At 44.3% G+C, this 576,716-nt stretch overlaps 1 protein-coding gene across 1 annotated transcript; it reads right to left on the bottom strand.

Moving 5' to 3' along the window:
* Positions 1-99,427: 99,427 nt before the first annotated feature.
* ACTN2 (actinin alpha 2) lies at positions 99,428-469,373 on the bottom strand. The gene is made up of 21 exons (XM_086926858.1): positions 468,994-469,373; positions 302,391-302,505; positions 299,511-299,630; positions 264,882-264,968; positions 257,988-258,075; positions 256,213-256,291; positions 246,758-246,839; positions 237,521-237,606; positions 235,693-235,785; positions 232,121-232,351; positions 228,078-228,225; positions 219,296-219,446; positions 167,820-167,928; positions 162,855-162,995; positions 159,104-159,286; positions 148,347-148,481; positions 145,949-146,128; positions 142,049-142,195; positions 115,420-115,485; positions 114,281-114,439; positions 99,428-100,856 (listed from the first exon to the last, which is right to left on the bottom strand). The coding sequence occupies exons 1-21, from the start codon at positions 469,117-469,119 to the stop codon at positions 100,698-100,700; spliced, it is 2,685 nt and encodes an 894-aa protein (XP_086782984.1). The 5' UTR covers positions 469,120-469,373; the 3' UTR covers positions 99,428-100,697.
* Positions 469,374-576,716: the final 107,343 nt, after the last annotated feature.

The raw sequence follows: 576,716 nt of genomic DNA on the forward strand, positions 1-576,716 counted from the left end.
CTTCCAGAGAGGCGCGTCGGAATACTCTGCCCGCGCAGTCTCTGGAACAGAGTGAAACGCTCCACTGAAACTGACCTCGCTGGCTCTTGGTCGGCGGGGGTTGCTCCACTGAAACTGACCTCGCTGGCTCTTCGTCGGCGGGGTTGCTCCACGGAAACTGACCTCGCTGGCTCTTGGTCGGCGGGGGTTAAACACTCCAGGGAATCTGGCAGCGCTGGCTCGTGTTCTGTGGATCTCCGCTCACCCTGACGGTTCGTGAGAACAGGCATTCACAGGAAGGCAAACAAAACAGGCTCTGGAACTTCATTGACAAGCACCAGTCCAGTGATAGGGAGGAACCTATATAGTGTCCGCCCACTTTCCTGGTTCCTGGTGCCGCTTTGCTTTCTGGGACCTGTAGTTCCTCCATTTGGGAACCATAACAAAGATGCACTTTTTCCTTCTTGTGCCATGCTGGGTGATCGCTACAGCTTCAATCTGAAACATCCAGAAACACTGTAGACTACCAATTCGATCAGTTCCGGTGGAGCCCCAACGTGACCCGGTAGAGAAGAACTTGCCCTCCCCTCTTTGACTGAAGGTTCTTATTGCCTGTCCCTTCTGTTGTCAGTTAACAGAACTTTTTGGACTGCTGAAAGGGGTTCTGTTCCGACCGCTGGTTGGTGGAGACATTTTGACTATATTCTGGACCTGCATTGTCGCGTAATGCGTCATATGACGTGCCGCGTTAACGCACCTGGAAGTGCTCCGGTGCGCGAGGCGCAGCTTCCCGGAAGCGATCCAGGGCGCGGCGCGCAGCGCGTAACGTAAGCATAACAGGTCATGTGACTTGTTAATAAAACTTTTCATTGGTTCATTTTACTTTTGTTTTTCTAATGATGGAAGGCTTGGTCATATGACCTAAAAATAACACTTTTCATTGGTTTTGAATTTTTTTTTTTCCCAAATGATGAAAGCCCCACCTTTTTTTTTCTCACTCTGACTTGTAAAGCAAAGGACCCAGATGCATTTACAGTTTATCACTAACAATGTTCCAGGCTAATGTATTTTCCCGGGAAATTTACAACTGTCCTGCAAGTAAAATATTCAATTTCGAGAAAAAGGGCGTTTCTTCGTCCCATGAGGGAGCCGTTGAACAAAAGAGGCTCGACCTGCTGTCTTAGTCGCTGATAGGCATGAATATCAAATTCTTATCGATCACTTTATGTTGCAGGAGTAGAAAACACAACAGCCCTTGACCATTTATCGTTACTGCTTTCCTGCGTAATATACCTTTTAACAGTCATGTAATCGGGCTACTTTATGTCACTTGCCTTTTACTGATTCGAAAACAGTGGCTATTATTCAAAACTTTACCAATCTAGGTACTACTACCATGTTTTGTTTTAAAAACCTTTATTGTGAAAATGTCAGTATACAAATACGGGCCTATAACCACGTGGGCCGGCCACGGAGCAAACTGTAATCGTATATGATGAGGGGACATTTACACTGTAGAAGAACGTAACGGGCGGGACATTAGGTTGCAAGAACTAAGGTGTCTAACAGTTGCGGAATCGGTGGACGTACATTTTATATTTAAAGTACGACAGGGCCAGTTACAATAAAATTATCTAGATATACATTTGCGGGCAAGTACCATGGGTGACGTTAATTCGAACTTTCAATAGTACAGTAATCAATAACACATCAGAACTTAATATCAATAGGGATGTCCAAATGTTCAATCAGTACTCGTCCCCGCCCGCCATGTGCTTCAAAACTGCATACGTATCTCGTGATATCAAGGCTGGACAACCAGTACACAACAAGGAGTTACGAGTCCCATTTATACCGGCGCCATTTAGGGCGAGGCCGGGCAGGTCCAGGATATAGTCAAAATGTCTCCACCAACCAGCGGTCGGACCAGAACCCCTTTCGGCAGTCCAAAAATGTTCTGTTAAATGACAACAGAAGAGATAGGCAACAAGAACCATCAGTCAAAAGAGGCGCTTTCGGGAATGGGGCCCATGCCCTAGCAGGCAAGCGTCCGAGTTCCAAGGTGTCCCAGGGCCATTTTAGTGGACCAGGCCCAAATCCAATGAGCCGGCCGCCATTTTGAGAGTCCTGTTGCAGCCGCCTATCGCTGCACCGCAAGAGTAAGCGCAATTCAGCTGGATGGTGGGCAAGACACTGTAGCCGCAAGAGCAGGCGCAATTCAGCTGGATGGTGGGTGAGGCACTGTGCCGCAAGAGCGGGCGAAACTCAGCTGGATGGAGGTTGAGTCACTGTGCCGCAAGAGCGGGCGGAACTCAGCTGGATGGCGGGTGAGGCACTGTGCCGCAAGAGCGGACGAAACTCAGCTGGATGGCGGGTGAGGCACTGTAGCCGCAAGTGCGGGCGCAACTCAGCTGTATAGCGAGTGAAACGCCAAGGGGCGCCCCACTGCAGCTGAGGAGCCTCCACCTGGGGAGGCGGGAGAGGCCCGTTCGCGCCGTCTCCCCCCCCCGGGGCACCCCACGCCGTCTTTCGGTGCAGCATTGTAGGATGGCCAGACCAGTGCAGAAACTTGCTGGACACCACCTCGGTGCCATCCGGATCTCGGCGCGTTGTGCTGCCTTCGGCCTACTGTAGCCGCAAGTGCGGGCGCAACTCAGCTGGATAGCGAGTGAAACGCCAAGGGGCGCCCCACTGCAGCTGAGGTGCCTCCACCTGGGGAGGCGGGAGAGGCCCGTTCGCGCTGCCATAACCCCCCCCCCCCCCCCCGGGGCACCCCACGCCGTCTTTCGGCGCAGCATTGTAGGATGGCCACACCACTGCAACTTGCTGGACACCACCTCGGTGCCATCCGGATCTTGGCGCGTTGTGCTGCCTTCAGCCTATTCGCACATCGGTCCGCTACTGACGCCGCCTCACAGGCCAACGGATTTAGTAGGCTTTTCATAGCCCAAAGCCGCATAACAGGTCATGTGACTTGTTTATAAAACTTTTCATTGGTTCATTTTACTTTTGGTTTCCTAATGATGGAAGGCTTGATCATATGACCTAAAAATAACTCTTTTCAATGGATTGGAACATTTTTTTTTCCCAAATGATGAAAGCCCCACCTTTTTTTTTCTCACTCGGCAGTCCAAAAAGGTTCCGTTAGATGACAACAGAGGGGACAGGCAACAAGAACCATCAGTCAAAAGAGGGGAGGGCAAGTTCTTCCCTACCGGGTCACGTTGGGGCTCCACCGGAAGTCATTGAATTGGTAGTCTACAGTGTTTCTGGATGTTTCAGACTGAAGCTGGCGTCAGCATGAGAGCACCACCATCTCGTGGCTCCGTCGTGGCCATTCCTCAAGCAATCATGACAGCCGCTCCCCACCGGAAGCCTGCGGGAGTCGGGGGCCCCGATGACTTTTGTAGAATCTTCAAGGCTGAGGGGACGCTTTCGGGAATGGGGCCCATGCCCTAGCAGGCAAATGTCCGAGTTCAAATGTGTCCCAGGGCCATTTTAGTGGACCAGGCCCAAATCCGAAGAGCCGGCCGCCATTTTGAGAGTCCTGTGGCAGCCGCCTATCGCTGCACCGCAAGAGTGGGCGCAACTCAGCTGGATGGCGGGTGAGGCGCTGTAATAGCAAGAGCAGGCGCAATTCAGCTGGCCGAGTGAGGCACTGTGTCGCAAGAGCGGGCGCAACTCAGTTGGATGCCTAGGGGCGCCCCACTGCAGCAGAGGAGCCTCCACCTGGGGAGGCGGGGGAGGCCCATTCGCGCCGCCTCCCCCCCCCGGGGCGCCCCACGCCGTTTTTCGGCGCAGCATTGTAGGATGGCCAGACCAGTGCGGCAACTTGCTGGACACCACATCGGTGCCGTCCTGATCTCGGCGCGTTGTGCTTTCTTCGGCCTATTCGCACAACGGTCCGCTACTGACGCCACCTCACAGGCCGACGGATTTTGCTGACTAAAAGACAGACCAAAGCAGCCCATTGTTGCTTTGAGATGGATGTTGCAGCAGGCTGCCATGTAAATAGTTGTTTAAAATGTTTTTTTTAACGTGTTTACTTTGTTGGAGCGTTGTATATATTTATAAGTTATTAAAGTGTTATAATCCTACTACTTTGTTGGAGTGCTATATATTTTTAATGTGACACATAATTGTGAAGACTTTGATGTACAAAAAGGCATCCCTGTAATCTTCCGCTTCAGGCTCGGTCCCACACACCCTTACAGTGAGAATCCCCTCCCCAATCACAATACAGGATCGTTATCAGATAGTAGGAACGCGTGTGGTATGACGGATCTCATGAGGTGGGGGCCTTGATCTACTGTAACTCCTTTGAAGAGGGGTGATTCTTTACAGTTGGGGCCATAAACTACATCCGCAAGGCTAGGTGATAGCCTGGGACCGGCCTGGACAATCGGACACAGAGGAAGAGGAGTGTCAGAGGGTGCGGTAGTGAATAAGGTGAAAGGGAGGTGTTGGGCGGGCACAGGGTGTGATTCTCAGGGAAGAGCAGCGCAGATGGGAGGAGGTTTATGGCCCATGCATGAGAGAGAGAGCATGGGTGACCAGTGCGTGGGTGAGATGCTTGCGAGGGTGGGGAGCCATGCTGAGGATCGGCGGCGTGCAGATAGTGGGTCTGGTCAAGGCATCTAAAATGGCTGCCGTGCACGACAAAAGTGTGGCAATGGAAAAAAGGCAAGATGGCGCAGACAATGTTTATCAATACGGATTAATTTATAACAATTATTTTTAACAATATATTTACTCGCAGTGACAAAATGGCAGTCAACACTTCCTGATTTCCTTCGAATCGAACGTTAACAGACGTCACGCAGCAAAAAAAAAAAAAATCCGCTCACGCGCAGCCGCTGGAAGACATGTATCAACATATATGAGCATCCTCAGCCACCCTCAGAAAACATAGGGGGTCAGGATACGTCTCCCGTACCCCCTTATACCCATTTCCCACATTGTTTTTCCTCCATCTTGTAATTTAATTAAAACGAAACACAAAATGGCGAATTCCCGTTTCGGTACCGGTTTGCGAACCGGGAAGCGCTTCTACCGCGAAAAATTAATTTTTTTTATTTGCCCCACGGGACCCTTTAATAACCCCAACATCATTCCTAGGGGGTCAAGAGGGGTCTACCTTGCCCCCTTTCATTAAATTCCCCTTCGTTTTTCTCCTCCTCTTGTCTCTCGATCCTACCGAGAGACAAGATGGCGGCCGTTCCGGACTGTTTAGAATGTTGACAGACACCGGAGAGCCAATCAGCTTCGCTTCGCAAAGTTCCGTTACGCGAAAAGTACGCGAACCGGAGCGCTACCCGGGACGCTGTCTCAGATATATCTGTTTTTTAAAACGTTAATTTCTCAAAATCCACTGGAGCACATATATTGGGACCTAGCAAAGGCACATCGGGCTAACAGTCCCTACAATTTTGCCAAGTTTCGTGCAAATCCATTCAGCCGTTCGAGCTAAAAGTGAGGCCAACCCCCCTATGGAAAAATGAATGTGAAAAACACGTTTTGGGACCCCCATTTTTTCTCGGCCCCCCCTTGACGAAACCCCCCCAAATTTTCAGGGGCTGCTCGGAAACAGAATGTGCCATTTTCCTGAAAATTTCAGCCGATTCCGTCCACAAACGCCAAAGTTATTAGACATAGAATTTTCAAAAGTCCCATAGAGAAAAAATCCTAACTATATATACCTACTGGCGACCGCCAGTAGGTAATATATATATATATATATATATATATATATATATATATATATTCCAAAGCCCAAGGGTTTCAGAGATGCACTCTGAAAGTTCGTCTGTGGCGAGTGCATCTCTGAAACCCTTGGGCTGGGAACACTATGTTCCATCATGCATTGCAAACAACCGTATCTTGCAAGTCCAATTAAGAGGCATGAGACAATTTAAAAACACTGAGAGTTCAAGGCCTGGTTGTTTTTGTTATTCAACATTCCTGTGAACAAAGGCAATGGGCCTGAAACGCGTAAGGAGAAGAAAAATTAAATCCGGTTTGTTTAATGCTGGAATGGCGTTATTATTGAACTTTGAAAGTTCGTCTGTGACGAGTGCATCTCTGAAACCCTTGGGCTTTGGAATAGAATAGAATGCAACGGCAGCCCCACCGTGGAGATAGCACCACCTCGGAAGCTGAGGACCGCGAAGTTGAGAACTTTTCAATAACTTCAATGCGGAGCTACAGACTGCATTAATATTGCCAGCAAGAACAATCGGAGGCCCACTGGAGGGCAACATGGATTTTGAATTAATTTTAACGAGGCAAAACCCATCAGAGAGAGAAATCCAGGTCTGGGAACACTATGTTCCATCATGCATTGCAAACAACTGTATCTGGCAAGTCCAATTAAGATGCATGAGACAATTTAAAAGCACGGATGATCAAGGCCTGGTTGTTTTCGTTATTCAACATTCCTGTGAACAAAGGCAATGGGCCTGAAACACGTCAGGAGAAGAAAAATTAAAACCGGTTTGTTTACTGCTGGAATGGCGTGATTAATGTACTTTGAAAGTTCGTCTGTGACGAGTGCATCTCGGAAACACTTGGGCTTTGGAATAGAGAAATATATATATATATATATATATATATATATATATATATATATATATATATATATATATATATATATATATATATATATATATATATATATATATATATATATATATATATATATGTATATATATATATATGTATATATATATATATATATATATGTATATATATTTTTTTTTTTATTGAGCGTAAAAACACAGCAGACATATTTTGACCAAGGTACATACAACTGACAAAATTCCAAAATCTCCAATCTCATTAAAACCAGACAATAAATAGATCATGTTTCATCGTCCATTTGTACACGATAAATATAATAAACAGGATATACAGAAAAAGATATAAAATATCAAGTCACATATTTAGGTTGTGTAGAAAAAAGGGAAAGCGCAAATTCATATATCATTTTACATAATGTGCAAATCTAGCATTCAACATAGCAGCGCGGTAGTAATGTGTACGCCCTACCTCAACGACCTATGTAAAACCAGACAATAAATAGATCAAATTTCATCAACCATTTGTACACGATAAATATGATAAACAGGATATACAGAAAAAGATAAAATCTAGAAAATATCAAGTTACATATCTAGGTTGTGTAAAAATGAAAAAGGGAAAGCGCAAATTCATATATCATTTTACATAATGTGCAAAACCAGCATTCCCCATAGCAGCTCGGTAGTTATGTGTTCCACCTGCCTCAATGACCTATGTAATTTCAATTAATTCTTTAAGAAGGGGAGCTTCATAATTAGTTTGATTCTGTATCCGATACCTCGCCTGGGGACAACTCGCCTTATGACTATTCCAAAAACATGCAGAGGTTACTAACCGTTGATGTAAAATTTCTATAACCGAACCTTTAAATTACCTAGTGTCTTTTATTTGTGTGGTAACCACTTATCCCTCCCAGGTCAATCCAAATCTCCGCAGAGACCCTATCCTCTTCGCGTAGGCCTCTTCAAATCTATTGGTTTTTTCCAGCTTAAATAGCCACTGAGCCAATGTGGGGATTTTCTGCGATCTCCAATTCTGTAATATTAAAGATCTGGCTACCGCTATGGCTAGGAAAACAAAACATTGTCTTTAAATGGAGAGCTGACCAATTACATAGGAAAAACCAAATAAAGCCAACGATGCACATGGGAGAATATCTATTGACAGACATTTACTTTTTTTAAGTTTGATTTTATTGAAGAAAGAAAAGGAAGGGGGAGAAAGGAAGAAACAGGAAAATGGATATGACCATAAAATACACCTCAAGGGAAAACACTAATAGAAATAAAATACATAAAGATAACAGGTGATGCAATAAAATCTCATAAAAGGCAAGTAAACGAGCATGAAAAATGACATGAACAAAATAAATAAGTAGAAAGCAAATGCATTGTAAAATAACATTGGAAATAAAATTTGAAGAAAAGGGCATAAGGGGGAGTCATGGAGGTTTGCATAATTCAGTTGCGTCGGGATCTAGTGAGTAGCTTGCTGGAGCAGAGGAGGAGAGATATGTTACCAAAGGGAGCCAAATGAGTTCTCGTTTGATTCCCAAGGAGATAGGGGAAACATAGTTGGTGTCTAATCGATGATGAAAACAGACTGCGTTCCACCAAGAGCGATAGGAAACGTTTGTAGCTTGTTTCCAATTAGAAGTGATAATGTGGAAAGCAACAGCTATCAAAAGGTCAAGGAGTTTGTAATGGCGTGGAGACTGAGGAAGGTCAGGTGAGAGAGAACCTAGAAAGATATGTGTAGGAGAGAAGGAAATCTGAAGTTGGAAAATCTTTTGTATTTGAGTCCAAACTGAGTTCCAAAACTTGGATATAGGTGGGCAATCAAATAGCATGTGTTTTAGGTCTGCAGAAGGAGAGGGATAAGACCAACAGGTAGGGGGAGTTTCTGGCGAAAAATGTGACAGAGCTAGTGGGGTAAATAAAATTCTGTTATAAATAAAATATAAAGTTTGGGTATCATGAGCAGCTCTAGAGGTCTTATGAAGTTTGGTCCAGATTTTATCCCAGAGAAGAACCGACCAGTCTTGAGAGAGATCAGATTCCCAAGCAGCTTCAGTTTTGGATTTTACTCTGTCAGCCGTAAAGCGGAAAGAGTTATAAAGAGAAGATGCAGAGGGGGTAGAAACTAGTAGAGAGGAGGTGGGCTTGCGATCTAAGGGTATATAATTGGAAGGAGATAATGCTTGGAGGTAAGAAGTGAGAGCAGGGTAAAGCAAGTCATATTGTGAACGAGCACTGGAAGGTAGTGAGAAGGAAGACTTGAGTTCCGAGAAAGAGAGAGGGACACCATGCGAAAGCAGTTGAGAAATCCAACACATTCCTCGAGAGTGCCTTACTTTCCAGTAAATAGAACGATTACGAATTTTAAGGAGCGAATTATACCAGATAGGTTGTTCATGAGAAAAAAGAAGGGAAGGGTACGACGAGGACAAGAAAGGATGAAGGAGAGAACGACAATGAGAGATATTAGGGGTATGGAGGCGAGCAGGGTAAGACGTGAAGGACAAAAGCTCACGGAAATTGAAGGGAGAAATAAAGGAGGATTCCATGGTTAACCAGATGGGAGAATACAAGGGAACATCAGAAGAAAGCCATCGAGATGTTTGTTTCAAAGAAAAAGCCCGATGATATTCTCAAAAATCAGGAAAACGAACACCGGCCTGGGTCTTATCCTTTCGTAAAGAGGCAAGAGCTATCCGAGGGCGTTTACCATGCCAAAGGAATTTTAAAAGCAAAGAGTCAATTTTTTTGAAGTAAGAAATTGGAATACGTATGGGGAGCATAGAAATAGTATAAAGAAGGAGGGGAGAAAGCATCATCTTTATAGAATTGAGTCGACCCCACCATGACAAAAAGAGCGGATGGCAAGGAGCAATAGCTGCTTCCATTTTCTTGGAAATATAATCAAAATTCAACTTGAGAGTTTCAGATAGGTGAGGCGCAAACCAAACACCCAAATATTTAATTTTAGAGGGTCGCCAAGAGAAGCCAGATTGATCAAAAAGATGTTGTTGACAGAGAGAGTTCAAGGGAAGGATTTCACATTTATCGACGTTGAGGCGGTAGCCAGAGACAGCGGAAAAAGAAGAGACTTGCTGCAAAAAGGGAAACAGAGAAGAGAGAGGATCGGAGCAATAAAAAAAGATATCATCCGCATAAACCGAAAACTTAACCTGTCGGGAACCAAAGTGAAAACCAGATATATTAGCATCCTGACGAATCTTAGTAAGGAAAGGTTCTAAGACTAAAACAAATAATAGAGGGGATAATGGGCAACCTTGTCGGACCCCTCTGTGCAGAGAAAAATAATCCGAGGTCATCCCATTGACGAAAATGGAAGCTTGGGGATTAGAATAAAGTAAGAAAATAACAGAGATACATTTGGAAGGGAGGCCAATCCAACGGAGAGCTTGAAACATAAAATCCCAACCAATCCTGTCAAAAGCTTTCTCCGCGTCTAAGGAGATAGCCGCGAAAAGAAAGTTCAACTGCAAAGCCCTACTGAGAATGTTAAGAAAGACTCGCGAATTGTCGGAGGAAAGACGGCCTTTAACAAAACCGGATTGTTCGGGACCGATTAAATCCGGCAAGAGGGGGTCCAATCGCAATGCTAGAATCTTAGCTAGTATCTTATAATCTGTGTTGACCAGAGAAATCGGGCGATAGTTCTTGCAAAGAGAGTGATCCTTATCCTCTTTGGGAATCAAGCAGATTAAAGCATGCTGAAAGGAACCGCTCGAGGACCCCGCTGCAAGAAAGGATTGAAATAAGAGTAGAAATTTAGGAAGAAGGAGGGAGGCAAAGTGACTATAAAATTCAATGGTAAAGCCATCAGGGCCAGGAGCTTTCCCATGTCTTAGCTTACAAACAGCATGGGAAATTTCAGAAAGCGATATGTCTGTATCCAAAGAATTTAGATTAACATGAGACTTTGGAGGAGAGGGGAGGGACTGGAAATATGAAAGAAGATCCGTGGGAGTTGGAACCATTTCAGGGGTATAAAGAGTATCATAGAACTTAACAAATTCAGTAAGGATGTCTTTGTCTTTAAATCGGGATTCACCAGAGGGTGTTCGTATAGATTCAATCTTTGTACGATCCTTCCTAATTTTTAAATAGTTAGCAAGGAGCTTCCCCATCTTATTTTTGCCACCATAATATCGGGAATTGCATTTTAATAAAAGGTTAGAGGCTGCCTCAGTTGTAAATTTATTAAAAGAGATTTTCGCATCAATAAGTTTTTTAAGGGAAGTATTCGAATTGGAAGAGTGGTAGTCGAGTTCTAAGCATTTAATATCAGCCAGGATTTGAGCCGATTTGGCCTCCCTGAGTTTCTTCCGTCTTGCTACAAAATTGATAATAAAACCTCTAGAGGCTGCTTTAAAAGAGTCCCAAACCATGACAAAAGAGGAGTCAGGGATGGGGTTAAGAAGGAAAAATTCAGTGGCAAAAGTAGAGAACTCAGAACAAAAAGTGGGATCCTGAAGTAGAGCATTATTGAATCTCCATCTGCCTGAATGAGGGGAAAACGGAAGGAGGTCTAAATCCACAAAGACAGGGGCATGGTCAGAGATGAGAATGGAGCCTATTTCAGAACGGATGGCATGTTGGGATTGGGCTCTGCTAAGGAATAGATGATCAATGCGGGATTGGGATTGGTGAGAGGGGGAGAAAAAACTGTATTCTCTAAGGTCAGGATTACATAATCTCCAGATATCAACTAAAGCACTATTCTGAATAGTTTTGACAAATCGAGAATGCATCTTGGAGGACACAAATCTGACTTTCGAGTGGCGGTCGAGGAAGGGGTCCATAACCTGTTTGCAATCCCCCACCGAAAAGGATGTAATCCCCGGAGAGGGAAGCTAATTTATCAGAAATAGCGGGCCAAAAAGATCTGTCAACTCCAGTAGGGGCATACACATTAAAGAGAGTAAGAGGATGACAGACATTTACTAATAAACCTAAAGACTTCCTCCCAAAAGTATTGTAATCTCGGGCAAGTAAAAAATATATATGTCCAATCTCCTTCTTCTGGCAAATTACATCTAAAACAGTTATTCAGTGCTGTAGGAAACCATTTATGGATTCTAGGGGGAGTTTAATAGGCCACCCATGTCGAAAGAAAGGACATTCTTTTAAAATCGGAAGCCCTCAAAGCCTTATGGCCAAGCTCACAAACTCGTAGCCATTCCTACTATTGAATGAGCAGTTGGTTTCCTGAGCAATTTTTAGTAGCATTGTATCCACCAGGCTCTTATTCGGCTCCTGGCATAGTAGCCTGTACCAACTACCAATGCCAATTAAATTTACCTCAAGTGCTGCTTTTAAAATTACTCTGGCTCACTCGTAATTCCTGTATAGTTGGTCGAGAGAAAGCATGTAATCTGTCTGAAGCTAAACCAAAGATCGCGACTCTGAGGTTCGGATTGATTTATGAAAACATCCCATGACAACAAATTAACGCCATTGTAAAAGTCCCCTAGCTTAGGAAAACCTAACGTATTGTAGGTCTGAATCTCCTTTTGTGAGAGCTTAAGGCCCCATAATTCACAGTCATAAAGAGAGGAATATGCATAGCATGATGGGATATTATAATTTTTATTAAACCGCTGTATGGGGCTTAAGAGTGTATGGTTTGGTTAGTTTTGCAGTACGAAGGAATGCCGGTAACTTAATTGCACTCTCTGTTAACATAAGATCCATAAAAAAATTATCAAAATTCAAAACAGGGGCCAATAGCTGAGTTGTTAAACTAAGTAATGCAGCTTGGTAACACGTAACTAGATGAGGTAAGGCAAGACCCCCCCTGTTCTATATCTAATTGTAGAATAGATAACTTAATCCATGTTTTTTTCTTAGCCCAGACAAACTCCTGAATCACCTTCTCCACTTCATTAAAATATGAGATTGGCATCTTTAAAGGAAGATTTAAAAATAAGAATGTCAACAGGGGAAGAATCAGCATCTTTATCATAGAGACTCGACCTATTATCGATAAAGGTAAAAGTGTCCTTCTTTCTAGCAGACTTTTTATTTTATCAAGTGTTCTACCATAATTCAGATGAAAGAGTTGAAGAAAGTCCACCATCACTTACCAGCCCAAGTATCTAACCGGTTTTAGAGGCAGAAATTTTAACCCATATGGCAACTCTATTCCTGGTGCATTAAATAGGAGAAGCTCGGTTTTAGACTGATTAACCCTATACCCCCCTAGTTCTGTAAACGCTTGGATTTCTTCCAGCGGTCTCTGTATATTTGCTTTCTCTGGTTTAAGATACAGGATCAAATAGTCGGCAAAAAACTTGATTTTTGCCTTTCCTACCAGTGGAGTTTGGATTAATACATTAGAACACATTTTTATTGCTAGTGGATCAATAAAGAGTGCAAAAAAAGGGGGGAAGGGGGCATCCCTGCCTAGTTCCCCGTCTTATTGCCACTTCTCCCACCTCCTCAGAGTTTATGATGATTTTTGCGATTGCTCCATTATAAATTCTCTCTAGCATCTCGATCAGATGGCGTGGGAAGCCAAATTCCCCCAAAATAAAGAAGAGGGCCTGTCAGTCCACTAAATCGAATGCCTTTTCTGCATCCATCATTAAAATGGCCATACCCTCCTTACTAGTAGAAAAGTAATCGATGGCCTGGGTCGGATAAAAAGTATTTGCATTACTGTTTGATCAGAAATAATTTGTACACTTCAATAGGGATCCCATCATTACCACTTGCCTTTCACATTTCTTTTATGATTTCACTTGATTCTGTGGTTGTAATCGGCTCGCTCAAGAACACACAGTCCTCCTCGCTAATCATAGGTAGCTGGACTGACCTAAAATAATCCACAAGAGCCTGATGTCTAACTTTCTGGACTTCTGCATAGATCTTACTAAAATGGGACACAAAAACGTTGGCTCATTATATATTTAAACTGTATGTGTGGTCAAGAAAACAAATTCTCCATCAAGCCAAGGGTTTCATCTTTCTTCTCCTTCTCATGAGCGCTGTACAAATCTTCTAATCAGGAATGCTGGTCAGAGACAAGGAAAAGCCTTGTTTTATAGAACAGAAAAGAAGGCTGAGTAGGAAGACAACGCAAGTCGAAAGTGCAAGCCTGTGGTGTGAGGTTAGTGCTGGGATATTTGAAGAGTGCTAGAAAAACGAAAAAATAAATTATCAAAGGTAATAAAATAGAGTAGTCTTTGCATTCTCTATCTGAGGAACTTGCACACACTGTGCAGTTTGTATGCTACAAACAAGGAAGTGCAGAAATCCCAAAAAGTGTCTTCATTATTGTCCAGGAGGGGCACATCTAACCTGACATACTTATGGAGCAGAGCTTCACCATATCCTTACCCCATCCATTCAAAATCCAGGACCACCTCTACCTGCATCACGCATTGGAGACCCACCACTGTAGTGATGGTTAAATGATAGCAAAGTCTTAACAAATGACATGTTGTAATGAATCAAATTCTTACATATGTTTTGCAATACATGAAATACTGTGCTTGTTATACAAGTCTGTACTGTTTGGACATTTCACTTCTTATTTAATATACACCTGAGAGTGCTTTGGTTCCATTCTTAAATCCTGTTCTAAACGTAAAACACCACTTCAAAAAGGTACTAAAAGATTCAAATAAATTACAGGAAATTGCACAACCCATAGGCAAAACCTTATCAACGTAAAACTGATTTTCAAATTGAATGTCCAACAGAGAAAAGTTCACTGGACTAACTGGGAGTAGACGAAATGCACTTTACTAACTCAGCACAAGGGTCCACTGATCTAACAAGTGCTATGGCTAAGTTCACTGAGACAAACTGCACTGAAGCATCTTCTCTTGTTATATAGCCATTTACTGACAAGCCATGTGGCAGTGAAAGATGATGATACATATAGAACTCACCTTCTGACTTTTTAGGGACCACTCCTAGTGGCAAAACCATCAAATCAGGCAAAGGTCAAGATGTAAATGGACCGCCCATTCTGCATTCGTCCACCTCTTTAGCCGACTTCTGCCTGACTATATCTGGGTGTTCTTTAGCTGACCTCAGATTCTCTGCAGACTTGCGTATCCTAAGACCATGATAACCAAGCCTGAAACCCTCTCGAAAACATCAGACCAATCTAGTTGCCAGAATCCTGTTAGGATAACATTTTAAGCAATAACTCAAAACCTCCACTTTAATTGGTGTAAAAGCATGTGTATTCAGACTGAAAGGATCCCCCCGACCCCTGCCTTGCCCGCTGGCGCCAAAATGTGTTTGCTGCCCAAAACACTGGAAGACGGCATGTTTACCCTCACAATTAGAACATTTGTGTTTATACTTACACAGGTTTCTCGGGCAGTAGCCGCTGTTGAAGTTCCACCAAGCACTTGCATTGGAAATTTGACCTCTTCCCCAAGATCCTACCCCTCCAGTGGTGTGTCTCCCCAAAAAGGGTCGATGCTGGATTGCTAAGCCACTTGGCGTGTGCATTGTTGACAGTGGCCGCTGTGGGTTCCTCTATTGCAACCAGACTTCGTTATCTACCTCCCCCCAGGGTTATCTGGAAAAATATTTATTCTAGCCCTAAACTCCTCATCATAGTGTAGGCAGGCCAACCCCCCAAATTCAATGTGAACTTTACGAATAGTATCTATGTACTTAAATAGAGACACTGACCTCTCAGGAACATTTTCACAATAGACAATAACAAATATTAAATAGGCCGATGTTCATGTATCAATTATTGTGGGCACATATGGACGCTTTGCTAATTCCCAGGTCTCTTCCCTGAAACCTTTCTTGGATTGACTCTCCCTATGTAACAATTGGAAAACATCTACAAACCGCCCCATCCAAATCTTTTGTAGCTGTATTCAAAAGTGCACCCAAAGGCATAGATAACCCCATATAAGTGAGCTCTTCAAACCATCTGATTTACTTTTAGCATTCCTTTTAATTGTTGTATCATCTTTAACAGCCCATTTTTCCCCGTGCTCTCTTCTTTATTTCTTACCTTTACACCCTCACTTTTACCAAACTCTGTGTCTTTTTTACCTTTTGATGAAAGTCCTCCGAAATCAATTCTGTACCCACAGCTTTATCCACTGACAACACTCATAAACAATAATTTTCCAACTGATGAAGCCACACTAGCATCCTGCAAACCTTCAACTTGGGTACTGCCTACAACTTCTAAATCCTCCCAAAATCTTTTTCTCAAGATGGATGACTTGTTATTTCCAAAAGAAATACCAGACTCCCCATGGACATAACCACCTAACTGAGAATCACCAGCATCCTTTCCAGCCAAATTAATAGTAATATTCCCTCTAGCTGAGCATTTGCATGCAGGGAGCACACTCTCCATTTCTTGTTCAATTTTTTCTTGAGAGGCACTCCTCTGCAGCATTGATGGAAAAAACTGCATATTGTCATAGCCAGTGCTCGTGCTGCCAAATGCGCGGGAGCACTCAAATGCACCCTGCTGACCTAGCCTGCTCACTGCATGACGAAGGGGAGAAGCAGACTCAGCGTACTTGCTGCTGCCAACGCACCTCGCTCTAGGGACCCACCCCTCATTAACTGGGTGTTTAATTTTAACAGCGCGCATACAGGCACAGCCCCTATGCTGTGAGAAACACACATTGAAAGTTCATTGGCCGGGACGACCCATTTAGTAACTGGGGACTACTCCACAACAAGTAAGTCTGTCCCTGCACATTTACCTCTGCAGTCACCTGGGGCTTTCATTTTCTGTTTACCATCAATGGACTCATGGCCTGCCGAGATTGCTGATCTGAAGTTGTTTACTGACCTGTATGAAAGACCCGATTCAGCACACTATGACAGAAAATTCAAAACTTCTTTTACATTTGATCCCACGGGATCCACCTGCCATTGAAGGCACCAACCCACCCATCGCTTCCAGGAAGCTGAATATCATTTACGGGTAGATGGAGCCCAAGCTTGCTGTATAAAGCCGGCAGCTGCCCGTGAAAGGCCGTCAATGCTCTTGTGTCTCCTGAGAGCGCCACACCATGAGGGACAGTTGATTCTGCAGGACCAGCGGATGGGGCACTCCTACTGGGTCCTGGAGACGCATCGGGAGTAATGGAAGTTGGAAGGGGAGAGCCACAGACAACTCCAATAGTGTGGGGAACCTGGACTGAGTCTTCCACAACGGTGTCACCAACACTATCAAAGCCGCCTGTCAACGGACCAGGGCCGCCACTCTCAGGATCAGAGCAAAGGGAGGAAAAGCATAATTCCTCTGAGACCCCCAATGCTGAAGGAACGCGTCTGTTCCCATCACCATCGGGTCCAGTCTCCAGCTGAAGAAATGCGGGAGATGGGCATTAAGACGAGAGGCAAAGAGGTCTATCTTGCGGGGACCTTACATACTCATGATCTCCGCAAACAGAGAAGGGTGAAGCACCCAGTCGCTGTAATCTCTCAGGAATCTGGAGTTCCAATCCACCACCTGATTGAGTTTGCCCGGCAGGTATTCCGCTATGACATTGATCTTGTGATCCAGGCAGAAATGCCAGAACGCCTTCACAATGTTGACCTACATACGTGACCTCGTTCCTTCTAGGCGATTGATGTATCTCACCGCCGACACATTGTCCATCCAGAGAAGGATGCAACAATTGCTCTTCAGAGGAGATATTAATTTTATGGCACATGATCCTGCTAGTAACTCGAGGCAGTTGATGTGCAATTTTAACTTGTCGGCTGACCAACGTCCGCCTGTGGCAAAATCTCCACATCGAGCGCCCCAACCCCAACGACTGGCGTCGGACTGGACAATGGCATCTGGAGAGGTGCCAAAAATCGCTCTTCTGTTCCAAGCCGCCATGTGCTCCCGCCACCAAAGAAGCTCCTCTCGAGCATCTGGAGATAAGGGAATTAGGTGATCATAATGAAAACTTCTTTTGTATGTAATAAATCTTGAGGCGCTGAAGGGCCCGATAGTGAAGAGGACCTGGAAAGATGGCTTGGATGGGGGAGGCCAGGAGGCCTATGATCCTCGCCAATACTCTCAATGAAATCATCTGTTTGGACAGAGTGTTTTTGATTTCTCGTTTGACAGATCTGATCTTGGTCAATGGGAGAAGCAGATGCGCGGTAACTGAATCTATTTGGAAGCCCAGGAAGTCTATCTGCTGGCTCGGAATGACCATTGTCTTTTTGATGTTTATGACGAAGCCCAGTTCCTGTAATAGGGACATTGCCCACTCCAAATGAGCGAGGAGAATATTCCGATCCTGAGCCAGGAGTAGGATGTCGTCGAGGTAGACAATCATGCGCACTCCCATTTCTCGAAGGGGGATAACCACCGGTTTCAAGAGTTTGGTGAAAACCCACTGGGCTGACGACAGGCCAAAGGGGAGTGTGCAATAGCGGTACCATTGCCCTTTCCATTGGAATTGAAGGAATTTCTGATGAGAGGGGCAAATTGGTACTGTGAGGTAGGCATCCTTCAGGTCCAAGTGGACCATCCAGTTCTGTTCTAACAGGAGGTCTCTCAGAAGATGGATGCCCTCCATCATGAAATTCCTCTACAGAACAAAGGGGTTGATTTCTCAGAGGTTTAAGACCAGTCTCTGACCTCCCCCTTTCTTTTGTACCAGGAAAATTTTGCTGTAAAACCCTCCGGAAATGAAGGGTCCTATGAAATAGGCTGCTTGGCCAAAAGATCTTGAAGTTCGGAGTCTATAAAATTCTGTTCTTGAAGGGAAAAAAGGAGAGGCCGAGGAGGAGTCATCTGACTCGGGGAATCTAGAAGTTCTATCTGGTAGCCCTTTACAGTGTGAAGGATCCAAGCATTGGTGGTCAGATGTGTCCAGTTCACAACAAAGTGCAACAATCTCCCCCCTAGGGGAATCATCGGACACAAGGGACTTACCAGAGGTTTGGGAGTCAAAGTTTTTGTAGCCTCTGTTAACACCCCTGTTGAAAAGGCCCCTGAAACCTCGAGACCTTGATGGGTAGAAGCCCGCTTGGTGTGGTTCTTGGGTGTAACCCCTGCGCCTGGGAGCGAACCCTCTCTGAGGACTGGGATCTGTGTAGCGGCCTGTCGAGCGTTCCCTACCACGCCACGCCCTACCAGAGACCTGATGGAAAACTCTCTTCAAAGAAGATTGTGATTTATCCAGGGAGGCGAAGGTACTCACAAACTTGGCAATGTCTTTAACAACTTCTCACCAAAAAGTTGTCGTTCAGCTAGCGGGCCCGGTTCAGACGAAGCTAGCTCCACCAGCTGTGGGTCAATTCTTAGGAGAATGGATTTGCGCCGTTCAGAGGACAAGGCGCAGTTAGCATTACCAAGGAGACAGATCACCCGTTGGGCCCACCCTGCCAAAACCTTGGGGTAAATAGTGGCCCCAGTCTCCTGCGCCTGTAGGACTAACTCGAGAAATTTGGCCAGAGGGCCTGGCAAAGTCCAACCCTTTATCTTGGCACGCCCGGAGGGCGTGATTGATCCCTTTTTTCGCATCTTTTTTATATTTCTTCAAGAAGGTGGTAATTGAAGAGTCTATGTCCGGGGTAACTGCCACCTGATGCGCTAGATCAGGGCGTGGACATTCTGATTTAAGGCGAGCTCTCACATCTTTGTCAAAACTCTTTAGCAAATGAGTTTGCATGTATTCCGCTACTGCAGGAGGAGGGATCCAGTCAGCTTAGCGAGGGTGGACAATGTTTGAAGGGTTGAACAGAAAGGGGGTAGGGTCGACAAGGGAAGAGGAGTGTCTGCATTTCTTTGCACATTCACGAGGCCTAGACTCTTGGGATGAGTCAGTGTCGGTAGTGTTATCCGGGATCTGGATAGGTAGGGGTTGGGGAAGGGGAAGGGCCAGGGCGCCATCTTGAGCCTGCTCTTTGGATTTGTAGAGCTTATAGTAAGTGTGCACATGGGGCCGTGGAAGACCAGGGTGCTCCGGGGGAGGAAGGGGCGCTGGGGCAGGAGAAGTACCAGAGGGGGAGGGTTGTGAGGTACCAGAAGGTCTAATCATTGGGAGATAGGTAATAAGGCGGAGGAGAGCGCCTTATCCAGCTTGGCATCTAATCTTTTATCTATGATGTCTTCCATCGGCTCATCATAGTAGTATGCATAATCATCCTGGGCATCACATGCAGCTACCTCCTCTTGGTAGACCTCGCAGTCTGACATGACTCAGCTGAATATAACATATTCAGTCAAAAATCCCCAGTGGGAAGCACAATTATCAGCCCACACTTTCAACAAGCTAGGGCGTCAGGTGGGAGCAAAGCCGGGGCAGTGGTGCAAAGGAGATACCACAAAATGCAAAAGCACAGGACTAAATGGAGGGTGATAAACCCTCACTTGCCTGCACAGAGCAGGGGTGCCAAAAATTAATTTCCAACCAAGGTGGAATATCCAGGGTTAATGTCCTCGATCACCAGAGCACAAACGCTGCATTAATTATGGAAATCAGGCCCGGTATCTGCTCCAATCTGCCAGCTGCGTGAAACCCCGATGTAGCTTGGGGAAAGGTGTCTCTCCGGCTATTCCAGGGAGCTGTGCACACACATGTGCGCGTGCAGGCTCCCGGGACGCACGCTGGCTGTCCGGCCGGGTTGCAGCATGCGTCTCGCTCCATGCGGGGGTGGCCAGTCTCTACCGACGCGCAAGGTGAACGGGAAAATGCCAGCAGTGGCGGCAGCGATGAGGATCAATAAGGGGGAAGCAGCCTAAGCGCAACACGCGCTCAATGGTAGGGAGAAACTGCAAGGGGCGCGCGCCTGAAGCGGAGCGTGAAACGCCCGATACAACAAGCCAACTTAAAGGGCTGCACAACGCATGCCGAAACCAAAGAAAACACCATTAACATAAGCTCAATCCGTGCATCATAATGCAAATAAACATTCCAACAAGTAAATATCAAGGCAATAGTGACAAAGTAGAAATAAATAGAGAGGCACTTATCTTGACTGCGGAGCAGCAAAGAAAGAGGAAGCCAAGAATCGTGCCTCTCTATTTTGTTCACTTTGTTGTGTTGCCATTGGCTGTTTGAAGAGGCGTGGTTCAAAGCCTCATGGGAAATTATGTTTTTACTATATGTAGTTTTCATTGGCTGCTGTTAAGTCAGTAAAGAAATTGAGAAAGCATAATCAGAAGCCTCCGGTCCTGACATAGAATCCTCAAGGCATCCCTCACTGCTGCCGATTTCTCCACCATAATCGAATCGCCCTACGCTAAGGGCCAAAATCTGCCAAATTACAAAAAGAACCCTATGCCTGGCAGAATCACAACATCAAAAGGCGCAACTCAAAATGTTTTAACTAATAGAAAATAAAACCTGACCCCTGCGTTAAAAAGACCAATGGGCTCTGACCCAAAGGACCTGTCCTATATCATCCACCTAAAGCTGGCCGGTGGTGGACATCATACGGATGCGACCCCCAAGAGCTCTCATTGGCTGTTTCCATCACAGATCTTCATAATTGTTGGTAATTATTTAGTTACAACTTTCAAACGTAGGTAAATTAATGCACATAAAACTTTGGCGTTCTGATTATTCAGGAGTTCTGATTATTGTACAGCATAATAACCGTCTAACGCGGGCTGTTTTAGAAGGTAATCATGTTGTAAAAGTCTGCATTATGTTATTATGCCATAAAATAATCAGAACACCAAAGTTTTATGTTCCAGACTTTACCTACCTTTGCAGGCACTGCATACTAGCGAGGTCTTTTTTTGACTAACTTAAGAGCCTCCTGTTTCCCCTGTATGTGAAAAGTTGTAAATTCCTTCAGAAGGTGTGTTTAAGGCGAAATTGTCTGGTTAATTATTTAGTTCGGTTCACAGATTCTGAGGTAGGCGTGACAATACATGTATCATGTTTCCCTTGGTATTATCAGCATTAGTAGTATTTGCCCATGATTCTCCTCTCTTCCACTAAATAGGTGAGGCAGCTAAACAAATATTTCAAAAGCCAACAGGTCTGGCTCGCATTTTGATTTTTTTTGTAAGTGGTTTTGCTTGAGGATTTATAGAGCAAGAACAATTAGTATAACAGCTATAACATTGCAATATAATATTTGCAAAGCAGCGATATTTCAATTTGTAACAAATAAAAATAACACAATAAACAAGGATTGACAAATCCAATAGATCTCAGCAATTCCAAGGTTCCGAGCTATTGGCATTGTCAATGTGAATGTCTTTTAGGCGTATTTGGCCCCCTAACTGTTTTCACTGTCACATTGTTAGTGTGTCAATGTTAGTGTGACTGCGCCCACGAGCAAAAAGCAAAGAAAAAATAAGTGCAAATTGAGAAAAGAAGACTTGGCAAAATAAAAGAAAGTTAACTATAGAAAATATTTTTTTTGCAATTTTGTTTATCCTGTTTGGCACGTTTTAGCCAGTCACTTGCCTTCTGTTTACATGGCACTAAAGGTTAAAAAGACAAGCAGACGGGAACCGATTAAGTTAAATCAATCAGTGCTGGGTTCCTACTTTTACGGTGACATGCATTTTTGTAAGCAGCAACATAAATATTTTAGTATTTATGCAATATTCTTTCAAATATTTACAAAAGAAATGATTACAGTAGTACAAAGAAAAGTACATCAAAGAGATGTCAGGTATGAATGTGAAAGATAAGGCATGTGTAGTTCTTAGTATCTGAAGTGGGCAGTATATAAATGGATACAGAATACTATGAGTTGAAATGCTAGTGCTAAGATGGGGGTTTTCTTTTACTCTGTGGTTCCTGCCAGACCTTAATGCATTACAAGAATAAAGTCCACCTTTACAGACCCCCTGTGAGCTCCGTTGTGTGTGTCTGCACATGTCTGAACATGGACATCCCAAGCCTTGGAACTGGGAGTCCGGTGGTTTCAGCTGCTGGGGGTCAAGCCTCCTTTTTCTGACAAGTAACATAATACCTGTCGTTAGGTGGCAACAGGTGAAAGGGCAGTGTGCAACTTAGGCAATCTTCACGAGGAAAACAGATAGCTGAGTGGCATCTGGTGATGCTTTTGATATGCGTGCTGTCCAAACCAAAAAGGACAATGGGCCTATGTAAAGAAATGGTGGGACCCTCTGAATCACCCTCACAGTTGGGGCCCATAGGGCTCCCCTCAGAAGACAATGCACATTCACATGGTAAGCACTTTCAACTTGATGCAATTCCTGAGTGCCAGTTGGTGTGAGTGGTTGGCTACTGAGGGGCCATAAATCTGGAACAAACAATGACAAAGAGCAAATCCTTTACAGCAGTGGCATGATACAAATGTGTTACAAATGTTCCTAACAATGGCCTGTGCTTCAAAATGTATGACGGAGGCACTAGTAACTGTTGCGCACTGTTAAACACTTGTGTTGAGACCTCAAGATGGTAGCATAGGATGTGTGCTTGGAGGTGTGAGAGGAGGGGTAACTACTTCTAAGCGCTTCAACAAGGGGCATGGGAGATGAGCAAAAAAAATGGCACTCGCACTAATGAGAACAGCAGCGCTCCAGAGGAGGGCTGGTAAATGAAGCTAAAAGGAGTTCCCAAATGTATTCATTTATTTCTGCATTTGTAGAGCACCTGGTTACACCCACTGGTGTGTCCCCGCGCTATTTGGATTCACTGCAACTTCGGGAATCAGTGCCTCACAGATTCATGCAATAGTCCCTCCCTATAGGGTCAATAGCCATGTTTTAATCTTTTACGAAAGAGGCTCTCTGATAGTTCCTCCCGGAGGGACAAGGGTAGGGAGTTCCAACTTTTTGCTGCCAAGTAGCCATTGGAGCTGGCCCCCATTCGTGCTTTCCTTATCCTGGGGACTGTCTCCAGATGGGTCCCGGTGGATCTCAGCCGCTTTTCTGTCTTGTAGGGAGTCATAAGATCGCAGTGGTACATGGGGCATCTACCCTGCAGGATACGATGGCCGATGCATAGTGCCTTAAATGTAATTCATTTCTGGACGGGCAACCAGCGTAATGTCTCTAGTGCATTCTTAAATGATCATCGTCTTGGTAGGTTTAAAACCAAGCGGGCTGCTGCGTTCTGAACAGCTTGCAGCTTCTGGAGTCCTTTTTTGGTAGCACCTAGATACATCAGATTTCCATAATCTAATCTCGATGTGACGAGTGCATGGGTCAGAGTTTTCCTCTTTGCAAGAAGTAGAATATCTAGGGTTTTCCTCAATATTCTGAGGATTCCAAAACAACTGCCTGCAACTCTTTTGATCTGGGCCTCAAAGGAAAGTCTGGAGTCTATACATACTCCCAAGTTCTTTACCTCAGTCTTAGGGGTCCTAAACTTGCTGGCCACCAGGCCGAGGGCCAGATGGATGGAGTGTTCCCGGCCATCAGTATTTCTGTCTTATTGCCATTTAGTCTCAGACAATTATCTGTCATTGATCGTATATAAGGGATAGTAGAGGGATAGTGTACTTGATCGGAGTGCTCGGAGAGGCTAAAATGCAGGAAGAGGCATGACAAGTGCATGCCATGGACCGATGAGGAGAGAGACTGTGAGAGAGATGATGGTGCCAGCAAATGGGAAGACTGCGGGTGGGCTGAAGCCCACAAAGTGGATACACCATGTCTCGGTTTGAGACAGCGCATGCAGGCCGTCTAGAGCAGTGACCTAAAACCATGAGAAAAGAAAGATCAATTTTATGTAAAAATGAGGGTAGAGAGAAAAAGAAAGGAAGAGATAGGAAAGAACAGGTGGAAAAGGAAACAGACAGGAAAAAGAATAGTGGGGAATGTAGAAAAAGATAGAGGGATAGGTAATTAAGGTGACGGTGAGTGCAAAGATACAAAGATAAATAAGTAATAAAAGGCAACTAAAAGAAATCTGATTTCATTTTATGGCGTAATGATAAGGAAGAGACAGTAGATATTCTATGTTCTTCACAAATAAGAATCCAGCATGTTAACTCAGATAACTTAAAGGCATCTTTCCAACAGGAGAGTATAACTTTAAAAGGAAGTGCAATGAAAAGATCCAGTACCAAAGGTTTATGGGAAATACGTTCCAAGTCAGATGACAAATATCCTAGAAAAACATTTTGAATTGTTAATGGTATATTAAAATGGAATATCTTTAAACATTTAGACCAAATAATTTTCCAAAAATTAGATACCTGGGAGCATTCATATAGTAAATGAGGCAAAGTACCACTGGAAGTGGAACACGACCTACATATGGGCCCGATCCCGATTTCCTCCCAGATGCGTCTGGAGGAGAGCAGTACAACCGATTCGTACTGCGAGCCGGTTAAACCAAACGACGCAGTACAATCCATAAAATCCTTTACTTACCGAATGTCACGGTCACTCCTATTCCGTCCTCATTGTCCAAACGAAAAGCTTCCGGAAACGCCGAAAGGTGTCTTCCGGAGGCATTTCCAAGTCCAATTTCGAACACCGAAGTACGATGCGAATTTCCTATGTCCCGAACCCGTAGCTACAACCAACACATCAGAGCAGCCGAAAGGGGGGTATTTCAGCTTCGACGCGCACCACAACACGATTCCTGCAAATGAGAAGGTGCAGTCATGAATACGATTGTGCATGTCATCCGCATATTCTACTGCTTCGAGCACTACTACAACCGCAACCAACGTGTTTGTTCGCAGAAGGCAAGTACGACCCCTACACATACAGAATAACATAAAAACCACACGAACGACAATACAACAGAAAGCAGGTTCGCAAATACAGCCAAAAGAGAGGGGAATATTACTTGCATTGTGATATCAAATTGGTGGTTGGGGGGGCAAATGCGGGTTGGCCAAATGCCCACAGCAACGTAGAGTCAATATGGGGGTGGCAAATACCCACAGTAATTTAGAGGAAATAAGGGGGGTGGAAAATGCCAACAGCAATGTAGAGTCAATATGGGGGTGGCAAATACCCACAGCAATACAGACTCAATAGGGAGGTGGCAAATACCCACAGCAAAGTAGAGTCAATATGGGGGGTGGCAAAAATCCACAGCAATGTAGAGTCAATATGGGGGTGGCAAATGCCCACAGCAATGTAGAGTCAATATGGGGGGTGGCAAATACTCACAGCAATGTAGAGTCACTATGGGGGGGGTGGCAAATGCCCAAAGCAATGTAGAGTCAATATGGGAGATGGCAAACGCCCACAGCAATGTAGAGTCAATATGGGGTTGACAAACGCCAACAGCAAAGTAGAGTCAAAATGGGGGTGGCAAATACCCACAGCATTGTAGAGTCATTTTGGGGGGTGGCAAATACCCACAGCAATGTAGAAGCACCTCTGTGGTTGGGGGGATACACCATATGTGTAGATGCATATGTGTGGGTGGGAGGAATTCCCACATACATGAAGATGCATATCTGGGATTGAGGGTAAATAACCCCATGCATGAATATGCATATCTGGGTTGGGGGGAAATAGCCCCATACATGAAGATTATTATTATTATTATTATTATGTTTCTTATATAGCGCCAGAATCGACCCCCGAAGGGGTATCTCCGCGCTTGCCTTGGGAACCCGTCCTGGCTTTTCCGTGTGAGATAGCCCCTACAGGGCATCCCCAAGGTGAAAGCCAGGCATCCCGCCGCGGGGGGCCGTTGTGGAGATTAAGCAAGCTTAATGCCCAGAGTTGCAGAGTGTGAACCCATGATTAGGTCAGGCACCGAAGCGAGAATTATCGAGTCCATGGACATTTGAGCTCAAGACCCTGCCGCGTCGGGAATTGAACCCTGGTCCCGGGTCTGACCTCTGCTTCAGGGTCTGCCTGCTCTAACCAGTGAGCCACACTTCTCCACTAGATGCATATTTGGGGTTGGGGAAATACCCCCATACATAATGAATCATATCTGATGTTAGGGTAAATTCCCCCATATATGAAGATGCATATCTGGGGTTGGGAGAAATACCCCCATACATGAAGATGCATATGTGGTGTTAGGGGGAACACCTCCATACATGAAGACGTATATCTGGGGTTGGGGGAAAATACCCCCATACATGAAGATGCATATCTGGGTTTGGGGGTAAATTAACTGAAGAAATGTGTACATGAACAATGTAACTTACGATCAAACAAAATCCCTAAATCAGTACATGTGGAGTACATGCTGCAGGAATGTCCACGTAAACAATCTTAAAGGTTATTTTCAACAAAAGGCATTCACACATTGCTGAAGCAAAAGTAACTGGCAATGTTGAGGAATGGGTAGAGTGGAGATGCAGGTGCAGGTGCACCAGGGTCACCTGTGGGCCATGGTTTGGTGGGACTTCCTAGACCACACCAATGGACTTACTCACTTACACAGTCCCCACCAAGCCACTGCAACATTAGGTCACAATTTCCATGGATCACCCGCTGTTATGTAAATAGAGGCAAGAGGCATCTTTTGGGGCCAAACCACCGTGGTGCACTGCCTTACATGCCTTGACAGAGGTAGTGTCATCTCGACCACACGAACATCACTTTCAGGTCATGGCAGGTGCAGGGAATTGGCGTTCAATGTATGGTCTTTGAAGGGAGGAAAAGCACAACTGGACAGTCTGACCCACATACCACAACCTTGATCAGCAGCATTGTTCATTTTACTACAAAACCTTTGTCCAGTAAAAAGCACAGCGGCCAGGTTCAAGAGATGATCACAGATTGTGTGCCAATAACTTTCTGAGGGCCTGAACATCATTGTGATCACAATCCGAACATGGGTCCATAGTATGCCATGTATGTATAATGAGGGCATTTCAACATCAGCTAGTTACAGTCAGCACGCTAAATACTATGGGAATAGCACATTTGACTCTGGACCAGGAATTAGAATAAACACACATATGTGTGTATCACAAAGTGAATTCATAAGTCCACCACAACACACACAGAAACATTGCAGGACAATACTACTCCAATGTACTAACAAAAGTATGACATTGTGATGCATCTGTGTACAGTAAAGCACAGAGGATATCAACACAGACAACACACATTTCCACAGACACAGCCACTTAGTACTGTGTTCAGTGTCTCCAACAACAACACAGAAGTGGTTGTGTCACAGTTGTCAGGGAAATTTTTCTAGTCAAAAAACATATTGGCTTTGAAAGAAGCATGGGCCAACATAAATGAAGGATATTGTCTCCATGTGTGGACTGGTATCGCTGAACACAAATACCAATCTGCATGTGTCTACGGACATTTTTCGAGAATGTCATTCACAGCCAATCTCCATCTAGCCCATCAATTTGTAGTGTATGATGGACATAAATAATCACATTTTGAATGTGCAGATTGTGTCCTATATAGTAGTATGAGTATGCATGAGTCACAGTACATAGGATCCACAGTGTTGGTGTGGTTAGTGCACAGCTCATTGAGTAAGATAAGCTGCCAGCACGGGTGAGGATGCTAGGATGGTGCTCAGTCTGTCGCTCAAAAACACAAATGGCATAGTCATCCTGAATCCTGGAAAAATAGGTACATCTTGTGAGGATGAAAGACATGCAGAATTATGTCCGCTTTGTCCACATTTGTCACAGAAACAATGTCCAAAACAATCTATTGAAACATCAAGGAGACTTTCAACAAACACATATTTCCATAAATCCATAAGTCCGTATATAATGTGCACAATGTGAGCACTCATGGACACACACAAGAGCGACCCTTTCTAAAACAGATCAGAGGTTGCAAAAGTTGTGAGAATGCCAAAGATCATGGTACTGGTACTGTTCCAGTGTCAAATGTGTGTTTGTTCCCATCGCAATGTGTTTTCCTCAGCACAACCAAAGACATTGTCATAATGACCATCTCCCTTGGTGTCACCATACCTCAGACATTCAAAGTCAGAATGCCAGCAATAACCATGCATGTGCAGTGTACTGGCAAGTGTGGGCATGCAAACCCGGGCTAGTCTTACCCCAGGTAGAACAACAACACAAATTCATTACTTGGACATTGATGGGGCTGTACCCCTCAAAGGAATGGATTGCCATCCAGTGTTCATGATTCATGACGTTGCAAATGTAGCAATCTCTACATCCATCCCTGGCCACTTTCAAGGCCAATAATGACCAATTAATGAGTACAAATACCTACAAAGGGTGAAATGCCACATATGCCAACACACAACTCAGACAAGGCAAGGCTAGGTTGAGGCAACTTTTCCAGAGATGCCAAAAGGTCTTGCATATGACAGTGTACTCAAAGTGGACATTCACACAATCAGTAATTAAAATCCATTGGCAGACACCAAGCTGCAGACAACAACTTCATATTCACTTTGACAACTGTATTTGACTACGAACATACACAATATCTCCCAATATGTACACATCAACATTACCTCATGGCCTGCATGAAATATACTTGTGCAGGTATGACCCCTCTTATATCCACCACAAAGTAAATGCTCAACTTTAAACACTAGTAAACACACAAGCATGTCATAAGCCACATCTGCTGCAGCTAGTTGGAAAAACATGTTTGGTATGCAAGCTACAGCCTTGTACTCCAAATGTTCAAATGCAATTATCACAAGTTCACTCATGCGCTCTCCTACTCACAAGCACACATATATGCACAGCACCACTCCTCATCACTATCTACACAACAATTCGCACATACATGACATGCACTCATCACGTCCTCACTAGATGACAAACTTTACATGTAAAAATGACCACGCTCTCCACCATAAGCACCTTCTGCAATGTATTTGGAATGCACTCACATCACAACATGCATCATCACTGCCCACTCTGACATGGAAACTTAATACATTACCACTTCTGACAACAAGACACTTACATTGCTCAATGGATATGTCCCTAGTAAGTCATATATCATCACACACACACACTACTCTGCTTAAGTTACCCAGATTGTCATTTCTATAACACATGCATACACAGATGCTATAACAACATATATCAACTATATGACACTACACATTTGACCTTTCTGCAGACTACAGTACACAACTCGTGTATGCCCTTCACATACACTTCTCCCCTTTGTCACAAAGGACAAGTTGAACGTTGTCTCACTGTGGCACTGTCACATTAAGATGTTACTTACATGCCCAATAACACCATTGACTATTGCACATCAACAACTATCCTCACTCATTTGAAGATGCCTGGTCACAATCATCCCTCACTGTAGACACACAGACTACAGATCACCACCTGCCCAAATACAACCTTGTCTAAGTGCTTCAACACCTATCTCATCTACCCATTCATCTCATACCTTGTACAAGATTCAAACTGTTGCATACTCAGAATCACATAATTGTATCCGTAAACACTCACATAGGGGGAACGTAGATACCTCATGTCTCCTACACAAGATCTGCCTATGAAATCAACTCATACCCCACACCCTCTGACAGCCACTAAATTTGTCCTGCCGCAATGACATATGTATCTCCACTCACACCAATACTTTAAATACTAGTCACTCTCACCTTAAACACTTGTTCGAGCAAGCTCAGCACATGCAACATGAACCACTGACTATACATCTGCAGTCAAGACACATTTTTTCATCAACACATCCTCACATGTGTGACAACTAAGAGCATGGTGGAGACTCAAGATCTAGGAGCATCTGCTCAGTAGACAGACACACATCCTTTCTGTGCACTTACTGTCCACTTGCCTCACCACTTGTACCACCTGGCAAGTCAACAGACATCACAGTATCATAATACAGCTTGGTGTGACATGGCACAGCATCAACATAACTCAAATCAACACCCTTGTCAGTCATTCTCAAAATACATCTGACACACAATTCATATGCTCAAATACGACTTGTGTGTGGTCGCAAAATGCAATCCAAGCTGGGATAATGCCTAAACAACATACTTGCAATGTCACCTTCCAAAAGCAGGATGGCATGAACAACTGCTAAATGAGTGATCAATAGACTATTAGGAAAACATACACCTTGCCTATCAAAAATCCATGCAATAATTTGAGTCCAGTTGAAGCAGATGGTTAGAAGACTGGGAGAATACTGCTCACCTTACACTCCCACGAGCTCACTAAATGCACAAGATGTGATCACAGCATGAATGTTTTTTTGCCCACAGTGGCATTACACCTGAAGCAAGGTTGACCTGCCACTATTCTACAAGATCTGCAGAAGACACAGTCAACAGCCATATGTATCCAGGTGAATCGATGAGACAGTTGCCTATATGCACACCACAAACATAGGCAGCATGCTTCGCCTACACTGTTGCACTTTATGACACTTGCAGTATGTTGATAACTGAAAGCATGACCTATGTGTGAGTGTGCAAAACAAATGTGAAGGTTTCTAACTTCATGCCACACTCTGATCTAAAACTTAAGTTAGCAATGCCACCCATGAAATGCGACCCAACATTTTTAAATACATGCTGTCAAAGTGCCCAAACTCGATGTATCATATGAAATCCATGCCATACTATCATCATTGTGCATACAAACAAACAAGTCTACATGTTATACAGTTAACTCTGAAACAAGTTGGTGGACACAAATATGTGTAAACAAAAATAAAACATGCTTTATTCAGCCTCCAATTAAAAAATACATTATTACCAAAAGGCCATTGGCCAGGACATCAATGTCAATTGTCCTGATGAGCTTAGCACATCATGCCCATCAAGTTTTGTCTGCACAATTCCTGTAAGGGGACACCTCCCCTGGGAGGTGCATCTTGGGGGCATTCCAGGCACCAGAGGGGACAAACTATTGGGGACTGGGTTGTGTTTTGGGAGGGATGGGATCAGGAGGGGTGTCAGGGTCCACTGCAGTGGTAGGGTGTGATGGCGGGGGTGGGACTCCACTGCAGTGGTTGGCTCTAATTATGAGGGGGTGCAGCTGCAATGGGATGTTCTGTTGGAGCTGGGGATGGGGTGACTGTTAGACCTGGCATCATTGGCGTGAGTATCCTTTCCATGTTTGTCGAATTGCCTCCTCTGTTTTTGATATGTTTTTGCTGGTTAGATGCTTTCGGCACTGTGCCACTGCCATTCAGTGCCACAGTGCAAGTACTCCCCATGTTAAATTATTGTACTAATTAGTGACTCCATGATTTGGTTATTTGATTTACTTGTCAGACCCTAGTACAGTGCATCATGTGTGCCCAGGGCTTGTAAATCAAATGCTGCTGGTGGGTTTGCAGCACTGGTTGTGCCACCCACAGAAGCAGCTTGTAAAGTGTGTCTCAGGCCTGCCATTGCAAGGCCTGTGTGCAGTCTGTGACTGCCATGTCGACTTGGCAAGTGCACCCACTTACCAGTCCCTAAACCTTCCCTCTTCTTCATATCAGACATCCCTTTGGTAGGCCCAAGGGCAGGGTGCATTGTAAGTATAAGGTAGGACATGCCCTGGTGTGTGTGGCATGTCCTAATAGTGAATTACAACCATTTTCGTTTTTTACTATTGCAAGGATGCCTGTTCTCCATAGGCCAGAATGGGCAATTAGATTATTACCTCTTATAATCTGAACTGACTCAGGGAACATGGTATAAATTAGAGTTTAATACGCCTGAACTCAGAACGACAAAATACATCTTTTAGTGAAGGTGGTTCTAACATTCTGTGTTTGAAAATACCACTTTTAGAAAGTAGGTATTTTCTTGTCTAACTATCCAAGCCTGCCTCTGCTAGGTTGTGTATTCCTTGTCTGGAGTTTGAGTGACAGGGCTGGGGAATTCCAGGAGACAGGGTGAGTCAGCCCAGTGGTGAATAGAGAGATCTGAATCTAGATGGGTGGGAGGAGTTGCACCTAGGACCTGAATAGGGCTGTGCCTTCCCTCCACAATGATGACTCCACCTCCTGTGGTGCGTCTGATGTCTCTGCCCTGCACTGTGAAAGGAAAGAAGGAGTCTTGTAAACAGAGTGCTCCAGAACTGGTTTGGACCAGGCAAATGCGCCTCTGTCCTCAGAGGATAAATGATTTAGGGGTATAAATATTGGGACTCAGACCCAAGGATTTTAGATCACTTCTGGGAACAAGACATACCTTTTGCCAAGGAGAAGAACCAAGGATGCTGCAGGAGTTTGGACTGACCCTCTGCCAGTGTGCTGTTTGTTGGGTTGGCCTGCAGTGGTCTCGTCATTGCCAAGGAAAGGAGAAGGAACTTTTTAAGAACTTCATCATCTTGCAGAATATTACTCCAAGGGCTTGAACTTGTGCTTTCCTCCTACTGAAGTCTCAGGGACAGGTGACTTCACTACCAGCTCCCCTCAGATTTTCCTTGCTGGGAATTCTATCTGCAGAATCCTGTGTGCCGCTGGGAGCTGGAAGCGCGACGCAACGAGAAGAAGCGTGTTGCCGCCGCAGCTGTTGTCGTCGCATCACCGGAGAAGCGTGCCACCTCCGCATCTCCCGAGAAGCATGTCTTCGTCGTAGCTGTCTGCCGTCGCATCACCGTAGAAGCGTGTCGCCACCATGAGGGTTGCCATTGCATCACCGGAGAAGCATGTCGCAGGGCCTGTCTCGGCTCCAAAGTACAGAGTTTGTTGCAAAGCCATCAGAGCTTGCACGCATCGTCTTCACATCGTCGCATCAAGGGCACCATCTTATCTCATCACACCGGATCGTCGCATCGCATCGAAGCACCATCTTAGCGCATCACAACAGAGCGCATTATGAGAATCTACCCATCACCTCCTCTACAGTAAGGATCAAGACGCATCCCCTACTCTGCGCAAGTAGTGAAGTAGTGAAGCGCGACGCAACGTCTCCCCTGAAGCACGGAACCGACGCATCTCCATTTCTGCAAACCTTTTGTTTGTTTTGCGTTACGCATCCAGGTACTTTGTTGAGAACTTTGTCGCATTTTTTACAAACTTGAATTAAGCAACTTCTACCATCTTTAAGTCAACTTTAAGTACAGTATTGTGGATTTTTGTCATTGGTGGTCTTGTGATCAGTCTATATAAAGAATACTTATTTTTATAAAACCTGTGTGGTGTCCATCTGTAGTGTTTTCACTGTATTACTGTGTATATTCACAAATGCTTAACACACTGCCTCTGAGATAAGCCTATCTGCTCATGCCAAGCTACCAAGGGGGTGAGCAGGGGTTATCTAGGAGTGTAATCCCCCTATCCTGACTTAGAAGTAAGGGTCCCTATTTGGACAAAGGCGCTAGCCATTGCCAACTAGAGACCCCCAGTTCTAACAGTGACCGTAACTAATTTAGGGATCTTATCTTTTTTGAGGGGTGTGTCTGAAATGGGGAGGGGAGAGGTCATCCTGCCAATGCTGTAAAAGTATCCCCAGGTGGTAAATTTTCAAACAGTGAATTTATTTTTATTTGCTAAGTTTATTTTTACTTGGTAAACAGAGGAGAAAAGTGGCTACTTTTTTTTGGCACGTGTGCCCCAAAATTACAAATCTATTCCCTCATGACCTTCCACCAACCGCCCTATTTCTCAAGTAGGTGCAACAAGGACAATGCCATATCTTCCTTTATCAATGTCTTCATTCTTTGTCCTTTAAATTTGGTGTATTGTATGAGGGTGATTTTTCATTTTGGTGTGAGCCACTCTCTCAAATCAGGGGTTTGGTGCCAGTGAGCTAAGATAGGAATAAAGGTCAAGTATAAGCTCTGGCTAATGAAATGATGGGTAAAGTTTGAGGCAAGCGACAGTCCATTTAGTAGGTGCAATAAGAAGTTAGAAAGATTGTTTTCTTTAAGAGTAAGACACGGGCAGAGTCAAGCCTTTGCTCCAGTAGGTCTGCATCATGCCTGCTGCAGGATTTGAAGGAATGGACCTCCACAGCAGAGCACTGTGCTGCGCTGGGCTGGGCTGGGCTGGGCTTGGCTGGCCAGGGCAGGGCAGGGCAGGGCAGGGCAGGTCTGGCCTGGCCTGGCACTGGGGCTTTAAACATCCCCCTCCTATCTTTGAAGAACGCTCCTGAACACCCATGTTCTGTATAGAGGATGACTGCAGGCAATTTGGGACCCGGCTAAATGAGGGTGATGTCCCCAAGTGCTGCCTTTAAGTGTCAAAATCCTTAGCCTAAGGTAGGTAATTTTGGCTGAAGACCATATGTTCGAGGCGGTATCACGGCGTAAGCCGGCGACCGTCTCAGAAGAAAGTAAGCATGGGAGGACATTATTTGCATAGGACAGCCCGCTCAGTCCCATTATTATGCTGCAGTTGCCATGAAGTGTTACTAGAGGGCAGCAGTATGAACAAAAGAGAACACTGAGGCTTTTCTTCTGTTTGCTAACATGATTCTTGTTCATGGTGGTCTTGCAGGGTCTATGGAGTGAAGGACTTCGATGACTGAGTGAATGAGGAATGGCTGGCCTGTATTTTGTGGTGGAGGGGGAATATTTGGAAGGTAAACTGCAAGATAGAAGTGTCAAAGCATATATGTTTGCTGAGTGATTGAGTCTGTGTGTCACTTGTCTCTTTGAAGGGACATGTGAGAAAGGAATAGCAGCCCCATAGTCCACATATGGGAGAGCAAGCACATATGAATATTTCCTTCAAATACAAATACTTATAGCACCTCAAAGCTGACTAGTGCGATATGATGTATTGCGATTGTAAGGATTTGCCATGTTTGGTGCATAAATATGCATGGTTAGTCAGGTTTTTCCCAGAATGTCTGTAGTGCACCCTTTGGGAGTATCCTTAGGCTGGGAAATGCCAGGCCCTCCTTTGGGGGTATGAGGCCAAGAAAAGTGTTGGGAAGTTTGCTCCAGTCATCTGTAGGATAGAAAGATACTGGGGAATCGTTAAAGAGGGAGCCAGGCTGCACAACATTTGGTCACGGTTGGACAGAAATCTTTTGCAGGGACTCTGTGTCTCTGACATCTTTTTTTTACCTCTGAATACCACCATCTCATTACCCCTCCAATGTTCCCTCCTGGTACCCCAGCTTTGGTAGTGCATCAACCGCGTTTCAATAAAGTGAGTAACCACAAACACACTTCCTATGTGCCATCCATTTACATTCAGTCAGTAACCGAGCTGCTTGCTTCGCTGTTCAATCTCAAGTGACAGTTGGATGCACATTGCTGAGGTATACTGGCATTTACCGCTCTGTACAGCCCCTCTCAGCACACCCAGACTACACTTCTTAAAATCATAAATACATGTTTTGCCTAACAGTAAGGCCAGGCCTTCCCTCTGTAGTTCATACCTAATGTAAGGAAGAAAAACTAAATTGAAGAGCATGCCAAAATTCTCTACAGACACTGCCAATCCTTGCACCTCTGCCTATTTGCATGACAGGGTTATTTTCAATGACCCACCCAACCAATTGCCAACAGTAGCCTCTCCCTGCCTCATTCGTGTGCTCTAATGCCACCTTTATTTAGCAAATGTTGTGCTCTCAGATTTCATAGCGCGATTCGCTATAGCGTCCGTTTTCAATAGAAATTTACTAAGGGTACCTATACCATGCTGCAGGGGAGGGGGGGGGGCTGCTGCTGCTGGCAGTAACATTTTGGGGAGCCGGAGCCCCACCTGCAAAAATACCGTCACATGCATCCTTGTTGTACCTTTCAATACCATAACCGCCGCATGATTGTATGATTATATGGTGGCACATGTTGGTGGGTAATAGAATAGTCCTGTTGTGAAACATGATTGACTGCACATGCTTATGTGAAAGCCTGGATGGGCAACAGAAGGCATCTGAAAATTCGTGAATAAAGTATTCAGTTTAATCTAGCTGTCTCCGGATTGATTCTATATCAATACAAATACTTGAATAATTTGAATGATACACTGATTGGTTTACTATGGAGTGCTTGGTTTACAGAGAAGATATGGTTTACTTGGAACACTTTTTCTCCTTGCAGCAGCGCAGCAGCTGGGTGCGCCAACAGTTGGTGCTCCTTTCTAGTATCTAATATTTCATAGAAAGATTTTTTTTTTTAAAGCCGTAAACAAAGTGCAAAAAGCAATTGTGGTGTAGCAGCATAGAAAACCTCTAAGGCTCCCTCGCCCGTGCAGCGCCCATTTTTATGCGTCTTCAGCCCGAACACCTAGAGAGCGCACTCGCAAAATGGCGTCTCTAGGTGTCCGGTAGCCCTAGGATACTGTTGCACACTCGCAGCATGATTGATTGCACTTGCTTATGTAAAAGCCTGGATGGGCAACAGAAGGCATCTGAAAATGCGTGAATAAAGTATTCGGTTTAATCTAGCTGTCTCCGGATTGATTCTATTTCAAAACAAAGACCTGGATAATTTGAATGATACACTGATTGGTTTACTATGGAGTACTTGGTTTACATTGAAGATATGGTTTACTTGGAACACTTTTTCTCCTTGCAGCAGCGCAGCAGCTGGGTGCGCCAACAGTGGTACTCTTTTATAGTATCTAATATTATACTAGAACATGACAATCTACACATGTGTAGAGTCCAAATGAGACGAGAATCACAAACTGAATGCAATGTATGCATATATGTAACACGTATGTATTTTCAAGTGTAGTACCCTGACATACTTGCTAGTGTGGGGTCAATGGCTACTAGACTTATCTGTTCGGCTGAGGAAATCTCAGATTGTGAACAAGAGCTAATATCCACCTGATTAGATAAACAGCTTCGTGTTGGTGTTTCTGGCGGATCTCGAAGCTGTAAGGGTATGCCAATATCAGAGGAGCAATCCGAGGCCAGTACCAAAGGGGAAACACATATACTAACTAACACCCCTGAAGCAGGTCTACCATCCAAAGTGAATGCTGAGGTAAACAGACGCAAGGGCAGACGCACCAAATCAGCTAAATTAGTAACAAACCCACCCAACATTAAAACCCCAGCAGAAAGTAAATGTGAGCAGTGTAACTCATTTACTAAAACATTCTGTACACAAGATCTAATGAGTGACTTAGAGAAACTGAATAAATATCTGATCATACCACTTGTTGAGAGGGTTGAAAGGCTGGCGGAGCAATTGGGGTCTCTTCAAGAGGTAAATCTAGCATACTCAGACCTGCTTAAAACAGTAGCTAATAATAACAAGCATTTACCTGTTGACCCAACACCAGAAATGGTTAAACCTCATTCTCTGCAAAACTTAGAACCATTGATTACCAATAGAAATGCCACCCCCTCTATCAAGCCAGTGACCACTGCGCGGGTTCCAACAAAAAAGGTGGCAACTGGTGATAGAGGGTTAAAAAGTAACCAAGGTTGTGAACAGATTAAAATTTCAAATCCATTTCACATAGGGCATAATCCACCTCGACTTGATCAGCATATTGACCTTCCGCCACAGGCAGAACCTTATGTAATTGTACTCACCGGTGTACCGGAACTGCCAGCAGGGAAATATGAGGCCCATCAGGACCTGAAAAACAAAGTAATACACTGGCTAAGCAAAACCAGGCCCCTACCACCCGAAATAGATGGTGAGATATTGCTTGTCAGAAGATAAGGGTGGGTAGGAAGGAGGCCAAAGGACATACAGGGGGACTGTATTATCATTAATTTTATAGACCGTCGGGCAACCAATTACATCAGAGACTGGTTTCCCGAGGGATATGGGGGCGACATATCCACCAGGGACTTAAGTTATTTTTACCCATGTGCCTTAATAGGGACAAATTCCAGACCCCTCTATCAGTCCAACCAGAGCATGCAAGGTTCTACCTTCAATGTTACCACCTTTAATAGGTTTGCCCCACTTGAGGGAATGGAGGGAGTAGATTGACGCCCAAGTGGGACAAAGGACTTGGGGGTGGATCACGTTCAATCCGCATCTGGTGTTATTTTACCCGTAAATGAGGAAGCAGGAGTATTTGATGCCTTGCGGAACATAGGGGAGATTTGTACCGGTAATAACAAAACCCATTTAGGTTATCGGTTCTTATCCTGGAACCTAGCAGGGCTAAAGGATAAAATGGACCTTCCTGAGTGGTTAGATCTGGTAAAACAATATAAAATCTTGTGCTTTCAAGAAACTTGGTCGGTGAAAGAGTTTAATTTACTAGGATACCAAACTTTTAATACTCCGGCCATTGTTACCTGCCGTGGAAGAAATAAAGGGGGCTTATGCACCTACATTGCAACCACCTCAGACATAATAGTCCATAACTTTATTTCAGCAGGCTGCTACCAGATTTTGGCAGTGAGTTGGCCTGGCCAGTATAGAGGGGCAATTATAAACTTTTAGAACAATGCTCACCCCTCTACCTGGGAGGAATTAATTACAAACCTCAGAAACTCACTTAGAGAGTTAGAAAATTCAAGAGAGGGGGACTTATTACTATTATGGACGGGTGACTTTAATTGCTCCCTCTGTAATTCACACGCCACAGGTATGTGCCCTCTGATGGGTAAGAGGGAGGAACCTCTAACACACTTTGTCCACTCTAAGTTAGGAGACTTGCTCAATGCACTAATATATGAGTTTGACCTGCGCTTTATTAATGAATGCTGCTCACTAGAAGAAAGTTTTACGCCGACTTTTTTTGGTAGAGGGGCCAATACGCTAATCGACTTCACTTTTCTATCGTCCAGATATCAATCACTTGCGGTATCCTGGGAGACACTCAATGTTGCCATGAGTGATCACTATCCTATCTCCTTTCGATTGAACATAGTGGGCCGGGAAGCAACTACTGAAACCCCATGTTCTACTCCTATTAGTTTAGCTAGCACAAATGGTTATTATACCATTAATTTATTTTTATTTAATTGCGGGTTTCTAACGCGCTAGAATCGACTCCCGAAGGAGTATCTCTGCGCAATAGACCACTGGGGAACCCATCCTGGCTTTCCCTGTGAGATGGTCCCTACTGGGTATCTCCAAGGTGAAACCAGGCATCCCCGGCATATGTGGGGGGCCGTTTTGGAGATGAGGCAAGCTAATGCCCAGAGTTGCCGAGTGTGATCGCTGGTTAGAGTAGGCACCGAGTTGAGAATTATCGAGTCCGCTGACCCTGGTCCACGACCCTGCCGCGTCGGGAATTGAACCCTGGTCCCCGGGCCGTCCTCTGCTCCTGGGTCTGCCGCCTCTAACCAGTGATTCAGAAAAGGGGGGTGGTGATGAACAGAGTGTCTGAATTAAGCAGACCACTCTTACCCAGTCCAAAGATCAGGGCTTGATCCATCACCGTTTTTTAGCTCACTGCACCATCCCAGCTCAGAACTTGGCTATATGCAAATTAGTCTGAACCTGGCCCAGTGCATCATGGGAAAAGGGCAGAACAAACTACCCAGCCAATTCTTATACTGGGAAGGAAACAAGCTTCCGGGGACCGGTTTCTGGCATTTCAGCCGTCTTCGGCCCGGCTTGCTTGAATCCTGATGGTGCAATGAGCAAGGGACTCACATCTGAGTATACCCTTCCACGCTTATGGTGGACAAAAATGATTCAGAAAAGGGGGTGGTGATGAACAGAGTGTCTGAATTAAGCAGACCACTCTTACCCAGTCCAAAGATCAGGGCTTGATCCATCACCGTTTTTTAGCTCACTGCACCATCCCAGCTCAGAACTTGGCTATATGCAAATTAGTCTGAACCTGGCCCAGTGCTCAGACATGAGTCCCTTTCTCACTGCTTCATCAGGATTCAAGCAAGCCGGGCCGAAGACGGCTGAAATGCCAGAAACCGGTCCCCGGTAGCTTGTCTCCTTTCTGGTGAAGAATTGGCTTGGTAGTTTAGTCTGCCCTGTTCCCATGATGCACTGGGCCAGGGACAGACTGATTTGCATATTGATGTAAATAATTAATTTACTCTCTTAATTTCTATGCAGGTAAGTACTTAATCAATAATAACTCAATCGAAATGAAGGAAAACAGAGTCCGTGGTGTAAGAGTTTCTAAGGGTTTTATTCCTCATAAAGGAATCAGGATATCATGTTCTGACCACCACACAGGATGTCAGAAGGGATAGATGAGCGCGCCGTCGTTTATTGACAATACATAGCTTATATACTTGATTTACATCATAATGTTCAATGTAAGAGGCGTAACAGCTGAGAGAAGACAAGATAACAGTATACACGTGGTGCTAGTACATCATCAAGAGGCGTAAACTAGGCGTGTGTGCTAGAAACGTCACTGATAGGTGACGCAAGTGGGTGGCACCAAGGGGTGGTGCTAACAGAATGTTGCAATGTCAGCGGAAATCGGAAGCTTGGATGCGCGCGCAGCTGCATGACGTGTGATAGACGGGGTGCAGGGGACTTGACATTTACACTGGCGGAAAGAGACAGAAGTCTGGCATGTCAGATCAACTTGTGCTTCTATCATATCCGATATCTGATGTTTAGGAACTAAGCTATCTGGGCAGAAAGGTCTCTAGAGCAGAAGCTATTCTATACTTGCTGTGAGTGCGTGTATAAGCGCCTGAGTGTCTGTATGAGAAGCGTGGGGGCATGGGGCCTTCCATGGAAGCATGGCAACAGAGGCTATGAATTACTTGCATAAAGACAGGTCGGCCCTTTAGCCCTGTAGCTGAGGAAGGATGTTTACTGAAGCTAGCAGGCCGGAATGTATCTTCGGGGAGGAAAACAGATAACTCGAAGGTTATAGTCAATCTTGGCAGGCAGCAGGCTGAGCTGAGCACGGAGGGCCGCGCTAGAAGTAAGTCAGAGTTCACGGGTACGGGGGCTGCTTGGGCAGAGGCCCTCGCAGTCAGAAGCCAGAAAAGAGGCTCGGTGGCAGAGATTCAGGGCCTACTTTCAGCCAGGCTGAAAAACGTAGGAGTACACTTCAAAAAGACGTTGGCATAGCATACTTAGGAACGGACCATCAAATCCATTCATGGTGGGTCTGAAAGAGGACAAGTTAACGTTGGACGCAAATGTATTTGCGTCTTCATAGCTGGTACAGGAGGGAAGTTACATGCACTTTTAACTCGTACATGGAGTCGGTGGGGTACTCGCTAGGGAACACAACATGACCATAAAATTTATATTACCTCATTCCCTCCTTGTTCCCTACGGACCCTTCATGATATATCGATCCTCATAAATCGATCAGTTTGTTCTTGTAACATTATATGTTCGTCTTTCTTTCTTTGACTGTTTGAGAGGCAACTGGAATGCTCAATGCAGGATGTGGCACACAGTCCACATATCGCTGGCCCACACTGCAGGCACAGGCAACAACTGAATACTATAACAAGGCCAATGCCTAGGAACGATAAGATCTTCCATCCCCAAGCTGTCAACGTAGTCCAGAACCAACCGGACCAAGTCCAGGTGCCTGGATTCTGATGTATCTGATTTGCAATTTTATGTAAACGGGTGATAGCTTGATAGACAGATGGTGCGTTTTGTGGAATGAAAACACAGCAACTTGACCCGATGACCTTACAAGCTCCACCTCTATCTGCCAAGATGACGTCAATCACAAGACGATTTTGAAGGACAACAGTCCGTATAGCAGACTGCTCCTCTGTTAAGTTACCTAGAGCGGAGGCAGTTTCGTTCACTACTGCTTCGAGTGTTCTCGTTAATCTGCGTATTAATTTACTGTTTTGGACAGGTCCTAGGAAGAAAAAGAATCCTTTATTGAAATCAGTGTACTGTTCCCATGCCGTTTCTGTGTAGTCGACAAGGGGAATATCTCTTTTGGGTCTATTCGGTGCTAGATTCGTATTTCTATGGTAATCAGGAGGAGCTAGGAAAACAGGTGGCAGAAGGAAGGCAATGTAACAGGTACCATCCCAATCTGGAGGCAAACGTATGTATGCGGTATGACCACAAACAAAGTAGGAATGACTGATAGCTTTAAAGGACGATTTACCATGGTCACTGAACTCGACCACAGTAGTGCATTTACTATGACCTACGTGTACTGAACCTTTCTTGCTAACACATAATTCACCTGTGACTGGTAGTACTAACATATGGGGCAGAACTGGAGCAGTTTCAGATTCAACAGTGAGGATCATAAGGCTAATTGTGTAATTACCTAATCCATATACTTCATTTTCTAGATCAGTTCCTATTCGAGTGGGAAGTCCTTCTTGATCAGGATAACAGACGTTGAGCAGGACTAAGTTCAAGTTTCCCCAAACCCAGCCCCCATCGAAAACAGCAATATCAGGATCTAAAGAATTAATTATTTTAAACCATGCTCCACAGGAGCCATTGTGAGTGAATGGGTACGGAAAGAGAGGCAGAGCTCCCTTGTAATTCTGGTAGGGAGGGAGTCGGCCACATATCCAACAGTCTGTAGCATTATTTGTCTGATGGGAATGGTGTAACATACTAATGAATGTATTGTTGCGCAGCGCAAGTCTGTAAGAGAGTTCATGTGCAGGAAGTTCACTAAAAGTGTGTTCAGCAGAGACATTGTAAGCAGATTGTTCACGCCTGAAAATAGGCCAGTACATAGGAAGCAGAATGCTGGCAATAATAATTAGAATACTCAGAATAAACATGATTATTAGTGTCACTATGCAGTGACTACGAAGTGATTTGCAATATGTTCTTCTCTTTTCCTCTCTCTCTCTAACTCGATCTAGGGGATACATGTCAGAAACTATTTAACCGATTCACCTAAGGGAGGACTTAAACAATTAAACTGTCTGACTTGCTAGATCGAAGCTTCATTCGGTAAAGTTCTTGAGGAGTCTTTTCTCTTTTAGGCACAGTAACGTCTTGTGCTTCAACACAGTCTTTGGTGGGGGTGGACGAGTCAGAGTCCTGTTTCAGTCCGTTTTTTAGTTCATTGCATAGTTTGATGTGACTCGTGTGGACCCACCCCTTTCTCCCCTCGATTTTCACGGCGGTCCTAGTGGTAAGCAGAACGGTCTTTGGAGACTTCCAGCGGGGCTCCAGCGGACTTTTCCGGTCGAAATTCCGGACGACTACCAGGTCACCTGGGCGGACCTCATGCGCCTTTACATCGGTGTTGTCAGGGAAGGCTGCGGCAACCTGTGAACGACATGATTGGAGTGCAGACATCAAGGAGGCAAGGTAATCTGTCAACATGTTACAATCAATATCAGTGATCTTTTTCGGAACGGGCGTCCCCCACATATTCGGCGGTCTGCCAAAGACCACTTCGTACGGGGATAGCCCTGATCTCGAGTGGGCGACCATCCTCATGTAGAATAGTGCCACGGGCAGGGCGACTATCCAGTCGACCCCTTTTTCCTGACAGATCTTGGCAAGACGGATTTTTAGTGTCTGATTATGCCTTTCTACAAGGCCAGCTGCTTCGGGATGTCGGACACAGTGGAACCTCCACTGATATCCTAGCAAGAGGGAAACTTGTCTCATCAGCTCGGACGAGAACGGCTGTCCGTTGTCTGAATACACGACACGGGGCAAACCGTACCGTGGGAAGAATTCACGAACCAACTGTCTGGCAGTGGTCGGAGCAGTGTAGTCTGGGACTGGGTATGCTTCGGTCCAGCGGGACAGAGCACAAACAATTACAAGGACATACTTAAATCCTCTACAGCTATTCATCTGGATATAATCCATCTGGAGGACTTCAAAAGGGTGATCGGGAGGATGAAATCCACCTTGCTCAACAGGGACGCTTTTACCTGGATTGAACTGACAACAGATCATGCAAGTACGCACTTTCTGTTTTGCTGCTGCTCGTAAGTGTTTGTTGTACCAGAGATTCTGTAAACTGTCTAACATGGCTTTCTCTCCAAGATGGGCAGGACTATGTGCTGTATTTATCATGACTTGAACCATTGAGTCGGGGAGAAACCATATAGATTTTCCCTTCGTCACCCAACCTTGATCTGTCTGAATCCCTCCTAGTTCAGTCCATTTCTTTATCTCCTCTGGAGTAGCATGTGTCTGGATATCAATTACATCTAGGGCGGGATCTCTAACTGCCATACACTGGGTCTGGACTATTGTCTTTGCCACATCAGTAGTCTGGGTGTAAGTCAATGCTGTATGTTTTGCTGTCTGGTCTGCCAGGTCGTTACCCTGGGAAACAGAATCTGTGACTTTAGTATGTGCCTTACACTTCATGACTGATATGCCCGAGGGCAAATGTATTGCTTCTAACAGTGCTTGAATAAGGGGGCCATGTTGTATCTTGGCCCCATGGGAAGTCAGAAAACCTCGTTCTTGCCAGAGGACTCCGAAGTCGTGTACAACTCCGAAGGCATAGCGGGAATCTGTGTATATGTTAACATTTCTGTTCTTGGCTAGGATACAAGCTCGAGTCAGAGCGATGAGCTCTGCTGCTTGAGCAGACAGGGTGTCAATACGATGTGTTTCTTTAATTTCAGTTTCAGTGGTCACGGCGTACGCGGCCACTAATTCTCCTGTACTTGTTCTCATGCATGAACCGTCCACATAAAGTGTCAGGTCTGGATTTGTCAATGGGACATCTGTTAAGTCTCGTCTAGGCTTAGTTACTGCATTAATTATTTCTATACAATCATGCGGAGCTGGATCTGTCATAACTGTAGGTAACAGTGTTGCGGGGTTCAGGATGCTGCAACGTCTGATTTCTATGTGTGGCTGGAATAGTGTTAATTCATAACCTGTCAGTCGTGCTATAGTTAAGTGTTGAGTCTGGGTTCTGTTTAACAAAACCTCTACAGAATGTGGTACTTGAACTGTTAACTGATGACCTAAAACAATTGAATCACTTTGTCTTATTGCTAACGCTGTTGCTGCTACTGACTTTAAGCACGCAGGGAGTGCTTGAGCTACTGAATCCAATGTACTAGAAAAATAAGCACAAGGCTTATGTGAACCTGCTTGATCTTGAGTGAGGACAGACAACGCTGTGCCATCACGTTCTGTAACAAAAAGTGTAAACGGTTTGCTGTAACATGGTGTCGCTAAAACTGGTGCTTGGCATAAAACTTTCTTTAATTCTTCAAAAGCTTGTGTGTGTTCCTGAGTCCAAGGGAGGACAGTCGAAGTCGCTGCCTCCTGTGTCGTTAACTGGATGAGTGGTTTAGCTAGAAATGCATACTGGGGAATCCATTGTCTGCAGTACGAGGTGAGGCCTATGAAGGCCCGCACTTCCTTTTGTGTCTTGGGTTGCGGCATGTTCACAATTAACTGAATGCGATCGGGAGTGAGCTGTCTCCCCACTTTGGACAGCAAGTGACCCAAGTACACAACTTGCTGAACACAGAATTGTAGCTTCGAAGGAGACACCTTGTGTCCCTTGTCGGCCAGGAAATGTAAAACTGTCAGTGATGCTTTTTCACATTCGGGCTCACTTCGTGCGGTGATCAGCAGATCATCGACGTATTGTAGTAAAGCGGTGTTAACTGGCATTTGAATACAATCTAGTTGTCTTTTCAGTGCTTGACTATAGATGCTGGGGCTTTCTGTGAATCCTTGAGGTGCGCGCGAAAATTTGAAACTGCGTCCATTTAAACAGAATCCGAAGAGATATTGGCTCTCTGGATCAATAGGCACGCTGAAGAAGGCGTTCTTGAGATCAATTACAGTAAAGAACGTTGCTTCTGAATCAATAGCAGTCAAGAGAGATGATATATCGGGGACCACAGGATACTGTGGGATAATGCATTTATTCAATTCTCGAAGATCAATCACCAGCCGATATACTGGCGGTGCATTGGGATCAGTACGTTTAAGAATCGGAATGATGGGTGAGTTACAGATATTGGAGTCGGTCTCGACGACCACTCCTTGGGCAATGAGCTCTTCAATGATTTTCAGTAAAGCCGCTGCAGCATCGGGTGGTAACTTGTATTGTCTGATTCTGGGTAATACAACACCTGCCTTGAGGGTAACGCGGTATGGTGTAATGTGCATACATCCTACATCAGTTGGGCCTTTTGCCCACAAGTAATCAGGTACATTTTTCAATCTGACGTCAAACTCACGAAGGACGTAATGACCCTTGAAATCCCGCAGAAAGAGTCTAACTCCCTCCGGGGAGCAGCATATTATAGCCCCTAGAGCCTTCAGTGTTTTAATTCCTAACAGATTTTCCGGACATGATTTTGTTAGTAACAGGTCTGTAACGCGTGATAATGGACCCACAGCCAGGGGAACTGGTTCTGATACTTCATTTACAATAGGTTGTCCTGAAAAACCAAGGGAAACATTTTGTGAGCCTGAGAGGGGTGCCCCTGGAACTTCGTCATGACTTATTGTAGTGCGACTTGCCCCTGTGTCAATTAAAAACTTTCTATCTTTCCCCAATACTTGACTGTGTACATAAGGACCTTCTTGATCTACAGGAATCTCGATAAGAGGCAAGCCACCTTCCCTCTCTAGGCTGTTTCATGTATATCGGGAATATTCGGGGTAAGCAGACTGGGCATACTGGTACATCTGTTGTGAGACTTGCTGAGTTGCAGCAATGGGCTGTGGCTGTGGTACTGCTACGGTCTGTGCTGTCTGTGCGGATGCATGCATGGGCTGTGTATTCTGTGTAGACTGATGCTGGTTATGGTCTTGTCTAGGCGGATGCGGTCTCTCTTTAGTTTTACCTGTCGCTATGTTATGTTTCAGAACTGCACATTCGTGTACGTAGTGACCTGGCTGCTTGCAATAATTGCATGTCCCTTTAACAGGAGCTGCAGCGTGACTTGTCTGGGTCGTACCTTTCCTGTGACTGTCGGATGGGACCGTCTGGGCTACTAACATTTTCATTTTCGTGTCTTTCATGCGCTTCTGTTCCTGATCTTGTTCTTCCCTAATTCTATTCTGGTGATATTGTAACATTTGTAACATCTGGGATGGCGTATTTGCTTGCCATGTACTCTCGACTTTATACACTCTATTTTTAACTAACGGTAGGGAATTCTCGACTAACTTTGATACAAAAAGATGTGGGTACGACTCGCTACTTGGCTGGAGGCCACTATTGATAATAAAACATTTCTCGAATCTTGAATAAAAGTCGCTAGTATCTTCATCATGTTTCTGTTTACAGGACGAGATTGCATCCCAATCCTCCTTTCTAGTTGTCAATAATCTGGGCAGGACCTGTACTATTAAACCTGGTAATGCTTTAGTTTTGTCCCCAAGGCCTAACCCTGGAACCCGTTTCTTTTCTTCATCCTCTATTTCTGCCCAGGCAATCTTTGCGTCTCCCACCTCCCAGTCCTTTTCCTTTAATTTCTCGAATATACCCGTAGGCAATAATACTTTCAACATTTTCATGATATCATCATATGTGTAGTCCCCCATCAGTAACATGTCTTTGAGCTCTCTATGAAAACCTGCAGGGTCTTTATCATGGCACGGTACTAATTTCTTCATTTCTAACAGTTCTAATTTAGTTAGAGGCGTGTGTACATACACGCGTTTCAAAATTTTATCCTCACCCATAACAGGGTGCACTTCTCGCAAGGGGTTCTGACTTTCAATACCACCCCCGCACTGCATATGGTACATTTTCCTTTCTGGAGGTGGGGCGGGAACATATTCAGGACTTACAAAGGTGTCATATCTGCGTCGTTGTTCTAGAATTATTTGAACTAATTTAGTGCTTAGGCCTCTCCATCTATCCATCAGTAGTGCTTCTAGTGTCTCATGTAAGGGACCTGGATCGGAATAATGTTTTCTGTACTTAATGAGAAGGTGCTGAATCATATATATACCTGCTAATTTCTGTTCGTCGGGGGAGAGGTTCAGAAATGTCTGTGCTACGGTGTCATCATTATATATGTCTGCATTTTCGGCCCATGATACCGCTGATCGGGCTAATTCTTGTTCATCCATAGAATTGAGTACATGGTACCCAACTCGATCTCGAAGCCGTTTATCAGTTTCCTGGAACTGATGTTCAGCAGAATTCGGATTCGTTAAGGCAGAGAAGAAAACTCTCTTGCTTTCTGGACGGATACCCTTCCTAAGATAAGTTCCCTTACCTACATATGCTATAGTGCTTGTAGTCGGTTCTAGTTCTTCAGATTCTTCTTCCTCCTCGGAGGGAGCCTTTTCTTTCTCTTTCTCGTGTACTGCTATCACTGCTTTCTTAATCTTTTTATACATGGCCTCTATGCAATTTTGTCTGTCATGTTTTCCATCGGCTATATTTTGACCCCACTTGTTCAATGCATCCAATTCACTCTGCTCTGTTCCGGGCCTGTCTCGTTCTCTTATTAGACAATTTATGAAAAATCGTAGTATCAGTGCTTGCATGGTAACTTTCTGTTTCTCCAGGGCATCCTTAATACTGTCGGGGTCCTTTCCCGTTTGAACGAACTCATATATTCTATCTAGGTGCTCCTTCATTCCTGCATAACATAACAAACTATCAGTAGCAGATCTTAACCGTAAAGACGCTAATATCATTAAGTCGTCCTGTCCAGGTTCTGGATCATATCTACAAACTGACATATTTTCTTTTAGTGCATCAAGACGGGATGAATTAGAAGAACGGGGGGATCTGTGCGTAAAAGGACTCTGCATACCTCTGAGATTTAATCTGTGAGTCGGTGGCGGGGTCTGGAGACCCGCGGTCGCACCTCCTGAAGCGGAAACTTGGGCATTATCTCTGTGTGTAGTCAGTATCTGAATTTGTCTTTTAGTAGGATCTGATTGAAGTGGTTTCGGCAGATCAGTTTTAGGTGAGGGAAGTGGCGGAGCTGGCGGAACGGGACTAGTCTTTTTCGGTGTCGGCTGAGAGTGATCTTGGGGGGCAGTACCACCCCCGGCCCTGTCAGTAGGCAGGGCACGAACAGGCAGATTGGTGTAAGCTGGCGCTACATCTTCGAGATATGAATTTAGGAATATGTCTTTAGTAGTCTTATGCATTACTTTAGTTGGAACTAATGGTGACGGCAAATTTTTCGGTATTTCTGAAATGGCGTCAGGGGTACCATCGGCCAAAAGATACATGTTGTTCACTTTGCCATTTAGGATACGATCTATTTGTTCTACTTTTACTCGAATTCCCTCAGTAACTAATTCGTTTTCTTGGGCCTTTTCTGATTCTTTAAGCCTGTCTTCTCTACGGAGTGCTCTATCAGCACGCTTACGTGATTCCTTACGCCAAAATTCTATGGCGTCTTTCTGAGATTGTCTAGCTTTCTTTTTCCGTAATATTTCTTCTACCTTTATGATGCACTCGGCATCCCATGTTCCGTTAACTGGCCATCGGTATCTTTCCTCTAGGTGCTTGGTATAATCTGTCCATAACTCTAGATACAAGATGGCGTCTATGCCATGCTTATTATACATGAAATTACCTGGAGTGTCCCTAGGGGGGATTGGAATCTCTTCCTCTAACATCCCTTTCCTAGTTCCTATCTGCTTTAATTTGTTAAAAAACGGCATTGTGCCTACTTGATACTGAAATGCTTGATCCTTAATACTTAATTTTGCCTGTAACTATTTAAACAAAAAAACACAATAATACACAAGAACAATCACATTCATACCACGACATTAATCACATGAAACATTTAAAGACATAGCTAACTTCCCCCTACTCTGAATGTACCGCTCAACGATACAGATACACTGCTGTAACAGTGCAGAAATTCGGAATACTTTATATACTGCTAAACAGTACAGATACACTGCCTAAAAACAGTGCAGACCGGACTTGCGTACCCAAACCCGTCTAGATACGACCCAGCAATGGTACTCACCGGGAAGCACGGAAAACAGAAGGCCTCGGAAAACTCGACTGGACTCGACTCGGAACTTCGGAAAACTTCGGAAAACTTCGGAAAACTTCGGAAAACTTCGGAAAACTGGTGGGCCTCTTCACACCTCGGACCTTGCTTCCTTCGGCTGGGCTCTGGTCGGGATCCTCCGCACTCCTCACCGCCTCGTCTGGGCACTGATCGCAGTCTTCGTCACCTCCGTGTGTCAGAGGGGGATGCAGGAAATCCTGCCAGTACACGTGTTGTCCGTCTAACTGATGGCAGGGGACACGGATTGCAACGCACCTTCCGGCGCGTGAGGTGGGGGAGGGGTCCCTATTCGGGCGCCAAAATGATGTAAATAATTAATTTACTCTCTTAATTTCTATGCAGGTAAGTACTTAATCAATAATAACTCAATCGAAATGAAGGAAAACAGAGTCCGTGGTGTAAGAGTTTCTAAGGGTTTTATTCCTCATAAAGGAATCAGGATATCATGTTCTGACCACCACACAGGATGTCAGAAGGGATAGATGAGCGCGCCGTCGTTTATTGACAATACATAGCTTATATACTTGATTTACATCATAATGTTCAATGTAAGAGGCGTAACAGCTGAGAGAAGACAAGATAACAGTATACACGTGGTGCTAGTACATCATCAAGAGGCGTAAACTAGGCGTGTGTGCTAGAAACGTCACTGATAGGTGACGCAAGTGGGTGGCACCAAGGGGTGGTGCTAACAGAATGTTGCAATGTCAGCGGAAATCGGAAGCTTGGATGCGCGCGCAGCTGCATGACGTGTGATAGACGGGGTGCAGGGGACTTGACATTTACACTGGCGGAAAGAGACAGAAGTCTGGCATGTCAGATCAACTTGTGCTTCTATCATATCCGATATCTGATGTTTAGGAACTAAGCTATCTGGGCAGAAAGGTCTCTAGAGCAGAAGCTATTCTATACTTGCTGTGAGTGCGTGTATAAGCGCCTGAGTGTCTGTATGAGAAGCGTGGGGGCATGGGGCCTTCCATGGAAGCATGGCAACAGAGGCTATGAATTACTTGCATAAAGACAGGTCGGCCCTTTAGCCCTGTAGCTGAGGAAGGATGTTTACTGAAGCTAGCAGGCCGGAATGTATCTTCGGGGAGGAAAACAGATAACTCGAAGGTTATAGTCAATCTTGGCAGGCAGCAGGCTGAGCTGAGCACGGAGGGCCGCGCTAGAAGTAAGTCAGAGTTCACGGGTACGGGGGCTGCTTGGGCAGAGGCCCTCGCAGTCAGAAGCCAGAAAAGAGGCTCGGTGGCAGAGATTCAGGGCCTACTTTCAGCCAGGCTGAAAAACGTAGGAGTACACTTCAAAAAGACGTTGGCATAGCATACTTAGGAACGGACCATCAAATCCATTCATGGTGGGTCTGAAAGAGGACAAGTTAACGTTGGACGCAAATGTATTTGCGTCTTCATAGCTGGTACAGGAGGGAAGTTACATGCACTTTTAACTCGTACATGGAGTCGGTGGGGTACTCGCTAGGGAACACAACATGACCATAAAATTTATATTACCTCAATATAGCCAGGTTCTGAGCTGGGATGGGGCAGTGAGATAAATAACGGTGATGGATCAAGCCCTGATCTTTGGACTGGGTAAGAGTGGTCTGCTTAATTCAGACACTCTGTTCATCACCACCCCCTTTTCTGAATCGTTTTTGGCCACTATAGGTGTGGCAGGGTATACTCAGACATGAGTCCCTTTCTCACTGCTCCATCAGGATTCAAGCAAGCCGGGCCGAAGACGGCTGAAATGCCAGAAACCGGTCCCCGGTAGCTTGTCTCCTTTCTGGTGAAGAATTGGCTTGGTAGTTTAGTCTGCCCTGTTCCCATAATGCACTGGGCCAGGGACAGACTGATTTGCATATAGCCAGGTTCTGAGCTGGGATGGGGCAGTGAGATAAATAACGGTGATGGATCAAGCCCTGATCTTTGGACTGGGTAAGAGTGGTCTGCTTAATTCAGACACTATGTTCATCACCACCCCCTTTTCTGAATCGTTTTTGGCCACTATAGGTGTGGCAGGGTATACTCAGACATGAGTCCCTTTCTCACTGCTCCATCAGGATTCAAGCAAGCCGGGCCGAAGACGGCTGAAATGCCAGAAACCGATCCCCGGTAGCTTGTCTCCTTTCTGGTGAAGAATTGGCTTGGTAGTTTAGTCTGCCCTGTTCCCATGATGCACTGGGCCAGGGACAGACTGATTTGCATATAGCCAGGTTCTGAGCTGGGATGGGGCAGTGAGATAAATAACGGTGATGGATCAAGCCCTGATCTTTGGACTGGGTAAGAGTGGTCTGCTTAATTCAGACACTCTGTTCATCACCACCCCCTTTTCTGAATCGTTTTTGGCCACTTTAGGTGTGGCAGGGTATACTCAGACATGAGTCCCTTTCTCACTGCTCCATCAGGATTCAAGCAAGCTGGGCCGAAGACGGCTGAAATGCCAGAAACCGGTCCCCGGTAGCTTGTCTCCTTTCTGGTGAAGAATTGGCTTGGTAGTTTAGTCTGCCCTGTTCCCATGATGCACTGGGCCAGGGACAGACTGATTTGCATATAGCCAGGTTCTGAGCTGGGATGGGGCAGTGAGATAAATAACGGTGATGGATCAAGCCCTGATCTTTGGACTGGGTAAGAGTGGTCTGCTTAATTCAGACACTCTGTTCATCACCAACCCCTTTTCTGAATCGTTTTTGGCCACTATAGGTGTGGCAGGGTATACTCAGACATGAGTCCCTTTCTCACTGCTCCATCAGGATTCAAGCAAGCCGGGCCGAAGACGGCTGAAATGCCAGAAACCGGTCCCCGGTAGCTTGTCTCCTTTCTGGTGAAGAATTGGCTTGGTAGTTTAGTCTGCCCTGTTCCCATGATGCACTGGGCCAGGGACAGACTGATTTGCATATAGCCAGGTTCTGAGCTGGGATGGGGCAGTGAGATAAATAACGGTGATGGATCAAGCCCTGATCTTTGGACTGGGTAAGAGTGGTCTGCTTAATTCAGACACTCTGTTCATCACCACCCCCTTTTCTGAATCGTTTTTGACCACTATAGGTGTGGCAGGGTATACTCAGACATGAGTCCCTTTCTCACTGCTCCATCAGGATTCAAGCAAGCCGGGCCGAAGACGGCTGAAATGCCAGAAACCGGTCCCCGGTAGCTTGTCTCCTTTCTGGTGAAGAATTGGCTTGGTAGTTTAGTCTGCCCTGTTCCCATGATGCACTGGGCCAGGGACAGACTGATTTGCATATAGCCAGGTTCTGAGCTGGGATGGGGCAGTGAGATAAATAACGGTGATGGATCAACCCCTGATCTTTGGACTGGGTAAGAGTGGTCTGCTTAATTCAGACACTCTGTTCATCACCACCCCCTTTTCTGAATCGTTTTTGGCCACTATAGGTGTGGCAGGGTATACTCAGACATGAGTCCCTTTCTCACTGCTCCATCAGGATTCAAGCAAGCCGGGCCGAAGACGGCTGAAATGCCAGAAACCGGTTCCCGGTAGCTTGTCTCCTTTCTGGTGAAGAATTGGCTTGGTAGTTTAGTCTGCCCTGTTCCCATGATGCACTGGGCCAGGGACAGACTGATTTGCATATAGCCAGGTTCTGAACTGGGATGGGGCAGTGAGATAAATAACGGTGATGGATCAAGCCCTGATCTTTGGACTGGGTAAGAGTGGTCTGCTTAATTCAGACACTCTGTTCATCACCACCCCCTTTTCTGAATCGCCTCTAACCAGTGAGCCACACCACTCCACTTAGATGGGCTAAGATAGATCCTAACCTGTTCATCCAAAAACTGGTTACGAAAATGTATGACCAACTACGTATCTGCCTTTCAACAACTGTGGGAAATTGTCAAGTACTGGACGCATTTGGTAAGATCACAAATGAGATAAAAAAAGATCTGTCTAGACAATATAAAACCCAGACTAAGAAACACAAGGGTTGGTTCCATAAAAACTGCACTAGGGCACATCGAAATCTGAAATCTGCCCTACAGGAAGATCCCAGATCTATCGAACGTGTAAGACGTAATATGAGAGCTTACCGGGTAGTAAGCATGGGCGAATTTTGCGAATCTCGCGTTCGCGAATTTTGCGGATTTGCGAACTCGCAATCCGCAAAATCCGCGAATTCCCGCGAATTTGCGGATTTTTTTTTTTGTGTGTTCGCCCGTGTTTCTGCCAGTTCGCGAGGGTTTTTACAATTTCGCAATTTGCGAACTTACCTGTTGGGTCGCAAGTTTTGCGAACTTGTTGTTTCTACGTGTCCAGCCTGTTTGGGACACTCTTCTTCATCACTGCCACTCTCTGTCACCACTGCCACTCTCTGACTACTCATGCCACCCTCTGGCCCACCCATGCCACCCTCTGTTTCATCACCACACCCTCTGGTTGTCCAGTGTACATTATTTTCGGCAAAGCAAAGCACACCTTCCCTGCCTCAAGTGACCTGAATTAATTTGGGGCTGATTAATGTGTCACAGAATATTTTTTTAGCTGGCACCTGCTTCCTTAGTGCGCCCTGATTAGTGATCTTTTGCACTTGCTAAGTGCTTTCATTGTTGCAAAATTAGTTACAACACCTGCCCTGCCCCAACTGACAATAATGAATTAGGGGCTGATTAATGGATTTTAACTTCCAGCCTGGCTCCTGCTTGTCTCCCTTAGCTGTAATTCAGGACCTTTGTGGCATATGTGTAACTATTCTGAGGTTCAGAGCAGGGTCACATAATAGTTGCAACTGGCAACTGAACTCTGGAGGGGCCCCTCAGGAAGCACTACAGGAAATGGCTACTAATGATGAGCCTGAACTTTTGAACCTGGTAAGTAGTTTCAGTTTTGCTAAGATCGTATTTCTGCAATTTAGCACTTATTCGCGGGGCGCGAAGTTGTACTGGGAAGCCGCGAACTCACGCGAACAGTGCGAGCAGTGCGAGCAAAATCCGCTGCTCGCGGATTTGCGGATTTTGCGGGAGATTCGCGAATCTCGCGGATTGCGAATTTCCCGAAAATCCGCAAAATCCGCGAGCGAAACGGATTTTCCGCCCATGCTTACCGGGTAGCCATCGATAGAAGAAAAAAAGAGTTAAAAGTGGCACTATGGCAAAATCTCCATGACGCATGTTTAGTAAACGATAACATAGCATTCTGGAGAGGGGTGAATGCCCCGTTTTTAAAGGACAAAGAAAGGGATTCCATTGACATGGCCATTTCTGGTGACTCCGGGGTTGAGTACTTCACTAACTTATATGATAACCTACCCGCTCCAGGGCTAACTATTTCTAGTACTTACCAATCGATGTTACACCCAGAGCCAGATGGAGCAGAAATTTTTCCCCTGGAGATCACATTTGAACATGCAGAAGTCGTTAAGGCAATCGAGGACAGCCCTGCAGGGAAAGCTCCGGGACCGGCTCGGGTCCCAATTGGTTTGTACAAATCTGTGCTACCTCTCTGGTCTCCGCTGATCACTAACGTCCTAAACGATGCAAATGAAGTTGGCTTCATTCCAACTTGGTCAGAGGCAGTGGTAATACCCATTTTCAAAAAGGGAGATAGAAATAACCCCTCCTGCTATCGTCCTATCTCCTTTCTGGATGCCCTAAAGAAGGTGGCAGGAAGGATAATCCTTAATAGGCTTCAGGAATGGGCTGAGGAAAGGGATATTATCACGGACCTGCAATATGGCTTCTGTTCTGGGAAGGGCACAATCGAACAAGGCTTGAACTTAGCACTCTTAACTGCTAAATACACTGAGGCTAAGAAGGAAAGCCTGTACATAACATTTGTGGACTTGAGTTTTGCGTTCGATTGTGTTGACCATGCGATGCTATGGAGCATTCTATTTGACATGGGTGTGGACCAGCGGATTCTGACATTTATAAGGGAGTTGTATAGAGACGCAGGTGCCAGAGTACGCTATGGGGCGTGGGGGATGTGCTCGGACAAATTTAACATCAAAAGAGGTGTGAGGCAAGGGTGCATCCTTGCACCCTTCCTCTTTACACTATATATCAACTCGGTGGGCCTTCACCTTAGGAAGTTCCAGTTTGACTACCCGGCTGTGGGGGGGAAGTCCATTCCCATTCTCCTCTATGCCGACAACGCTGCCTTAATGTCACGCACCGTTGTAGGCATTACAGAGGGCAGTTACTGAATTTTCTGAATACATGGGTGCCCGCGGCTTAATAGTAAATGTCGCAAAAACTTATTCTATGACTTGTAGTACTCTGAAGAAAACAAGTAGAGCCATCTATCTGGGAACGAAAAGGATTGAAAATACTAGTTGTTTCTCCTATTTAGGAGTTACATTTGATAGCAGAGGCTCCTGGAAAGAGGCTGTCTGCACAAGAAGATTGGCCCTTAGTAGGGAAAATGGCGCCTTGATTAACTTTTCAAGAAAATTAGGCGGGAGACCAGTGCGGGAGCTTATACAGATTTATAAAGCTAAGTGTGTTCCCACTGGTACATATGGGGCTGGTCTATGGGGAATGGCCAAAACAGATCAGATCCAATATACTGAAAACAAATTCATTCGCTATTTACTGGCGGCACCAAACTCAATGTCCACCTATTTTTGCCATGGGGAATTGGGCCTAAATTATATAGAAGACATCATTAAATCGTCCCCACTTCTCCTATGGCACAAAATCTGGGTGACCACAGAAACATCGCTAAATAGAAATGTTGTGCGAGACTGTCTATCTCTAGACGGAGTAACAAAAATTAAATGGCTCAACTACATCAAGGATATGTCAGCTGAGTTGGGCCATAAAGAATACTTTGACAATCCACTCTGTTTAGAAAAAATCTCGAGAAAAACCCTTAAAAGATCTATTATGGAACACCTAGCTAAGAAAAGGTGGCATAAAGAAAAACAGAAGCAAGCTGCTATGGCCTATCAGCTGCTGATCACCCATGTTGGGATACAACCCTATTTATGTTAGAGCCTAGCCCATATTCGAGAATGTTGTTGACCAGGTTGCGTGTGGACACTTTCTTTCGCTTAGTGTCATTTCCTAAATGTAGTGATTGGTCTCCTCACCTAGAGAAATGCCCCTGTGATGAATTTTCATCCCAGACTAACATTCATTGTATCTTCTTTTGTAAATTTTATGTTATCCCCAGGAAAAAGTTCTTGATACCAATACTAAAGACTTGGGGCATTAGAGGGTGCATTGCTGCTTTCTCTAGATTGAAAACATTAGAATCACCTTTTGTGATGAAATCGGTCACCTCTTATTTAAGGATTGTCATTGCCTTGAGGAAAACCTTGTGATATGGGTAGTTTTTGAATGTGGTTATTATATTTTTTTGGGGGGAAATTTTCCTCTTTCCTTTTGCACTAAAACGATCCCTCTAGAGTCTCATCTTGAAATGGGGGAGAGATCCTGCTTGTTGTGATATATGATATGTTCTCCCTATACATGTTATGTAACATGAATTGTGATGGAAATTGTTAACTGATTTTAATATTTTAATTGATTGCTTTTTATATGTGCTTTTATGATTTTATAACAAAAATCGAATAAAGCTGATTTATGACTATGACTACTTGCTAGTGATCATTTAGTTAATCCACAGTGTGCTATTTACTGCATGAACTAAATGTATTCTATATGTTTATGCTTAAATGTGCATATGCATATTAATTATGCTCTATTGATCTAAATGTCAATTTAGCTTCTTTCTTTCGGCCTGTAATTTCCTTCCCACTGTGAGAAATCATTCATTGCAGCTCACACTGATACCGCATTCTTGTAAGTGCTCTCATGGACTGTTAGTTTGGAAGGATACAATTTGTGCACAAAACTCGATACATGACTTGAAGATCCCAGCCTTGGAAAGCAGTAAACAGCAATCTTGAGTAAAACGAATGGGCAATTGAGAATGATCTTGTTCGTGAGAAAGGAATGACATTCCCGTGCTTGGTATGGGACTTGGAACTAATGTTACCAATTTATAGCAAGTGTAATGACATTTCCTGGTGTGACCAGTAAGTGTCACCTCTGAACTGATGGAGTATAACTTACTGGTTTCCTCCCGGGGGAGGGAACTCACTCTCTCGGATTTCCTTTGCTGGCAGACCCCCTTTTGCCTCATGCTGACAGCCGAACGTTTGGACTACTTTTCCTCTTGCTGGCAGAACTTTTCCTGGACTCCTTGACCATATCAGACTCTCCCTCCAGAGTTCCCCTTTCATCCCTTTCCAGACTCCTTTCTTAAATTCCTTGTATCTTTCTATGAACTTTGAGAACTTTGAGGCCTTTGCCTTCCGAACTCTGTCCTGAGTATAGCTTATACTATGCCTGTAACGGCCTCAATGAAGACTCCTGACCGAGCTTCCAAACGCTGACTTAACTCATTCAGCTAGATTCATCAAGCATTTTTGTGAGCGCAAACGGTGCGAATCGCTAAATTCGGCCGTTTGCGCCTGCAAAAATGGCATTTGGAATTCATCAATGGGTCATGAACTCGCAATTTGAAAAATCGCAAATAATTGCGATTTTTCAAATTGCGATCGCATTTAAGGAATCTCAATTTGAGATTCCTTAAATGCTATTCATGAACCTTTAAAAAATTGCGATTTCGCAATTTTTTGCCGCTATTTACCGCGAAGTCTGACTTCGTGGTAAATAGCGAAAACTGAGAAAAATTCACTTTTGTGCATTTTTCTCAGTTGTATGTTACACACACACATGTCCTTTGGACATGTGTGTGCGCAACATCAGTCTACATTTTCATTTCAGGGGTGCTACAGGGTGTCCTTTGGACACCCCTGGAACCCTTGAAATCGCATCCTTATTTGCAATTAGCAATTTGCTAATCGCAAATAAGGAATGTGTAGGAATCGCAATTTATTTAGCGATTCCTACATGAATCCCGTTTTGCAAGTCCTTAATTGCGATTCCTTAATAATCGCTATTAAGGACTCGCAAAACGGGACACTGATGAATCTGGCTATAAATTCCTTATTGCCTGAATGGATACTCTTTGATTTCTATGACCTGTTGTTAATGCCCTTTTCGTAGTTAGGACCTGTAATTGGATTACTTAGATTTCTAATGAATAGCAGTGATAGTCACAGGCTATTTTCTGAGCATCAAGTTTTAGAATTGTTGTTCCGCATTCTTACTGCTGAAATATTAGTCTGTTTAATTCTTGTCACACTACATTTCTTTAGAAGACTAGGTCTTTGTGTTGATATAGCACTCAGATTACTTCATGATGCCTTAGATTACAAAATTACAGAAGATGCTAACACGGATCCCTTTACCCTGTAGCAAATTATGGCGAATTACTCTCAATACTTTGCTTTCAATAAATATATGGAGCATATTCTCATTGCTCTACAACGCCCTCCCCCCATTAGGGCAAAGGAGCGTCGCCTCCCTGCTGCCGGTGCAGTAAAAGTGAAAAACAAAATGATAATAAAATGAATTACTGGTTTATTTTTCGCTGCTCCCAGCGCGAGCAGTGTTTGGGGGTGGGGCATTACTGCTGAGTGGCAGCAGGGAAATGCGCACTCCACCAGTAGAAACTACGCAAGTCAATTTGGACAGCTGTCTTATGACGGCCAGAGTGGCTTGCGCAGTGTAAAACTCTCCACCTAGCTGTCTCAGACAGCTGGGTGGAGCGCATGCACAGGCCTCCTGTGCTTGCTGGAATGTTCGAGGCAGCCCACCCCAGCCAATCTTGGCACTGCTCTCATGCTGCTCATCTGCAGCACAAGAGCAGCATCGGAATTTGCAGAAGGGGAATGCCTAAGGCTCCACTGGGTGCCATCGCGCTGATGGCATCCCAGAAGAAAGAAGAAAAAGATGGAGGAGAGCGAAACACGTCAGTAAATAAAAAATCTGCAACCCCCCCAAGCCCCCCCCCCCCAGTGTTGAAGGTGACTGCCCACCACTGTTGATCTACCTTCCAATGGATTATAAAATTAGACTAATTATATATGTATATATATATATATATATATATATATATATATATATATATATATATATATATATATATATATATATATATATATATATATATATATATATATATATATATATATATATATATATATTAGTGCGAATCAGCAACACGTCCGGATAGAGCATGTCCTGTGCCCTTCAGTGCTAGGACGTGGCCCCCTTGGCTCTGAGGTCGAGTTTTGACACTTTGGGATAAGCTCCACCTGTCTTGATTTACTAGACAGTTTTAATTTAGTGGCCACCTGAATGGTTAATCTCTTGGACGTAAGCTGTCTATTATTTGACTCCAGTTATAGTGGCATATGCTGGTTTGATTTGCTTTCCTGTGAGAGTTAACAAATGCTATGAAATCTTCGGCTGGGCTACTAAATCCTGTCAAATGTATTTGATATATACTAGCTGTCTACATTCATGGGGAAAAGGAAGTGTTCTGGTAAACTGGCTGGCGCACCTATGGGGAACAAAGTTCTAGATTGTCCTCCACATTCCAGTTCCATTCCTGCAGGATTCTGAAAGTCTCATAGAGGAGGTAGAGCATATTTTACAACCTGTTGTGACTTGTAACTCTGAAGCCCAACCAAAAAAGCCACAAGTCGCTCCATTATTTACAACAAGGGCTGGTAATTCTAAGTCTTCGGCTATTAACCCTAAAGTAATGGAGAGGGAGGTTCATGCTGAAGTGAGTTCGCAACTGTGCATTTTACCCAAACCCCCAATGCCGTTAGAGCTAGTGATTGTACGTTCCAATCCCTATTCCCCTTTGGCCCCTTGTGATTCACCTACCAAAGTTCAAGGTGTGCCTGTCGACCACGCCCATTAACCTCCGGAAACAGAGGGTTCTATTGCTCAGCTTAGACAACACTGGGCAGTTATTAATGCTCTAAGGGCAGAAGTCATGGCCCTGAGTGGTGAGATTCAACCCTTATCTAAAGTTCAGTATTCTGGACTTTGGCTGTTAAGTCGGGACGAGGTTTGCAAGCACACTGAAATTTGGGGGGGCTACGTCATACTGAGATCATCCTTCTAACTCGCTGCGCCTCAGAGGTTGCAGTGTGGCTAAAGATGGTCCTTTGCTTAAACCTGGGGTACCTGCTGAGAAATTTCCATCATTGCTGTCTGTGGGTAAGTGGCAAGGACCAAGTCGTTTTTGGTCGAGATAAACATATTAATCATGGAAAGTAAGTTTATGAGGGAAGAAAGAGTGGTTCTCTACTCAATCCAGCATACTTACGCCCATATAACATTCCTCTTTGATCCCCAGTGTGGCACAGAAACCGGTTTCTCCTACTGAGTCATGTCCACTTTTTGATCCATCAAAAAATTATAATCGTAGTGTCTGTTCCCGCATTAGGATGATCTATATGACTTTTGTTCCTAAGTTACATTTGTCTGTCAAGGAAGATGAGGCTTCCTTGATTAATAAGGGATGTGAGGAAGGGTTATAGCATGATACATTCAGACATAGTTAGGGTCATTTGATTGCCCCCTTTCTGATACTTTGGATTGTATTAGGTTGAAGCTTTCCCATCCTTCAATCGTGAATTGTTTATTGTCCCTACATGCAAGATCTTTCATCTCCACAAAGTCATGAATTCAGTTTAAAATTAGAATTCCTCTGGAAGAGAGAGTGGGGTCATCCTTAATTCCATCTCCTCTTGCCCAAGTGGATTGACTGGATAGTCCAGAGACTGTCCTTAGGTTTAATAATCCTAGCCAAAAGTTATTTGCTTTCCAGGCCCATAGTTGCAATCCCTGTCCTGCCTTAGACTCCTCTCAGGAACATCCAGAGAGGGCCTACTCTGACCCCTTGATGCAGGAGCGCATGCCCATCCAGAGATTCTGTATGTTCCAGGCCTAGGGAAACCTCTCATTTCCCAATGGTTATGCATGTTCCACTGAAGAATACTCCCAAAAATTGTTTTATTATGGTCTCCTGGAATATTGCAGGAATGGGAAGTAAGCTTGCTCAAGAAGATTGGGAGGAATTTATAGGGAGAGCTGATGTTATTATTTTTCAAGAGTCCTGAAAGCTTGATCCTTCCCATAGGCAGGGTTTTGAAGACATTTGATGTGCCCGTTTGTAAGTCAAAATCTGGTACAGCCTTTGGTGATTTATCCACCTGGGTTAGGATTACTCAGGAATGTCAAGTTAGCTAGCTACCTGTTGATTCCTCTGACCTTATTCGTCTTGAGGTCTCCTTCCAGAATTACACAAAAATATTTATTTTTGATGTGTATAGTAGGAATGTTCCTAAAACAATAGATTTCCTTTTCCTACATCTCTTGAATGATTTCATTACTACTAAGGTGCAGGAGGTGCAGGAGGATGCAGTTGTGATTGTGACTGGGGATTTTAATGTGGGTTTCGAACCATCTGAACGTCAAAACGAAATAATAGGAGAAGAAGACCAATATTGGTATATCCCCCAATTACTGGGTCCATGTTTAATGACTCTTCCAAAGGCAGCATTGCAAATGTTGAATCTTTGTATGTGTTGCCACCTGAGGGCCTCTAATGGTAGAACCAAATCAGACAAAGATAGGCGTCCCACTTTTAAAAGGAACATCTATCGGAGCTGTATTGATTACTTCCTTGTTGATCTCCGATCCGAGGAACATACTGTTCATATGGAAGTTCTACCTTGGTACAAGAGTGATTACTTCGCCCTGCTCCTTACCTTCAGTTGCAACGCTGATTTGGTCATCAGGACCCAACAATCATCTTGTGGCGAACTATTGGTCAGCAATAACTGGAGGAGGGTTAAGTGGGAGAGTGTAGTGACCAATGAGGAAGCACATGCACATTTTTATCAGGGTTTGATTCCTAATTTGTCCATTGTACTCAAAGCAGAGCTAGCCAGAGACAAGATTTTGGAAGCCCACACCAGATGGTTTGAAGAAATGAAATTATGTTTTTTCAATAAACCTTCATCATATAGGAACTCGCTCTAGATGGTAAACCCTACGCGGTATAATAGGGACTGCAGGGCAGCCGAGGGTCATCTCCTTAGTGCTCTTAAAGGTGGGCTTCCCCACAATATGTAGTCAGCTAGAGATGATTATAAATTAGCCTTAAAATTTGCAAAATCTGTATGGTATACAGAAATGTGGAGTGACATCTTGACTGCGATTTACTCAGGGAACAAATCAACCTTCTGGCATGTAATATCACATGGTGCAAAAACTAACGGGGCAAAGCCTGAATCCCTCATTCTCCCGTAAGACTAGGTGACCCATTTCAAATCTTTATATGGTAGCTCCCCATCCCTGTGAACCCATACAAGTCTGGCCATGTGTTGGTCACTACATCTTGTCCAGTTTCTGCTTAGTTGGATTATCCCTAAGCAAGCTTTAACTAATAAGGTGGAAGAAATTGACCTAAAAAGGGATAGTCTATATGTCAGTTTTGTTGGCCTTAAGGCGGCATTCAACATGATCCCTAAAGATAAGCTGTGGTGTATACTAGGAGATCTAGGACCCCCTGGTTCTCTTCTTGACATAATTATGTGGCTCCATTGTAACAACGTTGAACAAATTTAGTTGGGAACAAATGGGGAAACTACTGATCCCATTAGGGTGCACAAAGGAGTTATGCAAGGCTTTGTACTTCCCAACACTTTTTTGTTGTTGTTTATCAACGGTTGTATTGGTCACCTTTAGAACTACGTCAGTGATTCTTCGGTTCTCGGGGGAGTAAAAATACCTGCTTTGTTGTTCACAGATGATACGTAGTTTAGTATCCAAAATCCCTATAGGCCTAGAGACCCTTTTGGCCAAGTTCAATCAATTTTGTTCGGATCGTGACCTAGCATTCAATGCAAATAAAACAAAGTTTATGGCTGTTGAACCACTTTGAGGTTTTAGAGGGGTACTAACATTAAATGGGGAGGTGCTAGAGAAAACGCTAGACTTTGATTATCTTGGCAGTCGCTTATCTAGTACCAATTTATCGATTAGCCAACTAACAAAGAGTACACTATATTAAAGGACAGGGCGTCCTCTTTCTATAATTTGCAAACAAGACTTCACTTCATCCAATCCCTCCCCTTCTTAAGGTTTAGGAGGGCTAAAACTGTAGGGGCCGCAGTTTATGGTGTGGAATTATGAGGCCACGTTAACGTAAAAGCTCTGGAGGTTGATGAGAATAATTCTTGAGAGCAGTACATAAACTGCTCCAAAGCTCTCCATTAGTTGGTTTATAGTCCCTTTAGCTCACTTGAAACCAATCTTATGCTGATTGTGAATTTGGTCTACCCCTGAGTTGGCAGATTCAAGGGTGGGCCTAAGATGTTTTAGATAGGTCCCAGGGATGAGAGTTGTTAACATGGTTGGGATATGTTAAACATACCTTATATTCCCTGAATTTACATGAGTATTGGCTAGTCCCAGACGTTATCACAACTTCGGAAATGAGAAAGTTAAACTTTTCTTACAGGGAGCTCGAGGAGATAACACTTTTTAAGCAGTTAGATCATGATACAGATGACAGAACGTTTTCTAGAGTCCAAGGCAATCTCATGTTTTGTAAATTACATGGATGGCATTGATTCCCCATTTACAAAAGACTTCTACCATAGGTTCAGATTGGGTACCATTCCTCTTGTTACCGTTACTGCTAAATGGAATGGATGTCATGGAGGTGGAAAAACCTATCCAACATGCATAGGTGACAAAGACAAAAATGATCATTTACTTTGTTTTTGGCAGAGTCAGCACAAGCAGCACAAGCGCTGGATAGTCACTTTTTGTTGTTCTTTAGGTCTTGGCCAATACAGAGTAGCCCTAAGAATTTGTAGAGGATACACATCTACAACTATTGTCTTTTCAATTGTTAAATATCTAAGAGCATCTGGCGAGGTCGGAATAATATCTCTCCCATTCATGCAATTCGGGTTAGTTCTAAAATAACCTTTTAGTACTGTCTTCTATGGTTTTATCGATTTTACTATATTCATGGTGCTATATTGTATTTAAAAAATTGTATATGACTGTTTTAATGCTTGAATAAGATGTAATGTATATGCTTTGTATCTTTAATCTGTTACTTTTATGGTCGATGACGGAAATAAAATATTCAAAGTTAAATGCAGAAGATTGTTCCCAGTGCTTACCCCTTAGTGGACTGCAGTGGAAGATAATTTGGATTATTTTGTCCCAGGCTGCATTGCAGAAAATAAATGTAATAATTTGTTCTGCCCTTGGTCACATAATGAGCTTTCTCTTATTGCTGCACGAAACCTGCATTACATTAAAGGAGATTTCTCTAATTGCATTACTCTGTGTCTGTTTTAATTCGGAGAATATTCCACGTTTTTAACCTCAACAGGATTACTGATGCCCAGTTCAACTGCTTTGCTGTATTTACATTAGAGAAAGAGATTATTCTGATTAATAAACCCTTCATTACACTAGAGACATTCCACTTTAGCTTACACCATTGAGCATTAAATTACAAAAGTAAAAAAGGCTGACTATGATCCTTAATTAGATAGCTTTTCTCTGATCACCTTGATCTGAATTTGGCTACCGAAGATTACTTACAATATTACTGAAAATACCTTACTATGTGTCAGAAGTTCTTTTCTTTGTTTTTATTTTACTATGTTATGTTAGATTACCGAAATTGATCGATCGATTACATCAACCTAATTTGCATTAAAGAAGGAAGAAAACTACTCTTATTACTTCGATCTACAGTGCATATTTTACCCGTGATTGGATTACACAGGCAAATCATTCAGGTTGCTTTACTCAATATTAGAAAATAAAATAAGAGTATCCTATTTTGTTTATTTTGAATTTGATTGTGAGAGAGAATTACTTTGATTTCTTTATCACACATCATTCAACATGTAATGGTCTGTATGCAAGTTCACATGAACAATGTGGTAAAGCCATCAGGAGTGCCTGGATACATAGTCAACTATACCCCAAAAAGTAAAAAACAAATAAGGGAACTCAAATTATTTATTCAGCATCGGATAACTTGTGTGCTTAATATTGCTCAAAATTACTTTACATTCTACAAAATAATAAGGAGTTTACACTGATTCTGTAGTCTTTGTGTCGCGCCGCAGCTAGAGCGACTGACGCTGATATCTGGGGATCACAGTTCGATACCCGGCTCCGGCGGCCGATTAACCCAGCACCATGTGACTGAGCAATAACTTGCTTAATCTTCCTGACGGGCTCCAGTGCCTAGAGACCCTTACGGGTTATTGTTCGCGCTTTACAAAAGTAGATTATTTTTATTATTATTTTTTTGCATCAAACTACAGATGGAAATTAACAGAAATTGTTACACTAGACTAGATCCAAGAAGATGGTTAATCTAATTGCATTATCGTACACTGGATAACAAAATTATACTTACCAGACTACATTATCTGCTTTTTATAATTGATGGGAATTATTGTAATCAATTTCCCTTTTTCCCTTTAACTGATTTTCAGGATACAATTACTTTGCTTTATTCTGCAAATCATTAGGAAAAAATATTATTCAAATTACATTTACCTACATGGAATTACTGGAGAATGTTTGAACTAATTCGTCTATGTTGGCTTACAGGAGGAGATTACTCTGATTATATTATCATGTCTTAAATGATAGAATACTGCTTTATATTGCATTAGATTACACAGGGTAATTATTGTAACTATGATACCCTGCATTAAGTTAAAGAAGAGGGGTTCATCTCATCAAATGGAATAACCTGCTTTAGAATACTAAAGATTACTTCACTCTGATTGCTTTGGCCTCTTTGGAAATTAAACAGGACTTTACCCTTTTGAGTCTGCACTAGCTTACAGAAGGTAATAATTGCTAGTATTTTACACTACAGCAAGTCACAGCACAGCGCTTTGGTGATATAATCACATATTATGATACACAAGTAGGTTATTCTGTTTACTGAACCCTTGACAAAATTACTAAAGATTACTTTTGTCTTAACATTCTATGTCCTGCATTGAGTCATATGTGAAAATGTTCATTACCTACCCTGCATTAGGTCTTGTAATGATTAGTCTAATTAGTTTGCAATATTTATCATTGCAGAAAGTCATTTCTTAGACAGCTTTGTATAGCACATGGAGAAGGTAGAGTGTTCTTATTACTTTACCTTTAAATTGACAATAGAACATTATGCCAGTTATTTTAAACACACACATGTGCACCCACACAAAGCGGGGCAGTAACAGCACAAGCTTATCCCATGCAGTACAGGTTAGCGCGGGCTCAGCACTGACGCTACCAGTGCAAATGTTACTCAAACAAAGCACAGCACAGGTTCAACACATACAGCAGCACCCCACTTCCCTTAGGTATGAAGCATCAATGCAGTACATTATGGTGTAATTCCCAAAGCCAGAGCGTAACCCTACACTACTGACCTTCTACCGGCCAATTACACTACTGTCGACGGATTGCAAGATTCTCTGAAAGATCCTTGCGGACAGTTATACCCAAATTCTCTCAACATTGGTGCATCCGGACCAATGTAGGTTTGTGCTGGGAAGAAACACATCCCACAATATCCGGTGGTTGTTCCATGAAAAGGACGGTATCCCAGCCTGTCCTAGACTAGGAGAAAGCATTTGACACCCTGACCTGGCCCTACCTATTTGCGGTGCTGCAGGGCGTGTGAGTGAGCCCCATGCTGCTGGCATACACAAGACTATTGTTCACAAAACTGTTGACCCGAATACGCCTCAGCCGCCTCATCTCTGAGCCCTTCCCGGTGGCACAAGGCACATGTCGGGAAATGCCCACTCTCCCCACTCCTCTTTGCTTTAGCAATGCAACCACAAGCGATCCGCCTCAGGGAGGGCGGCAAAGAATGGGGCATCCCCATAGCAGGCACCACCCATAGCGTGTCTTTGTACGCTGACGACCAGTTGTTATATGTAAGCGACATCACAATGAACCTTGCACCCATCTGGGATAAGCTCGCAGACTTTGTGACAGCGACCGGACTAAAAGTTAACTGGGCCAAAACACTGTATACCCCATTAAGCCCCAGCCTTCCCCCACAGGATATCAACGTCGACAAAACCAGACTGACCTGGAGTGAACAAGCCCCCCGGTACCTAGGATTTAGACTCTACCACTCTCCAAGTGATCTCTATGAGGGCAACCTCTGTAAGGCACTAGCAGGGATACAGGCCAAAGTTAGTTTCTAGAAAACTCAGCCCCTGGCCCCAGTCAAGAGAATAGCCCTGCGAAGATGGTCATAGTACCATGTCTCCTTTACCACTTCATCAACCTACTGATCATCCCCCGCGCTCCTTCTTTTGAGAGCTAAATACCCTGCTTATCTTCCTTATATGGAGCACAGGCTGCCGTAGAGTGGCCCTGAGCAAGATGCAGTTACTGATAACTCAGGGAGGACTTGGAGACCCAATGTTCGAGGCGCATTTTCTGGCAGCACAGCTACAGTGGGTATCACGCTGGACAGCTAGGCGTGGCCTAGGTGAGATCAGCTCAGAGACAGGACCCATGATGACCCAGCACTACAGCATCTACTCATGCCCATTATCTGACCAGATCCAACGCACCCACTGCAGGTAGTAGTAGCTCGATCATGCATGCGAAGAGTTTACCGCCAGTCCTGTGGAGCACAGTTGTACACTCCTCTGCTGCCACTAGTGGGCCTACCCCAGGGAAACAGTCACTATACAGCTCAAATCATGCAAATATGGATGGACCATTCGAGATAGGATCCCTGTTCGAGGACGGTCAGAAGCATAGATACAGGACAGAGAAAATCTCTATAAAATTTACAACTTCTTTATCTTGCACTGCATATGATGTAGGATATGTGGAATAACTCTTCCAAGAGTTTGCAGCAGAAGACACAAGTGAGACCGGATTCAGAGAAAAACAGATAATGCCCTTCACCCCATCAGATCACTTTCTGTTCCGCTTCCTACTCAAATAATTTATCTCACTTCCCAGAAGAAACATAGGAGCAAAATATATATTGGGGATCATCTAACACTTTTTGAAAGAGAGATAACCTAGCCAAGACTTTGGGGAGAGGATGTAGCCTTACTGCTAGGGCGGTCGACCTCGAAGCTGGGGAACCGGGTTCGCGCCTCGACAACGACGCTCAACATCCTGTGATTCTGGGCAAATCACTTATTCTTCCTGTGCCTAACAAAAATGAATGTGTCCTCATGTAACGAAACTCATGCTCGTGTAAAGTGATCTGATACCTGATGTCTCAGGTCTAGTTTGTGCTATACAAAACTCTAAAAAATAAGAAAAAGACTTTCATTCTGCAGAAAATCTTTAGATAAAAACACATAACATAAATTGGCAGAATTTCCTCCATCGGCACTAAGACCAAAGCCACACTGCCTTCAGGAACCTCTAGAGCAAAACCCTGTAAGACCCAATGGAGCAACACTTTAAATATCACCAACATGGCATGATGTCATTACATGCCAACAAATACAACACTTTAGGCAAAAAATTCAATTGTTAGAGCACTCAGCTGATCAATGAAAACTCAACAACTCAAAGAATCAGCCTAAGACCATGAAGTCCTCACACTAAAAGCAGTTATCAGCGCATTGAAAGCATACAGAAAGTACACAACCTGTTATGTTATGTTACCTCTATTTGTAGAGCGTGTGGCTACCCAGACACCAGCTTCCCAGGGCTAGCAGACGTAGTAACTTCGAGGTGATGTAGTGACTAACTTAACAAATGTGTCTTCAATTGCTTTCTGAAATTGCAGTTTGCTCTCAGATGTATGGGGAGGGAGTTCCAGAGCTTGGATACCATGTAAGTGAAGGACTGTCCTCCACCTCTGGCTCATCTATTATTTGGGATAGCCAGGAGGGAGTGGTTGTTTGATCTCAAGTCTCACGAGCTATTGTACTAGACAATTAGCTGGTTTAGAATGTGTGGGCCCTGAACATATTTGATCTTGTGTGCAATGCATAGGACTTTAAACTCTATCCTTCTCTTAACTTAGAGCCAGTGAAGAATGGCCAGTGCAGTGTGCACTGAGTGAGATTCAGGAATGTTCAGTAAGATGCGAGCCGCAGCATTATGTATGATGTGTAGTGTTTTTACAGCATAGGCTGGACTACCTAACTAGACTGAGTTGCAGTAGTCAAGTCTCAAGAGTATATGGCCCTGTACAACAGTTCTTCTTGTTTCAGCCAGAAGACATTTCAGAGTCTTCCTCAATGCTCCTAGCAGACCGAAGCATGTCCCTGCCACTGTTTTTGCTTGGGAGGCCATAGGTACGCCAGTGTCCAGATGAACTCCCAAACTATTGACCTCCGGTGTGGGAGACTGGCAATCCTCCAGGCATGGAGGCTAAGTATGCTGGTCCCAAAGAGTAGGGTTATTCCCCACCTCCAGTCTTTGACTGGTTCCAAGCAGGTATACAGGTTTGTTGCAATTTCATTGATGTTAGCTGTCAGAGACACAACGATTTGTGTGTCATCAGCGTAAGACACCATGGTAAAGTCAAATGAGCAGATATTGGCAGGAACTGGCCGGACACATATGTTAAAAAGTGTGGGGCTCAGGTAGGAGTTATGAGGCACACCACACTTGACCTACTGGAGACAACATTCAAGCTGTTTTACATGATGAATTCCTAAAATAAACCTAATGCTTCACAAGAAACCGATTAAACAATAGGGGCGGTTGAGGTCTTGAGAAGTGCTTAGACGCCACCTAGATGCAACCATTATTAAAGATCACTCAATACTTAAGTGTGGATCTTTACTCATTTGCTGCTCACCATTACCAAGCTTTACAATCGCATTCCACATATTGGTTGAAGAACTACAACCCATTGTCTTGAGCAATCACCACATCACTTATTCCAACATCAACCTACCAAAGTCACGTCCACAATTAATGACATCAAACAGCATATACAGTTAAAGACCATGGAAAGGTTTCAAGGAAATATCACTGAAACAGTAGTCATAGCAAAGCTTCCTCAGAATTCATTCATGCCCATACGCCATTCTCATTAATTTCTACCTGACAGCTCCAACTATGTGGCACCCCTGATAACTACAAGATGTAGGTAACTACGACAAAATGTGTCATATTTCAAGTCAAACATAAATCTAAAAAAACTGATATTCAGAAGCCAAGAATGACAGTGGAGGAAAGCAAATGACCAGGAAGATTACAACAAAAACGCACAAAGATTATACAGAATTTACAAAGCTTCTATCAAAAAAGAAAATAACTCACTATTGCCAAAGCATTTTATATGTTACCAACTCAACCGAAGATCTATAAAAATAATCACTTAATTTAAAAAAAGAGACTGAATGCCAAACATCAATAATCACACTCAAACAAGAACTATGTTACATCTACTTAAAACAGCAAATGAACTAGAGACCCCATGCATAGCTAAGACTGCAATACTTCTCTTCCACTTCGAACAAATTATATCCTCAAAAGTAACACAACTATAACTATGCTCATTCAATCTTTGGTCTATAAATGAAACAAAGGAGCTGATAAAGGATTTCAGCATCACTTGATCATCTCCCAACTCCAACATTTCCAAGAACATTCTGTAATCCATCCCTGCAGCCAGATCAATAATCACTGTAATCTGGATAATTTCCCAGATAATTAAAAACAGTCTAATCCAGACAATCCTAATAAAGCAAATACCAAAAACAACCAATAGACTAATATCAAAAGGGACATTCAAGAGCAAACTAATAATAAAAGCGGAAGATACAGATATTAAAGAACAATAAGCTCATGTGTGACCAGCATGTTGGCCTCCAAACTGGATTCTCTGGTGCTAAATCAGCATTAAATATAGTCGTTGGTGACCTCAAGACTACAGTAGACCATAACAGAGAGGATGCCATCCTTCTACTGGACCTCTCAGCAGTTTTTTGATACAATAGACTATGACCTTCTACTCTAAGGAATAATGAAAACAGGTACACAAAGCACAACCTAAAAATAAATACGTCCTACCTTGCAGACAAAACACAAACTGAGTCTCTTTCCGTATTTTATAGCAAAAAAGAAGGCATTCTGCAAGGCTCAGTGATTACACTTCTCCTATTTAACATGTGCCTTGTTCCACTTCCAAAGATTGTACTCTTCTTGGTAGTTACCTGCTAGAATTATGCAGACAAAACCTGATATTCCTAAAAATGGAAAACTAATTAGATTTCAGAATGTCTGGATTACAACAAACCAAGAAACAGTTAACTGGATGCTACAAAATTAGCAAAACAAATCCCTCTTTAAACAGAGATCCTGACATCCAGATCATGGAAAGATTATGACCTTGCATAACTGATGAATATTGGTTTTCCTCCTTCAACACTGACTGAAGTAAAGAGCTTCTGAATGATCATGGAATTCAAATCCACTTGGAAAACAGGTCAGCATGTTAGCAAAAACACCTTCAACATCATGAGAACACCATAACAGATATCCCCTACATAAATTACATGCATACCTCTATTGGAAGATCTTGAAATGCATAAAGTACCTTAGGCATTATTGCCATTGTTATGGTTTCCAATCTGTCCAACCACAAAACATACAGGTGTTGCCCACTGCATAGATTCCTTTTTGATAATTTCTATCATGATATATTAGATGCAAACAACTCCCTTACCCTTAGTGTTACATAAACTTCCAAATATTTTTAAAAGTAAGCGGTATCTATTTGACAGCATTGGCCCTGTACCCCAATGCTTCCCCAAAAGCCTGGCATAACAGCCAAAAGAGGCAAAACCATACTTCTTGAGTTAGTGAGATGTAGAATGACGTGTACAAAAAACGCTATTTCATATTCTTGAACCCCCAAATTCCATTCTTGTAATTTCAATTGAATGTCAAAAAGCCAGCCCAGGGATCCGCTGCAGCTATGTAAATAAGACAGGATGCTGAACAATCTTGTCTGGAACCCCTTTTAATTGTAGAAGCCTTCAGAAAATCACACATTGAGGGCCTGGCATTCAGTTTGTGTATCACGCCAACACCATTTTGCTCCACTTGTTGCCCACATCATATCTTTTCATCACCTTTCTTAAGAATGTCAAGCTCATTCTATGAAAGGACTTTTCAGCATCTAGTGCCAATAGCAGCAATGGTAGTTTTAGTTAGCCTTTTTGACTAGGTGTGCAATCGGTTGTATATCGGCAGATGTCTGGATTCTGTATTTTGCAAAAAGAACTATTGATGGACAGAATGCAGAACAATGTCATACATTCACCCCAGTACAGAGATCTGGGCCTAAATCCATAGTTTTCTTGCCTTTCCAGTTTGGACCCAGCCATATGCAAATCAGTCTTGACCCTGTGGCCAAAGAGAATAGTCCAGCCCGAACTGCCAGGCCATGTCCTCCCTGGACTGGAAACATTACTCCAGTGGCATGGAGAGCACGGAATCTACGTCTGGGCATACCTGTCCCACTCGGGGTGACAGATACAAAAAGAACCATTGATGGACAGAATGCAGAACAATGTCATAAATTCACTCCAGTACAGATATCTGGGCCTAAATCCATTGTTTCTTTGCTCACCATGCCATTCCAGTGTGGACCCAGCCATATGAAAATCAGTCTTGACCCTGTGGCCAAAGAGAATAGTCCAGCCCGAACTGTCAGGCCATGTCCTCCCTGGACTGGAAACATTACTCCAGTGGCATGGAGAGCACGGAATCTACGTCTGGGCATACCTGTCCCACTCGGGGTGACAGATACAAAAAGAACCATTGATGGACAGAATGCAGAACAATGTCATAAATTCACTCCAGTACAGATATCTGGGCCTAAATCCATTGTTTCTTTGCTCACCATGCCATTCCAGTGTGGACCCAGCCATATGCAAATCAGTCTAGACCCTGTGCCAATTTTAGAATCAGTTCATGATCTGGTATCTGTCTTCTATATCTTCCTCCTACATTTTAGGTCTGGCATAGAGACAGCTTTGTCTCTCTCAAGAGATATATTTTCCGAAACATATCTACCTATATGCATATGCATAGAGAGGTTGTGGTTGGCAATCTTCATTCATTGGTCTGTTAACCTCATGCGCGCTAGCGGAATTCCGCTCGTACGCTGAGATTTTTAAAAGCGCATGTTACGTGACGAGCTGGGCTCGTCATCAGCGTGCGAGGAGGCTACGCCATGACGAGCCCAGCTCGTCATCAGCGTGGAAGGGGTTAAAATGTAATTCACATTTTGCTTCAGGCCATCACAGCATTTAGCATGGGCCAATGGGTAAGCCTACAACCCTCATTGGCTCCTCTTACTGTGAATGACTGTATTTTGCATGTGCAAGTCTACACATACACCTAAAACAATTGTTCACTACTGTTCCATTGCTCCTTTTATTAACTTTTTAGGTCTCACATAGACACGCATGCACTGAATCTTTGAGACATGTTGTTTACACTTTGTTGACTTAGAGCCCGCCTATTGCGTCTTATTTGTTATGTTGGGTGTCAGTTGTAAATGTTTTCTTGTGTGTGGTCATCTCCTTTTTTATTTGTTGACCCTTCCCACAGAGCATGGCCCAATTACTTGTGGTCTTACACCTATTGATTTATAGGTTTGTTTGTGGGCACCATTTTTATCTTTTCTTTTTGCTAGTGCTTGTGGAAGCATTGTAGTTAGCTTTGTTCGTTATACTGGCAGTGTGTATCACCTTATTAAAGGTCTAACACAACTTGCTGTTTTTGGTTTAATTTATACAGACAGCGTTTGTTGTCGCCTTTTGAAAGCTTTAGACTATAGTGCATGCTTTTTTTATTAGCTTTCCGTCTGCAAGGCAGCATGTGTGTGCTTTGTAAAGATGTAAACATTTTGCATTATAATTGAGTTACTTTTTTTATATAGGCAGCGTGTCACCTCTTGAAAGCTTTGAAACATTGTTCTTTGCTTTCTGTCTGCAAGTCAGTGTGTCGCCTTTTTACAGCTTTAAGACATTTTGCATTATAACTGATTTATTTACGTTTATAAAGGCCGCTTACATATTTTACTTAAGCAGCTTATATGCAGGAATGCTTCACACAGTTAAATGTGACTTTTTAAAGGAAAATTGTCATATAGCATTTCACAACAATAAATTATTATAATGTTTCTTTACTTTAAAAGTATCACTTGCACAGTACGTTAATGTGACCTAATGTAACTTTGCAACATGAAAGAAACTTTAACATCAGATTTTACTCATTTCGTTCAGGGTTATAAAAATAGCAAATGTTTGATGTAAAAGGTTATGTGTGCACTGGTTTTAAAATTAGATAACTAAAGGGACCTTACATGCTTTGGAAACTAAAATGGACTGATTTTCAAGAAAAACACATGGGGCCTCATTACGAATACAACGGTCCTCAGGAAAGCTGCACTCGCTGTGGCAGGCCGGCCACCGTCACCACTGCAGGTCTGCCTGCAGTATTTAGAGTGTGGCGATCGGACCGCCACAGGACCAACGCCTTCACTGGGATCCAGGATCCTGCAGCCGTGATAGTGTGGATAGAGGCAGGAATATGCTGGTGGTGCTGATGCGGCACTGTTCAGAATATTCCAACTTTTATTTCCATTGCCTGCCATGAAAAGAGTGGTAGAAAAGGGGGTGGTGATGGACGGAGCATCTGAATCAATCAAACACTCACACCCAGTCAAAAGATCTGGGTTTAATCCATCACCGTTCTTTAGCCCCCTCTGCCACCCCAGTTCAGACATTGCTATATGCAAATCAGTCTGACCCTGTGCCTCATGGGAACAGTCCAGCCCGAACTGCCAAGCCATGTCTTCCCTGGACCGGAAACAAGCTTCCGAGGACCGGTTTCTGGCATTCCAGCCGTCTTCAGCCCGGCTTGCTTGAATCCAGTGGCAAAGTGAGCAAGGGACTCACGTCTGAGCATACCCTGCCACACTTATGGCAGCCAAAAGCGGTACAAAGAGGGGTGGTGATGGACAGAGCATCTGAATCAATCAAACACTCACACCCAATCAAAAGATCTGGGTTTAATCCATCACCGTTCTTTAGCCCACTCTGCCACCCCAGTTCAGACATGGCTATATATGCAAATCAGTCTGACCCTGTGCCTCATGGGAACAGTCCAGCCTGAACTGCCAAGCCATGTCTTCCCTGGACCGGAAACAAGCTTCCGAGGACCGGTTTCTGGCATTCCAGCCGTCTTCAGCCCGGCTTGCTTGAATCCAGTGGCAAAGTGAGCAAGGGACTCACGTCTGAGCATACCCTGACACACTTATGGCGGCCAAAAGCGGTACAAAAGGGGGTGGTGATGGACGGAGCATCTGAATCAATCAAACACTCACACCCAGTCAAAAGATCTGGGTTTAATCCATCACCGTTCTTTAGCCCACTCTGCCACCCCAGTTCAGACATGGCTATATGCAAATCAGTCTGACCCTGTGCCTCATGGGAACAGTCCAGCCCGAACTGCCAAGCCATGTCTTCCCTGGACCGAAAACAAGCTTCCGAGGACCGGTTTCTGGCATTCCATCCGTCTTCATGAAAAGAGTGGCAGACATGGAAGTAAGAGGGCCCTGACAGGGCTCCCAGCTGCTTCTGGGCCTTGGAGTGCATGCAGTGGGGCACATGGTGTTCCCTCCTGGATTTGCACCCCCGTTCTTACAGGGTATTGCATGCATGACTTGGTGCATGCCACACCCTGCAGGAACGTGCTGCAGCACTGTCACGGTGGTGGTCTGCTGTTAAGGCTCTCCTATGAGTCTTAAAAAGCCACTGCCTAGTGACTACTTCAGTGCCGCCTGCCTGCCCACCTTGGATTAAAGTCGTAATCCGGCTGGTGGGCGCACTACAGGCTTGGTGCTCCTTTTGTGGGTGCAGAGGTAGCAGGCCCGCAGGAGGACCACCAAACTCGTAATCAGGCCCATTGAGTTTACTACAGAGACAGCTATCTGTGCAACTCAGTTTATTTACTAATTGGTATGGGAATGCAGGCTGCCTTTGATTATTCATCCCCCTCATAGCATGGCTAACTCAATCTTCTAGTCCCCCCCAATGCATGAGCAAAGAGGTGTGAGCTATTTAGAGTTAACTAAGATGCTTAAGGTAGCCAAAAGGCTTTGAGCCACAAAACGGTGGACTTAAAGCCTCTGCTCCTCCGCTCTTCACCCCTTGCAAGTCCAAAAGGACTGTGTTTCAGGAAGTGTAATATGCGAATATTTGAAAAGACACCTTTTTGGGGGGTATTTGCAAGGATAGAGCTTTCCAACTATTTGCACTTATAGCCATGTTTTCATCTTAGTACTTCTGTTAATGATGGTGGGAGCTACCTTAAATAATACATAGAGGCCCTGGAAAACACCTGCATTTACAGCCAGATTCATCAAAGTAAAATCGGCTCGCAAAGGACCAGATTCTGAGAATCTGGCCCTTTGCGAGCGCTATTTTTGCATTTGGGATTCATCATCCCAAATGCAAAAATTGCACTTCTAGAAATCGCTAAATTGCGAAAAATTGCATTTAAGGAATCTCAATTTGAGATTCCTTAAATGCAATTCATGAACCATATTTAAATTGCGAATTCGCAATCTGGGGCCGCTATTTACCGCGAAGTCTAACTACGTGGTAAATAGCAAAAACTTTGAAAAATGCACTAACGTGCATTGTTCAAAGTTTCATGTTGTGCACACAAATGCCCTTAAGGCATGTGTGTGCGCAACATATGTGCACACATCAATTTCAGGGGTGCAACAGGGTGTCCTTTGGACACCCCTGCACCCTTGCAATCGCAATCTCAATTTGCGAATAGCTAATTGCGATTAGAAAATTGAGATGGTCTTCCAATTCATTCCTATGGGCCTCTAGGCAAATAGGAATGAATGGGGAGATATTCCTTTGCAAGTCGCAATTAAGAAATTATTAGAAATCGCTATTTTTAGGTGATTTCTTGATGAATAGCATTTTGCTATTCCTTAATAGCGAATCGGTATTTTTCGCTATTAAGGAATCGCAAAATGTGTTCTTGATGAATCTGGGGGTTATTCTTTTATCGTTATTTGAACGGAGCTGCCGCATAGCCATTGTGAAGCAATATTGTAAAATAAAGAAAGGGCATGGAAGAGAGCTGCATTTGTTCTGGTTTAATATTTGTAGATGGAAGAGGAAGACAGCAAATATTTCAGTGTGGGGACTGTGGCAAAACATATTACTACTGCGAATGTTTTAAATAAATAAAATGACGCCTCGTATATCAGGGTCCCAAAGACTTACATCACAGTGTAACGTATGTTTAAAGTTAACTACTATAAAACACATACAATTGTGTTGTGGATGCTTTCAAATTGAAACAAACACAGCAAATTCATACATTAAATTACAACCCAATTTGTCAAAAGGATGTGCACATTGCTAATGCAGTTTATTTGTTGAAATGTTTTCACACAGTTAACTTTTAGTTATTCAAAGGTAATTGTTATATCGCATTTCACAACAATACATTGACATAAACTGTATTATGTTTCTTAACTTTAAAGCAGCCCTTGCACAGAATGTGCATGTGACCTAATATTACTTGGCAAATTAAAATAAACGTTACCATCAGACTTAATACATTTTGTTTCAGGTTTGAAAATACAGCAAATTAATAATGTAGTAGGTTACGTTTACACTTCTCTTCAAAAATAAGATCAATAAAGGCATTTTACATGCTTTGCTATCTAAAATTGACTGATTCACAAGCCAAAACACATGCACCTTACTACAGCGATAGCTGTCTCTGTAGCTTGTAACTTGTAAATGCAATTGTACATAGTAATGATACTAATGTCTCTACTGAAAAACATTTTTGCTTGATGTTTGGCTCCTTCCTCCGTTCTCTGCTAGCTGCAGAGAAATTATATTCTATGGTGTAATATCGGTTCGCCTTCTAAAATAAATCTTTCTTAACGTTTAGTATTATTATCTGCTCCAATATCTTCTTTAACACTAGCTGCATATGTGTGTTTGCACCTGCACTTACTATATAGCATGTAATATTGCTAATGTTGTTTTACATTGATCTGTGTACTTTGCTGTATTTCTTTTTTCCTGCATACTTTGTTCTGTCTGTTGCAGGTGCACCTTGAACGTAGGACATAGTAAGTGCCTGGATAATATTATTTTTTTTTGTATAGCAAATTCTATTAGTGGTTGGGTGCATGCTTTTAACAGCATTGGTTATTGTGGGTATTGAAAAATATTTATGTATGGTATATACTAATGACATTGTTAATGCTTCGATTACTTCCTGGTAATTGCATCACTCTGAGTCCATCTCTCCTCTTGATTAATTACATCACGAGGCCTCTGTGCCTCTCAGACACAGCCCCTATGATCAGATTGCAACCCCTCCCACCTTTCACACATCCTGCTTCTTTCAACAAGCCCGCATACCACAGTAAAACCAGAAAGGCAAGGTGGGAGGGGTGGGAAATTAATGCAATTATCAGTAAGTAATCGAAGCATTACCCCTTCGCCCCTCTCGCCTTGATGAATTACAACATGAGGTGTCCCCAAGCGAACACGACACCAGGACATCTGTACATTTCTGCTCAAAGAAAAGTATTTTATTAAGAAATTATACTTCTACTGTTACTTCACAGAAGACAGAACTGTAGAGCCAAATGCATCTTCCATCTCCAGAGCTTGCACCACCCTTTAGGGCTTAATGGATGTAGAAGTTGCTGCTCAGGTGGCTGCTCCTCAAATCTCATTTAGCAAGGCCTCCTGAAATTCTGCTAGAGACAGGGACATACCTCTGGGTGGTTCCTCCAGTACACCCAAGGGAGAGGAAAACCCATATTCCTATATGCCAAGGAAATTAAAATCCTGATCCGCCTGCGCCACCTCTGAGTGGACAGCTTCATGCTGTTCTAGGCAGGACCAAAGTTGATGAACAATTAGGGAGATTATCTAAACTCAGCCACCCTCTCACGTTGGATTACTACTGCTCTTCTCACATCTAGAGAACACAAGCCAATGCAATAAGGCTGACGATTGGGAAAGAAAACAGATAATATCACCTCCTGTTGTGGGGAGAGTGGGAAGGTTGTTTATTATTATGATAGAGAGAATGTTTGAGAGGTGCAGTGGCCTCATCATGCAGTTCATCAAGGCAAGGGTGACTAGGAGTGATAATAATTACATTTTGTTTTATATACTTGCATATATACACTCCTAGATGCCCTTTAGCCGACTATAACATATTACGGCGGGTAAGAATATTATCACGGTTTCATGTAAAAAAGAATATATTTTTGAACATAGGTTGGAATTATGTGGCAAGTAAGCTTTCCTCGGGTAAACTGACGTTATTTTTAACCCAGCTGATTTTCTTGGTCTTGCCTTCAGCGTTCGCTGCATTTTATTTTTTTATATTATGTATGGCAGTAGGCTTTACTGTAATACATGCTTTTGACATGGGAATGAATCATACTATTTTTAGTTTTATTCTTTATTACATTGATTGCTTATTACACACATAGATGATTGTAACCAATTGTAGTACTGTTAGTAATTGTATTTATTGTATCTTTGTTTTATTATGGGTTCTTTAAGCAGTTGCTTTCCAGCGTAGTATGCTATTGGGAGGGAGCAGTATATGGTAACTTGCACAGGCACCTTCTTGTAGCCTTTGGTAAATGCATTATTGTTTAAATGCCAGAAGTGGGGTGCCTCAACGCACTGTTAATGTATTGAGCACCTACCGTTGGCTACTAACTCATTCAGTGCTGCAAATGTAATTTTGAATAGAAGGTTTGCAGGGATTGTCACATGGCTCTTTATTGTATTGCAGTAATTTTTTTGTATTCAGCAGCTGTCCTCCACCTTGGTCTCATTTCATGATCAATGTGATTTGCAGGAGAGCAGCAGTGTATGGCCACTTGGCAGAGGCACTTTTTATGCAAGTATAGTGGCCGGTAATGAGCCTAACATATGATTCCTGAATCTGTATATCAACTGCCTGCTGTTAGAATTGGGGGTCTCTATTTGGCACAGGTAGGTACTTGTGACAAGTAGGGACCCTCTCCTCTAGTCAGGGTAAGGGGTACATTCCTAAAATAACCCCTGCTCACCCCCTTGGTAGCTTGGCACGAGCAGACATGCTTATCTCAGAGGCAGTGTGTAAAGCATTTGTGAACACGTACAGTAATCAAGTGACAACCCTACAAATAGACACCACACAGGTTGTATATTTATAAAAATAAGTATCTTTTATATAGAGTTACCACAAGACCATAAACAACAAAAATAATCCACAATACTATTAGAAATCAAGAGTTCTTGTTAAAAATGCTTAAATCAAAGTTCTGTGCGAGTCAGTAGCCCTGTCGGGCTACAGCGTTGCTGAAATAACACAGAGTCTAACAAATCCAGCGTACCGCGTCGGAACGGGCCCACTCAAGTGTCAACAGACTCGGTCACAGTACCTTTACTTGATGTGGCAGGCACTGGTGTGCGTGCCGGTTCCGGCGTTCGTAGCGTTGCAGAAAAGAAAGTGTTGCAGAACGCGTTGTCCCTCGATGCGGTGCAGGCAACGGCCTGCTGATGGAGCCGGTGGGTCCGAGGCGTACGTTGCAGGGCGAGACAGTGCTTTGTTGTGGTGCTTACAACTTGCGGTGCGGCGACAGAGCCGGAGTTTGGGAGCTGGCGTCGATCAGTCCGGACAGTGGTACGAGTTGGGCGGTGCATCGCGAATCGTGCGAGCGGTGCCGAACTCCGATGTGTTCACAGGACTCGAAGTCAGCATCAGTGACGGCGTCGGTCAGACCAGTATGAGTTGGTGTAGCCAGGTGTTGCACGTCGTGGTGTACACAAGTCGTGGTGCAGGCAACAGCTCGGTGACGGTGTCAGGACGGAGTTGGTGAGCTCAGACCTTGCGTTGTTCGATGAGGTGCCTACAGGACACCGGGCCGGTCGTGAGAGTCGGTCACAGGCTCCCTGCCTCTGTAGCCACTGAATCAGCATTTCCAGCAGCAATCCACAAAGGCTGGTGAAGTCTACTGGTCCTGAGACTTCGGTCAGGGGGCAAGCTCTTTTCCAAGCCCTTGGAGATCCTTCACAAGTTGATAATAAAGCACACAAAGTTCCTTTCTCGTTCCTTTGGCAGTCAGACAACTACTGCAGGCCAATCCCCCAAGCAGCACTTCAGTTTAGGGATAGTCTCTCTTCAGTTTCTTCAGGTTCCTCTCCTCAGAAAAGGTTTCTTCTTGTTGTCCAAAAGTGATCTAATTTCTTGGGATCAGGGTCCCAATATCTATACCCCAAAATCCTTTGTCCTCTGAGGGCAGAGGGGCCTTTGCCTAGTCCAAACCAGTTCTGGAGCACTCTGTTGACTTGACTCCTTCTTTCCTTTCACCATGCAGGGCAGAAACATCAGACACCCCACAGGAGGTGGAGCCAGCGTTGTGGAGGAAAGCACAGCCCTGGAGCTCTTTGTTGACATAATTCCTTCTCTCCTTTCACAGTACAGGGCTGAGACATCAGACGCACCACAGGAGATGGAGCCAGCTTTGTGGAGGGAAGGCACAGCCCTATTCAGGTCCCAGGTGCAACCCCTCCCACCCATCTCGATGCAGATCTCTCTAATCACCACTGGGCTGACTCATTCTGTCTCCTGGAATCCCCCAGCCCTCTCACTCAAAACTCCAGACAAGGAATACACAACCTAGCAGAGGCAGGCCTAGATAGTTAGAAAAGAAAATACCTACTTTCTAAAAGTGGTATTTTCAAACACAGAATGTTAAAACCAACTTCACAAAAAGATGTATTTTATCATTCTGAGTTCAGGCATACTAGACCTGAATGGCTACCATGTTCCCTGAGTCAGTTAGGATTATAAAATGTAATAATCTAACTGCCCATTCCGGCCTATGGAGAACAGGTAGCCTTGCAATAGTGAAAAACGAAAATGGCTGTAATTCAATATTAGGACATGCCACACACACCAGGGCTTGTACTACCTTATACGTTCAATGCACCCTGCCCTTGGGCCTACCATAGGGGTGTCTGACATGAAGAAAAGGGAAGATTTAGGGGCTGGCAAGTGGGTGCACTTGCCCAGTCAGCATAACAGTACCGGCTGCGCACAGGTTCTGCAATGGCAGGCCTTAGATACATTAGATACATCTTACAATGCTGCTTCTGTGGGTGGTACAACTGGTGCTGTAAGCCCACCAGCAGCATTTCGATTTACAAGCCCTGGGCACACTCAGTGCACTGTACTAGGGTCTGACAAGTAAACCAAACAAGCCAATCATGGAATCACTAATCCATACACTAATTTACAATAGGGAGCACTTGCACTGTGGCACTGGACAGCAGTGGCACAGTGCCCAAAGCATCTAACACACGAGGCAACAGCAAAAATGGAAGGGAGACCCACACCAACGGTGCCAGGTCTAACACCTGCTTTGTGAAGATATTCTTGTTTAAATGTTAAAGCAGTGTAGTACTAAACTATCGGCACGGTCACCACTGCTGTCATTATCCACAACATCCAGAGCATCAGCACTAGTGCTACTTTCTACACCATCCTCACAACTACAAGTATCACCAGTACTACCACTGTCACCAGCACCACCGCTATCACCACCCTTATCACACCAGAAAATACCAGCACCACCGTAATGACCACTGCCACCTACATCACCACTATCACTACCACGACTGCTACGACCATCACTACTATAACTCCTACAACCATTAATGTAATGTTCTTATGTTCTTGTGTGTATGAGTGTGTAAGAGCATAGAGTGATTGACAATATTGCTAATATGTGTTAAGAGAAGCAGTGATGCCATTACTTGCACGAGATGTTGTCTCTATGCTTTCAATTATAGAAAGAAGTCAGACATATTGGCTTTGCCAATGCTTGATTCTTGCTTCGACCCAGAGTTACAGAAGAACCAATAAAATCTAATCCACAAATGTAGAGCTATGTGTTTCAAGGCATACATTTCTAACTACCTTCCTGTCTGGGAGCGTATATAAGGCAGACAAGAGTCTGGAAAAAACAATGAAACACTTCACGGGCAGGCAGTACTTGATTTTTAAAAGGTGGCACACACCTATTCCCACATGCTCCACCTCATGTCTTTCCAGATACAACTGTAACTGAACACTGGCAAATTGTGGGCAGTTGTCTGATACCACTAAGGGGCCGATTCCGATGTCGGACGGACCGGAGTCCGTCTGACATCGATCAGGAACCGTAACTGACGACCTACTGTCATCGGTTATGGACCTGCAAGTACGATGCGACCTAACCCTGTTCGCTCGCACTCGTATACTTCACAATGGTAGCATGCATTCTGAACGGGAGCATGCATTCTGGACGGATTGCATGCTCACATTGTGAAATGAAGGGGTAACGTTCATTCCTGTACCCTGTGGCAGGCATCCCAATGTGCCTGCCACCGGGTGCAGGGATCAACAGGCCACCATTTGGCAGCCTCGCACTCATGGGGGCTCTACTGGGGGCCCCCCAAAGACAGTTTATGACTGCCTTTTCGTGCCAGAAAGACCGGCACGAAAAGGCAGTGGGAACCTGCCATTGTACTCCTCGGTCAGAAAGAGGCGGCAGGGGAGTACTGAAGAGTTTCCGGATGGCGGACGGGCTCTCCCAGCACGTCGTAAGCCATCCAGAAATCTGAGTCAGATTCCTTTCCAACTGAGACCATCGGAATGGCTCGGTCAGAAAGGAATCCGAACGATGCGTTCCGATGCGGGCTGAAGGGCTCCAACCTTCGGTCAGCCCCTAAGTTGGGAACACATTCCTCGCAAAACATACCTTCAAGAAAATTGATGACTGTGCCAGAAGTTACATTTATGTCCAACCTTATCTCTGGACACTCAGAGAAGTAGCATAGGAGTGCCAAGGCATACATTTCTTTCCTAGTTGGAGACCAAAATGGTGCAAGCGTGTCTAACCCAAACTTCTGCCAACCTCCTCCCAGAAGTGCCACTAGGTAAGAAGGTGGAACAATTGGTTGAGCTGACTTATCACACCTACTGCAAATCTCACATTCTCTTAGCACCTCATCTAGCCCTGACCACCAAAAAATTTGTGAATATGACACTTAGGGGGTGATTAGGATGGCGGTATATGGACCGCCCGCCTGCCATGCGGTGGTCCCACCATTCTAATCAACACTGCGGCGGTCGATTCAGACATTTTAACATTACGGCGGGTGCTGCTGGCGGCAGCACCTGCAACAATGTATAATGCCATGTTGTTCATTGCCATATTCAACGTGGCAGGCACCGCGCGGTGTCTGCCACCTTGTGCATTGCAATGTAGGGGGCACCATGGGTACCCCCTAAGTGCAGCCCCTCAGCCCCCCCCCGGGGGCCCGCAATCGGCCACCAAAGTAAATCCCTGCCAGCCTTTCCATGGCGACATCGCAGCCATGGAAAGTTTGAAACCCAGCATCATAATATGGATGGCGGTGCCTGCTAGGCACGCCACCATATATGTTCCCCAGTTCCGCCCGGCCGTCAATCATAAAAGATTGCCGACCAGCAGAAAAGCGGCGGACGGACTTTCCGTCCGCCACGTTACCCTCCGCCATTGTAATCTGGCGGTGGGTAAATAAGGTTACTATGGCGGGCGGATCGCCACCGCCGGGCCAGTGGTGGCAATCCGCCCGCCATCGTAATCAACCCCTTAGTCGCAGAGATACCCATTTGTTGCTCATGACACTGAAAACCAATAATGCATCTCAACATTTGAGATGGAAAAGCATTATTATCCCCTCTCGAAGAGCACACCCTCCTGCCAGGCAAACTCACCCTACATTGTGGCAAACAACTTAATTTCACTATGAAACTTTCTCTCATCCAACCATCCAATCAGCAGCTACTTCTTGATTTTACACAAACCTGATCACCCTCAGATGCTCTAACCTGTTCCTCTTCTGTTCAGAACTTGTCCGTCATAGACTCGTTGCCTGTAACCAATTCAAATATATTGAACACAACTTCACTCTCCTTTCCTGCTCCTCATCCACTACAATCTTACACAGTAAGCATGCATGAGACTTTCAGTGGACATACTGGTTCTTTTTCCCAGCTACTAGATGCCAAACTGACATTTTTGTCATCCAGGCCAACCTAGCAGTCATGATTCTTCTACCTTCTGCAGGAAGCATGCTAACAAGTAGCTTCTGGCCAGATCTTAAAGTAAACCTAGTCCCTCACAAATGTGGAAATGTTCAGCTACCCAAGTGCAATCCTTTAGCTCTCTTTCTTTAATGTAATAATTCCTCTCAGATTCCCAAAGTGTCCTGGAGCTACATACCACCACACTACACATGCCTTCTGTTTGTCACATTGCTGCAAATCCGTACCCCACAACTTCACTCTCCTCTCCTGCTCCTCATCCACTACAATCTTACACAGTAAGCATGCATGAGACTTTCAGTGGACATACTGGTTCTTTTTCCCAGCTACTAGATGCCAAACTGACATTTTTGTCATCCAGGCCAACCTAGCAGTCATGATTCTTCTACCTTCTGCAGGAAGCATGCTAACAAGTAGCTTCTGGCCAGATCTTAAAGTAAACCTAGTCCCTCACAAATGTGGAAATGTTCAGCTACCCAAGTGCAATCCTTTAGCTCTCTTTCTTTAATGTAATAATTCCTCTCAGATTCCCAAAGTGTCCTGGAGCTACATACCACCACACTACACATGCCTTCTGTTTGTCACATTGCTGCAAATCCGTACCCCCCTGCCGCAATAACTTGCATCAACAGACACAGTGCCGGTCCTAGGCCTTCTGAGGCCCTGGGCGAAAGGGAAGATGTGAGGCCCCTCTAAGTGACATCACATAAAGTGACTTCGCAAATTTATTGGTGAGAATGTACGGCAAATCACCAACTACCACTCAATTAACTATACTCTCGGTCCTCAGCATACGTGCTTCTCGAAGCAACATTTCAGCACAGTATGGCTCAGGTGCGAGCTTTATAAAACGCTCTGCGTCCTGAAATGCAACCTGCGTGTGCTATTGTATATAAATCACTGTGCCAAACAGCTAGCAATTACTGTGCCAAGTAGCTAGCATTGGAAAATAAATGGTCCTTTTGCCAGTAAAGAACTGGATAGAATCTGTATATCCCTGCCCAAGTCATGCACTTTTCCAAAGATTACCAGCACATAAACGCACACTGATCCCTGCGTTGCAGCTCATGGACCAACAGATTGTGCGGAGTCTGTTTTCCACTTTTGAAAGGGCACATGAGTTCCCCGGGAGGCTCTGGCACCAGAATACATATGTCTATCCAAAAAAAAAGAAACATTTTAAATATCATGATAAAGAAACTAAGAATTGAAAAAACCAAGTAGGCTTGCATATTGGCACATGCACACATAAAGCATGCAAATATTGGCACATGCACACATAAAACATGAAAATTATTGGCACAAGCACACATAAAGCACGCAGTTATTGGCACATGCACACATAAAGCACACACATATGCCCAGACACACCAAAACACACACACTCAGAATTTTTCTGAAGAGCCTAAAGACACACATTCACTAATGCACACACCCTAACAGTCATACATAACACCATACAGCTGAAGGCTCAGGGTGATGTGCCTCGGGGTGGTACTGAGTGATGCAACTCAGGCCACCACTAATTGATACGCCTCCATAGGACACTCGCTGCTGTGCATCCGGGAAGCAGGATAATGTACATTTGAGGGATAAAAGGCTATTTGGCTTAGGAGGGCCTACAATGATGCGAACCAGAGGGCAAAGAGTTATGTAAAGTAGTGGCCTATGGAAATATACTATAAGGGCACACTGATGTAAGAAGCAGGTGGGTTCATGTTGGTGTCAGAGTCCTCCCATGTCAAGGAAGAACAGCTCCTCCAAACTTCTTTTAGGTGAGACACCGCAAAGCCCTTTTGTTTGTGACAAATGACACAGAGAGGGCTTTTGGTTCAGCCTTCTTCGGATATTGGTTGCTTTGGACCTTTTTTTAAGACAGTGTCATTCACATCTTGGTGGTTTTGGACTGATCGGGACGGTGCAAGATTTTCATTTGCACCTAAATTGGATACCACACTTCTGCATCTTTTGTGTCTAAACGTGCTTCTGTTCCTAGAAGTGATTTTTGCTCCTAATTGTGCTTTCCCCCCTAAATATTACAGCACGATTCTGCTAATTTTGCATGCACATGTGTCTGTGTACCTGTATTGATTTTTTACTCCTGTATATGTTTTTGTACCTTAAAGTGTCCCCACATTCTAGGTGATGAAGTACCAAAGGTGACTAGTCTCCTAACTCTGTTTTTTGCACCTAAATGCATTTTTGTACTTAATGTCTCCAGGTTCCTGCTAATGTTGTGCCAAAGGTGACTAAGCATCTTGAATCGTATGCCTGAAACATTCTAAGTATTATAATATAAATACGAAGCAAGTCTCTTACCTTAACTGCTCAACGACGACTCAACGAGGAGGCCGGGGCCCGACCGACTACTGCCTGCAGCCCTGCCCACGTGGCCCGATCCGAGTAGTGACTGACTGCCCACGAATGGCGTGTGCGCATGCTGAGTGCGTCACACTGACCGGGGGCTGGCCATAAAATCATGTCCAGGGCCGTCATTGGTAGCGCTTTCGCGCGCTACCAGATTGATGGCCCTGGGACCCACTGTCACCCGCATCATGAGCAAGGCCGGCGTCACGTCACCACCACTAAGGCACCACCACCAAGCTAGGTGGTGGGGTGCGTGCGTCATGGTGCGTGCGGTCCTTGCGCAGACAGTGTTTAGTTCCCGGCCTCCTTCCCTGCCTTACTTTTACTGCCTGCGGCCCGGCCCGGGTCCCTGCGCGAGCGCGACGAGAGTGCTGTGCGCCGTGCGCAGCGCTTTTCCCATGATTATAATTTATTTATTCCCGCTGCCCGCAACTGCGGGGCCGGCGACGGGGCCCCCCTGAGCGCGAGGCCCTGGGCAGCTGCCCATACCGCCCATGGCTAGGACCGGCCCTGAACAGACACAATGCACATATTACCAACAGCAAAATGTTTCAAACAAGGGACATTCAACCTTGAGCATTTAAAAAGACACCCATTCCCCTTACCCTCAAACTTTGCATTTTTAGTAAGGAGTGATCAGACAAGTTCTAGCTGCATTGCAAAATCTTCAATAAAATTGGTCATAAAATTCACAAGCTCAATAGTTTGGAAATTGCTTTTCTTTGGTCTGATACCATTACTAGTGATAGTGTGGCCTAATGGCTCAATTTAAGAAGCTTCAAAATGACATTTCCTAAACTTTATGGTCAACCCTTTCTCAGAAAAAGCTTGGAAAACCTTCTTCAATCAGAGGTCATGTTGTTCCACGTTCTTCTCTAAAACAAGAATGTCATACTGGAAGGCAATTATTCACCCTGCATACACCCTCTAAACTATCCCTCATTATGCATTGGAATACAAAAGTAGAGCTTGCGAGACCAAAGCCAAGTACCTGAATAGGAGCATGCCCTCTGGTGTCACAAATGCTCATCAGTGTCTCAAAACCTCTTCCAACACCATTTGGTGGTAAGCGCTGATGAGCTCTAGAGTTGTAAACACTGGCGCCCCAACCACAGTTGAACTCACATCATAGATTTTAACCAATAGCACCTTTCTATATATATGGCATCATTAGTGCTGCGCATACCAACCCACAAACTCAGCTTGCCCAAAATCATAAGTGAAAGTACAATAAGTTCCACATCCTGCTTCTCACAAAGTTCTCTCAAGATTTCCTTCATTCTAGTTCTGTAAGTCAACTCAACCTTCAGGACCTTCTGCCTGATAGCAAGTGCTCCATCCTTAGTTTGATACAGTGTTCAAATCTCTTATTCTGTCCAAACTTGTCAGCAAAGAAAGCCACAAAATACTGTTCCTACTACAACATGTTGTTGCATTGCTTTCGCACTGTATCTCGCTCCTTCCTGATCAGCATCAATAAGAACAATTGTTACTTACCTGTAAACAGGTGGTTCTCCAGTATTGGTGTCTTTCAAAGATTTGAAATAACAAAGGGGAGAGCAAGGGATCGTGTTCACTCTAGGTGAACGGAGATTACTCCTGTTCCCCTGGTAAAAGGACTAAATAAACAAAGAGAGGAGTACCACCATATGAAAAAGAGAAGATTTCCTAATGGGGTGTTTTGACTGACAAAAGGAAAAAATGTATCCTTTTGTAAAAAAACCCTCACTCACCAGCCTAGTGGTGACATGCTTCATCATCGGGGTCCACCCTGGTAGCCTAGCGTCACCAGGGTGTGCTACAACACCTGAAATACAGTGGAGCAGGTTGTGAGTGTAAGTGCAAAAAAGGTGTTAAAATTTGTCCTGGTTTAACTTACTGAAAATATGAATTTTATTTTGAAGCAACTGGACAATATTAAAAAGGGTGGCGAGATACTGAGAGGGTTGTTACGGCCAAAGTATCTCTATATGTGTATTGGTCTACATGTTTCAACCTTACGTGGGAAGTTCCAGGTTTTCATCAGGACCATAAACAAGGAAATGGACGGTATGTACCCCTAAAGGCACACCCAATCCTAGATCCTCGTGAACCTATTAGCAAAAATCGCTAATGGTGAGATGCTCAGGCAAAAGTAGGTGAGCATGTGTTATAAAAATCAAAAGACTCCTATTATAGTGTCAATTGCTTCGGCGGGCAGGGAGTAGTCTCATCACTCAGTGAAACGTATTAGTTCTGTTGTGACGGAAGAGGCCAAATATCTACATCTATCTCCCGCTGCCCAATCCCAGATCAACTGCGCCAGCCGAGACAAGAGAGGAGATTTGGTTCCACCCTGTTTGTTGGCATAGTGCATACTGGCTGTATTGTCCGTTTGGATAAGCACTGATTCTCCCTGGATCAGAGGATGGAACGACTTGAGTGCCAGAAAGATGGCCGTCAACTCCAGCCTGTTGATGTGCCAAGAGCGTTGAAGCAGAGTCCACTTGCCTTTTATAGACAGCCCTTGAAGGTGTGCACCCCATCCTTCTAAGGAGGCGTCCGTTGTCAGAGTGAGTTCTGGAGTGGTGGAAAGGAAAGAAGTCCCTGCTGCAAGGTTGGATGGCTGCGCCCACCACTTGAGAGCCGCCTTCATGCGAGCACTGATGAGGCCGTTGAAGGAACCAGTGACCTGACGCCACTGTCCATCCAATTCTTCCTGAATGGGGCGAGTCTTTAGCCTGCAATTTGGGATCAGCGAAATGCATGATGATGCCATCCCCAGAAACGACTTCAAGATCCGGACTGAAATGGACTGTTTTGCACGAATTAGAGACACTAAGGGGAGAATCTTCAGTTGACGCTTGTGAGACACAAATGCTTTGGCTAGTGACGTGTCTAAAGTGGCTCCTAGAAAGTTTCTGCAGGGAGCTGGGTCGACCTGGGACTTCTCGACATTGATGGAAAGGCCAAAGGGAGCGAAACACATCCTGACAAAGTTGAGTGTCTCGAAGGAGCTGGTTGCGAGACTGTGATTTGAGGAGGCAGTCGTCCAGGTATGGAAAAATTTGGACGCCCTGGAGATGCAGGTAAGCCATCACTGGAGCTAACACTTTCGTGAAGACACAAGGGGCGGAGCGTAGGCCGAAAGGCAGCACCCTGAACTGGAAGTCTCTCTGTTCCACCCGGAAGCGCAAGTACTTCCGATGCCGTGGAAGAATTGGGACATGAAAGTAAGCGTCCTGGAGGTCGATGGTGGTCATGAAGTCGTCCTTTGAGAGAAGACGCAAGATTTCCACGAGCGTAAGCATGCAGAAGGATTGGCTTTTGAGGTACTTGTTGAGTGCTCGCAAATCCAGGATCGGACGCCAGTCTCCTGTCTTCTTGAGTATAAGGAAGAAATGGGAATAGAATCCCCTTTCCCTTTGAGATTTGGGAACCACTTCGACGGCACCTTTTTGGATCATAATTTGAATTTGTTGGAAAAGCTCTTTGAGGTGGGCCGGAAGCGGGTCGGACGGGGGAGTGGGAGGAGGAATTTTGATGAACTCCAGAGCATGGCCCTTTGCTACAATATCCAGAACCCAACGGTCTGAGGTGATTGAGGACCATTGAGAAGAGAACAGGAAGATTCGACCTCCAACCTTTGGGGGAAAAGGCAAGTCATTGTCCTTTGGAAGTGGATCCTCTATAGGAAGACTTCCCTCGGTAGGATTTTGAAGACTGCTGACGGGAGGACTGCTGTTGTTGGGAAGAATATCGCTGATTACCTTGGTTGTAGGAGCGGTATTGAGTGGATCCACCGCGAAAAGTAGAAGAGGTGCTGCGTCCCCGTGCACCACAAAAAGGCTGCTTACGGAATTGTAAAGTTCCTAAAGAACAAGCAGTGTCAGTGTCCTTTTTGATTGTCTGTAGTGCCTCATCGACATGCGCACCAAAGAGTGACTTGCTGTCATACGGCATATCCAGGATCTTTGCCTGCACCTCCTGGCAAAAAGAGGTGGACTGTAACCAATCTTGCCTGCAAAACAGCTGCCCCTGCAAGCTGACGGAAACCAGTAGAAGCGATGTCAACAGTGCAGTCTATAATCTCTTCCGACGTTCTCTCTCCTTCTTGAAGAATTTTCAAGCTTCCGCTTTGGAGGGCTCCCGGAAGAGGGCCACAAGGGCAGACATGTCTGAACACATCTGGGGGCCGTAACGCCCCAAAATGGCTAAAGCATTCGCCGCTCTCACCGTAGTAGAGGCCATCGTTAAAAGAATTGGACCCAATAGCATCAAGGCGACGACCTTCCCGATCAGGAGGAGCTGTAATGGGAGAAGTCGGGTTTCTGGAGTGATGCTGATCAGCCTGGGTGACCACCGAATCTGGTTTAGGCTGCGCAATCAGGCATGCTGGGGAACCAAAGGGCGCTTTATACTTTTTCTCAAGGCGAGGCAGTTGCGCCGGAATGGAATTTGGCGTTTGCATCAATTTTACCCCCTCATTCCAGATGAAGTCGATGATGGGGACCGTATGTACTTGTTTAAACAGTTGATTTTTGAAGTCGTAGAGAAAACAGTCCTCCTCTCTTTGGACTCTTGGCAGCTTAAAGAGTTGAGCCGCTCTATCCATCAGTTGATGGAAACTCGCAATGTCCACCCGAGGTGAATCCCCTGGTGTCACTGGAGGAGGGGACTGCGTCTGAATTTGGTAATCGTCCCACTCAGCCATAAGACTCACGTCATCATCATCATCGTGAACTTCACCATCCTCACGTTCAGGTTGAACATCATCATCTTCATCGGCATACACTGTAGTGTGTATCCTTACAGACGTCTGAACTTGAGGAGAAGGCATTGGTGGTTGTGGTAGCTGAGTAGCTGCAGGAGCCGCAGCAGGCACAGGTGTTGAAGGCACTGGCGAACCCTGATGAGATGGCGGGAAACGTCTGTTGTAATCCTCCAACATGTGCTGGATATTGGAGATGAGCGACAGAGGCAGTGTTGCAGTAGGAACCTCCTGAAAATAATCTTCCTCATCGTCCTCACCATAGTCCTGGCATTTAATAACTAAATCTGAAGGACTGCGTGCTGCCCTGAAGGTATCATCCACATCGTCCTCAGAACCAGAGTCTTATTCTGAACCTGTGACAAACAAGGGTGAAGGAGGCTGTGGGTCACTTGGAATAGACAGCTGGTCTACAGGCATCTGGCGACGTTGGTGCAAAGGGTCGACAGTGGAAGAGCCAGACCTGGAGGAAGAAAGCGGCACCATTGGCAGTGAAGCAATCGAAGATGATGGAATAGGTGTCGATGGAGGCAGAGCTGAAGGAGCGGCTGTTGACGGGGCCGCCGTCGACGGGGCCGCCGTCGACGAATTTGTCGTCGATGAAGCTGCCTTCGACGGAGCACTTGTCGACGGGGCCGACAACGAAGAGGCATGTTTAACAACTTTCGTCGATGAAGATTTTGCTGACGATGAGAGAGTCTTCTTCGATGACGAGGCGATAGGTATCGTCGACGAAACAGTCTTAAAACTGAGGGATACCTTCGTCGACATGGATGACGTCGATGTTGCCGTCAACAAGCCAGAAGCAGATGTCGTTGTCACAGTCGCCCTCGACGAGCCGGAGACAGCAGATCTCGTCGCCGGGACAATTCAATTGTCAACGCTCCCGTCGACAATGAGACATGTTTTTTGGCAGAAACATGATGGGAAGAAGCAGCAGACGCCTGAGAGTCCGATCTCGTGGGCGTAGACGTAACAGGAGGAGGTGAGGACACCGCAGGAGCCACAGAGAGAAAACGTTTTTTCTTTTTCAAGAATGGAGTAGGCAAATCCGGCACACTGCTACGTTTAGAGGCTGCTTTAGATGGTCCTGACACCAGGCTTTCTGCCTCAGAAAGTGCTGAATCCGTGTTTTAAGCCTTTGGAGCCAAAGGAGGAGACGGCCTTCTCTGTCTTTAAAGGTCTTAGTTGAAAATGTTCTGCAAATTTTACATTTGCCAACCTCATGGTCGGGGTAAAAACAGTAAATAAACTTCTTGTGGGGATCTTCAGAGTAAAGCTGCACCTTCCAACAAGAAGAACACGGTCTAAATAAAGACTTCTTACTTGAAGACATGTTGAAAAACACAAGAAACACCAGAAGAGGTTGAGAAAACTGAGCAGCGCTCAGGGAGACTCCCTTCACACGTCGGGCGGTAGAAAATCTGAGGGAATGAGCTCTGAGGAGAAGGTTCTGGAGGGGTGCTTGCGCCTGATTGGCTGTAGTTTGGACTAACATAATGACAGGAATATGTTGCAAGTGTTTTTTCTCTCTACCATGTATTCCTATGTGGGAATTATGTCTTGGCATTTACTACCTTTTCTAGTGTATATTTTATGAGTTATGTTTTTACATACATTTGTTATTAGTATTCTATTGCTATTTTGTTTACTGTGGGACTCCCACTTCGACGACAGGGAATATTCAAGCATGTGAATCTATGAAAGACACCCTAATACAGGAGAACATGAACTGGGGAAAACTCAATTTCTTCCTGGTGCAGCTAGGTCAAATGGCAACACCTGTGTTGACAGTTACAGCTTCTCCCTAGCAACCTTTAAAATCTATGTCACATAAAAATTAACCAAGAACTTTTATACAATGACCAGTGTAGCATCCAATGTATGCCCGTAGGCAATAATGTCCTCCCTTGCTAAAGTTTTTGAACCAGACTCTTCCCAGGAAGGTATACCAGGCCCATAAATACACCATTAATTGTACTCTAATGCATTTACTCTCCCACACATATGTTGGGGTCCGATTTGATCTCATTATCTGGTTCACTGGACACTAAACAAACTATTACCCCTTGGGCACTCGCCTAAAATGTCCCTTCTTTTTACATTTGTCACAGTAAATATCAAGTGCGGGACAATGTTTTGAATTCCCCAAGTGACTATCAGCCTGATTCATCATTGGGCCGTTTTGCGAGTCTGAAATAGCGATTCATAAGGAATCGCTATTCCAGACTCGCAAAACGGTATTCGTGTAGGAATCGCAAAAAAATATGCGAATCCTACACATTCCTTATTTGCGATTAGCAAATTGCTAATCGCAAATAAGGAAAAACTCCCCATTCATTCCTATGGGCCAAAAGGCCCATAGGAATGAATGGGGAGTATTCCTTATTTGCAATTAGCAATTTGCTAATCGCAAATAAGATAGCGATTTGAAGGGTGCCAGGGGTGTCCAAAGGACACCCTGTAGCACCCCTCAAATGCACATTTGAACAGGTGTTGCGCACACACATGTCCAAAGGACATGTGTGTGTGTAACATGCAAAAGAAAAAATGCACTAAAGTGCTTTTTACTCTTTTTTCGCAATTTACCACCAAGTTAGACTTGGTGGTAAATTGCGACCAAATATAGCAATTTCGCAATTTCTAAATGGTTGATGAATTGCATTTAAGGAATCTCTATTAGAGATTCCTTAAATCCAATTCCTCGCAAATATGCGATTTCGGTAATAGCGATTTTTGCATTTGGGATGATGAATCCCAAATGCAAAAATCGCACTCGCAAAGGGCCAGATTCTCAGAATCTGGCCCTTTGCGAGTGCAATTACCTGAATGATCAGGCTGAATGATAGGCACACTGGTAACATCCAACAACAGAACCCTGTTTTTAAAATTCACTTCACCTTTCCCTCAATGGCTGTCCCATTTGTCCCTTCTGTTAATGACATTCATTTAAATTCCTGCACTACGAAGACTAGAAATAGCTCATAAACATTCCTGAAATGTTTGTGCTATTTGTTCTTATTAATATCTGGTCTCCAATGATCTGATCATAGTGAATTGTCTCAAATGTCCTACACTTCGCTTCCCTGAACAGAATTTGTAGCGCACTATCCCTGTATTTATTTTGCAACCATACCTGGCTTCTAGTTGTTTCATTGCATACGTAAAGATATTCGAATTCAATTTGGCAACATTGGGGACTGCAGGCAACTACTTGAATTGTTTTATTCCTTCCCCATCTATATAGTTCTTCAATGGAAATAACTTTCTATAGTGGGCAGGGGCTGTTGGTGACATACAAAAATGGTGAGCACACAGTCAAGCTCACAAACACACACACACACACATACAGTCACAATCAGAAACACAGTCACATAAACACACACAATCAAAATATATCATGAGTCAAGAAGGCATCACATTTAACAAATAAAAAGCAAAACTCTTACTTATCTTAACCTGCAGCACGTCCTCATGTTCTCCTGTCTGTGACTCTGACTCCTCCCAGCACTCCAAAAGGCACTGGAGGTCTGTGCCTGCACTCCAACCCAGCTGTCTAAGACAGCTGGGTTGGAGAGTTGGAATTGTGCATGTTGGGCTGGTCGTAACAAGATGGCTGGCCAAACTGACATGCGCACTTCAAGCTGAAGAGGCCACCCCTCATTGCTGCCAATCAGCAGCAATGATGCACTGGCCCTGCCCCGCCCTCACTCACCTTTGGGCAGAAAACTGGAAAAATAAAATGGTAAAAAAATCATTTTATTACCATTTAATTTTTTCAACTTTCTGCGCAGCAGGAGGGGGGGGTTATGCTCCTCCTCTTGTATGAAGTAACCATGACTAAAAGAGGGCACACTATTCCTCAACATAAACTGAAAACATTTCACATCACAGATTCCATTACATTGTTGGTTACATCAGGGTGGATAGAACGAAAGGTCGAATTAATATGCCTAGACACTCTGAGCAAAATATCCTCAAGTTCAGTCAAGAAAATAACAAACTAAAACAAAAGAAATACTCTCCGTCCCCTGCATAGAAAGAAAAGGGGCAGAAGGTGCAGTGTACGAGATACACTTAGTAGGAGGTTTAAATATAATGTCAACAAAACAAAATAAGATAAGCAGTCACTGATGTTGTGGGTGACATCATTTTCAGTATGAAACCAACTCAGAAAAGGATGAATATCTTTATTCAAAAAGCAATATTAGAGCTCTGTGCAGAGATCCACCAACCAAGGTGAACATTGATGAGATATCAGCTGTAACTAAAGGGAAGGCAGGTTTGTCAAGCAGTGCCTCCTTCGTGGTAAACTGAAAACCGTATCCCTTATGTGGTAGCCGGAATTAAGTTCACTCCTATTCGGAACTCCAAAAAGCGCCCCCCCCCCACACAGTGGAATGCACTGTAGAGGTCCTTCAGAATGCAGGTGCATGTATACGTATCCTTAGCTTGCTGAGGTGGCAGCAGGTAATGAAACCAACATTTGCTCATCAATGGTGTGATATGCTCTCTGACCCTCCTACTTGAAAGCTTAGCTACAGTGGAATGCAAAATGTTATGGATTGCAAAGGGTCTCTTTGCGTACTATGCAGGCTTCTTCCCACATCAGAGCAGCCGATTTATGTGCACCTCCAAAATGCACCAAGATTGATCATCTGACTGCCAATCTCTGCAGTTGTATGTGGTAGGTCAAGGATGTCAACCAATCTGCTACTCCCGGGTCCTTCAGGCCTCCTCTCTGCCATTGTCAGAAAGACAGATGCCACATCAGGCCCCAAAAAAAGAAGGTTTATTAAAAACAGGGTTCAAGACAAATGAAATGAGCAGCAGGCAGTGCAACTCCAGCCACACATCCACCATCTCCAATGCGTTCCCAACAGCCTACATTCAAAAATCAACAACCACAATTCCATGACATCACAATATTAAATCCCTTCTAATCTGCAGCTGGGCTGGATGCCACACATTTTCCCCTTAAACAATATAAACAAACATCCCTAAAAAATATTAAGAGATGCACGCAACACGAGGTTCCCTGTCACTGTGAGCCCGGCTGAATGCCAAAGTATGACTGCAAAAATTGACTACAGCAATGCAGTATATCACAAAATGATGTAGAGGTGCATCACACTCTCTATCCGCACTTCCAGGGAGTTGGGACAAAACCTGCATAATGTTTTTTAAAGAAAATACCAGATCTTCTTGTAATGAAAAGCAAAGCTGTAGTTAGGGAATGCAGCTCCTTTATGGAGACACATGCTAGACGGTCACGGACTATGAACTCCAACTGGTCCCGGTGGCACAAATTCAAGATGGTACACGTTTGAGCCTGTAAAACAGGAGGTTATTTAACAGTAGATAAACACCTATCCTCTTCCACCTGGGTATTTTTCTGTTATTAAAACTAAATCAAAGTACACGCCAAGATGTTTTTTAAATTGCATTTTAAAATTCAAAATGGATTTGGTGCTCATTACAGCTGCTGTGAAACGAAACTTGCTTTGACGTTCGCAATCCACTGGAAACGTTATTGGATGCATGAAATAGCTACCTGATTTAGTATTTGTTTTCGAAAAATACAGTGTCATCTAAGCGATACTGGTGAGTGTAGCTCAAGCTTATGAAATCATAGATGAAAGAATCAAAATTAAGGATAGGGGATTTTAATAAGATTTATCAGAGGACCATGATGAGAAAGTAAGTTCAACCTTAGACTTGTGTCTGTCTAATATCAGGATGTAATACTTTTGGCAGTTCTAACATTATAAATGGGTATTATTTTGTACACAACAATTAAAAATCAGAGTTTTGAGTATTTATTTGCACCTCAATGATATCAGACTATCTGGCAGTACTGAAAGAAGTTTTTTTCTGTGTTGTGGTACGATTTTACTGCATTATCCGTGCAATCATACCACAAGACTAAACATTTAAGGAATATAGAGAAATGTGTGTTATATGAGCTTTTGCCTATTTTCCAAATTTCGGTCAACAGTAATGAGGCGTTTGAATGTGTTTATATTGTTCATTCCTTTTCTAAGTTACCATCCCTCCTTTTATGTACCATCATATTTAACATACACAAACACAACGATCAGCTCCATGTGCCACATGACTTTATTTAAATTTGGAACAATACATGTTCAGTTTATTACACAAGAGTCAATACTCAAGAGTTTACAAAGACAAAGATAATGTAAATGTAAACTTTCCCAACAGGACAGGCGAATGTTGTGTCTGTTAAAAAGCCAATATTGGTTTGCTGTACATTTAAATGCTTAGATGACTAGGATGTCTCGCTTGTTAAACACGTTTAGTTGTGTCAGGCAGTGTTTTCAGTCATGAGAAGTGCAGCTGTAAGAGAGTGTTTTGAATAATACCTTATGCCCTGCTTGCCTGTTATGATCGATGCTGTGTTGACTATGAATCCACAGAAGATTTCTATACATTGAGCTGTAAGAAACTACAAGGCCTAAGCACACGTATGTAAGAAAGAATATGCTTTTTGTTGGGCACCCAGCCAATGAGTGTGGTGACAACTTATCACCATACACATTTCTTCACTCACCTTGCATGGGCAACAATGGCACTTGTTTTTGCCCTAGGCCACTGGCACAATGGACATTGTGCTGCCACCTCTCCCTGCCTCATTGGTCATATCAACTTTCCAAGTTCAAAATGCAGAACTTCTGCCACCTTAACTGTGTCCAGTTCTCGTTTTGCAGCTGGCTTATTGGCTGATGATTAAGCAGAGGCCTGTGGTAATGATTTTTTTCCTTTGGGAATTTTTTGGTCGAAGGAACAAATTCACAGTGGCAAGACTATCCCCCTCAAGTTTAGCGTTTTAGTAACGGCGTGGAAATTTAAAAAATATTCGGTAATCAGATTGCAAGGTATTTTCTGCCTCTCAACCATTAAAAACATCCCTGTTAATTAAAGGAGGGTATGCCGGCTAAACTGTGGACCACCCATTATTTTCTGGAATAAAATACAGTCTCTCATCAGGTTATTGTTACTGGATATGTTTTGCCGTAATACCCAACAGAAACAATTTTTTTCCAGGGTTATTCCCTCAAACTCATGAAAAGGTTTGAATTTATGTCATAGAGGGGCTGTCGGAAAATCAAATGCCTGAAGTTTGCTTTTCAAAATAATGAACATCTGACATATCTTCTCACCACAAACCCCTGCCTCCACATAGGACACACAGCACTATAAACCATGCAGCAGAGCAGCTTCTAAATGCTGAATATGTTTTTGGCTAAATTCAACGCTTAACATTGTATTAGGTGTATTAATAACCTCATCAAAGCTTTTAAAAAGCAAATTCTGAATTCAAATTGGTGTCTTGTGTATCCTGGGCCGTCATCTACAGGTCACTTTCGCCGTATAAGGCTGTGGAGAAAGAAGCATAATCCAGAGCACCGGGCACAGTTCCACGGCCAGTGTAGGGCGGCATCCGCTTGATGCAGTACTGAGCCTGCTCTGGGGGCAGCTCTCTGCGCAGCTCCTCCGCAAGAATGTAAGGCTGCAAAAAAAGAAAATATGTCAAGAATTTATACAGAAGGGTTAAAGTCGAAAGTGAATGACTTTGGGTCTTTTTTTTGAAAAATTCTTAGCTTTGAACTACAAAAGGTCTCAATCAGTGGAAGCATGTTTAATTTTATTTAAGAATATAACATCGTATAAAAGTTAAATTTCCATCCCATTTCTAGAAAGGGGGTTTAACCCAGGAAAATGCACAGTAAGTAGAAATGTCTATTAGAGCGATGGATTGGATTAATCACTGCCTGGCAGTATGCAGATAGAGCACAAAGACAGGTCCTCCAAAGGTAGAGAAATACATGTTGATATTCCGCGTAATTGATAATATACGTTAACTTTTTTTTTATAGATAACAGGACATATCTGCCATCGTTTAAGCAGGAGGAAAAACTGGAAAAATAGATTTCTAAGTTACCATTAAAGTCTGTTACCACTTACAGAGGACTGATAGATTTGAAACATTGGCACTTAGCCAAGACAATGGCCAAAATAACTTTTGGTATAGTCTCAGAGTTTGGACATGACCAGAAAAAGATTATGGGGCAGTTTTACTAAGTTTTCAGACAATGCAGCACAGCAACAAAATCTGATATGCTGCATTGCATGAAAGGAAGAGAACAAAAAAGCTCCATAAGTATTAAGATATGGCACTATTTCTCTTCCCTCCTCTGCTGTCGCACTTAAGGCTGCCTACCACCAATGCATACACCCTTGCACTGTGGTGCAAGGGTGAGTGCATGATGCCAAACTTAGGGTTTCTGCAGGAAGGCTCTTCTTTGACAAATGTTAATACTTTTCCCACTTTGTATGTGTGCTGCACAGTGCAGCACACATGCAAAGTTGCAAACATCTTGAGAAAAGAAAAACATTCTCAAACTTTGCACCTGCCTCGATAACGTGGGAATTTTTAGTACACAGTACTGTCTACCTTTTTAGTAGCTTTAATCAATCAATCACAGGTTTGTTAAGCACGACTACTCACCTGTAAGGGTCTCTAGGCACTGAGGAAGTGGGGAGGTGCAGGTTCCAGTCCATCAAGGAGGGGGTCTGTCGAAGAGCCAGGTCTTGAGGTTTCTTGTAAAGAAGGGGAGTGATATTGTCTGCCTGAGGTGGAGCGGTAGGGTGTTCCATGCTCTGGCCGCAAAGAAGGAGAGGCCTCCTGATCTGGTCTTTCTGGCGCAGGGAACCACGGCGTAAGAGAGCTGGGCTGATCGTACGGTTCTTTGGAGTACCTGGAATTTGATACAGCTGTTGAGGTATGCTGGTCCTGTGTTGTAGAGTGCTTTGTGTGCGTGGGTGAGAATCTTGAAGGTGATTCTAGCCTCAATGGGGAGCCAGTGGAGTGTGTGCAGGTGTTGGGAGATGTGGCAGTGTTGTGGTAAGTTGAGGACCAGTCTTACCGCGGCGTTCTGGATGTTTTGTAGCTTGCGGTGCGGTTTTTGTTTTTTCCAAGTAGAGTGCGTTGCCGTAGTCGAGTCTGCTGCTGACGAGGGTGTGGGTGATGGTTTTTCTGTGGCGAGGGGGATCCATTTGAAGGTCTTATGAAGGAGGCAGAGGATGTGGAAGCAGGAGGATGTGACGGAGTTGATCTGGCGGTCCATTTTGAGTTGGGAGTCTAGGATGATTCCAAGGTTGCATGTGTGGTCCGTGGGGGTGGGTGCGCTACCGAGGGCGGGGGCCACCAGGTGTCGTTCCAGGCATCGGGGTGTGGGCAAAAGATGAATACTTCTGTTTAGTTGTTTCTGAGTTGAAGGAAGCTGCTTTTCATCCATTTGGCGACAGCGTCCATGCCTTCTTGGAAGTTGTCTTAGGCTGCGTTGGCTTTGTTGGATTGGGAGAGGATGAGTTGAGTGTCGTCTGCATATGAAACAATGTTGAGTCCGTAGGTTCTGACGATGGGGATGAGAGGAGCCATGTAGACATTGTAGAGTGTTGGGCTGAGGGAGGACCCCTGGGGGACTCTGCAGGTGGTGTAGGGTCCAAGAGGAAAGGGGGGGAGTCTGACCCGCTGCGTTCTGCCGGAGAGGAAAGAGTCGGTCCAGTCGTGCAAAACACGGCGGCACGCTTAGCCCTGAACAAGCCCGCACGCACCCCTTCCTTACCATTATTTAGAGAGTTACATTGGCTCGCCATTAGGAAAATAGCAGTTTTCAAACTTTTGTGCCTGGTTTTTAAAGCCCTGGTCGGACTGGGACCAAGATACCAAACGAAGAAGTTAGAATGGCATACCCCGGCCAGGCGGTTAAGAACTAGTGGCCAAGAGCTCCTTCAAACCCAAAGAAGTAAAAAGGCTAATATGGGTGGTCGTACCTTTTCCTATCTGGCCCCCAAATATTGGAATGCATTGCCAGAAGACTTTAGGGCATGTCCCACTTTCACGATCTTTAAGAAACACCTAAAAACCTGGCTATTTTAAATGAATAACACTGCATTATGTCACCTGATGTTCGGGCGCTGAGAGATCCCCTTGGGGATGATTCGTGCGCCATATAAATAAAAATGAATGAATACGCTCTTGTATAGCGCATGGCTACCCAAGGGCCTCCCAGCGCTTCCTGTGACACCTTATCATACATCGCTGATCATCGAAAAAGAAAGGGTTTCATCTGTTTCCTGATCCGGGGATAGTTAGGTTAAAGATGGATATGGTCAGGGAGCTGGTTCCAAAATGTAGCCGCGTGGAAAGAGAATCTTCGGACTTCCATCCGCGCCCGTTTAATCCTCCAGACTGCCAGAAGTTTTTTGTTGTTGGATCTGAGAGACCGGGTGACATGATATAATTGCATCATGGGCTGAATCAGAGGGGGTCCTTTGCCAGTAATGGACTTATGGACAATGCACAAAGCCTTAAACTAGATTCTTTCCTGAACTGGGAGCCAGTGCAACTGGCAGAGTGTTGTCTTAGCAGAGTTACGTTTTGGAACATTTATTAAAAGGTGGGCCGCACAGTTCTGGACAGTCTGTAACATCTTAATAGTTCCTTGTGGCACGCCCAGGTAAACTGCATTAGCGTAGTCTAGCCGCGATAAAATAAGGGCTTGAACCAACATGCGCCTAGCTTCAAAGAAAGGAGAGGCAGAATCTTCCTTATCAATCTGAGCAGACCATAGCAGTTAGTGGCAACTTTACGTGCTTGAACTGAGAGATTAGGATTAAGGTCCCACCACACACCCAAACTCTTGATTTGTTTCTTTGGTGGAGGAGGAGGGCCAAGACAGCTAGGCCACATAAGATCTAAATTCAGGGGGGCCGCATGTCCTGGTATCATTATTTCTGTCTTGGAGCCATTAGGTTTGAGGAATGACAGATCCATCCACTCCGATACCTTGACCAAACAAGAGGCCAGATTGAAGTCACTTTTATCATGTCGGCATAGGAACACCACCAACTGGGTGTCATCAGCATATGTGACCAACTGGATCCCCCAGGGGAGCACCACATCCGAGAGGGACCTCGTGTAGATGTTAAACATGGTGGGGCTCAACGAAGATCCCTTTCGAGAGATCTGTTTCGAGAGAACATCCTCTTCAAAGACCGCAAATGATCTATCTGAGAGGAAGGACTGCAACCATTTCAGGGCAGTCCCTGCTACTCCCACCTCCCTAAGTCTTTGAATCATGATTGGATGGTTTAACGTGTCAAAGGCTGCGCTGAGATCTAATAAAATTATCGCAGCGCAGCCTCCAGTATCCACGATTTTTCTGGGTTTTTTCAACCACAGCAAGAAGGGCGGTCTTCGTACCCTGATTGCATCTAAAGCCAGTCTGAGTAGGATGTAGGCATTTATTTTCCTCCACAAAAGCTGCTAATATGGAGTTAACTTATTTTTCTATCAGTTTACTAATACCTGGTAATAGCGAAATGGGGGGATAGTTAGCCCAGTCCTCAGGATCTAAATAGGGCTTTTTCAGAAGAGCTTTGATTCTTGCTTGCTTCCATAAAAGTGGGACCTGTCCTGTTACAAGGAAGGAATTTATTACATCCCGGATAACTGGGGAAACGATCTCTGAGACCAAATAAGGAATGGAAGGAGGGGCGGAGTCTGCTGGAGATCCCGATTTAAGTTCCCTCAGAAGTTTCTGCAGGGTAGGTAGAGTAGGCGGAGCAAATTCCTCCAACCTAACTTGTTGAGTGGGTGGAGGTAATTGTATGTCCAGGTCATTTAGTTGGAACAATGAATATATGTTATAGACCTTCGTGGTGAAGAAATTTGCTATTTCATCACAGCGTTTTTGGGCATTCACCGGTTCACTAAGAAGACTAGGGGGAGTTATAAGGGATTTAAAAAATTTAAACATTTTCCTAGGGGAGTTAGATGAAAAGCCATTTTTTCATGATATTAGATGGTTTGAGCAGCTTTTATTTCATTGTTATAAAGCCTCAGTGCTACTCTATAATTGCACTTACTAGTCTCAGTAAAATCCTTCCTCCATTTCCTTTCAGATTGCTTGTACTATTGTTTACGCAATCTGAGTTTGTGGGAGTACCACGCTTTCTTATTAGGTCCAACTCGGTGGAAAAATTATTTCTTAGGGAGAGCGAAGTCCAGAGAAGACTCCAACCAGCTGTTGAAATTATCATTTGCCATCGTTGGATTCGGGAAAGGTACAGGGGTGGAGTTTATAAGATTTGTTGCCCATTTTTCAACTGAAAGTTTGGACCTGTACGACCAAGCTTTTTTGTCCTGATCGATGGTTGTAACAGATCTCGGGGGGTCCAAACAAATGATAATAAAAAATGGTCAGACCAGGGTACTATGATGGTCTCAGCCAAAGTAATATTGGCGAGATTAGTAAAAAAAGGGTCAAGCAAATGGCCTAATTTATGAGTTGGGCTGGTCACAATTTGTTTAAGTTCAAAAGGCTTCAAGGCCTGCCGTAAGGTCCTGCGAAGGGGAGGTGTCAGGTTCATCAAAATGAATATTAAAATCACCCAGGATCGAAAAATTGGGAGCAAGGCTGGCCCCATTTATGGCAATATCTGGGAGATCATTACAAAAGTTACCAAATGCTCCTGGTGGGCGGTATAAAACAATTCCTGAAAAAGTACAAGTGGGTGAGAAGCTAATACCAAAAGAGAAGCTCTCACATTCCGATGAAAGGCACCTAGTCGATCTAGAACTATAATATTTTTGTATATAATGGCAATCCCCCCACCACGGCCACTTTCACGATCTTGTCTGAAAATGGCGTAGTTAGGTGGTACCTCGTCAGCATCGGAGTCTTTGCTGATCCATGTTTCCATAAGAAAGAGAGCATCAGGGTTCCTCTCTTCTAACAGCAGGTAAATTTCTCTTGAATGCTTAGGAAGGGATCGACAGTTAAGAAGTAACATAGATATGGGTTTGCCTTTCCCATCCTCTGGGGGAGAGGAAACAAAAAGCTTAAAATTGAAATTGCAAAGAGGACAATGAATGATTCCCTTTTCCAATGACATGATATGCGTGCACATATTCCTCATCTCACCACTGCGTGGGGGTAGGACATGTTGCTTAAGTAGGTTAGGCTCACTAGAGCGCTAACCCCCCAGTCTCCGCCCCTCGCCAGTCGGCAGAGGAGCAATGGAGCCGCCTGCACCCTCCACACAATTTGTAAAACCCGTGTTGGACCAGGGTGCGGGAAATAAATACCTGCATCGTGGAGTCTGCGTATTACAGTGCGGTGGGATAGAGTGTCGACGGCCGCTGAGAGGTCGAGGAGGATGAGGGCTACTGTTTCTCCTTTGTCCAGTAGGGAGCAGATGTTGTCTGTTGTGGCGAGGAGGGCAGTTTCTGTGCTGTGTTTTTTTCTGAATCCAGATTGTGATGGGTTGAGGATGTTGTGCTCTCCAATGAAGGTGGCGAGTTGGCTGTTGATGTTTTTCTCAATGACTTTCGCTGGTAAAGGGAGCAGGCAGATGGGTCTACAGTTTTTGAGGTTGGTGGGGTCCGCCTACGGCTTTTTCTGGAGGGGTTTGATCTCGGCATGTTTCCAGTTGTTGGGGAAGGAGGTGTTTGCCAGGGAGCAGTTGGTGGTGTGGTGAAGCATGGGTACAATGCTGTCAGTGGCTCTGTTGAAGATGTGGTGGGGGCAAGGGTCCGTGGGGGCCCCGAAGTGGATTGACTTCATCGTCTTCAGTGTGTCTTCAGTGGTGAGGGCTGTCCAGCTGTCAATCGTTGGCTTCAGGGTGTCGGGGTGGCTGGTGGGGGTTCTGTGTGTTGGTTGTCTTCATCAAAGTTGTTGTAGATGTCCTTGATTTTGCGGTGGAAGAAGGTGCTAAGTTTGTTGCAGAGGTCTTGTGAGAGGGGAATGTCAGTCGACTCGCTGGGGGGTTGGGCGAACTTTTTGATGATGTTGAAGACCTCTTTGCTGTTGTGTGTGTGTGTGTAAATTCTGTCTTCAATTGCAGTTTTCCTTGTGTTTCTGATGAGCTGGTGGTGGACGGTGGTGGTGTCTTTGAAGTTGTTGTGGGCTTCTGTGGATTTGGAGTTCCTCCACGTCTTTTCGAGGCAGCGGCAGGTGTGCCTGGACTCTCGGAGTTCAGGGGTAAACCCTCTGGCCTTCTTGGCAAGCTGTGTTGTTGTTCTTCTTGAGGGTGACTATGGTGTTGATGCTGTCGGTGATCCATCTGTGTAGATTTCTTGCGGCGGTGTTGGGGGCATCGTCTTCCGTGGTAGTTGGGGTGGATTTGCTGAGTGAGGAGGGGAGCTGGTCATCAGCGATTTTGGTCCAGTTTCTTCTTGGGAGCAGGTGCTGGTGTCTGTTGATGGTGAGTGTTCTGAGGGTGAAGTGGATGCATCGATGGTCTGTCCACATGAGTTCAGTGGTGTGGTTGAAAGAGGTGGAGTTTCCTGTTGTGAAGAGGGGGTCGAGGGTGTGTCCTGCTGGGTGCGTGGGTTTGGTCACGATCTGGCGAAGTCCAATGTTGTGGAGCTTGTCCAAGAGGGATGTGGTGTTGGGGGTCTAGTTGGTTGTCCAGGTTGTCCAGTTGTCTAGTTGGTGGATGCGATGGCATGCGGGGAGATAGTGTTGGTGATGGAGTTGGCGAATGGTCCGCGGGGTCCAGTGGGTCGGTAGATGAGGGTTCTCCGGAGGGTGGTGATAGGGCTGGCCAGTATTTTGAAGAGCAGGTGTTCCATCAGGTCTGTGGGCTCATCGGGGAGTGTGCTCAGGCAGAGGGTGGATTTGTGGACTTGTGGACTATGGCGATTCCTTCTCCCGGGCGGATGGAGCGGTCCTTGCTGGAAATCTTGTATCCTTGGGGAATGGCAATGGCGATGTCCAGTCCAGAGGTGGTGTAGTTCCAGGTTTCTGTGAAGAATGCTACGTCTGGGGTGGTGCTGTCGAGGAGGTCCGAGATTTTGGTGGTGTTTTTGTGGAGTGATCTGACGTTGAGGAGGATGCATTGTAGAGTCTTGTCGGGTGTTTTCTTGCAGGCGGGTTGTGCTGGGTCCTTGTTCCTGGCGGTGCTGCAGGTGTGCCGGTAGCAGTGCCAGCTGAAGGGTCCGTGGGTGTCGGCTGGTGATGCAAGCTTGCAGCTGTTGTTACGGCCTGGGTTGAGTGCGTGGAGTGCCGCTGGGTCATAGCATCGGCGGTGCGGAGATCCAGGGTTCCTGGCGCTGGTCGCGGTCGGGCGTAGACGGGCTTGCCTTTGGCACGCCCTTGGCAAGCCAGTGGCACAGCCGCCATTAAGTAGGGGTCAGGGAATGCTGGACAGCTGGGAGGCGGGAGCGGGGAGGGGAACTGGCTTGGGCCGGTCGCGCTGGGGTGAGGGGACAGCTGCGGCGGGGAAAAACAGGCAAAAAAGAGTGGAATAAAGTGGAATAAACAGAAAAGTGCAAGAAAAGTGGAAGATGGAGCAGGAGAGGATAAGGGGAGCGGGAGAAGGAGACAGAGGTCCACTGGACCACCTGGGATGAGGCGCAGGTATAACCTGCGGGTGTAGGAGGGACTCAAACACCAACACTCGAGAGTGCAAGGGCTCGGGGAGGACTCACTTAATGGTGGAGAAGCGAGGGTGGGAGAGCAATTTCACTGTAGCTTGAGCTTTGCATTAAAATGCATGGATGGTTGCATGGGAAACCCCATGTACTACCCATAAAATACCCCCTTGACGCAAAGTCATGCAAAGTAGTGCTTCATGCTACTTTGTGTTACATTAGGTCTACTCTCTAATGCAAATCATGATTTGTGTTGGAAAGTAAATCGTTTTGCCTCGGGTTTATGTCACTTTTGGGACTCATACCCTATGCTTAGTGTTTGTGAATCTGCCTATCATAATAATTTTACAAATAGCAGAGCTATTAAAAAATGCTCAATTTACATCCAGGTGGAAGCCAAGCACTTCAAGGAAGAGATATCAAAAAGAAGAATGAGACATATTGAAGGATGATAAATGGATACGAGAAACAGTTAAAGAGAAAGTAAGGAGATGGTTCTTAAAAATATTTGAGCATCTATATGAAAGGTAAGTGCTCTAAAAGTGGTATCTTCACCTACTAATCACAGACCCAAATTCACATAATCAGGATCTCTGGATGTTTGCGGGTGCAAATTGGCATTTTAAATGAAATTGAATGATCGTACACTGATGTGTATAACAGAGAGCGCAGCTCCAGCCACACCTCCATCATCTCAAATGTGTTCCCAACAGTCTACATTCTAAAAATCCCCACCACTATTTCATGACATCAGGATATGTGATTCCTTCTAAAGTTCAAAAGAGCATTAAGAGAGGTATGCAATATGAGGTTCCCTGTAATTGCCAGCCATATCACTCTTCTGCTCCATGCTTAAGTTACTTCTGTCCGAGGACAATAAAAACACAGCATGTGCACCTTTTTTTCATGGGCTTCATTCGTAATACAAGACATGGTCTGGTAATTTCTTTCTGAAAACCAAGAAGTCTTGAAAGTATGTTTCAGGTTAATGTCTTCAAAGATATTGGTTTGTAGCACTCTGGAGATTTTGTTTAGGATTTTCACTGGCAGATTATATTTAATATCCATCAGAGATGTTCTTAATTATCAATACCAATGATTATTAATTTCACGTCTGCACTCCTCATCCCAGTCTTTTTTTAAAGAGCAGCTTCTTCTCCCTTGACATGAACAGTCCGCCAGTGACATCATCTCCTACATACATATTCATTCACAAAAATGTCTACTCCAGGACTGAGGAAAGACCTCCCATTCCCTTTACTTCTTATTTTGACGTTCTTTCCAACAGCTTAAAAATGTGGGTTTACATTTACCTCTTACTTTGATATCCATAGATCCATTGTGCACATGTGCATGAAGTGTGAGAACTATGCCATTTTAAAATCAGGCATTCTTACAGAAATTCCATAGCCTTCACCCTTCATTCAATCATATGCAGTTTGTTTCAAAATGCTATTGTCTTATAACGTCTAAGTGCCTTGACCATGTCTTATGGTCAATGTATGCTGTTCTTTTTATTCATAATGGTGGGAAATAGTGTTTAATATCTCCTGACTTCCATTCTTCATCCGGTAACAAGAAGTCCTGTTTACAGTGTAATGGTTGCTAAAAATCCAAATTGTGTGCAGTTCTTTTGATCAATTACAAGTGACCTTTTCAAGACTGAATGATGTATTATCACATAATGTGGACCAATATAGAGCAATTGAATGCAAATCTCAAATAACTGCAGCAACAGGAAGAGATACAGCTAGAAACTGCTTTGGAAAATGAGATCAAAAACTTCCATTCATGCGTAAACATTTAAAGATCTTATCATCTGCCAGATTACGTTTAAGTTGTTGATTTTAAAAAGTAAGACACGTGTTAGCATGCGTCAATAGAATAACAGGGGCAATGCCCATCTGAATCCTTTTTTTAGGCCTAGTGTCGCACTGCGAAGCAGTGCACGCACAGAGTGAGGCATTTTGGAGGTGAAAAACGGGGTTTGGGTAGCTGACTTAGGAATCGCACACGCTCGTGCATGTGCGTTTCCTTTTCAGCACCCCCATTGGCCTTTGAGTGCGTCTTATTGTAAAAGACTGCACGCAATTGGCCCGAGGCATGCATAGCTCCTCCCACGGCCTATTGATGTCTATTACGTGCACCAATAGGCCGTGCTTGCAAGGATTCAAGCAAGCCGGGCCGAAGACGGCTGTAATGCCAGAAACCGGTCCCCGGAAGCTTGTTTCCTTTCCAGTAAAAGAATTGGCTTGGTAGTTTGGTCTGCCCTGTTCCCATGATGCACTGGGCCAGGGACAGACTAATTTGCATGTAGCCAGGTTCTGAGCTGGGATGGTGCAGTGAGCTAAAAAACGGTGATGGATCAAGCCCTGATCTGTTGACTGGGTACGAGTGTTCTGCTTAATTCAGATGCTCTGTCCATCACCACCCCCTTTTTCTGAATCTATTACGTGCACCAAGCACGTAATAGACACCAATGGGCCATGGGAGGAGCTATGCACGCGGCCAGACACAGGCGTGACGCGCTCGCCACTTCATTTTCTTTACTTTTGGAATATGCGCGGCACCGACGCTTTACTTTTGATGTTATAAGTAAAGCGCGGGTGCCGTGATTATACCAAAGGTAAAGAAACAGAAAAAACATCTATTTCTTTACCTTTGGTATAATCTCTGCACCGTCACTTTACTTATAACATTAAAAGTAAAGCGTGGGTGCCGCGATTATACCAAAAGTAAAGAAATAGACTTTTTTTTCTATTTCTTTACTTTTGGTATATTCGCGGCACCCGCGCTTTACTTTTAATGTTAAAAGTAAAGCGCCAGTGCCGCGATTATACCAAAAGTAAAGGAATAGAAAAAAACATCTATTTCTTTACTTTTGGTATAATAGCGGCACTGGCGCTTTACTTTTAATATTAAAAGTAAAGCGAGGGTGCCGCGATTATACCAAAGGTAAAGAAATAGACTTTTTTTCTATTTCTTTACTTGTGGTATAATTGCGGCACCCGCGCTGCAATCGGTCTCGAATTACTAAATGTTTGAGTTATTAGCACTGCATTATTATTAGCAACGCTAACAGCTCAAACTTTTAGCAATTTGAGGCCTATTGCATTGCAAATGCTTATCTAATTTATCAGTAATATTAGAAGAAAAGAGTCTACTTCATAATTAGGTGTTTCAAAGAAAAATGGCAAGCACCTTCATAATGTGTGCCCATACAGTGGTGAGAACAAGATTGATCTTTAATGTGACCTGTAAATTTTAGGTTGATTAACTTTGAAAAGATAATTTCTTCTTTGATCACTGGAGGAAAAAATACAAACTAGAGAAAGCTATGCTGAGCCTTTGCTGAGTCGGAATTCATGGACTGAGAACCTGACTCCCCAGAGTGGCCCAATAGAACCATCAGAAGTAACAGAGATTTAAAGCAGTTCTATTACAAGTGTCCATGAATAGCCAGGATATATTATTCTCCACAATTGTTGCATCAGTGAGGCATACAAGCCTTCTCCACCTGCTCTAGATGTGGGTCAGCAGATGCAAACGTATCCCGTATGTTTGCTGTCCAACTATTTCAAACTACTTGAATACATTTTTTGGGAACATTAATCTTGTTTGTACAAGCTTTGTGCACTCTACCACATTCATAATATTTGGTCTTGAGCATGATAATTCCTGTTCTGTACAAGGCAGTGCTTATCAACTCCATGGGCATTGGCAGGCTACTTCTAGAGCTGGGAAGATTAGATAAGGATCCAGCTCCTTTCTCTGTTCTCTGTTGGAGAGAAACTATTTCCTGCTATTAACAAAAAACTGTGATACTAGTATAAGAAATTCCAGGCAATCACTTTGGATAAAATGACAGCTGTTTACATACTTTATGTCTTTTGTTTCTTTACTTTTGTGTATAGCTGAATCAGAGTTATTTTATAAATTATGTGTGATTTTGTTACAAGGTCCAACAGTGTTGAATTGATATGTCAAGTGTAGACATTTTACATCTTTATTAATTATCTGACGAGTTTGGGCTTTTAAGTATTGCAAAAAGGTGGGGTCTGGCTAAAAGGTGATTAAAAGGGTTTAAATATTAATGCTCCATTACTCTGAATTCCTAACAGTCCCACGGTTGTAGCATAAGCATAGGCTGATTACTGCTGCTTCATGTGCTGATAATAGAAACCCTGTATAGTAGGTTTATTCAAGCATGTTAGTAAATTACTGTGTATTGTTGTATGGATAACGCATGCTGATTGTATTTTAATTTTGGCGTCCAATTTCTACAAAACGTTGTTTAGAATGTTGGGTGATAGCTAATTTAGGACATCCTACGACTCCTCTGGCTGCATTGTTTTGTGTTTTGGCTCTGTTAGCTTTTTGGGCAGGCTGAAGTATTTTGTTTAGCAGTTATCCATTTTAATCCCTACGACTGATTAGACAATGGTGACTTTCATAGTTTTTGTTGAAGCCTATTAAATTCTGAGTTTGGGTGAAATAACATGAAGATTTGGGTGCTTACAGCACCCAAATCTGCATGTCACTCCTGTTAAATTTTGGCAGGTTTGACCTCCTAAAATTTAAAAAAAGAATTTGATGTATATCGCACCTATCACTTGAAGGGATTCCAATTTAGCAGGCCACTGGTAATCCATCCTGGAGTCTTTTTTGCACTTTAATGAGATGATAATGGACTATCAAATGGTACAAATCTAATTTGGTCTAATTCATCATGGAAGCTTTCAAGCTTCATGACTGGTATTGTCCAGGGACCACGATTCCTCATTACTTTGTAATTATGTGTTGTGTGCATCGAAAAATAGGGTAAACATCTGCTTTTCCTGAGAATTTTTTTTTGTTGTTAAGTGAGTGAAGTAGTTTGTGATCCAAAAACTTTTGATGATGCCCCATGGTGACCCGGCACAGTTACTGTTCGGGCTCAGGATGTGATGTGACCACTGCACCCCAATTACTGTTGTCTTTTACTACCTAAAAGTGAAGGAGAACCGTTTTCCTTTCTTGCATTAGGACATGTGGCCCAAGGCTTGAGCGGCCGACCTTGAATCTGGGAAACAAGGTTCGATGTTGGCTGGAGGCTCAAACATCTTGAAATTCTGGGCGAATCACATAATCTCCCCGAGCCTAAAAAAAATTTATGTGGCCTTTTGTAACTCAACTGATGTTCATGTAAAGCACTCTGATTCCATCGGGTCGAGTTCGCGCTGTATATAACTGCAAAAATATAATACAAATATGGCACCTTTTCGACGCCACTGCATGGACGCGAGAGCTGTTTGTATTGTTATTCATTACAGTGAGCAAAAAAACTTGTTTACTAGGCATATCAACCGAAGGCAAAGTACTAGCATGACCATTCTGTAATATAAATGTAGGAATACATCGAACCTGTACCCCTGCACATAAAGTAGTGTGTCTATGCACATCACGCACCCACAGTGTTATACCAAAGCATACAGTATTAAAAAACTGACCTTATCTGCTGCTAGGATTCTGAAGGAAGCGATGACCTGCTCGGCGGTGTCAGTATCAGCAGTCTCCCGAGTCATGAAATCAATGAAGGACTGGAAGGAAACCGTTCCGGTGCCATTGGGGTCAACCAGGACCATAATCCGTGCAAACTCTGCCTCGCCCTGGGGAATGGAATAAAGGCAGAATAGTGCTTGTGAAAGGACCTCTAAAGCGGTACTGTGACTAAACAACAGAGGAGAACAATTACAAGTGCTGGGAAGGTGCTATTTGTAAAAAAGCTGCATGTTATGGTGTTTTGGTAGACTGTATAAATTCACCACTAATGTAGCTCCTTAGCTTGAAGAGAAATAGTGTCACGCCGACACTGCACAACAAACAGAACTGCAACTAGGTAGGGGCAGGTATTAAGCAACTGCCAAAAAGTGGTGTGCTAATCAATTAACTAGAACATTACTTTACCTAGCTTAAATTGACACTGCTCATGGGTCTTCTTGGAACTTTGGTAAATAAGGTCCCAATGTGTATACCCTTCTAAAAGTGTTTAAAAACATTTTATGCAAAATCCGCAATTTGTTTTGTGGTTGTAAGACCCCGAAAGCTCGGTGAAAATAACTATGAAAAAGCTAGAGCTAATCATCAAATACCAAAATTCCCTCAAATAAATACACTTCATGCTTTATGTTCTCAGTTACGATAAAGATTTTCTCTACTGGGGTCATTTGTACCAGATTCAAAACGCAGCAGAGTTATAAAATTTATGGCAATTAAGTTGCACATCTTAACAATTTCCAAATAGTAATTAAGATTTTAGTTTGTCCACGATGGAGAAAAGACTTTAATATGTTGATAATGTTTAACTATGTAAAAATTATGACATTTACTCTGTTTTCCCAATATATTTTAAGAAATTACTCATCAAGTTCCTGAACAGTTTCTGAATATATATGTGGGGGGCAATTCTCTATGTTTCTAGTTGACCAACAGGCACAGTGGTGAAATCGATATATACCTTTCACGACCAGGGGAGGAACCCAATACAAAATGTATGACTCTATTAAAATTCAAGGATATAAATCCAACGTGAACAACATGGTCATGCAAAAAGTCAAACTCAACAACACATTTTAACATCTTGTCATACCAGGTCATAGCCCATTGAAATGAGACATGCTCTGAAATCATCGTGGTCCATCAGCCCATTCTTCTTCTGTTTGTCAAACACATTGATGGGCATACATGAAGTAGAGGTATCAACAACAGGTGCAAGAAGAGACCACCACCACCACACCCACGAAGGTTCAGGAGAAGATCGAGTCCATGCAACGATGAGTCAAAAAAGGCGATGTTGATGTCGAAGGAATGAAAAACAAGCAGCTAACACAAGGAGAGGCCAGACAGATGGGCAAACATACATATAAAGGTAAAAAAGAAGGGCAACAGAACATAGACAGGCACAAACAAAGAAATAAAAAGGCAAGAAAACAAACATTTAGTGACGAAAGTATTCTAACAATATATATATATATATATATATTTACTGTGATGCGCATTAATTTGAAACTTTATAGCAAGCATAACATTTCAGATAGCCTTAAAAAATGCTTTGATATTCAAAAATGTGTGTCCTGACTTATCAGGTAGCACTATTATGAGACTAACTACTTTTCCCAAACAAGATACTTACTTTTGCTAACACCTCATCTGATGGAGACTTTTATCTAGCCTCAGATTCCTTACCATGGAATATTCTCTATGCATCAGACTGGATCCGGAAACTTTTCGAGCAGTACCTCGTCGTGTGCACTGTAAGTGATGTGCACATGCCTATATAGGGGCCATCCAAGAGTGCTGACATTAGTTACTTTTCACAACATTTCCACACCACAAGCACAGAGCCACAAAGTCTCTTCATGTACCAGTGTTCAAAGGGGTCACCGTACAGAGAGAAATCCATTCACAGAGCGGGGAGAATGGGAAGGTCGGTAAGGAATATACTGCTAGATAGTCTCTACCAGATGGAACATTGCCAAAGTTAAGTACCTTTTTTATCTGATAGATACTTCTAGCACAGATTAGTTGCCTTAGAATAGATACCCAAGCAATACCTCACCGGAGGAGGGTCTGCAAAATGATTTAGACCAGGAAGTCCTGAATGACTGAACGGGCAAAGTGCCTGTCATAAAGGACCTGACTCTCCAGGCAGTAGTGTTTGGCGAAACTGTGGTAAGACACCAATGTTACTGCCTGATATCCTGGATCGGGCCTACGTGAGCTGACGCAGTGGTCGCAGCCTTGGCTCTGGTGGAATGAGCACTCAAGTCCTTAAGGGGTTGCTTCTTGACCAAAGCATAGCAGATATTAATGTACAATGCAATCCATCATGAGATGGTCCCCAACAAACCCAATGAAGAGTTGATTGTCCACCCAGAACTCTTTTGTATGATCAATGTAGAATTAAAAGGCTATTTTTGGGTCCAGATGGTAGAGTATCTGCTCTTCCTTGGAAGGATGAGGCAGAGCAAAGAAGGTAGGCAGAGTGATATTCGGGCCTACATGGAAGGGTAGGAAGACCTTTTGTAAGAGGTAGGAATATGTTCTCAGGACCAGTTTGTTTGGGAAATAAACATGTAAGGGAGGGTGGATGGATAGTGCTTGTAGTTCACTGACCCTTCTGGCCAATGTTATAGCCATCAGGAAAGCTGTTTTGATGGTCAACAGATGGAGTGGGCAGTTATGCATGGGCTCAAAAGACATGACACAAGGCGAGTGTCATCAAAGGGCATGTCCATGAGGGAATCCTGGACATCCCCTAAAAAGCTAGTTGATCTTACACAGGTGTGGTGTCTGAGTGACAATGACGGCACAATTGCTCTGCCTAGCAAGTGGATCACATCCAATCCGCAGCATATGCCTTGGTCAGAATGGCTCAGGCCTTCTCCAAGACCATGGGCAGCACTAGCACAACTGAGTCCCAAATGGTGTGGGTGTATCAGCCCAAAAGGCATGTAGTATTCACCAACAGCAGTGTCAGGCTGGCGGAAGTGAACATCCTCTTACCAAAATTATCCAGCCTCTTGGATTTCCTGTCCGGTGGACCAGTACGGAATGTGCCAAGGTTTACTTTAGAGGTGGAATTTTTGGTGGAACTTACCAGACTGGCCTGTGAAGCTGAACCTCAAGAGCGGCTCCACGAATGGTCCAGGGACTTCCCACATGACCGGGATCTCGGATGTCATGGAGTCGTTCGACGTTGGGCAACCAGGAGCTTCAGTGACTGCTCCTGCAACCCCTTTGGTTGCATGGTGCAGCAGTCCTTACAGGTCTTGGAGTCATGTACAGCTCCAAGCACCAAAGACAAACATGGTGAGGGTCTGTCACAGACATCTGCCTGTGACAGGCATTACAGGGTTTAAACCCACCATTTTATGGGGGACGTCCCTGACACACTAGGAGACAGATGTTGCTTAAAAAGCTTCAACAAAACATCGAAACAAGGTCAGTCAAAATGTGAATGGAGGTAGCTCTCTCTGGACCAGTACTGACTGGCACATAAAGAAAAGAATTTAAGTTAGCACACTGGGGTGATGTTTATATAGGCCCGATCACTTTACTTCCAGCAAGGACAATACAGAGCTGACGAATAGCATAAGCCGGCAAGCAGAGGTATGCTTGAAAAGTTTTCAGATCCAGTCTGACACCTGGGTAGTATTCTAAGGTAAGGAACATGAAGCTATATGTTTTTATCAGATTTAAATGTTAACTGAATACATTTATTTATTGTTTGTTGAGTACTGTTCAAGATACAGTCTTTGCACCTAACTGGGTTTCTTATACCCCTTTAAGCCCTTTCAATCAAAATGTCTATATGTCCAAATTAAATGCAAAGACGCTGAAAACATTATTATACTTTTTTTTTAAAATTTCTTTTTATCCTCATTCGCCTCAGACCCCAGTTGACAAAATAAGGCGTCAATACCATTGCTCGCTATCAAGGAGACGTAGGCTACTGGATGGGGACCAAGAGGACGCACCCCGCCTTCCGGTACACAACAATCTTAAAAAGTCACTGGCCCCATGATGGAAAGGGGTGGTCACACTCTCCTCTGGTTTAATTATAGCCGGTGACTGTTAATGTTGGCATGAAAACACAATTATTGTAAACTAGCTATAATGCTGTATCAATGGAAACTGTTATTTAAAAATGTAACTAATGAACCTGGCATATCAATGAATGTTTTCTTGTTATTGCAGTGAAATGTTGATTCTTTATATAGCACACACCCTGCTTTCTATGCTGTTTAAGTTGTGCACATCTTTTAATGCACCTGTTGCTCTTTCTATTAATTATTAGAAGGACACAAGGAGCCTTGGAGCAGATGTACTGCAATCCTGTGACCTGCTCACAAAACTCCAAAGCAGGCATTGAACCCACAGAGCCAGTCTGGTGCACACGTTTTCTGCAACACATTCCCTGGCTGTACTTATGCTTGCATATGTGGTTATTTATTTTATTTCTCCATATTAAAGCTGTTGTCATGAAGTATTTCAGTGACAATGTGTGTGGTGTGGACAGCCTTTATACATCTTTGTGCTTGGAGGCCTCTATAAATTATATGGTGTATTATTCACCGGCTAAATTCTCCTACTTCTGTTTATTTTGGGTTACGCATACAGATATAGGTGTAGTCAGTGCTTTAGCTGTTTTGCCAGGCTAATGTATTCATATTCGTAAATAAAAATGCAGACATATAAAAAGGGACTGTGAGCCAACACTCATCATCAATTGGCCTATTCATGTGTCCTTCACAATTTGTTTCCATCCACCACAGCATACAGCATGGGGAAAAAGACCAGCCCACTTCGCCCATTGCTCTCTTTCACTGCGAGTGGCAGCATCTTTCTTATCGCACGTGCACATCTGCTTAAATAGAATTGTACTTCAGGATTGGTGGTTCAATACTTTACTTAGTGGAAGAGGGATGTGCACCGCCTTGTTTTAAATCTGTTTTTACTGTGCAGACATGGGAATCACTCCCCTCCTGGAGTGTATGTAGTAGAACAAACTGGTTGCGCACCTATGAACCCATAGGTGTGTCTCCCATGGCACCAGTATTAATGCTGTGTAATCCAGCTGGAGTTTTATTCACAAATGAAATTCCAAACAAAGGTAGTTTTGTTCAACATAAATTGTATTTCCAATTGGTTCAAAATGTCATCACATTGATGGTTAATGGCAAGTAGCAACAATGTTGTTTAGTTCCTATGCATTTCGGTGAAATGAGTCACCTTCTTCAGGGAACATCTATAAACAAACGAAATATGTACATTGTAACCTTATGTGATTGAACCAAATTTAAGTCACTAATAAACACTACTTGTGCTCTCTCAAAAGTACGTGATAAACATGCTTAACTTAGTATACTCAAGCGCCTGTCCTTAAAACATTGCTATCCTGCTGTTTAGAGGCTTCGGTTATAACATAGCTGGTTACGTGTGTTCATGCGCGCGTCTTTAAACTTTAACGCTGATTAGGGGCATATGCAATGAAGTTAACTGGCGGTTAACAAAGGGGTTGCGCTGCCGCTTACGCTTTGGCTCTGTGGGTCTAGTTTTAGCTCACCGTTAGTTGCTTGCGATCTCTCTCGGGTACTCTCCGGTTCAATGGAGAGTCTGCATATCGGGGTTAGGAAACGCCGCGGAGTTAGCGCATGCGTTCTATGTCGCTATATGGGAGTGGTTTCATTAAAGGTGCAGGCTGTCCTTGCTGGGTCGTTTTTTTTAGACTAGCGTGAAATTGACAAAATAAAGCTTTAGTGACAATAAAAGTGCAGGTTTTTCTGCCGATGCGTGTTAGCAAAGTGAAACTATTAGTAAACAAACACATATTCGGTGTTACAAGGTGTGTTTTAAACATGTAGAGAAAATCAATCGGCCCCCTATATGAATTACTGGACGATATGTTTAACAGGTCGTATGTTATAATAGGTACTTGTCTCTAAGTTACAAGTAACACAAAAGTTCTGTCCGATCATTGAGTCCATGTGGCTTAAGGCAGTTCAGGTAATATATCCAGTGGTTTTCTCTTTTGAGCAGGTTTTTTTTGTTCAATGTTCCTTCTTTTTTTGGTACCACCTCTAGGATGCAAGCTCTCAGTTGATTTAGATTATGGCGTTTTTCTGTGAAGTGGGTAGCTACCGTTGATTTGGTCGAGTGTGTGCGGATGTTACTCTTATGTTCGGTTAACCTCACTTTTAGTTTTCTTTCCGTGTGACCCACGTATACACTTCCACATGGGCATTTTAAAAGGTATACCACATTGGTGGTGTCGCAACTGGCGTTTACTTTAAGTGGTATTTTGTGTCCTTTCATGGGGTGATTTATCGTTGACCCCTTCATGATGTTGTGACAGTTTGCGCAGTTCAAACATGGTACTGTTCCTCTGAAAATTTGATGCGGAAAGGTCTGTTTAGGTTGTTTCAATAGTTCTCCTAAGTTTTTGCCACGGGTATGAGCAAAGAGGGGTTGTTGATCAAATATGCCGTTGAAATCACTTTCCATTTGCACAATTTGCCAATTCTTGTAAATGATTTTCTTGAACTGGGAGCTGACATTTGAGTATTTACTTACACATGTTATTCTCTGTGGCTTAATGGTGGTTTTATATGTCAATAGTTCTTGTCTTGTTTTGGTAAGCGCTCTTTTTTGAGATTCCTGGATAGTTTCTTTTGGATATCCTCGAGAGGAAAATCTTTCTGCCATGATTTCAAGTTGTTCTAGGCACTTCTGGTCCTCAGATACCACTTTCTTCACCCTAAGAAATTGAGTGAACGGTAGGTGTTTTTTCAGCGTTGTGGGATGGTGGCTGGTGTAATGTAATAAGTTATTTCTGTCTGTGGGTTTCCGGTATAGGTTTGTGGTGATGTTGCCGTTATTCAATGTTATTTCCACATCCAAGTATTGAATGGTGGTTTTGTCGATCTTCCATGTGAATTTTATTCTCTCGTTTTTCTCATCTAGAATCATCAGTTGTTGTGTCAGTGCTTCCTGTGTTCCTTTCCATATAATGAACATGTCGTCTATGAATCTCATGTACGCTAATAGGTGTGTTGCCCATTCTTGGTTGTTATAGATATGTTCTTCTTCGTAAGCTCCCATGAACAGATTAGCGTACGCCGGTGCGGCGCAATTTCCCATGGCTGTGCCATTTAGTTGGATGTACCAGTGTTTGTCATAAATAAAGTAGCTGTTCATCAAGGTAAATTCCATCAATTGTAACAAAAAGATTTGTAGATCTTGTGGGTAGGTGCTGCGTAGTAAGGCTTTCTCGATGGCCTCCAGGCCTTCTCTGTGTGGTATGGACGTATATAATGTTTTTACGTCTACGGTGGCCATAATGCAGTCAGGTTCCATTTTTACTGCTTGTAATTTTACCAAAAAGTCTGTGGTATCCTTTATATAGGAGATGTTTTTTGTGACAAGAGGTTGTAGGTACCTATCGATGAATTTGCCCACTGGTTCATGTATGCTCAATTTGGTGGATACGATAGGCCGGCATGGTGGTTTGTTGGGGTCTTTATGCACCTTTGGTACGAGATATATGGTGGGACTTTTCGGGTTCTCTTGTGTTAGATACTGCTTGGTTTTTTCATTGATAATTCCCTTATCTGTGGCTTGTTTCAACAAGATCTGTAGGGTTCTACGTATGTCCGTGGTTGGATCATGGTTTATTTCCATGTAAGTATCTGTGTCGCTTAAGTGTGCTTGCATGGATTCTTCATAAAAACTCTTATTCATTACCACCGTAGCTCCTCCTTTATCTGCTTTTTGACAGATTAATTTTTTGTTGTTTGCTATACTTTCTATGGCTCCAAATTCTTTTTTGGACAAGTTCAATGTTTTAGACCTTTTGTTGGTGTTGATTTTGTTGATTTCTTGTTTGCACGAGTTCTCAAAGAGGTCAATCATTTTGTGTGATGTTGGTGGCATGTAGTTGCTGGAGGTTTTTAAACCTTTAAGCTCATCATCTTTCGTGGGTAGTTTTTCCGTTATGACGTTCTCAAAAAAATGTCTCAACCTCATCTTTCGTGTGAGTTTAAAAAGACTTACTTCAAGTTCTAGTTTGTTGGTATGGGTTGTGGGCACGAACGATAGTCCTCGTTGTAAGGTGTTTATTTGCAAGGCACTGAGGTTTTGGTCTGAGATGTTCAATACCAAGTTATCTGGGCTCGTCAGTGTTTCTTCCTGTCTTTCCTGGTCGTGGTGGTCTTCGTTTGTGGTGGATTTATTTCTTTTGTTTTTGTTGCGTCCCCTCCTGGGTCTTCCACAAAGCTTGCAGCAATTCCCCCCACCAGGGAAGTCAGCACGCCCACCAGAAAGTTAAAATGCAATACGACGAAATAACCCATTCGACAGATCAAAGAGCAGAGACTTTTGCCTACGGAACTGAAGCCAGTGAAAAAATTTATTCTCTGATACAAGCGGAGACCTCAGAACCAAGAGTAACGCGAAACAAGGAACAACAAATCAAACAATTAATGTATTTAACACGTAGAGAAATCAATCAACGACTCCACGCAAACACCATGATAAAATACCACAAGGCACAACGAATCCCCAGAGGCCTCAGAATATCCCTAAGACCATCTCTCTGCAAAAACTCCAAACCGTTCACAGAACGGTGGTTCGCTATACTAAACAAATGCAGCTTAGACTTGATTTTATTAATCATTGAAGAATTGGCAAAAATATTGGAGGAATTGAAAGCAGAAATAGAGACAGTCACCGAAGAATTAAAAAAGGGCGTTACTGGAGAAGAGTTACAAAAGATCCTTGATGATATAAACACACAATTAGCCAACCATACACAGGAGGTGAATGAACGAAAACTGAGGAAATACAGAAGGGACACATTAGACTACAAGTTACAAGAAGTCTATACATGGGCTGAAATATATGCTAAGAGGAGACAAACGAGACAATATACATCCCAAACAGACACATCATCCACGGACAGTGATAGAACCCAGCAAAAAAAACCAACGATCAGAAGTACAACATCCGATAAACCAACCACCTCGGAGCCTTTTTTAGAAGTAGGCCCAACAGAAATAGAAGACCCAGGAGGGGACGCAACAAAAACAAAAGAAATAAATCCACCACAAACGAAGACCACCACGACCAGGAAAGACAGGAAGAAACACTGACGAGCCCAGATAACTTGGTATTGAACATCTCAGACCAAAACCTCAGTGCCTTGCAAATAAACACCTTACAACGAGGACTATCGTTCGTGCCCACAACCCATACCAACAAACTAGAACTTGAAGTAAGTCTTTTTAAACTCACACGAAAGATGAGGTTGAGACATTTTTTTGAGAACGTCATAACGGAAAAACTACCCACGAAAGATGATGAGCTTAAAGGTTTAAAAACCTCCAGCAACTACATGCCACCAACATCACACAAAATGATTGACCTCTTTGAGAACTTGTGCAAACAAGAAATCAACAAAATCAACACCAACAAAAGGTCTAAAACATTGAACTTGTCCAAAAAAGAATTTGGAGCCATAGAAAGTATAGCAAACAACAAAAAATTAATCTGTCAAAAAGCAGATAAAGGAGGAGCTACGGTGGTAATGAATAAGAGTTTTTATGAAGAATCCATGCAAGCACACTTAAGCGACACAGATACTTACATGGAAATAAACCATGATCCAACCACGGACATACGTAGAACCCTACAGATCTTGTTGAAACAAGCCACAGATAAGGGAATTATCAATGAAAAAACCAAGCAGTATCTAACACAAGAGAACCCGAAAAGTCCCACCATATATCTCGTACCAAAGGTGCATAAAGACCCCAACAAACCACCATGCCGGCCTATCGTATCCACCAAATTGAGCATACATGAACCAGTGGGCAAATTCATCGATAGGTACCTACAACCTCTTGTCACAAAAAACATCTCCTATATAAAGGATACCACAGACTTTTTGGTAAAATTACAAGCAGTAAAAATGGAACCTGACTGCATTATGGCCACCGTAGACGTAAAAACATTATATACGTCCATACCACACAGAGAAGGCCTGGAGGCCATCGAGAAAGCCTTACTACGCAGCACCTACCCACAAGATCTACAAATCTTTTTGTTACAATTGATGGAATTTACCTTGATGAACAGCTACTTTATTTATGACAAACACTGGTACATCCAACTAAATGGCACAGCCATGGGAAATTGCGCCGCACCGGCGTACGCTAATCTGTTCATGGGAGCTTACGAAGAAGAACATATCTATAACAACCAAGAATGGGCAACACACCTATTAGCGTACATGAGATTCATAGACGACATGTTCATTATATGGAAAGGAACACAGGAAGCACTGACACAACAACTGATGATTCTAGATGAGAAAAACGAGAGAATAAAATTCACATGGAAGATCGACAAAACCACCATTCAATACTTGGATGTGGAAATAACATTGAATAACGGCAACATCACCACAAACCTATACCGGAAACCCACAGACAGAAATAACTTATTACATTACACCAGCCACCATCCCACAACGCTGAAAAAACACCTACCGTTCACTCAATTTCTTAGGGTGAAGAAAGTGGTATCTGAGGACCAGAAGTGCCTAGAACAACTTGAAATCATGGCAGAAAGATTTTCCTCTCGAGGATATCCAAAAGAAACTATCCAGGAATCTCAAAAAAGAGCGCTTACCAAAACAAGACAAGAACTATTGACATATAAAACCACCATTAAGCCACAGAGAATAACATGTGTAAGTAAATACTCAAATGTCAGCTCCCAGTTCAAGAAAATCATTTACAAGAATTGGCAAATTGTGCAAATGGAAAGTGATTTCAACGGCATATTTGATCAACAACCCCTCTTTGCTCATACCCGTGGCAAAAACTTAGGAGAACTATTGAAACAACCTAAACAGACCTTTCCGCATCAAATTTTCAGAGGAACAGTACCATGTTTGAACTGCGCAAACTGTCACAACATCATGAAGGGGTCAACGATAAATCACCCCATGAAAGGACACAAAATACCACTTAAAGTAAACGCCAGTTGCGACACCACCAATGTGGTATACCTTTTAAAATGCCCATGTGGAAGTGTATACGTGGGTCACACGGAAAGAAAACTAAAAGTGAGGTTAACCGAACATAAGAGTAACATCCGCACACACTCGACCAAATCAACGGTAGCTACCCACTTCACAGAAAAACGCCATAATCTAAATCAACTGAGAGCTTGCATCCTAGAGGTGGTACCAAAAAAAGAAGGAACATTGAACAAAAAAAACCTGCTCAAAAGAGAAAACCACTGGATATATTACCTGAACTGCCTTAAGCCACATGGACTCAATGATCGGACAGAACTTTTGTGTTACTTGTAACTTAGAGACAAGTACCTATTATAACATACGACCTGTTAAACATATCGTCCAGTAATTCATATAGGGGGCCGATTGATTTTCTCTACATGTTTAAAACACACCTTGTAACACCGAATATGTGTTTGTTTACTAATAGTTTCACTTTGCTAACACGCATCGGCAGAAAAACCTGCACTTTTATTGTCACTAAAGCTTTATTTTGTCAATTTCACGCTAGTCTAAAAAAAACGACCCAGCAAGGACAGCCTGCACCTTTAATGAAACCACTCCCATATAGCGACATAGAACGCATGCGCTAACTCCGCGGCGTTTCCTAACCCCGATATGCAGACTCTCCATTGAACCGGAGAGTACCCGAGAGAGATCGCAAGCAACTAACGGTGAGCTAAAACTAGACCCACAGAGCCAAAGCGTAAGCGGCAGCGCAACCCCTTTGTTAACCGCCAGTTAACTTCATTGCATATGCCCCTAATCAGCGTTAAAGTTTAAAGACGCGCGCATGAACACACGTAACCAGCTATGTTATAACCGAAGCCTCTAAACAGCAGGATAGCAATGTTTTAAGGACAGGCGCTTGAGTATACTAAGTTAAGCATGTTTATCACGTACTTTTGAGAGAGCACAAGTAGTGTTTATTAGTGACTTAAATTTGGTTCAATCACATAAGGTTACAATGTACATATTTCGTTTGTTTATAGATGTTCCCTGAAGAAGGTGACTCATTTCACCGAAATGCATAGGAACTAAACAACATTGTTGCTACTTGCCATTAACCATCAATGTGATGACATTTTGAACCAATTGGAAATACAATTTATGTTGAACAAAACTACCTTTGTTTGGAATTTCATTTGTGAATAAAACTCCAGCTGGATTACACAGCATTAATACTGGTGCCATGGGAGACACACCTATGGGTTCATAGGTGCGCAACCAGTTTGTTCAATACTTTACTTAACCAATGTTTTTTTCTTTCCATTCTTTACACTTATTTTTATACTTTTTTATCCATCTATGGTTGCTTAAACTATTTCTTCAGGTTAAAGTAATTCAATGTCAATAGCACCTTTTCATTGTGTCAATACTTATCAATTTTTCTTCGACTGTGCATTAAAACTAACTAGGATTACTATACCTACACCAGCCTGCTAAGATGCACACATATTGTTCTAATAAAATTATACGCAATGACTATTTATTTGTATTTTAAAAATTTGTTTGCAAGCATATGCTCACCCAACTTAAGAGGTTGACATTTTCTTCTATTTTTTGTGGCATATCCTTTTCCATAAAAAGGATTTCAATACTTGCTCGGAGTCCACCTGCCTGCCAGTAAGCACTCATACTTCCAATTACAATTTCATTCGATGGTTACATTTTTCAATGTAAACATTTTATTACAGGCATAGGGCCAGCACATTTATTCAGACGCTTGTTTTGTTCCTGTTGCTTTTTGTGGCACCAGACTGCAATGTAGAATTAAACAATTATAATCAAACCAGCTGAAAATAGCCAGAACTCTTCCCAAAATTACACCAAATAATGCTTGTTCCTTTTGATGAGCATTATGGTCTTTTTATTTGGGCTCTATTGAGTTGAGTCTCTGTAATTTAAGGTTTAAAAGTGCATTATCTCCTCAACCCTTTCTTGTCCCAGTCCTTACATAATTCGAGGATTGTCCATCTTCTATTGGCACCTCATGATCCAGATACAAAAAATATATCACTCTTCCCTCTGATCTGCACCCTTCTACTTACGCCCAGTCTATTAGTACAGACCACAAATGTGAAAGATCACCTCACCTCCTCCTGTTGTTTTGTCTGAGTCCCTACAGATGTTATCTTGGTTGTGGTAGGGTGTCTGTTGTATGTAGTTAATCATTTGTATTTTTTTGTTTTCCAGGATCTTAATGATGCACAGCAAAGGGGATCCTCTCTATAGCGTGGCATGGGCTCCTTATGAAAGAAGTTCTTTAAAAAGTCAAGGGAATCTCAAGTTGTGCTGGGCTACCTTCCTGGGGAATCAATTCACCAACAGCCACACTTGAGTATGTAAGGAAGAGGCCGGAAGGAGAAGCGGAGAAGGGTTCTTCAGGATGTACGAGGTCCTAGTCTAAGCAGTATGGTGTCCATATCCACTGCAAGGCCTTCACAATCAAAATCTTCTTTGAGGTCAGTAAGTAAGGCTGCATTCTTGATATTCTTGGTCCAAGGGGCTTTGGGTCTGACCTCTTATTACTGAATAACTGTCACTTTGGATTGGGAATTCTGGGCCCTTATTTTGTTACCCCAATCTCACTTGTACATCTGCACAGGGGTCTAGTGCTCCTCAAAGGATTTGGAGTTCATGAGAGAGAGGTGAAAAGACCCTCATGGGGAATGGAGTTTCTTCACCATTTGTTATCTTCCTTACTGACCTTGTTTTGCATTTAGGACCAATAGGAGGAAGGATATGGGAAACATATGATTGTGTTGTAGTAGTTCAGATCTGGACTCACAGTCTAACAGATAAATAGGTGTGAGGTCAGAAGTTGTCTTGGTCTTGTAAGTGCTTGATAAGCTGGCAATTCTATAATAATTTGCTTTAAGGACCTCGGTAACAGTTTTGGATTTTACCCCATCTGTCTACAAGCATTAATGGGCTATTAGCTCTATCCTTATCAGTGGTAATTGAAAGCTGGCAGCATTTCTTGCATGACTTATGCCTTTTGCAATGAAGTCCTTATAATGGCTTAATTTAACAGCCCTGAGGATTCACAGACAGTTTTTGATCACAGGCAATTGCTTCAGCCACCTTGGATCTTGTTTGTAATCTTACGTATATGCAGAACACTGCTTTGGTTTATTTGTGTTGTTGTGGGACCAGGCAGCATGGGAAACACACTGATAGGTTTCACTATTCTTCTCACCAAGATAATAGAAGGAAATGGTGTATGATTTAGTTGAGAATCTCCAATTACCAGCAGAAGACACTATGCCAATACATTCAACATTTGGAACATTCACAAACTGCCAATACCAGTTTGTGAATGTTCCAAAGATTCCAAAAGTTTTGCGCCGTCACAGATTGCCGATTAACAGAGAAATTATGGACCTCGTTTTAACAGGGTGGAGAGATCCTGGTAAAGAAGCTTTGCCTGGGTTTCTCAGAAATCCGTTCCCTTTGGCTAAAGGGGAAATAGACCTTTCTTCTTTTTTGACTTTTGACCCCATGTTGGCAATCATGATGAGCCACTCCTCAGAGATAACATAGAATGTGTTAGTGTTAGCACCTATTCATCAGATTGGAGGCTACTCTAACAAAAAACTATGCTGGTTTGAATCTCCCACGTACACAAGTGTTGATGAAGTTTACCCTTCACAATATCTAGCCAAGACGTTTCAAGAAGTTGCATTGTCTCTGCAGTTTGTGAAGGACTTCTATTAAACATGGAGGTTCAGGTCAAATTTCTATCCTATATGACTTATGATATTCAAAAGCATTTACATTTGCCTCTGGGTCTAATATGGCAGGCTGAGGACAAATTATTCTGAAAGACTGAAAGGCATATGGTGCTCAAAAAGCAGCTCTCTTTAAGATATCCTTTTGGAGATTAAGCCATTTAGAGACCATTTATAGAAGCTCATTTGTCTTATTTTAGGGAGTCAAAAGCATACCCAGATTTTAATAAGGTAGCATAAGTCAATTGTGCCGTTCCATCAGCCATCCCATAGTCATCAATGTAGACACCAATCTACGAACAGGAGGGGGTTCCAGTATTACTTCTGTCCCAGAGGAGCCTCCTGCATTGCATTTCTCAGCACTAAACCCAGGTAGAAGTCCTGACTATGGCTATCCCTGCCCGTAGGATGTGCTAGGATGAGATAAGATCTGTGTCCATCTGCCTGCTAGGAAGCACTCATACTTCCAATTAAAATGTATTCAATGGCAAAGAAATGTCAACGCAAAAGTTTTATTACAGGTATGTGACTGTCACATTGAGGCAGACGCCACTGGGAGGGATCCATTTCCAACTATTGAGGGCAAGAGATCATTTAGCAAGGACATTGTCTGAATTTGATGTGAGGCCAGCAGATTCCAGCACTGTTCCCAATCCTTGGCCCCTGGATTTATCAAAACATGTGGCTCTATTCAGGGAGTAGCAGATTTAGTGGAGAAGAATGTAGTGATTCCAGTCCCACCATGAGCCATGGGTCAGAGGATTACTCCTGAATGCATAACATATTAAAATCAAGCATCAACTGATCATCAACGTAATCAGTCTAAACTTTTATTTGAAGCAATACATTTAAAGCTGGAGACACTTCAAAGAATCATTCATTTGGTCTCTCCAGAAGAGTTCACAGCAGCCACTGACCTTCAGGGTACTTACTCACATTTAGATATCCATCCAGTACATTAGAGATGTCTCAGGTTTGACATTCAGGGGTACCATTGGCTGTCCCAAATGATACCTTTGTGACCCACACCTCTCCAAAAGAATTCCCCATGTTCATATCACTGATGGTGGAGATTCTTCTTAATCTATGTATTCTATTCCATCCCTATCTTGATTTTTTTTTAAAACAGACTTTATTCATTTTCCTTGTTTCATAGATGCAGCACTCATGTGATCTTATAGAACACATTATAAGCGTGCAGTTCAGTAATTAGTTGTGTCCGCAGCTAGTCATAGCCCCGTGTAACACTAGCTCATCCAGCCCATCATCTCCTTCGTCGTGAGGAGAGCAGTTCATCAATTGCCGGAGGCATATCCCACCCGACTTGTGTCGTAGCCCTGAGGGACTGAATCGTGTTACCCCAAGATGATGTAAGCACTGTTGACACGTATTCACCATAGCAGATAACAAAGAACGCAAACCCCCCCAACTCAGTCCCCCCCATCTCTAACTCCCTCCCATTAACCCCACCTCCCTCTTCCCCTCAGACATGTCGCTCTCCCTAACAGCGCCCTTGTTGCATAATATTTATTCCTCAAATTCCTTTGGAATCCCTGTGACAGTGGTCCATGTCCCACCTGGGAGGATGCACCCCTGTTAGTCATCTCCCCATCCATCTTCTCACCCTACGGCCTATGGTTGTGTTCTCCTGTAGGAAAGGGTGACCCCCATACCTGGAGGGATCAGTCATCGTCATCAGCCGGGTTTTTCAAGCAGGTCCACCATCGCCACCCACGCTCTCGTCGTGTCCCACAATCTGTCATTGTCAGTTTTCTGAGCCAGCTGGAGCCGGAGTGTCCCCTCGTAGTCCGCCCACTTTATAAATTCCCGCAGCCAGCACGCCACACTGGGGGCTGTGACCGCCTTCCAATGGCTAGTAATTTCTCGTTTGGCTAGGACTAACCCCAGGTCCAGGAATTTACTGGTGGTTTTGTTGCAGGCAGTATGGGGGAACCAGTGTAACAGGCACACCCCTGGAGTAGGCTGCAGCTCCCTTTCCGTCACCTCAGACAGCTTGGCCAGACCTCACCCCAGTACTCATAAAGCAAAGGACAATCCCAAAACATGTTCATAAACGCTGCGTTTTCCAGTCTGTATCGCGGACAGGCAGTGTGGGAGCCGAAAAACTCATTGATTTTGTAAGGAGTGAGGTACGCCCTATGAAACACATAGAATTGTATGAGCTGAAATCTCGCATTTCAAGAGCATTTCCATGCTCGTTCCTGCAGCATCTCCCAGGGACTTGCCTCTATGGGCGTTCCCAAGTCAGCCTCCCATTTAGTGCGCAGTTTCTCTAGAGGAGCCCTTAAGCCCTGCGTCAGTCTCCGATACAGACACGTAACTGCCTTGATCTTACCCGCGGAGGTGACCACGTACTGGCAAGGGAGGAAGACCTGTGGTTCCTCCATCCCTTTCTTCCAGTGTTTGCACACAGCGGCCGTCACTGTCGCATGTAGAGGAGGCAGTTTGTGTCTTTCCATAAGGTCCTGGAAAGGTAAAAGGATACCATCTTCGTATAGGTCCCCAATGGAGGAGATCCCCAGCCCATTCCTGCAGTCGCTGCCAATCCTCTCCATGAGGCAGCTCCTCACAGAACCACACCGGAATCTCAGGCCTATTCGCAGGGCTTGCTTTATTTCGTCGTAGAGGCCTGTTCCAGCACTGCCGTAGCACCCATAGATCTCCGGGCACCTCCCTTTCATGCACCGGGAGCTGGAGCAGAATCCGAATCAGGTGACGAAGCCCAAGATCCCTACCTCTCTGATCCACCTCGACTCCCAGCTTCCCCGCCATCCGTCGCGCGAACCATTGGAACTGGGCCGCGTGGTAGTAAGCCTCGAAATCAGGCGCTGCAAAGCCCCCTTCTCGTCTGGGACGCATCATAGTAGTCAACGCCACTCTATGCCTCCCTGAACCCCATAAACAGCTCAAAACCATAGCTGGGCAAAGCACTTCCCAGTGATCCAAATCAGCAGTGTGACAAAGTAATAAAGCAAACGGAGCAGGGTTATCATTTTTAGTAGCGCCACTCACCCCGCAACCGATAAAGGTAGAGACCCCGAGAATTCAAGATTGCTCTTGGTAGTTCGCAGGGCCCGCCCTAGATTAGCTTCAAATAAATCACCTGCCTCATGATAGATTCGGACCCCCAAATAAGGTAAGCAGCTGCCTTCCCATCGTACATCGAGCCCCTCAGGAGGATCACCTCGTCCCCCAAGGACCGGGAACATACAGGTCTTGGACCAGTTGACTTTGAATCCTGCCACTCGCCCCAGCCTCTCCAGCAATTCCTGGGCGCCCCGTAGCTCATCAGTAGCATTAGTAAGGAACATTAACAAATCATCAGCATACAGAGCAATGTAGTACATCTGTTCCATCCCCTCCAGGCCCCTGTAGTGTCTCTCTGTCCGTGCGCGAACCGCCAGAGGCTCCATTGCCAGGGCAAACAGGAGGGGAGACAGTGGGCGAACCCTGTCTCGTCCCCCTGCCTACGTCACACGCCGCAGAAATAGCCCCCCCCCCCCTGTCCAGACTCTGGCCGCCGAGCGAGCGTACAGAATCTTCATCCAGGCCACAAAACCCTCACCTAGCCAAAGGCCCTCAAAACCGGAAACAGATACTGCCACTCTAAGCTATCAAAGGCTTTCTTAATGTCTATCGATAGTACACACGCCTCATCACCCCCTGCCGCCGCCTCGTGCAGCAATTGGCACAATCTCCGAATATTCATGGCCGTGTTCTAGGTAGGAATGAACCCAGCCTGATCCCCGTGCACCAGAGTTGTCATATGCACCATCAGGTGACTGGCCAAGATACCACTCAGAATCTTATTATCAGTATTTAACATTGCCAGGGGGTGGTACGCTGTACGATCCCACCACGGCTTACCCGGCTTAAGGAGTGGCACAATTACTGCCTCCCTTGTTGAGCTAGGTAAGTAGCCATCCTGCCTCGATCGGTTATAAAGGGTCACCAGCTGTGAAGCCAGCACGTCAATATAAGCGACATAGAACTCCGATGGCAACCCATCAGTACCCAGTGTTTTGTTCTTGGCCATGCGCTTGATAGCTCCCCGGACCTCGCCCAATTCCACTGGTCAGCCCAAGCTCTCGGCCTCTTCCGCCTCAATCTGGGGTAACTCCATGTCAAGGAAGTCCCCGTCCTCTAGTTCTCCAGGGTCCAACTTACTGCAATAAAGGGTGGAATAGTATTCTAGGAACTGCATGTTAATGGCCTGTTGTCCATAATGGACCGTCCCCCCTTCTTCCCGCAATTCAAGAATCGGTGTGCCTCTGCGCGCTGGATTTGCCAACCAAGCTAGGAGCGCCCCCGGTTTATCTCTTTCCGCATGCACCCGCACCATATACGCCCTGTAATCAAAGCACCTCAGTCTCTCCATTTGCGTTGCCAACTCTTCCTTCGCCCTCAGCAACCCTTCTTGTGTGTCCTCCCGTCCCGGTCTCTCCCTTTCTTTCTCCCTGAGCCGTTCTACGGACTCCCACAGCTTCCCCAATGCGTCCGCGTATCACCACCTTGAGTGCGTCCCACTCATTATGCAGACTAGAAGAAATGCCCATGTTATGCTGAAAATAGTCCTCTATGGCAGTACCTATGGTGGTTCGAAGGACCTGTTCCTCCAATACTTCAGTTCGGAGACGCCAATTAGGGATCGCCGTTCTAAGTCGAACCCAGTTCAGGTCCACCAAAAGGGGGTTGTGATCAGAGGTTGTCCTAGCCAGGTATTCACTACTCGTGGTCTGTATGTGGACATCAGGGGAACACAGCACAGCGTCCAGCCTAACATGCAACTCATGGACCGCTGAAAAAAAAGAGTAGTCTCGGTCCACAGAGTGATGAGCCCTCCAAGTGTCCGTAAGCCCCCAGCGCTGCTGCCAGTCTTGTCTGATGTCTGCAAGCCTACGAGCAGGGGCGTCAGGGAGCGGTGGGTTTGAGCGGTCCAGGTCCACGTCATTCATGCAGTTAAAGTCCCCCCCCAGAAGAACCGGGCCCGTTAACTCCCGCGCCAGTTTCTGTGAAAGCTGTGCAAAAAAGGTGGACTGTTCAACATTGGGGGCATATATGCTACCTAGTGTGATGTCCCGCACATCAAGTCGCCCCGTGACCACTGTAAACCTGCCTTCCGGATCAACCACCTGCCTCACACATTAAAATGGTACCCCTGCCCGCACCCAAATCAACGTCCCCCTGGCATAGGCCGAGTAGGTAGTGTGGAATACCTGCCCCCTCCAGCGACGTTGTAAAGCCATTCCCTCTGCCTTCGTCAAGTGAGTTTCTTGAAGCAGTGCGATTTGCACTCCCCGCCGTACCAAGTATGCATGTATTTTGTGGTGCCGACACATAGTGTGCATCCCCCGAATAATCCAAGACATGATTTTAAGGACTATGGAGGTGCCCATGGATCAAACTCATGCACGTGCTCCTCTAAAGCCCCCCTAGCTACATGTCAGACCCTCCGCCAACCCACCCAAACTTCAAACTTCACCCAACTCCCACACCCCAGGACAGGCACATAAGAACAAGTTCCCATCCAAACCAAACTGCTCATACAAAGAACCATAACTGGGAGGTAACATGTGACTCGCACACAATGCCCCCAGAACCCGCCCCCCCTCCTTTGTAGGAACTTGCTCAGCCAGTTGGGTCCCCGGCATTCCTGGAGAGTCATCTTCCGACGTGCTGCCCCACATCAAACTGGCCCCTGGGCCCAAGAAGTGCAGCAGACATTTTATCATGTGCCCGCATACTCTCTGCAGCCCCATCACCCAATCATTGCATCGGCAGTCTGCGGGGTGACATCAGGCATCCTCATGTCCGAGACTCCTTGGGCACTACCAGATCGTGGGCTCTCCGTTCCGCTCTTCTCAACGTCCGTATCGTTGCACGCCAGGCTAATCACTCCTCGACTGTTGGCCGCCACCGCCCGCACCGCACAGTCTCACTCCTGACGTTGATCCACTGGAGAAGTAGGTCTCCCTCTCGGCGGTGTAGCCGCCTGCCGTTCTCTTGGGGAGGACTCCTGTGAGGTGCGTGCCGCCGCTCCACCGCGACCCTCCAGTCAGTCCCATGCTGCCTGCGGCGTAAGGAAGAAGTGGGTCTTCTCGTCTGCAGTCACCCGCTGGAAATAGCATAGCATGGCGTAATCATTTCATTTCATTTCATTTCATGGCGTAGGGGAGATGAAGCTGACGCAGCTTTCTCTTAACAGCCAGAAAGGACGACCGTTGACATTCAGCCTCCCTGGTGTAATCCGCGAATATCAGCACCTTGCTGTTTCCTATTTGCAAATTCTGTTGTTCTCGAGCCCTCTGCAGGATGAAGTCCCGGTCCCGATAATGTAACAGTCTCGCCACCATTGATCGCGGTGGAGCTCCAGGTTTAGGCGGGCGAGCCGGGACTCTATGTGCCCGCTCCAGCGCGTAGAATGGGGATAAGCCTTCTGGTGTTACCTCTGTTCTCAGCCAGGTTTCCAGGAATAGGACCGCATCTGTTCCCTCCTCGCGCACCGGAACCCCCACAATGCAGAGATTGTTGCACCGCAAGCCCCCCTCACTGTCCTCGGCTCTCATTTCCAGCACTTTGACTCTATGCGTCACCTCATTCAAAGAGTAGGGCAGGGCAGCCACTGTATCCGGGATGTCCTTCATAGCAGTTTCGTGGGTCGCCACTTTCTCCTTAAGCTTCCGATGGTCATCCTTCAGTAAGGTGAGATCCGAGCCAATGGCGTCCATCCTTTTCTCGAGTGCTTCCAGTGAGCCCACGATGGCCTGCATGATTTCTCACAGGGTAGGGTCCCCGGGTCTTCCCGGTCTCTGCCTCCCAATGTCGCCATCCTCATCCTCTGTGTGCTGCTCCGACTCATCTAAGCATAGGACCTCAAATCCCTTTTTCTTCGAGACCTTGCCCATTGTGTTATGCACACCCGGTTTAAACTAGCAGCGCCTGGGGAGTCCACGGACACACTCCATGCCAGCAAGGCACCATCTTCCTCTGGCAGCTTCTCTGGAAATCGCAGCCCCAGGCACCCCTCCGACCGTGTGCGGGACCGGCCTGTCCGTCACCAGCCCACAGCAGCCAGGTCCCACTGGCTTTCACAGAGTTGTGCTACGCCCCCGTCCACCAATGCACGGATCCCAGAGCAAGAACGCTGCCCTTGTAGTACCTCTCCGGGCCAGTGCTGGTCCCCACCACCAGTGTAATCAGTAGGGCCGGGCTGGTGAGTGATCGCCGTCCAACCACCCTCCGTCTGTTGTGCGTTAACACCCCCAGAGAAGTTTCACAGTGAGGGTTTGCCAGGCATCAAGCAGGAAGTCTCTATGCAGTGTCTCTGGGAAAGCGCCGGCCAGGAGGTGGCCCAGCTCGCCATTCGTCCGATTCCACCACAAGTCCGCCACAGGCTCAGCAGCACCGAGATACTCCACCAGCACCGTTCGAGTCACGTTGTCCCAAAGGCTGCAGTTGTCCCGCGGGGTGGTCTTCTAGAGTCGCCTGCCAGTGGGACCCCCAGCCCGGTGTGCCAACCTCTTCCTCACCGCCACAGTCCTCCTGCCAAGGAGTCCACAGGGGAGTCCCACCGCGCTCTCCCCCTCCACTGTCCAAGCCAGGCAGTCTGTGGTGAATTCACCCACCTCTATTACAGCATCCTCCGTAGCCGAACCGGCCGCCCTTTTGAGCCCCCTCCGCTGCAGGCAGACACCGGGGGGATGAGCAGCCACCTCTGTAGGGCCAAGCAAGAGTATCCCCAGAGTCACACAGAGGCCCAGCCGGCAGCTAGGGCGGCACAACGTCGGAGTGAGGCAAGGGTCAAGGGCACACCCCACCGCGCCACTCCGGGGAAGCTCACAGCGGAGGCCCAGGCAGCAGAGGCAGCAAGCGCAGTAAAGGCGGCAAAGACAACGAAGGCAGGAAGGCAGCAGAGGCGGCAAAGATGTAGGCCGGGGTCTCAAGCTCCGCCCCCCCTCTTTGAGTCCAGGCCGCTCCACAGTCCGCTTCAGGCCACCCAGGGACACCAGGCGCCAATCTCCGGGCCAGTCCTAGGGCCTCCGTTCGCAGAGGCATGCAATTTTCAGCCCAGCGAGCGGGTTACCAGCTGGCGCGAGCTCCAAACGGTGCCGTCTATGTCCCAGGCGCCGCCTTTTTGGAATCAGGCATCCGCTCCCGACCAGCCGGGATACAACTGTCCTCACTCAGCAATGGGCATTGTCTCCTCACCTCCAGAGCCAAGGAAACTGCAATCTCCGCTCCGGTGGCGTCGTCAGGGTTGCAGAGACCCCCGGGGCCTCCTCCGACCACAGTAAGCGCTGCCACGGTCAGGCGCCAGAGCCTCCGCGCCGGGTTGCCATGTTAATTCCTGTCTCGGCGGCCTGCAACAATGAGGGGGATTAACTCTCTCCTTCACAGAGGGCCCTCGCCGATGCCCTAAACTCAGTCCAGGGTGTGCACCGGCTTTTTCACTATGAAATGCAGTGCCGGGGCCATAGATTTCAGATCAGGATCAGCTGTATTAGAGGGCAGCCACGGAGGAGCTCCGGAGTCTGCTGCTGCTCACATTGGCACTTAAGCCACGCCCCCTTCCATCCCTATCTTGATGATTGGATAATTGAATCTCCATCCCTTCCAGAATCACAACAGATGAAGGAGCAGTGTGTCATCTCTTAACCCACCACAGATTTCTTATCAGTCAAAAGAATTACTGCCTGACTTAACTAGAGCACGCTTCCAGGCTCATTTGGCATTTGTGTCTCTTCTCGTTCTGAGAGCATCAGGGATCTGTCCAATTTCCATCATCTACTGTCTGTATTAATGGTTCAAGAGACTGCACCAAACAGGGCACACATTTGGGTGAGACACAGTGGGGCACACTGGGGCAGGCAAAGAGTGTCGCTTTATGGTCTGGATATAGCCATTTTGTATTTGTGTTTTCTCGTTTCACAAGTCTTGTGTGTGATTATGGAGTCTTAGACTAGTCTACCCCTGGGCACTCTGGTGCAACATCTATTTCATTTTTTGAACCTACCATCTCAGGATCTCAAGTCCAGAGAGCATAAAAACAATTTTGAAATGGTCCATCAAATCTCAAAAAATGTGTTCCTTTCTCCCTCCCTAGGCCTATTGTGACAGACGTCATAGAAATGGTGTAGCGAATACTTTGAAGATTTTCACAGCCCAAAATATTTGATTTCCATTGAAGGGACTCAATCTTTCAATTGGAGTGAAAAAGCAGCATTGTGATCACCTCTAGTTTGCTCTCAAGGAGAGTAAGGTGATTATAAAACAGACAATACAGTCACATAGTCTTATATAAAAGACAGTAAGGTATGGGATCTCACTCTCTGACCACTTTGGATTCCAGATAGGTTGTTAAACAGAATAACATCTTTGTGTTCTGTCAGATTCCCATATCTGAGGATAGACAGTATGGAAGCAGACCGTGTGAACAAAGAATTTCCTACTTCTCACAACTTCTGTCTCTCTCAAGCATTTTATAGCAATATTGAAATACTCAAGCAAACCTCTTTGCAAATGCCAAAAATGCACTTCTTTGTTTGCGCTTCATGTTGTGGTTTTGTGGGGTGGATGCTCTATCCTATCCTTCTCCTCTCTGCCGATGTATGCCTTTCCTCGAACTCTGCTGATTGCAAAATATTTAGTAAGACTGCACCAGAAAGAGGCAAATGTCATTCTGGTAGTCCCATTTTGGCCATAAATGAAGTGACTTCCTATGCTTCACATCCTAACAGTTTCCCCAGAATGGATATTTCTTCTGGAGCCTATCCCGCTTCAGAGAAATCGTCTATCTCTGACCGCCTAACACAGCCTCTGCTGTCAGCTCAATGTTTTAGACAATAGAGTTATAGCAATTAGGTTTCGCTTCAACTTTGGATGCTTCTGTCCAAGAGCTAAAACCATACAATCATATTAAAACCTTTGGCCTTCTTTCCCAGAACTATTATTTTGATCCATGTAGCTTTGAACCTTGTGGATCCTTCAGTTTCTGCAATACGGGGCTATCATTGGTCAGATGTTAATTCCTTTCGCGCATGGTGACGTGGGCTTTACTCCAGGGAGAGGCAAGGTGGTAATTTGTTACCAGTGTTAGCACTGCACCGTCCTGCTTTCAGACCTTTTGCTCATTTTGGGATCTATTTTTAACTCTTGAGGCTTTGTAGGAGTCTCCCTTTGAGCCTTTATGAGACTCTTACGTGACAATCTTCCCAGATAAACTAATTTTGCTCCTGTGTTCCTGATTCCTAATGTACTATCTACAATGCACCAAGGACATGAAACTACTCTCGCTTCTTTCTTCATTCATTTTTCTTCACAAGAGGGGCAATCTTTACATCTACTTGAAGTCACCGGAGAAATTCGAATTTACATTTCTACTTTTGTTACTTATCGACTCTGTGTTTCTCTCTTCTTGAACACTGGTGTTTTTTAGCATGGGTGCAAGCTTCAGCTTTCTCCCTCAGTTGCTGAATGACATCTGCGATTTCTTTTTCTTATGAAGCTTAAGGAGCCTCTCTTGCTGGTACAGTGAGAGGTCATTCCACTCTTGGGCAGAGGCAGGAGGTACATTCAAAAGAGATATTTGTCACTCTACCACTTGAGCCATAATTTCTACAATTATGTCTCACAGCAACAAAGAATCCCTGGAGTTTGGGGCCAAGGTCCTATCAGAGGTAATTCCTTGCTAAATTCTCTTAATGCATTTTCTGTAATATATAAAGTCTGTCTCTTTTGTGGGAGCAGGTTGGGTTCATACTGCTTTAGAATATCCTCAAATTGTATACGGACTATGACGAGGAGGTCTGATGAGGCAAAGCACTGATTAATTACTGGTAATCTTCATTTCTTCATTTATCTGATTAACCTCCCTTGTCCCAGTATTTCCTTCCTTCCATCCCTCCCTCTCTTATTCCCCAACCCTGGTCCACAGTGCTTGGCGATGACAGGATGAAGTGAGAGGATCCTTTCCATTTATGGCCTGTTTTAAAGGACAGTTCCTAGAGAAAGGTGAGTGGTGTGAGGGAAGGAGAGGTACATTTTTCTTTTCTGTGGTTCGCTAAGTCTTGTGTTGCTTTGGGTGAGGCAGACATGCCTGAAATTATGTAATTTATTTGATAAGGAAGGTAATTACAAGCAGGTCAACAGCAAATCTTTGAATAGGTATTCCACCACCTAATCTGTTTAGTGCAGAATCACATAAATAAAGTTGTGAAGGATATTGATAGGAAGGAGGAGGAAAGACCAGGATAGAGGTGCCTGGTTTAAAGTAACAATACAAAGAGCACGGAATCCATTTGTGAAAGCATTCCATGTGCACTACCTGCTGATCATTGCCAACCTGTCCCAGACTGATGAGGCAGGCTTTAAACTCTTCAGGCCGCAGCTCCCCAGACTCAGTCTAGTAGTATGTTATGGATGACGCACAAAGAGTTTAGAAAGAAAGTAATTAAAAAAGTGTTAGTTGCAAATAATTCTGGCAGTCAGGGACGATTACAGTATTAATTAGCAGAGGCAAAAGAAAGTAGAGTTTTAAGGAGTACAGCTAGTTTTGGCCATGTCAGATGTTCTCTGTACTGTGAGGTCTCCATGCATTTCAAACCACCCAAAACAAAACATGAGAATATTAGAGTTGTACATATCCACCAGTGATTAGCTCAGCATTTCAATTCAATACCCCACAAACTCTTAAACATTATTGACCTCTTCTAAGGGCATTGAGGACATTAACCACTACTGTACGCCAACACCAAAATTAAAGGCCTGGAGAAGAGGAGGAGGAGCATAAAGAGGGGAAGCCAAATTAATAGTGAAGTAGCTTAGTGAGGTGAACGGACAATTAACAGCTATTAAAATCGAACGCATGTGGGCAGTAAAGTTTCTAGCACCCCTGCCCCTGCACAGCCTCCTACATGCTTTTCAACAAGCCAGTTGCCCCCTCTCTTTAATATTCCTTATTCAGCAGATTTATAATGAACAGATAATATTACCAACCATCTTTCTTTATTGCCAGCGTTATAAGCATGTTAAATTGTCTGAGCCAGTCTCCGCATTCTATACCTAGTGTTAATATCATTGAAGTTTGATACTTAATTGTTGGTTGGATGCCTAGGATTAAAATAACTGGCACAGAGTTCTTAAATAATCAATCTTGTAATTTTCTTTCATATTTTTGTGAATACTAGACTCTGCAGTGAGTGGTAATCAAGGTGCAAAACAAGTAAACATTTCAAATCCAGATTCAGGGGAAATGAGAAAGTGCCAACACACATTTCACAACTCAGTGTTACTTCTCTGGAGTAAAGCTCAGCAAAGGAGACCACCATTTTTAGATAGAAGTGTCTACATTAAGTACAATTTAGCATATTATTAAGCTATAAATTTACTGGAAAGGATATAAACACGTAACTAGCGACTGTTAATCATGGAATGATGTAGGAATGTGATGAAGTAGTGGACAATATAGTACAGCCTAAACCTTAATCTAGCCCTGAAGAAGCAGCAATATGCTCTGAAACGTATTGACTTAAGCAATTTTCATAAAAATTATTGCTTGGAATGTTTTTGATAAATGAATAATAAAGACACATCAAGAGTGAGAAGATAATTATTGGGATCATTGATGCCTCCTACAAAAAAACCTTTCCAGAATTATATGTGAATGTTTAATGCTTGAAAGGCATTTGCTCCTTGGGGTCACCCATATATAAAATGTGAATTTGGTTTGCAGGCAGTTATGCCCAGACAATGATAACTCACCTATAACTCTAAGTTCTGACTAAGCTTTAAAATTGCACAATGAAATTGCTGAGCAGACTGCAAGAAGGCTCTCCTCTGGGGGCCTCCTTCTGGTGTAGGGAAATGTGTGAGTACTGTACCCTGTCAAAGTGGTTGAAGGAGGACCGGAATTCATTCATTTGCTGCTGGGTGATGCCCTTGGCGTCTCTCGTTAGGATCTGTGTCTCAATCTCATTGATGGTCCTGGCGATGGTAGTGAGGAGCAGTTCCCACCCAACCCGGATGTGCTGTGGGAAGAAGAAACAGCCATTAATTCAGTGATCATCTAATCAAGGCATGAAGTTAGTGGGTATAACAAATAGTTGGAGAACCACAGCAAGTCATCGAAGACACTCGTATGGAAGGATGAAAACATGTTAACTATTTTTGTTGTTTTCCTGATGTACCATTGTCCTTGATAAAGCTTTGCTGCAGTAGGTAATGCACTTGCATTAATGTTGGTTCCTGAAAAGGCCCAATAGATGATTTCGATTCAACAGTTTAAGATTGGTAGCCCAGTGAGTGTGTGATCAGTGCCTAAAAGTAGGTGCAGATTCACAAACAAATTGCAACTCTCCACTGTGTTTGGCACTGGCTTGACTATCCTTCACTTTTGAGGGCCACCAACTGCCACCAGAATATGGTTTTTAGCTATGGGTCTGCTTTCGAGTTCAATGGACGGGTTACTCACTCACAAATGTGACTGATATCCTGTCTGCTGTATTACAAGTGCATTGGATATAATGCACTTGTATTATGGCAGAAATTACATATGTCAAGTTTGTAACAGAGTAACCCATGCGCTGTGCTCTAAATCAGGCACTGAGTTTGGTTAAATATTCTAAAAGACATATTTATTGCAATCTATCACCATAAGTTAAAACACAAATAGAAAGCTAACAGTCAGATATCACTGCTGTTATACACCCCTGTTCAGTATGTGGAAACCTGTAGCCAATTCACTCAGTTTTGGAACTCTGGGGAGGTGTGGACTATTTCTCTCAGGGACTACTCATCTCTGATTATTACTTAAGATACTGCTAAACAAGGGAACCCTACATTTTAGACACAGCTGCTCCCAACCAATAAAGGAGAGGAGGTGAATATTAACAGGACCACAGAACAACCTGCGTATCAATCAACAGAACGAATGCTCCATATGCAGACTTGGTTCCATCTTGGTTACAGTACTCCAAGAAGTCTCAGACTGCATCTGTGTGTGAAACTAGTTCCAATTTTTATGTGTGGTCACTTAACAACTGAACAACCAGTCTTCTGCATCTCATGATGGAAGATGGCAAAAGGTTGAGATGTTGTGCAGTATTAACTGGCCAGGCTTGGCTGCCCTTCAGTGCATGCTTTGTTCCAGAAATATCAAGCAAGATGAGCGATCAAAAGTGAAGTAAAGGTAAAGCATTAGAGTGCTTTGATATGACAGCTGAATTTTTCAGCTTCACATTTGAAGGATTTCTAATCATTGGACTCTGACATGGTCACATGACTGCTGGATAAAAACTCAGATTCGGCCTGGGGTTTTACTCTAATTGGAGATAACTGAGCTGACCATTTAGTTGACCATTAACAAGTACTTTGCTATAGAGGGTGAAAGTGGGTTGTTGTACCCCAAGGCCGGATAAGACTTCATTGGAGATGGTAAAGTGTTGTACCTCAAGGTGGAATCAGACCACATTGGATATTCAGCTGCTTTCTAAAATGTCTATTTCAAATATTTGTGGTAAAGTATACATTAGAGAGAGAAGTTTAATTAATTGCACCAGAATCAGAAATGCTTAGCTAAAATATCACAATATACAAAGAAATATAATGAGAACTGTTGAATTTAGCCCTTTCTGCAGAGTTATCCCCAAACATTTTGCCTTCACCCTCCTGTTTTCTGAGCCCGTTCTTGTTGTCTTTTAGGACACTGCACTCTTTACCACTGCTAACCAGTGCTAACGTGCTTGTGCTCTTGCCTCAAAACATGGTAAAATTGGTTTACACCCAATTGGCAGATTGAGTTTACTTGGAAGTCCCTAGTAAAGTGGCATTATCTGTGCCCAGGGACTCTAAATTAAATGCTACTAGTGGGCCTGCAGCACTGATTGTTCCGCACATTTAGGTGGCCCTTTAAACATGACTCAGGTCTCAAGTACCATTTTGACTTGGCAAAATAAACCTATGTCCAGTCCCAAATCTTCCTTCATAGTACAAATAAATCATCTTGAGGGTGGGCCCTGGACAGCTCAGAGGGCAGTGTGCAGTGTGGTTAAAAAGTTGGACATGTACTTTTTAGTTTTACATGTCCTGGTAGTTGAAAACTCTTACATTTGGTTTTCACTACTACAAGGCCTTAATATATTTTATAAGCTGTAACTTCCAAATGGGAACAGGTAACCAGACCATGGCTGGTGTCCGTGACATTCTATTAAAAAATCCACTTTTATGGTACACTCAAATTTGAATTTCAGTTTGGAAATGGCACTTTTAGAAAGTTGGCATTTTCCTGCCCTATCCATTCGGTGCTTGCAGCCTATCTCTGGGTCACATGAGTGAGTGTAGTTGGCAGTTGGTCTTTGTGTATTCCTCCTAGACACCACACACAATAGAGGCCTTAGGTGTTGGCAGCTTGGGCCGTCACTAGCAGGATGAGAGGGAAGAGGTAGACAAAGCCCCACTTACACTTTAATAGGCTGTGTCCTGCCTTCATGCAATGGATTGCATACCCCTTGTAGTTAGGATGGAGCCAGAGCAGGGTAGGCAGGACACCCGAGCACTTCAAAAGGTATCACAGAAGTTTCTCCCACTTCAAAAGAGGCACCAGGTATAAATATTGGACCTCAGACACCAACTCTTCAGTGGACTCCTGGACTTGTGGAGACTTTACCAGGAAGAAGGACTGCTGTGCTGCTGAAAGGTGCACCTGCACCCAGGGCTTCCAAAGTAACTCCAAGGACTAGTCTCTTGGCCCCCTGTTCAGAGCCACAGGGACATAACAGCCTCCCCACCACTAAGATTCAGTAGTAATCACCTGAACCCCAAGTGGCGTCCCTCTGGTCCTGGACCCTTGGTGTGGCCTCAGCTGAGTTGAATTTAAGTTTTCAGACTAATCGTGACCGCAACTGGGGCCCTTGGAGCGAAACCCTTTCGCTTGCCCTGCCAGCCAACACGAAGTTTTGTCAATCAAACCCTGCACGTTACATCATCTATCGTCTGCTGGGAGCCATATCACGAAGTTTCGGCCTGGCCGCCCGCAACAACAACAGAATCTTTGCACTACAACGATGACTGTTCGCGATGCTCCCCTGCTCCTGGCGGACCCCTTCACTGCAAAACGGACTCTTTGCCTCGGACTGAGAAGGTAACTTTTCAGCGGGACACACCTAGTCCCTATATCCGATCCAAGCTCCATCTCAGTTAGCTGGAACTTGTGACTTTCTCCCAGTCTCTCACGACATGAGAGCTGCGATTCGCGCCATTTTCACTTAAATCTTTAAAATAGCATATTTCTGGTTCTACTGATTGGATTTTTGTCATTTTGGTGCTGCTTCATTATTTAATTTTTTTTCTATTTTTCAAAATTAGTGGGGAGTTTTCTTGGCTGTGTTTTCACTGTATTACTGTTTGAAGTGCCGCATAAATACTTTACACATTGCCTCTAAGTTAAACCTGACTTTTCTGTGCCAAGCTATCAGAGGAATGAGCACAAGTTAATGTAGGTTTTGTTTATGCCTCACCCTGACAAGGATTGTGGTTGCTGTTTGAATTGGGTTTCACCCTCCTCAACCAGTAGCCCAAGTTCTCACAAGAGTATTTATTTTTTTTAGTTTAGATATCAGAAGTGGCGGTACTATGTATTAACAAACACAAGGCGTCTGCATCAGATGCAGAAGATTCTGTTCTGCGTTGATTTTGTTTTCAATGTGGCGTTTAATCTACTGAATGAAATTACAAGGTTATGGAACTGCTTTAGAACAATGCAAAGGCCTATGGTCATTGCTTACCTCCATTGAGTAATTGGTGTGCTTGTTATCGAAAACAAGGGACTCTTGTATGAGCTGGTGATCTCCTTCCAACTTGTCGATATTTGATTTGTAACTGACGATATTGTGTTCATGCTGCTTCAGCTGGTTCATCTGATCCTCCAGGGGTCCACCAATTGTAACAGTGCTACGGGCTACCTCCTGATAAAAAAACAAAACACAAAAACATTATGAGAAAAATCACCCCAGTGATATGCATTAACTAAAGGAAACTTTCTAGAACAGATTATTAGCTCCATTGCAGCCCTTGGATGCCTCTTCCTAGTGTCATTGGACAGATCAATTTGCTATATAGATATTCATCTGCAACCCAGCTGGGCAGCAGTCCTACTCCACCAAGGTCATCCCCATAAGTGTGCTCAAACTAGACCTCTGCACTACGGAGACCACAACTGAACGTTCTGTTAGGCTTTCTCAACTTTCCAGCAAGCATCATCACTCAGAGCCCCTAGAGCTGTAATTTAACACAAACAAGCCCTCCCCAATCTCACACAACCAAGAATCCAGCAGAAGTAAGTAGTAAAGCAGTAAGCAATAAATAAATGGGTCAAAGCTGAACTCCACATGGAACTTAACTGAAAATACTTCACGTATTATTAAAAACGTAATTAACACAGCTAGAGCTGCCTACTACATATCAACTATCACAGAGGCTGATACCAAAGTTATTCAACAAGTGCAATAATGTTTACTGATTCCTACCTAACAACACAGCCAATAGCAAGCACTAGATCAACAGTGCCAAGCAACTTGCCCCCATGATGCCAATCTCACCTGACAACATCTCCAAATGGATCACCTTAAAGTAAATTTCAATCTCAGACTTTACCAACTTCTTTGTTGCTAATTCGATCTCCAAATAGAAATATGCAATCCATGTTAAGATGAGGCGGTCGAAACAGTAGTTGGTAAATATATATATCTTTTTACATTCATTGCACATCCGGTTACAAGTAACAGATAACCAACTCGTAGGCTCAAGCCAGGTTTCAGGTTACCCCGTACCTAGAACATGATGACTATCTCAGCTCGTACTGAAATGAGCTTTCTTAACTGACCAATGTGGAAAACATAACCCATAAATTCCACAAACACTTTTGTAAAACATTTACACCCTTAGTATGGTGTAGTTAAAGTCCTCAGATTGTTTGGACACCAGTGCTTTTCTGCTCTTTCTGAATGACGCTCACTTTCCTGCCTTTGAGTTTGAAGTTTGTGACCTATTACAGGGTTTACACCTGTTTCTGTGTTACTCATCAACAATGAACAAACCTCTGCTGAACCTGAAGTACAACCAAAGTGCACCTACATCCTTAGTACATTACAGCTGCAGCCCACTCACTAGGTGATGCAGAGACTGCAGTTGGCAAGAAGTGAGATTTATTTAAGGGATACAAGGGATACAACCTACTGACCTTCTCTATGTAAAATCAATTCAATCTTCCATAACTGGGGCCCTTCACTTCCACTTGAATGTATAGTATCTTTTTGGGCTTACATGTGGTGTGCATAGAGATCTTGTGTGATATGAAAGGTGTCCTCTGAGAGGACCTTTAACCTTCTCTGTCCTCAGAGCGCCCCAGGGACTGCTATATTTAGACCCACTAGCAGTCTCCCCTATGTTTAATTTCTGACTGAAATATACATTCAACTCAGAGAAGCACCTGAACACAAAATATGTTTTAATGTTTGGTCTGCCTGTAGACCTGCTTGGAGACAAGCTGGTAACCATTCAGGCCCAATCTACATTCCTTCTTGCTCTGCCCTTGGCTCCTCCAACAGCCTTAATATGTATATCTAGGTTACAGTGGAACTCATCACTGGGTCTGGAGACTGTCAGTCCAAGAACCAGATAAACAGACTCAGAGTAGCTCTAGGTTCTAGCGTCCCTCACTTTATTAAAAAACAGCAATGAAAGAATAGCACTGATTTACGAATTTTAAGTCAAGCTGGCGAGGGGTTACCTCTATGCCCTGCAGAATATTTGCAGATTCTGGGAGTATACTTCATACTCCCACCCAGTCAGTTATCGATCCCTGTGTACATTTCAAACACTGATACTAGTTGCCTGGTTGATATGTTTGTTACTGCTTTCTCTAACAAGTTAGTTAACCTTTTGACTATATAATCGGAATGCCAATGCAGTCATTAACGATCTATCACTCTCAATTTGATGTGAAACAGTAAAATAGAGGTGCAAATCGAGCCCCATCAATGACTCATTGTTTCTGTTCTTATACAAACTCAAATCCTCAACAAACAAACATTTAGTGACAGACAAAATGGTACCCACTTATAGAGTAGGGCTTATAGTAGTGAACATGTACCGTGACAACAAAAGACGAGAATACGTGATTACCTCCATTTTGTTCTGGATCCAGGGTCCGATTGCGTTAGCCTGAGCAGCAAACTGGCGACGAAGGCGTTCGTTTCCATGCTGGCGGTTGAGCTCCTCTTGCAGGGACTGATCTCTTAGTGGCACCAGCTTCTTTACCTGTCATTGGATAAATGAATGTATAAACACAACCAGTTATCGTCTGAATCCCCACTTGCTTCCTGATGGTTGGTTGCCACACTACAGGGTTGCTTAGCATCCCACTGTTACAGAGGTATGAAAGCATGTCCTAAAATTATTAGCAATGCCTGCACCAGAACTCTTTAGACATTAGACTAGAGAGAGGCAATCGAGAGAGAGATAGTGTTTATGCATGCTTGTGTGTGTTGATTTTACTTTTTTGATGACAAGTAGCATTTAGCACAACAAACTCAAAAAAGCCCAAAACCAAGTAATCTCTGACCTGTAACAAGACACTTAGATGATTCAATTAATCCCTCTTTTGCTGTTACTTTGTGCCAACTACAGTGTACCTGTGTTCGTCTTGAAGCAGTAGTCAGTGTGTGAAATATGCATGCAACTCAAGTGTGGAATCACATACTTTTTAGGTTTCGCCTAGCGGAAGCTGCGCTCTGCGCAGCTTTTCCGCGCAGGCGAAATCCTGTTGAGAACCGTAGGGTGCTTTGGTTCGGCCCTCGTCGTTGATTGGCTGGCTCCGTAAACGGAGCCTTGCCATTGGACGAGGGGCCTGTCCGTCAATGCCGGACCAGACACGGGGGCGTTCCCGACATTCTTTGGCTTTTGCCGACGTCACGGGACGCCGGGAACGCCCCCGTGTCTGGTCCGGCATTGCCGGCACCTCCCTTGCTCCCCCTCCCGCTTGTTTCCTCCCTGGACGCTCCTCCACAGCGTGTTGTGCCCCGCGCTCGGGGCTTCTTGTTTTTCCCGCGCTCCCCAGGGTCGCTCCTCGCCCCACCGTGGGGCTGTTTAATTTTCTTTCTTTTGTCCCCTCTGCAGGTTTCCGGTCTCGTAACTACAAGCAACTGGTGCCTGCAATGCGGGAATGGCGGAGGAGCTTGATCCTGGGAAAGAGCGGAATGTCGCCTGTTTGCGATGGTGAAAATTGCCCGAAGCAGAGGGCGAGTCAACTTTCAGGTCTCTGGTCCGAGGGGAAGCATAAGCGTCGTCATTGGAGGAGCCTTTCTCGAAGATGCAGGAGCATTTTAAAGTTAAGTTGCTTCGAGCGGGAAAACTGTATAGCACACTATAATGGAAGACTGCCATGCGTATAGAGGTTGCGAGGGCCCGAGGGGTTATATCCATGGCGCACATTTGTTTTCTTGGGCACAAACCGGGAGCAGTGTTACAATACTAGTGCTTGTGTCGTGCATAGAAGGCGCCGCTAAAGCTTCCCGTGTGTATGTTTTACTACTAATATGGTTGGGATTAACAGCGGCCCGCTGTGGTTAATTACTCCTAAGATTACACAAGGTTTACTCTCTTTGCTTAGCCGTGTGCTTTCATGCTGATCGAGCGTCATTTAAACCCCTCGAATTACTGCCCGTGTTTTTTAAGGCGCTCTTGCGGGGTTTGAACCGCGTGTGTAAGGTCTGAAAATGTGGAGGGGAGGGAAGCCAGTGGAGTGTTCAGCGGTACGAGTTGCCGACTCTTGAGCTTGGTGACCAGTGTTCGAGCTGCGGCTTCCACTCACTTAATCTAATTTAAGCTGCCATGCGGTTTCTTGTGAGGTCAGTGCAGCAATATAAAAATGTACTGTAAAATGCACATTATTTAGTTACCTTAGCGGTGATGTTTTTCACTGCTGGTGTCGCCCTTGGGGGTCAGGGGAGAACGTCATTATAGCCCCACGAGGAGCTTACCAATTTGGCCTGTATAGCGGTATGGGCAGGGATTCTCCAGGTCATGAACTGAATGCGTTCCCTCGACCATGTGGTTAATGCGGGCATCCAGTCACCACATCCTGTTGCTGCCACACGAATATCGGCGCTTGCCTATGAGTACGTGTATAAATGCTCCAGTGTGTGGCTGAGTCCCAGGAGCTGGCCAGGTTAGAGATTTTCCAGTAATGGCGCGTGTGCATCGGTAAAAATACGGAAAGCAACGTTTTTTCCGTTTTTGGTGATTGTGTGCTTTATATATATAAAGCCGTTTTTTAAAGGAGGTTTGTCACAGCAAAGAAATCACCGCCAGCAGGCAATGCTTTCAGACAGGAATGCTCTTACAAAGTGGCTTTGCCAATGTCAAACAAGATATTTGAAAATAGGGGGGAGTACATCCTGTGCTTGCCGTGTGAAATTGTGTTCATTTTACATGCGTTGTTTTGATTATCTGGCCTGCTATTGTTCGCCAAGAAGTTCGTTAGTCATCTAAAATGTCAGATTTATTTATTTTGTTTTTACTTTGCTTAGACAGTCTGTTCTTACTAAATGTTGTTGGCTCTATTCCTGCAACAGTTCTCTCGTGTAACGTAACGGGTCCGATTGTGTAGCGCTCTGACACCTTCGGGTAAAGTGGGGAACTGTGTTTTCACATGTGTGAATTCGGTACACATGCTCACATTTGGTGTAAACAGAAACTAGATGGACATGCGTAGAGGACACACACGCACTGTGACAGTCCAGAGTTGGGAATGGTACACGGTAATGGTTGTAGTTTACCTTTATGGACTAATCCCCTGTAGGCTCCACGCCCCAGCCAGGAGTTTCAGTGCAAAGCAATGAGCGAGGCCACATAGGGCCCAGCTCGTTCATATCTCACTGCCAGAATCCACTCAGGGGACAGGACCCAGCTTTCCTCTCCACCACTGTCTCGGTGCTTTGGCAGTGTTTGTCTGCAGTCCTCATTAAGCGCTTCTTGACGAGATACAAACATAAGGTTTCCCAATTATGCTTTGTGCAGAATTACACACGATACCTTTCCTACAACTGGATAGCGCTCACTGACGCGGCTGACACACATCTAAATGATCCTGTCATATTTCCGTTCGGCAGGCTGTAAAATGCAGTCTGATCACCCATTTTGTGACATGTTGTAAGTGTTCACTGTTTGTGTATCTGATTGGCATTGAGTGCGAGCTGTGCGTGGGGGAGCGCTATGAGAGCTCAGGTATATTTAGAGATATTCAGCGCAGCCGGCTGGAAGTTAATGTTGTGTACCGATGCAGGCGGGGTCTCAGGTTTTGCCTGCACATGCACAGTACCTTTGTAGCATGACCAATGGTAAGTTTCTATCCATGTAGCGCTGCTGTTTCTTTGTGAAGCACTTTTACAGATGCAGGTTAAGTTGGCAATATATAAAAGCACTTAAAAACAAAGGACATGATGTTCCACGAGAGTCTGGGAGGGGAATTTTTCTATGCTACCATCTAGTTTAGCATGTTAGTAATATCGGGGATGATCTTGCTTATTGCATTTCGAGATCAATCCAAATCCATGTTTCGAAATAGAGACATGTGTACAGTTTTTAAGAAAACGATATACGTTGTTAAAATTACGTAAGCTAAACACCCGGGCTTAGCATAGTGTGCGGCCCTAATTGTGTTTGGCGGTTTCTGCCATTGCATCCAGTTATGTGATACAAGTAAACTGCAGAACTACAAGGTTTTCGACGGTTGTTAGTTGTATTAAGATGAATAGACAGCAACTAGGGCTTGTATACAATAGTAAAAGATTCCACTTAAAGCCTGGTGACACTACGACAACTATGTCAAAAGAGAAGAGAAATCCCTAGAAAAATGGCTCTCTTCACGTGAGTTCCCTTCCCCTACAAGGCTCGCCTGGCATGACGTCATGCCATAACATCTCCGTTTGTTTTCTTTCTGCATCTACTAGCTGGGACGGGCCCAGAGATCAGGGTGGCTCGTATTTTGATATTTGAATCATGGCTCATTCCCATGTTGGGTGCGTCACATGGTTATATCATGAACATCCAGCAGTGTGAGCACACGTACAGGCAGCAAGTCCCTGTGTTTGTTTTCTTTCTAAGATGAGTTTATTATGTACGGTGCTGCCACCCCTGGCGGCTAGGACTGCACTCTAACAACAAGCCACATATAAGCATTTGATCATGGGAGAGAGCCAGGTTTGAAAGTTCGACGATTTATGCAGCACTTTAGCTCTGGATAGGTTGTTTGTGTAGATCTGAACTGGGGGCTCCTTCGGGCAGTGGGGACTCCCGTGGGTAGGGACAGAGATATACCTCGGAGTGCTCTAATGAGGTGTGGAAATTTAGTGTGCTGCTCATGTTGAGTGCTCTATATGGGAGACGCGCAGGGAGCCATTGAGGTGCTTGTGAGCATAGTGGGAGAAGGTTGCCTTCCCAGTTATTACTATTTACATGGTGTGTACCTCTTGGGGATTTTATATGGCCTCCAAGGTGAAGAACATTGGAATTGTGATGAACTTCAACTTTGCCATAAACAGGAAGCTTTTCATAAGACTTGCCCTGTTATTTATCTCCGAGAGAAAGTCCTCTTTCCTTGCTCGCTATTCCCTTATACACAATCTTTGCAACCCCCCGCACCCCAGTATATTTTGGACAACAAAGGGATGAAAAGATATGCACACTCCAAATCCAAGGACTCTGGCAGAGCACGTTGCAGCTTTGGGGGCAAAACAGTTTTAGTACAACAGTTGTTCTGTGGCATGCCTACCACAGGATTGCAGAAAACAGCAAGAACACATACATTTTAGCAACATTTTTTAAACCTTCCAGTTTAATGAAGCCTTTGACGTTCTATCTTAGGCCCCTTATCTCTCTCTTTATGGTACTTATTGGGTGCACTAAAGTCCAGCTTATGAATCATGTACCCCAAGATGAAAAATATCATAGCAACATTTTGATGTGGCATGTGTGCATCTTATTGTATTATTTTAACTTGTTTCTTGGTGCCTGTCTTTACCTAATGAATAGAGCATCAGGACGGGACAGGGCCTGCTCAAATCATTTTCTCAAACAAAAGTAAGGCTCACCTGCACCCTAAGCCAATGAAGACTTTTACACTGAAGGGCATCCTGAGGTTCTTTACTCCTCCCTTTAGTACATAGGCGATGATGCTGTTTTTACAGTCATTAACGAGTGACTGGGTGATGGTAACTTTAATTGCGACATGGAATATTTTATTTTTAGTATTTTACTTTTAGTTCCCAGGGACCCCCATTGTCATGCGGGAATGTGCGAGGGACTTTCTTCTCATTAGGAGGTGGGGGGTGGAGCGGCCGCCGGGGCAGGGCGTGGTGCTCGGCAGGAGATGCAGAGATAGAAAGAGAAAGGGGGCTCTGTGCCCTTTTCCGAGCCGGGCTAGCCTTCTCTTGTCACTCACCTGGGAATATTTTAAGTGCGCAGTATGGAAATTAGCGAAGACGCTCGTTTTATACTTTTTGAACCCAAAGCTACTCTTTTTGTTTCTGAAGGAGGGATTTAATTAAGCTATTTGTATTCCAATAAAACACATTTTAATACATTTATAGTACAGATCCAGTAAAAAAAGGTAGCATTCTTCATATATTTGATTAGGCAGGAACACACCCAAAAAGTTCACACTAGTAGTTTAAACTCACTATTTCTAATCATGCATCTTTACTGCTGTTCATCTGTAAAGCTGTAATCATACATATTTTTTGTATTTTGCTGCTTTCACGCCGAGACTATATTATACATAGGGGCCCATACGTGCTCTTGAATATACATTGCGCCACCTGGCAGCTCTGCGACACGAGCTCAGAGGATACTGCCACTACAGTAGCTCGGAGTGTAGTCTGTAAACAGAAAGGTGGGAATAAAGCAAGTGTCAATTGCAGAATAATTGGTACCACTTGGTACCACTGCACCAGCCACACTACTTCCCTACTGACCGTTCTCCACTTCAGCCCCGTCTAAATTACAATTCCTGCTTGTGACCCTTTTGCCTGCTTGTGCTTGTTTTCCTGACCCTGTTGCCTGCTTGTGCCTCCGTGTGCCCCTGTTGCCTGCTTGTGCCTCCGTGTGCCCCTGTCGCCTGTTTGTGCCTCAGTTTTCGTGCCCCTGTTGCCTGCTTGTGCGCCCCTGTTGCCTGCTTGTGCCTCCGTGTGCCCCTGTTGCCTGCTTGTGCCTCCGTGTGCCCCTGTCGCCTGCTTGTGCCTCAGTTTTCGTGCCCCTGTTGCCTGCTTGTGCGCCCCTGTTGCCTGCTTGTGCCTCCGTGTGCCCCTGTTGCCTGCTTGTGCCTCCGTGTGCCCTTGTTGCCTGCTTGTGCCCCTGTTGCCTGCTTGTGCCTCCGTGTGCCCCTGTTGCCTGCTTGTGCCTCCGTGTGCCCCTGTTGCCTGCTTGTGCCTCAGTGTGCCCCTGTTGCCTGCTTGTGCGTCCGTGTGCCCCTGTTGCCTGCTTGTGCCTCAGTGTGCCCCTGTTGCCTGCTTGTGCCATGTGGGTGTGTGTGGAGGGCTCTGTGTGGCTGTGTGTGTGGGGAGGTTTGTGTGGCTGTGTGTGTGGGGAGCTTTGTGTGGCTGTGTGTGTGGGGAGCTTTGTGTGGCTGTGTGTGTGGGGAGCTTTGTGCGGCTGTGTGTGTGGGGAGCTTTGTGCGGCTGTGTGTGTGGGGAGCTTTGTGTGGCTGTGTGTGTGGGGGGGGCTCTGTGTGTGTCATTTGCGAGAGATAAAGCTAGTGGCATTGTAAATGACAATGCCATTTATTTATGTTAAAAAATACATAAATAAAAATAATGTCAAGAGCAATGCCAATAGCTCTAACTTTAACAAAGGCGAAACCATTGCATTGTAAATGCTTGTTTGTAATGCCACAGAATTACCATACAATGTTCAAAAATACAACTGGTTGTTTTTGGTTCAGTTCATTGTACTATGGAGCTTATATTATTTATTTTATTAGTTACTTTGTCATAGGGACTCTAAGGTATGAATACTATACCTGTTTTGTGTCCGGAGGACTAACAAAGCTTCCCAACAGACTCTGTCTGCAAGACTGTGACTGCAGCAATAGTAATTCAGATCAAAAGCACAAAGTGATGAAGGCTCACCATTGGGTGCAGCTCAGGGATGTCAGACAATCTATATTCTTGAGTATAAACCATAGCCTGGTTCTCCTTTCTGTTCTTAACACATTCATATTTCTTAAATGTTTGCACTCAACACTATGAGCATGCAGCTCTAGCTTACTTACATCTAACAAGCATTCGCAAAGCAGTGTGTGAGCTATTGGCTTTGCCAATATCTTTTAGCCATGTTGTTCAGCATGGCTAAAAGTACAATTAGAAAAAAAGCCCTATAAGACAGCCAGCGGTCGTCATTTCACTATTTTTCCTTCTGGGAGGTGGGGGTTGGACAAGATGAACAATCGATCGGTTCTGCGAATGGATCTTGCGAGGTCTTGACGCCCTAATTCCAGCAAAATGGGTGAAAGGTCGTATCTCCACTTCCAATCCTTGGTACAATAACTCTCTAACCGTCCTGCGAAAAGCCTGTAAACAGGCTGAACACGATTGGAGGAAAGATTACGCACCGGAGAAAAAAAGGCACTACTTGGCAAAGATAAAACTCTATCACAGAGCGGTCTGTAAAACACGCGCATCCTTTTATGCCATAGAGATTAGCTCCAGTCATAACCCCACCAAATGTATTTTTAAAATCCTTAAAGATCTCAGGACCAGGAAAGCAAGTACCCCAGTTGTACCCTCCACGCTCTTATGTGACGAATTAGCAATTTTTTTTGTCAATAAAGTGAGTACCATCTACTTATCCTTTCCTGATCCCTGCACACCTCCGGCCTATGTTAGGCCTAGTGTGGAACCTAGGGTCTCCCTGATGTCCATTCCGCCCCTTTTGGAGGCTGAATTTACCTGGCTCAGTGGTAAAATTAAGTCAGGTTCCCCCTTGGATCCCCTGCAGCCATCTCAATTTTAGGATTCCCTCTCCATCTTCAAGGAGCCTCTCTGCAATATAATTAACAGCTCCCTCCTATCCGGGACTGTTCCAATCCCCTGGAGGCATGCCTGGGTGTCCCCAATTCTAAAAAAAAACAACGCAGACCCCAACAAACCGGAAAAATTCCGTCCAATATCTCTCCTATCCTGGGTGGCAAAAATCGCTGAAGCTCACGTCAACAACGTACTAACCCAGTTCGTGAATAATAACAGCATCTTAGACCCTTCCCAGAATGGGTTCCGATCGGGCCACAGTACGGAAACGGCCCTCCTAGCCACCACCGAGCAACTACGATCTATCATGGACAGAGGTCAAAGTGCGGCGCTGATTCTGCTACATCTCAGCGCCGCCTTTGACACAGTGTCCCACGAGATACTACTCCTGAGACTCGAGGAAGCAGGGATAGAAGGCACAGCCTTAGACTGGTTTCGCTCATTCTGACTAATAGATCATTCCGAGTCTCAGTACCCCCTTATTCTTCTCTGACCCACGCCATTGGTCAAGGGGTGCCCCAGGGCTCGGCCTTGAGCCCACTGCTCATCAATTTATACGTCCAGCCTCTAGCTGCGGTCACCAAGCTGTGGAACCTTACGATAAGTCTCTTATGCTGACGACACGCAGCTAGTGGTCACCTTGGCGGACGGTTCTTCCCCCTCAGCCTCCAAATTCAAAGACGCATGACGGCAGTGGCCAATTGGATGGCAGCCAATTGTCTACAGCTAAATGCCGGGAAAACGGAGGTTCTGTTGATGGGCAAGCACGTCAATCTATGGAATGAGCAGTGGTGGCTCGCAGCCCTGGCAACAATTCCGTCCCCCAAAAATGTAGTGAAGAACTTGGGGGTCATGATGGACTCTTCCCTTTCCTTTCAGGCCCACACCAAGCAGCTAGCCGCTTCATGTTTTGGCACCTTGTGAGGCCTAATACCCATTCTAAAATACTTTGCCCCCTCGGTTCGCCAATTCATTGTGCAAGCAACCATCCTCTCACGTCTTGATTATTCGAACTCCCTCCTTCTGGGGGCGAATAAGGCAGAAGTTATAAGAATGCAACGCATTCAAAATGCTGCGGCTAGAGCTCTGGTGGGCTTGCCGCGTTTCTGCTCAGCCTCCAGCACTATTCGAAAACTGCATTGGCTCCCCATTCGCAGACGCATTCATTTCAAGACACTTTGTATTTCTTTTAAAATTCTGAAATGCGCTAGTCCGGCCCTGCTGAGTAACCTGATCTCACATTATGTTCCATCGCGTCCTCTCCGTTCAGCAGAGCTACACTTAGCGACGGTGCCTAGAATCAGGCTTTCCAGGACAGGTGGTCGGGCTTTCCGATACCTTGCGCCCAAGCTCTGGAATTCCCTCCCGGTACATATCTGCGCCATCGATTGTCTGTCGTCCTTCAGAAAGGCCATAGAGACCATCTTGTTCCCTTCACCCTAGTTTATCTCCCAGTCAATTTCCTTTAGGCTGGCCCACATTGTTATCGTGTCCTCATGTGGCAGCTCCGGGACGCCCCTTTGCTGGGGCAGCTGCACGCTTTACAAAACGGATAACATAACATAACAACTGGAGGGAGGCTGGGAGGTAGGCAATGGACAACATGGGAGGAAACAGAATGCTATTAAAAAAGAAGTGCTATGAGGTGGCCATTGCAGGCTGTGGCATATCGCTTTTTTTTGTTATGACTGCTGGAAGGTAAGACAACACGGACAACAGGAGGTTGCGGGTGAAAGGGATAAAGCAACAAGGACACTGGTGTGGGTTTGAAGGGAGGAAGGAACACAATGTAGGGGGTTGGAGGGAAATAAGCAAAGGGAAGTGGTAAGGAAAAAAGCAGTCGGGGAAGAAAATTAATAAAATAGTACCTTAAGCCCTGGGAACAACGAATGGACAGCGAAGAACACTAATAAAAGTAAATCAATCAGAACTCGGTTACTGCTCAAAACTGTTGACCAGGATGTGGCATCGAGAAGCGCTAGCCAATTAGGAGACAGCAAATAAGAGTGACCATGAGGCCAGCGAATGGTAAGCAATGGGCGTACTCCAAGCCAGTAAACAATACCTCCGTGCAGCAACAGCCCATGCTCTGCAGGCTAAGGAGACCTGAAAATTGAGTGTTTGATTGCTAATAGATATGTTTATACTTTCAACGCATAAGAAAGACACAAGGACCAGATCAACAAGTAAGAGAATCCAGAAAGGGTATAGAAGCTTCTTAAGAAATTGTGGATGGAGTTAAATTAAAAGTATTTTTTCTCCACTGCATGTTAGCCTTTCTATTCCAACGCCAAATGGCATTGTGAATGATCACAATATATGATATGTCAGACGATTTAATTGTCCAGAATAAGCTTGGTGGAATATCAATATTTAAGTGTGACAATATGGGCTAATTAATACATTGAAGTCTGATCGCATCAGTTGAAAGATTTTTCTGGGCAAAGGGTTATAGTATATTTCCTACCATGCCTGATTGCATCTCTGAACTACATCTGGAGTACATATTCATTAAATGAATGCACGTAATGCACATGCTTTTTATGCTGTGGAAGTGATGTCCCAGATGAAAGTAATGTCCTAGATACAAGAATCACAGTACCTGTGGCTTGGGAAACAATGTCCAAGATGCAGGCATCGCAGTACCTGGGGATTGGGCAGTGATGTCCCACATGCAGGTGCTGAGATATCTGGGACTTGGAAAGTAATGGCCCTGGTGCAGGTAGGCAGGCAACACAGTTTTCGTGTGCATAATTTATTTTATGTAAACACAGCAAAGTTTGCACAAGTGCTATTCAATGGATGAATTCAGAAAAGCGCTAAGTGCGCTCTCCTTTTCGGCTGTTAACACAAATTTACCTTGTCCCATTTCGTGCGGATTTCGTCCACCGTGATGTTGGTGTAAGAATTGCTAGAAGTGATCCTGATGCTGTAACTCTGGATAACCTTCTCCACCTCGGTTTGGATTGATAGAATGGCCTGTCTCTCGCCGTCCGCCTCGGGCAAAGTGGCTTTAAACTGTTCATGGGCTGTGATCAAACTCTACATGGAGAAGTTGAAAGAAAAAAACAGACAATGAACAACTCAAAAAAATGTATATGATTCACATAGGTTAATTGACATTAGAGCAAGTTATTCCTAGTGAAATGAAGGTTTGACCTCTATTTAATTTAATACATTTCACAAACATTTCCATGGTTAAAAGGTGTAAATTGCACCTGGGTGTATTACATTACTTCAGCACATGGTCATGTTCTGTGCTAGGACCACCATTATTGAAAGTGCCCTCCACAGAGCATGGGCGTCTTCTAAATTACAAAAAACAAGTATGTCATTGACCGCCATCCTTTTAACTTTGTCACTGCTCATTTTTTTGTGTCACAGTTATGCTCAAATGTATTGTTGATAAGCTGCCCGGCACTCATTCATCTTATAAAAGAATTGCCTAAAAGCAAAAATATATTTTTGAGTATCAAAAAGCACGTATTGCCAATAATAGTTAGTAGCACTTAAGGGAACTACTTTGTGTGTCTATGTGCTCCTTATGAAAGAGCAGAATACCGTCACTCACAGTGAAGTTAGCAAATGGCTGAAGTGGTCTGACAACCTTCCCCATGCTGTAGCGGACAGAAGATAAATGTGAATAACACAATAACAAGCCAATGGATCAAGAGTGTTGGCTGAAAACCTCTATATGTGAGTATATTATTCATACTATTTTAGTAAAATCAAAAAATATTGGGTAAGGCTCAACCTAAAAATGTGCTGTCCCCAGCACAATGGTGAAGGTAGACACAACCTAAGAACTGCTGTGGGGACAGCGCAGCAGCGAAACACGGGCCCAGAGTTTCAAACAGTCTGTTCAATTTTCACTTCAGGGGAAGGGGTCTGATTTTCAGCAGGGTTAGGAATCTCTCCACAGGCAAGAGCAGTGGTTCACTGCACCTGCCTGTGGGGGGTATGCCTGGTGGATCCCTGGCATTGCCATGCCCACTCCCAAGAAGAGGCATCCTCAAGGGTGTACTCATGGATGCCACTTTGAATGTGATGGACCCTTGGTGTGACTCTGGAAGCCTGTTAACACATGTGCTCCATAGGTAACATGGTACGGGGGCAGAGAGCACAGCGCGTCCAAGTTTCATGGGTCACACCCTCTCGATAATGACTGAATGCCACTTGAGAATGTGCAGGCATAAAACGTACACCTGTACGATCTGTTTTGCAGGTGGAGCCCCAACATCTGCAGCCACTTCTGTAATATGAAAGTGCCTTTGGGTGCAAAAAAAACAGGTGCAAACGTCCATCGTGCCCGAAAGCACTACTCTAATAGGTCCCCAGCAACAAGTAGGACCCCAGCAACAAGTATTCAAAAACATGTGAGATTCACAAAAACAATATCCATTTTGGTCAGAATCTTGTCACAAGTCGTGCAAATAGAATTTATACTTGGACAAATGCAAAGATGAAAAAAGTTAATTTATAACTGTATGTTTGAATTAGTTTTTTTTATTTATCGTGGAAGAGATCCTCTTTTTGGGAAAAACATACAAAAAATTATGCAAATATTTTCGCAGATTTAACCAGGTTGAAACATGGGCACTTTACTATCTGTTGAGACAAGAGGAAATCTTATACTTCTGTTTTGTGGAACACGAGTATTTCTTTGGACTTTCTCCTTGTTGTTAGATTGTCACTTGCATTACCCACTCCTAGCCAGGCGCCTGCAACTTCCTCGCTACCACTGGTACCGTTTTCATCATGCCACCGTGGCCACTGATACTGACACATATAACGCCTAGCAAATATCTTTAACTAAGAAAGCATCCTATTTCTGGCCATTGGTAGAAGCTTTGCATCACCATTCGGTGATGGTGCAAGGCTGTAGCCTTTCCTCACCTTATGGAGGCACCAACCCTGCCAGGATTTACTGCCCACAAAAACAAATATATATCCACAACTCATTGTTGCTTCAGCCTGCGCCGTGACTGTAGCTAACACCTCTTACCTCTTCATACACCAGAAGTGAGCACAGATATGTAAATGGAGTCTTTATCAAGTCCTGCCCATGCCACTGGCTCATACGTTGTCGATGTAAACACACAAACGCGGAACTTGTTGGCAAAAATATCTTCTGCTAGGAATATTGAGCAATAAATACCCTTTACAGATAGTTAACTTCAATAGAGCGATCATCTTGTATACGATATTTAGGGCACACTATTTCCGTGAGACGATATTTTGTGTGCCATACTATCCTAGGAGCAGTGCCTTGTTACTATGTAACGAGAATCTGCTAGGCATGTTCATGCCAATATGGAAAATAAATAATGTTTTCCTTTACTGAACAGGACCAGTTTATTTAGCTTTTTTTACTGCCAAGTAGTTAGATGAGGACTAACTTGTATGAGAGGCAGAATTGAATTAAGACTCTGGGTGAGAGCTGGGGACGTGGTGCGAAGACTAGGCATTGTGATTGATGTATAGACCTTGAGAAAGACATGAGGTTAGCGTGTGTAGTAGATATGCTTGAGGTCTCTCTGTCAGTGGTGTAACAAAAAATGGTGAGGTCCCCTTCAGCATGTGAAGAGACGCTCTGAGTCTTCCATACCTCCCAGATATTCATTGACCAGACCGAAATGGCACCCCTCTGAAGGGTTTGTCAGGGCCCTGACGATTTAAAGGCCACCCTGCACCTCATGGGCTGCAGGGGTCTGTTTTACATCGCTGCAGGGGCGGCCTTAGGCATGTGCAAGCCGTGCACCTGCACAGGGCCGCCAAACCCAGGGGCCGCCACGCTAATATATATCCTTAATATAATAATCCTCTGAAGATGGATACATAGTTGGTGTGGCGGCCCCTGGCAGGGATTTGGCGGCCTCCGGCTCTGTTCCACTTCCAAATACCATGATCCCCCCTCTTCACTGGCCTCCGCACCTGCATTCCTCCTGGTTCCTGATTGGATTCTTTTTTTCCCTACCCACTGCTGGCCACTTCGTGTGTCACAATGCCCTCCTCCTCCTAAATTTTATTGATCTGAGACGAATTCGGAAGGGTAGGAGCAGCCGCAGGTACTGGTCATCTAACGCCTTTTCTGGACGTTATAGTAAAACACCTTCCTGAGCTCCGGGGGGCTCCGCCCCGCCCAGACCCCCTCTTCCGGGGCCCCTACCTACGCTTCCTGCCCAGGGCCGCCGTGAGCCTAGAGCCGCTCCTGATCGCTGCTTTCTGTATGCATTATATGAACTGGAAATCCCAAAATACATGAGAACTGTTTACAACGCACATAAACAAAGTAAACACAGACCACAAATCCCTTGAAAAAAGAATTCAATAAGTAAAACACAGGGAACCTACAGAATATGTGGGCACACAACTGGTCGCTTTTTGTAATGCAACAGTTCACAAAAATAAACAAGGTTTCTACATGTTGTGAAAAGGGGAAACAAATACAATATTTTCAGAAACAACTTCAAAACTCTGCTACTGTAAGAACGCCTGTGGCCAGGCAGTACCGAATGACCAAAAACACTAGAGATTCCTTTAGGTTAAGCTTTGCAGTAGCTTTTCATGGCTGAAGTTATAAAAATGGCTGTTTTAAAGAGTTCATTACCTGGATTTCCTCTATACTGTGAACAATAAACATGTCTTGTAAGTCCTCCATGGCGCCTTCCATCCAGTTGTTGAAGGGGGCCGCCCTCTTGGCAAACTCCAGGTGGAGCTGGTCAATGGTTTCCAGAAGCTTCTCTGTCCTCTGAAGAGAATGGAAACAGGCCACAGTTCACTACAGTTCAACTCCACATTAGTAGGAATGTAAAAAAAATTGAAATGTGCATCACAATGTATAGCAATTATACATTGATTAAGATGTAATACCAGTTAGTGTGCTCTCAAATAACTGGTTAGCAGTTCTTCAGTCACAGATCTGTGAATGCCACTATATGTGAGATGAAGTTTTTACTATATTATTAAACTACTTGTATTGTACTACTATTATTTTTTATTTTCAGTTACATGCACTTTAGTTGTTTTTACACAATGCTCATGCGATTTTACTTTGATTGAAACTTGCACCTCAGCACGTTTCTTCCCTTATTATTATTATTATTATTATTATTATTATTATTATTATTATTAAAAAATTTTATAGAGCGCGTAGTCACCCGTAGGTATCCCAGCGCTAAAAAACCCTAACCAGTGAGAGGGGAGGGGGGGGAAAGGGGGGTACAGCAATTTTAGACAGAAGCAATTTTAATCAGAGCAAAAAAAGAAGTGGTTAAAAACTGTTTTAAGGAAACAAGTGGGTTTTGAGTAGTTTCCTGAATCGTAAATAGTTTGATTCTTTCCTCAGGTCTCGGGGGAGGGCGTTCCATAGGCGCGCTGTGTGGATCGAGAAGCGTCTTCCACCCGTGCGGGCTTTTTTGAACCTAGGCACGGTGATGAGGGACTCCCTGTCCGATCGGAGAGATCTAGGGGCTTTATAGGGTTGTATGAACTTCCTCAGAATGGGGGGGCCCTGATTCTGCACTAGCCTATGAGCCAAGCTTAAGGCTTTGAATGTTATTCGTTCTCTCACTGGAAGCCAGTGAAGGAGCTTCAGGGCGGGTTTGGCTGAGGCTCTGGCAGGAGTATGTGTGAGGATCCGGGCGGCAGCATTTTGAATTTTCTGCAGTTTATTTAAGGTTGCTTCAGGTGCGCCCAGGTATATAGCGTTGCTATAGTCAAGCCTGGACAGAATAAGGCCTTGGATGAGAAGTCTTTGCGATGTGGGCGGAAGGAGGGGCAGAATCTTTCTCATCGCTTTGAGTAGGCCGAAGCAGGTGCCTGCTACCCTTTTGGCCTGCGTAGTAAAAGAGAGATCTGTTTCAATCCATACTCCCAGGCTTTTTACTTCCTGTTTGGGAGCAGGGGGGGGGGGCCAGACAGGGTGGCCAGATGTTCAGAGGGAAGGTGCATCCTTTCTGACCCAGAAGGAGAATGTCAGTTTTCGAACCATTCAGCTTTAAGGCTGAGTTATTCATCCACCCTTGGATCTGTGTTAAGCAGTTGAATAGATCCGCTGGCTGTTGACTAGGGTGGGAGAGGGAGACAACTAGCTGTGTGTCATCCGCATAGCTGACAATGCTCACTCCGAACGGGATGACGACCTCCTCCAATGTGGACATATAGATGTTAAACAATGTGGGGCTCAGGGAGGAGCCCTGAGGCACCCCACATTGGAGGGGAGTATCGGAGGAGCGGGTGTTATTTTCCCAGATCTGGAAGGAACGTTGGGCCAGAAAGGAGGAAAGCCAGGAAAGAGCGGTGCCTGCTACTCCTACTTTCTTAAGCCGTTTAACCAGGAGTTGGTGGTTGACGGTGTCGAAGGCCGCGCTCAGGTCGAGGAGGATCACTGCCACTGATCCTCCCTCGTCTAGGAGCGCTCTGGCCTCCTCCACTGCAGCCAGGAGGGCGATGTCAGTTCCTTGTCCTGGGCGGAAGCCTGTCTGCGAGTTTTTTAGCAGATTATTAGATTCAAGAAACTGGGAGAGTTTCTTATTCACCAGTTTCTCTGCAACCTTGCTGGTCCCGGGGAGGAGGAGGGATATAGGTCGGTAGTTGGCCAGTTCAGCTGGGTCTAAGGAAGGTTTTTTTAGCAGCGCCTTAACGACTGCCGCTTTCCAACTAGGGGGGACGACTCCCTGTTGAAAAGAGGCGTTGATCAGCTGAGTGAGGGGGGGAATGATAATGGGAACGACTTCTTTAAGGGTTCGTAGCGGGGCGGGGTCCCTAGGAGATCCGCTTTTGATGGATGTGAGCGTAGTCTCTACCTCTTCGTTGGTTATTTTGTCCCCAGGAAGTTAGACGAGGGGTGATCAAAGTTAGTTGTCATGTTAGTTTTCCATTATATTAGCCTATATTAGGATACATTGATAATTTTCTGCTCTTTTGCTTTGCCTAAATATGAGGAAATTGTTCTGTGTTGAGCCTGGCTGAAGAGAGCTGTAAAAGCCGCTACCACTGTCATGCATGTGCAAGAAAATTAAAATTAATTGCCTTTGCAGATTAATGTCTATGAGTTTTTATCGTTTTTCATTCTTTTCAAAGTTCAACCCTGGTTAAGAGCGAGGATCATATCTGTGACTCATAAAAGGCACTATGAGATCAAAAAGCAAAGACTGCTGGCATTCACAGTGCCTCCCAGATATTGTTAGCATAACAGGACCCCAAACGTTTGAAAGCCACAGCTGAGGTGAAATAGTCGTTCTCACTAACAGGCCAGGTGAGAAAGGACTACTTTTCAATGGCATCTAGTTATGCTTTCATTACTGATGAGCTGAGGGGGCCAAAGACCTGAAGTCTTGAAACAAAAGTTGATTCTGAAAGCATTGGGCTCATGATGGACTGAGATGTATTCCACCCACATTTATTGAATACAACATTTTTCAATGTGGGTATGTTGGAGAGCTCCGGAGTCTACAGGCTTAAGAGGGATGAGAAGGGATCAGGAGGAAGAGGCCAGAATTGCTAGAAGGACTGGGAACCCCTTGATTATTCAACACATCCTACCGTCTCAAAGACACAAACAGTAGGTGTGGAAGGTAAATCCCCCACACCCATTCCCTTCCCCACCTTTATTCCCTCATCACATGGTCAGCTGAGGAGATGGAGGGTTTTAATGAAAGTAGGCACTCCCTCCCCTGTGATGACAGGGTTGTAGCAGCTAGAATTTATACAAAACAGACTGATTGAGATGGCTCTCCAGACCCTCAAGAAGCCCAGGTGGAACTATAAGCATGAATTCCACTTGTGCTTCTCAAATGATCAACTGGTGTCCATGGGACAAGCTGACGTGGATATGTCTTGCTTTGTAAAAGTATATTTCTAGATATACCAAAATGACAGCACCCCAACCGTTTCACTGTATGCACCCACTACGACATACACAGACGAGAACATACTTTGATTCAGCAAGTCAATACAGCAGACTTCCAGCCAGTGCTGGTGAGCTGTTATCATTGCCAACAATCTTGTGCGAGTCCTACCCACCAATGCAACTTAACATTGTGGTTTGTGTACCCTCTTGTGTGGCACAGAGGTGTAATACCACAACATTTAGGAGTTTATTTTGCCCTGCGGAGACATTGACTGTTGGACATATTCATGTTCTTAGTCGCTGCTTACTGTGAAGTTCCACACATCTTCAAGGTAAGTATATGTATATGTATATTTTCAAAAGAAGTTGATGTGACGCTAACAATATTACGGGAAACATCATTTTCAACGAAGGCTTTTCTACGCGTGACGTTTACTACGAGGCACTTACCTCGCAAACGTCTTTTCCACGCGTATGCCTTCAACGACAGTCTTTGCCACGCATATACGTTCTGGCTAGGGGGATTGGGGGGTTGGCGGGGGTCGGCTGGGGGAGGGGCTGGGGGGGTCTCCCCCCCAGAAATAAAAAAAGGAGCGGGTTAATTAAATAAAAAAAACGCACTTCAGTACCAACGAGGATGCCACACACGGCGTCCGAGTGTCAGTTTACTGCCCTGAGCTCGGCTCCCTTTCCCAGTGCTTACGATAATTAGACAAAGAAAAACCTAAATTAATTGAGCAGGCGTCGACGGCTTCCTCCAGAGCGGGTTAATTACATTTAAAAAAAAAACGCACTTCAGTAGCACTGAGGTAAAAGGAAAGTGCCTCCCCCAAAGACGTGCCGTTACGGCAGTCCTTTTTTAATTTTGGCAGACGTGTTTTCACGCTTGTTTCGATGGTGGATGGAAGGTACGGGCTGCTGGTGAAAGACAGGAAGGTGTCAGGTAAGAAAATAATCTTTAGCATTTGTGTTTGTGTTTAGGACGTAAAAATGCGTGGTATGATCCTTCGTTGCAAATTCCAGCGTGGTAAAGCCACTTGCGAACTAAAATTCGCGTGGTATTGCCATGCGTGGAACTTGTATTCGTGGTAACATCATATATTCCAATATTACACCTACACATACCTCCATACATGCGTACCTTGATGATGTAGTAGTATTTGATATTCTACTGTTGTTATTGCTGTAGGACATACTGTGGTACTGAATATTCTGGCATACAACCAGCAGAGTGTTTGTGAGAATAATGTAACCTGCCTGAACGAAATGCAAAGGCTGCTGAAGCAGATAAGAGTATGGGAACAATAATCCTATAAGGAGGAAATCTTAGCTCAGGGATGCTTACCAACTGGGAGAAGGATGAATATAGTAGAAAGTGTTGTGCCCCCTAAGGAATATTGGCGAGTGGTGGAAGGTTTAAAAAAAATAGCACTCACTGCTGGGTACAGTTGCAAGGTAAGTGAGGGGCTCCCCATGCCATTTTTAGGAGTGCAAAGACCAATGCAGAGAGGTGTGGAGAAAGCCTAATTAATGTGGGCGAAAATATTGGTGGTGAGCAACATGCCCTAAGGTGGGTATATATGCTGAAACTTAGGAAACTGAATTTCAGGCTGGCGGTCAAAGATTGAAAGTTGTTGGTGAAATTCATTTAGGAACCAAAAGTAACTTTCAAGGAGAAAGACAGGTATTTATTGTTAAGCTTCTCTTGCCGAACGGTTCTACCTCCAGTGACTCTCTCCTCTTCTGAGTCAGCGTCCCAAGTCTGTCCCACTGGTCACAGATTGTCTGGCACCTTTCATTGATTGTGACAGCATCATAGTAGTCCAGTTCACTGGGGGAAGAAACGAGAAATGTAACAAGTGTCATGAAGAACACATCAGCAATAATGCTAAGGTCAGAAGGCCCACTGGCCTGTAAATATTTAAAACGAGAAACACCCACTTCTGCAATCGTAACAATTGTTCTCTGATTAGATGTTTGTCAACCTAATCCTCAAGCATGATGTTTTATATGTGTCCTATTCCCCTTTTGCGTTGTAATTAAAAAATCACCACACCGATGTACCATTGGTTGAATATCATTACAATGGAGGGTATAGGGTACAGTAAACAGTGGTCCTATGTATTATTCACACAAACATACAATGTAAAAAAAAATGAACCTACAAACATACAATGTCACCCGCAGCATGTGATACAATACCAAATTATGTTTCTGTTTCACAAATATTTGCGGGCACCAATTCCACATCGTGCTTCCGGATGAGTGAACTCTACAATCATAAATTGCTGTTACAAGGGTGTAAACGAGAGGGTAAACCGACAATATGATGGGTTTTCTGCTGATGTAAATTTCGAGTTAGAGGTGGGAAAGGAGTACGTATAGATAAGGGGTAGGGGCGCAGGCATGTCACGTCTAAAGTCATGTTCCCTTAATTTAGTCCCGGATCGACGAGAAAAACAGAAGACAACAAAAAAATAAATGTCCGACTCCGGATTAATGTATTCTATCGTGGTGGGTAAAGTCAAATGTGTGTGCTGGAACATGTTTTGTTGAGCGCAGTCACAAACTTAATTTATTTTACATTGATAACTACAGGTCAATTATCATTATGCCGAGACACAACGAATACCACAATTTAAGATTAGTTAACCTTTTGAATTTTCTTTTTGACAGGTCAAAAGGTCCAATACAGGCTGTACTGAACGGACACGGGGGAGTTATATCCTTTCACGACCGACAGACTTCATTATCCATATTCACCAGCCAGGGTTCATGTTAGGAAGTTAGGATACCAACCTGTCCTGACGAAAGCCACACACCTGCTAGGGGCAGTGAGTGTGGGGAGTAAGATGAAGATGCAAAATGCGGGCCTGCATCACGATGGCCCTAAGTACGTTATTTTTAATCATGTGATAGGGAGCGAATAATAAAGTACTTATAAGTCACCCTACACATTTTAGCATGTAACTAAGTGTCCCCTAGAGGTTTGAATGCTAGGAAGGCACACTATTCAATCCTCTATAAAGAGCACCAGAGAAAAACCCCCACAGCGAGGAGGGGCCAAGTGATGAAGCATGTCACCTGGGTAAGTGAGATGGACCAGGTCGTTCTTTTTTTACTTAGAGTACCATCCTCATTTGAGGGGGCCCAGTATTTCTTACTAATTATGCCTGATAGATGCCTTGGTGTGACAAATCACTGGGAGCGTTTATCCTGACAGATAAAATAATTGCTTTCAAATCTCTAAATAACTGTTGAAGCACGAGTACCTGACCTTGGAAAACATATGGTAATAGTGACCCCTCTTTTGTCTGGCCAGGAGGGGCGTGTAACATGGAAGGAACAACGTTTTCAAGGTACTGATCACAAAAAAAGGAATACTATATACAATGCAATGGTGTAACATAAGGTAACATCAAACCATGAAATCATCAATTTTAAAACAACATAAATCAACAGCTACAAAACTCCTTATATTACCTCAAGGGCAATAACTTTATCTAAACAAGAATTGACAAGGACAATAGGTCTCGCTAATGCAAGAGCTATTAGCTTTGCAAATGTGTTTTAGCCTAGAGCTTCGCCAGCGTGGCTGCTGTTCAGCATGGCAAAAAGTTTGTGGCATAGAGGAGAGTGGGGAGTGGAGTGGTGTAGAGTGGAGGGGTGTGGAATGGAGTAGAGTGGGTAAAAATGGAGTGGAACCTGAGTGTCGTGAAGTTGAGTGGGCTAAAATAAAGTGCCGTGGAGTGTTGTAGAGTGGCATTGGGTCGTAGAGTGGAGTGTTGTGGAGTATTGTGGATCAGTGTGGAGTGTTGTGGATTAGACTGGAGTGGATAAGAGAGGAGTGTCGTGGATTACAGCAGAGTGTTGTGGATTACAGAATACTGTTGTGGATTAAAGTAGAGTGGTGTAGAGTGGAGTGATGTAGAGCGGCGTAGAGTGGAAGCATGTAGAATGGAGGGGGTTAAAGTGGAGGGGCGTAGAGTGGAGGGGCATAGAGTAGCAGCGCGTAAGGTGGAGGGGCGTAGAGTGGAGAAGAGGAGCATAGAGTGTCGTAGAGTGGAGTGGCATAGAGTGTAGTAGAGTGGACGTGCGTTGTACAGAGTGGTACAGAGTGGAGCAGCATATAGTGGAAGGTCGTAGAGTAGAGGATCATAGAGTAGAGGGTTATAGAGTGTTGTGGAGGCTCGTAGAGTGAACGGTCATAGAGTGGCGTGGAGTGGGGAAGATTGGCATAGAGTGAAGTCAAGTGTTGTGGAGTTGAGTAGAGTGTTGTGTTGTACAGTGGAGGGGCCTAGGGTGGAGGGGCATGGAGTGAAGTGTGGTAGAGTGTTATAAAGTAGAGTGGCATTGAGTGGCATAACACAGAGTGGAGTACAGTGTTGAACTGTGGGGTAAAGTGTTAGAGTGGAGTAAAGTGGAGAATTGTAGACTGGAGTAGAATGTCATGAGTGCAGTGGAATGGTGTACAGAACATAAAGTGTCATAGAGTGGAATGGTGTATCGTGGAGTGGTGAAGAGTGGACTAAATTGGCATAGGGTATCGCAGATTTAAGTGGCAAAGAGGGGCATAGAGTATTGAGAGTGTCAGAGTGTCGTATAGTGCCGTGGAGGGTAGCAGAGTGGAGTAGAGTGTCGTCGAGTGGAGTAAAGTGTTGTGTCGTAGAGTGGAGGGCATAGAGTGAAGTGGAGTGTTGTAAAGTGTCATAGAGTGGAGTGGAGTACATTGGAGTAAAGTGTCAGAGTAGAGTGATGTAGAATGGAGTGGCATAGAGTGGCTTAAAGTGGTGTAGTGCCATAGAGTAGGGTGGCATAGATTGTAATGGAGTGTCGTAGAGTGAAGTTGCATAGAGAGGAGTGGCATAGAGTAGTGTAGAATGTTGTAGAGTGGAGTGACGTAGATTGGAGTAGTGTGTCGTACAGTGGAATGGAGTAGACTGTCATAGAGTGGAGTGTCGTAGAGTGGAGCAGAGTAGAGTGTAGTGGAGTGCCGAAGAGTGGAATGGCATAGAGTGAAGTAGAGTGGCCTAGAAAAGAGTGTTATAGAGTGGAGTGGGATAGAGGGGAGTAGTGTAAAGTGGAGCACAAGGTTGTAGAGTAACATTCGACTAGCACATAGAAACTAGCTCCAAATTCACTCACTCACCATGCACAGTGGCCAGTTGTAGGGATGGGCTGAAAATAAAGTGGTTAGAAGCCGTTCATAGGCCTTGGTACCATCTTCTAAAGGTGAAATGCCAGGCATGGTAATGGGTTATGCCTGGCTTGCAATGAAGGGAGGCTTGACTGAGGGGCATTGGCAGTTCTGGTGACTCAGTACTGGAAAACGAGGGATAGTGTCTGTCGGGGCTGGGGTGCGTCCCTAAAGCTGTATGTTGGTGTAGGTAATGAAACAACAATTGGTCCTGGATGGTGTTAATGAGGAGCATTGGCAGGGCAGTTTGTACGCCCATGCACCAGAAGAGGAGAGATTCTGCAGGTCAGGGGTGAGGTGCATTGAGGGGACTGTTGACAAAGTCTCTGAATTGGAATACCAGTGGATGCTGTAGGTTATGATTGTAGTGCATTAGCAGAGCTATATGTGGTAGAGTCTGTGAGTGAATGGTGGAGGATGTGTCTGGTTAAGTCCTAGGTGCACTGGCTAAGCTGCCTGTTGTTCCAAGTGAAGGAATAGCAGTGGATACTGAAGGTAGATTGATGTGCAATGACAGATCTTTCTGAGGATGACAAAGACCTGAACACGCATGAGAGGAACAGCAGGATACGATACAACTGAATTGCTGGGTTAGCTTGGACAGACCCATTTGGGGCATCCCACAAAGGGGGTTTTTGTTATCTGTTGTGGTTATTACATACCCTGGGGACGTCCAGACAGTGGTATAGCCCCTGGCCTCTTCACGTGCAAGGGTGAATAAATATGAGGGCTGCATGCTAGACGTGGCAGTTCTTTGATTTACATGCTTGGTGTCAGTGTGACTTTATTCAGGGCCCCGAAAAGCACCACCACGATACAGTATATTGCCAGTCCTGGACTAGCAAGGAAGTTGCAGGCTGTAAAAGGGGACTACTGGTGGCGATGTGTGCACTCCGGTACTGGAACTGAAGAAGTGCTGCAGGAATTGGGTGCATTGCAAACGCTGCATATGGGTCTCAGCAGTTAGTGCAGAGGTATATAATTTGGTGCATTAGCAGAGTGATATGTATCTCCAGTACTGGAAAAGCAGGGTTGCTGCAGTAAAAAAATACAGGCACAATAATGTCAAGTTGAGAACACTGACTTATAAAGAAGAGAAGTTGTGACAGGGTTAAAAATATTTTAGTCTACAAAATATGTTCTTTACGTGCTGCGTGAACAGGGATAATAACCCGTGAAAAGCAGTTTAACTGTGTAAAACAAACTGGAAGTTACTGTGAAAAAAACAGCAGTGTAGGATATGCTTCGCATTGGCAACAGTGATATCAGAAGGGGTAGAGGGAAAATATCACAAGGGAGGTGTGGGGAGGAGGGAAGGAGTACCAGACAGGGCACGGGGGCTTGAAGGGATGAGGAAGAAATAGTACCTCAATTGCGTTGGGAGCAGCGGACAGGCACTGATTAAGTTGAATCAATCTGTGCTTGGTACCTGCTCCATGGAGACAAACAGAAGTGACATTTGGCCAGTACTGTCCAGTTAGGAGACAGCAAAGAAGAGAAACATTGAATCCAACTAATGATAAGCAATGGGCAGGCTTCATGCCCTTTACTGAACCAATAGTGTTTCGCAAGCGACCGCATGCGCTAGCTGTCGCAGGCTCGACAGTAAAAAACAAACTGGTTAAGGCATTCCACCTGAGACTGCCTGCTGAAAGGGCTGATTGCTGCATCCACCTGAGAAACCTCTGTTTGACCTGGTGGGTCCAAACATTCATCCTTTTGAAGTCAATAAAATGAGTGCCCCATAGCTGGGTAACAGTAAACATCAGTTAGTCTGCACCAATGTAATTTACAAACTTATCCATTATGTTACATAAAAGTAGTAAATATTTCTCATGTACAGCAGCAAACATTCCAATCCTACAACTGGGCTCTGCAAATCTTTACAATGTGGACCCGTGTCTTGCAAAGCAAAGGGATGTAGTGTTCAGTTTAGGGTTGCACACCGATTGTATGGCCTCCGACAGTACAACAGGTAAAACATGTTTTTGTGAGAAGAGGTAAGTGCTTTCCCATGTTGGGAAAGAGAAAGAAAACTCCCCACAAATAATGGAGGTTTAGGAGAAGGAATATCTCCATAGTGAAAAAACATTTCATTGCTGTAAGAAAATGCACCTTTTGTGTGGTCACCCATCTTTTTGACACTGCTGCTGTTGTTTCATTTGCTCTATGCACTGGCACACTGCTGTCAAGGCTCAAGTGCATGAGCTCTGACTCCTAAAACATGGTTACATTGGCCTATTTAACTTTCCAATAAGGCCTTATTAAATGGTACAAAAATACACCTATGGCCTGGGTAGTTAAATGACACCTGCAGATTGCAGTACTTGTTGTGCTTATCCACATTGTCACATGGCAAACATGACTCTAGACCCACCATTATAAGGGGGCTGCTGCAGTTTAAACCTGAAGCCCACCCTGTAAAAAAACATTTTGGCAGAGGAAAAATGTTCCTTTGAAATCTTAATAAGTTATCCCTATGTAGACCTCGTATCCCCTTGCCCTCGCCGCCGTCACACGCATCCGCAGAGCCACCGCCGGAGGGGATCCTTCTCCTACCTGGCAGCCGAGACATGGAACTCCCTCCCCATCCAACTTCGGCTAACCCAGGACCACCTCTCCTTCAGGAAGCAACGCAAGACCTGGCTTTTCGAGCAGTAACGGGCCCCTCTCCCCCAGCCCCTTGAGACCCCTCCGGGTGAGTAGCACGCTATACAAATGTTCTGATTGATTGATTGATTGAATGGTATTTAAAACTGGGGTATATAGAAACATAAGGTTAACGTGTCCCTATAGTATTTAACATCAAAAGGCTAATTTCACTGTAGTATTTTGGCCATTATTTTTAATATTTGTTAGAAACCCAATTAAATGTTTATGGATGTTTTTTTTTTTAATTGGAGCATATAGAAATGTAAGGTTAACGTGTCCCTATCGTGTTTTACATCAAAAGGCTAATTTCACTGTAGTATTTTGGGCATTATTTTGTATATTTGTTAGAAACCCAATTCAATGGTTAAATAGATTTTTATATATATTGCAGAAAAGTTATTTTTAGAAAGTTACCTTTCCTCTGCCTGAAGCTCCTGGAGACTAATTTGCGTTTGCTCTCCAGCAGCTGCTCAGCCAGTGATAAGGCATGAAAACTGCACCCTGAACAGAGACAATGACCTGGGAGGTGGGTAGGCGTTTTTCTTCACCTTGGAAAGAAACAAGTTAGAGTGTACCCAGGAACTTTAATATCATGTTAAGGGGCTGTCCTTTCATGAGTAAGTGTAGGGTGAGACCTGGAGAAAGCAAACATTTCCCCCCAGCCAGACTGGCCCCAAACCCAGTGGGATTGGAGCTACTCCCAGAGACGGTTTTGAGTGACCACAGAACAGGGGACTGCTCATTTCCCTGGCCTCACCCGTGGGTGGGCACACAGACTCTGCACAAGAGAGCACAGGCTGCTGCATTTTGGATTTTGGGAGTAAGATGTACTGTGGAAATGCTTACAGCAGAGCAAACATAAACTGCTGAAAAAGTGGGTCATATTTCCCCTGAAAATCTTTAAAGGTTTACCCCATTTGTTAGGGAGCAGCTAGGAGTCACCCCCATTCACTAGATAGTTCCAACTATAAATATAACACCTCAAGGCACCATCCTCAGAACACTTTCTGTAGCCGTGGAAGAACAGGAGAAGCACTTCACCAGCTGTTGGATACCTGGGAGGAGATCTGAAAGGTTGGACCTGCTTCCACTTGTACCTAGGACAAAGAAGTGGACTCCAAGGGCCAATGCACAGACCTCCTGTGTTGCTACAGGGCCACAACAAGCTGCAAGAAGCCTTTTCCTTGAAGTGCCAACCTGCCTAGTTGCAATTGTGCCTGGACTGGACCCAGAAGGTGACTTCGGCTGGGGCAAATCGTGACCTCCCAAAGAGCTGTCACTGAGGTCCTGGGACCCTTGGCTGTGTCTTATTAGACTTCTTTTATAATCCCTGAAAAGCTGTGGAACTTAGAAAAATCTTGACTTTTAGCAGCTGGAGAGGAACAGGACCATCCACCCCAGCCAATCTGTCCAAGGTGTGATTTTGCTAGCGTGAAGAAAAAGGTTTTATCCACTTGGAGGCTCTCAGCAGCAGCAAATGTGTTTCAGCAGATCCTCTTCAAGAAGTATCCAGCCTCATGGAACCCATCATTGGATACAGCCTTTATACTTGCCCCACTGGATGATTTCAACTTCCATTTCAGAGACTAAGACCCATGGTAAAATCCCTGACTAAGGTGTACCTGCTTGGTGTAGTCAACCCATCGCAGTTGACCTGAAATCACTCCTAGGTCCCGTTCAACCATGACTATAGAAGGTCATTGGCGCTTTTCTTTTTCTTGGTGCACTTTACCTTCAATTTTCTAAAATTCCTATCACTGGTTCCCCTTATTGGATTTTTGTCATTTTCGGGTCATGTCACTTTTTAAAAGTTTCCCTATTTTCATAAATTGGAATGGTATTTTTATTGCATTATGTTTTTGACTTTTTAACTATTTTGGTATTTCTAAATTATTTACACATTATCTTTTGTTAAGCCTGTCTACTCTGTGACAGCTAACAGGGTTTGAGCTCACGTTTATATTCCTGAAACCTTTCCTAGGTTAGTGGCTTTATTACTTGTGGTGGCCTCCCACATCCCCCCAAATAATAATTCACTTTCTTACACCTGTAGAGATAGGAAACACATGTGCATATTCATATTTGGGTATGATTTGCTCTTACATATCTTTCACATAGTGCCCATGATTCTTTTTCTTATTTAGTATTAACAAATTAGGCTCTGTAAAATGAAGTACAAGCCATGATTTCAGAAAATGAAGGTACGGTTACGGTAGAGGTTTGAAGTGAATTGAAAAGATAAAAAGAAAAGGAATGGTGTGGTATGAAATTAGGACAGTTGATGTAGAAAATAAGAGATAAAAGAGACAAAAAGGTAAATGAATGATGTGAAAAGATGAAAGAAGGTGGAAGACAAATATCTTTGTGCCTCCTTAATTTAACTGTTATTGTTTTAGCTGCAATGTTTAAATACATTTTCCCAATTTTTATGGTCTTACGTGACAGCACAGAGATAGGATTTGGCTTTTCACGCATGTTGGGAGTCAGGAGTACATGTTTTGATTTGACAGAAGTTGTGTGCTTCCACAAAAAAAGTCCATGCCCTTCACAAAGCGTGATCATTTAGTTTATTTATCCAACTGCCTGAGCTTGATGTTTCAAGGGCACACACAATATTGAAGTGCTACTGAGGTGTCTTAGATAACTAGATAATTAACATACGAAGATGTTTAGTTCTGGCTTGACATTGCAACTTTTACCTGACCTTTTAACCTATTCAATATTATGCTACAGTTATTTGCTTCCACACAAATACATAGAAAGCCCCATGCTATTTACTTGTAATGCTTCACATTAACATACAACATTCCTATAACGCAAGGCATATTGGCATTGCCAAAGCTTGTTTAATTTGTTCTTGCTTTTGAGATGAATTTCTGTGTAGTGTTTTAATTGTCAATATTGTTTTTAGTCATAATTTGCGATATTTATAGCATGCCTTACAAGAAATTATGCGTTTGTAAAGTGTGCTGCTGTTGTGAATGCATGCTTTTAGAGCATTGCAATCTACCCTATCAGCTGGTGTAATTTACATGAGCAATATCACTGAAAAATAGACAAAATGTAATTTACTATTTTATTTCAAAAGTGAAAGATTTAGTAGCTGCATTTTTCATCCTCAGCAGCTAACTGCAGCGCTTGCCTCAGATGAAGTATGGCTTGCGTCATAGTAGCATACCAGGCATTAGTAATCAACACCTAGGCCATCACTGTGCATGTCCCAATGGGTGTTGAGATATTGACCTCACCATCCGTGGCTCCTTATAAGGGCCTTCAGCTTGCAGCCCCTCTGCCTCCTGTGAAGCCCCTGCATAGTTTTCAATATCACAGTGTTCATGAAAACTAGAGTGCTTGTGCACAGGCCAGCACTCTTTGCTTCGTTTCCTGGCTCCTGATAACATGATCAAGCTACAGTGTGTTGTTTGTAGGTCTCGCCTGAGCCAGGGCATGCGCTGCCCTGGCGAGACTTTTAGCAAGTGGGCTTCAAAAAGCCGACCACAGCTTTTTTTGTGGCCTAAAACGTGCGGTTACGCACACGGTTATGAGCAGAGACGCCATCTGGCTTTCCTCTCTCGTCATGGCTCATTAACACACCACCAGTGGCGGTGCATCCATTAGGGGCGCTGGGGCGTTGCCCCACAAGCCGCTGACGGCCGCAGCTTCCTCGGGTCTCTGAAGTAAACTCTCCGTTTACGTTTACTTAAATTCAGAGAAGCAAGGGAGAACTGAACTGAATGTCAGTCAACATCAACAACATGATGTTGGACCGCCCACCCCCGAGTCTGGAAGGGGGTGGGCGGTCCAGCCTCATGTTGAGTGACCGGAATTGTTAGGGACAGGCAGCAGCACAACACAAGTGCGCAAGAATAAGGACAGAGGGGGAATTTTTCGCCGGGCCCTGTCATGCGCACTTGTGTATTCCCTGCCTTGCGCATGCCCATTAGGAGCCCCTCGGTCTCTTAATGGGCGTGCGGTGGGAAAAGAGTAACGGTGCCCTAAACCAATCCCGGCGCTGCTGGCAGCGCCAGGATTCGCTGAGAGAGTTTTCCAGCAGCACTAGGCGGCAACGGGACCCCAGAGCAGAGCTGGTGCTGACCAGACCGGTCAAGACCAGGTAAGTTTTTTATTTTATTTAACCCCCCCACCTCCCTGGCCCCAACTGTGAGCGAGCCGTGACTGCCAGCAGCCAGCCTCTATGGGGCACGTGGGCTGCGAAGTGATTTTATACATTGCGCCGCGGTTCTCAGTGGTAATGCCTGCTCTCATCTCGTGAATGTAGCAATGACAGCCCGTTGGCAGTGGCACTGAAATGTTGGTCCAGCGTGAACTTGACAGGAAGTTGCTTATTTGTTAGACCGGAAATTACGATAAAAGGAGTGCCTAGCCCCGTCCCTAAGAGTCACCTGACAGTTGTAAGAAACTGACATCTGGATCGCTGAGTATGTGAATTTCACCGAGGGTTTTAAATGCAGTTCACTGCACTTCTAACACCTCTCAGAGCACCACCTGCAACAGCCCCATCGATTAACTTTCCTAATGTATCTCAGCTGGGAGCATCATTCTTTCATTAAAACATATACGTCTGGTCCAAAATCTCGCTTCTGCGGACATTTGGACTCTGGGCTCTCTGGAAGACTGTAAGTTACCATGACTAACTGGTAAGCCACAATCTTATCGCTGGATCAGGTCCGCACGCACCATTGTGTTATTCAGCTCGGTCCAAAGTCACTAGGCCTCGGGCTCCGACACAAAGAAGGAGTAGCCAGAGTGCAACCTCAAAGGGCCGCACCTCTGCTTGTCTGCTGGCGAGCACTCGGGCGATCTTATCAGCTCCTGTACATCCGTGGCGTGGGCTTTCCGAGCGCCTCCTTCCCCTCTATCCACCACTTTGGCGCCATTTCTTCACAGTGTGGGTCCGCAGGAGATATTACTGTCTTTAAACTACTGGTGGGAGTGAGTTATTTCAGCCCTGGGAGACGTCATGTTGTCTGGGGTTCAGCATCGCCTTCACGTCTGGGGGTTTCAAGGGCATTGAGGTGCGCTTAGTAGTGTGTTAGTATATACCTGTCCAAACAGAGCCTGCTGCTTTGAGTATGATAGATATATATATGCTGCGTTTTTAAGTGGTGGGAGAGTCTATTGTGTCCATCGGTATATATGCACGGTAGCGTTCATTTTCTAATATGTTTGATTTGATAAAGGTTGCAGCGCATAAACAGTCCTGAGATGTGCAGTGGTTCACATTGGTTAAGGTGCTTCAGAGCTGGACTGAATTCCATTGGCAGAGCAGCGTGTGGGCTTCAGTGGTATATTGTCAGAGTGTTGGCACCATTATATGAGGGTTCACTGCCATCACTGGTAGCGCTGCAGGGTATGGATGAGGTGCTTCGATGGAGCTCAGTTTGAGCCTCAGGAGAGTGTGCTGATTGGTCGAGGGAGGACCGAGGTACACCGACAGAGCGCGAAGCCTGTTGTTGTGCTCCCAGGACATCTGTTAATTTGCCTCATAAGCATTTAAAAGTAAGTCCCTGTATGTTAACGAGAAGGCGTCTCCAGAGGTGCATTACCGAGTTAAAGTTCACGGACATTCGGAAAGATGTAGCAGAAGCTGGGTGAAGGGGAGAAGACAACCAAGTTCGCGCAGAGGATAGATCCTAGCGGGAGCATCTTGAGCCCGAGCAGAGAGCTTCGATGAGGAGAGCGGAGCTGGTGCACTGAAAGAGGAAGGTGCATAAGGGGGGGGGGGGGAGAAACATGGCTACCGGGCTGGGCATTGGTGCCTTAGTGCTTCTGGGCATCTGTATCCTTCACTGAACCTATGCGTGAGAAACCTGAGACAGCGGGAGCAAGGTGCTTGTGTGTGTGAGGGGCGAGAGGAAGCAATGGCTCACCCGGGTGTTAACTAGCGATCCACTTCATGTGTGATACAAGCAGCAAGTCTTGACTTTTGACTCATCACTTTGTGCAGTGGTATTTTCCAGTTTCACATTTCAGGTTATAAGTATAAATCATAGCTGCCAAGTTTGCAGAATCGTTATATGTGACATTTCCATGTCCTCAGTGTGCTTGTGTGTGACCTGTCAGTGCCTTATGTGTGACACTCTTGGTGTCACTTTATTACGTCCACATAATGAGATAAACACATTTGAACTCCATGTGCTTTACAGAGTATGTAATGTTGGAGAATCAACTTTTGTTGGACTTTCTGGCCAACACTGGATATAACATTTTGATTAAAAAAAAGAAGTCAGAACTGACCATCCTAAAGCCCATGGTAAAATGACACTACTGGCATGTGCACTTTCAGCTCTCGCTTAGTATCTAAAAACCTTCGCTTGCCATAGTGCAGTACGGCAAAAAATGTATGCCCTACTGCTTTCAAATGTCACCAGCCGCCACTGCACACCACTCGTCTTTTTTTGGCTGGGGACAGCATGTGTTAGCGCGCATGTGTAATAAGACAGCGCCGTAACATGAGCATTCTGTGCCAACAAACACATCATCACAATCTCCTCACCCTTATCTTTTGGATTAATTTTGTACTCTTTTGCCTCCTGGGGCCTCTCTGCAAACATGCACAGACCTCCTGTCTGGGTGCCACGTGCAGCGATTAATCTGCATTAATTCTTAAAAGTAGCATTTTCCTGGCCCACCACAACTTTTTCTCCCATCCCCACAAGCCCGGCCGCTGCTTCATCTCGCCCCCCTCCCTTCAATGCCGCGAGAGTTGTCAGAGTGTTCTGGACTACCAGAGAGTGCCACCAACAAGGCGTATTCCATATCAGCTGCAATCAGAACCAGAATCATGCTCCGCCTCTCAGCAGCATGCTCTAGAAGCTTTTCTTACGTATGTACATATTATTTATTTTTATATTGCTGCATGATTCCCCATGACTAGACTGTGAAAAGCATGTTACTGCAGCATAGACTGATTTTCAGAAAGCTCGCCTCCAGCTGTTACTTTTTGAACTGCAAGCTTTGTTTACAGAAGGCTAAAGATTCTCCCTGGGGAAGGGCTGAGGAACAGTTGCCGCGCGTCGTTAACAACTTCTTTCTGTTTGTGCAGGTGTACTTGACTGAGGCCTGTCTCGGTGTTTAGTTTTCAAGTGTTTGTATAGTATTACTTTGAGATGCTTTAATCCCAGCATCCATCCTTCCACCTGAAAAGTCTGTCAGTCTTTCTCTTCTAAAATGTACCCTCTTCCTCAAGCCCAAACTCTGCCTGTCTCTGTTTGCCAAACTCTCTCTCGCCCTCAAATTCCCACTAGCCCCAGCTCTCCTCCCACCCCAAACTCCGTCGGTCTCTCTCTTTTAAATGGACTCCTCGCTGACTCCATTTGCAGGGAACTATCTGCATGAAAGGGTGTAAGGGCTCCAATGTAGGAGCATTTTGACAGTTGCATTTTAGTTGTTTTGAGGAGAATGGGAACTCTTCTCCATGTCTCAGTACTAAAAGAGCTAAATAAAAGGAGTGGTCAGATTTATTGAGCCGCTTCTCCAGATGGGACGGGGTGCAGGCGCACTTATACTCTCCCCAAGGTGGCAGTAAGTGGCTCCAGACTGTCACTGGAGCCCCGAAATAGCAGTTTAGGAAGAGACAATGTATGCATTGCTGTGTGTGCGTTATTATTGCCAAAAGTACATGCTGTCAAATGCCACTATTTAAAGAATCATCAAAAAATGTTTAAGTTTCAAAGTTTATGAAAAGCAGCTACTATGATCTTTATAATAATAATTATTACATGTTGTAGCACCGTGACCCCACCCATACTGACCAGTTCTCCGCATTTAAAGGAGCCACCCTCATTTTAAATTAAAATGTTGCCGCATTGTGTCATTTCATGTTTATATTCCCAAAGCATCTCTTAATTCCAGGTTTACCCCGATCTCCTTTCATGTCACTGGTGGCTTTCTCCCATCCTCACTCTCAGCCCTCATTTCCCTTCTGCCCCTCTGTAGTGCTTTAACACAACTTTGGGCGTTTACGCGCTGCATAATTACACACTTTACATAATATCATGTATCCACCTCCCATCTGTTTTACACTCTCCCCATGTCTAGTGCCAGCTGCCATCTCATGTCCTTCTCTGTCTTATGTCTTCTGTTCCAACTCAGTGCTTTAAAGAAGACTAGAGACGGGGTAAAATGCTATAGAAAAAACAATATGACATATATGACTGTTCCCTCTCTCGTTTTAAAATAGTCCTTTTTAGGTTGAATATAGACTGCGACTGCTTGCTTTGTCAGAAGTCCTTCCTCAAACACACACAACACTCAGGATAATGTAGTGCATGGCTACACACTTATAAGGTACAAAAAGCGAGACCTATTGGCTATGCCAATGCTTGTTTAAAAAAGCACTCTGTAGCTGGATGTCTGAGGGAAGTAGTTCAGCTACAAACCCCTCACCTAGGCACAATCCATCTTATTTAGAAGACATGCTCTGCATTCCTCAGGCAGCACAGTATGGGGCACATACATCAAGCATTTTACCTGTCGCAAACCGGCCGATTCTGCAAATCGGCCCATTTGCTACCGGTAAAATTATATTTGTGATGCATCAAACCCTAAGGCATTCGCTAAACAGGTAATTGCAATTTTTGCGATTACCTATTTTGCGAATGCAGTTAGGGAATCGCAAATTGCGATTCTCTAATTGAGATGCCTTATGCATTCGCAAATTGCTTTTTCGCAATTTGGAAACGCAAATTACCATGAACTTTAAGTTGATGGTAATTTGCGATTCGTTTGAAAAATGCACAAAAATGCATTTTTCAAAGGCTATGTGGTGCATACACATGCCCTTAGGGCATGTAAGTGGACCACATGTGCTTACTTACCTTTGTTGGGGTGCATCAGGGTGGCCTTTTGGCACTCTTGAAATCGCATGTGCAATTTGCGATTACCTAGTTGGTAATCGCAAATTGCAAATGCTGCCCAATTCATTCAGAGGTCCATAGAAATGAATGAGAAGGCATTCCTTAATTGTGAATCGAAATTTGCGATCCACAATTAAGGAATGTGTAGGAATTGCTAATATTTTAGTGAAACCTACATGTATAAGGAATTGCGATTCCTTAATAGTGATTCCTTAAGAATCGCTATTAAGGAATCGCTATTCCTTAGTTTTTGCTATTAAGGAATCGCTATTCCTTAGTTTGATGCATGTAGCCCTTTATCTGCGAAAATGTAGCTGTAACATCAGTGCATCTCTGAAGCCAATGAAAAGCCACAAAGAGCATCATGGCCAGGAACCCCAGAACTATCCCAGCTTCTTCTAGGCTTGCGCTTTAGGTCCTATCAAGAAGCTGGGAGCAGTATTGAGGTGGGTCTTCCTCTTTTTAAACCTGCCTTCCTGCTTCATCTGGCATCCTCTTGAGAACCATGGCTTATTGGTTTCCACAACCAGAGTTCCTGCTCTGCTGCTGCCATAGAACCTCTGAGGTGCCAGCTAAATAACCAAATTAGGTAAAACACAATGTTATTTCTCTATGCATGTGTGTATGTGTTGGTGAGTGTATTTGTGAGTGATGGAGAGTGGATTGGATTAAGTGAAATTATGTGTGAGTGTGTTTGAGAGTCAATGAGAGTGAAAGTAAGTGAAAATCTGAGTTTGAGAGTTTGTATAAATAAGTAAAAGTGAGTACGAGGGAGTGAGTGAAGGAGTGTGAGTGTGTTATAACGAGTGATTTATTGGAGATTGTGAGATGGAGTGGAAGTGAGTCAAGTGTGCAGCTATCAATGGTGCAGCAGGTACAGTGGCACCAGAGCCCAGAATCAGTGAGTGTGTGTAAGTGTGAGAGTGCAAGCTAGAGTGAGTGGGGGGAAAGAGAATAAATCTGAGAGGGAGTGAGTATGATGAGGCTTTTTTTATACAGCAAACTCTTGGCCAGTATTATGCATCACCACTTTCAAAGATCACCAGGTGCCATTAGCCGTCACCTGGTAAAATCTGATTTGAAATAGTCTGGGTGAAATAAATCGAATCCATTCAGAATGTTCCCCTAATAATAGTGAATAACATCCAGATGCTGATGTTTAAGGCACTGAAATCCACATTTCTTCATAATTAGATGTCCCTTTTCTTAAGTGTTCTTCTACAAGTTTAACCTACTGAAATGTAGCTAAGGAGTGCTGACTTTATGCCACCTGGTAATTAAAAAGTATGATAAACTGTGCATCACTTGTAATTCCGACGCATTCACAAATAAGGGCATTTGCAGGGATCGGAAAACATTGACCCACCTGGTATGAGGGCCATAGTAGGCAAAGCACTGACAGCAACCCCACTGCTCTACTCGCATTCTCACTCACACACACACACAAACACACCCTCACACACACGTAGTCTCGGATGGGCTTAGGGGACTGCCTAAGCAGACATTTTGAACAATGGTATGGCATGGTATGTTATGGTATGGGATGGTTATTTATATAGCATTTGCTATCCATGAAGTGCTCTTCTGACAAGTAACACACAACTATGTAGGAGACCAGTGTTAGTGATTTAGTCTAACGTAAGGGTTGTAGTTAGTGCTGTTTTCACTTATTACCATTACATTTGTGATATTACTCTCATATCTATTATTTCAATATTGTCCCGATGCCATATGTGATGTTCATTTAATGTACCAGGGGGCTTAACACTACTAGTTGCAATGTCAGTGACTCATAGTATATCAGTCTATTATTTGTAGGGAGGGATTCTGTTATATACAACGTCATATACTCACGTTTAAACTAGGGACTGTAGGTGTTTAAAGATATTGGGCCTGGTTCTCAAACTGCACTTTGTAGTACGTTTTTCGGACTACAAAACATACTACAAAATGCAATTCATAAACTAAGTACAGAGTTTTGCCATTTCACACTCCATATACATATGTGCGTGGAATTCTTCACCCTAACTGTGGAGTTTCCGGGACGCAGAGAACTCCATACACATAAGTATAAGGAGAGCACAGTGGTAAAACTACGCACGTAGTTTGGAAACACCAAAATATTGTAAACACACCTAAAGTGTACGTTTACCTTTGAGAATCAGGTCCAAAATACGAATCTGTGTGTGATTGGATGGCATATTATTGAGAATTAGGAAAACACATTTGTTTGACTTGGCCGTCTCTGGAGGGTCACCTCCCAAATGTTTTGCCTTCAACCCTCCTGTTTTACAAACCCTTTTTGTTGGCTTTTAGGGCTCTGGTCACTTTGCCACTGCTAACCAGAGAGTGCCTCTCCTTTAAACATGATAACATTGGCTGAAATACAATTGAAACATTTAATTTACTTATAAGTCCCTAGTAACATGCTACTTCATGTACCCAGGTCCTGTAAATTAAATGCTACTAGTGGGCCTGCAGCACTCATTGTGCCAACTACTAAAGTAGCCCTTTAAAATATGTTAGGCCTGCCATTTCAGCCTGTAGTGCAGTTTTAAACTGCCAATCTGACCTTGCAAAAATACACCTTTTGCCTGGCCTAAACATTCTTTTAAATTACGCTTAAGTCACCCCTAAAGTAGGCACTATATAGCCCACAGGGTCGGGTGCACTGTATTTAAAAAGCAGGACATGTGATTTTAAGTTTTACATGTCCTGGTAGTGTAAATCTTCTAAATTAGTTTCTCACTACTGTAAGGCCTATCTCTCCCATATGGCAACATTGAGCTACCTTATTACATTTAATGTGTGATAACCTTTTATCAGATTCAGGTAGAAATATCATGTTTGGTCTCAAAGGAATCGTAGTTTAAAATCCTCTTTAACAGAAATTCTGATTTAAGTTACAATTCTGAAAATTCAACTTTTTTAGAAATTTGCCATTTTCTTGTCCTAATCTTTGGTGCCTGCTTCCAGTGTCCTAGGCCACATGACCCTGCTGTTAGGCGTTGTGTATTCCTCCCAAACAGTGGGACAATAGAACTTAGGATTGGGCAGGAAGGGTAGTGACAGAGCTGTTTCTAGACCCACTTGCACTTCAATAGGGGCTGCCTACAGCATGCACAAAGAACCTGACACCAGTCTTTTCTCACCATAGACATCTTAGAGCCTTGGCGGGAGAAAGAAAGAACTTTCCAGGACCAGATGTGTGGGTAGCCTAGAAGTTTTCCCTACTTCAAAGGCTGGCCCCAAGTATAAGTATTAGACCCTCAGAGCCATTCTTCAGTACACTCCTGGACCTGTGGAGAACTTCAGACGGGCTGCTTTGTACTTCAGAGGACTACCCTGCTGCTTAAGGCCTACCTTGTTTCTCAGAGGACTGTCTTGCTAAAGACAGAAGACTGCCCTGTGCTGGAAGTTTGCCTTGTTACTTGAAGGAAAGAGGACCATTTCCTTGAGCCCTGGGCTATCAGAGTGACTCCAATGGGCAGTTTGCTGACCTCCTGTGCTGGGCTAAGGGGACACAGCAAGCTCTAGATGCCCCCTGGCAACTACCCAGCTGATCTGCTGCAACTGGAATTGCAACAGGACCAGCCTGAGTGCTTCTGGCCTCACATAAAGTGAGCCCCTGATGTCCAAGAGGTGCCGCCCCCATTCCCGGACCCTTGGCTGCCATCAGAGTGCACTCTTCTGGAAGAAAGGAGAAATCCTGATGTTTGGGGCTCTTCATGACCGTGAACAGGCCAGTTTGTGCTGAGATTTTGCTGCCTGCAAAATCCATCAATGCGAAACCCAGTAAATCTGACTGTTTGCGCTATAGCAACGAGAGCGTGCAGTGACCATCAATGCATATCTATAGCAACCACAGTCCGCGACCCCTAATCAGATCTTCTTGCTACAGCGATGACTGTCCATGATGCAGGCCTGTCCTTCACACTTGATGCCAGGCCTGTCCTTCGCGCTTACGTATTCGTCCACAACACTATCCCTCCTCATGGCCTCCTCCACCACAAACAGAACTCTTTGCGCTGGACATTAAGATGTTAACTAACGTGTTTCCTGTATCCAGCCCACGATCCATCGAGGTCGCCTTGAACTTGTGACCTTTCCCTGGTCTAGCATGACCAGATGACCACAAGTGGCACTTTGTACCTTTAGGCGTTGTACTTAAATGAAATTGCATATCTTCGGTTCTACTGATTGATTTTTGTAATTTTGGGCTGAAGTAATGTATTACATTTAACTCAATTTTTTCTAAAGTGCTATGGGATTTTTCTTTTGTTGTGTTTTCACGTTATTACTGTTTGTGTGCTGCATAAGTACTCAACACAGTGCCTCTAAGTTAGCCTGACTGCTTTTGAACCAAGCAACCAGACGGTTAGGCACAGGATCATTTAGTGACTTTTGCGGCTGACCCTGACAAGGATTGTTGATGTTGCTAGAGATGGGTGTACACCCCTCAAGCAATAACGCAATTACAACATTATTGGGTATATTGTTGTTGATTTATTTAGAACTGACAGGCAGGGGTCATGCAGAGTGCAGCTTTATGCAATAATAATTCACTATGATACAGGTTGTCACAGAAAGCTATCTGTGGCAATTATTAGGAGCTACCCAGCTGGCAGAGAATATTTTGCGTTGCTATGTCAGGGGAAATAAAATTCACACTCTGCCAGAGTATTGTTTCTGGTTCTAACACAGATTCCCCAACTTTGAACATAATAGAAAAAGCATTAGCAAATCCGAAAGGTTTGGCTTGATTTATGGTGGCCCTTGGTAGTGGTTGTGGTTGTAGATGGTGGTGGCTGTGTGTGTGCATGGTGGTGGCTGTGAGTGTGGGCCCATGATGGTAATTGCGGGTGGTGGAGGACAAGTTGTGTAGTGTGCTACTGGTTGTCGGTGAGCAGCGTTGGATAGAGCTGTTATGTGACTGGTCCTGGGCAAACGGTGTTGTTTGTGAGTAGTCAAGGACTAGTAGTTCATTAACATGTGGTGATTGGTTAGCATTTGGTGCTGTGGGTAAGTGTCTGAATGTGAGTGGTATGTTCTGTGAATAAGATACTATGATGAAGTGGTGGATGGAGCAGAAGGCTGTGTCTTTGTTTGTGGTTAGCTGCTGCCCATTCCTCTGCGATGGTTCGCTGTTGAGTCAAATATGTCAGTTGTTCTAATGAAGGCACTGTGCTGGTTAATGAAGATTGATTTACAAGCACTGTAAAAATTGTTATGCATAAATAGAAAAAAATCACCAATTTGGTAACCATCTACGCTGAATGCCAAGTACTTATAATCGTTATGTAATGAACCAGAAACAACAAAAAGTACCTTAAAATACAGCATGATTTATACGTGATACTGCACATTAAGATGGCATGACACAGGGGCCTGCCTTCACAGAGTTTTCAACCCAAAGGCATCTCCTGCTGCCGCTACAAGGACTGACTCGTCCATCCCACTGCCACTTACTGACCTAGCCCTCTTCCCAGTGGCCAAGCAGAGCCTCCTCCCCACCCCAAAAGGCCAAGTTTTGGGTCAAAGAAAGACAGCATGCTTTGCCATGTTTAATTGGAGGCAGCCCTGATGAGCAAACCCTGGTGCATCAGGCTGTCCAGCAAGAGTGCCCAGGTTCCCCTCTTTTACAGTTTTATGGCGCCAGCAGGTCTAAAGCCCTTTGCAAATACTGACATAACTCATTGCAGAGAGTCTTATTGGGGGCAATGAAACTGCAGGTGGGTGGTAAGATGGAGCTCCCTCTGCTACGGTATGGTAATTTGCTGTGCAGGAGGGTTTAGGTGCATCAGTTTGCTGTTGGCCTGCATGCCAGTGGGGTATATGACCAGGGGTGACTAGGAACAGCAACCAGCCATGGCAGATTGCTGCTCGACCATCCCTGGGAGCGGAGGGGTCTGATAGCAAGAAGCTCTGCTCCTGCTTTTCATACAGGGGGCAGATATTGCAGCACTGCTGCAAACCCGGGCCCCAGTGCCAAAAGCGGCGCCCTCTGGCACAAAACAGGCCCCCACCCCTTTGGCCCACCGGGGAAATGCCTGGGGCCTGCTACTGCCAGTCCAGGCCTGCAAATGACCAAGCATGAAGACACAAGAATGATCACCCACATAAGCATGGACGGGGCACTCTACAACTCATGGGCTGGTGTAATGGGAGTGCCAGAGCACAGATTGCAGGTGGGACAAGGAAGCTGATACCAGGGGGCAGTCATCTCTTGGGATTTAAGCAGCGCATTGTCAGGGGGGCCATGATGAAGGTGCCCCATGCTGTGTCATTGGCAAGGTGGAGCCAGCTTGGAAAGGTGGCTCGTGAACGTCACTTTGGAAATATTGATGCAACATATTCATGTTTTGTGAAAAGCAGCTGTTTAAGCTCAATGGATTATCACAATCTTATGCAGCTGATCATGGCAGACTTGGGAGGGGGGTGCTGAGAAACAAATACTAAATGAGCACCTTTAGGTCGGTGGCAGCGCCTAGGGTTTGCTGGAGAGTTTCTGTGTGGCGCGAGCTGATTCTTATCTTAAGAGCTCGCTTATCCCATCGTAAAGCTTGTCAGGCTAATCAGCGTGCGCAGGCATGATTTAGATGCTGGCGCCTAAGTTATTTTAAATTGTCACTTTTCATGTTTGAGCACTAATTTTAACAAACCGCTTTTCTTACCGCATCTTGTGCACATTACTGCCCCTCCTGCGGCCTCCCTCGCCCCGTTCCACCGCAGCTGACAGTGCTGTTTGAGTGGAGGGCGAGGCGCCATCTTGGGCTGTGTTCATCGTGAAGCCTGGCCGGAGTTAGCGGTCTAGCGCTTCTGGGGAGGCAGGACATAAAAAGACAAGCAGCGCAGGGCTCACTGTGAACCTTTAGGTCGGTGGCAGCGCCTAGGGTTTGCTGGAGAGTTTCTGTGTGGCGCGAGCTGATTCTCATCTTAAGAGCTCGCTTATCCCATCGTAAAACTTGTCAGGCTAATCAGCGTGCGCAGGCATGATTTAGATGCTGGCACCTAAGTTATTTTAAATTGTCACTTTTCATGTTTGAGCACTAATTTTAACAAACCGCTTTTCTTACCGCATCTTGTGCACATTACTGCCCCTCCTGCGGCCTCCCTCGCCCCGTTCCACCGCAGCTGACAGTGCTGTTTGAGTGGAGGGCGAGGCGCCATCTTGGGCTGTGTTCATAGTGAAGCCTGGCCGGAGTTAGCGGTCTAGCGCTTCTGGGGAGGCAGGACATAAAAAGACAAGCAGCGCAGGGCTCACTGTGAACCTTTAGGTCGGTGGCAGCGCCTAGGGTTTGCTGGAGAGTTTCTGTGTGGCGCGAGCTGATTCTCATCTTAAGAGCTCGCTTATCCCATCGTAAAGCTTGTCAGGCTAATCAGCGTGCGCAGGCATGATTTAGATGCTGGCGCCTAAGTTATTTTAAATTGTCACTTTTCATGTTGGAGCACTAATTTCAACAAACCGCTTTTCTTACCGCATCTTGTGCACATTACTGCCCCTCCTGTGGCCTCCCTCGCCCCGTTCCACCGCAGCTGACAGTGCTGTTTGAGTGGAGGGCGAGGCGCCATCTTGGGCTGTGTTCATAGTGAAGCCTGGCCGGAGTTAGCGGTCTAGCGCTTCTGGGGAGGCAGGACATAAAAAGCAATGTGCTTCCGGGAGCGCAGCGGACGGGCGCAGCGGGCGCGACGAAGGCGCGCCGGAGTTGCGCCTGAGTTAAGCCCGTCTGCACCCGTCCGCGGCCGACCGGGGCCAGGGGCACAAGATGCTGCTTGTCCCGTCACGTACTCACCATCTCAGTTATGTCTGCATTGGGCCCCTGGCTCCATCGACCCCTCCACAACGACCTAACTGGTACATCTCGGTCTATATACCCCCCCTCCTCACTCCCTTCCCGGGATTGTATCACATTTAGCCTCACCCCCCTCCACACCTCCCCCTGCTTCCCTTCCACCACTGGCCCCTCCTGCTCCCCTATTCAGCACTTCGGCCACACTCCTAAACACCAGGTCTGCGGTCAATCACCAATACGAACTATTCGATTACATCGACTCCCATGAACCAGATCTCTTATTTCTAACCGAGACCTGGTTCAAGGCCGACTCCCTACCCAACGTGCTTGCCGCTTTACCATCTTCATATTCCGCCATTCGAGCGGACCGCCCAGAAGGCAGGCGGGGCGGAGGAGTGGCCCTAATAGCTCGTACTGACCTTAATTTTCAGGTTCTCCCTTCCCCCCTATCCCCGATGTTGATCACCTTGTAGCCCGTTCGACTTCCCACCAGCCTCCCCTCACTTTTATCTTAATCTATCGCCCCCCCCAACCCACTCCCTCCTTCCTTTCCAGTATTCAGACCCTCTTGGCTACCCTGGTGATTAACAACTCATCTGTACTAGTCTTAGGGGACCTTAACTTTTGGCCTAACGATCCTGCCGAAAGCCTTCAATCAAAGGAGTTTACCAGCCTTATGAATAGTTTGAATTACTCGCCGCTCATTCATAGTCCCACCCACATACATGGTCATACGCTAGACCAAATCTGGTCATTGAATGTCCCATCTACTTCCCCCATAATATCTCCATGTTCCTGGTCAGACCATTCCACCATCACGTTCTCCCTTACTCTAGCGCCTCTGGCCAAGCCCCCGCTTCCCAAAAACACCTGGGTTCGGAAATGGGGCAAAACAGACATGCCTTCTCTCTGCTCAACCCTGGCCAAAACCCGCCCTAACCTATCTGGCCTTGCAGCTACCTCCCAGTTGGCCGCTATTAACAACTGGCTTACCGTGGCGGGTGATGAATTCGCTCCCTTAAGGCGGCTTACAGTCAAACGGGCCCACGCAGCCAATCATTGGTTTACTCCCGACCTCAAAGAGAAGAAACTAGCTGCAAGGAGGGCCGAGCGAGCTTGGAGAAGAACTTACAGTCCCGCACAAAAGTCAATCTATCTGTCCGTCTTACAAACTTACAAAAAGGGCATTCTCGAAGCAAAAACTGAATACTACACTAACAGGATAATGACAGCTGAGTCCCAATCGAAGGAAATCTTCTCCACCGTCCATGAACTAGCATCATCCAGCAGAGCCACGGTCACCATCCCCCCTTCCCAGCCCCTCTGCGACTCGCTCAACGAGTTTTTCATTGACAAGGTTGCCAAAATCAAACACAACATCCCCCGCCCTCCCCCACATTTGTCAACCCCTCCCCACCCCCCACTACCCTCAAATTTACCAACATTCCATTATTAACCAACGACACACTCCTCCCTTTGCTTCATCGGGTCAAATCAGGCTCTCCCCTGGATTTTGCCCCTGCTCACATCCTCAAGGAAATCTATTCAGCCTGCCCCACACCACCTTTGACCCTCCTTAATGATTCACTCATACATGGTACTGTCCCCAGCCCACACAAATCAGCGGTTGTCATTCCAATCCTAAAAAAACCTGACGCCGACTCATCCTCCCCCTCCAATTACCGCCCCATTTCCCTCCTGCCTTACCTTGCAAAAGTCCTTGAAACCCATGTTACTACCACTTTGAGCACCCATGTTGAGGCAAATCATTGCCTCTCCCCCTGTCAAGCCGGTTTCCGTCCCCTGCACTCTACGGAGAAAGTGGTCATCGCAGTAATGGACAAACTGCGCGAAGGTATCGACATCAACCTTCCGCAAGCCTTGATCCTCCTAGACCTGTCCGCCGCTTTTGACACGGTGGACCACTCCATCCTCCTCAACCGTGTCAGGGCAGCGGGCATAGAGGGCTTGGCCTTCTCATGGCTTAAGTCCTTTCTTGCTGGGAGAGCTCAAGCGGTCCACCTGGCTGGCTTCGCCGCGGCCTCCCGCAAGGTAGAGTGTGGGGTCTCCCAGGGCTCATCACTTTCCCCCCTTTTGTTTAACCTATACATCTTCCCCCTCATTTTTATGTTACAGCAGCTGGAGGTCACCGTGTTTAACTACGCAGATGACCTCCAGCTAATTTTCAACCTGTCCCACCCATCTTCATCCGCCCAGAACGTCCAGACAGTAATGACGTTCATTCAAGACTGGATGAACTGCAACCACCTCAAACTCAACCCGGACAAGACCGAGCTGGTCCTGACCGGAGGTGGTTGCAGTCCATGGTCCCCCTCTTTCTGGCCCCCATCCCTTGGTGCCCCTCCACTCCCTGTACCCAAAGTAAAAACCCTTGGGATCCTCCTTAACCCACAACTCACTGTTCATTCACATGTTGGTTCTGTGGCTTCCTCTTGTTTCTTTTCCCTCAGAATAATCAGGAAAGTCTCCCGCTTTTTTTCTCCCTCTGCTTTAAAAATAATCGTGCTGGCCATGGTACTGTCTCGTATAGACTATGGCAACATAATCTATAATGGGGCTCCTGCCTACGCGATCCACCGCTTGCAACTGGTACAGAACCAGGCTGCCCGCCTGATCCATGGCCTACCCAAATACCATCGGGCCACTCCACTGCTCAAAGCATTACATTGGCTCCCTGTGAAAGAGCGTGCCCTTTTCAAACTCGGCTGCCTCACTTACCAGGCCAGATCGGGCACTGCTCCCGAATTCATCTGCTCTGCCATTAAGCCCTATCTACCAGGCAGAGAACTTCGCTCCACTCATTTGGCCCTCCTAACCATCCCCCGTTTTAAAAAACAGAAGGCTGGTGGAGCGAGATTCGCTGTCCTGGCTCCAGCCTTTTGGAACTCCCTCCCGGTTACCCTGCGTACCTCACCTTCTTACCTCCAGTTCCGGAAGGACCTCAAAACCTTCCTTTTTATGCAAGCCTACTCTACTTAAATTCCTTCAGCTGCTGCCGTCCACTGTTTCACCACTAGCGCCATGAAACCGTTGGGTAAAAGAGCGCTGTATAAATGTTTTTAAATTCAAATTCAAATGAGCAGGACAGAATCCCTCTCATTTAGTATTTGGTATCCAAGCACTGGACTTATTTAGAGCTGAGCAGGGAAAAGCAGCCAATGTAAGCCCATTCCAGCCATGGCCAGTGAAGTGGGACGGATAAGGGGAAGCAGGACATGGCAGCTTGGAGACCACCAATAACAAGGAATAGCCCATAATTTTTGGGCCAATGGCAAGTTAATAAACGCAGCAACTCGGATTCCTTGAAGCTGGGGTTTCCGTGGAGTGGGTGCGAGCAAAGGCAGAGTGAGAGAGAGTGCAGGATGATACAAATGGCTGTTGGGAGCAGCAGTGACGAACAGGAAGGGGAGGCTTATGGTCACAGCCTGAACGAGTGACTGGAGGGTGGACGTGAGCTGCTGGGTGGTGCTCTGATGTTAACATGAGTGCCTCGCAGCACATGCCTGGAAGGCAGTATGTGTCACTGTCACTAATAGAATGAGGTCAAAAAGACCAGATATAATTTGGAGTACCACAAGGAATGTTGACATTCGCTGACAGCTCACTTAACACTGTATATTCACAACCTTCAACTAATACTGAAGTACCCTGTAGGCGGTATGGGGTGTGGTGCAAGTCATTGAATAAATGAAAGAAAGGGCGTGCCTACATTCAATGTCTATTGCTATCATGTCGTTTTTAATTTCAAATAATTTTTTCTTGGGATTTTCAAAACGAGAACAGTAATGAAAAAGAAGAAAAAACAATTAAATTAAATGAAAGGAAATTACAGCTAAATGAAAGGATAACATGTTCTCTGTAACAGACTGGCTTATGTTAGCAAAACATATAAAAACAGCATGGAAGACATAGATTTTGTTTGACATCAGGATTTGTACTAGACACGTGATCTAGAGTAAAGTATCATAGCATCCTATATAGTGTTATGTTATTCATAAGAACATGTCATATAAATAATCATTTTGTCTGCCTAGTTTATCAAATTAAGATATTTTACCCATATCCCAACATTATCACATATTTGGTATCAGATTGAAGACCTTATCGGGGTAAAGTGAAGCATGCCCAGTTTGATACGTCCTCTGAGTGATGGAACGAATGAAAAGGCGCATGTTCGTAGGATAGGCCTAAAGGGGGAAATGTCATTATCTTCAAAGAATGTTAGTTCTGTTTGCCAACTAGAGTGTCCATAAGCTGTAAGAAGGTTAATAAAAATGTATGTGTCCCCTGTGGTTTTGTTCTTGCTATCATGTCTTAAAGTGAATTCCAGGCGAGATGAAAGCCCAGCCGGGCCCTGCAGACCTTCTTTTTCCAGAGTGCCCGATCAAGAGACTGACATCAGGGTCTCCAGACGGGCAGACTCTAATCCAGAGGCTCAAGTACGTCACTGGCCCAGCAGGGAGCCGAACACCTCGCTCCCTGCTCGTATGTTGTTCCCTGCAGACGCCAAAGTCCACAGGCGTTTAACGAGTTCGACCTTTAGGCTCTTTAAGGCTGCAGCTGTTCCACCAACACATAGCCACGCCGAGCCTGCGGTGGAAGGCGAGGAGTTATGCAAGGCCATGAAAGCAATTGCTCCGCTCTAAAATAGCAATGGCATGGGGACCAGGAGAGCCACAGCGCCCGCGCTGTCCTTATAATCACACAGGGCCCGATTTACAAAGCTTTACTGGGAGTAACTGTAGCTTATCCTGCATTAGCTGTGGCTTTGGTCATGAATTTCCAGGAATAAGACATTCTCACTCACATAAAAAAAAAGTTTAGTGAATCACAAAGCCTTTTTTTTTGAGAAAGCATGTCTTTATTAAAACAAATTCCTATTGGTATCTTGTAATACATAAACATCTTAACATCTGACGTGGTGATAGATCCCCAATTCGTGACAACGAAATAACAGGCGAATATTTGGGTAATCATTATCTGGCCAGCCCATACAGACCCTTCCGGGGTGGTAGCCGATGATGCAGTAAGAGGGGAGTAAAGGGAAGGGGTCCCAGTAATATAAAGACATTAACCAAGGAAATGAAAATAATCAAACCAACAAAACTTCAGTCCACATTGTTTTATTCACAATGGGATGATATATTGAATATGCATAATTTACAGAATAATCAATCAGTGGTTAATTACAGTGCCCCAAAAGTAGAAGCGGGAGGGTAGTGTGATAGTGATGGGAGTTGGTGAAGGAAAGAAGTGGCCATTGCGACTGTGAGCAGAGACCAGAGCAGGATTAACTCCGTGACCGACACAGCTCTTGACTCACCTCCGCCTGATCGCCACTGAACACGATCTCCGCCGGACGTGTCCTGGCTACGGCGTGTAGATTACATATTATGGATGGTACAAGGGACCCCCCTGAATCCGTGGAAACATACGAACAACGTTTGGGTTACATCACGATCCTTTCTCGAAATTGACCTTGAACCCACGTATCACCGGGTCCTGTCTATACCACGTTTGTGGTTACGTGTCCCCCACACTCCAGTCCTGATGAAGACCCCACAGCAAGATTAAAACTAATGTCTGCGCGTACGAGGGTCGAAACGTCGACATCCGATTGCCTTTCACCGTCAACTCCACACCCTATTGGTTTCATTCATTGAACATTTGGAGTATGATTTGCGTCTAAAATAATCTGCATGAACCTGTCGGTCCTGTTTTAGGTACAGAGTTTGTAACTTTGTGAAACAAGTCTCAATTGCTGATTTTACCGTCACTTAAGAATCTTCTCTCTTTCCTTCACCAACTCCCATCACTATCACACTACCCTCCCCGCTTCTACTTTTGGGGCACTGTAATTAACCACTGATTGATTATTCTGTAAATTATGCATATTCAATATATCATCCCATTGTGAATAAAACAATGTGGACTGAAGTTTTGTTGGTTTGATTATTTTCATTTCCTTGGTTAATGTCTTCATATTACTGGGACCCCTTCCCTTTACTCGTTTACTAACCCAGGTCCCCGTAACTTTAACTGGGTCAACCCCCCTATCAATATTCTCCCGCAGTAAGAGGGGGGCAGCCATGGAACGGGATGTTCTGCCCCTGAAGGATGCCGGTGGCCTACCTATAAGAGGATTGGGTGCTCTAAGTCTCCATAATCAACATTAGATCTGGTATGTGAAATAACCACTGGGGGGCGGGAACGAGGGAGAAGAGACCTTGAGGCATCGAGTACCGGTGACCATTGAGGATGGGCCCAGCCAATATTAGGGGCAACCTGTATTAACTTGAGATGATTCTGGATAACTATTGGAGACTATTAGCGACACAGTAGGGAGAGCCATTAAAGGAGATGGAATGGGCTGCTTTTCTTGTGTGTGGGACCTTCTATAGGCTTCGAGGGCCCTGACTCCCTGGAGCTCGATCCCTGTATACCTGTGACCTCTTCAAGTCTCCACAGTACCATATCTAAGAAGGGGTGTAGCTGAGGACAATCACACAACATATGTTTCAAATCTAATGCTGAGGTGGTGCATCTGGAGTATGAGTCGGGGGGGTCAGGAGAAGATCGTGGAGATCCATTGAGGTGAGAAATAGGCCCTGTGTAGTATATAGAACTACATGAGTTTCAGATGGGCTTTCTGTGAGACCTTCCTCGGGTATGCCAACGCTTTCTTCCACTCCTTATTGTAGAGAGATCTACCAGAATCTGCCACCCACATGTCCCTCAGGGGCTGCAATGAAGATCGTGTTTGGACAACTAGGGCGTTAGTGAGCCAACTGATCAGTCTGCAACCATGTGCAGTGTTTACAGGGCTTATAGGAGTTGATGGGTAGTCAGCCGTGTAGCTTGTATAGCACAGGTGTCCCTGAGGGTACATTTTAAGGAAGCATATAGGAGAAACTGACCATCATGCAAGTTGTATTGTTCCATCAGGGTTGGGAAAGAGAGAAATTGACCATTCTGGAAGAGAACCCCCAAGGAGAGGATCAAAGCCCGATCCCAGGTCTGTAGCTCCTTTCCAGTAAAAAGGTCTTGACGTGTCTGGAGGGCATATAGGGATATTGCAGACGTGTAGGGAGATTTGTGTTTCCTGATTCTCAGTGCCCTGGTGAAGCAAGCAAAGGCCAGCTGGAAGAAACCTGGATAGCCCTTTTTGTCCGAGTCCCTGAGGCCATGAATATTAGCAGTTCCGCTCGAATTAGCAGTGGGCCCGTCATTCATGTTTCCTCGAGGAAGCGATCTGCTAATCAGAGCAAGGACCATTGTAATTGGGTTACCATATTATAATATTCAAAGTTGCAGGCCCCAAGGGCTCCATGATCTAGCAGGAGCTGTAGTTTTGAGAGAGCCACCTGTCTGCAGGAATGGACCACACAAGGTCTCCCAAGAGCTTGTGTAACTCCCGGGAGAACTTCAAAGGGAGAACGATGGGAAGGTTTGTGAAATGATACAGCAGACGGGGAAGCATTACCATTTTGAAGATGCTAATATGGCCCATCATCGATAAGGGAAGGGGCCACCAAAACTTCAGCTGTGGCCGAAGCAATAACGCTGTGACTGCCAGATTTCCATTTAGCAGGTCTTGAACATGTGGATACCTAGGTATCGAATGGAACCAGGCTCTCAGCAGACCAGGCCCTTACCCAGATCCAGGGCTACTGACCATGTGTCAGGTATGGGAGGAAAAATGCATGATTTAACCCAACTCACCGAAAATCCCGAAGCTGTACCAAACTTCACCAATAGTCCTGCAATGGGACAGTGATTAGATGACAGGCCATTGTGATAAAATAGGACATCATCAGCATACATTGATTTTGCGTGAATTCCATCAGATAGGGGAATACCCCACCTTCTGCCACAATGGCAGGCCTGCACTGCCACAGGTTCCATTGCTAAGGTGAATAAGAAGGGCGAGAGTAACAGCCTTGCCTGCTGGTATGGCTCATAGAGGAGTCAACCTGTATCGGACACGAACTGTCAGGTCTGTATAAAGTATGCAGAATAATCTAACAATACATATGTCTAAGCCAAATTCTGACAGCACATAAAATAGGTAATCCCAACTGAGAATGTTGAATGCTTTTCGCAAATCCAACACCTGGGCAGCGGCACATAGCCATCTACCCTGGACAGACTCCTTGATGCAGTAAAAGTGCTGGAAATTCAGGGAGGTGCTTCTGCCTGGTATGAACCTGTTTTGGTCCACATGTATAAGGCAGGGGAGTACTAGTTGAAACCGACTGGCCAGGATCTTACTCAGTATTTTGTAAACCATGTATAGCAATGGGGCGATATGAGGCACTGTCTGTGAGGTCCTTCCTGGGTTTCAGTACTGAGACTAGCGTGGCCTTGCATACTATTGCCGAGAGGTGCCTGGCCTCCATTACAACTTTGTACAACTCAGTCAATTTAGGAACCAGAGAGACTGCATGCATCTTAGAGAATTCTTCCAGGAGGTCATCGGTCCCAGGCAGCTTGCTGGTTGTGAGCTCTGTTACGGCTGCCTTCATATCTTGAGACGTGATAGGGGCATTGAGATTCTCTCTGGCTTCTGGGGTGAGTCTGGTAAGGGAGGCTACCACTAGGAAAGCCCCTAGCATGTCTGGTGGAGCTCTTGGCTGTGAGGTGATAAAGAGCCTTGTAATAAGTGCTGAAAGCTTTGTGTATGGCCTGTTGCAAATGGAGAAGAGTGCAGTCTGAGCTAAGACCAGACACCACTTCGGACTGTTTAAATTCCTTATTGGTTAACCATGCTAAGTGGAGGATGGACTTATCACCCTCAGAATGTGTGCAAGCCATATAGGAGGCGTAGTTAAGCAACAGAGTTGCTCGATCATCCGCACCTCTGCCTCGCAGAGCCAAGTCACCATGGCCGGGGCGAGGGATCCTCAGTCGCTTTTCTCTCCATAGTTACATAGTCATGTTTGGCTGTGTCTAGTTCTCGAAGTAATACTTTGCATAATCCTGCAATCGCATGGATACAAATGCCTCAGATGACCACCATAAAGACCTCCCATTCAACAGACGGCAAGGGAGTTGTGCTGTTGTTGTCATTAAAATATTCAGAAATTTGTCCAAAGATGGTGTCTCTGAAGTGTGGGCCATTTAGGGCGGAGGGCTGTAGACACCAAGTGGGAATGGACAAGGGAGGTCTGCCCCAGCCTAGGTTCAGTATCAAGGGGCTATGATTGGACAATTCCCTGCCAAGATGGTCGGGAGATAAGACAGAGGGGCTGAACAAGAAGGAACAGGCTATCCTGTCCAGGCGTGCATACACATCTTGTACCGGAGAATAGTAGCTACAGAGTTTGATCCCAGGGTTCTGGTGGCACCAAGTGTCTGTCAGAGACCATGGTTGGAGCCACGCCACTAGGCTTCAAGCATTGGACACAGCCAGCATGTTGGGGAGTGAGGGGTGTGAGCGGTCATGGGACGGATCGATTATCTGATTAAAATTCCCATCCATCAGCCGAAGGATATGTGCCCATTTAGCAAGGTGAGATGACAATCGACTGAGGAATTTCGATTGGTCAGAATTGGTGGTGTGGAGGCTGCCTTTAAGAATGGGGGAGCCATCTAATCAGGTCACTAGGTGAACAAACCTTCCCGCCGGGTGCTAAGAAATTGATATTTGCACTTACTTGCTGGGACCTCTCCCCGAACCAAGGATCGGCGATGGCCAGACGCAACCGCCATCTTGGGAGGGAGCTGGGTTACCGGGCTAGTGTTTCACCGCTCCCTGACTACAAAACAGGAAGCTGGCATGAGCGCGCAGCGGGTGCGCCGCAGGCGCGCCAAAGGCAAGCCCATCTGCGCCCGTCCGCGCACGACCAGCGCACAGCGCCAGCCATGCTGCCCGTCCATCAAATGTAGCCCCATACACTTACTCCTACTCCAGTAAACTCCTCAACAGCCTGAACTTCATGACACATAATTCTGCATGCATCACTATGAGGCCTCAACAGTATACCCGGTTGGGTCTAGAAAACTGTCCGGGTTGTAAAAAAATTGACCAACACTCCATGAGCCGACAGGAGATGCCTCCAAAACAAACACCTATGGGCAAAACAGGAAGCAATGTAGGAAAACAGTGCAAATGTGCCCTATTGAATGCAAGATCCCTAGTTAAACATATCATCGAGGTAGCAGACCTAATTCAGGAGAATGATATTGTGATTGCATTCATTACTGAGTCGTGGACAGATGATGGGTCAGGGCCAGACCTGATAAAAGCCACACCCCCGGGGTACACCTGCCACACATTAAACAGGCTGAAGGCAAACTTTAACCCATCCCCCAACATAGAGTGCGAGGCATTAGACTTCAGTTTCTCATTGGCTCATCATTCCACATTTAAAGGCACATTGATATATAGACCGCCTGGTCCCAGGAGTCGATTTAACAACACAAGCTGACACCTGGCTAGAGAGAGGGATATGCGCTAGCTCCTATATCATCTTAGGGGATTTTAATTTTCATCTATAAATGGATAACGATGGAGATACTCTTAATCTGGTAGACCTAATGAATTCGCTAGATCTATATCAATTGGTTACTGAGGCCACACACTTAGCTGGACACACACTCGATGGCGTATTTTTCAACAACAGCCATCTGAGTTTCACAAACACGCTCCCGGTGATCTGGTCAGACCACAGGGTAGTGCTCTTTGAGGTGTCATCTCCAGCTCTAGATACCCGGAGACCAGGGCTGAAACAAACAACCACCAGAGCATGGAGCAGAATAAATGCCAATGAACAGCAAAAGCAACTTGTCGCCACAGCTCCTCTGTTACCACAAGACTTATACGAGGCCACAGGGGCCTACACTACCTGGTTAGAAGCAGCGACCAATAAACTTGCCCCAATAAAAACCATATATAACAATAGGGAACGGACAAGCTCTCCATGGTACTCGCAGGTCCTAAGAGAAAGTAAACTTCTCTGTAAACATCAAGAAAGGGAATGGAGGAGGGAGTACAATGCCGAGGAAAAAAATAAATATAAACTCTGTTTATTAGATTACAATAAATTACTGCACAAAACAAAACAAGACTTCTTCGTAAAGAAGATACAGTCGGCAAAAAATTCCACCAAAGAACTATTTAAAACAGTTACAGCCCTAGCCCACCCCGTCAAATCCTGTTGTAGCCAGTCAAGAATTGTGCGATAAGATAGCTAACTTCTTCCTTAAAAAAGTGGAGGATATCTATGATACATTTACAGTAGATTCCAATTACATCCCTCAATTAAAGACGGCCAATGAGGAAGAACCTGGGAACATCACGCCTCAACTCCGTAACTTTACACCTACTACAGTAGTGGAGGTACACACCATCCTGACGAAAGTTAAATCAGGATCCCCAATAAACCCCACTCCCCCCTCCATACTGAAGCTGGTACCCGACCCAGTCATATCAATCCTGACAAAGATCATCAATATGACGTTTTCAGAGGGCTATTTTCCGAAAGCCTGGAAGATAGCATTGATTCTTCCCTTGCTCAAAAAGCCCAAACTTGACCCCATGGACTCCAACAATTGTAGGCCAATTTCCAGATTACCGCTCCACGCACAAATTATTGAAAAATTAATAAATACCCAACTCAGTCGATTTCTAGAGGAAGGACATACACTCGATCCCACACAGTATGGTTTCAGAGGGAGCCACAGTACAGAGTCGGCTCTCAGTAAATCTACCGAAGAAATAAGAGCCACTCTAGATCAAGGAGGGAATGGAGCCCTGATTATGTTGGACCTTTCGGTGGCTTTTGATACGGTCCATCATAATTTATTGATGGACCGGCTGCATGAGATTGGTGTCACAGGCAGGGCTTAGAAACTGATTAAATCATTTTTAGCAGACAGTTACGCTCGGCAACTTCTCTGCAAAGTCATTCTCCCTCCCCTGTGGAGTGCCGCAGGGTTCACCCATGAGCCCTACCCTCTTTAATGTTTATGTTTCCCAGCTCGTTCCCCTTATCGGTTCCTTTGGACTCAAGCTGACCTCATACGCCGATGATACCCAGATAGTTGTCTCTTTGCTTCCTAAGGAAACCCAGGAGCCAGCAAGGCGTTTTCATGACTGTATGACAGCAGTGGGTGGCTGGATGGCCCGGAATTGTTTGAAGCTCAACTCTGCTAAAACAGAGGTGATTCTGTTTGGAAACAACCCTCAATTTTGGACCCCAGTATGGCATTCTCTCGGCCCTCTTCCAACACCGGTCAGGAAAGTGAAAAACCTAGGGTTTATTATTGACAACAAACTGACCCATAAAGATCAAGTAAACTCAGTTGTTTTAACTACCTCCTATATTTTAAAATCATGCAAAAAAATACTGGCCTATCTCCCCATAGAAAGTCAGAAGACAGTCGTTACGGCCTTAGCCATGTCCAGGCTGGACTATTGCAATGGCTTATATATCAACGAGCAAGAAGGTCTCCTAAGGAAACTACAACTCCTACAGAATGCTGCAGCCAGACTGCTGTCGGGCACTCCAAAATATGAATCTATTTTGGCGGATATAAAAAAGTTATATTGGCTGCCAGTTAAGAAGCGAGTGTTGTTTAAGGCCCTACGTATAACTCATAAATCACTACACTCAACGGGTCCAAAACATCTGACCCAAAATACCAATGGTATGTCCCTACAAGATCTCTGCGCTCCTCAGAAGCCAAACTGATTCACATTCCGTTGGCAAAAAAGCCAATTGGGGTGCTAGGAGCTTTTTTTGTAGGCGCTGCCAAGGCATGGAATGCCCTTCCACTTTCTCTTAGAGGCACAACAGAGCTGCTCGTTTTTAGGAAGGCCCTAAAACCCTGGTTGTTCAACTCCTAAAGCTCAAGGCAACGCTACTACCAGCCTCTAGGGGGACATCTCACATAGCGCCAGGACGCCTTTGGGCAGCAGTGCGCTCTATAAATGTCACTAACATTAACATTAACATATCGGTAACAGGACGCTGAGGGCAATCCCTTCTTTTAACCATGTCAATGTGCCCCGGGCATAGGCTGAGCAGTTGTGATATAGATTTGGCCACTCCCTATTTTCTGAAGTTTAGTACCTTCAGCCTGTGAAATATGGAATTCTTGGATCAAAGCTATGGGTTACCCTATACATTTAAGATAAGAGTGGATTCTGTAATGCTTAGACGGAGTGTGCATTCCCTGAAATTCAAGGACACTTTACAATGGTTTGAGTGCCTGACATTCTGTGGGGCAATCTCCCCCCATTTAATCACCCTCCATTTGTTCCCATATGGTGTGGGTCTTCTTTAGCTCCAGGGCAGCTGGAGGAGTCCAGAAGAGTCTGGGTAGGGAAAGTATAGAATACAAGCTCATAAAACATAAACAACAGTAATCGAAATATCAAACCAAGCAGCAGTGGAAATTAAAATACTGTGGGCAAAAGACCAACTGCCAGTTGTCCAAACAAGATAAAAAAATGTCCACCAGGGGACAAGGGCTTGTAGAGTAGTGCTGTTGGCTGTGGCTGTTGTGGCATGGCTCAAAGGGTTAAGGATGAGCAAGAGGTGACCCTAATAGTCCAGCAGGAGGCTGTGGGGGCCAGCAGAGGCAGTGGAAATGGAAGGGACAACCCCAATTTACCCCTGGGTGGAGGAGAGTCGGGTATTAAGTAGCACTATGAATTCTCCCCAACTTGAATTCAGTCACAATGGAGGGCGAGCTCTGGCTGAGGGAATCAGTGGCTGATGTCTGTGTTGACAGTCCGGTGGGAGCAGCGGACCCTCATGAGTTAAGGGGGGTCCACCCTGGGGCCCCCATGCTCCAGTCTGGTAGAGGGCTTCTAGGGTGGGCCATGATTTACAGGATTTCGTCTGCTATTTGAGGATTTACACAGGGGACATCAGGGTGCAAAGCTTAGGAGAAGTCTCTATCCAATAAATCTTCTGATGAGGTGTCTAAGACCCAGTGGTTCCCGTAAGGCTGCCGCGACATCCAGGGCTAACTGATGTCCACTCTGGACCTGTTCCGGGAATGGAGTAACTGACTTGACAGAATATTTGCCAGACCCCCTCTGCAAGCGACGCCCACCCAGCCCCTGGGCAGACTGCTCCAGGAATGCAGCTGTGTGACCTAAAATCCACGATTCTCTGCCCAGTTCCAGGCTTCCGAAGGATCAGAGAAAAATTGTGCTTTATTCTCTAGGATAAGTATAATTTTTGCGGGGTAAATACTTAATAACCATCTCCCGTAACTTGTGCTTGACACCTAGAAACGAGGTTCTGTACCACTGGTTTGCCAAGGTATCGTAGGGAAAGATGATGATAAGCTGGTAGTCTCTGAGTAACAGGTCTGACTGTCTGACTGTCTCCACTTCTTGAGGATTGATCCCTGGTCCTTGAAATGGAGGATTTTGGCCTCTATTGACCTCGGAGAGGCCCCCACAGGAGGGAACTTAGCAGGGACCTGATGGGCTCTCTCCATGGAAAAGAATGGTGTAAGGCCTTGTTGGATCAGGAGTTCCTTAACCACTTCCATGCTAATGACAAGGTCAACTCGTCATGGGTTTTACCTGCCCTGTGCTTATGACGAGTTTACCTTGTCATGAACAATGATAAATCTGTCCCTGCAGCACCCAGCGGGAAAACCCCTTAGCAGCCAAGGTGTTAAACCATGTCTCTAGGTAGTCCACCATATTGGGGCCCTCACTGCCCTCTGAGAGCCCCATGATACATATGTTGTTATCCTGGGCTCGTCCCTCTGCATCGACCGGTCTGTCCTCCAGGAAATGGCCAATTCCATCAGATTCTATAATTGTTTCTGAAGGTCCGTTGTGTGGGGTTGTACGTCAGCATGTGTTATTTTTCAGATTGGGTGACCCACTCTGAGATATTCCTATGATCGTCCCCCAGAAGATTTATTTCCTTGGTTACCATGTCATCTTTTGCCTCCAGGCATACTCTCGAGGTCTTAATCGACTGGAGAATGATATCCAGTTTGTCTGGGTTCCTCGAGGAGGTGACAGATGGAGGGGCTAGTGATAGGAGTGTTGAAGGTGGAGGGACTGTCTTGAGAGTTTTTGTATGCCCCATTGTGATGTCCACTGTGAAGGAGAGAGTGGGCAAACATGTGAGGGGCTGGGTTTGCATGCCACCACACTGGTAGGCTCCTGTTGATCAAGGCAGTCCGAGACGCTTGGCCTCACCAGTCTCCTGAGTGAGCATATATGCTTCCAGTAGGCCTCTTTCTAAGTGGGGGAATGCCCAATGCAGCAGTCCAGGTACTCAAAAAGAGGGGGGAACCCTCATCCAAACTGCCTCTGTGGGGATCGTGATGGGCTCAGATGAGTACAGTTCATGCCCTAAGGGCCGCCGGTCAGGAGAGGGTGGTTTGATGAGGTGACGGGTGGCAGGTTACTGTTACAGCAGCAAAGGGGAGTCCGGCTGCCAAGTGTTGCCACCCTTGGGTGAGGGGGTTAGGGGTCCCCTAGTGAAAGAAGGGGGGGGCAGCAGTGGCTGTCACCTGCCCCAAGACGTGATGGGGGAGCCTATCTTGCGAGGCCCCAAGAGAGCCTCAATCCAGAGCGCGAGTCACTCTGTTGCCCAGGTCTTAGAAAGGGGATGGTCCCCACACCAGGCCTCCATCAGGGCCCCTCGAGGCTGAACAGAGCAGTCTCCCAGCTAAGGGTGCAGGCCCTCCTGGTCGCACAAAAGAGGTGTTCCTAGTCCAGTCGAGAGATACAAGGTTGAGCTGCCTCACTTCATTTCCCCTCACCCCGCCAGACCGCAGCGGACATCCAGCGAATCCCGGCCCCTTCGGGGCCTGAATCATCCTCTCACCGCCTCAGCACCGTCCTGTGTTGCAGGCCATCAGGGCTAGACAGACGCAAAGGCCATATGTCACACTCAGCCTCACGACCCCGGGGTTTTGCCTACACCATATCTCTGGGAGCACGATGCTGCACGAGCCCCCCCAGCCCTGATAGTGCCAGTGAACTGCCAGGGATCCCCAGGGTATGGTTGCCCCTCCTTGAGAAAGCATGTCTTATTCATGTAAATACATGAGTAAGTTACATCTAAGTTTGGAGTAAGATGCAACAACTTATAAGAAATTCTTTGCGACTCACGCCTGGATATTCCAGAGTGCCACCTAAAATACAAGCAAAATAGAACTAGTTTTGTTATCGAGTGCTTGAATCTCTCTGCATAACTTTTCTCATACTTCACCTCAGAAATTTTACTTGGAGATTGTTTGTCCACTTTATTCAGCTCCCTGTGTTGACTTGTCTTCAATAACTGATGCTGTAACTTTATTGGATCATGTTACACATAATGAGACGATATCACAAGTCATCAGATTATAAAAAGATCAGTGATCCCACAGCTCCATGCAGCTTGGATTACTAAAGGGCCAGGGATCTAAGAGGTGGCATTTCATGGAAGGTCGCCAGTTATAGAGGCTTCACAGAGATATTGAAGGTTGCTGGGAGATTGGAATACCAGGGCACAATAGGTCAGATCCATGTAGGGCTATGAATTTAACAATTAATACATTGAAAGATTCACATACTTTAAGATTCTGTAACGAAAGGTACTGCAGCTGGTGTGTGTAAGAGAAAACAGCTTTCTTTGTAGATGGGATAACTTTCACGGGAAGGGGAGGATAAATGACTGGCGTCCGGCAAAGCTCATTGGCGCTTGTTGGAATCACGCCCTTGATTGTTTGAGCGCCGTTTCCCTCCCTGACTAGAGAAACTACCAGAGGCAGGTTGTCTGTAGGATGACTGATAGTACGGTTGTTGTACTGTCGATTTTGCTCGTTGGAATAGTTCCCTCTGGAAGAGTAACCACGGCCTCTTGCTCCTCTAAAGGACCCCCTCTTGTATTGTAGGGTACCTAGAGATTTGGCAGTTTCCATATCCGTTTCTCTTGCCAGTAAAGTGTCATCGATGTGTTTTCCAAAAAGTGAATCCCCATCGTACGCCATGTCCAAGATCTTCATTTGGACCTCAGGTCTGAAGGTGGTAGCATTAAGCCAACCTTGGCGCCGAAGGACTGCTGCTCCCGCCAATTGCCTAAAGTTGGTGTTGGAAATATCAAGGGCACAATCAATGATTTCCGATGCCGCCCTTTCTCCCCCAAGTACGATTCTGCGTACCTCCTGTTGACGATCCTCAGGGATCAGATCAAGGAACTCAGACAGATCTGACCACATCTGTCTATCATAACGGGCCAGAATTGCTAGTGAATTAGCTGCCTTAATGGAGGCCGCTGCATTAGCAGAGAACTTCTTCCCAATTGCATCCAGTCTCCTGCCCTCCTTGTCAGGTGGCGTCGAAATAGGAGTGGAAGGGTTCTTGGACCTCTGTTGTGCTGCCTGAGATATGACCGAGTCCAGTCGAGGGTGTCCAATTAAGCAAGATGGAGTATCAGGTGGAGCTCGATACTTTTTCTCAATTCTTGGAAGGACTGCCGGAATGGAAGCAGGTGTTTTCATGATGTTGAGGCCCTCCTTCCATATGTAATCGATAATAGGTATAGGTCTGGTGACTCTGCGATACCCCTCTTTAAAGTCATGCAAAAAGCAGTCAGACTGCTCAACTGTGACAGACAATTCAAATCTACTAGCAGCACGGTGCATAAGATTGTGAAATCCGCCAATATCCTCAGGCGGAGAATCCGACCGGCGTGGAACAGGCGGTGAAGGCATGGGAATGACATAATCATCCCACGGATCCGTAGGTGTATGATCCGGCAACTCGCCCTCTTCCCTGCTCTCATTATCATCCTGAGAAGAGGTATCAGTGTCAGCTTGGGGTGTAGGGTCAGTGTCCTGCCTTGGTGACAATGAAGCTTGCGGTGAAGGAGGCCTTGGTATGTCAACAGGGACAGGCTGCACAGAAGGTGTAACTGGAGCTGGAGGAAATCTCTGGCGATAGCCTGCCAGCATAGCTTGTAAATCTTGGATCAAAGTAGGTGGGAGATGACTTGTGTCCTCTGAACGAGAGGGTCTGTATGGGGCGAATGGTATGGCATTGACAAGTCTTCATTCGCATAATGCTCCTGGTCATAGTCCTCATCATCCTCCTGATATTTGGTGTTCAATTGTGAAGGGTGACGGGCAACCCCAAAAGGTCCCTCATCCTCTTTGCCGTCATCCGATTCTTCGTCCAAAAGATGTGATGGACGAGTGGAGAAATGTGAGAGTAGTCTCTCTGATAAGTTTTCATCTGAAAATGAGTATATTGCATCCTCTTTGGAGGTGTGCTGTGCATAAGATGAGCTGATGTCAACGCTCTCATATAATTCGTTGACGACGAACCTGTCGACATTGGAATTGCAGATGACATTTCCGTAGACGGAGCTGCCGTCGACGGTATTGATGTTGCCGTCGATGAGACCGTCGATGATGTCTTTATCGACGGACACTTCGTCGACGATGGTGTCTTCGTCGACGAGTCCTTCGTCGATGAGGCCGTCGATGGTGTCTTCATCGACGAGTCCTTCGTCGACGAGGCCGTCGATGGTGTCTTCGTCGACGAGTCCTTTGTCGACGAGGCCGTCGATGGTGTCTTCGTCGACGAGTCCTTTGTCGACGAGGCCGTCGATGGTGACTTCGTCGAGGAGCCCTTTGTCGACGAGGCCGTAGATGGTGTCTTCGTCGACGAGACCTTCGTCGACAAGGCCGTTGATGACTTCGTCGATGAAACTGCCGTCGACGGGCCTGTAGATTTCGTCGACGGAGCCTTAGTCGACATGGCTGAAGGGATCTTCGTCGACGGAGCCATCGACGACGGTACAGTCGACGATGATTTCGACGTCAAAATTTTAGCAGACACCACAGGAGAAGTAATAGCCGAAGTGGTGACCATAACAGAAGAAATTGAAGAGGTAGACGTCAAAGTAGTAGTACTCAGGAAGGAAGCGATGCACTCTTTGAGGGTTCTGAGACTCTTTGAGAGGATTTAAGTTTTTTCTTCCTCTCAGGGGTAGAGCTCTCTCTGGATCTGGCTCTCTTGCTGGAGGTAGAGGCCTTGTCCTCGTCATCTGTGGAAGATGATTTTAACCACAAAAGAACCCTTGCCTCTCTATCCCTGATAGTTTTTGAAGGGAAGGTACGGCAAATTCTACAATCCTTCACAACATGTGAGGGGTGCAGACAATAAATGCAGTCAGAGTGCTGGTCGTCCACATGGACCCTCTTCTTAAAGCAAGTTCCACAAGCCTTGAAAAGAGCCTTCTTTTCAGACATATTGAAGAGAAAAAAGACAAAAACTGAGTAGGCACTCAGGGAGACTCCCTTACACACGAAGTGCGGTGAAAATCTGAGGAGAACTGCCTGAGCTGGGAAGGTTCTAGAGGGTGAGGACAGCTGATTGGCTGAGGCTACTATTTCAGGTCTTTTTATATAATGAGGTAGATAGGATGCTAAGTTTTGGGCCTAGCTAGGCCTTTAGGCTTTCCAGCCTACTACAAGAAAGTTTTTAGGCACTGCTATTGTATATATTTTTACCATGGGACTCCCCCCTCGACGACGGGGAATGATTCAGGCATGTGAATCTATGAAAGCTACCCCAATACTGGATAAATGTGTATTTACGGCTAGAAGTACATCCATTTATACCAGCCAGGAATTCACAAAAGGAATCCTGGCAGGTGTAAATGGATTTACTATTACGGATTTCTCCACCGCAAGTGCGGAAAACTATGCAGCTGCACGTTTTTAACAAGCGGTGGGTCGTGGAAGTTACAAGGCTTTGTTAGCTTTGTAACTTTGGGAATGGTCATAAACATATACGTTTGTAGGCATTCACAAAGTCTGATACTCCCCTTCCCACATTGGAAAAAGTGAGACACTTACTTCAGTCAAAGTGTGGAGTAGCTCCTCTTCCAGGATTGGAAAGGGACTGGGTTACCGCCGTATTTATTGGCTGTACATGGAAAAGGCTTTCTCCACAGGGCAAATTGTTTTCCCCATGGAGAGAAAAAGAGAGCATTTCCACAGAGGGTACCATTCATCATGTGCTTAAATCTACGCTATGTATAATAATCCAAAGGGGGAACAGGAGCCCTTGGGTTATGTCACATGACATTCCCAGTAATACACCTAGATATCTGTGCCTGGTGAAGCTTTCCAGGCGCACTACTGGGAGAATAGGTAAACTGCAAAAAGTAGTAAATCGGCCCCTCCATGTTGGCATACATTTGTGGGAGCAAATTTACTGTTTTGGGGGAATTGGCTCCAACGTGTTTTATTTATCATAGCAAAGCAAAGGCTGTCTTGTAAGCACTAGGTTACCTCTCAGCACTGAGACTCGGAGTGCTTGAATAATCCGGATGCATGATTAGGTATAACCTCCCTATCGGGATTAAACATCTGGTTGACCTGCCTATTAGGCACAACGTTACCCTAGATGGATAACCTGCGGAACAGAACATTTTCCTTCCGGAAGTCGCTGAGTTTAGCTGTCATCCGCTGAAGAATGCCACATTATTCATAATGTTGCTAAAGAACAATACAAAAAAAGCATACTGCCCCCCTTACATTTCCTGTACTCCAAGCTTCCTATCACTATGTGTTAACCCAGGCAAGGAGGGCCATTTTATAGACTCATGAGATCTGCAGGACATTGCACACATTGTGATCCTGTATAAAAGAATAATAGCCCCACTTTTAGGAATACTTTTCATTATTATGGCAATCCTATGTCTTTGTACCCTTGTGTGGGACTCAAACATTCTAAACCTGAATAGAACTGAGGCAAAAGTACTGTCACCGTCTGCCTCTGGGAGGAACCTAGATTCTTCACCTTCTGAGGTACTCACAAAAAGTTAACCACCAAAGCATCATCTTGGGGTGCTTCCACAAAAACTATTTTCAGCAAAATCTCAGGAGGGGTGGGTGTGGAAGGGTTAAGTTGCATAAACAGCTGGTTCTTCTTTCTCGAGACTCAATGCACTTCTCCTGCCATGCTCCTCTTTTTCTAGTCTCAACATATTCTGCCTCTGTCTCTAACTCACATCTTTCACCTCTCTGGGCTGCACGCATTTAACCTATTTCCGATTTAACCTCCCCTTACATCATTCTTTATCTCTCACCTTTCAATCCTAACCCCACACTCTCCATAGCTTTTACTTTAGCCAAGTCAGTTTCTCACCCCTGATGTGACTCTTTACTACAGGAGATCAAGCAGGAGAATTCATAGTGTGAGCGGAGCCAGAGCCAGGGCTCCAGCTCAATTTTAAGAGGCATAACATGAGCTGAGAGGGGCAAACAAATTGTTATTTGAAAACTCCTTCACTTTATCTCATTCTCCCTCCATCTTGCTGTCTGGCTCATCTTTCTAATCCCCCTCTTTTTGCCTCTTACTCTCTCTCCAGTTCTCTGTTTCTCCCACTGTAGCCCTTGCTCTGTTTGCTCTCCTCTGCCTTTCAAGCTCTCTCTGGCCCTACTTTTTTCTGTCTCCCTCTTTGCCTCCTTAGTTATTTCCCTTCTCCCTCTCTCTTTTTATCCCTTTCTCTTCTGTGCTATCTCAATATCTTTTGTTCTTTCTTCTGTCTATTTTAGTACCTCTCTCTTATCCTCTGCTTTTTCCCCCTCTCCCTGCTTCTCGAGCCTGACTTGTGCCCCAGGTTTAATGGACATGCCTCCAAGCAGCACTGTCTACCTACATAGGAACCACAACACTTCCTTTCCACCTCTGCTGTATCCCTCTTGTGCACTACACATCATTCTCCCAGCCCTTCTGGGTGTAGCTGGGGAGGCGCTGGGCAATCCCACAAGCTTTTTGAATGTAGCTTTTTTAGAAATACAAGTAGCCAGTTGTATAAGACAGCCCATCCTCTGTTGCAACCAGTAAGGTTTCGAGAATGGTATTATAGTCCACCAGCCGTGGGTGTACAGGTAAGAGAGATGGGCCCGGGTGGGGGGAGATGTCGACAGACGACCACGAGGGAAAATTGATTATTTATTTAATTTTCCCTCGTCATTGTTCTCCGAAACCCACCCCCCCATTCCAGCTCCACACCTCTTATCTGCATGGGCTGCAGCTGTAGTCCCTAACCGGATGTGTGGGGGGGGGAGCTGAAGGGGTTTGTGACAGTACAGTACCTCAACATTAGTTGCTTACCCACCTCTACTCATTACACCTTTCTACGGTGTGCAAACTATGAACCCTCTTTTTCACGTCTATGATTGCCATTGCATGCTTCTGTACACATTTCCATTGTTGCTTACTGTATTTTTCTCTTACTATACTCTTGATATCTTCTCTTTTACTCAATAACTGGACTCCCTCCTTCAACCTACATCACTTTTTCCTTTTCATTACATTTTTCTATACCCTTAGCTGTCGCCCATCACTCTGCCCTCCTTCTCTCTCACGCTATTACTTAGTGGACTTCCTCTCTCACTCCTATCTATCTCTGTTCCCTCCTTCTCCATCACCAGTCACTCTGTCCTCTCCTTGCCTCTTACACCTTCCCTTAAATCCTTTCCTCTTGCTCACCCTCTCAGTTGACTCCTCCTTTCTCACCCCATCAGTGTGTAAATTATGTATCTACCCACACCACATTGCCCTCTGCTTTTCTCTTACAATATCAGTTTGTAGATTTCCTCGCATTTGCCCCATACATATTTTCCATTCTTCTCATTCACTCTGTACTCCCTTCATTCTTACCCTTTCATTCAGTCATTTTTCTTTAGCTGATCCTATAATTTTGCTCCTTGTCTGTCACAGTAGTCTATAAAAGTTCAATGTCACCCGTGTCTTTTCCCTCTACTTTTCTCTCACTGTTAATCTCTAGAATTCTTCTCTTGCTTTATCTCTCATTTCACTAATTTTCTATAACCATTGACTGTGCTCCCTGTTTTTCACATTTTCATTTAGTTCTTTTTCCCTCACTCGATCAGTTCACTTCTTGTCTATGATCCCATCCTTCTGCCCTCTATTTTTCACCCCATCACTCTGCATGCATTATATCTTTTACCCTGTCTCTTAGGTGTGTCTCAAATCATTACTGTGTATTCTCTATCTTCAATTCGCTCAGTTCCTTTAGTCTCTCTAACTCTATTTTTTCCCTTCTTATCTCTCTCCCTATCACGTTTTCTTCTCATTCTGACTCAGTTCTCTTTATCATAACATATTACGTTAGACTCTTCCTCACAGTATGCCCCTTCTTTTCCTTCCTTGTCACTCTGTCCCTAGACTCGCCTTCCTCTGCACCTTCCTTTTCATGCCATCACTCTTTTCTCTCATCCTTGCTTTTACCATATTGCTGTTGCATCACTCTTGCCCTGCGCTCCATACTGTTATTCTCCCTTGCACCTTCGCTACTTTCTCTGTTTTAAACCTACCTGTATATAGTCTGCTGCCTACCTCTTCATCTCTTTAAATTCTCCCATTAGGCTCCCTCCTGTCCTGACTTCGGCCATCTCTAGTTCTCTATAGTTTCATCTCATTTCACATACAGCTGTGTTTGAGGTTGGGGGATCTCGGCGTACAGTGCTACCCAATGTATATTATCGAAGAGGTAGGACCTCCGAGGAGTAAATTGGTCAGGTTATGAAGTCTGTGCTCTGTTGAAATTGAACTTAACATGAGATTTTGGCTGCAGTTGGTGTCAGGCTAGGGAGTATAGCGACACATGTTTGCAAATGCCAGACATTTGAAGACACCTTGCAACAGATTGAGTACGTTTTTGGGGCAATGCAGTGATGCAAATAAAGTTGCTGTGCTGTGTTGCGTCGAAGGGTAAGAGAAATACAGTGCCGTAATTACTAAGATATGGCACTGTCCCTCACCCCCACCCACCCAGCGCTGGAGCACTTTAGGCTGCCATGAGCCATGTTGCAATGGTGTCAGTTCTGTCAAGCATAGATTTTGAATTGGAAGGGTACCCTTCAAATGCAAGAATGAAAGAAAGTTATAAAGTGCATAGCTACTCCAACAGGAGTGTCCCAGCGCTAATAGGTCAAATTCTCAAAGGAAGCAGCAAAATTCCAAGGAAAGAGAAACAACCTATCTGAAGAGCCAGTATAAAAACTAGCTTTCACGCTTTCCCTACTTTGTATGTGTGCTGTACAGTGCAGATAACATGTTGGAAAAATGTGGCGAGTTTTAAAAGTTGTTCCACTGTTACACCTGCCTTGAGGAGTGGTCATTTTATCGTACAAACCCATGTCTACAATGTTGCTAGACAGGGACTTGTGCCAAAAGCCTTGGGAGGTTGCATTGGAATGTCTATGTATAACCCCTGGTACAGAATTTACTGTAAAAGTAGTAGTTGATACCCATTCATTTTGTACTGAGTGTGGGACAGGGGCAATGGGAGATGTTTCATACATCTGACTGCCTTACGGAGCGCTTGTGAAGTAAAAAGTAGCATATGTGTAGAGAAGATAAAGATGTAGATGAATGAAAGGGTAATGTACTGTGCTTAGTGGATGTGATTGGCAAGGAAGGGAAAAGTTGGAAACCAGTAAATTGATGCTTGAGGCCAGGGTAGGTTTATTGTTAAAGCAGAGCAGAGTTGCATTTTAAAGATGGATGCTGACTCATTCGTACTTGCAGTGGAAAATGCCTAAAATACTGTTGTTGCAGAGGGATATATTACCAGCCAGCTCCTGATAAGAGCACATAAAAATCTGGTGTACAGATTTGTGGAAATTAATTTTTAATACTGATATCCAGTTGAGTTTTTCAATATGATTTGTCTAAAAAACTGGATTACATTTTAGTGGTAATACAAAGGAGATATGAGATGACTGCATGAGATTGTGCTGAAATCTTCAAAGTGAGTCTGAGCACTCTGGAAGCTTATGCACATGACATATAGTTAAAGGGGAATGCCATTCCCACACGTAAGAAATTAAGGATATTGCCAGTTGTGTTGTGAGACGCAGTAAATAAAATGTTGGCGAGGGGTGAGTATGGACTCGATTTAGCAATGCTTCCCTAAGAAATGTGATTATGTTTTTGTATGGGGTTCTTTGTACTGTCATGTTCATACATGTAATGCTGTTTACCCCCATTGGGGGCTCTGTATTGGTTACTATGCGACTTATTTTTACAGGTAATGAAATCAATAAGAAAGCTGCTTATTAAAAAAAAAAAAGTTGGAGGACATGGTGGAAGACGAAGATATTGAGTCCGAGGAACCTTACTTATAGCTTTCTTCAATATTTATCATGAAAAAGTAGATGGTTACTTACAATTTTGTGTGGAAATCGTGATCAGATAGTGGTTTTGAATTGCTCTCCTCTCCCTAAGATAACCAAATCATCTCGTTAAGTGAATGCACACAATTCTTATAGAACTTGGATTTGAAGCAAGCACAGCCCCAGACTTCAAACAAAGTGAAAATAGTTATCTTTGTGGTTTGGCCTCGAAGGTTTATGTCTTTCAACGATTGATGAACAGGATTTTTAAGGCCAGCATACATTTTGTTTTTCTAGGATGACATTTTTTATTTATGGAGCTACCAAAGAGAAACACGAATTAGTTCTGTGTTGTACTGAAGTGTGAAGCATTGAATTTCTATACAGAGAAATGCAGACTTTTATTTATGGAGCTACCAAAGAGAAACACGAATACGTTCTGTGTTGTACCGAAGTGTGAGGCATTGAATTTCTATACAGAGAAATGCAGACTTTTTTTGCAGGAGGTGCAATATGTAGGTTACTAATTCTGCTGATGCCTTAAAGCTAAAAAAAGGATCTCATGAGGGCAATACATGTGGCACCCAGTCTGATGAACACAGATCATCTGAAATTTTTTATGGACACTGTAGTGGAATACATATGATACATATATGGGAAATTCTGAAGGGAAAGGAGAATCTTTGAGTGCCTTAATAAGATGGAAAAGAAAAAAAGAGTTTATGTTCAAGAGCAGCAGCAGAGTGACTTTAAGCAGGAAAAATAGACATTGTTGCAGCATAATTTTTAAGCAGTTTGAAGTCAGCAAAGATGACTTTTTCGCAGTGGAAGCTATTTCCTATGGATTGGTTGTCCTTCTATCACACACACATGGCAATAAGGGAATGCACAGTGGGTTTTTACCTCATTCTGACTGACCACAGCAGAGTGTAAGTATTATTTTCAGTCAAAGAATACAAGTCCTTGGCTAGTACTTTTGTAACTGAGTACCACGGTACATATGTGTGGGGAAGAATTCTTAACTTTTACACTAATCACTGCTCACATTTTAAGAGTGTTGAAATCTGGGAGACACAATTGTTACCATTATATGAGCAAGCTTAAATGTTCATACACAAGAGTTGCAATACCGGTTAGATATATGCGCATGGATGGTGAAACAAGCAGACTGTTAATTTATCGAAGCTGTCTGCAAGACGGAAATCATCATTGAAAGACTTGAAGCAAATGCAAAGGTGTCTAAGCAGTGGTTAGCACTGGTGATGTAGGAGAAGTCAAGGGCATGGCTAGCACATGAAAATTCTTCAATAATTTGTAGAACTTCTCGCTCCATCAGCAAACTTCCGTTAGGACTCTGCCAGCACAACGGGGACATCTTAATAGGCTTGGCAGAAATCCACCATCCTGATGGCAGCAGAACCAGCACACATCTAAATACGGCAGGTGGGACACTGTCAACTCAACAGTGTTGGAAACCGCTGCCATGGAGGGATGGTGGGAGAGCTTCCAAGATCTAAATCAGACCCTTCGTCACTTTAACTGTGGATCATTCACAGCTTCATCCAATGCTTGCCTAATCATTTTCTGTAGTCTGCTTTTGAAATCTGGAGTGCATCCTCCTCCTCTTCAATTGTCTCTATATTGTGGAGCTTCTCATTTCTCTTCCTAAAGCACCAGACCCCATTGCTCTAAGAGGCTCAAGAAACTAAGCTCAGCTTTCTAGTTATCCTTGTTGCACAGAAATCAAATCACATAACACATGGGACTAGGTTGCTAGAAATAACCAGCCTGCAGCCTTCCCTATGTGTTGCAGACAGTCACGCATCCTGCAGAGGTCAGAAAAACCCTAGGCAGTCCTAAAGCGGACCACTGCGGTGCACTGATCGGCCAAGCACATGGATGGGGAGAGGGCTGGTAGCAGTGCAGAACACCTGCTGTAAGCACCAACATGGAACAAATAAGAAAAGTAGTCAGTTTCAAAACCTATTAAAGTACTTAGGATTACCTGTCGAAGACAAGAAAAAATACAGAACTGGCGGGGGAGTCTTAAGTCTACGCAGTTGATGAACATAGAGATAAGACTTCTTAGCAGGGTATAGACCTGTGGTGGACGGTATCGCCTCACATGATGTTGACAGCTTAATTTGAGCAGGTGCTTTCAGATGCTCAGCAACCGCACTTCTTTTTAACAAGGCCGGGGCTACAATTTCTGACCCTGCAGGTGGTGGTCTCAATATTAATTGTTCAAATTCAAAATAAAAAGAATAACATACATTGCATGGTGACTGGCTGGTAAATGTTCATAGACAGGTCAGCATACGCCTGTCCAGGCAGGCATGATTGTGTTTCACCACGTTAGTGATGATGTCATCACGCCGATCACAAATCCACGAAGTCATCGACAAACTATGTCTTGCATTCTATTCCCCGAGTCTGCTGCACCCTGCCACTGCCTGAGCCTAAACCTCCCATTGGATAAATGTAGCTGGGGGCTGCCTCGTGACGGAGTTGAGGCAAGGAAGCTGCAAGAGCGCATTTGGAACTTGGGAGTGAGGGCTCTTGAGGAAGAATAAACGAAAGTAAGTGTGGACTTTAAACTTGCTGTGTAGCCAGAGCAGCATATCCTGCAGCCCTGCATTGCTGCTATCCTCAACGTGCTCGATGCAGCTGTGGCACAACACAACTTTTGTCCGCAATGGCGTCACCTGTAGAATCTGTGCGCTGCACCCCAGCATGGTAATTGCTGAGCGTGGTTGAGTCCAGTAGGCACCACAGCCATACTTACCGGCATTGGCAGCATTACGGCTGGGGACAATGCCTGTGCTGTAGCAGGCAGGGTCAAAGCAAGCTGAGCAGAGGATGCTGATGCCGTCGCCATCCCTGGACCTACTAATTACAGGCAGCACTAGTAGTGACATCACCTGCTGTGCTCGAGCAGCTGCCTGTTCTGCAAATGACCCAGTTATACTGCACTGATTGATATATGCAAAAAAAAGCATTTTCATTTGGTGTACATTTTGTTTTTGCACTCGGTGTAGTTAAGAAAATAAAATAAGATGCAGGGAAAACTGCAAAATGACCCACAAGCCATGGTAGAAAACTGCCATGGTGAAGGGGGTCATTGTTCCATGTTGACAGAGCCATCGGTCAAACTTTCAATGCATTTACAGGAACCTCCATTACAGTGGTTCCTGCAAGTGCAAAAGTTGTCCATTGAGTCAGCGAACATCTCTAATGTGGCAGGCAGAGTACCTTCGCCATGGCAGGAGTAAAGTACCCAATGTCTGAAAACAGTAATGTTAAGAGAAATGGTAATGTGTTAAAACCAAACTGCTGAAACTCAACAGATATGGGTTTGAAGTAGGTCTAAATTTAGATCCCAAATGAAAGCATTTCGTCCTAAAGGCTGGGGCAAAGTGCTCTCTCTGGAATCTTCATGCAGTACCTGTGGCACTATCGGAATCACTGGGAAGCGTTTGTCGACTAAATGTCAGCAGCTGTGCAACTGAAAATGGAACCTACTTCAGCTCCTGGGCAATGGCAGCAATTTGTTCCACTCTGTCCTGGCGGGCTGCCAAGTCGCTCTCAAATGCTTCGTGCTTCCTCATCAAGGCCCGCACTTGATACAGAGATGATGATTCATAGTCTTTCAGCAGTAACATCTGCTCCTTGCCTGCAGAAAATGGAATAGCAGTTATCCACATTATGATGCACAACACATGAGAGATCAATGCATATCTGTATGTTTAGCACCAAATATTGTAAAGTTTTGAAAATGCAGGGGCACATTCATGAAGTACTTGCACTGCCATGCTTCAAAGCAGGCACCAGATGCACCGGTGTCTGTGTTGTACTCGGCATAGGTTTTGTGTAGAAAGGGGTCCTGCCTCAGAGAGGCACAGGATGTTTTTGGGCCACATCCCTGTCTATAATTCTTTCTGGCTAAGGATTTGCGTCAAACCCATGGGTGGTTGCATGGGAACACACATACACCATCCTTGGATTGCACCATGATGCAAAATAACACAAGCTGCATTGTTCAGTGTCGCATTACTTCATTTTTGTAAATCCCATCAAAAGACATTGTGTCAGGTTGTGTTAAAAAAGTAAAGCAAACCAGACGCAAACTCTTTGTAATCCTGGGCCGTGGTGGAGTATGTCTATGACCAGCCAGCAGTCAAGGAATGTATACACTTATGAAATTAGATCATCGGATTTTGTAAGTTGAGGGGAAATGGGAGTTTATAGTCCCCTTTGGGTGATTGAAGGAAGGGCACAGTCACCTAAAAAACAGCTTAAAGGCAATGACAGCATCTCAGTTTTTCCATCACAAGATTCACCTTTTACAGAGCGAATTTCCTCATTTCACATTTAACTGAAAAGTACTAATTTTAATGCTGAATAATACATGCATAATAAACGCAAAATTTGTTGTAGGTAATCATAATTAGGCATTTTAAACACACACATGAAGTAGCATATTGTACTGACATAAGTTACACGTTTGGACTTGAAGGCCTGTTTTCACGTTTAAACTGTTGTTTTGCACAAGATGTTTTTCTCTTTCCACTGCAATTGCTGTAATTTTCCAGAAGCCTTCTGTTAGCTAGTGACTAAGCATTAGTTACTGCTAGACCTGGCATCATTGGTGTGGGGTTCCCTGTATTTTTTGCCTTGACCTCCTGTGTTTTTGCTGGTTGTTGGACTCCGTTTTGCTGGTACAGATGCTTTGGGTATTTTGCCACTGCTGTTCAGAGCCAAAGTGCAAGTCCTCCCTTTGTAAATTGGTGTTATGGATTGGTGTTTCCATGATTGGTGATTTGATTTACTAGTCAGTCCCTAGTACAGAGCACTGTGCATGCTCAGGGCCTGTAAATCAAATACTGCTAGTGGGCTGCAGCACTGATTGTGCCACCCACATAAGCAGCCTGTAAATATAACTCAGGCCTGCCATTGCAGAGCCTGTGTGCAGTCTGGTCTGCCATGTCGACTTGGCAAATGCACCCACTTGCCAGGCCCTACCCTCCTCTCTTACATGTTAGTCACCCCTAAGAGAGGCCCAAGGTACCCCAGTGGGCTGGGTGCAGTGTATGTGAAAGGTAGGACTTGCCCTGATGTGTGTGGCATGTCCTGATAGTGAAATACTGCCAAATTTGTTTTTCACTATTGCAAGGCTACCTGTTCCTATAGGATGGAATGAGGAGTTTGCTTATAACATCTTATAAACATAACTACCCCTGGGAACAAGGTATGAAAATAAAGTTTAGCCTGAACTCAGAATGTTAAAATGCATCTTTTAGTGAGGGTGATTTTTACATTCTGTGTTTATAAATACCACTTTTAGAAAGTAGGTATTTCCTTGTGAAGCCATCCAGTGTGCCTCTGCTAGGTTGGTGTATTGCATGTCTGGCTTTGGATGACAGGAGCTGGGGAGGAATAGTGGCTCCAGAGACTCTGATGAGACAGGGCTGGGCTAGAGTAGGGGGAGGGAGATTTCCTTCCACTGATTGAGCCTGGTCTGCCTTCCACAATGCTGTCTCCACCTCCTGCCAGGAAGCTGCACCAGAGAGGTCAGAACTGGTTTTGATCAAACACAGTGCTTCTCTGCCACCAGAGAACAAATTATTTCATAGTATAAATATTGGGGCCCAAACCTCAGAACTTTAGATCACTTCTGGGGAATCAAGAGGAACCTTTGCTCAAATGCTCCGTCCATCATCCCCTTTTGTTTCGCTTTGTTCGCCCTAAATTTGCAGGGTATGCTCAGACGTGAGTCCCTTGCTCACTTGGCCACTGGATTCAAGATAGCCTGGCTGATGATGATTATGAATCCGAAACCGGTCCCAGGATGCTTGTTTCCGGTCCAGGGAAGACATGGCTTGGCAGTTCGGGCTGGACTGTTCCCATGAGGCACAGGGTCAGATTGATTTGCATATGGCCATGTCTGAACTGGGGTGGCTGAGTGAGCTAAAGAATGGTGATGGATTAAACCCAGATCAGTTGACTAGGGGTGAGTGTTTGATTTGCTCAAACGCTCCGTCCATCATCCCCTTTTGTTTCGCTTTTTTCGCCCTAAGTTGGCAGGGTATGCTCAGACGTGAGTCCCTTGCTCACTTGGCCACTGGATTCAAGATAGCCTGGCTGATGAGGATTATGAATCCGAAACCGGTCCCAGGATGCTTGTTTCCGGTCCAGGGAAGACATGGTTTGGCAGTTCGGGCTGGATTGTTCCCAGATCAGTTGACTGCGGGTGAGTGTTTGATTTGCTCAAACGCTCCGACCATCATCCGCTTTTGTTTCGCTAGTGGGCTGCAGCACTGATTGTGCCACCCACATAAGCAGCCTGTAAATATAACTCAGGCCTGCCATTGCAGAGCCTGTGTGCAGCCTGGTACTGCCATGTCGACTTGGCAAATGCACCCACTTGCCAGGCCCTACCCTCCTCTCTTACATGTTAGTCACCCCTAAGATAGGCCCAAGGTACCCCAGTGGGCTGGGTGCAGTGTATGTGAAAGGTAGGACTTGCCCTGATGTGTGTGGCATGTCCTGATAGTGAAATACTGCCAAATTCTATTTCACTATTGCAAGGCTACCTGTTCCCATAGGATAGAATGAGGAGTTTGCTTATAACATCTTATAAACATAACTACCCCTGGGAACAAGGTATGAAAATAAAGTTTAGCCTGAACTCAGAATGTTAAAATGCATCTTTTAGTGAGGGTGATTTTTACATTCTGTGTTTATAAATACCACTTTTAGAAAGTAGCTATTTCCTTGTTAAGCCATCCAGTGTGCCTCTGCTAGGTTGGTGTACTGCATGTCTGGCTTTGGATGACAGGAGCTGGGGAGGAGTAGTGGCTCCAGAGACTCTGATGAGACAGGGCTAGGCTAGAGAAGGGGGAGGAGATTTCCTTCCACTGAATGGGCCTGGTGTGCCTTCCACACTGCTGTCTCCACCTCCTGCCAGGAAGCTGCACCAGAGAGGTCAGAACTGGTTTTGATCAAGCACAGTGCTTCTCTGCCACCAGAAAACTAATTATTTTGTAGTATAAATATTGGGGCCCAGACCCCAGAACTTTAGATCACTTCTGGGAAATCAAGAGGAACCTTTGCCAAGGAGAAGAGCCGGAGAAGCTGAGAAGGAATACTGCCCCTGTGTTGTTTGCTGTCTGGGGTTGGCCTGCAGTGGTTACTTGCTGGCAAGGAAAGGAGAACGAACTTTGCTGTTTGCTGTGCCCCGTGCTTGAGGAAGATCTCCAAGGGCTTGAAACTGAGCTCGCCTCCTCTTCTGAAGACTCAAGGACACAAAGACTTGGCCACCAGCTTTCCTGAATTTCCTTGCTGTGAGTTCTGACCTGCAAAGAGGTGCCTGCTGTTGTTTTGGACCTCTAGAGACTGTTATCCGCTGGGAGATGGAAAATCAAGGCAACACTGAGAAGCGGGATGCATCCGTACCTGTATCCGACGCATCACCGAAGAAACTGTTGCAGCGCCTGCCACGGCTCGAGAAATCGCTGCACACCGCATTGAATGCAATGACCCTCGAAGTCCGAGATCACCACACCGATTCCGACGCCAGCCCTGCTGTATGGCTGCAAGAATCCACGCATCATCCCGGATCGTTGCATCGCGGTGCCAAGTCTGTTGCATCGTTGAGGGACACAGTAAGAAACTGACGCAGCACCTCTCCACGCAGTAAGAAACTGATGCATCGCCTCCTCTCCAGGAAGGAATCGATGCATCACCTCCCCTGCACAGCAGTAAGGAACTGACCCATCGCCTTCCCCGGAGCAAGGAACCGATGTATCACCTTCCCTGAGTGTAAGGAACCGACGCATCCTCTTCCCTGCGGTCTGTTTTGTTTGCTTGCGTGACGCATCAAAGGTACTTTGTGTGAAGTCTCGCATCTACAATTTGCTTTGAACTGAACTATTTCTATCATTTGAAAGTCATATTTTTAATAATGTATTGAGGATTTTTGTAGTTTGGTCTAGTTTTGGTTTAGATAAAGATTACTTATTTTTCTAAACTGGTGTGGTGTTCATTTGTAATGTTTTCCCTTTATTACTGTGTGTGTTCACAAATGCTTTACACACTGCCACTGAGATAAGCTTGTCTGCTCGTGCCAAGCTACTAAGGGAGTGAGCAGGGGTTATTTTAGAAGTGTATCTACCTTACCTTGACTAGAAGCAAGGGTCCCTACCTCTGCCAACTAGAAACCCCCATTTCTAACAGTTATGAATTAGATAACTGATAGTGAGGTTCTTGCCGAGAGGACAGGAGAAGGCGGGAAGAACTTTCTGAACCACAAGATCTGTTCAAAAGTAACAATCCAAGTAGATAGTTGCATAGCTCATTGTGAAGACGTGATAAACTGGGGAGTTTACCTGCTACCAGAGTTTGATGAAGAATGATTGGTTCACAGGACCGGGGAATGGGAATAATGTTGTAAATTGTAAATTGATACTTGTATAGCGCACTACTCACCCGCAAGGGTCTCAAGGCGCTTGTACGAATACCGCTGTGGAACCCACCCTGGCTTTCCCTGTGAGGCGTCAACTCCTGGGCACCCCCAAGGTGGAGGCCGGGCATCCTTAGCGTTGTGGGGGCCGTTGTGGAGATTAAGCAAGCTATTGCCCAGAGTTGCAGAGTGGGACTCCATGATTGGAATAGGCACCGAGGCGAGAAATATCAGGTCCGTGGAATTTTGAGCCCAAGACCCGCCGAGGCGGGGAATTGAACCCTGGTCCAGGGCTAGACCTCTGCATCAGGGTCTGCCGCTCTAATCATTGAGCCACACTTCTCCACTGTTTAATGTTAATGTTTTAATTGAATTATATTAGTGTTCCTTAGATTAATCAGAGCAATGCTTAATTTGAGTCTGTGGTTTCCGGTTCTCAGCACTGACACTTAATCATCAATATCAGCTCTTTTCATGAGCACCAGTTAAGGACACATTGATTTATGGTAGGCATGGGGAGATTAAGTACAGATTAAGTGATTTGCCCAGAATCACAGGGTGTTGAGCCAACGCCAGACTCAAACCCAGTTCCCCAGCTCCAAAGTTGGCAGGTCTGGCCACTAAGTCACGTCCTCTTTTCAAGAGGGAGCGTCCTCCCATCAATGGCAGTCATTGTGATGGGTGGTCTATATTGCTTCAAATAAGCAAGACCTGCCAGCATGTGTAATTCGTACCAAACAATGTACTTTTTGTTGCGCAGCCTTTCCTGATGTAATTAAGCGCTAGCAACTTCTCTTGTTTCACAATGTTTAAGATTGTCGCAATATTTCTAGTTGTGTACAATTTTTTAGATGCTTTGAATGTCTTCTATTGCAAGCCATGGTGTTGCCTTTGGCTGTTCAATGTTTCAGATTCTTCTACTTTCGTTTGCTACTCAGTATTTTAGATGTGGAACCCTTCTTCAAACAGCGCTTCAGTGCTCAAATTTTTTATTTAGACATTTTGAAAAGTGAGCACAGTTATGCTCTGTTTCATTAGAAATCTCTTGAGGCATGTCCCCTGAATCCAGTTTTTTAGTCATTCAGCCCGCAATCGGAATTAAAAGTCAAGCACACAGTCTGGGTCTATGAAGGAATTCTTTAGGTAGGCGGTGAGCAGAGCTAAAATCACCTTTATGTCCGCGAAGTTACCCTTTTCTACACCAATAACAAGGTAAATGTGCTTTTTATGGTAGTTGCTTTTTGTTTTGCTGGCTGGGAGTGATGCATACACTGCAGGTGCTGTGGATGAAGCTATAGAATTTAAGTGTGTATTTTCGGCATGGGAGTGCTGTGGGTGTCAAAATGAGAAGATTGCGATGATAACCTTTTGCCCCCAGTGGGTTACGAAACATCTGCCCTAACATTTCTGTAACTCAAATAATGACGGACCTTTTTAACATATATATGTGTGTGTGCATGTGTAATTGTATATATATATATATATATATATATATATATATATATATATATATATGTGTGTGTGTGTGTGTGTGTGTGTGTGTGTGTGTGTGTGTGTGTGGGTGTGTGTGTGTGTGTGTTGAAGTATTTGTTAAATGTACCTATTGTCCTACCACAAGTTCTAAAACCTGTGACTGACATGCCTCCCTGGGTGGTTCTGTTTTAGGCGGGGCTAACATGAGAGAGGGACTGGTGCAAGCTGCCTCCTGACCAAACCCCCAGGACTTATGTTTTTTTTTTTACAAATTAATCACTGAATCAGAACCCTTCCTTTAGAGAGAGACCCTTCTTTTCAGAGAGCACTTTTCTCCAGAGACCTTATACAATGTGCTGAAAGCTTGCGACAGAAGCTAAAGCTTCATGCTTAAGATTCTTGTTCTCTCTTCAGAACCCTTCATTTGTGTTTTCTGAACAGACACCTTACCTTGCTTGCTGAAATTAAAAGCCCTTTATATCCATCTTTATTAAATTAGATGAAGAACAGAATTGCTGCATTTTTCCTATTTTGTTTGTAATTCCTACTAATGTGGTATTTCGCCTCATCTTGAAATACCGACCTATGGATTATTTGTGAATTTGTAACAACGATGACTTCATTTTAATAATTACTAAATGAATGTATTTGATTTGAATTTGTTGTCTAGACAGAAGTAGTGTTTTGGAGAGCCTAAAATATGGCATGGATCCTAGCTCAGGAAACTATGTTGGAGACTCTCTTACCCAAAGCAGTGTGTTACAGGAGCACATGTGATCAGAGAGTATCTGTTTTCTTTATATGGGTCTGGAGAGATAGCTCCTTCTCTTCATAAGTGTCACTTTAGATCTGTCCTTGAGGGTCTGAAGAAGAGTTATTACATCATAGACAAATTCACTAAAATGATGTGAATGAGTAAGTAGCACCAGAGAGTCAGTAAATGTATCGCTGTACAAATAATATTTTATTTGTACATCTACAAAAAGAAAAGGAAGGCATAAAGTAATTTTACCACACATCGGTAAGGCTAAATTAGAGAAGGGGAGGGAAGGGAGGCAGGTGTAATGAAATGCACCACTGTGCACAATTGACACACAAAAAAAGCCCGAAGGGCAAAGACAATAACGGCCCAAAGTTTTATAGGAGCCTGTGGTTGGTGCTGCTAAATGTGGGGGTTGTCTAATACCAAGGCTGCTTAGTTTTGATTACAGCTCATGCCTCTTTGTTCCACCACCAAACACTTCCTATCTTTTAATCTCATCCCTGTTTTTACTTCTTTCACTGTTTTTCATATCTTTCTCCCTATGCTGCCTTTCTCTTTCCTGCTTTGGGACAAAGTCTAACAATACCCAACATGCCCTAATCCCAAAAAATTAGCGGAGCGCAGTGGCCATCACTTGCATTTAAGGGCTGACATCACACCAAATAACGCAGGTGCATTGTCACCTAAGAATATACCCAGCCTTGATCAAAATCCAGGAATGCTCTTCTTACAGTCCAATTTGGTAGAAGGGACGCATGGCCAATGATGATGCCCAATGTACTGGAGAATGAGTAGTGCAAAGGTCTGCATGGGGCTAAATAATACATGCAACCTTCAACCTATTTTTGCATTTCCTAATATTTGTTAAGGCTTTATAAATAGTAGTACTAATTGCTTGACACACGTAGCCATTAGTGATGTGGCCATGCCCAGATCTTTTGCAGTTGTCAGTAGGATTTGAGGATTTGTCCATCTCTGAATATAGATTATTCATACCCCCTCCATGAATGCTTTGTGCTGGTGAAGAGACCGTTAACTTGTGCAGAAAAGTGCACCTTGAGTTTTATGTTGCATTGTTAACTTGAACTATCCCTGTCTGTTGTGATCTGCAGTGGCTTCCACTGAGGTGCCACTTCCAATATCAGCACTATACAATGCTGGGCATAATCGTGGGCTTGTCAGTTTGCAGGTCAATTAAAACTTCAGACTGTCTGTAATATATTCCCTGCTGCATTCAGGTTTGGCACTAGTTTTGAGGCCTCAGATGTTGCTCAGATATCGGACTATACATTTTCAGAAGAAAATTACAGGAGTTTCCAGAGAAAGATTGCAGGGGTTTCTAGCTCAAGGGGATCTGCAGAACCCTTTGTATGCAGGGTCTTGAGCTTTACTTCCCTTAAAAGACGACCCTTGCTTGTAAAACATCAGGTCATATAGGTGTGCAGCACCTTGATGCTTACTTGAATGGTGTGACTATTGTTGCACTTTCATAAAGAAAGAAATGGCATTTCATTACTTGTGCATTTATTTCAGGTGATGCCGGCACTTTAGAAAAAGACTTGTTGAAATGGATCCCCCTTGATTTAAATGCAACATGGATAACTTACCAGATGTCCATGACTCATGCGTTGAAGCCTTCTGCCTAAATTTCTCAGCTAAGTGATCCAATCGTTCAAGCCGTCTTATCTCATTCAGTAGCCACTCTTCATAACCTTTCTCAGCCTGTTCAAGCCTCTGCCAGGCACCTGCAATGTCCTGCAAGAAGAGAATCGAGATAAACATGAGACAACAGAAAAATGAAGAGGTGGACTGAAAAAAGATGATGGTCAACAATGTACTGCCATTGGATCTTTTTAAAGACAGCCACATCTGAAAACCTGATACCCTTAATCAGATAAATAAAATTAAACGCTTGTTTGTAATTAAAAAACCTATTCAATAAAAAAAGGGCTTTAAAATTGATTTCCAGATATCTCTATAAAAACGACAAAAACGGATAAAATGAAACGTGGATTGAGTTGTTTTTCCATCACACAGGCAATTTGGTAATTTATAGCCCCACTTTTCCATTTTTGGGAATGCAAATAAAAAGTGTAATGTCCCCATCCCTAATCTGGTTAAATAAAATCTATGTTGGATGTTTCTTACCTTCGTCAGATAAGGCTCTAACGTCATCATGAGTGAACATGCGTAGTAAGAGGAAACACAAGGTTTATTGATGGCAACCCTGTTCCTTTCGGTTTCCATGACGTTTAGATATTTGAGCTTCAGGTTGCTTTTACCGAGCTCTAAAATCGATGTAGTGTTCTTTTTTATCTATTTCAACTTTACTGTGTGTTAATATATTAAAAATGTGCTCCAACCATGGTATTTTCCGGCTATGGTCTAAAGTTAAGCAATCCATTATTATATCTTGAGTAAATCTAGTTTCCTCCTTACATGTCTGCACTCCACCACCTGTAACAGTGGGAGGAGCCAAATGCATGAGTGTGAGTTACTGCTGCCAAAAAGGGACAGACTAGGCTAGTATCACGCATGGCTACCTCTTATACTGCTGCTCCCTCCTATTCAGACTACTGACCAAGTGATCACCACACTACGCAGTGCACCGTTACGCTGTCTCGCTTCCGCTGGAGAACCCAGTGCTCGGATCTACGCTGTTTACGCGGCTGGAGGACTTGTGATTTTTGACGGGGACTATGTAGTGTTCTGGCAAGGGCCTGCGTTCGGGCGGGCAGTGGTTGAGGCAGCGGGTGGTTTTGTGCCCTCCTGTTGAGCCCTTACAGCAGTAGGTGGCACTGCTGCAGCCTAACTACTTATGCATACAGCACACTGTCTATGCTCCCCCAGGTAACCCAAGGCCAGTCAGCCAGTCTTTCAATCAGCCCTTTCCATGCACTAAATGAACAGATTCACTTTCCTGCCCTCCCCGACCTGCATTCCACTGGACTAGAAGGACACCCTACAGTAGAACCTCACAGCAGAGAAGACTGGGGGCAGTTGGAAATGAGGGAACATAAACTTTGAACAGCCTAAGAATGTCATAAGGCGAGGGGGCGCAGGAGGGCAGAGGTGTGAAGGTGCAAAGACATCAATAAACTGGCTACAACTGGTGCCCACACAGGGGGTTTCTTCAATAATAGTTTGTAACCCCCAGTAAGCAGCATTACTGGGTATGGCGGCAAAGTGCTTGGTGGGGATCGGAGGGGTAGGTGGCAAGAAGCCCTAGGTTGCATGCACCCTGTGTCGCATGGAAGAGGTCGGGCTTAGGAGGGCGCAGTTTGTGCACACATTGGTGCTCATTTGCCCCCCACAAACCACACACCATGTAGTAATCCATCAGAACCAGCTATTAATCATTACTAACCTGAAAATCAGCCGCCTTTAACAACTACTGAAGCCAAATATTTGGATATATCAGAATACCATTTTAATATCGCCGTTTAAACCCCATGGAGGACAGGGTGACAAAGCACAAAGTATCACCTCCCAGTGAGAACAAGGTTACATATAAGACAAGGACCAAACACACTGGTACAATTGGAAAATTTGAAACACCCGGAATACTAGAGTATTACCTGACAATAGCCTGGGAAAGGGGAAAACATGCGATCAGGTCGTGAAAGGGTGCCATTCCTCCAACAAAGAAAAGGAAAAAACTCCAAGCCCTGCTGGCAGTAAAAAAACCTATAGTAAAATCTGTCGGGGAAAGCCAGCCGTTAATATCTCCAGTGTTTCGAATGTTTGAAAAGTCAATTATAATTCCACATAAGTTTGACTTCTTGTTGGACCCTAGTTGGGGCCATGTCCTCTAGATCTGAGGAAACGTTCCCTTCCAGAACCAATTTCAACAACAATAAATACCAACCACATGTCCAGCGACCGAAATCATAATATTGGAGACAGAGGATGTAGCAGTTTTAGCAGCAAATTCCGAGTTGATGGAACATCTCCATTGGGGCTGATAATTGACCTGGAACTACTTCCATTAAAGTCACTGTCACCACAAATTTCCCCGAGCTCACTTTCACCTCAAAATCTGTCAATGTCATTACTGATGACCATCGACCCACTACCAATCGAGGTTAAGGTAAAAATTATCAGTTAAGGGGCAACTGGAACAGCAACAGCCACATTTTAGTAACACTAGGAGATCACTGCAGCTGTCTTCCAAAATTCAAGTTAGTACAATAAAAAATGTCTCACACTGTTGCAGCCCAGCCCCTTTAAGATGAGATCAGTGGTCAATTGATGTATGTTCACCTAAAAAAGTGGATCTTAATCTATGGAGTGCCCTGTGTTTATCTACCAACCACAAAAATAGCTCTCAAACTGTACAAACTAAAGTGGATACTGAGTGTCAAGCAGGATCCAAACCAGAAAGCAATAAACCCACTAAAACTAAATTTGAACACTCACAGAAACAAAGTTCACCAAATGCCTCATTAACAGGAGCAGGAGCTGTATGGGACACCCTGTTTAGAACATCAAGATAGACATTAGACGCTTTGTCTTACCAATCAAATGTAATGGACTTCCAAGTGGACCTGCTCAACATGATGGCAAACTCAATCTCCAGTATTGACCAGAAGTTGATTGATCTAAATAACATAATACTCCACGTGAAAAAACATGCGGCCGTTTACTACATTGACCGCACTTTTGCACCACTGATCAATAAATTCACAACAATTTCGGATGTTCCGACCACCTCAATTGAAGACCTAAAAGCAAATCTGCACGTCTCAAGCCACATATAGGATTCATATCCATGAGCACAAATAGGCCAAGCCAAGAAGATGTGGGTTCTGTGTGGGAGGTCGAGGATGCATCTGACTGCTGAGTTCTGGATGGTTAGTAGTTTTCTACTAAGTACCATTTGCCATCTTGATCATTCTCGGCTGCAATCGAAACTACTCAAAATGAGACAAGCTGAATGAATTTCCTTTGCCCATTGTCTATCATATACACTATCTGTTTGAAATACTCCTGTGTCAACCACCCGTGAGACATTACAAGGAGGACAAGAATAGAAATACAGATTGCATGGTTTTTCCAATTGGTCACATTTTAAATCTGTCCATACATTTACTTTATTAGAGAGTGTGTCCCACGTTCGTGGCCCGTTTGCCACGGTCTCTTGTACTTTGGACCACTTTGCAAGGGCTATAGAGGGTGACTGACAGGTATATAGGCAGAAACATACTGATATATAGAAGAATGCCGCAGCACAGCACAATTATGCAATTGTCCCTACCTGGGACAAATCTGCTTCAGGGACGGTGTTGTGTTTGGGGCGGCTATGTAGCTGGTCTAAGATTACTCGCACTATTGCCATTTAACTTTCTTCTTTGAGACATTCAAAGGAGCCTCACACTCAGTGATGGTAAAGCAAACCTGTGGCAGACAGAGGCAGAAGCTATGGTAGTGGGCATCACTCCTCCGTTCACAAGAGTTAGAAGGTACATGGAATCCATTCGAAATAGGAAGGGCCAGACCCATACCTTGCCTCGCAAGTTCAGCTCCATTATGTCAAATCTAAATCACTGGAAATGCTACATTTTCGGCTTTGTATATAAAGAAAAATAATAATCTATTCTTTGCCAACTAACAATGCTGGAAAGGGCATCCAGTCAATGCTGGTACTTACTGAAACCAGCTTGCCCTCAGATGGCATGAAGGCAGGCCTGTTGCTGATCCTCAGTTTTGTCTGGAGAGTGTTGAAATCAATCTCTAGCTGGCACTTCTCCTGGACCTTGGGGGGCTTGTGCTTACGGCGGTAATCTCGGAAGTCATCTAATTTCTTCAGCATTGTATGCATGGTCTTCTCTGGGGTCTTGTTCTCCAACCAGGGGATGGTTCGACGAATCCATTCTAGGAGCTAACAGAAAAAAGAGAGAATGCATGATATGGCTGTCAGGAAAAGCACCTAAAATTGTTAACAAAGAAGAAATAAATAAACTGCTCACATGTTGAAATGGTGTGGTATGCAATGGCGGCTCCTCCGTTAAGGCAAAGGAGAGTCGCCCCACTGCTCTTTCAGCAGTGCACACAGGAAAAGTAAAAAGTTAAAACAGGTTTATATATATATTTTTTTTGCTGTCACTGAGCTTAGTCTTTGGGTGGGTCCATCCTGACGGAGAGTCAGCAACAGGGAGGAAGAATGATCGGCATTAAGTGTGCATGTGGTTTTGGCTGGCTGTCTCAGCCCGGCCATTCGAACATGCACACTTAGCCTTTCTCAAACCCGAGATGAGTTGCACAGCTGGGTGGAGAAGAGACACAGGCTCCCAGTCCTTGTCTGAGCGCAAACCAAACCACTTAGACCAATCCTGGCACTGCCCTCATGCTGGCAATAGCATTACCAGCAAGAGAGAAGCATCTGGATTGGCCATCAGGTGTCTGGGAGCCTGTGCATTGGCTACTGTGAGTCAACAGGAGCAGAGACGCAGAAGAGCACCGAAGCGGGTGAAAGCAGGTAAGTAATATTATCTTTTACCTATTTTTCTCCCACCTGGTGCTCCCATGCTGCCCCTGCAGGTTGCCTTCACAGTAGCCTCCACTGGTGGTACGAGATTAAGGTAGTGAAAACATTGCCAAACCAAAAATTTTGAAATCGTTTACAAAAATATTGTCCCACTTCAGTTAATAATAGAAAAGCTACACCAAGTGGGATGATATTAGGACAGAGATTTATGTTAGACAACATTTCTCACTATGATTTTCTGATGTACACCAAAACGATACTAAAATATCATAATAAATATCATTTGACGTAAATATTGTGTCCTAAATATTGTTTACAGAAATGTCTTCACGTTGGAGTTAATAACATAAAATCTACACCCTTAGGGATATTTCTTTAAAGATATTTTGGGCAGACGATATTTCTCAGTACAATATTTTGACATTAACCATGCTTTCTGATCAATAACTTTAAAAAGTTACATTTTCAAAATAAGCGCTGTGATAAGGCCATAAAGTTGTGTTGGCAAGTTAAAATAAGAGCAACCATACTGACAAAATACTAAATCAACCTTCAGAAAAGTAAAATTAGGTGGCAGAACCTAAATAAATCGTCCTACATCGCTCTGAGTGTGCTGTTGGATCTCCCAGAGACTCAAAGTATTGAATCCCAAACACTCTGTCCTGTTTTTAAACTTGTAGGGAAGAACAGCCCAACATATTTTAAAAAGCTGAACGATATTCCTTCATTTAATTTCAGACCTGATTTAGTTTTTTGAACATCTCCTAAATATCTGTTTGCTCCAATTTTTTGTTAGTGGCACTGCTGCTTTCAATTAAACCTATTTGTGCTAAACATTTAGGGCTTGATTTGGAAACCTATTTTTCATGCATAATGACTTATTTCTTGAAGTTCAAGAACACTGCTATTATCATATTCAACCAAAATGTCACTTTTCAGGAACCACTGTTGCAGGTTAGCAGAATGTAATGGGTGTCAAAGGAGTCTAGCGTCTTTGTTATTCTATTTGTTTTCAGATTTCGTGAAACAGAATCCTTTATTTAGAGTTTTCAAGTATATTTGTGGTAATACCAAAAATTAGTCATTGAGCTACTGCACCCAGTAATCATAGTATCAACTCATATTTCCCTGAAATGAGCAACCAGTTTTGATAACAGTATTTCCGTAGGTTTTTCCGAGTTTGGAGGTGTAAAGTTAGCACCAGCTTTTAATGGGCATGACTTTTCTGAGTTGTAATGTTGTAATAAGAATACTACCACATACAAATGTGGTATTACCACATTCTAATGCGAAAACAGCACATCACTTTAGGAAAACAGTGTTCATTATAAAGTAATGCCACCTGCCAGGGTCAGATTGGGAACACAAAGCAGCCCTGGCAAATTTTGTAAGACCAGTCCCTCTATGTTGAGTAGTGAGCAAGACTGACCACTACAAGGAAGATTTGGGGGCTACCCCCAAAAGAAGTTTGGAAAAATGGTGCATTCTACATCACATTTTTCACTATATAATCAATTGTATTAGCTTGTAAAGCAAAGTCAATGATGACCTTACAGTACCCAGGATACCCAGTCATACCCACATATTCTTATGGAGAACACAAAAAATAAGATATCAAGCATGAAACATGAATTTAAATGTAACATAAGTTCATCCATTCACTATTAAGCACAGCCAAAAAGCTGAGAACACAATGAAAGAGCTTTTCGAGGAACGTTAGCATCCTTCACTCCAATAAGCGTCACAGCAGGGCTGGATCCAGCAATGGTGTCGTCGGGTGCAACAATATTTTTGGGGGCCGCCCCACTGAACTCCTCCTCCACAGATTCCCTCACTATCACTCTCCAACAATGACCCTCATATCTCCATAGCCCCTCTCTCAAATGTATTTAATTTATTTTCTAACGCCTCTCACCAATGTAGGATGTAGCAGCATTTTACATCACTCACACTGACAATGAATCATACATGTGTAAATCAGTGTATAGAAAATGTTGCTTAAGACAAAGGGGATTGCAGCGTGTAGGATTCAATTGTCATCCATACTGGTAGCCATTTTTTAAGTGTGCCTGCTCTGGAGAAGAACTAACTCGGGATTCAAAATGTAACACAGTCGTTCTGGTCGGCTTTACTAATAAGAGTTTATATCTATCCTGGCAAACCCTTTTTAGTAACATTAGGATAATGGAAGACTAGGAAAAACATAACTTTCTACCCTGTATCATGCAGTTTGTGTGTAGCTCTTTGACGGCAGTTCATAACTTACTGTGCCATATCACGATTGTAACTTATGAAGTGACCATAACAAAGGGATCTCTATGACAAAAGCAGGAATCCACTGAGCTATCCACATAAAATACAATGCGGCGATCTGCATTGTACCCGTTCTTTGAAGCAGGCATGTCAACAACCCTCTGCACTACTTTAGATGAGTCATAACTGCCACTAGACAAAACTCTGATCCCTTTTCAGCAGGATCATTAACACCAGGGTTGCCTTGACATTTTTTTTTTGCCTGAAAACTGCTGGATGTTAAAGGTACTCAGCAGCTTGTGCTTTTACACCTTTCACAATTTGCAAAACATAGTGCCCCCACAGCTGAGTGATAAACCGGCCCCCCAGTAACAAAACCGGCCTGTGAAATGTCTAATGCCCTGTACGGCCAGTCCGGCCTTGCCCCTTGCATTCCAACAAAAACCTGTGTTAGCAGAAACCTGTGAACCACTGGTCCATACCTCACTGGCGAGCCGTTCATATTCTTCCATCAACTTTTCGTTCTGCTGGTTCACCGCTAAGACCTTGGAGATTCGGTTAGCTGCGGTCTCAGCCTGTAAAACAGAAAAAGTAATGACCACACATTTCCTCCTGTCATCAAGGATAGAAATCTGAATTACCAAAATGTCATAAACTCTGCACTCCTTTGTGAAAACCTGCATTTGCTACATACTGTTACACATATTATCTAGTACTATGATTTTAACTGTATTTTTACATGCGTTGATGTTTTTACATAGTGCAAATCACATAAAGTCAAAGAACTTTGAAAACAGATGTTAATGTTTTCGTGGTCCTAAAGGCAAGGAAAATGTATGAGGAATTCCTGGATTGCAGGCAGAGTAGGGACAAGGTATTTTTGCCATTGTGATATCTGCCAGAATGCATCTGTGTAACATATGACCAGTTTTACAAAGAAAGATGTAAATTCAGAAATGCATTTATACTCCGCGTAACTTATACTTTCAAAAATTTTGCAGACCTAAACCTGATTTCCAAATGGAGTATAAGCTACATAGCAACATATACATTCGTAAGGTGAGAGAAAGTATTGAGATATTACTTTATTGAGGTTTTTAAATTGTTGAAATTATTAATATTTTTTATCAAGTGGCTTCACTCCATAAAGACACTGGTTTGTTTAATTTTGCTATACTTTATGCACTACTCACATCATTGCCAATGCATTGTTTTAGTTGTCCTTAGGAACGCCATGTGAAGGTTATGGCTCTTTTCACGTGCAAGTTTGTGAATCTGGCCAATAGTATTCTAAATTTCTTGGGGCTAACTCTAAGGCAGTATGTGCGTGAGCCTCACTCAAAATGGCGTCTTCATTTTCCTGTCCATATTTGACACAAGTCCTTGGGAAAGGAACTCATGAACTCGTGGGTATGTCATCATAGAGTTACCTTACAGTATAGCATTCACACAACGATAATTAGTACCTAAATGGACAGAATGCGATTTTTGAGATGGACTTATCACTTGTGTTTAATACGAGGTTGAAACAATCGCTTGAATATGTATTCTTGGTTTTTCACCATATCAACACAACCGGCAGACCTACATGGCGTGATTGTTTTTTTTTAATACTAATACGAATGTCCGTTAAGCCTTTATAATTCATGAAAAGTCTAAATACTTTGTATCTTGTTGACTACATTAGGGAGAGGAAAAGTTTAAAAATAAGAATTTTAGAATTTTCTTAACGCATTTTCCGACCGGGTCATCACGATTAGTGAGAGGGCCAATAGTGTATCTGTGGTCTGCTTGTCAGGCTCGGTTGAGGGATAAAGTAAGATGAGGGAGGGAAATCAAGATCTAGAAGTTGGGAGCTAGGGCTGCAGCCCCCAACTTTAGTTATTAGGCCTGGCATCTGCTTTTAGTATCCCCGATCTATGAGTGTTAAGGTCGTTTTCCACAACATTTCCTAACTGTGGTAGTTTGAAGGTGGACTAAATAACTAGAAAATAGGCAACATTGCATGCGTGAAAGACATATGTTAGTAGAAATCAAAGAAAGCAAATCTCAACAAAGAGTCAAAACGTGCATGCAATAAACAACACCCCCCACCCTCAAAATGTAGCAAGTAGAAATACAAATGCTCTCTCAGTAAACATGGCAAGAAATGTGTGGGAAATGATTAGTAAGAAACATATGACATAATCTGAAAACTATTGCCTGCAATTCTGTTGAAGTTTGAAAATCAGATCCAAAACAAAGCAGAAAGCACCAAGTCAGAAAAAACACAAGCCACTACAGCAATCCCAGGGAACAGGTGAGTAATACCTGCTCGGCTCCAGCAAAAGCGTGATAGAAGCATGAGACATAGGTCATTATAGCTCTCTCGTCAGGTTTGGGAGTGTTCACAATATCTATAGAGAAGAAAAAGTGAATCAAAGCACAGATAGGAGAAACCACCAAAGTTTAAAGGAGGCAAGCTGATCAAGTTAAGAAGAAAGGAAGACACCTGAAATGTTTCTTCACTGGCCATGCTGTGAAATATCCAGCAGGGAAACTACTGGGAAAAACAATGTATGAAGTCATCTTATGCAGCTAATAAGCTGACTTGGTTTATGTGTATTTTTTATTATCTTATTGATAATTGTTTGCATATATTGCTGTACTATAAATGATCAAGCATACATCATATGGAATGTATGATGCCACGTTGAGAAGGGATTCTAATAAGGCAGCTTTTTCTCCCTTCAAGCTATCACTCCAAAGGGCTACAGAATGAAATACGAATTTGAGTCCCATTGGGCATTCTTAGTGTGCACAAAATGCCAAACTACACTAAAGGAGACATGAGCTCCTTGACAAATTTTGGAGTGGCCCTTCAGGTCATTCGTAATCGTAGTAATTAATGTAGGTCCAGGTGGATCGAGTCCATAGCAGATTTTCAGGAGAACCACTGACTTTCAAACATATTCCCTTTATTGATTCATTGTATGTGGATTTAACTCAAGTGGATAGTTTGAAAGACTGGCATGAATGATCCAGGCCATCTCGACCGACGTCGAAAACCACAGATTAAAAACTATGGATTAAAATACCCTACAGCTACTCAGACTTTACAATGATTCTGTGACCTTAGGCATGGACAGTGAAAAAAAAGCAGAAGAGATATCAGCTGAAGAGAAAAAGCTGAAGCTGGTCCATATTTTTCCATCCTCACCTTCTGAGCACCCGCAAATGCATGGTAGAAACACGACACATAAGTCATAATGATCCTTTCGTCAGGTCTGCTATTGTTTACTAAATCTGTGTAGAAAGAAGAAGGTTAGCTGCTCACTATTTAAGTACTTTTAGATGTGTTAGAAGTGTCTCAAAAGCCCCGTCTCAGATACAACCACTCATCACACATAACCACACATGCATGAATACATTTTCAGACACACACCAGTTTAGACCACTTCCTAGCATGTGGCAGAAAGGAAGTTGAAATGGTCCGAGTCAGCTAATAGAATGCTCAAAGTTTTCTGAAGTGAAGATCGTGGCTGGGAGTCAACTCTGAAATGATTGGGATTCTTTGTAAAGAGAACCAGGATACATGTCCCAAAATCTATTAAGTGCTTTTTCAGTAAGTCGGCTTAGGTCAAGAATTTGAAAGATGATGCTTGGTATCACTTTGATTGAATCTAAAAGCTAGAATGCCAAAGCCAAAAATCAGAAATGTTCTTCTGGCAAGCAGATTGCCTCAGGTTCTAGTTTTTGTTTTGACCCCAACAATAAGCCATCAATCTGATGAAATGTGATGGAATCTGAAGCATTGTTTTTACTGAATGTAATAATTTGAGGGCTGGATTCCATCCACAGACATGGCCAAATTGAAAGTAGACTACAATAATAATAATGGATTCACTTATGTTACTCATTCTAGTCTCTAAGCGCTCATAATAGGTGTTTATTACTACTCAATTCAATGGATATAAACAGTGAGAAATTAATAATTTAGCTCTGCACTGCATATTGCCTATGTAAGAAATAGACATTGATCATAAAAAGATTGCACTGCGAATAAAAATGTTGGGGATTGTAGGTTCTGGATGACAACCCAGTCCAATATTATTCACTGAGTTGCTTCAATAGCTTATAACCAATTAGCTGGGAATTACTGCATCAAAGTCATCTACCAGGATGAAGGGATGGTGGATCTTTATTAAGGGCAATGTAAGCACATCCTTTATTACAATATGCTCTATATTACATGTAGCAAAGTAACAGCAATTAACTGATCTGGAAGGTGGGGGAAGATAGTGATAAAATGGGTAGAGCATGCAAAAGGCATTCTGGAGGACCATACTGATATCCCCACCAATACAGTCGCAGTGCATTATTTTAGTGCTGATACCTGGAGCAGGAGGTTCAGGTGCAACCTGGCTGGGTAAAAAAGTAGTTTTACTTAGGATTAGACGTGAGGCCGGGCATAGTCTTCTACTTAGTTTAGGCTAAAATAGGTTAAGAGTAGTCAGGGTAGAACTATCCACTTGAACCATTTTTACAATCAGTTCTACACGGGGTTTGAAATTGCATACAAAATATTGCACATTCAAGGAAACCTCTTTGCATGACCTCTCTGCTGCCTTTGATGTGATGGACTAGTCAGCATACTGACTTGGTTTTTGTGATAGCAGGAGTGAAACCCAGTACCAAAGTCACTCAATGACTATTGCACATCTGCCTCAAAACGTACCTTTGGGTTCCCTCAATGCTTCAACCTATCACTAAAGTTCTTTTTAACATTTGCATGATATAATATATCCTCGTTTTATTGACCTCTAAAACATGGCTGATTATCATGCATATACAGAGGACATTCAATTTAACATCATTGTAGATTGACTACTCTTGCGATGTCAGCCTCATCTTGTCTTAATATTGTTGATGAAGAACAGCTTATTACAGCTAAATGCAGATAAAATGCATATCACGTTATTTTTATGCTCACCCATAGCCATCTGCGCCACAGCCTATTCTAGAAATATTGCAGTAAAACATCTGCCATTTGACTGGTCAAAGATCTTATTAATGAATCTCATAACGGTGTTGCAGTCTAAAGTATATTTATTTAGCTTTACTGGTGATTTAATGTTGCCACTAATTCCTAATTAGTACTGAGGTTAGATCATTCACCAACTCCAGGCTCCCAAGCTCCACATTTCAATTGTCTTGCTCAAAAACTTGCTGGATCTGCTCAACAGGATCAGAATGTTTCAGTAAGGCCTACTGGTAGAGTGAGGAAATGTAATCACACTTTTTGCTCTGTTTCCTGTTGAGGAAGAATAGATTATAAAATGGCCTTCCTGTTATTAGGTGACCCCTTCGAGCAAGGTCCTAGTTATTTATGCAAAAAGATTTCACTTTAAAGTACACTGAGATTCCTCAGATTTGAAAACAATAAAAAATACAGCAGCCTCCATTTTAAAATGCCTGCAATGGGTACCAATCATTTTCAGGTTCAAATTGATTTAATTTAGAACCATTCCCGAGTAGATTTTCAAAGGAACTCAATCTCCTTAATTTTGGCACGATAAATGCATGCCAAATAGTCATTCACCAGTCCTTGAACATTCCAGTACAGATGCTCACTTTTGCACTGGAATTTACTCCGGGCTGCTTTCCAGTGTATCATTTAGATTTGTATGGCTAACTGTGCTACTGCAGAGAGAGAGCGAACATATGCATATCAGCTCTGGTCCTAGTCCAAAGGGCTCCACTAAAAGGTAGATTTATTACTATCATGCAAAATGTGGGACAGTAAAGACAATGTTTGGAATCCTGCACAAATAATGAAAAATAAGGAATTCACTTAATTAATATACATGGCTTGCACACATTTTCCAAGAGCTGGCTTCTGTGCACTTTATTATTAGGCAGTACTATACTACAAGTACACAAAAGAGTATTGCAACATCTTCGGGCAATAAAAAATGTAGATGGAACGTACCCAGTGGCGAGACACTTTAAACAACATCACAACTGCAATCCTGTGCATTTACGGTACACAGTGAATGATCAAATTGAAACAGCTTAAAAAGGGGGTGACAGAGAGAGGGCACTCAGATAGCTGGAGTGCAGATATATCCTCAGACTGAACACAAGAGAACCTGTAGGCCTTACCATTGACTAAGAAATATATACCTACCTGTAAGGACAGTAATATTTTTTCTCATTTTCTATTTTCCTGTTATTTTAAATGTTTTTAATCTGAACAGTTACTAGGGCAGGTAAAGATTGCATTATAGGTATTAGCACATAAGTTTGATGGTGGCGATAATTACACATATTCATTGTGTTTTTTATTTTTTCAGGGCCTGGTCAGAAGTCATTGTCTTATATGAATCTGGACTCCGGTTCAATGAGTAGGAAGCAAAAAGAGCTGAAATATCTTTTTTTCCAATTCTTTTTGTTTTAACCCCTTCAGTGCTCATGACAAGGTCAACTCGTCATGGGTTTTACCTGCCCTGTGCTTATGACGAGTTGACCTTGTCATGAACAATGGGGATCATGTATGCTCAGCACAGAACGGGAAAACCCCTAGCAGCCAAGGTGTTAATCATTAGATGTCATGTGTATTGAATATTTTCTTTTTATTCTTTTTCTCATATTTGTTATATTTGTATTGTTTTTTGTGACAGACCAATTACACTACAAGTGGAGTGTTTTGTCCTTGACATGTCTGGTACTATGTCAACGAAATTATTAGGATTAGTAGCCATTTGAGTAATACTGTGGGTTACTGCCTAATGGGGCTCATATTACAGTCTCTATTTGAGGTTATTTGTACTGCCCACTGGGCATCAATTTAAACGTGCAACCATGACAGTAATGTTAACTACTTAGTTGGATTTAGTCATCACATCAGCAATGTATGGCACTCTTATGTCAGTATGTAGAAGCCAATTCTGCATGAAGAGCTGTATCGAGTCATCACTTTAGTAACCAGTCCGGACTCGGTGAGGGTTCGCCAGCTTGACTTGTGATGAGGTCCCGGTAAACTTCCCTGGAGCGGACGTAGAAAATATTTCAAGTTGGCATCAGTGGGACAACCCAGGAATCCAGGCCCACACACGATGGAAGGCAGACAGCTTGGCTCTCGCTGTTGCTCCCGGTCGACTTTTATACAAGCGGACTTAGAAACTTTTCTGGAGCTTTTTCTCGCAGGGTCTCTCGATCCTCCTCATGTAGCCGGATCCGGTGAGCGTTCTCCGGCTTCAGATTTTCTCTAGTCCCGGTCAATCTCTGGAAGTTGCAGCTATGGAGCTTTTAACGAGACGAACCTGGGTAGCTTGGCCGGCTAGCGTTTCAAGGTAGGTGGCCTGGCTGGCCAGGTTGAGTCGGTCCCCTATGGAGCTTTTTTTCACAGTTGGTCCAAAGTTCTCCAAACTTCTTGAACTTCTTCCTGAAGTTCCTCCAGGGGTCCCAAAGTGTCTCAAACTTACTCCAAGGGTATGGAAGTTCCAAGATGGTCCTTGAAAGTTGAGGACTTCAGTTCCCACAATCCACTGGTACAAAACCCTTACAAATCCACTGATGGGTCTCCAGTGTGTAGATTTAGTTGGTAATGTTCCAGTTGAGCTCTTTTAACCTGTAGCTTTCAAGGAATCCACTCTCTAGTTCTTTTCCAGCAAGATAATCCACAGGGCTGAAGTTTCAGATGGTGCAGTCTTCAGAGGTCAGGCCTTAGAATTTTTGGCACAGCAAAATCTTCTCAACAGGGCTCTTCTTGCCTCCATAAGTTTCAAGCAGCAGATCTGGAGGGCTATGCCCCTCTCAGATACATATTAAAAATTCTCTGGGTCAAGCAGCAGGTCACTCCTGACCAATGGGAGCAGGGTAACTCCTCAAGGCGATGACCACATCCTGTCGAGTGTGGCATTATTTTGTCCCAGAGTGCCTCAAATCTTCCAAATTCACAATGGCTGATTTTCCAGCAGAGAGTCAAGACCTGGCTAAACACACCCCCAGGGATGGCTTAATACCCTCTACTCTCCCACTACCATCTGCACATACCTTCCTTAAGCCTAGCCCTGACTCGGGGTCAAAAGTGTAAAAGTGTAGCTGACACCCAGGCCTCCCCTCTGCCTTTGAAGAGCATGGTTCACGACTCCACCCCCTGGCCTGGCATTCCTATGGAACAGCACACTGCCCTCCCAGCAGAGTTGGTTAACCCCAGGGGCTCTTTATCACCTCTTCAAGACAGCCTGGATAATCCACTTACTCTGACCAATCAGGGCAGACCACTGGAAGTCTGAATTTGGACTTACAAACAAGAAAGTCTTATAACTTTTTGTATGTACACTTTAGGAGAAATTCAACAATATCATATTGTTGGATTTAGCAATACTATTCTGAGAAGTCTTTGAACCATAGCTCTATCTCCTTCCTATCAGGAGTTATTATTTAATAACTTTCTGCAATGTTAACCTATAGGGCATGGGATTTGCAATGGGAAAAAATATTTGGGCCAGTTTTCTAACACCAGGGCTTATAAAAACATATGTTATAAGTACTTGCCTTATATCCACAGGAGCCCCACCCCAGGTGCAACTAGGGGAGACGTTAGGGGTCCTGAATCTGTAGAAATGTTACAGATCCCTCTTCCCCAGTGCTCCTAGCATCAAAGTCGAATTAGAGCAGCACATTACCACAATGTGGGGAGTGAAATGTGAAATTTCACTTTACCCAGGCATATAAAAACTCATTTTATAAGGGTGTACCTTATACATATCTAACCCCCCGCCCCCACCACCCCTGGGATACCTTGGGGAGACCCTAGGGGTCCCTAATATGCCGAAATATTGTAGGTTATCCACTTTTAAATGCCCCTACCACCAAAGTCGAGTTTGGGCACAATTTACTTTTTAAAAACAGTCCTGGCTCCCAGGGCTGTTTTTAAACTGACCTCAGGCTTATGCAGTGCACACATGCAAGTACAGAAAAAGCAGCTGGCCTCTAAAGTGCCATGCCCCAGGGGACTGGGGACTTCTAGGCAGTTAGGGGGCTTATGGGGTAGGCCATGCCAATTACAGGGGTACCCCACCATACCATAATGTACTCTAGTGTATGTTACATGTTTTAACCGTATTCTAGTGTGTTACTTTCAGCTTGGCACTGGCCCTGGGTCTGGTTAGGCAGAGCCCAGGGTCAGTCAGAGTCAGTTACCACCAGTACCAGTCAGCAAGAAGTTGGGGGGTGGCCATGGCACAGGGTGACTTTGCAACAATGGCACACTTAAACAAGTATGAAGATGTTAATACTGCATGGAGAGCATACTACTATTGGGTTTCAAATGAAGATTGAGGATAACCAAATCAAATGTCGTGTAATTTCAATATTGCCCAATGGGGTGGTACCCAGTCTTTTCCATTAAGTATCAGGGTCACATAATCTAATGTCTTATTAACTCAACATTGCCCAATGGAGCAGAACTCAGGACAATCAATTACATTTACGATATGTAGAGTATTTTTTAATTAATATTTCCTATCAGTAGGAAGATGGTAATGCTGAATTTATAATCCTCCAATTGTGCAGTATATGCAATCTGAAAAGAATTCACTGTTATTTGTGCTATTACAACTTCATGTGATCCTCTTTTTGCTTTGTTTATTTATGATTTGCAGAGATTTACTTACTTACTTGAACCAGCATCTGATGTTATAAGATGGCCGCCACTGTTAACAAATTTACGGATGCATTTGTGTAGTCATCCGTTTTCTGTGTTCATGCACTTCCTGTTTATTAGTTGCCCGGTAACTGTGCTACAGCGTCATGGCAAAGGCTCCATGCTGAAACGCGTAGACGCTTTTACCGGCTTATTTTTTGATGGAACAATAAACCACATCTTGAAATACGGCAAGCCCTACTGAGTGCCGTTCTTTCCCTGTGGATTCCTGTGAGCGAGAAGTCTCCTATATATATATATATAATCATTCAAAGCTATCTATAATGCACTGTAAATGTATAAACTGCATTTACTTGCAGTAGTTTAACTCTTACCTGCTTCAGCCATGCTTTCTTGATTATACTAATACTGCTCACAGCAAGTACCTGCCTCTGATGTTTAGCTGCTCCTCCTCCCCCCCTTGGCCCTTAGGCATGCTAGCATAGACTGTCTTGCTAAGCTGAGATGGTCACAGTTTGCCTTACTATTCAAAGGTCATTTCATCCATTGTCATGAGCTCTGACTAGATGCTTGTGTGCGCTTAAGAATTAATCATGCGTTCCCATTTGAAATTTATGAGCACTAGTTTATGAATATGTGCTTGGCCTTCTTCTGAGAGCTTATTCTATTAACTAGGGTGGAGGAAACTCTGTCTGAATTGCTTTGTGAATACGGGGATTTCTTTGCCAGGAGAGAGTGCATGTAATGTAAACTATACACTGACTTTGCTTCCAAATGAGCTGGGCATAATCTTTCCAGTGTTTCCCAGATGCAAGAAAGTAATATTCAAGTGTGAGACAAATATTTACAAAGTAATACTTTAACAATACAACAACACTCTTTTCTAGCCCTAGAATTGAGTAATGAAGGGAGAGGAGAATAGGTATATGTCACTATCGTACCTGAAAACCAAACATTACAGCAAAAACATTCTGAAAACAGCACTTTGTGGATTATTCATAGGGAAATGTATGAGAATAACCACAAACCTCTTGCTTAGTCATCACATCTACATTTATATCTCTGTCTGTCTTCCCTGGGTGACTCATGTTATCACACATGGAATGTTTTGTCAGGGAGGTGAGTTATACTACTCATTGTTTTGACCCTTGCGCACGAAGAGTACTATTTAAAAAAAATTCGCTTCTGCATTATGGATTCGTATGGTCTTTCTAGGCGACACAAATAAGCTTTAACTACAAAGATGGACTTCAGATAAGTCGATCTCAAGTCGCTACATTTCACTAAAACAAAATACATCCTAAAAAATCACAACATGCCTTAGAAGCCCATCAATAGGAAAATCCCTATCAGATATTCCAATTAAAAGTAGGATTTTATGTCAAGACCGAAAGCTCTGTTCATATGCACCAACCCCACCTCTCCACCGCCCTCCCCAAAAGTAGCAGCAAATGGAGAAATCTAAACGCTCGAAATGCAACTGATTCGGATCCTTCAAACATTTTATCTCCTTGTAACACAACCCGTTTTATTGCTGCTTCCTCGTCCCATCTCTTTCTCTTGATGTGTGGATTGTGATTACATTTGAAAATGACAGTAAGACCTGTGGTCTATCTAAGGTGGACCGATGTCGTCCTGAACCTTCACAAGCGCCTGAGGTTTGTCTGTTCTGAATCTAAGATTATACTTACCACCACCAAGCGTGCTGGAGTAGCTGCAAAGTGACTAATCAGTGCTATAAACAACTCATTACATAAATAACTCAGGGAAGTGATAAAGTACTGCAGTATCACAGGACTGTAGAAGGCTAACTCAGGAATGTAGTAAAACCACAAATAATCATAATATTCATCACCTTCGTAATCAGAACTTCACTTCACACAGCAGAGTCCTACCTTCTGCATCTAACATCTTTGGAATATCGAGGTATTTTTCTGCAACGTTCATGGCGAGGTTTATGTTTCCTAGGGCATCCTCCTGCATGAAAGAAAGACGAGGAGGAGTTAACGCTTTGTGGACAATACGAGACTTCTCCAGGATGAAGGGATCACTGCCAGCAAGGAAATCACTGTAGCATCACCATGCAACACCAAAGATGGGCAGGCACAGGGAAAAGAATCAGCATATGCACAAGTGAAGGATTCAAAGAGACCTTGGCAGAATTTGCGTTAGTGTCTTGTTGTGATAACACCGCTAAGCGAGCACCATGCAGTCAAGCACTGGTATACACGCCAACTGTTTGGCTGTGGGACATGCATGTGAACGTTCAAATAGTCGTACTTAGTTTGAAAATATTTGTTCACACTGAAAGACGGGAACTATAAGGAAAATTTACCAAAAGTAGCTTAACACAACGTAGAAATAAGGCAAATGGAAAAAATTGTGCAGCGTTGTATCTTACAACATGTTGTGTGACAAGGCTATGTCACAGGCCACTCAAACGCTAATAATGCTTTGTTTGCATGACTATAAACACGATTTAGCATTGTTCAATGGTATTTGTACTCGCAGGACACCCTCCACTTCAAATCTCTTTGTGTGCACAACCACCAAAGGGCCAATCATGTAATGTTAATGCAAGAATTTTCATTCAACACGGAGATTAGAACAAGCAAAAACATGGTATAAAACAAAGTTCATAATGTTTTGAGACGCTAATAATTGTGTTGATTTGTTACAATGCCAAATAAAACCAAGCAATGACAAAGGCAATAGGGTTGGCCTTTGTTTAATGCGTGCACAAAGAGACACACAGCATCAATGCACACATTATCATGTAGATTACGCAAACATGTAAGTATACAGACAAAACAACACCCATTCAAACACCCTACTCACACAGACTAACGCTCCTACAGACACCCACACACACAGACCAACAGAAATACAGTGACCCATGCACATAGATAATTATAAAATGGTAGACACACAGGCAACACAAATATAGCCCTGTCAACTATACGCTACCAGTGCTTTAAATGGGAAGGTACTGTCCAGTAAAGTTCACCTGCACTTCTTTAGTTTATAAGGGAGAATACCTGCACTTCACAGCACTGCTGAAATACATTTAATGACAGAGTACCACCACTTCTCAGGAGAAAACAAGTACTGTGCATAGTGAGTAACACAACTTCTATGTTTCCATTTAAAGCTGTTTCCATGTCCCACTGCCAAAAGCCCAATTAAATACCAGTAATCTCCTTACTCTGAAGTTCCTTTCTCATTCCTGTACTGACATGCTGAGGTGAGACCATGTCCCTGAGATACTACATGACCCAGTATAAGAAGAAACCATTGTTCCCTACGGCATGTCTAGTGATGGGCCCTGGACCATTCTTTTAACCGGGGTGGGAGCCACAAGAGTAAGACAGACCAACATAACAACCAGCCAAATTCAAGTCTAACAGGGAGAGGGGCCTAGAAGTGAGGCAAGGTATATCAGTACTCAAGCAAGAATAAGGTACTGGAGTATTAAATATTACAAGTACGTAATCATGCCATTGGCTCGTCACATTCTTCCTCATCTCAACTCAGTCACAATGAGGCTACTGTAAATCTGCAAGCCATGCCTCAATGCAATCTTAGGAAATTTAGGGAACTCATATGCTAGAAGAGAAGGACGGAGGGCTTCAGGGCATCCACGCAAGCAAGGAGGAAAAGTTTCAGATCTATTTGCAAAATCCCAAACCTCAGAGAGAGTTCTGCAAAAGTCATGTGACAAAGAAGATATTATTGGAAATCAGAGTAAACAATCTGCTCAAGTGATGCACCCGAACAATGCTCATCCACTGAATGTGAACTACAAAAAGGGCTAGAATATGGCACTGTAACCAACTTCCTATCTGGAAAGTCACGTCAGTCAGATTCTGTCCTTCCTTGATTGTTGGTTGAAGTAGCCTTTTGACCATGCTGTCTGCACAAAAAAAGCCCCAACACAACCCAGAGTATAAAAGTAAAAGCAGTGGAGTGCCTGTTGCACAGCAGTCAACTCTCTCGAATTGGACGACTGGTGCTGTTTTGTGTCCGGCCAACGCCCCGGGGAACATGGATCCACGTGACTATCAAACCATAAATGATGGCATCTGTTGACAATGAGAACAAAAGTAAAGGAAAAGGATCGAAGAAAGCCCATGTGAAAATCACCAATACAGTGTGAACTAAGTCTCAGAGATAGTACAGAACTAGAGTCTCAAAGATGCGTGTCAAAGGACAACAATATTCTAGACGATAGTAGATTAAAGGCCTGAGGAGCAGGTAAGTCCAAGGAACCTGAAATGGTTTTCACAAATCTAGAAATTAGGAGGAAGTACCTAGTTTGGGGAGAGACCAAAAGCAGAGCCCCAACCGACTAGGTGGACTTAACCTCTGCACTTGACAATAGACTGGACAGATTTTATAAATCTGGCAGCCCTAGCTTGTGGCATAAACACAGCCCCCAGAAGGAATCGAAAATGTGCACCAATGACTTCCAGATGCTGTGGAGGCAGAAGGTAAGTCTTACTCGTGACCTAGAAAGGGCACCTTAAGAAGACCCATCTTCTGCATCCAAATCTCCCTTCCAGAAAAAACACATTGCTTTGGAACACCGCAGCCCAGCCAGTGGACATACATACAAACAAGCATTTGCAATGCAATCGGTCTCGCCTTTGAGACCTTATATGTATTTAGCTATGCAGCACATTAGCCTGGGTTCTGAAACAGCTACTGTTCTTTAACATGGAGGGAAAGTAAGCACCAAACTGCGTGACATGCTAGGTATGGGAACAAATGGAAAAAAATATTGCCTTTCAGCGAGAAATGGTATAGTCCAAAGCTCTGTTTTTAATATAAAATCAGGGCTTTCGGTGGTCATATCACAGAAAATACAAGATTTGAAAAAAATATTATTTGCCACCGGTGCTCGTTGAAGACGATTTCTATGGACTGGAATCTAGAGAATGTTAAAGTAATTCTGGTATTTTACTGACCTCTGCTGGTAGTTTTCTATCAAGAAACTTAAATAGATGCAGTTGCCAGAAAGAAAGAAAAAAAGTCCCTCAGCAGAAAGCAATTCTGGCATTTACTGACCTCTACTGGTCATTTTCTATCAAGGCAGTTAAATAGAGGCAGTTATAAAGCAGAAAGCAATTCTGATATTTTACTGACCTCTACTGGTCGTTTTCTATCAAGACAGTTAAATGGAGGCAGTTGAACAGAAAAAAAAGTCCCTAAGCGGAAGCAGACAAGTCCTAGGGATGATCTCCAGAGCCTACAGAGTACATACACATATAAGTATATACTAAAGTATATAAAAGAGATCTTGACTGCTCAACCTAAAAATAGGTGGTTTGCAGATCTGACCTTCTTTTATGCCTCTCACCTTTGTTAAAGGAAGACCTGCGGAGAGTCAGTAGATGGATGAGGGGAGGTAATGTTTTATGTTTGGCTTACATAATAGGATGTATAGGGTGGTGGTAGCGCCTGTTTTTGGCTCGAACAAGGCAGGGTAGGAGAATGTAATGCCACCTTTTTTTATCATAGAAATCACAAATGCATGCATATGTGCACACAGAGCAACCTTCCTTCAAACATCCATGTACACAAACACCAACACACCTACTGCCAGCCACACACGCAGACCAATAGGGCATCAGGAACCCACACACACAACACCACAATTCAAAGCGGTACACCGCCGGACACACAAATATAGACAGAAATAATATACAATATACACAAGGCTAATATCAAGTGTCATAATCTAGACCAGCATCCCACTAAAACTTTGGATGTGCCTTAAAGATAGCCTGCTTGCTTTCCTTGCCATGTGCTTGGTTTTTCTAACCACTGCATTTTAAACTCAGAGATGCAATCATCAAATATTATAATGCCATCATAAAATTCTAATAAATAGGATAACATCTTTGTTCTTCTAGTCTTTCGGCATGGTTTTGAATACAATATTATTTTCAAAATCATCAAGTTAAATGGAGAAAAAAACATCCTGAACAAAGCGCATTTCATTATTTGCTTTGAAATTTTGACGAATGCAACGACTATTCTGTCACGTTAGTGCTCCATCATTGCTTGATATTTCTATTTACATCATTTATAGACCGCATGGCGACCCGAAGGTAACCCAGCGCTCAGTAAGAGGTAGCATCCCAACCAAGCGGACAGAGACCCTCAAGGACAAAGGTATTTAAAGAGCCAGGTTTTAATCGCTTTCTGAAAGTGTAGCTTGTTTTCTATCATACGAATAGCTGGTGGTAAGGTGTTTCAAAGTTTTGCGACATTAAGAAGGAGCAACCACCTCTTTTCATTTTTAGGTTTCGCCTGTCGAAAGCTGCGCAAGCAGCGTTTCGCGCAGGTGAAATCTTTTGTCTAGAGTATGTGTGTGTAGTCCCGCCCCTCTGTTCCATTGGATAGCTCCATAAATGGAGGCTAGCCATTGGAACAGAGATCTGTCCGTCAATGCCGGAGCAGATTCGTGGGCGTTCCCGAGAATTTTAGGCTTTTGCCCACGTCATGCGGCTGTGGGCGTGTTTATTTATTTATTTTTTTTAAGCTTTGTTTTCGCCATTTCGGAAGTGTCCTTTGCAGGGGTAGGTTGCGCGATGTCCCGCTGTCCGTTCCCGCCCCCCTCCCGCTGTCCGTGTGCCCATGCTTAATGCTTGTTTTACTATAGCTTCCCATTTGAATACTCAGTCTCTCCACAACAGCGTTCCATCGCGCACATCTTTCCTTCTCAAAGGATCTGCTTTCAGTTTGTCTAATTTGGAGGCTGCACTGCACGTCGGTGGAACCTGTGTGTCCATTACTAGAGAGCAGCAAAATACGCCTTTGAGAGGGCGAAGCTCGCAATACATTGCGGTCTGCTTCCTGTGTCCCTGTATGTGTCTCTACGGCTCTACCTTACCCCGGATCCTAGAGGCACCACATTTGACTTTAGTCGAAACAGAGACCCCTGTTTTTTTCTGAACACATTCTGTTTCAAGGACTGTTTCTGCTCCATGAACATCTGTGGTACAGCCGAGCCTGCCCTTTCGAGCCCAGTGAGAGATTTGAGATTAGGCAAAATGTTTTAAAACCGTCAAGGACGCTGAAAATGCCCTGCTTTTGGAAGGCATGACTGTCGCCAGCCCGGGGGTGGTAAACAAACATTGACATTTGACCTTGGCGGGCTTTACTCGCTCTATTGAGTTGTATTTTCGTGTCCGGTTGGTTGCCAATATGTTGCTGCTCATTCCTTTGAAGGCTTGGCTGGTAGTAGTTGCTGTGGTGAGTGATATGTTGGCAAATGGCAGGTGCTAAGTTAGATTGATGTTGGTAGAAAGGTGTGTGGACAGCAGGCTTTGTTGGGTTTAATGACTGGGGGTAAGTAGGCAGCAGCTACATTTTCTGCTTCTGGGGTATGCAGGAAGATAGCTTGGCCTTCATACCTCAGTCTGAATAGGGTACATTGACCCTGACAAGATCTTTAGAGGGTAAATTAATGCAGAGTATATTTGATAAGGGATCACAGACTGGATTAAAGAACACAGGGCACAGTGTAAGGTATATTGGCTGTGATATATCAGTAGATTGATAGTGGGTACACAGACTATGGGTGCATGGGAGGCGGGGGTCACCAATGAAGATTATCTCGATGAGGTCTTTCTTAGGGACAGATATGCTATGCTAGTGAAGGGTGCATGTTCAGTGGCAGGTGTATTGGTCGAGATTTTTGTTGTCAGAGGTTGTGTTGTCTCAAGGTATGATAATCTAGGGCATTTTGATGAAGGAGAGTTCTCCAGTGGAGGTTACGCTGTCAGTCATTGGCACTGATTACAGTAGCAGAAGACAGAGTTTCTGAGGGTGCAGTGGGGTTTAGTATGCTTGCGTAGGGCATGTTGCAAAGGTTATGTTGGTGAAAGGTATGATGTCGTTGATCAGTGCATTGCCTGTGGATGCATTGATCATGGCTGTAAGGTGAAGAACATCCCTGGAGGCTGTGTTAGAGGTTTGATGTTATGTTTGTTAGTGGGTATTAACTCTCCCAACTCCCCGAAGCTACGCCCCTGCTAACTGGCGACGTTAACATAAGAGATAAAGTTTTGAAGAAGAATATGTTAATACACAAGTGAACATAAATGACCAGCATCAAGGCTTGTTTCGTTAGGATGTAACTCTGTTCGCTGTGCCACTTTTGCAGACGTTGGAGTGACCAGCACCTTTGTGAGGAGATAATGGGGCAGCAAAACAAATCTTAAGCGTGAACAACATCGAGGCCACGGGTGGAAACACACTCACTCACTCTCACACACAAACTCTCACACACACTCACTTGTTTTTGCAGCGAGATTGCTGACGTTTCTTTTATTTGCAATGTCAAGATTAGGGAGACTTTTTCAAGAATTGTTCTGTGGAAGAGACACAAGGGGGCGCTGTGCTTGCTTCCCTGCCCCCTGGCTGCGCTTGCTTCCCTGCCCCCTCGCTGCGCTTGCTTCCCTGCCCCCTGGCTGCACTTGCTTCCCTGCCCCCTGGCTGCGCTTGCTTCCCTGCCCCCTGGCTGCGCTTGCTTCCCTGCCCCCTGGCTGCGCTTGCTTCCCTGCCCCCTGGCTGTGCTTGCTTCCCTGCCCCCTCGCTAAGCTTGCTTCCCTGCCCCCTCGCTGTGCTTGCTTCCCTTCCCCCTCGCTGTGCTTGCTTCCCTGCCCTCTCGCTGTGCTTGCTTCCCTCCCCCCTCGCTGTGCTTGCTCTCCTAGGTGTGTGTGTGTGGCTGTGGGTGTGTGGCTCTGGGTGTGTGGGTGGGTGTGGCTCTGGGTGTGTGGATGTGTGTGGCTCTGGGTGTGTGTGTGTGGCTCTGGGTGTGTGTGTGTCTGGCTCTGGGTGTGTGTGTGTGGCTGGCTCTGGGTGTGTGTGTGTGTGTAGTAGTAATTGCTGTCTGCTGAGCTCGTCCAGTAGGGTACAATAGGTCTTACATTTGCGAGAGATTAAGCTTTTGGCAATGTAAATTACAATGCCATTTATTTATCTGTTTTCAAAACCAACACATAAATAAAAAATTTGTCATTTACAATGCCAATAGCTCTAACTTTTGGAAAGGCGAAACCGTTGCATTGTAAATGCTTGTTTTGATAATTGTGATCGAAACCAGATGTAAATTCGAGGTCTCTTTGGGGTATAGGGAGTGATCAGTTGTGGTTTACTGTGGGTATTTTCTCCTGTGTACCACATTTCAACTGTTACCCGAAGAGGAAGGTCGATGCAGTATATCAGTGCAGGTAAGAACATGAAACAGCCCAGTGTCCAACAGTAAAACAACACTGTAAAACTACGACTGCATTTGACAATAAAACCAACAAAGGTTAACATTCAAACTTCATCAACTAAAACAAAAACACACCCAAGCCACAAACAACTATACGGCATGGTGGAGCCATCAGCTGTGCCCTCAATGACAATTGCTGGCAAAGTGGCATGGGAAGGCTGTGTCGGACTTCAGGGCAAGCAACTCCCCTATGCCACTGATCCATATCTGGAGGGGCAACTTGGGTATGCCACCTCTTGTTCCAAATTATGAGTAGGGAGCATATGTAATCCTGCCGGCATTGGAAGTGATGCTTCGTAGAGAAGATTTGAGGTGGAGTTCTTAGACAAAAAGGTGAAACCGTGGTATGTTTTTTTATGATTTGACTATTGAAATTCAGCTGTCCTGATATTGCTTAAGGCCGCCTTTCACTCAGTGGGAATGAAGATCATCTGATATTATGATAGATAACCGGGGTAGAAATGTATTTCTTAAAGAGAAAACAATCTTAGATACTAAAGGTGCATTTAAAAACCCCTAAGGAATCTCAAGCGATGCTGTTAGCCTTTCAAGGTTTTAGGGTCCTACAGAGTGGAGAGATCTACACTTGGAAAGAAAAGTCACCAATCTTCGACTTTTAAATGCATACCCTGCATATTTAGGTGAGGCTCTGGTACAGGTAATGTGATAAACAGTTAAAGCTGCATGAAATGAATATCATAGGGAATAACCTCCATGTTAATGTCACTTCCTGTGACGTCACTTTGAGTGATGTCATAGGGGGCGGTTGTACGTTTCAGCTCAGCGCACCTACACAAATGTGCAAGTTGGCTCCTCTGACTTGGTTACTAGGCCGTCTAAATTGTGGGACAAAAACACTCTTCCACATGAATCGGCTCATTTATAAAAATCTACAGCAGTTTTCACTTAGTGCAGTTAGATGGAATACAGCAGTGAACAGTGACAGTATCCTTCAATTGGCGTGCATTAAATATGCTAGTCTGGTGTTAACCCTCACTGTCTCTGTTGACAGCTTTAGGGCCCAAACATGGCTTGTATGGGACCAAAAGACTCAGACAGAAGAAAAACGCACCACGCATCATTGTGGTCGCAGCATATACAAGTCACTTTGGCCCTGCACAGTGGCAAAGTTGTACAGTATCCAATCCCTTAGGGAGCTCACACTCAAACCAAGGCCTTTTTATTTCCAAGTGTTGGCCAGCCTAACCGAGATTTCAGGAGTGCCTCATAAAATTTTGCAGGAGCCCCTATCATGCTGAGTTATGCAACTAGTGACGCTTTCCCTGAAAGAGATGGTAAGCAAAACTAAAGTTATGGTCAGTGAATTAAACAGAACTCTTGACACAGAAAGAATATCTTTGAGTTGCCACTTCAAGTGACTGGACGAAGTGGCGTAACACAGACCACTTCTGCTTCGCAACTGCCCCCTGCCTGGTGTAAAAAGGAAGTAAGCATGGAAAGAAGCATAGTGGAAACAATCATCGCAAACCTTTCATAAATTACTCCACAGTTACAGAGCATGCATACAGATTCCCATTTGCTAAGGGACTCAATCATTTTGACTGGCTGGAGAAGCACTGATCAATTCAGTCATACCCATAACTTACATTCTACTACGTCTACAAATACTGTCTCATAATTTGCTATAACGTGCTTTTTGGCAATATTTGGTCAGTGCTACAAGATGGTTTCCTATCGAGCATGCCTTTGCAGTCTTCCATAAGTTCGGTCTTGGGTGCAATGTGAAATCACAAAATAAGGATATCCAATCAGACCACAAATACATGCAGTTATGTATGTTCATGCTGATTTTATGAAACTGTAGGATAAAGCCTCCTGGAATGGAAATAGCTTTCATGATTGAAGCAGAAATCATCCAGATGCTTGACCTCAGTCACAAGCTTCCAGCAGAGGCAGGAAACGAGCATGCCTGGACTGTATTATTTGAAAACTGGGCATGCATGGTCATCAAGTGTTTGTGAGGTCCCCCCTTTGGCGTAACATGCAGGAGAAAGCATCAGATTACAGCAGACATCCATGCTGTCAGACGGGGAGGATGACCTTGTTGAGTTTGGAGTAGTCTATGAGATCTGGTCGGTGTCTGTGAATAAGTGCGCATAGTCCAAGGCCGTCTTTCCAGCTTTTCAAAAATGAAAGATATAAAGGGCAAAGCAAGTTAAAATTTCATGACAATTAGCACTGTAAATTTTTGATTGGTCACATGATGTTATGATTATCTAGGGCCCCTTCTGAGCAATGACCTCCCACAATCAATCAGACAAGAAGCCCACCATCACAATTTTTGTGAAACAACCACATGTACACCTTCTTCCACTCCACTGCTAACTAGCCCCTTCATGGGAGCATGGTGCTGACCAGAAATTTTCTATAGATTGGGATATGGTTGTTTTATGGCCACACACCCCACAATATCAGATTATCAAATGCTCAAAATCAAAATGCAATACAGTAGTTACCTTTATGGGGTATGTAGTAGGTAGGTGCTCCCTCTGTCTCGGGTGGAGCCATAACTTCTACTTACCCACTAAGGGAAAAGTCTGCATTTTGAGGCATGTTGGGACTGCTGAAGTACATGAACATGTGACACTCAAGTACCTGGGACAAACTGGGCAGAGGGTGATGCCCATGACTGTCCAATGAAGTCACAATAGGGATAGTGCTGACCATACCATTATGTCCTTTTTCGGCCATCCCGGTTATCTTTTCGACCGTGTTGGCTGCCACGCGTGACACCTTCCTTATGCACATCCTCCTACCTCCCATGAGCTCCTCATTGGATTACAAAATTTCAAGGAAAGGTTTTAGAATACAGAGTGTCTGGTCTTCAATAGAAAAATCAGTACCATTCTGGATATCACTGCTTTAGGAAGGCTTCCCTTATTTGACTTTTGCTTCAAGTGAAAGTGTTTTACTTTAATGTATATAAGTAAGATGGCTTATGTAGCTGCCAACACTTCTGCACTTCAGAAAGGAGCTGAAGACCCGCCACTTCATAGACACAACATCTCCAATCATTGTAATTCACCACACATATAATTGCGACTCAAAAAGTCCACCAAAACAGGGACATCACAAGAATTATTTAGAGCATTTTTTAAAATAATGTGTGCATATTTCTTATTAAGGCCGTGGTCCTTTTTTGTGAACTGATTACCTTCAACAAATAAAGCAGGAACAGGCAGCAGGGGAGAACAAGACGTGCAGCAGTCAGCAGAACCATTACAGCAGTAAAGGCACAATGGGGCAGCTTTTGATTTCCTGTTGGTGGAGAGTGAAAGGAATGCTTCCTTTTACTTTGCACGTTTCTGCTGTGACACACTGCACTTCCTTTTCTCCTCCGTTGTCACTTCCTGTTTCAAAGTTAACAACATTGAGGACAGCCTAAGTAGAAAAAAGTCTTACAAATTGTTTAAAAGAAAAAGAGCTTTGGAATGAAAAGCGTGTCGGACGTCAAGTCAATAATCGTAGGGAAACATTTTTGAGAAGATCCATGTCTCGTTTATCTACAACACACATTTAACCAGATTTTAAAGTATAATTTACTAAAATATGTTTTACTTTAATGACTATAGCAGACATTCTTCATACACATGGGCCTCAATATTTTGTAGTTTTTGAGTAATACTGCTGTAAAGTCACAGGTTCGTTCTACTACTAAGAGAAGATCAAGGACATAACATCCTTTCCCTCATGCATCAAAATGGCACAAGGAATGTAATCATGATGATTTAGAAAAGACTATGGCCAAAGTTCAGACGTTATTCGTCTAACATTAAAATGTACAGTTATAGTCTCATTCAAAACACATTACTCACCTAAGATGGAAGTTCTGAATGTTCACATTTCGGTAGGGAGCTGTTTTCCTTTGACACCAGAGCAGCAAGCCCTCTTTGGCGGATGTCTCTGTCAAAGGTGAAAGAAAGAAACAAACCGATGTGGGCATTTCTTTCTAGTTATCATTTACAATACAATGCATATCAACATCGAAAACATGATCCACTGCTTTCGATGGTAGTATTTGGGCTTCATTGTTAGGATCTGGGTAAGAGAAAGGAAAGGCAAGAATCTTCAATACGAATTAAGTTCCTCTTCCTAAATGCACTGAAAATTGGCGATAATTAAAGAACATTTTGCAAAACAGTGGGAAAAGGACAGATACAAAGAGTTAGTGGCTTCATTGACAACCTACTCGTAATCAAAAAGGGTCCACCTCAAAGAGGGTTAGTGTGTATCCTGTTGACTTTGGAATACACACACTTGATTAAAATACCCCTCACACACCAAAAGGGCCCTTGGTATCATGCTTCATCATCGGGGTCTTCCCGCCCGGCTGCCGGACAGGGCAGTGCTGCGACAAGCGACTACGCTGGAGCACCTTTTTAAATTGTGGGTGCTATGTGAGTGAATGGAGTGAGTGTCAGTGGGGTCAGGGGTGATAGAGAAGTGATGTTAAAATATACCTGGCCTAGTGATACAAAAACTATTTAATAAACACTGGCTGGTATTATTAAAAAAATGTGGTGTCGGAAAGGGTAAGCGGGTTTATGGGCTTACTTTCCTGTGTGGGTCGACATGTTTCGGGGCGGCATGCCCCTTCGTCAGGACCGGAGTAAGAGATCCCCCTGTCACTCACTAGTGTGTCGCCACAATGGGTCTATTTACAGAAAGGTGAAAAAAGGATCAATGTGTATGTATATATACTTTATATTTTAATACACATCCCTTGCTAAACAATAAGATACTCATGTAGTATGCCTGAAAAGACAAGAGCACGGTATTACTAATGCGCGGATCCCAAGGCGCTATTTTTAAAATACCTGTAAGAAAAAGGACAGACATACATGTAGCAGTGGTCCAGCCCTAGAAAACCCAGGGAGGAATCCATAGTTTTACATAGATTATCACACACACAAACTAAACTCACGCACTATATACATATATAATACAGATGGATTGCCTGGATAGTCTGTACTTATTTTCAATACATACTTATTATGGTGAGGAACAGTGCCTCATGGGCCAACACTAGATCGAAGGGTATTTTAGGGGTCCAACTGCAGGTGGGACAAAAATAAAACAGAAAGGCATATGTAGAGGATTTGGTCTTAGTATTCTGATGGTAAGTATCCTAGAGTTATATTGGTAGCATCCCATATGCCACTGTCTACTTGTTCTCCCTTGCCGGCTATGCCATACTTACTCAACCCCCAGCGTCGTTGTGCTTCCTCCTCCGTCCGTGGCCTCCGTGGTAATGAGGATGGAGGCAGGGGCGGGTGTTTATATAGCTGCAGTAATTGGTAAATTGGGGTTGGTCTGATTGTTGAGGGGTCGATGATTCTTGACACCGGTGCTCAAAAAATATTGCGCCGAGGTCCAGCTACTGCGGTAGCCATTGTCAACTGGTCACCGATGCTGGTTCGACAAGGGGCAAGAGAGTGGGTTTTGAAATGCCCCGTGATATTGTTGCTACAAAAGGCATTGTTTCCAAAAATTAAGGAAGTCAGAAAGATAAGTATTCTAACTGGGTGCGGCCGCTAATTGAAGCGGAGGAGTGTTCCTGGGACGCGTATGCGTATAACGCAGATTCGAATGCGCATGCGCGGAGGAATGGGTACGACCCCGCGCATGCGCGATCTGCCTGGAAACGCCGCGGTGCCGGGCGAGGTGTACTCGCCTTTCGGAACGCTCGGTATGGAGAATGGGACGCCACACATCCTGATGCAAGTCATGCACAGGGTGTGGTGTAAAGCGACCTAGTAAACCAATAAAAAATTAATATTTTATGCTAGGCATGATGTTGGAATAATTTAGGTTTTGCTGAAAAACAATGGGGGAACAACTGAATAGGCACTTGTAGACTACTAATACAGTTTTTTGTGCTGCAATTCTCATCCAGACACAGATAGTGACAACTGATTGGACATGTGTCACATGGTCTCATCATACAGTTTTATAAAAAAAGTTTTTTTTTGCAGCAGTTCTATACCAAAACACAGACAGTGACAACTGAATAGGTAACTATCTTTTCATAATGCTGGTCAGGAATTTAGATGGGACCAAGGTATATCGTCATTTAGGCCGGTATGATGTGTACCGAGCCGATGCACCCAGCGTTGTTCTTTTGTTAGTAGGTTTTTGTCATTCTTGAAGACTTCGATGATTGTCCATTTCAGATCATGAATGCTGTGGCCCTTGGTGACATAATGTGTGGCCATTTTTGTCGTGGTATTTTTGCAGCGCACATTGCTGCGATGTTCATTCATACGGATTTTCACAGGTCTGCTTGTCATCCCTATATATTCTTTATTACAGGGACAAGTGATTAAATAGACCACGTTGCGACTATTACAATTCGTAAAATCTGAAAGATATACTGGTCCACAAAAGGCCGAGAAACACAGAGTCCAACGCCCCTACCAGACTTTCTGAAATAGGAGGCCTATTGTCAATACACGCAAAAAAGCCGCACTATCACTTTCTCCAACCAAACCACATGGGAACAACGCGCCTTTACGAATTGTAATAGTCGCAACGTGGTCTATTTAATCACTTGTCCCTGTAATAAAGAATATATAGGGATGACAAGCAGACCTGTGAAAATCCGTATGAATGAACATCGCAGCAATGTGCGCTGCAAAAAAACCACGACAAAAATGGCTACACATTATGTCACCAAGGGCCACAGCATTCATGATCTGAAATGGACAATCATCGAAGTCTTCAAGAATGACAAAAACCTACTAACAAAAGAACAACGCTGGGTGCATCGGCTAGGTACACATCATACCGGCCTAAATGACGATATACCTTGGTCCCATCTAAATTCCTGACCAGCATTATGAAAAGATAGTTACCTATTCAGTTGTCACTGTCTGTGTTTTGGTATAGAACTGCTGCAAAAAAACCCTTTTTTTATAAAACTGTATGATGAGACCATGTGACACATGCCCAATCAGTTGTCACTATCTGTGTCTGGATTAGAATTGCAGCACAAAAAACTGTATTAGTAGTCTACAAGTGCCTATTCAGTTGTTCCCCCATTTTCTTCAGCAAAACCTAAATTATTCCAACATCATGCCTAGCATAAAATATTAATTTGTTATTGGTTTACTAGGTCGCTTTACACCACACCCTGTGCATGACTTGCCTCAGGATGTGTGGCGTCCCATTCTCCATACCGAGCGTTCCGAAAGGCGAGTACACCTCGCCCGGCACCGCGGCGTTTCCAGGCAGATCGCGCATGCGCGGAGTCGTACCCATTCCTCCGCGCATGCACATACGAATCTGCGTTATACGCATACGCGTCCCAGGAACACTCCTCCGCTTCAATTAGCGGCCGCACCCAGTTAGAATACTTATCTTTCTGACTTCCTTAATTTTTGGAAACAATGCCTTTTGTAGCAACAATATCACGGGGCATTTCAAAACCCACTCTCTTGCCCCTTGTCGAACCAGCGTCGGTGACCAGTTGACAATGGCTACCGCAGTAGCCGGACCTCGGCGCAATATTTTTTGAGCACAGGTGTCCAGAATCATCGACCCCTCAACAATCAGACCAACCCCAATTTACCAATTACTGCAGCTATATAAACACCCGCCCCTGCCTCCATCCTCATTACCACGGAGGCCACGGACGGAGAAGGAAGCACAACGAGGCTGGGGGTTGAGTAAGTATGGCATAGCCGGCAAGGGAGAACAAGTAGACAGTGGCATATGGGATGCTACCAATATAACTCTAGGATACTTACCATCAGAATACTAAGACCAAATCCTCTACATATGCCTTTCTGTTTTATTTTTGTCCCACCTGCAGTTGGACCCCTAAAATACCCTTCGATCTAGTGTTGGCCCATGAGGCACTGTTCCTCACCATAATAAGTATGTATTGAAAATAAGTACAGACTATCCAGCCAATCCATCTGTATTATATATGTATATAGTGTGTGAGTTTAGTTTGTGTGTGTGATTATCAATGTAAAACTATGGATTCCTCCCTGGGTTTCCTAGGGCTGGACCACTGCTACATGTATGTCTGTCCTTTTTCTTACAAGTATTTTAAAAATAGCGCCTTGGGATCCGCGCATTATTAATACCGTGCTCTTGTCTTTTCAGGCATACTACATGAGTATCTTATTGTTTAGCAAGGGATGTGTATTAAAATATAAAGTATATATACATACACATTGATCCTTTTTTTCACCTTTCTGTAAATAGACCCATTGTGGCGACACACTAGTGAGTGACAGGGGGATCTCTTACCCTGGTCCTGACGAAGGGGCATGTCGCCCCGAAACATGTCGACCCACACAGGAAAGTAAGCCCATAAACCCGCTTACCCTTTCCGACACCACATTCACGCCGCCGTCTTGATAACCAATGTGCATGCGGGGCGGCCGCGCATGCGCATTGTTTATCAAGACGGCGGCGTGAACGAGCAGAGGGAGCCCCGGGACGAGGCGGACAAGGTAAGTGCCTTTTATTTATTTTTTATGTGCCCATTTACTAAATTAGGTATGTTCGGGAGGGCGGGAGGGAGGCGGGTGGCGGGCAACTTCGCTACGCCCAAGGAGTGGGCGTAGTGTTGCCTGCTTCGCCTACTTTGCAAAGGGCGAAGTAGGCAACACTACGCCCACTTCGTGGGCGTAGTGAAGTCATTCGCCCAGGGTTAATTTTTTCCTTTTTTTTGTTTTTTTTGCTATAAACCTTTGCATGATTTATTTATTTATTTATTTTGCCAGAAGCCTTTGCGGGAGTGTACTCAACAACTTCCCAAAGTTTCATGGCGATCGGATGAATGGTGTAGTAATGCATAAAGGACAAACAGACAGACATACATTCGTTTTTATATATATAGATATATGTGTGTGTGTGTGTGTATATATATATATATATATATATATGGTTGGGGCCATGGGGGGATCCCCAAGGCCCTAGCTGGCGCCCCCTCATTCAGTAGAAGCTGGCACTGTTCCGCCCACAGGGAGCTAGGAGCAATATTCAGATCTGTTTCCCTGCCAGCATTACTACTGGCAGGAAAATAGATCTGTAGTCTGCTCCCAGCTGGCGGGAGCATTTTCAAACCTCCCGCCAGCTGGGAGCGGACTTCATGTTTTCTCTTGCTTGGCAGGAGCTTTAAAATTGCTCCCACCAAACTAGTGCAAAAACAGGTTTTCCTGCCCTTGCAGCCCCCCCCCCCCTCCCTTTTGTTATTGTGGCCGGTCCCAGGGTGAAGGAGTCTCCGGGACCAAAATTGTCCTGGGGAGGGGGGCTGCATGTCCCCTCCCCCCTTTTAACTTTGGCTGGGCCCGGGAGGATGGGGTCTCTGGGCCGAATTTGGCCTCGAAGGGGGGCTGCGGGCCTCCCACCTACTTTTAATAAGGCTGGGTGCCCCAGGGACGAAATCGACCAGGGGAGGGTGGCCATGTTCGCTCCCTCCCCTGTAAAAATATAAACAATCCCGGACCTGACCCACCCAGGGGACTAAAAAAACAAGCGTGGGAGACAGCGCTTTATTTTTTACTATACCACAAATCTTCTGTGAATTCATTGCGATTGGTTTTTAAAAAAAACTTTTTGGCTCAAGCGGGCTCCCTGTGTGACTCCCCCACCAAGCCAGGGAAGGAGGTCTTCAACATTTTTGTAGAGTGTATCTCTCATGAAGGCTCTCAACTGAGAATGGCTCCCTAGGATGAGTTTCTTGGATAAATGATGACGTAAGTATTATTAATAACAATTACTGACATCAGTAGCTATCATTACTAAATTATTGACCATCTCAATAATTTTGTTCTACATAACCTGGTAGAGAAAATCTACGAAGTCAGTGGGTGTAATCTCTCCTTAGACACTGATGAATTGAAACTAGAAAAGAATAAATACAATTATAATTTCAAATATGGGCCAGATGTACCAACAGACAGGTGGCAAATTGTAAGTGCAAACTGGTTGCATAACAAAGCACCCTTTTGCAGGGGGTCACAGAACAACATACCTAATGCAAGTTAATTAGGCACAGGCGCGCAACACCCATTGGACTCTCCGGGCTTCAGCCCCCCCGTCGTGTGTGGCAGCCCGGGATGAGACAGATCCCGGGCACACACACAGCCACAGCCGAACGTTTCACAGGTCTTTAAAGGACCATTTGAATGTTAATTAGGCCTTGCAGTTGTTTCACCCCTTTTAAGAGCCCCTGCAGCTCCACTCTGCCTACTGATTAAAGGTTCAGCCCCCCCCGAAATTTTTTCTTAGCCCCCCCCGAAATTTGGCTCTAGTTGCACCTCTGATTAGGCAGATATCTATTTGTGAGCCCTTGTCATTGGCTGTCAATGCAGGGATAATAGCCTTTGCAGGGAATGGCGACCTCTATCTCTGCGTTCACATTCCCAAACACAAACAGGTACTGCTTCAAAAAAGGTTTCCTGCCTGGGAGGACACAGTGGGGAGAAGGCAGTGCTCCTCTGGGCAACTGCCTGTCACTCCTGCCCCTACAGCCGCCTGTCATTGTTCCTAAAAGAAAAGGGCTTTAATATGCGGCCAAACACTATTTTGTCGTGACAAATCATGTGATTTTGCAAACCACATGGCCTATAACCTCAAAATGGTTTCATACATCTGGTCCTTAGTCCTTTGTTGCAACCTATCAGTTTAAATTTGAGTAGCACAGCAAGGATGACATGACATAGCAGAAAGCCAGAACTAAATTATCCTACCTTCAACTGATATATCCTGAATTGCAAATCGGAGGATAATTGTCCAGATCATTCCAAGGGTCATTTTCGCATTGCCATCCACGATTTCTGCAGGAAGGAAGAACATGGCAGCTATGACATGCAATGAATTAGCCAGATTTATTATGCAAATTCAAACTTCTGCAATGATCTCGGCTTTTGGGCTATGGCCGTTTGATCCCATTGTTTATTGCTCCTCCAACTCCAGTAGCCTCGAGTCCATTTTGGAACAATTTTAAAAACCTTACTTTCATCTGTAAACTTCTCACTGGTTTCCCTCCACTTATCTTTATATATATTTGATTAACAGCTAAACGTCTAGGCGAACACTTCCTTCAGCTAATAAAGTATCAAGTTCTAAATTCTCCTTTATACACTTCTACATTAGAACCGTAGTGTTCTGCGAAAACTAACATTAAACTAAAGTCACATTTAATTGGATTCAGTGATCCAAGCAATACAAAGGTAGTTAATGGCCTGCCTCTTGTACAGACGTGTGGTAAGTATAATCCTGTGAAAAGCAGCAGCACATAGTTTGCACCACAATGTCAATCCGACTAGCGGGTTCTCTGACTGAAGAACTATTAGGGCCATATGTATCATTCAAATTCGCATTCGCAAAGGCCGAAATATGCAGAATTTCGGCCTTTGCGAATGCGAATTTGCTAAATGGGATGTATGATTGAAAATCCCGTGCAAAATAAGGAATCGCAAATTTTGCGATTCCTTAAATGCAATGTATGAAGTTAAAAAAAAATCGCAAATTGTCCCTAAGGAATCGCAAATTACCACCAACTTCAAGTTGGTGGTAATTTGCGTTTTTCTTGAAAAATGCCAATTTTTGCATTTTTCTAAGTGCCATGTAACGCTCATACATGCCCTTATGTGCACCACATGTGCACCCATACTTATTTCAGGGGTGCAACAGGGTGTCCTTTGGACACCCCTGAAATTATTCTCAATTTGCGATTAGCAAATTGCGAATCGCAAATTGAGAAAAAATTCCCATTCCTTCCTATGGGCCTCCTGGCCCATAGAAATGAATGGAAAAGTATTCCTTAATTGCGAATTCGCAATTTGCGAATTCGCAATTAAGGAATATCAAGAAATCGCTAAATAAATGCGTTTTTCTTGATACATACCATTTTGCGATTCTGAAATAGCGATTTCTTAAAAATCGCTATTACAGAATCGCAAATTAGTTCCTTGATACATATGGCCCCTAGTGACATGCTGTAGCATGACAATGGGAATCCATTTGATGGAGTATCACCCGATGAGAGTCATACTAATGGGGGAAGTCGCGTTACCATTGGTATTCAAGAGATTACACTTATATCCTTCTGTAAATCAAGGCCTGTGAGTTGTCCTAGAAAAGAGTATTTTAAGGTTAATTGAGTTAATTTAATGTATTACTATGGAAACTTACCACATGCATTTGATAGAAAATGCACCATCTAACAGCCATTGTGTTATAATGTATTGTTGACTTCCAATCCAATCTTCTCTAGTAAAATTAGACACTGGGTATTATTGATAAATAGGGCAAAATAATCTGGATCATAAATATACACAAGAGTTGCCAGCATAACCAAATCTAAGCTATGCATAAAATGCATAGATAATTCTTCAGAGTGGACATGTTGGAGTAATGCATGCTTAGATAAAAAGCTGCCTTAGTCATGTCTAAATCTGTTTATTATGAAAGGTGCTACATGTGTTATTTTTGGCAATATGAGTAATATTTCTTTTTTGTGCTTTGTCGTTACCCTCCCTGGGGAAGCCTCCTTCTTCTTTTCTTAGGGTTATCTTCTTAACCCTTAGTAACACCTTGACTCTTGACTATTGACCTGTGTGTGTTTAAAATTATTGCAACGCCTTACACCATTATTCTACCATTATTCTACCGCTCCTGAGACTCTAAAAAGATTTCTTCGTTAACTTATTGGTTCTTCCGACAGGATTTTTTCTCGCATTAGTTCAATAAGAGATTTAACTTCCTCTGGGTCTCTTATGTTTCTCATTTTGTTTCGCCACATTATCCTTAGTGACGGAGGAAACTTCATCTGTACCGTTGCGCTGAGTTGTTGCAGTTCTGGTATTAGATTTCCTAGCTCCCATTGCCTGTTTTGGGAGGCCTTCGACATGTCAGATCAGATTCTGAAGGTCCAGTTATCTTTGTTGAAGTTTCCCTTTTTCAATGCCTCTCCCAGAATTTTTTCCTTTAATACGTAGGTTTTGAAGTTGATAAGTATATTCCTAGGTGTTTTTCTTTCTTTGTTTTTACCAAATGGATCTCTATGTGCTCTTTGTATATCTTCCTCGAGCAGTGCTTTGTCAGTCCATGGAAAGTGTTCTGATAGAAGTTCCACCACATATTTCTTAATGTCTGATCCTTCCTGGTTTTCTGGTACATTTAATATCCTTATATTATTTTTCCTGGCTTGATTTTCAAGCGACTCCATCTTCTCATTCATTATTTTGCTCTCCTGTCTCAAGGAATTTATCTCCTTCTGATTCTTTTCCACCTTTTTGTTCAGAGCGCCAACTTCACTCTCCACAGCCGTCACTCTGTCCCCCAGTGCATTAAGCTTGTTGTCCAGCTTCTCACACACTTCCTGAATTTTGGCCTGCTTGGCCTCTGATATGGTAAATTTTTCTCGCATCTCCGTCCATATCCTTTCAAGAAATTCATCTGTGTGGTTTTTAGGAATAAAATCTCCCGTTTTTTGCAACTCAGGCACTCCATCTTCGTCATCTGTTATCTCCCCCCTTATTTCTGCGGCCACGGTGTCTTTAGCAGCCCCGTTTGCCATGATTACTTTTTGGGGGGCAGCTGCAGCTTCTTCCTTGCCTGCCGCTTTAATTTTCCAAGTAACCTCCAAGTTCTTGAATACTACCTTGCTCTTACTCTTACTTGGTGCTATTTTTTCAGGGTCTAAGTTTGTTTGTGGCTTTGAATATAGATCAGCTATGACAGGAGAGAGCGCGTTTTCTTCTCCTCCCAAAAAAGGGGGGTCTTTTGGTGACAGTTGTACCTGTGTCTGCTCCTCCGTGTGTGGGCTCTGTTGTAGCTGGACTTTAAAGTAGGTTCTCAGTGACGGAGTTACCTTGATTTTCCCTTTCAGGGATGAATCGGCTATCCCTCTGGAGGAAGCTATCCCACTTTCAGAGTTAATCTTCGTGTTTTCTTTGGGTCGTTTCCTGGCTCTTTTTTTGATCTCTCTGGGAGAGATACCCTTAGGATATTGTTCCTGCTTAAGAAAGTTCCTATTTCGTAGGCTGTAGCTTAATATGACCTGCTTGCCCTGTACATCCACTGGTTTCCCTCCCGGGTTAATTGCCAAGATTTTTCCTTCTGCTGATATAATGCACGAAACAGAAAAAGGGTGGGGAGCAAAATAGGGAAAAAACCAAGAATAAAATCCTCAAAAGTCGGAGAAGATGGAAAAACGAAAAGGAGTTTCTTACCATAAATAACAAAATAAACAGTATACCGGAGTGGGATGCGTCAGGGGGAAACAGGGCAGATGGGGAGTATGAGTAAAGACTTTAAAATACTCTCCTGGAATGTAAACGGTATGAGGACAAAAAGCAGGAGGAACAAAATTCTTGAGTATCTCAGAACATCAGAAAGTGAAATAATCATACTACAAGAGACATACCTACTGAAAGAAGAATGGGCCCAAATAATAAAGAACCTAAGATGGGTAGACACGTACATATGTACTACACAAGAATGCAACATTAAAGGGATAGCGATAATTATCAAAAAGTCACTTAAAGCTACCCTGGAATCAGAAGAAGTAGACTGTAAGGGAAGATGGGCAATAGCTAGAGTAAAGATAGAAAATAACCCATTCACAATAGCAGGATACTATGGACCTAATCTAGATGACGCAGACCCTTTACGGAAACTTTACTCTCACCTACTTCTAGCTACCACCCCAATAATTTTGGGGGGTAATTTTAACCTTATAATGGATCCCAACATTGATAGGTCCCCCCCGGGGAGGCAGGCGAACTTACAGAAAATGAGGGAGTGGATCAGCATATATAAAAGAGACTTAGAGCTGATAGACATTTGGAGAAAAAAATCAGCCCTTCACGCTACATAACAAAAAACTGGGGCACAGGTCGAGAATTGATTTATTTCCTTATTGACCGAGATCTATCAGGAAGCGTAAAAAACTTAGCTCACCTCCCGGCCCATTTTTCAGACCACTCCGCTGTTCAACTAACACTCCAGGTAAAGACAACTAAAATTCAAAGAAGATTTAAGGTAGAGAGGGCCATACTATTAGATCAGCAAATTGTGAAGGAACTTGAACTAGAAACAGAAAACTTTTTCGAAAATATTAAAACTGGTACGACAAAACAGATCACCTGGGACACATATAAAGCTGTGCTAAGGGGAAAATTATTAAGTCTGGGAGCATATAAAAATAAAAAAACGAGGCAAGAGATAACAGATCTGGAAAAAAGCATTAATTCCTTCGACGCCCAAATAATAGTGGAACAAGACATAAGTAGGAAAAAAGAACTAGGAAGAGATAGACAAAGCCAGAAAGAAAAACTTGACGACATCCTAGAAGACAGAGTGCGGACAAAGTGGGAATCAAGCAAATTAGCAAACCATGAATATGGGGAAGGCTGCGGAAAGTGGCTTGCATGGAAACTAAAAACAGATCAAGCCAGGAACAAAGTAAGGAGTATACATCAAGACGGTCAGGTGAACCTAAGTACAGATGAAAATACAATCAGACAAGAGTTCATGAAATTTTTTGCTGAGTTATATACGGAAGATACCAATCCTCAAGAAGGCCAGATTGACACATACCTAGAAGGCATCCCATCTTTAGCTCTAACTGGGGAGGATAAGGAAGAACTAAATAAAGAGATCCTAATAAGCAAGGTAAAGGAGGTAATCAGAAGCTTAAAAAAAGGTAAGGCAGCAGGCCCTGACGCTCTACCAAATGAGCTATATATGGCATTAAGAGACATTCTGTCACCACACATCACGGAGTTGGCAAACTTGACCCTTAAACAACAAAGCAAAATACCCGATTCCTGGAATGACGCAATAATTACCATCATTCTAAAACCTGGTAAGGATCCTCCTAGATGTGAGTCATACCGACCTATATCGCTGCTCAATGCAGACTACAAAATCTTTACAAAAATCATGGCAGCCCGTTTAGGAAGAGTAATGGCCCAACTTATAAACCCGGACCAAAAAGGATTTGTTAAGGGGGGATAATTGCATGAAATCACACACGAACATCTGAGCACCATTGACATAGCCACGCAAAAGAAAGTTCCCCTTACTATACTTACCGTCGATGCCACTAAGGCATTCGACAGAGTCAATTGGTCCTTTCTTGAAAAAATCATGACCAAAAACAACATAGGTCAACCTTTCATGCATGTCGTGAAAGAAATTTACAAGACACCGAGGTCTAAAATTCTAGTTAATGGCAGTCTTACAGAGGATGTGAACATAGAAAGAGGAACTAGGCAGGGATGCCCTCTCTCGCCTCTGCTTTTTAACCTATACATTGAGCCGCTGGCAAATAAATTAAGAAATACTAAAGAAATAACCCCGTTCAGGTATCAAGCATGGGAAAAAAAGATCGCACTGTACGCAGACGACTTGATGATTTTTACGGACAATTATGTCAGCTCTAAGTCAGCCATAGAAGAGATCATAAGTACGTTTGGGAAAGTCTCAGGTTACCTGGTAAATCATACTAAAACCGAAATTATGACCTGGAATACACAGTTCAAAAGTTCGAACATCAAGAAGGAAATAAAATACATAGGTATTCTAGTAAACCATGAACTAGAGAAGATTCCACAGCGTAACCTCAATAAAGTGGCAGGAGAGGTGAGAAAGCTACTTAAAGTGTGGTCCAGTTTACCCCTAAGTTTTATAGGAAGATCAAATATTGTCAAAATGTAAATTCTGCCCAAGTACACATATCTTTTTAATACCATTCCTTTGGAATTTGGAAAAGCCCTTTTAAAAAAACCACAGGGGGATATCACCAGCTTTATATGGGCCTCGAAGGGAACGAGGATATCCTGGAAGAAACTCAGGAGGGGAAAACAAGGTGAAGGGCTATCAAGCCCAGATCTGGTGGAGTACCACAAGGCGTTTCAGTTCAAAAACATGCGAACACTGCTAAAAAGTCATCAATACTATCCAAAATATTTACAAGCAATGACAGAATCAGTGGATCATTTTCTATTCAAATTCGGTCATCCAAAATACTTTAAAAAATAAAATTGAAGACCCTAAGGGAGGCAGCTAAGTTGTGGGCGCAAATCAGAGCAATTTTAAACATTCAATACTACAGCGCAATGGCCCCTATATGGGAGTCACCAGGAACCCCAGAATACCTAAAAGACTTAATGGCAAACCCCTTGAAACTAGCCAATATCAACTATTGGGGTCAACTATTAAAAGGATCAAATCTGGTTACATGGGAAGAACTTCAAAGAATCACCAACGAATCAGTCTCCAAATTTAAATATTACCAAATTTCAAGCTGGGCCAGAACTATTCCTGCAAATAACCAAGAGAATGAAAAACTGGAAAAGGAAATGGTAAAAAACTCACCCATTAACAAAGAGGTTGCAAAGTGGTACTGGGCTTTTATAGCTGCAGGAGATGGAGACACACAGATCGAGGATCAAATCTGGGGGAGAGATCTACAAATAGCCAATCTGGACAGAATATGGGAAAAATCTGTAGGAAAATGCTGCTGTCAACTCTAAAGTCAGCGGCTTTGAAAAGAAATCATCTATATACAATACACCGTGCATACTGGACACTGAAAAAACTGTCCAAATTTAAAAACGCAGGCGTAAAAAAATGTCCGAAATGTGGGGAAGAAAAGGCAGATGATGTCCACATGTTCAGAAACTGCCCCCTATTAGAAGAATACTGGAAAGAAGTTGGTAAGACCATGAGCATGATCATGCATAAACAGCTAACTGTAAGTACAACCCTTACTCTTTTTGGATTGAAGACACAAGAGATGGAGGGGGATTAACTAAATGTCAGGAAAATCTACTCTTTGTGCTAATTGTACTGGCAAGGAGGGAGATCTGCATCAACTGGGTTGGGACATCCCCTCCAACACATGGAGATTGGATGAACTCTGTCTTAAGGATTAATAAACTAGACAGGAGGGGAATTACCTGTAAGAGATTCAAATATTGGGAAATCTTGGAAAATCACCTAAATCCCAATATAGGGTTGGCACACACGGTCCCATGATTAATGCGAAACAACATCTGGTGGACGAGTATGATACTCGTCGAGTAGCCAAGGTGGCTAGCTCCCCCCACATTTCCAAATCAGATTTGTTACTATGTAATGGCTTAAGGGTACTCCTCTGAAAACATCGAGAAGATGGTAAACTCCCCAAATATGAGAGACCAAGGGGCAGTTCCGGTAAAGAGAATCGGAGGAAGAAACCTGAAACTCCAAACACATAGAACTTCGCAATATGAGGATAAAAATAAATAAATAAATAAATAAATAAATACAAAAAAAAAAATAAAAAAAAAATATGAGTAATATTTTTCTATTTCTACTTTTACGTCTGGCTAAATACAGACTTTACGCACTCTGTCAATGCAATGTACATAAAACAGGTTGAGTTGGGGCGTGGCCTGACTCGCGATGCAGTGAGACGTGCCTCCAGTGAGCTCCGGCGGCCCGCCACCTACATCAGCGATTATAGCGGAGCCAGGGCGCTATATCTGCAGCCATAGGGGTGGACACTGACCGCTGCGGCCTGGGGGCATTTTTTTTTTGTGGTGATGCGCAGTGCCTGGAGGCGATTTCCAGGTGGCGACTAAGGGATGTCAAAGGCCCGGAGGGGCGCCCCGCCAGTTTGACAGCTTTCCGGTGGAGCCGGCTCTGTGCCCTGCAGCCCCCTGGACGGACTGCGGGTTGGGCGCGCTGACTCCCCTGCAGGTGTAGACAGGGGACGGAGCGACCAGACCGGCTGAGGCAGCCTCGCAGGCTGTGGCGGTGGGGCCCGCCCTGGAGCGGATAGCATTGGGGGAAGGCCGAGCGGCGAGATGGGGGCAGACTGAGCGGCGAGACGGGAGTCGGCCAGGCAGCCTTGCGGAGCCTCCCTGGCGACACTAGCGGTGCTGGGGGCTGCACACGAGGTGGGCACTGGACGGGGTGTCCTGGAGACCCGAGAATAGCCTGAACGCTCACTAGCAACGGTCGGCGGCACGGAGTGAGGCGGGGGACTGGCGGCCTGAAGGTGCGGGCTGCCATTTTGTGAAGTCCTGTGTGGAGGTCCTCCCTCCTGACCGGATAACCCACGGGGCCCTCGTACATAAGGGCCTACATTGAACATCAGAGGCAGGCACGGTGACGCTGATGCCTTGCAGCTACTGGAAGGCGGCTGGAGTGGGCTTATAGGTGAAGCACAGAAGGGATCTGCACCGGGGCTGTCCAAAGGTATGGTGGAGCAGCCTAGTGGAGCAGCGGCCTGACAGTCCGCATCTGGTGATTTTCGCCGAGTGGATCCTTAAGGTGCAGGCCCCGGAGAAGAGAGCTACGACTGCAGCATCACAGGGTGACTCCTCATAGGTACTGCGCAACGGAGGGCTGGGGGCCACGGCGGATCGTAGCAGCCATCTTGTACCCCTGCATCGGGCGGCCCAGAGACACTGACACCAGCGGGCAGTGACGCCTGGGGAGCCTGAACCCTGTCTAGAACCTCTGCGTCTCTTGCTTTTTCCTGGGGGGGTATTGAGGGGCCTAAGACACAGCTGACACCCAGTGCAGGAAACAAGGGCTATCATTCCTCGGCCGCTGAGCGGGGCAGCACGGAGGCCCGGGACAGCCCGCACTGGCACTGCGGAGGCCTGCAGCGTGCGCCACGTTAGCTGGTGAACTGGAGCAGGAGATCGGACTTCTTATATCTTGGCGAGTGAACAACTGAGGCCACAACCGCGAGGCACGATCCGCAGATAGGTGTTGGAGCGACACAGGCCCTACATGCAGGGAGTGACCTAGCTACGGAACGAGGTGTATGGACTGGCGTGGGGCAATAGGGCCTTTGGAAAGGGCCCTCGGTCACCTTGGTCTCGGCTGGAGGGCCTCTCTGTGCTCACAATGTCACGCTGGTAGGCACTGTTGTGGAGAAAGCAGGAAGGGGCCGACACTAACAGTGTCCTGCGTCTTGGAGGTCGAGAACCTGAGCGGAGTCCCCACCGGCTGCAGTTTCGGAGGTCACACTCTGAAGCCGCGAGTGGAATTGGCTGGGTGGTAATTCTCTTCGCCTACATGGGAGCAACCACACACGGATCACGCATCCTGATGGGCAACTGGACATTCCCAGCCTGGCGATGACACGTTCCAAAGGTGGCAAGAAGGATCTGGCTGCTGCCTCCAGAGACAACACCGTGGTGGCAATGTGGGACAAGGCGGGAGCATCGGCTCCCAACGCGGTGGCACCACAGGCCGAAGGAGGTTCGACACCAGTGAACCAGGCGTTTATGACATCCTTCTTGTCTGATCTCAAGTCGGAGATTGGCGCTCTGCGCACAGAGGTGCACTTGTGTGTGCCAGAGCTTCGAAGGGAGGTGACTGACTTGGGAGACTGAGTGGATGGGCTGGAAAAAACAGTGGATGCCCGCACGGAGGATCAGGAGCAATTGTGGCAATGCCTTGCAACTCTAGAGGAACAACACAAAGAGCTTCAAGTTAAGTAGGAGGGTTTGGAAAACCGGCGTCGCCAGAACAACCTTTGTATCCGGGGGTTCCTCTTGGTGTGGAGGGGAAAGACATCATGACCTACGTGGCACGACTCCTTCATGAGGTATGGGGGGACGAAGATGCCTCTCCTCCGACTTTGGATCAAGTCCACATGGTCTCCGGGCCCGCAGGGAGGCTGGGTCTCCTTCCGGACATCTTAACTGGAGTACATTTCTTCACTGAAAAGAAGGCCATCCTCAAGGCGACCCGTGCTAAGCCAAATCTCTGTCACAATGGGCACAAGATTAAAATCTTCCAGGACTTGGCGCCCAACACCCTGAAGCGGCGCCGTGCTTTCAAGTCTGTGACTGAGAAACTGCGGGACATGGGCATCTCGTATCAGTGGGGGCACCCATTTGCCCTCATCTTTCAATGGGAATCTAAACGCCGGGTGGTGCGGAGATACACGGAGGCGGCCCAATTGCTTTGTATTTGGACATCTCCGCCAATTAGCCCTTCTCGCCCTCGCCATCAGGAACGCGTGCCTGCCAAACTATCTTGGACTACTGTGCCTCGCCATCGACGTTCGGCGTGCATAGATGAGCAATCTGCCTCTCAGGCCAAACAGGATATCATCGCGCACATACGATCCCTCGAGGGGGACAAGGAAGACCTCAGCTCAGATCCCTCAACCCCATGACAGACTGAGTGCACGCCTGCACTGGACTAAGAAGCATACCCCCATTGAAATGCATCCTTACTCCCAGGATTGCAGATCGATGTACCACCCTGATCTACACCCTGGCTCCCTTCTTCAAGGGTGGGGGGCGCCGAGGTTCCCCTGCTTGACGGACTTGAGGTCGGCTGCAACCCTACCCCCACTTGTTCCTGAGGCAGTGACATCCCTGGGCCTATCCGAACCCTTGGGTGTAGGATGCTCGGTGACGGGAACAGACTGATATGGCCCGGTTGGCCATTGTTGGTTTACTGCCTTTCTCTCCTGTGCCTGTCCTCATTTCTTTCCCTCTCTTTCCTCTTTCTCTACTCTCTTGCATGTGGCGGGCGGGTAACACAGTGGCGATGAAGCTTGTCCTCAGGCAAGTAAGAAGCGATCCTGCGCGCCTCTTCCCTAGGCATGCGTGGCTCCCTGCGGTGGCTCAAAGGACTAACAAGGGATAGGACCTGACAATGACCCCCCCTTGCCCTCTAAGGGTGCTCTCCCTTAACGTCAAGGGGCTTAACTCTCCAAACAAGCGGCAACAGGTATGGCGATATCTCCTACAACATGACATCATACTCCTCCAAAAAAATCATCTCTTGAAAGGAGATGTCCAGCGCATGGCGCATCCCAAATACCCGCTCCAAATCTGGGCTGTGGCGGCCCTCAGCGCGGCTGGGGTGGCCATTTTGTGCAGGAGTGGCATCAGGCAGAGGGAGACCAAGGCTCTATGTAGTCCGGACGGGCGCTTTATTAAGGTGGGTGTTGACGTTGGGAGGCGCAAATTTACGCTGTGTAAAGTATATGCGCCAAATCAGATGCAGGACTCCTATCTCCGTACACTGCTGAGGGATCACATTCCTCAGGGAGACCCCTCCTTGATTCTAGGAGGAGATTTTAATCTGGCATGGGATTCTGGGGCAGACCGTAGTGGAACGTCTTCGACTGGGATGGGGGCCATGTCCTCTGCCCTCCGTACGCAAATATCAGACTTGGGCTTTATAGATGCCTGGCGGTATGGCTCGCCCGAGACACAGGATTTTCTGTTCTATTCACACGTGCATCGCTCGTACTCGCGCATTGATTATCTCTTCGTCTCTCACGCTATGGTGCGAAACATACTGGCGGCGACTATGTCTGATATATCTCTCTCCGACCATGCACATGTTGAGCTACTCCTACAGGACCCGGCCGCTGGCAACCCCCATGCTTCTAGATGGCGCCTACCGCCGAGTATTCTGCGGGACCCGGCTGATGTTGAAAGCATACGCGCTGCCATTGACTCTTATTTTGCAAGCAATGATATCTTGTGACGCCTTTCCCAGTGGTGTGGGACACCTTCAAGGCCACAATTAGAGGTCACGTCACCTCACCTATAATTGCGCAAGCGCGCGAGGCCCGGCGTTTGGAAGATAGACTGTCTGCTGATATCAAGGGGGCAGAAAAGCAGGATCAGACCCATACTTCGATTGCATCTAGGCGGCAGCTCGCAAATCTTAGGAGGCAACTGCTCGCTTTGCGCACTAATAAGGCGGAGAGGTCGCTTATCGCCTTGAAACAGCGTTATTACGAAGGAGGGGACAAAGTAGGCACGCTATTGGCAAGGCAATTGCGAGCACGGGCAGCGAAGGCTCACATAGCCAATCTTAAACTCTCGGACGGCTCGCGAGTCACTTCGGAGCGGGCCAAATGTGAAGCTTTCAGGGCCTACTACGCCACACTCTATGCGGCGGAACCCCCGCTCCCAGCTCTTATCAACAATGCGTTGAGCCAGTGCACTTGGACCTCACTACATCCTCATCATGCACAGACTCTCGAGGGGCCTATAACTGCGGAGGAGCTGTTGGCGACCCTAAAAGACCTTCCCCTAGGAAGGACTCCAGGTCCGGATATCTTACCATTGTCTTTCTACCACATTTTTCAGGCGCAGCTTGTACCCCACCTTCTGCGGTTGTATAATTCTTTCTCGGACTCTGATGGCCCGCCGTCATCTTTGGGCATGGTGGAAATAGCGCTCATACCCAAACCTAGGAAGGACCCCGCCTTATGCGCCTTGTACCGCCCTATAGCGCTCTTGAATACTGACCTCAAAATATACAGCAAGACCCTCGCTAAACGGATGGACCCGTTTATGCCTGGTTTGGTGGAACCGGACCAGGTTGGCTTCATCTGCAATCGCCAAGGAGCAGACAATGTGCGCAGGATTGCCCACTAGGTGGAGAAGGCGCACGCCTGGGGTGTGCCGGCTTGCCTTTTATCGCTGGACGCGGAAAAGGTGTTTCGACTGGGTGGATTGAGCCTTCCTTGGGGCAGTACTGCAGAAGATCGGTTTAGGCCAGAATATGATTTCCCGGATCATGGCGCCATTTAGGCCTGCACAAGCCAGAGTCAGAGTTAATGGACAACTCACCGAGCCATTCCAAATTCATAGGGGCACCCGGTAGGGATGCCCTCTGTCCCCTCTGCTTTTTGCCCTCGTGGTGGAACCCCTGGCAGAGATGATTAGGCAGCGGACGGACATACATGGTGTCACCATGGGGGGTTGGCAGAACAAGGTGGCGCTATTTGCGGACAACCTCTTCCTCACGCTTTCATGTCCGCACAAATCTCTCCCGGCCCTACACTCCCTCTTGCAAACCTTTGAAAGGGCTTCAGGGCTCAAGATTAGTCATGCCAAATCTTGGGCACTTAACCTTACCATTTCTAATGAGGAGATCCCCGCCTTGGAGAGGCTCGCGCCATACCGGTGGGCCCCTGACCACATCCAATATTTAGGTCTTAAGCTGACTCCTTCCCTAGACGCCTGGACCCAAATCAACTGGTGTGACTGTAGAAGGACAGTGTGGGAGGACTTACGTAGATGGAAACCTCTGATGATGTCATGGGTAGGTAGGCTCAACGCCATCAAAATGTCAATCCTCCCCAAAATATTATACAGATTCCAGTGCCTGCCCACCCTGATCCCGCACCATCAGATTCAGGGCTTACAGCGTTATCTTACCGCCCTATTATGGGGAGGGCGCAAGCCGAGATTCTCTCATAAGATCCTCATGATGCCGCGGGATAGAGGGGGACTGGCCTGTCCTAACCTCTTAGATTACTACTGGGCCTCTCATCTCCGCTTTGCGTCCGAGTGGACGACTACAGAAAGCGAAAAAATCTGGCTGCACATGGACAGGATGGTCACTGGACGTACCATCTAGGACCGAACATGGCTTCACCGGGCAGCACGCTCCAGGAGTGCCTATCTGGCAGTACCCACCAAAATGGTGTTAGACATCTTGGATAAAATAGCAGTGCGCAAAGGCCTCACAACTTTCCCCTCTCCCCACACGCCCATAGCGAGTAATCCCCTATTCTCCCCGGCATACCACTCTCAAACTTTTGATAGATGGACTCAGGGGGAATGTAGGGTGGTTTGCGCCCTCTTTGAGGAGGGAGTACTCAAATCCTTTGAGCAGTGTAGAAAGGAATTCAGTCTTCCGCAGGGAACGGAGTTGCAGTACGCCCAATTACGGCATTGGGTCACCTCGGTGGAGATGCAGGAGGCAGTAACCCGCCCATTTACCCCCTACGTGCAACTGGTCCGCTCATTTGAGGAATCCAAGGGCCTTATCTCTCGTACATATGTATCAGCGCAAGTGGCAACAGGCGTCTGACGAGGGAATTTCGCCCGCACAGTGGGGCCGTCTATGGCGCGACATACCTAGGGTTTTTCGCAGTATCCCGCAAACAGAAAATGCATATAAAGTCATGACACAATGGTGCCATACACCAGATCGCTTGCACAAGATGTTCCCTACTTCCTCCCCCAAGTGCTGGAGGTGTTTGTCCGCGACTGGTGATTTCATACACATTTGGTGGTCCTGCCCGCTCCTGACTATACTCTGGAAAGAGGTCCTAAGCCACATCAAACGGGTTCTTGGATTCCCCCTGCCTGAATCTATAAACACAATCCTGCTGGGCATCAAACCGGTGACCTTAAAGGCTGTCATGTGGAAAGATTGGACTCTTGCAATGCACATGCTTGGGGCAGCCAAGCAACTCATTGCGCAGTTTTGGAAGAAAGCGGAGATGCCCCCTATCGGCGCTTGGTATGTGAGCCTATGGCAGGTCATCACCATGGAGCTTTTTACAGTGCGAATGCAAGCCCATGACACTCGCTTTACCGCAGTTTGGCAACCCTTAGTCAAGTATCTCTGTCAGGTGGAACATGCTCGCTGTCTGCCTACCAAGCTTAGAGCGCTGCGTCTCTTTGAGGATGCTGTCCTTTCGCCTGACCCTGGCAGGTTACTTTCACAACTAGCCTAGCCCAGTGCATAGCCCCCCTCTATATGACTCTTAATGTCCCGCAGCGGCTTGGCTAGCTGGACACGCCTTCCTCTTTTCACTCCCCCCCGCTCGCCCACTGAATCTCTTTCTTTGCCACTGTCTCTTACATACCTCCTTTCTTCTTCTTTTCTTTTCTCGTTTTCTTCTCTTTTGAGCCTTGTGCCCCTGTCACAGTGTTAACAGTTTTTAAAGGGCTTTCTGAAGCCTTCTGAAGCCTCACAGCAAGTCAGTCTTTCTTTTCAAGGTTTGCCATGTGGCCGGCCCGTTACGGGTTGTAGGCGACATGCTGTGTTTAATATCCTACACCATTGCCAATCTTTTGAGGGCATCACGCTGTGTATTTCACGCCCGGTGTTTTATTCTTGTCTTATAAAATAAAAAGATTTGAAGTAAAAAAAAAACAGATGGAGTTCTCCGCAAACACATATTCAAATGTATGCAAGAAATATGTGTTTAGTGTTTTCCATAACCCGCAAACATCATGGCACTGAATGCAGAGGAACCCTAACTAGCACACTGTACTCTAAAATAGGGAAATAAGCCTACTGGGCTCAACTCTAAGGACACCAAGCCACCGCATCTGATAGCGTTATGGGTATGCATATGCATCCTGATTTACTGTTTCCTAGGCAGACTAACCTACTACAGAAAACATTACACACTACTGCATCAAGGGGACACTCTCCCACCACAGTACTTTGCTGCTTAGGGTCTCTACACCACCACATTGTGTCCTGTGGACACTAGTCCACTATATGTCATTCCCGGGACACTGATCAACTACATTGTTATAACTGCACACCTGCACCACAATGCATCCTACGGACTCTAGGTGCAGCGTTCACAAGTGGGCAGTAAGACACCACCGGCCAAAATTGAATGGTGACCCTAACACTTACCTGCCACATAAGTTGTCTACTTTAGAGGTCAGAGAATGGAGAGTTTTCCAAAATCAGAGCCACAGCTGGCTCAATCAGTCGGAAAACAATGTTACTGGGTCACCTACCAATGTAAGAGTTGTCAGATGGTCCTACCTACTTAGAGTGGTTGCCCCAACTCAGTATTCCGGCATTTTAGGAAAATGCTCAACTACATTTAGGTGCTGGGGAAAAATTCTCACAAAAAATTGAGTGCCCTGGTTTCCTCACACCCCACGTATATATCAGGTTCACAAACTATTCAAGGCTTTTAAAAGGCATGGTTACATTGTTTGTTGTTCGCTTAAGTGAACCTCTAGGTACCGTTCTTTCTTGACTTGAAAAGAAAATCCTCAAACACCAGGGGCATGAGATTTTGTTTCTGAAAAACACCTGCGCTGTGGGCATCTCTCTTCAGGAAAAAAAAAGAATTGGTGGTAGGTCTGACATGCCATGAGTGAGCTGTTGTTACTATTGGTTTCCCAAAGCAACTCCTTTCATGATGGCGGATGCCACCTGGGGGAAAAGCCCACTAGCCCTGCACAAAAATGTAAATGAGACACCCCTGACCTTAAATTACCCCTTAAATGAATCCATTACACTGCCAATCATGGTAAACTGTGTCCTACACTCATTGACCCAACATTCTCTGTTAAATCTTAGGGGCACTAATGCAATACAGTTTCCTGCATCAAAGTGATGCTCATAAAAGCACTGTCTCACTGTCCTCCTTCTTAGAGTCACTAACCTGTCATAATGCAGTGTATCTAGTGACATGTACCCACCATATTATGCTGCATCCTTTGAACAGAAACTCACCACACTGCACCTCAGAGAAAGCCCACCAAACACCACTGCATCCTAGGGATCCTTATCTGCCAAAATGCCCAAAGGGACACTTATCCAGACCACTTCAATGCATTCTAAAGGAATTAAGGAACCACAGTGGAACTAACCCACCACACTGCTGTCTAGAGGTACTAACCAACCACACTGTACCGTAAAGCGCTCTCAGGATACTAACCTACCATACCCCACTATACCTTATGGACACTAATCCACCACACTGAACTGCTTCCAGGAGCACTAACTCACCAGGCTACACTGCAAAGCTACTGTAATCCGTTCTAGCCGCTTCCCAAAGCCCCCCAAGATTGAGGGCAATAAAACTCAACACTTTGTCAAAGGGAAGCTGACTGGTTACCATTCACAGCATTCAAGGGTCACCAAGGCACACATCGTACTGCATTTAAGGTAGACTATTCCATCCTACCACACTCTAGCCTAAGGGTACTACGCCATTATCTAGCACCGAATCCTAACAATAATAACCCATCATGTTTAACTGTATCATTGTGACACTAACCTCTTACATTGTACGAGGTCACCACACTCTGAATTGGGACAACAATCCACCCTATCAAATATGCCATTGTCAGAGTGAGTGATGGTTATTTAAAGAAATGAGTGATGGTTATTTAAAGAAATGAGTGAGGGTTATTTAAAGAAAAGGGTTCTTTTCCCTTTCCACCCTAAAATAGCGGGTGTGTTATAACGCGGCATACCACTGGTCCTACTGTAGCTTCCGAGGAGCCGTCGCGCTCCGGAAGGGGTACTTATTGTCTTACAATATTTCGAAGGGAGGACGTATCCCTCTATCCTCTCTCTAGAGGACCTCTCCACCCACTAAGGGCAGCAGGTTATTCCTCCCCTTAACTCTGTTTAGTCAATCAAAAATACTCCATAGTTAGGGTGTGCTACTAAATTGGAGGATTGTCAGTTCCTTTCAAACTGTAAATGAGACTACAAATCACCACAGTGTGTTCCAACCCATCACACTGCATTGCATTCTAGGGAAGGTAACTCACCCCTTGACACGGTTCCACTACCTAGCTCTGCATTCTTGCTCTGCATTCTTGGAACACTATCCTTCCACACTGCATCTAAGACTGCCACACTCTATGATAGGGACAACAAAACCCCAAATTGCAATGTTAGGGCAATAAGCCATTGCATTTATTCCCTGGGGAAGAAACCCGTCTTACTGTGCTGCAATTGCAGCAGTGTACTGTGTAATAGGAACATTATCCACTACTTTCTACATTGTAAAAGTTACATAAACCTGTTACCCTGAACTATGCGCTGTTGTCACCAACTGTACACTAGGGACTCTAACATGCAGAAATCTATCCTATGCCTCTAGCCTGCCACGTCTCATCTTATGGGCTGTAACCCACCACAGTTCACTGCAAATTAGTGACACAAGTCCATTCCACATGGAACTACTTCCTACATGCAAGAATCTACCCTCTAAACACTTTGATCACTAAAATGACTAAATGTAATCTTGGGATATTAACTCAAAACACAACACTTCATGTTAAGGATGATAACCGACCACCCTGCTCTACATCCTACGGTCGCTACACTATCATGGTGCATCCTAGGGACACTAATCCACATATCTGCATCCTAGGGAAATTCATGCACATGCACAACTTTGCATCCTACGGACACTAATTTATGAAGTTACACTGCACTCCTGTGGCACAATCACATCATAGTGAATTGCATCCTAAGAACACCAGACCCCCACATTGTACTCTACTCCACCACGCTGCACTACATGCTAGGAACATTAACAATCTAGGGTCACTAACCCTCCACAGATCATTGCATCCTGGATAATTTAACCAAATACACATCACTGCATTTTAGGGATACTAGACCAATACACTGTGCTGAAGCGTGATGACAATAACCATTCACACTGACCTGAATTTTAGTGACACTGATGGAACACAAATCACTGTATCTCGGTGACCCTAATCCACCACCTGTGTGACACTAACCAACTACTTTGCACTGGATCCTAGGGACTCTAATACTTTTTACTAAATGCCTTCATTGAGTCACTACCTCACCACTCTACAGTGCACACCAGGAACACCACTTTGCGTCATCCTGGGAACATTAGTCCATTACACTGCCTCTTGGTGATGCTAATCACCACACTGTATGGCATCGTGGACAAACTATCACAGTATATAGTATATAGTGTGGAAGCTACCACCCCACATTTTAATGAACCCCAGTAACAATAACCCACCACACTGCATCCTAAAGGCGTCCTGCCAAAGAACCCTGCATTTTTTGGACCCTTGCCCTTAAACTACCATCGGAACACTAGTACACCATACTTAAAGGCATCCTAGGGACACTCACCCCCACACCAATCAGAATCCTAGGGGCACAAGCCAACTACGTTGCACTGCTCCCCAGTGGTACAAAATACCACAAAACATTTAGGAGACTTGCCCACAATACTTTGCTACATTCTATTGTCATTAATACAGCACATTGAACTGTTGCCCTGGTGCTGAAAACCAACACACTTCACTGCACCACAAAGGCAATTTCAAAGGCACTCTAAAATGAGAGGACATATCAAAGAAATTACATCATAAAGGCAGAAGCAACCATATTGTACCCTATTTCTATAACCCATCCAAGTGCATCAGAGAGGCTTCCATACAATGCACCACATTTTAAGGGTACTAGCTTTCAGTAAGAAAATGTATCTTTTTGCAATTCATCCTCGCTGTGTTGCTTTGGATGTCTGATATACTTTAACTTTACAATGAAAGCAGTCTGCCAAACAAGCCTCTGCCACAGGTGTCCTTTATAGATACACAACCTTTTTCATTTTCAAATCATCATAACACTCACACTGATGAGCCAACTGTCTGTATGCATGCTCCTTACAAGTTCCATATAGTGCAGACATGAGGAAGTAAAGATACATTGATTTCTCTCTGGGACAGGGTTCTCCAAAGTTAGTCCTGGAGGGCCTGATCCATACCAGATTTTTAGAATATCCCCATTCATATAAATGTAGTTCTCTTAAAAATCTGGCATGGATCCGGCCTTCTGGGACCGACTTAGGAGGAACCTGCTGTGGGATGACACATTTTTTACATCTTGTAGGAAGCTGCTACTTCTAAGGAATGGACACACAATAACGACAACAAAAACAGAGGGAAATTCACGAGAGCTACCATGTGTTGCATTTGGGATGCAATGAACTCTGGGGTTCTTTTACAATTCAGAAAAGGAACTTTATTTGAAGCGTAATGGGCTGGAATGACAGGGCCAGTGGTGCAGTTTGGGAATAGGTGAAAGCTTCACCCAGCTGTGATGGAACCAATCATCTGTACATTTTGTGTGCAAAGTAATATTAGATGTTTTTTTGCCACAAAGTATATTTCCAGAAAAGTCACAGTGCTGAAAGTCTAAGAGTGGGAAGCCGTGGAATTTTAATAGTATTGGCTACAATTGGTTGGGCTTTATCGCTAATTTGAAACCGGTCAACCTATTAAAATGCCCTGCAGGCCGATTCCAACCGCAGAATCCGCATGCAATTAAAGAAAAGAGAAGAAAGACATCTCTGCCTGTCGCTGCACTGAAGAAGTCCTACGTTTCTGCATGTGGAGGAGAGAAAATTGGCCCCTAGCTTAAGCATGAGCGAATTTTGCGGATCTCGCGTTCGCGAATTTTGCGGATTTGCGGATTCGCAATCCGCAAAATCCGCGAATTCCCGCGAATTTGCGGATTTTTTTTTTTTTGTGTTCGCCCGTGTTTCTGCCAGTTCGCGAGGGTTTTGTACACTTTCGCAAATTGCGAACTTACCTGTCGGGTCGCAAGTTTCGCGAACTTGTTGTTTCTACGTGTCCAGCCTGTTTGGGACACTCTTCTTCATCACTGCCACTCTCTGTCACCACTGCCACTCTCTGACTACTCATGCCACCCTCTGGCCCACCCATGCCACCCTCTGTTTCATCACCACACCCTCTGGTTGTCCAGTGTACATTATTTTCGGCAAAGCAAAGCACACCTTCCCTGCCTCAAGTGACCTGAATTAATTTGGGGCTGATTAATGTGTCACAGAATATTTTTTTAGCTGGCACCTGCTTCCTTAGTGCGCCCTGATTAGTGATCTTTTGCACTTGCTAAGTGCTTTCATTGTTGCAAAATTAGTTACAACACCTGCCCTGCCCCAACTGACAATAATGAATTAGGGGCTGATTAATGGATTTTAACTTCCAGCCTGGCTCCTGCTTGTCTCCCTTAGCTGTAATTCAGGACCTTTGTGGCATATGTGTAACTATTCTGAGGTTCAGAGCAGGGTCACATAATAGTTTCAACTGGCAACTGAACTCTGGAGGGGCCCCTCAGGAAGCACTACAGGAAATGGCTACTAATGATGAGCCTGAACTTTTGAACCTGGTAAGTAGTTACTTTCAGTTTTGCTAAAATCGTATTTCTGCAATTTTGCACTTATTCGCGGGGCGCGAACTCACGCGAACTCACGCGAACAGTGCGAGCAGTGCGAGCAAAATCCGCTGCTCGCGGATTTGCGGATTTTGCGGGAGATTCGCAAATCTCGCGGATTGCGGATTTCCCGAAAATCCGCAAAATCCGCGAGCGGAACGGATTTTCCGCCCATGCCTACCCTAGCTCTATCTTGGACTTCTCCTCCATATTTCTCCAGGGCTTGTTGTGCCAGTCTCTTGCTAACCCATGGGATGTGCAACTGAGGTCCACTTGCCCGAGTGGAACTTTCCTCCTGTGACTGAAGACAGCAGAGAGTCTAGAAACAGAAGCAGCTGTTGCCTGACTGGAAGCACACCAGTGGACCTGTTGCAATTGGACAATATTTATCCCAGCCCCTGTGAAGTTTTTCTCTACGGCTACAGGATGCAGAGGGGCCAGAGCACAGAGGAAGCTGTTGCCTGCTGTAGAGCATTTCAGTCTACTAATTCGAACTTGACATTGTGTTCTGAACAAGAAAATAAAGCTGTGCAAGGAGTTTTATCAAGGTAGTAGAGCTGCAAGATTATTTACAGAAAACCGAAGAGGAAGAACAAAAGTTACTTACCTGTAAACTGTGGTTCTCCAGTATTTGTGTCTTTCATAGATTCACATGCTTGAATAATTCCCTGTCGTCGAAGTGGGAGTTCCACAGTACATAATATAGTAGTAAGAATCATATATACATAGAAATCCATATCCATATACTACTATTATAAAGAGAGAGTCCAAACCTTTGAGGCGGGTAAGCTCAAGAAGTACAGCACCAATCACAACACCCAATACAGCATTGGAAAGGACAGTTGCAGCAGATGGACATAGGCTATACAAGTGGCCACTATATACATTACAAAGGTAAAAGAATCTTAGGGGTAAAGTAGTCCCTTGTGGGCATGGGCGTTGTGCTATCAGCGATGGGTGTGGCAAACAAACCTTCACAGGACTCCCTTGTTGGCGTGGGCATTGTGAGAGGGGCGTGGACAAACAGCAAACATCAATAGGCGCAGCATTCACGGGGCGCAGGGCGCTCCATTCCCCGTCATTACTGGTAAAAGCGAAAACGGCATTGTAAACAAAAACCTTCACATTACTCCGTTGTGGGCCTGGCCGTTGTCAGAGGGGCGTGGCAAAACCTGAATTGGCGCCGCATTCACGGGGCGCGCCTCGTGGACGTTTTCAGAGGAGCGTGGCCAAACACCAATGGGCAAGGCTTCACGGGCCGCGGCATTGCTACGGTGCTCACGCGTGGGCTCAAGCCACTCAGCCTAACAGCCGGGATCACAAAGCTTTGCATACTGCTCCGGTGCTCAGGCGGGGGTTCAAGCCACTCACACTAACAGCGGGGAGCACAAGCTTCGCTTATTGCACGTGCAGGCCTCACAAGCACGCTGTCACGCACTGCAGTCTCAGCATACACAGATTTACAACAGGCACCCTTCGCATTTACCACTGCCAAAATTGTTACGGCCCTCAAGCGGGGATTAAGGCCAATCAAGGTACCGGCGAACATTATAAAGCTTTCACAAAATAACACACACGTGCAGGTCTTGCAAACACGCTGTGACGCACTGCAGTGTCAGCGTACACACATTTACAACAGCCACACAACGTCAGACAGAACGCTCTTAGGGATTCTATAAGCAACTTACTACACAGCACCCACAAGATGCAAACGTTACCGCTTAGGAGGCACATATCATGAACCCTCTTCCTAACAGTGCATGCACAAGTGCACAGCCATATTGCACAGAACTTTGCAACTAACGTTACCGTCTATGACCAACTTCAATTAACAGGTACATAACGACGTGTAAGCTCAATCATAAATAACGCTCCTAAATAATCTTACATTTTGTGATACTTACCTAATGGTGCTAACCTCACGGTTTACTTTTTTCCAATGACTACAATGAAAAGGCTTTCAGAGGCACAGTTGCTCCATATAGACGCCAACGACAGAACTCTAAAAGACATTAGAAGTTCCACAGAAATAATGGGTGGGGTAACTTTTGTGTTTGCTGGTGACTTCAGACAAACTCTTCCTGTTGTTCCAAGAGGAACGCGTGCTGATATACTGAAAGCATGCTTAAAAGCATCACACCTCTGGGACTCTGTACAACATCTCACCTTACGCACTAACATGAGGCAGCACTTTGGGAGGTGGAGATACTCAATTTGCAGATCTTCTACTACAAGTAGGGAATGGAGAAGTACCTAACACTAATGGGAATATTAATATACACAACTTAGGTACGCCTGTCTCTACCTTACATCAACTCATACACCATGTATACCCAGACATTGAATATATTCTTACAAAAGACTACCGATGGATTTGCGAAAGAGTTATAGTTGCACCCAGAAACTCCAGTATCAACCATATCAATGAACACATACTACTACAAATTCCGGGTAATGCAAAAATATATAAATCCATTGATACAGTATTAGATACTCAAGACGCCGTGCATTATCCGCATGAATTCCTAAACTCACTTAACCCTTCCGGACTTCCACCTCATATTCTCAAAATTAAAGTTGGGATTCCTATCATGTTATTACGCAACCTGCATCCGCCCAATCTATCCAATGGTACACGCCTACAAGTTACAAGTCTTTTACCATATGTAATTAAAGCAACTATTCTCTCTGGCCCAGCTGCAGGACAGTTAGCTCACATTCCACACATACCCATGATCCCTACTGATCGACTGTTTCAATTTAAACGCTTGCAGTTTCCTATTAACATTGCCTTTGCTTCTACCATTAACAAATCTCAAGGTCAAACATAAAAAGTCATAGGCGTAGACTTACGAGAAGACTGCTTCACCCTACGCACAGTTATATGTTGCACTCTCTAGGTCTGGCAATGTCGAAAACCAATTTATTCTCCGTCCAGATTCAACTGAAACTAAAAATGTTGTATACTGTGAGATCTTACAATAAATTTTGCTTGACTATTACAACCCTTTGCACACATTCTATTTCAGCCCCGGACAACGTCGGGACGGGCTGCTAGTATATATATAAAAATATATATATACATAGAAATATATAAGTACAAATATCAATAATATGTGTATTTAAAAGTAGAAATTTTGTTAAAAAAATAAATACCATAGAACAGCATAGCCCATAGAAAGCATTGAGGGAGAGCTCAGTTTAATAACATATCTGAGTCATTATAATGGTCCACATTCCAGCCAATCAGGCTGTAGCACCCTCTAGAACCTTCTCCTCAGAAGCTCAAGCCCTCCGATTTTCGCAGCACAAGAGTGACCAAAGAGTGCATGAGGAGAAGAGAGCCGCTGAGGGGAGGAAGGGTGGGTCGGATGTGAATCTATGAAAGACACAAATAATGGAGAACCACAGTTTACAGGGAAGTAACTTTTGTTCTTCTCCAGTATTTGTGTGTCTTTCATAGATTCACATGCTTGAATAAGAATAGAAAGCAGTAAGCCATAACCATAAGAGTCATAAAAGGCAATAATGAAAAGTACATTCATATAAATATAAATTGGTAACATTGCATTATTTGCACAAGAATAACCTTTTATGACAGGAGGCGGGAAGCAGCAGAGGCTCACCTTTATTTGAAGAGATTTCAAAGCACCGCTTGACCCACAGCAGTGTCCTCAGCGTTAGCCGTCTCCAGACAGTAGTGCCTTGTAAACGTGTGCCTGCTGGACCACGTTGCTGCCCTACAGATCTGATGTAGAGGCACTCCAGCAAATTGGGCAGTAGAGTATGCTACTGCTCTCGTCGAGTGTGCTCGCACCGGAGCAGAAAGAGGCTTGCCAGCCCGTTGATGGCAGAAGGAGATGGCAGAAGAAATCCAGCGAGTGATGGTCTGTTTGGTGACCGGATGTCCCTTGCGCATTCGCCCATAGGCCACAAAAAGTTGGTCTGACTTTCGAAATGCAGCAGTGCGCTGAATGTAGAATTTGAGGCATTGCTTTAGGTCTAGCGAATGAAGAGTACGCTCAGCGGGAGACTGAGGGTTAGGGAAGAAAGTCTTGAGTATTACAGGTTCATTTAGGTGGAAGTCAGATGGAATATAACTTAGAGTCATACGTAGCACGACAGGGTCCTTTGAAAACTGAAAAAAAGGTGGCTGAATGGTAAAAGCTTGTATGTCACTCACCCATCGGGAGGACGTAAGTGCGAGTAGGAGGGAAACCTTCCAAGTAAGGAATTTCAAATCCGCTGAGTGGATTGGTTCAAATGGAGATGCTAGAGGAGAATCAGGAGGAGGGGATGGAGTCTGAGCCTGGTAATTGTCCCAATCTGTTAAGTTACCGTCATCATACTGGTCCGTATTATTATTATGATTATCATCATCATCATGACCAGCGTCTTGATGAATTGGTGACCGAGCCGGTGCAACCGGAATTGATGCCGACATTGAAGGTGGCGGTGGAGAGGCCTGCGAAGAAGGTGGAAAACGACGATTATAGTTGTCCAGAATATGTTGAAGGTTTGTAATCAAGGACAATGGTAATTGAGCCATAGAAACACCTGGGTCATCATGTTGATTGGTATCTGCAATGGAGGTATGCGACTCCCGAGCATCGTCATCATAGTCCTGGTATTTGATATGCAGCTCTGAAGGGCTTCTGGCAGCACGAAAGTTATCATTAGCATATGAATCATCAGAGGAATCCTCACCAGCAGATTCAAACAATTGAGCTGGCGGACCTGTTGGATGCTGTAAAGGGCTCAAAACCAGTGATGATGGACGTTTTCTCATTGTAGCCGTTACCACCGGAAACGTGGTTGCAGTCGCTAGGGAATATTGCGCCGTCGACGGTCCCTACGACGAACTCGTCGTCGAAGTCATCATGGAGGCCGTCGTCGATGATGACACGGGCGTCGACAAAGAGGTGGTTGCCGTCGACGAAGCCGAGACCCTCGTCGATGAGGACACAGGCGTCGATGAAGAGGTTGCAGCCGTCGACAAAGCCTTCAGGGTCGACGGAGCCACCGTCGACGAGGATAGTGTCGACGAGGTACTCGATGACGACTAGCCCACCGTCGATGCAGTGTCCATATAATTTTTGATAGTTTCCAAGGCATCGTCCACAGGCTTGCCGAAGAGGGATTCCCCATCGAAGGGCATATCGAGTATCTTCGCTTGCACTTCCGGTCGAAAAGACGTAGCCTTAATCCAGCCCTGCCTTCTTAAGACTGCGGCGCCTGCCATTTGTCGGAATCCTGTAGATCAAATATTGATTGCGCAATCTATAAATTCCGACTAAATCTTTTCCCCCTCTGGAAGGATTTTTTGTGCTTCCGCCCTAGAGGATTCTGGAATCAGGTCGACCAAGACTGAGATTTCCGACCACATTTGTCGATCGTATCGTCGGCGGATGGCTAATGAGTTTGCCACCCTCACTGTAGTCGCCACCAGGGTGGAGAACTTCTTGTCGATGGTATCCAGGCGTCGACCTTCCTGATCAGGCGGGGATGTTAAAGGAGAATCTGGATTACAGGATCTCTTTTGGGCAGCCTGCGTAATCACCGAGTCCGGCTTCGGCTGAGAAACAAGGCAGGCAGGTGAATTTGCAGGCGCCTTGTATTTCTTGTCAATACGTGGGAGTACGGCCGGAACTGAATTAGGCCGTTCCATGAGTTTGAGTCCTTCCTGCCAGATGAAGTATATAATAGGAATGGCATGCACTTGTTTCAAAGGTTGGTCTTTAAAATCATAATGAAAACAATCCTCTTGTCTGGTGATCAAAGGCAAGTGGAAACGTTTCGCTGCCCTTCCCATTAGAAGGTGAAATCCTCCTATATCCACTGGAGGAGATGAAGGGGGTAGCGTCGACGATAATTGACGCGTCGACGAAGCCTTCGTCGACGAATGAAGTTTGGGATGGGCCGTTGACGAGATGATTTTTCTTAGCCGTCGACAAGATTTTTATAGTCGACGAGATAGGCCGGACCTCCTGGACCATCGCTGACGAGGTAGATGATGTCGTCGACAGTGTTGGTCGTCGTCGAAGTAGGAATGAGGTCGAGGGATCTCGTCATCATTGACGGGCCCGTCGACGGGCTGGCACTTGATTTAGAGGACGAGGGCACAGCAGGGGTCTGCGACGCCAGAGAACTAGGTCCGGCAGGCGTAGAGGCTGGCAGACCCCGTGGGGAGACCGATTTCTGCGTGTCCACAAGTTTCTTCTTTTTCAGAAAAGGAGAAGGAATGTCAGTCTCTGACCCACTTTTCAGAGAGGTCCTAGAATGGTGGGAAGACACACTCTCTATGTCAGACACTGGGTTGTCTGATGTCTTCAACTTCTATAACCACAGGAGGAGACGGGCCTCTCTATCCTTTAACGTTTTTGAAGAAAAAGTTCTGCAAGATTTGCAACTCCTTACCTCATGGTCCGGATATAAGCAGTAGATGCATTTCTTATGAGGGTCCTCAGAGAAAAGGCAACGTTTTCCACAGGCAGAACATGGTCTGAACAAAGACTTTTTTGAAGAAGACATAGTCTTGAAGTTTTGAAGAGTTGAAGTAGCAAAAACTGAGCAGAGCTCAGGGAGACTCCCTTCACACGACATGCGGTAGAAAATCTGAGGGCTTGAGCTTCTGAGGAGAAGGTTCTAGAGGGTGCTACAGCCTGATTGGCTGGAATGTGGACCATTATAATGACTCAGATATGTTACTAAAGTTCGCTCTCCCTCAATGCTTTCTATGGGCTATGCTGTTCTATGGTATTTTTTTTAACAACATTTCTACTTTTAAATACGCATATTATTGATATTTGTACTTATATATTTCTATGTATATATATATATTTTTATATATATATTTCTATGTATATATGTTTCTTACTACTGTTTTATGTACCGTGGGACTCCCACTTCGACGACAGGGAATTATTCAAGCATGTGAATCCATGAAAGACACACGAATACTGGTGAACTGAACAATGTGTCAATGCTGCCTGAAAACAAAATATCGTTTGCAGCTTCATGTTTGTGTTTTTTTTCTCTGGAGCATTCCCCCGATGTATCCAATATGGTTATTCCCTTCTGAGCACCTGTGATTTTCATTACAAACTGGTGAACAAGGTTCTAGGCCCCAGATAAGCATGCTGAAGAGATTCAAATTGGCCTGATAGAAGCTTAAACTGCCAGATTACATCTTCTCCAGGCAGTGAAACCATTGAATAGGCTGTGGCTTTCAGGTAGTTAGGATCCCAGAAGTCTATGGCAACGAAAGCAATACAGTAAAAACAGAAGACTTCACCTCTAACGTATAACTCTTGCAGATACTGTACCACTGCATAAGCTTTGGCTCTCGGATAACCACAATCCAGATTGCTCTATCTTTAAAAGTCCACTGCTTAAGGGTATCCAGCGTATCTGGATCCCTTGTGAACTTCGGGAGGCCCAGTACTGGAGTCTTTCTGTGGCTGAAGAAGCATTTTACACTTAAGGGGTTGTTCACAAGCCCCTTGCGCTACCAGTGCGTCACATTTAATATGGAGAGTGATGTACCGGTGGCGCAGGGAGCTTGTAAATAAGCCACTTAATTTTTTTGTTAAAAAAAGTCAAATATAAAAATAAATCATGAACCATAACTACATGAATAGGGTTCCTAGGTTGAAAACAAAATCCACTGAGTGTATGGTATAAGCTCAAAACGGTTGTTCTCTAATGAGTGTATTTATTTTTCATCTACTTTTTTGGTATTGTCCTTCGGCCCACAGAACAAAAAGATATTCAGGGGACACCCATATTTATCTCAAACAATCCTTACGAGGCATAGCACAGCATGTTTGAAGACTCACTACTGAAGATTTCTCAGGCATCATTTTGAACATGCTTGAATTAAGGTCTTATTGCCAAGCTTGTGTACTGGGCTTTGAAACTTCAAATTATTGGAAAAGAAAGCCCCAAAGATCGGCCACTTATCTCTCTTTTCTATATGTAGAAGGTACAAAGACAACTTTTGTGCATCTGAAAGTAAATTTGTTCAACTGAAAATGTGGCAGACGGCGGGTTGGAAACTTCACAGGAATTTCTGTACCCCCAGTCCCTGACCACCTACCTTACCCTCACCTGACTACCAGCAACCAACGACCTCAGAGTGAAGGTTCTCTGTGGTCGGCTGGGAATTACTGCTGAGGCTCATAGAGGGCTTCATGGTGCTGCATGTGATGGAGGTCATCTCTGGAAAGCCCTCTAAAATGTGGAAGGACTACTGTTCTTCTTTGCTATTGCCAGCATTACTTGTTCTCCTTTCACTCCTGTGCCTGACAATTCCTGAGGGTCTCCATTTCATGCTCTGATATATCTGTGGTAGGCTGTGCAGCACAGCTGGGATTCAGAGCATGGAGCTAGGAAGACTTTGTGTGTAGTACGTTATGTTATGCAGATTTGTATAGCACCCTGTCATCTAGGAGGGTATCCTGGCGCTGTGCAGGGGTGTCTAGCAAGCCAATTTAGCGAGACTATGCAAAAAGCCAGCTCTTCAGCTACATGCATGCCCTATTTCAGACAAAGAGGCTCTGGTAGGGGCTTCCAATTAGGAGCGTCACCATCCTTCTACCCTCAGCATAAACGAGGTACGCGAACAAGAGGCTTCCAGTGCTGTGGACAAAGTGCAAGCAATTTTCACAGTGAGTACAACCAGTCACCCTTTTTCCTCTTCCCAGTAAAAAGTAGGGGGTCACCTCAGGTTCTTTTCTCAGGCCTGGTAATCAATTACTCGGGACCCTTGGGTCTTGGAAACAGTCCAGAGGTTCAAAATAGACTTCTTACAACTCCCACATCAAAATTAAGTCCATCTCTAGACCAATAGAAAGTGGTGGAGGAAGAGGTGTCTTCCGTGTTAAAAAAAGGCGCCATAGTAGATGTACCACTGGATCAGAAGGTTGTGTAAGTACTTACTTTCTGGTGGAAAAGAAAGACAAAGGTTGGAGATCGGTAATAAATCTTAGAGATCTGAACAGGTTTCTAATATACAGACGATGGAAGGTATCTTTCTCTTAAGGAATATATTATTGGAAAAAGACTGGTTGGAGAAACTGGACCTCAAAGATGCCTATTTCACTATTCCCATAGCCAAAGAGAGCCAGTTCGACCTCCAATTATTTTCTCACAAAATCACCTATGGGGTCCACTGAGATTGGATTTGTTTGCAAGCAGACTCACCTTCCAGCTGAAGAGGTATTTCAGATGGATTCCAGACCCGGGTGCTCTGGCGGTGAAAGCCTTTCTGCAACCCTGGAAAGGAATGCAGTTGTATGCCTTCCTTCCTTTTGTGATGATCCAGAGAGTGCTTCAGAAATTCAGACAAGAGATATGCTCTCTGGTTTTGATAACTCCCTTTTGGCAGTCTCAGGCATGGTTTCCAATAATTTTGGAACTTCTCTGCGACAAACCCTTTCTTTTACCCACAGGGAAGGGATCTTAAGAGACATGGATGGAGGTGAACACCCTCTGAACTTGACAGGGACTTTGAACCTTCTTGCCTTGAAGGGATCAGGAGATCTAAGGAGATGTTAGAACTTTCGAGAAGAGCTGAAGAGCTCCTCGAGGAGTCCTGGGCTCCAGGTACCAGCAGTAGATACAATGGAATATGGAAAAAATGGGTATGTTGGTGTCTGGAGAGGGACTTGGATCCCTTGGAGGCACTGATAGTTGAAATAGCTAACTCTTTAGTGAACAGTTTGATAAGGGACTTAGATACAGAACGCCTAACTGCTTTTGGATCTGCAATTTTGGCTGGTCATGCTTTGTAAATGGAAGAAGTGTTGGAAAAAAGGTCATGGTGTATAGAATCCTGAAAAGTATCAGAGTAGGAAGACCTCCTAAGCCTAAATACGAGACTCCCTCAATGCTTTCTATGAAGCTAGCCTCTTTACTGTGCCTGATTTCCGTGTCATCGTGTGTCAGATGTGAAAGCTTTAGAGGCATAAGGCCGAGTTTATGATGCCTTTGGAGTGAAGTTTGAGATTATTAGTAGAACTGAATCAATGTTTTGTAGAGCGCATTATCACCTTAGAGGGTAACCTGGCGCTGCGCAGGGGTAAGCCTGGCCTAACCAATTTAGTCAGACTACTCAAAAAGCCAGGTCTCCAGCTTCATGCTGAACTGTGTGTAGCGGCAGCTCATTTCACGCTTTAGGAGAGATATAGGAGAAGGCTTGAACGCCGGATCTGGTTTTCCATATGTGTGGACTTGTCCAAGTAGGAGTCCGGATGAGTGGAGGTGTCTGGAAGGTTTGTGAAAGCAGATGCTACTGCTGAGGTATGCTGGGCCAGTGTTGTGTAATTCCTAGAAAGTGTAGGTGAGGAGTTTGAACTGTGCTTGTTTGTGTATCTGGGGTTGTGGAGCTCCTTCAGATGTGGTGTGATGTGAGTCCAGGGTGGGAGGTTGAGAGTGATTCTGGCCGCTGAGATCTGAATGGTCTGCAGCCTTCTGACGAGTTTTTTGTTAATCCCAGTAGAAGGTGTTCCTATAGTCGAGCTTGCTTGTGACGACAGAATGTGTGACAGTTTTCCAGGTGCTAATTCAGAGCCATTTGAAAATCTTCCTCAGCATCTTTAGGGTACGGAGGCATCAGGCGTTGACAGCGTAGACTTGGGCAAATATGTCAAGTTTGTTATTGATGACTATCCAGAGGTTCTTGGCATGGGTGGTATGGGTGAGTATCAGTCCGAGCTCTGTTGCCACCTTTTTCAGGTGTATCGGCTCAGTGATTGGTTGTCTCTGCTCTGGGGGAAGCTGCCACTGCTGCAGGGGTGGACCATAGCAATATGATATCTGGAGTCTCCTGCAATCTATGAAGGCAGCCAAACCCTTGGATTACTGAAACAACTAGCCTGCTTACCTATATTATTTTTCTATTTACACAGAACTATATGAAGCAAAGAGAAGTGGCTAAGTTTGGGAAAGTGTCGGTCCTTCCATATAATTTGGCAATTCAAGCAGGTCTCTTCTAGTTTTTGCACCATCCTATCCTCTCACTACCACCGCCCTTCTTAGACTGTATCCTTTCTTCTGGTCTGGTTCTTTCCAATCTCCTTATCTACAAGTAGGCTGAACACTTTCTTCCTTTCATCAACATATGCACTGATTTGTTAAGGAAATGTTGTGCTGCTGTGTTTCTGCTCCACTGGAACCCTGCTTAAATTTCCTTGTTCAGACAATGTGGAAAACAAGTGAGACTGTGCAGTGCTGGCAGAAACTCCAAGATATCAGGAATTTCCCACCTGGCAAAGACTAGGCTATCTATCTGGACACCTGCATCAAGCTGTTTTCGGCATTCTTTTGGTTGTAAAATCTTCAATGATGAATTGCTGTTCTTGCTTGATTGTTTACCTTAACCTCAAAAGGTGTAATATAATGAACATTAAAGTGCTTATGTATATGTATTGGAACAATTCTTATGTAAAGATCAGGTACTTGTTTCGGCCTAATCAGGACCTTGAGAAAATTCTTTGCCTTTCTGCTGCTCGAGGCCAGAAAAACGGTGGCAGTGGAATTAATACTTTCTCGTTTAGACTACTGCAATAGCCTCCTAGTAGGCGTCAATAAATCTACCCTGAAGAAACTGCAGGTGGTTCAACAGGCAGCAGCCAGACTGGTATTGAAACTCCCTCGCAAGGCATCAGCATCCGCTGCTCTGAAAAGTCTTCATTGGCTCCCGCTCCACAAAAGAATCTTATTCAAACTTCTCCTTACAGTCTTCAGACTGTGCGCCGATTAGGCCCAGTTTACCTTTGTGCAAGATTTAGGCCTTACACGAGAAGGAGGACACTTAGATCTACCTCTTCTAACCTCCTCTAACCTCCTTAAAATACCGGACTTCAAACTTAAAATAAGGGGAGGGAAGTCGGCGACTGTGTTAGGGGCAAAGGCCTGGAATCTCATGCCTTGTATGTTAAGATCAATAGAATCGGAAGAACAGTTCAGAAAGGCACTAAAAACATGGTTGTATGGAAAAGCTGGCCAATCATGTCTTGCACTTATTTAGTGCCTAATCAATATCTGCTCTAGTACGTGATCTGGTAACGCCAGGAGGCTCCCTTAGGAGCGACAGTTTGCGCTCTATGAAAGTTTAATTTCATTTAATCTCTGACACCCATTTACGTCTAGTTCACGCTACATACAATTGTAAATAAAAGCAAATAAAGTAAATTGAAAAGATTTCAAAGGTAAAGTCAGAAAGTAAAAAAATCTTCACTGGACTAACAACCTGGTTTTCCTCAGCTATGATCGCTTGCAACGTTTCTACAAAAGATGCCTAGGAATCTGCCAACCACATGAAAACACTCTGAACATTTTTCATGTTATTTTTTTTCCTTTACATTTGTCGTAGGATAACACTGAACTGATTTTACCGACCCGTTCCTATAAGCCGTTTTTTGATTTCTTTAAGACTTTTGATCGGATATATGATGTTACAACGCATACTTTTACTCCGCATACCATTACAACGCGGTATTTACAACGCATACCGTTACAACGCATAGCGCTTTGGGGTGCTGGATAGTGGTAAGTATAATTTACTATTCTAACTCCAGTCCCCGTGGACCCTAGGGAAGGTGTTGGATAGTAAATTAAACTTACCTCTTATCCTAGAGCGCCCCCCAGCGCAATGCGTTGTAATGGTATGCGTTGTAATGCCTGCGTTGTAGTGGTAGTGCGGAGTAAAAAATGCGTTGTCACAGGTGCATACCCTTTTGATCCCTATCACTTTTCGATATTCTTCATTTTTCTTATCATATTTTTTCTTTTTAATTAACATGTTTTTTGGCATCCAAAGTCCTTTATTGTTTATCTGTGCTGCTGTTTTATCTAGTTATTGCACATTTCCCACAAGTATTTTCTCTGAGGAAAGCCTTTCTTTCTCTTCAAATATAGGGCCTGATTTAGATCTTGGCAGGTGGGATACTCACTCACCTAAGACTGAGCAAGGATTCCTCAAAGAAACCAGTGCAACTTTGTGGGTTATGAAGTTTGCACTTTTTGGCACCAAGAGTGTAAGAGTAAAAAACAGAACTTCTTAACAATTATTGTTAGGGGGCATGGATGCGTGGCTCTCATTTAATCTTAAACTCTGTTTCAGAAAGCCAATTGCGTGCTCAGTACTAGAAGGGTTTTAGTCACCTCGGTAGTACTAAATTCATTGAACAACTGACACTTCGGCCGCCCACTACACTAGAAGCTTGGCTTCTATTTATGTTTGAACTCTGACGTCCCTTGGGTTATTTTGTTCCTGTGGCTATTTGCAGTGAGCTCTTTAAAAAGCCTCCCAGATACAACAAACTCAATCCTTTCGTGTTGAGCAACTAAGCCGTGCAAATGTTACTTTCTCACACCACTCAGTTTCCTGAGACACAAACCACAACTTCCTGATATACTCTGACGGACCTATTCTCTTCTCATGAACTGTGATAGAGTCAACACCCCCCCCCCCAAATTTTCCGTCGTCATTGGCTGCTCTTTCCAGATAGAAGTAACCCAGTGCTGCTGCCGTAAATGCCTAGGACATTACACATGCAACGTCAAAACCAACATACCTTCGGCGCCAATTGACACAAGCTTCACTCCTTTACTAGAAATGTAATCCAGGGCTTTGTTGACGTTCGCAATTTTGTGGAAGCGCATCTTCCCTCTGTCAGGTTTAGGGAGTCGTTCACCTGCATGACGATGTATAGGGTTATTGAAATACCAGAAATGTGGATAAGTACATGGCTTGGTAGGGACGTCAAAACATGCAAACATGCCATCATTGAGAAGTTAATACGAGGGGGGTGGGAAGTTGACACAGACTAGTGTTGTTCTTCTTATAAAACCATTTTATGCAATTGCACTCTTTCTACAACATTCAGGCCCTGATTAGAAGGAGCGCTGAGAAGGTTAGGTGTTGACCACGCTCAGTAAATATCAATATATTGGTTTGCAGTATTAACTGAGAGAGACAAATATATCCGATTCTGAGTGTTTCCCTAAAAATAAAGATTTACATGTAGAATCGGTATTTTCTGCACCAAATTCTATAAATGTTGATATTTATTTCATATTTTCCACCGAGGAAATTGCGGCAAGTTTCACCTGCCATTGTGCATTGAAGCAGAACTGGAGGGGTTCAGTGTTTACCGCAAATCTCAGAGTTCAAACCCCTGTGCTAAAAGGGCCTTCACTTGGAAGTTTGTTAAAGGTACAGACATCAAGTAATCACTTTCCTCTTGACACTCCAACTTATATCATGAAATAGATAAACACAATTCACTTCTAGCTACATTACCTTGAAATGCGTACATGATGAAATGAGAAGAGATAAGGAATGCTACATGAGGGGCTACGGAAATTAAAAGGGGTGGTCGAGGCGCCTTCATTCAGCGATGCCTTACACTTAAGAATTTCTGCACAATGGGACCTATTCACAACATGTATTCTGTTGCATGTTTATTAATGTTAAATAGTACTACTTAAGTACTACCAAAATGCTATTCACAAACTTACAAGTGTAAATCTACACCTCCACCGCTCCTATCTTTTTTATATTGAAAGCCTTGTACATGGAAGTTTAGCCCCTTCGCTGCGTTTGTCGGCCAACGGCCCGCGCGAGCACTACCTCCGTAGTGCTGCGAACATCCGTTGGCCGACGCCGCCCCGCCCACTCCACTAAACCGCCGCACCGCAGTGGACTTGCCGCCACGGTTAAGAGGTTAATACTTAGGGCCTGATTACGAGTTTGGCAGAGGGGATACTCCGTCACAAACGTGATGGATATCCCGTCCACCTTATCACAAGTTCCATAGAATATAATAGACTTGTAATAGGGCGGACGGGATGTCCGTCACGTTTGTGACAGAGTAACCGTGTCCGCCAAACTTGTAATCAGGCCCTTAGTAGTGAATGTGAAAAGACCAGGGGAAATGGTTGGAAAAAAGGGGAACACCTAATAGTACATGGGAAGGGTTTAGGGAAGGGTAAGGAGGGGTTTAGGGGGTTAGAGAGGGGTTTAGGGATGGACATGCACACACCCACAAAAGAGTAACCCCATTGGTATTCACAAACATTTAAAAAGGGACCCAAAACAGTAGAAAATTACTTAGGCTCAGACTGGATGAATTCAGCACCACACGTGGCCAACCACCGGTATTGAAACACCCTCTCATAGTAAATAATGATGGAGGTGGGGGACTTAAAATAAACGGCACATGAAATAATGTATGTTAAAATATATTAAATAATTGAAAATGGTACCATAAAATGTAATATAAAGTTTGAAACAATCCAAAAATAAAACAGATTTATTATTGAATTATTAAATATTTTAACACCCTTTTTTGAATGTATGTTAATGTAACATTAATTGTTACTAAAATATAATTCTATACATTACTTTTAATAATTGTGAATGAATAACAGAAAATGTATTTTTTTATTTTAGATGAAAACGTACTTTTTAATGTAACTCAACATTTCATTAATAGGGTTGTAGCAATGTTTGTTTTGGTCTGTTTTTATAATGCGTTCATAAATTAGTTTAGATGATGATTTCACATAAAAATATTTTTCTTAAATTCGATGGGGATTGAAAAAAACCTTACATTTTCACTATATTCTACCATATAGTTGAGGTGAAGGTCTTCCCGCGGTAAATTATAGCGAAGAGGTAAACAGTTTATTAATCATTATAATAAATTAGAAAATTAATATTTGTATTAACTATTGTCAAAAATTAATTGTACATATTTATTTAAAATGTAGAACAATAGAAAAAAGGATACTGCACTAATAACATACTTTTGATTTGAATCCTTAATTAATTTAAATACATTAAATTCAATTAAAATTATCTTCCAAACTTTATATTAAAAAATAAATGACCACATAACCTAAAAGGATGCCTTTTTATGCATTAATACTTGATAAAAGTGATGCACATAATTTATTAAAATAGTTTTTTTTATATTTCAATAACAAAATTAATGTTACATTGATTTACAAATTCAAAAGTTTTATATTTTATAATTATATTCATTTGTATTTAAAACTATTTTAAATAACAATATATGTTAACATTATTTCCTATGTGGTTTTATTTCAAGTCGCTGCCCATGTTTTTCTATGGGAGGGTGCTGCAGTATCACTGTTTCGCCTTGTGTGGTGCTGGACTTATTACTGTTTCTTTTTGGCAGTAGGAACTAACACTCTCAAATTTGATAGCCCATCATTTTTCAGGGGGTGGAGATGTTTAAGTCCACTCTTTTGAGGAACTTTACACACGGATTTTGTGAATAGGCAAAAGTAGTAAAGTTACTCTGAAGTGTAAGGATAATATGTCTGGGTCCCAAAAACAAATACGAGACATGATTTTTGTGACCTGACCACTCTGGCAAGGTGACACTCAGGATGGATGAGATGAGTTAAATCATTTCAAAACTAACCTGATATGACTTCCAGAAGGAGCATGAGCTTGAGGCCATTTCGGAAATCATCTTCAATGTTCTCAATCTGAGTTCCGGCTTTCCTCAGATGAGAGTTGCACCATGCTGTGAATGTCTGTAAAGAAACAATGAAATCCAGTAAAGATCTTTAATCTGTTAGGGCATAGCCCAAACAACTGTGTTATCTGACTGTCTAGTTTTTCATTAAATTGTTTTACATTGTTTGCTTGTTGGTTTCCTAATATACTTCACTACTATACTATTTTCAGAACACGTTAACACTTTTGAAAAAACTGTGGCAGTAGTATAATAAAAGGAAACATGACAGTGGATCAGATTGACATGTACATTAAGCCCTAGCAATCAGTGGCTAGAATGTTATAAATACTGTAAAAGTAGCCAATACAACTTTAGTAAGTGGACATAGGGCCTCATTGTGAGTGTGGCGGTGCAGGAGCGGGACCGCCCTACTCCCACACCACCAAACCTAAGTACAAACCGCCCGTTAAATTAGGAGTTTTCTCCTGTCTGGCAAGCGGTTCTTTGGTGTTCCCGGGACGGTACCTATGAAATAGGTATGGCAATGGAACACCATAGGCAGTAACTGCACAGCATCGACTGCTGCAGTCCATGCCATGCAGGTACTCGTGTGCATGCACACAGGGGTGCATATGTTGGGTCCCCTGTGTGCATCCACATGGTGGTCGAACCGCCATGAAAAGTGTGGCTGTGAAGAACCTAGTTATATGCTTGGTGGACTGCCAATCATATTGCAACATCAATACTACTGTGCCATAGCCAGTGATCTCTGATCCCTGGCGGTTGCGGTGGTCCAAATTCAGCCCTACCACCCTGGTTACAATGGGCCAGTCAGAAGACAGACTGCCACCACTGTTCCCCCACAAGTCTGGTGGTCTGTGGATTGCCAGATTCATAATAAAGCCCATAGATTCTTCTACATTCATTGAGCACACGCAAACGGAAATCAATTTACTGAGTTGAAGGTGGTGTTTATAATTCAGCTCATTTTGCCACATTTAATTTGAGAAAGAAATCAATTCCCACAAGTGTTTTGCATTTATTGAGTTCCTTCTTTGTTGGTGTTGCAAACATTTGCAATAGCTATCCCCACTAGCTTTCTCCTAGGAACATCCATGTTCTTGTCTCTTTATTCTAATTATATTGTAGATGGGCTTACGCATGGATGTCGATTTGCCACAATGCCTTAGGTAGCCGAAAAGGCATCATGCTTCATTTAGCCCTCCCATCTAACACGTCACAGATTAGACCCCCTTGCCCACCGCTGCTCATCAACAAACTCTCTTTTGCATCCTCGGCACTAGGGAAAGACCATAGATTGAAATCTATTGGTTGTGATTGAAAAGTAAATGGAGACATTAAAAGTTCAAAACTCCTTAAAGAAATCTCTTCAACCATTAATTTCCCTTTCATCATTGTCTGACTGACATAAGTACCCAAGAACATGGGGTGACTGCAAAGATATGTTGCTTGTAGACAGCTATGGCACCAAGTGCCACCATTGCCTACGTAACGTTTGTTCGTGTGCCTGAGTGTTTGCCATTTACTGCAGCATTTTACCTCTACTTTTACTTTGTTTTCTCTTGTAACCTGCACACTTGTCACTCTTTCCTCCTGTAATGCACTGTTTGCAACCTCATGTATTTTGTTTGCTCACAATTGTCACTTTTACTTCATGTAATTTATCGTCTGCTTTTGTAATTTGTTCACTTTTAATTTTCTGTTCCTATTGTGAAGCGCTCTGACGCCTTCAGGTAAAGTCCGCGCTATATAAAAATGCATAAATAAAATAAATAAATAAATGCATGTTTTTTACAAAATGCACTACGGCTGAAGATCCGAGTGAGGAATGCATTACTGTGCAGGGGAGTTGCATGTATGTGTATGTCACTGTCTGCTTGGAATTGAGAAATAACAACCTAGGTAATTTAAAAAATGAAATACCATAATGGCAAGGATTGATAAAGGTATGACTACAGCTGGCTAAAAAAACATGATTTTATTTATCAATTGTCACAGTAAAAAAGGTTCATTCATATAGCACAAAATCAAGATTAAAAATTCATAATACACATATAACATAGACATCAATGCATAAAAGTTACTAAACAATAAGAAAAGGTAAGAGGCATAAAAATGGGGTCTCTACGCGCGCTTTGGCGGCCAGCGCCTTCTTCCTGGAGCAGCCACGTAATATTAGAAAAGTTATTTTCTTAAGGAGCTGTACAAGATAAATTTTCAGATTCTTATTATAATTCTTTCAACATCCAGTGTGGGTAAAACTGGTTAATCTGGTAATCAAATAATTGCTGCCCGCCAACCGGAACCCTTTATATGAATTGGTATTGGATGATTTTCATGATGATTTTCCAGGAGTATTTTCGGTTTCTAAAGGATTTGATACTCGTATTTTCCAGGTTTCAAGGGTAAACGGATTAGTCGATTCTTGTAAACTCAGGATTTAAAGTTAAAAGTTCTCTCTAGCCGAAGATAGACGGCAGGGCTCCCAAGGGTAAACGGATTACTCGATTCTTGTAAATTCAGGTTTTAAAGTTAAAAGTTCTCCCTGCCCGAAGATAGACGGCAGGGCTCCCAATGTCCGGTGGCGGGTAGGTACGTCTCACGGCGACAGCAAGCGCGGGAAAATGATGGCTGCTTGGAAGTCAGCAAGGGTGGGCTGTGACATAGCGTACTTGAGGAGTGACAGCTGATACAATTAACTACTCAGCCAGGGCTGCCCAGGGGTAGCAGAAGCTATTTACCTTCAGACATTTCGCCAAAACATAACTTTGTGAGCTAGGCAGTTGGAGCGGAAATTAGGCTTTTTCCATTCTTAAGTGTCACCTAAGACTGGAAATAAGAGTCCGAATCAGTCCAAGGATTTGGAAGGTGCTTCATGAGCTACAATGGTACCGACCCTTTACTTCAGCTTTAGTGTGCAAGTATCTTCCACTCCTGAAAAGAGGACAAAGGGTGAAGAGCCTGCGGTACAGTATGATTTACATTCAACTTCACAGAATAACTAGTCCCTTTTAATTAGCTAAGGCTTTAGACATTTCCTAACACAAAAAAACATCTTCCTGGGTCGAAGATGAGATGCAATCTAGTGTTTTCGTGGTTAAAAGTCAAACAAGTGGCCCTCAGAAGAACAAGAGGACATAGGACCTTGTTCACTTGACAGACTGTGTGTTGGAACTACAGTTACATTCCAATGCCCCACTTTCCATATAAGCCAAAACAGGGAGCACCGGTCAATTTGTATACCTAGATGAGGCATTTAAATATTGCGAAAGGTCAACAAAAACAGAATAAATAAAAGAGAGCATTAAATAAGACTTATGTGCACTGTAACATGCAGAGAAGGGGGAAGAGAGGCTACCTGGCTTAAAAAATGGCTGCTGTCTTCTAGGCTCCGTTGAGCACATCAACCACTGTGTGTGCCCTGACTGCCTCGGCAATCAATAGACCAGAAGCTCGGGTCGAAGTGGGAGTCCCACGGTACATAAAATAGTAGTAATATATATATATATATATATATATATATATATATATATATATATATATATATATATATATATACAAATAGAAAATTATATAATTATACATATACATAAGAAATGTAATACATATAAAAAATATATATATATACATAAAGTTAGAAAGTACCATAGAACTGAAAGAAGGCCCATAGAGGCCTTAAAGGGAGAATTCACTTTAGTAACATATCATAGTCATTATAATAGTCCACATTGCAGCCAATCAGGCAACAGCACCCTCTAGAACCTTCTCCTCAGGAGCTCAAGCCCTCAGATTTTCGTAGCACCAAAGTGACCAAGAGTGCATGAGGAGAAGAGAGCCTCTGAGGGGAGGAAGGGTGGGTCGCAGGTGAATCTATGAAAGACACCAATATTGGAGAACCACAGTTTACAGGTAAGTAACTAATGTTCTTCTCCAGTATTAGGGGTGTCTTTCATAGATTCACATGCTTGAATAAGAGTAGAAAGCAGTAACATAATATAAAAGTCATAAAAGGTATTGCAAAACCAAATAAGTACAACCATATATGATTTAGATAGCATACATTTAGACATATGGTAAAACCTTTTATGACAGGAGGCGGGAAGCAACAGACACTCACCTTAGTTAAAAAGATTTCGTAACACAGCTTGGCCCACAGCAGCATCTGCAGCATCCGCTGATTCCAGACAATAGTGCCTCGTAAACGTGTGTCTGCTCGACCACGTTGCAGCTCTGCAGATCTGGCGCAGAGGTACTCCAGCAAATAGGGCGGTAGATGATGCCACAGCCCTTGTCGAGTGTGCTCGCACCTGAGCATAGAGAGGCTTTCCTGCCCGGCAATGGCAGAAGGAAATGGCAGAAGAGATCCATCTAGTAAGAGTTTGTTTAGTGACTGCCTGTCCTTTACAAACTCGGCCATAGGTTACAAAGAGCTGTTCTGACTTTCGGAAAGGAGCGGTGCGCTGGATATAGAATTTCAGGCAACGTTTTCAATCCAAGGAATGGAGAGAATGCTCAGCAGGAGACTGAGGGTTGGGGAAGAAAGTTCTGAGAATGACGGGCTCATTCAGGTGGAAATCCGAAGGAACTTTGGGAATGAATTTCGGATTTGTCCGTAAAGTAACAGTGTCTTTAGAGAATTGAAGAAATGGAGGTTGTATTGTAAATGCTTGGATGTCACTTACTCGCCTTGATGACGTAAGCGCGAGTAGAAGAGCCACCTTCCACGTGAGGAATTTTAAGTCCGCTGAATGGATGGGCTCAAAAGGAGGTAGGGGGAGCTGAGATAAAACCAGATTCAGGCACCAAGAAGGTGGCGGACGACGTATGGGCGGATACATTCGAAAGAGGCCTCTGAAGAACTGTCGAATGATTCGAGAGGAATAGAGAGAGGTGGTGCCATCATGTCGAAAGAGGGAAATGGCTGCCAGAAAGACTTTAAGAGTCGAATGAGAAAGTCCTGACTTGGCTAGAGATAAGAAAAAAGGCAGGATTTGCTCCGGCTTGGCGTGCAGTGGATCAAGGGCTTCCTTGTGGCACCAGACACAAAAACGCTTCCATTTCAATTGATAAGTTTGGATGGTGGAAGGAGCACGTGCATGAGCCAGAACCTTCCTGCACTTCGGAGTGATATTCAGACCTGTGAACTCATTGTGTTCAGGTTCCAAGCAAGCAGTTGGAGATAAGCCGGATCCGGATGGCAAATCCGCCCCTTGTGCATGGTGAGCAGGTAAGTCAGAGGGCATAGAGGTATCGGATCGCACTGAGACAACAGGAGGAGGTCCGAGAACCACGGGCGACGTGGCCACCTGGGCACAATCAGAATGACGTGGCCTGGTTGGAGCTTCATCCTGTGCAGCAGGCGCGGAACAAGAGGGAGCGGGGGAAAAGCGTAGACGAATTTGCTCGACCAATTGATCGAACACAAATTCCTGCTCGATTCTCTGTGGGGATGCCGACTTGCAAAGCGTAGGCATTTGCGATTGGTTGGAGTCGCAAACAGATCTATCTGTGGATGGCCCCACTGGCGAAAGATGTACTCCAGAGTGGGTTGGTGGAGTTCCCACTTGTGATTGTCCACCAGAGATCTGCTGAGACAATCGGCAAGAGTGTTGGAGACGCCCGGCACGTGAACTGCAGTCAGGTGAACTTGGTGTTGAATTGCCCAATTCCAGATTTTTTGCGCCTGCTTGGAAAGCGGAAGAGACCTCGTACCCCCCTGTTTGTTGAGGTAGTGCATGCTGGTGGTGTTGTCTGTCCGCACCAGCAGCGAGTGGCCTTGTATCAGCATCCGGAAAGATTTCAGAGCAAGGAAGATGGCTAAGAGTTCTAGACGATTTATATGCCATCTGCTTTGAGCTGCCGTCCACTTGCACTTGACTGACATGTCGTCCAGGTGTGCCCCCCAACCTTCCAAGGAAGCATCCGTTGTGAGGATGAGTGCAGGAGCTGTTTCCTGGAAGGGCCGCCCGACGGCGATATTCGGAAGGTGAGCCCACCATTCCAAAGCTGTTTGAATTGCGGGGGTTAGGCAGAGTTTGTCGTTGAATGACCCTGAAATTTGTCTCCATTGTTTGTCCAACTCCTCCTGTATGACTCTCATGTGAAGTCTGCAGTGTGGGATCAGATGTATGCAAGAGGAGGCCATGCCCAGGAAAGATTTCAAGATCCGGACAGAAACTGACTTTTTTGATTTTAGGAAAGCGACCATCCTGAGTATGCGAAGTTGTCGCTCCTGGGACATAAACACCTGTGCCAAACGAGAATCGATCAAGGCTCCTAGAAAGATTCTCTGTTGTGATGGGTGAAGATGAGACTTTTCCTGATTCACAGAAAGGCCTAAGGTGTGAAAAAGTGAGAGACAGGTTTGAGTATGCTGTTGTGCTTTTTGACGTGTCTGAGCTTTTATTAGACAATCGTCTAGATAAGGGTAAAATTGAATGCCTTGCAGGCGAAGGAAAGCTTCGACCCGAGCCATGATTTTCGTGAAGATTCTCGGCGCTGATCGAAGGCCGAAAGGCAACACCTTGAACTGGAAGTGCTTCGATATTTCCTGTGTTTGTGATGGATTGGCACATGAAAATATGCATCTTGGAGGTCGATAGTGGAGAGGAACTCTCTGGGATTGAGGTATTGCAAAATTTCCAGTAGGGTCAACATTCTGAATGTTTGTGATTTGATGAATTTGTTGAGGGCTCGTAAGTCCAGAATGGGGTGCCATTCTCCCGATTTCTTCTTGATTAAGAAGAAGCGGGAATAAAACCCCCTGCCCTGTTGTGCTCGAGGGACCACTTCGACAGCCCCTTTTTGTATCATGATCTTGACTTGAGCCAACAGATGTTTTAAATGAGGTGGTGGGGGACCTGAAGGTGGACGGGTTGGTGGAAATTTTGTAAACTCGAGAACATGTCCTTTCGAGATGACGTCCAGGACCCAACGATCCGAGGTGATATGAAACCAGATGGAGTAGTTTTGGGAGATTCGACCTCCAATTTTCAGAGTCTGAGAACACTTGTTGGGGAAGTCACTGCTTTTTGGAGGTGTTTACCCCTCTGTAATTATTTTTTCTCCGATAAGGTCTTGAATCGGTCTGGCGATTTTGAGATTGGTAGCTGTACCTTTGCTTGTTGTCGCTATAGGAGCGGTACTGGGAGGAGCCACGAAAATTTGAAGAGCCGCCTCTACCACGTGCACCTCAAAAAGGCCGTTTCCTGTACTGGAGGCTTCCTAAGGAACGAGCAGTGTCTGAGTCCTTTTTAATGGATTCAAGAGAGTCGTCAACATGCTTGCCAAAATGTGAATCACCATCATATGGCAAGTCAAGAATTCTCGCTTGTACCTCGGGCTGAAAAGCTGTTGATTTGACCGAGCCCTGCGTCGCAAAACAGCGGCTCCAGCAAGTTGTCTGAACCCTGTTGAAGATATGTCAACGGCGCAATCTATAATCTCTGCCGAGATTTTTTCTCCTTCCTGGACTATCGTCTGGGCCTCGGTTCGGACGAAATCTGGTAGCTGGCTAATCAAGGCTGCTATCTCAGACCACATTTGGCGGTCATATCTTCCAAGGATAGCCAGGGAGTACGACGCTCTAACCATTGTGGCAGCCATGGTGGTAAACGTCGTACCAATAGAGTCCAACCGGCGTCCCTCTTGGTCTGGAGCGGAGATTAGAGGAGTGGCCGGATTCCTTGAACGTTTCTGGGCAGCCTGCATTACAACGGAGTCCGCCTTGGGGTGAGAAACAAGGCATACTGGAGAGTCTGCAGGCGCCTTGTACTTTTTGTCCAGACGTGGTAACACAGCTGGGATGGAGTTTGGTCGTGCCATGAGTTTAAGACCTTCCTGCCATATAAAATCAATGATTGGGATGGTATGAGTTTGTTTAAGAGGCTGATCCTTGAAATCATAGAGGAAGCAGTCCATTTGCTGCATCTCTAAGGTTAAATGGAAACGTTTGGCAGCACGCACCATTAAGTTATGAAATTTTCCAATGTCCACCGGCGGGGAAGGCAAAGGCGATGTCGGTGGCGTAGATGGCATTTGGGCTCTATAATCATCCCAATCTGTGAGGACGTCATCTACGTCTTGATCAGTGTCTTGATTGACATCCGCGTCTTCATCAGTATCTGGTTGTGGATGGACCGGCGACTGCGGCAATTCTGTATGCATGGATGTTGGCGCCGCAGGTTGAGGAGTTGGTGAAATAGAGGCAGATGGAGGGAACCTGCGATTGTAATCGTCCAACATATTTTGCAGATTGGTCACCAAAGAAGACGGTATTTGAGTCATTCGTTCTTCATGTGGTGCCTGAAAGCGAATTTCCTGGACAGGAAATAGAGCACATCCTTCCTCTTCATACTCCTCATCTTCTTCCTGGTACTTTATATTGAGTTTAGATGGACTGTTTGCAAATCCCGTGGGGAGACAGATCTATAAGCGTCGACAAGCTTCTTTCTCTTCAGAAAAGGAGATGGCATCTCAGTCTCTGACCCACGCTTGAGAGAGCCCTTAGAATGGAAAGAAGACACGCTTTCCATGTCTGAAACAGGACCTTCGGAAGTCTTCAACTTCTGTAGCCACCGAAGGAGACGGGCCTCTCTATCCTTCAAAGTCTTTGAGGAGAAGGTCCTATAGAACTTGCAGTTGTTAACTTCATGGTCCGGATAAAGTCAGTAAATACACTTACTGTGAGGATCTTCATGAAAAAGGTAAGCTTTCCACAGGATGAACAAGGTCTTAATAAAGATTTTTAGGTGTAGACATTTTAAAAGACAAAATTAGCAAAAGAGTTGAAGAAACTGAGCAGAGCTCAGGGAGACTCCCTTAAGCTTCTGAGGAGAACGTTCTAGAGGGTGCTGTTGCCTGATTGGCTGCAATGTGGACTATTATAATGACTATGATATGTTACTAAAGTGAATTCTCCCTTTAAGGCCTCTATGGGCCTTCTTTCAGTTCTATGGTACTTTTTAACTTTATGTATATGTATATAAATTTTATATGTATTACATTTCTTATGTATATGTATAATTATATAATTTTCTATTTGTATATATATATATATTTTTTTTACTACTATTTTATGTACCGTGGGACTCCCACTTCGATGACGGGGAATATTCAAGCATGTGAATCTATAAAAGACACCCCTAATACTGGAGAAAGGAAGTTTCTCCCCCAGGATGTTATTTTGAGTTGTGGTAGTGCACTGGCTGTGCTTGTACATGCACGGCATTCCCCTCGATCACGGGATGCAGCCAAGATGGGGCATTGGCAGTGTAATGAGCCCAGTTTACTTCACACTGTCAGTGGGACAAATCAAGGAAGTGTATTCGAGGTTGGAGGAGTTACCCTGAGCTGGACACCCAGACAAGGCCGCATAACAGGATGCGGAGTATCATGTCCCCGCGGTAGCCCTGATGGATGACAATGGAAATGGAGGTGAAGCTTGGCTTGTGGGTCCAACTCCAGACATGGTTTAAGTCCGACCTCCACGCCGTTATGTTGATGTGGCTTCGATAAGGCATCTAACACTTCATGGGCTTGCAATGCTTCCCTATATAATTTATTAGAACACACCACAGCAAGTGTATGGGAAAGGCGCTTTGGTCAATGATGGTGAAAATAGCTATCAAACATGCCACAAAAATAGATGATGAAGTCTTGAAGGAGGAGGAATCTGATAATTCTGTGAATTGCCTCATACTGTCCATAGGTGAAAAAATCGTTGATCCATGTAATTCGCTCAGTAGATGCTAACCACAGTTTCTAAACTGGGAATATTGAAGTCATATTCAATGGTGTGGTAGGAAAGTTTGGGGCTGTGACTGGAAGAGTATTGATGGTGGAACACATTCCACATAAAATGATGGTGGCCTCCAATGGGGCACTGAATGACTTCCAAGACTGTGCTGTCACAATCTGATTAACATAGAGTGAATCCTTATACCGTTCTTGCAGGGGATCACAGATTGGTGTAGCGGGATTATCCCTGAATAATGATGCATGCAGTTCTGAGCCGTGTCTGTGCGGGATCTCTTCCTGCCCACTAGTGCATGAGGGTGCACCTTGGCCACATTTCCCTCCCATGGTGAGTCACCATAATGATGTGCTTTAGAACGTGAGTTGCACTTGTGGAATATGCAACATCACTTACCTCCTTAACTCCTAGCCCACATCTGCATGATTCCTGCGAGGAACTGGCATTCTCGTCTATGCCGCTTTGAGAGTGTTGTTGCAGGTATCAGGAATCTGCAAGTTGCTGCTAAGCAAAACTATTGCCAGTGATATGTTTGTGGCTAATAGGTTTATATTGTGAAACATCAGGGCCAGGTCATCTGGAAGAGGTGCCATTTCACTAGTGGAGATTCGCAAGGACAGTGCTCTCCTTCCTGGACTTGGTCATGCAGAGCAGCTGTCTTGAGGTCATGAATAGAATAGGGTACAAAACAGCACTGTACGATACTGAGGAGTGCTGGTAGGAATAAGGTAAGCATTGTTTAAATGAAAAAGTGTAGAAACCTTGCCTGTTAGAGAGGCAGAACAGAGAAGTTCAAGTCAGAAAGGAAAGTCAGATAAATATACGACAGAAGAGGAGCACTGTGGGCCGCTTTGTTTAAAAAAAGAAAAAAATCAAAAGGATTAGGGAGTGGAGTAAATCCAGATAAACATCGTTATGGGACCAGATTTTGGAGTCCACATAAAAGATTTAACTCTCCTTAATAAGGTTGCGAGAGATGAAGTACAAGCTAGGCTTCACCACCTCAATCTGAAGGAGAACTCATCCATGGAAGGAATGAAAAAAGTGGATAAATGGAACCGACAACGAAGTCCATCAAAAAGTCATGGTGGGTTAAACAGAGAATAAGCCTTACCACACTAAGATTACATCTACCTTATACAATTAATTCAGGATATGAATTAGAACTTATAGTGGATGCTTGAAATAAAAAAGCAACAATTAATATCCACTCACACAGGTGCACAGATATTGCCCATTGGGGTGAGAAATCATCTTTCCTGGAGATTATGGATATTGTTACTTTTGCCCTCTTATGTTGCTAGACCTGTCGGAAGCCTTTGCTATAATTGAGGAGGATAGACTGAGTGTTTGAGGCAGCTGATAAATGGCCTACCTTTTCATGTGATCACTTAGCTAACACATTGCTGGAGGCAGTTTCTCTAAAGGATATGGTGTACTTTAATTATCACTGCCTCGCAACATTACTTTTTTAATATATATGTACAACCACATCATGATCGACTAGTAGGGAAAAAAAACAATAACAACTACACTAATGGCACACAGGCAGTGTTTCACTGCATATAAAGGATCCAGAGATGGGCCAAAAGATGCTGAACAAGATTGTCTTTAATATAAAATTGCTGAAAGCTGACTGAGCCTCATGAGGAATCATTTATTGGCAAAGGCAATAGGTCCAACACAAGCCACCAGACAGAAACAAGTCATAGAAAAAATTAAAGAAAGAAGGATACAAAGAAACAAAGAGAAAGGAAGTAAGAAAGAAAGAAACAGAGAAAATAAAAAAGAAATGAAAAAGAAGGCAAGCAAAGAAGCAAAACAAAAGAAGGAATGAGAAAGAAAACGAGGGAAAGAAAGGAAGATATAATGAAGGAAGGGAAGAAAGAAAGAGAAGGGAAGAGAGCGACGGAAAGAAGGGAAGAAAGAAAGAGAGGGAAAAAAGAAGGAAAGAAAGGAGAAGGAAAGAGAAGAAAAAAGGAAAGAAAGAAGAAAAGTAGGAATAAAAGAAGGTAAGAATGAACAGAGTGAAGAAAAAGAAAAAAGCAAGAATAAAGAAAAGGGAAAGAAGGAAAGAGAAAGAAAGAAAGGAAATAAATGAAAGTGAAAGAAAGAAGAAAAGAAAAGAAAAGCGAGAAGAAAAGGAGAGTAGAAAGAGAGAAGGCAAGAATAAAAAAAGGAGAAAGAAACAAACAAACAAAGAACGAAGACAAGAGAAAAAGAGGAAAAGGAATAGAGAAGGAAAAAGGGAAGCAAAAAAGGAAAGAAAAAATAAGGCAAGAATGATAGAAGGCAAAAAAGAAAAAGAAAGAGAAGGAAAAAAGAAAGAAGGCCAGAACAAAGAAAGGCAAGAATAAAAGAAGGAAAGACGCAGAAGGAAAGCAAAAGAAAGAAAGAAGGAAGGAAAGTAAAGGACAGTAAGGAATAAGGAAAGTAAGGAATGTCAAACTCAGAAAGAAAGTAAGTAAATAGAGGATAACTTAATACAGAACAGTTTCAAATGGACACAGTCTGGTACGCTGTGAAATAGCAGCAGTCAGAGAAGCAATCCACTCCAAAAGGAATTTACCTCACTGGCCGCAGTTGGGATCTGATAAAGATGGAATGTACAGCAGAAGCTTCCTGCTATCGCGTCAGGCTCTAAAAACAAAGGCCACACTAAAGGCATTATAATGTAAAAACAAGAACACTGGCACTGAAGGGAACTAGCTTGTGTGTACATGAAGTAGTGTGGCTCACTGGTTAGAGGCGGCAGACCCGAGAGCAGAGGACGGCCCGGGACCAGGGTTCGATTCCCGGCGCGGCAGGTTTCTGGACCAGGGTCAGCGGACTCGATAATTCTCTCGCCTCGGTGCCCACTCTGATCAGCGATCACACTCGGCAACTCTGGGCATTAGCTTGCCTCATCTTCACTAACGGCCCCACCAGACCGCCGGGGATGCCTGGTCTCACCCTGGAGATACCCATTAAGGGACCATCTCTCAGGGAAGCCAGGAAGGGTTTCGCAGCGGTCGAAGCGCCTTGGGACCCTACGGGTAAGTAGTGCGCTATATAAATGCCTATACATTTACATTTACATTTACATGTGCTCCTTTTGAGAGATCAAAATGCAGTCCCTCATACGGAAGTTACACTTCTCCTTAATTAAAGAGGGCATTTCCAGAAGAGCAAAAAGTATTGGTCAACTGATCCGCAGAATATGCAGAGTAACAATTAACAGTCTGCCATGCTTAGGCTGGAGATGACCTGCAATTTTCTCGCTGGCCTCCACCAGATATGATTTGATGTTTTCATGTGCTCAGATAAATGTGAAGCAGATCTTGAATAAAATGGCGAAATATAAATCTACATCCAATGGGACAACAATTTTGTACGATAACTATTTCAGACAATATTTTTGCTAACAATATTCAGACATCCATCCATCCATCCCATACAAACACCAATAAACTTTAGAACCCCTAAGCATATTAAGTAACTTTACATAAGCTCCAAAAAAGAGGGCCTTGTGTTGTCAGGTACCCTGACTGAATGAACACAGGGCAAAAGAATGCCAACTGGCTTGCCAATGTGGTGGGTTGGGGGGCAGGGGAAAAGGAAGTGGTCATGAAAGTGAAACAAAAGACATAACGAGCACGATCCAAACAGGAGCAGGGGAAATAGGTAAGTGAAAAACTGATCTATGTGGATGTGTGCGTGTTATGTGTGTGTGCATGTATCTGTGGCAAATGTGAATATATGTGAATGGATGTGTTTGTGTGTGTGTGAGCGAGTATGTGTGTGCTCACCTGGAGGAATGTATGTCAGTACAACGAGATATTTTAGATGGCGGTACTTTACAACGATGCCATTACAACGCAAGTCGTTACAACCACTTGCATTGGAGGGCGCAGATTGTGGAATATTATAATTTTATATTCCAGCACCAGCCACGTAACAGTAGGGAAGGTGTTGGAATATAAAATTACAATATTCCTTAACCAACAGCGCCATCCAGCGCAAGTCGTAGTAACGACTTGCGTTGTAATGGCAGCGTTGTTAAGGTAGTGCAGTGTAAACACCGCATTGTTAACGATGTTCCCCACCTGGAGCTGTGTCAATCTCCCATTTTCTTGTTGGCAAACATTGTCCTCGTTGGCAGGATTCCTCCCCCCATCCTCCAAAGCCATCCTTATGCAACACATGTAGCCGTCCCTGACTAGCGGAGATCACCTCTGACATGGAGGTGGATAACAAAGTATCTGGCATACTGGCAGCTTGGCACATATTGTGGTCGAATATGGTACATTGCAACACAATGTATTACATCGCGTATGTTTACAACACAAGTCATTACAACGACTTGCACCAGGGGGCACGCTGGACTTAGGAATAGTATTAATTATTATTCCTACACCAGTTTGCGCAACAGTAGGGAAGGTGTTGGAATTAATTTCCAATACCTCAGCACCCCCTAGTGCAAGTCGTTGTAATGACTTGCGATGTAAATGCATTGCGTACTAACAACATGGTCGTTGTAACGACCGCATTGTAATGGTACAGCGATGTAATGACAGTGTTGTAAACGCTGTTTCCCATTGTGGACATTCATTAGTGGCATTAGGATGGCACTGTAATAATGGTGGCCAGTGCGTAGTGGGTCCAGTCATGGCATAAAGGTGGCCACTTTAATATTATGGTATCCATGTTTGACAAACTGTAGGTATCCTTCAAATTGTGGTGCCAATACATGGCATGATTCTGGCCATGGCATAATTGTGGCAATCACTGTCAAGTAAGCCTTGGGATAATTGGTACCACTTACCATAATGATAGCCACCTCTGGCAAACTGTGGGCACGATTAACATTTGGGTTTCAGTCCCAAAAAACTGAGGCCCTGAAATAATGATGGTCATCATAGGCATACTGAAGAAATCCATAATTTAAAGATGGTGGTGATCCCTGACATACAACTGACATCCATGGATGCAATAGTTACAATTAGGTATGTGAAGCAGAAGGTGCCCATATGGAGAACTTGTACTTGATAAAAATGCCAAGCTGATGTTTGGAGACTAAATATGTATTAAATAAAAATGTAAAGATGACTATATATATATATATATATATATATATATATATATATATATATATATATATATATATATATATATATATATATATATATATATATATATATATATATATATATATATATAGATATATATATATAAATATATATATCTATATATATATATATATATATATATATATATATATATATAGATATATAGATATATTCTTTTTGTAGGCCATTTGGGAGTCATTAGATCTTTCTTCATATGCCAAGGGAGGGGCATACATTAATGCTTTAGAACAGAGGGTGAGCCTGCCACTTTCTTGTGTTGAGCAGGATGCACTCCAGGCTACATGTGTTGCATATCAGTTCTGCCGACTAGTATATGATTTTTCTAATTCTACACAAAGCTTCACTTATAAATGATGGAAGGATTGTGACTTATAAAGCGCACGGCTGCTCCAACAGGAGCATACCAGGACTGCTGCGACATTAAGTTGCTAGCATCGAACGAAACAAGAAGGTTTTCAGTTTCTTCTTAAAACTGAGTTTGGAGGTGGACTTACTTAGTTGAGTGAGTAACTTTTTCCAAAGTTTTGCTGCGAGATATGACACGGATCGGCTGTCCCTTCTGGTTCTCTGGATCCAAGGGATTATCAGAAGGTCCTGGTTTGCGAGTGAAGAGATCTGGTTGGCACATAAGCCGGATGCCTATATTTAGAATAACAAGGTCCCTTTTTTTGGATTGCTCTATACGTGATCATGAGGGCCTTAAACTGAATTTGTTTTTTTCACAGAGAGCCAGTGTAGTTGTTTCACATAGATAGAGATGAATACCAACTCAGAATGTTAAGGGTCAGCCTTGCAATAGCGGTCTGGACCCTCGGCAGCCTCCGCATAAGAACGGTAAGTAAACCTAGAAAAGGTGCATTGGCGTAATCCACTCTGTAGGTGATCATTCAATGCACTAGTATTCACTGCGCGTGGTCCAGGAATTTTCTCTGATGATCTTTTTAAGGAAAAGCAGGTGGCCGTATTAGCTTGAATTTGGGGACGAAATGAGAGTTATGATGCAGCCACAATCCACTCTTTCTCTTAGAAACCAACTACCAATGTAACCACACAACGGTTGTATATTTCAATTTGACCCTGTCCAGCGATCAGCTGCCTTTCTACTAGGTCCATGCAGTGCCACATACATACATACTGTTACGTAATAGCTATAAAAAATATATGTACTATGGAAAATCCTGGAACGTGTATTTCATTCAATTCTCTGTCAATCATTTTGTTTGATTTAGGAATCTTAACATACATTGTGGTGATACCTCTATTCGGTAATAGCATTGCTTAACAATCACTGAATAAATACATTAAATAAACGCTCGGCCAAACAATATAGTTTCAATCTTTCCAGATCGCCCACTATGTGACAGTGATAGTCTGACAGTCGGGAAGGGCACATGGAAAAATGACCCCTTATAATTTTTCATCACTTTGTGATTCTGACCCCATACCCCCTCATTAAGATAATAAGTCAGTCATTTTTTGGCTCTTGCTTGCGTGTTTACATCCCAAATTAGTTCGTTTCAAAGCACCGACTTAACACTACAGTTGCTAATATACAACTTAAACCCACCAGGCCCTGGCTTTCTCTACATTGGTGGTCTGTGAAGCTTTCAAATATGTCTCCGGATCAGACGGGACTCCGGACTCCTACGGTCATTTTAAATGCATTTAACTTCTGGATTATAGGCTGTGTATAAACAACAATTAGACGAACATTAAAGCAATATAAGGTCCAAATTCAAAGAGCAAAAACAACTATTTACTCCTCTCATCTAACTAATCCCTTTAATATTTCCAAGAATGTCTTCAAGAGCTCTGAAATTCACTAACACCTCTACTTTTATTAATGTCCAGGGACACATGTATCAATAGTGCATTAGGGCCAGAGGCACTGTAGCTCGACGGCCTGAGCAGTCCTCTGCAGCCCTCTGCACCTCAATTGTGTCTACATTTCACTATCTAAATGGAACCTAGCACCACCTTTCTCTTGCTTGCATTGAGGCCCATAGCACCCTTGCTACGCCACTGTTCATGACAAGGGTGAAACTTGCATTGAGGCCCATAGCACCCTTGCTACGCCACTGTTCATGACAAGGGTGAAACTTGCATTGAGGCACATAGCACCCTTGCTACGCCACTGTTAATGACAATGGTGAAACTATTCAACACTAGTTTAACCGCTGGCACACTGAAGTTTGCAATGTATGATGCCATACTATCTGGCACCATCGGAAAATCCTCACCACAATCCAGAAATCCTACCAGAAGATACACAGTCCCATTCAGATCCCCTGGTTATGGTCACTTTTGCACCTTTGTAGCACAAGAAAGTCAATTCCTTCATCCAAACCATCAGAGGTTCAAGATCTGGTAATGACACGAAATAATTAGGGATCTTTCCAAAAAATTAATTGTTCTGTTATTTAGAAACTTATAACTGCCTCTCTTGCCCGTGGCTCATTTCCTGAGAAAACTAAATGGGTTGTAGTAAGAACTGATTAGAAAATGCCATCTGAAATACATGTGGCGTAGCCAGATATTGTTCGATTTGCAATTTCTAGGCAAACTGAATGAAAAGGAAGTTACTTGTTGGAAAATATGATTTAGTTCATTCATGCTAGGCTGGATTAAGATCTGGCAGATTTACTGACAAACTGCTGGTTGCTGTCCTGAATGGTCTCCATCAAGCAACAGATGGCAACTGTATTAGCTCTCTGGTTTTCTTGAGTTGTTGACTCAATTCGACCCCATAATCATGACATCCTATTAAGCCACTTTCATCAATTTGATATTATAGGACAAGCTTTATCTTGACTAAAGTAATACATTTCCTGAATCTGAACTAAAATATGTCAAAGATATTGATCGAGGGAAAAAGAAAGCTTTATGATGCAATAAACTGTGGCCCATTTGGCTTCATATACTAGCTTTCAACAACAAGAGAGAGAGGGAAAAAGGACACTCTCAATCCCCCAGGTAAATATGTTTCAAGCAACAAAAGAGTGTCAGTTTTTTTATGTGTGTAAGCACAGACACATGAGAACGGGTTAGAAAAAATAAATCACATTGGATTTTACAGGAAGCCCTCACTCACCACCCTGGTTGGTGACATGCTTCATCAATAGGCCCACCAGGAGAAGCTGAATGCCTCCCTGGTGTGGAACGACGCCAGGATACTGCGGAGCTGGTTTTTGTGACAATAGTGTGAAAAGGTGAATTAAAAATGTCAAGGTTGAATACCACACAAAAAACTTTATTCAGTGGTTAACCTGACATATTAAAAATATGTGTCTGTTCATATACTAGCAACAGATGTAATGATCCCAGATGTGGTGGTTAATTGCCATCTGAGCCCGGGCCCAAGCCCTCAATTAACCCTGTTATTAAGTCATGCCACTATCACTTGGGAACCGTCACACGAGTTCTACCTCTATTTTGTGAGACTCGGGGATCCTTAGTTCGCTCTTCACTCATCTCTTCCTTGTTACACCACTACACCAATCTGTGCATGGATCTTTCCAAGTAGAAACTGGCCAGCGGGCATATGATACAAAACATGGCTACTCGATCGGCTCTGAGACTAGCCCAGCGAGTTCTTTTCATGGGATCCATGACATTCAGAGATAAGAGGCAGGATGGACTGGCCCATGAGGACATCTGACGGTGCCAGAAGAGCTGGTCAAATTGGATGAGGGTGTGGGCTTTTTGAGCTGTTTGTGAGCCTGTTTTATGGTTTGGTGGTCCGGTTTTCACTGTAGATTTCACAGCTATTATAGCAAATATACCCGGCAGCCACCATAAATGCAAACAATCCCCCACACCTTGCTAAACACCTACACAGAATGCCTTTTCAAGTTCAAAATTGCCCTGATTTGCACATTTGGGCAACTTTTTTGGCTATCTGGTCCGCTAATGGTAGCCACTTTTATTTCGGTGCGCGGCCTATTTTCTGTCCCAGTCCGACTCTGAAAACAGGGAAATACCAGTGGTGTCCTGGGGTAACTTTACTGTTGGACCGATACTGAATAACAAAGTACTGTCTCGTAGCACCTGAGTGCCACAGGACAGTGGGGTCAAGCAGTGAAGGGTTACTCAAGGAGACAACTCAAGAAAAATGTGGCACTTGAAATAACTGTTAATAACTTTCAGTTCCTGGTTGTTCCTTACTTTACCAAAGAAAAAGACTCTATTTACAGGTAAACAAGATTCTATACCCAAACAACAAATAAACATCGAAAACCAGAAGTGCCTACCACCTTATGAGTCGCAGAACTAACCTCAATTATGCTATCTTCCTAGCTCTGGGTGTTAGTTATTAATTTAACACTGGGCCCTATAATCAATCAACTTGTTGTAGTTGGAGAGCAGGTTCTTTGCACAAGAATATCAGCTCAGGTAGGAGTAGTTCTTTATCACATGTTAGGCTCACACGTTACAACCACAGCATCATTAGCTCATGTTAGAGCTCCATCTTCCGTCCAGTTGCTATTACAGCCTGACTTTTCCCAGCACACATATTCCAACATTCCATGTATCACCACATTCAATCAGCTTCTCCCAGCACACATACCCCAAGAAACCATACATCACCCCATTTAATCAGCTTTCACACTAAACATTCCACGCATGCCTTCTCAGCATAAGGATTCACAGCCACACCAAGACACTACAATATACCCTTTCCTTAAACACAAGACAAACCAGTTACACCACATTACTACATGCTTAAACACAGAATCGATATCAAAAATAGGCAACCATCACAGTGGAACAACAAGACAAACTTTAATAGTAATCCTATGGAGGGAGTTGCTGGGGTGGGCAGTCCCTTTGGAAGAGTTTCAGATCTTAGATATTGCAAATAATTCATGGAAGTAATATCAAAGGCAACATTATTAGTTCTGTTAGTTTCTATATTCACTTTTATCTTTAAGAAAAGTGCTCAGGATTGTACACCTTACACCGGCTACAACAGTTCGAAGAGTGTGCCCAATAGTCCACCACTAAAAAAAGAAAGTGCAACCATGGTGGCACCACCCTCAGTTGGGTGGCATCACAGGCACCAGATTGTCCTGTGGCGAGTTGGCTACTTGTTGGCCGGGAGTTAAAAACGTTAATATATCCTGAAGCACTTGGCTTAGAAAATTGATTACAATGCTTCCAAAATTTGGAGGACGGGCCTCCTCCACCGAATGTCACAGTACCCTAGGACATAGATTATAGTTAGGATTTCTTTATACTCACAAAACTGAAAAGATCCGAGGCACTCTTTGGATAAGGGGAGGATCAGGACAATACAACCTCACCCTTATCAATTTGCAAAGGTGGTAAAGCAACTCCTCAAGCTAGACAGTTTTGAAGGTTGCTTGTGAAAGAACACAGGGCTAGAGAGAAAATAAACAAGGGCAGGAGAGCACAGTTTGACTAATTCATGCAGAGGACAATCATCCTAGAAAGCCCTCAGAGATCATGTCTCCACTCTTCTTCGGATACTAAGTAAAGTTTTAATTGAACACATTTATCAAAATCATTGAAAAACATACCTATTGCATGGTTCAGCAGACGTCACAAGTAGAGTACATCAGGATTAAAATAATATTAAAATGTATAGTAATGAAGTCGGTGAAAAATCAAATCATTAATTAATTAAAAAAAGGAAGAAATATTGTAGAAACTCGATACTAAAATGTGTTATATCGAGCAGCCAAGCATGGCGGCCGCATAGCGTGAGAGCTCCCGAGGGCACTGCAGCCTTTTCATAAATCCGTCACATATATCCGCCATCAAGCGCGCCTGAAGCGGCGGCGTTCGAGTCCGGGACCCAAGCGGTGTCACCGGTCCAAGTCTCGAAGAAATCGGAGCACCGGAGCCCGGGCAGCATCGTGAGGCGAGTTGGGGCCTGCAGCGGGAGGCGAAGCACCGGCCTTGCGGAGAGTCTGAGCCCCGGCGGAAGTGCGACGGAGCCGGCGGGAAACAGTGATCACACCCCGGTGCATAGCGCTACCTTCGGACCAAGCCCACAACTACTGGCGGAACCCTCAGGTGACGAGCAGGCTGCCGCTAACGCCAAGCAGAACCAGACCGGTGCAGAGGTCAGTGCAACCCCAGCCTGGGCCACGCGGAACGGGGACATTGCCTTGCAGCAACCCCCCCCCCCCCCCCCCCCGAAAAAAGACATACCTGGCGCCGCGACGCTACGGGGGGCAATCTCAGACACCGCATACAAGCGGGGAGACGGAGGGCCCGCACAACGAGCCGGATTAGAAGACAGTTGGAAGGTGCCCCGGGGGGACGACGCAACACCGGGCAGCAACGAGGAACGCATAGGGAACCCCCGGGCCCGCCATCAACAGCGTCGCCACGACAATAGTAACCCATCGCACGGTGGCAAGTCCAGTGCACGGATTAAGGTGCAGTGCAGAACAGCAGGGGGGGGATCACAGTGACGGCTCCGTCCCGGAGAGAAAATATCGGGGACAACGACACAGTACGCATCAGCGGCTCCTAGACTCCCGCGTTGCCGTCCAGTGAGACCTGCTCCTGGCTGGCTGATAACGCTTATCGGAGACCTCCATCGGCCCACAAGCCGCGGTCACTTGGGACATATCTCTGGCACCCACGGGCCCCAGCACCATGGCGGGAAAAGGCCTCAGGAGCGGATCCACACAAGCCAAACTGGATAAATTCGCCTATGGACACCAAGGGCAGCAGCAAACTACAGGGCGATCCTCCATGGGCCATGCCCAGGTAGCGGAAAAGACGACGACAATAACGCTGGAAGACATCATGAAAACGCTCACAGAAGTAAAAACCACAGTGGGCGCCATCTCCTCAGAAGTATCTCTGCTGCGAGCGGACTTTCACAAAATGGCGGAGAGGGTGTCGCAGGTGGAAGTGGTCACGAAATCACTCGTAGAAGACACCTCAGAGCTCCAATTGGCCATGGAAAGGATGCAAAAAGTCACCAAACTCCTGCACGACAAGCTGGACGACCAGGAAGGGCGTTCACGCCGTAACAACGTGCGTATCCTTGGACTTCCGGAGACAGAGGGGAAGGGGGCCATGGACCTCTATGTAGAGGACCTCATCAAGAACAAGCTCCAGCCCAAGGGCCTGTCGCACTTCTTCTCGGTAGAGAGAGCGCACAGGGTCCCGGGGGGCCCACCTAAGACGGGGGCAACTCCAAGACCGGTCCTAGCCCGGCTATTCAACTTCAGAGACAGAGACGCAATATTACAGGCGGCGAGGAACTCACCACCAGTACGGATTCAGAATGCAACCTTAGCGTTCTTCCCGGACTACACGGCAGAGGTGGCCAGGCGACGTAAGTCCTTTACTGAGGTTAAGAAAGCACTGCGCGACAGAGAATTGCCGTACTCCATGATGTTCCCGGCGAAACTTCGAATAGTGGCCGAGGGGAAGACCTGGTTTTTTGACACGCCGGAGGTGGCTCAAGAATGGCTGGAGGGCTGGCGGCCAGCAGGGCGGCGACACCGCTCACAGCGAGACCAGCCGCGACACCAGACTGAACGGACGTCGCCTAGTCAGTCCTCCCACCGACCACACCAGGGAGGCGAGACAGAACTTGACTCCGACCTCGAAAGGGATCCATTGGACTCTGGACAATCAGCTCCGGTGTAACACTTACCTGTATTGTTTCTTGAGACTGTGTGGGCCGCGGAACCGTGGCTCGGACGTAGCTGAGTAGGGTGGGCACAGGCAGTGCCCAGAGGGGACTCACCAACCCTACGAGCAAGTAAGATGTTTAGGGGAGGGCTGAAGCACTCTGCAAAGTTGGGGATGCGGGCGGTTTTTGTCCGTGGAGCAGGGTAGCAGGGAGGGGGGATGGGTTTGAGGTTTTTTTGCTGAAATGTTTATTCTTGTTTGTAGTCATCATTCACCACCTACATAGTAATATCACCCTGGCATCAGCGTGCCTCCTACACGAAACGACACTAGTCGTCACCTGGGCTAAGCCGCAGCACACATTGTGTGCCAGACTCCCTCATCAACCCAATGGCCAGGCCACTTAATCGCACGCCCGCGGAGGGCCCCTCCGCAACCGGAGCGATTCCCCCACTGCGCATAATGACGTGGAATGTCCGGGGCCTGGGAGACAAAATCAAGAGAGGCTTGGTCCTCCAGGCCATAAAAAGGCAGAACCCAGATGTGGTCCTCCTACAGGAAACCCATCTCACGGGATCCACCTGCAAAGCCTTAGACAGACGTGGGTACACAATGGCGATCCACGCCGACTTCACTACTGGCTCCAGGGGAACGGGCATACTGGTGAGAAGATCCTCCCCCCTTATGGTATCCACCCGTGTGGCAGACGACCAGGGTCGCTTTGCAGAAATCCACGGGCAATGGGAGGGCAGGGCCCTAAATGTGATTTCAGTGTACATTCCCCCAGCCCTACACTCGGTGGCCTTACCAGCACTAGGCAAGTTCCTTCTTGATCTCCCTGATGGCGACATGATTGTTGGGGGAGACTTTAACGCAGTCATGGATCCACTCAAGGACACTTTTCCCTCCAGAACCCGACCGCGAGGTATTGCACCTCTGTCGGATTTTGTGGAAGCCCTGGGCCTTGTAGACCTCGGGCGGCAAATATACACGGACGCCACTTACTACACTTACTACTCAGCGGTACATAACAGCTTGTCTCGCATAGACTACTTCATGACATTGGGTTTGGGACTGGATATGGTAGAAAAATTTGACACACTACCCAGGGGGGTTTCAGATCACTCTCCGATCGTCCTATCACTGACCACCGGAGGGAAACGAAATGCACGACCGTACCCGATTTACCCCAACTTCCTAAAAATCCCCAAGATCCGAAAGAAACTCAAACTAACAATGTCACTGTATTTTACTGAAAACACAGGCACAGTGGAGTCACCCTCCACCCTATGGGAGGCATACAAAACTGTCCTTAGGGGGGCGGCCATTGCGGCGATTACGGGACACAAACGGGACTCACGGAAGGAACTTGCAGACCTAGAACTTGCACTAGATACGGCCAATAACGCTCATATGACAGACCCCTCCCCGACCACGACACACACACTCATGCTCCGGCAGCAACAATACCTAGCCCACCTCAAAACGACGGAGAAGGGATACATCGCGAACACTAGACATAGAATCTATGATGTGGGCGACAAAGCGGGGCGTATGCTAGCGTGGCTGGACAAGAGAGGGAATGGAGTAAGAGGTATCCATAGACTCAATACGGAGGATGGGCGGACACTGGTACACCCGGAAGCAATAGTGGGCGAACTGGCTCGTCATTATCAGGGCATCTATACACCGGGACGGAGGGTCACACAACAAATGGCGATAGCAACACTTGCGGACACTACCATCCCCAGCATTACACAGGAGGATAGTGACGCCCTAGAACTAGACCCAACGGGGGAAGAAATCCAGCTGGCGATCCAGGCGCTACAGTCAGGTAAAGCACTGGGCCCTAATGGAATACCGGTAGAATGGTACAAGTCCATGGCCGTAGACCTCAGTGCCCCATTACTAGCTATGTATTTAGAAAGCAGAGACAAACTAGAGCTACCGCTGGACCAACGCACAACGACGATTGTAGCAATACCCAAGCCCGGAAAACCACAGACGGAATGCACCTCATACCGCCCGATATCATTACTGAACATCGAGGCCAAAATACTAGCTAAACTTCTGGCAACCCGGTTAATGCCCCATCTTAGTACCCTAATCCACCCTGACCAGTCGGGCTTCATGCCCCACCGGAGTACGGCGCTGAATCTCCGAAGAGTCCACGGAGTGCTAGCCCGTGCGCACCTCCTCACGGAACAAGCGGAAATCCTCTCCCTCGACGCCAAAATGGCGTTCGACTTAGTAGAATGGGAATACCTTTTTGTGGTGCTGGAACGCATGGGTTTTGGCCCAAAATACATTAGGTGGATACGGCTGCTATACACAAAACCCGTGGCACAAGTGGTGGCCAACGGCCACACGTCGCCTAGATTCCCACTGGGCAGGGGGACCAGACAGGGCTGCCCCCTGTCCCCCCTGCTCTTTGCGCTGGTACTTGAACCCTTGGCCATCCAAATCAGATCAACGCCACTATTCGCGGGCATCAAATGGAAGGAGGGATGGGAGGACAAAGTCTCGCTATACGCAGATGATATGCTCATATACATGACCACACCTGAGGCCGGCATCCCAGCCCTACAGGACCTTTGCGACGCACATGGGCGCACATCGGGTTACACTCTCAATTGGTCAAAATCCACCATATACACATTAAAAGGCCCAGAGCCGAGACTACAGAGGAACTGTCCTATGCTTAAAACGTCGGCCTCTTTCAAGTACCTGGGTATCATCATCGCGAGCGGGGAAACAGACTTTTTCGTGAACAACCTAAAACCTCCTATAGACCGCCTACGAGCGGATGTTAAGCACTGGGCGGCCCTCCCCCTGACCCTACTGGGCAGGGCGGCATTGTACAAGATGATGGCCCGCCCAAGACTCCTTTACGTACTGGAAAATACTCCGCACCTGGTACCACAGCGTTATTTTCAACAGATAGTGGCACTGGTCACGGTCCTGCTCTGGGACACAGGCCCGGCGCGCATAGCTTATGACAAACTGGTAAAGAGCTGGTACGAGGGTGGCATAGCGCTCCCCAACATACAGCTCTATTACTGGGCGGCCCAACTCAAGATTATAAATTACTGGATCCACGCCCCGAAGAACGACCCGGCCTATCGGGCAGACTGGTCGCAACTGGGGACGGACTGTATGCTGTCCGTACTTTACAACAAGTCGCAACTGAAGGCCCTGATCGGTCCGACCAAACACGCGGCGGCACTATGGCACGTGGCACAGGCCCGTCTGGGGTGGGCAGGCCGACTCACTAAAATGACACCCTTGTGGGACACGAAAGCACTGGGGAACCTGAGAGGCTGTAAGGGGTTTGACCGGTGGGACTCAATAGGTATTTCGACGATAGGAGACCTCTGGGAAGGCGACACAATATTACCATTTCCACAGTTGCAACAGCAATACAACCTCGGACCCACAGAAACGTTTAGGTATGTCCAGATTAGGCATGCATTACTACAGGCCATCCCTGCCGGCACCACACTACCAGACTCCTCTCCCCTGGAAGATAGATTACTGACAGATTTCATGCTCCAGAGCGCCACCTCCCTTACTTACAAGAAGCTAGTCAACAATCTCAAGGACCCGACGCTAAAAATTAAGGAGAAATGGGAAGGGGAACTAGGCGAGACAGACGAATTTGAATGGAATGAGGCCCTGGCCTCCCCGAAAGAGGTGGGAATCTCGAGTAGGCTCAGACTGGTACAGCTAAAAATCTTACACCGCATCTATTACACCAGAACACTGCTGCACAAAATACAAAGAGCACCACACCCCTACTGTTTGCGAGGCTGCGGAGAGGAAGGGACATTGTTCCACACACTCTGGGACTGCCCGCAGATACGCGAATTCTGGAGACAGGTGCTCCGATCCATCTCCCAGGCCCTCAAACTTTCTGTTTTGCCCGAACCGCGTAAATGCCTTCTAAACATCTGGGACCCGAACGACCTGGGTAGATATGAACTGATTTGGGCGACACTGGCATTGACCGTAGCTAAGCGGGATATAGCACAGAAATGGGGGGCGCCGGAAGTACCCACCGCCAATAGATGGGCTAAAAACATGGACATCCTAATGGTGACAGAGAGAGCGGTGTATGTGCTTCGAGCGGCGCCCCGGAAATGGAACAAAGTCTGGGCGGCATGGAACTTGTACAGAGGGGAACTTTGTGAGCCCTTACCAGAGGGAGAGGAATCTGACTCCGAAGGGGAAGAGGAGTGAATAAACAACTGCGAGGGGGAGGCCTCAGGCATATAACACGGGTACATGGGTGGCACTGGCCTGGCCATTTCTTGCGATACGATCAGCGGCACAGGTGACTACGAGATGAGGGGGGAATTTGGGGGATATGATGACGCAGGGTTGGGGGGGATAAGTTGGGGAGTTTGTTCTTAGTAGTTAAGGGGAAGGAGACATAGTCGTCACTGAACTTGGGAGGAGGGGTTATCGAAGAAATGCACGTTGTAAACAGATGTCAAATATTGACTGCTTAGACGAGACCCGTGACACGGCAGGAACTATGTCTTAATTACGAATCTGTAACCCGCGAACTATTGCACAGATATGATGTAAGAAATGCAAGATTACAAATTGAATGTATGCAATTGATTGAACACTATTCCTTCCTAACAATAAAGTTTAAAAAAAAAAAAAAAAATGTGTTATATCAACTGAATATGACAGAGGGAAAAAGAAACCATGCAATTACATACACAATGAACAATACAATGGTAATCATGTCCAAAGTAACAAAGATTCTAATTATAAATCAAGGGAGAAGCTACTCACAACTGTTCAGTTCTTTGGAAACAAATTTAGTCAATTTAAGGACGCAGGAGATCGACTGGCTGGATTCACCTTTGAGGTAGATCAATGCTACCTGACAAATTCTGATGGTTAGGCATCTAATCATCGGTTTAAGCCAGTATTTTTGAGGTATAAGACGGCCAGGGAAGATACAGATGACACGACTCAGTGACTCCGACTTTGCGCCACACAGACTGCATGAGCGATCAGAGCCTTGCCCCAGCCTAAAGTACCACATCGCTCTCAAGGGGATCAGACCAAAACGGTATCTCATTAAAGTTATTTTGCAATCAAATGGCCAAGGCTGCATAGCACCATCAGTGCTGCAGCAATTCCCCCTCTGTGCTACTTCTGATTTATTCCCATTGTTCATGACGAGCTCAGCTCGTCATGAGCACACGAGCAGTGTACTGCATGACGAGCTGAGCTCGTCATGAGCATCGAAGGGGTTAAGAAAGGGTGGTACCCTCTGAAGATCGTATAGATTGGGGAACAAATTAATATGCAATTGTTTGCTTAGATCTTCAACATTTTGGTTCCTTGATAGCTATTTAACATGTCAGATACTGCACTGATTGTCCTTTGAAAAATTGTAAATGTGGAATGCACTGCTCATGGGGCATTTCATCGGAATGCTCATTGTTGGCTACTCATCTTATCCATTAAGTGCTCCTAAGGTGATCGCGTTGGTGCAAAACCTTATATTCTCACTTTGAAAGACACCCAAAGTATGAACAAATATTAGGGCCTATTTATGGTCATTTTAGCAATGCCTTGGAATAGGCTTGCAATATTTGTAAGATTAAAAAATCAGCTCAGTGTTAGATAACAACTCAAGACACAAACATAGAACTATAACTTAATCCACCTAGACATGTACCTGGAAATGCCCGAGAAGGTCAGTTAAGCCATTGTAAAAAGTACCTTAGTGCATAGACAAACTGTCAGTAGTGCATAGTAGCAAACCGGAACCCAAAAATTATTAAGCAGACTACTAATGCAGTATTAAGACATTATTAACATGTTAAGTTGTCAAAATATTAAGATGTCTAAACACACTGTTCTAACCATTATTCAAACACTGAGAGTTGGATAACTTTATGTTGTGGCACAGTGCTGCGTTTGATAGCTCTAGAATGGGTAGAGCAAAGCTTAAGGGATAATTGTAAGGGTGGGCCTCAGCGGAGGAGAGGCATGTAAAGGGGTTAGAGAACTGAGTGCCCATGAGATGTGCATTAAAGGGGTTAGTGATTAGCTGCTCAACTCCAGTGGGTGGCGAGGTGGTTGAGCGCACAGCAACTGGAAGATTTGGCGACCCAGGCACCTGCTCTTACGCGATCACAAGGGATCGAGTGGTTTCATCCTAAAAGGAGAGGCAGGCCGCCAACCCAGCTGTTACTGGAAGTAGCCTATTACTGCTACCCCCGTAGTCTGCAAGTCATGCGCAACGTGGTCCCATATGCACCATCCCTACCGGTGGTGGGCACGCTTAGGAGACACAGTGCGGTAACGGGAGCGGAACTAGTGCAATAAGAGGAAGTAGGCATTTCGATGATTGGGGATCTTTGCAGTTAGGGGCGGCTGTTATCTTTTGAGACACTGGCAGGGGATCCGGGCTTGCAGTGAGGGAAATTTTTACTACATGCAGCGATTATGAGCACACTGTTCACAATATGGTGCACCATAGAGCAGTGGTGCAATACTTGCATGAACTGGGTACATGCCAGCATCTTGTTAAGTGGCTTGCTTGCGCGTTGAGAACACATACAGTGCCGCAGCTATGCTCTTTGCGGGCTCATTGGGAGGATGATTTACAACGTCCATGCGCCGACCGTGAATGGTTGGCCTTGCTTGAGGGTCCCGCCTGAATCCCACGCAATGTAAAATTTCCCCTTATCCAATATTACATAATACACAGACCTGACACCGGCCAAGATAAATAAGTATTTTAAACGTACTGACGCTGACTGTCCACAATGTCAGGATACAGGAGCTGATTTGCTCCACACAATTTGGTCTTGTCCTACATTAACGTCCTATTGGGGGGCTGTCACCATGATGCTGGCGCAGTGCATGGAGCATAAACTAAATTGGTCCTGGGAGGTATGCATACTGGGGTTATATAGCAGATCCCGGAAGCATAAAGTAACATTTCGGTACATAGGTCTGGGTCTCATCACTGCCAAGCATTTGATTACGTGACGCTGGAAGCCCCCGGCTCCCCGTCTCCCACCCCCCCCCCATGGTGAATGCCTGGTTCCACTCGCTTCTCTGCTGGGTGCAAGCAGAGTGTGGGGCACTGCGTCAGGAGGACACTCTGGGTATTCGTAAACAATCACTTGCGGAGAGCTAGGACACAATTTTAATGGATTTCTGCGTAATCTAGAGGACTCAGACTGAGTGGTCCACCTGCACTACATGGGACCTAGAGTCGGGGAACACTATTGGGACTTGGGACCAGCACCAATACCTGTCCCTTGAAACATATTTAGTGCATTGGGTGCAAACCCACAACTGCCCACTGGTCACATCAGATAAGTCAGCAGACATCAAGATCAGTACGGTGTGACATACACCCTGAGTGTTGGGGGAATAGAATAACTAGTCTCTGTCTAGAAGCTGCGTTGTGTAAGGGTGAGCGGGCTTTCTTTTTGCAGCTAGCAGACATTAGTAGTGCATTGTGTTGCTATGGTTCCAAGATGTAAATTTAAATATTGGAGTCTATGTGATATTTGATTTATTTGTTATATCATGTTGTGTTGCAAGCAGCCTAATCCTACGTTTACCAGAATAATAACTATATACTGTAAACATCGGACTTAATTGTTATGCATTGACGTTTAATTTAGAGTTATCTTTATTTGGTATCTTGGCCTCCAAACCATATTTGTATTGAGATGCAAAACGCAAAGTGATGGTAACACTTGCATTGTAATGGAAACTTATTAACTCTCTTCTTTGAAAAAACAATAAAAACACATTTAAACAATAAAAAGGGGTTAGTGATTAACCCCTTCCATGCTCATGACGGGCTCAGCTCGTCATGCAGTACACTGCTCGTGTGCTCATGACGAGCTGAGCTCGTCATGAACAATGGGATTTACAGATCGTCAGCTCAGGAGGGGAAAAGTCAAAGCAGGCAAGGTGTTAATGGCACCAACAGAGGGCATTAGGATGGAGGCCTTCTGGCGGACAGGTGTTGGTTAATAATGGTTAGAGCTGTTTAGTAGAGCAAGTTAGTTATAAGGCCTTCTGGTGAGAAGTTAGGAGCACGCCTTCTCTGGGATATTCTTGTATCAACTGGTCTCAAAGTAATTCTTTCTATATGAAAAGATTGTAGTGTAGTTCCTATATTCCCAATAGGCTCTGCGCATTGGAATGATATATCCTATAGTTTAGACCTAGGACTGAGGTCGACTAGGTCTCTATCGAATATATTAATCTTAATAGTGAGTGCCAGCTAGCTCAGAGGTCACAAGAAACTTTCTCGAATTCACAAGAAGGGATTCGTTTCTGACAACTGCATAAACATGACAACTTTGTTTCCCAAAAATAAGAAAGGTATCTCTAGAGTCACGGAAACAATAGATAAATATTTCACTCAGTCAATTGTGCATGCTTCGTTTCAACAGAGGTGCAGAGAAATAGAGAGAGACCGGCATTTCAATTAAAAGGATTTATTGAACAGTCTTCTTTCTCAAGCAAAAGAAATGAACTGTTACAATCGTAATGCAGGTTGCAAAGTATATTGCGTACAGCGAGAATAGTATTATGAAATAATACTGTAAAAGCATTGTATGGTTTCTAAGCCATATAAAAATACATACATAAATAATATTGACTAAAAGTACTCAACTGGTGCTTCTAACACCTTAGATGCGGCGCAAATATCCCTCCCCAGTGCTGCGCTGTCCATTGGAACTGGTGCTGAATGGACGTCCAATGGACGTGCGCAGCACTGGGGAGGTAGTGCTGCCATCGGCCAACGCCCCGACGCAGCACTTAAGAGGCTAAAATATGCCTACCCCAATGTACCTAACCTAAGTGTAGTACCCGGGAGAGAGTAAGTATTGTGTAGCATAGGTTTGGTTTTCTTAGCCAAGAATCTATCCAAGATTTCTCCTAGGTTCTAATCAGCTCCATACCTTAGTTTTAGAATGAAGGAATTCTGGTATCTCTGTCTCGGGACTCGATTTCCCAACACCCCGCAAGGGGAGCTTGGAAACACTGAAGCTGGATTCTCAGCGAGAGAAAGAACAGCTTCTTGATCAGTGTGTCAGCTGGAGGGTCGGCTTCCTTCGGCACTTGCTGTAGCGAGCTGCGTCATGCAAGTAGATAGTCGAGCTGCTCCGAACCACTGTGTCTTGCTAGGGCAAGTGAAGGCATATTTATACCTTGAAGGTGCCTAGTTTGACGTAAAGTTGGGCATAATAACGTCATTAAAGAACCCCAAGGGAATAGTAGTTATTTGTAAAGTACATGAGTTTTTGGACAAATCAATATTCAAGCAAGGGGAGGTCCCTGACTGCTGAAGCCGATTTTCCAAGAAATCGTTGAGACGTTTTTGGTATGGGTGGAAGTAGACATGCCTGTATTTGGACTGCATGGGCTATGTCTAAATAAGGGTATGATTTCTATGCCTATATTAGGGCAATGTGAATTGTACCTATATAAGGGCATGAATCAGGAAATTTCGCTCGGATCCTAAAATGCCATACAACAAGATTTTTCCAAACTATGCCCACATACCTGGTGGGAATTGATACAATTTACCAGAGGGCAGACAACTCCTTGAACACATTTCTAAAGACTACCTCAAGGAAAAAAGATAACATTTTGTTCAAGTTAGACACTTTTATTTGGAATACACACCCATAATATCTTACATTTCCTTCTCCCATCCCCCACCCACTCCCTACCGACACCCCCCTTCCTCCCTGACTCTCCACCACCCCTAAGCATTCATCCCCTCACTCCTCATTCCCACTATCCTACTGCCTGGCCTATCTTCTCTCTATATTTTCCTCTCCATCCCACCATAGACCATACGATCAGCAGGGGTAACCTACTTCTGATGGCTACCTACCAGTCAGTTCCTAGTAATACTCTGTACAAAAATCACTAAAAACCCACAGCTTTACAACATATTGTTTACAACTACACACACTGACTACAGTAGCTGTGTTTTTCATACCCGAAAACTATAGTATTGATTTGAGCTGCCTTTTATGATATCCCCTTTAGAACTTGTTTTTCTTTCCTCCTTATATCTTTACTGTACCTGTACTTTACTCATGCAAAACCCTAATAAAATGTATCTTGAAATAAAAAAAAGAAAATAGCTCAAGACTTGTCTGTTTCCTTAGTACTAGGCTCCTAATCTTGTGCTACTTGTTCTTCTTACAAAAACAACAGTTGATGGACAGAATGCAGAACAATGTCACACATTCACCCCAGTACAGAGATCTGGGCCTACATCCATCATTTTTTGCTCACCATGTCATTCCAGTTTGAACCCCGCCATATGCAAACCAGTCTTGACCCTGTGCCCCATGGGAACAGTGCAGCCGGAACTGCCAAGCCAGGTCCTCCCTGGACTGGAAACAAGCATCCAAGGACCGGTTTCTGGCTTTCAGCCCTCATCAGCCAGGATAGCTAGATTTCAGTGGCATGGAGAGCACGGGACTCACGGCTGAGCATACCCGTTCTACTCGGGGTGACAAATGCAAAAACAACAGTTGATGGACAGAATGCAGAACAATGTCACACATTCACCCCCGTACAGAGATCTGGGCCTAAATCCATAATTTTTTTGCTCACCATGCCATTCCAGTTGGAACCCAGCCATATGCAAATCAGTCTTGACCCTGTGCCCCCATGTGAACAGTCCAGCCCAAACTGCCAAGCCAGGTCCTCCCTGGACTGGAAACAAGCATCCTAGGACTGGTTTCGGAGTTTCAGCCCTCATCAGCCAGGATAGCTTGATTCCAGTGGCATGGAGAGCACGGGACTCACGTCTGAGCATACCCTTCCTACTCGGGGTGACAAATGCAAAAACAACAGTTGATGGACAGAATGCAGAACAATGTCATACATTCACCCCAGTACAGAGATCTGGGCCTAAATCTATCGTTTTTTTGCTCACCATGCCATTTCAGTTTGAACCCAGCCACATGCAAATCAGTCGTGATCCTGTGCCCAATGGAAACAGTCCAGCCCGGGACTCAAGTCTGAGCATAGCCGTCCCACTCGGGGTGACAAATGCAAAAACAACAGTTGATGGACAGAATGCAGAACAATGTCATACATTCACCCCAGTACAGAGATCTGGGCCTAAATCCATCGATTTTTTGCTCACCAAGCCATTCCAGTTTGAACTCAGTCATATGCAAATCAGTCTTGACCCTGTGCCACATGGGAACAGTCCAGCCCGAACTGCCAAGCTAGGTCCTCCCTGGACGGGAAACAAGCATCCTAGGACCGGTTTTGGGCTTTCAGCCCTCATCAGCCAGGATAGCTTGATTCCAGTGGCATGGATAGCACAGACTCACGTCTGAACATACCCGTCCCACTCGGGTGACAAATGCAAAAACAACAGTTGGTGGACAGAATGCAGAACAATATCATACATTCAACCCAGTACAGAGATAGGGGCCCAAAATCCATCGTTTTTTTGCTCACCATACTATTCCAGCTTGAACCCAGCCATATGCAAATCAGTTGACCCTGTGCAGTAAAGTCAGCTTGCTCTGAAGTTCCCCAGAAGCAAAGCGAGGGTGATGACGTGATAAAGAGGAGAGCATATTGGAATGGGTGGGAGAATTATGGGAAAAGCAGGCGTATCTGTTTTTAGTGTTGCTATAGTAAAGGCCTGGTTGAATACAAAGTGTGCTGACTTAACATTGCCTTTTGGCATTCAAATGCTGGATGTGCAAGATGTAAGTGAAAAGCCTAAAAGCAAATAAGAGGCACCCTTGTGTTTTTTATTTTTTTCAGTTAATAAATGTGTGCTTGATTACCATGTTTTTCTAACTAATACTGACAAGACTAGGGTTGGACTACCTAGCTGACCTAATTGGATTGAGACCACTATTGGTTTGTAAATCTATTTGGGCCAAGGTTGAAACCAGCTTTACTAAAGAAATTATCAAAGACTGTTTATACTTGGAAAAAGTTAATAAAATCCCCTGGTTAAAGTATGTGATTTCAACCTTCAATGAACTGTTTGATATGGATGTAATCAAAGATCCTACATGTATAATCACTTTGTCCAAACAGGAGGTTAAAGGTGAATTTCTGAGGGTTAAAACCAATATGCGAAAGGCAGAAACAAGTGAATATTCAACCCATGTTTTTTATTATTCTCTTAAAGATGATTTTCTAGGTATACCCATGTACCTCAATGCCATTAGTAGACGGTCCCATCAATTTGTCCTCTCAAGATTTAGACTCGGCATTGTACATAATTTGGTGGCATTTTCCACGATGAAGTACCATTCTGCTATTCCCTGTCCGTGTGACGGTTTAACTAAACAAAGTACCTTGCACTTTTTGCTAATTTGTCCATTGTATAAAGCTCTTCGTATCTTTTATCTTAAACCATTGTTAATGAAATATTCTGCGTATACCACAGGAAATGCTATGAAATTATTATTCTCACTTGTTAGCCCGGATCTATGTTTCTTTACCGCAACCTTTATTTTAAAATCTATTACAGTAAGAAAAAGTATGGTTTTCCAGTAAAATTTGTATGTCAACTATTACCGCCAGTTTATGCTATACCTATTAAGTAAACTCTAAGAAATGTACTTCCCCTGTTGTTGTAACTTTTACACGTGCAATGTTTTAATCTGTATACTTTTATGATGTTTTTATAACAATCGAATAAAGTTTATGAAACGAAACGAAACAACAAGACTCCTTGGAAAAAATTCCATGCTCTGGTGCAAGGATTGTTTGTGAGCCCAGCAGCTGAAGAGATACCTATAAGAAAGTGACCTTGTGTTTTCCATGGTTTACCAAGAAGGAAGGAAAGGAGCAATGGCTTACACAAACCCTTTTGAACAAAATGTCTTGTTTGAATATCCTGCATAATGATACAGTAGCCGAACATTAACTGACCCCTCCTCACTCCATTGAGAGCCATGCCTAGAAATGGTATATAAGGCATTAGTATAAAGACGGGTTTAGATGCATGAACTGTTTGCTGGAGGAGGTGCTGGACAATGGAGTTCTGATTTTGAACCTGAAGGCACCATAAGGTATGCAAGGGAAGCACTGCGTTACTTGGTACAGTATCATATTAACAAATAACTCAAACTTTCTGAACCATGCCATCATGCCATGAAATGGCTGGTTACAACCAAGTTTAAGTAAAACTAAGAATGTGTAGTTTTGGATGATGATATATAATTGAGGTCTATTTGACCTGTGCTTTAATATGTGTAACTATTGATAAATGTATGATGCGTGATGAAATATGATTGGGGCATATTTGACCATTTCCTTAATATGCATAACTATTGCTGAGCTTTTTGTAATATTTACAATCATTCTAATGCATGTCATTTCCAGAAAAATAGTGTATAGTCCATAATCATACCGTAAAATAGCAAAAATTGTGAGTTCGTACTGAATTCAAGGGTTTAGGGTGGGGTGCTCTACACGCTACTGTGAGCGAGAAATTTTCTTTAAGGTTTGTCTGACTCTAAACACTCCCCCTCCACGCGAGCTTATTTTAGTGGGACGCAGTGAATAACACCTGCCAGTTCTCCTTTTCTGAAAGGAGGCTGTTTTTACCTTTTGTGGGCTTAGGAGATATAGTGGGTTTGACCTAAATAAATACCCTAATAAATTGGGGGTAACATGACATTAATGTGAAAAGAACAAGAGAAAGGCCATGAGGGCATGCACATGTCTTGCTAGCAAGAATGACAACTTCGACCATTAGGGCCATGCTCGCCGAACCACTAAGTAGTAAAATCTAGACAGGTTTTCCGGATATTCATAATGAATATTAATTAGATCAATTTCCATGTGAGTATTACAGTGGAGAATATGTACATATTTGTTCATCATTTTGAAACCCTGGCTGGATTTTTCCATTAGGTAACTCACCAAGCGCAGGCATACCTACAATTTGCTGCACTCAATGACAGCTCTCAACAAGGGACTCACTCTTTATGTGCTGTTGTGTTTTGATATGGGAAGGTGGAATGATACAGAGAAGTGTATAACGTAAGACATCTCAAACACTAGAAAAGTGTCGAGCTAATATGAAAACAATTGCCTTTTCTAAGGCTTAAATTCCACTGCAATCTAATGAAGAACCAGTTAGTAAGTAAAATGTCTTCCTTGACCTATTATTATCAACAATTAGTTAGAATTTGAATATTAGACCACGGTAAAAATACATGGCAGAATGTTTCATCTAATTAATTTGTGTAAGCAATGAGGGTGATGGATTCACTCCTAGCCGTAAGTGATTTTGCCCTATATTGCATTTTTTAAGCAACTTGCAAGGGTGCTCGAGTGAGCGAGTGAGTGAACAAGCATGGCGTTTGTCATGTAAGTGGGTGGCTGGATTTGTGATTAAGTGATATAAGGTGACTTCCTTTGAGTGTCTGTAATCTTTGAGGAAGTCTGTTTTACTTCCTTTGAGTTTGGACTGCCATCCTTGGCTCTGACCACGTAGACCATTGCCACCATGAATGGGGTGTGGGGGAATCCTCCCACAAGGACATTTTGGAATTGTAAGCTTTTGGAAGGGTATTTTCTACTGAATTTCAACATATAATAGGTTCGGTTAAAACCATTTCAGCCTTTCAGTTTGTGTGATATTCAAGCTTTATCAACCAAATTAATTTTGCAGTGTCGTTGACCTTGAGGGACTAGTGCTACTCATAAGCATTGGATGAAGCAAGGTTCAGAACGTCTTGTGGACGAGTTGACATACTGTCATGAAGACATTGATGATTTGGGTCCATTTTAGATGAAAATTCAAATAATAAAGAAATCCACGAGACTACAATGAGATTTTGGCCAGGTGCTGACAACAGGAGTCACAGATTGATATGAGTGGTCACATCTGCCTTTGGAGAGGACGTATGGCATGAAGGATTTGTACAATTGCAGCTGATTAGCATCTGCTCTTTCCATGTGGTATTCAGAAAAGCCTCGCATGGATGCTAGCTGGCAATCTTTCTCATTCAGAACTTGGCCCCATCCATTACTATTGTGAAACACAAATCAAGCATCTGAGTGACACATTAACCAAACAAAAGCTATTGATAAATGACAAATGGAATTTGCAGTAGTGGGAGGTTTCTCAGCTGCCTTTCTGCTACTGTTGCAAGACCAATGTACCTCATTGAAACAATATAGGAGACTCGGATACCAATTTAATTTAGGAGTGCTTCAGGCAAGTTTATTCCAATCATCAAAATGTTTTCTCTGTTTCCCCCAGGGCCGGACTGGGAACCAGAACCGGCCCTGGCAAAGTGCTCGGCCGGCCCCCCTCCCACCTCCGGGAGGAGAGGGGAGGGGGGAGAGGTGCGACCGCGCTCTGTGACAGGGCCGGTTTTCGGACGTTTTTGCTACGGGGCCGTTTTTGCAGCATAACAGCCCTGTAACAAAAACGGCCCCAGGGGCCCAAAACCGGCCCCCAACCATGCGGCCCACCGGGGAATTGCCCGGTGCCCTCAACGGCCAGTCCGGGCCTGGTTTCCCCTTTAGCAATGAGCTTAAGATATCCTCTATGGTATACAGCCATCAGATCTCTTTTAAAATAGGAATTTACAAACAATTTATGGTTCCATGTTAAAATATCGATATTAAAAATATAGATGAAAAAAATATTGATGTAAAAATATTGTGAACAAAAATATCGACTCCCTATACTTAAACAAGTACAATATTATCGATACAAAAATATCGATGTAAAAAATATAGAAGTAAAAAATATCGACTTAAAAAATCCATAACTTAAATAAAATTAATTAAAAAATATTAATGTTCTTAACTAAATAAATTAAATGTAATATATATGTAACTAATTATAACAAATAAACTTAATTTAATAAATATAAACACCAAAAAATGTGTACATACATATATTTACTTAAATACATTTTATTGACTATTATCTTTATTTAATTTATAAACATTTTAAATTATATAAAAATAAAATATACACATATATAAATAATTTAAAATTAAATAAAATATGCTATATTTAACACATTAAACTATTAAACAAAGAGTAACACATACATTTAATAACAAAATAAACACAATAGTAGTGAAAACACTTGATAGCGAGGGGGTAAAAATTATTATTCCCACTCCAGTAAGTGCAACAGTAGGAAAAGTGTTAGATAGAGGAGGGTAAAACTACTATTCCCACTCCAGTGAATGCAACAGTATCGAAAGCGCTGGATAGTGGAGGGGTAAAAATTACTATTCACACTCCAGTTAGTGCAAGAGTAGGGAAAGCCCTGGATAGCGGAAGATTAAAAATTACTATTTCCACTCCAGTGAGTGCAACAGTACGGAAAGCATTATATAGCGTAGGGGTAAAAATTAGTAATCCCACTCCAGTGAGTGCAACAGTAGGGAAAGCCCTGGATAGTGGATGGGTAACAATTACTATTCCCACTCCAGTGAGTACAACAGTAGGAAAAGCGTTGGATAGCGGAGGGGTAAAAATTACTATTCCCACTCCAGTTAGTGCAACAGTAGGGAAATCGCTGGATAGCGGGGGGTAAACATTACTATTCCCACTCCATTGAGAGCAACAGTAGGGAAAACCATGGATAGCGGAGGGGTAAAAATTACTATTCCCACTCCAGTGAGTGCAACAGTAGGGAAAGCGCTGCGTAGCGGAGGGGTAAAAATTACTATTCCCACTCCAATGAGTGCAACAGTAGGAAAGCACTGGATAGAGGAGGGGTCAAAATTACTATTCCCACTCCAATGAGTGCAACGGTAGGAAAAGCTCTGGATAGCAAAGGGATAAAAATTACTATTCCCACTCCAGTGAGTGCAACACTAGGGAGAGCGCTGTATAGCGGAGGGGTAAACATTACTATTCCCACTCCAGTAAGTGCAACAGTAGGAAAAGCATTAGATAGCAGAGGGGTCAAAATTACTTTTCCCACTCCAGTGAGTGCAACAGTAGGGAAAGCGCTGGATAGCGTAGGGGTAAAAATTACTATTCCCACTCCTATGAGTGCAACAATAGGGAAAGCGCCTGATAGTGTAGGGGTAAAAATTGCTATTCCCACTCCAGTGAGTGCAACAGTAGGGTAAGCGCTGGATAGCGGAGGGGTAAAAATTACTATTCCCACTCCAGTGAATGCAACAGTAGGAATAGCGCTGGATAGCAAAGGGATACAAATTACTATTCCCACTCCAGTGAGTGCAACACTAGGGAAAGCGCTGGATAGCGGAGGGGTAAAAATTACTATTCTCACTCCAGTGAGTGCAACACTAGGAAAAGTGCTAGATAGCGGAGGGATAAAAAATACTATTGTCAATCTAGTGAGTGCAACAGTAGGGAAAGTGCTGGATCCAACAACAATAAAAAACAAAAACATCAACATTTTCATTAAATTTAATTTAATTTCACATATTAACATAATTAATATATAAATTTAGATATATTATTATTAACAAAGATAATAAACAATCATTAATTACACATTAATTAACACTATAATATCCACAACACACACCTAAAATGAATTACACAATTGCAATTAATAATTAATAATTAATTAATGGAAATTAATTTACAAATATTTAATAATTAATCAATAAAAAATTATTACTTACCACCCTTCACACCATATACACATATAAACACCACAACACACACCTCAAATTAATTGAACAATTAACATAATTAGTTATGAATTGATTAATTGAAATTAATTAACAACTAATTATCAAACAATTATTAATAATCTATTAACGCATTAATTATCCAATAGATTACTTCCCACACTATTCCCCTATAAACCCACAGCCTGCTACAGAACTAAAAACGCAAAATTCAATAAAAAAATATTAACTACTATAAATAATTATGTAAGTATAGAAAATTAAATTACTTCCCACCCTATTCCCCTATAACTCCACAACCCGCTATGGAACTAAAAACACAAAATGAAACTTAAAATAAATTAATAACTAGTAAAATTTTAAAACATAAAATAAAATGACAAACAATTCTCATTAAAAACACTAAAACACATAACATTATCAATAATTCGAAATTTTTGATCAACTATATTTTTGTAAACGATATTTAAGACGTTGATATTTTTTACATCGATATTACTTACCTGTCAGTCGATATTCGTGTCAACTATATTTTTGTTGTCGATATTTCTTCCCCATGATATTTTTGCAGCGATATTTATGTCTCTCGATATTTCTCTGTCGATTTTCTTGCTCTGCACCACAATTTATATATCTAAGTACCCAAATATGTACTTAGGAGACTGCAATAAGAGTACAATGCCACCTTTCTCCACCTGCTTAGTCAGGAGGGACAGTGAAAGAGACCATGACTCAGCAGCGATGGTACTACTGTATATCGACACCAACAATGTCGAGATAGCAGAATATCAAGGAACAAATATCAAAAGGTAAGTGCATGTAGGGAAATATAGATTTCCTATGCTTAACTCCACATATATGTACCTGAAATGTACATGTACCAAGAAGGAACATACATGTGGAGTTAGGCATGGAAAATCTACAATTACTTACCGGTCGATATTTTATGTTCAATATTCTGCCGTTGATAATTTGTCCCATCAATATTGTGTTTTCGATAATCAGTGTACACACTCTGAGCAGTCTTAACTGAACTTCTTTGGTTACCAGTGCAAAAAAAAAACAATTAATGGTTCAAGAAAGGCCCAGTTCAAACATTTCAGGTATATATCAGCACATTATTTCTATAGTACTGCAATTTTACATTTCCAGAGAGCATACCTCTGGACAGATATTGCTTGTCATGATTCCGAGCTTTTAAAAAAGACCACAATCAACCACTGAGGGATAAATTATTGATAGTGAGATATTGAGCTAGGTGATCATGGCATTTAAGTGCTTTCATCTTCTACTGCCAAGCAGGGAGGGTAATTCAAGGCGATCACTTGCCAATGTGATTATTTCGAGAATACAACAGAGAATAGCGGTGCGTTGATTGCTTTGGAAAAAACAGGTGGTTGATTATAAGTCAAAAGTTAGTAAATTAGGATTCTGAGTGGAAGGAACAACAATAATCACATTTATCGAACATTCAAGTTCCAGCGTTCTGAGAACAAAACAGTTGGATGTGTATATGTGCATGCTCCCACAAACAGGTAGGTTGATCGATAAGTTTAAGGTCTCATGGACAATTAATGTGCAGCATTGGTACATGGATTCTATGGCCATGAAATTAAACTTAGGCTTTGACACTTGTAGTGCTGCTACACTTTGAAATGTTTGGAACCGACACCAGAGCTTTGTTAGGAGTCCGGTATACAGTACCCCAACATTGATAGCTTCCGTAGATATTGCAGTGCACATCTCTGGTAGGAGATCATCATCATCAGGTTAGAGTTGTCATTCTTTTTATGTGAGGTCTAGAAGGTGAAATGAACATGGGACACTTAGATCAGGGTTCAAACAACATACCGGATTCTAACTGATCGCCCATGTTTTTTTGGCAAGGAGGGCTTATATGGCTTTTGGTAGTTATTACTGTCTCACTGTTACTAGGAAGGACCATTTTTTTACACCATTAGCTCAGATTTGAGAGATTTAAGATAGAATGGGTTTTAGACCCTGAAGTTTATAACCTTATGGACTTTCAAGTATTGTCTTGAGCTACGTTACTGATTACCAAACATTGGAGATAACTTTAAGTCTAAAATGCAATACAGATGGAGAACATATTGAGCTGTTTCTGGAGATGGCATGGGGCTTAAACAAGGACTGTAAAAAGGGTAAATCAGAGAACTGATCACTGACAAAATTCACTGAAGCTGAAGGACAGCCTTCCACAATTATGTGATATGCTTCTTTTAAGTGAATACAATGGAATAACGTGGCCATATCTCAGCACAATTGCACAATATATTTTAATATTTAGTGATGGAGCCCAGGATATTGAAAGCATCTGAGACAGGTTGGACTCACTGCAACCCACTGTTGGACTATTACTGGACTGGTTGAGTATCCTACTCAGCAGTGTTGCTTTTTTGTCAGATTAGTTGCAGTCATGGTGTCATGTTTGTCCTGTGAAGTCAAGTGAAGGAGCAATGAAACATTTTATCCTATCAGAGCAAGTCCGACAGTTGTATATTGACCATTGACGCCATTGCTTAGGCGAAAACGTTTGGTGGGGTTCAGAAATGGAATTCTTTTAGTGGTAAGGTGCAGTATTCCTGGAGCTTGCTAGGAAGAGCCTTCCTTTACTCAAACATGGGCCAGTGCCCTATCTTAATTTAATGAAAGATGAATGAAGAATGTGTCATAAATCCATATCCTATTAGATATACTGCCTGTCATACAATATGACAGCTAAATTCTGTGTATTGGGTAGTGGCATGTCACACTATCATTATTCACCACAGTTGCAGTATTTGCAAATACATCAAGAAATCTGAACGAGTGACATTCCCTACGTGGTTTAAATGGCTGCAATTTTAAATATAATATGGTAAAAAAACCTGAAAAGACATTTAACATAAAAATGTAATGAACTATAAAAATGAAACCGTTCAATACTTTAATTTGATTGGTTGATTGCAAATAAACTTCAGTTTTCCGCCCCCACGTTTAACTCCAATGCACTAGAGTTATTTTCAAAGATTCCTGACTTGTGTCTCGCTGCCATAATCTCACCCTCACAATTTCTGTCATTTTATGTTATGTAATTGAGGGCAATTCATGTAGCAGATATGATTCTACCTGAATTGAGAATGCGTATAAACTACCTAAAGGTTGTGCAGTCGGGGCACAATATATATATATTTTTTAATGATTTCAAGTTTATTAGGGTTTATATTCACACCTCATACTAAATTACAAAACTATCCATATTTATCCATAAAAACAAGCCATCAGTCATGCGATCAATGTATTTCATTTCATTAAAGTAAAAAAAAAAAGGTACATTTGCTAAATGCCAAAGCAGCACTGCCTGGAAATGCACCGAATATTGGTCAGTAAATGACAGTGAAGCACAACGTCACAATGACTGAAGTGTCACTCCACAAACTCTGAATAAGCTTTTGTGTCTAGGGAGGTGATACCATCCACCGAAAAATGTAGTGTAGGAGGATGATGGCGAAAACTAACAAGTATAATACATCATCTAAACGGTGGATCACAGAGTAGAATAAGTTACATATTGTAGCTACTCTCAGAATATACAGAGTAGTAATTATAACAGAAAGGTTTTTAAGCTAATGCACACAAGTCGTCAATATTAAAACAATACAGAGTGACTGCCTCATAATTATTTTCGAGCCAGGCTATTGATTGGGGGGGGGGGGGGATCATGTAATAATGACCTACGTCCAAATGAGCTATTCACTTGGGACTGTTAGTTACGCCCAGCCTCTTACTCTTCTCCAAACCCAATAAACTACTTAAAATGAAACACAAGGTGCAGGGATCAACAAAGGGGGCACCTATCAGCCCCCAACCAGAGGCCTAAAACAGAAAGAGGCCCTGCTAGGGGCCCACAAACACACTTTCCAACAGGGTTTTCCATGTCGGAAAGGCTGGCAAGGAAACCCTGCCAGAAACCGTGCATTTCAATCCAGAAGGCGGAAACGCCTTCCATTTGGATTACGAGACGGTTTCCGACTGGCAGACGGGTTCCTGGAGCCCATCGGAAGCACGTCAGAATGACCAGCTGGTTTTAATTCTGACCAGCTGTATTGTAATTGGCCGGTCGGAAATGAAACCGACGATCATGGTAGTAAGGCCTCTGACCTAAGGTCTGAGGCTTTACCACCGAGATGATAATCGGGCCCATTGCATTGAAAGGCAAAATGGCTGCTCATAGTCAGACTATTTCTGGTTAGATAGGCCACATTCCAATATTAAACAGCGAATTAATAGAGCGTTGGATCATAACCGGCTTGTTTATGGGATCATGGTTTCCCAAAAAAGAAATGATCAGCAATAAAAACATATTTCCTACCGTGAATCCTAACTTTAGATGTATTGTGGATTAGAATGCACATAAACATCGGAGTAACTGCAAGGGTACACCCAGGCACAAAGCTGCACCACCTCTCAGCATACCTCGAACGTTCAGTTCACTGTCTACCGTGATAAACGTGTCCCTTTTTCGAAGAACCTCCACTGGTGAGACTCTGCATGATACAGGGGCAACACGTAGCAATGCAGAGCCAGATGGCATCGCAATCCACATGCTTGATTCATCGCCATAGACACCAACCAAGCTGTCTAAACAGAGTCTCGGAGAGCCAGACCATATTTGTAATCACCGCCTCCTAAATCAGAATTGTCAGATCATTAACATTGCCCCATTTGGTCCAGGAAATAATTGTATTTTATTTGTTAAACTTTTGATAACCTTTACTTTGTAAAATGTTTACCTGAAAAACATGCCAGCAAAAGAAATCGTCACAATCCCTACCACTTAGAGAGACAATGACATGAGTTCCTTCATTTCCTCAAGAGCAGGGTCGTAGTTACAGGGGAGGGGGTTAGGATGGTACACCCCTAATAAACGTATTTTGTGATAAATAGTTGGAGACAGGTGCTTACAGTCGGTTATGCTGAGGTGTTTAACGGATTATAACAGGAATTTTTACACACACTCGCTCACACTCTGTTGAAGAATACTTAAAATGTTCGGGTTATTTCACAAAACAATGTGTTTTCTCTCACTTAGTACCCCCAACCAATCCACATTACTCCCCCTTTCCACTGCCCCTTAAACTCCTCTTGTGCATCCTGCTTGTTGTAAAATGTATTTTAACATTATGTGCCAGTGCAGCGTGATTGTTGGGAAATCTGAAGGTCACACCCCCACCCCCTCAACATCCCAATGACCAAGCTGCACCTTGCTCTAGAGTTTAGCAGATCAGAGACTTAAATAACCTTTTAAATTGGTGCCAACTCACAATAGTGTGCACAACTCAGTCTCTCCCTACTTTAAAATATAGGCTCAATGTTTTTCTAAAGGTCATTTGACGCACTGGTTACAATGAGGATGGGCATGAAACATTCGAACCAATGTCAGTCCTAAAAGGGAATCCCTCTTTTCTCACATTAACCTTACATGGGAGAAAAAGTCATAGATTGCCCCACCGCATTACCATTGCTTCTTTAGGCAGTTGCTTCCAGACGTTGATGCCCAGCTACACTTTCTTTATCAAACAGGTATGTAGAAATAACACTTTTTGTTAGCGATTTAGCAAATGCATTAAAATGCCACAAGCGTTTTATTCAGAACAGTGAAATACACCCCCTTTTAAAAAATGGTAGCATTTCTTATGGTTTTAGATGATACCTCAACACTGCTACACTAATGTTAGGTTATTCCCTCAATTCGCAATTTCCAAGTACTTCTTTGGCTATCTTGAGTATGGAACTAAACAACATACCTTCTTGACTATGTTCCAAAATCTTCCTTTCGGGAAGTTAGTCCAAAGACCTGCTCCATCGCCAGGTCTTAGTCAGTCTCCCTCTTCCGTCGAAGACAGTTTATCTCATGCTAGCTTTATCAATACAATGATGATCTTTTTTACTAAACTGATTTGTTTAAATCTGCTATGTAGGTCTTGAAACTGAGGCATTCTGGATAAGTTGAAGATAGCTTTCTGGCCAGCAATGTTGGCATCTGATAAGATGACATCGATCAACAAGGTATAATAATAATAACGCTAAGTCATAGCTCCTCTTACTTCACCTACACATATTTAGAATGGCATGACGTGCCAGGCTTAAACCCAATCCCCTTTCTTGAGTGAACAGACACCGACCCTGCTTTGCATACTATGTTGACATGGGTCCCAAAAGACACAGGATCACAAACGTGTGTAGGGCGTTGGGAAAGGGGATGGGATCGGGATTGGGCATTACTTACCCTCCAGCCCTGCTGGAGCCAGGACTTGCAGATTGACCTGTCTGATTCGGACTGGTCTAACGTCCTGGGACATGTCCCTAAGGTCTCTAGAAATGTGCATTTGAAGCTGCTTCAATTTAATTATGTCTATCATACGTACCTGACCCGGACTTGAATACATAGGGTGTTGGGCACTGCTTTCTCATAAATGACAAAGGTGTTTCTCTAACAAGTAGACTTTTATCCCAAGACGTGGAAAACCCCTGCATTGAAACCCTTCTGAAACAGGATCTATGATTAACTTACACAAATAACCGGAAGACTCCTCAATAATACATCAGAGACATGCTTGTTGTGCCTAATGGCCATCCCCAAGATGGGCAAAACTGGGACAAACTCATCAATCTGTCACTCTCGCTAGGGAAACGAGCAATAACGATGAACTGGAGAGCGACCACCGCCTTCCTCTGCCTGCCTGGAAACTTGAACTCTGTTGCTGGGCGGGGGCGGAGGACAATGCGTTCAGACAGCTACAATACAAGGCCGGGAAGGGCACAAAAATTACAGGGTGGGTCATAACACTACTGGTGCGGGTACCAGACTCAAATTTACGACCAGTGAAGTCTGAGTTCAACCCATTACTCCAGTCAGACTGCTGCACTCTTACCCCACTTGCAACTGGATTCACAGATCCCACCCATCATACTCTTTATTGGCGGTTCACCCTGGTGCTCAATGCCCTGCTGATTTGTCTTCACAAGTCGAAGCTTATAATGTGCTATTGACCTGTGCTAGTCTAGTCTAGTCTAGTCTGGAAATTTGTATTGCGCAGAACATATCACATCCCGTGAGGGAGTCTAATGGCGCATGCGGACAGTCCCAGAGAAAAGAGGAGAGATCCTATGAAAGGCAAGACCTAGCTGAAAAGCCATGTTTTCAGCAATTACCTCATGTGCTCGATCGTTGCACGGATGTTCAGAGGAAGTTTGTTCCATAGGAGGGGTGCCATATGGGAAATAGCACGTCCCCCATTTCTGACTGTTTGTACTCTAGATGGCGTAAGTAGGAACTTGGAGCTGGATCTCAGTTCTCGTCCGGGCTGGTACCAGGTCAATTTTTGGTTCCAGTATTTGGGTCCAGTGCCATGCATATGTTTATGAACTAGACACATGATTTTAAAAATGACTCTTTCTATTATGGGGAGCCAGTGTAGATTCTTTAGGCTTGGAGAGGAAGGAGATCGTTTTGGGAGTCCCAAAATCAGACGAGCAGCAGTGTTTTGAACAACTTGTAGCCTCTTTATATGGCACTCATTTATGGCAAGCAGGATGGAGTTGCAGTAGTCTAACCTATTTATTATGAGGCCCTGCACTAGAACTTTGCGAGCTTCTTTTGGTATCCATTTGAAGGCTCTGCGGAGGCTTCGCATGATTCCAAAACAGGTCCCAACAGTGTGGTTCACATGGTCCTTCATGGATAGTTTATTATCCATGTGGATTCCGAGATTGCGGAAGGATTCTTTTGGGACCGGACATTCCCCCATTTCCGGGGGCCACCAGTCCTGAGTCCAATGTGCACTTGCTTGACCAAAAGTCATTATTTCAGATTTTGCACCATTTAGTTGTAGGTTGTTCAGACTCATCCAGTTTTTAACCTCGATCAATCACTTTTTAAAACGTTTTTTTGTATCATTGATATCATGGCCAAGGGTAACAAGTATTTGCGTGTCATCCGCATATGATGACACGTCAAATCCATGTGCCCTAATGAGATTGGCCAGAGGGGCCATATAAACATTAAAACGCGAAGGACTGAGGATTGAGCCTTGTGGCACACCCCTAGTAACTGGCCGTGTGCTGGCCAAAGTTTCATCAGTTTGTAGTGTGGTAGTACGATTGTACAAATAGCTGATGAAGCTCCTTAAAACCTGCCCTTTGACACCGTACTCCCACAGCCGTCTGACTAAGATATGATGGGAGATGGTGTCAAAGGCAGCCGATAGGTCTAAAAGTACCAGAATGCATGACTGGTGCTCAATCTGACTCTACCTCTGCCATGATTGTTCAGCCAAAGATTGTCACGTCTATGCATTCCTGTATGTGTGGACAGATATATTTATTCTGTGTATATAAAACATGCAATAAAGAGCAATAAAAAAAAGATCCCATTTAAATGTGTTCACAAGCCTGAAGGGGAGTTGATTGTAAAAGCATCTGGGCTTCCATTCTGTATGCTGCCAGTACTTTTCTGGAGTCTAGCATTACAGAAAACACTGATCTCACATAAAAGTGTACAATTACTTAATGTTTTAGTGAGAGCAGTGAGTAGCTCAACAGCAAGAACTAAATACTGACTGTTAAGTATGACTCATGAAAACAAGCTGCAAGGTTATCATGGTTTGGAAACAGTATGAGTGCACTAGAGATAGGTTTGAAATTGCACTTCCTTAGAAGGGTAATGCATTTGGTCGCAAAACCAATCGGAAAATGTGTCCCTATAATCACGCTAAAGTCACATTAATATTTTTATGGCGAAAGCGGTTTCCTGGACACTCCCAAAATGTCTGTCAGTGTGTTCCTTAGTACTTAGAGGTAGTATGTGCGACTTCTCGCGCAACTGGTCTCAGAGAACATAGCCAGTGTACAACACTCTCTCTGCCTACTCCAATTAGTTTCTGTCAGCGAGAGCAGTATCTCTCCTCTCCGCTGTGTTTTGGTGTGAATATTTGCAGTTCCAGAGGTGGTTTCCCTCGTTCTTCTTCCCCTTTCCCTTCAACACTTTGTCAACTATCGTTGGCTAGTTTTTGATTCCGAGCAGAGTCTCTCAGATGATAAATATATATATATATATATATATATATATATATATATATATATATATATTCACAACACTCCCACCAACGCGGGACATGGAGTCGCACACCAACGGTTTAAACAAGCAGGTATTTTATTCTTTTGCAGGTGAAGTCCTGACGCGTTTCGTCCAAACATTGGACTTTCTCAAAGGTCACCTCATCACACCCTCGCTGCTGCCAGTCCACAAGCAATTACCCAAGTTTCATTTATCGACCCCCAATGGTTGTGACCTTCAATGGTCATCACGTGGTTAAGGCATGCTGGATCTCGTAGTTCTGCTGGCAACAGTTATTTTTCAGCCCTCCATTAGGCGGTGTTTATGATGTATTATGTTCCGTTTGGAATTCTCCGCTTGTTCCGTATGCTGTCGGCAGACCACTTTAAAGTCCGCTTGCAGAGTCAAACCGATGCCGGTCATCGGCGGCAACCGCTTTCCCTTTCGCTCGTCACGACCAGACAACAGTGGTTCAAGTCGGGAAAGCCTCTGGCGCACTTGCTGACTGTGCGTCCTCCCGCGGAAGAACCACACCGCTAAATATTCACAACACTCCCACCAACGCGGGACATGGAGTCGCACACCAACGGTTTAAACAAGCAGGTATTTTATTCTTTTGCAGGTGAAGTCCTGACGCGTTTCGTCCAAACATTGGACTTTCTCAAAGGTCACCTCATCACACCCTCGCTGCTGCCAGTCCACAAGCAATTACCCAAGTTTCATTTATCGACCCCCAATGGTCGTGACCTTCAATGGTCATCACGTGGTTAAGGCATGCTGGATCTCGTAGTTCTGCTGGCAACAGTTATTTTTCAGCCCTCCATTAGGCGGTGTTTATGATGTATTATGTTCCGTTTGGAATTCTCCGCTTGTTCCGTATGCTGTCGGCAGACCACTTTAAAGTCCGCTTGCAGAGTCAAACCGATGCCGGTCATCGGCGGCAACCGCTTTCCCTTTCGCTCGTCACGACCAGACAACAGTGGTTCAAGTCGGGAAAGCCTCTGGCGCACTTGCTGACTGTGCGTCCTCCCGCGGAAGAACCACACCGCTAAATATTCACAACACTCCCACCAACGCGGGACATGGAGTCGCACACCAACGGTTTAAACAAGCAGGTATTTTATTCTTTTGCAGGTGAAGTCCTGACGCGTTTCGTCCAAACATTGGACTTTCTCAAAGTTCACCTCATCACACCCTCGCTGCTGCCAGTCCACAAGCAATTACCCAAGTTTCATTTATCGACCCCCAATGGTCGTGACCTTCAATGGTCATCACGTGGTTAAGGCATGCTGGATCTCGTAGTTCTGCTGGCAACAGTTATTTTTCAGCCCTCCATTAGGCGGTGTTTATGATGTATTATGTTCCGTTTGGAATTCTCCGCTTGTTCCGTATGCTGTCGGCAGACCACTTTAAAGTCCGCTTGCAGAGTCAAACCGATGCAAATGCGCCAGAGGCTTTCCCGACTTGAACCACTGTTGTCTGGTCGTGACGAGCGAAAGGGAAAGCGGTTGCCGCCGATGACCGGCATCGGTTTGACTCTGCAAGCGGACTTTAAAGTGGTCTGCCGACAGCATACGGAACAAGCGGAGAATTCCAAACGGAACATAATACATCATAAACACCGCCTAATGGAGGGCTGAAAAATAACTGTTGCCAGCAGAACTACGAGATCCAGCATGCCTTAACCACGTGATGACCATTGAAGGTCACGACCATTGGGGGTCGATAAATGAAACTTGGGTAATTGCTTGTGGACTGGCAGCAGCGAGGGTGTGATGAGGTGACCTTTGAGAAAGTCCAATGTTTGGACGAAACGCGTCAGGACTTCACCTGCAAAAGAATAAAATACCTGCTTGTTTAAACCGTTGGTGTGCGACTCCATGTCCCGCGTTGGTGGGAGTGTTGTGAATATATATATATATATATATATATATATATATATATATATATATATATATATATATATTTAATAATCCAGGTTTTAAATGGTGCCACAAATGCAAAGCTTTTCACTATGGTGTAAACACAAAGGAAGTCAGGTAACTTCTAACTAACGATCCACGGAGTGTTCCACTGCAAAAGTGAGTACTTTGTGTACATATTGAAGTGCACATGCCCTAAAATGTATGTAGGGGTGCAATCTTGAAAGTTCATCAGAGGATCCTGCAGCATGTCAGAAAAAAACACCCTGGGGCATATCATTTGGAGGATGTTCATAACAGTGATTACACAGATCTCAGCTATTTTGTGATTGACTCTGATAGAGCGCTTACAGCACTCTAAATTGTATGGGTGCATTATACTCCGGGTTCAAATGCACTGGTATATATTTTTATCGTTTATATCGTATTATGTTTATTAAATGCATTTATTCAACACTTAAGTTGAGAAATGTAATTTGCACCTTTAATTAAAATTCACGTGTTAGAGACATTATCTTTCCTGTATGCATAATGTGCAGGATGACATTATATTTATATAAAAAATAACTCTGTGTGTTTAAGTTGCCTGCACTGTAGGCCCAGAGCTACAAGTTGACAGTTTTGAAATACTCGGTTACTGAAAAGAAATAACTAAGGGCCCGATGTAGGTAAAAGCGATTTTCCGATTTCAAAATACCGAGGCGGTCCGAATCGGTATTCTGAAATCGGAAAACGAGATGTAGGGAAAAATAAGCGAATGAATACCGATTCGGTCGGCATCGGTAATGAGAATCGGTACGTACCGAATCGGCACGGACCGAATCGGGAACTACCGAATCGGCTAACAACGAATCGGAAATTACCGAATCGGCTAACACCGATTTGGATAGTCCTGAATCGGCTAACACCGAATCGGTAAAAGCCGATTCGGTAAAATCCGATTCGGCAATCATAGAATCGTAGCCATGAATACACACCCATGGCGAAAAAGCCCATAGGAATGCTTTGAAGAAACCGATTCGGTAAAATACGATTCGGATAATACCGAATCGGATTTTACCGATTCGGTAATATCCGAATCGGTAAAAGCCGATTCGCCAAAAGCCGATTCAGCCAATGAGGTGGCTCCCCCTCCCCCACCCAAACAGGGAGTGGCAACCCTGGCAGGTGCAGCTAATTAAGAAGTTTCTGGAGAGCCAGCCTGAGCTCAACACTCACAGTTAGCAGCAGTGGGAGTAGGAGGTTGTGAACTGTAGTGAAGAACATGGCAGACCAGAGCGAGAGCCAGAAGTCCTCCCAGAAGAGGAAGCCGAAGTTCACCACCACCGAGCTTCAGGTGTTGGTCGAGGAGGTGGTGAGGGTGCACCGCCAGCTGTTTGGAAAGCTGTCCCTCAATGTGCCAGACAGCACCAAGAGGAGGATCTGGGCCGAAATCGCCCAAAAGGTGAATGCTGCGGGTGTCACCCCCAGGTCCGTGGAAGAACTCAAGAAGAGATTCTACGACATCCGCAGCCTCACAAAGAGGAAGATGGCTGAGATACAGAGGCAGGCTGGAGGCACTGGAGGAGGCAGGAACCCGGCGCCACCCCTCACCGAGCTGGAGGAACTGGTCTCCAGCACCATTGAGAGGGAGAGTGTCAGTGGAATTGGGACCCTGGACAGCTCTGCGAGAGCTACAGCTACAGGTAAGAAGCATGCGCATCATGACACACCCTACCAGACACCTCCCCATTAGACACAATGCATAGGCAAACCCCAGCACAGTACTGTCACCAACATACAAGAGACAAGCATCATGGTACATGTAGTCAGCAGAAGTTAGCAAAATATGGCAGTGCAGAATCACAAGACAGGAAACAGTGTGACACAGTGTAAGGAGAAGCAAGGACATGTGGAATGCTTTAATTGTACTGACTGTAATACATCGGCACTCAGTTTACAAATGCTTCTTTGTACCTAGGGGCACCATCAGGCGGACCAACATTGTCATCAGAGGGAGCAGCACCGTCTGACACTGCACTCGCAGGGCCGAGCACCAGCCAGGCTGCCCAGGAGGAGGAGGAGGACGGAAACACCCTAGGGCTAGGTATGGAGGGAGACCTGGTGATAGACTTCGACGCACTGCACTCCCCACAAATGGCCAGCACACCCCCCTTGCAGTTCTCCTCAGAGAACTCCCCTACAAGGGACACCATTCCACCTACACCAGCTCCTGCCACAACCATGGCTTTGCCACCTGTACAACCTGTCCTGGGAGCAGGGGCTCAGGGACCGGCCAGCACCACACCCCCACCAGTGGCACCCCAGCCCACTCAGCAGGCCGGCAGCAGCAGTGCCCGGCGCCATGCCATCACCACCACTGCTGCACCAGCACGGGAGGGCAGTGTATTCCTGGGCCTCGAGGGAAAGATGGTGAAGATACAGAGGCAGCAGGCAAAATCCACGATGGCCTGCCAACGCCAGCTCCTGCAGCACAACCTGCAGATGGGAGAAATGGTAAAGGGATTTCAGGCCTTCGTGGAATCGAACAAGGAGGTGGCAGCAGGGTTAGGCAGGCTAACCACTGCCATAACCCAGTTGTGTAGCAGAATGGAGGAGCAGGAGCTGGTGCGCAGGCGGGATGCCCGTGTACAGAACCGCTGCATGAGCCGCCTTGCTGCGGCGACGGCACAACTGTGCCAGCGCAGCGCAAACATGGAATCTAGCCTGAGTCAGAATACGGCAGAGCTCACAAGGGGGATGGCCCGGATCACCACTGCTATGGAGGCCATGATTATTTCGAACACAGCCTCCAATCCTGCCCTGGACCTGGGTGATGCTGGGAACAGCAGCAGCCGCAGCAGCCCGGCCAGCGCTGCGTCTGAGCCACGTAGGAGCACCAGGCACTCCGCAGATGCTGCTGGTCATTCAGAGGGGGCTGAGGGACACCCCAGTGGGTCTAGCAAGCGGGCAAAGAAATAGCCTTGCAAGGGCGGGTGAGGCAACCTGAACCTTGGACTTTAGTTTTTTTTCCTATACACCATTTTTTGTTGCACATCAGTGCTGTAACTGTGTTGCAACAGTATTAAAATTTGTTTTTTCCCAACCACCATTTAGCTGTCTTTGCATCTGTACTCACTCAGAAATAGTTCTCAGTAATCTCCTCACGTCTGTATCTGCCATCACTTGGCGTACACACCCCAGCTGGCTGTGTCAGTGGCACAGCTTCGTCGTCGTCATGGTCCTCGTAGTCAGACAACTCCACCTCAGTGCCCTTCTTCACCGCAAGGTTGTGTAACATTGCACATACAGCTATGATCTTGCAGCAGGTGATGGGGGTATACTGCCTTGCACCTCCACTCTTGTGCAGGCATCTGAATCTACTTTTCCAGATGCCAAAGGTCCGTTCCACAACATTCCTTGTGCGTATGTGGGCCCGGTTATACCTCCTTTGGCTGGGTGTGGAGGGGTTGAGGTAAGGGGTGAGTATGAATGAGCGGAGGGCATATGCACTGTCGCCTGGAAGAGAAAGGGGTTACATTACACACATGCATACATGTATTACACCTAGCTACTATGTGTTATGGGGGTCTGATGATGTGTCTCACCTAGGAGGTATCCTTCACCAAATTTGCCAGCCATCAGCCGTGCATAGATGCCGCTCTGTTGGAAAATATAGGAGTCATGGGTACTCCCTGGAAATTTTGCTACCAGGTCTGTGATGGTGCACTTCGCATTGCAGATCACCTGCACGTTGATGGTGTGTGTAGACTTCCGATTGCGGTATATGTATTCGGTGTCCGCTGGTGGGCAAATCGGAATGTGCGTGCCATCTATGCAACCAATGATTTGGGGAAATTGTGCCATCTGGTAGAAGTCAGCTTTAGTTTGTAGCAGTTCTGCGTGGGTTGCAGGGAAAGAGATGTATTGGTCCATCCTGTGTATCATGGCGTCAAGGAATGTGTGGAAGAACCTTGACAGGCTGCTCTGGCTCACCCCTCCTGCTGCTGCAACTCCACTTTGATAGCTGCCAGACGCTAGCAGGTGTAGGCTGCATAGCACCTGGATGTGCGCAGGGATGGCGTGTGCCCTTGGGGTGTGGTGGTCCAAGAATGGTTTGAGATCCCTGATGAGCTCAAGTATGGTGTCAGAGTCCAGCCTGTATCTCTGTAGTATCTCTGCCTCTGTGAGCATGAACAGGGTTATCCTCTGTCTGTAGACCTGTTCATTTCTTAGCCATTCCCTCTGTCCTTCCTGCTGTAGCCGTAGCCGCCTCGCAATGACATAAAAAGCTGCCATCCTGCAAGTTGCAATGCATTTTGGGACTGTTTATATGGGTTGGAGTTGGTTACCACCTGATTGGAATCCATGGTAAATACCGAGTGAATTCTACCGATTTTGAGCCGATTTCGGTGTTTCTGTGCCTCCCTACATCTCCCCATCTGTCGGAATCGGCGAATTTCCCGATCGGCGATGCATACGAATCGGTATGTTTTCCGATTCGGCTCATGTCCGAATCGGTCTATCTACCGATTCGGTACATGGACCGAATCGGTCCATGTACCGATTCGGTGTCACTACCGATTCGGTACATGGACCGAATCGGAAATTTTCCGATTCGGTGTCACTACCGATTCGGTACATGGGCCGATTCGGAAATTTTCCGATTCGGTGTCACTACCGATTCGGTACATGGACCGAATCGGTAATTTTCCGATTCGGTGTCACTACCGATTCGGTACATGGGCCGAATCGGAAATTTTCCGATTCGGTGTCACTACCGATTCGGTACATGGACCGAATCGGTAATTTTCCGATTCGGTGTCACTACCGATTCGGTACATGGACCGATTCGGTGTTTGCATCCGATTCGGTGTTTTACCGATTCGTTACATATCCGATTTTCGGTATGTACGTATCGGATTCTTTCCCATTCGGTACTCATTCCGATTCGGATTTCACTCCGATTATGTATGTTTTTTGTTCCCTACATCTCGATGGCTGTTTACCGATCGGTAAGGGCCAAAAATCGGTATTTTCGGCCGTTACCGATCGGTAACGGCCTACCTACATCGGGCCCTAAATGTATCTCTTGTGTGTGCCACAACAGTATGCTCTCATCTCACTGCAGGTACAAGAATTCAACCTCGTTATTTTTAGTTTAAGGAAATAACTGGAATGTCTTTGAAGAGTCTGATAAGTGGGACGGGAGGATACCTTCTGTGCCTGGCCTATCTGAACCTCAAGGCCACTAGAAGATAAGAAAAACTTAATTAAAGGAGTCCATGGAAATCTACTGGGAAATATTGCAAGTGAAAGAATTTGTCATGTGATACATTAAGGAGGGGGCAACATTTTTGTCTTTTTGTATGATGCGCAGGGACAGAAAACCCAGACTTCTATATTTTCGTAGGAGAAGGAGCATCTTAAGAGCGAGCTCCATAGCCTTAAGCACTTTGATCCATTTGACGTGAGTACTTCTTAGGAAGTCTACACATGCTGACACCTTTGGGAAAGAAGTTAGGGTTCCTAGCCAGGAACCCCGATGAGAATAGTGTAGGAAAAGACAATTCATGATTTCCTTCCTAATTAATGAGGAATTTGATTAAGCCTCAATCCTGTGTTGTATTTTAATCCTGGAATTTGTTACAGTATGCCTTCTGTGCCTAAATAATTATATGCGTAGGTTCGGCTCTGTATTGATTTTTATATACCTATATTCGCTGATTCTTAGATGTGTGTATATTCAATTATTTTTGGCCTAATAATAAAGTCCATAAACTGGAATTCGGAGTCTGTGGTCTTTTAAGCATGACTATATTGTAAGTATAATTGTGAGGTGTTTATTCCCCTCAACCACTTTCAGCAGGCAAATAAAAGACCATCAGTGCTAAATTTGGAAGGGAAGGCAAGGACTACATTTAGCGTAATCAACTCTGTGCCCAAAAAGATCAGGGGTGGCACTAGGGAGCAGCGGTTGAGGAGGCTTGAATCGAGATACATACTCAATTTGAATAGCAAAATACTTACTGAACTGAAAAAGAAATATATGTGCATCTGTAGTTTAAGTTCTAAGCACATCCTCTCTGACCTTGTAACCAGAAAGTGGAACTAGCATTCATTAGTATTCTGATTTTGTCAGTAATTTGTTTAGTATTGTTATGTTTTTTTATTTCACGATTGGATCAATGACGAAGAGACACTGATCAAACAAAATCTGCTTTGTGTTACATTTTAGGAATTATCCTTATTTCGTGGGATGGAAGATGTGTTTAAGTTGAAAAATTCTGCATTTTAAATAACAAGATCTATACTTTGTATGTATGGGAGGCATAGTCCCCTATTTCTTATTTTGCATACATTCTTAAATGAATGTGCACATTGATGATTTACGATACATCTAGATGGGTGCACCTTGGAAATTGCTCACTTGGGCTACATTTTAACATGATCAAGTGATGAATGATTACACAACACTGCAATGAATTACTTTCCTACTTGGGCAACATGCTCAGAATATATATTTTTAGAAATATTTTTTAGACGTATTTTGACAAATTGCAACAATTTATATATGAATTAGACTTTATCGTGAATTTTGCAAGTCTTTTCCATTGACAGACGAAGAGTGCATGCAAGTGCTCAATGGTACAGATTCATAATTTTGAAATTGCAATTCTTTGGGTAGTGCCTACAGTGAAATGTTTACAACAAGGGGTGGTGAGGGACAGAGTCTCTGAATTAAACAGAATACTCTCACCCAGTCAAGAGATCAGGGCTAGATCCAACACCGTTTTTTAGCTCACTGCACCATCCCAGTTTCAGAAACTGGCTGTATGCAAATTAGTCTGTTCCTGTCCCAGTGCATGATGGGAACAGGGCAAACCAAACTACAAAAGCCAATTCTTACACTGGGAAGGAAACAAGCTACCGGGGACCGGTTTCTGGCATTTCAGCCTCTTCGGCCCGGCTTGCTTGAATCCTGATGGTGCAATGAGCAAGGGACTCACATCTGAGTATACCCTTCCACGCTTAGGGTGGACAAAAATATTTACAACAAGGGGTGGTGAGGGACAGAGTCTCTGAATTAAACAGAATACTCTCACCCAGTCAAGAGATCAGGGCTAGATCCAACACCGTTTTTTAGCTCACTGCACCATCCCAGTTTCAGAACCTGGCTGTATGCAAATTAGTCTGTTCCTGTCCCAGTGCATGATGGGAACAGGGCAAACCAAACTACAAAAGCCAATTCTTACACTGGGAAGGAAACAAGCTACCGGGGACCGGTTTCTGGCATTTCAGCCTCTTCGGCCCGGCTTGCTTGAATCCTGATGGTGCAATGAGCAAGGGACTCACATCTGAGTATACCCTTCCACGCTTAGGGTGGACAAAAATATTTACAACAAGGGGTGGTGAGGGACAGAGTCTCTGAATTAAACAGAATACTCTCACCCAGTCAAGAGATCAGGGCTAGATCCAACACCGTTTTTTAGCTCACTGCACCATCCCAGTTTCAGAACCTGGCTGTATGCAAATTAGTCTGTTCCTGTCCCAGTGCATGATGGGAACAGGGCAAACCAAACTACAAAAGCCAATTCTTACACTGGGAAGGAAACAAGCTACCGGGGACCGGTTTCTGGCATTTCAGCCTCTTCGGCCCGGCTTGCTTGAATCCTGATGGTGCAATGAGCAAGGGACTCACATCTGAGTATACCCTTCCACGCTTAGGGTGGACAAAAATATTTACAACAACTCTGCTTAATTCAGACACTCTGTTCATCACCACCCCCTTTCTGTATCGTACAGTGAAATGTTAGCAGACAATCATGTAATGCTGATTAAGTGGTGTTTTATTTCTAGCACCGTTCATGTATTAATGTTTTTTTAATTCTCAGATGGGAAGGCCATGCAGAGTTTCTTGTCTGCTGTTTTTGTCCTGTGTTGAATACGTCACAGTATAAATGCATTAAACAATATGGTGTCTCCTTATTTGAGAAAGGCTGGTCCAATGGCTGAAATGCATTTTGATGTGGTCGTACTGAATACAATTTGGAATATCGAATCTCACACTGTGTCAGAGCCTGTTTTATTTATGTGAGGAACAGGGGTTGGGAGAAAATATATATGGAGCGCTCTCTGGAAAATTATAGTATTTTCACTAATTTTATGATATATTTTTTATGTAGATATGTTTGATGATTGTACACTTTTTGCACTTATGTGCACTTTATGATCAATGGGTAGCATGAAGAGATATGAATTATACATCTAGAGTATTGAGATCATAATTTCATTTTAATGAGTTAATTGTTCTGCAATTAATACGTATGATCTTGAGAATAGCACAGATATAATCGCATTGTTTACAGTTAATGCATTTGCTCATTTGCTGAAAGAACTTCTGCATTTGCACTTTGAGAGTTACATCTAGTTTACATCTTTTTTTTAAGTTGCACTATAGAAACTATGACTATTATATTGAATAAAACAGATATTCTAAGTGGGTATTTCGATTGAAATAAACATGTAGGATCATGAGTAATGGAAGGATATTATTCTTTTGTTCACTGTTTTGTACTTTCACTTTAGAAAATATGACCAAAAGAATCTTGCAGTTGCACCCTATGAGCCAATTTTGGCTCACATCTTATGCATTTGCACTTAAGCAATTGTGATAGGAATATTCAGTGAAATGGATATGCATCAACGAAATATTACATTGATGCATTAGCACTTTCACTGGAGTTATATGCGGTATATAAGCCATAATGAATCCATTTTTATAGAGATGATCATGAAATTAACACATATTTTGATTCAAAACCATGGTCTTATATACTAAATAAAAAGAATATTGCACTTCACACTTTACTACATACCACACCCTAAATGGAAGGGATATCCAAGTTAGTAGACATATGTTTAATACATAGGAGGTGTGTCTCATCACATTCATGATTATGAATTGTACATTTGAAAAATAAATTGGGAAAGGGTCATAAAAGATATTTGGATATGTACATATTTGCTCTTTAATTTGGTTTGTACACTTACGGGACACATTTTTAGAATGAATTAAATATTATCTATAAGTATTTTAGGAAATTTGGGGCCAGATGTATTATCATTGGATTTAGCGCCTCACAATTTGCGACAAATTGCAAGGCACTAAATCCAATGTACAACAGTGTCAGAGACACTGTTAGCGATTCCCAATGGGGTTGCAAAATGAGAGGCTTATCAATGTTCATGAGCCGCTCGCAATTTGTGACCCCATTGGGAATGGCCAGTCTCACAGTGATGGTGGTCTGCTGGGGTCAGCAGACCACCATGTCTTTGACTGCTTTTCAATAAAGCAATTTTTCTTTTTTAAATGCAGCCTGTTTTTGTTAAAGGAAAACAGGATGCATTTAAAAAAGAAAAAAAGAAACTTTTTCGTTTCATTTTTTAAGGGCAGGTAGTGGTCCCTGGGACCACTGCCTCCCCATCAAAAATATTTTCCCTTGCATTCCCAAAGGGGAAGGGATCCCTTGGGGACCCCTTCCCGTTTGCGAGTGATTTACCACCCTTCTGAGAAAGGTGGTAAACTGCAACTGTTTTGCAACTCCAATTGCGGTCGCAAAAGTTTCATACATACCTCGAGGACTAGCTATTAGTAAGGGACGCCCTTCGAACGCTCCTTCTTAATAGCGACTTGCTATTCCTATTTTGCGAGTTGCAAATAATTTGGGACTTGCAAAATGGGAATAGTACATTGACAGCTCGTTTCCTGCAGTCGCAAAGGGGTCTGAAACCCGTCTGCGACTGCTAAAAATGGTCAAACATCTGGCCTTTAGTGATTTGAGGTATGATACATTATCTCAACAATGTGGAATATTAATATAATATCAAATGTAATTGGAAGTTTACAGTGCAATACGAAAGAAGAAACAATCTTTTTAAATACTCTTTTCAGATGTCTATGTTCTGTTAGAACAATTGGAAATTGAAAATGGTGCTTGCGCTTAAATTTAAAATATATAAGCAGAATTAGTGCGAAATTCGATACACTTCCAGGGAATTCACATTATTAAGTAGAGATCACATTAAGTTCATAAACAATGGTTGATAAAAAATGGAGGACACTAAATGCCACAATAGTGGTTGAATTTCAGCTCCAGCGTTCAAAGGGCTGCTAAAAACTGAGAAAGGACTGAATAATTAAATATGGCTTACATTGGTACCTGGATATGCTCAGAAGAAGGCACAAGCTGAAATGTGTCAGCTGTATAATTTTTGCAATGTTGCACCCTTTAAAATTATGAACTGACATTTCACGAAATAAAGTTTATTTTTTTACGTACCGGAGTGCTGTGAGGACAGATATCTGTGCCGCTGTATCAAAGATCTGGGATCCTGAGCGAACATAAGAAATATATATATATATATATATATATATATACAATCCACTCCTTCGAAACAAGAAGCAGAGGCCACGTAGGGGGAGACAGGAAAACACTTTATTGGCAGCTTGACTCGTACACGGCGGATGCATTTCGGCATTAGCAGCCTTCCTCAGCGCCTAGAGTCTTTGAGCAGGGTGTGGGCACAAAATGAAGTTGAAGCAATGTCCTGCCGCACACCAATAGGTTCGCCGCTGACCCCGCCTCCTGAATAGTCCATCTACTACACCTGCCGATTCTGAGGCTACAGCGGAGACTGCAGGTCCCAGAGTGCAGTTCTGCAATGTGGTGAGTGATGCGGGGGGGAATCAGATGCTTGCGGCGGCTAGGGCTTGTCCTCTCTGCTCACATGAATGTCCTGCATGTAGCTTCACAAAAATGCTCCCTCCAGTCCCCTGAACCGCACAACCCCGAAGTCAGTATGGGAAAATGACGGGGACTCGTCCGGAAATCCAGCTTGCCCTTCGTGGTGCACGAATGCTTCCAAAACCGTCAGAATCCTTTTTTTCAACTCCGAGGGTTGACCTGGAATATTCAGTAACCTGAAGAAATAGAGTGCCGAAGCGGTGCCAGCAATTTCCAGGCCAAATTGAGATGCAGGGGCCCCTGTTGCGCGATACTAGCAATCGCGCCCAATATACAATCCACTCCTTCGAAACAAGAAGCAGAGGCCACGTAGGGGGAGACAGGAAAACACTTTAATGGCAGCTTGACTCGTACACGGCGGATGCATTTCGGCATTAGCAGCCTTCCTCAGCGCCTAGAGTCTTTGAGCAGGGTGTGGGCACAAAATGAAGTTGAAGCAATGTCCTGCCGCACACCGATAGGTTCGCCGCTGACCCCGCCTCCTGAATAGTCCATCTACTACACCTGCCGATTCTGAGGCTACAGCGGAGACTGCAGGTCCCAGAGTGCATATATATATATATATATATATATATATATATATATATATATATATATATATATATATATATAAGTTTCACAGCAAAAACACGTTCGGCAAATGCACTCCGCTCCGATAAAATTGTCACATCCACGTAAAGTTGAAAGAAAGGACCCGTGACCAAGGCGAGGTGATCGCTGAAGCGCGTTGGGTTTTTTCCATCTCTAAAAATTGAACATGCTGGAATAAATTAATCCTTTCTTGCAACTTTACGTGGATGTGACAATTTTATCGGAGCGGGGTGCATTTGCAGAACGTGTTTTTGCTGTGAAACTTGTATGAATACAGGATAACCTCTGATCTTGTCCTTTGCACCGCTGTCATGGTGTCCCGGCAATCTCAGAGGAGGTGAAAACAATATATATATATATATATATATATATATATATATATATATATATATATATATATATATATATATATATATATATATATATATATATATATTCACTGAAAAAACCATAGGTTTCACACCAGTTATAGTTAGGTGGAAATTTTACTCGCATAAAACCATTGAAATTCCCAAGTTATAGTTAGTTGGACTCACTATAACTTGCACGTGCAATGCACTGCTGATGACGTCACATATTACATCACTCATGACATGGTCAGTGACATCACTGATGACATCACTGATGACATCTCAAATGACATCACTGATGACAACATCCTTGTGACAAAGTGGCAGACCTCCTATCAGCATAAAATAACCTTTGACACACACATTCAAAAATAGAAACTAACATTTTCTTAAAAAAGGAGAAACCAATACCAATTACAACAACTTATTAGGTAATTCCAACATCTACATACACATCCACTCATTCACCAACAGTTCTATATAGTCACTCATGCATGTACTTACTCATCATATGTACTCATACACCTATACATCCTGTTACACACTAATACTCATCCATATAGTTACTCACACACAAATTCACACATGCAAATAAACTATCAAAAAACCATTTACTTGATTATACTGCTATATACACACCACAACACATACTTCTACAGAAACGGAAACATATTTACTCTCTTAAACAATCAATTATAAAAACACATTCTCACTAACCCACCCATACACACAATCATCCACCCATACAGTCTTGCACACATGCTGTCTTCAAAATACATACAAATAGTGAGTCACTCATTCATGCATCTGTGCTCTAAGTAATATCCCCCACCGAACCATACAGACACTGATACTGATACTCAAAAAAACAACTAATAACCCATATACACACTCATGTAACTACTCACCAACCCATGCAGCCACTTATACACAAAGTGAGACACAGATACAGATATTTAAATATTTAAACATTACTCGCTAATATATGTATTCACTAAGATACATTTAATAAGTCAGTTAACCAATCAATTTTACATAAAAAAACATCCATTTAGACATTTATTTACCCATTTATTCTTCCATCAACCTTTAGATATACATATATAAAAAATATTTATTTTTCAGAAAGATACACATTCACTGGATGATGTCATCAGTGATGTCATTTAATATGTCATCAGTGATGTCATGAGTGATGTCACTGACCATGTCATGAGTGATGTAATATGTGACGTCATCAGCAGTGCATGCGCAAGTTATAGTGAGTCCAACTATAACGTGGGAATTTCAATGGTTTTATGCGAATAAAATTTCCACCTAACTATAACTGGTGTGAAACCTATGGTTTTTTCAGTGAATTTAATAGGCTTTTTAAACGCTAATTCCTAACTATAACTGGTGTGAAACCTATGTTTTTTTCAGTGAATATATATATATTATATTATATATATATATATATATATATATATATATATATATATATATATATATATTTATATAAATATATATATATATAAATATAAATATATATATATATATATATATAAAATTTCTCTTGCAAAATGAAACCCCTAATTTTGTTCCTTTTCAAATTAAATGTATTAAGTGTTACCACTTTATTCCAATCAAGATGACTTCAGGTGTGCCATACTTTTGTCATAAGTAAGACTGTTAGCGTTCTAGTTGTTCTTTAGAACACTCTGGGACATTCTGTCATTGGGCTATAGTTGGGCTACATCTGGCTGATATTTGGGCTACATTTGGGCTCTTTTGTCTCTGGTGGACATCTTGGGAGACTGCATATCAGAATTTCTTTAATGAAATATAAGAGGATTTGAGAAGTCACTCAAAATGTGCCCTAATTTTTCTTTCTTCAGCACTAATCATAATTTCTATGGCAAAATGAACCCCCTCATTTTGTTCCTTTGCAAATTAAATGTTTTAAGTGTTAACACTTTATTCCAATCAAGATGACTTCAGGTGTGCCATACTTTTGTCATAAGTAAGACTGTTAGCGCTCTAGTTGTTCTTTAGAACACTCTGGGACATTCTGTCATTGGGATATAGTTGGGCTACATCTGGCTGATATTTGGGCTACATTTGTTTTTTTTTGTCTCTGGTGGCCATCTTTGGGCTACATTGGGCTACATTGGGCTACATTGGGCTACTTTCGGGCTCTAACATATATATAGCCCAATATATATTTTTTCAAAGTTAATTTTCGTAAAAACCACTGGAGCACATATCTTGAGACATAGCAAAGGCACATCGGGCTACCAGTCCCTACAATTTTGCCAAGTTTGGTGCAAATCCATTCAGCCGTTCGGGCTAAAAGTGAGTTTGACCGCCCTATGGAAATTAACTTGGGGAAAACATGTTTTGGGACCCCCTTTTATCTCAGCCCCCGCTTGACGAATCCCCCCCAAACTTTCAGGGAAGGACCGGAGCTCCGCGAGGCAAATTTGAGGAAATTTTCAGGCAGATTCGTCAACCGACGCCAAAGTTATTCACAAAAGAATGTTGAGATTTTGCATTGAAAAAAATCCTAACTATAACTACCTACTGGCGACCGCCAGTAGGTAATATATATATATATATATATATATATATATATATATATATATATATATATATATATATATATATATATATATATATATATATATATATATATATATATATATATATATTCACTGAAAAAACCATAGGTTTCACACCAGTTATAGTTAGGAATTAGCATTTAAAAAACCTATTAAATTCACTGAAAAAACCATAGGTTTCACACCAGTTATAGTTAGCTGGAAATTTTACTGATATAAAACCATTGAAATTCCCACGTTATAGTTAGTCGGACTCACTATAACTTGCGCGTGCAATGCACTGCTGATGACATCACATATTACATCACTCATGACATGGTCAGTGACATCACTCATGACATCACTGATGACACCATCCAATGAATATGTGCCTTTAAGAAAAATAAAGATGTTTTATACATGTATATGTTAAGGTCGATGGAAGAATAAATGTTTAAATAAGTGTCTAATTGTTTTTTTTTTTTTAAATTGATTGGTTAACTGGCTTATTAAGTGTATCTTAGTGAATACATATATTAGCGAGTAATGTTTAAATATTTAAATATATGTATCAGTGTTTTATCTTATGTATAAGTGGCTGCATGGGTTGGTGAGTAGCTACATGTGTGTGTATATGGGTTATTAGATGTTTTTTTAGTATCAGTATGAGTGTCTGTATGGTTTGGTGGGGCTGTTACTTAGCACATAGATGCATCAATGACTGACTCACTGTATGTGTTTTGAAGACAGCATTTATGTAGGATTGTATGGGTGGATGAGTGTGTATATGTGTGTGTTAGAGAGTGAATGCCTCTCTCACTAGTGTCTTTATGAGTAACTACATATGTTTTAATCTTGTATATATGAGAATTGATGTATATAAGTAAGTATATGTGAGAGTGAGACATTGAAAGAGTTCCTGTTTAAATAAGTATGTGTTTCAATAAGTGATTGTTTAAGAGAGTAAGTATGTGTAAGTTTCCTTAGAAGTAATGTGCTAATGTGTGTATAGTTGTATATGCAAATAAATGGATGTTTTTTAGTTTATTTGCATGTGTGAGTATATGTATGAGTAAGTTTTTGATGACTGTAGGTGTGTAACAGAATGAATAGGAGTATCACTACATATGATGAGTGAGTATATGTATGAGTGAATACATAAAACTGTTGATGATCGTGTGAATTTGTATATAGATGGTGAAATTACTGAATTGGTTGTTGTAACTGGTATGGGTATATCCACTTTTTTGTTAATGTTAGTTTCTATTTTTGAATATGTGTTTCAAAGGTTACTTTACAGTGAAAGGAGGTCTGTCACTGTGTTACAAGGATGGTGTCATCAGTGATGTCATGAGTGATGTCACTGACCATGTCATGAGTGATGTAATATGTGATGTCATCAGCAGTGCATTGCACGCGCAAGTTATAGTGAGTCCGACTAACTATAACGTGGGAATTTCAATGGTTTTATATCAGTAAAATTTCCAGCTAACTATAACTGGTGTGAAACCTATGGTTTTTTCAGTGAATTTAATAGGTTTTTTAAATGCTAATTCCTAACTATAACTGGTGTGAAACCTATGTTTTTTTCAGTGAATTTCATAGGTTTTTTAAATGCTATTTCCTAACTATAAGTCTCAGTTTATATGTAAGACTGTTAGCACTCTAGTTGTTCTTTAGAACACTCTGGTACATTCTGTCATTGTGCTACAGTTGGGCTACATCTAGCTGATATTTGGGCTACATTTGGATTTTTTGGTCTCTGGTGGCCATCTTTGGGCTACATTGGGCTACATTGGGCTACATTTGGGCTACATTTTGGCATATATATAGCCCAATGTAGCACAATATATATTTTATCAAAGTTAATTTTCGTAAAAACCACTTTAGAATAGGGCTACCACTCCCTACAATTTTTCCCCAATTTTTTTTTATTTTTTGCTTTGGAGCGCTTCCGGTGCGCTTCCCGGGGAGCGCCCCGAAAAGTGTACTTTTATAAAGCGCCCCCGGGCGCGCTCCGGGGAGCGTCTCGTAAGCGCCGATATCGCGAACGAAAACATGATCATGACGTATCGCGTAGCCGCGTCCGCGTGATATGCACGGCGTAAGCGCACCCGGAAGTACTCGAGCGAATACGATCGCGCAACGTAAACATCCGACGCGCTTACGCTACGCGACCCGAAGTGCCCCCGGGCGCGCCCGGGGGCGCGTAGCGTAAGCGCGTCGGGTCATGTGACCTGAAAATAACACTTTTCATTGGTTCATAACAGTTTTAGTTTCATAATGATGAAGCCCCTGGTCTTGTGACCTGAAAATAACACTTCTCATTGGTTCAGGACAGTTTTTTTTCAAAATGATGAAAGACCCCACCTTTTTTCCTTATTCTGACTTTGTCCTTTGACTGAGGAAGACCTGTTTGTACATCTCTGTACCTTTTTGATCTTAATAATGGCTTCAGTAGCAGCAGCAGCTGGTGCATCTGCCCCACCACCACCACCACAACCACCAAGAGGACCAGCTCCAAATTATATTGGTGGTCAAGAACAGGAGGAGGAGGAGGAGGAAGAGGAGGAGGGGAGGAGAAGATGGCTGCCTGAAGAAAATACCCCATACAAACCCAAGCCACACATTGTATGGGAGTTTTTTTCAATCCCAGAGGGCAAAAAAAAAGTGAATGCGGCCAAGGTAACTTGCCTAATCTGCAATGAAGAACTTTCACGGGGCAACCCAAACAAAAAATATTCATTTGGTAACCATACCATGATTCGTCATATGACCCGAAAGCACCCAAACAACTACTCTCGTGCAGAGTTCAGGGAACTGGCCAGTAACCTCCCCCAGTCGTCAAGGACCACCTCCCAAAGAACCCAACCCACTTCATCAACACCAGAAACATCAGAGATGATGCCTTGCATTCAGCCAAGATTTGCTGATTTTAAAATCACTTGTTCTGCATGTGGCAAGCTTATCGCCTATGGTGAAAAAAGCGTTAAGCTCATCGTCCTTGCAGGTGATAATCACAAGTGCCCCAAAAAGTAATTTTTGGGGTTTTTTGTTTTTTTGCTCCAGTTGAGCCAGTTTCAATTCCCTTTTTTTGTTTCTCCCCCTAAAAAAATACAAAAAAAATATAAAACTGTTTAGAAAAGCCAAAAAAAGTTCAAAAAGTTCAAAAAACACAAAAAAAATATAAAACAACAAAAAGAAGAAAAAAAAAGTTATTTTTAGAACTACCTCCAATTTCTAAATAAAAACTTCATTTTTTAAAAACTCTGTCATCTTTTTCCCTCATTTTACACTCTCCGGTGCGCTACCTGGTGCGCGTACCGGGCGCTTCCCCCGCGCAAAACGAAAAAAAAAAAAAATTTAAATGCCCCGCGGGGCCCTTTTATAGCCCCCACATCAAACCTAGGGGGTCAAGGGGGGGTCTACTCTGCCCCCTTATGGTCATTTCCCTCTTTGTTTTGGCCACCTCTCGTGTCTCGATCCTACCGAGACACAAGATGGCGGCCGCTCCAGACTGTTTCGAATGTTTACAGACACCCGAAAGCCAATCAGCTTTCTGCGCGCAAGTCGCGTGTCGCGCCGGGAGCGCACTCCAGTGCGCGCACCGGAAAGCGCCTATAGATATATATATTTTTTGGAACCTAAATTACTCAAAATCCACTGCAGCACATATCTTGAGACATAGCAAAGGCACATCGGGCTACCAGTCCCTACAATTTTGCCAAGTTTGGTGGAAATCCATTCAGCCGTTCGGGCTAAAAGTGAAATCGACCGCCCTATGGAAATTAACATGGGGAAAACGCGTTTTGGGACCCCCCTTTTATCTCGGCACCCGCTTGATGTATCCCCCCCAAACTTTCAAGGAAGGACCGGAGCTCGACGAGGCCATTTTCAGGAAATTTTCAGGCAGATTCGTCAACCGGTGCCAAAGTTATTCCAAATAGAATTTTGAGATTTAACATTGAAAAAAATCCTAACTATAACTACCTACTGGCGACCGCCAGTAGGTAATATATATATATATATATATATATATATATATATATATATATATATATATATATATATATAGATATATATATATATACATATATATAAATATATTTTTTCACTGACAAAACCATTGGTTTCAGGTACGTTATAGTTAGAAATTAGCATTTAGAAAACCTTAGAAATTCACTGAAAAAAACATAGGTTTCAGGGACGTGATAATTAGTTGGATATTTCACTCGTATAAAACCAGAGAAATTCAGCCATTATAGTTAGTTCAGCTAACTATAACTCGCTCCCACGCAATCACTGCTGATGACGTCACATATTACATCATTCATGACATGGTCAGTGACATCACTGATGACGTCACTGTAGAAAACTCAAATGGCATTACTGATGACATCATCCAGTGACTATTTGTTTCTGTAAAGTTTAAATATGTTTTTTATATATGCCAAGGTGTATTGAAGAACGAGTAGGTGTATAAGTGTCTAGATGGAGGATTTAGTAGGTGCCTGACTGACTGTATAAGTGGGTGATTAAATGTGTCTTACTCAATGCATGGGATAGTGACTAAACTGTGTGAATGCCTGTATCAGTCCGTCTGTTGTTGTGTAAACTGCTGCATGGGTTAGTCAGTAGCTACATGAGTGTCTATAGGGGTTATGGATTGGTTGCCTGAGTATTTGAATGGGAGACTGAGTGTATGTGTGGGTGGGTGGGAGGTGTGTGACTCTGTGCATAGATGTGTGAGTGGTTGATTCACTGGGTGGATGGGGTCAAGAGTGCATGTGGAAACAGCTGTATGGGTGGGTGAGTGTGTGTATGGATGTGTTGGTGAGTGAATGGATGTCTCAGTGGCACATGTCCAAGTAACTACATATGTAAAAGGCAGTGTATGTGAGAGTTGGAGTAAATAAATGACTATCGGTGAGAGTCAGTGATTGTGAGAGTGGCTGTATGGATGAATGTGTACTTGTATCAGTGATTATATAAGAGCGTAAGTCTTCGTTAGTATCTGTATGAATAACTGAGGTGGTGTGTGTATAACTGTATAGATGCGTAAATGGGAGTGTGATAGATTCTTTGCATGACTGACTAGGTGTGTGAGTAACTCCATGGATGAGTGGCGGTGTGTGAGTGTCTGTATAGGTGAATGAGTGCATATGATAGTGTTGTATTGATGAGTGACTGCATGTATGAGTGATTGTATGGGTGAATGAGTGAATGTGTGTGTAGACCAAGGAATCAGTGAGTGCGTATGTAGTAACTGGTATTGGTGTGTTGATGGTTTCAAAAATGGTAGTCTGTATTTTACAGTGGGTGTATCAAAGGTTATATTAGATTGTGAGGAGGTGCATCAGGTTATCACGTGAATTATGTCATCAGTGATGTCATTTGAGATGTCATCAGTGATGTCACTGAACATGTCATGAATGATGTAATATGTGACGTCATCAGCAGTGCATTGCGGGGGCACGACTTATAGTTAGCTGAACTAACTAGAACGGCTGAATTTCTCTGGTTTTGTATGAATGAAATGTCCAACTAACTATAACGTCCCTGAAACCTATGGTGTTTCAGTGAATTTCTAAGGTTTTTAAAATGCTAATTTCTAACTATAACGTGCCTAAAACCTATGGTTTTTCCAGTGAATTTCAATGGTTTTTTTAAATGCTAATTTCTAACTATAACATCCCTGAAACCTATGGTTTATTTCAGTGAATTTCAAATGTTTTTTAAATGCTTATTTCTAACTATAACATACCAGTCGCGTTTCCAGAGTGGTGGAGAAAGATGAGTGTGGCCTCCCAAACACCTCTTACCAATCCCACTGTGTGGGATTTACTGGAGGTAACAGGACCTTGGGGGGACAATTATCCCTTTTATTACCACCACTAAGTCCCACACAGCAGGATTGCTAACTTCTTAAATCCGGCCCGCCCCCTCCCTGCACCACTGTGCAAACGTGCCCCCTAGCACGTTGTAAATTGGGGGATTAAGTCCCCTTGAATCATGAGAATCCCTGCGAGCCAACTAGCCCACCACATACCTCCAGTAAGCTGCACAGCGCTGCTTTGCAGAGAGGTGGTCCAAGACCCGCCCGTTTTTACACCTCTTTGCAACGCAGCTCTGTTGGGCCTTCTGGAGGTACCTGGTGAGCTAGTTGGACCCAAGGGACCCTCAGGATTCAAGGGGACGTAATCCCCCAACTTACAACGCGCCAGAGGGCCCGTTTGCACAGTGGTGAAACGAGGGGGTGGGGCCTGATGTGACAAGTGTGCAAACGTGCCCCGTGGTGCGTTTTAAGTTTGGGGATTAAGTCCCTTTGAATCCTTAGGGTCCCTGTGGTCAACTAGCCCACCAGATACCTCCAGTAAGCACCACAGAGCTGCGTTGCAGAGAGGTGTAAAAAGGGGCATGGCCTCGGACCACCTCTCTGCAATGCAGCCCTGTGGCGCATACTTGAGGCACCTGGTGGGCTAGTTGCCCCCCAGGGACCTCCAGTATTCAAGGGGAATTAATTCCCCAACTTACAACTCACCACGTGGAGCGTTTGCAGAGTAATGCACTGAGGGGGTGAGGCCTCCGGTGCAATGCCGGGTTTTTTTTAATTTAATTTTTTAGAAGAGGGGCTGTGTGGCCCCCCTTCTTTTCCTATGTTTTTGGGCCCCTGGTAACGCCATCCCCCAGGGCCTGACCCCCATTTTATTTTTAATATAGGGGAAGGGGCCGCGTGGCCCCACCCTCCCGAGGCCATTTTCGGCCCCGGGGACCCCATCCCCGGGGCATGGCCAGTATTTACAAAATGTTTTACAATATTTGGAGGGGGCCGCGTGGCCTCCCTCCTCAGGCCATTTATGGCCCCGGGGACCCTATCCCCCGGGTGCCGGCCTTTCATATTTTAGGGGCGCGAGGGGGGCCCCTTCTAGCCCTGAAGACCCCAACTCCAGGGCCTGGCCACTCCGTTTGAGACCGTGGGGTAGCCCCAATGCCCCCACGGTCCCGCTGGCACCCCGCCTCTTGCGGGAGCCGGCATTGATTTTCCACATGGGGAGCTGCTAACATGAGCTACCCTTGTGGAAAAGCAATCTGCTTTGTATTTTGAAAGTGATAGCAGGAAACCTGCTCTCGCTTTCAAGATCCAAACCAGAGTTTGCTATGACAGGGCAGGAGCTGCACGGCTCCCGTCCTGCCATAGCAATCAGCCGTGTCCCGGGGGTGGGCACCCCGGGACACTGCAGGAGCCTGCTAGGTGGTGGTCCCTGAGGCAGCATGTGGGGTTAGGGATCCCCCCCCAAGCATTTTGTTCACAGCCCCGGTGAGGTGGCGGTCCCTGGGACAGAGTGGGGGGGATTGGGACCCCGCCACGCATTTTTTTCACAGATTGGGAAGGTGGAGGTCCCCGGTGTTGCGGGGGCCCCGCGAGCTCCCCTAATTAATTAGCAGTGCCCCCGTTTTTTAAAAATAATTTCAGTGGGATTCGCTACCCCATCACGATTTACGCCGAAAATATTTATAAAAAATGCTTTTTTGGGCTCTAGGGGTCCTTGTGGGACCCCTGAGCAGGCCTAGGGGTCAGGGTGTATATACCCTGCCCCCTTTTATTGTTTTTTTACCTCTTTTTTCTGTTTTCTTGTAACTCGGTTCTATCGAGTCACAAGATGGCTGTCAACACTTCCTGGTTTGGAGTGCCAGCAGCCAATCAGAGTGAAGCTCGTGCCCAGGAGGGTTCGCGAATCCACCGCTGCCCCAGATATCGAAACTTTTTTTTTCTCTGATTTCTCAGGAACTACTTAACAAATTTACACCATTTAAAATTAAAACGTTGTTTTCTGAATGAAGACCTGCCTTTTCGTTAAATTTGGTGTCATTCCATTCTGCAGTTCGGGCTGTAGCTTTGTCTAAAGTTCCTATGGAAATTAACATGGGGAAAACGCGTTTTGGGACCCCCCTTTTTTTCTCGGCCCCCGCTTGACAAACTTTCAAGACAGGAGCTGACCGGAGCGCCCTACAAGTTTTGAAAATTTTGTGACGATTCGTCAAACGGCGCCAAAATTATTGGGAAAAGAAAAAATGCTTTTCTTATGGAAACTAGGTACTAACTATAACTACCAACAATGAGAGAATAACAGGTGAAAGAAGCCATTATTTTATCAGTGTTGACAACGCAGGAAATTGCAGCGCAAACAAAGTCAGAAATGAAAGTGACTAAAATGATTTCTCTGTGGGCCTCAGCACTCTCTCTACACCAATAAGAAGGAGGCACCAATTTACCATATATATCAAATCAGCCTGAGGGGTCTAGACCCTCGGGTAGTAGTACTCGACTCCAGCCGTCCCTCGTTCACTCTAAGGGTCCCCCAGGCATCATCTAAGAGAGCTCCATCAGGGAGGGAAGAGGGCAATTTTTCTTTGAATTCTTATACCAAACATTCTGAGGTACGCAGGCTGAGAGTCAGTCAGCAAGTATCCCCTAGAATTCCTCCAGGCACCATCCCCTGTAATGTCACCATCCAACTTCCTCATGCATGCACACTGTATGTAATGCATGCACACTGTATGTTCTGGTTCTGGCCAATGTAACTCCTCAAAAGCACATTGAACCAGAATCCTACGAGCAAGTCAAAAACAAGGTGATGAACTGGTTATGAGAGAGGTTTCCCACCCTTGTTAGTCAGCGATTGTTTGAAGAAATTATAATGATCAGAAGAGAGGGATGGATTGGGAATTCTCTGAAGACTCACAATGAGGGCTGCATTGTAGTAAATATTTCAAATCCTCACGGGTAGGTCTCGTTTTGAATGAGCTCAGCACCTTCCAGCAATATTATACTGTTACCATTGGGCTTTTGTTTTACAAACCCTTGAAGGGGAGGGAGTTATGTAGAGGAAGATTAATTTGGCTCATAGATGGGGGCCTAATCTTAATATATCCCAAACCCAGAGGCATCTCATATCCCTGAGTAACTGTTTCAAACCTCTGAGCAGGTTGAATAACCAAGATTGACTGGGTAGTCGAACCAAATATACTACCCGTGAAACAGTTTAATATACTGCCAGTGATACAGCCAACACCACAACGTGGGCGCTAAAAGTTTTGAGGCGGAATATAGCTGTTGTGTAAGTTTCTCAATTGCCATGACATTGTGACATTGTCTGCTTGCAGAAAACATGGGACCCCAAAGGAGAGTTACACCTACATGGTTATGTTTCCTTTAGCCTTAAGGGAATTCCTTCTGTGAGTGAGCAAACCAGAGGAGCCCAAGTTACTCTTGTTAAATTAGATCTGGAATGCAAGCCTAAAGACATTACCTCTAACTCCCTTTTTTTCTTAGTGTTTGATTATCGTTTGAGCACAAAATTTGTATTCTCTGTATTAATGTTTATATTGCTATATCTAGGAGAGAAACTACAGATGTTATAGGTGAACTTGCCAAGTTCTGAAATGCCTTTGCTATCTCTTGCCCCCCTCAACACACAGTTTTAATGATAATAGGGGACTTTAATCTTCACCCACGTAGAGGCTGCTACTTGTATGATTCCATGAATCCTGAGGGGGCAGTTGCTGACCAGGTTCATATGAAGCACACTAATCAAGGGGACCTCCTGAATGATTTGGCTGAAGATCACAATCTGTTTAACCTGCTCAGTAAACGTACCTTAGACAGGGCTGATAGTGTACCAACTCAGAAAGGCCCATGGAGGGGGGCCTCCATTATCGATTATATTTAGGTTTCAAATGGTTTCCTTCCTACTTTGTCAAGTTTTGCAATAGAATGGAATGTTCATAGTTACCAGAACCTTTTGATCGCTACCTTTTTGTGGGAGAAAAAGCAGTCAGACAATTGTGCCCTATATAAGGTTCTGGCCACAACTAAAGATAAGGGTTGAAGATTCAAATGGGACAAGGTCATTCCAGAGACTTTTAAAACCGATATGGTCTGGCCATCCAAGTTGGATTTCCGGAAATGTTGAGTTCTTGGATCGCAGTATCTTTAGGGCTTTTGATACAATTTATGAATATTTAAAATTAGCCCTTAGTAAGCTGGGGCTCTTAGCCCCCCCCCCCCCCCCCACATGCCCTGTAGATGGTTGACAAGAACTGCTCAAAGAGCAAGAAGGAGTTATTAGCAACAATAAAAAAAATCTCAGGATAGAGAGGGGGTCAACAGGTGTAGGACTGCCTACAGAGTTGTGCTTAGGGACAGGAAGCATAAGTTAAATAACGATCTGTCAGTCGCGGCCGGTTCAGGTAAGCGCTGTGGGGTGGCGGGGCAGGGCAAGAGGGGGGAAGTCAACAGATGACTGAATTGAGAAAATAAATACACAAATAAAACAGCTGTTGGTCGACTCCCCCCGCTGTCCCACCCGTCCCCCACCCCGCTCCAGCCCTTACCTGCACCTGTGACTGCGATCAGTTGATGAACCTGGTGATAGCCAGTAATTCAAAGGACGTACTATGTTCTAGGGTTTTGAATCATCCTGTTTTGTAAAGAAGATCAGCTTTCCGATCAAGCGACACAGTGCCTGCTCAGGCATGGGTGGGTCATTTCTCAGCCCTTTATGATTGTGAGTGTCCTCGACCCAGTCCACTCAAAAGGCTGATAGGCTTAAAATGTGCTGGGAAAGTAAAATATGCCGACCTATCCTTACCTCTGGGCAAGGCACTGGGAGCTAATGGGGTCCCTGGTGACTTACTGAAGTCTGTAGTGGAACTGTGAGCTGCTATTATCACCCTGCACGTTATGCAGCTATCTGCGGACCCCTAACAGATGTTTGGTATCAGTCAGTAATAGTTCCCTTGTATAAAAAAGGAGACAGACTCTGTCTGTTGTTATAGGCCAATCTGTCTCTAGGATATCGAAGTCAAAATCATGGGGAGAGTCCTCCTGGAGAGATTGACTAGCTCAGGAAATGGGAATAGCATTCTGTCTAACCTACAATATTGGTTTAGACCCAGAAGGGGAACGGTGGAGCAGATTTTAAATGTGTACCTTTTGATCTCCAAATACACAAAAGCTAGCAGGACCTCTGTATATTTTGCCTTTATGGACCTTAGCTCAGCCTTTGAGAAGGTTAACAGAACAAGCTCTGGGATGAACTGGGGTCTATGGGGTCGAACCAACTTTTATCACCTTTTTGAGCGACCTCCACAATGGCCTGGCAGGAGTGTTCAGATAGGAAATTAACAGGGAATGCATCCATCCCTTTAACTTAAAAAGAGGTGTTGAACAGGGCTGTGTCCTATCCCCTTTCTTATTTATTATATACATCAATTGCTTGGAAAGTTTGTTAATAAACAGCAAGTTTGATGTTCCCGGAGTAGGTGGCAGACCGATTCCTGTACGATGATGCAGTATTAATCGCTTACAAAGTCAGAAGCCAATAACAGCTCTTAGATTTATTTATTGTTTATTGATTTTATGGACAGTATGGATTTGCCCACTAATTTAAAATAATCACATTTTATGGTGATTGGCCCAAGAATACGAAAACATCCAGTTTCTCAGCCCAGGGACAGGTTTTAATCAGGGTGGAAAACTTTTCCTACCTAGGGATTTTCCTAAATACTAGCCCTAGTTGGCAACCACGGATTAAGACAAATGTCTGGATCTTAAAGAGGTCTATTTTTGGCTTCAATTAATTCGCTTGTCACCTTCGGAGTAACCCCTTAAAGTTATTGCCAGATGTGTATAAGGCCAACTGCTTCCATATGGCAAGCTTTGGGTGTGTGATCTTGGGCTATGCACCTATTAACCAAATTCAGACAACGGGAAACAGGTTTTTGAGGGGTCTAAAATTGGGACAGGGCCTGCCAGTCCAAATCATACACGAAGAACTGGCAATGAAGTTATTTAAGATTTTATTCGCCTTCACCCGTTTTTACTCTGGTGCCCAGTTTGGTTCAAAGAGAAGTTAAATCTAAACAGGGTATTTCTCCCAACTGTTTGTCCCTGGACAATGCAACTGAGCCTTTGCCCGCTTTTACTCTGGTGCTCAGTTTGGTTCAAGGAGGAGTTAAATCTAAACAGGTTAATTCTCCGGGACTGTTTGTCCCTACACAATGCAACTCACATACCAAGACTTCACTATATGAAATCCACCCTCAAATATCTAGGGGGACCAGGTTTATTTATTGATCCAGAGGACATCAGGAAAAAAGATCTTGCCTGGGTTAAGCAGGCCATCTCCCTTAGGGTGGCAGTTGAACGTGAGGCTTCAGCTTTAACCGAGCAGTCGATGCACAAATACATAATTTTCAAATCTGTTAGTGAGATTGATCCCTATCTCCTTTTGGAAATTGCCAACCATCATCGTCGTCTGTTGACTTATTTTAAGATTAAAAATTCAGCTGTTAATTTCAAAGGGGGTCTGGTACAAACCATGTGATTTGTCTTCTTGTACATGCGACAATGTATCAGTTTGTGACACCATGCACTTAGTGCTCATTTGCCCCATTCATTTCCCTTCATCATAAGTATACAAGGCCCCTTTTGCTGCCCATGAATTTTAGACAGATCAGACCTGCATTTTAATATTTGCAACTTTTGTCAACATCTAAATTGTGGTTTTGTTCATGGTTTTTGGCTTGTGTTTTTAGTGCAAGTTTCTAGTTTTTTTGTTCCTTTTTGTCCACAGGTACCAATCCTAATCGGTGTTCTAGTGGGTATTTTACCTCTGCAATAAGAAGTTTGTTTAGGGTCATTTGTTGCATACTGATTCACCCATATTTATATCTTTTGATGATGTTTTTGTTTTTAAACTATGCATTAATTTTAAATATTTTCGCCTCTATGGTGTATTACTGAAATGTACACATATGATTTTTACCTACAAATCGAATAAAGTTTATGAACTGAAATATACTGATTGGGTGCACATCCTAATCCAAAATGCACAAGTATTTGCAAAAATTATAATCACTCTCAAACAACTTCAAAGTTATGTCCATAGTGTCCGGTGTGCCATACCCCGAAGTTTCATTAAAGAATATTCCACCACTGACTCAGTAAGGGATAACACAACTACGTACAGGGTCATGGATGTTACCCAAGTCAACAAATCATTTATTTTTCATTCACTTTGGGAACAAGAATCATCACCTAGGCCTTACATTCCCTCACCAAAGCCAGTGACACATCCTCCATCTTTAGTGGAAGTCCAGATGGGCCCTAGGCCTACACAGGGGTTGTACACAGTAGAAGTGATGCAGAAAATAATCAAGTAACCTGGTGTGAAGTTCATTCCTCCTTAGCACCCTAATTGTCCACCAAACGTAAGGCCTGGCTGAGTCCCAAGATGGTACTATGCTCCTATCTGGCTTGACTTGGGAGCAGGGTGAGAGCAAGGCACAAATGAACGATGAGTGGTGACCTGCAGAGTTTCATCCACATACTGTCTAACCATAAGTTATCTGCCCGGTGTTTATTCAACCTCTCTCCATCATCTGCGCGTTGTGAAGACAAGACAGAAGAATCCACGATGGCCCCAGAACCTCTGGTGCTGATTGCCAAGACCTTGACAAAATCTGCAGGCCTTGTGTCCTTGAAAGTCTAGCCTGCCCCCCCAGAAGGTGCTTCTTCCACATTAAAGATGCTCCTTTTTTTTGAGAACTTCTTGCTCCTCAGGAAGACCAAGACCTTGGAATGCTGTCCCGTGGACTGCTCTTCAAGTTCCACACTTTACTTCTCTCATGAAGAATGAATTCTCTTTAAGCTTCCAAAGCATTCACATTCATACCTTTTCATTGGATGAAACCCATTAATTCCTGTATAAGCACCATAAATCATTTTGGACTTGGCCCAGGCACACCCAATTACCCCATCCTTACTTCAGTCCACGCATACTATTTTTAATCTTCCTCCTTGGCTCACTAATCATTGATTCCCTCATGCTCACAGAAAGATTGACCCTACAGCACCCCCTCCGTTCTGTTGGGAAAGCAGAACTACATTTTGCAAAGACATACAGATATAACATGGACCACCTCATCAATCTCATTATAATGCCCCAACATACATTTAAAGTAAATCTGTGTGAGAGTAGCCCCAAATAAGAGGAAGTTATGGGAATCTGATACTAAGTGCAGTTGAGTTTTTACCACTTAGTGCGAAAATACTTGAGTTTATAATACTTAATGAGCCATCTAGCTTGATGTGTTATGCCTTGGAGCATGGCTTACTTAAAAGGACTTTGTTATCAATTCACACTAGATTAGCCAGCAGCACACCACACTGTGGCTCTCTATAAAACTCAAGAGATCTCTATGCCTTGAAATTATACACTACATCATATAACACCACATGCCATAACCCAGGAAGCCACATTTAAATATATTGCAACAAAGTACATCATTCCCATGCCATACCACATTTCACCACTACTCAAAAGATAACAACACATTGCATATTCTAAATTAATCTTGATACACCCTACTATGATTTGATTTATTTATTTGTAAACCTCCTAAATCCCCCCCCCCCCCAAGGGGTATCTCCTGCTATAGAATTGCTACAGCCAGCCACAGAAAAGGGACAGATTAGAACAATTAGGTTTTAAGGAGCCTTCTGAACTGTAAATGATCTGGGCATTGTCGCAAGTGAATAGGGAGTTTGTTCCAATAGAAGGGGGCTAGGTGGAAGAAAGCTTTACTACCTAGGCGAGATTTTTTATAGCGAGGAATAAGGAGTAGAGATTTGGATCCTGATCGAAGGGGCCTGCAAGGCAGGTATTTGATAAGTTTATCTGCTAGATAACTGGAACCTTTGCCAATCAGAGAGTTGCGCACAATGCATCAGATCTTAAATCTGATCCGCTTCCGCACCGAAAGCCAATGCAGCTGTTGTAAAAGGGGGAGTGAGGCTGTTCGAGGAGGAGCATTGGAGACCAAGTGAGCTGCGGTGTTCTGGACTACTTGCAATCTGTTTAAGGAAGCTTCATTTGCTGAAATCAGCAAAGCATTGCAATAGTCTAGGTGGCTTCACACCAGTGCCTGGATAAGAGTTTTTTGTGTGGTTAAAGGCAGAAAGGGAAAAACCCTACGGAGAAGATCTAGCACATGGAATCATGCGCCAGCAAAGGTTGTGGCGTGCTCCTTCATTATCAATTTCTGATCCAGGCAGACACCCAGATTTTTTACCACCAGTTTAGGAGTTGGCGCGATGCCCAATTCCTCCGCCCACCACCTAGGGGACCACTTCAGCGAATGCATCTCCAAACAATATGATCTCAGTTTTCCCTGCATTAAGCTGGAGGAAGTTATCCCTCATCCAGCCAGCGATGGCTATCATGCCCTCGGAAAAGATAGACTGGGCATTGAGATTGTTCTTATCGAAGGAAAGTAGGAGCTCAGTATCATCAGCGTGAGCTAGTGGAACAAATCCTATATTCCTTAGTAATCCTGCAAGGGAGTGACATAAATGTTAAATAGGGTGGGGCTCAGGCATGAGCCCTGAGGTCCTCCCTTAGTCAGTTTTGTAGTCTATGACTACTTTCATATGCACCAAAAATGGTCACAAAAAAAGGGACCCTAGTCTTGTCTCTCACACAGTGATCTCTCACGTAATGCTACCATAATCTGGGTTAGGCCGACTGCTTATGATGAACTCCACAGAAAAACATCCTGGAGAGACAACCCATGATGTACACCATAACTACATGTGTCTGATTGGCAAGCTACAGGCTCCTTCCCTCCTCACAATGGTCACCATAGAACGTACAATCCTCATACTCTAGCCCACTTCATCCATACTTGTTAGGTACAGTGATGCTCTCCTGAATAACCAGGGAGCAATGTAGAGTTGTAGTGAGCGCTTTTGATAAGAAGTTACTGTTCATGCAAAACTTCCCAACTTTTATATTTAAAACAAATTTATTAAGGAGTTTAAAAATTTTAATCCCAATGATTTTTTTTTAATGTTTATGGACCTTTTTTTATACAGATAATGCATTTATAGCCACACAGGCCAACAGATTTTTTTGTAATAACTTTTTATTGCAATGTGCTCGGTAATCAATTCAACAATACAGAGAGTGTACGAATCTCCAAATCATACATTACATTTTTTTTTTACTTTCAATGCCTGAGGAGATAAAACACAGATCAACATTATCGACTGCTCTGTCTCACTTAGGCCTCTCATCCTCCCCCCACAGCCCACGGTATGCCAGGTGGGATGCCCAAATTCTCTCCCATTTCTTAGGGCAACCTCTGCTTCTATATATTTTGCGTCCAGATTGTTGGCACCAGTCCAGGTCTGATTGCCAGTCTTTGACTCTTGGAGGCCAATAGATTATTCCTATCTTACCAACTTTTCGTGTATCTTTTTCCCACTAATTCTCTGCAGCTTTTACTTAATACCGTCATCTTTACTTTCACAAAATGAGTTTGAAACTTACATTCTCTATTCTTTGACTACAATGCTGTCAGTACTGCTCAATCTCTCTGTCACCCAACATTTTCAAAAACTAACAGCCTGATTCATCAAGCTAAATTGTGCTCGCAAAGGGCCAGATTCTGAGAATCTGGCCCCTTGCGAGTGCAATTTTTGCATTTGGGATTCATCATCCCAAATGCAAAAATCGCTATTTGCGAAATCGCATATTTGCGAGGAATTGGATTTAAGGAATCTCTATTAGAGATTGCTTAAATGTAATTCAATAACCAATTGGAAATTGCGAATTCGCAATATTTGGTCGCTATTTACCATGAAGTCTGACTTCGTGGTAAATAGCGATAAAATAGTAAAAAGCACTTTAGTGCATTTTTTTCTGTTGCATGTTACACACACACATGTCCTTTGGACATGTGTGTGCGCAACACCTGTTTAAATTTGCATTTCAGGGGTGCTACAGGGTGTCCTTTGGACACCCCTGGCACCCTTGAAATCGCGATCTTATTTGCGATTAGCTAATTGCTAATCGCAAATAAGGAATGTGTAGGAATCGCAATTTATTTTGCGATTCCTACATGAATCCCGTTTTGCGAGTCTGTAATAGCGATTCCTTATGAATCGCTATTAAAGACTCGCAAAACGGGTCTTTGATGAATCTAGCAGTAAGCCTTCAGTTTCTGTCAACATGATTAAAATGCGGGATGGGATATGTTTAAAAGTCTTTGGTTTGCCTACTGAGTGTCCTCTTGATCAGGTTCTGGAGGTAGTTTAGAAGCCAAGTTGCTGTTTCCTTTCTGCAGGTTGATTAGCACAACATCATGCGTGCTGAAACTATACAGACAGGGTCCCTGAAAGGGTTCCCTTATCTACCATTATATGTGGGCAGATAGCCGAAACAGGCAGCAAAGTAGTACTTTGATGCATAAAAAGTGGTAACTGTAGCCCTAAACTCAGCATCCTAATCAACAGGATCAGGGTTTGTGGAATTTTCCCACAGTAAATGTCACATACGCCCATGGGAAAATCCATCAAAGTGGTGAATTTATCACTGTCATAGGTTTAGGGTTATTAGTAGGAATGTGGGGGTCTCCAGAAAATTGGCAGAAGGGTGGTTATTGAAAATCTAAACACCCTCAAAGTTGTAACTTTATGTGTTCCTAGAAATATTACTAACTGGGTTTTCCACCCCATTTATACATTCTAAAATGATAATAAAAAAGGGTACATGGGGTGAAGTGGTCCTCGAACGCCACCATCCTTTCAGAGGATGCGGAGTAAGGAGTTTCTCCACAAATAAAATATATTATTCTCGGTGGGGAAAAAAAACAGTAAAATTGTGAGGTCTGATGAAGTACGGAGGACCAATAATCCAAAAATAACAAACAACCTGAAGAGTTCCAGGATTCTTACTGGGGTGTTTGTAACTCCATGAAAAGTCAGATATCTCCTCCAAGCCTAAGAAGAAACCTGCAAGGATAGATTTCAGACATTTTCAAAGAGGTTTTGTGAATCTGACCAATTGAAATTTGACAACAGTGTATAAAGTAGGTTAAAATTCACTTGATCAACTGAATGTGAAAATCTACCTCGCTCTCGCGTTAGTTGCACCACTTTTTGTCATCTATATTATGCAGACATGACAGGAAGGAGCTGCTGAAAGCACTGATGAATTAGGCTCTTGATCCTAAAAAGCCAGAGGCGAGAGCTGTACCGTCAAGTGTATCGAGACATACTTTGTCTCAGTTTGTACTCTGCATTCTTTAATGCCTCCCTGCATAGAAAGTGATTACCTATATTTAGCCCAAGTGCTGTGCACTCGAGCGGCATTCCAGCTGACAATGAAATAGCATGTGACTTTATATCCTGGCAGTGTCTACACACAAGCGTCTCTTCCTGACTAATTTAGTTTTTCTTGAAATTCGAGACTAAATCTGAAACCTGTCTTCCTCTCTTTAAAAAGATGCGGCGTCATTGACTGTCAACTCAAACTACAGTTGCCGAAGCTTTATTTTGACGATCTTTCTTAAGCCTGGCTACTCCCCTGGTCTCACCGTCATCGCATTTCTCCCAGTTGGTCACTGGTATTTCCCTATCTAATGGTTCTATAAATAAACATCGAGCCGCATTTCAAAGCACACTATATCCTGGTAATCAAGATTGATGCATTAGACAGCCCTATCCCCCTTTGGTTCCTTAATCCTCAAGGTTAAGAGAGATATTTATTGCACAAACTGTACAGAGGACAGAAAGGGGTTGGGAATCTCTATTGCTCAGGGCCCTTAAGATGCAGCTCACACAGAGATACACCAATAGTCCAGCAACTTATTCCCCTGCCCTTCTGGTTTCAAGTGGTTCCTGATATCATTTGATGGTGTCTGCCGCCTGCTCCATTAACAGCAGCTATAGCCTTGCCTGTGTCTCACCCCTCCCTATTGAATTCATAATTGCGAGTCACATCAAAACAAATACATTAAAAAAATATATATATTAGTTTATTTATGTAATTAACAAAGGCGCACCAACTTGCACCAGTAAATGTGAACACTGCTGAGCATGAATATATCAATTTGGCGTCATCTTGCACTACTTTCACATATATTACAAATGCATATGCAAGTAAATAGCAGATAATCATCAGAGTACAGCGCGACATACAACATACCATAATAGGGTTGGCTTGTAGAGTCCACATGGTCTTCATCCATCAAGGTGATAGTACTTTATACAGCTAACCCACACCTTATAAAAACGTTCTTGGACACATATATAGGTCCAGTCCCGCCCTCCAGTCTTGTAGTGAGGCTGTCAGGCGCGCCCCAGTGTCTTGCAACATCTCTCTTTGCCACCACCAGACCTAAGTTGCTGAGTAGGAACTTGTTGAGTGGGATATCCACTTCCGTGGGTACGCCAAAGAGTTCATATTTAGGGTCATATGAGAGGCTTACCCCCAGAGTCTTGGCTAGTTCTGTCAGTACTGTTCGCCAGTAGCTTTGTACAATCAAGCAGGTCCAAATTGAGATAGGAAGGACCCTCTATCTCTTCTGCATCACAAGCAATCAGGGGAATCTGCTCTCCCAAACGTATGCAGTCTGACCCTATCATAATAAATTCGGTGTAGGATTTTAAATTACGTAAATTATAGCCTAGACTTAATGGCCACCACTCTAGGGAGCATTAGTGATAGATCCCAATCCATATCATCTGGTTCTCCAATGTCTCTTTCCCATCTTTACCTCAATGTCTTTAGGGAGTCTGGGATGTTAACATTGATAGTTTTATAAGTTTCGGAGACTGCTTTCTCCTCTAATTACCCCATGAGCAGCCTGCCCCCCAGAGGGGCATACTCGGGTATATTAGAAACTTCCAGGCCCTCTGCATTCCATGCATGACTAAGCTGCATATATTGAACTTTTGGGTGTTCCGTAATTGATAATCATATTGAAGGGAACTGAAAGATATTAGGCCCCCCACTTCTATAGGATCACCAATGGTAAATATGCCTATTAGGTCCCAGGTCCTAAATCCCCTCAACTTTCCCAGTTCCCTTAATCTTGCTTAGGTCCAGAGTGGGGTCTCAGGTTATCTTATTAGCCCATCTCATACACCTTTTGCCTTAATCCATGCCTCTATCATTACCTGGGTTGCCGGCAACAAAACAGAAACATTTTTGAGCCAGTATTTTTGGACAGATAAGTAAATTGAAATGATCTTCCAAGAGAGACATAGCAGTGATGAAAGGGAAGAGAGACGTAGGAGTGATGAAGGGGAAGCACCAGTCATGGTCATGCCTGTAGTAGCACAGGAAGTCCTCATCAATCCGACCAATGAGGGACCGCAGTTTGTGAATAATGAATGAAGGTATTTAGTCCAAAAGCTTAGAGCAATGTCATACAATGTCTGCCAGGTCACATTACCTTAGATCATGTCAGCTAGTGGTGGGAGTAACACTTTTAGAAGAGAATGTGAACACAGAACAGGATCGTAATCTCTGGTGCAACAACTGATTTGTAATATGAAAACATTAAATCATTGTCTTTCTGTTGTCATCATGAATTCAAAACTAAAGGCCGTGGAAGGCATTCTTTTGAAAAATAAAACGACCAAAAATATCCTGATATCTTCACACCAGAACACGATGAACTCAGACTTAACAGGAAAACTCTCTAACATTTTTTTTTGTGAAGAAGGGTTGTAATTTTCTCATTTTAGTGGATAACATCCGGCAATTGAGAGCAACCCAGTTTGGCACACTAATTCATGTACCAATGTCAGTGAATTCCGAGTAGAGGCATGGAATAGGCAAAAGCCTCTCAAAGTATGAAAGCATTGAAAAGGTATTTCACATAAAGTTACTTCATAGATAAGGTGGTCAATGGACTATTTTAGCGCACTGAGAAAGCATTTGTCATTAATGAAGGGATGCAATTCTAACCCCTTCTTAAAAATTAAAATATTTGAATACTAATTGTGTGATAACTTGTTTTAGGTCTCTTGAAATACAGGTTTGATTAATTACACTGAATTTAAAAAAACGTATTGGAAGTGATGCTGTTTGAAAACGTTATGAAAACGGTTTTAAAACACAATATAATTAACACATATTTCAAAATATAGTAGTTAATAGAAATTGTATAAAAAGTGTAATCTTGCTTTTACTTAACCGCTTCACTGCGGCGCACTTTCCCCCGCTGTGCAGGTGAATTCCACGCGCTCACTGTGACGTCGGACAGAGGTTAAGATATAGAACTTTGGTAATGTTCAAGTACGTGTTTTGTTATGCTAATATCTACTAACATGACTGTCTTCATTTTAGAAAGATTTGAATGATGTCCTTTCGGCAGGAATATGCCCCATATATAGCAACTGAGTACAGTGAATTAGTACAGAACTTGAGTGACAAAGGGAAGAAGGAATGTGAGCAAGGTACAGGGAGATCTGTTTACTGAAAATAATCTATCAAGTATAAGAAAATAAATATGTGGGGTAGAAATGTTAAAAAAGCATTGGTAAACGCAATAGCTCTCGGCAATCTGAGATGTCAATGTTAAGTTCTATAGGTTTTGTCAATGCTACTGGCACATCAGCGCAGCCATGTGCACTTGGTGCCAGGTGAGACCTCCCCTCCTTGCATTGTCACCAACGGATCGTTTAATGTGCCCTCGCCCCTCTTGGGGCCGGAACACTGAAAGCAGCGCAGAAGACATGCATCAACTAAGAGAAGCAACATCTCCACAGTAGTTCTCTGCTTACAAATGGCATTATGTAATAACAATGTACTAGAAATGTTATTTACATTTGTTGGCTTAATGTAAGCAATTTGTTTTGTGATTGTGGTCTTCCTGCATGCATGAAACATTGTATATGTTCCTACTGAGTATGTTTGTTTCCACTATATATATATCTTGTTCCAACAACGTGAAAGAGATTAATAAAAGGAATATAAAGAAAATGTATGTTGGTAAATATAACTTAATCACTGCTCTTTCCATCTGATGGTCAGCCTTTAATTTGATGGGTGCGACACTTGAAAATCAAGCCTACAGGCATGAAAAAATAATACGTCAAAGGGAGATTTTAATATAAACTTGCAATTCTGTGTATTTCATAGAGGCTTTATATGAGTGCTTGCTGAAACTTGAAACCAATGTAAAGCCTTTTTTAAGGGAGTATTTTAAAAGTAAATCAGAATTTAAAGTAATTTTGCGCTGGCAAATTATTGCATGTATTTGTACCCTGATTTGCTGGAGAAACATTTTTAAATGTGATTGTGCCCAAAACACACACTTAAATCGCGCTTCTATCACTGCAATGGAAAGAGTTTATTTAGGTATGTATTTATAAAGACAATCATGTGATTAAAAGCCTTTGTTGAAGCGTATCTTTTGCAATTAAACCAGATGCACTCAGAATTAAAAGTAATGTTGCACCGGCAAATCAAAATAAAAAATAAATGCAGTATATTGAAAATATTTAACTTTGATTTACTGGTGCAACATTACATTTAATTATGTATGTGTGTGAATTACTTTTACAACATGTGTTTAAAGAAAGGCTTTGCATCGCTTGATTTTGTTTGTAAACACACACCCAAATAAAGGCTCTAAATTGAAGTGATAGAAGTGTGATTTAGCCACTTTTTTATCATTGGTTAGGGAGTATCCAGTAATCACACCCACCCATTGGGTAGTGAAACCTACAAATTGTAACCTCACTCACAAACCAACAGAACACTTTTTGGACCTGTGTGCCTGCTCCCTCTTGTGCCCATGACTAAGAAGTGGACTCCGAGGGTCAGACATCCATTGTGACTACAGGGACACAACAAACTGCAGGAAGACTTCATCCTGATGTGCTCAGCTAATCAATAGCAACTGGACCTGAACTGCACCCTGGTGGTGTCCTCTGCTGGAGTGAGCCTTAGTCCATAACTGCTGTCCATAGGTCCTGGCAGCCTTAAAAGTGACCAAGAGGAGCTGATCTAGAAACCCTGAAAAGTTGTGACATAAACAATTTTTGGACTCCCAAAATCTCCATTGTCAGCTGGACCTCAGTAAAGGTGTCTGATTTTGAAGCAACTTTGGCGGAAAAAAAATACTAGTCTGAAGGTAGAAACCTTGACTGAGTGAAGGCACGAACAGTCCCGACATGTGAACTTTCGGTGGCTGCAAATTTTTCATTTCTCATGCTCAGAACTTTTCCTGCCAAAATCTAGGCTTCAGTGGGACCTCATCCAAGGGCTATCCACCATCGAGAGGACTTCACCAGATAGTGCATGCAACCCTGGCCCTTTCAACTTCCATTTCAGATACTGAGTCAGAAAATAAAATCTTTGACCGGGATGAACCCGCTTACAGTATCCAACCCGTGCTTCATTGCGAACAGTGATTACTGCTGGGTGCTTTACTGTTTCTTTGTGTCTTTTTCCTTAAATATTTTTAAAATCATATCTCTGGTTCCACCTATTCATTTTGTGTTGTTTAGGTGTCATTTTACTCAATAACTTTTTCTCCATGTATCTAAAATAGCTGTGAGATTTTCATTGTGTTGTGTTTTGACTTTTTAACTGTTTTGCTACAGCAAAATACTTTACTCAGTTTCTTAAGTTAAGCCTATGTGTTCTGTTCCATAACTCCCAGGGGTGGAGCCTAAGTTTAAATAATTAAAACTGTGTTTACCCTAACATGTTTGTGTCCTTACTCCTTGTGGTGGTGTCCATTACACCCCAATTAATAATCCACTGTCTTACATACATTATTATTTGCACATTTGCGGACCCTACCTACATCACGAAATGTAAGGATTCTTTTCATGTTGGCTATTAAATACTTTTGATGTATTCATGAAGCACATATTATAATTAAAGTAACAACAGGAGCGAAGAAAGTGATTACTTGGTTTCATTTTTAACTATATGGTCAATATAACTGAAGTCAGGGAGGCCCTTCCCCCTGGCTATGCAATTTGCAGGCAGGATAGACCTAAGGGAAGGGGAGGTGGCATTGCCATAATTTATAGAGTGAATATGACATGCACCCTCGAACCAGCTAATGTAAAAGATAGCGAAACTGGAGCTTTCTCCATCGGCATCGACAACAATACGGTTATCAAAGGCCTATTAATCTATAGACCCCCGGGAGGTAGCAGAAACTTCGCGGAAAGTCTCATTCAGAACGCTACCCCATCGGCCATGAGATACAGGAAGTTCCTTGTATTAGGTGATCTTAACCTCCACTTCGAAGACCTCAACAACCCAGCTGCTCAAGAATTGCGTCAAGAGCTGCAAACCATACAATTAGAAACAGCCTCCTTCCTCCCGACCCATCGACAGGGGCACCAACTTGACCCCATCTTTAGCAATTTGGAGGATCTGAAGCAGGACCCTCCCATTCCTTTGCTGTGGACCGACCACTTCCTAGTCCCCTTTCACCTCCTAGTTAAGACCCACTACAAACCAACCCGTCATAGTGCTAATAAACAACAAAGGAAATGGGCCCGTTTTTCCATGGACTCTTTTGAATATCACTTCCTACTGAATGGTTCCCCCACAGACTTAGGAGTTGATGTTGACAAGGCTTGCACGGCCCTGGACGGACACATCACTAAAGCCCTAAACATCACTGCCCCATGGGCCAATAAGGGCCCGGAGCGGCAAACCAAAACTGCACCTTGGTTCAGCACAGCTCTTAGAGAAACCAAGGCAGCCTGCAAGAGGCTTGAACGCGCCTGGAGAAAGAACTACTTACCAGAGGCAAGAGATGCGCACAAAGCTAGCATAAAAAAATACCACTTCCAAATTAGGAAAACCAAAGCGACCTTCTACGCTGACCGTATAGATAGTGCTAACTGCTCATCCAAGGAGCTCTTTAGGATCTATAAAGAGATCACTACACCTCCCCCCTCTTTAGAGCAGGCCGACACCTCAGTACAATCTTGTAACGTCATTGCGGAATTTTTTCACAAAAAGGTACGTGACATCTACACCAGTTTCCCTGATGACGCCAGAACTGGCTCCAACCTTCTACCCCCTCAGGAAGAAGCGACTTGGAAGGCAAAGATCGAAGACTGCCTTACAGTATACCAGGTTCCGACGGAGGACCTATTGATAGCCACTGCTAAAGGAATCAAATCAGGCTCTCCCCACGATCCTGCCCCTGCCAAATTCCTGGCCAGCGCCATGAGTCTTCTGGCACCGTATGTGGGCCATATATTGTCTACCTCTTTTAACACTGGCAAGGTCCCACACGGGTGGAAACAGGCAGTCGTATTGCCTCTTAAGAAAAAACCCCATATCAGTGCATCCCAGCTTAGTAACCTGCGCCCCATTTCGCTCCTACCCTTCTTCTCGAAACTGGCGGAAAAGCTGGTCAACCAACAACTCTCAGCACACATAGAGTCTAGAGGCCTCCTGCACACCAACCAGTCGGGCTTCCGGGCCCGCCACTCCACAGAATCAGCCCTCCTTTTTTCGACTGAGGCACTGAGGAAGCACGTGGACGCCGGGCACGTGGCGGCATTAGTTCTCCTGGACCTCAGCGCAGCCTTCGACACTGTAGCACATCATACGCTGCTACAGTGTCTGAAGAAAGGAGGGGTGACAGGCACGGCCTGGTTATGGCTGGAATCTTTTCTTACTAACCGTAGCTTCTCGGTGGAGCAAGGAGGAGCACGCTCTGACACCTTTGACCTCGGTCAAGGAGTGCCTCAGGGATCAAGCCTCAGTCCAACCCTTTTCAATTTGTATGTCACCCCCGTGGCTACCACTGCGGAGCGCTATGGGGTGGAAGTAGTGACATACGCAGACGACACTCAGCTGGTGGTCGCTCTGACCCAACCTGCTGAAGAAGCCGCCTCGAACTTCTCATCATGCCTCCAAGAGCTCGCTGGATGGATGGCGAAGAACTGCCTCCGTCTGAACGGAGACAAGACTGAGGTGCTAATTGTAGGAAAACCCCCCTCAGTCTGGTCGTCTGCCTGGTGGCCACAGACCCTGGGGCCTCTCCCTACCCCCAGTGATCAGGTCAAGAACCTTGGAGTATGGGTGGACTCAAAACTAAACTACGACTACCACACCAGACGGGTAGCTGGTACGTGCTTTTCTATTCTACGGAAACTCCGTAAGACCCTGGACCTGCTCCCAGAATCCTCAAGGAAGACCCTGGTCCACGCTCTTGTCACTTCGAGACTGGACTATGGCAATGCCTTGTATCTAGGCGCCAGCGCCACTAGTCGGCGTCGACTACAGACAATCCAGAATGCTGCCGCCCGCCTGGTCCTCCGGTTGCCCAGACGAGCCGCCTCAAAAAAATCTCTACAAATACTCCATTGGCTTCCGATCAATGAAAGGATCGATTTCAAGGTCCTATGTATTGGTCACAGGATCGTACATGGTAAGGGCCCTGCCTTCCTTCGGAACCTCCTTTGCCCCTACACGCCAACCAGACAACTCCGCTCATTAGGAGCAGGCCTCCTCGCTGTCCCCAGACACAAGAGAGCCAGAATGGGGGGGAGATCCTTTCGCTCTTTGGCGGCTCATAAATGGAACTCTCTTCCCCTGAGCCTAAGATTGGAAACATCGGAGCTCATCTTCCGCAGGAAACTTAAAACATACCTCTTTCCTAAAGAATAGCCCCGCCTCTGTCTTCTGACTGAGCAACTAGTTCTTCTGACAGCGCGGGGACACACTGACAGTGTAACCAGGCGCTATACAAACTCAGAAATAATAATAAAAAATAATATATCATTTTAAAGAATGTGTGTTGTGTTACAGTTTACGCAAAGGAAATATTGAATGTATATTCATAACACAGAGCATGCTTTCATACAACTGAAAGTAATTTTAGTATGACAGCAAAGACCAAGTTATATTTATGCCAAAGGTTTTAGTGAAACAGATATTCGCATAATCACTTGAGTTCTATGGCTAACCACCATATTGCTCTGGTGTAAGGTTGCCTGTGTATACGAACAAGCACAGAAGCATTCATCCCTGCAACATGATCTGAACAACAATATTAGTGCTTTCAAAAACACATTCAGGGGATTGGCACTGCCTCATGATCAGCTTCAACATTGGCATGTATTCTCCACCCAGTACAGTCAGCAGTTAGTTCAGTGCCTAATCAAGAGAGAATGCAGTTCCTTAAGTTTTAACATGGTCTTTCAACTTTAGACCATAGCTTATAGATTATATTAAGTTTGAACTAAGTTGCAATTTTTTATGAGCTTCAGAAAAAGTCCACAAAGAAGGTTAAGCAATAGTCCCAGTCAGACTTAATCATGTGAACACAACTCTTCTGGTGCTCTTATTTCATAAAAACTCAGGTATATCATAAGTCATGTCTAATTTACATTTGGTTCTGCTAACAACTTTTTTTATGACTCATAACAATGCTTGACGTCCAAAAAGCACTGTTTTTTTATGCCCGGCTATATTATCTCACATAACATTAGAAGCCAGGTGAAATTTAAAGTATTTGAAGATCAATCTTGGTTATTAAACCGCTTTGGTCTCAATGTAGTACTATATTTGAGAATGAAAATCAGAAATATTATCCTATAGATCGGCTGAATATAGACCAATGTTATGTCTTCATTGGATTTACAATTCATATAGGTAACAAAAGAGGGAGGTATTTTATGTAGCACCAGCCTAGATATATGGGTCAGACTACTTCGCCAAGAACATTATTGCAACAGGAGCATCTCAAATCTAAAGTGTTGTACATAAGACCTTATTGTGCAAGACAAGTTGCGACCTTTTCCAAAAACAAGAATGTGTTGGGGTGAATGAAGGATTGAGGAATATAAATGCACACTATACACTTCACATTTGCAAGACATTATGCACATTTCCACAAACTTGCAAGCACTTACATTGCACAGACTTAGAAGTTATGGCACAAGAATATAAGTCATTTGAAACTACAAGATACCTTGATCAAGTGACAAAGCCAGGACTAGAAAGAACCCAGATTGACCAGTATGCCTACTGCATGATGTAGTCTGGCTCCATTTGAACTCCTGACTACACTCGAAGTCTGTGCAATGCTCTTAATAAGATCTCAAATGCTTTTATTTTTGTTCATTTGGGCTAATTTTGCCTTCTGGTTCTAAACTCTATACAACGTGTCACTACGAATGAATTGTTTAATGTTCAGTTCATTAAAACCTTAACAAGCACGCAGATAGTCTATGCCACACAAGATAAAATGGTTAAAACATAATATTTGCAGAAACATGGCCAACAATTTACAAATCTAATAAAACATTAAAAAACATCAAGCTCCACTGAATAAGAGTGCTGGTGCAGTGAAAGACGATGCCTTGATTTGGCACGAACAAGTGTAGTTGCCATAGATGCCATGATTATCGTCATAATGTCTTCCTGAACTTTAAGATTATCCACCCCTAAGCAGTAAATGAGGTGGTTGATAAAAGATGCAAATGTAGAATAGCAGCAAGAGAAGATGCCTTAATTTGGTAAAAACAGGTGAGATTACCTCAAACCAAATTAGGTGCCTTCGTTTTTTTAATAGTTCTTTTTATTTTCAAGTATAAAACAGAATAAAACAAAGACGTATCTGGGACATCACATTCAGTTACAATAATAAGCAAACGTTTTCAGATATCAGGATTTCTGTAAAAAACAGTGGGCGGGGTCATTGAAACATCGACTCGTAGATCGTTCAATAATGGTTGACTGCACACAATTAAGCCACATTTTATGCGCTACAGTACTCAGTCCCCGCCACCCAACAGAACAGGATAAAGAAAGGCATAGTGCCCCCAGATACAAAAAAACGAAATCAGGATAAATAACAAAAATATTCACGCCGCAGCCTAAACTAACTACACTAACGCCATCCCCCCACCCTGCACCCCTGCATATGGCTTTCGCCGAACCCCAACTAGCAGTGTGCCTGTCGCCCCATCTAACTAAATACTAAAAATAGAAAGAGGAGGAGGGCACCTTCGTACGTGCCCCCGGTCCCCCCTCCCTCCCGCCAGAACCAAGAACCCCCCAGAGTAAATGCACAAATCTATTAAGAAGCTAATGCAGTACGCAACAGGGGAAACTGTAAACACTGCCCAACCTCCCGCAAGCATCATGGTAGCAAATCCCACATCCATCAAGACCACAATGTCAAACCCAGTCAATCAGTCTCATCCTTGACCCTTCCGATCGGACGTGCGAACCCCTTCCGGATGAATTGCCACCTCCACAGGATAGTCAAAATACGAGAAAAGTACAGCAAAGTTCAAACCGAGATCAAGAAAAGATGTTAAGTCACTGAGAACTCCATCAGGTCCAAAGACTCTCTTCACCGTCATGAACTCCCAACTTTGTTTCCTCCACCATCGTAATGGAACTGGCGGATAGGGGAGAGACGCGGTTTCAATCCCAAAACAGTTCTCATCAAAAGTCTCCGGAAAGGGAGCACCTATTAGTCCTTCCACAGTCAGCGTTGATAGTAGACTTGACGACCCATTCGAAGCGCCGATCTCGCTCCTATCGGCCATCACATCGGCCGGAGGCTCCGACACCTCTCGTTGCACGTGCCCGCTTCCTTTATCAAAATGGCCATCGTGGGTATCTCGAGCTGCTTCATTCCTTGTAGTGGAGCAGAGTCCGGTCCAATCCGCCCAATTTCAAACGAACGCACTATCATTTTATGAATAAGGTCTTCCACGTTAGTATGAAGAGCCCCAATGGCCGCCAGCACAGTTCGCAACGACGGTTCATTCTCAGTCCGCTCCACTACTCCTCGTTCGATATCAATCATTTTCACGTCCCCCATAGAGCCCGGTCGCCCCGGGGGAATAGTCAAAAGTGGAATGGACAACAGCAGAGAGGGAATCAATGTTAACAGCGCCATCGATCTGCGCTTCGGCACTGCAAGCGAAGATCCCAACCCAGCGAACGCCGGCAGGTGGCTAACCGGGCCACCGGGTCAGGGACCTCCGCCCACAGCCTCAGTATTGCATCGTCACCCCTCCTTCGATGTTTACCAACTCAGGAGACCCCCATCCAAATCGGGCCAAGAAAACTTCCACAGCAATAGACCGGACCCTGCCACATGCTCACGGCCGATGTTGTTCAACTGGAACCCGGCTGGGGCAGTACTCGAGACCCCGGCTTCCAAGCTGGACTAGGCCGTAAACTTTAACACGATATAACTCTGTCTACCAAACCGGTAGAAATCTTGGGATCGCACCATCGAGCTGTAGTTCGGTTCATACACACGGAGGCAGGGCGTAAAGACAGGATAAATTACAGGATCATCTGGCAGGAGACGGAGGTCGGCGGAGCCGGGAGCCTAAGCAGCCATCTTGTTCAATAGCGTATCTCCTCCCCCATTAGGTGCCTTAGTTACCGTCATGTTATGTTAATGCTCTTTAAGATCAATTTGAAGATCGAGAACAGTAAATAAGGAGCTTAATAAAAGGTTCGAAGTGCAAGGTAGCAGTAAAATTGCAACAGAATAGCAACAGGCAGAGGTGCTAAAATGCGATGGAGAACGTGCATGTGTTCATGATAGTGAACAAGGTAAGAAGCGCAATGCCACAAAATTGGACAGGTTTCATGGAAAAGTGCAGAGTGCCAAAGTGCATAAGACGACAAGGTGGCAGCAAGCCAGAATATGACACATTGGGATAATATGGGAGCAACTTCATAGGGCCACAGGAGTGGGTGATAAATCAATTTTTAAATCCAGGTTCCAAATCAGTGTTATCGACTGTACCTACTATAGCTGCAACTAAAGACACACAAATGATGGACGGAATGAGGAACAAATCAAACATTCACCCCCAGGGCTGTATGTTGCTGCTGCACTTTTCGCCCTAAGTGGGATGGGAACCCCCAGACGTGGGTCCCTTGCTCGCTGTGCTACTGGAGTCAAGCTAGCCTGGCTGATGAGGGATGATAACCCGAAATCGGAACCAGGATGCTTGTTTCCGGTCCAGGGAGGACCTGGCTTGGCAGTTCGAACTGGACTGTTCCCATGAGGAGCAGGGTCAAGACTCATTTGCATATGGCTGGGTCCAAATTAGGGTGGCGTAGTGTGCAAAAGAATGATGGATTTAACCCAGATCTCTTGACGGGGTAACATTTTGATTTATGCAGCATTCCATCCATCATTTGTTGCCGCTGTTGTTTCGCTGCAACAGCCTGAAAAAATTGACAATTCTAACATGCAGCATAGTGTTCTCTGGGTTGAAGCCAGCAATTACAGCCTGGCAGCAGGTTTGTACCCCAAAACGGTTAAAGTCTCTTCGAAGTAGGTCTTTCCTTAACTGTAACAGGAAAGGGCAGGTACACAAGATGTAGATGATAGTTTCCTTGCTCTGATTAGTCAGCACTTTTCTTCTTTTTCTGTGGGATTCCACCATACCGGGGTATAACCCCGCTGATTGCACTCCCCAAGTCTGAGCACTACAAACCTAGTCTTTAGCCACTTTGGATAAGGGCAGGTGATATATTGCTGCTTTTTTTGTGGTTTGTAGGAATTAATTACTGCCCAGGCATGGGAGCGCTTGCTCAGAACAGCCATATCATCTTGCCTTGACATGTTTTTTTCAGTAATCAGTGTGTCACTAGGCATTTTTGGGAAGGAAGTGGCAGATCAAGTTGCAAGCGCCTGACTGCCATTTTGAATAATAAGGAAAAATCTTCGACTGCATGGATTAGCTGGCAAGACTGGAGAGGCATTTTTCCACCTAGCATTTCACCAGTGTGGTGGAGTTCTGAAAGCCGGGTTTGAAAGCAAGGACATGCTCCTTGTGCCTCTCTCACTTTCACCAGCTCCCCAAGTTTAATTGCAGCAGGCATGGGAAGGCTTCTAGAGAGAAAGGGAAGGCAGAGAAGGGAGAGAGAAAGTGATCTGGGAGGGTGAAGAGAGAGACAGAATGGAAATATGAAAGAGAGATAGCATGAGGAGATGAAGGGTGCAGGGCTGCTTGGAGCATTTTTGCCAGGGCTGTTTTTGGTTCCAGAGTCCTAGCCAATTAAGTGGAAATTGATGCCCTTGATCACAGTCTCGATGTGGGAAGCAAAGAAGAAATCTGTGTAAAAAATGGCATGACAATGTGCAATGTGGCAATGGGCTTTTCAGACTTGTGGCAAATCACACTACTGCTTTCTGTTTTTTCCCTCCCCATACCGAGATGTCTATTCCTGTTTTAGTTCATACCCATAACTGCAATTTAACTGTGTCTTTTTGGTGAATTTTCGTTTTTTTCATACTTTGAGGTGTTATAACCAATGGTAAACAGATGGTCCTATCATTTATTTCCAAGTTACTTTCATTAAAGAAAGAATACTGACACTCTGAGATCTGCTTGGGCACTTTCAACTCACAGCACCTGCTCTGTAGCATAGCGAGGTCTATGCTCCATAAATAAGTAAATATACTCTAATGAGCGAAAAATGCAATATACAGTAGAAAGAAAACTGACAAAGACATGATTCTGGAGATTAAACCAACCGTAGCAATATATTTTGCTGCCAAAAACATATAAATGCATCAAGATATTTCTACAGAAGAGGCACTCATTTGTTACAGCATGTTAAGAATCCTCAGCCGTACTTTTTTTTAATTTATTTTTTTAGTTCGAATCTGCTTTATTATACAAGGTGAAATGGTATACACAGCTTTTCGCGCCTACAACCCGGAGGCCGGCAGCATATGAGGGTAATCATGACACAGCCTTATGGCCGGCATCCCTGAGGCCCGGCGGCACAGCATATAAGTGATGGAGGATATTAACACAGCCGGTGTTGCAGGGCAGTAAAGGATGAGCAGCAGCAGAACAGTGTTTTTGAATGTTTTGTTCATGTTCATAACAGTTAACAAAACACCCCAACGGTAGAGTATCTAAGAAGCAATTCATGTTCAAACAGAAGGATAATAGGTAGTGAGCAGGTGTGGCAATGCAGGTGGGCAGAGGTGGGTACGGTACCATGGCCGCATCTTTACTGTCCTACCATTCAAACCGTCAGTATCGGAAAGAAAAGATTAGTGATGCGTGTGGTGTCACGGTGTGGTGTCTAATAGAAGATGCACTAGCATGTGTCGGGCATGGTGTAGGGATTCCCTACATGAGAGGGAGCCTGAGGATGATGGTCTATGATGTCAGGTACTTCGGGGGGGCCCGGAGAGTAGGTAAGCAGTCTACAGTCAGAGGGCAAGAGGTCCCCGCAAGGGCCGTCCAGAAAAGAAGTGTGTATGCGTGGGTGGGGTCTGCGGTCAGGTCTAGAGTTCAAGCCAGGTCGCTAAACTGTCACAGGGTGGTCTCCCGGCGGATCCACGTCTTCGGAGCGTGCAAGTAGATAGCCCACCAGTGGATCCCAGATGTCTCTAGGCCGACTCGAGATGGGCAATAATTCAGCGAATGTTGTACTTTGTTCTTGACAGTAGATTAAGTCCGCCAGCCAATCCTTAAATTTGGGCGCCCTGCCACGGCCCCAGCGGCATGCCACACGCCTTTTGGCTAAAAGCAATGCGGTGTCAACGAATTTCCGGCAAGTCCTTGGGGGCTGCAGAGTATACCCAAGCAATGTCACCAATGGATCCATAGGCACCGCCTCCCCGCCATCTCCGCAAGAGCCTCCGTCACTTGTCGCCAGTAGTTTGCCACCTGGGGACAGTCCCATGCCAAATGCAGAAAGTCGGCATGTTCGGCGCGAGAGCGCTCGCAGCGATCATCATCCGCCAGCCCAAATCTTCGTTTCCTCGCCGGCGTGTAGTACACCCGTTGTCGGAATTTATAGTGGATGATTTTCAATCTGCTACTAGCAGAGATGCGGGAGGTAAGTGCACAGCAATGGCACCACTGCTCGTCAGTAATGTCAGTGGCAAGCTCGATAGACCAGTGCATCCGAGCTCTACATTCTGGCACCGAAGCAGCTCCCCTGAGCTGACGGTAAAGACCGGAAACCAGATGGGCCCCATCCTGCGAGCACAATAAGAAATGTAGTGGAGGCAAGACTTCGGGCTCAACAGGAAAGTCGAGAAGGATGTCTCTCATCCCCGCTCGCAGCCGTATATAATAAAAGAGCTCGAGAGGGGTGTGGTCCTGTGCCGCAAAGAAAAGGTCCACCGTTTTAAACCGTCCGTCGGAGAAAAGGTCACCCCAGCAGGTAATGTGTACCTTGGCACAAAGGTTGCGGAATCCTTGTTCCCACAAAAGGGTAAGATTAGGATGATAAGTAAGCGGTAGTCTGGGCGAGTAGAGTAGGGGACAGGACAAGCTCTTGACTATACGACGCCATGCGTCCAAAGTACATGAAACCGAAGTATTCGGTGTGGTTATGGAAGACTCTGGGCAGTGTAGCAATCCGTTAAGCGGGAGAGGATGCACTATCCAGTCCTCTACCGCTATGTGCGGCATGAAAGGGGTGGGAGCCATCCAGTGGTAGGCGAAGTGTGCTTGCGCACACTGGTAGTACGCCTCAAAATCAGGGACATCAAAACCTCCTCTGTCATATGGGAGGGTTAGCGTGGACCATTTGAGCCGGGGGCTCCTGCCACCCCAGAAAAGCCTGCGTAATTCCGTCTTCAGAGTCTTGAAGAAGAAAGCGCCGGGAAAGTAAGGAATGTTAAGAAACAGGTAGAGAAAGCAGGGAAGGATGACCATTTTTATGAGGGACGCCCTTCCGGCCATGGAGAGCGGCAGGGTGACCCAGTGATCTACCGAAGTGGTAAGCTTGGTTATAGCCACTCCGTAATTGGACCGCAGTGTCTCATCCCTGTCTTGGGAGATGCGAATCCCCAGGTAGCGGAGATCAGACCGACACCACTCCAGTGGGTAATCAAGAGGAAAATCAGTCACTGCTTCTGTTAAGGGGAAGAATTGTGACTTGGACCAGTTGATGTGTACTCCCGATAGCCCTCCGAACGTAACAAATTCCCTGAGTAAGGGATTGAGGTGTGTCTCAGGGTGCTTAACATATAGCGTGATGTCATCCGCATATAGAGACACGTCGATTTGACGTTGTAAGCATTGCACCGCCCCGTCTCGGTGTAGTTGACGCAAGCGGCAGGCAAGAGGCTCTACCGCTATGGCAAATAACAGGGGAGAGAACGGGCATCCCTGCCTCGTGCCTCTGGCGATCGCTATAGACTGGGATAGGCGGCCATTGATCAGTACCCTCGCCGTGGGGCGGGTGTAGAGTAGGCGGACCCAAGATATAAACAATTTTGGAAACCCCATGCTGGTTAGGACCGAGAATAGGTAAGGCCATTCAACCGAGTTGAAGGCCTTAGTTGCATCGAGGAAAACGGCAGCAACGGGTACATCGGGATGAACCGTGCGGAGCAAAGAGAACAGGGTACGGAGGTTGTGAGAAGTGGATCTGCCCGCCACAAACCCCGATTGATCGGGCAGCACAAGTCTAGTCATCAGCAGCGACAGACGGGTGGCCAGCACTTTAGCGAGTATTTTTACATCGCAATTTAAGAGGGAAAGCGGGCGGTAAGAATTGCAAGACTTGGGATCTTTATCCGGCTTTAGGAGGGAGGTGATCACCACTTCGCGCATGGAGCCGGGGAGGGTGCCGTCACATAGCGACTCCGAATACACCTCTCGAAGAACAGGGGCCATGATGTCGATGTACGCCTTGTAAAACTCGGCAGGTATGCCATCGAGTCCCGGGGCCTTACCGTTCTTGAGGGACATGATGGCCTCGCGGACCTCATCTAACTCGAAAGGTGCCGCCAGGAACGCCCTGTCCCCATCGCTGAGCCAGCACAGCGCCACGTTGTTGAGATAACCAGCATAGGATGTGCCCGACCCCGTGGTGGAAGTGTAGAGCGAGTGGTAATACGTCGTGAAAGTATTGAGTATTTCGTCCGAGTCCCTGACGGTATGGCCAGCAGTGTCTGTGAGTTCGAGTATAATATTATGGGTCCGTGGAGATTGGGTGAGCGCCGCGAGCACTTTCCCGGGCCTGTCTCCCTCGCAGTATTTACGGGCTTGCCAATGCTTACCACGGAACTTAGCTTCCCTGGCAGCTTCCTCCTCGTACCTCGACAGTGCCTCCCGGAAGGCAGCATGTGGCTCGGGGCCAGTCTCGGACACCATGCGGAGTTCCAGAGCACGTAGCTCCTTTTCCAGCGTGCTGATCGAATGAAGGATATCGCGCAGTACACCGTGGCTCTTGGAGATGCAATATCCTCTAACAGTCACCTTGAATGTCTCCCATATGTGCTCAACCGAGTCAACAGAGTCCTTATTTCTGGGGAAAAAGGCTGCTATCTCCTCCCCCAGTTCAGTGCGAAACAGGCTGTCCAACAGTATGTCAGGGCGGAGTCTCCAATGTGGCCTCGGGCTATCCCACCTAGGTGGACGAAATTGTAGCAAGACGGGACTGTGATCAGAATATGTTCTTGGCAGGTGACCCACCCCCACCAGCTCCGCAGCAGTGCCTCTGGTGACCAAGAAATAGTCTAAGCGTGCCCATGTTCCCGTGTGTGAGGTGAAGTGTGTCCCCTCCCTACCATGAGGGTGCAAGTGTCTGCAGGCATCCATCAGTCCGCCCTCCATGATCACTCCTGCCAGTGCCTCCCGTGCGCGAGGCTTATAGGAGCAGACTCCATCTGCCCTATCCAGCTGAGGCGCCAGCGCCAGGTTGAAATCCCCACCCCAAACAATGTGTTGTGACCCAGCAGACATAATCTTGCCCCACAGTGTAGTGAAGAACTCAGGTGTATCAACATTTAGCGCATATGTAACTACAAAGGTGTATGTGTCGCGGCCCAGTCTGCCCCACAACAATGCAAAGCTTCCCTCCTTATCAATCAGTTCTCCAAATCTCTGAAACGGTACACTACGGGCAATAAGAATGGCAACCCGCCCTCACGTAGGTGGAATATGAGGAGAAAGCATGGTCCCCGGCCCATCTACTCGCAAAGGTATTCCTAGCTTGTGGCGACAAATGGGTTTCCTGCAACAACGCGACTTGCACATGATGTCTATCAAGGTAGGCAATGACCCTGCGACACTTTCTAGCATCATTCAAACCTCAAATATTCCAGGACAGGCAAGTCAATTGCGCGTTAGCGTTTAGAGCGGCCATAGGTAAATCAGTAATAAGCATAATAGTACTAATACAGGCAACGTGGAAAGGCCCCTCCCGCCCCACCAGCGCCGGTGCTCACACCAGAATAGTAACCACGCACATAGTCCAGTCGATGAACGCCTCTTCATAGAACATACCCACCCCAGCATCCCAATCATGCCAGCAGCCAAGAATCCCCACCCAGCACCCCACCCCCCACCCTTTCCCCCCCAACCTCAGCAACAACAACAACAGCAACATTTGCAATTCAAAGGGGATCACCCAGTAGGGGTATGACATAGAGTACGCACAGCCACTTCCCGGTCCATAGCTCCAGTACTATACCGCCCTCGGAGGAAACTAGGGCCGGGAGAGTGGCCCTTGGTGTACATTACCACAGGAGTGTCGAGTTTGTGTAGGGTCCAGCAACCATAGCAATCTCAGTGCCTGCGCTCCGAGCAATAGAGAGAGTCCAAACCAGTGCAGAGTATGCGCCTAGTGCATTAAGCGTCAGTAGTTAATCATCATGTGGCGCCGGGGACAGGTCTGCATCCCCCCGCTCCTCTGCGGCATCGCGTTCCTCCCGGCGTGCCTTCCGGAGTGATTTCAGGAAGTGTTCTGCTTTCTGCGGGTTAGTGAAAAATCATTGCTTTCCCTGGTGTGTAACCCGTAGCTTTGCAGGGTATAGGAGCGCATAATCCACTTGGGCCTCACGCAGCTTTTTCTTTACTGGGAGAAATTTGCGTCGTTCTTCTTGCACCATTGGCGTGAAATCCGGGTATATGGAGAAAGTGACGCCATTGTACTGTAGCGACCTCTGGGACCGGGCCGCCCTCAGTGCAGTGTCGCGGTCCCGGTAGTTCAATAGTCGAGCAATAATGGGCCGCGGTGGAAGCCCGGGCTTTGGCACAGGCGTCAAGGATCGGTGAGCTCGTTCCACAATAAATTGAGGAGAGAAGGCATCCTCCCCAATCGAGCCTTTGAGCAGTCTCTCAATACATAGCTCCATCCTACCCGTGTCTGTGGATTCTGGTACATTGGTGACTCGTATGTTGTTCCGGCGGCTACGGGCTTCCAAGTCCTCATTCTTAGCCGCTATGACCCTGAGCAGATTGTCCATCCTATTCAGTTGCGTCGTGTGTGTGGAGGCGGCATCCGAGTTATAAGAGATGCGTTGTTCCGCAGTCGTTATCCTCTCCTCGTGGCGATCAACCTTATGCACCAAGGCGTCCGGCCGGGCAGTAACCCCATCAACTTTTTCGACAACGGTGGCAAAACCTTGTCTCATCTCCTGAATCAGGTTATGGAGGTCCATGTCTTTAGCAGGAGGTGTGGCAGCCTTCGGGGATGGCACGCTGGGCCCAGGATCCACCTGTGTTGATTTTGCGCCCTTTTTCGCGCCTTCGAAACTGAGCTTTGTTTGGCGGTTCTCAGGCCGCACCATAGCAGCAACTGGACGCAGCACTTAAGTGCCGTGCAGCGTATCCGCACCACGAGCCCAGGGGCAGTCAGGCGAGCACAGGGGAAATCCGTGCGCGCAGTCCACGCAGATAGGTGGCGGCACAGCAGGCGTCGGACAAGGTAGTGCACCGTGGCTCAGTAGGCGCTCAGTAGGAAGGGCGCAGGCATCCGATAGCCCCCGCGCCTTTCAGGTGCTCTTGGTTGGGAGAGGCGACAATGCCCATGCGAGATTGGTTGGTAGGCCGTGGGTGCAGTCACGCCATGCAGCGGCACCTTTCAATGACCCCGAGCACTAGGCCCCAGTTAAGGCAAAGCTCTGCTTAGGGATGGCGCCGTTAGTGATCACGCCTCGCTTAGTCACAGGCCAGGGTCCCCGCACGTAGTGCAGTGTTGAAGGCAGAGTCCAGATCAAAAGCAGCTCGGGGGAATCGGCTTCGCCTTTAGTTAGCCCCGGAAGAGTAGAGGCAGATCGGGGTGTCCTCGGCGCCAAGCAGTAATCTGAAGTAGTGCAGGGGCACGGCCAGGCGCAGCGGTCCTCTCCGCCGCGGGGGCTCAGGCTCGACCCCCGATGCTAATCCGGGCTGCTCGCAGGTCCGCGCCTCCCCGCCGATAGCACTGGCTGAAAGGGGGCCTCGCGCTGAACGCTCAGGGGTCGTCCCGCCCCACGGCTCTCTCACGGGTGCAACAGCTGGCTTGCCTGCGGCTTCGGTGGTGAGGAGTAGCTACAGCAGGGGGGGGCCCTCGCATGGGAAGAGGCGACGGCCACTTACCCCCGTTCCGATCCTCCACGTAGCAGCCTCCGGGTGGCCTCCCAGGTCCGCGGCCTACCTCCTCGTGGCCGTCCCCGATGTTGCGCAGGTGACTGCGGCCGGCCTCCTCTACTCGCCGGTTCCGGAGTGAAAGCCGGCGGAGTTTCAAACGCCGATATCTCCGGCCCCGAACCTCATAACGACACCAGACCTGGGTCGAGTGCTGGCAATAGCGTCACACATCAGATTAGGGGAAAATCCGACAGTTTAGCACCCTGTGGCTGAGGATATTGATAGGATAAGGAACCAAGGAGCGGGAGCTACGCGCCTAGGCAGCCATTCCGCTTGTGCGCCCTCTAGCGCCCCCCAATCCTCAACCGTACTTACCATCAATTTCGTGCCTAGGTTGGGTATAAGACCTTAAAATCGAGGGTGAAGGGCATGGGGATGTCAGCAGGAATCTGGGAAAAGAGGAACTCGGGATTATGTTAGAAGGAATCAAGTACTCCGGATGTCCATACCACAATATTAAGGACTCATGGGATGACCATTCGTGAAAGAATGTAATCACTGGGCTTGGAGTGGTGTAGGGCTATAATCAAAGCCCCAAAATTCAAAACTATGTGTTTTTATATATGTCTAACTCTATGAGAAGGCACTTCTATATGGAGGCTTGTAAAATTACAGAAAAATAGCTGTTTTTTTGGACCCTGATGTTTTACTCACTGACCGCATATTAAGCAAGTCTTAGGTTACCTAATAACAGGTTTCAAAACCAGGTATTTTTGTGGTTTATGTATTTACAGAACTTGGTGTTTTGAAATATCCTGATGGAGCACAGTCAGGCGAACTTAAATAGAAACCGATGGGTGCAACTGGAAAGGGTAGTGACTATTAGGCACTCAATAACCGCTACACTAACACTTTTATGCATGTAAGTTAAATTTACACATGCAAAGGACTTGATTCATGGGACTCAATCCAATTTTACAATTTAAAAATATAGTTTTTCATTTTGTTATGGTACCACCAGATTGTGATACATTATGGGAATACGTCTGCTCTCATGATGAATACAGGGAGGGTATTTTAGCGACGAGTCTATCCTGAAAAGTATAAGCACACTTGCAACCACCTGCGTTCGGGAGAATTCACAAACTGTTCCTCACCCCTTCCCTTCATGAAAACAGTCACAGAAATACTGTTGTCAAGGGAAGGAATACATCTCTATTCAGGATCGGAATGAGCAGGGAACATCTAAACAAGCACTGGCGTTGCCAATAGGTCTCGCAGTAGGAAAGTTGGAGCTATTGGTTTTGTAAATGACAAAGCCCTTTATGTTTTTAAAATGAAAAAAAAATAAAAGGCATTGTTATTTGCAATTGTAATGGCTCCAACTTTCCTACTGCGAGACCTATTGGCAACGTGAGTGGTGTTGCGTGTGTGATTGGCGTTGCGTGTGTGAGTGGCGTTGCTTGTGTGATTGGCGTTGCATGTGTGAGTGGCGTTGCGTGTGTGAGTGGCGTTGCGTGTGTGAGTGGCGTTGCGTGTGTGAGTGGCGTTGCGTGTGTGAGTGGCGTTGCGTGTGTGAGTGGCGTTGCATGTGTGAGTGGCGTTGCGTGGATGAGTGGCGTTGCGTGGATGAGTGGCGTTGCGTGGATGAGTGGCGTTGCGTGGATGAGTGGTGTTGCGTGGATGAGTGGTGCTGCGTGGATGAGTGGTGTTGCGTGGATGAGTGGTGCTGCGTGGATGAGTGGTGCTGCGTGGATGAGTGGCGTTGCGTGGATGAGTGGTGTTGCGTGTGAGTGGGGTTGCGTGGGTGAGTTGTGTTGCGTGTGTGAGTGGTGTTGCTTGGGTGAGTGGCGTTGCGTGGGTGATAGTGGGCTTGCGTGGGTGTGAGTGGCGTTGCGTGTCTGAAAGACTATTACTGGGTCACTTGCTTCGCCACTCGTCATGATCCCCGCATGTCCGCTTCCCACACTTGCTTAATTTTTATTAATATTGCTGCAAAGGCCCAGGGATAGCACACTGCTACCGGAGTGCTTGCTTCTGTTGCTTTGCATAACATCATGCATACTTGTTTTTTAATTTACTATTCTAGTGAAAGCTGATTGCGGTCTACTTTTAGGGTCTTGTGGCGTGTCACTGTAAAGAAAAGTTGCATTTTACTAGCTGATACCTCATGTGATTGCATCTTCACTTGTAAATCCAGTGTATTTCACCAGCGCATTCATACCCTGGATAAAGTGGGATTTGATACTGTACATATTACGGCTGAATCAGGAGCGTGGTGCATCGGCCGGGCCTGATTAGAGGAGACTGCCTGCAAAGTGCCGATAGCTCTCTGCGGCAGACAACATGAGGCCCGGGTGAGGCCTGCAATACGGCTGAATCAGGAGCGTTGTGCATCTGCCGGGCCTGATTAGAGGAGACTGCCTGCAACAGCCACAAGCTGGTGAGAGCGGCTGCTGTATCCTCGGTGTGGTGTGGCTTGGGAGGCGGCGGCTGGGGTCACACACAAACCTGGGAGTGCCGACCCGGCTCTTGGCCTTCGCTCTGAGTGCCTGGCTGAGAGGGCGCCCCCTGGTGCGGCACCCCGGAAACTCCACCGGTTTGCTGGCGACTGGGGATGAGATGACTGGCTCGCCCTGGTGATCTGGATCTGCTGCCGCCCTGCATTGGGTGGAACATGCGGAGTGCCGATAGCTCTCTGCGGCAGACAACATGAGGCCCGGGTGAGGCCTGCAATATGGCTGAATCAGGAGCGTGGTGTATCGGCCGGGCCTGATTAGAGGAGACTGCCTGCAAAGTGCCGATAGCTCTCTGCGGCAGACAACATGAGGCCCGGGTGAGGCCTGAAATACGGCTGAATCAGGAGCGTGGTGCATCGGCCGGGCCTGATTAGAGGAGACTGCCTGCAAGAGCCACAAGCTGGTGAGAGCGGCTGCTGAATCCTCCGTGTGGTGTGGGAGGAGTGCTGTTGCGGGGAGAGAGAGGGGAGGTGCTGGTGTGGGAGGGGGAGGTGCTGGTGTGGGAGGAGTGCTGCTAGGGCAAGGCTGTGTTGTGGGAGGAGTGCTGTTGCGGGGAGAGAGAGGGGAGGTGCTGGTGTGGGAGGAGGGAGGTGCTGGTGTGGGAGGAGTGCTGCTAGGGCAAGGCTGTGTTTGCGGGGAGAGAGAGGGGAGGTGCTGGTGTGGGAGGGGGAGGTGCTGGTGTGGGAGGAGTGCTGCTACGGCAAGGCTGTGGGAGTTGCTGGTGTGGGAGGAGTGCTGCTAGGGGAGGAGAAGCCTGATGCCGGATGGGGGCGGGAGAGCCTGGGAATGCGAGAGGCTGGGCTTGCATGCGATGCGCGTGCATGTACACGGGAACTGCATGAAAACCGCGGGGCTGAAAGCCCTTTGGTTTCACGATGTTTTCGCCACTTGAATTCTCGCTCCGCTCGATGCGCTTGCGCACATCGATAGGTCGCGAGACCTAAAAAGTGGCGGGAGCCTTGGAGATTTTTGACTTAGAGGGGGGAAAAGCGAAGTTTCACTAATGTGAAGCAACTCTAGCATGCACAATGTAATGCCTGCCATGTAAAATTAAGCATGTGGAGAAGTTTTCACATGAATGTAAATTAACTCATTACTTACTGGTAAACTTTATTCCCAAAGGAATTCCAGTACTTCTGCAAAGCTGCCACTGTTAAAGCTCTCCAGGAGTAATTTTGCGAGTCTTTGAATTCCTAAAATTCACATTTCTACACTCAAATTTTAGGGCAATCCTATGAGTGTAGTTTTCTTACTTTTGTTTAGATGTGGCCCTCAGAGTCTTGTCTTCGTTGCAACTGGGCTGTTATTTTGATGAGGTAATAACATGCACACTAAATACTGATACAGTGGGCTGTACTATCACACCATTCTTAGTTCTAAACCTCAGAATGAGGGAATCACATATTTCCCCCATTCCGAGGTGCAAACCTCAAAATATTTGCAGATCTTAGAGCATTTTGAAGGAAGGCTCAAAGTGGTAGTCATTCTAAAGGGATATCCTGTTATGGGTAGATGGAATGGCAGTATCTTTTGCGGTATTTAAAAAACTAATAAAAAAAATCCTAGTGATTATAAGTTACTTTCTATGCTGTGACCACTAACAAAATTGTTTTCGAAAATACTTCTGGCTGAATGAAAGGTATGGACAGAAGAAAATAAAATTAAGCCCATTTACCAACTTGTTTTTTAAAACGATTCCTACATAAATTATGGGGTTGCCTTATTTCCAATGGCTTAATGTTTGTTGGCTTAATGTTTTTTGGGCTGTAAGGATAGACTATAATGGTGTGCTATTATTAATTTTTCAAAAGCTTTGACTTTATTGATGAAAATATTTGATGGTCTAAACTAAGATGATTATGACTTTCTAGCCCCTTAAATAATATCTTATCAACATTTACATTTTAATACATGGATGTAACCCCTCTGCACAGTTGCATTCGACTATACTAAAGATACTAACCTTCTATGGAGTCAGAAAGGGGTGGGTCGTACTTTTTATAATAGATACCTCAGCGACTTTAATACATTTTTACTCCAGAGCAAAATGTTCCACTATCCCTAGGTAGTTTGAATATCAGTGCATTACAAAATATGGATGATACCTTATTAGGCAATCAGACACTGGTTGGACTCCAATAGAAGATAAAAATAAGACCATACTCTTTGGAAATTGAAGATTTTGCCAATTACTTAATTTGGTTTTCAAAAGGATCTCTACAATACACAATGGGGTTGTCTTATTTCTACTGGCTAAATGTTTGTTGGGGTAGAAAGACAGTCTATTATTTTATGCTTACGTAGTTTTCACAAAAGCTTTTGATTATACTGATGGATCTATTTCATGGGCTAAACTAATATTATTATGGCTTACTTACCCTCTTCATTGATACGTTATCAAATTTTACATTTGAAATCATATTAACACCCACCTTCTGTGCAGCTGGATTTTAATTACTTAAATATAACACCCTTCACTGGAGTCAGGCAGGCGGCTGTGTTGGCATCTACAATTTCTAATAGATACTTCAGTTACTTAAACACATTATCACTCTTAGGAAGAATTTTCTACCAACCCTTTGAATATCAGTACCTTATAAAATATGGATGATATCTTATAGTGCATTAGAACCATGTTTGGACTCCATTGCATACTACAAGTACTATCCAACAATGCTCCCAATAATCCATTACTAGTGAGTAAAGATAAAACAAAGAGCATGATTTTTAAGAAATATTGCTTTAAATATCAGTAGTACCTTTAAGGCTGCCCAATACAGAAAGAAGTAAAACTCTGCTAGCAATGATACGCTTAGAAATAGATTTAAGATGTAACTTAGTGAAAGCGTTCTTTTGAAAAAGATTTCTTTAGGAAAAAGAAACAAATAATTTCTATATCTGTCTAATGTTCTAACCCAACCATGCAGAATATTTACATATGTATATTTTGAAAAAAGAGATTTGCACCAGAAAGGCAAGTGAATAGCATATTTTCACATGAGCAGGTGTCCATTGTCGCATAAGGTCTGTGAGTTTGTGAAACATTTGTATATCTCGACAATACATAGGCGTATGCCTATAGATCAGACCGTGAGTGGAGTGTACAACTTTAATGTCTATCGTGTCTTGCTTCGTTCATCTTTTCTCTGTCTCCTACACGTCTGTATATTTGCTAGACTTTAGGTATATATTTAATGAATTAGAGTGACTTGTCCATTCGCTGCACAATTAGTTCAAATTAATATTAGGGTAAAGTATGTGTTGTTGAAAATTGCAGAAGTTATGCAATCTCACGTTCTTTTTAATGAGTTGCACTGGGTTATTTGCTTAGCTGGGGCCTGAGTGCAATCCTGCATGCCAATCCCAGTGGACTATAGGAATTATGGGGCTGCCACTCCCTAAACTCGTCATAAAAACAAACAGTTGTCGCAGTTTCAAATGTCTCAAAGGGCTCAGCTACAAAATGTAGCTGTCGCTGGCAAATGGTTGTGAAAGGCCAGAGGGGTTTCACATTTAGCAAACTGTCTGGCTTGCCCAAGAGGAGGCAAGCGTAAACTTCATTAAATTGTGGCACTACGAAAAATGTTCATAATTTTGTAGACCATAACGTCACTGATGCATAGAGTTGATTAAAACCTTCATTACCTTCCCCACCGCTATCACCAGGTGTTCGACCTGTCAGCCTCGCAATTTTTGCCTTCCTTCTCCGTTTTTCAGATTTTGTTTTTGCTGGCCTTAGGACTCTGAGCACTTTACCACAGCTAACCGTCGAAAAAGTGCATGTGTTCTCTCCTCTAAACATGGTAATATTGGAATATTTATTTTACGCATAAGCCCATAGAAAAGTGGTACTATAAGTGCCCAGGGCCTGTAAATTAAAAGCTACTAGTGGGCCTGCATCACTGGCTGTACCACCCACCTAAGTAACCCTTTAAACATGTCTCAGGCCTGCCATTTCACAGCCAGTGTGTGCAGATTAAACTGTAATTTCGACCTGACAAAATAAAAACCTTTTGCCAGGCCCAAACCTTCCTTTTTAATATATATGTCACCCCTATGGTAGACTCTGGACAGCCCATAGGGCAGGATGCCATGTATTTAAAACGCAGGACATGTACTTTTAAGCTTTATATGTCCTGGTAGTGAAAAACTCTTACATTCATTTTTCACTACTACAAGGCTTATTTCTCCCATAGGACAACATTAGAGTTGCCTTATTGCATTTTATAAGTATAATTTCCAAATGGGAAGAGATGACCCCTTCAAGTTTAGTGTCTCTGGAATCACAATTTGAAATCCCAACGTATGGTGAATTCAGATTTTTAATTGCAATTCTGAAAATACCACTTTTAGAAAGCAGGCATTTTCTTGACTTATCCGTTTGGTGCATGTAGCCTGTCTCTGGTAACATGACTGGGAGTAGTTGGCAGTTGGGCTTTGTGTATTCCTCCTAGACAGTCTTTCACAAAGGGAGCTTAGGTGTGGCTGAATTGGCCATCACTAGCAGACTGGGAGGGAATAGCTGGGCCCAGCCTCATTTACACCTGAATAGGCTGTGTCCTGTGCCCGCACAAAGAGCTGCATACCCCCGTTGTTAGTCTGAAGCAAGGGAAGAAAAGGCATCTGTGAACTTCAAAGGCATGCCTCTAGAAGCTTCTATCCACTTCAAAGGCACACCTGTGTATAAAAGAAGGACCACACACACCACCACTTCAGTAAATTTCTGGATCTGTGGATACTCTACCAGGAAGAAGGACTGCTGTGCTGCTGAAAAACTGCCTCTCTGCTGGACTCCAGCCAGCTGGACTCCTGCTTTGCTGTGCTGACCTGTTGCCTGCTGTCATCTTGCCTGGGTGAGAAGGACTGGACCTGCCTCTCTTTAACCCAGAACCCAGAGTGACTCGAAGGGCTAGTTGGCTGGCCTACTGATCTGAAGCCTCAGGGACATAACAGGCTTCCAACAACCTTGCACCAGCATCTGGACTCTGTCATCTGTGAGTCTTGCCAAGTGCTGTCACCCCAGTCCTGGACCCTTGGAAGTGGGCCTAAGGTGCCTGCCAGAAAAACCGACACATCTTCCCTGCTGAGCAACACATCCCCGAGCAGAACTGACGCATCTTCTTGGCTGAGAGGAACATCCTCGAGCAGAACTGACACATCGCCGCTGCTGCATGGTTTGAGCCATCCACAAAGACCTGCATCCCCTCCACAACCCTTGAAGCCAATGCATCACCCCGATGGCAGGGGATTCCAAAGCCCGGGTCTTTGCATCTCGTCGACAGCAGCCTCGACAATGAAGATGGACTCTGCATTACAGCCTTGCAGCTCCTCGTAATCGCCCACTGCGCGATGCATCCCTGATGCCAGATTTCGGATTGCAAGCCTCATTGCTGGGATTCTTGACGACAACACAACAGGACCTTGCACTTCAGTCTCTCTGCATTCCAGAACGGACGCATCGCTTTGGCTGAGCAGCGCAGCTTCAACTTGGATCCATGCAATGCACCACAATCAGTATTTACGGCACGCTGTTCAGTCAGCCTAACTGGAACCCTGTAGCCGACCCACACTCCATCAGGTTTGGCCTGAACTTGTGACTTTGTCCCGGTCAGGGTTGACCAGATATCCTCAGTTGGCACCTTGTGCTTGTTGGCGCTATTTCCCCTAAAACCTTTAATATTAAATATGTACGGTTCAACTGGTTAATTTTTTTCTTTTATGGTGTGTTTTCAGTGCTTTACCTTTTAAAATGTTGCACAAATACTTTACACATTGCCTCTTAGTTAAGCCTGACTGCTCTGTGCCAAGCTACCAAGGAGATGAGCACAGGTTAATTTGGGGTTTGCTTGTGCCTTATCCTGACAAGTATTGTGGTTGCTGCTTGACCAGGCCTTACACCCCAATCAAACAAACTAGCAGCACCCTCCTTCCAAACGGCCAAATCCCTCATCAATATATGACCATTAGCAAACATAACTATAGCAACAGCTTACTTGTGGAGCTCGCACTGTTTGTATTTACCCCCTTCCACAGGATCATACTCTTTACCAAACAGACACATCACGTACCTACTGTGCTAACATCAACCAGGTTAGTTATTTGCCAAAAACAGTGCACATTATAAGCTGGCCACTTTGATATTCAAAGCCACAGATGATACTACCAGTCCATATCTTTTCCATCTGATCCTAGGCCACTGCAAGGTCATTGTTCTGCTAACCCTCAACTCCCCATTGTGCCCAGACCCCAATGAGTCAACTCGAGATTCATGCCATGTCAACTACTTGTTCCCTATAAGAAATTGGATTATTATTTGGGGTGGGTCACTACCCACCGCAATGAATGATCAGCACCCTTGTCAGTGTGAACTCTTAAAGTCATTAAATTAAGCTGACCTCAACTCCCTGGTAGATGTGGAATAGAGCTAACAGGCTTCACTTAGGGCAAAGTGTAAAGTATTTTTCCAGTACCAAAACAGTAAAAGAAAAGTCAAAATGCAACACATTATAAATCCCAAACCAATTTAGAAAAATACAGTTACATTTGATGAGATCAGAAATTTCAAGTAGAAGCTCAAATAATGCCAAAAAGCATAAAATACCAATGATAGTCAATGGTCACTGTAGACCAGGACTCAGGCGCAGATGGACACTGGCCATAAAGGTTCATGGGTTGGATACACCAACTAGGTTATGGTCAAAGAGTTAACCTTCTGACTTTAGCCCTTTAAGTCCCAATACACTAGAGGAGTATATTGTTAAAGCCTCCCAGGAACTCAGGGGAGCAAGCATTTAGAGACTCACAGGGTATCAGGCAGTGGTCAAACAGTAGGGAGCAGATCCAGTTGCCACGGGTCAGCTGAGCATTTGGTGTAAAATGCCACTTGTAGCTTCTTGCATCTTTGTAAGTTTTACCAGGAGGTCTACTTATTTGCCCTGCGTACAAGAAAGAGAGCAGGTCGAATTTTATAGGCTCTTTTTAGGTTTCAGACAGCAGGTTCAGTGCAGCGGATGCGTGCTGATTAGACTTGCACATGTTGATACTTGCACCTTTTTAATTGTTTTTTAATCAATGGGTGACTGTGCTTTGCTGCTAGGAATATTTCCCTTACCTCTTTGTGCTCTCTTACTTTTCGCCAGCGCCCGTTCCACCACGGGTTCTCCCGTTTGATGTGGAGTGCGCTGGCGCATACTTCAGGCTTCTTTCCGGTAACTAGGGGGCGGAGCCAGGGGGTTGTTTTGCGCTGTAGCTCTCCCTATTTAAACTGCACTGCCGGCTCGCCGCGAGCGGATGGGTGCTGATTAGACTTGCACATGTTGATACTTGCGCCTTTTTAATTGTTTTTTAATCATTGGGTGACTGTGCTTTGCTGCTAGGAATATTTACCTTACCTTTTTGTGCTCTCTTCCTTTTCGCCAGCTCCCCGTTCCACCACGGGTTCTCCCGTTTGTTGTGGAGGGCACCGGCGCATACTTCAGGCTTCTTTCCGGTAACTAGGGGGTGGAGCCAGGGGGTTGTTTTGCGCTGTAGCTCTCCCTATTTAAACTGCACTGCCGGCTCGCCGCGAGCGGATGGGTGCTGATTAGACTTGCACATGTTGATACTTGCGCCTTTTTAATTGTTTTTTAATCATTGGGTGAATGTGCTTTGCTGCTAGGAATATTTACCTTACCTTTTTGTGCTCTTTTCCTTTTCGCCAGCTCCCCGTTCCACCACGGATTCTCCCGTTTGTTGTGGAGGGCACCGGCGCATACTTCAGGCTTCTTTCCGGTAACTAAGGGGCGGAATCAGGGGGTTGTTTTGCACTCTAGCTCGCCCTATTTAAACAGCATGGCCGGCTCGTCGCGCAGCGGAAGAGTGCAGTGGGCGTGCCGCCTAAGGCAAGCCCGTCTGCGCCACGACCGTGCCAGGTGCCAGAGATGCTGCCAGTTTCATCTCGGATCAACGGGCTAGGACCTGCTATACTAGTGAGGTTTTGTCAAAGCTGCGACCGGAAGGGGCTCCCTGCCACCACATCTGGGAACCTAAGCTGCTCTCTAGGAAGTCGTATCTATTTGCAGAGGCTGTAACATTTATTGGAATCAGGATAGGAACAGTGGCGGTGCGTCCATTAGGGGCGTTGGGGCGTTGCCCCCCTAGCCTGAACGACCGCCGACCGACCGCACTGAATAAAAAAAGTATTTGCACAGTGCACTGTACATAAATTAAAAGTGGAACAAGAGCGCACTCAGGCCCCGGAAAAGCCCGACAGGATCGGGACTACATTAGGGAAATGGGCCGGCGGCGTGGGGGGCGGGGCTGTATCAGAGTGACAGCCAGGCAGGCAGGCAGCAGGCAGCACAGCAGATCTGTGCGCATGCAAAAGGCCGGAGTAGTCAGGATTTTGACTGGCCCGCGCACGCGCACTTTTGAGACCTCTTCCCCCCTCCCCTCTACAGTAATGTTGGACATAGGCATGGAGCTGGGGCCCCGGGTGAAATAATGGGCAGATATCAGTCTGCTCTTTAGCCAATCTTGGCGCAGTGGCGCTGCTAACGCCACGCCAGGATTGGCTACTCCAGCTGGATGGTGCCGCGCATGGTGTTGGCTGCTGTAAGGCAATGTCACCAGTGATTGGCCAAACTGACGTGGTAACACCACCAGGCACCAAGGGTAAATGACGGCCGGGTAATGGGCCAGTTACCGCGCCCTTTGTAAATGATGTGCCGGTAACCTCACCGTCGCTGCCGGTAACCTACCTCACCGCAGGTAAATGACATGCCCGTAGCCTACCACATGTAAACAAGGTGCCGGCAATCCCACCCTGGAAGTCAGTAAGCGACGTGCCCCTAACCTCACTGGGCACGCCAGGTAAAAGCGCGGGGTGCACTGGACGACGCTTCCCCCAGAGGTGGGAAGGGACCAGCCTGAGAGAGCAGACGGTGGGAACCCGTCCCTCAAACACCTCGGCGCCGCTCACACCCGAGGTGGCATCGCTGCATTCTGTCAAAGGTAAACTCACGCCACATAAAGCGGGCGTTTATGGCGTTTGCTGACCGTGGCATTTCAATGACATCGTTTGGGAAACTTTTGCCGGGGGCGAGAGCACCTCTGTCACTGGTAGAAAGCCACATGGAGCCGTAAAACATGGGAGGGCAGCTTATCTTTAATGGGGCCACCAACTTCAGTCCTTTACCCCCACCACGCCTGCCTCTTTAAAAAAAAAAAATCAGTAACAACGAGGTGCTAGCGTGCCCAATTTTTGATGACCTGTGGTGGGAATTTAAGACCAGTTTGAACACATTTCTTGATGGTCCATTTAACAGAGAACAAGATAACTAGATAGACCAGCAATGGAGAATTTCCAGTTGACCAGTTACTAGTGGTTTTTTTCTTAATCCAGTTGCGGAATGTGTATTAAACTATACATGACCATTGGAGGAAAACATTGAATTTCTACATATTAAATAAAAACACCAAACTGAGCATCAGTCCTTAAGTTACACGATGAACCAGGAATCAACTGTATGCATTACACTTCTGACGATTACATAACAGAAACACCAGCAGTCGGTGCCAATAGAAACCATTCGCAACTGGCTAACTGGATATTCGGCCAGCCACCATAAAGGCAGTTTTGACATCGACGAGACCGCGCCCCCCCCCCACGTAAGTTATGCTGCCACCAACCAATTATTTACGTGTGTGATGATTTTATGTGTGTGTGTCTAATACACTATACTATTTTTAAATTTGTAATTAAGCACGGCGGGAGGGGACGATTAAGATAACGCGCGCTAGAAGTGAGGCCCGTGATCTAACTGGCTGAGGTGGAATAGAGTGCAGATTGGGACCGGAATGAATTGAATGGGAAGGGGAGGGGATTGACAGAAGGGGAGAGGATTAAAGAGTGATGGAGAAAAAGGGAACTTAAAAGAAAGGGGGAGAAGGGGATATGAGAGGAGAGATAGGAATGTAAGGTAGAGAAGGAAAAACGGGAAAGATAAAGGAAAAGGGAAGGGAAGTTTCAAGCCAGTATCAAGTCAGTTTAAAGTTTCGTTTCAGTTCAGTTTCAAGTTCGGTTTTCATTTGGTTTCTATACTGAGTCACCTCGTCCCTTTCACCCAGCCCCACCACCCATTTCTTTTTGGAGCCTGTGAGGCCCCGGCCCCTCGGTCTCTCCCTCTCGGTGGCCTCGGCTCCAGCCTTCATCAGTGGTCCTCTCCGTCCGGTGCTCATGAGTGCAATGCCGAGGCTGCCTGGTTACCACCATTGTATACCACGGACACGTCACAATAGAAAACTTCAACCTGTCATCATGCATCACCGGTTTATGGGCGATGACAGGTGTTGCAGTGTAAGGGGGGGAGAGCAGGCGAGGCACGGTTTTAATTCAATCACCTAAAAAAAAACATCTATTTAATCACAAAAGGATCCTGCGACGAGCCTCAAAGACGATCTAATCTTGCCCGACCTTCTCCCCCCACAGTGGCCTCTCCTTGTCTCTGCTGAGGCGGAAGCCTCCCCTCTGCACTTAGCCTCGACCTTGTGACATCACAGTGGAGGGACTGGCACGTCACATGTGTTCTATCCACAGGATTCCCCTGCTGGTGCTGGCCTGAACCTCGTGACATCACATCACAGTGCAGGGCCTGGCACGTCACAGGTGTTCCATCCACAGGATTCCCCTGATGGTGCTAGGCTGGGCCTCCTGACGTCACAGTGGAGGGCCTGGCACCTCACAGGTGTTCCATCCACAGGATTCCCCTGCTGGTGCTGGCCTGAACCTCGTGACATCACAGTGCAGGGCCTGGCACGTCACAGGTGTTCCATCCACAGGATTCCCCTGATGGTGCTAGGCTGGGCCTCCTGACGTCACAGTGGAGGGCCTGGCACGTCACAGGTGTTCCATCCACAGGATTCCCCTGCTGGTGCTAGGCTGGATCTCGTGACATCAGTGAAGGGCCTGGCACCTCACAGGTTTTCCATCCACAGGATTCCCCTGCTGGTGCTAGGCTGGACCTTGTGACATCACAGCGAAGGGCCTGGCGCCTCACAGGTGTTCTATCCACAGGATTCCCCTGCTGGTGCTGGCCTCGACCTAGTGACGTCACAGTGGATTGCATGGCACGTCACAGGTGTTCATTCCACAGGATTCTGCTGCTGGGAAGGCGCGGCCCTAAGGCTGTCACAACTTGCACACACACACATCCATACAATCACGTGCGAAGTCACTCACATAGGGGAGGTCATACGCTACAATTTATTATGAACTTTACCAAGAGAGCCCAATGAGGGCCACTCTTCATTGGTCACAGTGAGATAACTTCGAATCAATCACACCCGGGTGCAGTTGTTGCGTCCCTGCTGATAGATGGGTCTCCCCTCGTAGACGGTACACCATTCACAGCAGGAGCTCTCATTCTTCACCAGGCTCGTAATGGGGTCTCACTTGTGCGAATTTCTAGTACAATCTTTACTGTGTGTTGCTCCGGGGTGCTTCTACTTTGCCTGTGAGTCTTAGTCATAGCTGCCAAGTTTCTGCGGTCATTGTGTGATGTGCAGCGCCAGTCCAGGTTTTTTCCTCTGAATTATGGGACGTGTATTCCTGTTTTATAATGAAATAAACAAGACTACAAGTCCTAGAATTCCAGGAAAAAACGTGGACTGGAGCAGCACAACACGGATGGACCCGGAAAACTTGGCAGCTCTGCAAGATAACTGTGCTCAGGTTAGGAGAGCAACAAGACCCAACCATTGGGGGGGGGGGGGGCGTCAGGGAAGGGGGGCTAACACTTCCCGAAAGTGGTGCAGGCCAAGAATTTCAGGCAATGTGGGTAGAGCCATCTTCATAGCCAATATGACGGAATGAAGTGACACATTTTGTAGTTTTGACCCATTGGACAAACCCAATCTGATTATGATTGAAAGATTGGAGTCCATGTTTACCCCTATATTCCTCCCTAGGGTTGAGTTATGTGGCGGGCTAGCTACTAAGGCCAAATTGTTAATAGCAGTGTTAGATCCTTTTGCCGCACATGAATATTTCGATTTATGACATGTTACTTTATTGTTAGAAATGGGTTCTCTACTTGGCAGGGTTAGGTACCTTTGTCCAAATTGGGACCGTTGCTTCTAGTCAGGGTAAGGGGGATATACACTCAAGATAACCCCTGCTCACACCTAGGTAGCTATGCACAAGCAGACAGACTTACCTCAAAGGCAAGAGTTTTCAGCATTGATGAATTATTCTATGGTTAGGAAGGTTAAAGGTGATTAATTGTAATTGCTTTCATGTTTTGTTTTCTGGTGAACTGAGCTGTGCTGCTAGAATTGTGGTTAAGCAGTGGGAAGGCAAAGGAGGAAGACTGACACGGGTGAGTGGGAATTATTTCAGGTGTGTCCTGCAGACAGCCAGGGTCAGGGGTGTGAAGGCCTTTTCAGTGTGTTGCCAAGGAACCAAGCTGTCCTTAGGTACTACCACTTCAGGTATTGCGGTTGGCTGATCCTTTCTGTTCTGAACTTGTGTAGAGGGGCTGTAGCTTGTGACTTACAGGCCCCTCATCAGGTTTACATGCCACTCAGCAGCTCTCCACATTGTTTACCGTTTATAGGCTGCAGAGCGGCTATTACCGCATGTGTGCATAGAAATAATGTTAGTTTAGACCAGTGACTATACATTAAGACACACATGTGCACTTGTTTAGAATCCACAAAACACCAGATTTACAACTACATAGTGGAAAGACCATACAGGAAGCAATATTAATTTAGGAAAACATAATATTGCCTGAACATGTTATTGGGACTGGAATGTCCCCTGTGAGGTATGTCAGGTTGCCTATCTTGAAAACTCGACTGTGAGTAGCTGGGTTCCCAGAGATTATTTAATTTTGGCCCTAGCCTTGTGGTAATCTAGTGCATAAAGGCTTATGCTGTCCCCTGACGTGATGGAGGTCATGGACCTGTCCTGTGACCTGGAGGGACTTCTCAAGAATGCCCTCTTTGTCCTGATAGTGGACTACCAGCCTGCCACGGGTTAAGCATGTAGATCGACGGCACAGCATACTGTATTTGTTGAATGCATAGTCATGATCAGACCTTTTTATCTGTGTCACTGGAGTGGAGGCCCCACCAATGTGAAGTTCTGCTTCAGTGCACTAATCCTAACCCTTCTGCTAACATTCCAAATATATGCTGTGTGTGTTTATGTTGTGTCTTGTTTGGTACATGCAATATGTACACAAGTGTGCCCATGTAATGGATGCCTCTGGATTCCATTCTGAAAGCCCCAAATCTGCTCCGGTACACAAGATGGAGGTGAGATTGTTTTCCCAGACAGTGTAAGTGTTTTGCTGACATTCCTAAAGCTGGAGGGTGGAGACAAGACACTTTCAGAAATTCACTGAAGCCCTTTTGCTGAGAGGAGCTGTGGATTAGTCTTCCTGTAGTGCCGTCACTTGGAAGATGATGGCGGTGAAGGGTGGGACTGAAGTCTCCTTTTCAGTGTGGAAAGGATCTTTTAGGTGAGCCAGCCTTTTGTATTTCCACTGATCACTGCATAGTGTGGTTGTTGATACGCCAGGTATAGAAAGCTCATCTCTCTTTGTGCCTCTGTTAGCCCGAGGCTTCTGCTCCGCGGTGTGTGCCTGCGCCCATCTGCCCACCTCCCAGCCGCAGCCCTGCCTGTTTAACTTTACGGTCGGTGTAGTAGTCACATAATAAATGGTCGGTCTGTGCATGGTGAGCTTAGCTAATGATGTAATGTTCTTCTCTTTTCCTAAATTACTGCATGTTCTCTGTAGTCTGTATTCAAAGAATTATTAGATTGGCAAAATGAATTCTAGTCACACTCTGCGCATTAACTGTGATACCCAAACACACATGAGGTACTGTAACTCCAAGCCTCTTGGAGTCTTGGACCTTTATTCTATGCGCCCATCTGCCCACCTCCCAGCCGCAGCCAGTCTGAGTCTCTCTAACCTCTCAGATGAGCCACCTCGACTGCTGCAGGCATTGTATTGCCCCCCCCTCCCTCCCCCACACACACACATGGAAGCCGAAGCACTCTAAAACATTAGGGACAAGTTTGCGCGGCCATATCATCACTGGCCTCAGTTCTAGCCGCGCTGTCCTTTGCATTTTTTTATATGATATAAAAAAAATGCAAAGGACAGCGCGGCTAGAAGTGAGGCCCGTAAATAGAGCTGAGCAGCTGCCTGGAATTAGCCCGAGGCTTCTGCCTTCAGCCATCGCATCAATATAGGGAAGACTTCTAGCCGCACTGTCCTTTGCATTTTTTTTTATATCATATAAAAAAAAATGCAAAGGACAGCGCGGCTAGAAGTGAGGCCCGTGTGACCGTACATAAGCGAAGGTTTCATTTTCGATTCCACGAAATACCATAATTTTAGTGTCACTGGAATTAATATCTCATTATTATGTGACGTTTTCCTCACATTACAACCGGAGCAGTGTGACATCTCTCGCAGTGTTTGTTAAGATTGCTGCAGCTGAGGTGTGTATTTCACATCACAGTGCGGGCCGGCACTCTGATACATTTCCATACATCTTTTGCTGTTCGGTGAAGCGAATTTGATGTAAGAATCCGCGTTGGAGATAAAGGTGCGCAGGGAGTTCCTATGAATACACTGATATTAAGTGGCTTGGTGTCAAGGGTGGCTTTCAAACAGAGGCTCAGCATGCTGGGCCTTGCACTATGAGTCTTCCTGTGATTAATATCGGCCTCTAGAACCTGTGGTGTGGATGCATGCGCACATTGAAAATACTCAAATGCACAAGGTGGTGGGCCTTTTGCTACAATCAAACATGCTTATTCAGGGCGTCAGGCCTTTAACACCAATTAAGGATACACAGAGGGTGGGCGCTTTACTTCACACCTACCATTGTGAGTTATTATTCAATTTTTGCTCCCGCCGGATCAATGAAACATGATAATGAACTCCAAGGGGCAATTCTTTTTGATTACGTTTTTCAGTTATTTGTTGCTGATAAACAAGCTCCTGTTGGTTGCCAACTGCTGTAATAACAATGTTCCAAAACTCTCTGGTTTGCACTTGTTTGCCTCTTATTTTATCAAACTGCTTTTACCTCCTCTGTGTGTTATTCTCAAATCTATTGGTTATTCACTTTGATATCTTCTTTTTGTAACCCTCAGTGTGATAAAACTCTGGGAAAGATCTGTTTGCACCGCATTGGAGACGTCTTTGTATAATTTTGTGCGTGGTGCAATTCCCGTGTGAGGACACCGTATTGTAAAATAGTTTCCCGAGGAGTAAATTGGTCTTTGGTAACAGTGTCATGCGGTTGTCACTTATGCTCGACGTTGTCTCAGTGCAGGCCTATGGACAGCCTCGTGTCTCAAGCAGTAACAGTCCACTGTGTCTGTGCAGAGGGATTAATAAGTCCTAACAACAAGAATTTGCAATGCAATAGGTCTCGCATTAGGAAAGTTTGAGCTATTGGTATTGTAAATGACACATTTTTCATTGATGTGTTGGTTTGGAAAATAGCGAAATTAATAGCTTTGTCATTTACAATGCCAATAGTTTTAACTTTCTCAAATGTGACACCTATAGCATTTGTAATGCAATATGTGTATTATTTACGTGACTAAGATGTATTGATGTTACAAATAACAATGGCTTTTATTTTTTTTTAATTTAATACTTAAATAAAAGCTATTGTAATTTATAATGGCAATAGCTTTAACTTTTGTAAATAACTTTTGTTATTTTTGGACTGGTTTGGCCATTGCTCAAGCCAAGATGTGAGAAGGATAGACTTTAATTTCTGGTCGTCGTGCAAAAATGCAGGCAGTCATACTTACTACTGTGAAGGGCAACGACACCCTTCAAAGTAACTGCCCGCTTTTGATGGGAAACAATATGCGATTTTAACCAACTAAAACATGCACTTCCCTAAAAGCACTGATGCAGATCCACAAAGTGAAAAACAGTTTAGGACGTCAGGGGCCGGGAATTTAATCTTGCTAGCCACGGGCACGGCCTCGAATCCATTGAGGCAAGAGAGACTTTTAAGAAGTGAAAAACTGCGGTCGGAATGCCAGGCCACGCCGTTTAGTTCCCTCCTTCAGCCACTTCCCTGTCTTGCGGTATGATACTGCTAACCAAGTCAGGAATACTGATGGAAGGGAAGACACAAGTACACGATTTGTGTGCTAGTGAGCAGCACAGCCTGTTTGTAGAGACTCGTAAATCTGTGAAAGTCCGCCTTACCCAGTACACTCATTATCCTGCCAAAGATGCCCATTGAAGCCATTGTGACGTTGGGTGATTTCAAATTAACGGTGTTTTCCAGTTCTGTCTCAACTGTGTATTCTCAAGAGCATAATCTTTTCACCCAGACTCGCACCTTATTCTGTTCTATGTAAAACATTCTGTTTGAGTTAATCTGGTGGCAATACAAATGTTCTGTGTAAAAGCGCTTCGATGCTCCCTCGCGCTATATTTGGGCTAAATCGGGCATCTATAAAATATAGATAGCAACACTTCTTTCCATTGTGTGAATTCAAAAATGTTCACACCGTCGGAAATATCAAACATTTTAATTTACAGCTAATCAGAAGAACAAGACATATTGAATACAATAAGTTACATGCAGTTTCATTGGCCCTTAACATAGATGATGTTGTTTTTGTCATTTTCATGTCTGACATAATGTGTTTCATTATGTTAAAATGTTAGTTATTGTAGCAGACCCATTTTCTAATAAAAACCCACTTCAATCTGATCTGTGAACGCAATACTGAGAACAGACTGAACCTGAGTCTTTCCAATTCCACACCAGTAGATCTATCTATACATTAAAACAGAGCAGTGTGCTGCCCCTTTATAGTAATTGAGACACTTTGAAAAAGTCACAAAACACATTTGAAGGGAGCACTCAACTTAATTGATGTAATGCAGAATAATCAGTTGCTCCTGACTAAATTAGTACGGTTCACAAATATGCAAGACAACTTTTTTCCTAACTTGCACGACTGTATATTTTCTAGTCAAAGCTGAGGTACGAACGTTGATACATAAATGATACTTAGCACGTGACTTTTATGTGATTGTGTATTGCCATCTATAAAAGACAATCCCCAAGACGTGCTCCCTAGGTCCTTCCTGGACCATAATCGTGCATCAATAAGGGTCCCTCCTATGAAATAAGGTGAACATCCTGAAGTTGGGCTTTGCATGACTGTAACCGGGCCTGTTCATGCGAAAGCTCTGCACCTGTGATGATTTCCAAAGTGAAAGCCCAGCTAGACCTGCTCTTCCAGTCGACAGCGATGACTGGCAATGTGAAACCTGCACTACACCCCGACAGTGACCGTCCACAAGACCTACTTTCCACTGCTATAGTACCTGTCATTGTATAATGTTGCCCGAATGTCCAACCTCCTCTCAAAATGTATAAAGGGTAGGTCGCTGTTTTAAATCTGGTGTGACATCATAAAGGGTTGTGGTGTTCGTATAACAACTCATGTGATTATAGAACACCAAAATAGACTATATAATGGCCTCTGTAACTGTGTAAAGAATCTCGTCACTGCATACTGTTGAATGGTGATAGTTTGTGACCTGTTTAGTTGGTTCTTTTGTTGTTTGCAGTTTAAATAAAAACAATCTGTGAGGTTCTCAGCATTGTATCTTGAAGTCTGTGATGAAGCTCTGTTGTAATACTGAATAAGCAGCTACCTAGTATGTCATATGACAGCTCTTTAATAATGTAATCCCTGCCCTTTCACAATTGCTTTATTAACCTTCCTGCTTTCTCAGATTTGCTTGGAAATGCACCATTTTTCCACTATTTTTTCAAAATTTTCTCGGGGGGAATTCCCCCCGAACCCTCCTTAGGGGGTTCGGGCTCGCTCGCTACGCTCGCTCGCTACGGTGCAGTATGAATATCTGTTTACGCCCCACCACTTTCAAATGTCACCAGCCGCCACTGGATAGGAAGAAGGTGTCAGATACTAGGGCCATTAGGCCCTCCCCTAAAGTGACGGTTGCTCAGGGCCTCCTTTTAAATGCCAGATCTTTGATCAAAAAAAAGATTGCTTTCAGTAATTTTGTCTCAGCTAGGAAGCCTACATGGGTTTTTGTTACTGAAACCTGGGCTACGGATGCTTCTGGCCCTGATCTGATAGATGCCATCCCTGCTGGGTACACCTTTGCCAGACTGGACAGAGTAGGACGGCGGGTAGGGGGGTGGGAATTCTCTACAGAGACTCCCTGATTTGCCGTACACTGACTTTGACGACTCCCTCTGATCCCTATCAGGCCTACAATATTTCATCAACCTTCACCCTACGGAAAGTTTCTCTGGTATTTTATGCTATAGGCAACTGGGCCCCAGGGCATCTTTCAGTCAGGACCTTAGCAGGCTGGCAGAACCCTATCTTGAGAGACGAAACATAATTTTTTGGGGGGATTTTAATTTTCATCTAGAAAATCCCTCATGCAGGGACACCCAAGGTCTCCTGGAAACTCTGAGTTCCTGTGGTCTCTCACAGCTGGTTAGAAGCTCCACTCATATAGCGGGGCATACCCTTGACTGTGTATTCTCTAATGATCCCAGGATAAGGGTGGGGAAACCTATCCCCTTTAACTGGTCAGACCATTTTGCCGTCCCATTTGATTTACACTTCCAAGCATTAGTGCTGCCAGCTTCTAGCGACAGGAATTTGGAGGAAAGAAGGAACTATAGCCATATAAACAATGAGGCGCTATCTAGCTCACTTAACATTCTGGAGCCCACTAAGCATCTTGATGCTAATTAAGCTGCCGCGGAACTATCTCATCTACTGGCAGCAGCAATGGACTCCCTTGCTCCAGTTAAGAAGCACTACTCAGCAAGAACAAGGCCCTCGGCCCCCTGGTTCACAGAGAGACTTAAAAAGCTTAGACAGGGTTGCCGCAAACAGAAGAGGCTGTAGCATGCTCACTTAGAACCTCCTAGTAGGGAACGGCATAAACAATGTCTGAAAGAGTATAAATTGGCCATTACGGAGGAAAAGAGACTATAGTATTCCCGGGTTAGTGCCTCTCTGAAATCTCCAAGCGATCTCTTTAAGGTCATTAATTATCTCCTCTCCCCACATGTCACTAACCCCTCTGATGTTTCGCAGGAGCTCTGTGACAAAATATCGAATTTCTTCCAAGCCAAAATCTCACATATTTATGCCCTACTGGAAACGGCTAACTCTAGTAGTAGTCCAGGAATGCAAATTTCTATTCTCCCGAGTGACACTCTGCCCATGGAGGAGACTCCCAGGCTTCTTACCTTCCCCTATGTCCTTGGAGGTGATGGATAGAATCCTGGATCGTGTTAACTCGGGCTCCGCTTTAGATCATTGTCCCCTTAAGGCAGTGGTTCCCAAACTTTTTTGACCCATGGCTCCCTTGACCTAATTGGCAGTTGGCCATGGCTCCCCCCCATTTTTTTTACTGGTGGACCGGTGGGTGGGGATGTAAGCCTGACCTCGGGTGTACTTCCTGTTGCACTCTGACTGCCCCCTCTGTCCATGCCTCCTTTCTTCGTGACTTCCGACTACCCCTTCTGTCCATGCCATCTCCATACATGCCTTCTGACTCCCCCTTCTATCCATGCCTGCTGCCTTCGTGCCCTGAGACTGCCCCTTCCCTCCATGCCTTCTCCCTTCATGCCCTGAGACTGCCCCTTCCCTCCATGCCTGCTCTCTTCGTGCCCTGAGACTGCCCCTTTCCTCCATGCCTGCTCCCGTTATGCCCTGAGACTGCCCCTTTCCTCCATGCCTGCTCCCTTTGTGCCCTGAGACTGCCCCTTTCCTCCATGCCTTCTCCCTTTGTGCCCTGAGACTGCCCCTTTCCTCCATGCCTGCTCCCTTCGTGCCCTGAGACTGCCCCTTTCCTCCATGCCTGCTCCCTTTGTACCCTGAGACTGCCCCTTTCCTCCATGCCTTCTCCCTTCGTGCCCTGAGACTGCCTGAGACTGCCCCTTCCCTCCATGCCTTCTCCCTTCGTGCCCTGAGACTGCCCCTTTCCTCCATGCCTGCTCCCTTTGTGCCCTGAGACTGCCCCTTTCCTCCATGCCTGCTCCCTTTGTGCCCTGAGACTGCCCCTTTCCTCAATGTCTGCTCCCTTCGTGCCCTCTATCCATTATCTCCATGCCTGTTCTCTTTGTGCCCTCAGACTCAGGCGCGCAACACCCACTGAACTCAAAGGGCTTCAGCCCCCCCAAGTTGTGTGTGGCAGCCTGTGGATAAGACCTCCTGGGCACACAAGCAGCAGCACCCAAGGACTTCACAGGTCTTTTAAAGACCATTTGCATGTTAATGAGGCCTTGCTGTTGTTTCACCCCTTCCAAGAGCCCCTGAAGCTCCACTCTGCATTTTGCTTAAAGATCAGACTACCCTTTCTTTATATTCCTGTTTCCTTATAGTGGCGGAGTTATAACGATTATGCAGGTGTCATTTCTAAATGTCTAGCGTTGCCACTGTAATTTCCCACATTGTGCCGCGGAGCCCCTGGCAACGCATAACGCCGCACCGGGGTGCCGCGGTGCACAGTTTGGGAACCACGGCCTTAAGGTGTTAAAAGACTGTCGAGAGATCATTGCTCCCCTTTTCACTCAAGTTATGAGCGCTGCCATCTCTGAGGGAGTGTATCCCTCGTCATGGAAGACGGCAGTAGTGAAGCCTCTTTTGAAGAACCCTCCCTGGATCCTGGGGAATTGAAAAACTATAGGCCAATTTCCTTGCTTCCCATCCCTGCCAAGATTTATGGAGGCCTATCTTAATCTCCATCTAGTCACCTACTTAAAAGACCACCACCTTTTGGATGGCCCCCAACATGGTTTTAGGAGTCACCACAGCATGGAGACAGTCTTGATGGCTGCCTTTAACAACATCTGGACGCAGGTGGATGCAGGTCATACTTCCCTTCTTGTGCTATTGGACCTCACTGCAGCATTTGATACTCTATCTCCCCACAGGCTGGTGGCTCGCCTAGGAGAGATGGGTGTCGGGGTGCTGCTCTGGGTCTCCTTGCCTCCTTTCTTGTTGAGCGGGCACAGATTGTGAAGTTGGGCCAGTTTTACTCAGCCCCTAAACCTTTGCTGTGCTGTGTTCCTCAGGGCTCCTCCTTGAGTCCAACACTTTTTAATATCTATGTGGCACCGCTTGAAAAGGTGGTGAGAACTTTTGGGTTTGAGGTGTTGTCCTGTGTGGACGACACCCAAATAATGGTTTCCATAACACATAGTGTAATGGACTCTGCCCTCAACTTTAGGCGCTGTATGGAGGCAGTTTCCTCTTGGATGACAGAGAATTTCCTGAAGCTGAATGGAGAAAAGACCGAGGTCCTGATTTTTGGGGGTAAACTGGATATCTGGTCCAGTGACTGGAGGCCGGACACACTTGGTGTTTGTCCCTGTCCAGTATCTCACGGGAAGAACTTAGGTGTGATCGTGGATAATGCTCTCTCTCTTGACCTTCAGGTCAATAGGACTGTCTCCACCTGCTTCGGGATCATCAGGATCCTTAGAAAAATCTCTCATTATCTCTCCTTCGAAGCGCGCAAGCAGGCCGTCATTGCCTTAGTAACGTCCAGATTGGACTATTATAATGCCCTGTATTTGGGCATTGGTAAAGGCCTTGTTCGGCGTCTGCTGATGGTGCAGAATGATGCGGCCTGGCTGGTATTGAATCTTCCCAAACATCACTCAATCTCGGCCTCGATTAAGCTCTTGCACTGGCTGCCGATGGACCGCAGGATCCTTTTTAAGACCCTATGCCTGACTCATGAAGCCTATTATGGATCTGTCTCAGAGGGCATTAAGTCAATGGTCCAATACTATGGTCCTAGCAGGCCGCCCTGGTCCTCGGACAAAAACCTTCTGATAGTTCCTAGATTTAAGAAGGCTAAATGGGGTGGCAGAGCCTTCTCGATGGCTGCACCCAAGCTGTGGAACTCCCTCCCTGAAGTACTTTCTAGTCAGGTGTCCCTCCCGCTTTTTCGTAAAGCCTTAAAGACCTGGCTTTTCTTGGATACGTCAGTTTAAGCATGTTCTCTTTTTCACTGCATCCTGATACCTCGCAGGTAGCGCCTTGATGCCCTTGGGCTAAGTCCATGCTCTATAAATCATTATTCATTCATTCATTCATTCTCTTTTGATCTTCCACAGCCCAAGAGTGTTCTGAAGTGGGTGCATGGACATGCTAAATGTTTGCCTAACATGAGATAGTGGGTGAGAATGATTTCTTGGCACACCCTAACCAACAGGGTAATGGCTACTAGGCCAACCCTACCTACTTTGTTATGTTATGTGTACTTGTAAAGCACACTATCACCTGCAAGTGTATCATGGTGCCCAGTAGGTGTGTGTGTGTATTTAGCCCTACCTATGGTAGGGTGGTTAATTGAAAAGCCAGATCTTCAGCTTCCCGCAGAGTTTAAGAAGAGTTGAGGTGTCTCTTATGGGGAGAGGGAGGTTATTTCATGCTTTAAAATTGATGTAAGAGAACGTTCAACCTCCTGATCTGGTTCTGTGTATGCATGGGTTGTTGGCGAGTAGGAGTCCTGCTGATCGGAGGTGACTGAACGGTTGATGATAGGAGATATGACTGTTCAGGTAGGTGGGGCCTGAGTTGTGGAGTGCCTTGAATGTGTGTTTGAGGAGTATGAATTTAGCACATGTGTGTATTGGAAGCCAGTGGAGTATCCTGAGGTGTGATGTAATATTAGTTCTGAGTAGAAGGTTGAAGATTAGTCTGGCTGCAAAGTTCTGGATGGTCTGTAGTCTTCTAGCGAGTTGTTCGGTGATTCTGACATAGTGGGTGTACCCTTAGTCCAACCTGCTAATGACTAGGGAGTGAGTGAAATTTGTTCTTGTGTTGCTTGGAAGCCATTATGGTGTTGACTTTGTTTTCAAGATGGCAGAAGTCTTCAGGTACTCTAAACTTGGGCTTTGAGTGCTGGGGGTTTGTCTGGAGAGGACTATGGTGATCCTAGTGGACTCCCACATCTAACTCTAAAATCCAGGTTAGGGCAGTCACTGTACTCCCAATAATTCCTGAGGCAGAGGCCTAGTAGAACACAGCAGGGATTTTTAGCAACCGTACAAGCCTATTTCCTTCCTTTCAAGTGTGCCCCCAGTGTTATCTGTAAACCCAGCAGACTTGTCAAGCAGGATTTGACTCTCCAACAGGATTTGGCACTGTAATGTTAAAGGAAGGCCCATTGTGAATGGAGCCTGCTTGTTTGGGCGGACAAATGAAGGGCCCTGCCCTTGTGTCAGCTAACATCTGCCTGTGACATGGGAGGCCTCTTTGAAGTTAATCCAGTTCCTGGGCCCAACCCTGCTGGTCAGTCTGTCAATGAAACAACACTTCCCCACATCCAGGACTTTGCTCACTGCTCTAGGAGCAGTTGTCACATTTCTCCAAATGCTAATTACTGTCTGGAGAAAGTGGTACAGCCATTGCAAATTGGCCTCCGTAGGCTTTAGTCGGGTAAAGGGTGTCTTTCTAAAAGTACCCTTTCACTAATATTTATCAAATATTTGACTTAAACCGTGAATTGGGTTTTTGGGGCGCCAGAGAGCAGAGACAGAGACTAGCGAGAGCGAGAGTGAGAGCAGCGTTCAGCGTTCAGCGTTTCGGCGTGGTAGCGGTGTCTGCGGGAGAGTCAAGAGAGCCGCGGGGAGCCCGAGCCCGAGCTCAATCAAGGGGTTTGATCACAGCTAGCCAAGGCGAAGCCCCTGCCACAACTATCCCGCAAATACCTGCTAGCCCTCAGCCTGTGAGCCCGTCAGGCTCTCGAGTGACGGACACCGGCTCCCGGAGAGGAGGGGTTTTGAACAACTGTTGTATCTTCTTGCATCATACTCAATGTTCTGTGTTGCCATGAATAAACTAACAACTATTACAAATTGTTGTTTCATTATTTTTCTAGCTGTTTCCTAACCAAAATTAACATTATTAAATGTAATACATTAACACCGTTTTGTGACAGGTCGAATTTGCAGATTAAAACTGCAACAGCAAGGCTATGCAGTGGTACACCTTCAGTCATGTTTGCAGTATCACTGTAGTAGATGGCACAATGGCTGCTGCAGTCCACTAGTGACAGTTGACTTAGAGACTTTGGATACATTTTGTACCATATACTAGGGGCTTATAGGTATTTTAAATATGACAATTAGGGGTATGCCAATTTCACCATGTTAAAAGAGGGAGCACAGCCACTTTATCACTGGTTAGCAGTGGCAAAGTGTATTACAGCCATCCAAAATTTAGGTCCAGCAAAATGAAATGCGTTACTTACCTGTAACTGCAGTTATCCAGTATTGGTGACTTTCATAGATTCACATGCCTGAATCATTCCCTGTCGTCGAGACGGGAGTCTCCGGTACATAGAAAAGTAATGTCGTATAGACATACATAGAGAACAGTAGGCCTAAAGGCCTCACCTTAGTAACATATCCATGTCCTTTTGTAAAAAGGACTAAACTCTAGACAAGAGCCAATCAGCTGTCACCTCCCTCTAGAACCTTCCTGGCAGGAGCCTCAGTCCCTCAGATTTTCATTCGCACTAAGCTAAGTAGGCGTGACACTGAGAAAGTTAGGTGAGTCCTTCCCGGGAAGGCGGGAGGGTTGCATGTGAATCTATGAAGGGTGGTGGCAGCTCTCTGTGTGGTCTCTTACCTAGCGCTTGTGCAGATTGCGAGGGGCTCCTCCCCTGCACGCTACTGATGCCCTCGAGATTCGTTTTCTAGAAAGAACTACTTTTCCAAGATCGCACCTTTCACTGTTGCAATAGAAATAATTGTAGACTTTTAAAAATGTTTGTTTTAAACTCACCACTTTGGTTGTAAAATATCACCCTTAGCCCCGTTCCATCGCGGCTCTGTGCCGTTTGCGTGGAGGGCAGGGTCAGCTCCATTGTGCTGCAGCGTGAGGTCACCTATTGGACGGAGGGAGTGTCTCAGCTGGGGGCGGGGCTCAGGACATAAAATGGCGACCCGGAAGCGCAGCGGTAGAACGCAGCGGGAGCGCCATCTCCGCGCCGAAGCCGCGCCTAAGGGGTGCCAGTCTGCGCCAGTCCGTGCTGGGACCGTGCTGCGTGCCAGTCTCTCTGGCCTCCACCGTCCCCAACACATAGCAAAGGTACTGTCCTACTCACGTACACAGCTCCTGAGTATAGGAAATACTTTACGTGATAAGAACTGCTCTCACTTCGACTTTGGATCATTGTATAATTATGCTCACATTGCTTGCCCAAATTGTGCGCTCACAACCGCATCACCCCTTTTTAAACACTTTCGTACCCCTTCCTCCAGAGACAAAAGCGTTAAACATTTAAGCTGCGTACTTATAAATGCACGCTCTCTCATAAAACACAGATACGATGTCGCAGAATTAATAACCAGTCAAAATATTGATGTCATGTTTGTTACCGAGACTTGGGCAGATCTTGCATCTGGCCCAGACTTTAACATCGCCACCCCAGATGGCTACCAGGTAACAAGACTAGATAGATCATCAGGGAAAAGAGGGGGGGGACTAGCTATTATATGCCGAGACAAGTTTGCCATAAAAACTGAACCCCTTGATTACAACTTCGCGGAAGCCCTTGCTTTTACGATCTTTGTCTCCCCTATACAAACTTTTAAAGGAACCCTCCTCTATCGACCACCCACCTCACGCACTCTCTTTCTGAATTCTCTCATTCAGTTATTAGAGCCAGTACCTGCTAACCAGGACTACACTATACTGGGCGACTTTAATTTTCATTTGGAGAATGACAATGATAAGGACTCGCACACTCTTATTTCTGACTTCCTGGCAGCAGGCTTAGAACAACAGGTTAATATGGCTACTCATCAAGCAGGACACACGCTAGATGGCGTATTTACTAATAATGCCCATATAACATTCTCTACAGTGCTCCCACTCACGTGGACGGATCACTTAGCTGTTAAATTCACCATCTCAGCCAACTACTCCAAGAACTCGTCCACCTGGCCTTGCCCTCCGATCCTAAGTCGAGATTGGAAAAATATTGATGTCACTGCTCTACAAAATATCTTGGAATCCACGTCACCGGCAGAATTATCCACTCCTCAGGAGGCTGCCTTGAATTACCAACGATGGCTACATATGGCACTGGACCAGGTAGCCCCTTATAAAAAATTGCAGCCAAACCGTACCAAACCTTCCGCGGCCTGGTTCTCGGAGTCACTTAGGCTCGAGAGACAACGCTGCAGAAATTTGGAGCGGCGGTGGCGTAAATACTACGACAACAATGACAGAGACACTTATAAGAGTGCCTTGCTTAGCTATAGAAAGCTGCTCACTGCTGAAAAACGCACCTTCTACAGCACACAAATAGAACGTGCTCTTAATTCGAATAAACAATTATACCAGGTGGTAAAAGATTTAGCCAATCCTCCAGCCCCCCCCCCCAATTGAACCATCCCAAATATTCTGTAACAAGGTGGCAGACTTTTTTCAGGCCAAGGTTCTGGATATTTTTGACAATTTTACTACAATAACGATCACTGACCCTATCATCACGGAATCCCCTCTCATGCTGTCAAATCCTAAACTTGAGGTCTTCTCTCCACCCCTGTCCATGGTGGATCTCATAAGCAATGTTAAATCAGGCTCGCCACTGGACCCATGTCCCCCACGTATCCTCAAATTAGTACCCAACCTAATAGCCCCAGTACTCAGCAACATCTGCTCTTCCGTATTCCAGACAGGTGTTTTTCCCCTTGTCTGGAAAAAAGCTATTGTGACACCTCTCTTAAAAAAACCTGCTCTAAACCCTTTAGAGCCAAAAAACTACCGCCCTATCGCCTCTCTCCCCTACCCTTCCAAAATAATCGAAAAGGTCATGAACCAACAGCTGTCGACCTTTATTGACCAGAATGGTCTACTTGACAACACGCAGTTTGGTTTTAGGAAGGGCCATGGGACGGAGACTGCCTTGATAAAAGCTGCTGAGGAGGTCAGGATTATCATGGATAAGGGTGGTGCAGCCATCCTGATACTCCTAGACTTATCCGCGGCCTTCGACACGGTCGATCACACCATCTTGATCGACCGTGTCGCCGCCCTAGGCATTCAGGGCAGGGCAAGAACAACATTAGCATCTTTCCTGGCCAACCGAGTACAGTCTGTTAAGATGGGATGCTTCTGCTCTCCTGATTTCACTCTCCCGTGTGGTGTTCCCCAGGGCTCCTCGCTAAGTCCGACACTCTTTAACATCTATGTGTCGGACCAGGCGAGGGTAATCAAGTCGTTCGGCATTGGCTTAACATCTTATGCCGACGGCACACAGCTGGTCCTGGAGATACACAAAAACGGTGAAGCAGTGGCAGCGAACTTTCAGGAGGGCATGAAGGCCATTAGCTCATGGATGAACCGGAATTGTTTAAAGCTAAATTCCGACAAGACGGAGGTGATAGTTTTTGGCGAACTGACCCCGTCTTGGTCTCCGGTCTGGTGGCCCTCTGAATTGGGAGCTCCCCCATCACCTGTAACCAAGGTGAAAAACTTGGGTGTGCTTTTTGACAATAAGCTCACGTTCTTAAGCCATGCCAACGCGGTGGTGTCAGCCTCCTTCTTTACCCTGAGAATGGTGAAGAAACTGCTCCCTTTTCTTCCCCCAACCGCAGGCAAAACCTTAATGTCCTCCCTGGTGTTATCTAGGGTGGATTATTGCAATGGTCTATTGCTTAATGCACAAGAGCAAGTTCTGAGCAAATTACAGCTTGTCCAGAACGCTGCTGCAAGAATTCTCATGGGTATACCTAAGCACGTTTCTATTTCTCCCACAATTCGCGAGCTCCACTGGTTGCCAATAAGAAGCCGGATAAAGTTTAAGGCCATGTGTATCATTCACAAGGCCTTAAACAATAATGGACCCGATTTTTTCAAAAGTGCATTCAAACTGTACAAACCCAGCCGAACACTACGCTCTTCTTCGGCCCAACAGCTCCAAATCCCACGCACAAAAAAAGTATCTTGGGGAGATAGACGCTTTGTAGTGGCAGCATCAAAATTATGGAATCAGATCCCCTCCTCTGTTAAAAATCAATCGTCATTACTCTCATTTCGCAAACACCTCAAGACCTGGCTCTTTAACCAGTAAGATGTCAGTAGAACCCCTGCAATCTGCAAACTCCAGCGCCGAGACACCGAAAGGTATTTGCGCGCTTTAGAAATTTAAAAAATAAATAAATAAATAAATAAATATGAAAGACACCAATACTGGATAACTGCAGTTACAGGTAAGTAACACATTTCTTATCCAGTATTATGGGTGTCTTTCATAGATTCACATGCCTGAATCAGAGTAGCAAGCAATGCAGAGTGCACATTTCTGATGGTACAGCATATGCAAGTCATTAGATAATACATATCATGCGACTATAAACCACCAATAAATGTCAACAATAAGCATCAACATAGAAATGTGCATATCAGAGAAGGATGGAGGGACGGAGGAAGGCTCACCTTACTGAAATAGATGGCGTAACACTGCTTGTCCCACTGCCGCATCCCTCATCAGCTCTGTATCCAGGCAGTAATGCCTAGTGAAGGTATGCGGCGACTTCCGTGTTGCCGCTCTGCAAATGTCCACGACTGGCACCCCAGCAAAGAGTGCCATAGATGTAGACATAGCTCTTGTAGAATAAGCTCTGACTTTAGACTGTAATGGCTGTCCAGCTTGGTCATGACAGAAAGTAATCGCTGAAGAGATCCATCTGGAGATACTCTGTTTGGTAAGCGGTAGACCTTTTCTAGGTCTACTGAAAGCTATGAAGAGTTGATTAGACTTCCTGAATGTTTTGGTCTTATCAATGTAAAGTTTCAAGCATCTTTTAAGGTCTAACGAATGCAGCGACCTCTCAGCTGCAGTGCTGGGGTTTGGAAAGAATGACCTTAGGATTACAGGCTCGTTCAAGTGGAAGTCCGATGGGACTTTAGGGATAAATTTAGGATTGGTCCTTAAAATCACCCTGTCGTCTTTAAACTGTAGAAACGGATCCTGGATGGAAAATGCCTGCATTTCACTGACCCTCCTTGCAGATGTGAGCGCTAGGAGGAGAGCTGTTTTCCACGAGATGTACTTTAGGTCAGCCTTGTGTATGGGTTCGAACGGATGTTTCATAAGTTGGTTAAGAACCACATTTAGATGCCATGTCGGTGGAGCCATCCGTACTGGCGGGAAGGATCTGTATAATCCTTTCAGGAACTGCTTAATTAGTCTGCTAGACCATAGAGAGGGATCCTTTGAAGTCCTTTTAAAACGTGATATTGCTGCCAAGTGTACCTTAATGGAGGAGTGGGCTAGGCCCGACTGTGCCAGATGTAGTAAATAGGGCAAGATTTGTTCTGGAGAGGAGGAAAAAGGTCGAATTACTCTGTCCGCACACCATACACAAAAGCGCTTCCACTTCAGGGAATACGTCTTGTTAGTGCTATCCGATCTTGCCTTGGCTAGAATATCCCGACAGTCCTGCGGTATGTTTAGACTGCTGAATTCTCGGTACTCAGGAGCCAAGCGGCTAACCTGAGAGACTTCAGACCCGGATGTTGAACCTGCTTGTTGTTCATGGTGAGCTTGGAAGGATACTGGCGCAGATGAAGCGGTGTCTCTAGAGATAGACGATGGAGCTCCGTGAACCAGTGTTGTCTTGGCCAGAATGGGGCTATCAGAATTAGAGTACAAGGCTCCACTTTCATCTTTCTGAGGACCCTGGGAAGCATCGGGAATGGCGGAAATGCGTACACAAAGACGTTGCGTCATGCGATGGAAAATGCATTCCCTAGGGACTCTGACTGGGGATGCCAGCTTGCGAAGTTTGGGCATTTTGCGTTTTTTCTGGTCGCAAATAGATCGATTTGGAAACTTGTAAAAGATCTGGTCGATGATTGCCTGGTCCAGTTCCCACTCGTGCGACAATGTCCTCTGCCTGCTTAACGAGTCTGCAATTACCTTGTCCTTATCTGGGACATACTCCGCCCTTAGTGTTACATTGTGGAGAATGAGCCAATTCCAGATCTTTTGCGATTCGCGAGAGAGTGTCTGCGAACACGTCCCTCCCTGTTTGTTTAGATAGTGCATCGTCGTAGTGTTGTCGGTCCTGACGAGCACTAGGGAGTTCTTGATCCTTGGCAAGAATGACTGTAGGGCCAGGAACACTGCCCTCAGCTCGAGTAGGTTGATGTGGAGATGTTTTTCCAGCTCTGACCATTTGCCACTTATCTGCAGTTCTTGAAGGACAGCTCCTCAACCCTCCAAGGAAGCGTCCGTTGTGATTACATGAGGAGCTGCGGGAAGTAGGAATGTTAGTCCCTGCGAGAGGTTTTTTGATGACATTCACCATTGCAATGCCTTGATGGTTCGCACTGTAATAGTTATGCGGTCGTCGAACGACCCTGTGCATTGTGTCCATTGCCTGGACAAAGCCTCTTGTAGGGGACGCATCCGTAGACGGCAATGTGGTATGAGTAGGATGCACGATGACATCATCCCCAAAAGGGATTTGAAGATACGAACTGTCAATGTTTTCTTCGAGGCTACTGTTGAGGCTAGAGAAAGGAGCCTGCGTTTTCGTTCTTGGGATGGAAACGCCTTTGCAGAAACTGTATTCAGAGTTGCTCCAAGAAAGGTGATGGTGCGAGAAGGTTGAAAAGTGGACTTTTCTTGCTTGATTGTAAGACCAAAGTGACTGAAGAGATTGAGACAGGCGTTGGAGGATTTGGAGGCGCCTGCAAAGGATGGTGCCTTCACCAGCCAGTCGTCCAAATATGGGAAGACTTGGTGACCATGCTGCCTGAGGAAAGCTGCCACTGGGGAGAGACACTTGGTGAAGATGCGGGGCGCAGATTTGAGGCCAAAAGGTAGGGCACGGAACTGGAAGTGCCTGCCCGCAACTGCAAATCACAGGTTTTTTTTGTGATTTTTGTGGACTGGAACTGGAAAGTATGCGTCCTGTAAGTCCAGTGACGTCATGAAATCCCCTTCCTCTAGGAGGTTCAAGATCTTCTGTATGGTGACCATGCGGAACGACTGCTTCTTTAAGAACTTGTTCAACGCTCTGAGGTCTAGAATGGGCCTCCATTTTTTTTCCTTCTTCTGAATGAGAAAGAAGCGGGAGTAACATCCCTTCCCCTTCTGAGACGATGGTACTCTCTCTATCGCTCCTTTCCTGAGCATAATTGAGAGTTCTTGCAGAAGCAATCGTAGATTTTTGTGTTGCATTGGGCGGGGAGGAGTTGTCGGAGGGATACTTTCGAATTCCATGGAATAGCTAAATTGAATCAATTGAAGGACCCACCGGTCCATGGTTATTCTTTTCCAATTCCTGAGAAAATGTGTCAATTTTCCTCCAATCTTTAAAGAAGTAGATGGGGGATGGACTGGCTGGATGAATAGGTCATTGGCGTCCGCCATTGTTACTCCTTTGATTTTTGCCTCTAAAGATTGACTTTCCGTATGAGGATTGTCGGCCCTGTTATTGTTGGCGATTCTGATATTGGGTTCTACCCTGGTTGGAAGAATATGATGATCTGCTCTGAAAACCACCTCTGTATGTGGGTTGTCCTTGTCCTCTGTTCCCTCGAAAGGACTGGTTCTTATATTGGAGCGTACCCAGCGCCCTTGCCGTGTCCGTGTCTTTTTTAATAGTTTGTAGAGCTTTGTCAATCTTAGCTCCAAACAGATGTTGGCCATCATAAGGCATATCTAGGACTTTAGACTGTACCTACTGTCTAAATGAAGTTGCCTTGAGCCATTCTTGCCTTCGTAAAACGGCTGCCCCGGCCAGCTGCCGGAACCCCGTCATCGCTACGTCCATAGCGCAGTCTATTATTTCAGACGCTGACGTCTGACCCTCCAAAAGGATAGATTGTACTTCCTCTTTTGAGGCGTCTGGTAACTCAGATAAATACGGTGCAATATCCGCCCATAGCTGTCTATTGTATCGTCCTAGAAGCGCCAGTGTATTTGCTGCTTTCACCATCATTGCTGACATTGTAGAAAAATGTTTCCCTATATTGTCTAGCTTCCTCCCCTCCTTGTCCGGTGGCACTGTCAAAGGAGATGAGGGGTTTCTAGAATTATTTTGCGCCGCCTGAGTGACTACCGAATCAGGTTTAGGGTGTCCTGTGAGACAGGCCGCTGCTGACAGTGGTGCCTTGTATTTCTTATCCAGCCTTGGAACTACTGGCGAGACTGAGGCTGGAGTCGATCAACTGCACACCCTGTTCCCATACATAATCAATTATTGGAATTGATCTCGCTGCTTTTTTAAGCGGTTCGTTAAAATCATATAGGAAACAGTCATGTTCCTGAGATTCCATTGTCATGTGGAAGCGTTTTGCCGCTCTCTCAACCAAATTGTGGAAACCAACGATGTCCACCGGTGGCGAGTCTGAAGTAGCGGGCACAGGAGACACTGGAGAATCGATGAACTATTTGTCATAGCCATCATGAACGGATTGGTCATCCTGCACTTCACCCTCCTCTGGTTGATCTTCCTCTCCTTCTTCATCAGATGATGGAGGACAAGACACGTGCACCCTCTCCTGCTGGAGAACTAAGGGTGGCGGTCGAGGTCATGGAGATGGCACTGTCGCCGCTGGTTGAGGAGATTGTGATTCTGGGAATCTTTGTTTATAGTCCTCAATCAGAAATCTTAAGTCAGTCACTAGAGATGCTGGCAGACACACCATGAGTGTAATGTGCATCTGTACTGTATGCTACTGGATTACTTCCTCGTCCGAGCTTTGACATTTCACTACTAGCTCCGAAGGGCTGTTTGCCTGGAGCATATCCTCCTCATCAGATTCTTCATCTTGTAGGAGATGAGCTGGCGGCAGACTTTGCACCCGGCTTGGAGATGTTAAGTCCGGTGTGATTGCCCTCTATGAGATTTTGACCTGCGAAGTGGAATGGAACCCAGAATCAGTCATCAACACCTGGCTCGTCGACAGAGAGATCGTCGATGATGTATTGCCAACAGTCTGTTCATTCTGGACCTTTGCCGTAGACGGGATTATCGTCGTCGACTGCTCCAACAGGGTCGTCGACGATGGTTTCATCGACGGTGTCACTGTCGACGCGTCTTTATAGTCGTCGACGCCTTCGTCGACGGTGTTGCTGTGGACGGTATCTTCATCGTCGACGACGCCTTCATCGACGGCGCCGCTACCGACGGTGTCTTCATCGTCGTCTACGCCTTCGTCAACGGTGTGCCCGTCGATGCTGATGTTTTCGTCGACGATGTCTTCGTCGGCGTGGCTTTCGTCGACGGAGTTGACTTTGTCGTCGACGCTGCAGTTGTCGACTGTGTTTTGGGCGTCGACGATGACCTTTTAATAACAATGGTCGACGACAAGGGCTTACCCGCCGTCGACAATGGGGTAATCGCAGTTGAAGAAGATAACGTCGACGATGCCGTCGTCGTCGAGACGTAGACAGGAGACACAGCCTTACTTAGCCCCGATGATGATGTTGATGAGGTCGTCGTCAACGACGGCGCAGGTTTTCTGAAGGTGTGTAACTCCTTCTCAGACGCTGATGATGACTGGACCTCTGAAGACTTTTTAGGTGTCTTCTTTGGAGGAGCATCTTGAGGGTTAGGGGAAGCTACCCTTGGCCTTTTGAGAGACAGTTTAGAGGAGACTGAAGAGCTCTCACCTTCTTCAGAGGATTCCAGGTTGTCCCTGTCCTTGAGCCTTTGGAGCCATATCAGAAGGCGTCCTTCTCGGTCCTTGAGAGTTTTTGTGGAAAATGTTCTACATATTTTGCAGTCTTTAGATGAATGATCCGGGTATAGGCAATATAAGCATTTCTTGTGTTGGTCATCGATGTGGAGCCTTTTTTTACTACAAGAACGACAGGCTCTAAAAAGACTCTTCTTATGAGTATCAGCCATAATAATTCGCTTTTACCTAGAAAGAATCCAATTTTTAAAGAAATAAAGCTTTAGAAGCAAACCTGAGCAGAACTCAGGTGGAGACTCCCTTAGCACAACGTGCAGTAGAAAATCTGAGGGACTGAGGCTCCTGTCAGGAAGGTTCTAGAGGGAGGTGACAGCTGATTGGCTCTTCTCTAGAGTTTAGTCCTTTTTACAAAAGGACATGGATATGTTACTAAGGTGAGGCCTTTAGGCCTACTGTTCTCTATGTATGTCTATAGGACATTACTTTTCTATGTACCGGAGACTCCCGTCTCGACGACGGGAATGATTCAGGCATGTGAATCTATGAAAGACACCCATAATACTGGATAATAAAAAAACCTCCAAGGTGACCCTGAAGAAGGTGCACATTTCCCATAGTCCTCATCTCTGGGTCCACCCAACTCAGATTCATGCCCTGAATTGCTGAATTTAAAAACAATTTCAAATCCATTTCGAAAGACCTTGCCCATGAACCTTGAACATCCCTCTTCACCCAGCGAATGTAAATATGTACATATTATAAAATATATATGACTAAATATACCTAACTATAAAATCTGAGTCCATGAATAATGAACCATGTCTATTTCTTACTAGTAAAATCATCAACTATTATCCGTAAATTGCCATGCAGTACCCCCATTGCTAAAGTGCTTATATAAAGCTTACTGCTATGTATGGCACATCTGGTAGAAGAGCAACCAATTCCTTAAAAAACACAGATTTCGAAATCCTATAGAACTTTACACCCATGAACACCAGTGAACACTCGGAACTACATTAGTTGCTCATAGCTTGCCAGTTAACAGAAGTCTATTATTTTTATATCCTTGCCGGAGATAAATGTTTGGTAAATGCGCATAACCACGGTTTGTGTTTACTTTTAGCTGCAGGCTGGTACGTGTTAACTAAAGTTCTTCTGTTATTCCACTAGAGGTCACTCACCAAACAGCCTTCCTTTGAAAAACACCAACGAATCTAAGCAGACAGTGACTTTAGAAGATGAGACACCTACTATAATTTACAAATAGCCTGCGTTTTAAACACCGACAGTGCTGAGAATGCAATAATATGACTCCGGGAACCCATAAAATGAGCATCAATGTGTGGCAGGAGCAAGGGGGTGGAGTTACAAGAGGGGGGAATCACAAAAAATGAAATCTGGCAGTCAATTTTATTGCCATAAAGAAATTAGTAATCAGCAAATAGGCAGAAGATCTGTTCTGGCTGACTTAATGGCCACAAACAGGCTGCACTTTAAAATATCTTATGGGGTTAAGACCCCTGCTGCAGAGATCTTTGTGTGCCCAGCAATTTGCTGGGCATAATGATGGTAAGATAACTCTGGTGGTTAGTATGATTACTGGAGAGAACTCCGTTTTGTCTAGTCACAATTTTGTTTTACCATAAAGTAGCAATAAGGGTTAATGTGCCTGCTGCAAAGCACAACTTGTAAAAAACAGATCTCAGATTTAAATTTTTAGATAGCTTAAATTGTTATTACTTTTGTCCCAGAGATCTTTTTTTAACTTCAGTTCATAAGTTACAATATATAACACAGGGAGCTATAAAAAGACATCATGATACTGCATGCACTGCAAGGTATATGTTTAAAATCTTATGTTTTTTCAATCTTTTGTCTTTCTAAGGGTGCTAATAAGGGTTCCCTTTGATAGTAATAAAGTCTTATTAGTGCAGGCAACTCAACCAGTGTTTTACATTTTAAATTCTGACTTTGTTTTTCTACAGATCAAGCACTCTTAACATGTAATGCCTGTCAGTATAGTTGCTATGTGATTCCTACACCCTCTAAACCACATTATGTTGTGTAACATTTCCTGTACATTCATTTGTATGATTCATTGTCTCTGCATGTGTGTGTTGTAAAGTGCTCTGACACTTTACATGAGGATTAGTATCGTTATAGAAGTAAGTAAATAAAAAAGATGTATTTAAATCGTTATTAGAGTAATTACTCATACAGACAAATACATGTGACGTTCTCACAGGGCATGCAAACCTCTTATACACAGGGGTTGATCAAGGACAAAAACCTGCTTCCGAATTGTAGTTTATCTTAAGCATTTGTGAAGTGATAACAAGCTAAGTGCCATTGTTTCCATCCACTGAATTGACATTTAAGTGTTAGCTTCCAGAGAGCTCCTAGTCAGGATGAGACACCGACAAAAGCAGGGTTCCCAGCCCATTAAGGGAGGCATTGTGTTGGGCCCCCGCTGGAAGAGAAAATAAGAATCCAGGGTTGCTCTTAGCTCCTGGTCCAGATTTGTTGACCTGCAGCTTGTTGCTTAGGTCAAAATGCCATGTCTTGACATTTCCTTGATAAAAATAATAATACATTGTTGAGCTCATCAGGGAATAAACTGCTTGCACTGCTTCACACACGCAATGCTTATTCTAATGAAGTAAATATTTATCTTTAAAAAGCAAGAGGTGGCATTGCTTTCTGAATTACAGATCACATTGCAGCAATGTGAAAACGGTTCATTTCACAGCAAAACGACATCGTTTCACAGTTGTGCTTCCAGGAATTATCCTTGGATCACAGCCTGTAAGTAACAAAACGTGCATCCTCGGTCAGTGGCTCATTTAGCTTTTCCATAAGTAACTCTTTTGTAACTAACCTGTGCAAGGGTTAACCAGAAACATGCTCCTGGAACCTCACTGCACCAACTAGATCTGAAAACTCTTCCAGGAACATCTTACTCGCCACCAATAGCCTCCTCAACTCGCCTAGACAGACAGACACCATGTCCTACCACCTTCACCCGTCCCTATTGTACTCTTTTTTAAAAACACAGAAGCAAAATTCCTCCCACAGAGAACCATAACTATTTCCCATACCAAGACCTCCCTTAAAAATATGTTGGGGTTTCCAGTTGGGTGTACAGCACTTCGCACTTGTAATGTTGGTTTCCACTCGCCTCACACTGTGCACTGCACCATTTGTATGTATTCCTATGCTACCTAGCATATGTTGAAAACAATGTACAGCTGACGTTTCTTGTTTGATTTGGTCTTTTATCTGTATGTTGCTGATAAAATAATTTCTATAAAGGCAATAGTCCATTTAGAAAATGTCTCAAGCACATTAACTGGAGTCTTCGCCTCGGCATCTATTAGCAGATTCTCGGTGTTGACTATATGGGCAAGTTGTCTTTGTACTTTGAACAAGATCACACATGAATGTTAAGGAAAACAAACGGTATACAGCATCACTGCATCTAACTAGGAAAAAATTCTGGAATATGCAGAAGATATGCAGGCAAACAGCCTTGATGGAGCATAGAGCGCCACTGAGACTAGATCATTTTTATTCTAAATGATTTTCATGGGGAAAGAAAACAAGGAACCATCTTGGTGGGGTCGATTGCCTTGACAGACTAGATAAATAGCCAATACATAACTCATTCACGTGGTCACACATTAAAAGCACCAATGACCTTCTTAACATAGTAAAGTAAAAGAGGTCTAAGGCCACACTCTGCTCCTCTACTTGTCTACAAATCGTAAAAAATACAAGAAGAGCAAACAACATGCCTCTAATTCAACAATCTTAATCCTGGATCAGAGGATACAAAAATTATCACTTGATTTCTATTTTCTGCTCCATAATTAGCACCAGCTTCATCGATCTTAAAGGGACAATATTCTTAACCCACAGCACTTGTTATGGGCCTCATACAGTATAAGAATGAAGTTCTCTGAGTAGAAAACTGTCATAAGTGTCTGCACTGGGAACAGCGAATTAGTGAGCTGGCTAATTGAAGCCGTCAGCCTGCCTTTCACTGCAGGGGGAAACCCGGCCAGCGTTTCCAAGGGGGGCAAAGACCACCCTACAGGAATGTGCTATGATTGCCCTCACCCGCCTGCCAGGGGATGTCTGGGTCATTACTGAGAACTGTGGCGTAACAAAACTCGAAGGCCCCCCTTTGCAAAGGACTTAGAGGGGGTCCCCCATGCTCCAGACCCAGTTAGCTCTTACCTACCGCCAGTTCACAGTGCCGGGGAGCTCGGGCCCCCCGCACAGCGAGGGCTGAGGGGGCTATTGTTACGCCAATGGCTGGGAACCTTTTTTAGGTCGAGGACCGTAGGCTGCGCTTGCGCAGTCTTGGTCAGAAATTTAATGTTTACCAGTATGGGGGCTTGAATCCGCCCCTCTTCTCCATTGGCTGGCTTCCTAAATGGAGGCCAGCCATTGGAGGAGAGGGCATCACTCCATTCAAGCCCCGTCCTTTTGGGATTGAGGGGTCTGTTTTTTACGTTCTTTCTCTTTTCTTTCTCTCCTCTTCCCATTGGCTGGAATTTTACATTCCAGTCAATGGGAAGAGGAGAAAACGAAAAACACGCCCCTCAATCCCAAAAATGATGTGCGTTTCTTCGAGGCATTCTTGCTTCGCCTCGGAGAAACGTGGTGCTGTTCATGGCGTGGTCCAACCTCTGCCACGGACCTCTGCTTTTTGTTATGTCTCGTTCCAAAGTCGTCAGCTCTGGCCCTGCGCACGCACTTAAAGTGAAGCTGCTTGGTTAGCGATTTTCCGTCGCTCTGAGCTGTTTGAAAAGGCCCGCAGCGCGTCCCTAAGGAGGGCCGTGTGGAGTGGAGGTATGTCCCGCAGCGGGGGAGCGTGCACGCACGGCGTGTGAAAGCTATCCCGGGCGGCTCACACTCCATCCGCCCTCCCTAAAGTCGATGGCAATCTGTTAGCGGCTGCGGAGGGGGCCTGGAGGGCGCAGGAGCTCGGCCGGCCCATTGTTATGGCGGCTTTGTGTGCGGGGAGCAGGGGGCATCGTGTTTTGTTCTCTCCGTGGCCCGGAGGTATTTGTAATCCTGCGCATCACACTGCTTGCGTGCGCCCCCAGGGGCCGACAGATGTTCCCTGGCAGACATCGGCACGCGACTGACCTCCACCCTAGCAGGAATAATCAATGGGCCTTCAGCCAGACACACTCACAATGTATATGTATGCATATACACACACACGTAAGCCACACAAACACAACCACTCATATACTCATGCCTGCACGCACTCAAACATACAGAAACGCACAGGCACAAAAGCATGCAGACTCAAATAGAAAAAAAACATTTATAATGAGTGTTTATACATAACCATTGACGCACTTAATGGTGCATATGAGGTCTCTCACAGAAACAGACCCGGAGACAGACACTTGGAGCGGAAACAAACCACAACCGACACACAAAAACTAAAGGACACAGGTATTCACCGGCACACATAGATGCACACACAGTCGCATCTACAAAACACACACCCGCACTCTTGCTTGCACGCGTACTCGTAAACAAAACTGTACACAATCCACACTGGCACACATTAACAAATATAGTGCACAGGCACACTGAAACACACAGTCGATTCTAACTCTCTCACGTGCACACTATCCTTTCACAGGCTCGCCATACACACGTGTTTACAGGCTCGACTGCATGATCCGCCTCTACTCACGCAAGCCCAATTATATACAAGGGCACATGCGTTCACACCTGCCGCTCATTTTACTTATCATACAGGAAAAAAAGAGTTGCGTAGCTCCTATATTATTTGAATTCCACAGTTGGCCCGAACATCTATGTGCGCCCTTTGCAGCCAGTGTGGTCTTGGTATGTTTAAAAGAGCCTGGACGCAGGACACGTGAACCCGAGTGTGCTTGGCGTGCAGTCTCCCCGCGGGCCGGTCTGCTCGGAGCAGCTGGGCGCAGTAATCTGATCCGAGACAAAGGCATGCCCCACCGGTGCCGGCCAGGTAAACAGCTCCCTTTCTCATGGAGATCAGGGTCAGGCAGATGATCTGCGATCCTTTTTCTCCCCACTCTTTCTCTCTGTGGGTTTTTAAAGGGAGGGAGCTGCTTATCCATCATCTTCCCCCTCGGGCCAGCTGAGCCACGCAACCGGCCCTTTCTCATTGTTATCCGCGCGCATGCCTTTGCAAACTGCCCGAGCGCTCCGCTTACCTCACACGCACCGGTACGGGAGGGTAATGTGACGGAGTAGAAGTGGGTACGTGGGTCGTTTGACTGGTGGCTACAGGGTATTGTGTCGGGTACGGGGTCGTGTGGCCGGGGTAAGGCGGGTACGTGGGTCGTGTAAATGGCGGGTCCGGGTGGTTGAAAAAACAAACAGAAGAGCCATACAATCAAAAGTTCTTAATAAGCTTGGCAACCCCACTCATGATGATCCTTCCCATTATGAAGTAGTGTTTACTGTTCAGGCTCCACCTCTCTCCTTGGGCGCTCTTAGCCTTTGATTATAGTTTGGCTTGTAGGAACAGACAGGAAAGACTCAGTACAAAGACTAGCGGCACACTGCTTCTACAGGAGCAAACACCACTGCATAACACAAGGAAACAAAAATCAAAAAAGTGAGCCCTTTGATTTATGTGGGCCAGACAAACATATGGACAGGTCAGGCCTAGCGGATGCACTCCACTCCCCCCTCCCAGCCATTTCCCATCTCTCCTATCTACATCCCAGGTCCAGACCTAGCATGTAGCTATTTTGACTCTCAGTTCTGTCTCCCAGGCCAGTGAAGATTTTTAGCGCTGACCTACGTCTCATATCCTTACCTGGTTCGGCACAACCGGTCAATGCTGGCTTTCCTGTCACTTACCTCTCCTAGACCAGCCCTGGTGAGTTGAGCTGCACCTCCTCAGTTTCTCCGCTGCCTCTCCTTGGTTCTCCTAGGCCAGTACAGGGATAAAGTGCTTATCTATGTCTCACACAACTCCCTTGGTCTCCCAGTTTCGCAGACCAGCCCCAGTTTCCTGAGCTCATAACAAAACTCCAAGTCACTGTAGAAGTTGTTATTGAGATCGCTATGTCAGTGGCTCATGGTTTCCTCATTCAATTTACACGCCTCCCAGATCGAATTTTTTTCTTTGTTTGAATCCTGACATTAAACAAAGTTGTATTTATTAAAAAACAGAAAGACTTGGTGAGCAAATGTTTGATGATTTTGGTGCTCTATCAAACCTCTGGGTTACCACAAGTAGAACAAGTTGCTGTGGAAGCAACTGAGCTGCATGGCAGCAGCAGGAGGTGTCATCCTGGCCAAGCATGCTCAGCTCTCTCTAAGATGCTCGCCCATCCCCGGGTTCAGTTGAAGCTGTCCCTTTCAAAGGTTGAATGTTAGGGTTAAGTAACTTGGGCTCTCAAGGAAGATACTTTACTGTGAAAGGCCCAGCTGCTGACCCCCCACCACCTGCCTTGCTGCAGTGGGTTATCAAGGTAAGGGTTCTCTGACACCCTCTGCTGGAAACGGTGTATGCTGCGGGGGCTGCCAAGGTGTACGCCTATTTGTCTTTTTGAGCTTGGTCAAGGGAAAGACATAGACACAACCACAATAGGAGGCTTTATCATGACTACTCAACTCTACAATATTGCACTCAACACCAATTTACCCTATTCCATTACACTCTATGCCACTCTAGGTGATTGCACTCAACCCTACACCACTTCACTCTACGCCACTTCACTTTACTCTGAAATTGTTTTTATAAGCCACTGCACTCTACCCCACTCTACTCCACTCCACTCTATGTCCCTGCACTCTATACCGCTCTACTCTTAACCACTGCACTCCTCACCAATTCACTCTATAAAACCATACTCTGTCACTGCACTCTACTCTGCATCACTGTTCTCAGCACCACTGCTCTCCTTGCAACTCTACACCACTGCACTCTGGCACTCTGCTGGGCAACACTGAACTCTCCATCACTGTACTCTACACCACTCTACTCTGCACCAGGCCACTCTACACTAATCCACTCTACACCACTGCGCTCTATACTCTACTCTTCACCACTCTATGCCACTGCACTCTATGCCACTCAACTCTACTCTGCATCACTACCCTCTGCATTACTCACCTCTACGCCACTACACTCTGCACCACTCTACGCCACTCTACTCTACGCCACTGTACTCCATGCCACTGCATTCTATGCCACTGCACTCTATGCCATTCTACTCTACGTCATTCCACTCTGCACCACTCCTCTCTACTATGCACCAATCTAATTTACAGCACTGCATTCTATAATGCTGCATTGTGTGCTGCTGAATTAAATGCCACTGCCCTCAATGTCACTGCACTCTATGCCACTCAGCGCCTATGGCATTTTAGCAGGTTGTGTGAAAATTGTGCCGTAAAATGCACTATTTCACCCCATTCTTTTCAATTTTTTCTTGGTCAGGAGAAAAGGCCTGGCTTTCTCGCTTTGCTCACTCATTACAATTCAGGGCAAAAATTATGCCACTAAACTTTCAATTATCAAGTCAGCACATTAATATATGTGGAATCTAAAAAAGATATGTGTCTGTTTTGTGCTGTTAAAGTAATGATGCAATTATTATGGAACTTAAGCAATGTCAATTACTGTGATATTAGTTAGGGTCATGTGACATAACTTCTTGGAAAAAATCAGGGTCTAGGGTCTTATGATATCACGTCCTGTGATGTCATTAAGGTCCGAAAGGTATGTGACGTCACTTCCGCTATCCCTGGTATTTTGGTGAATCGACACCCACACTGGCAAGCAGCTAAAGCTGTCTCTGCCAGACCTAAAACGCAGTGGCATTAGGGTGGAGTTATGCAACAAGCACAAAGAATGATGGCAGTCTGAAAAAGAAGTCGAGCAAGTAAGTCAAATGATCCTGACACCGTAAAACTAACAAGATAGGAAAAGAAAAAAATACAATAAAAATTTGAAAACTGAACAAAACAATGAGAATGTCTTGTTCATTTAGATTTTCCCTGCTGACAGAATCGGTTATCAAACAGTGAACAATTAAATACATAGCATGATAGTAAAATAACATGCTGCATCGCTCGACATTTTACACTTACTGAGGGAGTTCAGAATAAGCCAGTAGAAGACACTCCGTTCTAATGGTTACACATAAGTGGCTTTCTTGCTTTTGGAAAAACATTTAAATAAACGCACACATGCCCCTTTGTTTCAGCTCCTCGGCGACACAAAAGATGGGAATTAATGGCATGGCCCAAGGGCCAAGAGCAGCAACATCTGCCTTACACTCGGCCACGTTTTGTATATTCAAACCCCCAACAATCGTAGTACTTTGTGAATTAAACAAAAACGTTGTTTACTTGGGGACATTGCATGGTCGGAACAAGACACAGTTTGGGCCGTAGGGGCACTGGAAACACTGCAGGCTATAAACACACAAACACGTGTTTTGTCACTTCACAGACGACGAGCCAGATGTCTGACAATTCCTGGGGGAATAATGCAATGATGGATTCGCCTCTCCTTGTTGATGTGCGCTTGATTTAATTTGGAACAGTATTAGTCGGTAAGTTTATGGACTGGCTGAACCTGAAAATACTGGCTAGAATACTGACTTGTGACTATATTGGTGGAACAGACACCACCAGCTATGGACAAAAGAAAATCAGTCCGTTTTGCCTTACCTAGGTTGATGTGTTAGTATTTTAACATTCATGTTATGTAACTTAATCTGCCACACGTACCACACCCAAGAGATATCGGCACGGCCATTGGAACCATGCGGCAAGGGAGGAGAAAATCAAGCGTCAAGAAAAGGCAAGTTATGCAGCATAATGAAACACGTTTTGTGACAGTATTAATATGATGTCTCTATTTAGAATTGTCTACATCTTAACACTGTCTGGACAAAGGATAAATCTCATCAGCATCAGTTTAACACCTAAATAAAAGCAATCAGCAGCTGAAAGGAGACCTGCCACTGCGCAGCAAATTATGTACAAGATGTTAGCTAATATGGCAAGTGTGTCAAATCCATACTGCAGAAAACACTTTGGCAGCAGAACTGTGTAATTCTAGTGGCCCTAAATGTTCATAATAATTTCAGGGAGAAAAAGATAGTTTGAATTTCTTCAATCTTGCATAAAGACCTATATTTTACCTTTGCAACAAATGGGTGGCATGAGGACTGCCTGGGCAGAACCATGATGGTAGTTTGCATACAGCAGGTATGCGATTAAATGCTCGGAAGGGGTGTGCTTGCAAAAAATCAAGAATAGTGAGGGGTAATAAAATGGAAACTCAAAGTTTATTATCAAAAGTTAGATAAGCCAACACGTGTTGCACTGTGAAAATCGCTTCGCCAAAATCACATATTCGAATGATCTTCTCTTAATTCAAAAAATGCTTTCCCATATCACAGTGAAGAGCAATGTCCCCAAATAAAGAACCATTCAAGTAGAATGAAGTTGGTGCCTTGCTCAAAGTAGAAAAGTAACCGGCATAGGACCACACCACGAACAGTATGTCATGAACTTGTAGCCTGCCTGATGAGACAATATTAGGGTGCATGAGTTAGTAGGAAGACATTTTCAAGGAGGATTCCTTCTGTGAGGAAAGTATTTTTCCCAGTACCTTCAAGGGTATTTTTCTCTAGGGTCCCGTTTGTGGGGGTTGCATGCCTGGGATAATACTTGGGATACACTGAGAGCTGTAAAGTTGGGTATTAGGCCTACTCTGAACTGTTGGATTATTTTCCCATGGAATCACCTGGTCATCTACCACTGTAATTGCAGTGGCGGCTCCTCCGCTAAGGTGGAGAAGTGCCACCCCACTGCATTTTTTGCAACAGAAAAATTAAATGATAATAACACTACGTTATCATTTTATTTTCCCTTTGTAATGTAGTTTTATGGGGTGGGGCGGGGCTTGGCTGTCATTACAGCCAGTAAGGGGAGAGATGGTGAGCACATAAGAGGGCATGACAGTTTGGTCGGCACTCTTGGGCCAGCCAAAACAGTCCTGCGCGTTTTGCATGTTCCTCACCAGGCTGCATTAAGCAGCCTGGTGAGGAGTATGTACAGACTCCCATTCTGTATCTGAGCGCCGATCCGCTGCACTCAGACCAATCACAATGCTGCATTGCAGAATTGTGATTGGCTTTGGGGAGGGAACCTGTACTTCCTGCATCAGAGAACAACGCGAGGCAGTGATCTGGCGGTCAGCAGCAAGGTACGTTTATTTTAATTTATGTTTCAATCTACCCCCAAACCACCCTTGTTACTCGGTGGCAGCCGCCACTGTGTAATTGACTGAATGGCCTGAATGTATGTGGTAGGATGGATGGCGGTCAGAAGGTGATAGTAAGTCGGTTACCAGGTGACGTTGCCAATAGACAGCCAGTCCTTAGGGTGAATCTAGGATCCTGGACAGTTCCCGACTTTTGTGCTCGTGGGTGCTGTCCCTTTAGAACACAAGAGTCAGCTGGTCAGATAACCAAGACACTATAGACCAAGGATTCCAGGCAGACCAATACTTTTAAATACCACCCTTATCAGAGGTCAGGGAGGGTAGGTGACCAGATAATAGAACTATACTCACCCATAGCACCTGTCTACAATGTTGATTATGATTTCGGTAGGACATGGAAAGAAGTCTGCTACAAAAGTCTTCGGAACTAAGAGATGGATAGCCTAATGACAATAAAGAGGGCTAGAGAGGCATAGGCGTGGTTCCTTCCTTGCCCTTTTAGGATGACCAGATTTGAATCATGTATAACCATCCACCTGTTGGTAGTCCCACTGGCAGATTTGTTTTAGACCTAAGCAGAGCAACAGTGTCTTTGGTTAAGGTGATGTGGTGGTGGAAAGAATCCAGAATATCGCAGGACAGATGCTGTTAAAGATGTAGTCGAGTTTTTATGTGACCCAAGTAATATGGATGTTTTGTAGTTGGTTGTATTGAGATGAGAATGTTTTTTTATTGGTGTCTGATGTATGTAAAAGGCTTGATGGTAAACTTTTAGAGGATTAGGACACAGGTAAACATCAAGTTCAGTGTGTATTCAAACAAATTAGTCGAATGTTTCCCAGTGCTTCAGCCTTCTGCTCTAGGTGCAATTACCCAGCTGCAGACCTTAAACATATACTCTTGAAACGTCCAAGACTCTGCAAGTATTGGGAAGAGGTCTTACAAACCTTGGAGGTGAATACTGGTTTACCAAGAGCAGACACTTGAAAGGTCGGGCCCTAGGACTTTGCAAGTGGCCAAAGAAAGTCAAGACAGTTGCCTGCTTTCTTGGCCTTGCAATAGTTTCCGCAAAACAGACTATCACAATGCAATGGGAAAACCCAATATCCCCTTCAAAAGCATCCTGCCGTCACTCTCTGACAGTATGAGACGGAGGCTGTGGCTTTACACACAGGAGAAGCCAAGGGCCAACACCGACACTGATAGCCAACAACTGAGAAAAGCTGCTATCTAGACTAACAGATTCACATAATTAAAGTGACTTATCGCCCTGAATTCCTCACTCCTCCTATGTAACTATTTCCCCTTAAACCTTTACCCCCCAACACTTCTCCTGCAATATAACAATTCAATGGTATGAACCCTCTTGACTTGGCCTCCGGGCCCTTGTGCACTGACCTTTCCTCCCAGGGTCATGGTTCTCTCGGCAGCCACATTCTCTTGTCAAGACTTCCCTCCACCATCCCGCCCAATGATCGTTAGAAGAACTCACTCTTTACTCTTGATCACTAGCCGGTATACAGGTTCTGGATTCTACCTTCGCTTACCTTACCTTTTTCTGATCTTCTACAGCTTCCCCTTGTCTAAGCACATATTCTAGTTTGCCATTTCGCACTGCACATTGTTCCTAAATTGTACCCATTATTATAGCCTGATATATTGTTAACCGTGTGTACCTCTACATGATTAATAGGCATTGTCTAATTTGTCTGTGTTTTGTATGATCTGCTGCACGTTGTAACCAGAATTTTGCTAAAAGCAAAAACAGGTTTGTAAAATAAAAAGTTCAGTGAGTGTCCTGCTATGTAAACTGCAGTCAAAATAATTGAGAGATTCGGTGTGAGAATGGTTTCTGCTACCTGTTTGTTGCTTGGAATAACTAGAGAATGAAATCAGTCACAAGTATGATTTCGCTTGAGGGTACTTAGGTGGTCTTGGCCAGGTCTAGAATGTCCTCCTGCTAGATTTATGATAAACTCAGGTGACGATGAGTGAATTGCTGTGACAGCTGGAAAAATGGGTAGTTGGGAGTTTGAAGAACGAATACTTTGAGTTAGGGATGTCTATACAAACCAATGCCTCGAGCAGCACAGCTCCCATTCTGTATTTTGTTGAGAGTTTATAATTGGCAGAGGATGCCCAGAACTCCAGCTGCAAACCAAATTCCTGTCCTTCCTAGACTGAAGTATTTTCCTCCTCTAGCTTCATGGTTTTCATTTGAATGTTTGGCCACAAAGTGTGGAAACGTTTTTCAAGTTTATATTTTGTGTATCAATAATGATGATTATTATACAATTTTACATGTGCTTATATATATATATATATATATATAGACCGAATTAACATCATTGCAATGGAAACAAACGTTCTATGATGTGTAGAAGTGCGTTTATTAAAGTGTTTTAGTTATGCCACATTTCTGTGTAAAACCCCATTCTAGTCAAACTAGATGACATCTCTGTCACTCACTCCTGCTCCCCGCACACATCCTCAACCCACAGGCTCCACAGCACACAAACCGAGGCCATATTAAGTTTATTTTCATTGTTGTATTGTTTTTCTCAACATTAACTTTCTATGGTGCAGATGTAATATTGCTCCAAATATCTATGCCTTCCGTTCCTTCAATGGACCTGGTCACTAAGAGAAAGTCTGACTGCAAAATGTTTCATAGTTGTTCAAAACATTTTCGGATGATATTAGCATAGAGGGTGTTGAATAATTATTTAAAGTGTTGGGATAGTGCCACTTATACAAATATTAACCTTGATCCTAACCCTATCCTTTGGTCTTATCCCAAACCTTACTCTAACCCTAACACTAGCCCTAGCATACCCCTTCACTTAACACTTCCCATAACACTAATCACACTAACCCTAAACCCTATCCTTTAACCTAAGCCTAATGTTAACAATAACCTTAAATCTTACCCTAAAACAAATTTGAAGCCTATTCATACTCTAAACCTAAATGCATCCACCTCTCCTAATCCTCTTACCCTAGCTATCAAAGTAGTGTTGTGTAGGTCATGGTATAATGAAATCAATGTCATGGTAAGTGTCAATGTAGTGATCTCTAAGCCATAGGCGCTGGAAATTGGGGTGAGGGTGTGCTGCAGCACCCATAAAATAAGCATGCTAGACTTCAGAAAGTAAATGATTAATAAAGATCCCTTTACATTTTGTTTTTATCTTGTCACAAAGGTCAAATGTTAGGCTCTGTCTTCTGGCATATTGTTGCTTATTCTTTTAACATGAAGATTGGTGTTTACTTTTCTTTTTCTGACTGCAAAGTTAGATGATTTTGTAACGTGAAATATATGACAATCTTGCTGAGTGTGAAAATAAAAGCTGTAGAATGTTCATTTTTTAAACACACAACAAACTTGAACTGTATAAATAGTTCGCAATACAGCGGCAATTAGGAAAGCACAACTGAAACATTTTTGTTTACAATTTTGAAGTGTAATGGAAAAGAATATTTTAATAGGATCAGAATAAATCAAGACACTGAGTGATGCCAAAATGATAAATATTCCCTGAAACCTGATTTCCATACATTATCATTTGTGTGGTGTACAGTTTCATTAGCAAAACTATATGTCTGTGCAAATTAAGTGGGTTTTTCAATGGAAAATGCGCTGGTTGCAAATAGCAGTGCACTATCAAACCATGCTTTAGTAATATTTGCGAAAGTTTGCTTTAAAATGCACCACAGGCTACATACCACACCCTTAACACTCTCCTGCTGAATGAGCATGGCTCCTTTGTAACACTTGTACTTTGAGTGATGTCTGTATTTTTCACAATCCCTATGACTTCAGTGATGTTAAACTGATGGCAGCACCCCTACTCAAAAAATTATTCCAGTACCAATGGTCTTTGTAATGATATACTGAGGTAGTGTTGGTGTACCCTGGTACTACACTTGCAGAGTAGTGTGCCACTGTGCAATAAAAGTATGTCAGCCTTCTACAAAAGTGTAAATACAGACCATAGAGAGTATAATAGCCCCATTGAGAATGTAATGTGTTGGCCAATAAACATGAGTAATGCCTCCTTTGAAGACTACATGCTGAGTGTTGAAGTGTGGAATGCCTAATTATAAGTGCTGGGACTAATGCGGTGGTGACATAAATGGATTCCTGAAGGAAACTTCACCTCACCAGCCTCTTTGCTGCCTGATAACAAGAATCCTTCAGGCCCACCCGAAGCAACCTATTACTGCTCCCACCCACAATGGTGAGTTCCATGAGTGTTTTTTTTTTATTTTCAGCAGTGGTAGAAATGTAAAATTATTAAAATGTGCATCATGTTTCACACATTTGTTACAACAGACTGTAAATTTTTGTCTCTAAATCCTGTCCATCTTTCACTAAAATCTCTGCCCCAATGTGATGTAAAAGATGCACTTGCTACCTATTTTCCCAATGAATACTTGGAAGATACCTTTCTGCAACCCTGTAAAACTGTACTTAAATTCTAATCATTTTCGTCCTGAATTTCTGTGAAATTCTTTGGGGAAAAAAACACTGTTCCCCTAAGCAGTTTCGACCACTGTTATTGGCCCAAGGAGCTTAATATGCACCATCTCCTACTAATTTCCTTAATGACCTTTTTAAATCTCACAATACTTCACAATTTTTTTTATAAAAGTCTGTGAAATAACCCTGTCCTCTCCTTTAGAACCTTTTATGTTATTGGGGTCACTGACGATTATGCGCTCCAAAACATACAGTCATGTCGACAGGACTACGTCAACCCGAGGTCTGTCCTTCAACAAGCCGAAGAAAAGTTTCTCATGGGACTCTACTTTTATTGAGTCTCCCAGGAAAAGAAGAAGACGCACAGGTCTGCACCATGACTGTGAGTGACCAACCTTATGCCTCAGGAAGACACTGTGAAGCATTAGAAATGAAAAAAAAGAAAAATGTGTGAACTTTTTAAGAGGAAAACATACAAAAATGAGGCAAGTCATTGAATATAAAAAAGATTGATGAGTGTACCCTGGAAAATACATTTTCTCACTATTGTTACCTTCGATAAATGAAAGGCTATATTAGCGTAGTTTTAAATGTTTTTGGAATATTTATTAGGATTGGGAATCATCTATTACTTTTTTGAGTTATGCAATTGTAGTTAGGAATGGAGATGTATTGCTTGGTTTAATATGTCTTTCTGTGAATATATTGATGTCCTCAGTTGGAGACTTAGGGCTCAATGGAAGGGAACTCCATTGCAATGGTGACGGAGTTCCCACCCCACCAACATAGTGGTCTACCCTCCAGATTTATTGCATTTTGAAAATAAAAACAGAAAACTGTTTTATTCTGTGCTCAATTCTGCTGACAAAGCTCTGGACCAAACAGGAAGGTGCATTGACTGGAACTGCTGTGACACCGGGTCCTGGCAACAATGCTTATAAATTACCACTAGCTTGGTGGCCATTTATAAATCTGGCAGGTGGTCACTCCACCAGGAAGACAGAGTAATTTACTCCATTGCCCTGGCAGAACAACGGGCCATCCGCCCAAATATAAATCAGGCCCTTAATCTATCAAGATAAGTTCAAGTCCAAAAATATCCTGGAATTAAACTGGAGAGTGCAGAGTATAGCAAGACTTGCATTGTGTATGCTCTGAAGAGTCTCAAGTCAAACCATCTTCATGGAGACGCTGTCATGGTTCACAAGGACTCATAAATTAATGAAAGTATGGCCCAGACACAGTATAGCAAAGGTATCAGAATTTTGGATGATCCATGCAGACCTCATCTTCTATCAATTTTTTTGTTTTTGTTAAAACCTGGCTCTCGTTTTAATTACCGACCCCTGAATTTTCAGCTTTTCTGGAATTTGAGATGATTAAACAATTATCTTTCAAGATTTGGGATAAAGATGGATTGACAGTATGCAATAGGAAGGGATGCGTAGAAGAGGTCTCAGAGGGAAAATGTAAATTAATTTTATCAAGAATTGTGTTATATTGTAATTGCATTTATATAGCGCTTACTACCACCGGGGAGGTGCTAAAGCACTTTTTGAATAGTTATATCTTCTAGCATTCTGAAATAGCAGATATTTAGTTATATTTTTGTGAGCAGATTCTGCTGGCTGAAGCTACAGTGCAGCCAGCTCTAAATCACACCATCAAACAAAGTCCAAGCGGTAGAAGACAGCGGGGTGCCAGTGGTTCCAATCACAGACGTCAGCCGCTGGTGCTGTAAAACTGCAACAGCACCACGCACGCCTGCTAGCCTAGGCCTCAACATTAAAAGGCAAAATGTGCTGCACCTGTCATGCAAACTCAAGCCTTCCTTTCTCCCACAGGCTTAGTGAGCTCTCATAATAACAAACAAGAATGTTTCATGGCAAGACTTCAAAAAAGCATAAGTCCCTTCATGACATAAGCTATCTAAAAACAGTGCCCTAAGCACTCAATTATTTAGCGGGCTCTTTACTGAAGGTGACACCCACGGGCTAGGTACCACAGTGTGTCTTGGCACAAGTGGCTTTCATTTCGCAGCCCTGGCCGTGAAATCCAATGCAGGGGGAAGTGACGAGTTTGGTGGTGTCATACTGCTTGCCCAAAAAAATATGCTAGCAGGACTGGCCGCATAGTCGAGTCATAGCATGTGAAGTTCATTTAGGCCAGGGTTGGAGACGTGCTGATCGAAACGTATTTTATATTTGTCTTTGTGTTTCTATTTATTCAGTCATTCATTTGCAGAAAAAAGCAAGAGTATTTTGGTTTAAAAAAATGGCGTACATAGCAACAAGCTTTGTGGCACATAGAACACAAAAGCAGTTTGGAGGCTAACATATACAACATCATTTTAATGGTGATGAGAGGTGAGTGGTGATGCCTAAAACTGCATTACAAGACATTCCATTCATTAATATAGCCTACTATATGTCTATTTATGTGGTACACGGTTGAGGTAATGGGTGAACGAAAGATGGCAGGCGATGAAGAATTAGTTGATCGCTTCTTGTTTGAACATGTGGGGTTTTAAAGCAGATTTGCAGTAGTAAGTCGAGAACCACATTGGTTACCCTCTTGAACAACAATCTACACTGAGCATAAGTGGATCGTAAGACTATCACTTTCATTATGCACTAAATTCAGCATGTCGACACGTTCAGATGCGTACCCAACCCTGATGAAATAAAAAATAAACACAAAAATATTGCAATACACAAGTGCACAGAGTTTTTCAAAAGTAGTCTGCATAGAATCAGAATTGTAGGTCATGGATTCTGTACTGAAGCCACTTGGAGCAGGCGAAGCATAAAGACCGAACGCAATGTCCCTTATTTAGTATCTGTTTTGCGGGTCGGCTCCTTAGAAAATGAACTGCAGAGCAGATGGTGACACAACAGGCCTACCACAATCGAATTGCACTTTCTATGCAACATTATTTCCTCCGTTTCCTGGCGTGAAACAAATTTGCCTGCCTGAACTTTGTTTCTCTTGATAAGACTGCCCCACTTCGATTTGCATTCCAAAATGGGGCTCTACTTAAAGATGCACTCAAGAATTCGCCAGCACAATGACATTTGAGGCCCACATGTGGACACCTGCATTGTTTTGCTGTTACTGAACAGGGCATGCCATCTTCTGCAACCGAAATTTTGTGGAGGAGGTTCTAATAAGATTCTCCTCATGTAGACATCTGATATATCATTTGTCCCAGATTATATACTGTGTGAGCTCCACTTGCCCATCTGAGAGTGTGTGTATTATTAAGACCACACTTGTTGGCCTTAAAATGCACCATGGCCAGAAGGAACGTTGGCTGGAGTTAGAGGAATCAGGTAGGAAAGGTAGAGATCAAGTACTACATTCCTCTTACATGTGTCTCTTCTCTCCCTGTTAAAGACGGGGAACCACTGCTCTTTAGTCCTACGCCACCCAGGACCAGTCCTAAACAAGAAAATACTAGGGGCCATCTAGGATGTCACAGTAGCCTAGTGCCAAATTTCCTGTTCAATCATCAATTATGGAACCACTGAAATGGAAGGGGTGTGGCTTGACAGCATTGTGCCTAATATGCATAAAATCCTCTCACCTCTCTTTGTGCCTGGACGGACCACAACAATCTGAATTTAAAGACAGGAGGTTGCAGTCTATAACATGGTCAATAAATATTTAGATCAGGAGTCCACGCGGTTATCCAAACTATTGATGCATATATAGGCATGCACAACTTTGCATGATAGGTCCCTAAGTTTCTACATTCAGGAATGCAGTATGCTAAAGCGGTGGTGATTATTTTCAAGCGGGGGATTTTGGGACCAAGGGCAGGCCCTCTGTAAGTGGTGTGCTTCGTAACACCTACTACGCTCAACAGGTTCCAATGATCTCAGTGGTAAGCACTAAAAAAACAGGCCTTTGCACCATGCTGGAACTGGACACTTGCAAAGGATTTCTTGTGGTTCTCAGATTGTGCTTTGGTAAACTGTATGAGAATAGATGGGAAACTCCTTGAATCAAGACTGTGGCAAATCACATGACTGTCGTAAACAAATTCTGCATCTGAAGATTTCAGTCAAGTTTTGAGTAGATCTCTCTGGAGGTTTAGAGGTGCAAGTAATGTTCATTGGCTGCAGAGGTCCAAAGGCGGCACATATTTGCTGCCTGCCTTTAGTATGGAAACGATACAGTGAGTTTCAACGAGTGTGGCCATTAAGGGAAGAAAAGATAGGCTACATAATATAGATTCCAAAAGCTGATCTTCAATGAGGCTGTCTCTCGCCATGGTCAGAGTGACACCTGCCACTACCCAATACAGCTGTTTATTGGCTACTCAGAATGACAAGAGCTACCGGTGTCAGATTGAGAGAGGTAAAGTAGGACACAGGCAGGCAAAGAGACAATCTGTACTTTAGATCTGGTCCAATCTTCACCAAGCTTGCACTGTGTAGACTCTTCCTTGATGCACCAGTGGAATGGTGTCTTCTGTGCCAAAGAGCAACAACAGGCCTTCCCTGCCACCAATGGAGGGTCACCCTTCTACTGGGAGTTCCCATGAATGAGGATGAAGCGCACATACCCTATATCACACGGGGTTCTCTACATCAACCTCTTTGAGCAGAATTCATAGAGCAACCTCATCAAGCCATCCTGAAAGCATCAGTCATTATCACTGGAACGTGTCATGTTATGAAGTGAGCAGCACTGTTCTTTTTAGGAAGATATTCATGAGGAAGCCTCAAAATGCATGTAATCTCCATGGTCAAGTTTAATGCTGGCACCTAAAAACACAACTTTAATGCATAGCACAACAGTTGTGTGAGGAAGAATGCAATTGTTACAGCTGGAGAACATTGGACTTAATCAATGACCACGATTCACAGATTTAGCCGAAGTGTCATGAAGTGTTACAGATCATGTAAGAAACGGCTGTTTCTTACATTATTTGTTCTACTGATGATATATCTCAACTTGAATAAAGATAATCACTTTATATGAATACTTCATGAGACTTCAGTCGAATCTGTGAATCGTGTTGAGTCTGTCGAAAGACATTTAACAGGACTGTATGGACTTGAAATTCACCAATGGGGTTAAATTCAGGAGGTGAATTTGCCAGCCATTAGTTCCTTACCCAAGATTGCCTTTGTTGCCCATTTCTATTCCTTTTAAATATATAAATTAATTTGCTGTGAGAAAGTTAAAAGGCACACGTCCAAAACCCAATGAACAGGCCTTCATTCACATGTACTTTTGTGTAGGGAATTTCTCTCTCCCTCATTTTTAGGGATAAAAATGTATAATTTCACCAGCCCTTTACATCCATTGGTCTGGTGTTCTGATCTAATAGTTTTCTTCCACCCACGACAGCATTTTGAATGGAGCACAAGCAGCACATTTGCACACAAAGTAGTTCCCTTCAGTGCCAGAAACTACTTTGGCAATCTGTGCTCTTTGAGACCAATAATATTATTGCTTTCCCCCAATGTATTTTTTTGCCAAGACAACTCCCCCAAAAATAATGTTATACAAAATCGAGGGCAAGACAAAATAAGTATTGACATTGACAAAAGGCTGGCAGCTAAAGCTATACATTTTACTTTGTCAATGCTTGTTTAAGCTTTCATTCTGAAAGAATGATTAATAGTGCATTTGTAAGTGAAAGTCTGTGTCCTGTTACATAATCTGGCCACCTAGGGCATGAATTAGGCGTTGACCACAGCGAAAAAATGCTTATGGTCCGCGTTACAAAATGGAATATAAAGTACGCACGTCTTCCCATAAAACCAAATGTTGTTTCTTTACAGCAATTGAAGAAAAAACACTGTGCATCTGCGCAGTAAAAGCAGATACAAGCGATGATGCTGGCTATAACTCAAAGGGCCTGCATACGCCCTTGACTTCTCTGGGTCCCTCCACCAAAGGCTCTATCTTGATCCGTCTAGTTCACATATTATTCGCACAAGTGCTTCTGAGAGGATGGCGCAGCTTATATAGTTAAAGTAGATTTTCTTGTGCCACTAAAATTGAGGAAAGGTTTGTGGAAGGGTGTCATGTCATGTGGTATCTCCTCATCTAAATGAGACCCATATTTGCACTGCTCACGCATGCACAAAATAGACAGCTCTTGTTGGTAGTGTTTGAGGCATAGCTAAGGACACAATGTTTCTCTGTGCACCAATGTCCTCTGCGCAGGCAATAGAATAATAAGTGTTACCTTTCTTTAATCAGGTTACCAGGCTGCTTGGCAAAGATTGGAACTTTAGCCCCTTTCTGATTCTAGTTTTGGCAATGTTTTTACTCAAGAAGTCTTTACACTTGGGAAAAGCGGCATCTATTATTAGTAAAAAAAATGTGCCTCCTCTGGGTTAGTTAACTTCTACAAGTTGGACTGGGTTTTTCTATACTAGTTGTAGCCGGAATTACCCCAATTCCTGAGTTAGACCATCCTAGAAACGTGTACTATATTGAGTGTGTTATTTATAATAATAATAATAACAATATTAATAATTGCAGGAGCGTGTAGTGTTTCTTAGGAGCATGCCAGTGGCGTTTCTGCATGCCCTGCTTGTCCAATATCAAGGCTACAAGTCTTGATTCTACTCTTTCTTTTTAACGATACCCTAAATTACCCGTCACTTTCAGTCTGTGACAGAGTACCTGCTTGTTGCTGAGAAGTGCCGGTACTCTCCAATCAAAAGTATTATGTCACTCTTGAAAAGTGCCGGTACTCTCCCTCTAAAAATAAAAAAGTGCTGGTACTCCGTACCGGACAGTACCGGCCCATTTAAAGCACTGCTTTCACTGACTCTTGCTGGATTTGTTTGCCCTGATTTCCCCCTTTTTCACTATTGTACTTTTTCCTTCCTCCTCCTTTCTACCTTTTTTACTATTTTCTCTATTGCTCAGGGTCCGTTTGATGATAAGAAAATAAGTTCAGATCTCCAAAAATGAGGACCTACTCCTAAAACAAATTAGGCTCTGCCATTATCACAAGTACCAACCCGCTATTCCATTCAAGTGTGAGTTGCCCAATTTGACCTTTAGTTGTGCTGTGGCGTGTAGGGTTTTCCTGCATTTTTTGAACTTTACAAAGAATTCCACACTAGGCAAGATGTCTCTCGGTTAAAGAAAAACCAGGAGCTATAATTACATTGCAGTCCTACAGTCGCCGTCATCGGGTACCAGCAACTGGTGACAGGTCTCATACTCTGCGTATCACTGAAATGGCAGCAGTCAAGTGTGGGCAGCCCACAATAGAAACAGCGGCACTTTATCTCGTTGTGTTCCAGCAGATTGTCTCAGAGAGCATCTATGCTATCCTCACACTGCCAGCCAAGTCTGCCCTGAGATCCCGGTGTTGTGTTACTGGCTGGGTGTCAGCAAGGCAGACGCACAACAGCTATGTCCTCCCTGCCCTGCCAGCCTTACCTGCCCTCACCCCTACCCCCGCACAAGGGCCTACGCATTTGGTGTTGAAGAATGCGCCATGTGTATGTTCAGCCCTGCAGTTGTCTGGCTACCCCAGGCAGATTACGTGCCCCCTCCATGGCAACTAAATCCTACCCAACTTGGCAGCCAAGAAATGGGAATGCAGCACTCCCGCTGGGAAGCTATTTTTGAACAAGTGTGTCACCTTAACATTTTAAAACAATGTTCAGGGTGCACAATACGAGCCAAGCATAAAATCCTGTAGGCATTTTTTGAAGGCCATTAGTTTCCATGAAAGGAGTATTATGCGTGGCTAGGAAAAAACAATTGCAAAGCAATAGCATGTAAAAAAAATATATATATATATATATATATATATATATATATATATATATATATATATATATATATATATATATCCACCATGGTAATGTGAAATAGAGTAGATAATGAAAGTTTACACACCTCATGGCACACTGAACCCTAAGGATGAATGGTATTTAGAAGATCGGAGCATAACCTACTTTTTAGTGTACATATAGGACTAACAGGTGTGTCCCATAAATTCTGTATCAGTGATAAAGACTTCACTTTAAAAGACCACGGCTATAGTACTTAAACTATTAATCCTATTGAACAGAATGAATGCTATACCTCTGTGATGGGTTTCTATGATTGATGTTGGTAGGCCCCATCCATCTAGATGAGCATCTTGTCAGAGAGAAGCCTGATTGGAAGGATGCAAACCCTCCTGACAATATGGGCTCATGATTGGGACAACACAAGTATGTGTGTGTTTTGTGTGTGTGTGTGTATGTGTGTGTGTGTATATATATATATATATATATATATATATATATATACACACACACACACATATATATATACACACACATATTTATAGTTTCATATATTAAAATGCATCCATCTATAACATTACTGAAATGCACATATGGTGTGCAGCGACAGACATTTTAATAAGGAATTTATTGTCTGAGCCCAGTACAGGATGGACCAGTCAATACACCTTCTACTTTCTTTACAAATAAAAGTGAACTGTTACCCGTGTGCCCATGCCCACATTGTCAAACCAGATAATTCCATAAGATTATCCAAGTTTTGGGTAAGTGATTTTATCCAGTGGTAAATGTTAAGATTTGTTGCACGTTTTCAGGACTTCCAATTCATATATAACTGAACAGCACAGAGTGTTGTATACAAAACCGCACAGCCCGTCAACTAGGATGGGCATCAAGTCATGCAAGTTACAAAGTTAGGTTATTATTAATTAGACCAGGGCATTAAGTGGGATGAAAAACCTGGAGGGGAGAGGTCTCTCAAAGGGGCATGGTCGGTATAATTTATGGCGTGGCTTAAAAACACTTAACCTAAAAATCTTTGCTGAGCATAGTGTGCCGCACGATTGGTATTTTGCTGCTTCTGTCATTGCATCCAGACATATAAAACTCCAAGTAATGGTACACCAATAACAAGCCTGGACTATTGGCTCTGCCAGTGGTTGTTAGTTGCAAAAGATAAATAAGCAACAACTATGCTTTAGTTGTACATAATATTGAAAATGCCTCAGTTCTGAAATGATGAGACTGTGGAAGAACTATAACGAGTATCTTTGAAGTTACATCAAAGGCAGTGAAGAGTGGTACTGCTGCCAAGTTAAAATGTATTTTTCACCCTGAGGGTGAGGGCAAAAATGGAAAGCTTGATAGGTACCCGTCTCAGCATTTGCTATATAGAACTGCAGGACCCGGACACTTAAAGCCCTGAATTAGACCACACCTTCAACAGCTTTATTTTTGTCAAAGCAATGGGTTCAGCACTCTATAATGTATCATCACAGCAGTTTCAAAAGCAGTGAGCACACGAAAAGACTTCCAGATTCCAGTTGTTTTCCTTTGTTCAGAGTTGTTCTTTATTAAATTTTCCATAAAAATTCAAAGGACCATAGCCAACGCGTTTCGTCTCACATAGAGACTTCTTCAGGGCTCATTAAGGTCACAATACGCTTTCAAAGCTGATAATTGTTTCAGCAAACTTTCATAGGCCCAACGTTCAAAAGAGTTTTATACAATATACTCGGTTCCATTATTGCGGCTTGGTAACCGGCGGCGTGTACATGCGTCTGTTTCTCGGTTGGAAAAAAAAAGCTTTATAGAACTGCAGGACCCGGTCAGTTAAAGCCCTGAAGTAGACCACACCTTCAACAGCTTTATTTTTATCATCGCTGCATACATACCATTTTTTGTTGCCAATATGTGAATTTATAGCAATTACAATATCAAAAAGGGTGTTTTCTTAAAACTGTATAAAACTGTATACTCTGTAGATTCCCACCTGCCCTGAAGCTAGAGACACTCCATCATTAGCATCTTGCAGATGGCGCATGCGTGGAGCTTACCTTCCTCTGTTGCTTCTCCCAGGCCGGGTCCAGGAGCATGTCCCTGTCCCACTCATCCTCTTGATTCATGTACTCCTCCTCGTCGTACACATAGTTGTACTGCGCGTTCATCTCTATTTGGTTCATGTTGCCGCAGTCAGGTGCGCCCGTGCTACCGCTCTCTCTGTGAGCTGCTCTTTCCTGCCCCGGCGGTGAGTGACTAGACAGATACGCCGTTTCTTTCTGTGGGACAGGTGGCCGTGACGTGCGCGCGCGCTTCTCCTCACTCGGAGGCCTGCAGGTGTCACCTGTACTGCTGCGTTGATTGCGCGCGCGCCTTTTTCTGTGACCTCTGCTCTCGCCCGCTCCCTCCTGGACGCGCCGGTGGCTGATTCCGCCAGAGAAGCTCCGACTCGGGCCGGCAGCTGCCTATTATCCCCCGGGGTCATGTGACTGGCATGGCACGCTTCTCCGGGATTAATCGTGGCAGGCTCTTTTCAAAGCCTGGACAAAGCGAGAACGCCCGGCCCTCGCTAGCACCTTCCCCTCCCAGAAGTTATTTTTGAACGCATGTATCACTTGAGCATTTCCAAACAATGTGCAGGCCGCATAATGCATGGCTCCAAAGCCTGAAGACATGCGTTCACTGGCGGTTAGTTTTCCACTGCAGGAACTTCTAGCCAGACTGGAAATAAAAGTTCAAAGACTCAAATACAGATTATTAAACTACCATATGGTGCTCTCCGAGAGAAGCCTGGATGCCTGGAGATTAGGTTAGAAATTACAAGTCACTGGGTTCTTCTCTTTTGCAACACCTTATCCGCGAATCCACCACCTATTTTGCTGGAGCTTTTCTTAAAAGTTGGAGTAATCTTGCAAAGTTGTCACCAGGGTTGTTTTGAAGAGATTCGTTTTGACCCTTGCTGGAACCTTCACTGGTCAATAGAATTTCAGGTATCTCGTAAGAGATCATTGCACCCCTCAGTACTTCCTATGTTCATCTTTGTAAGGAGTAGTACAAGGAATGAACAAGAGAGGTTTAAGAACCCCCTTGGAGCTTTTGGGTCGTGGCATAGCATGTGTTCCTGTAAATTTAGGATGATGATCTTGGACAGCGGGACCCAAACCAGCGTCAAGTTAAATATTGGGTGCGTCCACCACCATTCTGTTGATGGTTTTATGAGCCGGTAAGGTCACGCATTTCAAATAGACAGAACACACTGAAAAATGGGTTCCAATATACCAAGTAGACATATTGAAATTATCCTTCCTGGGAAAACCAATGCCCTAGTTCACGTGCAGACTCTTACATTAACAGCAATTCGATTTGACAGGAGGGTTTCCTGAACTAGAAAAAGAAACCTTAATATCTACCAGAATTTAATTTCTCCGAGAGCAGAGAACAGTTGTTGGCCTGTACGTTCTTCTGGCATTGTCTTACTGTTAATGGGCCCTTTTTAACAAAACTAATCAGAGTTTTTGATTAGGACACATTCAGAAGCCCGTTTAGTAGGGTGAAGTCATTTCCCTACTATGGAAAAACCTAATTGTTGTAAGCGGTTGTTGCACTTTAATAACCTCTCACCCCATGTGGGGGCGACATACGGACATCATCAAACAAGGCAACACTTAGAATGCATACTGTTTGTTTGTCAGCAGTGCATAACTGGGTAAAGAGTGCTGTTTTTCCTCTACACTGGATGATATCCTTAAATGCTTTAGTGGGACAAGCCTTTATACATGTTGGCCCTGGTCAAGATGCCTATTAACTCTCATGTTATACATCTCTGGGACACTTCAGTTCCCTCCCAGTGTGCTTGTGGATGTTGGGGTGTGTTTGATAAAAGGGTTCGCTTACAAATCGTGATCCCCATTTTATGAGAGCAGATTCTCTACCCTTTCTTTAGGTACATGCTTTAGTCTTCCCTTCGTACCAATGCTATAGGGATCGCCTTTTGTCTCTGGGTTTCTTTTTACCAGCCTGTGCTTTGAAGTGCTAATACAAAAAGAACAATTGATGGACAGAATACAGAACAATGTCATACATTTACCCCAGTACAGAGATCTGGGCCTAAATCCATCTTTTTTTTGCTCACCATGCCATTCCAGTTTGGACCCAGCCATATGCAAATCAGTCTTGACCCTGCGCCCAATGGAAACAGTCCAGCCTTAACTGCCAGGCCAGGTCCTCTCTTGAAACAAGCACTGTAGGACCGGTTTCGGGGTTTCACCCCTCTTCAGCCAGGATAGCTTGATTCCAGTGGCATGGAGAGCACGGGTTCCACTCGGGGTGACAAATTCAAAAAGAAAAATTGATGGACAGAATGCAGAACAATGTCATACATTCCCCCCAGTACAGAGATCTGGGCTCAAATCCATCGTTTTTTTGCTCACCATGCCATTCCAGTTTGGACCAAGCCATATGCAAATCAGTCTTGACCCTGCGCCCAATGGGAACAGTCCAGCCCGAACTGCCAGGCCAGGTCCACCCTGGACTTAAAACAAGCAGCCTAAGACCGGGTTCGGGGTTTCACCCCTCTTCAGCTAGGATAGCTTGATTCCAGTGGCACGGAGAGCACGGGACCCACGTTTGGGCATACCCGTCCCACTCGGGGTGACAAATGCAAAAAGAACAATTGATGGATAGAATGCAGAACAATGTCATTCATTCACCCCAGTACAGAGATCTGGGCCTAAATCCATTGTTTTTTGCTCACCATGCCATTCCAGTTTGGACCCAGCCATATGCAAATCAGTCTTGACCCTGCTCCCAATGGGAGCAGTCCAGCCCGAACTGCCAGGCCAGGTCCTCCCTGGACTGGAAACAAGCATCCTAGGACCGGTTTATTCAGAATTCCGTCCATCATTTATTTGTGTAGCACTTTTAACCCTCAGTGGGATGGGTATGCCCAGACGTGGGTCCCTTGCTCACTGTGCCACTGGATTCAAGCTTGCCTGGCTGATGAAGGGTAATACCCAGAAACCGGTCCCAGGAGCTTGTTTCCGGTCCAGGGAGGACCTGGCTTGGCAGTTCGGTCGGAACTGTTCCCATGAGGCACAGGGTCAAGACTGACTTGCATGTGGCTGGGTCTAAACTGGGGTGGCATGGTGAGCAAAAGAACAATGGATTTAATCCAGAGCTCTTGACTGGGGGTGAATTTATGATTTATTCAGCATTCCGTCCATCATTTGTTTGAGTAGCACTCCTGTAAGGGTTGGCGGGCAGGTTATCCCTACCCTACTTCATCTATGACTTTTTAAATGTATTTTTGAGGACTCAAGGATTTAGTCACAGAGCTCTCGATCCTGCAGGGGTCTCGATCTCGATCCTGCAGGGCTGTTCATGGTCCTGTGGGACTGAAAATAAGAATGTTCATTTTCGTTTCTTTTTTTTTCTGCATGAGACCAACTGCAACAGATATTGCTATTTTTTAAACTTTAATTTCTCTAAAATGGCTGAAGAGATTTACACCAAATCACAAAAAGACACTTTCTGTGTAAATATCCAGCTTTCTGTTAAATTTGGTGTAATTCTGTTCAGCCATTTTTCTGAAACATTGTCAAATTTTCTCTATGGAAATGGTTAAGTGTTTTGTAAGCCCTCTTTTTCTAGGTTGCTGTTTGGCAGCAGGGCCGGACTGGGAACCAAAACCGGCCCTAGCAAAGGGCTCGGCTGGCCCCCTTGGGGGAGGTTGTGGAAGCGACCGAGCTCTTTGTCGTTGCCGGTTTTTGTCCGATTTAGTTACAGGGCCGATTTTGCAGCTATTTTGCAGGGATTGCCCGGTGCCCACAACGGCCAGTCCGGCCCTGTTTGGCATATCATCCTTTAATTTTACAAGAAGGAGCTGAGGTGGATGGACTTTTTTATTTGTATTCATTGGGATTAATCACAGCCTTTACACTTGCGATATTTTATCAATTCTGAATAATATGTAAAAATAAATAAAAAAATAAAGCTTTTTCATGAAGCAGCGATCAAATACTTCGAATGCATAAACTTTTTTGTTCATGTTACACAAAAGCCCATAATCATTTGACACATAATTACAGCTTAAAACAAAGAAAGGCGGAAACACTAATTGCCCCAAATCCTTCCTACTTGGAATTCAATGCCCTACTCCCTTACACAAAGTTTTCCCAAATATTTTGCCACTGAACCAGATAATGCATAAAGCTTTTCACATTATTTTACTTTCGCCATTTTATCTTTCCATTGTCCTAATGAGGAGGTTGTTGATGTTCTCCATTTTTGCAATATCAAAGATCATGCTACAAGCATTGATTTGTACAGCATTTTGCAGTTGTTTAAACTAAGCTCAGTTCTTGAAGGATAGCCCAGCAAAATGAATGAGTGTCATCTAATACATTTATACCTAACTTAGCCTGATAATATTGCAATATTTCTGCCTAGAAATGTTTCAATTTTGGTCATACTTATATAATATGTGTCTAATTGCCCTGCAGCTGTGATTCACATGTATAATATAATTTGTGAATTAAACTTATATAGAACCGGCTGCATTCTGCGAAATGTTTCTCCTTTGAGAACATAAAAGTTGTAGCAATTTATTGTATTCTATACCTCAATTCAGATGGTCATGTTCTCAGTTGTCTGACACTTATGTGACATTCTTAGGAAAGAATCTGACTCCTTTATGGCATCGAGCCTGATTTTCCAAAATCTTACTGATCTTCTTATGGCTGTTTCTATAAGATATTCAACCAGTTCTGATCTCATCATTACAAATTTCGGATCCATTGTCTTTAAAAAATAAGAGATCAATTATAAGACCATCACATAGAGTCTTTAAAAAGTTTCACATGTGTTTCAAAATTAGCCCATGTTTTCCAGTCATCCTTTTTCAAGAAGTCCATCAAGTTAGAGTACCCAGTCAATTTTCATCTTTGTAGCATATTATTCTCTAACAGTGGCTGTTGATCTGGTGTAATATCCTCCAGATGGATGGATAGAATGCCATGACAGCGTTTCATATCAAACATTTTTGGGTGATTTAGTCAAACGTAAAACATCTTTAATTGTATATTCCTCAAGCATCCGATTCATAAAATCATTATCCAATTAATTATGTATGGAATGTATAGAATGAATGTTTTGAAAATGTGTAGATAAATGTGAAAAATGCACAAAATAATATTGTTTCACATATGGCAGGAGTAAGCCGTCTTCCTTTGTAGGTTTACACAGTAAGTAGAATACCAATCTAGGAGCTTCATTGGCCAAAATACATGCATGAAACAGTCCCACAATTTAGATATAACATTTTGAGTGCAAAAAACATTGACGTGCATAATACAGAAAATTAAACACTGGTAAAACCCCATTCTAATCAGAGATATTCTATCTATGAATAAAAGAGGATTACATTTTTTTAATTAAAGTTTTCTGAGAAGTTACATCAAGAAATTAGCTTCTTATGCATACATTTACAAAGTACAGTTAGGTAGAGAAATACAGCTTATCAAGATATTTTCATACAGTTGGCATGTGAGATTACAGATGGGGGTCGAATCCAGATACAGTAACATGGCATGTGCAGCACTGTCTAATTTATGAGTCAACACTGCAGTTCAGCAAATAGGCGGTCAATAGGCCTCAGATATCCTGTGGTTTGGAGCTGCTAGGTAATTTTTCCGCATAACATGCAAGCTGATCTCTGCAATATAACGTCTTGCAGCCAAAATGTTCACGTCCGTGCGGGCCTTCCTCCCCAATGAATAGAAAGTCTACGTTTCGCCAGCAGCAATGCGACCGCCGCCAGCCGTCGATGCGTGGCCTTAAGGTGAGCGACTTTCCCCAACAGACACAGTGACATTGTACATTCTATCCGTTCCCCTACCATAGCTGTAAGGGTCTGTGTAACTTGCACCTAAAAGTCATATACCTTCAGACAGGCCCACACTAGGTGCTGAAAATCTGCTTTGGGCGCATTACAACGAGTACAGCAGTCAGAGTCTCGCAGACCATATTTATGTAGTTTGGGCTGGCGTATAATACATCTGATGTAAGTATTTAAAATGAATAATCCTAAGGTTACCATTAGCAGTCAACTTCCCCGTTAGCCTGCAACATGAGTGCCAGTCACCCACTGTCAAGGGTTCCTCCAGTATAGCATTCCATTTTTCTAGAGGCCCTTCTATCTCCCTAGCTTCATCTAGTTGGGAAGCCTGATAGAGGCGTGCGACCAGTTTAACTCTAGTTTGAGTAGTATTCATTCATTCATTCAAAATCTTTATTCGGTTAATCAAGCAGAAACAACCATAAAAGCACAAGACAGTTAAAATATAACAATAAAACGTGTTATACACATGATAAAAGTTCAAACCACGTATATAAACACATGTTAAAATCAGTAATCACAATTAAGCGGATGTACTAATAATAACAGTAATAACAGTACAAGTGATTAACCCTTCATACTATTTCTGAATTTTAGGGCAGGTTTTAAAAAGCCGATTACAAATAAGGTACTTTCGGGGTTTAACAATTGCAGGTAATACAGTGCTGGTCTAACCTGAGTAAAGTTCAGTTTTTTTAAAAGGGGCTTTAGGTAAAACCTCAGAGGTAAATCATAAAAGGGGCAGATAAATAAAAAGTGTACCAAGTCCTGCGGAGACTTGTTGTCGTAACCGCAGGGGGGTAGCACTTGGCCTCGGTGGGAACCCTTTGGAACGGTTAACATGTAGTGGAAATAATCCAGTCGGAACCTAACTAGCAGGTGTCGATCGAAACCCGACATCGGCCAAGATAGATAGGGCTCCATGGAAGATGTGGTCTTCAAGATAGCATGTTTTCGAACACTAGGTTTGTTTAGTTCTACCTCTTCGCGATGCATACGTTGTGAGAGAGAAAACGTTTTCCTCACAAACTCTACATCAGCAAACCTAATAGAGTTAGTATTTAAAAAGATTTCTGGGCGCCCCATACCAAAGAAACAATCTTTCAAATATTTTGGCCATGGTATTTTAAGCATATTATCCAGGGATAAGGCCTCTCTCAGGAGTAGATGATTTAAAATCAAGTCTTTATTTAGCCAGCATTTTAACCAGCAGATTAGTGGCCGTAGTGCTAAAGTATCACTTATAAACGGAGTGCCAGTTTAAAGTAGTTCTAAGGGACCCAGCCCCTGTGGCTCCTCTGGAAATCCAGGGTATAGCGCTCTTACAGCCGCTTTTAATCTGACATGGATAAAGGTCATCATATCAGTGTTGTGCTCATCCTCCTTAGTTTAGTAATGCCTATGAATTTCCCCTCTTGAAACAAATTGCCCATGGTACAAAGGCCTGCTTCGCGTAAATGCTTAGATGAACCAGCCTCGGCTGTCACTGATAATGCGGCATGGTGTAGGAGAGGCATGGCCGGGGCATAGAGCAGGAGTTTCCGTGCTCGCCTCCCCAGTTCCTTCCAGGCATGTACCCTACATTGCACCAAGTCGATTTCCCCCTTTTCAAAAATTGTACTATTGTTGACAAGTATTGCTTTAAGCGGCAGAGGGTGGATTGCACCTGCCTCCACCGCAACATGAGGGGTGTAATCTGGGACTTGCTGCCAGTAGTAGGCATAGTGCGCTTGCGCACAGAGATAGTACAACTTAAAATCTGGAGTTGTAAATCCACAAACTTAAACTCTGGGCCTCTAAATCCACCCATATCATATGGTAACGTCAGCTGTGCCCACCTCACTCTCCCTTTCTTCCCCACCCAGGTTAGGGTGATGAGTAATGTGCGAAGTGTGGTGAAGAAGTGCTGTGCCAGTCTAATGGGGTTATTTAAAAATAAGTATAAAAATTTCGGTAGCACAATCATTTTAATCAATGCTATTCTATCCGCAAGGGACAGCGGTAGCTTGATCCACCTAGAGACCTGACCCTCGAGCTTTGTGATTGCTGTGCCATAGTTGGACCGAATAACCTCCCGTGGGTCCCTATTGATCCAAATTCCAAGATATTTCACTGAGTCACCTCCCCATTCCAGTGGGTCCCCCAGGTCCATACGCGATGTGCCGTCAGTGAGCGGAAGAATGATCGATTTGCCCCAGTTAATACCCTGTCCTAAATGCCACTGAAAGTGGATATATTCACGTATTAGCTGTTCAAGATGCGTGCTAGGGTCACAAACGTATAGGACCATGTCATCAGCATACAACGATACCGCCAGGGGACGCTGGTGAAAGCGCAGTGCCGCCGATGCATATCTTTGACGCAAGATGCAGGTCAGGGGCTCAAGTATCACAGCAAACATGAGGGGCAACAAGGGGCAGCCTTGCCTGGTACCTCTCTGTATCAGGAAGGGGTCAGATATTTGTACATTTATGCACACTCTTGCAGTTGGGTTTGTGTACAGTAACTTTAGCCAATTAGTATAGATGAAAGGCACCCTCATGCAGTGCTGGACCGCAAACATGTATTTCCATGCAACTGAGTCAAATGCTTTGGCAGTGTGCAGTTGGACCGCCACCGCAGGCAATGTGGGCACCAAGATATGTAGCACCGTGAATAGTGTTCGGAGATTATGCGAAGTAGAGCGTGATGGCACAAAACCGGACTGGTCTGGGAGGACCATCACCGGCAGAAGGAGGATCAGTCAATTGGTCCACACTGTAGCTAGAATTTTTGTGTCTGCGTTGATAAGGGAGAGTGGACGATATGAGCTTATCTGGTTCCTTCCCTGACTTCAGGAGTGTTATGATCAGAGCTTCGCGTAATGTGGGTGGGAGCTGCTGCGTGTCATAGGCCTCCATGTATAGTTCGTGGAGATACGGAGCCCGTAGGTCAGCATACTCTTTATAAAATTCTGCTGGGAGACCATCCGTGCTTGCAGCCTTCCCAACTTCTGAACAGCCTCCCTAATTTCATCCAGCGTTATGGGGTGCATTAGAAAATCCTGCTGTCTACGCAAAAGCCAGACCAGTGCAATATCTTCTAAATACTGCTCTATTTCCTCCACTCTCGCTGACGGCCTACTGTTGTATAATTCTTGGTAATACAGCACAAAGGTGTTCACTATTCCCAGCGTGTCATAGTGGGTGATGCCCTTGTCTGTAATCACCTGGACAATGTGTGTTTTAGCCCATGGTTTTGCTATTCTATTCGGCAAAGCCTTCCCCGGTGTGCCCCCTTCTCCATAATACCTCGCCTTTCACCTGCGCGACTTGTGCTTCACTTCCTGCTCGGCCGTCTCATTATATTCTGTGACCTTCGACTGGATAGTGGCGAGCGTTTCCATGTCATCAGTACGCTACTACTCTCGTTCCAAGACACCCTGCTCTAGCTCAAGTCGCTTCATAATGCCTCTAGGGATTTAAGTACACCCGCCTGGAGCCCTATGCAGACTCCCCGGATCGTTCCTTTAAACGCTTCCTAGAGCGTTCCCACGCATTCAACAGAGCCCACATTATTATTAAAATAGTCTGTGATTGCTTCTTTCAGTCCTTCTCTAAACACTGGATCGAGCAGGGAAGTCCGCTGCAGCCCCATTGAAACTGGGATGGGGTATGTGTAGTCACTACCATACTGAGTAATACTGGGGAGTGGTCAGACAACGTCTTGGGTAAGTGCTGGACTGTAGTTGTCCACGTGTTTATGTCATGTGTGGCTAACCAGAAATCGAGCCTCGACCACGATTTATGAACGTAAGAGTGACAGGTACCTTCCCGCCTACCGGGATGGCGCAGTCCCCAGACATCCTACAGTCCGAGATCTTTCATGTCATGTAGGACACACAGAGCAGCTTTTTTATGAGCAGCATCAGCAGTGGTCATCCTATCCTCACCTGGCACTAGTACCACATTAAAATCGCCCCCACATAGCAGCGCAGCTGGGGGCAGCGTGTGTAGTTTACTCCATAGCATAGTGTAGAAACTAATACTTGCTGTGTCTTTTTTGGGTTGTTTAAACCCCGCACATTCCCCACACTCATGCACGCCTAGATTATGTCTTCTTGTCATTTCAGGACTGCCGAGCACTCCAGGCACTCTCTATCCTCTGGAGGGGCCTGTCGGACCATTCCGCAGTGCTACTTCATATATGGGCCCTTCCCCCATCCTCCCGACCGCTTTGGCAACTCAATGCTTGGTTCCTCCAAGATGAGGAGTTCAAGGACAGCATTGGTGCTGAACTCGGTGCCTATTTTACCACTAACCAAGGCTCTGTGTCCTCCTTTCGCTCCCTTTGGGAGGCCGGTAAGGCCACTATTAGGGGGTTCGCCAAGGGCCAGTTGAAACTCACTCGCGAGGCGCGTGATTCCCAGCTTACACATTTGGAAACACAAGTCACCCTGATTGAGGCGCTGGACCCCCGAGGATAGATCTGAAGTCCAGGAACGGAGACTGGCGTTCCTACGAGATGAGATTAGACAGACCTCCCTGGAAGCTGCAAAGATTCTTTGGCGTTTGTCTGTGGCCCGAGTGTATGGCTGGGGAGACAAAAATTGGAATCTCCTCCATCGCCCGCCACTTACCCTATGGCCAACTGTATCATACCTGAAATGGCGGACGCAGATGGAATGCTCCACCATGCCCTGGTGGCAGTGGCCCAATGCTTTGCCTCCTTCTAGACTACTCTCTACTCGGTGCGGTCGCCTGGCCTTTCTCTCTCTGACCTCCTCCAACGGGAGGAGCTCCCTCTTCCGCGCCTTAGCGAATCTAATGCGGCTGCGTTGGACCTCCAGCTCACTCCTGAGGAGGTGTCTGATGCAATTTCGCGCCTGGCGGCTGGTAGGACTCCTGGGCTGGACGGACTCCCTCTGGAGTTTTATTTGTCCTATCGCGACACCCTGCTTTCACCCCTAGTAGCGATGTACAAGGAAGCAGCGGAGTTTGGCTCATTTCGGCCGGAGACGGATCTCACTACTATTGTAGGGATCCCTAAGTCCCAGCCCCCCTCGCAGCGCTGCTCGGACTACCGTCCCATTTCACTCATTAATGCGGAGCTCAAGATCTTTGCTTCCGTACTGGCCAATTGCATACGCCCGCATTTAGCCCAACTTCTCCACCCTGACCAATGCGGCTTTATGCCTCTCCGAGGGACTAGAGACTGTCTCCGATGCCTTCACCTTGCCCTTGCGAATCGACACCTGCTGACTCCCTACTTGTCCCTTCTTCTTATTGATTTTGAGAAGGCTTTCGACTCCATCGACTGGAGCTACTTGGACGTGGTGTTGGACCAGATGGGCTTTGGCACTCCTTTTCGCAATCTGGTGAGATTACTCTATCACCGTCCCCGGGCACAGGTCCTCGTTAATGGCGCGCTATCCCGCCCCTTCCCCATTGGATGGAGTACGCGGAAGGGCTGCCCTCTTTCCCCGACCGTTTTTGCTCTGGCAATGGTGCTGTTCGCTTGCCTTGTCCGCAATGACCACTCCCTGACTGGCTGGAGGTGGCCCGGCCTAGCGGAGGAGGATAACATTTCATTATATGCGGACGACGTGCTGCTGTTCTTGGCTGACCCTGCCCGATCGGGACCTCACTGCCTTCGGTCATTGGCCATTTTTGAACAAGCGTCCGGCCTGCGGCTTAACCTGTCCAAGTTCGTCCTCGTCCCCTTACATCTATCACGCGAGTGCTTCGACTGGCAGTTGTCGATTCCGCTTCGGCGGCTGTCTTTCAAGTACTTGGGGATTTGGATCTTCCTTCTCCCTGACCTCGCATGGGATCTCAATGTCACCCCGCTGGTTAAGTGGATCCGCGCCAACCTCCTTAAATGGCGCACGCTGCCCCTGAACCCTCTGGGCAGGATCGCCTTATACAAAATGATGATCCTACCCCGTTTTTTGTACATGCTCCAGAACATAACCTCTCCTTTGCTAGATCTTGGTTCCCGGGATATGGATGGCATGGCCATGAAATTCGTTTGGGGGGTCAGAGGTCCAGGCTGGCCCTGGCCCAATGCCGAATCCCACCTTTTGACGGAGGTCTCGGAATCACAAACCTCTACCTCTACTACTTAGTGAATCGTCTACTCATGATACACAACTGGTTTAATGGCGGCTGGTCTGACCCGGCGTATTGCTTGGAGCTTCACATCTTGGGCTTCTCCTCTATCCAGGGGATGCTTTATGGGGCTGCGGTTCCTCGAGCTCTCCCCGAGGTCACCCGCGGAGTATTCCTGGCTTGGCATGCATCATTACGTCATACTCAATGGGCAGGCAGGCTGACTCGCTACACTCCCATGTGGTGTGGTACCAGGCTTCGTGAAGTTGCCTCCCTGTCAGGGTTCCGGCAATGGAATCTCATCAGGGTAACCTTGTTGGGTGACGTCTGGAGTGGTACCCATATCCGATCCTTCCATGACTTACTGGCACACTCCCTCCATCCCTCTCAATTCTTTCGCTACTTACAGTTGTACCACGCCCTTCACTCCCACATTCCAGATGGCAAGTCCCTGCCCAAATATAGCCCGCCTGGGGCGCAAGTACTGACCGGGGATTTGGGGAAGGGTGGAGTCTCTCGGATCTACCGCTCACTCACCAACAATACCCCTAACTCCCTTTCCCTGCTCCGAGAGAAGTGGGAGGGCTGGCTTGGGGCTCTGGAGGATGAGGATTGGAGGGACACCCTGATGGCCCCTAGGACGAACGCGGTATAGGCAAGACTGCACCTAGTCCAAGTCTATTTTCTGCACGCCGCTTATCTTACACCCCTGCGTCTCCACCGCACTGGACTTCGGCCTGATGCTAACTGCCCTGCTGCTCCCATCCCCACGCTGACTTTTATCATATGGTGTGGTTATGTACTGCGATTCAGGGGTATTGGCAATCGTTAAAACAAGACCTGGCAGGGGTCCTGGGCTGGGAGGTGCTCCTTGACCCTATACGTGTTCTGCTGAGCGTCACTAACGGATTGGACGGCTCTAGGGCTGAGAAGCTCTTCCTCAATACTGCGTAGGTGGTTGCCAAGAGGGACATCGCTGCTCACAGGGTGGAAACTCCCCCTGTCACTCTAGGGCGCTGGCGCCATGGGTGGATTGGTGTGCTGCGCAGTAGCAGCCTTTATACGTAGACAAGGGGTGTCCCGAGAAATTTAATCGCATGAGGGGAAATGGGTCGGGGTACTCGACGACTGAGATGGTGTGGTCTGCTCTTCAGGTGCACGTGGATACGTTATTCTTGATTTCTTTATGTAGTCTTGATGTCACTGCGATGTGTGTTTTCCCCCTATTCTGCCAATGTACAATGTAGCTCTGAATGGTGCTGTTTGTTGTCAAATTCAAAACTCAATAAAATTGATTGTCAAAAAAAAAGAAACCCTGCACATTCCATGTCACCCATATGATAAAATTATTTCCGCTACCTGCCATACACTATGTGTCTGTTAATAAGTGCAGCTGCATTCCTGTCTGTGTTGCTCAAACCTTGACATATCAATAGCCACCCCTGTACTTTGCGTGTCAAGTAATTACAAGTGAAAAGTGCCCCAACAAAGCCCCCCACCCACTTCAGCATCCCAATTATGCTAAGGACCCCTGCTAGTAAACTAAGAACAAGTGCATGTAACACCATGCCGCTCCGCATAGGAACAGATGCTCGTTGAATCGTTTCGAAACGTTGTGGGGTATACCCTCAAGAGGGGGCACCAGTGGCCGACCCACCCTCTGCGCATCGAAATCAGGGGGAAGTCGGAGCAGCAACAAAATCTCCCATCCAGACAGACTCCAACAGCACATCTAGCAAAGGGCAGTAAGTGGTTTGCTGCAACATATCCTAGCAAAACACTAAAGCATCTACAGGAACATCATAAAACAGCACAGCAGAATCTATTAAGTGCATCATATAGCAAATTCCCATAGCATCAAATAGCATGAAGCACCCTCCCTCAAGATCAGCAAACCCATTGCAGTCCTGCATCTGCCATATGGGCCCATACACTTTTAGCAGCCCCGTCGGGGCAGAGAAACGCAACAGGTTCGTAGCCTCAAGCTGAGAGAAAGGAGAGGAAAGTTTGGTTTCTTACCGCTACCAACGTCTCCTGATCAGCACACACATACCCACCCGCCCAGCACAGTCAGTATTTTACTGCAAACCAAATAAGCCAGCTAAAAGTCTTGTAACGCACTATTACCTTCCTCAACACAGGCATGGCCCTGAGGGATCAGAGGCTCAGACAGAGTCTAGGCTTTCATCCATTACCAGCTCCTGCAGGCCTGAAGAACGTCACATGATCGTCACCCATTATTGACGTCATATCGAGCGAGGGATGTCACTCCTCGTTGTCTGCATCTTCACCTGCAGAGTGTGAAGCCACCTGTCGTTCAACCTGGCGGACAAACTACATAGCGTCTTTTGGTGATGAGAAAATCTTAATTTTACCTTGGTGTTGGATCCTTAATTCCGCTGGATACAGCACTGCATACTGTATTTCCAGTGTCTGGAGTTTTAGTCTTGGCCGGATGGAACTCTTGGGCGCCTGCTGCATTGTGGTGGTAAAGTCAGGAAACAGCGCAACCTGCACCCCTTGGTAAATTGTTGTGCCCTTCTCTCTTGCCAGCCGCAGAGCAGTGTCACAGTTGCGATAATTTAGAAGCCTGGCTATGATAGGGTGTGGCGGGGCACCAGGCACCGGCTTTGGCGCCAGAGATCTGTGCACCCGCTCAATGATCAGTACACTGGAAAAGTGCTCCGCGCCCAGCATGTCTTTTAACATAGCTTCGACATACAGCTCCAGCTTGCCTGTGTTAGTTGTTACAGGCACTCCAGTGATGCAGAGGTTGTTGCGCTGGGAGCGGGCTTCAAGGTCCTCACTCTATGCCTGGATGACTGCAAGGAGCTTTTCCATTTGTGTACAGGACTCAGTTACAGCCCCCACTTGATCTTCCGTAGTGGAGATGCGCTGCTCTGACTCTGTAATGCGCGAGCCATTCCGACCAAGCTTTGTTGCATATTGTCCAAACACAAGTTGAGATTGTCTATTTTGCTGTCAATGGCTTGTAGACTATACTGCATGGCAAGCATCATGCGCTCCAATTTACTGCTGGTACTGGGTTCAAGCTCTGGTTCGGTATCCGATGCAGTCGCTGTGCGCGTTTTGGTGAGGCGTTTGGTTTTAAACGAAAGCTTTGGCTTCTGCTTATCTGGCTTACCCATTTTTACACTATTAGTACAGACACTCCACCAGTGGGAAGCTCGGGCCGCAGATGTAGTGTTGGGAGCCTTCTCCCTGACATGCTCTTTGAGCTATTCAGCGGATCAGGGGCTCTGTTTCATCTAGTGGCTCACTTCCCACTTTGCCTGCCCTCACCGTCAATTCGCACAGCAGTCAGACCACTTATGGGCCTAAGTCAACCTGATGTTACATGGCAGCACTACACCACCAAGCCATGTGACACTGTTCCACAGTAGTATCGACGTTTCAGCACTGGCCGCCAATCAGTAGGTGCACACCAGTACAGGGCCATCAGCCAAGGTGTGCAATGTGCAGTGTCCATTCAGGCGCGCCCAGAGGGAAGCATAGATAATCCCAGGTATTACACTTGGCGCCAGACACAGCAAAGGGCGCTGTAGCTAAGATCTGCCCAACAGACACAAAGTCTATGGGGGCCACCCCAATGTTGCTCTTTGCTTCTGAAGGCGGCAATTGCTTAGTATAGAGCAGCCCAATCACTGCTGCCTGCTTTCAGCCACTCATTGTCCTCTTAGCACCTTGCTGTGGGTCATGCCCAGTCCCCGCCACTGGAGCGCGGTGCACTCATCCCAAGGGGGGCAACTGTGGCACTGAGTCAAGCGGGATGGCTTTCGCGTCGCTGCATCACCGGGCTGATCGCCCTACCGCTACGCCGGCAAACACAAGCCTCCGGCAGCACTGCTCTGAAACCGGCACCTCTCACTCAGTCCACTGCCATCAACCCGTTCCAGCGCCGTCAGGGAAAATCTGCGCAGCCAGCAGCTGCCCTGCCAGGCACACCAGTGCAGTTGTACCGCCAGCCTCCCCGTAACCGGTGCGTTACCTGATCGGGCGTACGTCGACCAAGGGATTATGTCCACCGCCGCCATTGGTCCCACCGCGATGTTCACAATCATTCTGAGGGCACAGGCAACCTCCATCAGTCGCTATATCATAGGTTGTAACTCCGGCACGCACTTCAGCCATCTCAATCAGGCCCCGTCTCAGCCTCAGCATGGGGAATCCGCCATGTTGTATCTGCCACGAGTGTCGTGAAAAGCAGCGATAACACGGACAAAAGGCAGCTCTGGTTACAGGAATGTAATCTTTGTGTGCAGGCAAGTCGATTCCATAGCGTTTGCCCTCTGGATGGCGAGGATTGTGCCGGATATTTGGCGGATAGGAACTCCGACTGGGAGATCAGCACTAAAGTGCGGCCATCTTGCGTCGGGCTCTCTAGCGCCCCCCGAGGATTACATTTTTAATAAAGATTTTATTTTATATATTAATGGTCTGTAATTTAGTTCAAATAGATCCTCTGCAATAGTAGTCATTTGTATATATATATATTCACTGAAAAAACCATAGGTTTCACACATGTTATAGTTAGCTGGACATTTCACTCATACAAAACCATTGAAATTCCCCGGTTATATTTAGTTTAGCTAACTATAACTCGCGTGTCGCAATCCACTGCTGATGACGTCACATATTACATCACTCATGACATGGTCAGTGACATCACTCATGACATCACTGATGACATCTCAAATAACATCACCTATCGTTTTTTGTGTGAATTTCTAAGGTTTTTTAAATGCTAATTCCTAACTATAACGTGTATGAAACCTATTTTTTTTTCCGTGAATTTCAAAGGTTTTGTAAATGATAATTTTTAAATGTATTAATTATTATATTTCTTTCTTTTTATCCCAATTTCCTACATTTCTATTATAATTATGTATAGTTATTTTATTATTTAAGTTATATTCCTTATTCTTAATGTAAAATAATAACAAAGCAAATTTGAAAAATATTTTTTTATTAATAATTTTTTCCCCAATATAATAAAATTTAATTCTATATATTTTCTTTTTCCAAATTGTGTTGGGGGATAATCTTACGGTACGGGTACTGTGATCGCACCGTCCTTTGTACGGCTAATCATACTCTGCGCGTACCCGCACGCACGTCACGAATACGTGACGCGGCGCATCAGCGCTTCCGCGTGACGTCATGTACGCTTGTACGGCGCCCCGCATGCGTACCCCATGAAAGTTTTATAATGTTTAAAACAATATATCTATGTATTTAATGTAAATTTTAAACGATAGACATTATCTGGGACAATCATGAAAATTGTTTTTTTTAACTTTTAATAAGCGTATATTACTTTTAAAAGCAATTACGCAAATCACGCCGATACGTTGTACATACTCGCACCGTAAGAACAACGTAAATGCCCCGTGAGTGTACGCAAAGCCATGTGACTTTCAAAGAACAGATTTGATTGGTTCATAACACTTTCTAATCAAACTTTTCAAAGACCCCTCTCATTTTAATCATTCTACTTTAACTTTCTCAGGAGAAGCATCTCTTCTGTGGAGCTTCACTCATTTAGAAAAAAAATTCACCATGGCTCAATTTGTTGACTCTTCTTCTCAACATTCCTCTGATGAAGAATTTCTACCTGAGCAGCCTCAGAAGAAGAGGAAGGAAGCTGCTATTTGGAATTTGTTTACATTTCCTGAAGGGGAAAAAAAGGTCAACGCTTCCAAAGTGACCTGTAAAATTTGTGAGGTTACTCTCTCTAGGGTTGACCCCAACAAAAAATACTAATTCGGGACAGCAAGCATGGTGCGCCATGTGAAGAATCTGCACCCGAACAACTGCGCCAGAGTTGCAACACAAAGGTTGCAGGAGGAGCGTCAAGCTGCTGTTCCTAGCACATCAACTGCACCACCACCTTCACCGAGCAGTCCGCATGCAGACATACAACCAGATCTGACTATTCGTTGCAAATTTTGCGATTAATTATTATGCTATGGGGAACAATCTATTGACCTGATTGCGTGCTGGAAACGGAACCACCGTTGTCTACGGCAATAATTTAATTTTTTTTACTGTTTTCTTGCTGTTCCAGTTTTTTTGGTTCCAGTTAAATTTTTTTGTTTTAAAAAAAAAAACTTGTTCAAAAAATACAAAACTAAAAAGACAAAAAAAACAGTTCTTGTCAGAACTACCTTCACTGGTCAAAAAAAGAGCTATATTTCTATAATAGTGTGTAAAACTTTGTCTGATTGAATGTGTAGTGCATAAATGAATGAATGAATACATTAGTAGATGTTTACTTATAGTATACTGTAGTACTTTCAAAGCACTTGAATGTGACATATGTGCATAAATATGTTACAAGTCTATGCTTCCCTTTACACTGCTGGTGAAACTGCCTGGGTGAATTTGTAAGTGTTAGGGGCAGATTTACAACCTCCTTCTGCCTCTTTTACACTGCTATTGTATCACTTTTCTGACGCAGCGGTGGTACAAACGATGCGTCATGGTGTGTGCTATTTACAATATGATGCATCTGGGAGGTGCTCTACATTGTAAATTCCTGCACCAGAAGGAGACATTCCTACACAGGGGGATGGGGGGGAGTTCCGGCGCAGGAACGCCTCCTAAAAGTGGCTGAGTTTTTGAGCTCATGCTGCGTCAAAACCCTGCACTTTCTTGAAGCAGGTGTAAGGATTGACCCAGCATTGTGAGCATAGAGCCCCCGAGCATTGCAACTCAAGCAATGCGCCGCCTTCACGACACAGATACATCACATATCTGTGCCGTTTTTGCCCCATAGTGCACAACATTGTAAATACTGCGCATTCATAGTGATGATGTCACAGTGCACAATAACTGGCATATCAGGATATGCCAGTTATTGTAAATCTACCCATTAGTGTTTAATATAGTGAATGGATTACTACACACTGATCAATGAGTCACTACAAAACTATAACAGGAGTGACAAAGTGTTTGGTGGAAGTGTAAGGATAGAGACTGGGGAATTGAACATATAAAAGGAAAGTTTCCAGGTGCATAGAAGACTGCAAGCATAGTCTATAAGAGTGTAAAACAGTCCATGGCCTAAGGCCTTCTTTGATCCATAATTACTTGGGTACTAACTAGATGATTACAGTTCTGCAACAAGAGTACATGACTGAATTTATAAGAGCTTCATTTTTAGCACAGTGCATAGATAAGGACATTCTGCTGAATGGCTCAGTACAATACTGAATCAGCAATCACAGAGTTTGTGCTGGAAGTGTAAGGATACAGACTGGGGAATTGAAGGTATAAAATACAAGTTTTCCGGTGCATAGAACAGTGCATGCATAGTCTATAGGGGTTTGAAGCAGTCCATGCCCTAAGGCCCACTTTGCTCCATGAGTACTTGGGTACTGGCTGAATGATTACAATTCTCCAAGAAGAGTGTCTTGCTGAATGTATAGCAGCTTCACTTTTAGAACAGTGTATACATAAACACATAGTGCTGTATGGCTCACTACAATACTGAAACAGAAGTGTGAAAGTGTTTAGTGGAACTGTAAGGATACAGACTAGGCAATTGAAGGTTTAAAATATAAGTTTGCAGGTGCATAGAAGAGTGCATGCATAGTCTATAGAGATTTGAAGCAGTTCATGCCCTAAGGCCTACTTTCGTGCATGACTACCTGGGAACTGACTGAATGCTTACAGTTCTGCAAGGAGAGTGTCTGGCTGAATATATAGCAGCTTCACTTTTAAAACAGTGTATAGATAAGCACATACTGCTGTATGGCTCAATACAATACTAAAATAGCAGTAGCACAATGTTTGGAGGAAGTGTAAAGATACAGACTGGGCAATTGAAAGTTTAAAAGCCAAGTTTACAGGTGCATAGAAAAGTGCATTTATTATCTATAGGTGTTTGAAACAGTCCATGCCCTTAGGCCTACTTTGCTGCATAACTACTTGGGTAGTGGCTGAATGATTACAGTTCTCCAAGGAGAGTGTCGAGCTGAATGTATAACTGCTTCACTTTTTGTACAGTGTATAGATAAGCACATATTGCTGTATGGCTCACTACAATATTGAAACAGTAGTGGCAGAGTGTTTCGAGTGAGTGTAAAGATAGAGACTGGGTAATTAAAGTTTTAAAAGACAAGTTTTCAGGTGCATACAAGAGTAGATGCATAGTAAATAGGAGTTTGAAGCAGTCCATATTCTAAGGCCTACTTTACTGCATGAAAACCTGGGTACTGACTGAATGATAACAGTTCTGCAAGCAGAGTGTCAAGCTGAATGTATAACTACTTCACTTTTAGAACAGTGCATAGATAAGCACATACTGCTGTATGGATCACTACAATACTGAAACAGTAGTGTGATAGTGTTTAGTGAAAGTGTAACGATACAGACTGGGGAATTAAAGGTATAAATGGCAAGTTTGCAGGTGCATAGAAGATTGCAAGCATAGTCTATAGGGTTTAAAACCGTCCATGGCCTAAGGCCTACTTTGCTCCGTAATTACTTGGGTACGGACTGGATGATTACAGTTCTGCAAGGAGAGTGCCTGACTACATTTATAAGAGCTTCATTTTTAGCACAGTGCCTAGATAAGGACATCCTGCTGAATGGCTCACTACAATCAAACGCTTAAAAAATAACCCAATTTCCGTATTCATGCACAGTTTAAAATAAATACAAAGAGGAAAAATAAATGATTTTCTGTTTGTATTTATCTGTAAACATCAGTAAAAACATAAATCAAGCAGCCCTACTTATAATTTAAGAATATTTTCAATTTAATTAGCAGTAATTAACATATAAGTGCTGTAAAAGTATGACACAGCACCTATAATACCTGACTTTCAACAACACTGTTCACTGTTCGATTCAATAGCCCATCAGCATCTTAGCCCACCACTAACCCACTGTAAGTAATACCTTGCTTAATCTTCCCAACGCCCCAAGCGCCAGTACACCCTTTCGAGGGTAGGTTTAGGATTTACAAATGCTAGCATTTTTTAAATTAAGAAGCATAATAATAACAAATATTAATCCTTTTTTTTCTTCTAATGATAACAATATTTTTTATGTCTTCTATTTAGATGTTTTTTATCATGAAAATGCAAAGAACACAGATTACCGACTAACACTTTTTAAACTCTCCAACGTATGTTGATAATAATACCTTATACGTGTTACTATCGAAATCGAAACCTTTACAGCTTCAGTTTGTAACTTTTCCCAACACGTGCAGAAGTAAAACAGTTCAAACGTGAGCACGTGTAAACTGCAAAATGTGCCATCTAAATAGGCGGAGCCACATCTTCCTTCCGTAGACTATTAAACAACAAAAAACTATATAAACCACACCTACTGTGCAACAAGTTTCGTTTTCGTGAGTTATTTCTGAGTCGCCAATCTGTGTTGCAGGTTCCGTTTTCTACCATCGGATTCTCTTTTTGCGTCAACAAACATATTCCGGAGTTGTTAGTTGTTTCAATATGGCATAGTACTTAGTTATAATTTGTGGCTATTTGTTAATATTTAAACATTTATATCTAGAAAAAAATGTTATTGCATGTTTTTCGCTTTTTCTCTGTAACGTCAGCAGCTTGTTTTTAGAAACAGATAGATTACAACAAACATTGCTCTTTTTCAGGCTCCTTTCACCTTATATATTGTGACTTTTTATATTATAATATTGACATGGTACTTCACTTGAGACGTGTTGGTGACCAGTCGACGCAAACCCTAAACATTTACAATCAACGTCACCATCTTCCATTTGTTATTGTGTTTTCCCCTAGAGATCATATATTGTTAATATGTATATTATAACATTAACAGTTATGGTGATCTCAGTGGAGTTCACGATCCGTCGTCACAAAGAGTAACGATATGTAAGCAATGTTACCGGCTTCCAGTTTTCAGTCTGTTTCCCCCTTGTGATCATGTGCTGTGAGAATATATACATATTATAATTCTCACCGTCATGATATCAGAGGAGTTTATGACCCGTCGCCACGAAGATCAAACTGTTTCACCTTCTGGGGAAAAGAAGTTCAGTAAATAATTACTGCTCGAAAGTATTTCATTATGGATGTTCTTTTAAATAGATAACTTTATTTTCCTTTTCTTTTTACTGTATCAATGATATCAATTGTTATATTATAATAAATTGTCCTATTGCTACAGAAGAGTAATGGGAGATTTTTCAGCGCCATCTGTAATATAACTTTCAAATATTAAAAAGTATTTGATCAGATATTTTTTTGTAGAAACATATTTTACGAAACTGCTTTTAAAAAAAATATAGCTATCAAGCATACTTTGTTACTTTAAATATTTAATAAACCCTACATTTCTGAATGTTATTTTCTAATTTCTATTCTTATTTGCGGTTCCTATTCACCTTCTCCCTAAAGAATATATAGGACCTGTACTTAATATTATAAGAGTACCATCCTATATATTCTTTAGTGAGTATGTGATTTGTTAGCGGAACAGTCTGCAACCTCTAAGCACTACAACAGCATGTTCCTGAATTGTACAGAATACAAATTTAAAAAATAATAATGCATACATTTCTATGTAATATGAAGTCACTTGTATTTAACAGTTTTTTACTTGTTCTCTTGTTCTCAGATAATGTAGTGTGGGAGTGTTTGTTGTAGCACTTCTATTCTACTTTATCTAAAAGTAACTGATGCCCTCTTACATCATCAAGAATGTGGGGCAACACTTTTACAAACTGTAGCAGAAAAAAGAAGGATATAGTCAAGCTTAACTGATTTTTAATTGTCACCCCTTTCATATATACAGCAACAGTTTCTGAAGAAAGTTTATTGTATTTGCTTAATAAAAACAGTTTCAAACCTAGACTGAATTTTTTGCTGCGCAACCACACCTCCCCATCAGAAAAGTAAACACCACATTATAAGTAAATAGTACTCCTAAGAAGTATGTCACCCGCAAACTTGATTTTAAAAAAACAGCGCAAGACACTGTCATTTTTCCGCCATGATTTATACACCACACGGCAATTATATAAATTGCCCTTGAAACATATAAAAAAAAAAATTCCCTCATAATCCCTCTCCACCACCTTATGAGCAATGTACAGAGTTAATAGTGTTCCTAACCTGCCCTCTACTACTTTCTTTTCCCATACTCCTTTGGAACTGCGTCACATAATCACTGACAACAGTGAACCGTTCCCACCCAATAAGGAGCAAACTTGTGCTCAGAATACTTTAGCCAATAAAATGTCCATGTTGTTCCGCAGAGGAGGAAGGAATGACTGCCAAACCTTCTACTTTTAATACTTCACAGCCAATGAGCATTAAGCTTCGTAAAGTCCCGCTTGGAGCACGTTACCCTAATACTCTTTGAACAGGAAGGAATCGCTTATAAAACTTTTCCACTGACTTCTTCATCGACTAACGGTTCCTATGAAAAAAATATAAATCTCCAGAATGGTAACTATTTCAATTAGCAACATATTGTGGTAAACTTCTAACCTCTGTGCTCACGCAAGTGTTCCATGAACTGTTACTATGGTAACAGGCAGAAAGCCGTTTGAGGATAGCGTTGAAAGGTACTGGCTGTACAAAAAACGTTATAATTACCCTTGATCCTCTACAAGGCAGAAAGGAAAGCAAACTAAAACAAAACACTGTGTACCACATTTCTAACCCACTTGCGTGTCCCCACCCCACCCCCCCTACAAAATTAAAAGTGTGTGGACCTCAAACCCCGGAACAACCACCCCCGGAGATATCTGTATTATGTGACAGGGGCTCGGTGGCCCTCCACCTGGTGCCCTCGAGAGCCCTGGTGACCGCCACGCCAAGAGCCGGTTCCTGCAGTGTCCCGGGGTGCCTACCCCCGGTGCACTGCTGTTTGCTATGAGAGGGGGAAGTCTTACGGCTCCGGCGCTCCCATAGCAAACTTAGTCTGAAATTTGAAAGACACAGCAGAGAAATCTGTTCTCACTTTCAAAATCCAAGCAAGATTTGCATTTCCACATGCAACTTAGCATCTCCCCATGTGTAAAAGCAATGCCGGCTCCAGAAGGACATGAGGAGTTGACGGGACCGTTGGGCCATTGTACGCTCCGTCTTTTTTATAGGGTCACGTGTGTAGTGACGGAAGCGCTGGATGGGTGTGGTGTGGGTGTATACCAGACATGAGGGAGTGTGTGTGCCGATCCGACAACTAGACCTGGAACTAAGAAATCACTACAATGGAAATCTGGGCAATGTAGTTGTAACGTGGGCGAGAAGCAGACCAGGACAAGATAGGGTGCTGTTCACCAAACTAAGGGGCCGATTATGATCGCGGACGGACTTGCGTCCGTCCCCGATCACTGAGGAGGAGGGGACGTCGGCATGGGCTGCGGAGTCCCCTCCTGTACGATTAGGATGTGACCGCCACCCTGGCGGTCACATCCTCTATTTTTAACATTGCGGCGGGTGCGGCTTCAAGCTGCACCCGCGGCAATGTTAAAAATGCAGTCATTGCATTTGCATGCAGAAAGAGGCAGGCACCGTGCGGTGCCTGCCGCTTTCTGCATACAAATGCAGGGGGTACCATAGGTACCCCCCATGTGCACCCCCCACCCCCCTTCACCTAGGGGGCCCGCAACGGGCCCCCGCAGTGAAGATCCATATGCTTTTCCACAGCGGAAAACCCGCCGCAGAAAAGCATATTTGACAGCCCATCCTAATATGGCTGACGGTGTCTGAGAGACACCGTCACCATATTAGAGCTTTTCCGCCGCGGTTGTAAGCCAACTGCGGCGGAAAAGCTGCGGACGGAAACCAGGACCCACCAGCCATCCTAATGTGGCGGTGGGTCTTTGGTCAGTCCGCTGCGGTTTTTCCGCATCCTCTGGGCCGGCGGTGGCTCCCGCCGGCCCCGAGGATGCGGAAAAACCGCAATCCTAATCTGCCCCTAAGTTTTATTGGGGCGAAAACAAAAAAATTCGAAGAAAACAGGGAAATGTTCTTCCCATAGGGCTTCTAGAGTGTCTGCAATTGGTCCCCCCTGCAAGGTATTATGGGAGTCGCAGTCCGCTTCTTTCCTGGGATTATTGGGGATACCTCCGTGTCTTGTGGCAGCCCCTCCGTTCAGTGGACTTGGTTGGTGCTCCGCGGTATGTTGAGTTGGACCACAGGGAAAGAAGAAAAAGAAAAGAATGGTCAGGAAGGGGTTCTCCTTCCTTTAAATGTCGCGGGTGTGCCGGGGGAGTGTAGGGAAAGCCACCACTACCGTCACCAGTGTGTGTGAGCGCTCCTGCAGCGGGTAACTCGCTCTAGGCTTGCTCACCCTTACCACCCCCACCCTTCCGCTCAACCTGGTCCCCTCCCAGCATCAGCCCAAGGCGTCCTCGTACCTTGTTGAGCCACGTCCCTTCTCCTGGGCCGTGGCGGCGCGTTGCCAGCTAGGGTCTGGCTGCCCTTCTCGTCGGTCGTCCGTTCTCTCCTCCTGCAGTGAAGCTTCCTCGCCAGCAGCTGGTTCCTTGTCCTCCCGCGACGACGTGGCGTTGTTCCAAGGCAGCACTTCAAAGATCGTCACCAGCGTCTGCTCCTCACAAGCGGGTCCCAACGAATGAACTTCTTCCTCGGCATCTTCCGTTTTCACAACGCTTGAACCATGTGACCCCATCACATGACCGGCCCAGGCATAGGAATTAAAGGGACCGTACTCCCCGGGAACGTTCTGCAAATATAGAAGGGGAGAACAGTGAGGGGAAAGGTGCCCCGATTGTGCCTCCAGAGAGTCTGTGTCCTCACAGTAGTGTTGTTGTGTTTTCCTGGTAGCGTAAGCACAGCTGGCTGTACCAACGTATTCAGTCTCGATTCATTTACACCTTCCCCCGGGGCTTTTAAATATTGGGAGGGGGGCAGCTATGGTGATCATAACACTCAAACACAAACTGTGGTGGCGTATGAATTAATAAATTAGAGATGTATAGACCTCACTATTCACCTGTGAGGATTTCCAGGCGCTGGGGGAGTATGTGGGGGGATTTGTGCAGCTTTCGTCATTCGAAAAGGCAGATGTTATAGCTCTTCCTGAATGCTTTCAGTGTGGGGGTTCATCTGCTGCTGAGAGTGAGTTCTTTCCAGGTCTTGGCCATGATGTACGACAAGGGTGTACCTCTTGTCTGGTTATCTCATTACAGAGGATTTCGGCCAAGGCCTGGTCAGAGAAATGGACCCCCTCTGGGCCACCCATTATAAATAAAAACATTCCCCTTGGGATTTGCCCCCCCCGGGGGCTAATTAACAATAAAGCGGGCTTCATTTTTTTTTCTTCTTTTTCACAGCATACACGTACCTTATGCATATACCGCAATTTATTATTTATTTTAAATGTTTTCTGCCTAGGGGGTCCTTGTGGGACCCCCTGGGCAGTACTACGGGGTCAGGGTGTTTCTACCCTGCCCCCTTTCCATGTTTTTTGCGTTTCTTTTGCTGCTTTCTTGTGTCTCGGTTCTACCGAGGCACAAGATGGCAGCCAACACTTCCTGGTTTGGAGTGTTGACAGACAGTCGACAGCCAATTAGCATGCAGCTCGTGCGTGTAATGGTATTATGGTACGCACACTATCCTTGGACAGTACTCATACCATACTTCGTCTATAGATATATCTATGATTTTACTTTTGATTTTCTCAGAAACTACTGAACAGATTTACACCATTTAACAAAAAGCGTAATCTGCGAACCAAACTCTACCTTTTTGCCAAATTTGGTGTAATTCCGTTCAGCAGTTCGGGCTGTAGCCCGTCTTAAAGGTCCCTATGGAAAATTGCATACAGAAAACACGTTTTGGGACACCCCTTTTTTCTCTGCCCTCACTTCACAAATCACCCCCAAACTTTCAGGGAAGGAGCGGAGTGGAGCAGGCCATTTTCTTAGAGAATTTCGCGAAGATTGTCAGACACCAAAGAATTTTCTTACCCAAGCTTGCACAGGAACAGAGATGCTTGTTCCCAACTCCCCCTCAAGGATGCCTCGGAGATTCAGTATTTATCTAGACTCCAAGTCACCCCACGGGGGAAGGGGGAGTGGATAAAATAATAAACTAAGAAGAGACTGGTCCTGGAACCTGGCTCTCTCTTGTCCTCTGTCTTCGTCGTCAGACCAGCAGACTTTTCTTATGAGAGAATCTAAACATTAAACACAAGAATTATTGACTGTTATTCCTTTCTAATCTGTTCTTGATTCTATCCTTTAAACTTCTCTTTCACCTACCCTTAGTTCCAAGCACTGTGCTTCTCTCCTGATTATTCTTAATTTGTTCATTTCATTCTATCTTTTCTCAACTCAGTAATGCCTATTAAAGAATAACAAGAGATTTCTTTTAACTAGTTTCCTTCCTTAACTATTTGCTCAATATTTTCTGTCTATGCCTTTCCAATTACTTCCTCAAGTTAGTCTTTCTATCTTCTATTTAATTCTCATTTTGTTTCCTTCACTGTATTTTGTGTGTTTACATCCAAGCTGTACTATTTCTACTATTAACTATATTTTCTTCTTTCTTATATTACAGTGTCCACTGGATTCTAGCTGTACTATGGTAAGTAACTTCCTTATCATTTTATTATATACAATGTCCCTTATAACCACAACATATCATCACCACAGTTTTCTGTTTCTTTTTCACTTAGCTCTGTCTTCTCTTTATCCTTCTGAATTTCTTTGGTAGTACTCATCAAGGAATTGAGACGACGTCAAGTCGCCGATGTGCTGAGGCGCGCCTGCTGAGGGAGGAACGCCGACTCTTAATCTCCTCAGAAAACGCCACCGCTAGCTCTGTAGATACACGGAAAGGATAATCTTGAACAGGACCTAACGCTACTCCCGACAAAAGCAGCGGACGAAACCGGACGAAAACCCGGCGAAAAACTAACTTTGACTCTGGTTCTTAAATCGGGTGCATACTCTTCCAAATCCACGGTGAAGTGAGCATTAGGCTCGGCGCGAGCACTTCAGCTTGCTTCCGAGCACCTGCGGGGAAATACACTAGACCGCCGCGTCGATCTCGAAAGTGGCGGCCATCTTGGAATTCCGTTTCCGGACGGACGCCCAATCGTTGGTTCTTGGTCTTGTTCTCCTGCTCTGGGGAGAACCTTTACAAAACAGAGTGGCCATAATGGACTGCGTGTGGTCCGGAGGTCTGACATAGATTAATTGACCGGCGCCAAAGTTATTCCAAATAGAATAGTGTGGATTTCCTATGGAAACTAGGTCCTAACTATAACTACCTACGATATATATATATATATATATATATATATATATATATATATATATTACCTACTGGCGGTCGCCAGTAGGTATATATAGTTAGGATTTTTTCTCTATGGGATTTTTGAAAATTCTATGTCTAATAACTTTGGCGTTTGTGGACGGAATTGGCTGAAATTTTCAGGAAAATTGAATATTTTGTTTCTGAGCAGCCCCTGACAATTTGGGGGGGTTTCATCAAGGGGGGGCCGAGAAAAAAGGGGGGCCCAAAACGCGTTTTTCCCATGTTAATTTCCATAGGGCGGTTGGCCTCACTTTTAGCTCGAACGGCTGAATGGATTTGCACAAAACTTGGCAAAATTGTAGGGACTGTTAGCCCGATGTGCCTTTGCTAGGTCTCAATATATGTGCTCCAGTGGATTTTGAGTAATTTAGGTTCAAAAAAAGATATATATCTGGGCGGAGCCTAACCACACATCTGATCTGATTGGCTGTCAGCACTTCATCCAAGAAGTGTTGGCAGCCATCTTGGGACCAATATACATGATAGCACCTCATTAAAAAGCATTGTAGTTAATAGAGGGTTTTAGGACTTTAGTTACATTATAAATCATTTGTTGATGGTACCATACTCGTTTTAGGAATTGTGGTGGGTTCTAAGGTGATTTTACCATGTGAAAAAACCTTCTGCTGTGATATCATGAATATTTTTTGAAAGAAAACTAATATCTCATGATTTTCCCACAGTGGTTTGGAAGGGGATCTATAAGCTAAACTGAAAGCATATTTTCTGTAAATTCACATTATCTTTCTCAGTCATGTAAAAATGAAGTCTGACATTCTCAGTAAAACATGTACATCCAACAAGGACAGAGACTGTCAGTTGATTCCTTTGTGTTCTACTGCAGCCTCCTAGAGTGTTCTAAAGAACAACTAGAGCGCTAACAGTCCTACTTATTACAAAGGTATGGCACACCTGAAGCCATCTTGATTGGAATAAAGTGGTAACTCTTAAAACATTTAATTTAAAAAGAAACAACATGAGGGGGTATATTTTGCCATAGAAAGTATGATTAGTGCTGCAGAATGAAAAATTAGGGCACATTTTGAGTGACTTCTCAAATCCTTTTCTATTTCATTAAAACATTCTGACATGCAGTCTCCCAAAATGGCCACCAGAGACAAAAGAGCCCAAATGTAGCCCAAATATCACCCAGATGTAGCCCAAGTATAGCCCAATGACAGAATGTCCCAGAGTGTTCTAAAGAACAACTAGAGCGCTAACAGTCCTACTTATTACAAAGGTATGGCACACCTGAAGCCATCTTGATTGGAATAACGTGGTAACTCTTAAAACATTTAATTTAAAAAGAAACAACATGAGGGGGTATATTTTGCCATAGAAAGTATGATTAGTGCTGCAGAATGAAAAATTAGGGCACATTTTGAGTGACTTCTCAAATCCTTTTCTATTTCATTAAAACATTCTGACATGCAGTCTCCCAAAATGGCCACCAGAGACAAAAGAGCCCAAATGTAGCCCAAATATCACCCAGATGTAGCCCAAGTATAGCCCAATGACAGAATGTCCCAGAGTGTTCTAAAGAACAACTAGAGCGCTAACAGTCCTACTTATTACAAAGGTATAGCACACCTGGAGCCATCGTGATGGGAATAAAGTGGTAACTCTTAAAAAAATTTATTTAAAAAGGAACAAAATGAGGGGGTATATTATGCAATAGAAGGTATTATTAGTGCTGCAGAAAGAAAAATTAGGGCACATTTTGAGTGACTTTTCAAATCCTCTTCTATTTCATTAAAAAATTCTGACATGCAGTCTCCCAAAATGGCCACCAGAGACAAAAGAGCCCAAATGTAGCCTAAATATCACCCAGATGTAGCCCAAGTATAGCCCAATGACAGAATGTCCCAGAGTGTTCTAAAGAACAACTAGAGCGCTAACAGTCCTACTTATTACAAAGGTATGGCACACCTGAAGCCATCTTGATTGGAATAAAGTGGTAACTCTTAAAACATTTAATTTAAAAAGGAACAAAATGAGGGGGTATATTTTGCCATATGAATTATGATTAGTGCTGCAGAAAGAAAAATTAGGGCACATTTTGAGTGACTTCTCAAACCCTCTCCAATTTCATTAAAAAAGTCTGACATACAGTCTCCCAAGATGGCCACCAGAGACAAAAGAGCCTAAATGTAGCCCAAATATCACCCAGATGTACCCCAAGTATAGCCCAATGACAGAATGTCCCAGAGTGTTCTAAAGAACAACTAGAGCGCTAACAGTCTTACTTATGACAAAAGTATGGCACACCAGAAGCCATCTTGATTGGAATGAAGTGGTAAGTCTGAAAACACTCAATTTAAAAAGGAACAACATGAGGGGGTTAATTTTGCCATAGAAAGTATGATTAGTGCTTCAGAAAGAAAAATTAGGGATCATTTTGAGTGACTTCTCAAATCCTCTTCTATTTCATTAAAAAAATTCTGACATGCAGACTGAAACATGCACTTTGAATACCAGCAGCAGACGTCCCTGGTGAGCAGTAGCTTTACTACAGTGATCTAATGTGCAACTAGAGTGCTAACATTCAGAATTTATGGCAAATGTGTGACACATCTGAATGCCTTCTTGATGGAACCAAAGTAAACAAGCATTGAAAATGCAATAGATCTCGCCCTCGTTTAAGTTAAAGCCATTCTGTTTGTAATGAGGTGGCTTTTTAGCTTTGCTTTTATTAGTGTTTTTTCAACTTTCATGTAAATAACATGCATCTGTATGCATATAAGTATATGTATGCATGCATTTATGTTTGTATTTATATAGATATACAGATGATATATGTTTATATATGTATGTATATATATATATATATTCACTGAAAAAACCATAGGCTATAGACCATATATAGTTAGGAATTAGCATTTACACAACCTTGAAAATTCACTGAAAAAACCATAGGTTATAGACCATATATAGTTAGGAATTAGCATTTACAAAACCTTGAAAATTCACTGAAAAAACCATAGGTTATAGACCATATATAGTTAGGAATTCGCATTTACAAAACCTTATTTTACTCACACAAAACCATTGAAATTCCATATATAGTTAGTTGCACTAACTATATATCGCGCACCCGCAATCCACTGCTGATGATGTCACATATTACATCATTCATGACATGGTCAGTGACATCACTGATGACATCACTGATGACATCTCAAATGACATCACTGATGACATCACTGATGACAACATCCAGTGACTGTATGTTTCTGTAAAGTTAAAATATGTCTTACATATTGAAGAATGAGTGGATGTATAAGTGTCTGGATGAAGGATTTAGTAGGTGCATGACTGACTGTATGAGTGAGTGATTAAATGTGTCTCACTGAGTGCATGGGTTAGTGACTAAACTGTCTTAATTTGTGCATCATTATGTCTGTTGTTCTGTAAACTGTTGCATGTGTTGATAAGTAGCTATATGAGTAACTATATGGGTTATTGATTGGTTGCCCAAGTATTTGTATGGGAGACTGAGTGTGTGTGTGGGTGGCTGGGAGGTGTATGACTCTGTGCATAGATGTGTGAGCAGTTGATTCACTAGATGTATGGTTTCAAAAGTGCATGTGGAAACAGCTGTATGGGCGGTTGACTGTGTGCATGAGTGTATTGGTGAGTGAATGGATATCTCAGTGCTACATGTCAAAGTAAGTACATATGTAAAACACAGTACATGTGAGAGTTGACATATATAAATAACTGTGCATAAGAGCCAGTGAATGTGTGAGTGGCTGTATGGATCATTGTGAACTTGTATCAGGGATTGTATAAGAGAGTAAATATGTGTTAGTATATGTTTGAATAAGTAAAGTTTGTATAACTGTATAGTTGAGGAAATGGAGGTGTGATTGATTCTTTGCATGACTGACTAGGTGTGTGAGTAACTCCATGGATGAGTGACAGTCTGTGAGTGTCTGTTTACACTGATTGTATCTAAGGTTATATTAGAGTCTGAAGAGGTTCATCGTATTATCACATGAATGATATCATCAGTGTTGTGATCAGTAATCTCAAATGAGATGTCATCAGTGATGTCATCAGTGATGTCATTTGAGATGTCATCAGTGATGTCATTTGAGATGTCATCAGTGATGTCATCAGTGATGTCACTGACCATGTCATGAATGATGTAATATGTGACATCATCAGCAGTGGATTGCGGGTGCGCGATATATAGTTAGTGCAACTAACTATATATGGAATTTCAATGGTTTTGTGTGAGTAAAATAAGGTTTTGTAAATGCGAATTCCTAACTATATATGGTCTATAACCTATGTTTTTTTCAGTGAATATATATATATATACATATATATATATATTATGTTATCAACCGTGTTATTGTAAATGCACATATCACACTTTATATTTATTATCTATGCACTGTTGCACATATAGGATGGCACTTTATTGTAGTATTTGCACTAGTTGTAGACAACAGGCACTTAAGCACTTTGTTAGTCATGCTAACAATTGCGATCCAGTGGAATAACTGTCATTTATTAATAAGGAATACGTTGTAAACATAATGACTTATTAGTCACATTGGACAATCTAATCGCACATCTACGCGATACATTAATTTGGGATTTATCCTGTTTATTTTTTATGCAATTCCGTATGTACATCGCAATGCTTGTCTATTGTGATTTTGTTTGAAACAAACGTTCATATGCCAGCGATTTATCGTGAAATATTTATGAGCATTCAAGCATATATACACTGTTTACGTAGTACAACAAACACGAATGTCTGTTGTTCCATTTTATAGTCACATGAACAGAATTCCACGCAAGCGAGGGGGCGTGCACGGTGTTTAAGATACATAAAAAGTGGCTAAGATGTGTAGTAAGCTGAATGTGATCAAGGGCTCGTGAAGCCCGAAACGCGTCGTCGCAGGCTGTGGGAGAAACGTAAATAAAAGCGTACCTTGCCTGAGTTGCTGTGGTGGTCTGAGTTCCTTGTTTGATAGATATATATATATATATATACAGGCTTCTCAGTTTAATTTCTGTGCAAGACGCGTTTCAGGATACAAAAGTCCTTTCTTCAGTGGCAGATTGCAGAAGTGAAACCTCGCGCTGAAAATTTCCAATTTAAAACACCTGCCCCTGTGGGCGTTGCACTCCCACTGCATCCTGGTGTTTGTAGTCAATTGATCCCAAGTGGGTGCGCTGTTCACTCCTAAAATAAAGCAGAAATAACTTCCAAGTGGATCGATGCACTGTGCTTAGTGCTTTGACTGTCCTGCTTTAAAGTGTTCAATTGCGAACTTAGTACAAGCTGCAGCCCTGATATGCAGCCTGTACTGCTTCCTCCTGATATTTCTGGGCTCACAGTGGAAGCCTGAACAGACCCGCAGAGTGCAGTGAGCCTTCCTCGTAAGGCGTGCCAAGCCCCAAACATCCAACACTCCAGGAAGCACTAAAAGGAAGGCCACAGGAAGCTTGATAAAGTTCATTTTAATAAAATCGCACACTTGCCAGCAGTCATTGCGCAAAGCTACAGGCTTCTCAGTTTAATTTCTTTGCCAGACGCGTTTCAGGATACAAAAGTCCTTTCTTCAGTGGCAGATTGCAGATCAATATATATATATATCAGAGCTATGGTCCCTGATCAACTCAAGGCCAAAAAGATATATATATATATATCTCCAAAAGTCGTCGTTTTAGCTTCTGCTTCCCCTGCAGAACAACGAAAAAGAGCGAGACCACAAAGTAGGTGCAGTTTCTTCAGTGCATTTATTCTGTGCCAAGAGTTACAGCCTGCAATTCCACCATGACGCGTTTCACCTCAAAAGAGGCTTGATCACATAGGTGCCATGGACACAAACAAGGGAATTTAAAGTGCTAGTGCTTAATTGAGTACAGCTGTGCGTGTCACATTCTAGTAAACAGTGAAAACATACTCCACTAGGTTTAACGAAGGATAAAGGGCATAGTGCCCTACGGGTTCTAAGGCATATAAATACATATATGAAGCATGTATTAATCCCAAAAACTGCATATAAATAAATGAATTCATATATATACATGGTTTAAAATTTTTTCACTTCTGTTGCAGAAATTCTTTCAACTTCATATATATACACATCTCGGTCTAAATAGACATCCCTTCTTCATATGCACATTTGTATGGCTATATGGACCCAAATTTATCACTTTCATTCAGTACTAGAGTAATATGTTGGTTACACTGTTAAGAAAATCACGCCCAAGTGGGCATAACCCAACACTGCACATACTCATAAATCCAATATAGTGACGCACTATTAAATTATCCTTTTAAGGTTACTGCAGATCAAAAATTGTTATAAAGTGAAAGGTGCTCATGCTAATATTAAAAACATACTACAGTTAACAGAAAGTAGCAGAGTCAAAGAACGAGATCCTTTTAGGGGGAGCTGTTTAGAAACCCACAATAAATCAGATAAAAAATTAAGGTACATTAAAGTGCAAAATGACTATCAGCAGGTTAACAACAACTACTAGAGACAGGTGTATAAGTCCTCGCTAACGTTCAAACCTCCAGGGTTCTTCGTGTTGAACTCGAGAATAAATCTTGTTTCCAGCAGGCGCAATTTAGCGTCCCGATTTCCCCCTCTTTTCAGAGGCAGAACTGAGTCAACAAGAAAGTACTGAAGGCCACTGGGGTCACTACTATGTACTGTTTCGAAGTGCCTAGCCACCGGGTAGGCTTGGTCCTTTCCAGAAATTGCCCTGAGATGTTGTAGAATGCGCTTGTGGGCTGGTGGGCGTGTACTGCCCACATATTGTAGTCCACAAGGGCATTGCAAGACATAGACAACGTATTCTGTCTTACAAGTGAGTCTTTTGTTAATCACAAAGGGCTTCTCTGAGAAAGGACGTGAGACCTGTGTCTTGTTAATCCCGTGGCGACAGGCTTTACACGTTAGGCACTTCTTGAAACCCGTAATGTGATCCATCCAGGATTTAGTGGGTTCTAGTGTGTTACTGACTAGTGCACTGGCTAGGCTGGGGGATCTACGGAAGGTGAGACTGGGTTTGTCCGGTACAAGGCTGCCTCTGACTGGGTCACCCTTCACCAGATTCCAGTTTTTATTCAGAATTTTCCGAATCTGGGAATGTTGGTTACTATAAGTAACAATGGCTCTCGATTGGATTAGCTCATTGCTAGAATTCTCTGCAATAGGTCTGACCTTGGGCACTAGGGCTTCCGCCCTTGTTGTTTTTTTAGTACGTCTAATCGCTCCATCTATTAGAGTACTGCTGTATCCCCTCTTCAAGAACCTGGCTTTGCTGGCTTGTTGAGCCAGATCACATTCCAAGTCAGAGCTACAGATTCTCCGTAATCTTAGCATCTCCCCATAGGGGATGCTACGGATTAGGTGTTGGGGGTGCTGGCTGCTGGCATGTAGGACTGTATTACCAGCAGTCAGTTTCCTGTGCAATTTAGTTTGCAGAGTGTTGTCCCTGACATAAACCTCCACATCTAAGAAAGTAACCTTTTCTTTATCGATATGTGATGTGAATTGAAGGTTTAAATTGTTCGTGTTGAGTTCTTTCACAAATTCTGTTGCCTCTTCAGGCGACCCCCTCCAGATCATGAACAGATCATCAATATACCTTAAGTAAAGCATTACCTTGTTACACACAGTCTCTTTGTGTTGGTCCATGAGGACCCGCTCCTCCCACAGCCCCATATGTAGACAAGCGAAGCTGGGGGAGAAGCAGGCCCCCATAGCCACCCCTCTTAGTTGCTGGTATATTTGATTATTGAAAATAAAAAAGTTCTGTTCCAAACATATTTTCAACATCCCAACAATCATCTTGTTGTGTTGTACACACTCAATGGGGCGTTTGTTAAGGTAGTGTTCAGCCGCTTTTATACCATCGCAGTGTCGAATTGATGTATACAGCGAGGTAACATCCATGGTGATAAGCAGCAGTTCGTCATCCCAGGTAATTGAGGCCAATTTGCATAAAAAGTCAGTGGTGTCTCTAACATAAGAGCCCAAGTTCTTTACCCATTCTTGTAGGAAGTAGTCAATATAGCGGGAAATATTTTCCGTGGAGCTATCTATGGCCGATATTATTGGCCTTCCAGGGGGCACACGGGCATCCTTGTGCACCTTGGGCAGGAGGTAGAAGCTAGGGATGACTGGATGGTCTTTTTTCAAGTATTTGTATTCATCAAACGAGATTAATCCACTGCTTCGCCATGCCATTAGTTTTGAGTTCTGGTCATTCCATGCCGCTCTGATGGTGGGCAAATTACTCTTTTTGTAGCAATCCACATCACCCAATTGTTGCTCAGCCTCTTTGATGTACTCCTCACATTTCCAGAGAACAATATTGCCTCCTTTATCGGCCGGCTTGATAATGATTTTATCATCAGCTTTCAATTTCTTGACCAGGTTGTGATAGCATTGATTTTGTCTGTTGATGACTGTTTCCTTTTTATTCGAAGCAATGTATAGTTTTTTCAAGTCTCCTATGATGAGCTCGTGATATACGTCCAAGTTGTCATGAGTCGATACAGGCAGGAAGGTGGACTTTGGTTTGAATGGGGTAGTACTGATCCCACTACCCGTGGCTTCATCAGTACCCAAAGGCATGTCCGTACTTTCACATTGTAACTCCCATATTTCTTGCAGTGCCGCTCCCTCACCTGCAGTCAATAGTGAGGGCCTTGTTGGAGCTGTGGCTTTGGGTTTTCTGTACGGACGTAGGCGATGGAATTTATTCAATTTAAGCTTCCTAACATATCTAAAAACATCCATCCGTGTGTCAGCGTAATTGAAGTCCCTAGGGGGGCAGTATGAAAGCCCCAGAGACAGGATGGAAGTTTCTTTTGCTGTTAGGGCTGTATCTGTTAGATTGATTACTGAGGGGGCGCAGATGCCTGTCCCCGTTTCTTGTTCCATCTGCCCCTGTTTGTTTTTCTTTCTCCCCCTGTTTTTGCTGCATTTACGGCGTTCTGCCCGTTTCCTGTTTGCCCTCTGTTTCCTTGTGGGGCCTTCGATTGTGAGCTTGAGCGCAGGGTGTCTCTTCGGTTCTCGCATAGGCAGCTCACCTCCTGTGCCGGGGTAAGCAACTCGTTCACAATCCTCAAGAACGACGTCCAGGCCACAAGTAGTTTTCAAAACTGGATTTATTCACAGCCCTACTCAGATAACACTGAATTTACTTAATGCCACACATTGCTGAAAAATGAATGTATTACATAGCTCCAGACGTATGATGTTGTGGTAGTCTGTTGGCTATGTCTATTTTTTCAACACGATCACGTGATTTACTTTAAATAATGGATGCAAACAGACTCTTGTACTCGTGAGAAAGGGAAGGCAATTCCCGAAACGCGTCGAGTAGGGCTGTGAATAAATCCAGTTTTGAAAACTAAAGAGTAGGGCTGTGAATAAATCCAGTTTTGAAAACTACTTGTGGCCTGGACGTCGTTCTTGAGGATTGTGAACGAGTTGGTTGGTGTGTGAAGGGACTGGCGATCCCGTCCTGGGCCCGCCGCTGGAAGTGGCCACTGCAGCTTTGCGCCAAAACTTTTGCTGGAATATATATATATATATATATATATATATATGTATGTATGTATGTATGTATGTATGTATGTATATATATATATATATATATATATATATATATATATATATATATATATATATATATCTTTTTGGCCTTGAGTTGATCAGGGACCATAGCTCTGAAGTTAAACTGTCTGTACTGTAATTACAACCCTCAATTTTCAATGCATTTATCCTGTATCCTCCCAGCAACTGAAATAGTGCAAGAATACTGTTTGCTGAATCTCAAGTTCTGGCTTTAAAAAGAGCATACTATCATCATCATATAACCTAATTTTAGACATTTTATCAATGGACACTTTGTCATATCTTTTTGTAACCTCCACTCGTCTAAACGTCTCATGAAAATTCTAATAGAGTATACAGAAATCGACCGTGCTAAACTACTAGAGGAAATTGACAAAATAAATGAGGAAATCGAAGCCTTGAACCAGCCTGATGAGGAAACAAAATTACGATCAGAAATGAAGTCAAGACTTAAAAAAGAGGAAGAAAAAATAAAGGAACGCAAAACATATAAGTTCTTCCGGGATAAAACCGATTATGAGACCTGCTAAATCTTCACCTTTTCTCGTAAATGTGAGGTGCTAAGAAAAAATAAAAAAACAATAAAAGATACTCAAGTCACTGTAAGACCCGATAGAGATGAAGCAGGGTCATCAAGTACCTCACTTACCAGTCTTAGTTCAGGGGCTGAAAGTGACCCAGAAGCAAGGGATAATGTGGAGGTAACAGACCCAATTCGTAATCTAGACGATGAATTGGCTTTTTTATGCGAGGCTCGAAAATCAACATTGAGACCACGCATAAAACGGGTGAACTACGATCAAACAAAAACCAGAAACGCAAACAAAGATGCAAAGCAAAACGTAACAAAAACAGGTTACAACAAAAGAGGAAACTGGAGAGGGAAGCCCAAGTAACAATTGAAATGACTGGGAGCAGTAACAAAACAATCGTAAACCTATCCAAAACTCTGTTGAGTGACAAAGAAAAGAATATATTAAGTCTGGGACTGACATATTGCCCTGCAAATGACTTCAACTATGCGAAAACACGCCTTGACATATTTAAGGGCACGAGAAAACTGAAATTGCAAAAATACCATATTTTAAATAAAAAAAGTGATTTGAATATTTCGATCTCGGCTAGCACGGACACCTCAATCTCCCAAACTGACACTCAAATAGGGAGCAGCCTACAATATGAGATCCAGGAATTATGGGATGATGATTCATCAGGAACAGAAAGGAGTGTATTTGACCCCAGAGACAACAGTGAGTCTGCCAACATGGAGACCATCAACATCAGAGGTCCTCTCACTCCATTTCGACCTAAATCAACGTTTAATCCTATTATGATGAAGGACGCCATTGACCTTTTTCACAATCAAGTCACTGAACAAATAAAAATTCTAAATGTCAACACAAACAAAAAGAAAAAAAGATACAACAAAGAACGTATGGAATACTTTTCTCTAATTTCCAAGCTTAAAAAGAACAATAAGATCGTTGTTAGACCATCAGACAAAGGCGGCAACATTGTGCTACTAACTAAGGAAATGTACACTAAGGAGGTATTTAACCAACTCCATGACAAAAATTGTTATATGAGGTGTAATTCTACAGATTTGAAAAAAATGTATGAAACATTTAATAAGAAACTTTTACACTGGAAATCTGATGGCCTTATAACTAACCAAGAGTTCAAATTTTTAAAAAACTCTTTTCCTGTGGTGCCTACCATATACTTTTTACCCAAACTTCACAAGGACCCTATTAGTCCACCAGGGCGTCCAATTATTTCAGCCAGGAAGGGTTGTTTGGAACATGTGTGTCAATATGTGGACTTTTTTTTACAGAGACATGTCGGTACCTTACCGTCATATATTGGTGATACTAGTGACTTTCTACGGAAACTTAAAGACCTCAAATGGGAACCAGGATATTTGTTAATGGCACTAGATGTCAGTTCCTTATATACGAGCATTATCCACACTGACGGTTTGAAGGCACTTGACTACTATTTGGAACAATCGATGGGTAATATGCAGAAGCACAAAAAAATGCTCATTGAAATGGTAGAGTTCTGTCTCACCAACAATATATTTATGTTCAATAACCTACTGTTCAAACAACTTAGGGGTGTCGCCATGGGAGCCAGCTTCTCCCCCAGTGTTAGACGGGAAACCTGAGGGTCGGCCGAGCAAGGGGGAGAGGCCTCCTGGTGAGGGCCCTCTCCTCGGATCGTACGGACGAGCAACCACCCCCCTACAGACAGACGCCACACAAGAATAGGTTCTTAGCACTTTTATAGGTATTCTTTAAGCAGGTTATGGCAGTAATACAGCAGGAACGGGATACGGGGATCCCTCTAAGGCTTAGTCTCTGTGGGAAGGGGGTAGTGGGACAGTCTTAGTACCGGTCTGGTACAGGGATGCTTGACGCACAGCTCTCAATCCACCAGCTGGATGGGTCTCTGGTATGGGCCGCGGCAGCGCCAGCAGGGCTCCAAGGATGGTTCACGAAGATGAGCCGTGGCAGCGCCAGCAGGACTCCAAGGATGGTTCACGAAGATGAGGCGCGGCAGTGCCAGCAGGACTCCAAGGATGTTTCACGAAGATGAGCCGCGGCAGCGCCAGCAGGGCTCCAAGGATGGTTCACGAAGATGAGCCGCGGCAGCGCCAGCAGGACTCCAAGGATGGTTCACGAAGATGAGGCGCGGCAGCGCCAGCAGGACTCCAAGGATGGTTCACGAAGATGAGCCGCGGCAGCGCCAGCAGGACTCCAAGGATGGTTCACGAAGATGAGGCGCGGCAGCGCCAGCAGGACTCCAAGGATGGTTCACGAAGATGAGCCGCGGCAGCGCCAGCAGGGCTCCAAGGATGGTTGCAAGAAGATGAGTTCGTCTCGGTGTCTCTCGACTCCAGGATACAACTGTCTTCCTGCTCTGGAGCTGTCCCAGTTATAGGGCTGGGGCCCTTTGATGTCCGGACCCTCGCACTTGGAGGTCGGAGGGTCCGGGATGGGCGAGTCCAGACACCCAGCAGGGGGGTGGAGCCAGCGCCCAGGGAGGCTGGGGGCGATCGAAACCAGGCTGATGGGGGTCCATCGAAACGTCTCCCCCCATTGACTTGTCCAGCGGTCTCTTTACCCCCTGGTTGGCTTGTGGTGCCTCGATATCGGGGTTTTGCTGGGCCTGCAGCTGGGGTCGGGCCGAGGCCACGAGGCCTGGTCGCGGAGGGTCCATGATGGCGGCTGGGCCGGGGATGAGGTTCCGGGAAAGGGTCCGGACCAGCCGATAGGGTTGAGGAGATGAGGTCGAGTTCTGTCGGGGGAGACCTGGGGGCGGCTCGGAGGGGCGGCACTCGTGGCAGGCGGAAGGTGCCCTTCTTAGCCGGGGAACAAGGGTCGAGGTAGTCCGGGATCCGCCATGCGGGAGGAGTGGGACCAGGCCACGAGGCCAGGTCCAACATGCGTCCCCCCCAGCTGAAGGCAGGGAGAGTCACCCATCGTCTTGGGTATTCTCCTCGCCGAGGCGGAAGAAGCGGGACAGGCCGTCTGCGTTGGCGTGGTCGTTGGCGGGGCGATGCTCCACAGTGAAGTCCATCCCTTGCAGGGAGATGGACCAACGCAACAGCTTCGGATTTTCCCCTCGCATCTGCATCGGCCATTGCAGAGGTCGGTGGTCAGTTTGTACCCGGAAGTGGGTGCCGAAGAGGTAGGGCCGGAGTTTCTTGAGGGCCCACACCACGACGAAGGCTTCCCGCTCAATGGTGCTCCAGCGTTGTTCTCGGGCCAGCAGGCGTCGGCTAATGAAGGCCACTGGCTGGTCAACTCCCTCTGCATTGATTAGGGAGAAGACTGCTCTGACGCCGTGATCGGAGGCATCGGTCTGTACTATGAATTCCCGGCTGTAGTCGGGGGCTTGGAGCACGGGGGCGGTGCACATTGCTGTTTTGAGGGTCTCAAAGGCGGCCTGACACTCCGGTGTCCAGTGTACCTTCGGTGGGTGTTTCTTTGATGTGAGTTCTGTGAGGGGCCCCACAATGCTGCTGTAGTCTTTCACGAAGCGCCGGTAATATCCTGTGAGGCCCAGGAAGGCTCGAACCTCTGTTTGGGTGACCGGGGGTTCCCAGGCCCGGATGGCGGTGATCTTGGGTTGGAGGGGGGCCACCTGGCCACTTCCCACCTGGTGCCCCAGGTAGGTCACGGACCCTTGGCCGATTTGGCACTTGCTGGTTTTTATTGTTAGCCCTGCTCGTCGGAGGGCGGCCAAGACTTCATGGAGGTGTTGGAGGTGTTCGGCCCAGTGGAGACTGTATACCGCAATATCGTCTAGGTAGGCAGCGCTGAATTCCTCGAGCCCCGCCAGCACCTTATTCACTAGTCTCTGGAACGTGGTGGGGGCGTTTTTCATCCCGAAGGGCATCACCTTGAAGTGGTAGTGGCTATCCGGTGTGGAGAAGGCGGATCGCTCTTCAGCGCCCGGGGTGAGGCCGATCTGCCAGTAGCCTGCAGTTAGGTCGAAGGTGCTCAGGTAGCGGGCGGCCCCCAGGCGGTCGATCAGCTCATCAGCCCGAGGGATGGGGTGAGCGTCTGTTCGGGTGACGGCGTTCAAGCCCCGGTAGTCCACACAAAATCTGAGTTCGGGGGCGACGCCAGGGGCGGCGGTCTTGGGGACCAGCACGACCGGGCTGGCCCAGGGGCTGTCGGAGGGCTCGATCACTCCCAGAGCCAGCATCTTGGATACTTCCGACTGGATGCAGGCGCGCACCCGATCGGGAACTCAGTAGGCCCGGTGCCGGATAGGGGGGCTATCCCCGGTGTCGACATCGTGGAGACACCATGGGGTGACCCCGGGGGTGAGAGAGAATAGATCGGCAAATTGCTGTAATAAGTCTTGGCAGCCTTGGCGTTGTGCTGGGGTCAGGGTGGAGGAGAGGTTGACTCCTTCCACGGAGCCGTCTTTCTCTAGGGTCTTCAGGAGGTCGGGTAGGGGCTTGGAGTCCTCTTCAGCCCCACTGTCGGTAGCCATCAGGAGACTAAGTTCTGAGCGAACAAAGTGAGGCTTGAGTCGATTGGCATGGAGGACCCGGAGGGGGTTCCTGGGGGACTCCATGTCCACCAGGTAGGTGACAGGGCCCTTGCGCTCCACCACTTTAAAGGGCCCCGTCCATTTGTCTTGGAGGGCGCAGGGTTCGACCGGGGACATGACCCAGACCTGTTGTCCCGGCTCAAACTCGATGGATGAGGCGTTTTGATCATACCAAGGTTTCATGTCTTCTTGGCTGGCTTCGAGGTTGGCTTTGGCAAGTTCCCTGAACCGCCGAGTCTGGTTCCGGAGGGTCAGGAGGTACTGGTACATATCAGGAGGAGCACTCTGGGGGGTCACCTCCCATCCTTCTTTGACCAGACTTAGGGGACCCCGGACGGGGTGCCCATACAATAGTTTGAAGGGGCTGAACCCCAGGGACTTCTGTGGGACCGCCCTGTAGGCAAATAGGAGGCAGGGTAGCAACATGTCCCATTGGCGTCGTAAGGGTTCTTCCAGACCCATGATCATCCCCTTGAGGGTTCGATTGAAGCGTTTAACCAGTCCGTTCCCTTGCGGGTGGTAGGGGGTCGTGAACTTGTATGTGACCCCGCACTCTTGCCAGAGGGACTTCATGTATCTTGAGATGAAGTTCGTACCCCGATCACTGACGACTTCTCGGGGGAAGCCCACCCGCGAGAAGATCCCCATCAGGGCTCGGCCCACCACGGGCGCTGTCACGGTCCGGAGAGGGATGGCTTCGGGATAGCGGGTGGCATGGTCCACCAGGACGAGTATGAACCGGTGACCTTGTGATGTCCGGGGCTCCAGGGGCCCCACAATGTCAATCCCTACCCGCTCAAAGGGAGTGTTGACGACTGGAAAGGGTTGCAGGGGGACTTTTAGTTTTCTGCCGCTCTTCCCGCTGGCCTGGCAGGTGGGGCAGGCTCGGCAGTGGTTGATCACATCGTTCCTCATCTTGGGCCAGTAGAAGTGGGTCACCAGGCGGCTGTAAGTTTTGTCCTGCCCCAGGTGCCCGGCGAGAGGTACATCATGAGCCAAGTTCAGGAGGAAGTCTCTGAATCGGAGGGGGACTACCAGCACCCGGCTGGCTCCTAGCTCGGCAATCTTCTGCTCACTGTAGAGAAGCTCATTGTCCCAATAGATCCAGTGAGCCCCCGAGGCATCCCCTGCGCTCTGGGCTGCGGCTTGCTGTCGGATCCCCTCGAGGGAGGGACACGTTTTTTGTTCCTGGCGAAACTGTTCTTGAGTGGGGCCACCTTCTTGGTGCCACTGGGCCAGCTCCAGGAGGTCGCGGAGCGGGTCAGGTTCTTCGTCGTTGGGCCCCGGTGGGCCGGGTTCCGGGTCGGTGTCTTCAGTGGTTACGGGTGGTGGAGGTTCGGGCCACTCGGGTTCTTCGGTGACTGGGATGGCGCGGGCGGCCATGGATCGGGTCGTCGCACAGACCCATTCAAGGAGGCCAAGCATCCCCAGGTGCTCCCTCCGCTCAACGGCAGCCCAGGGGGAGCTCTCGAGGTCGTTCCCGAGGAGGCAGTCCACGGGGGCATTGTCTCGGACGGTCACCTTCAGCATGCCCGACACTCCCCCCCATTCAAAGGGGACGCAGGCCATCTGGCACAGGCTTTCGGAGTTATCCGCAGATCGTACAGGGCATAGCACATTGGGCAGGATTTGATCCGGGGTCACCAGATGGCAACAGACGGCCGTTACGCTGGCTCCCGTGCCGCGGAGGGCTTCGGCCGGTGTCCATTAATGGTGACGCACTGGCTGTACTTCTGCGTATTGGCCGGGATGGGGGCCCGTGGGATCATGTCTCTTTCGCCCAGACATACCAGGGACATGGCTGCGGGTTCCCACTCGGGCTGGTACTGTTCACAGTCTTCGACTTCTTCTTCGCCTTGTTCCTCCCCTAGGGAGACGGCGTTGATCTGGCGGTTTAGCGGACCCGTGGGGTTGGATGGTTGGTTTCTCGGACAGTTGGGGTCATTGGTGTAATGACCGGGTCGCTGGCATTTGTGGCAGGTAACGTTCGAGCGGGTTCCCGGCCGTACTGGGGGACTTCCTCTCCCGGCCAGGGACGGGGGAGTGCTAGGGAGAGGCATCGTTGCGGTGTCTCGTCCCCTGCCCTGGCCTCCTCCTCCTCCTCGCGGACGATGGGACCCCTGTGATCCTCGGCCTTGATCTCCCGCCCAGTTTCAGGGGACCCGGGTGCTCTCCCATCGATCCGCTTCAATGGCAAGTTTCCGGGGCTCGGTCAGTTTGCTGTCGAGGAGATGCTGCCTCAGTTCGATGAAACAGTTATTGGAGAGGTGTTCCCATACGATGAGATCGAACAATTGTTCGTAGGTGGTGACTTGGCTGCCCTTGATCCACCCTTCTAGGGCTCTGCTAAAAAAGTTCACGTACTCTACCCAGGTGGTACCGGGGATCCTTTTGCAGGCTCTGAATCGCTGCCGGTACATCTCGGGGGTGAGCCCATAGCGAGTGAGGAGGGCGGCTTTCATATGTTCGTATGAGGTAATTTCAGTGTCGGGGAGCTGTAGCAGGGCATCTCTCCCCTCGTTGACGAATCTCCCCCACAACCCGGCCCCCCAGTCTTTTCGCGGAACCCGGTGGGAGGTCATAGCTACTTCGTAGGCCTTAAACCATTGCTGGATGTCGTCGTTCTTGTAGTACTCTCGGACGACATCTTTGGGGATGTGGACCTTAGTGTCCACAGAGGGAGTGGAGCTTTGGTTTTCGGAGACGCCGAGGTCCTTGTTTTGTTTCCTAATTTCTAGTTCCTTCAAACCGCGCTCGTGTGCGTACGCGAGTTTCTTCTCCTCCAACTCCCTCTGGCTTTTTTTCTCTTCCCGTTCTCCCTGTAATCGTAGGTGTTCGAGGGCTATCTTTTTTTCTGCTAGTTTCAGTTCCCCATCTAAGCCTAGTCTAGCCAGTTCCAACTCGTGGAGCCGGCTCCTCTCTCGTTCTCGGGCCTCCTCGTGGGAGAGGCCCGGGTTCCTCTCTTCCTCGGGGGTTGCAAGGTTCTCGGTGATTGTAATGTTTTCGTTTTGTGGAGGCGACGCTCCCGTCTCCACCCAAGTCTGCAGGGCCTGTTTGAGGTCGTCTTTGGTACTTAGTCCTGTGGTAGCGATACCCAAGTCTATGCAGAATTGCTTTAATTCCTTGTGACTGTAATCTTCCAGCCGTTCCATCTGGAATTTCGCGGTTGTTCCGGCTTCTTTTGTCATCATGGTCGCTGCGTGTTCTTTCGTCTGTAGTAGGGCGAGCTACTCTCCGTACGATTTGCGTCGGCTCGAATCGCGCCGCTGGCCACCAATGTTAGACGGGAAACCTGAGGGTCGGCTGAGCAAGGGGGAGAGGCCTCCTGGTGAGGGCCCTCTCCTCGGATCGTACGGACGAGCAACCACCCCCCTACAGATAGACGCCACACAAGAATAGGTTCTTAGCACTTTTATAGGTATTCTTTAAGCAGGTTATGGCAGTAATACAGCAGGAACGGGATACGGGGATCCCTCTTAGGCTTAGTCTCTGTGGGAAGGGGGTAGCGGGACAGTCTTAGTACTGGTCTGGTACAGGGATGCTTGGCGCACAGCTCTCAATCCTCGAGCTGGATGGTTCTCTGGTATGGGCCGCGGCAGCGCCAGCAGGGCTCCAAGGATGGTTCACGAAGATGAGCCGCGGCAGTGCCAGCAGGACTCCAAGGATGTTTCACGAAGATGAGCCGCGGCAGCGCCAGCAGGACTCCAAGGATGGTTCACGAAGATGAGCCGCGGCAGCGCCAGCAGGACTCCAAGGATGGTTCACGAAGATGAGCCGCGGCAGCGCCAGCAGGGCTCCAAGGATGGTTGCAAGAAGATGAGTTTGTCTCGGTGTCTCTCGACTCCAGGATACAACTGCCTTCCTGCTCTGGAGCTGTCCCAGTTATAGGGCTGGGGCCCTTTGATGTCCGGACCCTCGCACTTGGAGGTCGGAGGGTCCGGGATGGGCGAGTCCAGACACCCAGCAGGGGGGTGGAGCCAGCACCCAGGGAGGCTGGGGGCGATCGAAACCAGGCTGATGGGGGTCCATCGAAACGTCTTCCCCCATTGACTTGTCCAGCGGTCTCTTTACCCCCTGGTTGGCTTGTGGTGCCTCGATGTCGGGGTTTTGCTGGGCCTGCAGCTGGGGTCGGGCCGAGGCCACGAGGCTTGGTCGCGGAGGGTCCAAGATGGCGGCTGGGCCGGGGATGAGGTTCCGGGAAAGGGTCCGGACCAGCCGATAGGGTTGAGGAGATGACGTCGAGTTCTGTCGGGGGAGAGCTGGGGGGCGGCTCGGAGGGGCGGCACTCGTGGCAGGTGGAAGGTGCCGTTCTTAGCCGGGGAACAAGGGTCGAGGTAGTCCGGGATCCGCCATGCGGGAGGAGTGGGACCACGCCACGAGGCCAGGTCCAACACCCAGCTACGCGTGTTTACACATGGGCTGGTGGGAGGAGCTGGTTCTCCGGGTGGAGCATCATGAGGTTATGACCACTCACGTAATAGCCTGGTTTAGTTTTATTGATGACTTGTTTGTTGTTTGGAATGGTGATATGCAAAAGGCAAATGAATTTGTGGATTGTATCAACACAAACGAACTAAACCTACACTTCACTGCAAACATAAGTCCTACATCAATAACATTCCTAGATACAGAGGTTTACATAGAACAGAACAGAATAGAAACCAAACTTCATCGGAAAACCACAGCAGGAAATTCGACACTGCATGCCACAAGCTCTCATGTATGCCATCTAATCACTAGCATCCCCTATGGGGAAATGCTCAGGTTGAGGCGGATACATAGTAAGGATGAGGATTTACTGAAAGCACAAGCAGAGAGCACAAACAGATTTTTAGAACGAGGCTACAGTGAAAAACTTATTAACACTGCCATTAAAAAATCTATGGTAAAAGAACGTTCCTCCTTGCTTTTAACAGGCAACAACAATCAGGGCAATTTGGGAACATCTAACAGTACTGAAATTACTGTAGGTATGACATCTAAAATGGATAATCCCTTCAGACTAGTGCTTCAGTACAGTCAACAACATAAGAAGATCGAATCCATAATAAAGAAACACTGGCCTCTGGTATTGAGTGACCCGGTCATTGGCCATACTCTACCAAAGAGACCGTCGATTACCTACAGTAGAGGCCGTTCAATGAGGGACGAGCTGATAAAAACTAGCCCTGAGGTAATAGAATCCACAGATTGGTTAAAAACTCACAGTGGATTTTACAATTGCAAAGTATGCAAAACCTGTAAACAAGGTGTGAACACCAAAACATATGTTTCACCTTTTGATCAAAAGGAACATAAAATCAAACAGTTGTTAACGTGTAAAACTGAATTCGCTGTTTATGTGTTGTCCTGTCCTTGTAACCTTCTGTATGTTGGAAGTACTACACTTCAGGTACATAAACGTATACTACAACACCTGAGAGCAATATCTAACCAGGACAACACATACCCAGTAGCTAGGCATTTTAAATCCACACACAAATCCAATAGCCGGGAGCTCAGATTCTATGTAATTGACTCGGTACCAGCTAGTAGAAGGGGAGGCAACCGAGAAGAAAAAGTACGTCAATTAGAAACCAGATATATCTTGGAGCTCAATACCAAACAACCAACCGGCCTAAACATGACAGATGATTTATCTACATGCCTTTAGCCCCCCTTATTTTAGTTTTTGAGGTTAAACTGTATTTTATTTAACTGTTCCTATTAACCAAATCAAATACACACCTCATATAGTGACTATTCCGGGAAACCGATATATTTTAATAAGTATCTTATCTATGTGGCACTAATCCGTATTGGTATTTATGATATATTTATGGTTATTTATATAATATGTATGCTATTTTATCCTATCTATTTATATTTATATTTATATGAATTTTAGGATGTATAATATGAATTTTATCTGATATTTTTTGACATATTAATATGTGATTATTTTGAACGTTAATACATATATTTTCAATGAATATTTATATTTATGATATTTGCAAATAACCATACACCTATATAAGTCGGATCTGCCAACATAGGACTATATCAGATGACAAAATAATTGTCCTGGCTAGTCACTGAGGCCACTAGATTTAACAACTAATGTGGTACTGTGCACTTTCCTTTTTGATAACAGTGATGTACTACAGCTTGTTATTCCTCATTTTAGACAGAATGTCTATTTTATTGGGGCTCCAAACAAATACGAATGTATGTGCATCTCGAGTGATGCTACACTTTCGGGTATTTAAACCGTCATTCTAATTCTATAGCGCCCAGTATTTAACTGCTTGGGTTCAAGATTGGGATCAATCTTGCTTAACTGTCACGCTGCAATAAGAGAAAACATGTTTTGCACCTGCACTTGCACTTTATTTTATTTTCATATTAACAACACTACACTTAATAATAATTTTTAAACATTGGTTTTATGTGATTGTTATAAATGACAATTTAGCTAAATGGGAAACGTATGTGCTCTTAATGTTTATGCTCATAAAATATAATTTACGCATAAATGAATTAATACATATGGCTCACTCACAACAATGGTATACCAGGCTTAAAAAATGTGTTACAATTGATCTCGGACTCTGATTAACTTGTGTAATGATTACAAGTCTCTTGCAACACATTAAGTGAATTTACTGTCTCTATTTTTACATTTCTATGATGCAATAGAGATACAATGTAAAAAGACTAGTTACTAATGGCCGACGCAATTCTCATGAAGCCATTGTCCTTCTATTATGTTTACCAAACATGGTGGTCATTTTTGTTTGTACATAAGATGTTCCTGATTGGTCTAAGGTTAACGTGTGATCAAGGCACCCTTGTGCTGAAACGCGTAGCGTTACCTTGTGAATAAACTTCCACTAGCTGTACCTTTCTGAGAGCGTGTTATGCTTATCGTAGCAGAAAATTTGGATATTGACTGAACTCGGCGGTGGGATTGGCCGAGTGCAACACGCCACCTGACAATGGGATATGGATCCCGGAAACTAATCCTCTCGCAAAGTGATTGAATATATATATATATATATATATATATATTCACTGAAAAAAACCATAGGTTTCACACCAGTTATAGTTAGGAATTAGCATTTAAAAAACCTATTAAATTCACTGAAAAAACCATAGGTTTCACACCAGTTATAGTTAGCTGCAAATTTTACTGATATAAAACCATTGAAATTCCCACGTTATAGTTAGTCGGACTCACTATAACTTGCGCGTGCAATGCACTGCTGATGACATCACATATTACATCACTCATGACATGGTCAGTGACATCACTCATGACATCACTGATGACACCATCCTTGTGACACAGTCACAGACCTCCTCTCAGTGTAAAGTAACCCTTGAGACACATATTCCAAAATAGAAACTGAAATTTTTAAAAAATGGACATACCTATATCAGTTACAACAAGCAATTCTGTACTTCCACTATCTATATACACATCCACTCATTCACCAACAGTTCTATATAGTCACTCATACATATACTCACTCATCATATGAAGAGATACACCTATACATCCTGTTACACACCGACATTCATCCAAAAGTTACTCACACACATATTCACACGTGCAAATAAACTATTGAACAACCATTTATTTGAATATAGAGTTATACACACACTTCCACCTTACTTCTACTGAAAATTACACATATTTATTCTCTTAAACAATCACTTATAGAAACACATACTTATTTAAACAGGAAATCTTACAATCTCTTACTCTCACATATACTCACTTATATACATCAATATTCATATATACTAGATTAAAACATATGTAGTTACTGATAAAGACACTAGTGAGACAGTCATTCACTCACTAACAAACACATATAGACACTCATCCACCCATACAGTCCTGTACATATGCTGTCTTCAAAACACATACAAACAAAGAGTCAGTCACTCATGCATCTATGTGCTAAGTAATACCTCCACCAAACCACATAGACACTCATACTGATACTACTAAAAATATCAAATAACCCATATACATACGCATGTAGCTACTTATCAACACATGTAGCCACTTATACACAAAGTGAAACACTAATATATGTATTTAAATATTTAAACATAACTCACTAATATTTATTTTTCAGAAAGACACATATTCACTGGATGGTGTCATCAGTGATGTCATGAGTGATGTCACTGACCATGTCATGAGTGATGTAATATGTGATGTCATCAGCAGTGCATTGCACGCGCAAGTTATAGTGAGTCCGACTAACTATAACGTGGGAATTTCAATGGTTTTATATCAGTAAAATTTGCAGCTAACTATAACTGGTGTGAAACCTATGGTTTTTTCAGTGAATTTAATAGGTTTTTTAAATGCTAATTCCTAACTATAACTGGTGTGAAACCTATGGTTTTTTTCAGTGAATTTCAAAGGTTTTTTTAATGCTAATTCCTTACTATAAGTTTCACTTTATAAATAAGACTGTTAGCACTCTAGTTGTTCTTTTTAACACTCTGGTACATTCTGTCATTGGGCTACAGTTGGGCTACATCTAGTTGAATTTTGGGCTACATTTACAATTTTTGATCTCTGGTGGCCATCTTTGGGCTTCATTGGGCTACTTTGGGCTACATTTGGGCTACATTTTGGCTCTAACATATATTAAGCCCAATGTAGCACAATACATATTTTTATAAAGTTAATTTTTTTACAAACCACTTCAGAATAGGGCTACCTGTCTCTACAATTATCCCATTTTTTTATTTTTTATTTTTGGGGGGAGCGCTCCCAGAGCGCGCCCCGGAGTGCGCCCCGAAAAGCGTATTTCTGAAAAGCGCCCCCGGGCGCGCTCCGGGGAGCGTCTCGTGAGCGCCAATATCGCAAACGAAAACATGATCGTGACGTATCGCGTAGCCGCGACCGCGTGATACGCACGGCGTAAGCGCACCCGGAAGTACTCGAACGAAAACGATCGCAAAACGTAAACTTCCGACGCGCTTACGCTGCGCGCCCCCGTGCGCGTAGCGTAAGCGCGTCGGGTCATGTGAGCAGAAAATAACATTTTTCATTGGTTCATAACAGTTTTAGTTTCATAATGATGAAGCCCCTGGTCTTGTGACCTGAAAATAACACTTCTCATTGGTTCAGGACAGGTTTTTTTTCTAAATGATGAAAGACCCCACCTTTTTTCCTTATTCTGACTTTGTCCTTTGACTGAGGAAGACCTGTTTGTTGCTCTCTCTACTTTTTTGCTCCAATGGCTTCAGTAGTAGCATCAGCTGGTGCATCTGCCCCACCACCACCACCACCACCACCAAGAGGACCAGCTCCAAATTATATTGGTGATCAAGAACAGGAGGAGGAGGAAGAGGAAGAGGAGGAGGGGAGAAGAAGATGGCTGCCAGAAGAAAATACACCTTACAAACCCAAACCACACATTGTTTGGCAGTTTTTTTCAATCCCAGAGGGGCAAAAAAAGGTGAATGCTCCCAAGGTGACTTGCCTCATCTGCAATGATGAACTTTCACGGGGCAACCCAAACAAGAAATATTCTTTTGGTAACTATACCATGATTCGGCACATGACAAGAAAACATCCAAACAACTACTCTCGTGCAGAGTTCCGGGAACTGGCCAGTAACCTCCCCCAGTCATCAAGGACCCCCTCCCAAAGAAACCAACCCACTTCCTCGCAACCAGAAACATCTGAGGTGATGCCTTGCATTCAGCCGAGATTTGCTGATTTTAAAATTACTTGCACTGCTTGTGGCAAGCTTATCTCCTATGGGGAACAAAGTATTAAGCTCATCGTCCTTGCAGGTGATAATCACAAGTGCCCCAAAAAGAAATAATTTTTTGGGTTTTTTGTTTTTTTGCTCCAGTTGAGCCAGTTTCAATTCCCTTTTTTTGTTTCTCCCCCTAAAAAATACAAAAAAAAATATAAAACTGTTTTGAAAAGCCAAAAAAAGTTCAAAAAGTTCCCAAAACACAAAAAAAATATAAAACAACAAAAAGAAGAAAAAAAAAAGTTCTTTTAAGAACTACCTCCAATTTCTAAATAAAAACTTCATTTTTTTTAAACTCTGTCATCTTTTTCCCTCATTTTACGCTCCCCGGTGCGCTACCTGGTGCGCGCACCGAGCGCTTCCCCCGCGCAAAACGAAAAAAAAAAAAATATTTTAAATGCCCCGCGGGGCCCTTTTATAGCCCCCACATCAAACCTAGGGGGTCAAAGGGGTCTATCCCTGACGCCTTATGGTCAGTTCCCACTTTGTTTTAGCCACCTCTTATGTCTCGATTTTACCGAGACACAAGATGGCGACCGCTCTGGACTGTTTGGAATGTTTATAGACACCCGAGAGCCAATCAGCTTTCCATGCGCACCTCGCGTGTCGCGCCTGGAGCGCACTCCGGTGCGCGCACCTGTGCGCTGCTATAGATATATATATTTTTTGGGACCTAAATTACTCAAAATCCACTGGAGCACATATCTTGAGACATAGCAAAGGCACATCGGGCTACCAGTCCCTACAATTTTGCCAAGTTTGGTGTAAATCCATTCAGCCGTTCGGGCTAAAAGTGAAATCGACCGCCCTATGGAAATTAACATGGGGAAAACGCGTTTTGGGACCCCCCTTTTATCTCGGCCCCCGCTTATTGTATCCCCCCCAAACTTTCAGGGAAGGACCGGAGCTCGACAAGGCCATTTTCATGAAATTTTCAGGCAGATTCGTCAACCGGTGCCAAAGTTATTCCAAATAGAATTTTGAGATTTAACATTGAAAAAAATCCTAACTATAACTACCTACTGGCGACCGCCAGTAGGTAATATATATATATATATATATATATATATATATATATATATATATATATATATATATATATATATATATATATATATATATATATATATATATATATATATAATTTCTATGGCAAAATGAAACCCCTCATTTTGTTCCTTTTCAAATTAAATGTATTAAGTGTTGCCACTTTATTCCAATCAAGATGACTTCAGGTGTGCCATACTTTTGTCATAAGTAAGACTGTTAGCGTTCTAGTTGTTCTTTAGAACACTCTGGGACATTCTGTCATTGGGCTATAGTTGGGCTACATCTGGCTGATATTTGGGCTACATTTGGGCTCTTTTGTCTCTGGTGGCCATCTTGGGAGACTGCATATCAGAATTTTTTTAATGAAATATAAGAGGATTTGAGAAGTCACTCAAAATATGCCCTAATTTTTCTTTCTTCAGCACTAATCATAATTTCTATGGCAAAATGAACCCCCTCATTTTGTTCCTTTGTAAATTAAATGTTTTAAGTGTTAACACTTTATTCCAATCAAGATGACTTCAGGTGCGCCATACTTTTGTCATAAGTAAGACTGTTTGCGCTCTAGTTGTTCTTTAGAACACTCTGGGACATTCTGTCATTGGGCTATAGTTGGGCTACATCTGGCTGATATTTGGGCTACATTTGTTTTTTTTTGTCTTTGGTGGCCATCTTTGGGCTACATTGGGCTACATTTGGGCTCTGACATATATATAGCCCAATGTAGCCCAATATATATTTTTTCAAAGTTAATTTTCGTAAAAACCACTGGAGCATATATCTTGAGACATAGCAAAGGCACATCGGGCTACCAGTCCCTACAATTTTGCCAAGTTTGGTGGAAATCCATTCAGCTGTTCGGGCTAAAAGTGAGGTCGACCGCCCTATGGAAATTAACATGGGGAAAACACGTTTTGGGACCCCCCTTTTATCTTGGCCCCCGCTTGACGAATCCCCCCCAAACTTTCAGGGAAAGACCGAAGCGCCGCGAGGCAAATTTGAAAACATTTTCAGGCAGATTCCTCAACCGGCGCCAAAGTTAATCCCAATAGAATGTTGAGATTTTGCATTGAAAATAATCCTAACTATAACTACCTACTGGCGACCGCCAGTAGGTTTTATATATATATATATATATATATATATATGTATATATATATATATGTATATATATATATATATATATATATATATATATATATATATATATATATATATATATATATATATATATATTCACTGAAAAAACCATAGGTTTTAGCCCATATATAGTTAGGGATTAGCATTTACAAAACCTTAATTTACTCGCACAAAACCATAGAAATTCGCATATATAGTTAGATGCAATAACTATATATCGCGCACCCGCAACCCACTGCTGATGATGTCACATATTACATCATTCATGACATGGTCAGTGACATCACTGATGACATCACTGATGACATCTCAAATGACATCACTGATGACATCACTGATGACAACATCCAGTGACTGTATGTTTCTGTAAAGTTAAAATATGTCTTACATATTGAAGAATGAGTGGATGTATAAGTGTTTGGATGAAGGATTTAGTAGGTGCATGACTGATTGTATGAGGGCATGATTAAATGTGTCTCACTGAGTGCATGGTTTAGTGACTAAACTGTCTTAATTTGTGAATCATTATTACTGTAGTTCTGTAAACTGCTGCATTTGTTGATCAGTAGCTATATGAGTAACTATATGGGTTATTGATTGGTTGCCCAAATATTTGTATGGGAGACTGAGTGTGTGTGTGGGGGTGGCTGAGAGGTGTGTGACTCTGTGCATAGATGTGTGAGCAGTTGATTCAGTAGATGTATGGGTTCAAAAGTGCATGTGAAAACAGCTGTATGGGCGGTTGACTGTGTGCATGAGTGTATTGGTGAGTGAATGGATATCTCAGTGCTACATGTCAAAGTAACTACATATGTAAAACACAGTACATGTAAGAGTTGACATATATAAATAACTGTGCATAAGAGCCAGTGAATGTGTGAGTGGCTGTATGGATCATTGTGAACTTGTATCAGGGATTGTATAAGAGAGTAAATATGTGTTAGTATATGTTTGATTAAGTAAGGTGTGTATAACTGTATAGTTGAGGAAATGGAGGTGTGATTGATTCTTTGCATGACTGACTAGGTGTGTGAGTAACTCCATGGATGAGTGACAGTCTGTGAGAGTCTGTTTACACTGATTGTATCTAAGGTTATATAAGAGTCTGAAGAGGTTGATCGTATTATCACATGAATGATATCATCAGTGATGTGATCAGTAATGACAAATGAGATGTTATCAGTGATTTTACTAGTGATGTCATTTGAAATATTATCAGTGATGTCATCAGTGATGTCACTGACCATGTCATGAATGATGTCATTTGAGATGTCATCAGTGATGTCATCAGTGATGTCACTGACCATGTCATGAATGATGTAATATGTGACATCATCAGCAGTGGGTTGCGGGTGCGCGATATATAGTTATTGCATCTAACTATATATGCGAATTTCTATGGTTTTGTGCGAGTAAATTAAGGTTTTGTAAATGCTAATCCCTAACTATATATGGGCTAAAACCTATGGTTTTTTCAGTGAATTTCAATGGTTTTTTAATAGCAAATATCAAAAGCTGTCAAATGTCAAGTACGTGATAGGTAAAAACTGTTTCGTGTTTATGCACGCTGATGTGCTTTGAACGCTGCCCCCCCCCTCCCCTCTTTTCTCTTAGTAGTACTCTCTCTTTGCAGATAGTGAAGGGTAGTTAACGCAGGCCTTTACCCCCGTTGTAATCCGTCGTGCCTGCTTGTCTCTCCATTTGATTGATTGTTATCCAAGCATTTACTGTTTTACAATTGGTTCTCTTTGGTTCATTCTCTATTTGCAAACAAGCACAAAGTCGCAATACTCTGTTTAGTCTTTGCAGATAGTGAAAAATCGTGTAAAAAAATAAAAGTAATCGAGCAAAATCAGTAGGCCACTAATGGGATCTCTTTTTGACCTCGCTAAAATAGAAACATTAGGAACAACCCTTCTTGAGAAATACGAAAATAGTGAGATGAACTGAGCTCCACACCATGAGGACTGCAAGACAGCTTGGCTCCGCCACCCACCCCGCCCAAAATAACGATAAACTCTATGCAAATATTATAAATATATACAACACACCAGCAAAGTAACAGGGTAAAACATTTTATTAAATAACTATTTACATAACTATTTTATACTTTTTGTTGCCTGATCCGGCTAGCTCAATCGATCGAGTATGAAACTCATAACTCATGATTGCTCGTGGAATGGCCACGACTGAGCTACGAGATGGTGGTGCTCTCATGCTGACGCCAGCTTCAGTCTGAAACATCCAGAAACACTGTAGACTACCAATTCGATCAGTTCCGGTAGCGCCCCAACGTGACCCGGTAGGGAAGAACTTGCCCTCCCCTCTTTGACTGATGGTTCTTGTTGCCTGTCCCTTCTGTTGTCATTTAACAGAACTTTTTAGACTACTGAAAGGGGTTGTGTTCCGACCGCTGGTTGGTGGAGACATTTTGACTATATTCTGGACCTACGTTGTCGCGTAATGCGTTATATGACACGCCGCGTTAGCGCACCCGGAAATGCTCTGGTGCGCGAAGCGCAGCTTCCCGGAAGCGATCCGGGGCGTGGCGCGTAACGTAAGCATAACAGGCCATGTGACTTGTTTATAAAACTTTTCATTGGTTCATTTTACTTTTGTTATTCTAATGATGAAAGGCTTGGTCATATGACCTAAAAATTACGCTTTTCATTGCTTTCGAACATTATTTTTTCTTAAACATATATGTTATAATGTTCCAGGATAATGTACTTTCCCGGAAAATTTACAACTGTCCTGCAAGTAAAATATATTCCTTTTTTAGCAAAAGGGCGTTTCTTCGTCCCATGACGGAGCCGTTGAGCAAAAGATGCTCGGCCTGCTGTCTTAGTCGCCGATACGCCTGAATATCAGATTCTTATCGATCACTTTATGTTGCAGGAGTAAAAAACACAACAGCCCTTGACCATTTATCTTAACTGCGTTCCTGCGTATTATACCTTTTATCCTTCATATAATTGGACTGCTTTATTTCACTTGCCTTTTACTAATTCGAAAACAGTGACTAAAATTAAAAACTTTACCAATGTAAATACTACTACCATGTTTTGTTTTAAAAACCTTTATTGTGAAAATGTCAGTATACAAATACGGGCCTATAACCACGTGGGCCGGCCACGGAGCAAACTGGAATCGTATATGATGAGGAAACATTTACACTGTAGAGGAACGTAACGAGCGGGCCATTAGGTTGCAAGAACTAAGGTGTCTAACAGTTGCGGAATCGGTGGACGTACATTTTGTAATTAAAATACGACAGGGCCACTTACAATAAAATTTTCTAGATATACATTTGCGGGCAAGTACCATGGGTGACGTTAATTCGAACTTACAATAGTACAGTAATCAATAACACATCAGAACTTAATATCAATAAGGATGTCCAAATGTTCAATCAGTACTCGTCCCCGCCCGCCATGTGCTTCAAAACTGCACACGTATCTCGTGATATCAAGGTTGTTCAACCAGTACACAACAAGGAGTTACGAGTCCCATTTATACCGGCGCCATTTTGGGCGAGGCCGGGCAGGTCCAGGATATAGTCAAAATGTCTCCACCAACCAGCGGTCGGACCAGAACCCCTTTCGGCAGTCAAAAAAGGTTCAGTTAAATGACAACAGAAGAGATAGGCAACAAGAACCAACAGTCAAAAGAGGGGAGGGCAAGATCTAAAGCCATTGTTCTACAAACTCTCAAGCAGACTTGGATGGAAAAATCCTGAAGAATGTACAAACTGAAAACCATTTTTTGTCTGTATAGCATCACCAGCAACGCTTGAGTCAGCTTTGTGTGAAGCCGCCATTTTGATTCAATCAATAGCGTCCCCCTGCACACATTCAGGGACCTAGTCGTGTCTAAAGGTCAAACGGATTGTGGGACAAGATGCAGAAAGGAAAAGGAAAAAAGTTCCGCCGGACCATGGGAGCCGGCCGCCTATGTCATGGGCGATCTTTGGCCACACCAGGGCAATAGTGAAGCTGCAGCAGGTGCAAATAAGCTTCAGACAGTGTTACAAGCACTGCTCAGAACTCTCAACTATGACACCCAACATCCAGGACTTGCCATCCGGATCTTGGCTCTCAACTATGGCACCCAACATCCAGGACTTGCCATCCGGATCTTGGCACCTTGTGCTGGTTCCGACCTATTCACACATCGGTCCGCTACTGACACCACCTCATAAGCCAACGGGGCACCCCACGCCGACTTTCGGCGCAGCATTGTAGGATGGCCACACCAGTGCGGCAACTTGCTGGACACCACCTCGGTGCCATCCAGATCTCGGCGCGTTGTGCTGCCTTCGGTCTACTGTAGCCGCAAGTGCGGACGCAACTCAGCTGGATAGCGAGTGAAACACCAAGGGGCGCCCCACTGCAGCCAAGGAGCCTCCATCTTGGGGACGACGCACAGCATCACATTGCTTTCTCAAACAGCCCCCACTGACTGACGCGACCTCACAGGCCAACGGGGCGCCCCACGCCGACTTTCGGCGCAGCATTGTAGGATGGCCACACCAGTGCGGCAACTTGCTGAACACCACCTCGGTGCCATCCGGATCTTGGCGCGTTGTGCTGCCTTCGGCCTATTCGCACATCGGTCCGCTACTGACGCCGCCTCACGTGCCAACGGATTTTCTACGCTTTTTATACCAGCGCGTAACGTAAGCATAACAGGTCATGTGACTTGTTTATAAAACTTTTCATTGGTTCATTTTACTTTTTGGTTTCCTAATGATAGAAGGCTTGATCATATGACCTAAAAATAACACTTTTCATTGGATTAAAACATTTTTTTTTTCCCAAACGATGAAAGCCCCACCTTGTTTCTGGATGTTTCCGACTGAAGCTGGCGTCAGCATGAGAGCACCACCATCTCGTGGCTCCGTCGTGGTCATTCCGCGAGCAATCATGGCAGCCGCTCCCCACCGGAAGCCTGCAGGAGTCGGGGGCCCTCAAGACTTTTGTAAAATCTTCAAGGCTCAGGGGACATCCGAGTTCCAAGGTGTCCCAGGGCCATTTTAGTGGAACAGGCCCAAATCCGAAGAGCCGTCCGCCATTTTAAGAGTCCTGTAGCAGCCGCCTATCGCTGCACCGCAAGAGTGGGCGCAACTCAACTACATGGTGAGCGAGATGCTGTAGCCGCAAGAGCGGGCGATAAGCAGCCGAATGGAGGATGAGGCACAGTGTAGCAAAAGCGGGCGGAATGGCAACTGAAACGGTAAAGGGGCGCCCCAGTACAGCAGACGAGCCTCCACCTGGGGAGGCCCGTTCACGCCGCCTCCCCCCCCCCCCCCCCGGGGCGCCCCACGCCTATCGCTGCACCGCAAGAGTGGGCGCAACTCAACTACATGGTGAGCGAGACGCTGTAGCCGCAAGAGCGGGCGATAACCAGCTGAATGGAGGATGAGGCACAGTGTAGCAAAAGCGGGCGGAATGGCAACTGAAACGGTAAAGGGGCGCCCCAGTACAGCAGACGAGCCTCCACCTGGGGAGGCCCGTTCACGCCGCCTCACCCCCCCCCCCCCCCCGGGGCGCCCCACGCCGTTCTTCCGAGCAGCATTGTAGGATGCCAAAACCAGTGCGTCAACTTACTGGCCATCACCTGGTTGCCATCCACATCTCAGCGCGTTCTGCTGCCTTGGGACTATTCGCAAAACAGACCGCTACTGACGAGGCCTCCACCCGCACCACCCGGGACGCCCCACGACGTTTTTCGGAGCTGCATTGTAGGATACCAAAAACCAGTGCGGCACCCAGGTAACATCACCTGGGTGCCGTCCAGAACTCAGCACGTTGTGCTGCCTTGGGACTATTCGCACAAAACACAGCTACTGACCGTTGTTGCTTCTTTTTTTAAAAAATGTTTAAATGTATTTACTGTTTTTGTTGCGTTGTATATATTTATAAGTTATTAAAGTGTTATAATCCTACAACTTTGTTGGAGTGCTATATATTTTTAATGTGACACATAATTGTGAAGACTTTGATGTACAAAAAGACATCCCTGGAATCTTCCGCTTCAGGCTCGGACCCACACACCCTCACAGTGAGAATCCCCTCCCCAAGCACAATACAGGATGGTTATCAGATAGTAGGAACGCATGTGGTGTGACGGATCTCATGAGGTGGGGGCCTTGATCTACTGTAACTCCTTTGAAGAGGGGTGATTCTCTACAGCTGGGGCCATAAACTACACCTGCAGGACTAGGTGATAGCCTGGGACCGGCCTGGACAATCGGACACAGAGGAAGAGGAGTGTCAGAGGGTGCGGTAGTGAATAGGGTGAAAGGGAGGTGTCGGGCGGGCACAGGGTGTGATTCTCAGAGAAGAACAACGCAGATGGGAGGAGGTTTCTGGGCCATGCATGAGAGAGAGAGCGGGGGTGACCAGTGCGTGGGGGAGATGCTTGCGAGGGAGGGAAGCCATGCTCAGGATCAGCGGCGTGCAGAGAGTGGGTCTGGTCAAGGCATCTAAAATGGCTGCCGTGCTCAACAAAAGTGTGGCATTGCAAAAAAGGCAAGATGGCGCAGACAATGTTTATCAATAAGGATTAATTTATCACAATTATTTTTAACAATATATTTACTCGCAGTGTCAAAATGGCGGTCAACACTTCCTGATTTCCATCGAATCGAACGTTAACAGATGTCACGCAGCAAAAAAAAAATAACGCTCACGAACAGCGCAGATGGGAGGAGGTTTCTGGCCCATGCATGAGAGAGAGAGCGGGGGTGCACGCAGCAAAAAAAAAAAACGCTCACGAACAGCGCAGATGGGAGGAGGTTTCTGGCCCATGCATGAGAGAGAGAGCGGGGGTGACCAGTGCGTGGGGGAGATGCTTGCGAGGGTGGGGAGCCATGCTGAGGATCGGCGGCGTGCAGAGAGTAGGTCTGGTCAAGGCATCTAAAATGGCTGCCGTGCTCAACAAAAGTGTGGCATTGCAAAAAAGGCAAGATGGCGCAAACAATGTTTATCAATAAGGAATAATTTATAACAATTATTTTTAACAAAATATTAACTCGCAGTGACAAAATGGCGGTCAACAGTTCCTGATTTCCATCGAATCGAACGTTAACAGACGTCACGCAGCAAAAAAAAAAAAAAAGCTCACGCACAGCCTCTGGAAGACATGTATCAACATATATGAGCCTCCTCAGCCACCCTCAGAAAACATAAGGAGTCAGGATACGTCTCCCGTACCCCCTTATACCTAGTAATTTAATTAAATAGAAACACAAAATGGCGAATTCCTGATTCGCTACCAGTTTGCGGCCCGGTTCGCGAACCGAGAAGCGCTTCTACCGTGAAAAATCAAATTTTAATTATTTGCCCCACGGGACCCTTTAATAACCCCAACATCATTCCTAGGGGGTCAAGAGGAGTCTACCTTGCCCCCTTTCATTAAATTCCCCCTTCGTTTTTCTCCTCCTCTTGTCTCTCGATCCTACCGAGAGACAAGATGGCGGTCGCAACGGACTCTTTAGAATGTTGACAGACACCGGAGAGCCAATCAGCTTCGCTACGCAAAGCTCCGTTACGCGAAAAGTACGCGATCTGGTGCGCTATCTAGGACGCTGTCACAGATATATCTGTTTTTTTAAACGTTAATTTCTCAAAATCCACTGGAGCACATATATTGAGACCCAGCAAAGGCACATCGGGCTAACAGTCCCTATAATTTTGCCAAGTTTCGTGTAAATCCATTCAGCCGTTTGAGCTAAAAGTGAGGCCAAAGGCCCTATGGAAAAATGAATGGGAAAAACGCGTTTTGGGACCCCCCTTTTTTCTCGGCCCCCCCTGACGAAACCCCCCCAAATTTTCAGGGGCTGATCAGAAACAAAATGTGCCATTTTCCTGAAAATTTCAGCCGATTCCGTCCACAAACGACAAAGTTATTAGACATAGAATTTTCAAAAGTTCCATAGAGAAAAAATCCTAACTATATATACCTAGTAGGTAATATATATTTTTATATATATATATATATATATATATATATATATATATATATATATATATATATATATATCTTTTTGTCCTTGAGTTGATCAGGGACCATAGCTCTGAAGTTAGACTGTCTGTACTGTAATTACAACCCTCAATTTTCAATGCATTTATCCTGTATCCTCCCAGCAACTGAAATAGTGCAAGAATACTGTTTGCTGAATCTCAAATTCTGGCTTTAAAAAGAGCATACTATCATCATCATATAACTTAATTTTAGACATTTTATCAATGGACACTTTGTCATATCTTTTGTCTAGTAATGGCAAGAGGCTCTACAAAGAAGACAAATAGACTAGAGGATAATTGATATCCCTGCCTGGTTCCACATTTAACTTTCCGAGAACCAATATCAATAGAATTTATGACTAGTCTAGACCTTGCTCCTTTATAGAGTTTAGAAAATGCCCTGATTTTAAAATAGAAAAAATACTTTCCCACTTTCGATCTGATAAAAAATACCTGAGCTGGAATTTGATTACTATTTAAAAAATATATTGCTTCAATTAAATAATTTGTATGGGTAGATAATTGTTGTTCAGCTATGAAGCCATTTTGATCCTTATTATTTAATTGAGCTGCAACTTGATGCATCATTTGGCCAAAAAGTTCTGCTGTTACTTTGTAGCCTGTATTCAAGAGACTAATCAGCCTAAAAGAGTTTACATTTTCATGATTTTTAAGAAAACTACAGCGGTATCTAAATAGGTTTGCACTCTACCTCCCTTTAATATTTAATCTGCTAATTTAAAATATGCAAATGTAAATTTCTTAAATAAAAACTAAATTCAGTTTGAAAACCATCTTTCCTACTTGTTTTGTCATTCACTAAAGATTTTACCACTATATCAACTTCCTCTAATGTGAATGGTTTTACCAGTGTTTTCACAAAACTCCAAGCCAATGCTGGAATTGGAAGGCTTTTAAAAAAGCTGTAATTTTGAAATATCTAGTTCTTGTTGCTAGCCATTAATATGTTTGACATGCTGCAGTACTGTGTCCTGAATTATCTTACTGTCTGTAATTCGAGTAGCCATTTCAGCATCAAGTGACCAAATCAGATATTTTTAGACAATTGTCCACAAGCCTATCTGGCCAAAAAGTGACCCAAATATTCACTTTCCTCATATGCCCTCTGCATATAAGTTTTACTAGTGAAATACGTTTCCTTGCTTTTTTTTAAAATATAGTTTTTATTAAGCAACACCAGTTAATACATATACAAAAAGATTTATATAGCAGCAAATAAATATATAAATACATTCATGACGGAGGAGCGACCCTTGACCTTGCTGGTAGGTCGCTCTCCCACCACACAGCTCCGCCTGTGTGTCCTGACACTGCCCCAGCTGCCGCTGCTGTAGAAGTTGAGGCCCTCCTCCACCCACAGGCTACCACCTGCGCCTTATCCCTGGTGGCCAGTGGTAGGCCTTAGGTTTGCATCACTGTCGCTGTCTGTCTTCCCTGTACTGCCCATACTGTCTTCTGGTGTCTGTGACCGCTGTTGCCTGTCTACCCCCAATGCCTGCATTCTTATCTGTGCTCGTTCTCTTGCCTTCTGTTCCCTGATTGTGCTAATTTTCTTGTCTTCTGCTCCCCTGATTTGTGCCCATTTTCTTGCCTCCTGTTCCCTGATTGTGCCTGTTTTCTTGCCAGTCAGTCAAAGATCTTTATTCGGAATAAAAACATCCATAAAAGTGCATACAGAGTATAATTTCAAAAAGTACAGACCAATGATATAACAGCCGACAAGAAGCATAATCCAATCAATTCCACAAAAACACAAAAAATGGCTCTCTTTGTTTAAAAACAGCGGTATATACAATTTAAAATTTAAGACGGCTAAAAATAGCGACAACAATAATAAAATCAAGATCAATATACGTGCAAAATACGAATGTGCAGAGTAAAAATATAAAGTGCATAGTGCAAAATATTATACATCAATGTGTAAAATGGCTCGTGACTGAACAGCAGCTTTAAGAAAACAGCTCACTCTGAGTATTACTTCATCTGAGCCCAACAGTAATAGGGTCCTCAGTGCTGTCCTAAAGTTCAACAAATTATGTTTTCGGCAGTAAGGCATTAGATAATGAGCGGTGAACAGTTTATAAAAGTCACAGAAGAACAAAAAGTGCATAAGACTCTGTTTCATATTTGGATTACATAGGCAACTTAAAGTTTCCAGATGTTTATTGTAACCCAGGGGGAAGTTTAATAGGTTTACAATACTCCCATCCCAAAAACGAAACAGTAGGCTCCTGTTCCATCTACCAAGGTGTAAACGTAGGTATTTCTGTGGAGGGCCTGGGTGACTGTTTGAGGGTTCGAAATAGCCCATATATTTTGTAACAGTACACTTTGAAAAGTTCATCCTTTCCCGCTCCTCTCTGTATAAATCATATAAGGCCCTTTGAATGAGGGTCTTATGTGAGCGATTTATTAAACTGGGTGAAATAAACAAATGACCGGGCCCTACACTCGCTAGACATTCTTTTACGGCTTTTAACCACGGAATACAGTGTGCCCTATCACAATTCAAACAATCCAAGATTATATCACGGGTCAATGTGGCGGCCGGGTTCATCCATATTTTTAGCCAGAAGAGTGCTGGTCTTGATCTAACAAAGTCCTCTATATATGAGATGTTTAGTTCACTATGGCATATATAGTGTGGGGAACAGATAACCCCACCCAACACCTTCCGACAAAACCTATTTTCTTCGGTCTGGATATGGATAGAGTTTGTGTAGCCCCATACCTCTGCGCCATAGGTACCCGTTGGGATGCATTGGGTTTGATAAATCTTTACAAGTGGCGCAATCACATCAGCATGGTTGGGCTGTCGTAAAGAAATGATGCAATTTATCGCTTTACCCAACTTGTTCCTTGCATAAGAAACATGTGGTTGCCAGGAACCAGTGTTAGAAAATAGCAACCCCAAATAGGGAAAGGTGCAGGTACTTTTTAGGACGTTTGTCCCGGATTTAATCTCAACGATTTTATACTTTTTGGGGCCACAACTCATAATAAGAGATTTTTTGAAATTTGTGGTCAAGCCTAGATCAGCCATAAAACTGACAAAACCTGAGATTAAGGTGCGCAGTGCCTTTGGTGTGCGGCCCATTAGGACCGCATCATCTGCGTAAAGAAGGGTGGGTATTGGGGTCCCATTTATGTAAGGTACATCTTTTGTTAGGGTACTCTTGAGGCGGAAAGCCGAGAGCAGGACCTTTTTAAAGATTACTTTTAAAAATTGTGTTACTGTGATACTGTGTTTTTTAAAAACAACTATAGTCTACCTCTTGGCTCCCCACGTGACTTCCTCCCCGCGCAGCCGAGTCAGGCGCTGCAGCGGGTCGCAGGCGAATCGCCGGGACCCCAGGGCCACGCCCATTGAAACAGGCCACGCCCCCTTCACTACAAAAGCGCGCCTTCCTCGCCTGCGCTTGTTGTAAGCAGAGCTCTTGAGGCGGAAAGCCGAGAGCAGGACCTTTTTAAAGATTACTTTTAAAAATTGTGTTACTGTGATACTGTGTTTTTTAAAAACAACTATAGTCTACCTCTTGGCTCCCCACGTGACTCCCTCCCCGCGCAGCCGAGTCAGGCGCTGCAGCAGGTCGCAGGCGAATCGCCGGGACCCCAGGGCCACGCCCATTGAAACAGGCCACGCCCGTTCACTACAAAAGCACGCCTTCCTCGCCTGCGCTTGTTGTAAGCAGAGCTCTTGAGGCGGAGAGCCGAGAGCAGGACCTTTTTAAAGATTACTTTTAAAAATTGTGTTACTGTGATACTGTGTTTTTTAAAAACATCTATAGTCTACCTCTTGGCTCCCCACGTGACTTCCTCCCCGCGCAGCCAAGTCAGGCGCTGCAGCGGGTCGCAGGCGAATCGCCGGGACCCCAGGGCCACGCCCATTGAACAGGCCACGCCCCTTCACTACAAAAGCGCGCCTTCCTCGCCTGCGCTTGTTGTAAGCAGAGCTCTTGAGGCGGAAAGCCGAGAGCAGGACCTTTTTAAAGATTACTTTTAAAAATTGTGTTACTGTGATACTGTGTTTTTTAAAAACAACTATAGTCTACCTCTTGGCTCCCCACGTGACTCCCTCCCCGCGCAGCCGAGTCAGGCGCTGCAGCGGGTCGCAGGCGAATCGCCGGGACCCCAGGGCCACGCCCATTGAAACAGGCCACGCCCCTTCACTACAAAAGCGCGCCTTCCTCGCCTGCGCTTGTTGTAAGCAGAGCTCTTGAGGCGGAGAGCCGAGAGCAGGACCTTTTTAAAGATTACTTTTAAAAATTGTGTTACTGTGATACTGTGTTTTTTAAAAACAACTATAGTCTACCTCTTGGCTCCCCACGTGACTTCCTCTCCGCGCAGCCGAGTCAGGCGCTGCAGCGGGTCGCAGGCGAATCGCCGGGACCCCAGGGCCACGCCCATTGAAACAGGCCATGCCCCCTTCACTACAAAAGCGCGCCTTCCTCGCCTGCGCTTGTTGTAAGCAGAGCTCTTGAGGCGGAAAGCCGAGAGCAGGACCTTTTTAAAGATTACTTTTAAAAATTGTGTTACTGTGATACTGTGTTTTTTAAAAACAACTATAGTCTACCTCTTGGCTCCCCACGTGACTCCCTCCCCACGCAGCCAAGTCAGGCGCTGCAGCGGGTCGCAGGCGAATCGCCGGGACCCCAGGGCCACGCCCATTGAAACAGGCCACGCCCCCTTCACTACAAAAGCGCGCCTTCCTCGCCTGCGCTTGTTGTAAGCAGAGCTCTTGAGGCGTAAAGCCGAGAGCAGGACCTTTTTAAAGATTACTTTTAAAAATTGTGTTACTGTGATACTGTGTTTTTTAAAAACAACTATAGTCTACCTCTTGGCTCCCCACGTGACTCCCTCCCCGCGCAGCCGAGTCAGGCGCTGCAGCGAGTCGCAGGCGAATCGCCGGGACCCCAGGGCCACGCCCATTGAAACAGGCCACACCCCCCTTATTTCGTCGTATAAGGATGTGCTGGTTTCGGAGGCGCAGCGGACGGGCGCAGCGGGCGCGCCGGCGGTGCGCCGAAGGTGCGCCAAAGGCAAGCCCGTCTGCGCCCGTCCGCGCCCAGACGGAACCAGGGGCCAGAAACCCTGGTTCCTCCACATTTCAGGGCAGGACATACAGCTCGGCAGCCATATACAGCATAGGAAGCACAGCTGCTGTCCAGTGCACTCACATCTATGCACCTACAGAGCTCCCCCCCCGTTGCCCTGACTGCAAACACTCCTTTCGCAAGACCTCCCCGTCGGCCTCGTCACAGAAATACTGTATGTATGCGCTAAATTGCCGATCACTGCCGAAGCATAGCACACAAATTGCTATGCTGCTCGAGGAGCACAAGCCAGATGCGATCTTCTTGACAGAGACTTGGCTCACTGCTCTATCTGAGCCAGATATAGTCTCAGCCCTACCCGCTGGTTACCAAATCTTTAGATTGGACAGGCCGGAAGGGAGAGGCGGAGGTCTGGCAATCATACTAAAGGACCAGTATCGTTGCCGTACTACAGCGGAAACTATCCCTAAGTGCGAGAGTGTAGAATTTTGCATAGAGTTTAATGCTAACAGTTCATTCTCCGGCACTTTGATTTACCGCCCCCCTGAGCCAGCAAAACTGTTCCATAGGTCTCTCCCAGAGATTATAGCAAAAAGAATTCTGTCCTCTGCCAACCATACGGTCTTAGGGGACCTCAATTTCCATTTTAATTCCCCTTCAGACCACATCGCTAAGGAACTAATAGATGACCTAGGAGCTCTTCAACTGTCCCAGCTGGTTACAGCCCCAACCCATGAAAAGGGTAATTTACTCGACCCAATTTTTAGCAATTGCACTGATCTGACTGTTGACCAACCCACTCCCCTCCCATGGTCGGACCATTTTTTGGTTCCGTTCACCTGGGCTACTCACAAAACCCCCCAGTTACCCCCCAAGTCACAACTAGGAGGAACTGGACAAAACTCCCCTTGGAATCCTGGACACACAACCTGGACTCCACTCGTCCACCCCCCTGCCTAGACCCCAATGTGGCAAACGGAAACTATGTAGGCTGGATCACGAACTCGCTAGATACGATCCTCCCTCTTCGCAGATCCTCCTCAAAGAGAATGCAGAAATCAGCTCCCTGGTTCTCAGACTCTCTAAGAGAGCTAAAACGCCTTTGTAGGCAGCCTGGCGATTAGACTTCCTCCCGGAAAAAAAGGCATCCTACAAAGAGGCGATCAAAGCCTACAGAGAAGGGGTCAGGGCGGCCCAGGCAACCTATTACTCTGACAAAATTTTGGAAGCCAAATCCAAGCCCAAGGAAATTTTCCACATAATAAAACAATGCACCAGTGTCAACACTGCTCCCCCCCGACCAAAACTCAGGACCAATGCAATGAGCTTGCGGAATTCTTCCACAATAAAGTCTTGAAAATCTACTCCACCTTCCCAACAGTAGCCACAGCCCCTGATGCGACTGACCTACCCCCCCTAGACCCCCTCTTCCCCCGACCAGCCAACTCTTGAGCACTTCCCTCCTCTGGACCTTGACACCCTTGGCAAAGTGGCACGCCAAGTTAAGTCGGGCTCTCCACGCGACCCAGCTCCACCGGAAGTCCTGATGCAGGCACGCCAAGCCACCCTGCCTGTAATCTTGGAGCTTCTAAACTCCTCCATATCCGCATGCACAGTCCCCACAGCTTGGAAGCAAGCCATGGTGCGGGCGCTGTTGAAAAAACCCAACCTGGACCCTGACGATCACTCCAGTTACCGCCCCATCTCACTCCTCCCATGGGCAAGCAAGGTGCTGGAGAAATATATAAATGCCCAGCTGATCCAGTTCCTAGAGAACTACTCTCTATTACATACGTCCCAGACAGGCTTCAGACCGAAGCATGGCACTGAAACCGCCTTGTTAGCGGTCACTGAAGAATCTCGAAGGGTACTGGATCAGGGAGGATCAGTGGCAGTGATCCTCCTTGATCTAAGTGTTGCTTTCGATACGGTCAGCTATGCCACCTTGCTGAACCGTCTCTATGACATCGGAGTATCAGGTGACGCATTAAGGTGGTTCGACTCCTTCCTGTCTGAAAGATCTTTTCAGATCTTCGACGGTGACACAGTGTCATCCAGCAAACCACTTAGCTGCGGAGTACCGCAGGGCTCCTCCCTGAGCCCTGCGCTATTTAATGTATATATGAGACCGCTGGCTGGGGTCGTCGAACCGTACGGCATTAAAATCGTGTTGTACGCCGACGACACTCAGCTAGGGGTTTCATTGGCCCAAGAGAACAACAGGACCGGGGGTAGGTTGTTCTCCTTGAACACCGCTAAGCTTTGGAATGCTCTCCCCCTCCCACTTCGGTCCAACCCAGATCTGCTCTCGTTCCGTAAAAAGCTGAAAACATTACTGTTTGCCAAATCAAATCTTGCCGAGTTCTAACTCCTCTGTTCCGTCACATCTCTGCTTCAACTCAGCGCTTGGACGCCCGTGGGCAGCAACCGCGCTTAACAAATTTATTTACAATTACAATTACAATTACTCAGGGAACTGCTCAAATTATTAATATAAAGAATAAAAAGCAGGGGGGCCAGCACACATCCCTGTCTGACCCCCCTGCCAATGCTGATATCATTGGAAACTTCGCCAGATTGATTGATGCGCACATGTGCTCTTAAGTCGCTATGTAAATAGGCTAAAAAATGAACCAAATAATCATCCAAACCATAGTTAAGAAGGATGGACCATAAACGGGAACGGTTGACAAAATCAAATGCAGAACTTAAATCCATAAAACCAAAATATAAGGGGGATTTTTTTAGCGATATTATATTTTGCCATTATCAAACTCAAGTTCAGGCATTGTTCTACCGTGCCCACACTACTGCGGAAACCAAGCTGGCTTGGGTGTAAAATTTTACTTTCATCTGCCCAAGTTCTTATTCTTTTAAAGATAACCCTACCCAGAACTTTCAGGGTATTATCGATTAACGATATAGGGCGATAACACCCAGGATCCAAACTGTCGCCTTTTTTAAAAATAGGTACAATGGTACTACACGACCACGTTTCGGGGATAGATTCGTTTGTTAAGTTATTAAAAACGTTACATAACAATGGGGCCCAGAATTTAAGTTCACATTTTAATTGATCGATCGAAAGCCCATCAGGGCCAGGCGCTTTATTACCTGCACTTTCTACGATGGTATCCTCGACCTCAAACAAAGAGATGTTCAAAGGGGTTAGAGGGGAAGGGGTTACTGTGTGGTTGCCAAGTGCGGCATAGATTTTAGAAAAATGATCAACCCACACAGGCCCGATGATATTACAATTAATTGATGTTAAATTCGAACGGCAGCCTCACGGAGCTGTCCTGCCAGCGAGGCGGCGGGAGACGGGAGGTTGGCTGGGTCAGCAGGAGAGGTCAGCGCGACCACAAACAGGCAGGTATCCCCGTCTCTGCGACCCCAGTGACACTTGTTGCAGCTTCCCCGCTCTGCCGGGGAAGTCGTTGGTATTTATGCGCCGGTTGGCGCGCTGCAGCCAGGTGCGCCTTCAGGCCGCTATGAACGGCGGTAATTGAAGTCCCCCCGCTCCGCTCAGCGGCCTCACGGAGCTGTCCTGCCAGCGAGGCAGCGGGAGACGGGAGGTTGGCTGGGTCAGCAGGAGAGGTCCGCGCGACCACAAACAGGCAGGTATCCCCGTCTCTGCGACCCCAGTGACACTTGTTGCAGCTTCCCCGCTCTGCCGGGGAAGTCGTTGGTATTTATGCGCCGGTTGGCGTGCTGCAGCCAGGTGCGCCTTCAGGCCGCTATGAACGCCGGTAATTGAAGTCCCCCCGCTCCGCTCGGCGGCCTAACGGAGCTGTCCTGCCAGCGAGGCGGCGGGAGACTGGAGGTTGGCTGGGTCAGCAGGAGAGGTCAGCGCGACCACAAACATGCAGGTATCCCCGTCTCTGCGACCCCAGTGACACTTGTTGCAGCTTCCCTGCTCTGCTGGGGAAGTCGTTGGTATTTATGTGCCGGTTGGCGCGCTGCAGCCAGGTGCGCCTTCAGGCCGCTATGAACACCGGTAATTGAAGTCCCCCTGCTCCGCTCGGCGGCCTCACGGAGCTGTCCTGCCAGCGAGGCGGCGGGAGACGGGAGGTTGGCTGGGTCAGCAGGAGAGGTCAGCGCGACCACAAACAGGCAGGTATCCCCGTCTCTGCGACCCCAGTGACACTTGTTGCAGCTTTTCTTGTCTTCTGCTCCCCTGATTTGTGCCCATTTTCTTGCCTCCTGTTCCCTGATTGTGCCTGTTTTCTTGCCTTCTGCTCCCCTGATTGCACTCGTTTTCTTGCCTTCTTCTCCCCTGATTGCACTCGTTTTTCTTGCCTTCTGCTCCCCTGATTGTACCCGTTTTTCGTGCCTTCTGCTCCCCTGATTGTACCCGTTTTTCTTGCCTTCTGCTCCCTTGATTGTGCTCGTTTTCTTGCCTTCTGCTCCCCTGATTGCACTCATTTTTCTTGCCTTCTGCTCCCCTGATTGTACTCGCTTTTCTTGCCTTCTGGTCCCCTGATTGCACTCGTTTTTCTTGCCTTCTGCTCCCCTGATTGTGCTAGTTTCTACTCCCCTGATTGCACTCGTTTTTCTTGCCTCTGCTCCCCTGATTGTACTCGTTTTTCGTGCCTTCTGCTCCCCTGATTGTACTCGTTTTTCGTGCCTTCTGCTCCCCTGATTGCACTCGTTTTTCTTGCCTTCTGCTCCCCTGATTGTGCTCGTTTTTCTTGCCTTCTGCTCCCCTGATTGCACCCGTTTTTCGTGCCTTCTTCTCCCCAGATTGTACTCGTTTTTCTTGCCTTCTGCTCCCTTGATTGCACTCGTTTTTCTTGCCTTCTGCTCCCCTGATTGTACCCGTTTTTTGTGCCTTCTGCTCCCCTGATTGCACTCGTTTTCTTGCCTTCTTCTCCCCTGATTGCACTCGTTTTTCTTGCCTTCTGCTCCCCTGATTGTACCCGTTTTTCGTGCCTTCTGCTCCCCTGATTGTACCCGTTTTTCTTGCCTTCTGCTCCCTTGATTGTGCTCGTTTTCTTGCCTTCTGCTCCCCTGATTGCACTCATTTTTCTTGCCTTCTGCTCCCCTGATTGTACTTGCTTTTCTTGCCTTCTGCTCCCCTGATTGTGCTAGTTTCTACTCCCCTGATTGCACTCGTTTTTCTTGCCTCTGCTCCCCTGATTGTACTCGTTTTTCGTGCCTTCTGCTCCCCTGATTGCACTCGTTTTTCTTGCCTTCTGCTCCCCTGATTGTGCTAGTTTTTCTTGCCTTCTGCTCCCCTGATTGCACCCGTTTTTCGTGCCTTCTTCTCCCCAGATTGTACTCGTTTTTCTTGCCTTCTGCTCCCTTGATTGCACTCGTTTTTCTTGCCTTCTGCTCCCCTGATTGTACCCGTTTTTTGTGCCTTCTGCTCCCCTGATTGCACTCGTTTTTCTTGCGTTCTGCTCCCCTGATTGTACTCGTTTTTCATGCCTCTACTCCCCTTTGTGCCTCTATGCCACTCCTTTCCCCCAGTTTTTTGTGATCTTTCTGCCCCTTCTTGTGACCTTTCTGCCTCTGTGCCACTCGTTTCCCCCCGTTTTTGTGACCGTTCTGCCCTTTCTTGTGACCTTTCTGCGTCTGTGCCACTCGTTTCCCCCCTTTTCTGTGACCTTTTCTGCCCTTTCTTGTGACCTTTCTGCCTCTGTGCCATTCGTTACCCCCCGTTTTGTGTGACCTTTCTGCCCTTTCTTGTGACCTTTCTGCCTCTGTACCACTCGTTTCCCCCCATTTTTTGTGACCTTTTCTGCCCTTTCTTGTGACCTTTGTGCCTCTGTGCCACAAGTTTCCCCCCGTTTTTTGTGACCTTTCTGTGCTTTTTTATGACCTTTGACCCTGCTTGCAGGCAGGTCGCCCACACACCGCTGCTCGTCACCTGACTGCCTGGTTCCTGCCTCCTTGCTGCCTCCTTGTTTCCTGGTTTTTCCCTCCGCTCTGCCCTGTGCACCAGTTCCATCCACCCCCCGCCGCTCCCGATCCAACCCTTTCCCGCCGCTGCATCCCTGCGACCCCGCACCCCCTGCACACCCGTTCGCCTCCCCGCTCCCGCCTCCCAGCTGCTTCTCCCTCCCAAGCCAGCTCATATGCAGGCCAAGAAGAAGCCGCGCAGCGGACATGCGCAGTGGGCGTGCGCAGCGGGCGCGCACAGCGGGCACGCAGCTGGCGTGCTGTGCCCATCCGCGCCTGGACCACGCCCAGCACCAGAACCCCTGGACCCCGCGAACGCCATGACACCAGAATCCACTACAATGCCAGCACCCTCCACGCACTCAATGCCAGCCGAAACCACACCTGCTTTTAGGCCGCCCCGAAACTGACCCACGGACCCTTCTCCTGCCACACCTGCAGCTTCACCTGCGACAGAACCACCAAACCTCCAAGGACTGGACCCAACCACCTCCACTGCATAGTCCTCAACACCCGCTCTGCACGCAAACACGCCGTTGAGCTCTGGGATCTGCTCCACACCTCCGCCCCAGACGTGGCCTTCCTGGCCGAGACCTGGTGGAACGACTCCTCGGCGCCCGACATCGCCATAGCCATCCGGACGGCTACAAGATCACCCGCAGGGATCGCGATAACACAATTGGAGGAGGAATAGCCATCGTCCACAAGTCCACCTCAAGGTCGCCACCCACGCAGACGACACCCTCAACACCTCCGAACACCTGCACTTCCGGATCCACACCGACCCTAATACCACCCTCAGAGGAACACTCATCTACAGACCTCCCGGACCCTGGGCTCAGATCAGCGACTCCATCGCCGACCTCGCCAGCACCCACGCACTCGCTTCCACGGACTACATCCTCCTCAGGGACCTGAACTTCCACCTCGAGAACAACAACAACGCCAATTCCGCCACCCTGATCGCCAACCTCGCCAACCTCGCCAACCTGGGCCTCAGACAACTCGTCACCGCACCCACCCACGCCGCCAGCCACACGCTGGATCCCGTCTTCCCCACAGGCTCCCACGTCGCCTTCGATCACACCACCGAACTCCACTGGACCGACCACCGCTGCATCCATTTCACCTTCAAGAAACCAACCACGCACCACCGCACCCAACTGCTGCCTCGCCGCTGCTGGATCAAATTCACGAAAGACCAGCTGATCATCTCCCTCACCAAGAAACCACCCACCGACCCCACCAACGCAGACGCCGCAGCCCGAAACCTCAGACAGTGGATTGATGACTGCACCAACACCCTCGCCCTGCTCAAGAAACCCTCCAACAGCCACGCCAAGAAGAGAGCCACCTGGTTCACCGACGAGCTCCAGACCTCTAAACGCACATGCCGGAAACTGGAGAAGACATGGCTCCACGAACGCACACCGGACAACCACGCAGCCCACAAGGACGCCACCAGCAGACACCACCACCTCATCAGATTAGCCAAGAGATCCTCCTTCAAAGATCACTTGGATAACAACACACACAACAGCAAAGAGCTCTTCAGCATCGGAAAGGAACTCTCCAACCCCAGTGCCAACGCCAAGGACATCCCGCCCTCACAAGAACTGTGCTACTCACTAGCCATCTTCTTCCATCGCAAGATCGCTGACATCCACGACAGCTTCAACACCACAACCGCCCCCACTACGCCAGACTCCACCTCCCCTGTGAACACCACCAGCGCCAACCGCCTGACTTCCTGGTCCAACGTCAACGACGGCGAGACACGCAAGTTCATGAAATCCATTCACTCAGGATCTCCATCTGACCCGTGCCCGCACCACGTCTTCAACAAAGCAGACGCAGCCATCGCACCCCAACTACGGAAGGTCATCTCCTTTGAAATAGCGACATTCCCGGAAAGCTGAAAGCACGCCAAAATCAACGCCCTCCTCAAGAAGCCCAAAGCGGACCCCAAGGACCTCAAAAACTTCCGGCCCATCTCCCTGCTCCCGTTCCCTGTAAAGGTCATTGAGTAAATCGTCAGCATGCAACTGGCCCGCCACCTCGAAGACAACAACATCTTGGACCTGTCCCAATCCGGATTCAGACGAAACCACAGCACCGAGACAGCCCTCATCGCCGCCACAGACGACATCAGGTGCCAACTAGACAACGGCGAAACATCAGCCCTCATCCTCCTGGACCTGCCAGCCGCCTTCGACACGGTCTGCCATCGCACTCTAAAGACACGCCTCCTAGAAGCCGGAATCCAAGAGAAGGCTCTTGACTGGACCACCTCCTTCCTCTCCGGCAGATCCCAGAGCGTCCGCCTCCCACCCTTCCGATCCGAAGCCACCGACATCATCTGTGGCATCCCCCAGGGCTCATCCATCAGCCCAACGCAGTTCAACGCCTACATGGCCCCCCTCGCACAAGTGGCCCGCCATCACGACCTCAACATCATCTCCTACGCTGACGACACCCAGCTCATCCTCTCCCTCACCAAGGACCCGCACACCGCCAAAACCAACCTCCAAGAGGGAATGAAGGCTGTCGCCGATTGGATGAGAAGCAGCCCTCTGAAGCTGAACTCGGACAAGACAGAGGTCCTCATCCTCGGACCCACCCCCTCAGCCTGGGACGACTCCTGGTGGCCGACCACATTGGGAACAGCACCAACACCCATCGACCATGCACGCAATCTAGGAGTCATCCTCGACTCCTCCCTCTCCATGTCTAAGCAGGTCAACGTCGTCTCTTCCTCCTGCTCCGCATGCTCTGCAGGATCTACAAGTGGATTCCGACCGAAACAAAAAGAACGGTGACACAGGCCCTCGTCAGCAGCAGACTGGACTACAGCAACGCACTCTACGCAGGAATCCCAGCCAAACACCTACGACAACTACAACGCATCCATAACGCCTCCGCCCGACTGATCGTCAATGTACCCCGCCGCAGCCACATCACCCCCCACCTGAGAGACCTACACTGGCTTCCCATTGACAAGAGGATCACTTTCAAGCTCCTCACCCACGCACGCAAAGCACTCCACAACGCCGGACTAGCCTACCTGAACAGCAGACTCAGCTTCCACACCCCCACCCGCCAGCTCTGCTCCGCCAGCCTTGCCCTCGCCGATGTCCCCTGCATCCAACGAACGACCTCCGGTGGCAGATCCTTCTCCTACCTATCCGCCAAGACCTGAAACACCCTCCCTACCCACATACGGCAGACCCAAGACCTACTCGCCTTCAGAAGACTCCTCAATACCTGGCTCTTCGAGCAGTAGCAGCACCCCCCCCTCCCCTCAGCGCCTTGGGACCCTCACCAGTAAGTAGCGCGCTTTAAAAGTACACTGATTAATTGATTGATGACTAGTAGCAAAAGGCAACGGTTCTATACAGAGAGACAATATCAAGACGATCGTAGGTAGACCAATGGACAATAGCTTTAAAATATTTTGCAAGCATACATATCAAATAATTATGAGATATCAAAAATAGGGATATGTTTTGTTGATACAGTATTCTTATGGCCCCTTTACATCTCTGATCCAGGCAGCAATAGGTAACCAGATTTTGTGACCACGCATTCTCCATTGTCTACCCCTAGTGGAGTAGATAGCTTTTTCCTGATTATACACTCCCAAGAACCTGGCAAGCCACATTTGAAAGGTTGGAGGATCAGCATCTTTCCAGCTAGCTGCCAATAGTATTCTATATACCGCCGTCCCAACAAAGAGACGTGATTCCTCCTCCAAGCTTAAACCAAGTGTATTATCGTAGCCAAGAATAAATAGTGCAGATGAATCAGCCAGGCTATGCCCAAATACCTCCTCCCAGAATCTCGACAGCCCATTTTTAAGTACTGTTAAGTTATCACAATCATAAAACATATGCGTTAAGGTGGCTAGCCCTGACCCACATCTGGGACAATAATCATCTGTCCTGTTTCCCCATGTAAACAGTTTAGCAGGGGTAAAATATAGGTTAAAATAGTTTTATATAGTTGGGCTTTTAAACTAGGGGATAGAAGTATTTTCGATGTTAAAGATAAACTCATATCAATGTCGATGTTGGGATTAGCAAGTTTCAAAGCCCAAGACGACTCCGTATTTTCCAAGTCATCGGGTAGTTTAATAATGCGCAGGCCATACAGTTTCCCAATTCTAGTCGAATTCCTTGCCATGATATCAAAAAGTGGAATCCTTTCAAGTGTAATCCTAGGGGTCTTTAGTAGGTTAAGAATAGTTTTAACCTGAATAAATTGGAAATAGTGGCTATTAGGAATTTAAAAATTTCTCTGTAAAGTTGAAAACTGGGTGGGTCGGACTCCCCGAATCCGATTTGGTCGGAAACGATTCCGAGACCGAGTTGGTCGGAATGCTTTCCGACCGAAGTCGTAATGAGGCCCAAAGTTTCTACCAATTTTAAACCTCTCTGATAATCCAAAAATATCCTAGCTGTTCTACTTTTATTTTTGTCTACTACGATTGCTCTCTGACGAATCTAAACTCACATGTTGCAAAAATGTAAGTTACCTCCGATGATCTCCTTGCCTGGCATAACTATGATTGGATGGAACAATTCAATGAGAGATACAGGGTGATTCTCAATGGAGACATGTATGATAGCAACCGTAAATGATTGTCCCTCAATGGAGCCATTAATCCCAGCCCATCTATCCTTTTTACCTGTATGGGAGCTACTGATAGCCATCTGTAATTGCTTATTGGTACATACGGTTCCCTGTCTATGGGCTGCTCCTAATGAAAGGAGGCATTCAGAACCAGCCCATGTATGAAACATGCAGAAATGTGCAATGCAGGGACGCTTTATATGTGTTGCTTGAATGGGGATTATATCCGGAGTATAGCATATCATGAATTTTGATATGGCTTTCATCCTTTGCTAATCATTCGGGCCATTTATATTAAACAATATAATCCTCAGGTTATTCACATCCATATTATTCTTTTAGTCTAACACTTTTTACAGATCCATCTCCATATAATATGCTATCCACCCTAACCAACCATTAAAGCATCAACATAAACATAAGGCATGAATCTTATCAAATATAATAACATTTTCCACTAATAAAGGCTTAAAAAGTCCAATACTCAATATCCATTAATAATGCAATGCTGCTATGAATCCTGAATTGGCGATTAAATAATCATATGTATAATTATATGGAATACCTCTACCTCTCCATAAAGTGCATTAACTACACAGTACTCCTATTAGGCCCCATTATATATATACATGCAAAATGTAGCTAATAAATGTGCAATTTTGTGTTATGTTCAATATGTACAGTGTACAATGTGTTCTAAAATGTGCAAAATGCAAATTTACACTTATACTTTCTTATATTGCAAGGTCGGACAATTTCACAACCCAGCCTTGCACCTAATGGGGCATCTGTACATATGCTGACCCATTGACATAGGAGATTACTAAGCCAGAAAGACCCAAAATAAGCGAACTAAGCATTTGCAAGCATTATCCATAACACACAAACATCATTAGAGAATCAAGGGTATGGCTATATTATAATAATTTATAATTTGACTGCCTACTTCTGAAACTGTAGATTCACCCATTTTCTAACATACCCCTCCCACTCACCCCCACCCCCATCTTCCTCGCTCTGATGGGTCTTAAATGCTACAATCTCCAAACAGTTCTTATACACCCTCAAACTGGCACCATGTCATTGAGCCAGAGCTACATTGTCCCTCCCACTCCTTAGTTCCTGACCCCACCAACTAACATTCACTTACTTCTTTAATCTAATCAAGTCCGGCTCTAATTCATTCAAGAAAGACTGTGCTTCTCCCATTGTCCCACACATATGGAATTCATCTTTATATAGAATTGTCAATTACTCAGGCTAGACTATTGTAGCCTGTTTTCCTGCTGACCAGAAAGATATAACAACATTCTAAAGTCGCTCTCCCTGCAATGCTGAGTCAATTGTCATATTACAGCTTTCAGACAGCATTTCACCATTAGGATCTAAAGAAGCCTTTTCCATGTTCCTTCCTACGAAAGATTTCCAGATTCCAGGTTGATTCTGAGTAGCCATTCGCCACCTCTTATAATATTGGTGGCACTAAAATATTATTGGAGTTGACAGACAGACTGGCATTATGAAAATGTAATCTTGAAAGATTGGGATTTAATCTTTTTGTTCCATTGATGGTTGCCTCTTTTGACACCTCAATCCTTCTGCATGGGCCTGAGCCAACTCATTATATGTACCCAGCATCTTTGTTTCTAGACCTCCCTGTAAGTGTGGCTGCACTTTAGTGAATACTGCCTCACCTCCTAGACATAGAGCAGAAAACCTAACATAAGAGCGACGTTCTGCGGGCTGCGTCATCTCGCCCTCCATCTTATCCTACTGGATGAACATTTTTGTTGGAAAGTATTGTGAAGATTCATTAAACAACACCAAAAGTATTATCAATTAATGCCACTGTGAAAAATATATATGACTATGTTTTTGAAATACCATGACGGACTTGAGATCAATGTATTTAACTGTACCAAGAGAGAATAATGGCAACCAGAGGAAGGTTTTGTAGAGACAAAAGCACGATACCTGGTGCCAATAATATCCATGCTGTAAACACTTGTGGATAAAAAAATTGCAGATTACAAGCCAAGGGATTAAGACTCTTTCATTGGAGACTATTTCCAGGTCTCCATGTGGACCGATATATATATATATATTACCTACTGGCGGTCGCCAGTAGGTATATATAGTTAGGATTTTTTCTCTATGGGATTTTTGAAAATTCTATGTCTAATAACTTTGGCGTTTGTGGACGGAATTGGCTGAAATTTTCAGGAAAACGGAACATTTTGTTTCTGAGCAGCCCCTGACAATTTGGGGGCGTTTCATCAAGGGGGGGCCGAGAAAAAAGGGGGGTCCCAAAACGCGTTTTTCCCATGTTAATTTCCATAGGGCGGTTGGCCTCACTTTTAGCTCGAACGGCTGAATGGATTTGCACGAAACCTGGCAAAATTGTAGGGACTGTTAGCCCGATGTGCCTTTGCTAGGTCTTAATATATGTGCTCCAGTGGATTTTGAGTAATTTAGGTTCAAAAAAAGATATATATCTGGGCGGAGCCTAACCACACATCTGATCTGATTGGCTGTCAGCACTTCATCCAAGAAGTGTTGGCAGCCATCTTGGGACCAATATACATGATAGCACCTCATTAAAAAGCATTGTAGTTAATAGAGGGTTTTAGGACTTTAGTTACATTATAAATCATTTGTTGATGGTACCATACTCGTTTTAGGAATTGTGGTGGGTTCTAAGGTGATTTTACCATGTGAAAAAACCTTCTGCTGTGATATCATGAATATTGTTTGAAAGAAAACTAATATCTCATGATTTTCCCACAGTGGTTTGGAAGGGGATCTATAAGCTAAACTGAAAGCATATTTTCTGTAAATTCACATTATCTTTCTCAGTCATGTGAAAATGAAGTCTGACATTCTCAGTAAAACATGTACATCCAACAAGGACAGAGACTGTCAGTTGATTCCTTTGTGTTCTACTGCAGCCTCCTAGAGTGTTCTAAAGAACAACTGGAGCGCTAACAGTCCTACTAATTACAAAGGTATGGCACACCTGAAGCCATCTTGATTGGAATAAAGTGGTAACTCTTAAAACATTTAATTTAAAAAGAAACAACATGAGGGGGTATATTTTGCCATAGAAAGTATGATTAGTGCTGCAGAATGAAAAATTAGGGCACATTTTGAGTGACTTCTCAAATCCTTTTCTATTTCATTAAAACATTCTGACATGCAGTCTCCCAAAATGGCCACCAGAGACAAAAGAGCCCAAATGTAGCCCAAATATCACCCAGATGTAGCCCAAGTATAGCCCAATGACAGAATGTCCCAGAGTGTTCTAAAGAACAACTAGAGCGCTAACAGTCCTACTTATTACAAAGGTATGGCACACCTGAAGCCATCTTGATTGGAATAAAGTGGTAACTCTTAAAACATTTAATTTAAAAAGAAACAACGTGAGGGGGTATATTTTGCCATAGAAAGTATGATTAGTGCTGCAGAATGAAAAATTAGGGCACATTTTGAGTGACTTCTCAAATCCTTTTCTATTTCATTAAAACATTCTGACATGCAGTCTCCCAAAATGGCCACCAGAGACAAAAGAGCCCAAATGTAGCCCAAATATCACCCAGATGTAGCCCAAGTATAGCCCAATGACAGAATGTCCCAGAGTGTTCTAAAGAACAACTAGAGCGCTAACAGTCCTACTTATTACAAAGGTATAGCACACCTGGAGCCATCGTGATGGGAATAAAGTGGTAACTCTTAAAACATTTAATTTAAAAAGGAACAAAATGAGGGGGTATATTATGCAATAGAAGGTATTATTAGTGCTGCAGAAAGAAAAATTAGGGCACATTTTGAGTGACTTTTCAAATCCTCTTCTATTTCATTAAAAAATTCTGACATGCAGTCTCCCAAAATGGCCACCAGAGACAAAAGAGCCCAAATGTAGCCCAAATATCACCCAGATGTAGCCCAAGTATAGCCCAATGACAGAATGTCCCAGAGTGTTCTAAAGAACAACTAGAGCGCTAACAGTCCTACTTATTACAAAGGTATGGCACACCTGAAGCCATCTTGATTGGAATAAAGTGGTAACTCTTAAAACATTTAGTTTAAAAAGAAACAAAATGAGGGGGTATATTTTGCCATATGAATTATGATTAGTGCTGCAGAAAGAAAAATTAGGGCACATTTTGAGTGACTTCTCAAACCCTCTTCAATTTCATTAAAAAATTCTGACATACAGTCTCCCAAGATGGCCACCAGAGACAAAAGAGCCTAAATGTAGCCCAAATATCACCCAGATGTACCCCAAGTATAGCCCAATGACATAATGTCCCAGAGTGTTCTAAAGAACAACTAGAGCGCTAACAGTCTTACTTATGACAAAAGTATGGCACACCAGAAGCCATCTTGATTGGAATAAAGTGGTAAGTCTGAAAACACTCAATTTAAAAAGGAACAACATGAGGGGGTTAATTTTGCCATAGAAAGTATGATTAGTGCTTCAGAAAGAAAAATTAGGGATCATTTTGAGTGACTTCTCAAATCCTCTTCTATTTCATTAAAAAAATTCTGACATGCAGACTGAAACATGCACTTTGAATACCAGCAGCAGACGTCCCTGGTGAGCAGTAGCTTTACTACAGTGATCTAATGTGCAACTAGAGTGCTAACATTCAGAATTTATGGCAAATGTGTGACACATCTGAATGCCTTCTTGATGGAACCAAAGTAAACAAGCATTGAAAATGCAATAGATCTCGCCCTCGTTTAAGTTAAAGCCATTCTGTTTGTAATGAGGTGGCTTTTTAGCTTTGCTTTTATTAGTGTTTTTTCAACTTTCATGTAAATAACATGCATCTGTATGCATATAAGTATATGTATGCATGCATTTATGTTTGTATTTATATAGATATACAGATGATATATGTTTATATATGTATGTATATATATATATTCACTGAAAAAACCATAGGTTATAGACCATATATAGTTAGGAATTAGCATTTACAAAACCTTGAAAATTCACTGAAAAAACCATAGGTTATAGACCATATATAGTTAGGAATTAGCATTTACAAAACCTTGAAAATTCACTGAAAAAACCATAGGTTATAGACCATATATAGTTAGGAATTCGCATTTACAAAACCTTATTTTACTCACACAAAACCATTGAAATTCCATATATAGTTAGTTGCACTAACTATATATCGCGCACCCGCAATCCACTGCTGATGATGTCACATATTACATCATTCATGACATGGTCAGTGACATCACTGATGACATCACTGATGACATCTCAAATGACATCACTGATGACAACATCCAGTGAGTGTATGTTTCTGTAAAGTTAAAATATGTCTTACATATTGAAGAATGAGTGGATGTATAAGTGTCTGGATGAAGGATTTAGTAGGTGCATGACTGACTGTATGAGTGAGTGATTAAATGTGTCTCACTGAGTGCATGGGTTAGTGACTAAACTGTCTTAATCTGTGCATCATTATGTCTGTTGTTCTGTAAACTGTTGCATGTGTTGATAAGTAGCTATATGAGTAACTATATGGGTTATTGATTGGTTGCCCAAGTATTTGTATGGGAGACTGAGTGTGTGTGTGGGTGGCTGGGAGGTGTATGACTCTGTGCATAGATGTGTGAGCAGTTGATTCACTAGATGTATGGTTTCAAAAGTGCATGTGGAAACAGCTGTATGGGCGGTTGACTGTGTGCATGAGTGTATTGGTGAGTGAATGGATATCTCAGTGCTACATGTCAAAGTAAGTACATATGTAAAACACAGTACATGTGAGAGTTGACATATATAAATAACTGTGCATAAGAGCCAGTGAATGTGTGAGTGGCTGTATGGATCATTGTGAACTTGTATCAGGGATTGTATAAGAGAGTAAATATGTGTTAGTATATGTTTGAATAAGTAAAGTTTGTATAACTGTATAGTTGAGGAAATGGAGGTGTGATTGATTCTTTGCATGACTGACTAGGTGTGTGAGTAACTCCATGGATGAGTGACAGTCTGTGAGTGTCTGTTTACACTGATTGTATCTAAGGTTATATTAGAGTCTGAAGAGGTTCATCGTATTATCACATGAATGATATCATCAGTGATGTGATCAGTAATGTCAAATGAGATGTCATCAGTGATGTCATCAGTGATGTCATTTGAGATGTCATCAGTGATGTCATCAGTGATGTCACTGACCATGTCATGAATGATGTAATATGTGACATCATCAGCAGTGGATTGCGGGTGCGCGATATATAGTTAGTGCAACTAACTATATATGGAATTTCAATGGTTTTGTGTGAGTAAAATAAGGTTTTGTAAATGCGAATTCCTAACTATATATGGTCTATAACCTATGGTTTTTTCAGTGAATTTATATATATATATATATATATATATATATATATGTTACAAGTGAGTTACAGCTAGGGGTTATTATATTATTCAGCAATTACAACCCAAATTTGAACTACACAGATATTAGAAATGCAAAAGTTATAGTTACTTATTTATGTCTTTAAATCCATCCATTCATTCACAATTATACTACAGCCCACAGCGTTACATCATTTCTCAACGTCACTCATGTAGTCAAGCAACTATAACTCGCAACATTTATGTTAAATATTTAAAAACATGTTTTAATGCTACATAATATTATATAAACGCAAACGTTTAACTTTTAGGCTTGAACAGGTAATTACATAGAATAAATAATGGAGATGCAATAGTCAAGTTATAGTTCCTTGACTGTACGAGTGACGTTGAGAATTAATGTCACGATGTGGGCGTAGTATAAGTGTGCAAAATTATTTGGATTTAAAAACATAAATAACTATAATTATTATATTTCAAATGTTCATGTAGTTTACATTTGGGATGTAATTGGTAAATAATACAATAACCCCTACCTCTAACTCACTTGTAACCTTTGTCTTTTTTGTGAATTTCATGGATGTTAAGTAAATTGTTTTATCATAGTATATTGAAAGTAAAATTCAATGATAGGAATCATTTTAGTAATATATATATATATATATATATATATATATATATATATATATATATATATATATATATATATATATGATGTGACTAAAAAGTGTGTGCTTTTTTTTAGTACCAATGGGATATACTTTTGTAGCCTAGTTTATTGTAAGTATATATATTCACTGAAAAAACCATAGGTTTCACACCAGTTATAGTTAGCTGGAAATTTTACTGACATAAAACCATGGAAATTCCCACGTTATAGTTAGTTGGACTCACTATAACTTGCGCGCCTGCAATGCACTGCTGATGACGTCACATATTACATCACTCATGACATGGTCAGTGACCAAGTTATAGTGAGTCCAACTAACTATAACGTGGGAATTTCAATGGTTTTATGTCAGTAAAATTTCCAGCTAACTATAACTGGTGTGAAACCTATGGTTTTTTCAGTGAATTTAATAGGTTTTTTAAATGCTAATTCCTAACTATAACCGATGTGAAACCTATGATTTTTTCAGTGAATTTCATAGGTTTTTTAAATGCTAATTCCTCATTATAACTGGTGTGAAACCTATGGTTTTTTTTAGTGAATTTCATAGGTTTTTTAAATGCTAATTCCTAACTATATATAAGGCCTCAAACCTATGTTTTTTTCTTTGAATTTCAAAATGTTGTTAATAGCAAATGTCTATAGCTATAAAATGTAATATATTTGAAAATGAATCAATCCTATATTTTATTTGTATTTAATGTATATATATATATTTTTTATTATTTTTATTATTTTTTTTTACCCTGGAGCGCTCCCGGGGCGCGCCCCGGTGAGTGCCCCGGAATGCGTAGTCTTTTGAAGCGCCCCAGGGCGCGCTCCGGAGAGCGTCCCGTTAGCGCTATTGCCACGAACATCATCGTGATGTATCGCGTAGCCGTGTCCACGTGATACGCACGGCGTAAGCGCACCCGGAAGCACTCGAGCGAACACAATCGCGCAACATAAACATGTGACGCGCTTACGCGACGCGCCCGGGGGCGCGCCGCGTAAGCGCGTCGGTCATGTGACCTGAAAATAACACTTTTTATTGGTGCAGAACAGTTTTGGTTTCATAATGATGAAATCCCTGGTCTTGTGACCTGAAAATAACACTTCTCATTGGTTCAGGCCTTTTTTTCCAAATGATGAAAGACCCCACCTTTTTTCCTTATTCTGACTTTGTCCTTTGACTTAGGAAGACCTGTTTTGCAGTCTTTGAGGTATATTTTGTACTTTGAAATGACTTCAATAGCAGCAGCAGCTGGAGCATCTGCACCACCACCACCACAACCACCAAGAGGACCACCACAAGATTACATTGGTGGTCAACAAGAGGAGGAAGAGGAGGAGGAGGAGGAGGAGGAGGAGGAGGGGAGGAGAAGATGGCTGCAAGAACACAATACCCCATACCAGCCAAAACCACACATTGTATGGGAGTTTTTTTCGATCTCAGAGGGCAAGAAAAAAGTCAATGCGGCCAAGGTGACTTGCCTAATCTGTGGCATGGAACTTTCCAGGGGGAATCCTAATAAAACATACTCTTTTGGAAACAACACCATGATTCGCCACATGCAGCGCAGGCATCCGATGAACTATTCTGCGGCAGAGATGAGGGAACTGGCCAGTAACCCTCCCCAATCTTAAAGCACCACCTCCAAAAGAAAGCAACCCACTCCATCGGGACCAGAGACAAGGGAGACGATCCCTTGCATTCAGCCACGGTTTGCGGATTTCCGTATAACATGTATCCATTGTGGTAAGACAATCTCCTATGGTGAACTGAGCATAAAGCTCATCGTCCTTGCTGGGGACAACCACAAATGCCCCAAAAAACCCTAATTTTTTCTTTTTTTTTTTTTGCTCCAGTTGAGCCATTTTCAATTCCCTGTTTTTTCGTTTCTCCCCATAAAAATAACAAAAAAATATAAAATAGTTCATAAAAACCAAAAAAAGTACAAAATGTTCCAAAAACACAAAAAAATATAAAACAACAAAAAGAAGAAAAAAAACAGTTCTTTTAGAACTACCTCCAATTTATAAAAAAAGGCTACATTTTTTAATAACTCTGTCATTCTTCTTTCCCCATGGGCCGCTCCCCGGTCCGCTCCCCGGTGCGCGTACCGGGCGCTCCCCCCGCGCAAATCAAAAACTTTTTTTTTTATTTTGCACCGCGGGGCCCTTTTATAGCCCCCACATCACACCTAGGGAGTCAGGGGGGGTCTACCCTGCCCCCTTATGGTAATTTCCCCCTTTTTTTTCCACCTCTTGTGTCTCTATCCTACCGAGACAGAAGATGGCGGCCGGTCCGGACTGTTTCGAATGTTTACAGACACCCGAGAGCCAATCAGCTTTCCGTGCGCACCTCGCGTGTCACGCCCGCTGCGCTCCCCGGTGCGCGTACCGGGGCGCGGCCATAGATATATATATTTTTTTAACCTAAATTACTCAAAATCCACTGGAGCACATATCTTGAGACATAGCAAAGGCACATCGGGCTACCAGTCCCTACAATTTTGCCAAGTTTGGTGGAAATCCATTCAGCCGTTCGGGCTAAATATGAGTTCGACCGCCCTATGGAAATTAACATGGATAAAACACGTTTTGGGACCCCCCTTTTATCTCGGGCACCGCTTGACGAATCCCCCCCAAACTTTCAAGGAAGGACCGGAGCTCCGCGAGGCAAATTTGAGGAAATGTTCAGGCAGAGTCGTCAACCGGCACCAAAGTTATTCACAATAGAATTTTGAGATTATGCATTGAAAAAAATCCTAACTATAACTACCTACTAGAGACCGCCAGTAGGTAATACATATATATATATATATATATATATATATATATATATATATATATATATATATATATATATATATATATATATATATATATATATATATATATATATATATATATATATATATATAATTAAACAACTGTACCTGTTAATCTGCTTGTAAATATGATTAAAAATATTTCCTTTTAAGAGGGGGTTGTGTAGTGTTAACCTTGAATGTTATAAGTTTTTTTTCCAGTTTTTGCCAGTACTGCTACTACCTTGGTAGTACTGGGTATATTGCAATTGCAAGAACAGTTCTGATAGGCTTTAAACCATTTCTTATTGAATCAATGGAAAGCAGAATTTTTTTTTGTTTTTTTTTGTTGGGCTTTTCACTGTAGCAGAAGCATACTAGTTTTGCAGCTTCGGTGACTATTTTTTGGGTGTTAGTAAGAACAATAGCAGAAGCAGGAGAGGCTAGTGGTGTTCCCGAGGCTGTAATGGAGGAGGGAGAGGAGGCCATTGCACAGGAAGATCAAGAGCTGGAGTGGAGAAAGCGACTAAAGGAGTCAGTGGTATGGCAGTTATTTTATGTGTTCAACGGGGAGAAAAAAGTAAATGCACGTCATGTGACATGCGTGTTATGTCACAAAGTAATTTCCTGGGGTAGTGCAAAACAGTACTTACTGGTACATCTTCAGACTATGCACTCCACCTGTTTAGTCCGGCTGAACAGAAAAGGGAGTTACAATAGCCTGAACTGGACAAGCCAAAATCGACTTCTGCTGTTAAAGTCAGAACAGTAACCCATTCAACTTCAGCCATGCAGCCTTCTGTTGTACCACCATCTGCTATCTCAGCACCACCTGCAATTCCACCGCCTGATTCGGCAGTCACAGTACACTGCCTTCGGCAAGACCTTCACATCGTTGAGCCTTATGCAAGTACAGTAATATACTGTTTGTACTGTCAAACAGCTAGAATGGCAGGGGAGAGTGACCTTAACATTCTAGTGATAGATCACTGCACTGAACCATTTAAATTGTATTATAATAAAGAGCTGGTTATAGTGCACATGTTTCCCATACAGATGCAGTAAATAAGGTAACAGTAAGCTATATTATCTAGGTACATATAATAAATTAATAATAATTGTACTTTGTATTTTGCAAGTATTATATTTTTAGAAAAAATACAAAAACTAAGTTAGAGTGATAAAATATTAACATGTGTTCAAATACATACTGAATAAATGCAACTGATTTTATTTAGTGTTGTTCATATTGCAGTAACTATAAAGTTACTATTATATTTTGGTAATTTTCAAACCCTTAGAAAAAACAGAAATAAAATGGATTGTGAAAAACCTGTTTAACTGCTCTGCTTGTTCTACTGTAAGTTCTACTAAAAGTACAGTAGCAAATAATAGTAAACAACTCGATTTCTTATCTAAAAAGAACATTTCTTCTAAAGTCATGAACCATGCTAGGCCACATAGTAACATATCTACTGTTTGCTATTATGTACCACATTTAGTTCATATTTCCTAATTTTAGATGGCTGTACTTGAAATTAAACTTTTGAAGTTAGAAACAGGAGGAAGAATTTGGTTGAATTTTTAGGCAATCTGTTTTTAAAGTTTATCTTCGTGTCATCACATTCAGTCCATACTGTATTGGTCCATAAACATACTGTATAATGTCCTGAAATAGTGTTTTCTCCATGATGGAAAATAATCGCAGGCAAGTAAAAATGTGTCCAGAAATGGTAATTGTCTAGCAGCAAATTCAGTAATGAAGGTAATAATTTTGATATTATCTGAAGCACTTCTTTGAATCATCAGACATTCAAAAGCTTTATTCGGTACATTTTGCATGACCATAAAAGCATACTAAAAGCATAAAATAGCAAATATATACTTTACACAGTCTCTATTAATTTAAAAGTACATCCCATATTTCGATAAGAAAGCGGTTCAGTACAATACGTTAAAATCTCATCAATTCATTAATGTTAAAAAGCAAAACACAATCATCACATGGGGCATAAAGTGCATTCACTGTTACATTTTACACATATAAAATATTTAGCATCTTCCGTTTTCATAATTCTCATTGGTTAAAGCCTCCAATTGAGAATAAGCCTTTCTTAATTGACATTTGAATAAAGTTACAAGCAGCGTTCATAATTTTTTCATTCTCCAAGCTATATATAATATTAAAAGCTTGCTTATAATGATAATATGTACTTGTTTTAAAAAGAGGTTTCAAAGTAAATTTACGAATGTCCCTGTAAAAATCACAAAATAATAAAAAATTAAGCATGGTTTGCGGCGATTTACCATTGCATGGACAGTTTGGTAATAGATTATACATTCTCCTCTTCGTGGGGAATGCAAAAAAATAATGTAGGGTACTAAATCTTAGTCTGGTCAGAAAGAACCTATGTTGGACGTTTCTTACTATAATAAGGTAGGGTTGTATGCCCCTAAAAAAGGGCGTTCATAAGAAACAACATTTTGCTTTGTTATTTGCTCACCCTCCCTTGCTAAGTCCATAGCAGCAATAAATCTTGTTTTCAATTCTTTCTTACTATATTCCATAACTGACATAGGTTTCTTGGGCTCTAGAATTATTTCACAACTTTTTAATAATCTTTGTAGATATTCAAGCCACAATATTTTTATGCTATTGTCTAGAGCTAAACAGTCAAGTATTATGTTCTTTGCGAACCTAGCTTCATCTCACATCCAAATCCCATGCCATACTGTTAACCTAGCTGTTTTTATAAAATCACTGATGTAAGGGACAAGCAATTCTCTATGAGCTAGACAATTAGATGTAGAACGTGGGACTGCTAACAGACGTTTTAAAAACTTATTCTCCTGTATTTGGAAGGTTGCAGTATTAGCCCTCCCCCATAATGCTGCATCATAACACGCAGTCGGAATTGCTTTAGTTCTATAAAGGGAGAGCATTTCCCTTATGGGTTTATTTCCTATTTTTTCTGAGAATCTGAAAATGCCCTCTATACTTCGCGTAAATTTTAAATTTGCTAGATTAATATGTGCACCTCATGTGACATTTTCATTAAACAATAAACCCAAAATAAGTAAAACTGGAAACCCTCTCCTTTGCAATGCCATCCACATAATGCTTTTTAATCATTATTTTGTTTTTGCTACAAGTCATGATGAAAGTTTTAGTTAAATTCAATTTTAAGTCCTTTTCAGTCATAAAATGTGCAAATTTTTCAATCAGGGATTGCAGACCATTTGCCGTCCTTGAAATAAGGACGGCATCGTCTGCATAAAGGAGCACTGGTGTGGCGCGGGGTACAACTCTCTGTGCATCAGCCTTAAGATTTTGTAGACAACCGTCAACATTGTTTATATATAGTGAGAATAAAAGGAGAGCTAAAACGCACTCCTGTATTATCCCATGTGTTACCCTGAAATCAGGCGTGCAGTTACCTTTTAAACCGAATCGAACTATGGATAACAGAAAAGTATAAATCTGAGATAGGTAAACAACAATATCTTTGGGGGGTACCTATCTCAGCTAATGTTTGCCACAGATTTTCATGATTAACCAGGTCAAAAGCACTGGTGAGATCCACAAAACAAAGGTGCAGGCAACCCCCTTTTGCTATAGTATATTTTCCCACCAGGAAATCCAAGTTTATGCATTGTTCTATTGTCCCTAACCCTCTCCTGAACCCATACTGGGCCTCTGAAAGAATGTTATTTTCAGAGGCCCAGAATTCTACTCTTCCCAATAGGACTCTCCCCATCAGTTTCGAAGTAGAGTCCAGGAGGGATATGGGGCGATAACACTTGGGATTTCCTCTGTACCCTTTTTTGAATATAGGGACTATAATGCTTTCTACCCAAGATATAGGCAGTTTTCCATCAAAGGTTGCATTAAAAAAGTTCTGTAAAACAGGTGACCAGAATTCGATATCATGCTTAAAATCATCAATAGGAACCCCATCGGGGCCTGCGGCTTTACCACTAGCACTTTTATTAAGTGTTCCTTTTATTTCTTCTATAGTTATCAAGGGTATCCCTACGTGTTCTACGGTTATAAAAAATGTTTCCCTCTTTTGCGGGGTATTTATCCCTCATGGATTAAAAATGCCTCCAAAGTGGGTTATCCAATCCCCTTAAGCACTAGGACATCTATTTTTACCGCTGAGGCATCTATAATGAATGGGTAATTCATTGTTTTCCAGAATAAAATTGTATCCCTGGTTGCTGCAGCTTGAACTAATTTGTCCCAGGCCTCTTCTCGGATCTCTGTTTTCCTGGCTTTCAGAGCTAAGTTATGTTTTCTCCTTAATTCTCTTATACCAGCTATGTTCCTAGGTTTCATTTTTTAAATATCTTTCAGTTCCCTATTCAGCCTTGAACATTCCTGGTTAAACCATCTGGGTTCTTGGTTGTGTACTTTAATCTGCTGTTTTATTTTTAGATCACCAGCTATTTCAGTAATGATGTTAGAAAATGCACCAATAATATCTGAATTAGTTGATGAACCATCTAAACAGATATCAATTTCATGTTGTTTCTTCCCAGTAAGATTTTTCATAAACAGGGAAGGATTTACTCCTGACCATTTTAGGGAAACTCCGTTAGTACCTTGGGGATCGATATTTTCCTCTGTTGCCTTCCCTCTTTTAATCCTAGATATATTTATCTTCAAAGTCAGGATTAAAGGTGTCAGGGTTTATCCCTAGGTCTGGTCATGTCATCTTTCCTGATGGATTCTTTCCCCTTGTTGCGTTCTAATCTAGGACCCTGATCGATACTGTGACCTTATGCCCCTATTCGGCTATAAATCCATTTATTCCCTATATTGGCATAACCGTTCAAGTGCAATATTCAGAAACTCGTCTCTGGCCTCACACGAACAGAGCCACATTTCAGAATAGCTTTCTCTGCCACTTCCTTTGCAACCAATTAGTGCAATGACATAGCAGAAGTTACTATCTGAGATTCCTAGATTAACAGTTCCGAGTTCTTCAACAAGATAAAAACTCAGCAACCTGGAAATCCCCGCTTGCTGTGTTTTGATTAGTAATAGAACTCTAATGAGCACTGATAAACGATCACTTCCTAGTGACATCTTTATTGACGTCTTATGTCCAAAAACTTACGTCAAACAAGGCACCTTTCAGGTATAAATATTACCAACGTTGCCTTAAGCAAACGCTGATGTTGCTGCTGTGTTGCTGTCTGCCGTTGTTTCGCTGAAGCTGATGCTGCCAGCTATCTCGCTGCTGCTGAAGAAGCTGTCATGCTGATGATACCATAGCTGCTATCGCTACTGCTATCGCTGCTAACTAGCGAACAATGGTGTGGTGAACCTAGGAGCTGAACAGCCGTCCCCTGCAAAGAGCCCAGCAGATGCAAGCTGCCCGCGGACGCTGCCCCTCCTCCTCCTCCTCGACGCGCTGAAAGAGACGCTGCCTTTCTCCTGCAGAGAAATCCAGCTCCGGCGTTTCTAGTCTACCCTTGCGGGTGACTGGGATATCGACCCCCTGAAGGAGATACCAGACCTCCATCATTCTATTCCAGAGGTATGGTGTTGACTAAACCCGTAGAGAGAATTCTTGAAGCAAACCTTGGCAAAACCAACTTAACTTTAAGCTACTTACTTACTCCCCTCCCAAGTATTAGGCTTAGGTCAGGTACACTGGGGTAGGCGTAGTTAGAAGCACCAGTTGAGTATTTTAGCCTAATGTATATATGAATGTATATATGTTTTATTCCTTTTAAACCATTGTATGGCTAAGAAACCATATCAATGCTTTTACAGTATTATTCCGCAATACTTATCTTACTGTACATACTTTTTATAATAACAAGTCTTGCAATTGTGGCAATTCATTTCTCTTGTACGAGAAGAAAGACTGTTCAATAAATGTTACCCTTTATTGACAACGCCCGTCTCTCTATTCTCTACATATTGTGAAAGTAAACTGCACAACCACTGACTGAGTAAAATAACTGTCTATTGTTTCACACGTCCCTAGAGATTGACTCTTGATCTGAGGAGCAAAGTTGTCATGTTGCACGGTTGTTGGAAAACTGAATCCCTTCTTGGCTGTGCCAGGGAAGCTGATCACTTCCTATTTCAGTCAAGAAAGTTTCCAGTGACCTCTGAGCTAGTTGGTAACAACCCCAATTAAGTTTAGCATAGTCAGTGGAGGCCTGGAAGATCCGCACTTCTACGTGGATACTACTGTTTATGTTATTCCAATGCGCAGGGCCTATTGGGAAAATAGGAACTACACTACATGGCGCCCAAACGTTTGGTAAGGCGATAAACTAATGCAAGACGTTAGAGTAACTCAGTCGTGCATATTTCACACAGACCCCTCTCTCCCGTAAATACTCCAATAGACGTCTGGAGTGGGTGAAAGGTTAAAATCCGCCCGAACTCAGTAGGAAGAGATTCCTATGTAAAGCTCTGGTTTGTTCAACGTTGAAGGATACAGTGTTCCAAAATATTGTGCACCTAATCTTTGTCTCCTTGGAGACCTACTCTGCAAACCTTGCATTTATACAATGCCAGGAGAAAACGGAACCACTGGGGCCGCAGCAGATGCGACTCAGCAGGGTCCCGACACTACTACGGTACCGGGTGTAATAATCATCCGGGCACATTTAAGAAAATCTATAACTTTAAAACTTATAGAAAACGGACTGACACCACAAGGTGATACAGTGATTTTCGTGATACAGGCACACAAATATCGGCAGACAGAGGTATTCTATTCATGGATAAACTTTCCAGCGGCAAACGCTAGAACAAAAGAGTTTCACTATTACAAAATAGAGAAACCTCTGGATGAATATGCTCCTTTCGAGGAGACTGAAATCCCACTAAAATTCCAAGAGCACCTGCTCTGGTTTAATGGCGCCCTAAAACATAATGATCATATTACCATGCTCGGTCCACTAGGTAGACCAGGAGCAACGTGGCCGGTTCTAGCCAGCTACACACCACATCCGGACATTGCAAAAATGTCAAAGGAAGAGCTGTTAGTACAGCTAAAAACACTTATAAAAATACATAGGCAATTAGTGCAATATGTAATGCGGACTGCAACAGTCCAACCAGCTGTTAATGTACCACAGCTGACCCCTCATCAGGGGAACACTAATAAAATTACACCACAGAACATACAGTCATGTCTTGGTAAAACACCCATAAAACGGGAACAGATTCCTTTCTGGTTAGCACAGAAAATCACTCAAATAGAGGCAGTATTTCCGGATACTACCCCTATTGAGAAACACAGAATCTTGACCATCTGCCTTCCTATGGGAATCGCACCACACATAGAGGACTGCGACACTTGGGGTACAGTCTTTGCTTCCATTTACACAAAAACACATGGTGTTCCGTCTATGGCGGTAATACCAGATGTACTAAGACAGATTCAAAATGAATACGATCCAGAACCTGCTTTAACTCTTGGTATGAAATTACTGAAAGACTTCAAGCAGGTCTCGGCTATATTATTAGCCAACATTAAAGGAGAAGCAGCATCTGTGGCGATCCGCCAGAAGTTGAAGGAAACAGATATAATAGATCAGCCAGTTGAGCTTGCCAGAATCATAGAAAAATGCTATGAAGAATTAGGTAGAGACAGCTTGGGTGGGAAACCAGTAAAGCCCCAACTGCTCGAAAATCCTGAAAAATGATTTATTAAAAATAATTCAAACACTCCTAAAAAGAGCTGGGATGGAAATAAACAATCCACTCCCAAGGAAAAAGTTTTCCAGTCCAGAGGAAGGTCTCCTCGACGGAGGGAAAGAACTCCAACTCGAGAACACCAGTCTCCCCAGAGGGAGCCCTCTGAGAAAAGATACAACCTTAGAAATAGGGATAATTTGAAACAACCTGATAGATATCAAAGTATTGATACACGTCCCTCTCGATCTTTTTTGCAGAAATCAGAAAGAAGAGGACGGTCAGACCCAGGAGAGCATACCAAGTCCAAAGACAAGGAACCTGCTCAGATTAAAAAATCTCAATTTCCAAAAAAGAAGGTAGCCAGTATTAGAGTAATCAACCATGCCGAGAATACTGAGGACACAGTTGAAAAACGGGGAGTGGGCACAGACAATGTTAGACAGTGCAGCAGAAATCAGTATAGCCCGCAAGATCTTGATGAGTCATCTGGAGACAGTGGACACGAATGAATTCATTCAGGTTGAAACTGCCGACACCAGTCTTAGTGAACCCCATAAAATATACGAAATAACATTGCGTATAGAGGGTGATAAGACTAGGAAAATAAAGGGTCTATTTTGGGATAAACTCTCAAAAGGCTATGATATTCTGTTAGCTGAAAAAGATTGGCCCCCAGAGTTTGTCAGGGAGTGCCCTCGTGGAGAAGAAATGATTATGCCTGCCTTCTCGAATCACATTCCGATTCACAAAAAATATACTTATGCAAGGGAATGGGCAGTAGCCCAGGCACCGGCATTATATAAAAATCATGTAGAATGGGATGAGGACTCACCTCCTCACAAAATCCAGTTAAAAAGTGAACCAACTGCCCAACGGCAGTATCCCATTAAGCAAGAAGCTAAAAAACAAGTCAGGGAGATCTTAGATCAACTTGAATACCAGGGGGTGATTGAAACATGCACCTCTCAAATGAACAATCCTTTGTTTCCTGTCTCCAAGCCAGACAATTCATATCATCTAGTTTTGGATTACAGACACCTTAATGCATGTTGCAAAACTTTTGCAGTACAAAACTCGCATAGTGCAGCCCTAATGAATAACATAGTTAGGAAAAAGAATAAAACAACATTAGACATATCTAATGTTTTTTTTTGTCAAAACATTGCACCAGAAAGCAGATACTTGACCGCTTTCTTAGCATTTGGGTCGCAGAAAAATTCTGTCGACTCCCACAGGGGTTCAAGAACAGCCCAGGACTATTCTCAGCTAGGGTAACAGAGTTACTACAAATATATGATGATGAGGCATTATCTTACGTAGATGATATCTATCTCACAGACAACGACTTGGATACTCACTTGAAAAGAGTGAACACCATTATACTTGGGTTCGCAGCAGAGGGTTACAAATTCAACTTTAAAAAGTCTCGAATTGCCCATCTGACAGTATTATTTTTGGGATACGAATTATCAAGTGAAGGAAAAAGCCTAGCGGACAACTTCTTAGAGAAGTGCGCTGTACTCCAAGCTCCAAAAACGCTGAAGAATTTACAATCCATACTAGGTTTTCTGAATTTCGGAAGAACTTACATTCTAAATTACGCAGAGAGGGTTAAACCTCTCTACGAACTAATTAAACCTGATTTTAAACAAATCACCTGGACTCAAAAACACACAGAAATTTTGAGATCACTGCAAACAGACATGCTAGCAAAAACAAAATTAGATACACGTGACAACACACGCGATCTTGTAATCCGAGTCATCCCAGGAAGATGCGGATTCACATACCTGACCTCTAATGAGGGAGAAAAGGTACCAATTTCAATTAAATCTCACTTGTACACACAAGTAGAAAAAACGTTCAGTCACACAGAAAGAACTGTGAAAGCAGTGCCAATTGCATTAGCAAATGAACGAGAACTAGCACACGGCAAAAGGATTAATATCCTCACAGCGGAGTCCGCCTTCGAGGCGCTATTCAGCCCAGTAAACCTGCCAACAGTGTCACTGGATCCGAAATGGATACAGTGTGTAGATTCTCTAGGAGCGGAAGATCTGAATTACTATTTCGCCCCGCAATTCGAAGAACTGAATGATTTAGAATATGAAGAAGAATATCCTCTGCCAATCGAACTTCTGCCTCTCCCACAATACGCCTGTATAATCTATACAGATAGATTTGTACAGCATTACAACATAGAGAGCAAATCCTACGATGCAGCCTATGCGATTGTTAAAGGTCGTTGCCTGTGCGGTAAATTCAGACCGAAAGTAACAAAAACTGAATCAGTAAGAAACTGTTCGGCTCAGAGAGCTGAAATCAAATCTTTAAAGATGGCGCTTGAAAATGCAGAACGTGAATTCCCGACACTAATCGTGTGCGATTCTCATTTATGCGTCAACTCTTACAATAATAAACTGCAGAGCTGGATTGAAAACGATTACAAAGATGACACAGGTGCCACAATAAAGCATAAATTGCTCTGGAAACAGGTAGCTCTTTTACAGAAAGAACTACAAAAGACTCACGTGATACACGCACAGAGTCTTCAACGTGATGGCGTTCACGTTGCAGGGAATTCATTGGCTAATACAGCCACAGCGGAAGCAACTAAACCGGCTTCCGTAGCCACAAAAAAGCGTGCAGAAAAATACATAGACGGGGAAACCATGCTGGCAGTAAAAACGACCGTAAAAGGCGACTGTGCAGCACTGCCCGTGAATTATCCACTCAATTATGCATACGTAATCAATGCAAACTCCGTTCCTTTTGCTCGAATCCCAGGAGTGGGGGATAGGGTAATTCCAAACAGGGATCGGAGGGGCTTCCTCACACAGGAAGCACATATGGGATTGGGTCTGAGACACCAAACAATCAGGGACTCTCTGAGAGAATTAGAATCAGAGTACTGGTGGCCGGAAATGAGTGAAGGCATTCATGAGTTTGCAAAAAACTGTGAAGACTGCAACAGAGATCACAGTGAAGAACCGGCCAGTGCAGTGTCAGAAGCCCTAATAGAAAACATCAGGCAATCTATCCGCGCTATCAAAAAAGAGAAACGCGTCCCATTGTACATCGTTAAGGCTAAACACACTTAAAGGATCTGGCCCCAGCGCTCGGCTGACGCTAGAACGGTTATAAAAGATCTGCGAGTCTTTATCGGCACATACGCAATTGCAACGTTCCATTCTGACCAGGGTCCTGCTTTTAGCTCTCGAGCTTATAAGGAGGCCATGGCCAGCATGCGAATTGGGTTGCGGTATTCTTGTCCGTCGCACCCCGAAGGGAATAGTGTGGTAGAAAGAAAAAACCGAGACATAAAGCGATCTATAACAGCGAAGGTATTAGGTTCAGGCGCTGGGTGGGTCAAACATCTAATAAGTGTCCAAACCAGTCTTAACAATTTGCCAAGAAATTCTCTAAAAGGTTTCAGCCCATACGAACTATTGTTCGGAATTAGAATGAGAATTCATGACTTAGATAGTCAGGTATCAGTGGTACAAGATAGGAAAACAGACTTTGACATCAAAGATCGTTTGGCTGTTTTACAGGAACTGAATGAAACAAGAAAATCCTTAAGCAACATAAAGTTAAAGCAACAACCAGATACCACTGACGAAGTACCACAAGCAACAGCCCCAGCAAGGCCTGTCTGGATTCCAAAGATTGGAGATCTAGTCAGAGGAAAAATCGCGGTGAACAAGGAATTTGGGCCTTCTTACAGAAAAGCAGTACCTGTCTTGGCAGTCACCGGAACAAGATCAGTAGTACTACCGCCCCTTGCTGGTAAAAAGGAGAACAGAGTTGTATCAATCGACCTGGTAAAACCACAAGCATGTGGCCTATAATCAACAGTAGGCGCAGTGGACTCCTGAGAAACAACAGAATACCCAAACTTGCAACAATCCAAGAGGTTCAAACTGAAAGACTAATCACATTCGATCAGCCTGCAGTGCACAGAGAAGAACTATGCAATAATGCCATGGAACTCGTGCCTCTTGAGACACAGATTGAAACAGTTCGTCAAGAAACACCAGTCTACAATAATGTGGCATCAGAAAGTGCTACCGAAAGACAGATTGAAAGAACAATCCCAACAATTGACAGAACTGCCTCTGGTTATTTCATTGACTTCGACAACTTTTCCAAGGATCAAAGTAACCCCGAAGTGATGCCAGAAACAAAAAAGACTTTTAAAAGAAAAAGCAACGGAACTCTTTCATCAACTTATTTCCCCTTGGTTAGAGTTCTGGTTCGGTCTAGGTGTATTTTTCCTCCTGCTTTGGCTCATCATGGTACTTTGTTTGGGAAAATTCATTGATGGAAAATATAGTACAATGGACACAGCAAGTCAGAACATTAACCTAGTCCTCAAACCACACAGATCATCCCACATGAAGAAAAGAGAACTGTCAACAGTAAATGTCACAGCCATTCCAATACCTGGTGGGGTAATATGGGAGAAAACTGACTATGAGATCTATGGTCCGGTCGAGATCCTGAAGTATCCTCATCAACTGAAGGTTTCCTTAAGTGACTTTGTAAAACCTAGTTCATTCTCTGATGATTGGGACTTTAACAGTATTAATGACATGATGTCTGATTTAGTAATGTCAGCTAGATTTACAGAACATGATTATTTACAAGGTTCGTCTAGTTATAAACAGTTATTCTGTTTTACACATTATGGCGATCATTATTTGCATAAATCTGCACAGCCTAGAAATGTTTTTAAGTATAATCAATGTGAACATTGTACTACACCACCTAAAAGCAGTTCAAAAACATTCTATGAGAAATTCAAGTACTTCTCAGGGTTTAACATCAGTGATGCAGAAACGTTTTATTACAAACTGTTAGATAAAACAGGTATGAAAACAATGCTGACAAACACTAAATTAATATATTCAGAAGCATTTTATGAAAAAATGATGACATTTGGTTTTGATTATTGGAAAAATAACATTGAAACAAAAACCATTTGGGGTACAAAAGATTGGCAGGTACAAGGTCTTGAAGCACTATTCAGAACCTGCATGATACCAGAACAAATGATGTTTTTAAATGACACAATTCACCAAACATCCTGTCTTGGCCAAGCTAAGATCAAAGACCTAAACAAACCGTCTATTCCGAAGCCAATACCTGATAAGGCAACAACAGATATTGAGATAGACGTAACTAAAATTTTACATTTTAACAGAACACATCCTGATTGGAAAAAGTGGTTAATCTGGCCTACTGACACAAACAACTGTCAAGATAGATTCCTGAATAAAACACAGGGGTTAAAAATGACCAGACAAGACCCTAGATACTCCCAGAGACAACATCCAGGGATAATAACAACATACAGTGTAGGGAAACTCTGCCTCGAATGGCTAGGATCATCCACACTGGCTGAAATTAAGCAACACTTGTCTTTACTAAAAGATGGTGCTGATTTGCGCGATTTCATTCTTGGACCACGCAAACAGCGTCAAAAACGTTTCATGGCGGCCAGCATCTATGCTGCGTACAACGAGGCTTGGAAAGTCACACAAATTGAAACAGCTGGAAAAATACGAGAAATTGATCGTATTAATTTGGAAAAATCACTTTCTGTAGTGGACAATGGGTTAATGACTCTGTCCTCCAGAATATATTCGTTGGACAATATTGTATCTTCTGCCTTTGACATAATAGACAGAGACTTGCTAATGTTACAGCATGGCCAGTCACAATTACGTTCTATTGTACAATTAGGCTGGACGCTGCAAAATCTTCGTTCAGGCTATGTGGCTTGGCGTTTAATCAACACAACGTCATTATTTTCCATTTTTAACCTTACTGATAAACAAATCAGCTTGGCACAGAAAGGAGCAGACTATACAATCCTGAGCATCGAAAAACTTGAGAGATTACCATTGACAATGTCAAAAAGTCCTGTCATTAAATGGATAATACACGGAATTATCACTATTCCGATAACAACTTTCCGATTTAAAAAATGCCTTGAATACATACCTACTGGCCAGTATGAACGATTGGGTAAAGGTCATGTTAAATCAGAATGGAAATTACCATACACACATTCATGCTACAGTGACAGCGACAAAAATGTATTTCTTAGTGGTGAAAACTGTAAACATTCACTAAGCGGTATACTTTTGTGCCAGGGTATTAATTTACACGGAGCCTGTGAAGGTAATTCTAACAACCTTTCATGCCACCAGTTTGTCACATCTGCAACTCAGATAGAGCCCTTCTTTATGCAACTCGCGAATGGGAGTTACATTCTAAGAACGGATCACAGATGTTGTGGCCTTGTTCCAGGGAAAAGTTATCTCGTAAGCCTGACTTCCATGGTCAAATTCTGTATGCAAGCATTATCCCGAGCGGCCCTGGAGACATAGAGACTCCCATCTGGCCTCGTCTGAATCTCTATTCTATACAAATTGATACTTTAAGCAAAATGAAGTCTGTGCTTTTGCAGACAACAGTGCCCATCACGTCATCAAAAGAGACGTATGATCTCCTAGTTGCAAGGACAGCTACGGAGGTTCATGACCTTTTATCAACAAATTGCCCCGTGCATTTCGTAGAAATGTTGAGCCAACTCCTTAACATGTCTAGTGCCACAGGCATCCCAGGCATATTTAAGACGATTTTTACGGGACTGCTAACACCATTTCAAGCAATTCTGGGAATCATTCCAAATTTTGTCCACTCTGTTTTTGGCGGCATACCCCTATTTTTGGGACTTGTAGCAGGGATTTTATTTTTGACCCTCCTGCTTCGTTATGGCAAGCCACAGCTCAGACATGACTCCTATGGGAATGGAAGAAACAATCCTAGCATCCGCTACCGGGACAGAATAACTAGAGTCCTTGGATTGGCCAGGCTGAGAGATCTAAACATGACCTGGTTCCTTTCATTCAGACCGATATGGCAAAATTGCATCTTACCTGTACTACGATGTATGCTATGCGGAGATGAGTGCGTGTTGGACATCTGTCTTTCACTTCCATCAGCAGTACCAATGGATATCGATACTTTGCTACGTCCGATAACGGCTCACGCATTGTGTTGTCCCCAGCGGCTACCAATCCTGATGACGGCATTCGTTGAGACTCCTGTGCTACGACTAGGTGGTAACAGTGGAGCGAGTGACAAAAGCAACATCACCCAGGTACGACCTTCTGTGAGCATTGCTGATCCCGACTCTGATGACAGCAATCATTCTCACAACTGCCAAGTTACAGCACTATCGAATTTGGTCAAACTGCCACCTGATTTTGTAGACCAATTCTTTGAGAGCCTGTCTGATATGATGTTCTCACCCCAACAGAAATAATAACTTTGGAGAAGCATTCCGACACACAGCGTTCCCATGAACTCTGAATTCGGCCTTCAGTTTTGAACAACAAAAACTGCTAAAAGCGTTGGAACTCTAATTTCCCCGTTCAAGCATTATTCTTTTGAATTGAACACTTTTTAATATTCACCCTTTTTGGCACGAAAAATTCTTTGCTTAAAGTAAAAACTATTCTTAGAGAACAGAAGCTTCAACTTCTATTTCTAAACACATCTAGAGACATAATAACTTTACACCAGCCTCTAGCACATTTTATTGCAATGCATTTATATGTGATGAAATTATCTCGCCCTTCTTCTGTTTCAGAGATATTTCATGTGTAATTCGTTCATTGATTTCATAGGCTATAATTTTTTAATGATTTCTATGCTTCAAAAACGTACAGTACCTAAATTTTCACGTATTACAAATACGCCTATTTCAAATGCGTATATGTAAACATGGCGGCCGTAGGCTAACGCGGCTCGCACGTCAGCAGTCTCCGGAGATCTTCGCTGCTATGCGATGGCTGTAACTTCTTACAGTTGAGGGAAACCGACGGAACCGACGGAAAATATGCGGTAGCAGCCACCTTCTCCTCGTAACTTTGGAACTATTATTCCTGACCTGTACTTACCGAGGGGCGCTCCGGTATCGAGGACGCTGCAGTCCTGTGGCTTCCCGCTGCTGCCTGCTGTTTGGGAGCCGCTCTCCCCGCGTCAATCTGCCGAGAGGTTTTTTTTTGTGCGCTGGGAGCACTGCATCTGCATCTGAGTCCCCGTGAATGTGCCCGCCATTCGTGGGACGGCTCTCCACTCTCCCACTTTGGGGGCGGGCAGCCGTGGAGATCAAGCGTGGCCGGGTGGCCGCTGCTCGGTGTACACACACAGCGGCTGCTGCCAGCGGGCGGAGAGGGGAAATATCTTCAAGTGTGCTGCCACCTCATGGGGAAGAGCAGGAAGCTGTAACCAAGGCTGCAACGAAGACTGCAATAGAGAGCGCTGGGGTGGAGAAGGAGAGCCACGAGATAAGTACACAAAGCCTGGAGGATACAAGTAAGGTCTTTAATATCTTTAAAAAGGGTGCAGAAGTAGAAGTGAACAGTCAGCTGCATAACTCCCCACCACTACCACCACCATACCCGCAATTAAGAGTCACTAGAAGTAAAACTAAAAATAAAGGAAAAGCGGTAAGTTTGGAGGGGGATAAACTACCAAACCCAGAAGGCACTTGGGGGGAGCTTCAAAAAAAGGTGAGGACAAAAAAAAAGAAAATAGACACAACAAAAGAAGAGACACCCAGTACTCAAAGCAATCCCCAAAATAAGAACAAGAATAAAAAAGTAAAGGCTCCTGGAGATATAACCCCCTCCTTAAAAACATATTTTAAGGCCCTTCCACAAGTGCTGCGGATTACACAGGACATGGCTACGGTTCTGGAAAGCACTAGCCTATTGCAGGAAGATCAACAAACTGAATCTATCCTAGGATTAAGTGCACCTCTTGTAACTTCATCAGAAGAGGTGGCATTGGAAACAGCCGAAGCAGTTGAAGCATCTATCAGGCCCGAAAAGGTTGATCTGCCGTTAATAACAAAACATATAAGTGATAATCTCCTTCCTGACCACTTTAAGAGAACCGCAGGGAAAGAGGCCCTGGGAGTAGAAGCAGGGAAAGAGAAAACCGCAATCCCCCACAACTCTGACCCGGCTTTAGGTAACACACTTGAGGCGATAGTATCCTCCATCGCAGCAATGAGGGAAGAGATAAGGCAGGACTTTGTAGTCTCCAAAACCAACCAAGCTGAGATAAGGGTAACATGCGAGGAATTGAGCCAAAAGGTTGACAGTCTGGGCGGAAGAACGGATATGCTGGAAAATTCGGTTGGCGTTCTGACCACAAATCTGGAGTCAGTAAGATCTAAAGTACGTACTCTCCAAGGGGAGGGTGAAAATATGAGAGAAAGGATCGAAGTCTTGGAAAATTATTCCAGACGTAACAACATTTGTCTCTTAAAAGTTCCAGAAGGAAAAGAAGGTAGCGATCTGAAATCTTTCATAGTACAGCTATTAAAAAGTTCTCTCACATTGGAAGAATCGGCTGAGGTGCTTGATAGAGACATCCAGCGAATTCACAGAGATCCGTTCCGTCTAAACCCAGCAAGAACTAAGCCGAGGAAAATCTTAATTAACTTTTTGACCTACACGCTCAAAGAAAAAATTTTGAATCTAGCCTTGAAAGCAGGTACTATGAAAGGCCCGGATTTTTCATTTGAAATACGATCGGACCTATCCAAAACCACACTGGATAGGCAGTGGGAGCTTGGAAGACGCATGGACTCTTTTAGATCACTTGGAGCAACAGTACAAATGAGATTCCCTGCATTCTTAAAAGTTATGTACAACAATAAGATGCACAATGTTAAGTCTATACACAATGCTGATGAACTCTTAAATTCTATAAAAGACCACGCTCAAATTCAGGCTCTGGCTCATAAACAGACAAGTTAATATAATAAATCTCGGAAATGAAATAAAAAAAAATAATAAATGAATAAAAAAAAAATAAAAAAAAAAAGAAGGGAGGAAATCAGGTTAAATAGATAAAACCAATAAATAAAAAGAGGAAAATAGAATATAAAAAATATTTTAAAAAAAGGGGAGGAGAAGGGAGGGGCAAAACAAAAACAAACAAAAAAGAAACAAAAAAGAAATGTATATATTCACTGATATATAATACTGAAATAATTTATAGATCAAGCTTCAAGCTAAGCTTATGGTCTAAAACTATACCTTAGTCTTAATAATAAAATCAAGCCTCCCATCTTTCGTTTCCTTCTCAATTTATTCAACAGAGGTAGCAGTGAAGAGTTAAGGAGACTGCAGAGTGACGTATATCTGCCTAAACACCAAGCCAGTAAAATTAAGGGAGGGTTTCCAAGGGGGTGGGGGGGAGGGGTTAGGGGGAAAAAAAATGAAAAGTCCTCATTTGGAAAACAATGTCAAAAATCTAACCATAATTCAATCCTTTAATCACATATGTGATACGTTGAAAATAAAAACAATTAACACCAAAGTTTTAAAGAAAGGGAAGGTAGAGAGATGCCATAAAGAAACAAATATAAAACATGACAACAGTTAATTATATGTCCTGGAACGTAAATGGCCTGCGCGTGAAAGGAAGAAGAGAGCGAATTTTTCAATATCTAAGGGACTCTCAGGCGCAGGTCATCGTGTTGCAGGAAACACACCTTCTTAAGTCAGAGGCAGTTAACATAATGAAAAAACAAAGGTGGATAGATACATTTTGTTCTACAGATCACAATGCAAACATAAGGGGAGTAATATTTATATTTAAAAAATCAGTAAAAGCGCAAATACAAGAATATAAAGAAGATAATACAGGGAGGTGGCTAATAGTCAGAGTCTCTCTTGATGGACAAATGAGAACATTGATAGGATACTATGGCCCTAACTCAGATGACCCATCACACTTAGACGCTGTAAGAGAGCAGTTAATACAGGAACCAATAATTTGGATGGGAGACTTTAACATCGTTTTAGACCCTAAACTAGATAAATCTACTAAATCTAGAATCTCTAGCTCTGTCAAATCTAGGAACACTCTTAAAAACATCATGACACATCTGGGTCTGGCGGATTTATGGAGAGAACGCGCCAGCAACAAACCCGGAGTGTCTCTGAGAAACAGCCGATTCAAACATAAATCAAGAATCGATTATGTCTTTTTTAGTTATTGTTTAAACGATATAGTAGAGTCGATCGACTATATACCATCACACCTCTCAGATCATTCTGCAATAAAATTCGCTTTAAAATCTAGTAAACTGGCCAACCACCCGTCCTGGTCTTTTGATCGAACATTGCTGGTAGAAGATGAAGAAGTCAATTTTCTCTCAATTGAATCTTTAGTCTTCTTTGATATAAATAAAGACTCCGCAGGCCCAACAGCTGTTTGGGAAACCTTTAAAGCCTTTCTAGGGGGACAGATCACTAACAGAGCCTCCTATAGGTGGAAAATATATATTCAAAAAATAAAAAACTTAGAACAGGAAATGAAACTTTTGGAGCCTAAGATCGATCCGTCTCTAACAACTTCTGATGATCATGAAAAAATGGCTGAATTGAAATCTCAATTAGAAACTACTTTACAGGAAAGAATAAATAAAAGATGGGAAGCAAGTAAATCCTCTCAATTTGAATTCGGAGAAGCTGCAGGGAAGGTACTAGCGTGGAAAATAAGAGCTGAAAAAAATCTCAATTACATCAGAGAAATTAAGATACCTGGAGAAGCAGAAACAAGATCCACT

This window comes from Lissotriton vulgaris, chromosome 6, assembly GCF_964263255.1.
Source record: "Lissotriton vulgaris chromosome 6, aLisVul1.2, whole genome shotgun sequence".
In the NCBI taxonomy this organism is placed as follows: Eukaryota; Metazoa; Chordata; class Amphibia; order Caudata; family Salamandridae; genus Lissotriton; species Lissotriton vulgaris.

Coding starts and splice junctions, on each gene's coding strand:
- ACTN2 (XM_086926858.1), bottom strand. CDS start 469,119: ATGAACCAAATAGAGATGAACGCGCAGTACAACTATGTGTACGACGAG. Junction 264,969..299,510: donor TGTGTCAATTGGCGCCGAAG/GTATGTTGGTTT, acceptor TCCTTCCTGCAG/AAATCGTGGATGGCAATGCG. Junction 235,786..237,520: donor CTTTTGCTGGAGCCGAGCAG/GTATTACTCACC, acceptor TCTGTTTTACAG/GCTGAGACCGCAGCTAACCG.